Source organism: Ischnura elegans (genome assembly GCF_921293095.1).
Source record: "Ischnura elegans chromosome 13 unlocalized genomic scaffold, ioIscEleg1.1 SUPER_13_unloc_3, whole genome shotgun sequence".
Taxonomy (NCBI): Eukaryota; Metazoa; Arthropoda; class Insecta; order Odonata; family Coenagrionidae; genus Ischnura; species Ischnura elegans.
The window spans coordinates 8,949,034-9,474,461 of NW_025791659.1; the positions used below are offsets into that span (position 1 = coordinate 8,949,034).

Consider the following 525,428-nt stretch of genomic DNA (forward strand, 5'->3'; position numbering starts at 1 on the left):
AGGTTTTATCGATGCTTAAGCTTCAATTTCGGAGAGACTTGGGAACGATTGACGTCATATCCGTCAAAGGACTTCCTCATATCCATATGAGGAAGTCCTTTGAAGAGTAGGAGAGAAGAGAAGCCTCATAAAAACCTTAATAAGAAGACGGAACAACCTTATCAGCAGGGGCGCAGCGAAGAATAAAGGCTAGGGGGTTTAGGCACAAATAATACTTACGGGTGTTGGGGTATTGCGTACCCGCCGGGGTAAGCAGGAGTTGCGGGGGCCCTCCTTTAGAAAAATTTTAAGAATAATGGTTCAAAATGGCGAGTTTTACAGCTTTATGAGGGATATTTGATAAACCCTAACACTACTCTATAAGTAATACTGATCCAAATAAGTAAAATGGATTAAACTTAAAAATTTCTCTGAGCTCTGGGGGGGGGGTTTAACCCCCAAACCCCCCCCCTCGCTGCGTCACTGCTTATCAGCAATATATCTTGAGACATGATGGCCTGATGAAGACAATCGTCGAGGGACAAGTGGATAGCAAGAACAGAAAAGGAAGACCTCGAATTAAATATATGGAACAGGTCAAGAAGAATGTGAAAAAGGAGAAATACGTAGGTATGAAAGGATTAGCTGATAAGAGAATTGAGTATAGAGTTGCGGCATACCAATCCTAGGATTACTGACCGGTGATGATGATGATAGAAGATGATGAGGATTAATTGTATCGACTGAGTTAGGCCCACCATACACGAACCATATAATAACCACCATAAAATGTGTCGCATTACTCACGGAACTCACTTCGTATTTGTTTTTCTTTTTTTTTGCAGGAAGAAAAGGAAGGAGGAAGATGATGATTGCATACAGGTGATTGAGGGCCCCAAAGTGAGCTGCATTGTGAGGAACACGATGGTCATCAGGGGCCCAAAGAAGGCGACGACAGCAAACGGAGACACCAGCATACCAACAGGCCAGAGGTGAGACACTCCCGCCTAGCACATAGTCACGCACGGATCAAATCAATTCACATACGGCTATTTCGTGGCTGACATCTATTAAACGGACAGTTCGTAACAACGAAGCGACGCCTCGTATCCACGACAATTGGTAACCAGACAATTCGCAACTGACGATTTCATAAACGTGAATGTTCGTAATAACAACACCTTGCGTCCACGACAGTTGGTAACCAGACAATTCGTGACCTACTATTTCGTAAACGCACGGTTCGTTATCACAACACCTCGTACCCACGACAAGTGGTTATCAGGCAATTCGTAAATGACTATTTCACAAACGCGATAGTTCGTAACAACGACACCTCGTATCGGCGACAATTGGTAACCAGGCAATAGGGTAGTTTCCTTCATCAAAGAAAACAAAAGGCAATAATTGCGATTCGTTACCCACCATTAGTGTATTCATAATATACAAATTATTTCGTTTTAGAAATACCGGTTTAGACGAATGGCAATGGTCCATTTTTATCCTCATTTGAAAAGGGCCAGATTGGCGCCCATGCGATGCCACTCCACGTGACGTCACAGGGACCTAGTTTCTATAGAAGAAGATAGGAGTTATACATCGTCTGAGATTACCGTTGCATGCATGAGGCGCAGAGCTCAGGAAAACATGTCTTAATAATCACTTATTAAAACTGGCTAAGGTCGGAAAGTTTTCCTCGTTTGATAAGGTATTAATAATCCTTATTTAAGCCAAGCGCTACCAGCCAGCAGGGTACTCAGCTACCCGCTAGCAGCCTACGACGTATCAGCGCTCAACTCGCCTCAAGGTCACCTCACCGGGCGGGAGGGGGAACCAGAAATACGACGTACGGAGAGATTTCCCGGCATTCATACTTACGTGTCGCGTTTTCGCGCGCTTGAAATTTTTCACTTTTCATTTAATCGCGAAAAATAGATATCGTCATTTTAAAATCTAAAAGCGTGAAATACGTACTCCAGGAGTAATAATCTTTCGATTTAGGCAATAAAAAAATAATAGGAAACCACCCTATTCGTAACTAATTATTTCGTAAACGCGACAGTTCGTAACCACAACACCTCGTAAATGCGACAATTGGTGAACAAGACCACTCGTAACTGACGATTTCGTAAACGCGACATTTGGTATAATGACGTTCGGGTCAATCCATTTCAAATCACCCAGGCATTTTTGCTCGACATTTTTAATTATCGTGTTTTTTTCATTGGTTCTCTACCAATTGGCAATCACAAAACACTATTTGTAAAAATTTACTAACCTTTAGTTACTAGTTTTTTGGCAGCTATTTTCAAATAATGTCTTAATAATCACTTATTAAAACTGGCTAAGGTCGGAAAGTTTTCCTCGTTTGATAAGGTATTAATAATCCTTCGTTGATAATGGCTTTCGGGTGCAGCTGCGTGTTGCCTTTTGTCGTGCAAGCTTTCGCGACCGTTGCAGGACGCATCATCAGGCGATGAATGATGCGTCTGATGATGCGTCCTGCAACGGTCGCGAAAGCTTGCACGACAAAGCGCAACACGCAGCTGCACCCGAAAGCCATTATCAACGATGCCCCTCGCTGCGAAAACCTACGTTCAAAATTAATAATCCTTATTTAAGCCAAGCGCTACCAGCCAGCAGGGTACTCAGCTACCCGCTAGCAGCCAGCGACGTATCAGCGCTCAACTCGCCTCAAGGTCACCTCAATACGTCATTATACCAAATGTCGCGTTTACGAAATCGTCAGTTACGAGTGGTCTTGTTCACCAATTGTAGCATTTACGAGGTGTTGTGGTTACGAACTGTCGCGTTTACGAAATAATTAGTTACGAATAGGGTGGTTTCCTATAATTTTTTTATTGCCTAAATCGAAAGATTATTACTCCTGCTGGGCGGCTGGGCAAATTTTAATGAAATGCATGGTTTGCATAAACTTTAATTTCGGTGCTATTTTAAAAAAATATCAGAATAACTCAAAAACCAGTGTATTCAGCAAGAAAAGAACTTTCGCAAACAATTTTTAAATGAAAGACAGTCAAAATTATTCCGTAAAAACTTGTGGAAAATTTGTCAATACTAACTTTAGAACACCATAATGTTTCATGAAGGAAACGAAACTATCTAATTTATAAAATCTCTAATTAAATGTTATTTCTGAGTTTAATACTTAAAAAAACTACAAGGAATATAAGTTTTAGTACTGAGAATGCACCCTTTTTTCTGAAGCTTGTCAAACAATGCAGAAAGGCTTTCAACGTCGATTATCGCAGGTCAATATCCAAAAAAAAGACTAAAAAAAGACAAAAGAAAATTTTGCAGAATTTTCCCTATACGCATAAAAATATCTCACAAAAAAATTATGACCGAGAATCGACAACATAGTATAGTGAGTAGTGAAGCATTGAATTTCAGTAAAAACGCAACCGTTCTACTCGATCCTGTAGTGCAAATAAACCGCCCTTTTAAAAATGACTGCCAAAAAAAGTATGGCTAGTAATTTTTTTTTAAATATTGTTTTGTGATTTTCAACTGAGAGAAGCAATGATTAAAAAAATCGAGCAACAAATTTTATTTACGTTGAGTGATTAAAAATGGAATGACCCGTTCCGTAACCGAAACTGATAAAGTCAACTCATGGAGAGTATGAGAAATATTAACACTCAAACTAGCAATTGTGCAACAGTAATCTGAACTTACGAATTTCAGAATTTTTTCTTCTTCTGAAAACGTTTTTGAAGGCGTTTCTATTTTAACCCTGTCTGTAACTTAAGTTAATGATGATGATTTTGATCCGCTGGAGCCGAAGTTACTGTTGTTTTTACTTAATCTTTGACATTTTCTTACATGCAATCAAATTATTCTCATTATATTTGCTGGGTGTGCCCATGTAAGTCACAGTCACGTGGATAATATTACTGCTACGGCCCATAGTAATATGATCTATACATTTAAGTATAATCAACCAACGCCGCTAAAATTCCTTATCTATATTATTACCTATATGCTTTTAATGAACCTTATTTGAGAGCCGTTCTGAAGATTTGGATCAGAAAAGTAGTTAGTGTGACTCAATTTTCAAAGGCTAATCTTGCCATAGTGGTAAAGTAAGATATTATTTATTATTTGCAACAAATTGATTAAATAATATCTCATCCAATCAAATTTGTCCGAGTTAATTATCTTAATCTTCTCTCACTTAATAATCTTAATTTATTTCCAGCGATAAAAATCCAGCTTTTCTCAATTCCGATTGATTGTTGGCTATGCATCATAAACAGCTATTAAATGATATTGATAACCTCTCCATGTCATAGTGATTAGGCAAACAGCTTCAATTATTAACTAATAACAACACGACTATTTATAATTAGATTCAAATCATGGATGTTTTGATTTTATTTGTATCAATATTCATTTTTAAATAGATTATATAATAATATATTATATACAATACAAAATAATAATGTATTATATACAATATATTCTTCAATGATGCAAATATTGATGGGAGAAGATATTAAACTGAGTCAGTTTTACTTATGTAATTGTAAAGTTGACATGCAAGTATTTACATGGTCACATACGTTGTTTTGGTTACACAAATAAATAAATGAAAAGGTTATTGTTCCGTTTTTCCGTTCCGCATTAAACATGATAGCATATTTGTTCTCTCTCGCGTAATAAGGTCTGTAATGACTAAAAATAACCAAGAATTTAACAAATATAATCTTCTCATCTTTTTCCACAAACAGCATGGACTCAGATTCGGATGTGATTGCTATCAACTCGGACCAAAGTGACGACGAGTCCAGAACGTGAGTATTTTCATCGCCATCGTTTTATAAAATATTTTTTCCTGTGACTTGGAGAAGATTAATCATTTTTACAATTCAAAAGTCGGATACCCCATTAAATATTTAAAACACCTGCTATGAAAAATTTTTATCAAACTCATACACAAATTCTATACACCTTAAACAATTTGTATACAGCTTATACAATTTGTATATGGATTGTATACAAATTGTTCATAGCCCATATACAAATTGTAAACACCCCGTGTATAAATTGTATACAATCCGTATTTTAAAATGCATACTTCTATACGACCATTTCATAATACACTTTTATACAACCCATATAGATTATATACAACTTGTATAAAAGTTTTACCAAATATATAAAATATTTAATACAATATTTACAGATTTTATACAAATTTTTCATGGGGATCTAAAATACGCCTTTATTTCCAAGCCTACATGCTGTCTTCAAAGAAGTAACGTATATATTTAATGTATTTCTTTTGTTATTGACATCTTATTTAACTTTTTATAAATACGCAATTTTGAAGTTTATATCTTTTCATATAAAAACATACTTTCCTATGTTTAGGAAATCGATTTTCCATGACCCAGTAAGGTATCAGCCACGGGCTTGGTTCCCGGCCCCGGTGTGTTGTATCCCTGAAGGGTTCGCCATCTCTGCCATCAGCTATATCTAGCGATTTAATCGTTGGATATCTTCCTCATAGGATAATCCTCTAAAATCGCCGGCACATTAATGGCTTTGCCTGGTTTCGCTATTTAGTTGGGCCCTTTTCGCTTCTATAGCGTTAAGGTGTTTTTCCCCGTCCCATCCCTTACAAACCCTTCCCCTAACCAAGAGGCGTCCACGGGCTCCTATCGCGGCGGCTCCTCTTTCCTTTTCCCTTCCTCTCCTCCCCCTCCTCGGGTGATCGTGCGTTTAAGTCTCTGGCTTGGTTCCCGGCCCCGGTGTGTTGTATCCTCGAAGGGCTCCACTGAGCCCTCATTCTTATTGTCATCAGCTATCCCTATCGCGGCGGCGCCTCTTTCCTTCTCCCTTCCTCTCCTCCCCTCCTCGGGTGATCGGGCGTATAAGTCGTTGGCTTGGTTCCCGACCCCGGTGTGTTGTATTCCTGAAGGATTCACCTAGAACCCTCAAACTCTTTGTCATCAGCTATCCAACGATGTGATCGCTGGGTTTTTCTCTTTTATAGGAAAATCCACCAAAATCGTTGGCACATTAACTGATAACATTAACTAACTAACATTAACTGACGAGGCACAAGTTCTTCAAGGACTGTACCCCATCCTTTCAAAACACAAGTCTGTGGTATATGGAAAAAAGCCAGAAATCAGAGGGTAAAAAAAATCTTGACTGTGACTCAAACCCAGAACCTCCTGGTTGCCGACCAGGTGCTTGAGCTCAACTGGTAGATCACTGGTAGATTGTGTCCCAGTTAGGCCGCATTTTTACCCTCTGATTTCTGGCTTTTTCCATCTACCACAGCACCGTTGTACTCGCCTTTTTTTCTATTACATGTTTCTATCCCTTTCTTTCCTTACCTGTGAATTTATTTGTATGTTTTCGCTTAAGGCGCCTCAGCTATCCTGGCTTAAAATTTTGAGTGAAAATTTTTCTCCACCTTGCATATTGTTTTAATTTATAGTGTTATATCTGTGAATGTCAGCTATTAAAAAATTCTGCTGAAACCAGTAGATATTTTTAGCACGGGTGGTGGTTGTCTCGAGGTGTAAGTGTTGCTATGCATGAGTATGTTGCGCTCACAAACAAGCCTGCTTTTCCTCAGTGAATCATCCTCACGTCTCGAAGTGCCACCGTCCATGAAGCCGAACATCATTCTGCAGAAAACTGACAATTACGTGGAGTTTGCACAAAGGTATGTACTCGTTGCATGCAGTCACTGCAAACGAGGGATTCACAGGCCATATGTTGACTATCTGTGAAAGTGACACCATATTTTCATTTGTGGAGAGTGCCGATTCAATAAAAGGTTTGTGTGTTTTAGCACAAACTATACTCCATCAACGAAATAATATTTGTGAAAGCAAATCAATTCAGTGATAATTATCTTGACTAAATCAAAGAGAATACTCTTTAAAAAGATTGAACTCTGGAAGTTAAGAGAGTCAATATGTAGAAAATCAATACGTATGAAAATCAAATATAATACTCCACACACGCAAAAATCAAAGAAATCAATTGAGTGATAATTATATGGACAAAATCAAATAGAGTAATCATCAAATCATTGAATTCTAGAAGTTTGAGAATCAACACATTTAGATGATTGTGTTGATAAGGCTAAATTGAGCTTAAAGCTCAGTTAAAATGAGAAGTTTTAAAGTGACTTTCTGTTTTTAATTGGAGTTATATTATTCAATACAGTGAGCAAGTGTCCACAGAAAATATACTGCATTAGCTAATTGTGCTAAATAAAAACAAATGAGTGAGTTAAGTAATAATCAAAGTAAACATTGTCAAAAAACAATGTTTACAAGCAGAAATTGCACCAAAAATTCGCAACAAAATGGGAATATTAGGTATATTTTGCATCAAAATATACTTTACATTAATGCACTTTGGAAGATATTAAATTGAGTGCCATTTTTTACAGAGCAAAATAAATTTCTATACACAACTAATTAAATTCAAGCAATCTGAGAAGAAAAATAGGCAGTGTGTGTTAATGTAGAAAAATTGTGCTGAATGCTCATGTAAAATGAGAGAGTTTTTCATGGGCTTCATATTTTCTCACTGCAAAAATTTTCATTCAAAAATTGAGAGAGATTTTATGCGAAATACGCTTTAAAAAAACTCAATCAGTGCATAGCATTCAATCGAGTGTGAATTGTTTTAACGAAGGCTTGAGATTACATGCTTAAATAATTAGATGAAAGCAATATGCTGCATTTTTCGCTGTTAATTGATTAGCTTTGGGATCTCCTGCCTTTCGGACATGACCAAGTGAGTGATGAGAAACATCTCGTGAAAATATAGTAAGAGAAAAGTGTGAGAAATTTATAAAATATACACAGATCACATAGGATTTGTCCATTATGCATTTTTTATGCATTAAATGTACAGAAGATTGTTTCATTTGAAGGAGTAAAATTGCACGAAAATTGAGATAATATGTGAGATATTGGATGCTGCAGCGTTTAAATTGTGCGAATGTAAATTTTGCAAGAAATATGAATGAAGTGTACAGAGAGCATGAAATATATAACAATAATACAACGTGTGCCTGACAAGACAATTTAACTTGTACAGAACACTTCTTAAAAACTCCGTGAAAGCCTACCTAAATTGACAGAAAAGTTAAAAACGGCGGATCTTGTATGATTCGAACATCAAAGGACCAGTTAGAAATTTTCGATTTAACCAAAATTCGAAATAAAGAAGTTCTTTATAATAGGTCTTATAAAATAAAATTCATATTTCCAAAGAAATCTCTTTATCAAATTGACACTTGAAATATAAATACATTAATTAATGCCTATTAACAACATTGGAGTGATCTTAAAACAGGAATATTTATTTCAACAAACTACGAAGTACTATAAGGTAACATTTTTATGCTAAACCTAAAATGTCCTCGGCAACATCTGAACATTTGTGAACTATCAACTTAACTAGTAATCGTTTACGTTTAGACAAGATGAAATAGCATAATACACTGCAATAGAATCATAATAACGAAAGAGATTAAAAGCATTGAATACGTACTTTATTGACTGACAGAATATTGACAAATACACGAACCTTTTGACAATAGCATTTTTTCGATGGATTCATAATTATTTCGAGTCGCAGATTATAATTTATACCTTAATTTGACACACCTAAAATTCGAATTATCCACGATTTTTTTAGCATTGTTTGAATACAAAAGGATTATACCTAGATAAAATCTAGGTATACTCCTTTTGGTGCAACTAGGGTAATACGTATCATAGTATACACTGTATACATATTATAACTGTATAAAATACATGCAAATGTCCTCTATCATGCAGATGATATCTAGATATTATACGTATTATATCTGCTGCCATAATATGGATTTTATATAGATTAAATACGTATAACTCATCATAAATATGTATATTATACATATCTTATACATTTCTGATGATCCTGGTTACGCCGTAAGGATATCATTTGTATATTTTAAAGATTCTGGTGTACATCAAGGACCATGGATCATCAGACATGTATAAAATATGTATAATATACACAGATTTGCAAATCTGTACACCGATGTATTCCGAAATCTTAAAAAATATACAGATATAATCCTTTCGGTGCTACTAGAGATGTAGTCCTCAAATTTTTATAGAGAGGAATGACGCCTCGGTAGCTTAACTGGATAATGCACTCGGTCTAAAATCGAGGGACTCCGGTTCGAATCCTGGTCAAGGCAAACGATATTTTTCTCTCTGTGGAATTATCGCAAAAGTGTGAAAAGGTTATGAAATCTATACAAATCACACTAAAATCGTGTATAAAGTGGAGAATAGGTCGACAACAGACGGGAAGATTTTGTTTTCGTTTGAAACATTGAACTCGTGCAATAAGTTGCGAGGAACGTGCAGTGAAAGCATTGGTGAAAATAATGTAATGGCGGGAATGCCAATTATCAAGAAGTGAGAATGAAGTGAACATAAAGAGTGATACAAAATACAAATCATGCAAGATATCTGTGTGCATTGTGAGTGGAAGAAGATATTTTTACGTGCTTTGAGGGACGACTGACCTACAAGAATGCAAGTAGTAAGGATTTTGTGAGGAAAAGATTAGTAGAACCAACATGTGTGTAAATTTGCAAGAAATGTGCACAAAAAGTACACAAGGAGTGAAATAGAAAACCAATTACAAATGTCTTTACTTAAAAAATTGAATTCAAGCAATGTGAGAAGCGAAATAGACCATGTGTATTAATATAACAAAATTTTGATGACTGTTCACGTAAAAGAGAATGTTTTTACGTTACTTCATGCTTTTTGCTGGGAAATTGCAATCCAAAAAGTGAGAGTGATTCCATATAAAATATACTGAAAAAACTCATTCTGTGAAAATTATTCAATTGAGTAAGAATTATTTTAACTACGACATGAAAAATAACAAAAATTAAACAAACAAAAATGTGCTGAATATTTGCATAAAGTGAGAAAGTTTTATGTGATTCCATATTTTATTATTGAGAAGTTACAGTAAATTATTCAATTGAGCAAGGAAAATATTTACAAATAGTGCAATAAGTGTACACAAAGTGTATCAATATTTATGATGCATAGTATGTTGAAACTATGGACATGGTAATATTTCACATTTCGTTGCTACAACAACATTTTCAAGCGTGTGAAGCCAAGTTCTTCATTGTATATTTCTAAGTGTTTTTCGGTAAGAAGAAGGATAAGGTTTGAGAGCGTGGAATATTGAAGGTTGCATGAGAAAGAGTTATTTTTTAGGGTACCAGAAGAAGATTTAATATGACAATTTTATAGTAAAACTGATGGGAAATTAAAAAAAATAGCCGAGAAATCCTAGTTTTATGATAACATCGACCGAAAGTGTGTGGAATTTTAAGAATCTCTGTGAAATACTTACTTCAATGGGAATAATTCCCTAATTATAACGCAAAATACCTGAGAAACTCACAGTGTATGAAATTTGACCGAATACCAATGAAAAAAAACATGAAATGTGTTGATAACTTACTAAAAGTAAATGAATGAGTGTTAAAATTAGCAAGTTATCATCGCAATCTTACAATCTATTAGGTGGGTCGGGTTACGAAAGGAAACTCAACGACCGTATTTATACATAGGATTACTTGCACGCTAAATCACAAAATATTTAACTAAAAGGAGTACTAAAAAACATAAGATAATTACGTAGAAATTTGCGTGGAAAAAAGTGCCATAACGTCAGCAGTGAAACTGTGAGTGAAATTCCCAAAAATGAAATTTGGACTTTGGATATTATTTCTCAAAATTAAATGCACTAAAGGATGAAGTTCGCCATGAAAAAATATTTGACTTAGCCGGGATTCGAACCCGGATCTCCCGATTACCGGTTGGGCGTGCTAACCAGTTACACCATCAAGCCATTTTCTCAGAGCTAACTTCGGGATGGGTTTCACCGAACAAGATTAATTTAGCACGCCTGACCGGCAATCGGGAGATCCGGGTTCGAATCCCGGCTAAGTCGAATATTTTTTCATGGCCAACTTAATCCTTTGGTGTATTTAACTTTGTACCCGTGCGCGTGAATGCGTGCGAAGTCACTTGTTCCCGCAGTGCTTTTCTCAAAATTGTTGACTCAGGCTAAATGGACGAGAACAATATGGAGAAAAGGTGGAAAGTTTTTTATACTCCGTGTGAAAATTCATGTAGCACCATGGCCTTAGAGCTGAGGAAGAGAATTGTGAAATGCCACGTGAGATGTTCTGTGTTATGTGAATGTGAAACATGGACCTTGCGAATAAGAGATAGGGAAAGGATGAATGCTTATGAAATGTGGATGTGGTGATGGCTGCATAAATTTAATTGGGTGCTTAAAGTGAGGAGTGAGAAAGTGCTGGATGGAGAGTTGTAAAGGGAGGAAAATGACTTAATTGAGAATAATACGAATGCAAAAGGGGAATTGGATCGGACATGTTTTAACACTTTGAGTATCGGCCGCTAATTTCAAACCCCTATAAAATATGTCTGCAAGATGTTACACTGGACGTGGAAAATATTTTTGATAAGCACACTGAAATCTCTAACTTATGGACATCAGAGGTCCTATAAAATGTGTCTGTAAGATGTTATGTTGGACGTTGGAAAAGATTTTATATAAGCTTTGCGAAATCACTCACTTATGGACTACAAATGTCCTAGAAAATGTGTCTGCAAGATGTTATGTTGGGCGTGGAAAAGTTTTTATATAAGCTTTGCGAAATCACTCACTTATGGACTACAAATGTCCTAGAAAATGTGTCTGCAAGATGTTATGTTGAACGTTGGAAAAGATTTTATATAAGCTCTGCGAAATCTCTCTCTTATGGACTACAAATGTCCTAGAAAATGTGTCTGCAAGATGTTATGCTGGACGTGGAAAAGATTTTTGATAACACTGTGATATTTCTCACTTATGGACATCGAAGGTCCTAGAAAATGTGTCTGCAAGATGTTATGTTGGACGTTGGAAAAGATTTTATATAAGCTTTGCGAAATCTCTCTCTTATGGACTACAAATGTCCTAGAAAATGTGTCTGCAAGATGTTATGTGGGACGTGGAAAAGATTTTATATAAGCTTTGCGAAATCACTCACTTATGGACTACAAATGTCCTAGAAAATGTGTCTGCAAGATGTTATGTTGGCTGTAGAAAAGATTTTTGATACGCACTGTGAAATCTCTCACTTGTGGACATCAAAGATCCTAAAAAATGTGTCTGCAAGATGTTCTGTTGGATGTGGGAAAGATGTTTATAAGCACGGTGAAATCTCTCGCATGTGGACATCAGAGGTCCTATAAAATTTGTCTGCAAGATGTTATGTTGGACGTGGAAAAGATTTTTGATAACAATGTGATATTTCTCACTTATGGACATTAAGGTCCTACAAAATGTGTTTGCAAGATGTTGTGTTGGACGTGGACACTACCCCGCATCGTTTTTCATAATAAAAAAAGTTTTTGATAAGCTCAGTGAACGTTGTGATGTTGACGTTGGCAGCAGCAAAGAATTCAAGAGTGGAAGCATTCGAAATGTGGTGCTATCAAAGAATGATTGAAGAAGAAATAGATCGACCGTGTAAGTAACGAGGAAGTGCTTAGAAGAGTGGGCGAAAAGAGAAGCCTCCTAAAAACCTTAAGCAGAAGACGGGACAACTTACTTGGCCACATTATGAGACACGATGGCCTGATGAAGACAACCGTAGAAGGACAGCTGGAAGGGAAGAAGCGCAAGGGACGGCCCCGAATGAGTTACAAATGGTGAAAAAAAGAGAAATAAAGTGAAATCATACGCATATGTCACAAACAAACAACATGGAACACTATGTCTCGCGATGATAACTTTTCCTTTTCCCCTGGAACAATACGCTTTGTTAAAAATACCGTCGATTCCTAAATTGCATATGGTAGATGACAGCGGCAGTGAAGTCAGAGAGTGGAAGCATTCGAAATGTGGTGTATACAAAAGAATGATGAAGATAAAATGGATCGACCGTGTGTGTAACAAGGAAGTGCTAATAAGAGTGGGAAAACATAGAAGCCTCCTAAAAACCTTAAGCGGAAGACAACACAGTAAAAAACAAAAGAATACCTTAAGCAGTTGGCCACATTTTGAGTCAAGATGGCCTGATGAAAGCAATCGTAGAAGGATAGGTGTAAGGGAAAAGGGCAAGGGACGGCCCCGAATGAGTTACATAGGACAAAGGGTTATAAAGGATGTATAAGAGAAGAAATATCTCTGAATGTAAAGGCTAGCGGATAGGAGAGAAGAATGGAGAACTGAATATAACCAATCTGAAGCCTGAATCTCACGATTATTTTCTTACGCCGTAAAAAGTGATCACCAGAGCTTTTCGCGACGGAAATAGTGATCGCTCGAGTGACCATTTTTCTGAATCACACGGTCCCTCCCGGCGTCGCTTTTCGCATCACTTCCGATTTAACAGCTCTTTGCCATGGGACCCGCATCACGAAAATATACACCGTGTTTGTTTATCGATTTCGTTCCCACGATTGTCGAACGTAGCGCTGCAATCGCTCCGTACGGGAATGCGTTCCGATTGGCTGATATGGGGTTTAAGTTACGGTTTTCGCGACGGAAAAAGCGACGGGCCGAGTGATTAAAAAAAGTGATGGGAATCCTCATCATTAGAGTGATCGCGAAAAACAATTGCCGGCGACGATCATTTGCGAGTGATCACTCTAGTGATCGCGGAAATGACCGATAATATTATCGTGTGATTTAGGCTTTAGGATTGTTGACTAATGATGATAAATTTCGAGGTGACCAAAATAAAACCTCATTGTCACGCTTCATTTTAACACAAAAATACTATACTGGACAAATTTAAGGCCACCACTGCCTGCAGCCCCTGCAACTTCAAGCGCTTTTGCTTTGTAAAAGTGGTCCGGAGACTGGTAAATTATTTGTCCCTCGTTCGTGGAACGCTATTGGGGAACAATGCCCAATTTTTTTCTTCATGTAATGATTTTTAAAAAAATATTTCGTTATGATTTTATATCCACAACTTTACAGCTCCATAATACTTCAGAGAACCAGCGATTTATGTTTATTTACATCTGGTATGAAATATTTGTCGTAAATCTATGAATTAAGGCGTATGAAAATTCAGCAAATCAGACTTTGTCTTAAAATATTCAATAACAAAAGTTGACTATAATTCATACTCGCAACGATGCGCTCATTAAACATTCTTTTTTTATTGTTTACTGCGATATATTGGGTGCTTTCCTATCGCGTATCTACGCTGATCTGTTTTAAACTGTTTATCTCAGAGCGTGTTCTAATCGCAGGTGTGACGTCATCTGCGCTAAACAGATGGGAACACATCCTGCACCATTGTCCGTCTGCGCTAGTGTGTTTCAATCTGTTGCGATGTGAGCTAATCTGCGCAAGGTGATTGGTAAGCACCCATTGTTTGAAAACTAAAGAGATCTGTGTTCATCTGTTTGGTAGTGTTATTTTAAAAGGTTCAAAGTGTTAGAGAAATAAGAAGCCGTATCTTCTTTAGTCAGACAACAATACCAAAAGACGATACGCAAACGCATCGAAGCTTTTATTTACGTTAGAAACGTAAATAACTCAACTTAATTGCATGTATACCAACAGTCAGTACTGCAGTTCTCGAAAAACAGCAGATAAACAACCCAAGTTTATGTTCCTAACTAATTATATCCTTGGTGGTATGCAACACTCTGCGTAATACGTGAACGTTTGCCAACATATATTCAAGGGGCTTCGTATATCGAGTACAATACATTACTTTTTCTTAAGATCTAAACCATTGGTTCCCAAAGTGGGCGCTACAGCCCCCTGGGGACGTTGCTGTGGTCTATGGGGGCGAAAAGAGCTAAGGGGGCGGCAGGGGGGCGCCGGAGGGTCCTGACAATGTGACAAATGCGAAGGTTCCGTAACCTTCCTTTTGTCTTCATTTTCAAGCTTCGCTTCTAAAGTTTACTTTGTTTCCCGCGTACGAAAGTAATTTAAACCATGTGTTTTCTTACATTTTAAAGTAAGAACTGTTGAAAAATATTTCCAAGCCTTCCTTGCACAAGGGTAACGTTTGAAGGGGTTTGGTTTCATTTGGTCTATCGTTGGTACAACTTCACGACACGGAGAACTTAATTATTTATTAGTCTTTCAATTAGTCATTGTTTTTAATTTCATTATTACAATATTCCTGATTTGGTTAGTTAGTATATGATTCTGATTATTATTTTAAAGATACCGATTAGGGAGGCGTTCAGTAAAGGTTTATGGATCCAAGGTCCAAGGTGGATCTAAAAAGTTTGGGAAACACTGATCTAAACCTTTCAACTCCCTTCAGAGTTAAGATAAGTACATGATTTTTTTACTAAAAATTTGTAGAACTTCTACCCTGCCACCTGCTAACAGCCTGCATCGTGGCAGCGCTCATAGCCTCGCAACAAGGTGGCCGCATACGGCGGCGGCCGGAACCAGAATGACGTCACACGGGCTTTTCCCAAGAATTTATACTTAGCCGTCACATTTTCGTGCGCTTGAAATTTTTCTATTTTCATTTAATCGCGAAAAACAGATATCGTCATTTTTTAAAAAATTTAAGAACGTGAAATGCGTACTCCAGGAGTAATATAATCTCTCGATGTAGGCATTGAAAAAATTATAGGAAACCACCCTATTAGGATATGACGCCATAAGAAAGCTCACCATTGTGATATAGCGGTTTAGTTTTCCACCCACCCGCCCACCTCCCCGACAGTTTTAACGAAGTAATACCTAAATCTATTTATTAAAAAATCACTCGTACCCCTTGGCTTCTTAACCCCCCCCCCCTCACATAAGATTATGCCGTGATTTTTACATGTTTATAATGATTTCTATTTTATGTTTCGCCCAATGTTCATCAATCTTCACTCTTGCATGCAACTTGAAGCGAGCCGGCGAATCAAGGAGCGATCTCGAACGAGCAAAGCCAATCTTCAATGCCCAACGAAGACATGGTTCTCAGTATCGCCTGCCAGATGTACAGACACTTCGCCCATCACCATCACATGACCAGGTGAGTGAAAACAAAAAACAGTCTGAAATGAAGATGCTTAATCTGCAAAGGGATATAATGTTGTCTCGGAGTCCTCCGTGGCGTACAGAATTTGAAGATTCCTCCATTTTCCGCGTTATCGTTCGTTAGAGCTGTATCGTTCATGAATGAATCTTTCAAAATGCACGATTCTAGGGTACGAACCGAACGAATTGAACCTACGAACCTACGATGGAAGATTCGATCCGCCGAATCCAAATCGCTCAAAATGAATGATGGAAGATTCAAATCCTCCAAGTCGTTCAATAAGAGATAGAACTGATTAGAGATGCCTTTAATAAAAATGAAAATTAATAATCACTGTGAATTGCTATTCGTCGTAATATTTTAAATAGAGTAGGTTGACAGGTTCTTACGGAAACTAGAGCCGTGTCGTTCATGAATGAATCTTTCAAAATGAACGATTCAAGCCAGCAACACTTGCGAGCTTGTCTTCCGTGGCGTGCAGAATTTAAGTGGATTTCTCCATTTTCCGTGTTATCGCCGCGTTCCGATGTCAGAGGTGACGACAGTTTCGCCAGGTTTCCACCAGGCGTCTTCAGGTCGAAGTGGTGCTCCCAGAGCATGCTTGGAGCGAGTCTGAGCACAATATAATATTTGAGGAAGCGAAAATCATTGCAAAAGAGAAGAGGTATTACCCCAGGCTGATAATGGAGGCAATAGAGATCATCAAAATGCCCAAAAATTTCAATAGAGAAGACGGATACAATATAACCAACGCCTGGAAGAGTGTGTTTAGAAATCCAACCAACCACGGTGCAGCAGCAAGGGTAAACCGGCCAACAACACCGCGGCCGCCAGGAGGGAGAGCTACATATACGCGGCAAAAACACTATATGTATACGCGTCTTCAGGTCGAAGTGGTGGTTTCATCACCACCGTGTCTTTTTCTGTGTTTCCACAGAGTTTTTCGGGGTTGGTGTGCATTCTTCACACTTGTCCCCCATGTCTTTTCGCTAGCTTCCTTCTAGGTGCTCATTGTTTTCCACAGGTTCAGCATTCGTTGCCTACTGATTGACGCCAGTGGTGGCCTTGTAGTGAGAGAGCTTATTTTCGTGTGTTTTGTTTCTTGGGCCGCCGCATGACGTCGGCACTGTCCTTGCGGCGCGAGGGAACGAATTTCCTCGTGCTCGCTCGTTCATATCGCTCTATTGTAGTCCGCGATCTGATTTTTAATGACGTCAGTCATTTGTGGTAGTCCACTAAATCTATAGATTTCCTCATTTTTTACATAAATTCTTATTAAGAAAATCGAGCGAAGACATTTTCTTTCGTTCACCTCCAGTTTCTTAAGTGATTCTTTCCTCAGTCGGCCAAACCAAGCTGCAGCAGCATACAAAATTATTGGTATTATGTTGTACATTGAATACAGTTGTACCTTTATCTCTTTCGGCGTCTCCGGCCTTGTTATTATGCCAGAGAGATTGGCCCGCGTTATGAATGTTTTCATGACTATGTGACTGACATGATCACTCATGTTTACTCTCTCGTCGATTTTAATTCCAAGATATTTTGCACAGCTTTGCCATTTAATGGGACGTTGGCCGATTCTTAAGTGGTGTTTTTGCCGCGTATATATAGCTCTCCCTCCTGGCGGCCGCGGTGTTGTTGGCCGGTTAACCTTGATGCTGCGCCGTGGTTGGTTGGATTTCTAAACGCTCTCTTCCAGGCGTTGGTTATATTGTATCCGTCTTCTCTTTTGAAATTTTTTGGGCGTTTTGATGATCTCTATTGCCTCCCTTATCAGCCTGGGGTAGTACCTCTTTTTTTTCCTTTTTTTGTCGTCACCTCTGACAACGAAACGCGGCGATAACCCGGAAAATGGAGAAATCCACAAAAAGGGATATAACTTGTAATCCTTAACCCTTTCACTGCTGTGAACGTTCCTACTGTCTGTAAAAAAAAAGCAAGATACTCGAGTTTGAGGAGCTCTAGCGTCTAAACGAAGCAATCGATTTCAATGCAATAAAAAGCATACGAAAGAGAATTTAGTTCTACGTTATGTCATGTACTTTAAAAATTCTTCGGCTAAATAGTATTTTCTGTACTTAATTTTTTTACCAAAAAAGTACCCGTTTTTTGCGCGTAAAATCAAGGTGCCCAACTTTGAGCGCTTGGCATTCCCGTAGTTTTCCTTCCTATAATTTGCAATTTTGATATAAAGAAACCACATCTATTGCTAGCAGTTTGCCGAAAACAAATTGTTTATACCACAAAAATTAACGGAGTTGTTGTAAACAACGCAAACCTCTGCTAACTTCGAAACCAGTGAGTCAATTGAAAATTGATTGGCACAGTTGTCTTCCGTAGAATGTTAGTAATGCAAGCACATATGAAATTTGAACGTTCCTATAGTATAGTACGTTCGCACTACAGACTGCAGTGGGGGTGCTTTTTCTTCTTCCCTGCCATGCGGTCAGCACTTTCATACAAGTACTCCGAAAGGTTGTTAATCCGGGACCCTATCCTCGACCAGCTCACCCACGCAGGACCGTCCCCTTGACCCTACCAGTAGGGGGGGCCTCCCTCCCGAAAAGTGACCGCTCTGACTGCAATTCGAAAATCAATCAACCAATAATATAATAATAATAATAATAAACCAAAACTTAGCAACTACGTACGGGCTTTTAAAAAATGCTCCACCATATTACAAATACCATCCACCCGCCGTACTAGAGACAGATACACACATTTTATACTGGGACAGACCGATCCTTACAGATAAAACCATAGATTACAATAGGCCTGATATTTTATTGATCCACAAATTACAGCTAAGAGCAAATATAGTCGATGTAGCAGTGCCACTAAATCACAATGTTGAGTCTACGGAAAGAGAGAAAACACAAAAATACCATAATTTGGCCGGCGAAATAAAAAATATTTGGAAGCTGAAAGACGTCAGCATTCACCCACTGATAATCTCTGCGGAGGGAGTCTTGTCTAAAGGATTCAAAAAGGAAGTCAAAGGCCTGGGAATTAAAAAACAACTGATTAACCTCGGGCAAAAAGCTGTTTTACTACAGACCTGCCAGATCGTGAGAAGATATCGTGAGAAGGGTCGGGCATGATCGGACAGTGTAGGATAGGGTGAATTCCCTTCCTCAACATCCGAGCCTAATCCTAATTTGCCCTAAAGCCCGTATGACACTTGCCAATTTATTGGCCAATATATTGGCCAATAAATTGCCCCAATATTGGTTAAAATATTGGGCTTTACGCATCGTATGACACGTACCAATATTTACACCAATATTGGCCGTTATAGTGTTCTAATATCCCGCTAGAGAACGCCATATAACACAAAATGACAAAAGAGCATCTCAAAACGCAGATTAATTGCTATGTTAGTTGCCAATGAGCTACAGAATGGGAGGTGGCATAATAATTGTAAATTTAATAACTAATTCGAGGGGCTGCAAAGATATTCTCGAATTGCTTGAAATATCATTCGGGTGAGTTCCTTGAATGATGAGAGATAGGCAATATTGTGATCTCATAGGTGAGCCAAGATAACGTAGCGGCTCGTTTTGGCTGGAATATGTTCATCGAATAAACAGAGATTGTGTCATCAATTGGGACTTTCACCCGAAACTTTAGCGTTCAAATCATGAAAAATAGTTTAATAATTGTAAAATAAACAAAATATAGACGCTATCGAGGAGAAACACGACGTTTTTATTCATTAAATATCCGAAATGTTATTTCCGAATTACCCACTTTAGACAGTTGATGTTTGTGAATTTATATTCTCTCAAAGTACATATTAATTATTTGAGCTATTTCATGGGTTGCTATGCTTCTAAAGTTTTTATATATGTTATTAAAATTCCGAGGTGAAATGTTTTGCAAAGAGCTTCTAGTTTTGGCCACTAGGAGTCGACAAGACTGAGTTCTGATTGGAGATTGGCCTCGAGAAAATAGAACCCGTTCTAAAATCTAGATTGGCCAAGAAATTGTGCCCAATATTGTGAAACGGAGATTGGGCTAGAAATTGGTGTGTGTCAGTGGGTCCACAATCCAATATCCAATGGATTGGCCAATAAATTGGCAAGTGTCATACGGGCTTAAGGATAGGTGAATATTACCGTCTGGTATAACCAGCTGAGAAAGTGCATAAACTAGTAATTAATAACAATAATAACAAAAATAATAAAGAAGGTAAATATAAATAATAAAAATAATTTAAATTAAATAACAAAAACATTGTAAAAATAATATAAATTGACACCCTTAAGCAAAACTTGCAGCCACAAAAATGCGACTCAACACGTATGATAAATGCACAGGATGGAGACAACAGAATTCCCAATTTGAAAATAATCAACGAAAGTTTTACCGAACATTAAGCAAAAACCAACAGAAGAAATCCATTTCTTGTGAAAATAAAAACCCGAATATGTTACAAGAAATTAGAAGGAAGTGTTAATATTGTGATTTTCCTTGTGAAGTCCCTTCCTTAATATCCGAGCCTAATCCTAATTTGCCCTAAGGATGGGTGAATATTACCGTCTGGTATAACCAGCTGAGAAAGTGCATGAACTAAGAAAATAATAATAATATTAATTGTTCTTGGACAAATTGTCCATTAAGAACATAAGAAGAATATTACATACAAAAAAGATCACAAAATAAACTTGCACAAAATATATCAGATATTTCCGAATGGAATTCAGCACAACTAACACATCAGGGCATAGAAATGAAATCTTGAAGTTAACTCAATCAATCATAGCAAGAAAACCTAAGTATGCACATATACCCATCACAACATTTAGGGTAGAACATGAGAAAATAATTAAATAACTAAATAAGTAGAACATGAATAATGATAAATCATTTACTCCAACAAATATGGCATTCGATTTCAAACAGACCTGAGGTTAATGTTATAAAACATTAATTATAAATAGTTTAAATCTCAATGACGAATAAATAAATGCATGCTTAACAAGTTTGAAAACCAGTAAATACTTTCCAATAGCATAGACATGAATTTTTAAGCATATGCTAAACATCTTTAAACATTTTTAAACATAAATCAATCCAATCATCAAAAAATGATTGCTTACATCGCACTCCTGCCAATCAAGCAATCAATTACGTCTTTAAAATGTGTTTCTGCGATGAAAAAAAACGATTTCGTAAACTTTGCTAAAAACGTGGCTGCGGAAAACCACCGTAAAATGGCCATTTTAGCAAAGTTAACAAAACCGTTATTTTTCATCGCAGAAACACGGTTCAAAGACGTATTCGATTGCTTGATTGGCAGGAGTGCAATGAAAACAATTATTTTATGATGATCGGATTGATTGGTTGATTTTCAAATTGCAGTCAGAGCGGTCACTTTTCGGGAGGCCGCCCCCCGCTGGTAGGCTGGTCGATGAGACGGTCCTGCGTGGGTGAGCTCGTCGAGGAATGGGGTCCCAGATTAGGGACCCTTCCGAGGGTGTACCACGCCCATCATTGAAGTACCTGCTCCATGGACCCACAAAACACATTTTAACATTTTCGCCGCATGTGAGGAGTAGGTTTTCGGAGATTGAACAGCAGCGAAAGGGTTAAAATAGAAGAAGACATGTTATATAGGACAAAATAATAATTTTAAAGATAAAGGAGACCCACACTTTAATTTTTTTCATCCGACACCTACTGCTCGAGCTTTTCGTCGAAAAAAATTTTGAACCCTTAATTCTCTCGCTAATAAGTTGATGACGTCACGAACTCATGCCTAGTGTGTGCCACCGCGTCTTGAGGGCCTTTGCCCACTAGGCCACCCCTCCAACAGTCGGAAAACATTGAAACACACTGAGCCAATCAGGTTGAGAATTTACTGGAGGGGGCATAACTGGTTACGAGCGTTGGGCGCAGTGTGGCAGGAATGGGGAACATGCACAATTTTTTCAAAGTACTAGAATAAGAAGGTCCCTATCTAAAATGTACTCACCGAAAATTTCGCGGATGAATAATGTTTTTTAGCTGAGTTATGAGTCTTTGAAAATTAATCTTCATCGGCTGCTTGAAAACACGACGTCATCGCAGCGTGACGTCACGACACGGAATTCACTGATGGACAGACTGAGGAAGTGGATAGAAAATCGGTCTATGCATGGGCTCAAATGCAAATATGGCGAAAATAATTGCTGTTTTAACGTCAAACAGCAGATTAGGAATATGTTGGGTTGCCAAGGCGTTGTTGAAACAAATGAAGGGATTGCTTGGTGAGATTTGGAAGGAATCACTATTTTTCAGAAAATCAGCTGCTATATGGAAGTCGACCAAATATAAACTGTCGTATTGTGCTTTCTGAAATCCCTCTTAAGTCAACTTGTCCTTTGAGGAACTACTGCAAAGCTCGTTGATGATTTTTACTTCGATATATTGCAATCAAGAGCCTGCCATTCTACTCTTTTAGCGAAGTGAATGGTGTACCGTGTGATGACGTCAGAGGGCGTTCCAGGTCATGTGACTTCAAGAGATATTCTATCACTTTTAATAAGAATTTAATGACGTTTGTGTAGTGTTAGGAGAGTTTTTGCTTATATATTAGGACTCGTGAGAAAATTGTCTATTCAATAAGATTAACTAGCATGATGAACAAATTTCATGCATGTTCCCCATTGGGGTGCTTGGGTAGGATGGCCCACTTTGACCAAAACATTGATAATAATCCCATAAGATTGGATAATGCTTAATATTTGGTGAACGGTCCTGCGTGGGTGAACGTACTAGGTATAACGTACGTACGTTCACAAAAGGGTTAAGTTTTCCCGGCGCATTAGGTTCAGAAAAGTTTTTTGGGGTTTCCTCCGGTTGATGTTCCCCCCCACATAGCTCCAAAATATCTTATAAACATCTAGAAAATATCTTCAATGTCTTGGATATCTTAAATATCTTCTAGATGTCTAGAAAATATTTTCAATGAAAAATAATATTAATAATAATAATAAATATCAAAAAATAATAAACGAGTTTACTTTTTATTTTTAATATAAAGTTATCACGCACTGTTCAAAGGCCCTTACCCCCCGCTTACCTCCTCCCGCCCGGGCACCCTCAAGCGATCGCGTATACCGAATATGCGACCGGCGCGATGCCACGCCGGGATCGCACACTTGCAGAGCTGTGAATTCGCCAAGGAGATAGCTGTAGCGTTCGGAGCTCCATATCCCATCTTTGTGCGGAAATCCATCCCATCTTTCTCTTTGCAAAGGAATATACATTGTTTTCTTTTATATAGGTTCGAAGATTTTCGCGGCGTTGATTAGATGATCTTTCCATTCTATTCGGGTTTTCACCGCGTTTGTTGTTTTTTAATGACAACGGTTTCGCTGGCGTTACAGTCAGCGTCTTCAGGTCGAAGGTAAAATTTTTGGAAAATTTTTCCGCCTTTTATAGGCATAAAATTTTTCGCCTTATATAGGCGGCGGCGGCTGCTGATCCGCTGCTGCTCTCTCATTGGTCGGTTGTCCATCTCTCATTGTTGGTGGTCGGAGAATCCTTTTCCATGCAATATACAGGCTGTAGCCTTGATCCCTGTTGAAATTCGCGGGCGTTTTCACTATCTCAATAGCTTCTCTGATCATTTTTCTTTCATAATTCATTCATCTTTGGGTGTGCAGTTGCCAACATGCGAATATGCACGCGCCGCCACTGGTTACAGGCCTGTTTACACGGTACATTAACGCGTACAAGTTAATGTACGTTTGCGTGAGTGATTTTTTTTTACAATAGAATATAATAGATATTTATTCATGCTCTGGGTAAACCCTTGGAGCAAAACACAATTTACAATAATTGGCTCATCAAAAGCACAAAGTTCATGAAAATATCAAGTGATAACAATAAAGTTGTTTGATACACAAACAATAAAGAAAGGACACGTAAACAAGGATTGAAATTTAAAAACACACGGAATATGTTGGCTGTATTTTACGTAGGAGTGTATTTTCGCTCTCCATTGAGTAAAGCCATGTATAATTTATATTTAAATGCGTGGATGGAGCCCTTCTGTTTTAGATCCTCAGGGAGAGAATTCCAAAATTTAGATAGAAATTTTATGATTTTGGTGGACCGGAACGGAACATGTACGAATGCATGAACCAAATTAGAACAGGTTCTATTTACCGTTCATGCATTCGCACGAGTTGGGCGGTTACACGGTACATTTTCGTGTTCATTCACGCGTTCATACATTTAGACATTAAACCGTACGTGTTAATGTACCGTGTAAACAGGCCTAAAGTCCGAAAATGGTCGAACCAAGATGGCGGAATTCTGACCACGCTCAAAACTCGAATACAGCGCCTCCGGTGTGTTTAACACTAGAACCGCTGAACTTTCCACCCCAACAAAACCGCGGCATGGGAACATTTTTGTCCCATTGACAAAATACGTTGATCCTGTCATGTTTAAGTATAATTGACGGTTTTTTTGTGGTTTGTGTGAACAAAACACGTGTTTAGGTAATGTTTAAAATGTTTTATTAAGTATAACTAGAAATACAGTAAACTTATTTTGACGTGTTGGTTGCAAGCTCAGACCTGCAGACGCGTCGGACAGAGGTGACGCGGCCGGCGCTGCGTGAGTAGGCGGCCGGCGCAGGGCACAGATTATTCCCTTCTGCGCTTCCAACTGGCAGAATAACGGTATCTGTGCATCGATCCCCTTCGTAATAAACTTTTATTATGCTAAATACAAAATAAGTGTACAAAAAAAACTGAAATTGTATGTTTTCCCCATATGGGACAAAAAAGTCCCATCCCGCGGTTCTAGGTAAATCGTCGTTTTTCTCGCGAACCAAACATCGTACAATATTTTCGATATGACCATTCGAAAGAGCGTAAACAAATGAGTAAAAGTCAGTAAATTTCAAAGAGATCAAACCGCTAGGACATGAATGGCAAACACTTACCAAGGGCGATGGGACAAAAAAAGTCCCGTCCGCGGTTCTAGTGTTAAAAAACCTCCTCGTTTTTCAGAAGCGACCGTTTGGTCAGCGTAGACGACTCGGGAGCGGAAACTGAAGCTCCAGACCAGGGTGGCCAACATGACCTCCCCACGCACAGCCGCGAACCCGACCGTCCCCAACAGGATTACCAACCGGATGACCAGACGCAGGGGGGCCAACAGAACCCCCCGGCGCAGGATGGCCAACCCGAGAACGCCAAGGAGGGCGGGGAGAGTTCGGAGGCGGAATCGGAGGGCGGCAGCGAGGGAATGTTGGCACCCCTGCAGAGGATCATGGAGCGCATGATGAACGAGAGGGAACGGAAGATGGCGCTTTTGGAGGAGAGGAACGAGATTGACAGGCAGCGCCTCGCGCTGGACCAGACGCGTGTCCGTCTGATGGAACACCTCATCGGGATAGTCAGCACGAGACGGAATACCTGAGGTGAGTTTATAATTTTGCAATCATGCACGGATAATCCGCAACACGGATAAACCGCAGCTGGATAATCGTGAGTCTGCTGTACTCAACTCGATAAAGTGAGTTTATAGTCTGTTCACTTTATGTCTGCGGGAGAGCTTTCGTTAGAGTTCCTCCGTGCTGAGTGGTCCTTCTGACCTGAAGACGCCAGCAGGATGGAGAAACTGCCGTCACCTATGGACAACTCAACGCGGAGGAACGCCCGGAAACCGAGACTCTTATGAAGAAACGCCGCGGAAACCTCAGATCTAACATGACAAGCTTTACTATACGAGGGAGGGGGGGCAAAAGTAACGGGAATAGCGCTATTGGGGGGGGGGGGAGCGGCTGAGTGAGGGATCGGTTTTTCCCGTAAAGGGTTTTAACACCAGAATGCCCGGCTGGGTCAATTTGACCCAAAATAGAATATTTATGTTGATTATTTTGAAAGGGAGAAATATTTTAGACTCATATTTCATGACTTTTAATTATTTAGTTTGGTTTGCGCAAAAGTTAGGCCTGATATTATATTTTTTTCTATTTTTCTCTCATTACTTATACCTGCCATTCCCGGATGCCTCATTTTGACCCAGATTATCTAATCCATTTGAAGCCTTTCTACTTTTCCTTTGTATTCAATGTAACGAAATAGTTGCTCCGTGTGCGCTGGGCCTAAGGGTTAAAAGAATATGCAAGATTTTAAATACGGCCCCGTTATCATTGCGTTCGTTTTGTATCACGGGATATTTTTGTGCTCGCCCCTCCAGAACAAAATCCTGGATACGACCTTGCTTGTACCCCCCCCCAGAAAGAAATCCTGGATCCACCCCTGCCCATGAGCGTACCCAGCGAGGGGCAGCTGCCCCCCTCCCTAGAAGCAAAAATCGCAAAAATAAGCAAAATCAGTACTGAATTGAAACGAAAGTATTCCACAAATTTTCTTTAAACCCACGAAAAATTATATACAGGACGTCCCATTTATCTTGACCACCCGAAATAACTTTTTGTCCTTTTGATTATCAGCGAGACCCTTCTTAGCGCATGCCTTGCAAGAATAGACTCCTTACAGAGGGAACGGAAGAGTTTCTTTGGGGCTCAGTCAAGCAGTCATACTGAGGAAAGAACTCCACCGCCCCAAAAGGGCTAATTAATGTTACCCTCGTCTTATATTACCCCCCTCTTAGCGGTAAAGAACCGTGGTTACACAATTGTTTATCCAGTCATTTTGCGAAATAAATATTTGTTCCTTTCTCAAAAAATATGAACCAAGAATTGAATTATTTGTCTATCGAGCAGCGTTTACAATTTTTAAACGAAATTCTACGATAAATATTAACTTACATCTCGATTTCAATGTAAACATCAACATGGAAATTGTTGCTAAATTAAATGCGTTAATATTGACGGTAGAGTTTGGTTCAAAATTTGAAGATTCTCAGAAGAAAACTAGGAGTTTAATTCAAAGTCTGCAATTTATGTTCAAGCAACAATTATCCTAACAATTAGGTCGCACGGGCCATACGGCCCACGCTTCGACTCCAACTGACGGCTTAATTGCTGACTGACCACTGACGAGTAACAAGTGACTGAGTATGAGTTATGGAGTGAGTGCCAATAGTATCTCTACCGTTCCATTATACAGGGAAGTGGAACCAGGATGTTTTTGACAAAGAGGAAGGGGAAACGGAAGTTTAGGCATTATTGAAAGTGAAAAGGTTTCAAATCCTGAGACATAGTTTGTCATAGCTGGCTATTCTAAGGCGTCACACAACAACATATTTATGTAATTAATCGTAGACGGCGTAACTTGGTGGAAATCCATAATAGCACGAATACAAGGATCAAGAACTTTGCTATTTCCACATAATATTTTATTAGCACCGACCATGGTTTCGTTACAGAGTAACTTTATCAAGGTGTTAACCAAGGTGTGTCAAGGTGTAACCTTGATAAAGTTACTCTGTAACGAAACCATGGTCGGTGCTAACAAAATATTATGTGGAAATAGCAAAGTTCTTGATCCTTGTATTCGTGCGAACATATTTATGCATATTTTGGAAACTGAAATCTTCCATTTCCGGATCACTACAATAACTACCCTTGGAGTCCAAGACAGAAATTTGACAATGCTCCGAAAAAAATGAGGAATTCAAAATTGAAGTCTGAAATTTATGTTCAAGCAACAATAATCCATATGCGTAGCTAATTCATATTAACAAAGCATTATTGACCACGAACCAATGCCGCAGGTAGGGTTGTAAACCCCTAAAGAGACGGAGCCCAACTACCCTCGGAGTACGAGATAATGTGCAGTCCCGGCCTGGAAGGGTCGTCGAAAAAGGTTGGTGCTAAGAGTGTGTGATTATCAGTGATACCCTTCTTCACGAATGTCCTGCAACAATGCTCCATATGGAGGGGACGGAATAGTCTATTTGGGGGTTTAAAGTATACCGGGACTAGCCGCGGTGATAACTTTTACGGGAGTCACCCGCAATTCACAATCGTGCGAAAGATCCGCAGAGAAAAAATCATTCGCCTTGACCGGGATTCGAACCCGGATCCCCCCGATTTCCGGTCGAGTGTTTAGTCAGTTAACCCATAATTCCGCAGACTGTATGTAGCGCTATTAACTTCGGTTGTTTCGCATTTTCCGACTAACTTTGGCCTAATTAAGATGAATTTATGGAAAAAAAATATTTTCATCATATCATAATGATTTTCAAAATGCTGAGTATACTCAACGCTGGGAATACTCCGGTAAATAAATGCGAAAAGTAATTTTTAATAATCAGGTTACGTCTTTTATTTTTTGTCTTGATTTGTACACTCGACATCTTCGCCGGGAGTTACCCTATTGGAAATTTCTTATAAGTCTTACAAAAATTCTTATAAGAATTCTGTAAGACTTATAACTTAGAAATTCTGATAGGATCCTATAAGTCTTACAGAAATTCTTATAAGAACTTTGCATTTCTAATAGAATTCTATAAGAATGTTGCGCAGGTCGCATAACTTTCAGGTTTTTATCCGGCAGGCATTTAAGTCACCATAACTTATGTTGGCAATTGATAATTATTTAAGAAATTCTTATAAAATTTTTTTTGCAAATAATGTATAACTCTTTGTTAAGTAATGTTCTGCTTATTTATTGGCGTTCTCAGCATTATATTTGACATAAATGGTTCCAAGAAGTGGAGGGATTTTTTTATGAGACGACTTGTTAATATTAATATAACCCTTGCTATATAAGAAATTTTCTTACAGGAAAAATTCTTACAAGAAAAATTCTTATAAGAAAAACGTCCTATTTCCGACAAGAAATTTTCTTATGGAAAAATTCTTACAAGACATTTTCTTATAAGAAATTTTCTTATACGAAAAATGCCCAATTTCTGATAGGAAATTTTTTTACAAGAATTTTCCAATAGGGTATCAGTATTCCTTTGGAGGAAATTCCCCATTCTGCCTTTTAACGGACATGCTGGGGTATGTCATTTTTCCTAGGGTGTCTCGTATGTGCGCATCGATTTTTATGCCAAACGCCGTCAATCATAAAAATAGAATTATAAGAATGAAAATTTTGGTGAAAATGACAAAGTTGAACTGGAGATACTTTTTAAAAAAGTCAGTAAATCGAAGAAAAAATTATTCTGAAGTAGAAACTTGTTCTGAAAATTATAATTCAATAATGTTGCGTTAACGCAACGCTGGGGATTAATGGGTTAAGCGTACCGAGGCGTCATTCTGCTTGTGGCATGGTGGATGGTGGCATGGCAAGGGACTGCTTGTGGCATCATATGCTCAGCAGTCCAGCAACACCTTGTCCGGTGGTGTCCAAAAAATATCCACCCTCGGTGGAGAATGACGCCTCGGTAGCTTAACTGGCTAAAGCACTCGAACGGAAAAGGGGGGGATTCAGGTTCGAATCCCGGTCAAGGCGGATGATTTTTGAAGTGAAAACTTCTTTAGCGGCGTTAAGCACTTTTGCGGGATGGGGAAAAAGCGTAGAATTCGCGTGAGCGTCACCGACCCGACACCGCGATCGCTACAGCGAGATATACATATGTATAGTGCATACAATGGTATAGGTTGCGTCACCGCTATACTTTTACGTACTGAATACTGGCATCTGTCTGCTTCTAGTTCTATACTGTACATATGTACTTCTTCTATACTTTGCGTATTATTTTGTAGACTGTTAATAGAGATTAATATATACACTTTGTTAATATATAGACTGTTAAAGTCTTTTTGTTTTGAAAATATTAAAATTGAAAATAAAAATCTATAGTGTATATTGTATAAGTTCATTAAATATAATGAGCTCGTGCATGAACGTGCAGAAGAGTGTACACGCTATAAAAATACAGGTCAGTACAATTTAAGGCAGTTTCTTTTATGTGCATATAGTGAACAATCATAGGTTTAAAGCATATTAAATAAAAGAAATAAAAGCATATTATATTTTAATATATAAATGATGTTACTTTCTAATCATACACATCGTATTTTTAATATATATTTAATAATAAACAGTTTGCTGAAAAAAATAATTTCAATTTTTGTTGAAAAATGAGTATTACTGGAAAAATTAGTTCTTTAATAATATTAAATCTATATAAAAAATAAATGGATAATAATTATTTCAGTTTTCACTTCTGTCGGCCAGTCCCACGACTGCCCCGTAATTTTTTTCTCCGCGGATCTTTCGCACGTCTCATTGGGCTTCGTCCAGCAGTCATGCTAAGAAAAGAGAAAACTCCACCATCCCGAAAGGGCTATAATAGGATGGTTTCCTATTATTTTTTTACTGCTTTAATCGAAAGATTATTTCTCCTGGAGTACGTATTTCACGCTTTTAGATTTTTAAATGATAACATCTATTTTTCGCGATTAAATGAAAAGCGCGCGAAAACGCGACGCGTGAGTATGGATGCCGGGAAATATCTCCGTACGTCGTATTTCTGGTTCCCCCTCCCGCCCGGTGAGGTGACCTTGAGGCGAGGCTTAGCGCTGATACGTCGCAGGATGCTAGCGGATAGCTGAGTACCTTGCTGGATGGTAGCGCTTGGCTTAAAAAAGGTTTATTAACACCTTATCAAACGAAGAAAACTTTCCGAACTTAGCCAGTTTTAATAGGTGATTATTAAGACATGTTTCCCTGAGCTCTGCGCCTCATGCATGCATTGGCAACCTCAGACGATGTATAACTCCTATCCTCTCGTGTAGAAACTAGGTCCCTGTGACGTCATGTGGAGTGGAATCGCATGGGCGGCAATCTGGCCTTTTTCAAATGAGGATAAAATTTGACCCTTGCCATTCGTCTAAACCGGTATTTCAAAAACCAAATCATTTGTGTATTATGAATACACTAATGGTGGGTAACGAATCGCAATCAATGCCTTTCGTTTTCTTTGATGAAGGAAACTACCCTATTATCTCTCCTTTCGTTTCAGACATGTGTTCCGCCCGTCAGCGGGCGTATTTGGACCCTGTGTTGCTCCTTGCCGAGGAGATCATCAAGCAGGAGGCCCTGTCCATGCACACCTGGATGGTGGATAAGTTTGACGTGAAGGCATTCTTCCAGTAATCCTATAAAAAATAACAAACGAATCCGAGGAGATAACACCTCCGACGAAGCCTTCGTGTAAGTACATATCCAATTAGTAGCTTCTAAGCAGGCATAGCAAGTTAAACAAAACGAAAATATTTCGCTCCAACCCGAAGGGAAACGAAAATGCGAGGCCTGGATTAAGTTTTGTTCCCGCACGAAATTAAAATCACCAAGGAGTTTGGTTTCGACTGGAAATGAAACTAAATTAAACGAAACTTTGCTGCTCATTGTTAAGTTTTGATCCCAGAAGTTGAGAGGAGGGGGATATGAGGGAATAGTTTCGACCCATTACGTTTGACATACGTGCCCTATTGGAAAATTCTTATAAGAAAATTTCCTATCAGAAATTGGGCATTTTTCTTATAAGAAAATTTCTGATAAGAATTTCTCTTATAAGAATTTTTCTATAAGAAAATTTCTTATCAGAAATTGGACGTTTTTCTTATAAGAATTTTTCTTGTAAGATTTTTTCTTATATGAAAATTTCTTATAAAGTAAGGCTTATATAATATTAACAAGTCTCATAAAAAGAAGCCTCCACTTCTTGGAACCATTTATGTCAAATACCATGCTGAAAATGCCAATAAATTAGCAGAACATTACTTAACAAAAAGTAATACATAATTTCCAAAAAAATCTTATAAGAATTTCTTAAATAATCATCAATTGCCAACATAAATTATGTTGACTTAAATGCCTGCCGGATAAAAACCTGAAATTTATGCTACCTGCAAAACATTCTTATCGAATTCTATAAGAAATGCAAAGTTCTTATAAGAATTTCTGTAAGACTTAAAAGAAATTTCCAATAGGGTGTAGAGAGGTTATAGCATTGAGGTTAAAAATCGAATGGCCCGTATGCATTCACCGTTCTCCTGTTTGTGGTAGAAATATGATGCATCTAATGCTGGTAGGCCGAACCTCTACTTCATTCAGCCGTACTTCGTACTTGGTGCCTTAGTCGAAACTAAAGGAGAAACTTAGTTGAAACTAATGAAAGAAATAAACAAAGTAAAATGGAATTTGATGCCATTTGGAGAAAAGGATATGTAGAATATGGCTTGCAATAAGTGAAAGATTTAGGGAAATTAATAGGAATCACAGAAATGCTGATTGAGAATAATAGTTGATGTATTTTCCATAAAATAATAACTGTGCAGATGTTATTAAGGTTTAATCATACAAATTCATTCTCATTCTCTTCAGAGACGACTAAATCACTCACTTTGTCTATTCAAACATTGTTTTCATTAAAACTTCCGTTTATATTAGATATGCCACAATCTGGAAAAATATACATGTCTCTCTAAATTAATGATGAAAAGTTTAAAATTCCACGAAACTATTTGTTTAAGGTAACATGATTTTAGGAATGCCAGTTTTGTAAGACTTACCAAATGAAGTCAACGCCTTATTTTTGTTAGAAGCACATGACTTATTTGATTAAACTGCTATCACAGAAACATAGTGAATGATTAACATATAAAATCAATCCCTAGCAACCTAACAACCAAACAAGGTTTCCATGGGAACCGTATCCTGCAACGTATGCAATCGTAGTATACATTTGGTGCTTTCCATCAATTGACACACGTCGGCACAAGTCGACTTGCGTCGCGGTTTTCGTGTTCCATTCTGTGTATGTCGCAGACTGTTGTGACACAAGTCAACAAACGGTAACGCACAGGAATTGGAGAGTTATAAACAGTTACCGCGAGTCGACACAAGTCGACGTGTGAGTCGCATGAATGGAAAGCGCCCATTGTGGTTATTCATGGCGGCCATATCGAACTTCCATCGGTTAAGTCATCTGTAGACTCGAAACAGTTAGATTTTTTAAGTCAACAATTTTTCGTGTACTCTCAGGGATACATATACTAACAAGTTGCATAAAAAGAACCCTCCACATCTCCCCATTGGAAAATTCTTATAAGAAAATTTCCCATCAGAAATTGGGCATTTTTTATAAGAAATTTTCTTATAAGAATCTTTCTAAAAGAAAATTTCTTACCAGAAATTGGACGTTTTTCTTATAAGAATTTTTCTTATGAGAAAATTTCTTATAAAGCAAAGCTTATATAACATTAACAATTAGTCTCGTAAAAAAAAACCTCCACTTCTTGGAACCATTTATGTCAAATATCATGCTGAGAACGCCAATAAATTAGCAGAACATTACTTAACAAAGAGTTATACATAATTTCCAAAAAAATTTTATAAGAATTTCTTAAATAATTATCAATTGCCAACATAAGTTATGGTAACTTTGATGCCTGCCGGATAAAAACCTGAAAGTTATGCGACCTGCACAACATTCTTATAGAATTCTATTAGAAATGCAAAGTTCTTATAAGAATTTCTGTAAGACTTATAGGATCCTATAAGAATTTCTGTAAGACTTACAGAATCCTATAAGAATTCTGCAAGAATTCTGTAAGACTTATAGAATCCTATAAGAATTTCTGTAAGACTTATAGAATCCTATCAGAATTTCTGTAAGACTTATAAGAAATTTCCAATAGGGAATGTTCTGCTAATTTATTGGCGTTCTCAGCAAGGTATTTGACATAAATGGTTCCAAGAAGTGGAGGCTTCTGTTAATGAGACTAATTGTTAATATTATATAAGCCTTGCTTTATAAGAAATTTTCTTATAAGAAAAATTCTTACAAGAAAAATTCTAATAAGAAAAATGCCCAATTTCTGATAGGAAATTTTCTAATAAGAATTTTCCAATAGGGAAATCCCTGAGAGAAAGCTTGCTTTTATATTTCCCTTAGCGAAAAAACTGATGAAATTTCAACAGTTAATTGGGACTATACTGTGGAATCCAACAGTAACTGCTGAATTCATCAATAACTGTTGGCATTATCAGTTATACAGTTTTTTTGCTAAGGGTTGTGCCATTTTAAACTTCCAGGTACAAGTTTCTTTTAATGTCAACACAGTTATCTCTCTCTAATTTTTTTCACAGAGGATTTCCATCATCATTCCTGTTCTATGCTCAAGACTCCACGCATGATCAGAAGATAGTAGGTACTTGGAGAGATTAAATCCACTGACAGCCAGACAGATGTCATCTACAGAGAGATAGGATATTGGCGACTATGTACTATCTAAATTCCTTCCATCCAACATCCTTCAAACTATTGGTGTATCCCTCATGGATATTATATCGCTTGATGCTCAACTGTAAGATGATCGTAAACTATGTCCTAATCGATCGTTTTCATTCACATTCTAAAGTATATAAAGCGATATACATATATTTTAAGAATTAGGCATCGCAATCGGATGCAAAGGTAGGTTTTAGGCATATATCACCATTGTTGACATGTACAAAAAACAGTATTACATCTCTTTATTCTCATTAAACTTGTAGAGAAGACTCTAATACGAAACGGCTCAAGAGACTTTCAAAATCTGCTGTATATATTGAAGGCCGATCATAAAATCAGACTATGCTACCCTAGTAGCACCAAAAGCATTATATCTAGATTTAATATGTATCATAGTATACACTGTATACATATTATTTCTGCATAAAATACATACAAATGTCCTCTACCACACAGACAATATCTAGATATTATACATATTATATCTGCTGCCATGATATGGATTTTATATAGATTAAATACGTATAACTCATCATAAATATGTATATTATACATATCTTATACATGTCTGATAATCCCTGGTTATGCCGTAAGGATATTATTTGTATATTTTCAAGATTCTGGTATACATCAAGGACCATGGATCATCAGACATGTATAAAATATGTATAATATACCGATATGCAAATCTGTGTACCGATGTATTTCGAAATCTTTAAAATATACAGATATAATCCTTTTGGAGCTACTAGGGATAGATGGGCAATTTTCGAGACCGTACATAGGTGTCTATTTCTAATGAAGGGCAGAGATTTGCTTCGTGAACTTCTCTATAAAATTCAACTGTTTAATGAGTCTTGATTGAAGACAATCAATGCCTGTCGCTTTGATTGAAGTTGGGACTCCAGTGTACATGGGACAATTCTAAATGAGTCAGTTATAAACATGTCCAGTAACCCTTTATAACCCAGATCTACTTCAGGGAGAATTAAAATTTCAAGATTTTTCATTTTGAAAACTCGAAAATTTACCATCAAATCATGTTTATCAAGGTAGCTAAGTAATTCGTCATTAAAATTTACACCACAAAATAATCTGTGGTTTTGATATTTCCAAAATAGGTCTGAAAATTTATACATTTTTAATGTTGCTTAGAAGCAACATTGGGTTATTAATGGTTAAAAAGGGGCTCGTCACGAGAATATTCATTGTAAACGAGTCCGTTGTAAATAAGATCCACTGATATATGTGTATATATATATATATATATAAATAGTTCAAGTTAATGTCGTTACACACAGAGACACAAAAAAGAAACACTCACATTGAATAAATAAACTTGTGAAGCTATCGAAGCACTTCAGGCTTCTTCGTCAGCTGAAGAATGAATGGTGAGGGAAGGAGAGGGTAGGAAAAGGGAAAAGAGGGGTAAGGGGAGAGGTGTATGGGGAGGGGGAGTTAGGAATAGGGGTTAGGATGCGACGTTCAGACCCGGAAAGCTATTGGCTTGAAAGTGCCAAATGCACGCCAATTCGAGGGTATGGAGGTTGAGGGCGGAGTCGGTGGACAGTCGGAAAGGAGACAATGTCTCCTTCCATTGTCTCCTTCCCAACGAAGACCCTAAGGGGTCAAAAATTTGAAACTAACGTGTGAGTTCTCTTTTATTTGTGTCTATGTTTTTGTGGCCTATCATGGCATTTATTTATATAAATATATATAATTCGCAGTGCACGACATGGGATATCAGATTTCATTTGTTGAGAGCAAATGGTAAAAGATGTTTTCATACTTGTATTTCGCATTGTAATTGAGAATGACGCAAGGTACACCGCTTGGGTACTTGAATGTCCATCAAGTTCTTTCAAATGATGCGAATGTTTTCATCAGCTCTTCCATCAAAACTTTCATCACTTCATGATCTCAGAATGCATCTTAAATATTTTTTCAATTTTTTTTGACATACCTATCAAATGAATTAACCCCTTGGTTGGGGGCAGAAATTTTCTTACCTTTCGCCTGGTGGGGAGCAAATTCACCGATTTTCGGAGATGCCGTTTTCGAAAAAAAATTTATAGTAAAGCTATTGCACAAAAATGGGAATATACTTAAAATATATTGGTATAGAACCTCTGGAAAAGTAAAAAACAAGCAATGATGCATAAAGAATGAATATTCACGCCTTCTCCGCATAACATTGCGACACGACGGCGCGCGCGACTGTAGTCGCGCTCCCCCCATGGGGAGCGGAGTCCGCTTGTGACTATAGTCGCTCTCCCCAGTTAAGGGGTTAAGGCACATGTATTGTTGAAGCCCTCTTTAAAAGCTGCCTCTCCTCACCCATGATAATTTTCTATGGTAAGAGCATATTTACTCCGCATAAACTTTAAAATAAAGTTGGGTGCACGTAGCACATGATTTGATACGAAAATGCTCTTCCGCAAGAAGATCTATCAAGTAACTGGAGGCATTTTTATATGTACGTGGATGTAAACAAAATTTCACGTAATGTACAGTAAATATTTCTTGTAATGTACAGTAAATATTTCTTGTAATGTACAGTAAATATTTCTTGTAGAAGATACATGTTACTGATGGGATGGCGTTCGTTAGATGGTATATATGTACCAATTTTTTTAACCTGATATTTTTGGGAAAGGAAGCATAAACAGCTTTAAGAAAGTAATATATAATTGTCTGTACATACAGAAAAATGCATAGCTATTATCATATTCTAAATGTGAGAGACTAGGTAAATAGATTTAGAACAGTAATTATATGTCTTAACGGCTTTCTTGAATTTATGGAGTGCTGTTTTCATACCTACCGTTTTTACAGCAATGATACGAGAGAAACATGACTGTTTTCAATGTCCTGCAAGATTCAATAGTTACTTCCATTAGTACATAGAGATTTCTGTAAATATTTTTATCGATTTCCTCTTCGATGATAAAGAGAAATGCTCACCTCATGAAACAGCGTTAAGCTTTCTTAACATTGACAAAACATATTAGAAATATAAGACCAATGGAGGCATTACTATTGATGTAAAGTTACATATATTCATGTCTCAGTTTACAGAAAAAGTGTATCTGTTCCAAAATTCATTAACCGTTGACAAATGGGTACTGTAACATAGGTCTCAAATAATTTATTTATGTTAGAGAAGGCTAGGAAATACAGCAAAAATGGCATAATTCACAAACAATTCTGTTTAACTGAGAACATCTTTTGAATTTATTCTGACCCCATCTTTGTACAATAATGTTGAACTCTTTTTGTTTATAATTCAGTGTCGCAAAGATTGTAATGCCTGTTGTTTTATGAAACATTAATGGATGTTCGTGAAGTCGAGATGTCAATGGCTGTCGTCACTTTTAGTAAATCTTACTTGTAAGAAGTTTCTTTAATATTATGATGATGATTAGATAATAGTTGTACGTTCTGAATGCTGTAGAGCATTGATATTTCAGGTCACCCGTCACTGAACAGAGTCTGGATATTTTAAAAGAACCGAGTAAAAACTATTTCATTGCCCTAAACACAACTACATTCTCAGCTAAACCCTGTAGAAACAGTAATTTACTTCAGTTCGACTGTTGAAATTTTAGATTGTAGATTGTCTCATCAAAACTCACAAAAGATGAAATAATTTGCGATGCAACCAAAATGCCTCCGACAACCCCATCACGACCATCATCATCGTCATCATTAGTAAACAATGCTAATAATGGTTTCACTTGCAGTTCTCTATTCCTCTCTCTTATCCGCTACTCAGTGAGAAATGGGTGGTGGAATCCACGTGGAGATGTAACGTGGATACCACGTGTTTTTGGTCGTGGAATCAACGTGGAACCCACGTGGAAATTTGGTGGAAAAATTAAAACAGCAGTAGGTGCTGTCCTAAAACCATTAAAACCTCAACCACTCTATATCTAAACCTTCTATATATGTGTCTACGATTTTTCATGTGCTCTCATGGCTGCCTTTCCACGAATTATATAAAAATAGAATGTGCGATACATTTTCACATAACTAGCGTGGTTTCAGGATGATAAATGACGCAATGTCACCAGAGAGTTAAGTTCCACAAATTAGAAATTCTGTTTAACATTTTATGATAATCACCACAAATCTACTTGAAATCAACGTGGATTCCACGTGGGTCCAACCACTCAATATCCACCACCACCAAATATCCACCACTCAACGTGGATTCCACGTGGGTTCCACGTGGATTCCACCACCCATTTCTCACTGGGATCATGCATCATAATGTGGCCAAGTAAGTTGTCCGTTCCTCCGATAAATATTTCTATTTTTTCCTTCAAAGAAACGTTGAATAAATGACACACATGATAATTTCAAGCACCATTACAGATCCGTTAGATGTTTCCCTAACTTTTCCCCATCTTAATTCCTGTCTTATCTTAGTTCCCCATCTTAGTTTACCTGTCTTATCTTTGCTAGCGGGCACCCTGCACTCATCAACAAATCGCACATATTCCTATTGCACATGTAAGTCCCTCATGACCAACCAGTCACTAGATATAGTTTAGCCGAAACGCTTTCCATAAGCAATTAGTAAAAGTTCAAAAATTATGACCATTAATAATGGATAGGCTGATGACGGCCAGACTATAACTCTGTCCATTAATGGTAAATATAATATTCGACGGTTACTCCCAATAGTGTATAGCGATTACTTTAAATATTTTTATTAATTTCCACTTCAATTGTACAGACAAATGCTCAACTGAGTACACAGAGGTAAGCAGATTTCAAAATTGACAAAACATACATAGATATATAAGACCAATGGAGGCGTCACTATTAATGTAAATACTTATGTGTACATATATTCATGTCTCAGCGTACCGAGCAAAGTGAATCTGTTCCTACAGTCATCAACTGTTGACCAATAGATACTGTAGCATAGGTGTCAAATAATTGGTTTATATTAAAGAAGGCTAGGAATCGCAGCTAAAATAGCATTTTTCACAAGCCATTAAGTGTAACTGAGAATATTCTTTTGAAATAATTCCAATCCGGTAATATTAAACGTTCTGATATCATATCCTTAAATTATGGATTGGAATGGAATGATTAATTATACCAAAACTCTGTCCATTTATGTAAAATATTACGTACCGAGTGTAAATGTTAACGTTTGTGATGTAACTGGCTGTTTGGCATTGAAAAATGCCTTTTGTATTTTTGTAAACAGCTTCCCGAAGACATGGAGAATCAACAGTGTACCTTCCATTTTCGTGAAATTGATTCCGGAGATATATATGTGAAATGTGATGTCTATTTCGAAGATGTTGGCTGTTTATCGTGTACAGTAGATTCTTGCTTTACGATATTTTAATATATTCACGAGTCCCAAAAATTCCAGCTCTCACAATTGGATGCATGGTGGTAATTTCCACATGGTGTTCTTTAAAACCGATCAAACTAGTTCCTGGATTTCAAGTGTTCATTAACAAGCCATGTATTAACTTAAATAAAGAAAAATAGTTTCTGTGGAAAATACAGGGTCCGCCGATGAAACAGGATGATTATATAAAGTAATTGGTTGTTGAAAAATAAACTTTTTTAATATTTTCTGACTAATGAACTGAATGTACAAAAACAACCATTTTGAATAAAAACTAAAAAAATTATTTTCTGTACACTTGAGTCCACTAAATGTCCACCGTCGCAGTAACGGCATTCTTGCAGCCTGGCCTGATAATAGGGTGGTTTCCTATTATTTTTTTATTGCCTAAATCGAAAGATTATTACTCCTGGAGTACGTATTTCATGCTTCTAGATTTTTAAATGACGATGTCTATTTTTCGCGATTAAATTAAAAGTGAAAAATTTCAAGCGCGCGAAAACGCGACGCGTAAGTAGGAACGCATTTCTGGTTCCCCCTCCTGCCTTGTGAGGTGACCTCGATCGAGGCTCTGAGCGCTGATAGGACGCAGGATGCCAGCGGGTAGCTGAGTACCTTGCTGAATGGTAGTGCTTGGCTTAAAAAAGGTTTATCAATACCTTATCAAACGAAGAAAACTTTCCGACCTTAGCCAGTTTTAATAGGTGATTATTAAGACATGTTCCCCTGAGCTCTGTGCCTCTTGCATGCATTGGCAACCTCAGACGATGTAAAACTCCTATCCTCTCGTGTAGAAACTAGGTCCCTGTGACGTCACGTGGAGTGGCATCGCATGGGCGCCAATCTGGCCTTTTTCAAATGAGGTTAAAATTGACCATTGCCATTCGCTTAAACTGGGATTTCTAAAACCAAATAATTTGTATATTATGAATACACTAATGGTGGGTAACGAATTGCAATCAATGCCTTTCGTTTTCTTTGATGAAGGAAACTACCCTATTATGCATGATATAGTATGTTGACAGGCAAAGGCAGATTTAGGGGGGGTTAGGGGGGGGACAACCAAAATTGCAGACTGTGCCATTGGTAATGCACAGGGCTGGACAAAAAACAGGCAAAGGAGTATTTGAAATGCAAACCACAAAATAATACTTTAAAAACCTTTCAAGATACAAAACACATTTGTATGTGGAAATTAGGAATCTTACTAAAAGTATACATTTTGACTTGGCACATTATGTATAGTTTGCATACATGAAAAAAAAAACGATTCTGACAAAAACGAAGTAATCTCTGAAGTATAATATTACAGAAGTGTTATTAAGGTTACTTCAAAAGCATTTTACAAATGTATTCCTCATTTTAGAATCGGAAAATAGCAAAAATCTCTATTCGAAATACAAGATACATTCAGGTAGTGTATTTGAAATACCAAATACAAATTAAAAATGTAATTTAAAATTAGGGAGGGCTTAATTGGGGCAGAGTGCACAAGTCCCAATATGTCCCAATTAACCGGAATCTTCTGTAATTGAATTACTGCTCAGGCCGGGTAATGCATCATTAACTTTCCCCCACTACTTCCCTGTTCTGTCTTAAGGCCACCTACGATCATCCGGCTTCACTGGCAGACCCTGTATTTATTTTTAAAAAGCCCAACCCAGCTCAGATTGTACGCCGAAGCCATCCTAAGTCCAACCCAACGTAAAGCTGACGTCTATTGTATATAATTACTGTTACCTCAAGCCAAATGTGATGTTTCCAAGGAAAGATATGTGGTTGACGAGATTCAAAACATCTCGAGCAATTGTGAACCGAATTAGATGTGATGAAACGATGATACATAATGTCGATGGCCAAGTTCTAACAATACGCATCTCGAATTCGGCCGCTTTGAGACAGGTATTTTAAACAAAGCGAAATAACATTAACCCTAATACGAGCAACATATTTTTCTGACGTTATCGGGCAAGGTGAGTCCAATGGACTCTTTTAAATTTTGCTTTTAATTTAAACTATTAAACAGTGAAAAATATTACTTTCCACATCAATTTGTACATATTGTGCACTATAGAATCATTTCACATAAAATTGATTATTATTTGTTCAACAATTGTTTTACATTATTTATTAATTTCATACATAGTCAAACAGCGAGTACAAAGGACTCTTTTTACTAATTCTTTCTGTTTTCACTACATAAAAACGCCAAATATTTATCGTTACATGTGATAATTTTACATTATTTTGACAATTCAAACCAAATATTTGTAAAATGCACATTATCTTTTACATTTCGTTGAAACAGACTCACCTTGCCCGGATTTGTGGGAATTCAGGGGAAAAAAATTATTTCTAAGTTACTTTGATTCCAAAAAAAGTTTGAATTACTCTAATTTATTGGAAATATACAATTAGAAGAAGTAAAAAATTTACAACATGCTGACATTTCAATAACATAATGAAATTCTCAAAAATGTGATGCGATGAGTCCAAGAGACTCACCTTGCCCGTATTAGGGTTAAATAGATAAAATATGTACAAGCAAAATATAACTCTTTGTTTACAAATGAATGCTTCTTTTTCAATATTATGAACTTTTGGTTTTTGATTTCAGTGTTCAACTAACAAATATTAATCTTTTTTTTTTGTTTTTGCTCTCCTAAAAATCTGCTATTATTGATATACATGTTGTTAGAACTTAACCATCGATGTACTGATGTGACTGTATAAAAAAATTGAATCTAATGACAGATATATATATATATGTTTTCAATGGATATTGTGACAGATGTGTTTTCTAAAAAAAAGAGCTCTGTGATCGAACTTCTTTCATATTTGTTAATTGATAATAAATATTTCCCTCACACCGGGATCAACGTTATTTTATTATTTCAAACAATCAACAAATGATATTGAAGACAGTTAAGGGATGACCTGTCGATTGACAAAAACATGAAAGTAGAGTGCTGATTCACACTTGCCAGGCTGCACCTTGAATACGCAACAAACGCATAGAATTGGGTGCAGAACCAGTGGCGGATACAGAAAAAACTCAAGGGGGGGGCGCAACATATCTGGAGTTGTCTTTACTTTTATCGTGATAAAAGATCACAGTCAAGTCACAGCCAATGTATAAGAAAATTTTATTTAAAGTGATTATAAACATGTAAAACACAATGCCATCTTATGATATAAAAAAGTTACAATTGTGGTTTTGCAATGTTCGGCAATACGGGCGGACGCGCAAGGGGGGCGCGTCCGCCCGTATTGCCGAACATTGCAAAACCACAATTGTAACTTTTTTATGCCCCGCCCTGTGCCCCCCATCTGTATCCGCCACTGTGCAGAACAGGGCCGCACAAACCAGGCAATGTAGCCAGGGAGACGACCAAATGCCAAAACAGCAAAAAAAAATTATCAAAACTGAAGCTTATCAAGAACTACTTGAGATCCAGAATGTTCCAAGAACGTCTAATAGAACTCTCTCTCTCATATCTATTGAATATGACTTGTTGCATAAAGTTGACATAAATACTTTCATCAAAGACTTAATTGCAGAAAAGAAAGCTCATAAAGTTTCATTTTTAGTTTCATAGCTATTATCTAGATCAGCGTTTCCCAACCAGTGGGTCGCGGGCGGAATTTAAGTGGGTCGCCGTGTGGCTCTTGAAAATGTAACAAATTTAACTGATTCACCAGATAATTTTAATTTTATGTATGTGTCATTTTTATTATTTTTTTAACATAAAAAATCTCGGTGCAATGCTTGCCTATTACATTGAAACGAAAACAATAGCGTATATAAATGTATATAAATACCAATTAAGAGTACAATATGCATACATACGTATTTGTACGTGTGTGTGTGTAATCATGGGTGGGGTAAGGGTGGGTCGCGAAAATGGAAAAAATTAAAAGGTGGGTCGCTAGACATAAAGGGTTGGGAACCACTGATCTAGATGCATAAATTAAATATGCATACATCACTGCACCTTGAAATAAAAGTTTGCTTTAGTGAAATATATGAGTTCATGTGTAATATTTCTAATCCTGCCTCGTGAACGGCGGTGAAATATACAAGAATTGCCATGAGAAATAATTCCCCTGGACTGGGAATCAAACCACGGACCTTCAGGTTTTAAGGCCACTGTGCAGACCACTACGCTACCCAGGTTCTTTAATTCCCATGGCAATTATACCGAGGCTGGTGGAACTAGGTGTTAGGCCCTCGAGGTCCATCAAGGATGGCAACGCGAGGGAGAAAGGAGATTTTACTATATTTTAGTAGGAAATATAAGTTCATGTTTCAAACTACAGTAAATCCTTTACGTAGAGAACCTCTTTACATCATAAACCTCCATACTTCATACCACCCCTACGGTCCCGTCAGATTTATATCTAAATTTATAGGCAAACCTCTACGTAGTGAACCTCTTTATCTCGTAAAACCTCCACTTATCATACCAAGGAGATACCCCCGAGACGGCCTCACTACCTCTGAAAATCGTACCCAGACAACAAGAGACCATTAATGCAGCCATGATTACGTACATGGAATGACATTTTCAGCGATAAATGTTTCACCCTTTTTTTTTTTCTTTTACACCTTAAATATGCTGTAATTTTCACGTTAATCATTAGTTATGGCCATTTTGTTCCATATGAGAGCATATCTAACAGTAAATAAGAAAAAAAGATATCCAACTATCCTAATCATTTTAAGTGACTCTTGAATTAAGAGAGATCACATCGTTTTCTCTCAAATCGTGGTAAAAATCATGCGATAGCACTCGCTTTCTGTAATTATTAAATAATAAATATATGTTCACTGATGCATGAATGTTTGTTTAAACACATAAATATAATGAATGGTTTAAAAGGCAGTAGTGCCTTTCATTTCCAAAGGATATGAAAAAATGGTGCCTATCACTAAAACCTCTCGATAGTGAACCTCCATACATCAAATTGCCCAAATTTTAGTCCCCTCCACTACGATAAAAAGAGGTTTTACTATACTTGGATTACAATCTCCATTTCACTCCAAACAAATACTTTATGATAACTCTTTTTAACGAAAAACTTACACTGCAAAAAAGGTGGTAGTAGGTATATATGTGCATACTATTGCAAAAACTGATCATTTTAAAATCTTTTTCAAAAAATTCCCGTGGGAGGTTCTCTTGACCCCCCCATTTCTTCGGGGAGTGTTCCATACCAAACCCCCCCCCCGGTAGGGAGGCGCCACAACAGCAATATGCCCGGGTGAGTACTTTGCGTTGAACCGTCCCTGGTGCAGAGAGATTAACGCCACAAAATAATCCATCAGAGATTTAGATGGAGAAAACTCTCTACCAGTTTCCCAGTATCCCAGAAAGCACTCACAGTGGAATCCATCTGGATTCCAACTGTAATCCATTGAAATTCCATGATGGAAATACCGTGGATCTATAGCCAGGGGGGGATTGTTCCCCCCCGAAATGAAAAAAATTAACCCTTTCGAGACGGCGGAGTTTTTGTCTTAGCATGACTGCTATACTGAGCCCCAAGAGACTTCTTTCTCGTGGTATGGAGCATTTTTGGAGGACATTCATTGAGAAGGGCCTCGCGGAACCTTTTTCGACCCCTCCACGCTGGGACTCCGTATTATCTCGGACTCCGAGAGTAGTTGTGCTCCCTCCTTTCCGGGTTTACGACCTTACCTGCGGCATTGGTTCGCGGTCAACTTATGTATTGCTTATATGGATTTAGCAAATGGATAATTGTTGCTTGCACGTAAATTACAGACATAGAATATAATTCCTCATTTTTATCTGAGCATTGTCAAATTTTAAACGAAGTTCTAAGGTCATTATAAACGCATTTAATGCAGCAGCAATTTCCATGTTGATGTTTTTACATAACTCGAGATATAAGTTAATATTTATCGTAGAAATTCGTTTAAAAATTGTAAACGTTGCTCAAAAGACAAAGAATTCAATTATTAGTTTATTTTTTATAAAAAATGAACAAATATTTATTTCGAAAACTTACTGGATAAACAATTGTACGACCGCTGTCCCTTACCGCTAAGAGGGGTTATACCTGCTCCCGGATTCCGAGGGTAAATCCTAAACCCCGCAGGGTTGGGTCCCGAGACAAAGACGACGTAAACCCAGGACCGCCCTAAAAGGGGGAGAGCTAGAAAACGTATATATACAGCTTTCGTTCTCATGGCTAGGAAAATCTCACATGTAAATACACGGCCGTCGTCTCCCGGGTCAGGAAACATCCACACGCATATATACGTGTACAGTAGGGAAAAGTTTATATAGATACTTTATGCTCACTTGGTGCTCACACGACGATATTATATAGCGGCGCAGGGACATCTAGTAGTCCAATGCGACTCAAGTCAATAATTATCAAAGCAAATTTGTAGGTGCAGTGTGTGTAGTTGTAGTGCAGTGTGTGAAATGATAGTGCTGTGAATTAGTAGAGAGGTGAGTGACCAATGAGCCTCCTGAGGGACCGCAGAATTGACATCGACACTAATTCAATTTTATAATAATATTTTTATATTTTCCTTTAAGGGTTTATAATAGATATGTATATTTAAACGTATATGCTATTTTATTTATCTTATAAAAATAATTTTATGTTTGTCTAATATATCCCCCCCCCCCCCCCCCGAAAATATTTTCTGGCTACGGCCTTGGTGGATTCCATATGGATATTCCATGGAAAGTACTGGCAAAAATTCCTCTAAATTCCATGGATTCCATATGGAATCCACATGGAAAATTGTCATGGGATCCATGTATAATCCATGGAATATTTCCACATGGAAAATTGTCATGGAATCCATCTATAATCCATGGAAATTTTCCACATGGAATTCCCATGGAAAATTGTTATGGAATCCATGTGTAATCAATTGATGAACTAGATCAAATACAATTCTTGGTTTGTCCGTTGGAAAATTCATTTTGAAATAAGTTTCAATGAGACTTGTGAACAATTAACCATCCGCTTGACATACCGTATATGTCTGAATATAGTCCCCCTTTTTTCCAAAAATTCCCGGGATAAAATTTAAGGGGGGGACTATTTTCAAATGCATTTTTTATTTATTTTTCCCGAAACTTGAGCCTCAAAATTAGGGAGGGGGACTATATTCAGAGGGGCAGTGGTGCAGCGAGGGGGGTTTTGGGGGTTAAACCCCCCCCCTCCAGAGCTCAGAGAAATGCTTAAGTTTAATTCATTATACTTAATTGGATTAATATTGCTAATAGAATTGTTTAAGGATTAATAAATTATCCCTCAGAAAGCCGTAAAACTCACCATTTATCTTAACATTCCTCAATTTATTAATCTCGCACCTACCGCTTATCCTGGTGGGTATTCCCCAACCCCAAAAACCCTGGTATTAGTTGCACCTAAAACCCCCCGCCCCGGCCTTAATTCCTGGCTGTGCCCCTGGTTGATACTATGGAGACAATTCAATATAGCAATAACGACAAACATTAACCAGCTCTAAACGTAAGGTGCCAAAGGGACGATGGACGGTACCTATGCTTTTCTAAAACCTCCGCTTCTCATGGAAAAATTTAGCTATATCTATCAGTGGCGCAGCGAGGGGGGATTGGGGATTGGGGATTAAACTACCCGCAGAACTTAGAGAAATGTTTAAGTTTAATCCATTTTACTTAATTGGATTAATATTGCAAATAGAATAGTTTAAGGATTAATAAATTATCCCCCAGAAAGCTGTAATACTTACCATTTTGAACCATTTATCACAACATTCCGCAATTTATTAATCTCGCACCTACCGCTTATCCTGGTGGGTATTCCACACCCCCTAACACACCGGTATTAGTTGCACCTAAACCCCCTCCACCCCAGCCTTAATTCCTAGCTGTGCCCCTGCAGAGGGGAACTATATTCGGAGGAATACGGTAACCAAGTTGCATTCCATTTAGTTCATCATTCTAAACCAAAATATTTGACAGAAATGAATGCATAAGGAATTACTCATTTCATCCAACCTCCGTGACATTTGAGGGCATGTTTGGCCTCACAATGAGCTTAATGTAACTCCCTTTCATAATGACATTCTTACCAGGTTCAGCATGTATTATGAGCTGTAATTAACCCAGGTAAGTAATTTGCATTGAACCGTCCCTGGTGCAGAAAGATTAACGCCACCAAATAATCCATCAGAAATTTAGATGTAGAGAACTCTCTACCAGTAAGTATTACACTATAAATTAGGGATGGTCGGATCGGATACCTCGGATCCAAATATATCCGCGGATATTGCCCTTCATCGGATACATCGGATCCAAAGTCGCGGAAGACAACGGATCTGGATCCGATATTTTAAATAATAGCTTCAGTGAATGCAACTCCCCATGAGGGTGGAAAGAGTTTCGATTCTCTCTTCGAGTGCGCTGTCGCATGCAATTCTTGTCCTACTCATGAACCGTTTTGTTTGGAAGCTCTCGCAGAGGTTACGTAGGAGAATTTCAGCCGTAGAAAAATAAAAAAAGGCAAAATACGACTGGCAGATAGTGTGACTCTTCCCGAGAGATTGAACAATCATCGGGAGGGAATCTCGACGTCAGGAATTTGAAAATGCATTTGGATCACAATTCAAACTCACTTTTGAAAAAAGGGATTCATTTTTGGTGGAAAAGTCTCCAAAGTAATCTGTATTACTTGTTTTATGTAAAGCTAGTTGCCAGTTATTCACATTCGCCTCAAAGGAATGAGAATTTTTATACTGGTTTATTTTATCACATTGGTATATTCCTGTGCCAATGAGAATTTATATGAGTGTTTTAAAATGATTTCAAAAGAATTACCTAATTATTTCAAAATTATGTGAAAATGATTTTAACATTATGCTAAAATGATTAGAAAATAATTATCAAATTATTTCAAAATTATTTTAAAATGCGGGTAAAATAATTTTGAAATTGTTTTAAAATAATGGTCACATATAATTATTTATCTGTGAAATTAAAAAAGGAAAATTTTATGCAAAAAATAAGCCATTACTTCCTGCATATCCATGTATATATACTATCAACAAAATGAGATCAAATGGTTTAAGACTTAAAAAGAGCAACGCCTAATACATTATTATAAAATGATTTTAAAATCTTGAAAAAGTCATGAATTTAGCCATCATTATATGATATTTTGATTTTAAAATTATTTTCCATAATTTTAAAATCATTTTTCCATATTCTTTTGCTACTTGGGTCATTAGTTTACGAGATTATTTCCTTGAAAAAATAGTTATATTTTAGTTGCATATCTTATGCTAATGCATATCATCTATCGATGGTTTAAAGAAAATTTGTTGAATACTTTCGTTACAATTTAGTACTGATTTTGAGTAAAGACTTTTGCGATATTTGCTTCTAGGGGGGGAGGGCAGCTGGCCCCCCGTACCCCTCCCTGGGTACGCCCATGCCTAGAAATATTAAATCAATGGTTTGTGACAGTGGGGTATCCAGGAATTTTGTTTCAGGGGGGGGAGGGTTCAAAACTAGGGGCGGGGGAAATTTTTGAAAAACAGGGTACCAAGTAGAGTTTTAAACTAATTTTAACACTTTTCATAATCGAAAAAACTTCATTTGCCAAGGAAATATTATGTAAATTTACAATTTTTCGATATTTTATTTTCTTTTTAAAGGAAAAATAATTGTAATTTTATATTTGGGGGGAGAGGGGGGGTCCGGACCCCACGTAGGATCCCCTCCCTGGCTACACCACTGACTACATGCCCATTTTAATAATTTTTGTTGCCTTTCGTATGTAAAGGCTGCTTACAGACACGCACGAGTTCATTTTGGGGGAGATACGAGAATGTCTACGGAGAGACAGTGCTTGCTTTATATTTATTTAAATCACAATTACCGTATATGTCTGAATATAGTCCCCCCTTTTTTTCCACAAATGCCCACAGGTAAAAGTAAAGGGGGGGACTATATTCAAATGCATTTTTTTAACTTTTCCCAAAACTGGAGCCTCAAAATTAGGGGGGGGGGGATATTTTCAGAGGGGGACTGTATTCGGAGAAATACGGTATATTTACATCTATTTACTACGTGTGTCTACTCTGTTACTTCGTAGTCACCTTTACAGAAATAAGCTCTTATAAAAAATTTTTTTTTAAAAACCAGCCTTTATATTTAGATTACAGGGGATGAGCAACGTTTATATATGACACAAAGCAAAAAAACTCAGTGACCCCGAAAAACCAAAAGTGACGTATTAAAAAAGTCACTATATTTATTAAATTTTCAGTGAATGGTAAGCCCCCTATGTTTCAAAATGCCACCCCTATGCTTTTAAATGCCTACCCCTATGTTAAAAATGCCACCCCCCTATGTTAAAAATGCCACCCCGTACGTTTTATGTAACGGTAAAACAATATTCAAACATTTACAAAACCTTACAATTGTTAATAAAAAAGTCACTATATTTATTAAATTTTCAGTGAATGGTAAGCCCCCTATGTTTCAAAATGCCACCCCTATGCTTTTAAATGCCTACCCCTATGTTAAAAATGCCACCCCCCTATGTTAAAAATGCCACCCCGTACGTTTTATGTAACGGTAAAACAATATTCAAACATTTACAAAACCTTACAATTGTTAATAAATATATGAAGATCATAATTAACTGTTGTACAGTTTTCACAAATTAAATGTATACACGAAAATCGACCATTTGGAACTTCTTAGATCAAAAACATGTTTTGGGGGGCTATAGGTTGACTGGGGGGTGGTTAAAGGGGGGTTGGAGAGAAAAAGTTATATTTTCATGTATTGTCATCGGAAATGAAGAAGTGTGCAAAATTTCAGCGTTTTTGCTTCACAGGAAGTGAGTCGAATTTGAGTTACAAGATTTGTACCAGACAAACAGACAAACAGAAGGGTTGATGAGTTGATATAAAGGCTGGAAAAAGGCATCCACATTCAGCGTCCAACAACTGCACCGTGAGTAAACCTTCCATTGCCTCAGTGAATTCCCTTCCAATTTCCGCCAAACAATGACTCACTCCTTTGCAGACCCAAGTTTTCAGGGGAGCGTCTGGAGCGAGGTGGGAAACAGGTGTGTGACGTTTTCCGTGACGTCACACCTTAACCTGTACCGCTCCGTAGTGAATAACGGACCGCTGAAGCATCGCTCTATGTGGCACTCCGAAGCATCGGTAGTGTTCAATGGACCGCACCCTTAGACTGTCTATTCAAGACTTAAATCACCGTTGGCGGCGCTGAAGGCAGTGACGTAATTTGCCAATATGGCCGACGCATCGAGGATAGTTTTGTGATGATAGCATACTCGTAATGAGATGATTCGTTGAGCCACTGCAAAAATTAAAGTAGAAAATATTAAGGTAGTTTTTTGATGTCTTTGAGGATGTATTTGAATACCTAGGGGCAACGACAAATAGCCGTAAAGATTCAGGAATCAATAAATTACAGCTGAAATATCCTCTAGTAGCTCACTGCAAGTAGGCACTCAAAGACTTCCCAATGACCGTGATTCCCATAAAAAACACAAATCTAAGCAGGGTAGAAAAGAAAAGCCAAATACGTCGGTTACCTTACAAGCTTTAAACCAACAAACCGTCACAGTAAATGATGTATTGTTGCAATGAATGGCAACAAAACAGCGTTTAAAAAAAATGTGAATGCATAAAATATATTAATTACAAGGTTTAGATAGCTCATTTCCAAAAATATATTCATAAAAATCAGAAAACACCCAAAAATCCCAATGAATTGTCAACGTGAATTCCTTAGGTAAATGTTTGGCATCCAATCCTTCGGAGTTCTACTTCCGAATTCGGCCGATAGTTGGCATATTGCTGGTCTGGATTCTTGAATAGAGCGAGTTTTTAAATCGCAAAGGCCACATATTTTGGTGTTCTGTCTGTCGGCAGGTCCCTCCCAGTGAGAAATGGGTGGTGGAATCCACGTGGAGCCCACGTGGAATCCACGTTGAGTGGTGGATATTTGGTGGTGGTGGATATTGAGTGGTTGGACCCACGTGGAATCCACGTTGATTTCAAGTGGATTTGTGGTGATTATCATAAAAAAAATGTTAAACAGAATTTCTAATTTGTGGAACTTAACTCTCTGGTGACATTGCGTCATTTATCATCCTGAAACCACGCTAGTTATGTGAAAATGTATCGCACATTCTATTTTTATATAATTCGTGGAAAGGCAGCCATGAGAGCACATGAAAAATCGTAGACACATATATAGAAGGTTTAGATATAGAGTGGTTGAGGTTTTAATGGTTTTAGGACAGCACCAACTGCTGTTTTAATTTTTCCACCAAATTTCCACGTGGGTTCCACGTTGATTCCACGACCAAAAACACGTGGTATCCACGTTAATTCTCCACGTGGGTTCCACGTGGATTCCACCACCCATTTCTCACTGGGCTTTTGCCAACGCTGTCTCCATTCCTTCCTGTCTCCGACCGTTTCTTTGAAATCTCTATATTTTCCTATTTTTAAGTTATCAATAAACTTCCAGCCTTCTCCTATTTCTGATCCCTTCCACCGTTTCCCCAAGGCAACCTTCAAAATGCCATTACCTCTCCAACACATGTCCCAGCCAGTTACCTGGGTCTTGCCCATAATTTAATAACAGTGAACCTTACAAAGTATTTATTTCTTTTTCTTTATTTCCAATCAAGATTAATCGATGAAATTAATTATGAATTGTTGACAATATCATGTAAGTAGTTTCGGAGATAATATTTTGTTACAATATAATTTTTTAAATTGTCGTCATCTCTAAGCACAGGAAACGGAATACATTTTCAGTCTTCAATGAAAGAAGTAACGTATTGGCAAAAATGGTTCCTCAATTATATCACCTGTTAAGCATCGTGACAATGCAATACGTGATCGATTTGAATGCAATTTTTCAAATTGTGATCTAGAAAAATGTTGCATTTTGAATAAGCATAAGTATAATCAATCTCTCCATTGCCTCAGCTCCTGCGTGCAGTGACAGACAGTGCTTGCTATATCATTGTTCTCACTCAAACTAAAATATAAAATTCATGGTTTTTTTTCCAGGTTTTCACGGTCTAGACGTCGTCAAAGTCAAGGTTTGTAGATAAACCATTTTAGGTAGAAATATTGATCACGTAGCAATCAGTGGTGCAGCGAGTTTGGGGGGGTTTTGGGGGATAAAATCCCCCCCCAGAGCTCAGAGAAATTTTTAGGTTTAATCTATTTTACTTAATTAGATTTATATTACTAATAGAATAGTGTAAGGATTAATAAAATATCCCTCAGAAAGCAGTAAAACTCACCATTTTGAACAGTTTATCTTTAAAATTCCGCAATTTATTACTCTCTCACCTAACGCTTATCCTGGTGGGTATACCAAACCCTCACACACCTCGGTGTTAGTCACCTAAACCCCTCCCCTTCCAGCTTTAATTCCTAGCGGTGCCCCTGACCCGGATTATCCCTTATCCGAGATAAAAAGAGCTCTCTGCTCTCCGTGGCACATCCACGATGGAAACAATTCCATATGCTTCGCGAAGTTCAAATCGGCTGAAATATGGTTGAAATGTCAAGGAATGTGGTTAAAAAACAACGGATTCTATTACTGTTTGATATCAAATCGCTCGTAAATATGTCATGCCAGCCAAATTTGAGAGAAAAAATCCATTTACGTTCGATTTACAAACAGTAACGTTCAAATATTTAAATTCCAATTATGATTCTTAGAAAGGGCTCAATTATATTAATGGTTTGTCGTGAGGGGGTAGGGTGGGCAGTCCCTGATTATGAGTGTCCACTACCTGCCAGACACACTCCCGGGGTCGACGGAAAAATATCCTCCCCGCTCATGTCCTACACACAGTGGCAGAAATATGTTGACACTCCCGCAGCCAAAGGGTCTGGGGGGGGGGGGGCACATTCCCCCGTTGTCCCCCAGATCCGCCTATGCCAGCAGGGAACTCGGCATTATCTCGGACTCCAAGGGTAGTCGTGCTCCCTCCTTTCAGGGTTTATAACCCTACCAGTGGCATTGGTTTGCGGTCAACAAATGCTTTGTCAAAAAGTAACGTTCAAACTTTACTCCACTACTCCATTTACTTGACCCCTTGCACTGTAGCTCCAGGGGCACAGCTAGGAATTAGGGCTAGGGGGGGGTTTTAGGCGCAACTAATACCACGGTGCTTGGGGTATTGCACACCTGCCAGGGTAAGAGCGGAAGGTGCGGAGGCCCTCCGCCGGAAAAAAAATTAAGATAAATGGTTCAAAATGTTGAGTTTTACGGCCTTCTGAGGGATATTTTATTAAACCTCACACTATTCTATTAGCAATATTAATCCAACAAGGTAAAATAGATTTAACTTAAAAATTTCTGTGAGCTCTGGGGGGGGGAGGGGTTTTATCCCCCAAAAACCCCTCTTGCTGTGCCACTGTCGTCATGAACTTTCGACGCCAAACCACGCAATGACGAGAGTATCTCATCATCGGATTTGCATAATTTTAGCACTATTTTGAGGAACAATATAATTATTATGAAAAATTTTGAAACATACATAGTATAGCGAGCGTTGCGAGGAATATGGGATGAGGATTGATCACAAGAAAACTAAGGTTATGCGGTTTTGTAAAGCATCACGAGCGAGGAATGTGAGACTCAAGATAAAGGTGGGTGGTGAAAAACTTGAGCAGGTTGAGCGATTCAACTATTTAGGCAGTACGCTAGAGGAAAACGGATACAGTAGTAAGGACATCAGGAAGAGAATAGCATTAGCGAAGGAGGCGTTCATGAGCAGGAAGGAGCTTCTGAGAGGATCGTTGTGTAAGAGTTTAAAGAAAAGGCTGGTGAAGAGTTTGGTTTGGAGTGTAGCTCTCTACGGTGCGGAAACGTGGACACTGAGGAAAGAAGACGAGAGAAGATTGGAGGCATTCGAGATGTGGGTATGGAGAAGAATGGAGAGGGTGAAATGGACGGAGAGGAAAAGGAATGACGAAGTGCTGGATATGGTTGGCGAGGAGAGGCAGCTTTTAGATGAGATACGGAGGAGACAGAAGGTATGGATGGAGCGAGTACTTAGCGGGGAGGGGATGTTGAAAATGGTGTTGGAGGGTAGAATGTTAGGGAAACGAGGGAGGGGAAGGAAAAGAATAGGATTTTTGGATAGATTGAAAGAGAGTAGGCCTTACAGTGAATTAAAGAAGGCAGTGCTGGAAGGAAAGGGAGGCTCCCAGATCACTTCTTGCGTACTCCATGGAAACCTACCTTAATCGGTAGAATACTATAATTGACATAGTATAGATAAATAATTGATATTTCATTAAACATGAAGCATTGGAAGGATCAAAATGATTTTATTCGAGTAGCGATAGCTGTGTTCTCCATGTTTAATAATCACATTTTATTTCACGGTTCTACGTTTACTACAAATTACAAAATATTATTTCATTGCCTACTATTTGAAAAAGAACCACAGGAAAAATAAATAAAGAATAGGAGCAGGATAATAGGCAAATTAATTGAAGTGGAAGGGGTTAATTGATTGAATGGTTGAGAATTTTGAAGTTTTTACATTGAAAAAAAAATCCTTAATGTATGCATGGAAATTATGAATGATGGGAAGACGAAGAGAACCTGTAATTTTTTGAAAGGTCACTCGAAAAGTTATTTTTAGAGGTTTTCTTTATCGATTTAAGCGCAGTTTCGAGAAAAAAATTCACCGAATAGGTAGTAATAATGAGTAGAGAGACGTGAAAATCGCACTTTCATTTTTATTTCATCGCACTTTCAATGACAGTTTATCGCATTTTGTAGCGTCTATTTTTTATTATATTTATAATGAGGTACATGACGATATAATGTAGTGAAACACAGTTATAGGACGAAATACAGAATATTTTAAATAATTATGCTGTAGAACAATAAAAAATTAAGGAATAAGACATATAGTGGCGGAGGTGAAGCTTGCCCGCGCCCACTTGTAGTTCGTGGCCACGTAGAGTCCCAGCCAACTATCAGCTGGCCAGTCAGTTCGCATGCTTTATAGTGGTGATTGTCGGCGGAGCATTTAAACTGCGCTCGGCACAAAATGTACGAATTTTGCCCTCGAAAAGGCAAATTTGCGTAAAAATATCATAAAAGTCCAGTCATCGCATCAATGTCGCATTTATTTGCGCACATCGCATCCATATCGCATTTATCGCATTTGCGATTTTAACGCATCTCTAATAATGCATTATTAACCCTCGAGCGGGCGCGCCGGTTATAATTTTACACGACCGGGCGCGTGGCGTGCTTTGTCCGTGATGTATGCATTTATATGATAACACTCGATCTATCCTCATATTTATCTCTGTTTGTAGAAATCAGTTCAAGCTTGTACATTTATTATTATTAAATGAAGTGGATTAATGGAAATTAATTGAAGTGGAAGGGGTTAATTGGATTGATATTACTAATAGAATAGCGGAAGGATTAATAAAATATCCCTCAGAAAGCCGTAAAACTCACCATTTTGAACCATTTACATTATAATTCCACAATTTATTAATCTCGCACATACCGCTTATCCTGGTGGGTATTCCATACCCCACACACCCCAGTATTGTACCATTTTTCTGAACTGACGGCGGCTGACCTTGAGCGTGCTCGAAACCCACCCACTCTTATAGCCAATTACAGAAGAGCGACAGGAGAAAGTGTGTAGTAGAGCCCGCGGTCTCTCTCCGAACTCAGTGAAGTGCAGATCGCTCTCCAGCTAGCAGTGTTGCCAAATTGAATCACTCAGTGTTCGTCCGAGAATCCAGAAGAACGGACGGAACTCTCGGTCACAGCGTTTACCGAAAACCCACCCACACGGACCTTTACTTACATGGACGTAGTCACCACCATCCTTGGCAGAGAATGGCAGTAATGAAAAGCCTGATTCATCGAGCCGTATCTACAGTCCGGCCGTCGAGAGTTGTCCGATGACAGTTCAAAAGGAGAACCCTGCGCCTGCACGGTTTGCAGCCAATTGCTGTCCCCCAAACGCACCTCATACCCTCGCCCAGTCATACAACGTTGTCTCATGGATATGAAGCACTGAAACAAGCCTGAGCCACCCAAAACAAGCACTCTCTGCGAATCGCCAAAACAAAGGAATCTTCCTTTGGGTCCTTCACGCTCGTCGTCCCTTCTGGTTCCTTTCTTAAGGGAACCCTTTTGTTTACGTGTGGTGTGGGTGTTTCCATTTCTTACCTGGCAACCTTGCCCCCTACTCCTTCTAGCTGTCATCGGACAACTCTCGGCGGCCGGACTGTATCTCGGACAAAGATAGCCTAGCACCTGAACTAAAGCGCCTTCGAAAAACCTTCCATCAGAATGGATATGATGAGAGACAAATTTCCAAGGCCCTAAAAAGGTCCATATCCAAGACCAACTCAAGGAGAGAAGATAGAGAAAGAGACGATCGAACTGCAAAGGCGTGTTTACCATACATCTCTTCAGTGTCGGGGAAAGTAGCGAGAATTCTGAAGAGATTCAACATCCAGGCCATCCACAAACCACCAAAAAAGATACGGACATGCTCGTCAAAGCAAAAGATCCGGTAGGATTGAAGACACCTGGCGTTTACCAAGTGCCATGTGGGTGTGGGAAAATATACATCGGTGAGACGGGCTGCACTATAGACACGTGGCTCAAAGAACATAAGCGCCACCTCCGCCTAGGACAGCCCGAAAAGTCAGCCATCGCAGAGCATTGGATGGAATGCAAAAATACTGTTAAGTTTGACGACACCAAGATGCTCTGCCGATCCAATGGCTTTTGGGATCGACTCATTAAAGAGTCTATTGAAATTAGACTGTCTAAGAATACCATCAATAGAGACTCCGGATATGCTCTGAGCAGCACCTGGAAACCTGTGCTCAAGACTATACAAAAGGCTAGGCAAAACCACCAATCAGAGCATGCCGCTGACGACAGCCAATCAGCAGTCACCTGACCACCAGAGTGACTGTATATAAGCAAGTCAAATTCTCACTCGACATTCACAGCCCTGAGGACGGTGACCGAGTCGGACATCGAAACGTTGGCAGATATGGAGTTCCTGACCTGGTGGCGATCCCGAGAACTATTCACCAAATCTTCTGTCACCCCCGAAAGTACCGTTACTCCCAAGTCTGGCAACGCCGGTCGGCAGGATGGAGGGGAGCGGAGGGGAAAAGGGAAGGGGATGGAGGGGAAGGGAGAGGTGGCAGGGGCAGTGTGATTGGCTACTTGCTATTTTCCACCCAGCCGCCATCAGTTCAGAAAATGGTATAGTTGCACCTAAACCCCCCCAGCGTTAATTCCTAGGTGGGCCCCTGGTAGCAATCATCGGCCGCACGTTAACTAAAAATTTAACAAACGCGACAGACGCCATGAATGCAGACGCAGCAATGAAAGTGCTATCTCTCTCATGACGTCACCTTTAGTTATACCATTTTCCCGAACTGAAGGCGGCTGGGTGGAAAATAGAAAGTAGCCAATGGGAAGCGCTGCCCCTTCCACCTCTCCCTTCCCCTCCATCCCCTTCCCTTTTCCCCTCCGCTCCCGTCCATCCGGCCGACCAGTGTTGCCAGCCTTGGGAGTAACGGTACTTTCGGGGGCAGCAGAACGAGCACTCGGCGATCTCCAAAGATTCGGCTTGGCAACACTGCCAGCTGGAGAGCGATCTGCACTGCACTGAGTTCGGAGAGAGAGTGCGGGCTCTTCCTCACTTTCTCCTGTCGCTCATCTGTGATTGGCTAGAAGAGTGGGTGGGTTGCGAGCACGCTCAAGGTCAGCCGCCTTCAGTTCGGGAAAATGGTATAGCAAAGTTCAGCTCTCGCTGAAGGTTGTCAGCGGGGAAATGGAGGGATACGTGTGCCAGGAAAATTAAGAAGTGCCTGAATTTTCGCCAGGGTTTATCAACAATGTTGGTCGTTACTTTTTGGAATTGCTGCGTAGGCAACATTTTCTCACTCGACGTTTCACTCCTCCCACTTGGAGCGTTATCAAGAGAATGGGAGGGAAACAGTTCTCGTACCAAGCTTATATATAGGGGATAAAGCATGGAGGGAACTAAGCAATGAAGTGGGAAAACCTAATTTCATCGGTAGGAACGATCATCAGGTCAAAATCAAATTCTGGGCGCAGAGGACCAATGTTAAAAAATTTTCATACCTGAATAAAACAATTGAAGATTGGAGCAGATTGCCTGCAGAGTTATTTGAGCCCTTTCCTAATAATGTAAAAATATTTAAGGAAAATCTGAAAAAGTATTTAATTTCTTAGAAATTTTAAAATTTGTACAACTGTCTACTTGATATGTGACTTTGTGGGGATGTTGTGTTTTTCTTTTTTGTATATACATGTTACCACCAGGCCAGTTGCCAAATTGTAACTTATGCAATGATAATAATAATTATAATATAGGTTTCCTTAACCCATTGTTGACCCGATTTTGAATTTACACGGAAGGCGATAGCCGTTTGTTATTATATTGGGCCAGGAACCCTCTCCATATGCGGCTGAAGTTATATCCATCCTCCCTGTTGAATTTAAAAAAAATATCCTAAAATAAATATCTTAAATATTCAAAATATCGTACCTTCACCGAAGGATAGCCATCCTCCCCTTCAATCCATGGGAGTGTATGAGGTTCCCACTTGCTGTGGCAGAAGCTACGTGGGACAGAGCAAGCGTTCAATCTCCCAAAGGCTTAAGGAGCACGAAAGAGCGTTAAAATTACATCAGTGGGACGCATCAGCGGTCGCTGAACATTACGCCTCCAGCCGTGGGCATAAAATAGCCTTCTGAGAAAATTCAAAATTCTTAATTAAATATTTTAGATATTTATTTTAGGATATTTTTTTTAAGGGAGGATGGATATAACCTCAGCCGCATATGGAGAGGGTTCCAGGCCGAATATAATGACCAACGGCTATCGCCTTCCATGTAAATTCAAAATCGGGTCAACAATGGGTTAACGAAACCTATATTATTATTATTATTATTAATGCATAAGTTACAATTTGGCAACTGGCCAGGTGGCAACATGTATACACAAAAAAGAAAAACACAACATCCCCACAAAGTCACATATCAACTAGACAGTTGTACAAATTTTAAAATTTAATCAAAATTTCTAAGAAATTAAATACTTTTTCAGATTTTCCTTAAATATTTTTACATTATTAGGAAAGGGCTCAAATAACTCTGCAGGCAATCTGTTCCAATCTTCAATTGTTTTATTCAGGTATGAAACTTTTTTTTAACATTGGTCCTCTGCGCTCGGCATTTGATTTTGACCTGATGATCGTTCCTACCAATGAAATTAGGTTTTCCCACTTCATTGCTTAGTTCCCTCCATGCTTTATCCCCTTTATATAAGCTCGGGACGAGAACGGTTTCCCTCACATTCTCTCTTGATAACGCTCCCAGTAGGAGGAGTGAAACGTTGAGTGTCAAAATGTTTCGTACGCAGCAATACCCAAAAACAACCACCAAAATTGATAAAAGCTGTGAAAATCTTCATATGAAGGTTAATGAACACTTTGGTTACCACCCAGTGAGAAATGGGTGGTGGAATCCACGTGGAACCCACGTGAAGAATTAACGTGGATACCACGTGTTTTTGGTCGTGGAATCAACGTGGAACCCACGTGGAAATTTGGTGGAAAAATTAAAACAGCAGTAGGTGCTGTCCTAAAACCATTAAAACCTCAACCACTCTATATCTAAACCTTCTATATATGTGTCAACGATTTTTCATGTGCTCTCATGGCTGCCTTTCCACGAATTATATAAAAATAGAATGTGCGATACATTTTCACATAACTAGCATGGTTTCAGGATGATAAATGACGCAATGTCACACCAGAGAGTTAAGTTCCACAAATTAGAAATTCTGTTTAACATTTTATGATAATCACCACAAATCCACTTGAAATCAACGTGGATTCCACGTGGGTCCAACCACTCAATATCCACCACCACCAAATATCCACCACTCAACGTGGGTTCCACGTGGATTCCACCACCCATTTCTCACTGGGCAGTCTTTGGTACATGTACAGGTAAATTCGTGCACAGTGTCTGCTCGTCGATGACGTTGAAACATGATTGACATATCGACTTTTCTCTTGATCTGTCAATCGTAGATCTAAAATCAAGATTGAGAGATTTTTTTAAGGTTTAATGACGAAATTCACGGCTATTTCCAGGTTTTTTTCACGGCGGACGAAATTCACAGCTTATTCACGGTTTTTAGGTATTCACGTTTGAGTGGGAAACCTGTCTATATTTATTTGTATCTGTCTATGTCTGTGTATGTCTATAACTGTGTGTCGTCATGGCACACGGACCAATATTTGTGCTTAAAATATACGTGTGTAAATAAGTGCACGGACAGTATCTGCACGTGACTCGGCCTTGAAACATGATCGAAACATGAATTTTTCTTTTAATCTGTCTATCGTAGATCTACAAACAAGTTTAAGAGGTTTTTAAGGTTTTACGACGAAAAATCAAGGGATCTGTGTTCGTATCCCTGTCAAGGCGAAAGATTTATTTTTTCTAGTGGAATTTTCACTCATTTAGTGCACCGTGGGTGAGTACGTAAAGTTATCACTGTGGCTATAATCTATAGCACTTGAAGTTTGCGGGTGAACTTTCGTGAGAGCCCAGACACTCTCGGAGGGCTTCTTTTATGTGATAGGACCAATAGCGAGAGAGAGGAGGAGCAAAATTAACGTTGCGAAATGTACATAGCCGTCCTAATTCATCATGCAACACGTGTGAGAGTCATAAGTGGTCACAGGTATTTGCAGCCAGGCCTAGAGGAGACAATATACCTACTGATTCCGAAGGTATTGAGGATAATCACTTCAGAGAAGCTCATGAAATTGTAGCCGCTGAATGAGGCACCGTTGGTGATAGACGTACTTAAAGACATACAAGTAGAATAAGTCAGGTTTGGCAACACTGCTCCGCGAGCAGGTTCACATTGTTAACTCGGCAGAGGTCTGAGAGCGACTCACACAGCGCCTACTGTTTGCTGATTGGTAGAGGGAAATTCACATGTCAAGAATCTTTCCCTTCCCTCACTCCCATAACTACAGTTGTATTTTCAACAAGGTCTCGGAACTCATCTCCTTCACATGCCAAGGACTTACTTCATTACGAACTTAATGCATGCACGTCAAGTGAAGTAAATTTGCAAGACGTGACATTAAAATTGTACAGCAGGAACTTAGAAAAGAACAAAACCAAACACTTCCTGAAATGAAGCGCTAGGCCACGCATGCCGTCTGCTGATTGGCAAAGGGAAAGCAACATGTTGAGAAACACTCCCTCCCCTCATCTCCGCTTGCTTTGGCCACACCAGCTCACCCGAAGAGATGAAATGAATAAAGTACATGTAATACCTTCAATGAAAAACCATTCAAGATTGCTCACGATCGTGGCTGCACTTTTAATTTGAAATCTTTGTATTTGGAGATGATGAAACATTTTACCGTTTCTGTAAATTCAGAAACACAGCTGCTGCACTCCCAACAATCATAAATTAAATATGTTCACATTATACGATTGCTTTGGGTAGTAATGGAACAGTTTGTACATATTCAGGCTGTCTAGCCATACATATACATATACAGTATTTATAAGATTCGACTTTGAACATTTTGCTTTGATCGCAACTAATAAAAATGCAACTGCACAGGTTGGATATTCATGATACAAGTGAGTAAATTCACAACCGAGCAAATTGCATAATAGCACCTAGAGAAACAAAAAGAGTACATAATCGCCCAAGATGTTTCTTCTGTTTCCCCACGAATTCCTTCGCGTTGAGAATAACTAGAATTTATCATGATTCAGCTGGATTTTAAGCAGCCGCAGGCTGGAATTTTGCGAAACAAACAGACACACAACCTTGCATCACGTACAATGGCACTTTCAGGACTAAAACGAGGACGTGAAAGCAGGCTCATAAATCCAAACCTTTTTTTTTAACGTTTCACGTCGAGACGTTCCTTCAACTCACTTCGACGCCGTACGAATCGTTCGAGTCGACGCAGAAGACCTCGGGAGGGTCGGACATTCTCGTGCCAATTTCATCGACAATCACGCAATCGTCCGCATCAATGCTTTCCTCGAACGACCTCTTGGCCCCTACGTTGTCCAAACTTTTCACCGTTAGCTCCTGCTTGCGTTTTCCTTTCACGGGCGACGCTCTCTGGCCTTGCGTGCTGCTGTTCAAAACCGCAATGTGCGACAGCGAGATCTTCTTGTTAAGTGTCCCGGGGGACGCGATGCGGATGGATTGCAACGATTCAGCCTGCTTGACCCGTAACTGGGACACAGTGGACGGCGCAACCATTCTGGGACGCTGGCTGCTTCCGAAAGTAGGGGGTGATAAAGTAATGACTTGGATATCTTCGTCCTTCCCTGCAGCGTGGCCCGTCGTCGATGAAGTAGTCCCCCCAGACGGTGTCCCTTGCCTGGAAAGTAAAAAAGAATTAGGGTAGTTTCCTTCATCAAAGAAAACGAAAGGCATTGATTGCGATTCGTTACCCACCATTAGTGTATTCATAATACACAAATTATTTGGTTTTAGAAATCTCAGTTTAGGCGAATGGCAATGGTCAATTTTATCCTCATTTGAAAAAGGCCAGATTGGTGCCCATGCGATGCCACTCCACGTGACGTCACAGGGACCTAGTTTCTATACGAGTAGATAGGAGTTTTACATGTCTGAGATTACCAATGTATGCATTTCTGAACTGGCCTCGACAGCTCTGTAATCGAAACTAGGCGACTCGACACGACATTCGTAATACTACTCGAAACACTCGAGTCGATCACCAACTACTCGCCTCGACTTGAGCTTTCGAGTACTTGCACATCCCTACTTGGGATTGTTGACTTAAGATGAAAATGATAAACCCATCCTGGCATAATTACTTTTAGACATAAATAATTTCTACATTCATTTTGACTCTGCTTTTATCTTAAAAAAAAAAAAAAAAAAAAAATTTCCTGCAAAATTGATGTCTTTTTATTATGCAGATTATATCTCTTTTAGTTAAATAATTTGAGTTTATCTCTTATCCACGCTCTTGATCATTTTTTGGCATTGACATCTATATATATAAAAGAAAGTCGAAAATCGTGTTAGTTAGAACACTTATAACTCGAGAACGGCTGCACCGATTTCAATGAGATTTGGTTCTTTGGATTCGTCTCAGGCGGGGTTAACATATAGGCCATTAAAAAGAGGATAATTTCACACAAAAAATTCATCTCTTTCCTATGGACATGCTTTTAGGAGTTATAGTAACACAACAATTGATAAGTCGGTCAAAACTACAAATTAAATAATTTGTTTTGTTTTTACCACTTTAATAACCGAGCTTCGTAACAATATAATATTTTAATTACTAAATATATTCAAAACATTGAAATTTTATTTAAATAATTTAATTCTAGCTAATTGTAAGCCCATCTCGAGTTGACTCTTCACTACCGTGTTTGTAAACAAATCTCCAAGCAATTGTTGACAAACGGTAATGTCCGTGTTCCTGTCAAGAAATCGAGAAGTTTGAATTCACTTTCTCGGAATGCTTTCAAATTAATTTCATCTGAAGGTGAGCTCATCAACAGTGTTCCAGAATATGATTGATCACCACAAAAATAAAAAATGGTTGATTCAGCAAACAATTTTGACGGCCTAGAACGAAGATAAGGATGACAAAACGAGGTAAATAAGGATCAAGTAGTTGGTACTCTGCATGAATTCAAATCTTTTAACTGCGTAACAAACGAAGACGAAATCACCAACTATCTATCTGAATATTTTAAGTCCTTGGACGAACCTGGATTACCAAGGCACGATTTACAGCTAAATGTAGGCTCTGTGTTCATGATCTTTCGAAGCCTAAACCAACCATAATTATCCAACCGAACGCGTTTGGTGATTAAAAAAATTGATAATGAATGTGATTCACGCGACTTTACTGAAAGTAAAATTCAAAGATAAGAAAGTTCTCATTCGGAAGATTCCATGATCCCAATGTATATGCCCTTTTGAGGTTAAACGTATTCAAATTCCAATTCGTGTTGCATTCGTGATAACGACAAATCGCATGGTCAGTCTTTCAGTTTTTGTGATGTTTGTGCTCATGTGCTAATGAAAACCCATGATTTTCTCATGGTCAATTAAACGTGGTATGTTTACGAGTCGGTAAACCATCTGCTGTATTTCTTCCTTCGCTTAAAGGGCGGAGCTAGGAACTAAGGATAGGGGGGTTTTTAGGCGCAGCTAATACTAATGGTCTGTAGGGTATAGAAAACTCGCTAAGGTAAGCGACAGGTGTAGGAGTCCCCCCCCAGACATTTTTAAGATAAATGGTTCAAAATAGTGGGTTGTGCGGCTGTGTGAACAGTAAAATATTTTTTGTTTGTTACTCATCCGTTCCCCTAATATTAGTAACAAAAGTTTTTATAAAAAAAAATTCTCTGAGCTCTTGGGGGGGGGGGGTTTAACCCCCAAAAACCCCCCTCGCTGCGTCATTGCTTCGCTTCGCTATATTTATTTAGCTTCATCCGCTTTATCTTGCGCCTGATAACGAAACACAAACTGTTGTTTATCAGAAAGTACTTGACGCAAGACATTAAACCCGAATGTGTAGGGCACACCGTAGTGCGTTTACGCATGCAGCACGTGTAAGCAGTGCATTTTTTCCAAACAGAGATACTATAACTGGGGCGACTAAAGTCATTTGATACGAACGCTGCTTCATAGGGGCTCTTCTTACACGCTTTTTAGCATCAGTCAAGCGTCGGTCTGGCGTTGTGTTAAGCCAAGTTTACGCAACAGTCTTGGACTTAAAAACATTTGTTTACGGTTAATAATACAAATAGCCAACAACTGAATGCGCATAATTTTTATTTAATTAATTGCTTCATAAAACCACAGTGCCCAAAGTTTCTTAAGCTAAAACGTAAGATAATTCATTGAAAAAAATCCGCGTAAACGTGCTCCGATCCACCCTATGTTGATTCAATAAAAAAATGTCTTTCTGACAAGCAATTTTGGTACTCATTTATGTAGTTTTATTGAATATGTATCCTTATTTTACTATAATAAATTAAATGGGATTAAAGACGATACAGCCGCTCTTGATTTATGAATGGTATAACTAAACTGTAAGTTCATTGATTGTTAGGCGGTACGAAGTTCGCCGGGTCAGCTAGTATTTTATATATCATAACGTGATTTTAATCATATGTTACATTATAACTTTTAATATTGATCACATGTTATCTTTTGCTACCTTTTACTTTTTTTTGGCGTGTTAAATACAGTGCAACCTCGATATAACGACACCCCACGGTGCACTAATAAACACTCGCTACAGCGAATTGTCGCTTTACCGGAGGTGGAGCAAGTAATAGCCAATATACCTGTTGCGAACACATATACAGGAACAGGAGTGGTGCGGCGACAGATAAACATCTATCCGATAAACGTAAGCATAAATCCAGACGAAAGGCGATGTTTTTTTGCATCACTAAATTTCCTTACTCAAATAACGACTAACTATTCAAACAATTTATAAGCGCCGCACTGAATAAAAATCATACAAAGCATTGTTTTGTCATCATTATATTTATCGAACGACAGTTCACCACATAAATTTGAGACTGAGCACTCCATTAACTTCATTTCTAACAGATCGCTAGCAATTACAGAGGTTAAGGAGTCTTGATGAAAGTCTTCCGGCGGTGAAACCCTCGCTATGGCGAGAGCCAACACCGAAAAGGGTCTCGTAAAAACGAATTTTTTAACAGGCTTATTATAGGGTCAATTGACGGTGCATCGGCTATCTCTCGTAATAGCGGGGGTGTCGCTATAGCCCGTACTCGCTTTAACGAGGTTCCACTGTAATGCTTACTTATGCTTATATGCTTCTTATACAGTAAAACCCCTCTTTACACTTTTGAGGGGGACAAGGAAAAAAAGTGTAAATCGCGGGAAAGTGTAAAATCGAGGTTAGGCAAAATTTAATTAAAAATAACCCCTTTAAATATAGTTAAATGTTCTATTTTTCATATGGATCATGTTCTAAATGAATAGTAAGTATAAAACCTTTAATTATGATAACAAAAAATTCTTTACTTGTACTGAACTCTCAGTGAGGTAGATCTTACAAAACATCAGTCTTCAGAAAGAGATCCTTTAACACAGATAATTGCTGATAAATAAGTAAAACAGATAAACATATTCCATTAACTCCATAAAATTAAAAAAATCTTTTAAAGTAAAAATATTTTAATCTTTGAACAAACTAAAAAAAATATTCGACTTAAAATCCATGTAACATTTAATTAAAAACAATATGTATCAACCTTAACTCTCAAAAAGTCTTCTTAAAATTGAAAGCAAATAATTTTATATCACAGAGTTTAAATTCAATATTCTGGGATGAATTCAGTGATGAAAAAAGAAGCACCATTACAATATGTTCTTTTAATTAGCCTTCTTCTGGAAATATTCCATTATCTTTGTTTGATTGGTCATTTTATTTGTGCAAATTATTTCTACTCTTTTTTCTATGATGTTCAACAGCTCTAATTCTCTCTCATTTCCTGCAACAGTTGGTAAATGTAGCTTAGTGCACTTACAGCAGATATAGCATTGATTGTGCTTTCTTTTGGCATTTCTGTATCATCATCATCCTCCTCACCTGTCTTGATATTTTTAAAACATCTGGGATTTTTGGATTTTCCAATGACAAATGGCCTTAACTTTTCACTACCATTAGCATTAGCACCTTACAATATGTACTGTTAAATACACTTTGCTATGCTTCCCACCATGGCAAGATTCACCTCTAAACTCTTAAAGTCTTATGGGGAAGTGTATTGGAAAAAAGGCCCGTCTCATCAAAATTGAAAATGTCTTTTGGAGCATACCCTTCTATATGCTCACTTAAACGATGTTCCTTCCACTGTGCTACTGTTTGGGGAACAACACTATTGGACTCACCACAAATTGTTTTGTATACAACATTATGCCTAGTCTTAAACCTGTTTAACCATCCGTTTGAAGCCTTGAAGTCTTCAATTCCCAGCCTCATTGCCACATGTTGCGCTTTTTCCTTCAAAATAACTCCGCTGATGGGTATGTTCGAGGACCTGGTGCACTGAAACCATTCTTTTAAAATTTCTTCTAGTCTATCATATTTCGAGTACAGGCATCCCCCGAGTTACGTAAGAGATGCGTTCCGGCAGACTATGCGTAAGTCGAAATTTACGTAAGTCGAACCTTTGCGTTGGCGCTTCAGAGATTGCTGTATAACAAGTTGTGTCGTACAGGAATGAGCGCAACCACATACGCCACCACATCCATCGCTAGAACTGCAAATTTTCACGTTGATTATTGACTTGGGATTTATAAGCGATTTTTCTACAGAAATTAATGAAATTTCCTTCGAGGAATGACAAAAATGGGTCACTTTGTTATTTTCAGCACGTAAAAAACTCTATAACTATTCGATATTTTTTCTACCATAGGTTGTACAAGCGAATATATACTTCTTCGCGCTCGCATTCGAAAATTAACGTAATCATTTGAAATACGGTTATCGCTTACGTAAGTACGGATTTACGTAAGTCGAGACATACGTAACTCGGGGGATGCCTGTACCTACTTAACATATTTTCTACAGATGGGTCGAATAGCAGATTTCTCAAACTCGAATATCGAATTCGAATATTAAATCATTGCTCGAATATTCAAATACCTCGAATTTTGAATACCTCGAATACTAGAATTGCACAAAGCATATTATTTCTTTAAGCTTCTTATTTCTTACTAAGTTTCTATTTCCCTTGATGAATGTATAAATAAAAAGGTATACAGTGGAACCTCGATCTATCGTTTTTCAGGGGGGACGAAAAAAAAGATAAATGCGGGAATGTTTGACTAGGTTGCCTATGCAGCAGGAAACCCAGGATTTTGGCGAGTGATTAAGATTTCCTTCAAAGGATTCAAACCGGAATTTAGCTGATTAATGGAATATTTTAATTTTATGGAAACAATTTGGGCTTATAGTTGATTCAACTAACATCTCTTTCAAATATCCTAAGGGGACACACCACCTCGCGAAAAAATGATTGCATGCCATCTAGGCTTTTACACTGCTACGATGGATTTCTGTCTGATGTATATTATATTCTTATCTACCAAACTCCATTTCTGCGGCACGCCGATCTGATACTCGGCTTCATCCAACTTCTTATTTTCAACAGGTAGCTCGCTTTACCCTCACTCCTTCTGTCAAGTGCTAGCGGACAATCCGAGGCGTTTTGCAAAATACAGGCGCTTCTCCACCGGATTTTTTCAATTATTTTCAGTCCATCTATGGAAGTTCTCAAGAGATAAGCAGATGAATTCGAATTGCTAGCGGGGACAAAACCAAAAATCCTGAGAAAATATCCCTTCGACTGTGACAATAGAGATTCATAGCATAACTCATAAATTGTAACTTGATATATGTTTTCGAAAAAAAAATACCGCATCAACTTCCGAGAAGCTCAGTTGCGCGGATATCGAGTTTCGCCAGAATGCTAAGTCTCCTTCGTATTTTGACATTTATTTCTTTGCGTAAAATGCTTAAATAAACTCAGAAATACGTCGTGTTTGGTCTTATTCTTTTTGAAATTACGCGAACAGTACAAATATTTCAATCCAATAAAGGTGTAGTATCAACTGACGAAAGTCATTGTTAGACACCTTTTGTGCTAATAGATGACTCATGCAGCGGTTGACCTCCACAGAAATGGGGAACTTCGAAGCTGGTAGGAAAAAAAGATCAGTGGGGGAGAAAAGGGAGGGCCCGAAACACGTTTCTATTGTTCTCGTGTAACTTGGTATTTTTTCGAAGCTAACAAGGTCTTCTTAATAAGGTCAAGCTTGTAAGGTCTTCGTAATATGATCCCTGCGCGAGCTGTGACCTTTTTTTTATTTCGAAGAAGAGGAAAGCTTCAGAGGGCTAGTGCTGGGGGCTAGTGCTGAATGGAGGGGAATACCGGATCTTGGGAAATGCGCTAATGTAAGTATCCCTCCTCATGCAGCAGTTGACTCCCAGAAATGGGGAACTTCGAAGCAGGTAGCCAGAAAAAGGTCAGTGGGTGAGAAAAGGGGGGAGGGCGTGAAACACGTTTTTATTGTTCTCGTAACTCGATATTTTTTTCGAAGCTAAGGTCTTCGTAATACGATCCCTGCGCGAGCTGGGACCTTTTGTTTGATTTCGGAGAAGAGGAAAGCGTCAGAGTGGGTGAGGCGAGTGCTGAATGGAGGGGGATAGCGGATCGTGGGAAATGCCCTAAGGTTGCTATCCCACGGCACTGATGTTCTCCTGGTGGGGGGAATCGGGGATTTTCGGATTTTTTCACCCGAACATTTTCGGTTCCCCTCGTCGAACTCTTTTCACCGCTCAAATCCACGAATTTGATGTAATTCGTCAACTTGCGTAAAACGGCGCTAAACGACTACAGTTCTCTACATTTTTCCGAGTCAACTACCAACGACGCGCGTGCGACAGTGTATGATGCGAAATTCAAAGTATTCGAGGTATTCGAGACAGTATCTTTAGCATAACTATTCGAGACCTCGAATATCGAATACTTTCTAGTATTCAAGGTATTTGAGTATTCGCGGATACTATTCGCACATCTCTAATATTTTCGCCTCTTTGCAATGGGTCCGCAATCCACTGCACTGGTTTCTATATTTTGCGAGTTTTAATAACAGCTGTGTGTTATTAAAACTCGCAAACTAGTGTTTTATGTGGACATTGGAATCCAAAGTTCTTTGGCAAGGGAAACGCGTGAACCTATACATGCGCGAGTCAACTCTTCCCAACATTTTTATTTTATCTTCTATTGAAAAAAAATTCCCTCTCTCATTTCTAGGCGATTCCGTATTTGATTTACGTTTATTGACGCTGTCGCGAAAAAAAGCAGGGAAAAGGAGATTATGATTAAAACGACTTTAAAATTAATCGAAGAACTTGGTAATAATATACGCGAAGGAGAACGCCCAGTGCGTGGATCATCACGAGAACGACTACGAGTATAAACATAGCGTCTATATTTGTAACTACGATGCTTACAAGTGAAGTGGAAAACCTACAATACTTAAAAAGAAATTTAAACTTCGCAAACAACCTGTCTCAGGAAATCCCGCGATAGTGGTCAGAAACAGATGAAGAAAGAATTATTGTAGTAGTTCAAAGAGGCCGTATTAATGATAGTGGGGCTGGTGACAGGTATGCCAAAAAGGCAAAAAGGTTGTAAATACAACTTCCTTTCCTATATTTGCAACCTTCTTGCAAAAAGGTTATCCCTGCCTCCGATCTCTAAAACTCTTTCTTCTTGATTACGGTGCGCTATCCGCCATGTTCCCTTTGGCTGCCTGGCGTAAATAGCGGGTCATTTGAAATTTTGTCAGCGTAAATGCGGGGAAGACTTAACATTGTAGAGATACTTAAATAATCGGGACTCGACGAAAATGTCGCAAATTGCGGGAAAACGTAAATTGCGGGGGCGTAAAAGCGAGGTTCTACTGTATATACTTAATTATATAACACTATGTCTATATGCTTATTTATGTAACACTTTTTTGTACATTGGGTTAACACCCGTAAGAATAAACAATTATTATTATCACATATATACAGTAAAACCTCTATGTAGTGAACCTCTTTACACCATAAACCACCATACTTCATACCACCCCTAGGGTCCCGTCAGATCTGCATGTAAATTTATAGGCAAACCTCTTTGTAGTGAACCTCTTTATCTCGTAAAACCTCCACTTAACATACCAAGGAGACACCCCCGAGACAGCCTAACAACCTCCGCAAATCGTATGAGACAACAAGAGACCATTAATGCAGCATGATTACGTACATGGAATGACATTTTCAGCGATAAATGTTTCACCCTTATTTTTTTGCTTATATACCTTAAATATGCTGTAATTTTCATGTTAATCATTAGTTGTGGACATTTTGTTCCATATGAGAGCATACCTAACAGTAAATAAGAACAAAGCTATCTAACTATCCTAATCATTTTAAGTGACTGTTGAATTAAGAGAGATCACATCGTTTTCTCTCGAATCATGGTAAAAATCACACGAAAGCACTTGCTATCTGTTATCATTAAATAATAAATATATATTCACTAATGCATTTATGTTTGTTTAAACGCATAAAGACTATGGTTTAAAAGACTTTGTGAGTGCCTTTCATTTCCGAAAGAGATGAAAAAAAGCTGCCTATCACTGAAACCTCTCTATAGTGAACCTCCTTAAATCAAATTGCCCAAATTTTGGTCCCCTCCATAATGATGTAAAGAGGTTTTACTGTAGGTATGCAGGTCGAATGTTGGTAAGTGGAGGGCTTAGTGGGTCTTGTAGCGCTTGCTTTCTGTAATTATTAAATAATAAATACATGTTCACTGATGCATGCATGTTTATTTAATCGCATTAATATAATGGTTTAAGAGACTGTAGTGCCTTTCATTTCCGAAGGAGATGAAAAAATGGAGTCTATCACTGAAACCTCTCAAAACCAAACCGTAAAAGTCGTGACCATATGATAACTCATCACTAAAGTCATCCCCAAAATATGCTCATCTCTTCGGCAGTAGCTTGGGAAGATGCCCCCATTTGTTTCGTATTTATTATTGTTTGTTTGAAGTGTTAAATAATGCATAAATGCTTCTTATATATACTTATGTAACACTATGTCTATATGCTTATTTATGTAACACTTTTTTTCACATTGGGTTAACACCCGTAAGAATAAACAATTATTGTTATTATTATATATAACACCGGGGACAAACCGAATGCTTGACTTACCCTTTAGACCCTTCAACAGTGCCTCCCACCCTCTCTTCAGGATCCAGTTTCTTCAGCTCCTCCTGAAAGTCGATCGGCTTTCCCGACAGCGCCGCCTTCACCAACGGATGTTGCTTCTTCTCCAATTCCTTCCCGTCCCCCTTGTCCGTCACCACGCGCACCTTCAACTTGGACACGCCGGCCTTGACGACCGTGGGTGCTGCGCGCTTCACACCGAACGAAGGCACGGAGGCGGCCGCGGCAGACGCCGTCTTCGTCTGTGAAGACAAAATGTTCGGCTTCCTCCCACCGATGATGGCCCCTTTCGGCAGGATCTTTTGCGGCACGCTGACCACCCTCACGTTCGGCGAGGTCGTCAGAATGTTTCCGATCGCTGTGCCGACTAAGCCCGTTGGTTGAGGGGAAGGAACGGGAGTCAATCCTTTGATGGCCATCAATTTTTTGCTCAGAGACATCTTCGCGACGGCCTGCCTGGGTGTCGACGTCGTCAGCACGTTCTTCCCGCCGGCGTCCACCAAAGTGACGTTCCCGGCTGTTTTGACCGGCACTCCGTCGGCAGATTCGATGATGACGGGCATGCCCGTGATTGCCTTTTGTCCACTCATCGAGATCGGTGCCGGAGCCGTCACTATGCTCATCGGTTGACTGATCGTCATGAGATTCGACGCGACAATCGGAATCACGTTGGGAGCCACAACCGGTGATGCCACTGACAGTATATTGTTACCAGCGACAGGTATCATATTGGGGGATACAACTATGTTAGACGCAGGGATGGGTACCGTCTGAGTCACGACTTTCGTTGGCAACGTTGTGATTACAGTTTGGAGCACACTGGGTTTCGGTAACAGAGTTTGCGGCACGTTTGGCTTGATAGAGTGTGTCGCAGATGTTGGTGCCACGCTGGGAGCAGCGCCAATTGCCGGCACGCCCTGTGTCGCTACTTGTCCAACGACTGATGCCTTACCATCCACCGGAAGTCCCTGCAATTATAAGATGGACGAATAAAATAAATTTTCATGGGATACAAATTTTAATGAGAGTATACTAACTACATATTGAGTTTTGTTCTCATGATAACTCACTATTACACTCCTAGGGTCAGTTTTATAATGTCTAGTTAAAATTTTGATGAGTAAGAAAACCGAACGCAAATAATTTTTCCACTTGAAGTAATGACTATCTCTATAAGTAATTCCGAGCTACAGTGGAAACGAGACTCCAGGGCGGGCTCACCGGTTACTCCTGGGGCAGGGATTCTAAGCGCTAGCTTTTTTCCTCTGCCTGCAGGAGGGGAAGGACTGGAAGGAACAAGGAAGGAGGCTCCGCCGCGATAGGAGCCCGACGACACCTTCTGGGAGTGGATAGGGAAGGGAATAGGAGTCCCGCACCATCACATAGGCGGGCGGGTCCTACTACTAGCGAAACCAAGCTTACGCAATTAATGTTCTAACGACCTTGGAGAATTATTCTATGAGGAAGAATGATCCAACGATCGAATCGTTAGATTTATTCCGAGCTACAGTACATTCCATTGCAGCGTAGCATATATCCACCTAAATGCCGTTGATTTTTTGCGGAACTTAACAATAAAATTCATTTCGTAACCGCCAGGACCGGGACTGACGTTCGTAATAACGAAAATTTCGTAATAACGTTTCTTTTACCATGGATTGGGTAGGTCTCTTGGTCGGGACCAACGATTTGGTTCGTAATAACGAGTACTTTGTAATAACGTTGTTCGTATTAAGTAGAGTCTACTGTATTAAGTTCTTCTTCTTCTAAGTAGTCAACCCTCGGGTTGGTTAGCAGTAGTCATTCCATCTCCGTCTGTCCTACCCCAGCCTATTCAGCTCCTGGTAGCTGTTGCAGCCCCTGTCCCCCATCACTTGGGTAATGTAACTCAACCTCGGCCGAACTCTGCCGCTCTTCCCCTCCACAGTGCCCTCTAAAACTGTTTTTACCAATCAATCCTGTCTCAGTAAATGACCAACCCAGTTATTTCTCCTTGCAGTTAAAATATTCCACAGGTCTGCTTTCACTCCCAGTCTGTCCAGTATTTCTTCATTCGTAACCCGGTCTACCCATGAAACTTTTTACATTCTACAGTAGCACCATAGTTCAAAAGCATCAATTTTTTTTTTCTCTGCTGCTCCTATTGCCCAAGTTTCACTACCATAAAGCATTATGCTCCATACAAAAGTTTTGAGGAGATTCATCCTAATCTTGATACTCATGTTTTAATTTAATTAATTAATTTATTTTTTTTAATGACAAGTTTAATAACAAGTAAACAAATTAAACATTCTTGTATTTTTATCACTTATTTAGTAAACACAGACCATGCACCAATATCTCCGATTAAGAAAAACATCAGGTAAATATTCGTAGCATATCATAAATGAAATACCATTCCAAAGAGATTGGAAAAAATATTACATTATCATAAATATTATATATCGCTAAATAAAAGTATATATATATGCAAAATTCGGATAAACATGCACGGTAAAAACGATAGGGTCCCGCTAAGCCATACAAGGCTTGTCAGCAGGCGCCACTTTTAACCTAAAGATCGGACTTTTTACATAAAAAGACAACAAGTATTAGGTGAACGGAAAATTTTACCAGTGAATAAGATAGTTTGTATAGAAAAAAGAATACAAAGTTACATAAAATATTTTTCGTAATTCCACTCCCACAAGAAAACTCATTTAGAAACTCAAACTTAAACTTTAAGTTTAAGTTTATTAAGTTAGGGGCTTACAGTACCACAGTATTTTTCAATGCATACCTGCAATGGAGCTGCGCCGGATGTTTTCGTTCCTTTGATGTGGTCTTCATTGTTGACAATCAACACCTTGACTGTTTTCCCTCCCACCCTCAGAAGCCTGACGTCGCCCGGCTGAATTGGCGTCAACTTCTTCCCTGTCGGCGACTTCCCTTCGGGAGATCCTCCGACCGCCTTCAGGATCTTCTGAGCCAAATCGTTCGCAGACTGCGACATCTGGGCGCTCAAATCGCCCTGCTCACCCCTCACGACAGACGATGGTGACACGGCAACCTGTAATGGAACAATATTAGTACAATGAGTAAGAGAGGGATTTGCATTAGATAACACTACATTAACACGATTTTTCACATTCCATTTTGTTTTGCCTTTTATCGTAGCAGCGGCCACTTTGGTACATTTACTTTTCTTACACCAAACGGGTTCAAATAACCCAATAGGACTAAATAGAGATAGAGATAAGATCCCTTTTCATCCCTATTTTTCATGAAAGGATGTAGTAGGATTTATAGTAATAATTATATCTTTAATTAATCCTTATATATTAGGAGACCCTGATAATTTTATTCCATTTCATTTCACTCACCAGGTCAAATTTTACAGAACTGAGGGAACAGGGTTCTCACCCCGACTAAAATATAAAATTCACGGTTTTTTCCACGTTTTCACCGTTTTTAAATTGCGTTAAATTCACGGTCTGTTGATAAGCCATCTTAGAAAGAAATATTGATCACGTAAAAATCACTGTCACTGTAATGGAAGGGACCAAAATTTGGGCAATTTGATGTATGGAGGTTCACTATAGAGAGGTTTCAGTAGTGGGCACCATTTTTTTCATATCCCTTGGAAATGAAAGGCACTACTGTCTTTTAAACCATTAAATTTATGCCTTTAAACAAACATGCATGTATTAGTGAACATATATTTATTATTTAATAATTACAGAAAGTGAATGCTATCGCATGATTTTTACCATGATACGAGAGAAAATGATGTAATCTCTCTCAATTCGACAGACACTTACAAAGATTTGGATAGTTGGATACCTTTTTTTCGTATAGACTGTTAGGTATGCTCTCATATGGAACAGAATTGCGGTAACTAATTGTTAATGTGAAATTTACAGCACATAAAAGGTGTATAAGAAAAAAAAATAAGCAAGAAATATTTATCGCTGAAAATGTCATTCCATGTACGTAATCGCGGCTGCATTAATGGTCTCCAGTTGTCTCCCTACGATTTGTGGAGGTAGTTAGGCAGTCTTGGAGGTGTCTCCTTGGTATGATAAGTGGAGGTTTTACGGTATAAAGAGGTTCACTACAAAGAGGTTTGCCTATAAATTTACATGTAAATCTGACGGGACCGTAGGGGTGGTATGAATTATGGAGGTTTATGATGTAAAGAGGTTCACTACATAGAGGTTTTACTGTATAAAATTCACGGTTTTTTCCAGGTTTTCAGGGTCTAAATTGCGTCAAATTCAGGGTCTGTTAATAAGCCATTTTAGAAAGAAATATTGATCACGTAGATGGGCTATATTTTTAGTTAATATTGCAGCATATTAAAGGTATATAAGAAAAATTAAGTTGAAACATTTATTGCTGAAAATGTCATTCCAAGTACGTAATCGCGGCTGCGTTAATGGTCTCTTGTTGTCTCGGTATGATTTGCGGAGGTAGTTAGGCCGTCTCGGAGGTGTCTCCTTGTTATGATAAGTGGAGGTTTTACGATATAAAGAGGTTCACTACAAAGAGGTTTGCCTATAAATTTACATGTAAATCTGACGGGACCAAAGGGGTGGTATGATGTATGGAGGATTATGATGTAAAGAGGTTAACTGCATAGAGGTTTTACTGTATAAAATTCACGGTTTTTTCCACGTTTTCACCGTTTTTAAATTGCGTCAAATTCACGGTCTGTTGATAAGCCATCTTAGAAAGAAATATTGATCATGTGACAATCACAGGCTGCACGTTAACTAAAAATATAGCAAACGGGATAAAAAGCCCGGAATGCAAACGCTTAATCCTAAAAAAAGTATCTGTTATGAATTCTTCAACCCCAAATAACTAATATACAGTGAAACCTCGATATAACGACACCCCACGGTGCACTAAAAAACACTCGCTATAGCGAATTGTCGCTTTACCGGAGGTGGAGCAAATAATAGCCAATATACCTGTTGCGAACACATATACAGGAACAGGAGTGGTGCGGCGACAGATAAACATCTATCCGATAAACGTAAGCATAAATCCAGACGAAAGGCGATGTTTTTTTGCATCACTAAATTTCCTTACTCAAATAACGACTAACTATTCAAACAATTTATAAGCGCCGCACTGAATAAAAATCATGCAAAGCATTGTTTCGTCAATCATTATATTTATCGAACGACAGTTTACCACATAAATTTGAGACTGAGCACTCCATTAACTTCATTTCTAACAGATCGCTAGCAATTACAGAGGTTAAGGAGTCTTGATGTAAGTTTTTCCGGCGGTGAAACCCTCGCTATGGCGAGAGCCAACACCGAAAGGGTCTCGTTAAAACGAATTTTTTAACACTCTTATTATAGGGTCAATTGACGGTGCATCGGCTATCTCTCGTAATAGCAGGGGCGTCGCTATAGCCCGTACTCGCTTTAACGAGGTTCCACTGTACGTCATGTAATTGTACAGGGTGATTCAAAAAGAATACCACAACTTTAGGAATTTAAAACTCTGCAACGACAAAAGGCAGAGCTAAGGGAGCGAATTAAGGGAGCTATAAAGTTTCATTTAGTTGTACATTTGTTCGCTTGAGGCGCTGTTGACTAGGCATCAGCGTCAGTTGATGCTAAGATGGCGACCCGTGACAGAGCACTTCATCACTGGCCTCCAAGAAGCCCTGATCTTACCCCCTGCGATTTTTTCTTATGGGGGTATGTTAAGGATATGGTGTTTCGGCCACCTCTCCCAGCCACCATTGATGATTTGAAACGAGAAATAACAGCAGCTATCCAAACTGTTACGCTTGATATGCTACAGAGAGTATGGAACGAGTTGGAGTATCAGGTTGATATTGCTCGAGTGTCTGGAGGGGGCCATATTGAACATCTCTGAACTTGTTTTTGAGTGAAAAAAAAACCTTTTTAAATACTCTTTGTAATGATGTATAACAGAAGGTTATATTATGTTTCTTTCATTAAATACACATTTTTAAAGTTGTTGTGTGGTATTCTTTTTGAATCACCCTGTATTTTAAAAACGCAAGGAATGTTAGAGATCTCGTAGCGTATTCGAAACCAAATTTAAATCTTTCTAAACTGAAAATTTATACATTGGTTCATAGAAGGAGATACATAAAACAATAAATATTTATTCAAATCGCTCGAAAAATTATTGTATATTAGCGCATTATATTACGCAAGTTTACAAAAATTTTCAACGATACCGATCGTATATTACGAAAGATAAAAATTATTGAATGATAGTATGCCAAAAAGGCGAAGTCATTTAAATCTCACCCGGCCGCTGGGATGGGATTTAATTAAATGCCCGCCACACTTGAGGGGTTAACCCTGGAGAGAAATCAGACACCTATTTACGATACGGTGTTGTTACGCATACGGTGTCGAACCGTATGGAAGCACATTCACCACCCCCAAGCGATCACGAGTGGCCACCGGTCAAAGACACACAGTGGCGTAGCCAGGAACTGTATTCGGGGGGGCGGGGGGGGGGGGTCCATAATATGGGGGGGAAATTTTTGAAAAACAGTGTACTAAGTACATAATGGGTTTCAAACTAATTTTAACACTTTTCCTAATTTAAAAAACTACATTTGTTAAAGAAATATTTTGTAAATTCTAAATATTTCAATATTTTGTTTACTCTTATGAAGAAAAATAATTGTTTTTATATTTCGGGGGGGGGGTCCAGACCCCCGGACCTCCCTCCTGGCTACGCCACTGGAGACACACCACGGCTAGTGGGTTGGTGTGACACCATGGCCAGCTACCCTGCCTTTGTGACTCCGACCCCATAACGGCGGACCTTTTCTTGGTCGAGCTGGCGTTTTTAAAGCAAAATATCCGGAGATAGGGACTCAAAAGTCCTCATATATTTTGTATTATTTAAAATTCCTGCATTGCTCCTCTCAGACCCCCAGAGAAGTTCTCTCCGCCTGGCGGTGCCTCTCAGTCTAGTTCGTAATAGCAGAGGAAGGAGTGACACCGTATACCAAACAGAAACTGCACCTCACGGAGGTGCACCGCCCTCTCGTTCATAACAGACCCCAATAATATCCAATGATGCTCAAAATTGTCGTCCTCCATCTGAACCCTGACCCCTCACCGCATAGCAACAAGGCATCAACGTCACTAACCGTCCCACTCACCTCTTTCCCCTTAATGGCGGGCATTCATTTACCTTTTTCCAGGTCGAGCTGGCGTTTTTAAAGCAAAATATCCGGAGATAGGGACTCGGAAGCCATCATATATTTTGTATTATTTATACTGCTCGCATCGCTCTTCTCCGACCCCCAGAGAAGTCCTCTCCGCCTAGCAGTGCGCCTCCATGTGTCCAATTTGTAATAGAAGGGGACAGAGTGACACTGTATACTGAATGGAAACTCCACCTAACGGAGGCCTTCTCATTCGTATTAGGTTTTTAAGAGGTGTTTGCTCTTGACTGGTTTCAGTTTACCTGGTCTAGCTGCGGTGATAATTGTAACGGAGTCACCCACAATGCACAATTGATACAAAACTTCCACTGGTCAAGGCGAATGAATTTTCCCCTGTGGAATTTTTTTGCACAATACATGCGACAGGTTGATAAGGATGTAAAAGAGAAGAAATTCCATTTTCCTCAAATTTAATTTCTGATTGAATCTGAACCCTAACCCCTCACAACGACTTTTTCTCTGTGGTATTTTTCTGCACAAAACATGGGACAGGTAGATAAGGATGTAAAAAGAGAAGAAATTCACTTTTCCTCAAATTTAACCTTTTCCCTACTAAAGACAAAATATACATGTGGACGTTTCTTGACCTGGGAGACGGAAGCCGTATATTTTCGTCAGAGATTTTCTTTCACTAGTAAACGAATGCCGTGTACATAGAGTGAGTCCTCATTCTATGTCACCCCGTTTAACGTCATTTCGCGATAACGTCACGAAATTTTTGAGACCGTCATTCGTTTATCGCACCTTCGCTTCGCGATAACGTAAAGGCTTTTAAATTTCGTGCGAGAAAAAAACGCGAAGCGGCGGGCGTTGCAGGTTGTTCGTTTTGTGGGCGGTAATACAGTCAGTCTAAACGAAGTGTAAAACGGTGTGTTTATTGTTAATTGCGATTACGGTTTAAGCACAAAGTTCTGCAAAATGAATTTTTGCGTAGGTGCGCAAGGTTTTACTTGGCATTATGGTTTTCAGGAACCTAAAAAGTGATTTCAAGGCATTTTTCCGTGTAGAACTCGGAGTTTTTGTCGTCACTTTTTTCTCCGTGTTCACAATAATTATGGTTCCTGTAACTGCGACGATGTTTCAGCGATGATGATGCCCAGGGATGCTCGCCCGGGCAACCACCATAGCGAAGCCGAAAAGCAAAAGCGGGAAGATACAAAAATGGGGAAGGATTTACGTCAGTGCTGCTATTGCCGTCGAAGAAGACAGGAACTCATATTTATGCCATAGCTTGGCATTCCCATCGTAAAAAATGACCCAGATATGATACGTTAAAATTTTTTCGCGTAGGAATTGTGAGGTCTAGGAGCCGATATTCACTTTTTACATTGTTTCTCATGGGATATTATTTTTCGATTAACGTCATTTCGTTTATCGTCACATTTTTCAGGAACGGTAAGTGACGTTAAACGAGGACTCACTGTACGTTTACTAGCTTTCCCCCTTTTATGAAGGTCACGGGTGTACGACTTCTTTGTTTCAGGACCCAACACTGCAGGGTTTAGGCTTTACCCTCAGAATCCACGAGCAGGAACCCTGACCCCTCGTCTTTTATCACCCCTCTTAGCGGTAAGGGACAGCGGTCATTCAATTGTTTATCCAGTCAGTTTTAGAATTAAGTATTTGTTCTTTTCTCAAGAAATATACACTAAGAATTGAATTATTTGTCTTTTAATCAGCGTTTACAGTTTTTAAACGAAATTCTATGATAAATATTAACTTATATCTCGAGTTATGTATAAACATCAACATGGAAATTGTTGCTGCATTAAATGCGTTAATATTGACCTTAGAACTTCGTTTAAAATTTGACAATGCTCAGAAAAAATGAGGAATTCAATTCAAAGTCTGCAATTTACGTGCAAGCAACAATTATCCGTATGATAAATACACATAAGCAATACATAAGTTGACCGCGAACCAATGCCGGAAAGGAGGGAGCACAACTACTATCGGAGTCCGAGATAATGCGGAGTCCCAGTGGGGAGGGGTCGAAAAAGGTTCAGCGAGACCCTTCTTAACGAATGTCCTCCAAAAATGCTCCGTACCACGAGAAAGAAGAGTCTCTTGGGGCTCAGTACATCAGTCATGCTAAGACGAAAACACTGCCATCTCGAAAGGGTTAAATATACAAAGATGCTCAAAATTGTCGTTCTCCATCGGAACCCTGACCCCTCACGGCATAGCAACAAGGCATCAACGTCAGCAACCGTCCCACTCCCATGTGTATACATACTCGTAGCTTTGTTATTTATTAAAGCAAACTTAAGGCAGTTCCTGAGGAATTCTGACTTTCACCATCATTACACCAGAAACCAGGATGCACTACACCTGAACTATACCCGCATCAAAGAAACCACTCAGGGGCCTAAAGCTATAGGTCTGCGAATACATATTAAATTGCCCAAACAGATAAGAGATATAAATAGCATTAACTGTTTCAAACATAGAGTTCAAAAAATGTTACACAAAAAATTGTACTATTCAACTGAGGAATATTTTCAAGACATGTCAAAATGACTTTTATCTGACTTGAAATTACTTTTTTATCGTAAATCATTTCGTGTAAACATTTAGTAAAGATAATCATAATTGTAAAAATATTTCTGTATTATATTGTAAATTGACGAATCCTATACCATGTATATGGTCTTTGGACATTAAAGATTATTATTATTATAATTTTTATTACCTCTTTCCCGGATGGTTCATCTGATTTTGTCTCCGCCTCTTTCCCAAGACTAGTCTGCATCGCCATACTCAGATTGTTCTGCAAATTCGAAAGCAACGTCTCGCTAGAATCAGCACTGCTCGCATTCCCAGCTTCTGCTTTATCACCCTGGTCAGTTGAAGTCGAGGCCAGGCCATAGGTCACGTCACCAATGGCCAACAGAAGCTTAGCAGGATCATTCGATGATTCACCATCGTAACTGTGGATGTCGGCCATTACAATGTCCTGTAAAACGAATAAAACGATAACGATAATGATTGAAATTCATAGTACACTGATGTAACAACATATAAAGCAATGAAATGTTAATGAGTAACGAGCGTGCTGCGCCTGCTCCCAGCGGGCTTCCCCCGCTCTTTTCAATGCAGGTCCACAGAGGGATAGGTGCGTTTCTAATTCTAAAATGTAGGAAAAAAAGGCAGGGTCTTATGTACAAATGTAATTGGAATGTTCATGTACAAATTGAGGTCAGAGGACCTCTTTAAACACAACATTGGAAGTAATTACACTATCCTCTGTTAAACGCACATGATGACTCATACTTACGTATCAACAGGAGACTTGAATGTGCAATCAGCCGCATTTTGATAAAAGTTATTTAAAGAATGCGAGGTATTGTTGCAAATGAACAAATGTATCAGTTTGTGCGCCGTTAACTTCAGGAATATTAACTGGTTTTTGTTTTTTTTGTTTTTCTAAATTATTTAAAACCCAATTTTAGGAAACAATAGCAATACATATATAGGAAATAAGATATGCCGTTGCATGTTCTGTGATAAATTCTGTGCATGTTGGTTTTGGTATTTTCCGGCCTCAATTTGACAGCCTCAGTGGCGGCGGGGTAAAGTCCTCGCCTGCCAAACATGAGGTCGCGGGTTCGAGTCCCGCCTGGGTAAGTTCCGCTTATCCAGGGCATGGTTGTTCGTGTACGTTTCATTGTTGAATTTGTTGGATACCCCGATTTAAAATGGCCCACGAGAGCTGTATTCGGAGGTTTGGGAATAAAATAAAATAAAAATAAAAGTATACACTAATATAACAACATAAAAAGCAATTAAACATTAATGAGTAATAGGACTGGGACAATACTGTAGAATTCGGTTGGTACATTCCTCCTTAGCACAGCGATTTATCCTGGTCCCGGTACTATCCGAGTGAAATTAAAACTATTTGGTTAATACGCTTGAAACAGTGGCACTTTCCCCGGTAGTATGCTCAATTATTTGCCATGAGTAGAGATACGTGAAAAATCGCACTTTCATTTTTATTTCATCACACTTTCTGAACCCAGCTAATTATAATGAATACATATATGCAACTCGACTAGTCAAATAATAGATTAACTTATTATACTATAACAATGATACTTATTTACTGATATTTGAAGATTGTGGAATTTTAATTTGGCCTCAAAGAAGTGCACAGCCTTAAAAATTCTGTCACTATTTGGCAGACTTGATTTGCCAAAATCTATGCTCTGCTTTTGATGATTTTTTTTATATTTACACTAAAACTCACTCTCTTGTTTCCACTAATAGAAAGAGCAAGTTCGAATTGTTCCCCTCCAGCTCCCGTAGTGACTCACATTTTCATTTCCTGGACATAAGGCTGCGGTCAACGAATTACCTAACACCCATTTCTGATAATGTGAGATGCTGCCCTGATGGGTGTTGTGCTAAAATGGTGATCTGATCAGCTATCCATAAGTCACAAGTAGAGATACGTGAAGATCGCACTTTCATTTTTATTCTATCTCACTTTCAATAACAGTTTTGTAGCATCTATTTTTTATTTTCATAATGAGGTAGATGACGATAAAATGTAGTGAACACACAGTTATATGACAAAGTACAGAATAAATCGCACTTTCATTTTTACTTTATCTCACTTTCAATAACAGTTTATCGCATTTTGTAGCGTCTATTTTTTATTTTCATAATGAGGTAGATGACAATAAGATATAGTGAAACACATTTATATGACAAAATACAGAATATTTTAAATAATTATGTTGTAGACCAATAATAAATTAAGGAATAAGACATATAGTGGCGGAGGTGTAGTTTTCCCGTGCCCACTTGTAGTTCGCAGCCACATAGAGTCCCAGCCAACTGGCAGCTGGCCAGTCAGCTAACATGCTTTTAAGCGGTGAGCTTTTAAACTGCGCTCGGCACTAAATATACGAACATTGCCGTCGAAAAGGCGAATTTGCGTACGGATGTCATAAAAGTCCAGTCATCGCATCTATGCTGCATTTATTTGCGCACATCGCATCTACATCGCATCTCTACACTAACCTAATAATCCCCTAAGTGCAAACCTTTCTGTTTGGGTATGCATTCACACACGGGGTTATTGGTCTGCGCATGTACGGACACTAATAATGATAAATCAATTAAAAGAGCGGGGTATAATCTGATCTCATGTGCGTCATACGGAACCTGTTTTTTTCACTGTTGTTGTTGTTGATGTTGAAGCCACCTGGCATCCTATTCTTTGCTTTTTTGAATCTTAAGCCTGAACCACACGATCATTTCTTCTGTCCCCCATTTGTTAGCTTTTCGCGACGGGAAAAGTGATCACGCAGAGATGTGGGAAAGTGGGAACCTTCCATACCAAGGTATCCCGTGGTTGACACAAAAATTACGGTACGGGCACCCGCGCACTGGCAGCTATAATCACTGGCAACTAAAAAGTTTACTCGCCAGAGAGTTGCCCACCACTGCGCACAGGCAATTAGATAATAGGGTAGTTTCCTTCATCAAAGAAAACAAAAGGCATTGATGGCGATTCGTTACCCATCATTAGTGCATTCATAATACCCAAGTTATTTGGTTTTTGAAATACCGGTTTAGACGAGTGGCAAGGGTCAAATTTTATCCTCATTTGAAAAAGGCCAGATTGGCGCCCATGCGATTCCACTCCACGTGACGTCACAGGGACCTAGTTTCTACACGAGAGGATAGGAGTTATGCATCGTCAGAGGCTACCAATGCATGCATGAGGCACAGAGCTCAGGGGAACATGTCTTAATAATCACCTATTAAAACTGGCTAAGGTCGGAAAGTTTTCTTCGATATATAAGGTATTAATAAACCTTTTTTAAGCCATGCGCTACCAGACAGGAAGGTACTCAGCTACCCGTTAGCATCCTGCGTCCTATCAGCGGTCAGAGCCTCGATCAAGGTCACCTACCAGGCGGGAGGGGGAACCAGAAATGCGTCGCACGGACTTTTTCCCTTCATTCCTACTTACGCGTCGCGTTTTCGCGCGCTTGAAATTTTTCACTTTTCATTTGATCGCGAAAAATAGATATCGTCATTTAAAAATCTAAAAACGTGAAATATGTACTCCAGGAGTAATAATCTTTCGATTTAGGTAATAAAAAAATAATAGGAAACCACCCTATTGCCCCTAAATTCAGTTTACCGTTGAGCTCGTAGTAGCAACCCGTACTTTACTGCACTCATTTTTTAAAAACAGAAATAGCCACTTAAGGCTGTTTTACACGGGGCACGGAATTGCGCAGGTTAGAGCTGCATTAATATCTAAAATGGCGTGGAATTGCGCGAATACATGAGCGAAATTAGAACGGGCTATTTTGCCGTCTCGCATCCACGCATGTGTTCTAGCAATTCACCGCTTTACACGACGCAATTTTGATTGCGCCTTCGCACGTACTTCAGATTGCGCAAATCCGTGTACCGTGTAAAACGGCCTTTAACTTTTTAATTTTTTTCTTCATCCCCTAGGTCCATCCAGTTTTCTAAAAAACGCCTCTTCAAATCACAATTTTTAAAAATTACTATCTCCACATTCCTTGCAATGCATATTGTAATGCGCTGGCCGCTTCTAAGTACAGTGTGTTGTAAGTCGTCTTCGCCGAAGGTAAGGGGATTCGGGGGAAACAAAGCAGGGAACAAGTCCAAATTCTCATACAAAGCAACTTCCTTTATTCAGCCCAAGCCTTACACTCAATCCCCCTGCCCAACCACAACTGCCTCCCCTAGCCGCCGCCAGCCCACGTCCCTGGAGTCACCGAGAGTGATCGTTTCTCAAACGACTCTTCCGATGACAGCAGGAACGTGCTTAATGGCTGGGTCTCAAACGAAGTCCGTTCGAGGCGGCTCCCCTCATCTCGCAGCTTTTAATAATCTTAATGAAACCACGCTTACAGTGTCCTCGTTTAATGTCGTCCCGTTCAACGTTGTTTCACGATAATGTTGTCCAAAATTTGAAGCCCTTGATAATTTAACGTCGTTATTGCTTAGCGATAACGTTGTTCGCATTATGCACGATGAAATAAAATGACAGGCGAATAGGATGCAAGTGCATCTGATGTGATTACTCACAGTAAATATTACTATATTTATGCGATTGATGATTTTCGTTCGACAGAAAAGGTTGGCATGGGTAAGGTATGATAAATATTCATCTGAGCGAATAATTATCGCCTCGTTTACCCATTATCCATAAATTTTTCTGTTTCCAACAAAAAAAATGTCCACGAAGAGGAGTGGCTATCCTGGCGGTTCTTCAGACGTGAAGTAAAAACGCTGACATTAGAACAAAAACTTGATATTATTAAAAGAATTGAAGAAGGTGCGACTGCTGGAGAGATCGGTCGAGTTTTAGGTTTTCACGTCGAGTTTTTACAATTTAAATTTATTCTGTTACTGAAAATATCGATGTTTCTCCATTAAAAATACTTTCTTAATTCATATTGTATTTTTCATTTAATAATGCCTAATTCCCAACCTTTTATTGTTGTGCTGTGCGGAAATCGTCATCATGCTGAAGTGAATAATCGGTAATGAATGTTTCTCGCGATTTCCTCTGGGTTAAAGAATTCATGTCATAACGAAAAGCAGGGTTGATAAAAATCATGATTTTTTAAAAAAAATCAATTTTGTTGATTTTTTTGATTTAAATCAGGTTTTATTGATTTAAATGAGATTTTTATGATTCTCCATTCATCAAAAATTCAGATATTTGCAAAACTAACTATTTGGGCAGCATATTGGATAATGATCGTTTGCAGAAACAATAAGAGGCAACATACTCTAAACTTAATACAACATTTAGTCAATCAGGGGAGAGAACTATGGAAATGCCAATGGTATCAAATTAAAAATTACACCAGCATAATATAACATTGCCGTTGGAAGTATCAAATGTGCTATATTATGCGGTTCTAAAGCATATGAAGTTTGGAAAAATTCTGTAATTGCAACTTTGTATGGTGCCTACGCTTACAAGTTAAATCAGAAAACAATTTTTTTTCAACAGATACACTAGTATTCTAACCAAAGCCATTTTTTTTTATTCTCATGTTACATGCATTCCTACAGTATCATTTCTATTTAAGAGCCACCATTGTGCTGATAACTGTCGATTCATTGTATTAATTAAGAAATAAAAATCAAAATTATGCACTTTCAGCTTCCTTTTCTTATTGACTCTTTAAAAATCAAACATATAGATCACATTATGATTTAAATCACCTGATTTAAAAAAATAAAAATCAAGTGATTTAAATCATGATTTAAATCAATCAACCCTGACGAAAAGTGAATCGCCCTTCATTCTCTTGCTTCAGGGTCTCAGATTTTTTTTCATTTTGGCCATTTATTCTCTATCTTTAGCCTTGTTCAGGTGTCTCCAAGTTGGTCGCGATGCCTGCTTTAAGTTACGGCTCCGATAATTGGCCTCCTTGGATTCTCGCCCGGGAAATTCTGGATTCTTTACGAAGAAATGGATTGCTGGGAACCAATTTAAATTTTTTACATTGTTTCTCATGGGAAATACTGCATTGTTTAACGTTGTTTCGCTTAACATCGAGCTTTTCAGGAACGAATCGACAACGTTAAACGAGGACTCACTTAAAGCAGAAGTTGTATGATGTAATGTAACACACGGTTATGACAAAAACTTGAAAGGGTACATCCGACACGACTGAAAGTAGAACTACCGGCTTTGGAAGCATGAGAAGTACCTATGTAGCAGCCATATGGAAACCCATAACGGACAGACACGCATACATCCTCTTTTATATACAGTGAGTCCTCTTTCTACGTCACCCCGTTTAACGTCATTTCGCGATAACGTCACAAAAATTTTGAGATCGTCATTCATTTATCGCACCTTCACTTCGCAATAACGTCAAGTCTTTTAAATTGCGCGCGAGAAAACATGCTATTTTCGTTGCCTGGCTTAGGCCTATTTCACATGGACGTGGACGGTCCACACTACACTTGCGGATAAGATTCTATTGACGTTAATGGAAGCTTACACATGAGTGCGGACCGTTCGTACACGGAGGAGCCATCCACGGGGCCCCTCCACCCCTCCGCAGATCATCCGCACATGTACAGGCCACAGAGAAAGACAGACTTTATCGATTTATTATTAAACATTACAGTGGAACCTCGTTAAAGCGAGTACGGGCTATAGCGACACCCCCGCTATTACGAGAGATAGCCGATGCACCGTCAATTGACCCTATAATAAGCGTTTTAAAAAATTCGTTTTTACGAGACCCTTGCAGTGTTGGCTCTCGCCATAGCGAGGGTTTCACCGCCTGAAGACTTTCATCAAGACTCCTTAACCTCTGTAATTGCTAGCGATCTGTTAGAAATGAAGTTAATGGAGTGCTCAGTCTCAAATTTATGTGGTAAACTGTCGTTCGATAAATATAATGATTGACGAAAAAATGCTTTGCATGATTTTTATTCAGTGCGGCGCTTATAAATTGTTTAAATAGTTAGTCGTTATTTGAGTAAGGAAATTTAGTATTGCAAAAAAACATCGCGTTTCGTCTGGATTTATACTTACGTTTATCGGATAGATGTTTATCTGTCGCCGCACCACTCCTGTTCCTGTATATCTGTTCGCAACAGGCATATTGGCTATTATTTGCTCCACCTCCGGTAAAGCGACAATTCGCTATAGCGAGTGTTTATTAGTGCACCGTGGGGTGTCGTTATATCGAGGTTGCACTGTAGTTAATAAAAATAAAATCTGTGCGAAAAATAAGGATTTAGTATGCACGTTTTGATCTTTAGGAGGGTAACCTCTAATTAGTATGGAACTTAAATGGCTCGACTTTCATATATACTTTCAGGATCACATTTTGTGCAGAAGTCGGGGACCGCCGATAATAATAGCAATACAGTGAGTCCTCGTTCTACGTCACTCCGTTTAACGTCATTCGGAGACAACGTCATGAAGATTTTGAGATCGTCATTCATTTGTCGCACCTACGCTGGGTGAAGAGTGCAAGTGAGGGAAGTAAGGATATGAGGGGCGGTGGTGTGAGGGCGAGGCGTGTGCTGTAGAGCTGTGTCGTTCATGAATGAATGGTTCAAAATGAACGATTCAAGGGCATGAATCGAATGAATAGGGTGGTTTCCTATTATTTTTCCATTGCCTAAAACGAAAGATTATAACTCCTGGAGAACGGATTTCACACTTTTAGATTTTTAAATGACGATATCTATTTTTTTACGATTAAATGAAAAGTAAAAATTTTCAAGCGCGCGAAAACGCGACGGCTAAGTATGAATGCTGGGAAAAGCCCGTATGACGTCATTATGGTTCCCGCCATATGGATTAAGCCATTTTCTCAGAGCGAACTTTGGGATGGGTTTTAACGAACAAGATGTTGACGTCAAAAGTCCACACTGTGGCGCATGTGGCAGGGTCGTGCTTATTAAGCCACTGTCGGGGTGAAAAACCCTTATTTTGTCACTGGTCTGCGATGAAAAATTTCAAAGCACGGCAGGAACAAGTGACTTTGCATATTTACGTCTTTAGTAAGGAAAAGGTCAAGAAGGAATTTCACCACTGACCATGGAGGCCTCATCATCATCTTCTTCTCCTTCGTAGCTGTCCCTGGAAGAGATGCTCTCTGACTTCTCCACCTTCACATGAACCCTCTCCCACTCATCTTCCCTCGAGCTGGCATTCGAATCTTTGGATTCCTCCGAGATCTCAACTACCTCCACCGGGGTGAAAATGAAAGCATTTTCATTGATGAAATACTTCTTGGCCTTAATGACAAACTACAGTGAGTCCTCGATCTACGTCACCCCGTTCAACGTCATTTCGCGATAACGTCACGAAAATTTTGAGACCGTCATTCGTTTATCGCACCTTCGCTTCGTGATAACGTCAAGTCTTTTGAATTTCGCTCGAGAAAAAAGGCGAAGCAGCAGGCATTGCAGGTTGTTCGTTTTGTCGGCGGTAATACAGTCAGTCTATACAAAGTGTAAAACAGTGTGTTTATTGTTAATAGCGATTACAGTTTTAGCAAATTTTCTGCAAAATGAATTCTTACGTAGGTGCACGAGGTTTTACTTGACATAATGGTATTCAGGAGCCCAAAAGGGTTTTCAAGGCATTTTTCCGTGCAGAACTCGGAGTTTTTGTCGTCACTTTTTTGCCGTGTTCACAATAATTGTGGTTCCTGTTAACTGCGACGATGTTTCAGCGATGATGATGCCCAGGCGACGCTCGCCCGGGCGACCACCATAGCGAAGCCGAAAAGCAAATGTGGGAAGATACAAAAATGCAGAAGGATTTACGTCACTGCTGCTATTGTCGTCGATGAAGACATGAACTTGTATTTATGCCATAGCTTGGCATACCCATCGTAAAAAATGCCCCAGATATGACACGCTAAAATTTTTTCGTGCAGGTATTGTGAGGTCTAGGAGCCGATATTCACTTTTTACATTGTTTCTAATGGGATATTATGTTTCGACTAACGTTATTTCGTTTATCGTCACATTTTTCATGAACAGTAAGTGACGTTAACCCATTAATCCCCAGCGTTGCGTTAACGCAACATTATTGAATCCTAATTCTCAGAACAAGTTTCTGCCTCAGAATAATTCGATTTACTGACTTTTTTAAGTATCTTTAGTTCTAATTTTGTCATCTCCACCAATATTTTCATTCATGTAATTGTATTTTTATGACTTATGGCGTTTGGCACAAAATAATCGATGCGCACATACGAGACACCCTGGGAAAAATCACATACCCCAGCATGTCCGTTGAAAGGCAGAATGGGAAATTTCCTCCAAAGGAATACTGATAACTCCCAGCAAAGATGTCGAGTGTACAAATCAAGATAAAAAATGAAAGTTGTAACCTAATTTTTTTTAATTACTTTTTTTGTATTTATTTACCGGAGTTTTTACCCAGCGTTGCGTATAAGCAGCATTTTGAAAATCATATCTATAATATGATGAAAATATTTTTATTCCAAAAATTCACCTTAATTAGGCCAAAATAAATCAGAAAATGTGAAACAACCGAAATTAAAAGCCCTGAATACAGTCCGGGGAATAATGGGTTAAGCAGACCCAGTTATTAAGTGTCAAAACTAGACAATAGTTTTAATTATATTTTTTATTTCTCTGAGGCTTTGGGGTGGATCTATCCCCCTCATCCCCCCATAGTTACGCCTCTGGACATACCAATTAAGTAATCAGGTCCATCATCTCTTTCACCATAATACAATCATTGATATCACTTAATTATATCTTAGAATTCAAAATTTTTGCTTATAAGAATTAGTGCAGTGGCTAAGTATTTTACAGCTGCATAGAAACGTGGATTTTCAGACAAGACAACAGAATCGAAATTTCTGAAATGTTTCACTGAAATGTTTCAACCTTAACCATCCTAGCATACATACCCAGTGGCGTAACTAAGACTATGCTTTAGTGGGGTGGGATAGTCTGGGGTGGTGATCCCCCTACCCCCGTTGGGGAAAATTTTTTTAACAATAACATGCATGGAAGTACATTAAAAATCATTTTGGCTCTAAAAAATTTACTTTAATCCATTAATCCCCAGCGTTGCCTTAACACAACATTATTGAATTCTAATTCTTAGAACAAGTTTCTACCTCAGAATAATTTTTTCTTCGATTTACTGACTTTTTAAAGTATCTCTTGTTCTAATTTTGTCACATCCACCAACATTTTCATTCATATATTATTGTATTCTTATCACTGTTGGCGTTTGGCACAAAAATCGGTGCGCACATACGAGACACCCTAGGGAGAAAGACATACCCCAGCATGTCCGTTGAAAGGCAGAATGGGGCATTTCCTCCAAAGGAATACTTATTAACTCCCGGCGAAGATGTTGAGTGTACAAATCAAGATAAAAAATGTAACCTAATATTTAAAGAATTACTTTTTTTGTATTTATTTACTGGAGGTTTCCCAGCGTTGCGCACACGCAGCATTTTGAAAATCATATAATGTGATGAAAATATTTATTTTTCCAGAAATTCATCTTAATTAGGCCAAAAGAAATCGAAAAATGCGAAACAAGCGAAGTTAAAAGCCCTTAATACAGTCTGGGGAATTATGGGTTAAAAGAGGACTCACTGTATTTAGATAATCACCCTGAATTGCTGTACTTTTGTGAGAAACAATAGGCACCTGTTTATGTCCAACTCCTCAATCCATGACCACGAGACACGTGGTAAAGACAATGTCCATCTGAATAATCAGCCTTTAAATGTTAGCAGAAAAGATCCTCACCACTCAGCCTCTATGGTTTATAATAAAGTCCCAAATCCAATAAAATGTGCAGTGAGTGATAATACAGGCATCCCCCGAGTTACGTATGCCTCGACTTACGTAAATCCGTACTTACGTAAGTGATAACCGTATTTCAAGTGATTATGTTAATTTTCGAATATGAGCGCGAAGAAGTAGATATTTGCTCATATAACCAATGGCTGAAAAAATATCGAATATTTATCGAGTTTTTTACGTGATAAACAAAACAAAGTGACCCATTTTAATCATTCCTCGAAGGAATTTTCATTAATTTCGGTAGAAAAATCGTTTATAAACCCCAAGTCACCAATCAACGTGAAAATTTGCAGTTCTAGCTATGGAAGTGTGTACAATACAGCTTGTTACACAGCATACACATACAACATACGAAATCTCTGAAGCACTAACGCAGAATGTTCGACTTACGTAAATTTCGACTTATGCAGGGTCTGCCGGAACGCATCCCTTACGTAACTCGGGGGATGCCTGTACTTCTAAAAATAAGCTAAAAGAACTGCTACTTAAAAAATGCAATTACAGCATTGATGAGTATCTTAATGACAAATTAATGTAATTATGTATGTATTTAACTGCTTATCTCTTCTTTGTAATTTCTATGTAGCTTTCTTCCTTTTTTGACTAAATCCTATGTTATACTTGTATAGCCAACAGGAAATTAAATATTATTATTATTATTATTATCATCATTATAATCACCCACCTGATCTGGTTGCATGTCGCAATCAACCGCATTGCCGTCGTCCTCTTCTATGCTGGAGCTCTGTTGATCAATGCCGGCCTTGGATTCAGACTTTGACGATGTAGCTTCCCCTTCCGTTGACTCACTCGGTTGTTGAGGTGTCATGTTTGATAAGACTGCACTCCCTGCAATAAACCACAGCCATTAACCCTAATACTTGCAAGATGAGTCTCTTGGACTCATCGCATCACATTTTTGAGAATTCTATTATGTTATTGAAATGTCAGCATGTTGTAAATTTTTCACTTCTTCTAATTGTATATTTCCTATAAATTAGAGTAATTCAAACTTATTTCGGAGTTAAGGTAACTTTGAAATAATTTTTTCCCCTGAATGAGGAACTTGCATGGGTCGTAGATTGCTCTAAAAACTATTTTGAATAAGTCAAATGGATACATTAGCTCGCAAAAATACCTTCAGTTTCTCCATTCAACATCAAAATAAATAAAAAAAATTGCATTTAAAATCGAGAAAAATTTCTCTGAGCCGACCACTGCGCGAAGACACCCGAGCGTTGCCGAGGCCAGGCGTGACGTCATAGGTGCCTAAACAACCGTAGGGAGTAGGGAAATACGCTGAGCGCATGGTGTAAAATTTGTTTTGAGGGAGTATTTAGCCGCTCATCGTCACTTTATTTTATTCTGTTATTCTTGGGCAAGTATTCCTATTGCTATTGTGCCTAGATTATTACTTGGGATATTAATAATGCGGCATCGGGATGATGAAGTACAAGCGTTTCACTTCGTATGTTTTAGTGATCGGAAAAATGGATGATAACGTTGCCACTCGTTCGAATAGTACACCTGAAATTCATCTACATCTACGTAATACCCCGCAAGCCGCCTAAAAGGCGTGTGGCATGGGGTGTTAGGACACCAGCCTTTTTTTAGGACACCAAAAATTAATGCCACGACCCTCATGGAATTTGTTAAGACAAATTATTGCTATACGTCGGCGGCAAATCGAGTTATAAAAGAAACTTTTAATACTGGAGGATAACGATCGTAAGCTGTGCTGTTGACATTAGAGTAAGCTGTGCTGTTGAATTTCGCAACACCGAATTATCGGAGAAGGTAGTTCTATCCGTCCTTCGGTACGAATTCACAGCAAAACAGTCTGCACACAATCCACATGTTAGATCGCGAATCGGTTCCGCTGCCAACACACACACAAGCTATAACCTATTTCAATAATATAGGTAAATCCATAAACAATATACTAGCATATACCATAAAAATATAGTGGGAAATAGGCAAAAACTCTTATCAAAAACTGGATGTCACTGTCACATTCTTATATTCATCACGTACAACTTACAATAACAGAACTCGTTATGATGAAAACAACTATTTATTCACTGATTTAAACCCTTAAATTAGCCCACACAAGTGACACAGGTGACATTTCTCACTACTATTCGTTGAAATAATGGAATAAAAAACTTCACTCACAGTTTTTATTTCAATAGCGTTATCGTGAAATGTCATATCTACGGTGAACAACGGAGATTAGCACGCCACTGACAATTTTTACACTACTGTTAGACATTTATCGATAGCGTAATAGCACTTTTTACAATTCAATCACGATGGAACACTGATAACTCTTGGCCGATATTTTTCAACCTTGTCAAACTTTGTGCATTACAACCACTGGCACTGTGATTATTAGTAGTAGCTTAACGGGAGATGTCACGTTGAAAATAACACTATTTTGGCACAAAAATGTTCCTAGATGTCTCCAATCAGCGAGCAAAAGTTGCATTGACTGGAATTCATCCTATAACACAAGCACATACAGTCCTAAACGACGAATTCTCCGGTACCTACGAATAAACGGATGAAGTTATTGTATATAAAAACTAAGCGGACATTAGTAAACATCAAAATCGTTCTAATTGCATACTTAAATGAATGATATGCCGTCGATAACATCAACTTACAATTAACGTATCCCCCTTCCAATGGCCGTGGCTCAGACTCCTACAACGATGTTATTTAGGTATTATAAAATTTTTGGTTTAACTGCTCCAGTTTTATATTTTATGCCCTTACTTAGATATTAATATTATAAATAATGCAAAATACGAGGGCTTCCAAGCCTCTATCGTCGGATATTTCTCTTTAAATATAAAATAATCAACACGTCTAACAAACGAAGCTCTCACAACTGCTGGCAACTATTACAAACAATCACAACAATAGCTTCGCGTGATGTTTAGGCACCTTTGACGTCATCGAGGCTTCGTCGGTAGTGGCTTGGGGGGTGAGGGAGTTTTTCCCGCGCTTTAAAATTCGTTATATTTATCATTAAATATCTCGCGAAGGAAAACTCAGATTTACATGCGGTTTTCTTTGTTGTATTCAGAAAATAATTTTCTGTCCGCCTGTGAAATAAAAAAAATTCATGCAAGTTCCCCATTCCCACAAATTCGGGCAAGGTGAGTCTGTTTGCACGAAATGTAAAAAGTAATGTGCATTTTACAAATATTTGGTTCGAATTGCCAAAATAATGTAAAATTATCACTATGTACATGTGACGATAAATATTTGGTGTTTTATGAAGTGAAAACAGAAAGAATTAGTAAAAAGAGTCCACTGTACTCGCTGTTTGACTATGTATGAAATTAATAAGTAATGTAAAACTTTTGTTAAACAAAAAATAATCAATTTTATGTTAAATGATTCTATAGAGCACAATATGTACAAATTTATGTGAAAAGTAATATTTTTCACTGTTTAATAGTTCAAATTAAAAGCATAAGTTAAAAGAGTCCATTGGACTCACCTTGCCCGATTACGTCAGAAAAATATGTTGCCCGTATTAGGGTTAATAATGATTTTACAGAAGAAACGAAGAAAGGCAGAATCACCCCTATGCCCTCCTGTCTAGTCGTCACAATCGTCCGGAATCAGTCATCTGTTCGTGTCGCCAGGGAATAAGGCACGCTGAATATAATAGTTCCGTTAATAGTAGGGATGAGTCGATTCCAAATGTCGATTCTCGATTCCACCGATTCTCGGGCACGGAATCGGAATCGAGAATCGATCGCCTAAAGTCGATTCCGATTCCATCGATTCCAGGAAGATAAATGTTTTGAGCATAGACTATAAGTTTGGGGCATAAAGGCTGCTACACACCTAAGCGGCCGCGGTGTCAGCCTTGCCCGCGCGGAGGATACGCCCGGCACGCGGGTGCTGCGACTAGCATACCTAAGCGGCCTCGGAAACATGAAAATGTCCGCAAGAGCGACAAACCGACGAACCCTGAAATGGCGCGTGATCATGAGCAACTCTCTGAGAGAAAAAAATTGGAAACCTCGAGATCGGGAAGCAATGCATGCGTTTTCCGTTCTTTTATTAACCGCAGGTCACGGCAAATCAAATTATTGCGATTATGAATCACATTCAAAGAATTCATCTGAACCACCAATTTTAAAGCATAATAGATCGAAATATATTTTTTTATTTTCGAAAGATATTTGAAGTCTGATGATAATAAAAACGTGCAGAGAGCGAGTTTTCCTGTGAAAAAAGTTTCTTATAAATACGCGCTGATAGCGTTTTAGGTTTTTTTGTATACGTAACTTTTTTAGACTAACACGCGTCTATGTCAATAATAAAAAAATTAGACACATTCACGTTTGCATAGCCCAGTTTCATCAATGCAACCCTTGAGGAAGTTGATACTTGCTTGGCATAAGCCGCCGCGGCCTCCGGGCGGACTCGACAGGTTGCGTTCGGCCGCCACTGCGCACCCGCCAGGCTGCTCTAGTATGTGCGGACGCAATGAACGCTACATTATTTGTTTAGCCACCGCGGCCAAACGAGATTGTAGCCACCGCGGCTATTGCTATTTTTAGGGATGGTCGGATCGGATACCTCGGATCCAAATATCCGCGAATATTGCCCCTCATCGGATACATCGGATCCAAAGTCGCGGAAGACATCGGATCTGGATCCCAAATTTTAAATAATAGCTTCAGTGAATGCAACGCCCCATCAGGGTGGAAAGAGTTCCGATTCTCTCTTCGAATGCGTCGTCGCATGCGATTCTTGTCCTACTCATGAACCGTTTTGTTTGAAAGCTCTCGCAGAGGTTGCGAGTAGAATTTCAGCCGTGGCCAGGATTTTCAAGCCAGAAAATAAAAAAGGCAAAATACGACTGGCACATAGTGTGACTCTTCCCAAGAGATTGAACAATCATCGGAGGAATCTCAGCGCCGTAGGATAATAACCACGTCAAAAGTAACTACGTCGCAGATTTCAGAAAACCACTCTCGGTCGTCCATCAGCCCGTGCCTCTGTTGTTTTTTTTTCGTATCCGAAATCGCACGGACCAAAAATCATTGTCTTCTAAGGAGAATATCATATCACATGAAAACAATTGAAGCGTGTTTCATACCTAACTCGCCTCACCAACTGACCTTTTTTGGCCTACCTGCTTCAATTCTCCGTTTCTAGACGAAAAATGCTAGGAGAGTGACTTTCTGGGCCCAAAGATATCTTGATAGCTTCGACAATCAGATGATATGCACGAGATTTAAAAAAGAATTAGACCAAACGAGACGCATTCCTGACGATATTTCTGTTTATTTTTCAGCTCTAATTGATCGCCACTCAGTTTTCTATCTACAATTCTACAATTACACTTTACTGATTGTCCAAACAGCATAATTTTTAATGAAACAAGCGCAGCATTAACCCCTCAAACAATTAGAGACGGATTCGAAACGCCAACTACATATATCACATAGCGCGCCCGGCTTCGCTTTGAAGGCAACGACGTCACTGAAGCAAGATCTGATTTCTTCGTCCGACTCCCTCATTTGTAGCCTTGTTGTTTGAAATACGGAGGGAGCGGGCTCCTTCCTCTCCACCCTCCCTCACGTGCTCCTTCCCAGTGGCGTAGCCATGGGGATGGTCTGGACCTCACCCCCCGAAATATAAAAACACAGTTATTGTCCTTCACAAAAGAAAACAAAATATTGAAAAATCAGGAATTTACAAAAATTTTCTTTAACAAATTAAGTTTTTCGATTATAAAAAGTGTTAAAATTAGTTTAAAACCCATTATTTAGTGCCCAATTTTTTTTTTTTTATTTCTCCCCTGGTTTTCAATCCCCCCCGAACGAAATTCCTGGCTAAGCCACCTCTCCACCTCTCCTTTACGTGCTTCTGCTGCCCACTTCTTCCTCATGCTAAGCGGTTGAGCACCTCGTCACACATGACGTTAATGCCGTTTTAAATACTGTTAATTGTGTTGCTAATTGCACAGTTGCAATTCAATTTAATGATATGCCGATAAAAATGTCTTGCGTGTAAACATTTCCACTGAGATAAGGAGAACCAATGAATGCCATGTGCGTGCACTGTGGCGTAAGTTATCCCGAGGATGTGCTAAATCCACTTCACCATACTGAAGCATTTTCGGATGAAACACAAGTCCGTAAGTGATGAGAAAGTAAAATTCGGGGGAAACGTGCATGAGGAAAATTGGAATTAAGTCGATGGCAGGGGGGTACCCAGGAATTTTGATAACCTGGATCCGCCCAAAATATTTTTTTTGAGATTAATAATTCATATTCTAGGGGAATGGTAAAGGTCTCATTTTTACTACATTCTGAAAATATTTCGTTGATCGGTTGTGTAGTTTCCGAGATACAGGCTGTGACATAAATGTCACATTGGGCGGATCTGTTGTCTTTTGGTGCAAGGTTTCCCCAGAAAAAGCAAATATTTTTCGCATTTGAGCTGCACTGCTCATTTAAATGATAAAAAACACTATAAAAACATATTATTAATTACGTACACTATTTTCAAGCTTTTGTTTAAATTTAAAGTAAATTGTTTAAAAATTTAGCAATAATTTTCAGAGTTCCATTGCCCGCGATTCATAAATTTTTCGATGTAAATTGTGATTTTTTAAGATGTAGAAGTGTTTTGGATTTTTTCAATGCTATTTCACAAGTTTGGGGTATATTTAAATTTATAATGTTTATATTATTAACTTGTCAAATACACATCAAGAAATATTATTTTAAATTTATGTATAAATTTAAGTTTTCGGCAGTAGTGTTATGAAATTACAGAACCTTGAATTGACACAATCAATGGATTTGTTAAAGGTACATTTAAATAATATTTTTACATGGCTAATAAGTAAAATAGTTGAAAATGCATTTCCCAATTTTGGAAAATACATAGAATAAATATACATGTTTGAAAAATATTCTCACAACATATAAGGGTGTTATACCTTATAAAATTGAATTAAATTTGAATCAATTTGTTTCATATAAACTAAAGATTGCTTTAGAGTTCAATGCCGGTGTATACGTACCATTTTGAGTGGTAAGTAGTAAAGCAATATTTGTCCATATTTCATGCATCGCATGCAGTGCATTTGACGGAAGCGCAATATTCTCCAGCACGGCGACGCAATCTTTTGAGACTAATTGATCATTAGCATCGTAACATATTTCACTGTCTGCCTCTGTTGAAAATGACGTAGTACGGCGGCTATACTTGCCTTTGCATCGGTGTATGGTCAGTAATGTTTGCATTATTACACGCCTGATCTCTAATTGTGACATGCAATGACCAGATTTCGCTCGTGAACAGATTGTGAACAGCTACATCCAAAAGTCGAGGAAAATATTCCACAATTACCACCAAAACTGATTGTCCTCCGCCGAATGAATTACATGCAAGGATGGATACCAAAATACTCCACAATCATACTCCTGCCAAAAGAGAGTTTTTTCAGTGGGAAAAATCCCTCTGAAACGTTCTTTCAATTTAGTGATCTACGGCGAAGCTACCACAATATGTCTATTATGTCGGGCATCGTATTGTCTGCACAGTGAAGGTATCTACTCATCACAAAGAACCTATTCCTTCGCTAGGCTACGGTAACCATTGAGTTGTGAGCACCCCCAGAATCTTCCCAGGAGCATCGCTTGGATGGAAACCAGTTACAACCTCATAACAGTAAAATCCCAATGAAAATTTTCATCTCCTCTTTACTGATGCTAGAAGATGAAAAAACAATAGAAGTAGTATAATTATCTAATTCTGCCATGAGAAAAGAGAATGTCATCCGGAAAAACTATTTAAAAAATTTCTACACCTAATTTTTCCCTCTATTCAGGAAGATCTGTTTCGGGGAATAACCTATTTCTTACAAAATGACCTTCTTGTCGCAAATTGGCAGCTTCTCTTTTTACTTTTTTCTATTGGAGAAGTGATGAAAGCTTCGTTGACTTCGAATCCTTTTCCTTACATCTAACTGGTACCGAAATACTTCAGGACTTCTCTTGAAATTCATTAGTATTATCATTATCAAGCTGCAAAACAAGCTCCACTCTTGCCCGAAGTTGTCTTCCCGTTAAATTTTCCACAAGTCCACCAGCCTGGTCATCTGCAATGTCCTCATCAGTGACAATTGCTGCTTCTGGTAGCACAAGGTATATTGTACTTCGTCAAAGTCTTCGTTTTCCGGAAGCTATTTGGCTTCACACAGCGTAATATCTCTGAGATATCGATATCCCTAATATTAAAAAATTTAATTCAAAAGTAATTACCGGAATAAAAGTTAATAAATGCAAATTTATCGACTAATTGATAAATAATAAGTCTTTTGGCGGGAATACGAAGGAAAAAACGTTGAAAATGGAATAAATTCTAACTAGAGCATAAAATTCGAAACTTTGAAGATTTGCATAGGGATCCGCCCAATGTGACATTTATGTCACAGTAACATTTATCAGAGTATATTACAGAAATGGAAAGCAATACCAAACATATTAATGTATTATTAATAATTTTGTATCATTATGTTGATACATACCAAAAATTGTCGCTGTAGCGCATATAGTTAATGAAAAAATTAAATATTTACACAAAGCGAACGTCCATTTTTAGTGTCTAGGGAAGGCGCATAAGTACCAGGGGTACTCAAAGGATAGGTCTTCACTCTCACTTGACAATTCTTACCTTGAATTGAAGCACTTAGCTTCCTCTTTCCAATAAGGTATAAAACACAACAATATACCGTGCCCGAACGATGCAAGAGCCATTACAGTGGAGCGATACAGGGTGTGACATTTATGTTACATTGGGCGGATCCAGGTTAAGGGGGGATCCAAAACCAGGGGGAAAATTTTTAAACAACAGGGTACAAAGGAGAGGGTTTCAAACTAATTTTAACGCCCTTCATAATAGAAAATACTTCATTTTTCAAAGATTCATTTTTTTCCTTTTTGTAAATTCATGATTTTTAAATATTTTGTTTCCTTTTATGAAGGAAAGTAATTGTGTTTTTTATATTTATATTCCTCTCGCTACGCCACTGGTCAGTGGTTCATCCTAAGATTTTTCCTATTTTCATTTCCAAACCCAAGCGTAACAGTTTAGGCCCTGAGTATGTAAAGATGTTTTTAAAAAACAACTTGAAAGCCCATAAAATAATTTTTAATTTATAAAAATATTAAAATGTGTATGAAAATCTAAAAAGCATTCCATTGATTGTATGTACCCACAATAAACTTGAATAATGTCTTTGTTTAATGGTAGGAATTTGAAAATGCATTTGGATTCGAAAATATCCGATTCGAAAGATCTGGCTCCAAAAATCCTGGATCCGTCCACCCCTAGTTATTTTATTCCATTCAATTCTTTAATTTTAATGACAGCAATGCTACAGATAAATCAAAATCCCACCTGTTAGAAGGAGTAAGAATCGATGGAATCGGAATCGAGAATTGGGAATCGATTTGAAGGAATCGAAATTGGAATCGGAATCGAAAAAAAAGTGGAATCGACTCATCCCTAGTTAATAGGCTTCAAAGATTGTGGAACTCTTTACCGGCTGAATTGCAAACCATTGCCTCACATTTGACATTTGTGAAAAAAGAAAAAAATATATTTAAACTTGTAACCACGCCTGCTGATGTGGCTGATGCAGCCACGGATGCGTGGTCTTCGGAAAGTAGGTATTACACGGAGCAGTAGATGTATGAGTACAATCATGTTATCGCTGCTAAAAAGATCCCCGTCGGGAAAAGGAAGATCATTATGATTCCGGAAAGCAATCTAAAATAACAGACGATGCGCGTGAATGGGAATAGATTGTTTTATTTGCGTAAATTTTGAAAATTACAATAAATAAAATTAAAGATTGGATTATCCGTGTTTTACGATTATTCGTGCTGCCTCTCCTTATCATTTGCCCGGATAATCAAGAGTGTACTGTAGGTGTGAAAAGATAAATATGGAACTTAAATATGGAAGTAAAGAAACAATTTATAAGAACCTACATTTGGAGTATACTTCTTTACGGAAGTGAGGCATGGACAATGACTGAGGCGGAGAAAGCAAGGATAGAGGCCTTCGAAATGTGGTGCTACAGAAGAATGATGAAGATCAAATGGATCGGCCGAGTCAGTAACGAGGAAGTCATAAGAAGGGTAGGAGAGAAGAGAAGCCTCATGAAAATCATAATAAGAAGACGGAACAACCTTATAAGCCACATCTTGAGACATGATGGCCTGATGAAGACAATCGTCGAGGGACAAGCGGATGGCAAGAACGGAAGACCTCGAATGAAATTTATGGAACAAGTAAAGAGAGATGTGAAAGAGAAGAAATATGCAGGTGTGAAAAGGTTAGCTGATTGGAGAATTGAGTGGAGAGCCACATCAAACCAATCTTCGGATTGCTGACCAGTGATTACGATGAATACACAGAATAACACCTAGTTATTACATTAAGTTCTACTTGCCCACGAGTTTCTGTTGCATCTGGACCTCACCAACTGCCGTCTTCTCCGTCCCTTCCTCCTCCGTGACCAGCTGTGGCAGTGATAAGCCTTTCCCCTCCACTGCCGCACTTTCGCCACTCTTATCATTGCTTCCTCCGTTTGTCACTCCAGCCGATGCCTCCCCCGTGCCCTGCCCCACATCGGCAGTGACCTTGGGTGCGATTGGCCTGAACGCCGGCTTCTTCTGCTTGGCAAAGGCTTTGAGGGCTTCTGGGGCCAGGATCTTCGTGACGAGCATCTCCTTGCCCGTCTTAGGATGCTTCATCTTCACCGTCTTCACCTATTCCAAAGAAATTCACAAGTGACCGTAGGCGGATTTAGGGGAGGGGGGCACGGAGGAACATGCATACCCCCAGATGCTCAAAAATTAGGCAAGATTTTTAACATGGTTATCATTACGTTCGTTTTGTTTTGTATACAGGCGGTCCTCAACTTTCGTACAATTCACACTTTCACACAATAGGGTGGTTTCCTATTATTTTTTTATTGCCTAAATCGAAAGATTATTACTCCTGGAGTACGTATTTCACGCTTTTAGATTTTTAAATGACAATATCTATTTTTCGCGATTAAATGAAAAGTGAAAATTTTCAAGCGAGCGAAAACGCGACGTGTAAGTATGAATGCCGGGAAATCTCTCCGTACGTCGTATTTCTGGTTCCCCCTCCGCCCGGTGAGGTGACCTTGAGGCGAGGCTTAGCGCTGATACGTCGCAGGCTGCTAGCGGGTAGCTGAGTACCCTGCTGGCTGGTAGCGCTTGGCTTAAAAAAGGTTTATTAATACCTTATCAAACGAGGAAAACTTTCCGACCTTGGCCAGTTTTATCATAGGTGATTATTAAGACATGTTCCCCTGAGCTCTGCTCCTGATGCATGCATTGGTAACCTCCGACGATGTATAACTCCTATCTTCTCGTATAGAAACTAGGTCCCTGTGACGTCACATGGAGTGGCATCGCATGGGCGCCAATCTGGCCCTTTTCAAATGAGGATAAAAATGGACCATTGCCATTCGTCTAAACCGGCGTTTCTAAAACGAAATAATTTGTGTATTATGAATACAGTAATGGTGGGTAACGAATCGCAATTATTGCCTTTGGCTTTCTTTGATGAAGGAAACTACCCTATTCGCACTTTCGTACACTCCAAATTGATACCTATCACTTGACTTAGGTACGCTAAATAAGGTAGTTCCCTCCATGAAAGATAAGGAAAGGCATTGATTGCGATTCGTTACCCACCATTAGTGTATTCATAATATAAAAAATTATTTGGTTTTAGAAATACCGGTATAGACAAATGGCAATAGTCAATTTTAACTGCATTTGAAAAAGGCCAGATTGGCACCCATGCGATGCCACTCCACGTGACGTCACAGAGTCCTAGATTATATACGAGTAGATAGGAGTTTTACATCATCTGAGATCACCAATGCATGCATGAGGCACAGAGCTGAGGGAAACATCTCTTAATAATCACCTATTAAATTTGCATATGGTCGGAAAGTTTCCTTCGTTTGATAGGGTATTAATAATCCTATATCATAAATGGGTCACTTTGTTATGTTTTGCATGTAAAAAACTCGATAACTATTCAACATTTTTCTACCATAGGTTGTACGAGCGAATATCTACTTCTTTGCACTCACATTCGAAAATTAACGTAATCATTTGAAATACGGTTATCACTTACGCAAGTACGGATTTACGGAAGTCGAGACATGCGTAACTCGGGGGATGCCTGTACTAAAAAATTTGAGTTGGGTCGTTGGTGTGGAAGTCAGGGAATGCCAGTATCCTAAATTTTAGCAATTCTAGATGCAAAAGTTCATAATTATTTTATGTTTGTTCATTTAATTGATTATTTGGGGATTCAAAAGGATATAAAATTTGATAAAAACTTTAAAATATTTGCATGCGATTATTCGCTTCTCGACACTAAGGGCACGAACCCACACAATGTATGAAATGCATGAAATGGAAAATTTTAACCGTTAATGGCATGCATGTGTATAAAGCTCTGATATATATGAAAGAAAATCTTAATATCTTCCCTAAAAGATGTGTAACTCACAACTATAGCACAAGAAATAAGAACCTCTTATCCTTAAACCAGTGTCGTAACAAAAACCAAATCTTCCCTTCCTAATCTAGGCATTAGGTTATTAAACCACCTACCCATTACAGCTAGAATGACCAGTTTGTCTGCATTTAAGAGGATGACTCACAATTGGCTTGTCTCCCATCCTTTATATTCTGTCGATGAATTTTTTACACACAGTACTGATGACATTGTATTTTGATGTAACCTATATATTGGATTGAATGTGATTCCCTTGTATATTTTTGAACTACTTTTTCCTGACGAGGTCTCAGTATTTCTGAATACTATTGACCAATAAAATTATTATTATTATTCTTTATTTTTCCACAAGATTTACTTGGAGGTCTGCCAGCGTCGGGCCTTGCCAAGACACTGCCTCAAGTTACAATTCATTTAAAAACAATCTAACTGTTCTACATGTATCCAGTATTACAGATTTTTGAATGTTATATATTGTGTTTCTTTTAATTTTTAATCGTTCAATTCCAAAATTAAGTGATGAATGTATTATTCCTGTTGATGATATTACTATGGGGATGATGGTGATCACGTCCTGTTTCCAGACAGTTTTAATTTGCCTTGCGAGGTCTTGATATTCTTGTTTCTTTTCCTCGTATTTCTTCTTAAGGTTGTGGTCAGCCGGAACTGCTATTTCAATTATAAAGGTCTGCTTTTCTTTTTTTTAATCCAGATTATGTCCGGTCTGTTATGCTGAACAGGTTTGTCTGCGTAAATTGTGTTGTCCAAGTATAATTTGTAATTTTCATTTTCCAGCACTGTAGCAGGGGTTAACAGGTAATATGGTTCATGATCCATTTTTAATCCGGTAACATATGCTATTTCTAAATAAATGATTTTGCACAGATTATTGTGTCTTTTGATGTATTCATTACCAACTAAATTCGTACATTCGCTAATTATGTGTTCTATGGTCTCACTCTTTGCATTACATTTACGGCATAGGTCATTTAATATGCTTCTGTCTTTGATTATATATTTCCTATAATTCTTCGTACCAATTACTCTGTCCTGAATAGCTACCATTGTCCCCTCCGTTTCCTTATATAGCTCCCCTCTTCTCGACCAGGCATTTGATAGTGAGGTGTCTACGCATTCCTGATGAAGAAATTTGTGATGTATCCCATGTAACTGCTTGCTTCTCCATGTGTTTTCTAGCTCCTCTATTTTTTCTTCATCTATTGATTCGTCTCTGACATTAAGGTGAAGTGGTGTTGCTTTATCATCATTTTTTATGACTGACTTATAGAGGTTACTCGTTTCGCTTTTTTGGAAGAAGTAATTTCTAAATTTATCTACAATTCTGTAATGTAGGTTCTTAATGCGTATTAAACCTCTACCACCATTTTTTCTTTTTATGTATGACCTTTCGATAGCAGCATTTGGATTATGTGCTTTGTTATTATTATTATTATAGTACCAGTAGGGTACATAAAATAAAACTATACTGTACACAAAACCGGATCATCAAAGCGATTGCTTACAACAAAAAAAATGATAATAACTTGTCAGCGAACTCTGACTCTCACGATACAAATAATTTCTATAAAACACTAAGAATACTACCACTCGAAAAACTTCTAACCTATATTTTAGTAATAGATAATAATTTTTCCAATAATTATAAAACACTGAAAGACAATCTTCATAAAATGGAAAAGAGGAATCTATACCAATATAAAATCTCCAAATGCTTCAATCAATACGGTGAAAAAAATGGTGGTTCCCGTTCCTAAATTGTTTAACAAATTACCTAAATAAATGCATGGTTTAACCACATGTTCGGCAGTCAAAAGTAAACTTTTAAATTATCTACTTGAGGGCTTTAATTTTTAATTTTAAGGCAATATAAGTTTTTTTATCATTTCTTTTATTGTTTTTAGATGTTTTTAACTTCTTGCAAATGAATTATGGAGAACCTGCTGATGAGCCTGTTTTGGCTCAGAAGGTCTCCTAATTGTAAAAATATTTTGTTTAATTCTAAAATATTGTAATATCAGGGTCTTTCTCTTTAATCTTTTCTTGCCCAATAAGTCAAAATATGCGTTGGTTATATAGTGAAAAGCGTGTTAAGAATTTGTAAAGGGAATGTTTTTAATGTATTATATGTATTCTAATATTTGAGATATGTATTTTTAATGTATTGTAATGTGTTTATAAACAATAATAAAAAAATTATTAATATAAAAAAAAATTATTTAAAGCGTGCGACCCGCAACCGACTGATTTCGGTTCGGTACGTGCCGCGACGTTACACCTCCCTCACCTTGGATGGGTCGATGGTCTTGAGCAATGCTTTCAACTCCTCGTTGGTACCGCCAAACACGACCCTCTTTGGCTCCAGGACCTCACCATCCTCACCTGGGCGCTTCACTCCGACAGATTTATTCTCCGTCGACAAGGATTCGGAAGTCTGCAAAAGGAAACGTGGAATTTAGAGATGGGTGGAAACGTGTGAGTACGCCAGACTTCCGATTATCTGGCTACCGTTTATCCAAAAAGGCAAACAGTCAAAAAAATAAATAAAGGAATGCTAGTTTCACGATTTTAATAGAGTTGTGCATAGATTAAAAGTACTTAGAGTAAGTAAAGATGCATCAAGGTTATAATGGAGAGCTATAAAATAAAAATATCATAGTAATACAGAAGATTCCGTTTAATGGGTCCACCGGTTAGTTGGGGCAGCCGCAAATTAATTGGGGCAGATCTTGAAGAACAGAACCCAATAGAGGAATATCCCAGAGTATTCTCCACTTAATTGGGGCAGCATGCCGCTTTATTGGGCTATGAGTCGGCGACATTGACTCTATACTTGCGACGAAATTAAAATTTTTTGTTTTCAGAATACTATTTTTTTATATTTTCCTCTTATTTTTCACAAATGTTCCTACTCTTGCCCATTTTGAAAGCTCTTGTTGTTATACTATCCGCAAGAGGATAGAACTTTTCTTTATTAGGACTTAGTAAAAGACATTCATTCAGCGTCGCCCGAGGCTGTGAAAAATATTATTAACTAAATTGTTATAATTCTTAAAAATGATAAAAAAATAATTAAACTTGCTGATTTATTAGTCAAATTAGTAATTTAATAAACTTATGTTGCATTTTAAACATTCTTTAGTCTTCTTTCTATCATTTCAACGTTTGTTTATGCCTATCTACAGGATAGTTCGCCTAATTGGGACAGCCGCTTAATTGGGGCAAAGTACACAAGTCCCGATATGTCCCAATTAAGCGGAATCCACTGTACTTAGAGTTAGTAAAGATGCATCAAGGGTGTCATGGAGAGCTTTAAAATAAAAATATCATAGTAATAGTAACAAATGAGTAAGACTTATTTTAAATGAGAACACAGAAATGACATTTTAGAAAAATGCAAACAGTCAAGAAACATTACTTCTCACATAAATACAATTTTTATATTTTAACACAAAAAAAACCCAGGTTGGGCAGAATCACAGTACACACAAAAAAAGGATAAAAAACACTCACAGTAAGTACAGTGAGTCCTCGTTTAACGTTGTTGATTCGTTCCTGAAAAACTCGACGTTAAGCGAAACAACGTTAAACGATGCAGTGTTTCCCATAAGAAACAATGTAAAAAATTTAAATTGGTTCCTAGCCATGTTCCTAACAATCCATTTCTTCGTGAAGAATCCAGAATTTCCCGGGCGAGGATCCAAGGAGGCCAATTATCGGAGCCGTAACTTTAAGCAGACTTTGTGACCAATCGGGAGACACCTGAATCAGGCCAAAACGAAAAAAAAGCACGAGGATGAAGGGCGAGTCAATTTTCGTGATGATATGAATTCTTAAACCCGGCGGAAATCGCGAGAAACATTCATTACCGATTATTCACTTCAGCATGATAACGATTCATTCGAAACGAAACGAATTTTCATAACGAAAAGGTTGGGAAGAAGGCATTATTAAATGAAATATAAAAACTAAAAAGAAAGTATTTTAATGGCGAAACATCGATATTTTCAGTAACAGAAGAAATTTTAATTGTAAAAACTCGACCTGCAAACCTAAAACTCGACCGATCTCTCCAGCAGTTGCACCTTCTTCAATTCTTTTAATAATACCAAGTTTTTGTTCTAATATCGCCGTTTTTTCTTCACGTCTGAAGAACTTCCAGGATAGCCACTCTTCTTCGTGGACATTTTTTTCGGTTGGCATCAGAAAAATAAATGGATAATGGGTAAATGAGGCGATAATTATTCGCTCAGACGCATATTTAACATACGCTACCCACACCAACCTTTTCTGTCGAGCGAAAATTACCAATCGCATTAATATAGTAATAATTACTATACATCAGATGCGCTTGCGTCCTATTCGCCATTCATTTTTTTTCGCCGCGCATAATTTGAACAACGTTATCGCGAAGCAATAACGACGTTAAATGATCAAGGGTTTCAATTTTTGGACAACGTTATCGTGAAACAACGTTAAACGGGACGACGTTATACGAGGACACACTGTACAGTGCAACCTCGATATAACGACATCCCACGGTGCACTAATAAACACTCGCTATAGCGAATTGTCGCTTTACCGGAGGTGGAACAAATAATAGCCAATATACCTGTTGCGAAAAGATATACAGGAACAGGAGTGGTGCGGCGACAGATAAACATCTATCCGATAAACGTAAGCATAAATCCAGACGAAAGGCGATGTTTTTTTGCATCACTAAATTTCCTCACTCAAATAACGACTAACTATTCAAACAATTTATAAGCGCCGCACTGAATAAAAATCATGCAAAGCATTGTTTCGTCAATCATTGTATTTATCGAACGACAGTTTACCACATGAATTTGAGACTGAGCACTCCATTAACTTCATTTCTAACAGATCGCTAGAGGTTACAGAGGTTAAGGAGTCTTGATGAAAGTCTTCCGGCGGTAAAACCCTCGCTATGGCGAGAGCCAACACCGAAAGGGTCTCGTAAAAACGAATTTTTTAACACGCTTATTATGGGGTCAATTGACGGTGCATCGGCTATCTCTCGTAATAGCGGATGTGTCGCTATAGCCCGTACTCGCTTTAACGAGGTTCCACTGTAAATACAATTTTTATATTTTAACATTTAAAAAAACCCAGGTTGGGCAGAATTACAGTACACAAAAAAAAAAGGATAAAAAACACTCACAGTACTAAACTACTCATTTCAGTACTAAATTTTCGGTGGCACATTACTACCTTCCTCAGAGTTAGGTAGGAGACTGTAGGTAAAGGATGAAAGATAGCTGAAGGAAGGGAAAATAGTGGGGAGGTAGGGTCCAAAGGGAGGGGGGGAAAGAGTAGGCTGAGGCAATTAAGGTATTATCAGTTAATATTTAATCCGGGAGGAAGAAATGCTTTAAACAGCCATACGTATGTTAATGCGATAAAACTAAGTTTGAGAGGGTGGTCTGTTGGGGGAAGGGAGGCCAAAACTGATACATTGTAACAATCATTGAATCGATGCCGATGAGTGGCCGCAGGGGCGGATCCAGGATTTCTTTCTGGGGGGGGCACAAGCAAGGCCGTATCCAGGATTTTGTTCAGGGGGGGGCACAAGGATATCTCGTAATACAAAACGATCGCAATGATAATGGGACCGTATTAAAAATCTTGTATATTTTTGAGGGTCTGGGGGGGGCACGTGCCCCCGTGCCCCCCCCCCCCTGGATCCGCCTATGAGTGGCCACATGTTTCGCCACCGGGAGGGATGCAGAGTGGGAGGAAGTGCATGATGCCCTGTGGTTGTTGATCCTTAGGTTAAGGGGAGTTGAGGATTTGCCTATATAAAAGGAGGGACAGTGTTGACATTGAATGAGGTAAACTACATTCTTGGAAGTACAAGAGGCCGCAGGGGGTGGATTATATTTATCCTAATTCATCTTACAGCTGAGAATACAGGCATAGAAGTAAGGAAACAATTCATCAGATGCTACATATGGAGTATTTTTCTCGATGGAAGCGAGGCTTGCACGTTGACAGCAGCAGAGAAGTCAAGAGTGGAAGCATTCGATATGTGGTCCTATACATAAGAATGATGAAGATAAAATGGACGGACCGTGTAAGTAACAAGGAAGTGCTAAGAAGAGTGGGAGAAAAGAGAAGTCTTCTTAAATCATCCTTAAAGGGGGGGAGGGGGAAGAGTGTGCTGAGGCAATTAAGGGATTATCGGTTGATATTTAAGCGGGGAGGAAGAAATGCTTTAAATAGCCATTAGTAGTACGTTAAATCAATGGAATTAAGTTTGAGTGGATGGTCTGTGGGGGGAAGGGAGGCCAAAACTGATGCATTGTAACAATCATTGAATTGACACCAATGAGTGACCGCAAGTTTCGCCACCGGGAGGGACGTTAAGTGAGAGGAAGTGCATGATGCCTTAAGAGTTAGCTGCTCTTACATTTGGTTGAAGTAAAAATATTTCTGAAGCAATTTACAATGGAAAAATATTCGATTTTAAAATTGATGAGGGAATTTACATGACTTGAAGTGGATACCTAGCGAGTGTTATTACCTTGAGAGTGATCTTGTCAGTGCCTTCGCCCGGCTTGGCTGTCATCTTGGTGAGCAAGTTGACCATCTCGGAGAGCGTCTTGGGCTCCAATTTCTGCACACCACCCAGCATCTCCACTTTCATCTCCTTTGGCTTGAGAACCTCACCATCTGCAACAAAAAAACATGAACATTACCCCCTCGTTTACAGGCACTTACCATAAACAGTAAAACCTCTTTACATCGTAATGGAGGGGACCGCAATTTGGGCAATTTGATGCATGGAGGTTCACTATAGAGAGGTTTCAGTGATAGGTACCATTTCTTCATATCCTTCGGAAATGAAAGGCACTGCTGTCTTTCAAACCATTATATTTATGCGTTTAAACAAAATTTGATTCTTTAGTGAACATATATTTATTATTTAATAATAACAGAAAGCGAGCGCTACTGCATGATTTTTACCATGATTCGAGAGAAAATAATGTGAACTCTCTTAATTCAACAGTCACTTAAAATGATTAAGATAGTGGATACCTTTTTTCTTCTTTACTGTTAGGCATGATGTCATATGGAACAAAATGGCCATAACTAATGGTTAGCGTGAAAATTACAGCAGCAGGTGGAAGGGAAGAAGGGAAAGGGACAGCCCTAAATGAGGTATATAGGACCATAATTTGTAATGGATGTAAAAGAGAAGAAATACCGTATATGTCTGAATATAGTCTTCATCGACGACAATAGCAGTGACGTAAATCCTTCTCCATTTTTGTATCTTCCCGCATTTGCTTTTCGGCTTCGCTGTGGGGTGCAGTCCAATGAATGCTACTTCTGCTACCAGACACTACAGATGGTGCTCCGAAATGTTCTCTTAATGTTCTGTTTCCATGCCATGCCATTTCGGCTTCGCTATGGAGTGCGGTCCAATGAATGCTACCTCCGCTGCCAGACGCTACAGACCGTGCTCCGAAATGTTCTGTTTCCATGCCATTTCAGTTCATCCTTCGCACCGCCTGGTATGGTTTTTGCCGAGCAGTGAGCGAGCGATTCGTCCTGCGCAGAGTGTTTCCTCTGCAGAGTGTTGAACAAGCGGCTTAGAGACGGAATGCTCCGAGCGTGAATCGTCCACGCTGAATAAGCACGGGGGTTTGGAGGACGACGGAGGCGATCGCCCGGGAGACGCAGCCATGTCAGCCAAGGTGGGGGACAAGGACCCGGAGCTGGACATTGGGGAGCAGCTCTTCTGCGGAGTGTTCAGCGGACCATTGGAGCAGTACGAGGACTTGTTGGAGGCACTGGACGACGACAACGTGAGCCTCAAACAGAGGACTCTCCTCCACATTGCCGTGAAGCTAGGCAAAATCGATTGGGTCGAAGGTCTATTAGGTAATAGCAACACTTAATTTGTGTAATATTTACTACTTTATTTATTTATAACTTAAATCTCGAGTAATGTATAAACGTCAACATGGAAATTGTTGCTGCATTAAGTGTGTTAATATTGGCCTTAGAACTTTGCTTAAAATTTGACAATGCTCAGAAAAAAATGAGGAATTCAATTCAAAGTCTGCAATTTACGTGCAAGCAACAATTATCCATATGCTAAATACATATAAGCAATACATAAGTTGACCGCGAACCAATGCCGCAGGTATGGTCGTAAACCCGGAAAGGAGGGAGCACAACTATTCTCGGAGTCCGAGATAATGCGGAGTCCCATCAGAGAGGGGTCAAAAAAAGTTCCGCAAGACCCTTCTTAACGAATGTCCTCCAAAAATGCTCCCTACCATGAGAAAGAAGAGTCTCTTGGGGCTCAGCACAGCAGTCGTGCTAAGACGAAAACTCTACCGTCTCGTAAGGGTTAATAAACACTTCTATGGCTTGTGTAATATTTCTAAACCGTGCCGCTTGGCTTTCCAGGCCACTGCGCAGACCACTACGCTATCCAGGTTCTCTAATTCCCATGGCAATTATACCGAGGCTCATGGTGCTAGGTGTTAGGCCCTCACGGTCCATCAAGGATGGCAACGCGAGGGAGAAAGGACTTCCAAGAAGCCACAACCAGTTACCTATGCCTAACACCTAGTGCCATGAGTCTCGGTCTAATTGCCATGAGAATTAAAGAACCTGGATAGCGTAGTGGTCTGCGCAGTGGCCTGGAACACCTAAGGTCCGTGGTTCGATTCCCAGTCCAGGGGAATTTTTTCTCATGGCAATTCTCGTATAAATATTTAATTTGCCCAAACATCTGATACGCTTGGTTTTAAGGTTTCCGCAGCGATTAGATGCACGATTGCATTCCATTTTTCAGGTGTACATCTTAATATTTAACTACCGTATATGTCTGAATATAGTCTCCCCCTTTTTTTCCAAAAATGCCTGTGGCAAAAGTAAAGGGGGGGGGACTACATTCAGAGGGGGACTATATTTGGAGAAATACGTTACTTTCGTCTGTCTGTGGACTGTCTTGTGGAGAGAGAAGTGGAGAGTTGCGTCAAACCAATCTTAAGATTGTTGACTGATGATGATGATGTGGGCTGTCTTGAGAGACTTAATTTAATGCACAAGTCTACGGCTAGTATGTGTTCACATAGCTAACAAGCTTTATTAAAGCTTGCACAGAGCCTTCAAGCCAAAATAAGTTTGTCCCAGCAAGTTTGCTAAAAACTTCCCACGACAAGGTTTGTCGTGACAAGCCAATGACAACCCTACGACAAGTTTGCAGCAAGTTTGTGTGCTATCTGGGATACGTTTCCTTGCTCTCCCCTTTTATGATGGTCACGGGTTCGTTAATTCTTTAGTTTCGGGACACAACAAAGTGGGACTTCAGCCGTACCCTCACAATCCAGGAGCAGGTATCCCTACCCCTCGTCTTATATTACTCCTCTTAGCAGTAAGGGTCATTTGATTGTTCATTCAGTCACTTTTCGAAACAAATATTTGTTCTTTTCTCAAAAAAAAATTAACTGAGAATTGAATTCTTTGTCTTTAGAGCAGCAATTACAATTTTTAAACAAAATTCTACCATAAATATTTACTTACATCCCAATTTCAGTATAAATTTTAACATGGAATTTGTTGATGCAACGAATCAGTTAATATTGACTGTGGAGCTTCGTTAAAAATCTGACGATCCTCAGAATAAAACGAGGAATTCAATTCGAAGCCTGCAATGTACGTGCAAGCAACAATTAAGCATGTAGCTAATTCATATGAATAAAGCATGACTGACCTCCAAGCAAAGCTACTTTAGGGTAATAAACCCCGAAAGGAGGGAGCACAACTACTCTCGGAGTCTGAGATACAGCAGAGATTCTGCTGGGAGGGGTCGAAAAAGGCTGGAGCTGAAAGCGTGTAATTATCTGCGAGACCCTTCCTGATGCATGTCCTGCCAAAATGCTCCGTACAGAGGTGACGGAAAAGTCTCTTGAGGATCAGTAAAGCAGTCATGCTAAGGAGAGAACTCCGCCGTCTCGAAAGAGTTACATGGTTCCCACTCAATCTAAATTATAAAATTCATGGTTTTTTCCAGGTTTTCACGGTCTAAATGTCTTTGAATTCACGGATAGTAGATAAACCATTTTTGGCAGAAATATTGACTACTTAACGATCATCAGCTGCACGTCAACTAAAAATTTAACAAATGCGACAGACGCCGTGAATGCTAACGCAGCAATGAAAGTGCAATCTCTTCTGGCGTCACATATCGTTTGCAAAACTCAGCTCCGACTGAAGGTTGTGAGTGGGAAAATAGAGGGACCAGGGTGCCAGGGAAGTTAAGAAGTGTCTGAATTTTCGCAAGTGTCAATAAACATTCCTTACCAGTCTTCCGGCTTTGGTACAGGCTTAAGTTCTATATGTCATCTTGACACACGGACAAATTGGGCTTCAAATATACGTGTTAAGATAAATCCGTGGACGTGTGACTGATCTTGAAATATGATCGAAATATCTTTTTTTTCTTTTAATCAGTCAATCGTGGTTCTACCTACATAAATCAAGTTTGAGAGGTTTTTAAGGTTTTATGAAGAAATTCACAGCTTATTCACGGTTTTAAGGTTTTCAAGGTTGAGTGGGAACCATGAGTTAAGAAATCCTGATTAGTTCCAACTTGAACTTTGTAATAACAAGAGTATACAGCAGACTCCCGATTATCCGGCTGTGGTTTATCCGTGTTGTGGACTACCCATACATGATTTTCACTCTCGCTCAATGTTTTCCACGATCTTTATAAAAAATAAAATCGGACGCGAAATCATTGGAATTACTGCATTAATACGAGGATACACCGGGCTTATCATTTCCATTAGAATCCCCTAAGTGCAACGGAAGTGATCACGTGCTAGCTGCATTCATGGGAGCACCGTGTTCCTGTTATCCATGCCTAGTAGTGCACAACCGCACTCCTTGATCACGGATACACATCCTGCAGCAGTTGCAACCTGGGAAACATGTGCGAGATGCGACTACGTGGCGTGGTGCATGACCCTGTAGATTCCGACGTCCGGCAGTGGTTTTGAAGCATTTGTGCCAGCCACTTTTCTGTATACGTGATCACAAAGCCACGGATGTGTGGTTTGCGAAACCAGTCCATACATGGAGCATTAATAATTCGAGTACAACCATGTTATTGCTGCTAAAAAGGTCGCGAACTGGTGAAGAAAGCTCTCAATGAGTCTGGGAAGCACTCTTATAACAGAGTAACTGCATACATAGTAATAAATTGCTTGTTTTATGTAAATTATGAACATTACAAGTAGGGATGGTTGGATCAGATACCTCGAATCCAAATACCTGCGGATATTGCCCTTCATAGGATACATCGGATCCAAAGTCGTGGAAGACATCGGATCTGGATCGGAAATTTTAAATAATAGCTTCAGTGAATGCAATAAGGGTGGAAAGAGTTCCGATTCTCTCTTCGAATGTGCCGTCGCATGCTATTCTTGTCCTACTCATGAACTGTTTTGGTTGAAAGCTCTCGCAGAGGTTAAGTAGGAGAATATTAGCCGTGGAGAATAAAAAAGGCAAAATATGGCTGGCACATAGTGTGACTCTTCCCGAGAGATTGAACAATCATCGGGGGAGAATCTCAGCGTCAGGAATTTGAAAATGCATTTGGATCCGAAAAAATATCCAATCCGAAAAAATATCCGATCCGAAAGATCCGGCTCTGAGAATCAAGGATCAGATCTGAATCCGGATCCAAAAAAATCCTGGATCCGTCCATCCTAAGAAAAAACTCAAGGAGGAGGGGGGGCGCAAAATATATATTGAGTTGTCTTTACTTTTATCGTAATAAAAAATGATCAAGTCACGGGCAGAGTATGAGAAAATTTGATTTAAATTGATTCATACACATGTAAAAGACAAAGAATTTGGGCTGAGGGGAGCCCTTAGAGGATACAAACCCTAATTACAAGACATTAAAGTGACAGTTTGGGTTATCCGTGTTTCTTGATTATCCGTTCCGTCTCTGCCCATCATTATAGTCTATTCACTATTTATTTTTATTTAATACGTCTAGATCATTTTCCCAATTCTTAAGATATGTTTACATCTTATAACCATGGATAGATTGTGGGGGTTTGCATAATTTACAGCCGTTGAAAAGGCCGCTATCATGAAAAAGAAAGTGAAATAATTCGGGCCGATATATCTGCCCGACGGCAGTAAAAAGGTTATAACAGCGCTTTGTTGTTTTTTTTAATAACTTTCCCAGATGTTAGAGTAAAGTAAATATGTTCTCAGGTTACTATGTAATTGACAACAATAATGTTTATATATGTGAAGTAAATAAATGTTTATGGATTCCTAGTGAAGTCCAGAGTCTAAGTAATTCTATCACAAAGTAAAGTAAAAAACCCAAAACCAGAAAAAAAAATATTTTACTTTTGATTAAAATTTTTCTTCTAATATAAGGGTCGTTAAATAAGTGATTCCCCTTATTTATTTCTCAGAGCAAATGCATTGTTAAGAGTATCATCATAAATACCATGTTTGTTACTGCGCCACTATAAATTTGCAGAAATGCTGTATTTGAGCAATTCCTTAAATAAATAAGTAAATAAATTTATAACTCGAGACGTATCCCGCAAGGAAGCGTAATGGGACCCCTTTTGTTCATCTATATACAGTCCGGTCCGGTGGCAGTAAAAGGTTTAATATTTTAAAAAAATATTGATTAAGAAAATTTGAATCAAATGGAACCAAATGCAATTTCCGGTCTTGGCCACAAAGAAAACTGATGCGTTGACTCTTACGCAACGCAACGCAATCACCTGTTTCCACACATGGGGCACTCGAATAGGTTGAAGTTGTTGTGCTCCTTGAAGTGCTCCTCGAGAAACGCCTTGTCCTGGTACCAGCGAGGGCCGATATACAGGCGGTCCCCGACTTTCGTACACAATGCGTTCCCGAAAACTTGTACGAAAGTCGAACCATTGACTTCCATGCTAATTAGGGGTTACGTTCCAAAAGAGCGGAATATACGTACTAAAACCATTTTCTTTCACGGAATTCATTTCAATTGACTTAATTTTAAAAAATATGTTAATAAAACTCCTCAAATCGTATAATTTCTTTCGAAAATACGCAGAAAATGCAAATAAAAGTTTATAAAACAAGAACTCCGTTGGCTATCGAGTGAAACTTCCTCTTGGCGTTTAAGTTGACATTCCACTTACTACGTTCACTATAAATAAAAGGACATATCAAGAAGCATAACAAAATGTATTTGTTGAACCCGCACTCTCAATACCTTTTAATTTTTACACCAAAATTCGATATTTGGCAGGTGACATTCGTGATCGCGTATATTCCGCATGTTATTCAAAAAAGACAAACGGAATTCGCGTGATAATTCGTGCAATATCGCTGCTGAAGGTTTACATTAATTAAACAGCGCTCAAACGAAAAAACACAATTAGAAATAAGGTCTTACTAGTTTTATTGAAAGCTATTCGATGATGTCTGGTCAACTTCTTTTGAAAAATATTTTCAATGAAGGCTTTCCTCTTCCCTTGATAAAGGAGCCTATAGCAGGCAGTCCCTCTCCCAAATAAATCACCTAGATTAGAGTCAATTACCAACAATTCCCTTCATTTTATATGTTCGTATTATTCGCAAATACTGCCGATACTGCCATTTGAAACAATTGAATGTTGGGATGCGCAATAAACATCGCGGGAATTTTTAAAAAATTACAGACCAACGTCCGAAAGTCCGAATTTAGCGTACGAAAGTCGAGTAAAAGGTGTCAATTTTGAACGTACGAAAGTGCGAATTGTACGAAAGTCGAGTGTACGAAAGTCGAGGACCGCCTGTATATCGGCCTGGTGACAGTAAAAAGGTTAAATATTGAAAATATCAAAATCTAATAATTTAAAACTGTTGAAAATAATTTGAACTTTCAAAAATGCATGGAGGTTTTAACAAAATATCAGTACCTATTAAGAAATCAAATAAATAATGTCAGGATCTGGTTTGTGCCCAAGCCAGTACTATAGTCTATTCACTTGATGTCTGCGGGTGAGCTTTCTTGGATTCCCGGACACTCTCGGATGGTTTTGCTGATAGGGGAGGAGTAGTACTAAAAGAGAAAGGAGGAACTAAATTCACGGCTATTCCCAGGTTTTTCTTTTGAGGCGGTATGTGAAATCCACGGCTTATTCACGTTTTTAAGGTTTTCAAGGAACCCTGTCGATGTAATGTACAGTGGCAGCTTGCCCATAAGGACTCTGGGACGCCGCCCCTCCCAAAGATTTGAAAAAGGAAAAAATTATTAAATACTCATTCAATTATAATTATACATCTATTAATAAAGGTATTTTTTCAATCGCATACATCAAAAATATAGGATAAAATACGCAAAAATAGTGCAAAAAGTTCGCATTTGTAGTCGCGGAGCGCTGGCCAGAACGTCCCAATCCATCACCACGCAGTTATATGAAGAGTGGTAGTGGTGGGGGCTGCTGGTGCTATGACCAGTATAAGCTTGTGCCTTGTGGAAGTCTTGGGACGCCGGCTGAGCATGCGCTAAGCGACGTACAGGGTGGTATCCAGAAGTAGTAGGACTGATTTTTTTTAAATTAATTTATCGAACATTTTGATATACCGACTCAATACTCTTCAAAACCGGCCCCTTGGGCATCCACACACTTCAGGCAGCGAGTCTTCCACGTCGTGAAGGCCTTCTGGAAGTCGTCCTCCGGAATGCTGTTCAGCGCCCTCGTCGTCGCCGCTTGGACCGCTCCCACCGTGTCGATACGATAACCCTTGAGCTGCCTCTTAATCCTGGGGTACAGGAAGAAGTTTGGTGGTGCCACATCAGGGCTGTAGAGGGGGGTGATGCAACGTGGAAACGCCGAATTTGGCCAGGAGATCCCTCACAATCCACGCGCCGTGGCACGGTGCATTGTCGTGGTGGAGCTTCCAATGCCCCACAGGTCTGATCGCACGCGTGTGATCCGATTTCGCAGCACTTCCACGTAAAATCTTGCGTTTACAGAATGTCCAGGAGATACAAACTCCTTATGGACAATTCCATGACGGTCGAAAAATGCAATCAACATCGATTTCACTTTCGATTTCGAGGTTGATGGACGCCCGGCGCGTTGGTCGTCCTCGACGAGCTCCCTGCCATCCCGAAACAACTTGTGCCACTCAAATATCAAGGAATGGCTCATGGTATCATCCTTGAAGGCCTGCGTAAGCATTTTCTTGGTTTCGGTTGCGGATTTTCGAATTTTGCAGCAAAACTTGATGGCGTACCGCTGCTCTAAATTTTGCTCCATCGCAAATAACGATGAGGCGTCTAAACAGGAGGTCACTAAAACAGTTTTTCACACTCAACTAATGCACGCAGGCGACTGCCGCATGTCAAAAATTGTTCCCAAGACTCCCCACCACAATATCCAATCTTGCAGACCCCCCTCAATCTTTCCGCCCGCACGGAAAAAAATCAGTCCTACTACTTCTGGATACCACCCTGTATCAAGTGAGTTGACATCGCCGCGCCGGCCGTATAATCTTGGTGTTGCAGTGTCGCAGAATACCTTGTTTTGGTAACCAGTTGACTTATTATGTGTAAATTGTTTTGATGTAAATAGGCCTAGGTGTAGTTGAGTTGATCGAGTTAGTGATTGCTAGCGTTTTAGAGTTAGCGATTGTTTTGTGCATTAGTGGTCTCTATATTGCCCGAAAAACTCACTAAAATACACAAAATGTTAACACCCGGTGGAGTGTGCCCCTCTTAGCATTTGACTCATGAGCCGCCACTAGTAATGTATTTGAATATGAGTGAATTAAAATTATATTATTAAAATTTTATTGTTATAGTCTGTTCACTTTATGTCTGCGGGTGAGCTTTCGTGAGAGCACGGACACTCTCGGATGACTTCGCTGATAGGGGAGGGGTAGTACCGAGAGAGAGAGGAGGAGCGAACCTAACGTTGCCAAATGTACATAGCCGCTCTACTTAGTCACAGAAAACGTAAGAGTCATAGGTGGCCACAGGTATATTGGCCCCGGCGCCGAGACAATATACCTACTCAATTTGAAGGCATTGGGGATAAGCCACGACATTGTCAGCATTGGCACCATTGGTGGAAGGCATACTTAGTCACATACAAGGAGAACGCATGAGGTTTGGCAACACTGCTCCACGAGCAGATTCACGATGTTCATTTGGGCGGAGGTCTGAGAGCGACTCACTGAGGCCACGCCTACTGTTTGCTGATTGGTCGAGGGAAATTCACGTGTCGAGAAACTTTCCCTTCCCTCACTCCCATAAAGGCCTAGTTACACGGTGCATTAACCCGTACGGGTTAATGTCTAAATATATGAACGCGAGAATGAACGGAAAAACTCACCGTGTAACCACCCCAAAATGTACAAATGCATGAACGCGTGAACGGAAAATAGAACCTGTTCTAATTTCGTTCATGCATTCGCACAAGTTGATAACAGAGCCACCTGGTGGGAAACGACACATTTAGTTGCCATCTGCAGGGCTATTCCACAGCCGTCTTGGCTATTCAGTAACTCTTTACGCGTATTTGTTCATTTGTACTGTATCGTAAGTGCTCGAATCCTACCACAAACTCATCATTTGCATCTACACTAATATTCGTATAGATTATCCCTGTATGTATGCCGGACATACCAAGTTTATGCCTATGGTATCTTATTGGTTGTATTATGCCGGAACAAAACAATCGATGAGGTTGTCACAGAGTTTTCAACACGACATTTGTGAAATACAATGCTATTATACGACTTATAGAACACATTTAAAGATAATTAATATCATACGAATTAACGACAATTCTACCTTTTATACATCCGAGGTGGGAATACGCTGGCCCACCACAAAAATACGACTCACATTACGCAAGTTCATAAATCGACAAGACCTCTAAACCAACATCTTTTCCATCAACAGCAAATATCTTCTAAACTTTATAACCGTCCCCGACAAAAGTAGAACAAAGTATCTATATTATATACAACCCGATGTGTGACAGATAGCTCACTCACTGATTCACTCACTCATTCACGTATACAAATTCCCGACCACTTCCGGACGTGCTGGGAAGACGAAATTTTCGCCGTGGGTGGAGAAAAAATATTCATCGGGGGGAAAAGTCCGAAAACTCGAAAAAGTCGATCGGTTTTCGAGATATATCGATCCGAATTAACATTGGAGCCTTATGGGACTAAAACATTTTCCTTACATCGCCTACTTGCAAATGTCTTAGGAACATGAAATTTCACTGACGGAAACTAGATTTTTTGGCCGATTTTTTGATGTGAAAGTTTTTCCAATATTTTGATTTAAAGTATTTTTTATAATTTTTTAAAATTTCCAATGCTTTTCTTATGGGCCTATCTTTGGATTTTTTTTAAACCAACTTTTAATCGTTGTAGGAATAAGTCCTTAACGTATGAGATACTAGATTTTTCAGTTGATTTTTTAGTGTCGTTTTCTTTGCAATATTTTGATTTAAAGTATTTTATTTAACTTTTTCAAATTTTCAATGCTTTTCTTATGGGCCGAATTTCGGAATTTTTTTCACCAATTTGCAATAATCGTAGGACAAATTCACTTAAATGCAAGATACTAGATTTTTTATTCAATTTTTCGGCTATCTTCATGTATCCGAAAGACGAAAGAATTTCGAGTTATTAACGATTATGTATTTCCATTGAAATTGCGACTCCTACAACGTTTGGTAACTTACAACACATCCGCCGTGAAGTTTGCATTCCCTCAACACACGATTTTAAATTTTTCCGAATTTTTTTTTACCACTTCCCGACGTGGTACGGACACCAAATTCAGGTGATTGACGTCTTTCTCGTGCCCCTACGCGCCGCTACCAGGAGAACGCAGAATATTTAATTTTAACGGGTGACACCGTCGAAAAAGCATGCTTACACTACAGCTACAGAGCCGAAATTTTTATCCAAGGTAAACGATGCCGCTTTATACAGAACAAGCACTTTTGGTCCCCCGAAAACCCCCTGTGACCCCCCCAAAAAAATAAAAATTACCTAATAAGTAGTATATTTCGTTCACCATTCATCCGAGTTGTATCGTTTTTATTTATTCGGACTGGGAATTGTGTCGGCTATATTTACCCGTCATGTTCAATTATCCTGCCCCATTTACACACCCGCAATAAAACTTCAAATTTTTAAATGTACATTTGTTAAGAAAATAGTAGAGGTATAAGGGGATTCCAGGACATGGACACCTAAAAGCGATTTTTTTTAAACCACTTCCCCATAAGGTACGGCTACGAAATTCACATGAGTTATGCCTTATTACAGCGCCTACAAACCGCTATGTGGAGAACACAGAATTGGTAATCTAAATGTGAGTAATACGGGCAAATTCATTGTTCCCCTGAAGCTAGATCACGTGAAATATCGAAGCCACGTGAAATATCGAACCCCTCGATATTTCACGTGGCTTCCAAGAAGACCAGGGAAAAAATTATTTTTTTTCTGTGAATAGCATGTTCTTCGGTGTTTTCGCATATTTTAGCTGTAATTCCCTTCTCCTATGACTCATCGCTAAGGAATTTATTTGGATGATTGCGACCGTTGTCAGTATACTCATTAAAACCCCTGGAAACCCCCCGGACCCCCTTCAAAACAGCCCTTGGGGTAACTGACTCACTCATGGATACAAATTCCCGACCACTTCCAGACGTGCTGGAGAGCTGAAATATGGCACGCGTGCGGGGAACCCGAAATGATTCGGAGGAAAAATCCGAAAACCGGAAGGTTCCGCCACGTGTCGTCGCTAGGACGACAAAATGGCCGAAATCGGGCTTTTTTCGGGGACAGTCTTTCGGTTTTTATTTTACTGCACACGAATTGTGCGTGTTACATGGATCGTTTATGCATTTTTTGAAAGTTAATAAACGTGGTCACGTAATTATGTAATGTTATTAGTTTCTATTTAATAAAATGGCTGCCAAAATGGCGTCCAAAGTTTGGTTTTTCGAAAATAATTTCATTCCTTCCGCTCCCCTCGACTTAATTTTGGGTATAGGATAACGAAAATGATTATTATATATGCTCATAACATCGTCTACGAAATGTTGGCAACAATTTTCTTTCGTCATCCTTGGTTACTCAGAAAAAAATTAAAATATACCGAAAATCACCGAAAATTACGAAATCCAAAAGATTAACACAGGATTTTGTCAATTTTAACCCGATCAATTTCTTTCAAACTTAGCATTTGCATACACTTATGCATTGACTTTCAGAAAAAATAAACATTTAATAAATTATTAACGGCGAAAAAATGAAAATGACGGGCACTACTAATTTTTTCCGAGGAGAGATTTATTTTTTATTGTATTACTCTCGAAATATGGATGCCATAGGGACAACTTCTCTTAGATATGATAGTAAATGGATGTGATCATATAACATCATCATCTTTAAACCCCCTTAAACCCCCTACAAAATTAAAATTTGCATATAAGTAGCCTTTTCGGGTACTTTTCGCCACAATTCCGCCGCTTTTCCAACCCTTACCACTCATCGCTACGGAATTGATATGGGCAATTGATAAACATTTGCAGTACAAACCTATAAACCCCCAGTAAACCCACCTACACCCCACAAAAAATAAAATTTTGCACATAACTCTACTTACACATCCCTATGGAATTGGGAGTACACACATAAATCCCCGGTATCCCCCTGAAATCCCCCCAAATGTAAAATGTGCCATTGAGTCTCCTATTTGGGAACTTCTCGCAAACATTACGCCGCACTACCCGTCCCCTCTGAGCTCTAGATCCGGAATATTTTGTGAGGGCGAGCCACCGTAAACCATACGGAGAAAAATACCAGAAAACCCCCGATCACCTCCTGGAACATCGCTGAAAAAAAATAAATTTTAAAGTCGCCTTTCCGAATAGTATTCGTCACAATTTAACCGGTGCCCCTACCACTTATTAAAACCCCCGATAACCCCGTGAAACATCCCAAAACAATTCTCTAATAAGTAGCCTCTCCGGGTAAAGGAATCGTCAGAACTCCGCCACTGTTGCGGACCCCTAGGACTTATCGGCACGGAATTTATAAGGACGATTTGTTTGGTTTAACACAAGTATAAAGCCCCCGGTATTCTGTTGGAACCCCCGCAAAAAAATGAAAAATTTGCCATTAAGTGTTCTTTTATGGGTACTTGTCGCCACTATTACGCCGCATTGCACTACCCTTTACAATCATCGCTACGTGATCACTGTGGACGATTAGTGACCGCATGCATAACACATTAAAACCCCCGAATCCCCCTGGGCACCCCTCTCGGTGGAGAAGAGCATTAATGAGAACTAAGCGGAGCAGCCGCGGGGGGGCTCCTCATTCCCAAGGCGGCGAAGCCGCCCCACAACGAGCTTAAGTAACCCTTCTGCGCAGCCGCTGTGGGCTCCCTCCACCCCTGGGCGGCAAAGCCGCCTCTTAAACGAATAACGGTGAAACAGTTCCGAAATGCCCTTGCCCTCTGGGCGGCTATGCCGACACCAACCGAGGAACGGCGAAGCCGTTCCGAGAAATAAGCGGGGTAGCCCTGGCGGGGCACACTTAACCCCTGGGCGGCGAAGCCGCCTCTCAACGAGAAACGGCGAAGCCGTTCCGAGGAATGGGTGTGGCGCTTCCCTACCCCCTGGCCGGCGAAGCCGGCCCCTAGACTTTTCTGGTGAGATTATTCAAACTAAAATTCTTCGAACGACCACAAATGTAAACGGCGAAGCCGGAACCAGGTTTTAAGGGGCGCAGCCCCTTAACGAGCGCGCGGAGCGTGCGAGTTGAAAATACCTACTCTCATACATCATCTACACTCAGTGAAACAGATGACAGAAAAATGTCTAGTAAACACGGCTTAAAAACAAGATGCGTCTACAAATTTTCAGCCTAAGTATTAACTTTGATAACGGTTTGAAATAAATAGAGTACTATTGAGATATAGCATTAAGCGAGCGATAACGATAAATATTAAATATAAATAAATATTACTGGCACGAAATGAAACAACTTCGGCAACTACAATGGAAACCACTGTTTACATGGCAGCGCAAATATACCGTATATCTCCGAATATAGTCCCCCCCCGAATATAGTCCCCCCCCCCAATTTTGAGACCTCAGTTTTGGGAAAAATTTTAAAATGTAAAGGAAGGCAATTTTTCTGTGGTTAGCAAGTTAAGATTCTAGATTCGATAAAAACTATTATTTTCTGTGAAGATTAAGAACAAATCTGTTCACATATTTTCCATCACAACAAAATAACTATACCTAAAACATGTTGTGATCCATTGCATGTATCAGTAATTTATAGTTCCTTAACCAGATGTAATGAAGAAATGAGAATTTTTTTTAAGTATCCAAGGCTATTGTATTTTTTAAACCTTCACAAATTATTAATATTTTTGATTTCCAAATGACTACAGACAATGTCAATATATAAGCTTTAACTTAAAGCCCATAAACAGTATTGCATTTGGCCCTGAAACTTCCTTAGATCCAGTGTAACACACCCATCAAGTCATCACAAATCCAAGTGACCTGAAGAATTTAGGAAATCTAAATAAAATTGTGTTAAATAAATTATAAATATTATAAAAATATTGCTATCAAATGCCTGCTAAGCAAAACAATTAAACTACAGGACTTACAAATATCAAAGTAATAAAATTAAGAAATAAACTTTTTCCAACAAACATTAAAACTGAAAAAAAATTATATCAATTTTCAATGCCTCGTCGCGAATCATTGCATAAGTTACACAAAGAGCATCTGCTCTGCATTTGCGCACAAATTCGACGATATTTTCCTCTAATTCTTTGAATCTGCCGCATCGAGACCCCCGAAATGACTTCCGCGATGTATTAGCGCTTTGCAAGCGCTGTAAATACTATGATTTACGGTGTATTCTGCAACGGCTATTTTTAAATTGGCATCGAAACTCCGTCTTTGAAGGCCTCTAATCTGCGGCAGGATTGATCCTCATCTTTCTACTTGATCCATCACCTCACTGTTGAATGTAAAATTATTTTTAATAAAGAAAATATCGCGGAAATAATTGCGAAACGTTATGCGACGTAATTTATCGATCCTATTTACCCTGACGAATTGAAGATATTCCTCAATAAATTGATTACACTTTCGATGCTGAGTCGCTGTATTTCGATCAAATGCAGTAATGCCGGCGCTTCTGGTTTAAAGTCGCAGTGGTTGTAAACACGAACCGCACGGGCACATGGACGTATAGTAGCTACGGACGCAATGAAATGCTAAATCGTCACGAAAGGTTCACTTTATGTTTATTTTTCGCAATTATTTAAATCGTGTAGTTATTAAATGAGCGACGGGTACATATACCATTGATTCAATTCTAGTGTTCGATTAATGTAATGATAGTGTGTGTTTAGTTTTCATTTTAATTATTTACTGTTTTGCGTCATTAAGTGATCAGTGTCGATTGAATTATTCTAACAATACTTTTCCAAGAAAAATTAGCGGCTACCCGATGGATTCCGTGAAAACGCATATTCGATATGCTATTTGAATCGGAATAATCGTATCTGTACAACATTTGTGGTAAAAATTGTCTTAATTTCCGGTAAAACGTGGCAGTATTTACTAATATCTCCGATTATAATCCTTATAAATATACTCAAATAGAAAGACTACGAGAACATTAGCCATTATGCCGTTATTTATTACTTTACGGTCACCTTTAGTATGCTAAACTGGATTACACTCGATTATAGTCCCCCCCCTTACTTTTCCGCGGCCATTTTTGGAAAAAAAGGGGGGACTATATTCGGAGATATACGGTATTACCAGTATGTGAAATTTCCTGGTCCTACAGGAAACAGCGAAAAGGGAATTATTTCCTGGTAAGTATCGTCTGCTTCCTATCTAATGATACTGTTTTCACATTTAAATTTTGCGCACTGTAAAGGGAATAAACAAAAACTAAACGCCTCGCGTTACGAGAAAATGTGTGAAAACTTGTGCAAACGCATGTACCGTGTAACCGCTCATTCATGCTCCGCGTTCACGCAAACGTCCATGAATTCAGACATGCAAACAGACACGCATTCATACATTAACCCGTACGGGTTAATGCACCGTGTAATCAGGCCTTAACTACAGTTTTTGATGCCTGCCTTGTATTTTCAACAAGGTCTTGGAACGCATCTCCTTCACATGCCAAGGACTTACTTCATTATGAACTTAATGCATGCACGTCCAGTGAAGTAAATTTGCAAGACGTGACATTTAAATTGTACGGCAGGAACTTACAAAGACCCAAACCAAACACTTCCTGAACTTAAGCGCTAGGCCACACCTGCCGTCTGCTGATTGACAAAGGCAAAGTCACGTGTCAAGAAACTCTCCCTCCCCTCATCCCCGCTTGCTTCGGCCACACCAGCTCACCCGCAGAGATGAAATGAACAAAGTATAATACCTTCAATGAAAAATCATATATGATTGCTCACCATTGCCGCTGCACTTTTAATTTTAAATCTTTGTACTTGGAGATGAAACATTTCACCGTTTCCGTAAATTCAGAAACACAGCTGCTGCACTCCCAACAATCATAAAATAAATATGTTCACATTATATGATTGCTTTGGGTAGTAATGGAACAGTTTGTACATATTGAGGCTTTCTAGCCACACATATACATATACAGTATTTATAAGATTCGACTTTGAACATTGTGATTTGATCGCAACGAATAAAAATGCAACTGCACAGGTTGGATATTCATCATACAAGTGATTAAGTTCACAACCAACCATTGCAACCTTCGGTAGTTGAATTTTTTAGTTGTGTAGAGGGAACGACGTGTCTTTACGCATTGTACAGCAGGAACTTACAAAGACCCAAACCAAACACTTCCTGAACTGAAGCGCTAGGCCACACCTGCCGTCTGCTGATTGGCCAAGGGAAAGTCAAATGTCGAGAAACTCTCCCTCCCCTCATCCCCACTTGCTTTGGCCACAACAGCTCACCCGCAGAGATAAAGTGAGCAGAGTAGAGCCCGGATGGTTTGAGTCAATGACTAGCGTATCATAAAGGTCTCCCAGCCTAATGATAGGAAGCCTCAATTAGCGACATTTGAACTATAGATACATAACTATAGATTAACTATGAAGCCGGCCTCGGTGGCGCATGGGTAAAGTCCCCGACTGCTAACCTAGAGGTCACGGGTTCGAATCCTGCCTGGGTGGATTGACCAACATCCAGGGCATGGATGTTTGTTAATGTCAATCAAGTTAATTGTAAGAGAGTACAATGCCGTCCTAAATTCGCTTGAAAATGAAAAGACATTATTATTACAAGACATTAAAGTGAAAGTTTAGGTTATCCGTGTTTCTTGATTACCCGTTCCGTCCCTCCCCATTATTAGCCCGGATAATCGGGATTGTGCTGTAAATAATATTACTATTACTCACCCGTGCCCAGCATCCATTTCAAGGCTCTCTTTGGAGAAGTGTCACTCTTCAGCCCTTTGCTGTACGTCTTCTTGGGTCCATCGCCCGAGGAACGATCCTCCTCGTTCCCCTCGCCTTCTGTTGTCGTCCCACCATCAGCCCTATTCTCCACATCCCTGCAAACATCGACAAGCACCAAATTAAGATCCCACGCTTCTCCGGTAGATGTTAAGGCCAGTCATTTGAAAAAAATTAGCAATGAATTAATTTTATTACAGTAAAACCTCTATGTAGTGAACCTCTTTACATCATAAACCTCCATACTTCATACCACCCCTACGGTCCCGTCTGATTTAAGTGTAAATTTATAGGCAAACCTCTTTGGAGTGAACCTCTTTATCTCGTAATCCACTTATCACACCTCCGACATGATCTAACATAATAAAAATAATAATAATAATAATAAATTTATTGGTGCCAAAAGATATGCAAAAACATATATAGGACCCGTCAAAAAAGATAAACACTCACACAAGAGATTCTGAATGAACAATACATAAAAGAATGTTACACAGTTACAACAAAACAATTAAGAATTGAGGAATTCCTCAATATAATAAAAGGTATTGTTTAAAAGGTACATCTTTAATTTAGAGGAGAAATTTCCTTTCACCTTTTCATCTTTTAATGAGGCAGGTAGGTTATTATAAATCCTGCAACTCATGGTGACAGGACCAGTATTAAAAATACAAAGGTTATGTTGTCTCACAGCATAATTGTCTCTGCTTCTCGTGTTATGATTATGAATATCAAGATTCTTTAGAAGTGTCAAGTGAGAATGGTGATTTCTACTACGATAACTACCTCTGCAAATCGTACCGAGATTACTGGAGACCATTAATGCAACCGCGATTACGTACATGGAATGACAATTTCAGTAATAATTGTTTTACCCATATTTTTTTTCTTATACAGTGGTACTTGGTTATTACGTTCCTCCTTAGTACGTTTTCCTCCTTAGTACGACGATTTCTCTCGGTCCCGGTACCATCAGAACAAAATACAGGCAAAAGTATTTGGTTAGTACGTTTGAAAAAATTGCGATTTCCTGGTTAGTACGCTTAATTGCTAGCCGTGACGCAACCCGCAATTCGTTCTCCAGTATCTTCTTAAGGGTCGTAAAGCTCCGAATTCATGATTTAATTTATTATTACTAGCCATTAACATTCTTGCATTCATTCCACACATCTTTCTTCGCCCGTGATTTATTCAAATGCATTTCTCAATTCTTATGACGTGATAAATAATCAAACATGGCCATTTATCAGGAATCAGTCTGACTATGCAAAACTGCAGCCAATGAGAAGCCCCAATTTTCCCCACCCTGAGCTCCTCACCTTCTGTTGCCTCTAGAGTGCCCATTGCGCACAAATTTCACGAGTGGGCAATTGTTGCTATTGCACGAGTTATCATGATGAAGAAATGAGTCTTATCCAATTCCCACTTTATCTAAAGCAGTACTGCACGACGTCAATGCTACGGAGTACGTGCATATTTGACTACTGCTGCGGGAGCAGACGATGCTCTGGATCTCCACACGAAGCTTAGCTTAAAAATACTTGGTCTCGGCACGAAAGCAGACGACATTAAACAAATTTTTAAAGTAAATTTCAACTGTATAATATAAAATCTTCTTGTAATTACGTCGTATTCTAATAATCTTGCGTGTTATTATTCGATATATCGATCGATATGGCTTTATTCCAGAAGCAAATGTGTACGGTTGTTGCCTTAATTTAAGGTTAATATAATTTTGTCCAATTTTTATGATGTTTAAAAACAACCCGTTGACATACTCAGGGTTGTTGTTATATTCTCCGAGTATGCTGTGACAAAAAAGAAATGACTTAGCTTTACTTGTGCTCTTTCTATAAATACATGTAGGATAAATCACGGGAGAAAGACGCCGTACTTCGTCTTCTGTCTTCGGGAAATCTATGAAACATTGTGATTTTTATTCACATAGTATTGTTTTTCAATGTAGCGCCCATTTTCTTTATTTTAAAGGTTAAAAGAGTTCAGGAAGGCGATCCTACGAGAACTACCGATAGTAATTGTTATTATGACGACTTTTCCACAGATTGCAATAACCCCGACTGCTATTTTTTACTTTCCTCATTAGCACGTTTTCCTGGTTAGTACGTTCATTTTTTGTGGTCCCTTCAGAAACGTACTAAACAAGTTCCACTGTAATAATAATAATAATAATTTATTATCTGCAGACCATACAAATGTAGGTATCAGATTCTTCAGTATATAAAGTACAACATAATTATTTAGATACAAAGTACATAAGCATCACAGTATACATGGGTCATAAAGAAAATGATTCAATTTAACATTGTTTGTGATCATCACTAAAGAATTCATTTTAAGTATAATAACATTTCATTATCAGATACTCTTTTAAGAGTTTTTTAAATACTTTTGTCGATTTTGTACACTTCACACTGTCAGGTAGTAAGTTATAGATTTTGGTACCCATAACCATAGGATTATTTGAAGATATCTTCTTTTTGTGAAAAGTTACATGCATATTGTATGCATTTCTTGTTTCATAGGGGTGAAATTCTTCATTAGTATTAAATTTATGAATATTTTCTTTCACCAAAATTGCTACACAATATATATACATAGATGCAATAGTTAACAGTCTTAGTTCTCTCATTAGTGGTTTACACGAAGTCCTTTGTGAAACACCCATTATACATCTAATAACCTTTTTTTGAACTAAAATGAACACCTTTAATATGCTGAAATTTCATTAGTTATGGCCATTTTGTTCCATATGAGAGCATACCTAACAGTGAATAAGAAAAAAAGGTATCCAACTATCCTAATCATTTTACGTGACTGTTGAATTGAGAGAGATCACATCGTTTTCTCTTGAATCATGGTAAAAAATCATGCGATAGCACTTGCTTTCCGTAATTATTAAATAATAAATATTTGTTCACTGACGCATGCATGTGTGTTTAAACACATATATAATGGTTTGAAACACAGTAGTGCCTTTCATTTCTGATGTAGATGAAAAAAATGGTGCCTATCACTGAAACCTCTCTATAGTGAAACTCCTTAAATCAAATTGCCCAAATTTTGGTCCCCTCCATTACCATACAAAGAGGTTTTACTGTACTTGGATTACAATCTCCATTTCACTCCGAACAAATACTTTAAGAGGTTTTACTGTAATATGTTGCGTTGAGGTGACTTACTTTCGATCCTTCATCGCCATGAACGCGATGCCTTGGCGCTGGGAGCTGTGCGACAGGTACTTGATCGCCTTGGTGGCCTTGTCATCGTGCAGCGTCGACAAAATGCTCTTCAGACGAACCGACTCCGGCACGTTTGCCTGGTAGGTCAAAGGAGAAGAATGTGAGCAATAACCTTTGGTTTATTTAGATCAAAGTTACATATTATAAACAGAATAGGGTAGTTTCCTTCATCAAAGAAAACGCATTTATGCCTAGGAGATAGAATATTGATAAAAATGTGTAAGGATATTTAATGCAAGGAAATAACCAGGAACAAAAAGTTTCTTGACACATTTGTAATTTATGACGGAATTTCTAAGGAAATTAATGAAGTGGTCTTGATTAATTATATTTTGTGCCGTAAATGGTGTACTAGTTAAACTTAACGGCGTTTTACTCAGATCGCATCATTGCGAAATCTTACGTATGTACGAAGGCGCAGTCAAAATTGCATCTTGCAAAGCGGTGAATTGCCAGAACGCACGAGAGAATGCACTGTTTTGAGATGGAAAAAGATAGCCTCTGCTCTAATAGGGTAGTTTCCTTCATCAGAGAAAACGGAAGGCATTGATTGCGATTCGTTACCCACCATTAGTGCATTCATAATATAAAAATTATTTGGTTTTAGAAATCCCAGTTCAGACGAATGTAAATGGTCAATTTAAACATCATTTAAAAAAGGCCAGATTGGCGACCATGCGATGCCACTCCACGTGACGTCACAGGGACCTAGTTTCTATACGAGTAGATAGGAGTTTTACATTGTCTGAGATTACTAATGCATGCATGAGGCACAGAGCTATGGGAAACAACTCTTAATGATCACCCATTAAAACTGGCTAAGGTCGGAAAGTTTCCTTCGTTTGATAGGGTATTAATAATCCTTATTTAAGCCAAGCGCTACCAGCTAGCAGGGTACTCTGCTACCTGCTAGCAGCCTGCATCGTATCAGCGCTCAAGCCTCGCCCCAAGGTCACCTCACAAGGCGTCAGGGGGAACCAGAAATACGTCACACGGACTTTTTCCCATCATTCCTACTTAGCCGTTGCGTTTTCGTGCGCTTGAAATTTTTCACTTTTCGTTTAGTCACGAAAATATTGTAATTTAATATCTAAAAGTGTGAAATTTGTACTCCAGGAGTAATAATCTTTAGATTTAGGCAATAAAAAAATAATAGGAAATCACCCTATTACTTAACTGGGAGGAAATTTAATATCATTACTATTGTGAAAGATTTAACACTTTCCCAGCAAACAATATGTAAAAACTCTTCTCGGGATACCACTCAGGTAAGATTTTATGAGAGCGCCGACGTTTTTCGTAGCCGTGAGAATGGGTAACAAGTCGGTACTCGAAATGTCGGCACTATTACAAAATCTTACCCGCGCGGCATCTCGAGAAGTTTAAACATATCATTACTATTATTTATGATAAAGTAAACCCCCGATAATCCCAGCACAGGTTATCCGAGTATGAGTTTCAACCTCCGTTGGTGTTTTCTGTGACTTTTGCAACAATAATTGGAAGCAAAAAGTACTGTACTGTGTTTACGCATTTAATGTTTTCCGCATGTAGGGGTGCGGTCCATTGAACGCAATATAAACTACACCACATGGAGGCCGCTTTCAGACGAAACGACCTTTCGCCAGCCGCCGTTCACGTGAAATTCAGGCAGAAAGCGATAGGAACATGGAATAGAAAAAAGGACAAGGACAACGGTGCTGTGGTAGATGGAAAAAGCCAGAAATCAGAGGGTAAAAATGCAGCCTGACTGGGACACGTACCCAGAACCTCCTGGTTGCCGGCCAGGTGCTCTACCAGTTGCGCTACCAGGACGCTTAGATTTACCATGATTTCGGCGGGGGTTTATATACAGTAAACTCCCTTTGCTTTGGCCCACGAGAGTAACCAATAGATGGCACTGGGGCAGCTCACCACTCACCAAGGGAAGGAATGGACGAGGACACAAGGATGAAAGGAAAGGTACACACTCACACGATAGTGGGAAAGAGACAGGAACATGCGTTTCGGGGCACGCAGAGCCCAGGGTGAAAAATATATATAGGCTCTTTGGATTTGTCTCAGCCCCGGATAACATATAGGACATTAAAAAATTGGAAAAGTTCACAAAAAAAATTCAACTTTATCTTACAGATATGTTTTTAGGAGTTGATTGTTAAGACGGTCAAAAAAATGAGATTTTTTTTCGTTTTTACTAATGTATTGACTGATCTTTCTAACAATATTTAAAAAAATTAAATGTTCAAACATGTTAAAAATATTTTCCGCACATAGTGTTTATTTTTTGGGGTACCGATTCATTCCCTATACGAGCAATGTAAAAATTGTCCTCATTTAGCGTTTCCGAATTCTGCATTTTTTCTCACTTAGGCGCAAAAAATTTTACCACACTAGATATTTTTGCCCAATAAAATGTTTTTTCATTGTGGTTGATTCAAATGATTATCGAAATATTTGAATTTCTGCTCAACAACAAGAAAATTGAAATTTTAGCAAGAGTCGATTGAATCTACCCAAGAATGCTTCTTCATCAGCATACTCTCGCGAATGTGGCACTGGGACCTTCAACTCGCAAGCCGGGTTATTTGTCTTTACGTGATGTTTCACTCCCTTTCTTATCCAAACACTTAAAGTTTCAAATTCGATCTAAAGATTCGATCTATTCGATTTCTTCATCATTAAAGAAAACAAAATGTTGCAATTTCATATACAGGCATCCCCCGAGTTACGTAAGAGATGCGTTCCGGCAGACTCTGCGTAAGTCGAAATTTACGTAAGTCAAACCTTTGCGTTAGTGCTTCAGAGATTTTGATCGGTGCGGTGAAATTCTCAGCGGAGAAATGCGTGGTAAATTCTTGGTGAAGTTTCATTCAATTCACTTCGATATTGGTGATCTCTTCCACGTATTCTTACGTTATTAGATGCAAAATCAATAAACATTAATATAGTCTGAGAGTCGCATCTCGAGTATTGCCAATCAAAATGCGTAATATTATTCCCTGAGTTGACCGATCGCGTGGATTCGGGAAAGTACGGTATCTCAACGCTACATTACTAAACTGAATACTTAAATTGATTCATTATGCCATACTGCGATCTAAGGACCCATAGAATGCATTGTCTACCTACCTTTAATCATTACAGTAGACTCTCGTTATTACGAAGTTCACGGGGCCGAAAAATCGGAGGTTCGTAATAACGAAGTTCGAAAGAACGTTTCTTTTAAGAATCGTCGAAAGAAATAGTGTATTATAAACGCTATTAAATTACGCGGAAATATATATAAACAAGAAAATTCGTTTCAGTTTTTCAACAGAAGACTGCGCCATGACGATATCGAAGGTTGATATCTTCCCGAACACATGAACTCCGATGTTCAAACTAGATGCGCCCCAAGACCTTGTTCCAAGGTTGATAAAATTACAGTCCGGCCACCGAGAGTTGTCCAGTAACAGACAATGGGCTGGGTAGGGGGTATGGGAGCCAGGTAAGAAAGCGAAACGCTTGCAAAGTGTTCCATGAAGAAAATAACCGGAAGGGACGACGAGCGTGAAGGACCTAGAGGGATAATTACTTGTTCTTGTGATTCGAAGAATGGGCTTATTTTGGTTGGTCAGGCTTATTTCGGTGCTCGAATATGCATTTGACAACGTTGTATGACTAGACGAGGGTGTGAGGTGCGTTTGGGGGACAGCGATTGACTTTAAACCGTGCTGACGCAGGATTATCCACCCCTCCTATTGTGCCGTAATCGGACACCCTTCGCCAGCCGGACTGCATGTAAGTTATCGAGGAGTACGGTTATCCTGCGGGATGCAACACTGCATTACACGTATGCGCTAACTCACGATTGTGGCGACCTGATCCATCGGGGCCTGCGATGCATCCGGAGCCGAGAAAATGTCTCCCCGCGGTAACGAAGAACGGGCGAAACGCTGAACAGTTCCTAAATTCACACCAGATTCAATGATACCTTATTCAGATGGTGATTACAGTGAGAGTTTCACAGCGCCAAACCGCGTAGTATCGGCCAAATCGAAAGGCGCCAAATTTGAAATTTGAAAGTTTTGAATGCTCGTATCTCTGAAAATTCGTACATCGAATGTGCATAGGAAGAGGATTGACTGTACATCCCATTTACTAACGGTTATGAGTGGGTCACCACGACTTCACAGGAATGAAGGCTGTTATATGATGTAGCGCGTAGACTGAATAAAGAACCATAATTGACGCTCTTAAGCATAGTACACGAGAATAACGTGGCGCGATTATTAAAACTTAAGTGTTGTGAATATCCACCTAAATGCCGTGACTTGTGCGTGTAACTTCGTAATAAAGTTCATATTGCAACCGCCGGGACCGGGACTTAGGTTTGTAATTTCGTAAAAACGAAAATTTCGTAATAACGTTTCTTTTACTATAGCTTGGATAGGCCTTTTCGATGGGACCAACGATTTGCTTCGTAATAACGAGAACTTCGTAACAACGTTGTTCGTATTAAAGAGAGTCTACTGTATATCTTCTGCCTTTTATATATTACGTTGATTGATAAATATGGTGGTTTCACTGTCACAGTTAATACACGTAGGAGTGTCTAGGATTACGAGCAAATAACACACAAAAAAAAACCAGTAAATTACTATATTCTTATATACATTCACACGCACATACCCTCAATCTTTCACACACGGAAACATACTTTCATTCTCTCATATCTCAATAAAATAACGTGAAAATATCATCATTTGAATATTTACTTCGCTGGAAACATCGAAGAGTATTTCCAAAGCACGAAGCTAATTAAAAGTGAGATTTTATTCAGCCACCTCCGTCATTGACGGGCAACAAAGTTAGTGGGGAAAAGCTTTCAATGACGCAATATTCATTCACATTTGCACACAATATGAGAGAAAATGCAGCTTAATAAAATCTTTGCAAAATACAACACGGTAACTGCCAGAAACATGTAAACAATTACGCAATTAATATTGTGTGTCAACTTTTTCGCAGCGTTCATTGCCAACACTCAATGCCGTTACGTGGGTACTAAACAACTTTTCCGCAATAAAGATTTCTGCTCGAACTTCATTTTCTTTTAATTCCACAGATGGACATGTCAAAACTTAAAGGATACAATTTTTAAATTGTTGAAAGTCGGAGTTCGGGTGTGTATGCTTTGTAACAAGCTGTATCGTACAGGAATGAGCGCAACCACATCCATCGCTAGAATTGCAAATTTTAACGTTGATTGCTGACTTGGGATTTATAAGCGATTTTTCTACAGAAATTAATGAAAATTCCTTCGAGGAATGACAAAAATGGGTCACTTTGTTATTTTTAGCACGTAAAAAACTCGATAACTATTCGACATTTTTTCTACCATAGGTAGTACGAGCGAATATCTACTTCTTCGCGCTCGCATTCGAAAATTAACGCAATCATTTGAAATACAGTTATCACAAACGTAAGTACGGATTTACGTAAGTCGAGACATACGTAACTCGGGGGATGCCTGTATTAACAAAAGTTTTCTTTGAAAAACGAAGTTGTTTCCATTTGTTAAAAGTGTTAAAAATTACTTGATTGAAGCTTTCGCGGCTCATGATGATTAAAAATAAGTCACATACGGGTGTATGCCGCGTGTCGTACTGGAGATTGCACCGACGATTCGCGACCGACTGCTGGTCGCTTCATCAAGGGAATGATGCTGGGATTTGGTGTTTTGCCACCTTTTTTTTTTACTACACACCTTCTGGGAAATGCCAAGGATAGGATGCCACTTCAAATTGAAGGAGTATTGGCCTCCTGCCCGGCGGGCTCGGGTTCAAATCCCGGCAGTGGCAGAGAATTTTCAGAGACTGCCCGATCCCTGCTTGAATATTGTGTGGAGGACATTTCAGGCGCAACACTCCGTCCGTCGGATGGGACGTTAACCCATTAGCGAATAGCGTTCCGATCCGACATAGCGTTGGATCTGAGGTATCCGATCCGACCATCCCTAATATACACTTTAAAGTCAAGAAAACGATTATACAAAAATAAAAACTGGAGATATGGTTAAAAAACTAAAAATCGTGTTTCAATTTTTTTTGGGGTTATTTTCCATTGTTGAGGTCTGAAACTTTGAGGAAACGCATAATTTTGGATGCACCTTAAGTGTATATTTTTTCCAAAATTTCTGGGGGCACTTTTCACCATCTTAACCGGCTAGACTCTTTGCAAAGTACAGCGGCATATCATTTTGACGACGACAGTAGGGAGTGTGCAGTCTATACCGTATGTGGAGTCTCTCCCCTAATTATTAAAAATGTACTATAGAGGGCAGAGAAAAATTTTTCAGGAAATTTCAGCCCCGGATAACTGATGGCAGTCTAATCCAAAATTAATTCATGGGGATCGGGTTGGCGTGGTGGCTAGTGTTGGCTTTCCACCTGGTGGGTTCGGGTTCATATCCCGGCAGTGGCAGAGAACTTTCAGAGACTGTCCGATCTCTGCTTGAATGTTGTGTTGAGGACATTTCAAGCGCAACACTCCGTCCGTCGGATGGGACATTGAGCCGTGGTCCCCTTGGCGCCTTTCGTTAAGAGCAGGCTAATGCGGGCGCCAGGTTTCTCTCCACCCTTCCTTCCACACCCTTCCCTCATGGCGCAAATGACCTCAGCTGTCGGTCGCCTCCTTCAAACACCATACCACCATACGAAATCCCGTGCGAGAAGAAATACATCAGGGAAACGGGACGACCGGTCAAAACTCGTATAGAAGAGCACAAGCGGGCCATTCGACTGGGTCACTCTTAAAAGTCAGCCGTAGCGGAGCACGAAGCCACCGGACACGCGATCCACTTCGAAAAATCAAGAGTCATCGCGAGGGTTAAACATTTTAAAGCCCGACTCATCCGCGAGGCCATAGAAATAAAGAAGAACAAGAACAACTATAATAGAGATACCGGATTAAGATTCAGCAGTACTTGGAACCGAGTCATCCGCAGCATTTCGTTATCTTCCCCCTCCAGTTCTAACTCCCCACACCATCCGCCCACCCCTCCCACCTGAAATATATAAAAAGGCAGCAAAAACACCAAATCCCAGCATTATTCCCTTGATGAAATGACCAGCAGTCGGTCGCGAAACGTCGGGGCAATCTCCAGTACGACACGCGGCATACACCCGCATGTGTTAAAATTAGTTAAAACCCTCTACTTTCTAACCTTTTTTCAATTTTTCCCCTGGTTTTGGACCCCCCAAATGAAATCCCTGGCTATTCCACTGTGTGGCACCTTCTACTGACTCTAAAATATATTATATTTTAATAGAAAGCCATTCCAATCATTACAGACCCTAAAACCTGAAAAAAAAATGGCAGGTCCTCGTTTAGTGTTTCTCTAAATTTTGTCGCCCCTGAAAAACATTAACCCTCAAACGCCTGAATTAAAAAGTTTCTGCGATTTTTGTGGTAATCATGTACTTAAATGTCAATGAAATGCTGAGTCCTTAGGTGCAAAATTTATCCATTTACAACCACTACTAGTTACGCCTAGTGGTACCATACGGTACCACCAAAATGTTTTGCATCATAACATCCCAAATATTAGGCTCACATCTAATAACCATACTTTATATGATATAAAAATGTTTAAATGTTGTAACAATCATAATTACATAATAAAACTTTTGTATTAACAGCACAGAAGGCGAAAGTAATGAAAATCGTAATGCTTGCTCTAAATAATTCCGTTTTTAAGGCTAGCTGATAATTCTCAATTTTTAAACGGCTCTAAATGCATTATTTACAGCTTTAATATAGCAAACTTTTCGGAAAAATGTTTATGAAAATATTCTTATTAATTTAAAACTATCAATATCCCTATTAAGTTTCGATAAATGACAAAAAAGTTACGTTTAGCACTGCACTCCCAGCTGGTACCATTTTGTACCACTAGGCGTTAACGGGTTAAATCAGGATTCTACGGTAATGTCTCCATTCATTCGTGCCATGCTAAATAATTCAAGAGAATGTCATCAGAAAAAATAAATGAAAACAATTCATCATTTAGATACACATTTAAAAGTCACATCACTATATTCGTAAAGTTTAAGTATAAATATTCCTGAATGGAATACAGTGAGTCCACGTTTAACGTCACTTACCGTTCCTGAAAAATGTGACGATAAACGAAATGACGTTAATCGAAACATAATATCCCATAAGAAACAATGTAAAAAGTGAATATCGGCTCCTAGACCTGACAATTCCTATGCGAAAAAAATGTTAGCGTATCATATCTGGGGCATTTTTACGATGGGAATGCCAAACTATGGCATAAATACGAGTTCCTGTCTTCATCAACGACAATAGCAGCAGTGACGTAAATCCTTCTCCATTTTTGTATCCTCCCGCATTTGCTTTTCGGCTTCGCTATGGTGGTCGCCCGGGCGAGCGAAGCCTGGGCATCATCATCGCTGAAACATTGTCGCAGTTACAGGAACCAAAATTATTGTGAACTCGGCAAAAAGAGTGACGGCAAAGACTCCAAGTTCTGCTCGGAAAAATGCCTTGAAATCACATTTTAGGTTCCTGAAAACCATTATGTCAAGTAAAACCTTACGCACCTACGCAAGAATTCATTTTGCAGAAATTTTTACTAAAACCGTAATCGCAATTAGGAATAAACACACCGTTTTACACTTTGCTTAGACTGACTATATTACCACCCACAAAACGAATAACCTGCAACGCCCGCCGCTTCGCCTTTTTTTTCGCACAAAATTTAAAAGACTTGACGTTACCGCAAAGCGTAGGTGCGATGAACAAATGACGGTCTCAAAATTTTCGTGACGTTATCGCGAAATGACGTTAAACGGGGTGACACAGAACGAGGACTCACTGTACAATGAATTATTGCAGAGATATAAACTTATAATAGACTTAAACCATAGCTGCGACAACGATATACGTTACCTGTGATGCTGGGAGCTTCCGTATTCTCTCTCCTGAATCTGTAAAGAAAACCAGAAATATTAGCAAGACAATAGACATCCTCTCTCAACAACCTGAACCTAGCTAATTACAATGAACAGGTATATGGTTGGAAGAAAATTACTTTGCTTTTCTACAAAACAAACACTTTATTGAAAATGGTACTTTCCAGTCTTGAAAATGGTACAGTGTACAGAAACTAATCGGCAATGAAGTGTGTGTTTTGTAGAAAAGCAAAGTACAGTGGAACCTCGTTAAAGCAAGTACGAGCTATAGCGACACCCCCGCTATTACGAGAGATAGCCGATGCACCGTCAATTGACCCTATAATAAGCGTGTTAAAAAATTCGTTCTTACAAGACCCTTTCGGTGTTGGCTCTCGCCATAGCGAAGGTTTCACCGCCGGAAGACTTTCATCAAGACTCCTTAACCTCTGTAATTGCTAGCGATCTGTTAGAAATGAAGTTAATGGAGTGCTCAGTCTCAAATTTATGTGGTAAACTGTCATTCGATAAATATAATGATTGACGAAACAATGCTTTGCATGATTTTTATTCAGGGCGGCGCTTATAAATTATTTGAATAGTTGGTCGTTATTTGAGTAAGGAAATTTAGTGATGCAAAAAAACATCGCCTTTCGTCTGGATTTATGCTTTTACGTTTATCGGATAGATGTTTATCTGTCGCCGCACCACTCCTGTTCCTGTATATCTGTTCGCAACAGGTATATTGGCTGTTATTTGCTCCACCTCCGGTATAGCGACAATTCGCTGTAGCGAGTGTTTATTAGTGCACCGTGGGGTGTCGTTATATCGAGGTTGCACTGTAATTTTCTTCCAACCATAAAATCGAACTCTACAAAGTAAAGGCCTCAACAATTCAGTGAAACGAACAGGTATAGGCTACTCCACTAGTAAAATAATAATTACCCTCTTTAACTATAACATTGATACAGTAAAACATCTATGTAGTGAACCTCTTTACATCATAAACCACCATACTTCATACCACCCCTACGGTCCTGTCAGATTTACGTGTAAATTTATAGGCGAACCTCATTGTAGTAAACCTCTTTATTTCGTAAAACATCCACTTATTACACCAAGGAGACACCCCCGATATGGCCTAACTACCTCTGCAAATTGTACCGAGACAACTAGGGACCATTAATGCAGCCGCGATTACGTACATGGAATGACATTTTCAGCGATAAATGTTTCAAGCTTATTTTTTTTTTATTCTTATGCACCTTTAATGTGCTGTAATTTTCACGTTAATCATTAGTTACCGCCACTTTGTTTCATGTGTGAGCATACCTAACAGTAAATAAGAGAACAGGTATTCAACTATCCAAATCTTTTTAAGTGACTGTTTATTTAACCCATTGGCTTAAAGAGACGGCGATTCGCCGGCCTGCGGGACTTTGCCGTAAACTAAAGAGCCGGCGATTCGCCGGTTGAATGCAGCGCTGTCTTTCAACACGCCTAATTAATTAACGGAATAAATTATTTAGATGAAATCTTAACATTTGTATCACAGAAACATTGTTCTTTAGGTCAAATTCATTTGCAGTTATCATTTTCCAGTGTTTTTACTCTTTACCTCGAAATGTATAACTGCCATTTTTAGGGGTGCGTCTTTCCGCCAGTTATTTTTACTTACAGATGAAGGCCTACCCGTTGCCTGTCATAGGCACTTACTATTCACTGTTTATGCAATTGTTTTCAAAGTGATTACCTTTAGTATTTATTGGAGGAGATTTGTTGACTGCTTATTCATCTCTGCTGACGATAAGAAGGACGCATAAACGAGACGACTTCGTTTTCGTGGAATCTGACGTACCCATTGAAATGACTGAAATTTTGCTTCGTGCGTTTATGACAAGACTGACAGACGACTGTAATGATATTACTTTGTAATGTCTAGTTATCAATTTCACGATTCACTTAGTATTATTGCCTTGCAAGTGAGCAGTTCATTTCGGATTATGAACCTCTCTTTCTCCCGCAGATGGCCGCAGAGGCCCGTCTCCCTTTCAAAATCTCCTATCGGTTTACTATCAATGTTGATGTAGTGTTGTGTTTCACTTCCACTGCAGGTGCCTCACCTGATCCTTATACAGGTGTTTTATTTCTTTATACTTTGCTGACAATTGTGTTTTGATATCGGATTCATGTCTCTGTCATTATAATACGCAGTTATTTGAGAACCTTCTTTTCTGGGTTGAAATTGGTGAGAAGCAATTACTTTGTTATCGTTCGCTTTTTCTATCAATTTGCTTCTTACTCAGAACTTTGTTGCTCACGTTTCATTATCAGAACAAATTACATTGTAAGACATTCTTCTCTTCTCAACGGCTATATAAACCCTGGGTTTGGCATTCAGATGGTCAGTTCGGAAGCACGTAAGGCTTTGTTTCGTCAGTGTTTGTGCTCCTTGCGTAAATGGCAAGCGGAAAAGTGAATTACTGTGAGGGTACCGTTATCGAGAATGCTCTGTTTGAGAGTGATAGTATGGTGATGAAGATTCGTCCGATGAGCGAGAGAGCACCAATGAAACCGCGGACTGTGAGACAGGTAGCGAGGACTCTAGTGAAGAAGAGGTTGAGCGTCAACCAGTCAAGAAAAAAAGTAAAGGAAAACAGCTGCATGTGGAATACACGTAATAACCTCGTGAAAAAGTTTAATTTTTGTGGTGCAACTGGCATCAACTCGAGAGTGCTTCGGCTTACCGGAAAATGCCAATGAACGGGACTTTTTTACGCTTTTTTGCAACTTGACTTTTGGTAGTTGATCTGCCAACAGACTAACAGATTTGCTACAGATGAATCACAGAAGTAGTTTGACGGGCGAATTGTTTCCAACCACTGCTGAAGAATTATGAGCATATTTTGCATTGTGTGTTTTGATGGCACAGGTGAAGAAAAATAAAATTCAAAAGTAATGGAGTCCGCGAGCGGTCACTGAAACTCCTTTCTTCGGTAAAGTAATGCCCTAACGACGCTTTCTATTGCTGTCTACATTTTTGCATTTCACTGATTCAACTCTCAATGAAAATGACAGACTAAGAAAAGTTTCTCCCATCATTCAGTACCTACGTGAACATAAAATTTCAGTCTATATATTGCCCTTCACAAAATCTTGCTGTTGATGAAAGCCTTATGAAGTTTCGCGGCAGACTTAGTTTTAGACAGTATAACCCCAACAAGAGAGGTAGATTTGGGATAAAGTTTTACAACATTTGTGAAAGTTCCTCAGGATACTGTCTCCAGTTTGAAATATAGTGAAAGTCGGTGGGAGTGTGAGCAGTGCTGTGTTGCTCTTCAAATACCCGAATGCTTCAAGGATTTTCATACCAAAAAACCATGAAGGTAACGTAATTTACATTAAATAGTATTAATTTATATAATTGTTCAGAGTACCTATCAACCAGAAAAATACATTTAACATTAAATACGCATAAAACAAAGTACGATGCAACTTTCACTCAAGGAACTGAAAAGTCAATTTTTTTTACAGATTTCCTGAAATGAATTCAACGTTTGATTGTTTCCATATCAGTGACTTGATCACTGTTAAAAAGAAATATATATAAAAACACACATATCACTATTACTTTTTCCAATTTTACCTTCAAAATTTCATTTTGTTGCATTATTACAACAATTGTTGTAAAAAGTTACAATTTTGCTATTGTTAATAATATCGCTTTGTAAATTCAAAATTCTTGTAACAAAAAATTAAATAACGTTCAAAATTGTTTCATTGTAGATAAGTGAAATTTTCAAGTAAATAGCAACATTATATGCGTAGATAAAAAATTTTATTCATTTAAATTATTTGGCTGAAATAAATCGTAATCCTCGGTAAGGGAAACGCCCAAAAAATACTAAGCCAATGGGTTAAGAGAGATCACATCGTTTCCTCTCGAATCATGGTAAAAATCATGCGATAGCACTCCCTTTCTGTAATTATTAAATAATAAATGTATGTTCACTGATGCATGCATGTTTGTTTAAACACATAAATATATGTAATGGTTATAAAGAGTGTATTGCCTTTCATTTCCGAAGGATATGAAAAAATGGTGCCTATCACTAAAACCTCTCTATAGTGAACCTCCATAGATCAAATTGCCCAAATTTTGGTCCCCTCCATTACGATGTAAAGAGGTTTCACTGTATCTACTAAAAACATCATGGTGGTCAACACGTTAAGAACCATCCACGAATTATATTTTTCATCAGTGCCTCCAGCATATTCCAACGTCCTTGAGTCGGTATCTACAGTTGGGTGTTTCGGTCGGAATGTGTGTAATACTCACATGGTTCCCACTCAAACTAAAATATAAAGTTCACGGCTTTTTCCAGGTTTTCACGGTCTAGATGTCGTCAAATTCACTGTTTGTAGATAAGACATTTTAGGCAGAAATATTGATCAGGTAACAATCATCGGCCGCACTTAAACTAAAAATTTAACAAACGCAACAGATGCCTTGAATGCAAAAACGCAGCAATGACAGTGCTATCTCTCATGACGTCACCTATCGTTAGCAAAATTCATGTCCGGCTAAAAGGGTGTGAGTGGGAAAATGGAGAGAGCAGGGTGGCAGGGAAGTGAAGAAGTGCCTGATTTTTTGCCAGGATTAACGTCTTCCAATCGCAGGCTTAAGGTCAATGTGCCGTCATGGCACACACGGACCAATTAATAGTTGCGCTTTCGAATACACGTATGCAGATAAATGCGTGGAGTGTATCTGCACGTGACTCGACCTTGAAACATGATCGAAATATCCTTTTATTCTTTCAATCCGTCCATCGTAGTTCTACAATCAAGTTTGAGAGATTTCTAAGGTTTTATGACGAAATTCATTTAAATGAATAATTTCATAAAATTCACGGTTTTTTCCAGGTTTTCACGGTCGAGATGTCGTCAAATTCATGGTTTTTACACAAACTATTTTAGGCAGAGATATTGATCGCGCACCGATCATCGGCCGCAAGTTCACTAATAATTTAACAAACGCAGCAGATGCCTTGAATGCAAACACAAGAATGAAAAAACTATCTCTCCTGACGCCACCTATAGTTAGCAAAATTCAGCTCCCGCTAAAGGTTGTGAACGGGAACATGGAGGGATCAGGGTGCCAGGAAAATTAAGAATAGGGTGGTTTCCTATTATTTTTTTATTGCCTAAATCGAAAGATTATTACTCCTGGAGTACGTATTTCACGCTTTTAGATTTTTAAATGACGATATCTATTTTTCGCGATTAAATGAAAAGTGAAAATTTTCAAGCGCGCGAAAACGCGACGCGTAAGTATGAATGCCGGGAAATCTTTCCGTGTGGCGTATTTCTGGTTCCAGCTGCCGCCCTGTGAGGTGACCCCGAGGCGAGTTAAGCGCTGATACGACGCAGGCTGCTAGCGGGTAGCTGAGTACCCTGCTGGCTGGTAGTGCGTGGCTTAAATAAGGATTATTAATACCTTATCAAATGAAGAAAACTTTCCGACCTTTGCCAGTTTTAATAAGTGATTATTAAGACATGTTTCCCTGAGCTCTGCGCCTCATGCATGCATTGGTAGCCTCAGACGATGTATAACTCCTATCCTCTCTAGGTCCCTGTGACGTCACGTGGAGTGGCATCGCATGGGTGCCAATCTGGCCCTTTTCAAATGAGGATAAAAATGGACCATTGCCATTCGTCTAAACTGGTATTTATAAAACGAAATAATTTGTATATTATGAATACACTAATGGTGGGTAACGAATCGCAATAAATGCCTTTCGTTTTCTTTGATGAAGGAAACTACCCTATTGTCTGAGTTTTTGCCAGGGTTAATGAACGATTTGGTTACCAGTCTTCCACTATTACATTATTTACATGGTTCCCACTCAAACTAAAATATAAAATTCACGGTTTTTTCCAGTTTTTCACGGTCTACATGTCGTCAAATTCACGGTTTTTAGTCAAACAATTTTAGGCAGAAATATTGATTGTGCAACGATCATTGGCCGCACGTTAACCAAAAATTAAACAAACGCGACGGACACCGTGAATGCAAATGTAGCAATCAAAGTGCTATCCCTCCTGATGTCACATATCGTTTGTAAAATTCAGCTCCGGCTAAAGGTTGCGAGTGGGAAAATGGAGTGAGTATGGTGCCAGGGAAGTTAAGAAGACTCTGAATTTTTGCAGTGTTAATGTATACTTTGGTAACCGGTCTTCCGGCTTTGGTACGGGCTTAAGGTCAATGTGTCATCATGGCACACGGACCAATAGTTGCACTTCAAATATACGCGTGTAGATAAATTCGTAGCCATGTCTGCGCGTGACTGACCTTGAAATATGATCAAAATATCCATTTTTCTTTTAATCTGTCATTCATAGTTCTACGATCATAAAATCAGGATTTTAGGAAACTGGAATTTCTAAAACCAAATAACTTGTACATTATGAATACACTAATGGTGGGTAACGAATCCCAATCAATGCCTTTCGTTTTCTTTGATGAAGGAAACTATCCTATTGCCTCGCGAATTAGCCGTCGGTGATAAAATTTTTCTTGGACCTGCGTTTTCGATTAAAATATAATGTCCTTCTTATTTATATAATGGCACAAGGACCAATTAATAATTGCGCTTAGAGTATTACTGTGCAGATGAATCCGTGGACAGTGTCTGCACGTGACTCAACCTTGAAACATGGTCGAAACATCGATTTTTCTTTTCATCTGTCAATCGTAGCTCTACAATATAGTTTGAGAGATTTCTAAGGTTTTATGACGCGAAATTCACGGCATCTTCCAGGATTTTTCATGGTAGACGAAATTCACGGCTTATTCAGGGTTTTAAGGTACAGTGTGTCCTCGTTTAACGTCGTCCCGTTTAACGTTGTTTCACGATAACGTTGCCCAAAAATTGAAACCCTTGATCATTTAACGTCGTTATTGCTTCGCGATAACGTTGTTCAAATTATGCGCGGCGAAAAAAAAATGAATGGCGAATAGGACGCAAGCGCATCTGATGTATAGTAAATAATACTATATTAATGCGATTGGTAATTTTTGCTCGACAGAAAAGGTTGGCGTGGGTAGCGTATGTTAAATATGCGTCTGAGCGAATAATTATCGCCTCATTTACCCATTATCCGTTCATTTTTCTGATGCCAACCGAAAAAAATGTCCACGAAGAAGAGTGGCTATCCTGGCGGTTCTTCAGACGTGAAGAAAAAACGGCGATATTAGAACAAAAACTTGGTATCATTAAAAGAATTGAAGAAGGTGCAACTGCTGGAGAGATCGGTCGAGTTTTAGGTTTGAAGGTCGAGTTTCTACAATTAAAAAGGCACAAAGGCACACGGACCCCGTAATTGCACTTAGAATATTCGTGGATTCGTGGACTTAATCGAGGACTTCATTTATATTACTGAAAATATCTAGCAAGTGCAATCTTTTACAAATTATATATTTATAACCTTCTAGGAATTAGAAAACAATATTGAATCCAGAATAACCAATGTGATGATACTATGTCAAAAAGAATAAAAACAGAAATTAAAAATATGGATTTCGTGTTAGGGCCAACACATTTGCGGAGAAGAGTCTATAAATTAATCGTCTTATGCGTGGACAGCGTCTGCGCATGAATGACCTTGAAACATGACCGACGTTTAACTTTTGCTCTTTCAGTCGTAGTTCTAAAATCAAGTTTGAGAGATTTTTTAAGGTTTTCCGACGAAATTCACAGCTTATTCAGAGTCCAGTGGAGCCAAAAATGCACAAATAACATGTACTGTATGCTGCATTTTTCGGGTTTCGCCGCGTCGTGGTTGCGTTGGTGACAACAGTTTCTCCTGCATTCCCGCAGGCGTCTTCAGGTCGAAGTGATTATGCCGTGTTTTGGCCGCCGTTATATAGGCAGCCCAGTGGTGTAGGTTCGTCCTGATTGGTCGCCTTTCGGCCAATAGCGTAGGGGTATGGGGCGAAGAGTCTCTTCCATGTGCTGTGGAGTGCGTAGCTATCCTCTCGATTGAAATTATGAGGATGTTTGGATATTTCAATCGCCTCTCGGATGATCCTCGGAAAATATCGGGATTCTCTGGCGATGACTTTTGTTTCTTCCCAGTCGATGTCGTGTCCAGGTTCACTGAGAGTGTGCTCAGCCACAGCCGACAGATGGAATTGTTTGTTTTTCACCGCTCTTCTATGTCCAAATATATGGTATACACGTTTTGGTCCAACGTATACACTAATCAAGTTATGCCAATTTGCGTGTTTGCTATAAAAATCGAATCGTACTTTCGACTATACTGACACCTGTATTGAAAAATTCGCAATCCTATTGATCTCCCTTCCATTCTATGGTCATCCCTGCCTTCTCACTATCCCCGCATCCAAATTTCCTCTATGTTCTTATATTGGTGACATATATAGGGCGATGCGTGTATTTCTTACGGGGACCTTTTGCAAAAAGAAATAAATTCATATTGATATATCTTCGTTAGGAAACAATACTCATCTAAATTATTTATGTGTACGCGTAATTTATTCCTTAAAGGTTTTAGGGTTTTTAAGGTTTTCACGGTTAAGTGGGAACCCTTGTGACTCACCTCCATCCTTGGTTTTTCCCTCGCCTCCACTCTCCCCGTTCTCAGCTCCACCTTCGCTGGCGACTGCTCGCCCTAATTGGTCATCGCAGGGAGAAGAGAAGAGAACATCAGCACAAAATGAAAGTGAGAACAAAAAACAATCAACAACAACTCAATCACACGGCGTCTATGCAATAGGTAGTTACAATAATAATACAGTAAAACCTCTATATAGTGAACCTCTTTACATAATAAACCTCCATACATCATACCACCCCTACGGTCCCGTCGGATTTACATGTAAATTTATAGACAAACCTCTTTGTAGTGAACCTCTTTATCTCATAAAACCTCCACTTATCACACCAAGGAGATACCCCTGAGACTACCTAACTACCTCCGCAAATCGTACCAAGACAACAAGAGACCATTAATGCAACCGTGATTACGTACATGGAATGATATTTTCAGCAATAAATGTTTCACTCCTTTTTTCTTATATACAGTGAGTCCTCGTTTAACGTCACTTACAGTTCCTGAAAAATGTGACGATAAACGAAATGACGTTAATCGAAGCATAATATCCCATAAGAAACAATGTAAAAAGTGAATATCGGCTCCTAGACCTCACAATTCCTACGCGAAAAAATTTTAGCGTATCATATCTGGGGCATTTTTTACGATGGGAATGCCAAACTATGGCATAAATACGAGTTCCTGTCTTCATCGACGACAATAGCAGCAGTGACGTAAGTGCTTCTCCATTTTTGTATCTTCCCTCTTTTGGTTTTCGGCTTCACTACGGTGGTCGCCCAGGCGAGCGTCGCCTGGGCATCATCATCGCTGAAACATCGTAGCAGTTACAGGAACCAAAATTATTGTGAACACGGTGAAAAAAGTGACGACAAAAACTCCGAGTTCTACACGGAAAAATGCCTCGAAATCACTTTTTAGGTTCCTGAAAACCATTATGTCAAGTAAAACCTTGCTCACCTACCTAAGAATTCATTCTGCAGAAAATTCGCTAAAACCGTAATCGCAATTATCAACAAACAACACCGTTTTACACTTTGTATATACTGACTATATTACCGCCCACAAAACGAACAACCTGCAACGCCAGCCGCTTCGCCTTTTTTCTCGCACGAAATTTAAAAGACTTGACGTTATCGCGAAGCGAAGGTGCGTTAAACGAATGAAGATCTCAAAATTTTCGTAACGTTATTGCGAAATGACGTTAAACGGGGTGACGTAGAACGAGGACTCACTGTACCTTATTATGCTGTTATTTTCATATTAATCATTAGTTGTGGCCATTTTGTTCCATATGAAAGCATACCTAGCAGTAAATAAGAAAATAGGTATCCAACTATCCTAATAATTTGAAGTGACTGTTGAATTATGAGAGATCACATCATTTTCTCTCAGATCATGGTAAAAATCATGCGATAGCGTTCGCTTTCTGTAATTATTCAATAATAAATATATGTTCACTGATGCATGCATGTGTGTTTAAACACATAAATACAATGGTTTAAAAGACAGTAGTGCCTTTCATATATTCACATTCAAAGGATATGAAAAAATGGTGCCTATCACTGAAACCTCCCTATAGTGAACCTCCATACATCAAATTGCCCAAATTTTGGTCCCCTCCATTACAATATAAAAAGGTTTGACTGTAATAATAATGTCTTTCATTTTCGCGGGTACTGGGGCCCATGAGAAAATAAAAGTACAGCTTTCTACATTTCCATCTTGGTAGATAAACAGAAGTAAAAAAGTAAATAAATATAATTACAGAAAAATGCAATCAGTGCAGATCGCTATGAGCATGAAAAAACAATACAATATTTTCTACAAAAAAATATATAAATAAATAATCGCACTTAAATATAACATACTAAATACAAGAATTTAAGCTGACTATGCATTATGACAATTATGAAAAACAAACATTTTTTTAGAGAAACCATAACATTAGGATAACACTGTGATTAAGCACAACTCTAAATTTAGTTGACCGTCTATCTCTCTCCATCAGAAAACTCAAAATTATCCGTACATTGATTATCCATGTACATATAGGGTGGTTTCCTATTATTCTTTTATTGCCTAAATGGAAAGATTATTACTCCTGGAGTACGTATCACACGCATTTAGATTTTTACATGACAATATCTATTTTTCGCGATTAAATGAAAAGTGAAAATTTTCAAGCGCGCGAAAACACGACGGCTAAGTATGAATGCTGGGAAAAGCCCTTGTAACGTCATTCTGGTTCCTGCTGTCGCCGTGTGAGGTGACTTTGGGGCGAGGCTATGTGCGCCACTACGAGACAGGATGCTAGCAGGTATCGCTTGGCTTAAATAAGGATTATTAATACCCTATCAAACAAATGAAACTTTCCGACCTTAGCCAGTTTTAATAGGTGATTATTATGATGTGTTTCCCTGTGCTCTGTGCCTCATGCGTGCATTGGTAATCTCAGACGATGAAAAACTCCTATCTACTCGTATAGAAACAAGGTCCCTGTGACGTCACGTCGAGTGGAATCGCATGGGCGCCAATCTGGCCTTTTTCAAATGAGGTTAAAATTGACCCTTGCCATTCGTCTAAACCGGTATTTCTAAAACCAAATAATTTGTATATTATGAATACACTAATAGTGGGTAACGAATCGCAAACAATGCCTTTCATTTACTTTGATGAAGGAAACCACCCTATTATTCTCACACATTGTAGAGAAAAGAGAAGTCTTCTTAAATCCCTAAGGATAAGACGGGATGACTTAGTTGGCCACATTTAAAGGCATGATGGCCTGATAAAAAGAATCGTTGAAGGACAGGTGGAGGGGAAGGTGGGCAAGGGACGGCCAAGAATGAGTTAAACAGGACAGATTATAAAGGATAGAAAAGATGTAGATATCTATGCAAATATGTTTGTTATGGATCCCCAGGCAAGGTAACCATACATGAGGAGTGGCCGTATCATGGCCGTGTATAAAATCTTTTAGATGTCATTTAAAAATCTAAATGCGTGAAATGCGTACTCCAGGAGTATTAATCTTTCGATTTAGACAATAAAAAATAATAGGAAACCATACTAATGACGATGCCGATGAGTTCCTTTGTCCACAGAGCCACTGTTTTAACACGTTGCGTACCGGGGTTTTTAAATTCCTAGGAACGCCGAGATTGGAAATATGTGCCTATTAGGGCGTAATGCCTTTGGTTTAAACATGGTTAAAAAGCTAATGTTTGGAATATAACTTTACCCAATCAAACGTTATGATGCATCAATTCATTATGAATAATGAACAACAACTGAAAACGTACTAACGAATACGTATTGTACGCTTTAAAATTGTTTCGGTTGACGCACCTAAATGACGAGAATCTTCGTCATCCGTCCGGAACGTTCGGGGGAAAAAATGACGAGAATTCTCGCCATTCATATGAAACATATTAAGTAGTCCCCGGGTGCAAGTTAAGGACTGTAGGGTAGGTGGTCAAACAGAGTACGACGTAAATCTTAAATTTTCTTTCAAGTTTAGACAGCAGTGTGAGCTTGTGGCTTAATCCAATAGGAGAAAATGTAAACGAAGACGGATCTGCATGGCATCAAAAAGGACAAGTACAACACGTGCTTCACGAAGTTGAAAAAAAGTTTGAACCAATCCGTCAGTGCCTATGGAGAGTACTTCAAAGGTGACTAACTTCTGCGATGCAAAAAATAAAATTTGAAGAGGGCTTTCTACAAAAAGAAGAATCTTCTAACAGCTGAGAATACCATCAGATAACTAAGGAAAAAATTCATCAGATGCTAAATATCGATGGTAAGTTCAAACAACACGCATCTCAAAAATAGAAACTTTTCAAGAGATCAAAAAAACAATTATTTTTTTTTTACTTGTACACTAAAATTAAAAATCAGAAGTTCATATGGAGTATGTTTCTCTATAGAAGCAAGGCTTGGACGTTGACAGCATCAGAGAAGACAAGAGTGGAAAGCATTCTAAATGTTGTACAGTATATACCGTTTAATGGGTCCACCGGTTACTTGGGGCAGCCGCTTAAGTGGGGCAGATCTTAAAGAACAGAACCCAATAGAGGAATATCCCAGAGTATTCTCCGCTTAATTGGGACACCATGCCGCTTTATTGGGCCATGAGTCGGCGACATAGACTCTATACTCGCGACGAAATTAATACTTTTTGTTTTCAGAATACTATTTTTTTTTACATTTTCCTCCTTTGATTTACTCTTATTTTTCACAAATGTTCCTATTCTTGCCCTATTTTGAAAGCTCTTGTTGTTATACTATCCGCAAGAGGATAGGACTTTTCTTTAATAGGACTTAGTGAAAGACATTCATTCAACGTCGCCCGATGCTGTGAAATATATTTTTAACTAAATTGTTATAATTCTTTAAAATAATAATAAATTAACTAAACTCCCTGATTTAATTATCAAATTAATAGTTTAATAGACTTATGCTGCATTATAAACATTCTTTAGTCTTCTTTCTACCATTTCAAAGTTTTTTATGCCCATATATAAGAGAGTTCGCCTAATTGGGGCAGCCGCTCAATTGGGGCAAAGTGCACAAGTCCCGATATGTCCCAATTAACCGGAATCTACTGTACTGCCGAAGAATGTTGAAGATAAAATGGATTAAATACACCAAAGGATGAAGTTCGCCATGAAAAAATATTTGACTTAGCCGGGATTCGAACCCGGGTCTCCCGATTGCCGGTCAGGCGTGCTACCAGTTACACCACCAAGCCATCTTCTCAGAGCGAACTTCGGGATGGGTTTTACCGAACAAGATGTTGACGTCACAAGTCCACACTGTGGCACATGTGGCGAGGGTCGTGCTTACTAAGCCACTGTCGGGGAGAAAAACCCTTATTTTCCGCTGGTCTGCGGCGACGATTTTCAAAGCACTGAAGGAACAAGTGACTTTGTACGCAGTCACGCCCACGGGTGCAAAGTTAAATACACCAAAGGATGAAGTTCGCCATGAAAAAATATTTGACTTAGCCGGGATTCGAACCCGGGTCTCCCGGTTGCCGGTCAGGCGTGCTACCAGTTACACCACCAAGCCATCTTCTCAGAGCGAACTTCGGGATGGGTTTTACCGAACAAGATGTTGACGTCACAAGTCCACTTCGAACTTCAAGCGAACTTCATCCTTTGGTGTATTTAACTTTGCACCCGTGCGCGTGACTGCGTACAAAGTCACTTGTTCCTTCAGTGCTTTGAAAATCGTCGCCGCAGACCAGCGGAAAATAAGGGTTTTTCTCCCCGACAGTGGCTTAGTAAGCACGACCCTCGCCACATGTGCCACAGTGTGGACTTGTGACGTCAACATCTTGTTCGGTAAAACCCATCCCGAAGTTCGCTCTGAGAAGATGGCTTGGTGGTGTAACTGGTAGCACGCCTGACCGGCAATCGGGAGACCCGGGTTCGAATCCCGGCTAAGTCAAATATTTTTTCATGGCGAACTTCATCCTTTGGTGTATTTAACTTTGCACCCGTGCGCGTGACTGCGTACAAAGTCACTTGTTCCTTCAGTGCTTTGAAAATCGTCGCCGCAGACCAGCGGAAAATAAGGGTTTTTCTCCCCGACAGTGGCTTAGTAAGCACGACCCTCGCCACATGTGCCACAGTGTGGACTTGTGACGTCAACATCTTGTTCGGTAAAACCCATCCCGAAGTTCGCTCTGAGAAGATGGCTTGGTGGTGTAACTGGTAGCACGCCTGACCGGCAATCGGGAGACCCGGGTTCGAATCCCGGCTAAGTCAAATATTTTTTCATGGCGAACTTCATCCTTTGGTGTATTTAACTTTGCACCCTTGCGCGTGACTGCGTACAAAGTCACTTGTTCCTTCAGTGCTTTGAATAAAATGGATTGACCGTGTAAGTAACGAGGGAGGGCTAAGAAGAGTGGGAGAAAAGAGATGTCTTCTAAAATAACTTAAGCAGAAGACGGGACAATTCAGTTGGCCACATTATTATGAGACATGATGACCTGATGAAGACAACCGTAGGAGGACAGGTGGAAGGGAAGAAGGGCATGGGACGGCCCCGAATGAGTTATATAGGACAATGAGTTATAAAGGGTGTAAAAGAAGAATTACGTCGCTATGAAAAGGCTAGCGGATAGGAGAGAGAAATGGAGAGCTGCGTTAAACCAGTCTTGGGATTGTTGACTAATAATGATGAATGCTAGAATAGTTATGTCATTTTCACCAAAATAATGTTAAAAAAATGCAGTTATTCAGACATGGACATTGACTAATGTAGAGACGTCAACAGTGGAACATTAAATTTAGTGTTTACAGGAAAATGATGGTTATCAACCATGAAAGTTAAGAGGAAGTGCTAAGGAGAGTGGGAGAAAAGAGAAACCTCCTAAAAACCTTATGCAGAAGATGGGACAACTTAGTTGGCCACATTTTGAGGCAAGATGGCCTGATGAGGACTATCATTGAAGGACAGGTGGAAGGGAAGAAGGGCAAGGGACGGCCCCGAATGAGATACAGTGGAACCTCGTTAAAGCGAGTACGGGCTATAGCGACACCCCCGCTATTACGAGAGATAGCCGATGCACCGTCAATTGACCCTATAATAAGCATGTTAAAAAATTCGTTTTTACGAGACCCTTTCGGTGTTGGCTCTCGCCATAGTGAGGGTTTCACCGCCGGAAGACTTTCATCAAGACTCCTTAACCTCTGTAATTGCCAGTGATCTGTTAGAAATGAAGTTAATGGAGTGCTCAGTCTCAAATTTATGTGGTAAACTGTCGTTCGATAAATATAATGATGACGAAACAATGCTTTGCATGATTTTTATTCAGTGCGGCGCTTATAAATTGTTTGAATAGTTGGTCGTTATTTGAGTAAGGAAATTTAGTGATGCGAAAAAACATCGCCTTTCGTCTGGATTTATGCTTACGTTTATCGGATAGATGTTTATCTGTCGCCACACCACTCCTGTTCCTGTATATCTGTTCGCAACAGGTATATTGGCTATTATTAGCTCCACCTCCGGTAAAGCGACAATTCGCTATAGCGAGTGTTTATTAGTGCACCGTCGGGTGTTGTTATATCGAGGTTTCACTGTACATAGTATAAAGGGTTATAAAGGATGTGAAAGAAAAGAAATACATCACCATGAAAGGTTAGCAGACAGGAAAGCTGCATCAAATCATATTTCTCATTCAACTCTTATAAACTACTTCCAGCACATTGAGCCACATATCATACAAGATAGCAAACTAACCATACTATGGCAAACTAAAACTATTAAACTACTCACTCTTAAAGAACATTCCCGTCGAGTGTTTGTAACCAGGGTTGCTCTTCTTAATCCTCTTCTCCCACTTGTTGCTCGGGTCCTTGTGATCAAACCATTTGATGCGAACCTGATAACAAAAAAAAATTATGAGTGGGTAACCATGATTGCGCAGGAATGATGCTTATTACGTGACGTTGCACGTACACTGAAGATATAACCATAATAGGGTAGTTTCCTTCATTAAAGAAAATGAGAGGCATTGATTGCGATTTGTTACCCCCCATTAGTGCATTCATAATATACAAATTATTTGGTTTTAGAGATCCCCGTTTAGACGAATGGCTACGGTCAATTTTTATCCGCATTTAAAAAAGGCCAGATTGGCGTCCATGCGATGCCACTCCACGTGACGTCACAGGGACCTAGTTTCTATACAAGTGGATACGATTTTTACATTGTCTGAGATCATAGGCGGATCCATGGGGGGGGCACGGGGGCACGTGCCCCCCCCCAGACCCTAAAAAATATGCTAGATTTTTAATACGGACCCATTATCATTTCGTTCGTTTTGTATGACGAGGTATCCTTGTGCCCCCCCCCCTGAACAAAATCTTGGATACGGCCTTGCTTGTGCCCCTCCCAGAAAGAAATCCTGGATCCGCCCCTGTCTGAGATTACCAATGCATGCGTGAGGCACTGAGCTCACGGAAACATCACTTAATAATCACCTATTAAAACTGCCTATGGTCGGAAAGTTTCCTTCTTTTGATAAGGTATTAATAATCCTTATTTAAGCCAAGTGCTACCTCCTAGCAGGGTACTCTGCTACCTGCTAGCAGTCTGAATCGCAGCGGTGCACATATCCTCGCCCCAAGGTCACCTCACACGGCAGAAGCAGGAACCAGAATGACATCACACAGGCTTTTCCCAGCATTCATACTTAGCCGTCACGTTTGAAAATTTTCACTTTTCACTTAATCGTTAAAAATAGATATCATCATTTAAAAATCTAAAAGCGTGAAATGCATACTCCAGGAGTAATAATCTTTCGATTTAGGCAATTAAAAAATAATAGGAAACCACCCATTTGAGGGGAAAGAAACATCAAGCATCTTTACTTTCGTACTTCAAAGTATAAAAATTGCAATAAAAATTCCATTTGTTTTATAATATTTCATGCCCTTTTTGTATTATTTTCATCCTTATTCTCACATAAGTTTTCTCCGAGTGGCCGACGATAATTTGCATCATTGAGATACGTAATTGGTTTTGTGTTTTGCATTACTTCACCATTAGAGTATGGACAGTCACAGCGGAGTTTTTTTCATGCATTTAAAGTTTCCCATTGTTTCTTGATATAGACTATTATCCAGAAATTTACACCAGTGAAATATTGTCATTACCTACCCTGCACTCTCTAACTTATGAACTGATTGCTATCCTTATTCAAGAAGTAATTCTTTTCGGAAATGGATGTAACTAGTATACATAGGGAACATCTTCAGGGATTCAGGAATCCAATCCAATCCAATTTTGGATTCCTGAATCCCTGAAGACGATGGGCGAGTTGTCCATCGAAACGTTGAAAGGAGAAATGGAGGACATGACCCAGTGCAAAACCCAAGAAAACTTCACTACAATTGTTCGCCGGGAAAAAACCAAAAATTACATTGGTATACGTGTTCTTAGCCCTGGCGAAGAAGTGTAGTTCTGGGGGCTAACTACAAGGGCGTACCCAGGATCATAACTAGGGGGGGACAAGCCATAGTCGAGGAAAGGGGGGGCAAGCCATGGAATTTATGAGATTATTTCCTTGAAAAAATTGTTTTATTTTAGTTACATATCTTTAACTAATACAAATCATTTTTCGTAGGTTTAAGAAAATTTGTTAAACCTACGAAATTTATAAATTTGTTTGTTTAAAATACTTTCGTTCCAATTCAGTACTGATTTTGCTTAAAGACTTTTGCGATTTTAGCTTCTAGGGGGGGGGAGGGGCAGCTGCCCCCCCCTGCCCCTTGCTGGGTACGCCCATGGCTAACTAGGATGCATTCAATTGGGTGATTTCCTATTATTTTTTCATGTACGAATTTCACACTTTTAGATTTTTAAATGACGATATCTATTTTTTGCGATTAAATGAAAAGTGAAAATTTTCAAGCGCGCGAAAACGCGACGGCTAAGTGTGAATGCTGGGAAAACTCCCGTGTTACGTCGTTCTGGTTCCCGCTGTCGCCGCGTGAGGTGACCTTGGGGGTGAGGCTTTGAGTGCTGATACGACGCCGGATGCTAGCAGGTAGCAGAGTACCATGCTAGCTGGTAGCGCTTGGCTCAATGACCTCAATGACCGGAGACTCTTCTTAAATATCATTAATGGCAAATACAGATCCTCTGACCTTCTTTCTTTTTTTCCGCTTCGTGTTCCTTCGCCCACGGCGAGGTCGGGTGACCTATTTCATTGTTTCAATCCCCGCCTTTCTGTCTTTAAACTTTCTTTTCTATTCAGACTTCCTTCTTCTTCTAACTCCTATGCCAAATGTGTTCCAAATTTTGATCCTTTTTTTCATCCCTCACCCAACTTGCACCATCACTATCGTAATTTTCCCAGTATTCCTCACACCACCCGATGACTATTCTTTGTTATTTATTTGTAAATAATGTTGAATATTGTTGGTTACGTTGCTTAATGTTATGAAATTGTTACTCCCGTTATTGTAGTCCTCTGTAATTGGCCTCATGCTGTTTTTGGACTAAATAAATAAATAAAAATAAATTTCCAAAGGATATGAAAAAATGGTTCCCATCACTAAAACCTCTCTATCGTGAACCTCCATACATCAAATTGCCCAAATGTTGGTCCCCTCCATTACAATGTAACGAGGTTTTACTGTAATTTCTTCTTTCCTCCAGAGAATATGATGATCGCTCTGAGTATATAATTTTGTTGTTTTAAAACAACATAAACAACATTACAATATAAAGAGGTTTTACTGTTATAACATTACTTTCTAAATGCACCCTGTATTGAGGCTATAATGGACGTGGATATATAAAATGGAGGGTGACAGGGAAGTGAAGAGGTGTCGGATTTCTCGCCACGGTTAATGATAACTTTAGTTAACGGTCTTCCAATCACAGCCATAAGGTCTGTGTGTCGTCATGGCACACGGACCAATAATTGCACTTCGAATATATGTGTGGAGATAAATGCGTGGACAGTGCCTGCAAGTGACTGACCTAGAAATATGATCAACAAATCGATTTTTCTTATGATCCGTCAATCGTAGATCTAAAATCAAGTTTGAGAGGTTTTTAAGGTTATACGACGAATTTCACGGCTATTTCCAGGTTTTTTCACGGTAGACGAAATTCACGGCTTATTCAAGGTTTTAAGGTTTTCACGGTTGAGTGGGAACCCTGGGATACAAGTACAGCAGACTTCCGATTATCCAGCAGCGGTTTATCTGTGTTTTGGATTATCCGTGCATGAGTTTGCTCTACTTCCACGTTTTCCACGATCATTATAAAAAATCGGGTGCAAAAGCACCAGGATATTTTCATTTTAATGCAAGGCTACACCGATCTCATTATTATTTCCATCAGAATCCCCTTAGTAAAATGGAATTATTTTATTTACTTGCTGAAGAGGAATGTTTCAAGTTAACTTGGACGTCTGCTCTAGCATTGCAGACGACAATCAGCAGCAGGAAAAAAACTCTTGATTAATTTTAGAAGATTCTTCAATGGTAAACTAATCGTAAATTAAGAGAAATGTTATCTGCAACCTTTAATTGTATGTTTTATATCGAAAATGCAGAAGTATTGCCATGGCCTCGCCTGCGGCTAAATACGGCCTAAGGGAACGAGAGAATTCGTCGCACTCGGACATGTTTACGCCATGACTAGACAAGGTTGAACTAGAGAGGAAGGGAAAAGTAGAAGGGAAGGCAATGGTGGAGATAGTGATAGCACGAGTCATAGCCGGGCACTCGCCAGCGTAGATAATTTACCGTAAGTCATGTTTCCAGGTTTTTTTTTCACAGCAGACAAAATTCACGGCTCATTCACGGTTTTAAGGTTTTCACGGTTGAGTGGGAACCCTGTCTATTCTATTCTATTCATGCATCAAATTGCCCAAATTTTGGTTCCCTCCGTTACGATGTACTTTTTTTAAGAGGTTTTACTGTAATTACATTATTTTCGAAATGCACCCCGTATTGAGGCTATAATGGACGTGGATACATACCTGTTCCAAGTTTCTGTGCACGGCTGGGTTCACCTCGTTGACCTTCTCAGCCACCTCCTGCCAGATGAGCCACCGGTACTTGGGGGATTCGCCCTCCTTGTAGTCGCCAAAGAGCGCCTCCTTGCGCAGCTCCACCTCGCGCACCAGCACCTTCATCTCGGCCGCAGAGAACTTCTGCCACTCCCTCTCCTCGTCAGTCTGCTCCGCCATTTCCATCATGCTCCTCATAGCCTTCACCTTCTTGGGCAAAGCCGCCTTCTCCCTCCCCACAGACGGAGGCGACTGCCCTGCACGCATCAAACAAGGATATTAGAATAGAATAGAATAGATTTATTTGCCCAAACGGTAGAAAAATAAAAAATAGAATATTTCATCACTGCTCTATACCATTTTCCCGAACTGAAGGCGGCTGACCTTGAGCGTGCTCGCAACCCACCCACTCTTCTAGCCAATCACAGAAGAGCGACAGGAGTAAGTGTGGAAGAGCCCGCACTCTCTCTCCGAACTCAGTTCAGTGCACATCGCTCTCCAGCTGGCAGTGTTGCCGAGCCGAATCTTTGGAGATCGCAGAGCGTTCTGCTGCCCCCAAAAGTACTGTTACTCCCAAGGCTGGCAACACTGGTCGACCGGATGGACGGGAGCGGAGTGGAAAAGGGAAGGGGATGGAGGGGAACGGAGAGGTGGAAGGGGCAGTGCTTCTCATTGGCTACTTTCTATTTTCCACCCAGCCGCCTTCAGTTTGGGAAAATGGTATAAAAGTTGGTAACATCGATTTGTTTAACGCCGACGAGGCACCAAATAAGGGACAAGTCGTCTCACAACGCTTCCTTTATTACCTTCTACCATCTTCCGATTTATAATATCAGAGATAAACAACCTCCTAGCAGCGTACGCGGGATGAACTTTGCTGTATTGGAGGCGTTGGAGGGGGAGAAGCGAGCGGGGAGGGGAAGGGATCGGCCTGCGGCTCTTGTATCCACGACGCTGTGTGGGCGTTGGAATATTTTCTTCGCGGACGCGAACTCAAATTAGGCATTTTGTGGCTAAACGGTGGCAGATACGTCAAAATGCACGAAATTTTTGCCCAAAAGGGCAGTAATTCGGCAAAATATATAGGGAATGACCATAAAATTAGGCAATGCCGCCTTCTCCCTCCCCACAGACGGAGGCGACTGCCCTGCACACATCAAACAACGATATTAGAATAGAATAGATTAATTTGCCCAAAAGATACAATACAAAAGGTAGACCAAAGTAAGTACATATATACAGAAAATGGAATATGGAAAATATATACAGTGGAACTTGGTTATAACGGAATCGGATGTAACATCAACTCGGGTTTAACGTCACATTTTATACAGACCAGCCAAAATTGAACATTTTATGCTGTACGAAAACCCGTTTATATCGTCAACAAATGTTGCAACACTCGGGTATAGCATCAAAAATTTTGCTATTATTAGGTTGTAAAAGTGGTAGTATGATTGTATTATGTCCCAAAGTTCATAGAAACCAGGTGTAGAAACACCAAAAGCAAAAACAGGTCACAAGCTGGACGTTGAACTGGTGACGGGGTGCAATTCTTTTGTTTAATTGGTGTCTGAAGGGAGCGGGGGCTGTCCCGCATACCTGGGTCTTATCCATTCCCACCCTTAGATTCTACAAGCTCACTGACACAGGGACACTGTATTGTATTGCATTCACTCAGATTTAAGGCTGCTTTTTTATAACGTCACTTGGATATAACGTCAAAAATCTTCTGGTCCCTTTGATGACGTTACAACCAAGTTTCACTGTATACAGTTGAGGACCTCAAATCCGGAAAGCTTGGGACCAAAGGGTTTCTGAATTTCCGGTTTTTCTGGATTTCTGGTCTTCAGGGCCTTCCCAAAGATATTGCCCATTTATAATGACTCCTCTTTCATTTAAAGTAGGACAGGTGAATTCCCCATTTCTCTAAGTCATATAATCAAGGAGCGTGAAGCTGATGACTTGTTTTATCACTCGTACTTTACCATAGTGAATGAAGGGTGTACATGCAGTCACTGATGACACATATATGTAGATACTTATGTAGCAAAGTAAGCCGTGAGGCGTTCCGGATTTCTGGTTTTCCGTGTTTCTGGATTTCGTATTTGAGGCTTAAGTGGCTGCGGACCACCGGAAAATGGCCATTTTAGCAAACTTAACAAAATCATTGTTTGTTATCGCAGAAACACGGTTCAAAGACGTACTTGATTGCTCGATTGGCAGGAGTGTGATGAAAAGATCAGATTGATTGATTGATTTTCAAATTGCAGTCAGAGCGGTCACTTTTGGGGAGGGAGGCCCCTCGCTGATAGGGTCGATGAGACGGTCCTACATGAGTGAGCTAGTCAAGGAAAGGGTCCCGGATTTGCGAACCTTTGGAGTGCTTCAGTGAAAGTGCTGAGCGCATGGCAGGGAAGAAGAAAAAGTACGTTCACAGCAGCCTGCCGTGCGAACGTACCAGGTAGGTTCACCGCAGTGAAAGGGTTGAAATACAACCTCGTAAAGGCAGGAGTAACTGTATTATATTTTAGCCACCTCACCTGATGGCTTTGAATCCGTTCCCGTGGCCTCCGTTTCCCCATTGTTGACAGGCTGCTCCGACTCTTTCGCTGGAGCCTCAGCATCCACGACTAAGGCGGACGAATTGTTTGAATTCTCACCCTCCATCTCACGCCCACGAGAAGGTCAGCATTCCCAGAACTGAAGATGTGGTTTTTCCCTGGAAGAGTCAGAACAAATCTCATTAACCCTTTCACTGCTGTTCAATCTCCGGAAACCTTCTCCTCACATGTGGCGAAAATGTTAAAATGTGTTTTGTGGGTCCATGGATCAGGTACTTCTATAATGGGTGTGGTACACCCTCCAAAGGATCGCTAATTATGGGACTCTATCCTCGACGAGCTCACCCACACAGTACCGTCTCATCAACCCTACAAGCGGGGGGCCTCCTTCCCGAAAAGTGACCACTCTGACTGCATGATGTCTCCATGCTTCTGGGTTTCACCGCGTGGATTTTCTTTATGACGACAGTTTCTCCGGCATTCCAACCGGCGTCTTCAGGTCGATCGACCTGAAGACGCCGGTTGGAATACCGGAGAAACTGTCGTCGTAAAGAAAAAAAAATCCACGCGGTGAAGCCCAGAAACATGGAGACATCATCTAGACAACACCGCGGAAAACTACGCATCAACTCTGACTGCAATTTGAGAATTAACCAACCAATCCGATCATCATAAAATGATTTTTGCATCGCACTCCTCCCAATCAAGCAATCAAGTACGTCTTTGAACCGTGTTTCTGCGATGAAAAATAACGATTTTGTTAACTTTGCTAAAATGGCCATTTTCCAGTGGTTTTCCGCAGCCACGTTTTTAGCAAAGTTAACAAAATCGTTATTTTTCATCGCAGAAACACGGTTCAAAGACGTACTTGATTGCTTGATTGGCAGGAGTGCGATGCAAACAATCATTTTTTGATGATCGTATTAATTGATTGATTTTCAAATTGCAGTCAGATCGGTCACTTTTCGGGAGGGAGGCCCCCCCTACTAGTAGGATCCAACAGACGGTCCTGCGTGGGTGAGCTCGTCGAGAATAGGGTCCCGGATTAGGGACCCTTCGAAGTGCTTTTGCGAGAGTGCATGGCAGGGAGGAAGAAAAAGTACATTCACGGCAGTCTGCCGTGCGAACGTACTAGTTACGTTCACTGCAGTGAAAGGGATAAGCCGTGTCCCAATTGGCCATTTGGCTATGCCAATTCCAGGATTTAGCCATGACGCCATCTTGGAAGGATGTCCCAACTCGTTAGCCAGCATAAGGGAGGGAATTTAGGCAGCTAACGCGGCCGCCAGATTTAGGCACCGAGGAGTGCATCCTTCGCCCGACTTTTCCCATGATTCAAAGCGTGCAAAGCGTCTTCAGGAGAAAGGGCATCATGGCTGTCAACAAGGGATAGTACTTGTTTGCAAGTAGTGTTGATATTTTGAGACTTGTTCGAATAATTATTAATTTTTATTTTTTTTATAATAATGAAATTGCGTTAATGGAAGTGTAAGAATTACGGAGAAATTAGTTAATAAGAAGGCGGCGTTAATTTTAATGCCATAATTAATGTTTGTATGCTTCATACATACGTATATGTTATTTTATAACTTTTTATACCGATCATATGCTATCTTTTGCTACCGTTTACTTTTTTTAATGTGTTAAATAATGCCTAATTATGTAACACTATGTCTAAATTCTTATTTAACACTTTTTGTACATCAGGTTAACACCCGTAAGAATAAACAGTTATTATTATATGTTATTGGACAAAGTCCCGAAATTGGAATCGGAATAAGTAACAACATTTAAAATCTATAGTGATTATAAGATATGATACCGAAACCTGATTTATGTACGTAAACCATACTTAAAATAAATTTTGAAAATAATTCCCAAGTCAGACGGTAACCGTTTGAATAGACTAAATAGACCTGTTCTTAATAATACAAAACTAGAAATTAAATTGCTAAAATATAAGGTATTCGAAAAAGTAATTGCTTGAGAGACGATTGAAATATTACAAATTGGAATATACGCTAACATTTCGCCACAAACTTAGCTAAAACCTCTTTAACAAAACCATACGGAACTAAAAATACGAATTTGAAAGTATACCCCTACTTTACTATTACAAAAAGTTTGTCTAAGATACTAAAATTATGATTAAATACTCTTCTCCGACATCTAATACTCAAAATCACTTGACAAATCACATTTTAACAATTTAGGGTGGGTTTTGTTCATCATTCATTGTTTTGTTCAAATCATTCCGATTATCTCTTGTTTTGCATTGGCCTAGTGCCCAGTAGATGGCAGCACCTGCGTAAGGATGTCCCAATTCATGCTCTCTTGTGGTTGGCTGCCCAGAATCTGGCTGGCTAAATACATGATGCCTAATGGCTAACGAGTTGGGACACGGCTTTAATGGTTTAAGGCGTAAAAGTCATCTCTGTTGACCAATCCATTCAACCTAGTTACCTTCCTCCCTCCCCCTCCAAGCCTGGTATTAATTGATGTGATAGACCTATGTAGAGTTCACCTCATGATGACGTCTAATGTTGAAACCATGGTCGTGCAAATGTGTGAATAAATATTCATGTAAAAGCACAATGTTTCTTCTTTTTAATTTTTCATAACTAATCTCATCATAAATTCCAAAATATAACTGTGATAATTTTAACCCTTTTAGTGCTATCCTTCTTCCTGGAGTACTGTGTAGAAATGCGGAGGGTATTTTCATAAAATGTAGCAACTAGGAAAAAGGACCTTACAAAGCTATTTTAAATATACATGAGCGTTTTTTTTTAATTATTGAGATTAAGCTGGTTAATATTGACAAAATATTTTTACGTTTGCTGAAATAAAATATATCAATGTAATAAGTTATAGCAAATAAAATAATGCACTACGTAAGAGCCGATACATCTGTCCGCCGCACTAAAACGGTTAATAATGACTAGCAAGCCACAGGGCGTTGCTCGCGACGGATAGTACCCAGAGAAGTGGGAAACTTGCGACTTGAATTTCATGATCATGTAGAATTTTTGCTTATTTTTCTCAACTCCCTGAGCGTGTAAAGAGGTGTGCCTACCCTTCAGGATGCCAAAAATCAGAAGACACATGGATTCAAGAAGCTCGTTTTGAATGGTTTTGGAAATGCCCAAAAAAAACTCTGTTATTCGTCCTGTCAATGTGCTGCTTCAATGTTGCATCCAATTCAGCCATAAGATTAACTAAGCCACGAAAAATGCCAGGATTGTCAGAAGTTTCCTTATCATCATCGCCGGCCTCCGTGGCGGCGGGTTAAAGTCCTAGCCAGCCAACCCGAAGGTCGCGGGTTCGAGTCCTGCCTGGGTAAGTTACCCCTATCCAGGGCATGGATGTTTGTGATCGTTAACTATTATCAACCTCGATGTAAAGGCCGAACAGTGCTGTTTTCGGTGGTATGTAAATTAAATAAATAAATCATGTCCCCTTAAAACCAATTCAAACGCCCCACAAAACTTAATGGCATCTATCAATTTACTTAATGCAGTAGATTCCGGTTAATTGGGACGTATTGGGACTTGTGTACTTTGCCCCAATTAGGCGAACTATCCTGTATAGTAGGCCGGCCCTTATTTTTCAGAATTGCGAGAAGTTATGTTTTCCTGGTCTCAAAATGATCCAAATGATGTTTCTATTCACATGTTAAAATTTGGTTACTTTAAAATAACGGCAACCCGTGCCCCAAGGGCCCTAAGTACTAAGGACCCTCAATCGAGTTTTTTGGGGCCAAAAAAGTGCTATTTCTATGTATAACGTAAAAGTAAAGCCCTTTAGGGCCGATTTTCTGTTTGTTTTAACCTATCTTTAAGTGTTTAGGAGATATCGTCCGTCGTAATGCAATCCCCCACCCTAGGACCCCGCACCGCGGCACCGCTGAGGTATGTCCCTCTTACCAGAGACTTCCCCTCAACCCCCTCCCCTCCCATGGCACAGACTTTGCTCCTGAAGACAAGATTTACATTCTAGTGGTACAGTATTGAATAGGTTGTTCCTCTTGTGTTATGATTAATGTTGTTAAAACCTATACTTAATGTCAATTTTAACCCTTCAACGCTGTCCTATGTACTGGGTACCGACCCCTTAAACCTTGATTTTTTGCCGCCATACGGCCGCGAACCATTCCAGCAGGCTTTGCTCCAAAGTTCTTTTTATGTACAAAATATTATAAGCATGTGATACAAATGTGTCTATGAATAATAAAGGAATGAAGGGAATGAGCAGGGCTTCCAGGGCTCCAACAGTAGATAGAAATATTCAGGTAAGAAGAAACGAGGCAGTCAGTTCACGGATGTAGATCACTGTGGATAGATAGAGATAGTTCTTGTGTATAGTGTGCAAAGGATAGGAAGTGCTAAGTTTTTTAGGATGTAAGGAGAAAAGTGGTGAAATAAATACTTTATCATGAACGTGAAGTTCATTTTAAGAATAGACCAACAAGGAAAGGCATGTAATCAAGACTAAATCCAGACATTGAACTGGTTGAAAGAAATACTCGGCTCAAATTTACCGACAGTGAGAGAAGTACTGTGTGTTTTCTCTATCACCTAATGTGTTCGAAATTTGTAAGACTTAGTGCGAGGAAAACCGTGAGAAATGTGTCTCATCCATAGTATAAAACTAGAATTCCTGTTGTTACGGAAAATAAGGCGATTGAAAAGTTAGAAAAATGACGAAAAGAATGGATGAACGTGTAACGGCATAAAGAGAGCGCGAACTACAGTGGAGATGAAGAGAAGAGAATCTTTCGTAACAAAACTTGATGATTTGCTTTGCATTGCAAGGAGCGGTACCATTACATTTTTGACGCGCGAGGAGGAAAGTGCAGTTAATCTCTCGGATAAATGTGCTTGGGCTGAAGAAATAAAGTTCTTACGCAAATAAAGAGGATAACGAAATGCAGTTAATGGTTGAATAGATTTCAATATATTCAAGAAGAAATGATGTGGTTCTCCGCTCCTTTTGTTGCATTAGCTCCCATCAGTGACCCGCAGTTCCTTCAAAGACTTGTTAATTACGAAAGTGTTAACCTGGACATAGCGAAAGCAGCACAAAAGAGGTTTTCAAACCACTTGTGGTACATGAGTGAGGAGTTGGTATGCTTGTCATTCTTTGACGGATCCATTTCTGGTGTGAAAAAAAGTGATACGCCGTATGTGGTCTTGCGTAGGAAACTATGATCCACCGAAGAAGGCATTCTATAAACGTAAAGACATGACTAAGGTATCTAAACCAAATTTTATCACCACTTATTCGAGAAAGCTATTTAATGTATTTTAAATACGTATTGCATTCTTTGATGTGAACATGCGAGAATGTGATGAACATACAAGAACGATTTGCAAATTTTTCGGGGTCATTAAGTGGGAAATGATTGTGCAGCGAGAGGAGGATTTTATTACCCGGTGGAAAGCCCGAGAACTTTTCATCCAACACCTACGCCGGGAAAACACCCGATTATATTATGTACCGCCATAACATGCATAATAATTTTTTTAATACGCTCAATTTGAACTATTTAAAGCATAGAAATCATAAAAAAGCATTGTTCCAAGCAAAGAATTATAAATCCTGGATGGCAAAAAGGGTCAACGCACCCTCAACGAACGGTCCATTAGCCCAAAGAATTTTCACACTAAGTGGCCTAAGATGAAGATGCCGGTAGCTACAGAGGACTTTTCGTCCTCAAGACATAAATTGAACTCTTTTCCCATCGAGCAGTTGATTTTTGAAAAAAACAGAACCCCTAAGCAGTAAACTGGAAAAGTACCACGGGCAAAACATTACGGCTTCAAGCATAAAAAGCCAATTAAATGGACAGACATAATATTACGTCCATGGCAATCCTCAGAAGGATTAGCAGGACATAATATTACGTCCATGGCACGCAAAGTGTTAAAATCCTGACACTTAACCCTTTACCTGCGGGACTGTCAAAATTTTGCTTCCAGTGTGTACGGGACACGAGTAGGCACAGAGTTCTCTCGAGCAGGTCAGTTTAGGTTGGTCTGATGAGATCCATGTAGTTTATAGCAAGTAGTGGACCCTCATAATCCGGGACCGCCCACCCTACCCCCTGATGACAGACCAAGAATATAATATGTCCGTGGTAATTACGCAGGTACAGAAGACCCACCACCAGAAGTATAATATAGGGAAACCAATGCTTTGAAATAAGTTTCCCCGGCTAATGGACAACAGCAAGATCAATAAATTCTAAGGAAATGCATGGATTCGTTGCAATTGTTTTAATATAGAATGTGCCGCGGAGAGCAGACCTCTCTCTCTCTGGGAGATGGGATAATCTGGGTAGCGCTCCCCGTGGTGAGGGTACCCAGTCCTCTAAAGGCACCTTTGTGCTCTCTGCCACTAGGTTTGGCCGAGTTTAAGCAACCACAAAGGACGGCAATAAAATCTTAAGGGAAGGCTACCAGTGGTAAGAAAATCTGGTCAAACGTTGAAAACGTTTTCCCCGCACTCAACATGCAGACCATTCAATAATATTCTCGCAGCCTAAGGGTTAAAAATCTACCTTCGTCTTAAGTGTAACAACAGTTAGTAGTAATAGAGAAGAAAATGCAATTCCGTCCTAAATCAAAACAGCAGATAGATGCCACTGGGATCTAAATAACATACTGACAAGCCTAGGGCTGTTTTAACCCCAATCTGTCACCAAACCAACTCGGCAGTTACAGTTTTAAGGACGACATCGCTTGGCATTACCAGGGTTCGGGAGTTACACTGGGCTGGTTCTAACCGACATTTTGGCAAAATTTGGTGTTTTCACTCAAGATAACTAAGTTTATGTTTCTCTACGTGTTCACCGGTTTTTATTCCTCTATGTAAAATAATAACAGATTTAGAACAGTGACAAAGTTCCAACTGCAAGGAGAAAAACTACTAATATTTGGTGTGACAAGGTTCTAACTGCATTTTACTTATTTTATTACTCATATAAACATGTAAAAAAATAAAATAAATAACATATTTTCTTAAAGTAAAAATTACTAGTGTATCTAGTGGATCATTAGTGCATGTGCCAAAAATCAAAAATAAATTCCTATTTATAATAGAAATATAGCAGGTTTTTCTCAAAACCAGCTGAAGGTCAGTTAGAACCTTGTCAAACCAAGGTAGCGCAAGTGTCTATTTAATTCTTTGAGGTCCATAAAGATTGTAGCCGTTATATTGCATAGCCAGGGCCGTTTTAAGGTCATCGTAGGTCCTAGGCACTTTCAAAGTCGTAGGCCCTCCCCGACTTCATTTTTAATATTTTTCAAAAATGCACCCACACTTCTTTTGCGATTTGAAATCTATATGAACTTTCCGCATTGTTAATTATTCTATGCAGACTCTATGCAGTGATGATGTAGTAATTCCGGTGTTACATCATGCGCTTCGCGTTCGTCGTTTATTGTGAATCGTGTGCCTCTTTTTTTCTTAAAATTTTTTAAAAAGTTTTAAAGTAAGTTTCCTTTTCTAAACTCAAATTGATAAAAACGTATCTTCGGTCAACGATGGGACAAACGCGACTATCCTCCCTGGCATTACTTTCAATTGAAAAGGATTTGATTAGGGAAATTACGTTTGAGGACGCCATGTGTGACTTTGCGAAGACAAAGAGCCGAAAAGTTAACATACTGTAATTTACAGATCTACAGCACTGCAGCTTGACATGCTTAGGTGCTCATTTCACACGGTTATATACACTTACTTTAATACAAACATTATTAAATTTTACTGGCATTCTGAACTTGTTTTCACTTTATGTTCTGGCTTTTGTTGGCCCTTGAAAAGTCCGTAGGCCCTAGGCACAGTGCCTACTGTGCCTAATTGATGAAGCGGCCCTGGACAAGCCCTTTACTGCACCTGCTGTCTACTACTTTATAACAAGCTCCCAATGAGCGATATATTGCTAACTGTGATTGAATCACCGTTACTGAAAAGTAGCAATCACTGTCGGTGATTAAATACTCGAAATCACTGTGACTGCGATTCGGTGAAGATAGCCCTGCTGGTGGCAGGCTGCTATCTAGTGATCAGCAATGTATCGCTACCTGTGATTGAAGAGAAGTAGCCGATCACTGCCAGTGACTAAATCACCAAATATGTACTTGAAATCACTGCGACAGTGAATACGGTGAAGTTAGCTTCGGCAGCTACCATGGTGCTACCAATAGTAATATAAGGATGTCTTATTCATCTTTTATGATGAATATAAAATTTTATTTTAATAATAAAATAATAAGATATTCTATACCAAATATGTAGCTAACTGTTTGAATCATGATGGTTTGAATACATATTACGTTAAAAAAATGCCGACGGAATTTTAATGATATCCCCTTATCAATTCTTTTACCATGTCAAATTTACTTAACTATCCTAATACAAACTCCGAATCAGACATTTTCCCTCAAAAAATAGGTAGGTACTTTGCCTAATTTTCCAATTTTCAATAAGTTGATTCGTTCATTTAGCGGAGAGCTCATTCATTGGAATTGGACAAAGTAGCAGGAATAGCAGCGCCACAAATCACCGCATGACTTTTAAGAGTGATTCTCCTCGGTGATCTCAATCACAGTTAAGAATCACCGTTGCTGATGAGTAGCAGTCACAGGTATCGAAGTGATTGGAGAATCACAGTTCCGCTCATCACTACAATGAACCTAAAAGCTCCTATGTTGAAAAACAAGATTAAAAACTTCTTATTTCACAAATGCTCCATTCATGTGCAAAAATTTTCACAGAGGAGAAAGACACCTTGGCAACTTAACTGACTAAAGCACTCGACCAGAAATTGGGGGATACAGGTTTGAATCCTGGCCAAGGCGAATGAATTTTTCTCCCTGGATTTTTCACACAGTTTCGGATATTATTTGGGCATTCAGCCCCACCACAAACACTAGAGAGATCAAAGAATTTAACCCAGTGAAGACACATTTCGTGCATATTACTTGTATTCATCTATTAAGAATTAGTTAATACAATCCTTGAGTGACAAGTATGTAGAAGGCAAAAATGGCTAAGGAAGATCCAGGATAAGATAGAATGATGAAGCCGGAGCACAAATGAAACATGAAAAACAGAAGAATTATGTCCGTGTTAAAAGGTTAGCAATAGAAGAATTTAGTGAAGAGCTGTTAAAAACCAATTTTCATACAGCTGACTTTACTAATGATTATATAGAATCGAGTGCGAATATGAATACTTGATTAGTCTCACATAAATCCTGTAATTTTTTACTCTACTTAATGGATTACTTAACGTGAGTTTCTCCAATTCTTTATAAAAGCGGTCCCAATACCCTTGTATAAAATCTAAAAAATGTTAAATATTAAATTATCACTTCCAAAGAGGGCTTCAATTAATGAGAGGGGTAAAAATATTTCACGCAGCACTGTACTCCTTCTGCCACTCTTTCAGGTAAATTGCGAATGCATCAGCTAATAAAAAGGACTACGGTTCGTTATAAATAGTTATTGCGAGTATTTCGTTTGTCGACGCTTATGACACTGGCATACCGTTCACTGTAACTGCTGAGTTGGTTTGGTGACAGATTGGGGTTACAACAAGTTGGCGTAATTAAAAAAAGCTCTCCCAGCTCGAAATACAGTTTTCTAATTTGATCCACTAAAAATAATTCGTCTTTCACGGCTAGGATGTTTAAGTTATAAGAAAACTTGGTCAAAGCGATACATTTTATATGTAATATATACAATATTCCATGATAGAGGGTTTTGACGTTATAATCATTTCAAATAAGTCATTCTTGGATTAACGTTTTCGTTTGATTAATATCTATCAACTAAAAAACTTAAGCAAAAACGTTCCATACACATTGCATGCATTTCATATTTCAGATAAGACGTTACACTCTTAAAAATTTCAACTACTTCATCTATGATAGCGACACCAACACGTCGCGATCATCACCACATCCATTATTTCTAAATTCAATACATGCCCCGCAATAATGATGGAGAAAGGCATCTCTTCGGGGACAGAAAGGCAAAACAAAAATTTCATGAATTCAAGCATCTGCTTACCTCCAGTAATGAGTACAAGTACGGAGGTGATAGCTTATATTTCTTAAAAAGACGAAATTTTCCCTCTCAAATTTCCGTCAATGAATACTTTTGATTAGATGCACACCAGCCATGACACCTTTCCTTTTCGACTCGACAGCCACGCAGTTTCAAAGGGCTATTAATAAATTACTCTACAAAATATCTATAAATGGATATATTTCTTTTAATTTTACATTTTGACCATATTTCTGTATAAAAAGTTGCTAAGTATGCTTCTTAGTAAGAAAAAGACATTTTTGGAAAGTAAGGTTTTTCCTAATTAGCCTACATTTAGAACTATAAATAGTGTTTTAAATTTAAATTGACAATTTAAAAACCTTGTTTACCATAAAAAATATTTATAAATGTTTTTTATGGTGAAACTAAATTCAATTCACCGTATATCGCAACGACCTTGTTCGACTGTGATCTACGGTACCCCCATCCCTGGCGGATATAATGAACTAAAGTGTATATCTGTTTTTGGTAACGGAAAGTTGACAAATCGAAGTTTTCGACATTGAAAAACCTTAAATGTTATTTTAGTTTTCATTTTATATTTTGTTAAAATAATTTAACACTTAATTTTATTCCGCAAAAGCATTTCTATCAGTTATGCATTCATTCCCAGAAACAGATAACAATCGAAACGGAAGGCGGCGCGAAATCTGGCCGCTCTCAAACGATCCGTCACTTCGTCGTCCGCTGTGGTTACATCAAATTTTCAAATTCGGTAGAAAAATGGGCGGCGGATCGAAAAACAGGGCTAGAACTGACTTATCAGAATGCTTAATTTCCTCATTTTCTCTAATGGCCCTTAAAGCAGCTCTCCTCGCAAAAACTAAAATGAAAATAAACAAAATTGTATACAAAACAAGAGAAATATTCTTGAACACAGAAGTAAAATGTTTGACCTGCTTAAATGTGGTCAGAGTGAAATCAACTAATAAAATAATCAATTGAAATAACATTGCCCAAAAAAATCTTCAATTAAAACATGTGATTAAAAAGCATTTGATTCAGTGCACAAAGACCTAATCCATGGCCTGAATAGAATACATAGGAAAGCTGCGCGTTTCGTCCAAAACTGCTACGGGCGTACAGGCAGCGTTACCCAGATTTTAAGCAAATTAGGCTGGAATCCACTAGGGACTCGGAGGCTGCACACTAGGCTTAGATTCCTTGAACAATGGAGAATATAAATATCTTTAGGAGAACATCATCTTACACCCACATTGTATTTTCAGGCCCAATAGAAGCAATATTAGAGAGCTATTTTGCAAATGGATAAGTACGGGAATTCGTTTTCCCCCAGAACCTCAAAGGACTTAAAATGGTAGTGATAATTATATTTGAGCATTTACTTTTTGTATGTACACGGCTGGTGTCCTAAAACCCCCTGCCACACGCCTATTTAGCCGGCTTGTGGGGTAGTATGTAGATATGTTACTTTTAGCACAATATTTGGTAGCAGAGGCCCAAAAAAAATTCAGAAAAAAGGAACAATCATCACTTACATGCCAGGTCATCATAGCATACCCTTACAAGTTTCAGGGTAACTTTTAATTGCAGCAGCGAGGGAAGTAATAACATACCTCCCACCATTTAAAATATTTTTTTCTGCCAAAGAGAGATAATTTTATAAAATCTGACCTGTCCAAAAAGAAGGAAAATTTAAAATTATGATTAAGTTAAATCACCCAGGAAATTAAGTAGATATATGGAGTTGAAAAATTCAAGTACAACATAAGTTGAAAAATGGCTCTCCTGGAGCACCCCTGACGTAGGTACCCCTCCAGAATAATCTATACTCAAACTGCGTAAATGTAAAGACTTATCAGAAGTAGAGGTCAGTGGCACAGGGGGGTCTTGGGGGTTAAACCCCCCCACCCAGAGCTCAGAGAAATGCTTAAGTTTAATCCATTTTACTTAATTATATTGATATTACTAATAGAATAGTGAAGTACAGTAGATTCCGGTTAATTGGGACATATCGGGACTTGTGCACTTTGCCCCAATTAAGTGGCTGGCCCAATTAGGCAAACTCTCTCGTATATGGGCATGAAACACTTTTAAAAGGTAGAAAGAAGACTAAAGAATGTTCATAATGCAACATAAGTTTAAGTAACTATTAATTTGATTAATAAATCAGCGAGTTTTGTTAACTTATTATCATTTTTAAGAATTATAACATTTTTGTGTGGCGACGCTGAATGAATGTCTTTTACTAATTGTAAGTCCTATCAAAGAAAATCCTCTTGCGGATAGTAAAACAACAAGAGCTTTCAAAATAGGAACATTTGTGAAAAATAAGAGTAAATCAAAGGAGGAAAATATAAAAAAATAGTATGCTGAAAACAAAAAAATTAATTTTGTCGCAAGTATAGAGTCTATGTCGCCGACTCATGGCCCATTAAAGCGGCATGCTGTCCCAATTAAGCGGAGAATACTCTGGGATATTCCACTATTGGGTTCTGTTCTTCAAGATCTGCCCCAGTTAAGCGGCTGCCCCAAGTAACCAGTGGACCCATTAAACGGAATCTACTGTATTAATAAAATATCCCTCAGAAAGCCGTAAAACTCACCATTTCGAACCCTTTATCTTAAAATTCCGCAATTTATTAATCACGCACCCACCGCTTATCCTGGTGAGTATTCCACACCTTAAAACACCCTGGTATTAGTTGCACCTTAACCCCCCCCCCCCAGCCTTAATTCCTGGCTGCGCCCCTGGTAGAGGTGGTACCTACCATTTTCAATTCAGCCAAAAATAGGATTAAAACTCCAAAATATGATAGGCACTAGAATCAAAGTTCAGTATTCACAATACAGATATGTACAGAGATAGGCTATTTTCATTTTAGATAAAATTGTAAAAATCCCTAAAGAAGTCCAAAAAAAACCGAGCAACCATTTCTGGTTGCATATGCACTTTAAAAAACAGTGGAATACGAATGCGTACCCAGGTTCAAAATGAGAGGGGGGGGGGGGGCAAGGCATTGTCCTTCAAGTTAACACACAGAAAAGGTTATGAAACCAAGATTTCAAGAAAACTATAACAGCCCTTTATTAGTTTTTAAAATCATTTGCTCGCAAAATAATATTTTTATTTAAATTACATGTTTTTTACTTACATCGCTTTGCTTGCATTTAACACTTTTGAGCGCCTGCCACTAATTTTAAAGCCCAACAGAAAAATCCAGCCATTTTTACTGAATTCGTACTTTGTTTTAAACATTAGCATCAAACCTATAGTTATAACAATGTGTATTTCAGGAAAAAATGAACTTCGCTCTTACTTATGAATGAGCTAAATAAAAGTTATTGCTAACTTTTAAATACATAATTTAACAATGAAAACTAAAGTAGGTATTAAGAAAATTAAAGTATGGGTCTCCTCTATTTTTTGAAATTATTATGTCGCCCTATATAATATGTCTTTTTCTATTTTAACCCTGCTGCTCAACTGCTTTTAACTGCTGTTCAATCTCCGAAAACCTTCTCTCACATGTGGCGAAAAGGTTAAAATGTATTTTGTTGGGCCATACAGGAGGTACTTCCAGGATGGGCGTGTTACACCCTCGTAGCGTCGCAAATCCAGGACCCTTTCCTCGACGAGCTCACCCTCGGTGGCCCCTTTCTTAGACCCTCCGAGTGGGGGGGCCTCCCTCCCAAAAGTGACTGCTGCTTTGACTGCAATTTGATAATCAAACAAACAATCATAAAATGATTGTTTGCATCGCATTCCTGCCAATAAAGTACCGTATTTCTCCGAATATAGACCCCCCCCCCCTAATTTTGAGGCTTCAGTTTCAGGAAAAGTTAAAAAAATGCGTTTGATTATAGTCCCCCCCATTTACTTTTACCACAGGCATTTCTGAAAAAAAAGGGAGGGGACTGTATTCAGACATAAACGGTACATCTTTGAACAGTGTTTCTACAATGAAAAATAAAAATTTTGTTAACTTTGCTAAAAACATGGCTGCGCACCACCGGAAAATGCCCATTTCAGCAAAGTTAACAAAATCGTTATTTTTCATCGCAGAAACACGGTTCAAAGTACTTGATTGGCAGGAGTGCGATGAAAACAATCATTTTTAGATTATCGGATTGATTGTCTGATTTTCAAATTTTAATCAGAGCGGTCACTTTTCGGGAGGAGGGCTCAGAGGGTCAAAGAGATGGGCCAGCGAGGGTGAGCAGGCGGCCGAGGGTAAGATCGTCGAGAAAAGGGTCCCTGATTTGCGACCCTTCAGAGGGTGTACCACGCCCATCCTGGAAGAACCTGATCCATGGACCCACGAAGCGCATTTTAACCTTTTCACCGCATGTGAGGAGAAGGTTTTCGGAGATTGAACAGCAGCGAAAGGGTTAAAATCATTTGCTCGCAAAATAATATTTTTATTTAAATTACATGTTTTAAACTTACATCGCTTCTCTTGCATTTAAAGAAATTTTTTTCAAAAATTTCAGTATGGTGTTTGGAGGAGGCGACCGACAGCTGAGGTCATTTGCGCCATGAGGGAAGGGTGTGGAAGGAAGGGTGGAGAGAAACCTGGCGTTGGCATTAGCGTGCTCTGTACGAAAGGCGCCAAGGGGACCACGGCTTAACGTCCCATTCGACGGATGGAGTGTTGCGCTTGAAATGTCCTCCACACAACATTCAAGCAGGGATCGGGCAATCTCTGAAAATTCTCTGCCACTGCCGGGATTTGAACCCGGGCCCACGGGGTGGGAAGTCAATACTCTAGCCACCACACCCCTCCTTTCCTCCGGAAAACTGTACAGTCGTTACCATTCTCGCGGCGTTTAAATAAAGATAGTGGGGAAGGGTAAGGGTAATAAAAATGACGCCTCGGTAGCTTAACTGGCTAAAGCAATAGACCGGAAATCGGGGGATCCGGGTTCGAATCCCGGTCAAGGCGGATGATTTTTTTTCTATGTGGATCTTACGCACGATTGTGCATTGCTGGTGACTCCCGTAAAAAGATATCACCGCCGCCAGACCCAATATACTTCAAAAACTATATCATTATCTGTACTTCATGATAGCGTTTCCTTTCGGCAAATTTTGGAACTTACTTGTATCGACAGCTGTGTGAACGAAAATACTGACCTCGACTCGACCCTGAAAACTACGAGATACAAACCTGATGTCGTTGATATATATGTAACACAATGAAGCCGAAGCACTGAAGAAATCCAACAACACTCTAGCAACCACACCCACCCGATCCCCCCTCAAAAATTCGTTTTCAAATATATTTACTTTTGCTTACAAGGGGAGGGAGGGGCAGCTGCCCCCTCCTGCCCCCAGCTGGGTATGTAATATTGAAAATCTCGAAAACCGCGATCACAGATACCAGATATTTTGATGCATTGGATATCAGCAATTTTTCTACTTTTGTTCGACACAAGCTGACACATGAACGATTTTCAATTGAACTAACACTATATCAATTACCATAACATGTGAAACCAACGTATCTCCATTAAAATCGTCGTAAACAAGAGCTTTCTGCTCCTACCTACGTGCGGGAACAACAGCCGTCGCCTCACTTTGAAACAATTCAACTTGTGCTGCAGTTATTACCATAGGGTCGTAGAATTAAAGAATATTTAACCTCAAGTAAGGTAAATAATTAACCGTTGAAACCATAAAGTATGCTAGTCAATAAAACAGTGTAAAGGTCTCATATACACTATTCCTCATAGCACTGCCACATCATAACCATCGTTCCTCTGTTTCGAGCATTCTCCACCAGGTGGTGTCTCCCTTGGCTGGAATCGCAGCCAATAATAATAATATAATTTTATTTTTTTTCCCCTCTGGGTAGAAAAGAAACAATTTCGTTTTGCTATATATATGTAGCACAATGAAGTCGAAGCACTGAAGAAATCCAACAACACTCTAGCAACCACACCAACCCGATCCCCCCTCAAAAATTTCGTTTTCAAATATATTTACTTTTGCTTCCAGGGGGGGGGGGGGAGGGGCAGGGCCCTCTGCAGGGTATGTCCATGGTGGAATACTAAGCATTTCATATTCTCCTTTCTCTTTGGATAGAAAAGAAACATTTTCATTTTGCTTCAATTGCCAACCCTGTGTAGTATGTACACTGTTTTAACCCTCAACCGGTGACGTGCGGTCCGAGAGACCGCTGCGTTTCTAAAATTATGAAAATTTTCAAAACAAATATTTCAAAATATCTATAATTCTCGTTAGCTTCATATTTTTGCATAACTAGGACATCCCACTCATAAAAATCAATGTTCCTTTTATTAAATTTTGTAAATTTGAATTTCAATTCTATTAGCAGTCCGTGAGACCATACGTCACTTACTAAGAATGCATCAAGAAAAGGAATAAGCGGGATAAATTTCATAGCCACTTACTACTTAGCCTTCCAACTTTAACATTTAAGGCTTTTTATTTTAATCTGGTGACATATTGATGCATAAATAGAATAATTATAACTCAAGTGTTTTGGGCATCAGTTTTTTGAGCCTGCTTCAAATCACAATTTTTAATGACAAATTAGTTCATATTGGGAGAGTAAAAATTTTAATATAAGTTTAAGAATAGTTAAGCATTCAAACAAAAATTAAACAAAACAATAACAATGGCGTTGCAACATTTTATGAATTTTTGATTTATTGCGTTCTCCAAGACTCGCACGTCACTGGTGGTGTAACAAATATTTCACGTCACTGGTCAAGGGTTAAAAAATTTTCTCCCCTGGTTTTGGACCCCCCCCAAAAAATTCCTGGCCGCTCCTCTGCAAAAAAAGGTACAAAAAACTGTACGTACAAGAGGATAAACATTATATCAATGCTTTATTTCACTTTCATTCTCATATTTGGATTTCAAATCTTAAGTGGCACAGAGAGTATTTTTAAAAAAACAATTTACACTTCCATATAATAGTCGTAATCATCTAGTTTAATGCATTTTCATATGTTTATATATATACGTATTTATATATAATAATAATAATTGCATGTATAAATCTTGAGTTTTTCAATCAAGTGAAGGATTGTCTTTCGATACTTTTGCACCATCTTTGCACACAAGCAAAGAAATCTCGGTCTCGCTCACCCACACGTTCAAAACACTCAAAAAAAAAAGAGGCCACAGTTTATCCTTTTCCCACGCTAACGTTCACTTTCATAACTCTTCGTTCGTTCAAACAACCACTATATCGTATAGATGTTCAGAGGGAGAATCAAATTTCTCCAATCACCGTTGATTAAAAACTTTCTCTGTGAAGTTCCTTTTCCTTCCACGTAAAGACGAACTTCCACCTCCCCGTGACACGACAAACACTGCACACTTTTCGTAAAAATCGTTCGAATGTTTCGACCTTTTCGAAGGAGAAAGCACTATTTTGGCAACTGGATTTGCCTCCTCCACTCTCTGTACAACGCATTCCTTTCACACCTCTCGGTATCACAAAAAAAAAGTGAGAAAAATTGCAATATCGTTTCATTTGGTTATCACTCGCACTTTGCGTAATTCCTTCAAGAATAAAAAGCGTCCCCCGTCTTCGTCAACGACTTCCACTCATTCCCTAAGAAACAAAAACAAAAAAAAAAACAGTGCGCACTGGGAAACACGTGCGCAAACAAATCAGCACGGCACGCTTCCATTTTTTGCGTAAGCACACTTTATCCATGTCGTCGCCGTTTCGGACAAAAAAAAAAAGAAAGAAATTTTGGATTACATTTAATGCCTAACATTATTCATCACTATTCAATATTCATATAAAAAAGAAGGCTAATTGTTTTGTTTATTTTTGTCCTCGCTTACCACAGTCGGGAACACTTTATCTTAACTTAATGCCATCACAACTCCAGCACTTGGACCGGCCAAATGCGATTGCAAGCGCACAAAAACGTCTTCTCCATCCTCTTCCCTAAAGCGTCAACCATCTTATTCACACACACACACACAACCTGCCGACTTAACAACAGATTAACACACGGGCACGCCACCAAATCAAATACCACGGTGGAGTATTCAGTAAAGAAAAATCGGAGACGACAATCACACACTCTTACTGCAGCACTAGGTAACTCCGGTTAAATCATTGACAACAGCGAACTCGAACAGCCAAATGCACGTAATTCCACAAATAATTAAGGATAAGTTAAACAGATTCAGGCTTCAATTGGTGGAAGTCAGACATATTTAAACAAAAATTAAAGATCGTAGCACTTTTCACTAGAATTTTTAATGCGTACAAAGCCGTGAGTACAAAGAGTAGTGAGCCGAAACGCATTGTACGCATTAAAAATTCTTGTGGAAAAGTGCTACAATCTTTTATTTACTTAAATAATTAAGGAGCTCAGGTGAGACGACACGTGAGGTTTGATAATAGTTCACCACAAAAATTGAGAACAGTATTGAGTTAGCCGTGAAAGCAAGACTTTTCCCGAGGAGAGGACAAATTTGAAATAGCACTCAAATGCCAGGAATTCAGAGGGAGACATTACCATCATACTTGTCAAACCACGAGGAAAAAAAACATTGAAAATATGTAGCCTTTGGGATAATTCTAATTTTGAGTTTTCTCCATCACAGATTTATATAATTAATCTCTTTTAACAGGGACCCCACTCTACCTACATTATAAAATTCACGGTTTTTTCCAGGTTTTCACTGTCTAAACGTCATCAAATTCACAGTTTGTAGATGGGGCATTTTAGGCAGAAATATTGATCACGTAACAATTATTTCCCGCACATTAACTAAAAATGTAACAAACGCAACTGATGCCTTGAATGCAAACGCAGCAATGAAAGCGCTATCTCTAATTACATCACCTATCGTAAGCAAAATTCATGTCTGGCTAAAAGGGTGTGAGTGGAAAAATGGAGAGAGCAGGGAAGTGAAGAAGGGCCTGATTTTTTGCCGTCTTCCAACCGCAGGCTTAAGGTCAATGTGCTGTCATGGCACACACGGACCAATTAATAGTTTCGCTTTCGAATACACGTGTGCAGGTGAATGCGTGGACATTGCCTGCACGTGAATGACCTTGAAACATGATTGAAATATTGATTGAGAGATTTTTTAAGGCTTTATGACGAAATTCACGGCTATTCTCAGGTTTTTTCACGGCAGACGAAATTCACGGCTTATTCACGGTTTTAAGGTTTTCACGGTTGAGTGGGAACCCTGCTTAAGTCAAGGTAGTTTTTGGGAAACACCGAATATTATACATTCTGCGTCTGAATTGCGATTTAAATAAGCTCTTATAAAATTTTTTTTTTTTAAAACCAGCCTTTATATTTAGATTACAGGGGATGAGCAACGTTTATACATGACACAAAGCAAAAAAAACTCAGTGACCCCGAAAAACCAAAAGTGACGTATTAAAAAAGTCACTATATTTATTAAATTTTCAGTGAATGGTAAGCCCCCTATGTTTCAAAATGCCACCCCTATGCTTTTAAATTGTCAAAAGATGGGAAATTTTATGGTGGATAACTTTTACTGTGGTCGCAAAACACGAAAATCGACCATTGGAACTTCTTAGATCAAAAACATGTTTTGGGGGGCTATAGGTTGACTGGGGGGTGGTTAAAGGGGGGTTGGAGAGAAAAAGTTATATTTTCATGTATTGTCATCGGAAATGAAGAAGTGTGCAAAATTTCAGCGTTTTTGCTTCACAGGAAGTGAGTCAAATTTGAGTTACAAGATTTGTACCAGACAAACAAACAGACAGGTTGGTGAGTTGATATAAAGGCTGGAAAAAAAATAGGAGGACGACAAGAAGAATGAATATGCTCTGAAAAATACTACGTTGACGGTGAAGCTCAGTACCTGGTTTATAAGTTCTTTTACAACACTGCACTTCCCTTTCTTAATCTTCATGAAGCAATAATTCCATTGAGCAACAAGAGACTGAACATGCTGATTTATAGCTTTTGTGTTTTGAATACAAAACACCATCGAACTAAACTCAGACCTCTCATAAGACACAAATAATCAATAAAATTGAGGAAGAAATGAAAACAGTCCCACGAAAATATGGCTATGAAATTTAGGCCGCAATTAACATTACTTGTTTAGCCAGTACATACCAATATTTGGCTATCCATGATAATTCTTTATAATTACAGTTGAGGACCTCAACTCCAGAAAGCTTGGGATGGAAGGGCTTCTGCTTTTCTGGTCTTCATAGTATATATAGTAAATTAATTAATTTATACATGTGCTAAGGCTCTTGTACTTCATATTTGATATCCTTGTGTGTCACTGACAAGGTTCTTAGCGTACGTTCATAGTATGTGCTAAATTCCTACTCGTCCCAGAACAAGGCTTGGAGAGTGGTGCCACGATGTGGCAAGTCGAGACACTACGCAGAGACATTTTCAAACATTCTGGATTTCGGGTTTTCCAGGTTTCTGGATGCCGGATTTGAGATCCTCAACTGTATATTATTGAGCCGACTGTTTTTTCAGGGATGAGTAACTGATTATTTTAGGAATAGCATTTTGGGATATATAAGATATACCTGCATAATTACCGTACATGTCTGAATATAGTCCCCCCCTTTTTTTCCAAAAATGCCTTTGGCAAAAGTAAAGGGGGGGGACTATATTCAAACGCATTTTTTTAACTTTTCCCGAAACTGAAGCCTCAAAATTAGGGGGGGGGGGGGCTATATTCAGAGGGGGACTATATTCGGAGAAATATGGTAATCTGTACCTCAAACAAATATGTTTTCCAATAAGTTTGTTCAACAAAAATTGGTTCTAATGATTGCTGCATTCAAAATCAAGGATTATAGAAAAAAACAATCGAATAATCACTCCACCGTGACACTTCACGATCCAAGTTGTACATCATCACAAACAAATGGTTGACTATCACAATGATATCAGCACGGCAGGGGCGCAAGGCGACGCAATCCTATGCCCTGCACTGCAGTGAGCCGCAAACGGCACGGGCCCTGCCGAGGGACACCCCGAGGCTTGCGCAGACGAGCCTGAGGCGCGACTTGGCCCCCTTGGAGGTGCTCGCCTTGCTGACGCAGCCGGGTGGCCGCGCAGGACGGGTCGGACCGAGGCATTGCACGGCCGCAGGCTTGCGTTGCACGCGCAGGGCGACAAGGCAACGGGGAGGACTGCAGGCGACCCTCTGGCCTGAGCAAGCCACCCTCGGCAGTACGACGCAAAAAGTGGTTTTGGCTGGGAAACGAAAATGTCAAGGTCTGTGGAACCTGTGAAAAAGAGGAAAGAAGACATGTAAATGTTTAATGCGTACTCCAGTGGCCAAGCGTACACAGTGAATAGCGTAGTTTCCTTCATCAAAGAAAACGAAAGGCATTGATTGCGATTCGTTACCCACCATTACTGTATTCATAATATACAAATTACAGCAAAACCTCTTTACATCGTAATGGAGGGGACCAAAATTTGGGCAATTTGATGTAAGGAGGCTCACTATAGAGAGGTTTTAGTGATAGGCACCATTTTTTCATATCCTTTGGAAATGTAAGGCACTACTGTTTTTTAAACCATTATATTTATGAAGAAGGATTTGGTTCTTTCCCGGCGAATGCTGTTGATGAAATCTTCTCGGGAAATCAGCCGGGTGATGATGGCCATTGCTGCCAACGTTTCGATGGCCTTCTCTGCCATCGTCTTCAGGGCGAATGATGGACCTGGTTATTGCCGGGCTTATGTACGCCGTTGGGGAGGTCAGGTCGTCCGTGATTGGTCAGTTTTTTAGAGTCCTCTCCTCCTCTCAGCTTACCCATTCTTTTTATGATTGGGTTCCACGATTTGCTAAGGTTGAAACCCACGTCCCTATTCATTTTATTGTTTGTGATTCGTATTTCGATAGCTTCCTTTGTAAGGCGGTCCCAATATCCCTTTGCCTTGCAGAGGATTTTTGTTTCATTGAACTTGATGGTGTGATTGTTTTCAATGCAGTGGTCGGCTACGGCAGATTTTTCCGGGTATCCAAGTCTAATGCACCGCTTATGTTCTGATATCCTGGTTTCAATTGTTCTTCCTGTTTCCCCAATGTAGCTATCTCCACATTCACAGGGTATTTGGTAGACGCCAGAGGTCTTGAGTCCCATTCTGTCTTTAACCTTCACAAGTTGGCTCCGTAGTTTTCCTGGTGGCTTATGAATTGTCTCAATGTTGCGTTTTCTGAGAATACGAGACAATTTCCCCGAGATTGTGGAAACATATGGAAGAGCAGCCTTGGCAATGGGCTTAGCTTTGTCATTATCTTCAGGAGCCAAAAACTCTTTTGTTGCGCGTTGATCTTGAAAGGTCCTTTTAAGGGCCTTCATAATCCGCAGAAAAGAAGACGGAAGCTTAAGTCACAGAGTATACCGCAAACCAACGCATACGGATCTATATCTCAACGGACTTAGCCACCATCACCCATCTCAACGAAATGCAGTGTTGACTTCACTTTTTCACCGAGCCAAACGCATCGCAGATGAGGAGAGCCTGCCGCAAGAGATAAACCACTTACGAACTACATTCCAACGAAACGGCTATGGGAAGACAGAAATTATGAAGGCCCTTAAAAGGACCTTTCAAGATCAACGCGCAACAAAAGAGTTTTTGGCTCCTGAAGATAATGACAAAGCTAAGCCCATTGCCAAGGCTGCTCTTCCATATGTTTCCACAATCTCGGGGAAATTGTCTCGTATTCTCAGAAAACGCAACATTGAGACAATTCACAAGCCACCAGGAAAACTACGGAGCCAACTTGTGAAGGTTAAAGACAGAATGGGACTCAAGACCTCTGGCGTCTACCAAATACCCTGTGAATGTGGAGATAGCTACATTGGGGAAACAGGAAGAACAATTGAAACCAGGATATCAGAACATAAGCGGTGCATTAGACTTGGATACCCGGAAAAATCTGCCGTAGCCGACCACTGCATTGAAAACAATCACACCATCAAGTTCAATGAAACAAAAATCCTCTGCAAGGCAAAGGGATATTGGGACCGCCTTACAAAGGAAGCTATCGAAATACGAATCACAAACAATAAAATGAATAGGGACGTGGGTTTCAACCTTAGCAAATCGTGGAACCCAATCATAAAAAGAATGGGTAAGCTGAGAGGAGGAGAGGACTCTAAAAAACTGACCAATCACGGACGACCTGACCTCCCCAACGGCGTACATAAGCCCGGCAATAACCAGGTCCATCATTCGCCCTGAAGACGATGGCAGAGAAGGCCATCGAAACGTTGGCAGCAATGGCCATCATCACCCGGCTGATTTCCCGAGAAGATTTCATCAACATTATATTTATGCATTAAAACAAACATGCATGAATTAGTGAACATGTATTTAATATTTAATAATTACAGAAAGCGAGCGTTATTGAATGATTTTTACCATGATTGAAGAGAAAATGATGTGATCTCTCTTAATTCAACAGTCACTTAAAATGTTTAGGATAGCTGGATACCTTTTTTCTAATTTACTGTTAGGTATGCTCTCATATGGAACAAAATGGCCACCCACAACTAATGATCAATGTGAAAATTACAGCATATTAAAGGTATATAAGAAAAAATAAGTTGAAACATTTATTGCTGAAAATGTCATTACATGTACGTAATCGTGGCTGCATTAATGGTCTCTAGTTGTCTTGTTACGTTTTGTGCAGGTAGTTTGGCCATCTTGGGGGTATCTCCTTGGTATGATAAGTGGAGGTTTTACGATATAAAGAGGTTCACTACAAAGAGGTTTGCCTATAAATTTACATGTAAATCAGACGGGACCGTAGGGGTGGTATGATGTATGGAGGTTTATGATGTAAAGAGGTTCACTACATAGAGGTTTTACTGTATTTGGTTTTAGAAACACTGGTTTAGACGAGTGGCAATGGTCAATTTTAACCTCATTTGAAAAAGCCAGATTGGCACCCATGCGCTGCCACTCTACGTGACGTCACAGGGACCTAGTTTCTACACAAGAGGATAGGAGTTTTACATCGTCTGAGATTACCAATGCATGCACAACAGGGCAGATCGGAAAAATCGATTTTTTTTCAAATCCATCAGGCCCAATGAAAAAAAGTTGTGGGACCAATCAAAAATAAGGCCTGAAAAATTTGAGACCTCTACGTGAACCCCTGACCCTCGCTCAAATGCAATTTAGGGGGGGAAGGTCGAAATTCGAAAAATATAATACCGTATAAGCGCGTGTAAGAGGCGCACCTTTTTTCCCAGATATTGCAGCCGAAAATGGGGGTGCGCCTCTTACACAAACTTCTTATCTTCCCCCCCCTCCCCTTCACCGGTTGCAAGTTCAAGGGGAACTGAGTGGCCTTGGTTTTCAGCGTGAGTCAGTTATCTGAAACCCTGGGTCAAAATCAAGCGGCAGGCAGGGGAGTTTCTCCCTTAGTGACGTATTTTTAAAATGCTCCTGTTTGAATTTCTTGCAAGCATCGCGCCGTCAAGTCGATACCCCAGAGGTGAACATTGAAAAGATCGCGCGGGGTGATTCGTTCCGGAGCGCGCGCTAAATTTATTGCCACGAGTGGGCATCCCGCGGCATTTATACTGCATATAGTAATATTGGTGTCAAAACCTGCGGTTGAAAAAAATGGAACGAGTGTGCTCATTGTTGGACTTAATGGTGGATAGAAGAAATCGGAAATGCTTATAAGTGAAGAGCGCTGAAGGAGAGGTCGAGGGGAAGAGGGCTCCCTCCCCTCCGTATTTAAAGCTACGAGCGAAGGAGCAAGGGAAGAGCACGTCCGATCTTGCATGTGACGTCGTTGCCTTTAAAGAGAAAGGGCGAAGGCGCAGCAATGTGACGTACGCAGTTTGCGTTGCCTGAGTTTCCTGTCCGTCTCGTCTTGTTTGAATGCGCTTATGATACGCTTGTTTCTTCCGAAATTGTGCTGTTTGGACTATGTTGAATATTAGTAGCCTTATTTTAGCTATAAATCTTTGTGTCAATCAATTAGAGCTCAAAAAACTTAAATGCTGTAAGATGTCGTGTTAGGTCTAATTCTTTTTAGAACCTCGTGCGTGTCATTCAATTGCTGAAAGATATCGGGATATCTTCGAGCTCAGAAGGTGACTCACGTAGCATTTGACCTCCAGAAACTCGGGGAATTGAACCCGGTAGACCGAAAAAGGTCAGTTGGTGGAATGGGGTAGGGATGAAACACGTTTCCATTGTTCCCCTGTAACTTGATATTTTCCTGTGGAGTCTCGGAAAGGAAAAAAACGGCAGAGGCATTAGCTGATGGAGAGCCGAGTGTAGTTCCGTTAGGCCCCTTGCACACACACCGATTTTGGACGGCCGGTAAAATATTGGCCGATATTTTACCGGCGAAGCGATGCTTGCACACACGCCGGATTTTTACCGGTCAAACGATACGTTGCTAAGTTTTTGAGCCGGCGCCGGCGATCCACAGTGACAATAGGCGGCAGCTAACCGGCATTTTGCCTGTGCCGGCGTGTGGTTGGTACGTGTGCAAGCTCCAATGCTCTCCCATTGTTCACTATTGGAATGTGGACGGCCGATATTCTACCGGCCGTCGAAAATCGGTGTGTGTGCAAGGGGCCTTAAATCTACGACGTGGTTATTATCCTACGGCGCTGAGATTGCCCCGATTGTTGTTCAATCTCTTGGGAAAGCTCATGCCATTTGTCGTGTTTCGCCTTAAAATTTTCCACGGCTGCAATTCTATTGCAATACTCCTGCGAGAGCTTTTAAACAAAATTGTTCGTGAGTAGGACAAGCAACGTAGAGCGATGGCGTATGCAAAGAGAGGATCGGAACTCTTTCTACTCCCTCTTACGCCGCCGCAGTTATCAAAATTTCCTCTTTCAAATAGTACTGAAAGAGGACCTTTCGATAACTGTCGAAATTCCAGGCATACGTCTGCAACACCGCACGATAGGATAAAAAAATGTCGCAAAATTTTTTTTCTTTATAGCTTCGATCCTCAAAATAGGGGTGCGCCTCTTACACGTGTGCGCCTCTTACACAAGCTTATACGGTATTTTACGGTCATTTCCTGTAGATTTTGCCGAGTTACTGCCCGTTTAGGGCAAAAATTTCGTGCATTTTGACGTATCTGCCACCGTTTAGCCACAAAATGCCTAATTTGAGTCCGCGCCCGCGGAGATAATATTCCAACGCCCACGCAGCGTCGCGGATACAAGAGCCGCAGGCCGATCCCCTCCCCTCCCCGCTCGCTTCTACCCCTCCCACGCTTCCAATACAGCAAAATGCATCCCGCGTATACTGCTAGGAGGTCATTTATCTTTGATAATATAAATCGGAAGATGGTAGAAGGTAAAAAAGGATGCGTAGTGAGACGACTTGTCCCTTATATGGCGCCTCGTCAGCGTTAAACAAATTGATGTTACCAACTTTTAGAGAAGTGATGAAATATTTTTAGATCTGCAAACGCAGGAAAGGAGCCTACGGTCTATGAATATGCCTCTCGAGTGGCTATGAAGGTGTGGGAACTTAGGATATGCACTTATATTCCAGTATTGTCCGACAGCTGTGACTAAATAGACTTTGGGTGAAGGCCGCTCGCGTCCCCTCCCAGCTCGCCTCTCCCACGCCCCAAATGCACCAAAATTCACACCAAGTGCATCTTTCTTCACTAGTCTTACTAATCAGCATCGTCCGGTGAGGAACAATCACGAAAGAATTAGTCAACTATCAGCTTATCAATTAATTATCTATTATTACACACAGTGAATGATCGTACGAATGATCACACTGAAAGATCATGTGAATGAAATGACTCACCGTGTCTAACAGAAAAATCTGAGAATGAACCACCATGCCAATGATCATTCAGTGAAAATTAGAACATGTTCTATTTTTCTCGCATGATCCTGTGAATGATCACTCAACATGATCACTCACCGAGTACAGGGGCCTTATTAAGATAACTTGAACGATTCCAGTAAATTTACTTTCTCTCTTTCTTTGAGCACGTGCTGATTAGAACGGCACATGTTGCAAATATAAAGCTAGACTATACTGATCTTGATCATCACAAATAGAAGCAATTCCTCTTGAATTTTTAACTTGTATAATATTTTTATTGCAGAGAATTTAGAAGAGAAATATATTTGGAGATATCACTATCCATCCAACAATCCCCATTTAAGAAATTTCTTCCGTACCTTGACTTTGTGGCAGCTCATAATAACTATTTGGGCATCCAACGGTAGTATAAACCCATAAAAACCTTAAATTAAATGATTATCTCAATAATAATAACATGGATTCAGATTTGTGAAAATTGTGGATTCGATCTATCCCAAATTAACACTGATATCAACCCTTGAGCCTGATATTTTTACATGACTGGGCACGTGGCGTACTTAGTCCACGATATGCATACACTAATGTCTCGTATAGCGCAAGGGATGCGTTCCTTGGGGTCTTTGTGCTATACGAATTTGCGTTGTACGAGAGCGTTTTAACATTGGAAAGATAGGGATGCGTTCCTGGTAGCATAGGTCTTGGGTATTGAATTTCCTCTAAAACATATATATTCCCATAAATAGCCTTAGAAAACATTATTTATATAAATGTTTATAGTTTAAAACATCTTTAAAGATAGTATGCACGCATTTGAAGACTTTTATTCACGTTAAAAAAAATTCTTACGTGCTTTTTAAATTCCCTCCTGTCGTGCGGGTGGGCTAACATCTGCTATCTCAGGGGATCGTAATGAGTTGCCGGCAGTTGACGATTTTTCAAACTTGTCTAAAAACAACTATTATGTCGCCCAGGCCCTTTTGTCGCTCATCGAAATGACAGGAAAATGCTACTTTGAATGCAATTTCATAGCTAGCGGAGTTAAAGAATGATAAATCATTTTAATTTGAAGTCCTCCGAGTCATTATAGCAGCTACGTGAAACAGTCTTTAAATGCCTTGAAACCTGACCCAGGTTTTCCTTCCCTGAAAATGAATGAACGAGATTGCATTTTTTCCAAAACAATATCGTCTCGTCAACACTAAAAACTGGTTGAGGGGGAAAGGAGCCACTTTCAATCACAGCTTGGAGTTCATCAGAAAATGTTGCGGTGACTGCGCTATCAACACTTGCAGATTCACCTGATATCGCCGCACTGAAAATACCTGCTTGCCGTTTAAATTCTGGAACCAACCGGAGCTTTCACTAAATGTCTCGGAGCGATTACCACTATCGTCTTTTTGTACTGATTCACTGTGAACTTTCCGTATGTGTAGACCGCTTGGCTGAAGTTGGTGCGGCCGAGGTCACTGATGTTTTAACTTCGTCTTTATTCAGAATAAGGCATCGTGCGTTTAAACTTCCGAGCAATATCGCTTTGACGTTCTCCATTTTCAAAGCAATTGACCTCTTTCAATTCCTCTTCTAGGTTTATAGTTTTTCTTGATAAATTCTTGATTTTCTACACGCATTCCTATTTTTTTGTCATATTCTCTTGGTTTTTACTCTGTAAGGCTCTATCTAAATCACCTTCCACTGCTGAACTGTATTCCTGAGACGTAGAAGGCATACGACTGCGGGGAGGGAACGAAGCCATTGTGTTTGAGACTCTATAGCGGAACCTTTTATGTGTTGATGCTATTGATGCGCCACTCGGCCACCGCACCATTTCTCCCCCGTGAATACCGATGACCTTGAAGGCTTTAGCTCAGACTCTCTACCTGGAAGTCAATCGCCCGATTACCTATGACGGCAAAAATACGTCTCAAACTGTATTGCTGAAAAAAACTCATTTCTACTAGCCCCACGCTTAATTAACGATCTAAATTATTCATTATTATTCTGTTAAGGAGACGAGATAAATTACTTCGGTAGGCCGGCTATCTTGACCCAATGACGAGTAATACTTTTGGCCATTGCACAGCAATGGATTTCGAATAATATATAAACAAAAAAGAAGATTTGAGGCAAGCAATAATATGAATATGCGTAAAATGATAGAAATTTCGTGTGTACTTAGCGCAAGTTCACGTTTTATCACGAGAGCGTTTAAGATTTTTGATTAGGCTACACTGCGTTGCAATGTTTCCCCGAGGAACGAATTTGCGCTATATCGAAATTGCGCTAATCGAAATTGCGCTATACGAGACATGGGTGTATACATTTACGATATATACACCACATTTACATGATAAAACTCGATTTTTGTTTAAATTTATCTCTATTTCTAAAAATTATTTCAAGCTTGTACATTTATAGGTGATAGAGATATAAAGGTACACAGGTGGTACACGGCCGGTTGCTTGGCGTAATTCATGTGCCAGGAGTGTCGGGTTCCTCTTATTGGTCTAAAAAAATTTTTCTGCAATACTTTGTGCTTTAAAAACTCAAGCTGTATGCAGTCAAAATGACATTGTAAGAATACTCAAGGCCATTCAATAAAAGCAAAGCACGAGGTACAGGGATGGTCATGCGGCATACTTTGTACGCCACGGGTGTTGATTCCCTTTGGCAGTCTAAAAATAAATTAGCTACAATACTTCGAGCTTTGAAAACTTGCACTTTAGACATTCTAAATGAGGCCATTCTAGACCAGAATGTTCGTACAATGTTGAAATCCTTGGTTACGAAGATTGGCGTTGTTTAAACGCCAGCGTGCTCGCTCGAGGGTATATTATCGATTGAATTATTTTGATTTATTTATTATTAGTCAAGAGTCGTACACCGTAATCACCAGGCTACATTTCATTCTTGGATAGGGCGTGCTTCTAAGGGAATATATGTATTTGCTATCATTCAAATTAAGACTGCCCATAGCAAAATGAGAAAGAGATTTGTTAATGGCCTCATTAACCTATTAATCCAATTTTGTGATTCCATGGCCGAGTACTAAGACCATGGTACGAATGAATGCGTACCTCGTGAGGTGTCGACTCTCCTGGTGCACCTCCATCTCGGACGACTTGAACTCGTTCAGCTCCTTGCGAATGGCCGCCTTATCCTTTGGGGTGAGACGCGTCCACGGCTTGTCTGCCCTTCGGTCGTAGTCGTGCGCTTGCGTCACCTCGATGTAGTCGTTGAAGCGAATAATCTGCAACGAAAAGAGAGAGTAAATATGAGTCAATAATCGCAGTGTTCAATAGGGTGGTTTCCTATTATTTTTTTATTGCCTAAATCGAAAGATTATTACTCCTGGAGTACGTATTTCACGCTTTTAGATTTTTAAATGACGATATCTATTTTTCGCGATTAAACGAAAAGTGAAAATTTTCAAGCGCGCGAAAACGCGACGGTTAAGTATGAATGCCGGGAAAACTCCGTGTGACGTCATTCTGGTTCCCGCTGCCGCAAGTGAGGTGACCGTGATGCGAGGCTTTGAGCGCTGATACAACGCAGGATGCTAGCAGGTAGCAGAGTACCCTGCAAGCTGGTAGAGCTTGGTTTAAATAAGGATTATTAATACCTTATCAAACGAAGAAAACTTTCCTACCTTAGGCAGTTTTAATAGGTGATTATTAAGACATGTTTCCCTGAGCTGTGTGCCTCATGCATGCATTGGCAATCTCAGACGATGTAAAACTCCTATATACTCGTATAGAAACTAGGTCCCTGTGACGTCACGTGGAGTGGCATCGCATGGGTGCCAATCTGGCCTTTTTCAAATGAGGTTAGAATTGACCATTGCCATTTGTCTAAACTGAGATTTCTAAAACCAAATAATTTGTATATTATGAATACACTAATGGTGGGTAACGAATCGCAATCAATGCCTTTCGTTTTCTTTGATGGAGAAAACTACCCAATACTCCCTTCACTTTAACTGCCACAGAAAACGAAATCCCCTTGAATGTGAATGGAACTCAAGGTTATATATTTATTTATTTTCATCACCCCGAAAACAGCTCATTAAGGCCATTTACATCGGGGGAAATAACGTTTAACAACGGCAATCACACACAACCATTCCCTGCGTAGGGACAACCTACCCAGGTGGGACAGGGTATAAATAATAAAAATTTTTTTTTCTTTTCTTCTTTTTGATATGCTGTAATTCTGTAAATCTAATTTGATTCAATTTGACGAAACTATGCAAATGTTCTTGCCTAGGGTGAATAAAAATTATTATTATTTAAGCCAAGCGCTACCTGCTAGCTGGGTACTCAGCTACCTGCCAGCAGCCTGCATCACAGCGGAGCACATATCCTCGCCCCAAGGTCACCTCACACGGCGACAGCGGGAATCAGAATGACATCACTCAGGCTTTTCCCAGCATTCATACTTAGCCGTCACGTTTTCGTGCGCTTGAAAATTTTCACTTTTCATTTAATCGCGAAAAATAGATATCGTCATTAAAAAATCTAAAAGCGTGAAATACGTACTCAAGGAGTAATAATCTTTCGATTTAGGCAATTTAAAATAACCTTATAGGAAACCAACCTATTTCTCTGAGCTCTGCGGGGGGTGTTTTATCCCCCATGGAATGACATCACCCATAAAGCCGTCAAAACGCAAGCGCTCACCTTTTTCTCTTTAAGTTCCTCGACCGTAGGCCTGAAGCTCAGCTTCCTCAGCAACACCCGCTTCTTCTCTTCCTTCTGAAGTCGCTCCTCAGCCGGGCTTTGCTCTGAACGAAACAAAACAAAGGAAACAGTTTTAGAACAAGCATTCACACCATTTCCCAATTTTCCTTCACTATTTTCCCTTAAGGCATACATGGCAAATGATTTCATTCGCATGATCATTCAGCATGATCATGTGCAAGATCATGCCCCGTGTATGATAGAACAATTCGCGAATGAACCTACATGTGCATGACCATCCAGTGAAAATTATAACATGTTCTATTTTGCTCAGATGATCCTGTGAATGATCACGTGATCATTCAGCATGATCATTCGCATGATAATGCGCAAGATCATGCACCGTGTATGATTGAACAATTCGCGAATGAACCTTCATGCGCATGACCATTCAGTGAAAATTAGAACATGTTCTATTTTGCTCGCATGATCATGTGAATTATCACGTGATCATCCAGCATGATCATTCAATGAAAATTAGAACATGTTGTATTTTGCTTGCATGATCCGGTGAATGATCATGTGATAATTCAGCATAATCTTGTGCATGATCTTGCGCATGATCATTCACCGTGTATGACGGAACAATTTGGGTATGAACCTTCATGCGCATGATCATTCAATGAAAATTAGAACATATTCTATTTTGCTCACATGATCCGGTGAATGATCACATGGTCATTCAGCATGATCATTCGCAAGATAATTTACCCTGTATAGCGGCCTTTATGCCCAGTCCAAATTATAAAATTTACCATGATGTCCAAGCAGTTCTATACAGGGATTTTTTTCTTATAAAAATGCAGAACGGAGCATAGTGAAACCAAATTTATTAATTCTAGGAGGGCAACACATTCCAGTCGAAGTTCAAAAACAAAACAAAACGTAAAATCTAAGCATTCTTTGCTTAAAAACCCAGAGTTTATCAATGCTCCATATGTTCAACTACGCATCTCCCAATTTCACATTACCACTGTGACAAAAACAAAATAAATTATGTAAATATAATTAATAAACATGTATAAAAATAATTTCATAAATATCAACCAGTATACAGTGCATACAAAAGGTCGGTGTCAAAAAGATAGTCTTTTCAATTGGTTATTGAAATTGGTGCGGGAGGCAAATAGGTCAAGAGAAGAATAAGTATTAGAGATTGAGTTGAAAATAGAAGGTAAGCAGTTAAAGAGGGATCTATGAAGGCCGTTTTACACAGTACACGGAATTGCACAGGTTAGAGCTGCATTGATTTCTAAAATGGTGTGGAATTGCGCGAATGCATGAACGAAATTAGAACAGGGGCTATTTTGCCGTCTCGCATCCACGCATTCTCGCATGTGTTCTAGCAATTCACCGCTTTACGAGGCGCAATTTTGATTGCACCTTCGCACGTACGTCAGATTGAGCAATTCCGTGTACCGTGTAAAACGGCCTTGAGATATTGCCAGACGGAAATTGGGCTGGTGTAAAGCTTCAGTATTACGGGTTTTGCGAGCTGGAATGCGGAGTGAAAAGAACGTAAGGAGATCAATGCATCTCAAGGACCCATTCATGGTGCGGTGAAGAAATTTGATGTCTGATGTCAATCGTCGGTGGATGGGGTGTAATAATCTAAGTGAATGAAGTATTTCCGCACGTGAAGAGAATCTGAGGTAAGGTATGCGATGTCGAACTATTGGTGAGAAGAAATTGAGTGGACGGATGAGTATTTTAAGTGTGGTGGGAAAATGTGTGCAAAACTGTTCAATAATTTCCCTGCTACTATTAAGTGTATCGAAAAATTGACAGATTTAAAAAAGGCTGTCTCAATGGGCCTGCACTTATTTTTAAAAAATTATCCGATTTAAGAATTTGTGGCTTCAAAATGTGCAAATTAGTGAAGAAAAAATTATTTAAAAATTTCAGATTCATTCAGAATAACGACAATTTCAGGCCCAATAATGCGACTAAATGTAATCATTTTGTATGTTGGGTTTTTTTTGACCCGGATAAAAAAGTTACCTAGAGTAAACATGACATTTTTGAGCCATTTGGACAAAACTTTTAAACTTTCTCAGGCGTCGCACAAATCAGAAATATTTTTTTATAATTTTTTTTCTCACCAATTTGCAAATTTTGAGACCACAAATTCTTAAATAGGATCATTTTTGAAAAATAAGCGCCAGCTTACTGTCTCAATGTATTTTGTGCATAAGTTTTATCATAGCGTCAATGAATATTTATGTGAGTTATAATTTTCTTTTTCTTTTTTTGACGTGCATTATACCAGCGGCGTAGCCAGGAATTTCGTTGGAGGTGGTACAAAACCAGGGGGGAAAATTTTTGAAAAACAGGGTACTAAGTAATGGATTTTAAACTAATGTTACCACTTGTCATAATTGAAAATAAAATTTATTTTAAAAATATTTTGTAAATTCATGAATTTTCAATATTTTGTTGTCTTTTATAAAGGAAAATAATTGCGTTTTTATATTTTGTGAGGAGGGGGATGTCCGGACCCCTGGCTACACCATTGCCTTATACACTTGCTAATATATTGTATCCCATGTAGTGTCTACTGGACAAATAAATACATTATAATTATAATTATTATTACTTACTTTTCAGGATGTTACGCTCCTCCAGTTCTTCCTGAGTAGGCCGCATGCTTAGCCGCCTGTTAACCAAAAAGAGGGAAGACATGAGATTAGTGCAAAATGATAATAATTAATTTATTTCACCATTGACAGCACTCACATCTGCTTGGCCAATGTCAAAGATAGGTTAAAATATATTACACAAGCATGACAAGTGAGCATTACTGAGTTCGCAATCAGCCAAAATAATGTTAAATTAAATAACTCATCAGATTAACAGAACATAGATAAGAGAACATATTGAACATCTGTAATCTAAACTAGAGAAGTCCATAAATATGTGTGTAAAGTTTCATATTCGTAAGTCTTAAAGTCTTACTATTAGAGCTACAGTGTCACTTGAGGTGCTGCTAGCATTGTATTATGGAGAGTTTGACTCCAGAGTGGTGCAGACAATTGCGTTCTGGGGATCATCAGGCTGGGCTCTAAAGATTTTTGTGATCCAAAAGAGAATTGTGCGTCTAATTGGTAAAGAACACTATAGGGCTCACTGTCGCCCAATATTCAAAAGACTTGGTATACTTCCTCTCCCATGTATGTATGTACAGTAAAATTCGGTTATAACGCGGGTCTAGGGGGACATAGCTTACACCCGCGTTAACGGACAACCGCGTTATAACGGGAAAATACGTGGGAAGCAATAAAAAACCCTTAAAGGTAATTTTTATAGCCAATTTATTTGCGTAATACATTATTAAAATATTTATTTTATGATTTAGACGCTCTACTTTAACGGGAGTTACTAAAATACTCTGATATTTTCTTTTGCCGCGGTAGTTGATGGCGTTTCTTTGTCACGTAATTTTTTATGCTTTGCAAGTGCAACAAATGAATACTATCGCAATCACTTTGTCCCTCCAACCAATTCATCAATTCACTTATATTATGTAATAAATGGCCAGTTTTTGGCATCTCGACCTCACATTCGTCTTCTTCATTCTCGCTCTCATCTTCCGATGATGCAGCTGTTTTTGCGCGGCTCTGGACTGCAGCCACAATTTCTTCGTCACTCTTATAAGACGATACAGGAGTTTCCTCGTCTTCGCGAACCCAGGCCTCGAGATCACTCACAAATAGTTTATTAGAAAGAACATCTGAAGCTTCACGTGCGTCCTCTTCCGTGAAACCCAAAAACTCGTCTTCGTCTTCCATGCTATCGCCCGCTGTATACTCGCACTTTGACCAGCAATTTAGGATTGTAGCTGAAGTTATTTTCTTCCATGCCAATCCAATATTATAAGCCATATTCTTCAGGGTGACTGTTTTCAGATATTCTTGTACCTGCAGTTCTGAATTTATTACACTAGTGAGCAATTCCCGCCGATAATGGGCTTTAAATGCTCTAATTATCCCTTGATCCATGGGCTGAATAAGAGCTGTCGTATTTTTTGGTAAAAACGAAGCCACTATTTTGCCATCCCTCGATATCAAGAGCTCAGAAGACGGATGGGCCGGACAGTTATCTAACAGAAGTAGAGCCTTCTCTTCTAACTTTTTTGATCTTAAGTGGCTCTTAACCGATGGAACAAAATCTTCATTGAACCAAGATAAAAAAATGTCTCGAGTCATCCAGGCATTCTGACTGTTTTTGTAATTTATGGGTAGTGCTGTCATATTAACGTGCTTGAAGCACCGAGGACTTCGATTTTTACCAATACACAGGGGTTTTAACTTGTGACTTCCTGATTTGTTCGCGCACAGTAATAAAGTCACTCTTTCTTTGCTCATTTTTATTCCGGATTTATTTGCCGACTTCTTAATATCAAGTGATTTTGTTGGAAGCAATCTGTAGAAGAGAGCGGTTTCATCGCAGTTATACAATTGCTCTTCAGTGTACTCACCCTCATCAATCATCTTGCGTAAAGTCCCACAGAATTCTCTAGCGGCTTCACTGTCACTGGAACGAGATTCTCCTTGCATGTTAACTTGCGCTATCCCGTGGCGAATTTTCCACCTCGATAGCCAGCCAGCAGAAGCAACAAAATCATGAGCACCATCAATTTGTTTATTTAATTTCATTGCCTGTGCTTGTAAAAGTGGACCGGATAATGGAACACCTTCACTGCGCTTCTGAACAAACCACGTAAACAAACATTCATCCACATCACCAGCAGCACTCAATCTAGCCTTTTTTCTATCAAGTCCTATTTCGTCATCCACTTGATCAACAAATGATCGTAATTTATCTTCTTCTTTCATCCAACCACGAATAGTTCCTTCAGGAACACCAAACTCCCTGAATAAAGTTGATTTTGAATCACCGCGTTTCACTCTGTCGATTATGCCCAACTTTTCTTTTATTGTGTAAGTTTTCCTTTTGGCAGACATCGTTTTAACCCTAAAATCAATGAAAATTTTCGTAAAAAAGTAATTTTCATATTCATATTAAGACAAAGGTAAAACAGCCCATTCATTGTTAAATACTCGAAGCCTGTGGGCATTGAGTACCTACCTTGGTTTGGGCGCCGCGGTGCGAACGTACGAATGAGAATTATCTCAATCTCCCAGAATCTCGAAAATTATTATAGCCGTGCAACACACTTTTCAGCTCGAGTTCACAAGACACAATGACCGATCAGGCATTACCGAGTTTTTTTTATGGCTACGAAACAATGTATGGAATACGTCGCCAACCGCGTTAATACAGTCGCTTGAAGTTGCGACGCGTCGGTAGTCACGCCGAGATAAAATTCGCCACAAAGTTACCTACCTCAAAAAAAAAGGTCAATGTAATCATCTCGGGGGACATGGTGAGACCCGCGGTATATCCGAAACCGCGGTAAAGTGAGGCGCGTAATAACCGGAATTTACTGTATTAGCCTTAGTTACCTGTGTAAAATGCAATTATTTCACCTTTGTTAAAAACTCAAATATTCATAATCATGGCACTAGAGGCAAGGACAATTTCCACACACCACACGCTAGAACCAAAGGGGTTTCCTTGGGTCCGGAATATATGGGTATAAAATTGTACAACAGATTGCCCTCTGGATTGAAGGAAATTCAAACTATCGGTGTTTTTAGAAGAAAAGTAAGGGATTTTCCACTTAAAAACCTATTTTATTCCGTAAATGAGTACTTGGGAGTCGAATGAGTGTATTATCTCATTGTGACAAGTGAGCATTACTGAGTTCGCAATCAGCCAAAATAATATTACATTAAATAACTCCTCAGATTAACAGAACGTAGATAAGAGGACACATTGAGCATCTGTAATATAAACTAGCGAGGTCCGTAAATATGAGTGTAAAGTTTCATATTCGTGTGTCTTAAAGTTTAATAAATACAGTACACTCCCGATTATCCGCGCTAATAATGGGTAGAGATGGCTTGAATAATCGGAAAAACATGGATAACACAAACTTTCACTTAAATGTCTTGCAATGTTCATAATTTACCTAAAACAAACAATATGTTATTATTTATGCAGCTATTCCGTTATTTTATGAGTGGTTCCCGGACTCATTGAGAGCTTTCTTCGCCAGTTAGCGATCTTTTTAGCGGCGATAACATGGTTGAACTCGATTTATTAATGCTCTATACAAGGCCTAGTTTCAAAAACCACACATCCGTGGCTGTGTGATCACGGATACAGAAATGTTTGCACGAATGCTTCAAATCCACTGCTCGACGTCGGAAACTACACTGTCGGGCACCACGCCACTTAGTCGCCTCTTGCGCAAGCTGTCGGGGTTGCAACTGCTGCAGGACGTATATCCGTGATCACGGAACACGGTCACACACTGCAAGGCTTGGAAAAAAGAGGCACGGTGCTCCCGTGAATGCAGCTAGTGCGCGATTGCTTCCGTTTTACGAAGGGGATTCCAACCTCCTTAATCCCCCTAACCCTACAATCGTACTTAATTATGAAGGGCCGGATTAGAACAAATTTCGTGTAACTATTAATTGTGGAATGTCGTTTAACACCTATCTTGTCATTTAACAGACATTGATGTTTTTTCTGCAGTTTGTATTAATGGAAAAATCGAAACATTGAATCCCAAAACGGCTCAAGTCTGCTTGTAGGAATTTGGGATGAACAATTTTGTAGATGATTTCGTATCTGCTAATTGATGCTTTGATATGCATTTTATCTATATTCGCAACTATTTCAAAACACTTATTCATCGTTAAAAGCTGTTGTGAAGGCTTAAGCTGCTTTTAAATGTGCAGATAAACACCAAAAGCTATTGAGCATGAAGAATAAGATGAACGCATTTATAAATGCAGCCTGAACGCATTTATAAATGAATCAATTAACAAAATATAGAATCATTTGCACAGATTTACTGTCCCGACTAAGGAAGGTATCGATAGATGTCACAATGTCTGCTAGCGAATGCAAACACCAAAAGCTATTGAGCATGAAGAAAGAGATGTATTTATTTCTCGTTCCCATCCAGTATTAAGCACATATAGTTTATTCTGTGGAAGCTACAGTCTTGATCTGATGACTTATTCCACAAGTATTTTGCCTCCTTCAATGTAGTGTACTTGAATCCATCTAAGGAGACGAATGTTCTTCTAGTGGTTGTTCAACAGACCATTCACACATTCATGTGTAGCTAGACCCCTGCTTCTTTTACACAGTTGGGAGGATTGTGACTGTATATTTGCTATCCATTGGTGGCGTACTTTATTTGCGAGGTGTACAGTATATATTCCACAATTAATGATTGATCTACGGCATGCTAGAAGGTTAATGCTAATTAATGTTAAAATCCCTATCATGTGTAATTTCTGAGTTATGATTTCATTGCGTTAAAATTCTCAACAAAAAAAAAGTGTACCACTTTTTATGCGTGCTGAACACCTGAAATCGAGAAACCCTTAGGTCCCAACCAGATAAAGCCATTGATCTCAAAACTGTGATACATGAACTTGCTCTGTTTTGAAATTTAACGGCTACAGTATGGAAACGAGGTGCTGAATAGCTAATACAGGGTTCCCACTCTAACTAAATTATAAAATTCACGGCTTTTTCCAGGTTTTCACGGTCTAAATGTCATCAAATTCACGGTTTTCAGATAAGGCATTTTAGGCAGAAATATTGATCACGTAACAATCATCGGCCGCACATTAACTAAAAATGTAACAAACGCAACAGATGCCTTGAATGCAAACACAGCAATGAAAGTGCTTTCTCTCATTACGTCACCTATCGTTAGCAAAATTCATGTCCGGCTAAAAGGGTGTGAGTGGGAAAATGGAGAGAGCAGGGTGCCAGGGAAGTGAAGAATTTTTGCCAGGGTTAATGTCTTCCAATCGCAGGCTTAAGGTCAATGTGCTGTCATCGCACACGGACCAATACATAATTGCGCTTTCGAATGCACGTGCGCAGGTAAATGCGTGGACATTGCCTACACGTGAATGACCTTGAAACATGATTGAAATATCGTTTTTTTCTTTTTACCCGTCTATTGTTGTTCTACAATCAAGTTTGAGAGATTTTTAAGGCTTTATGATGAAATTCACGGCTTTTTCTAGGTTTTTTCACGGTAGACAAATTTCACGGCTTATTCACCGTTTTTAGGTTTTCACGGTTGAGTGGGAACCCTGTAATAAAAGGTTGAAAACCAATACCAGAGTGCATAAATTAGACAAGTAGATTGTCACACAAACATAAAAATAAATAGAAATATACAGAAATCGCCCAAAAATGATTTGACAAGCGGTCTCTCTCACCTGATGAGTCGCTCTCCGACAGCCTCCTTCGACTCCCTCCTCTCCCGCTCCGTCTGCGAATGGATTATGTTCCTGTCTATCAGCTCCTGCACAGCCGGTCGCAGCGACAACTTGAGAGCCAGGCTGTCCTTGCGCGCAATCTTGGACGCGAGGCGACCTTCATTGCACGATACAAAAATACAAAGCATGCAGGAGTTGAATGAAACATTAAAAATAATAAAGTAAAATTTCTGAGTAAGTAAATATAACACCCACGAGAAACAATTGCTTTTCCTTTATTTCTTTACCCTTACACTGCCAAGGGGCAATATATCGGCCCTTGCTGGTTGAGCGAAAAACTGCCTGGGGCCGATTTATAGGCTCGACTTTTTGTTTAATTTATCTCTATTTCTAAAAATTATTTCAAGCTTGTACACTAATAGGCGATACAGATATAAAGGTATGCAGGTGGTACAGGGCCGGTTGCGTGGCGTAATTCATACGCCACTGGTTCCTCTTATCGGTCTAAAGAAAATTTTCTGCAATACTTTGTGCTTTAAAAACTCACGCTGTATACAGTCAAAATGACATTGTAAGAATACTCGAGGTCATTCAATAAAAGCAAAGCATGAGGTACAGGGATGGTCATGCGGCATACTTTGTACGCCACGGGTGTTGATTCCCTTTGGCAGTCTAAAAATAAATTAGCTACAATACCTCGAGCTTTGTAAACTAGCACTATAGACAGTCAAAGTACATAGTAAGAATAAACGAGGCCATTCTAGACCAGAATGTACGTATAATGTTGAAATCCTTGGTTTCCGAAGATTGGCGTACTTTAAACGCCAGCGTGCTCGCTCTAGGGTTAATATTATCGATTGAATTATTTTGATTTATTTATTATTTGTCAAGAGTTGTACACCGTAACCACCAGGCTACATTTCATTCTTGGATAGGGAGTGCTTCTGAGGGAATATATGTATTTCCTATCATTCAAATTAAGACTGCCTATAGCAAAATGAGAAAGAGATTTGTTAATGGCCTCATTAACCTGTTAATCCAATTTTGCGTTCCATGGTACGGTATTCTCCTTACAATCAATTGATTCCACTACAGTCAGATGCGACGCCAACACTGAAACATCGCATTGCGAAAAACCCTTGAACTTCTCGTCATTCGGCTTTCAATGTTCAAGTTTTCCAGGTGTTCTTTTTACCTATGGGAGAGCTGTGCTCATAACAGTGGTTTTTCTTTTAAAACAAGATTTTTTGATCAGTTCTCTCATGATAAAAAGAATACCCGGAAAATGTGAGCACTGATAGCCGAATGACGAGAAGTTCAATGGTTATTTTTCAATGCGTGGTGCCACAGTTGGCGTCGCCTCTGACGGTAATTTTTAATACGATGGAATCCAATTGTCGCTGGTTTTGTTGTACAGTTCGAACAAGAAGCCAGAATGAAAATAGTATTCTGGTATATACAGGGTGTCCCATTTATCTTGACCATCCAAAATAACTTTTTGCCCTGATGTATATTCAAAAATGTGTCAAGCAAATGTCCATTAGCCGTCAGGGGGACATTAATTAGCATGATTGTCTTCCTTTAAGCTTTGTTATTTACAAAGATATGAACAGTGGTATGTCTTTAAAAAAAAAAAAGGAAATGAATTACCGAATAAAAAATATAGGGTGCCATTTAAAAAAGAAGTACCGCTGTTCATATCTTTGTAAATAACAAAGCTACAAGGGAGGCAGTCATGCTGATTAATGTCCCCCTGACGGCTAATGGACATTTGCTTGACACATTTTTGAATTTACATCAGGACAAAAAGTTATTTCGGATGGTCAAGATATATGAGACACCCTGTACTTACAGAATCCTGCTATTTATCATTATTTCAATGATTTTCACTGAAAATCTTGTTTTTATTGGTGGAAATCTTTTTCTGTAATGCGTCTGCTGTTTTTCCATTTTTTCTGAGAATCGATTCTGAGACCTGTAGTCAAGAGTCGTACACAGTGACTACCAGATTACGTTTCATTATTGGTCAGGGCATGTTTCTATGGGAATATATTCGGCCAGCAAATGTTTAACTGCATTTTTTGTTTAAACTATTGGTTATATAATCCCATATGAGGTGATCCGTGAACTACTCCCTATGAACTACAACACTACAAAGTTTGTTTGAAATCTGAGACCCAGTTTTGCGACACTCCCCTTGTCAGTATGAACAATTAAATATTGCACTACATAAATCAATTGACATAACAGAATTATAATGTTACCAAATAATGCTTTAAATGTTTGTACACTTTACTTCTTATATTATCATATTTCATCTTTCGGTATGCTACTTTTTAATGTGCTAATATAATTCTTATAAATGTTTGAATGCTTCATACATCTTTGTGAATTTTACAACTTTTTATTGATTACATGCTCTTTACTGATAAATGTGCTAATTTATGCTTATTAATGTTTATATGATTTTATATGCTAGTTTTTTTTTGTACATTGGGTTAACACCCGTATAAATAAACAATAACAATAATAATAAAATGATAAGATACAGAAAATTTGTTGTGCCGCAAGGCTCAATACTGGGACCAAATTTATTCAAAAGCTAGAATCACAAGATCATTCTTTCCATTCCCATCAAGTGATAGCTATAGCAATAATAGCTTTTCAGGGATCAAAAGAGTGATTGTTCGATGACCCATCATTTTCTAAATAATAAAGACATTCCCACCGAATTTTATCTATAAAGTTTATACTGTAGCCAAATAGCACAGGTTAAGCAATAACCATTTAGAATCACTTATAATTTAGTCTTAATGTTAAGTTAAAATTTAAAAAAATAGCAAAAGAAGCAATTGTCATTTAGAAAAAGAAATACATATTTGTCATCAAAAAGAAGAAAAAATAATGTTTACCGAATTGTCAAAACCTTTGGTCATTCATTTGGCAGTGTTGTTAATTTATCTCTAATTGATGTTGAACATATCTTGGAATTTATGAAAGTTATTAGCATCTGTCTAAATAGGCAGATCAAATCCTGCGAGTCAATTTACATTATTTACACTAGAAATTGGTAATGAGAAATTCAACCAGTTAAATCCAATTGTTAACCTTCATCACACCCGAGAACACCTTAGTCTACCAATTGATATTCTTTGTAAATATAAAATAGGGAATATTATGCTGATAGCCTGCTTTTTCAATTCATTTTCCTAATCAGTTTTTAACTTTGATGCTCTTGATTTTAACCTTTCGTCAGGCACAATATTGGAACACAGGCGGTCCATGACTTTCGTACACCCGACTTTCGTACAATTCGCACATTCAAAATTGACACCTTTTACTTGACTTCCGTACGCTGAATTCGGACTTTCGGACGTTGGTCTGTAATTTTTTTAAAATTCCCGCGATGTTTATTGCGCATCCCAACATTCAACTGCTTCAAATGGCAGTATATGCGAACAATACGAACGCATACAATGAAGGGAATTGTTGGTAGTTGACTCTAATCTAGGTGATTTATTTGAGAGAGAGATTGCCTGCTATAGGCTCCTTTATCAAAAGAAGAAGAAGAAAGCCTTCATTGAAGATATTTTTCAAAAGAAGTTGACTAGACATCATCAAATAGCTTTCAATAAAACTAGTAAGATCTTCTTTCTAATTGTGTTTTTTCGTTTGAGTGCTGTTTAATTCATGTACACCTTCAGCAACGATATTGCACGAAATATCACACGAATTCCGTTAGTCTTTTGTCTTTTTTTTAAAAACATGCGAAATATACGCGATCACGAATGACCTGCCAAATGTCGAATTTTGGTGTAAAAATTAAAAGGTATCCAGAGTGCAGGATTAAACAATTACATTTTGTTACGCTTCTTGATATGTCTTTTTATTTATAGTGGACATAATAAGTGGAATGGTTAACTTAAACGCCAAGAGGAAGTTTCACTCGATAGCCAACGGAGTTCTTGTTTTTTAAACTTTTATTTGCATCTTCTGCGTATTTTCGAAAGAAATTAGATGATATGATGAGTTTTATTTACATATTATTAAAATTAAGTCAATTGAAATGAATTCCGTGAAAAAAAAGGTTTCAGTACGTATATTCCGCTCTTCTGGAACGTAACCCCTAATTAGTATGGAAGTCAATGGTTCGACTTTCGTAGATTCGACTTTCGTACAAGCTTTCGGGAACACATTGTGTACGAAAGTCGGGGACCGCCTGTAATGAGTTTAGACGCAATGTGTCTGATACGCACAGATGTGAAAAAACATTATTAACTCTTAGCACGGCTCAGTGGTATAGGTTTAAAGTTTAAAGCACCATTATTAGTGTAAACAAACACTTAAATGATGTCTTATTTTGCAATGCATATACCCCTTTCCACACCGTCATGTGGCTCTAGACCAATCCAGCAAGGTGCAATTAAACACACTCTTAAGGCTATTAAGTATTATTACAGTTAATGTACTGTAGCATGTGAATTCTAAAAGATGAGAGTCTCATTTTTGCTATCTTGTTTATCTAATAATGCTTTTATTTTGCTTTACTGTGCGATTATTTTGCTTAATAGGGTGATTTCCTATTATTTTTTTATTGCCTAAATCGAAAGATTATTACTCCTGGAGTACTTATTTCACGCTTTTAGATTTTTAAATGACGATATCTATTTTTCGCGATAAAATGAAAAGTGAAAATTTTCAAGCGCGTGAAAACGCGACGCGTAAGTATGAATGCCTGGAAATCTCTCCGCGTGGCGTATTTCTGGTTCCCGCTGCCGTGCTGTGAGGTGACCTTGAGGCGAGGCTCAGCCCTGATACGACGCAGGCTGCTAGCGGGTAGCTGAGTACCCTGCTGGCTGGTAGCGCTTGGCTTAAATAAGGATTATTAATACCTTATCAAACCAGGAAAACTTTCCGACCTTAGCCAGTTTTAATAAGTGATTATTAAGACATGTTTCCCTGAGCTCTGCGCCTCGTGCATGCATTGGTAACCTCAGACGACGTATAACTCCTATCTTCTCCTATAGAAACTAGGTCCCTGTGACGTCACGTGGAGCGGCATCGCATGGGCGCCAATCTGGCCTTTTTCAAATGAGGATAAAAATGGACCATTGCCATTCGTCGAAACCGGTATTTCTAAAACGAAATAATTTGTATATTATGAATACACTTATGGTGGGTAACGAATCGCAATCAATGCCTTTCGTTTTCTTTGATGAAGGAAACTACCCTATTATGCTAAAAACTCCGCCACTGATCTGCCAGCATAAATGCGGAAAGTAAAAGGCAGCGTAGAGTGTGCCTAAACAAAAAGCTATACTGACATAGGCAGTGAATGTCACAGGTAATGATTGCAAGTCACCACCAATAATAGGGTAGTTTCCTTCATCAAAGAAAACGAAAGGCATTGATTGCGATTCGTTACCCACATTAGTGTATTCATAATATAAAAATTATTTGGTTTTAGAAATCCCAGTTTAGACGAATGGCAATATTCAATTTTAAACACATTTGAAAAAGGCCACATTGGCACCCATGCGATTCCACTCCACGTGACTTCACAGGGACCTAGTTTCTATACGAGTGGATGGGAGTTTTACATTGCCTGAGATTACTAATGCATGCATGAGGCCCAGAGCTCAGGGAAACATCTTTAATTAATCGCCTATTAAAACTGCCTATGGTCGGAAAGTTTCCTTCGTTTGATACGGGAATAATAATCCTTATGTAAGCCAAGCGCTACCTCCTAGCAGGGTACTAGGCTACCTGCTAGCAGCCTGCGTCGTATCAGCGCTCAAGCCTCACCCCAAGGTCACCTCACACGCCGACAGCTGGAACCAGAAATACGTCACACGGACTTTTCCCATCATTCCTACTTAGCCGTCGCGTTTTCGCACGCTTGAAATTTTTCACTTTTCGTTTAATCACGAAAAATAGATATCGTAATTTAAAAATCTAAAAGCGTGAAATGCGCACTTCAGGAGTAACGATCTTTCGATTTAGGCAATAAAAAAAGTGATAGGAAACCACCGTATCGACCGGATGAAATTATAAAATCGAACATACCGCCAAATGAATGACTGCTGTGGACGTACCTTGTACGTCCGCACGACAGACTGCGGTGGACGTACTTTTTCTTCTTCCCTGCCATACGGTCAGCACTTTCGCCGAAGCACTTCGAAGGGACCCACTAATCCAGGACCCTTTCCTCGACGAATTCACCCACGCAAGACCGTCTCATCGGCCCTACCAGCGGGGGCCCTACCTCCGGAAAAGTGATCGCTCTGACTGAAATGTGAAAATCAATCAATCAATCCGATCATCAAAAAATGATTGTTTTCATCGCACTCCTGCCAATCAAGCAATCAAAGTACGTCTTTGAACCGTGTTTCTGCGATGAAAAATAACGATTTTGTTAACTTTGATATAATGGCCGTTTTCCGGTGGTCCGCAGCCACGTTTTGTTGCAAAGTTAACAAAATCGTTATTTTTCATCGCAGAAACACGGTTCAAAGACGTACTTGATTGCTTGATTGGCAGGAGAGCGATGAGAACAATCATATTGTGATGATCGCATTGATTGGTTGATTTTCAAAATGCAGTCAGAGGGTCACTTTTCGGGAGGTAGGGTCCTCGCTGGTAGGGCCGATGAGACGGTCCTGCGAGGGTGAGTTCGTCGAGGAAAGGGTCGCGGATTAGTGATCCTTCGGAGGGTGTACCACACCCATCCTGAAAGTACCTGCTCCATGGGCCCAGGAATCGCATTTTAACATTTTCGCCGCATGTGAGGAGTAGGTTTTCGGAGATTGAACAGCAGCAAAAGGGTTAAATTATAAAATTGAACATACCGCCAAATGAATGACAAAAGATTCACTTATCAATCGGACAAAGAAAGCTTTCACAATGAAATAGATATGCATTCAAACACTGTACATGCTAAGAGAGAGTTGAATGTTACAACAGATGCCAAAGACAAGTTAGCCCTTTGGCGTATGAAAATTGCTCCCTGAAACAAGGAAACAAATAGCTTGCTCATGCACACTCACACACGCAAATCAACGCAACAAGTACGTAGAGGAAAGGAAAGGTTAAGAGTAAACACTGGTGGAAGACTGGTCAGAAAGCAACATCACTTCATCATTTTTGGGCGCATTCAGAGTCACTGGTCAGAACTCTGGCTCAACGCACTAATAAATAATAATAGCACGCAATATTACTGGGCGTGGACAGTATTTAAAAAAAACGTGTACAGTGAAACCTCGATATAACGACACCCCACGGTGCACTAATAAACACTCGCTATAGCGAATTGTCACTGTACCGGAGGTGGAGAAAATAATAGCCAATATACCTGTTGCAAACAGATAAACAGGAACAGGAGTGGTGCGGCGACAGATAAACATCTCTCCGATAAACGTAAGCATAAATCCAGACGAAAGGCGATGTTTTTTTGCATCACTAAATTTCCTTACTCAAATAACGACTAACTATTCAAACAATTTATAAGCGCCGCACTGAATAAAAATCATGCAAAGCATTGTTTCGTCAATCATTATATTTATCGAACGACAGTTTACCACATAAATTTGAGACTGAGCACTCCATTAACTTCATTTCTAACAGATCGCTAGCAGTTACAGAGGTTAAGGAGTCTTGATGAAAGTCTTCTGGCGGTGAAACCCTCGCTATGGCGAGAGCCAACACCGAAAGGGTCTCGTAAAAACGAATTTTTTAACACGCTTATTATAGGGTCAATTGACGGTGCATCGGCTATCTCTCGTAATAGCGGGGGTGTCGCTATAGTCCGTACTCGCTTTAACGAGGTTCTACTGTATTTAACCCTCCATTGGCATCTATCACACGCCAAGCTATTTTCTTCTCTTTACCCACATTGTGTTTTCAAAGGTAGGAAACTGTCCCAACTTGTATCTAATTATTTTATGCTTCTGAATTAGTCACCGATACGATTTGTTTCGCCACATTTCTGGAATTTATACGAATATTCTGCCGCTTTTGGCGTCTGGTATACGCCATGCGACAACTTGAAATACAATACGTTATATGCTAATTCCTTCGTGATAATTATTGCAAAGTTTTTAAATGCATTTAATAAATTTATTAAACATTATTGACAAATATTTATGGCTTTAAATTTGTGCTATGCGACTTTTTGCTACACATTTTTATGATTGTAATCAATATATCACATGAATGAAACTATTATTGCTTTATAAAGAAGTGTATTAAGTATTTTATTAATATGAATATCTCCATCATTATTATGCATATATTTCATGCATGCCCATGCGTGAAATTACATATTATATATGAATAATTTTTTGTAATTAATACAGTTATTTCTACTGGCATGTATTTTCTTACTATAACTAAATGGCATCTGTGAGATAAATTACGTTCCAGAATGTGACGCGGCTGACAGATGGTTAAAATAGGTATTTGTAATACATAAGTAATTTGTGTTTGGTATTTCAGGTACACTACCTGAATGTATCTTGTATTAAAAATACAGAATTTTGGTATTTTCCCATTCTAAAATAAAAAATACACTCGTAAAATACTTTTGAACAGTAACTGTGTTACTTCTGTAGTAACTTCTGTAAAGTCATGTTTACCAGAGATTACAGTGGAACCTCGTTAAAGCGAGTACGGGCTATAGCGACACCCCCGTTATTACGAGAGATAGCCGATGCACCGTCAATTGACCCTATAATAAGCGTGTTATAAAATTCGTTTTTACGAGACCCTTTTTGGTGTTGGCTCTCGCTATAGCGAGGGTTTCACCGCCGAAAGACTTTCATCAAGACTCCTTAACCTCTGTAACTGCCAGCGATCTGTTAGAAATGAAGTTAATGGAATGCTCAGTCTCAAATTTATGTGGTAAACTGTCGTTCGATAAATATAATAATTGACTAAACAATGCTTTGCATGATTTTTATTCAGTGCGGCGCTTATAAATTGTTGGAATAGTTAGTCGTTATTTGAGTAAGGAAATTAAGTGATGCAAAAAAACATCGCCTTTCGTCTGGATTTATGCTTACGTTTATCGGATAGATGTTTATCATTCACCGCACCACTCCTGTTCCTGTATATCTGTTCGCAACAGGTATATTTGCTATTATTTGCTCCACCTCCGGTAAAGCGACAATTCGCTACAGCAAGTGTTTATTAGTGCACCGTGGGGTGTCGTTATATCGAGGTTGCACTGTACTTTGTTTTTGTTTGAATCGTTTTCTTCGTGCTGGCAACTATCCGTAGCGTGCAAAGGTAGGTCATATTTTTAGTAAGATCTCTTAGCTTCCATACAATTGTATTTTAGAAGGCATTTTAATAAAATGTATCAACTAGGAAAAATTAACATTATATAGTTAATTTTTTAGATATCTTTAAGCTTTACTCCGACGAAAAAACAGGCCTGCAACAGATTTCGGAATACACTTCTGATGTGCACAAGTTTTGACGCAAAGCATGCGTATTTTAGCATGCAGTTGAATTTCGGTGATGGGAGATGGTCGTAATAAGACTGCCGAATCCGTCGTGGCAGCGTGAATGCCGAGACGGCGAGCAAACATTTTTTAGTGAGGTGTCGTATTCCCAAGGATTATTGAAAGGTATATTAGTCGAACCAAGTATATGCCCAAAAGTATTACATAAAATTCAAATAAAATATTCAAAAAACAGCTATATTCCTGCATGAATCCTTTATAGAATATCACTATTACGCGCCAACATCCTGCGTTTACTGCCGCATAGGCAACCGCGCCAAACTTTCCCGTATTCATCGTTTTCCCGCATTCATCGTTCATTTCGTCCATCCCCTTGAAAAACGATAGATCGAGGTTCCACTGTATATAGTTAATTTTTTAGATATCTTTAAGCGGTTTTTTTTTAATTAATGACATTAAAAGTGGACAATAATCACAGCATTTTATACGTCTACTGATATATAAACTTTTTTCATTTCAATGTCCTCAAATTTAACAACAATAACGTAAAAGATGAATATATCGGCGCGCCTCACTAAAATGGTGAAATATAATTTTGCTGTTACTTTTTCAAATACTCGAGTCAAAGGTATTTTTGCATTTTGCATTTCAAATACATTTGGAGCAGTTTTTTGTACTTCAAATACACCTCGGTCTGTATTCTGCCAAGCCCTGAATAATAGTAATAACGATTTTACTTGCTTCCATTACTATTGAGTAAAATAGAAAGTAACATAGAAATTGTCCAAATGATACATCAAGACAAAAGAAGGTAGTAAACAATTAGAACAGTCAAGGACATTTAAAAAAAGTTCAACAGTTACAAAAAACACACTTAGATGACATGAATTCAGAAATACAATATTATTCTTCGTCAGCAAGGGGATTGCTAAGACTGTGCTAGAACAATGGCCGAGAAGACAATGATTTATTACTGGATGGTGATTTGTTATTGATTATTGAGGCTGCATGATGAGGACCACGTACAGAAAGGTAAGTGAAGCTTCAGGGTATAAGCAGAGTTGGTAAGTGACCGTGTAAGTATAATCAGATTACTTAAAAGAATTACTTTTACTGTAATTTGTACTTGTAAAGATAACTTTTTACGAAATGTAATTTTTATTTGTAATTATCTCCTTAACACGTTGCGTACGGATGGCGAGAATTCTCGTCATTTTTTTTCTGAACGTTCCGGACGGATGACGAAGATTCTCGTCATTTAGGTGCGTCAACCTAAACAATTTTAAAGCGTACAATTCGTATCCATTAGTACGTTTCCAGTTGTTGTTCGTTATTCACAATGAATTTCAAACACTTTTTCTTCCTTACCTATATAGTTTCATTTAATAACATCCGCATGCAGACCCCGAACATCACTTTATACCACACAACCACACAAGAAATATTACATGGGCACCCGCTTGTGTCAATAGAAAAAGTAAAGTGCTTTTTTATTAAGGCATTCATTGTGATTCGTTACCCACCATTAGTGTATTCATAATATACAAATTATATGGTTTTAGAAATCCCAGTTTAGACGAATGGCAATGGCCAATTTTAACCGCATTTTAAGGCATTGAGGCATCATAATGTTTGATTGGGTAAAGTTATATTCTACACATTAGCTTTTTAACCATGTTTAAACCAAAGGCATTACGCCCTAATAGGCACATATTTCCAATCTCAACACCTCCACCCAGAATTGGCTTTACTAGGAATTTAAATACCCTGGTACGCAACGTGCTAAGATGATATCGTCACTTTTATCGTCACACGAAAGCTCTCTGTTGAAATCGTTACTTGCTCGTAATCGACGATTACTTGGCTGATTTCACTGATTTATCGAGGCCTACAGATAACTTCTCCGAGTCTCAGAGTACCATAATTTGCTTGTTAAGGTTCGGCCACACTTGTGTTTAAGCTTACTTACGATGGGTACAAAAAAAATGGCACCCTTTGTGTTGCTACACCAGTTATAATTGTATGTACCCATCTCAAGCGAAAAATCAAATTTAGCAATTTCTACGACTCAATTTTTCCACACTTTTACTGCAACATTCTCCAGCTTCCGGGTGGTCTCTAAACAATTTGGTGGTACAATCTTACAAGATGTAATTGTAACTGTAATTTCACTGTTCACTTTTTTTTTATCAGTAATTTTTACACGTCACTGATTACTTTTTCTATTGACACAAGCGCATGATAGTATATTTCTTGTGTGGTAGGGGTGTGCACTTCGTGGTGAGACGAAATATTTGGGATATTTGAGATTTGGGACGATATATAACGAAGTATTTGGGAGTTTTATTTGACGCATAAAGTGCAGTAATATTTTATCTGCCTTGATATCAGAAATACACGGCAAAAACAGTATGTACACATAATGAGAATGAAGTGTTCACATCAGGATGATTTCAAGAATTCAAAAGTATCCCGACTTGGATTCTGAGCTGAAGTGTTTATCTTTGAACGAGGACATGCAGACAAAGAGGGTATAAAGGCGCAAGAGACGCAAGCAACAAGCAACACACACAAACAGACAGACAGACACACTCAAGAACTTATAACGCTAGGGAGGAGAGAGCAAGCAATTTGTTTTCTTCTTTCTAAAATCATTAAATTCTTACTCAATGCATTAAGTAAATACAAAGCATTACTCTGCTCGTCCATGTCCTCGTCCGACGAGTCGTTGTCCGAGTTGACGGCATTGTTCACCACCTTGGGGCGCTGACCGCCAGCTGACATTGGCGTGTTGGCGGGTGCCAGTAGGATCGGCGGCCTCGCGTTCTCCTTGTTTCCCTCGCTGTTGTGAGTGCACGGGAGGCTGAGGCCGAAGCGAACGACCGGCCGACCACTGCTGCAAGGACGACAAACAAAACACAGTCAATAATAATAATAATAATAATAATAATTTATTTATTTAATCCAGTTAAAAAACAGCACGAGGCCAATTACAGAGGACACATAATAGCAGGAGAAACAATCTTCTATATTATTTCTACTGTATAGACACCTTTTTGTCAACTTATACGCAACCAAACTCTACAAATGAGGTACCAAAATGCACAGAATTTATCAGAGAACATGTGACGGCATATTTTACTTCCTAATTATTGCTATTGTTTCCTAAAATTGGTGTTTAAATAATTAAAAAAAAAAAACAAAAAAGAAAACAAAAACTGGTAAATATTCCTGACGTTAACGCCGTCAATGCCGTATTTTTGGTGGCCTTCGGAATGGCAAACATATCTCAGAACTATTAGTGGTTCAATTGAATGAGACTCAGTTTGGCTGCATTTAACCCTTTCGCGCCGGACCTTCGTTGAGGAAAATTCTACCTCAATACAAGTCTCTTGAAAGTTTTCTATACTCCCCTGTACGAAGCTTTTTCGCGTTGAAAGTAGGCTGCGGGTCCCTCCCTAACCATTTTTGGACCCAACTCAATGGGGCGCCGATCCCTTTCCTCGGCCTCTATCCCAGACCCTCCAAGGATTACAAGCCCCTTCCCAGCACGAGTCCGCGGTCAACTGGCTAAAATATTAATGTTAAATGTATGCAAATATTTGTTGCTCGTGTAATTTCTTTGCATTCAAAATGAACTTTGTGTTTTTTTTTCTGAGCGTGCAGAAATTTTAAACGAAGTTCTAACGTTGATATTGACGTATTTAGTATATTTACTAGTTGTTCTATAACTCAGTTGATATTATCCGTTTGAAATTTCCATGTGGTCAGCAAAAAAAGATTAATTCATTTCTAGCATTGAATTTCAAAAGTAAGCAACAAATATGTTTTTTGGAAAAAACACTGCAAATGACAGTGGTTGACCGCGTGGAAAGGATAGGAAAGAGTCGACCTGAGCGGCCGAAGAAGGGACTGGGCTAGCGCTAAGGCGGATCACGAGGGGCGACCGCGTCCATGGGTCTATTGTGCCCGCCACGGTCACTTTTTTCGAACTGTGCCGCACAGGCGCGGCACACATTTGTTGGTTAGGGTAGGAAAATTCACAGGTGTGGCATTCGTTGTTCAAGGAAGGGAATCCTCCTTGCACAGGTGTGACATTCGGCACGAAAGGCTTAATTAATGTTCAAGCAGTACTATTAACTAGCCTTTCACAATGACACTGCTTAAATATCTAAACTTCATTACGAAGATAAGAAAATTCCTCTCATGCCTATGCTTGCTTCAATTAAAATCAATGAAATACTTGTCGCCGTGTGATCAAAATGAAGACTACAATATATACCACCGTGACGAAGCCCCGTACCCGGATACCCTGGGTGGGGGTCGACGATGCAAAACATTAAACCGACTGAATCATCCATAGGGAGATGAGATATTTATGAATTACATAAAGCATGTAAAAAGTACCACATAAAAATTAATTAATTACAGCCAAACTAAGGCCGATTCAATGGAACCACTACCAGTTCAGAGATGTGTTCACCATTCCAAATGCCACTAAAAATACGGCATTGAAAAAGACGGAGCAAGGTACTTGACCTGTACTTCATACTTTTCATGTTACTATTTCTGTGAATTCCTATTACCTTATCAAACGAAGGAAACTGTCTGACCTTAGGCAATTTTAGTAGGTACACATTAAGAGATGTTTCCCTGAGCTCTGAGCCTCATGCATGCATTGTTAATCTCAGACAATCTAAAACTCCTATCTATTCGTATAGCATCTAGGTCCCTGTGACGTCACGTGGAGCGGCATTGCATTGCTGCCAATCTGGCCTTTTACAAATGAGGTTTAATTACCATTAAGGTTTAATTCTAATGAGATTTAATGGACATTGACATTCGCCTAAACTGGGATTTCTGAAACCAAATAATTTGTATATTATGAATACACTAATGGTGGGTAACGAATCGCAATCAATGCCTTCCGTTTTCTTTGATGAAGGAAACTACCCTGTTGATGCGATTGCATCACATCCCTCTCTCTTTGGGTGATGAAAAATCTAAACTTTCTAAATCTAATCTTTTTGGTGTGCCTCTGATGTTTTACCCAGAAAATAATCTATTTACCTCCACATTACCCAGACTTACAGTCCCAATTCTTATTTCTCTGACACTAATGAACCCTGTGATCTTTTAATGCAGGTGAAATTAAATACAAATATGTCTTTCAATTATTCACTTCATTGCCAAGAAAAACCTTTTAAGATCGGGAAAAAAACCAGACATCACATCCTATCTCAACTCGTAACGTATAATAATGGAATACCTTGCACAAATAAAAGAGTACTCATTATGTTTACCTTATTCGTATCCTTGGTCGCAGAGGGACTCGCCTTCCCAGTCAGGAAAGCACAAAGAGAACAATAAACATTGTTTACACAAAAACAAACATAAACACTCAACAAAGACAGTCATTTATTGTCTATAAACAGCCGGTAGGAGGACATAAAGTCCAAACCAAAAAGTCAAAATCTATTAGATCCAAAAATATTTCTAGAAAATCTATTATTTTAAGAACTATCCTCTGTTTTATTTCTACTGTATGGATACCTTTTTCTCAACTTATACGCCACCAAACTCTACAAATGAGGTACCAAAATGCACAGAATTTATCAGAGAACATGCGACGGCATATCTTACTTCCTAAATATTACTTGTTTCCTTAAATAGGTTATTAAAAATATAAATAAAATAATTGATTTAAAAAATATAATCGATTCCGGCAAGATTGTCCTCATCCCAAGAATACAGTTAACGCCGTCGGATCCCATCATGCCTTTTAATTTGACTCGCAGACAATTTCCCATTAAGGTTTCCAATGCGATGACTATTAACACGGCTCAGGGTCAGACTCTGCAAAGAGTTGGCTTATTCCTGCCTGGCCCTGTATTCTCTCATGGCCAACTTTATGTAGCATTCTCTAGGGTAAGATCTTTTCAAAATATTTTTGTAAATATTAAGGAAAACGCTAAACAAGTATTAACATAGAATAGTGTAATTACTTCCAATGTTGTGTTTAAAGAGGTCCTCTGACCTCAATTTGTACATGAACATTCCAATTAAATTTGTACATAAGACCCTGCCTTTTTTTTCTACATTTTAAAATTAGAAACGCGCCTATCCCTCTGTGGACCTGCATTGAAAAGAGTGGGGGAAGCCCGCTGGGAGCGGGCGCAGCACGCTCGTAAGTATTTATTTATAATGTCAATGAGGTTTTAGCTGATCCCCTTTTCATGTGTATTTTTGATCAATGCTAATTTTTGCTTTGTTGGAATGCTGTCTGCTTTGTAAATAGTTTATACTATTATTATTCCTGACGTGCCTCATATTGTGTACAAACCTTGTAACTCAATCGCTGGGCAAATAAATATATTATTATTATTATTATAAGTTAATTTAGAGGAAATCGTCATGTCCATGGTCAACGTGTTCGAGAACTCTGCAGTCAATTGGACAGTGGCGGCGCGTTCGTATACGCATGTTAGCAAGTGCACACCCAAAGATGAATGAATTATAAAAGAAAACTATTCCTTTGCAACGAGAAGGATAAAAATCCTGTCTGCATATGCTAGAAACATGAACGCTACAGCTTTTCGAATTCACCGCTCTACAAGTGTGCGATCCAGTGGCATCGCGCCGGGCCAAAGGCATTGGCCGGGCGCATTTTGTAATATATAAAAACTTTGGAAGCATAGCAACCCACGAAATAGCTCAAATAATAAATATGTGCTTTGAGAGAACATAAATTCACAAACATCAACTGTCTAAAGTCAGTAATTCGGAAATAACATTTCGGATATTTAATGAATAAAAACGTCATTTTTCTCCTCGATTGCGTCTACATTTTGTTCAATTTACAATTATTAAACTATAGTTCATGATTTGAGCGCTAAAGTTTCGGGTGAAAGTCCCAATTGATGACACAATCTCTGTTTATTCGATGAACACATTCCAGCCAAAACGAGCCGCTACGTTAGCTTGGCTCACCTATGAGATCACAATATTGCCTATCTCTAATCATTCAAGGAACTCAGCCGAAAGAAATTTCAAGCATGTCCTAATTTGCTTGAATGATTCCGTGAATGATATGATCGCATGGCGTCCATCTTGCCATTAGCACCACCTCGGAATTTTAAGATCATATATACAGGCGGTCCCCGACTTTCGTACACAATGCGTTCCCGAAAACTTGTACGAAAGTCGAATGTACGAAAGTCGAACCATTGACTTCCATACTAATTAGGGGTTACGTTCCAGAAGAGCGGAATATACGTACTGAAACCTTTTTTTTCACGGAATTCATTTCAATTGACTTAATTTAAAAAAATATGTTAATAAAACTCCTCAAATCATGTAATATCTTTCGAAAATACGCAGAAAATGCAAATAAAAGTTTAAAAAACAAGAACTCCGTTGGCTATCGAGTGAAACTTCCTCTTGGCGTTTAAGTTGACATTCCACTTATTATGTCCACTATAAATAAAAAGACATATCAAGAAGCATAACAAAATGTAGTTGTTGAACCCGCACTCTGGATACCTTTTAATTTTTACACCAAAATTCGACATTTGGCAGGTGACATTCGTGATCGCGTATATTTCGCACGTTTTTAAAAAAAAGACAAACGGAATTCGTGTGATATTTCGTGCAATATCGTTGCTGAAGGTGTACACATGAATTAAACAGCACTCAAACGAAAAAACACAATTAGAAAGAAGATCTTACTAGTTTTATTGAAAGCTATTTGATGATGTCTAGTCAACTTCTTTTGAAAAATATCTTCAATGAAGGCTTTCTTCTTCTTTTGATAAAGGAGCCTATGGCAGGCAGTCTCTCTCCCAAATAAATCACCTAGATTAGAGTCAACTACCAACAATTCCCTTCATTATATACGTTCGTAATGTTCGCATATACTGCCATTTGAAACAATTGAATGTTGGGATGCGAAATAAACATCGCGGGAATTAAAAAAAAAATTACAGACCAACGTCCGAAAGTCCGAATTTAGCGTACGAAAGTCAAGTAAAAGGTGTCAATTTTGAACGTACGAAAGTGCGAATTGTACGAAAGTCAAGTGTACGAAAATCGAGGACCGCCTGTATTATAATTATTAAATGACTAAAAAGGTAAATCTCTAATTATTACGTTAATCTTTGACCCTTCTTCTGTTCAACTGTGTTTAGTCCAATTATTCAACAGATATGAATTGTCGGACAATAAGACGGGTTTCGGATGACTGTTTTTTTAAATTTATCCAAACATGCCTTCCAGATTTAGTTTTTTTTAATTGATGAAGCACCTCAAATGATATGATTCCAGTTGTTGTTACGACAATAGGGCATACACAATTACATTTTTCACATGGCTTTAATCTCTGCTCCAAGTTTGTCATATTTATTAATTTTGGAGGAGTGTGCTTTCTGTACACTAGTTTAATGAGATTGTTACGTCTATGAATGTGTTGTGACGTTTTATTTTGTCTATTATTACAATGCCCGGTCTATAGCTTTGAATTTTTTGGTCAGTTGTGATTTCAGCATTCCAGTGTATCTTGCATTTATCATTTTCCTTAACACCGGGTGGATGGTATTTGTAATATGGTGCATCGATGTCCAGGATTTCATACATTATAATTATTATTATTAGATGGCGGTAACCCAGTGCTGATTTCATACGGGACATGAACCTGGGACCCTTTTGTCAGAAGCCAAGCCTTACCCAATACGCCTCCATGCTCCCTTTTATAAGATTAAATGATTAAAAAAGGCAAATCTCTAATTACTACGTTAATCTTTGACCCTTCTTCTTCCCAGTTGGAAAAAGTCTCACCTGTTGTCCGCACCCTGCTGGCACATTCGTCCGCCTTGATGCTGCTGCTGCTGCTGTTGTTGTTGTTGGTGGTGCTGCTGTTGGTGCTGCATTGTCTGCTGGGGGGACGGCATGGGCATGCCCCCCTGTGGCACGGACGACTGAGGCGGTGGGGGTGGCGGTGGGGGCGGAGGGGGTGGAGGAGGGGGCGGTGGGGGAGAGTACCGCCCCAGCAGCCCCCTCCTCTTCTTCAGCGCACTCTTGAGCGGCACCGCGTACGGCTTCGGCTCCTTCGCCAGGATCTCCTCCACGCGGTTCGTGTCGATGGCGGGGTCGGGACGCGAAACCTGTGTACCGCAGGAAACAATAATTATATTAGATATGATAACAGTGAAACTTGGTTAGTACGTTCCTCTCATTATTAGCGAGTGTTGTGTCTCAGAAAAGAAAAAAATACCCCACTATCGGCACACAAAAGGTAGAATACTGAACTTTAAGCATTTGTATAAAATTGTTCCAAAGCTCCATAGGGTCGTAACATATATCGCTTTACTCCTTGTTTATTCGGTTTCAACAAATGAATCATTAAACATTGTTTAAACATCAACTTTTAGCTTCTACAGTCAAAAGAGTGAAGAAGAACACACAAAAAACTATGAGAACGGCGAAACAGCCGTCTTCATCATCTCGTCACCGTCACAATATTTGATTGGTGCATTTCATTGTATTTTTTATACACAAAACGACATAGCTTTTTAAAATTAAATTTTACCCATTCTTTGATTTTTTTAAGTGGCCAAAAAGTATACAGTGAGTCCTCGTTTAACGTCACTTACCGTTCCTGAAAAATGTGACGATAAACGAAATGACGTTAATCAAAATATAATATCCCATAAGAAACAATGTAAAAGTGAATATCGGCCCCTAGACCTCACAATTCCTACGCGAAAAAAAATGTTAGCGTATCATATCTGGGGCATTTTTTACGATGGGAATGCCAAGCTATGGCATAAATACAAGTTCCTGTCTTCATCGACGACAATAGCAGCAGAGACGTAAATCCTTCTCCATTTTTGTATCTTCCCGCATTTGCTCTTCAGCTTCGCTATGGTGGTCGCCCGGGCGAGCGTTGCCTGGGCATCATCATCGCTGAAACACTGTCGCAGTTACAGGAACTAAAATTATTGTGAACACGGCGAAAAAAGTGACGACAAAAGCTCCGAGTTCTACACGGAAAAATGCCTTGAAATCACTTTTTAGGTTCCTGAAAACCATTATGTCAAGTAAAACGTTGCACACATGCCTAAGAATTCATTTTGCTGAAAATTTGCTAAAACCATAATCGCAATTAGCAATAAACACACCGTTTTACACTTCGTTTAGACTGACTGTATTACCGCCCACAAAACGAACAACCTGCAACGCCCGCCGCTTCGCGTTTTTTTCTCGTGCGAAATTTAAAAGCCTTGACGTTTTCGCGATGCGAAGGTGCGATAAATGAGTGAAGGTCACAAAATTTTTGTGACGTTATCGCGAAATGACGTTAAACGGGGTGACGTAGAACGAGGACTCACTGTATTTCAATTTCCGAGGTGTAGAAAAGAAAATGAATATTGCAGCTACGTATGCTATATGTAAAAAATATTTATAAACTTTTCATGTAAGGAAATATATACAGTAGATTCTGTTTAATGGGTCCACCGGTTACTTGGGGCAGCCGCTTAATTGGGGCAGATCTTGAAGAACAGAACCCAATAGAGGAATATCCCAGAGTATTCTCCGCTTAATTGGGACAGCATGCTGCCTTATTGGGCCATGAGTCGGCGACATAGACTCTATACTCGCGACGAAATTAAAATTTTTTGTTTTCAGAATACTATTTTTTATATTTTCCTCCTTTGATTTACTCTTATTTTTCACAAATGATCCTATTCTTGCCCTATTTTGAAAGCTCTTGTTGTTATAATATCCGCAAGAGGATAGGACTTTTCTTTAATAGGACTTAATAAAAGACATTCATTCAGCGTCGCCCGTGGCTGTGAAAAATATTTTTTTTTAAATGTTATAATTCTTAAATATGATAATAATTTAACTAAAATCGCTGATTTATCAATCAAATTATCAAATTAATAGTTTAATAAACTTATGTTGCATAATAAACATTCTTTAGTCTTCTTTCCATCATTTCAACGCTTGTTTATGCCCATATACAGGATAGTTCGCCTAATAGGGGCAGCCGCACAATTGGGGCAGAGTGCACAAGTCCCGATACGTCCCAATTAACCGGAATCTACTGTTTTTGTTCCTCTTCATTAAAATAAACCAAAAAGATGTAAATCACCCTGCGGCAAAGCACTCTACCAAAACAAGTTTTCGAAGACGACCTTTTTTGCAGCGAGAAAACGTTACTTTCATTAGCAATCATTACTTGCTCGTAATCGACGATTCTTTCAGTAATTTGCGTCTTTGGGTACAGCCACTCTTTTATGTTGTAGCCTCCTTATCCTGGGTACAAAGTATGACAGCCCTTTCGTTGTTACACCAGTCGTAATTCATGTGAATGACATTAGTGGTTGTATAGTGTATGACTTTCATGTTCAAAACTTGATCAACAAAAAAGTTATTAGCGATTAAAGCGTATCCAAGGAGATTGGTATCGATATAACTCGCACGTGAATCGATCGAGCGGAATGGCAATCATTGAAAAAGTTGACCTTTTTAATAAACCTATTACCCTGAAAATTTCATTCATCTAGCTGAAATGGTTGCTAAGATATTTAAGGTTGTATGCTCCACAAAAAAATGGCGACAATGATTTTTCGCGTGCAGGATATTTTTCGGAATTTAATTACGAATTAACCAAGAGGGTTATGGGAAAAGCAGTTAGAACGTGAGGATACGAAGTACCCTCTACGATTTTTCCCGAAGATTCCAAATTTTCATATGGCACGTGTCTCAACGCCGAAATCCAAGATTGAAAATTCGACCACCTCTACAATGGAAAGTCAAAATCGTTTATTCCTCGGAATTGTTTCGACATATGAAAATTCCGAGATAGCCAAAAAATCAACCAAAAAATCTAGTATCTTGCGTTTCATGGAATTTATCCTGCGATGATTGCAAGTTGGTCAAAAAAATTCTTAACGTAGTGCCATAAGAAAAGCATGGGGAACTTTCAAAAAATCATAAAAAATATTAATAATCAATTCATCGCATTGACATCCACACCAAAAAATCTAGTTTATGTCAAGGGAATATCATGTTCCTCACATATTTAGAAATACATAATAAAAGCGAAAAAGTTTTAGTCCCATAAGGCTCCCATGTTAATTCAAGTCGATATATCTCGAAAATTAATCGACTTTTTAAAGTTTTCAGATTTTTCCTCCCGATGATTTTTTTTTTTTACTTTTACGTCCAATAAGCCAAATATCCACACCTATCACAGTTTGGGCTGCTAATTTGTATCAATCACCCAATCAGTGAATCAAATTGCAGCTATTATAGGGATTTTAATTAATTAAATTTTTGGTGGTCAAAAAGTAAAAGCAATCAGTAAAACTATTTTAATTTTACTGATTGCTTTTTAAAATGAAAAATGTGCACCAGTAACTGATTAATTTTTTATCAATGCATCTGTATTTGAGCCCAGTACCTTTTTCTCAGTACATTTACCAACACTGAACATGTTGACATTACAGTGACACTTGGTTAGTACATTCCTCTTAAGCACATTTTCCTCCTAAACGATTTCTCTTGGTCCCAGTACCATCCAAACAAAAAGGGAGAAGAATTTTCTCCCCCATCACCTTCAAAGAGTATACAGTGGAACTTGGTTATAACGTCATCAAAGGGACCAGAAGATTTTTAACGTTATATTCGAGTGACGTTAAAAAAAGCAGCCTTAAATCTGGTGTGAAAGGACAAAGTAAAAACGCAAATGTTCTGCTATATATACAACACTGTTTACTGTGATGTGACTGATGATCTACCGTAACTAACGAAAATAACAATACAATACAGTGTGCCTGTGTCAGTGACCTTGTAGAATGTAGGGGTGGGAAGGGATAAGACCCAGGTATGCGGGACAGCCCCCGCTCCCTCCAGACACCAATTAAACAAAAGAGTTGCATCCCGTCACCAGCTCAACGTCCAGCTTGTGACCTGTTTTTGCTTTTGATGTTTCTACACATGGTTTCTATGAACTTTGGGACATAATATAATCACACTACCACTTTTGCAACCTAAGAATCGCAAAATTTTTGACGCTATACCCGAGCGTCATAATCTGTATTTGTTGACGATATAAACGGGTTTTCGTACAGCATAAAATGTTCAATTTTGGCTGGTCTGCATAAAATGTGACGTTAAACCCGAGTTGACGTTACAGCCGATGCCGTCATAACCAAGTTCCACTGTATATGTTTGCTTAACATTCAATTTTTGTGTAGTTGATAATGACCTCTATGGTTCGAAACGTCGTACGAACGAAATAAATCAGTGGAAATCAACGAAGTCTCCTTTTCATTTTCAAAACATTTAAACATTCACTGAAATAAGTTGTAGCAATGTACAGGCGGTCCCCGACTTACGTACGCAATGCGTTCCCGAAAACTTGTACGAAAGTCGAACCATTGACTTCCATACTAATTAGGGGTTACGTTCCAAAAGAGCGGAATATACGTACTAAAACCATTTTCTTTCACGGAATTCATTTCAATTGACTTAATTTTAAAAAATATGTTAATAAAACTCCTCAAATCATCTAATTTCTTTCGAAAATACGCAGAAAATCCAAATAAAAGTTTAAAAAACAAGAACTCCGTTGGCTATCGAGTGAAACTTCCTCTTGGCGTTTAAGTTGACATTCCACTTATTACGTCCACCATAAATAAAATGACATAAATTTAATAATGGACTATGTGAGAGCCGATGTTTTGGCCCGTCGCACTATAAGGGTAAACTGTTAATCAAAACAAAAAAGGACATCAAATTGGGAAGTGTCTTTGTAATGAGAGTGCACGCGCTACGCACTGACCTTGAGCCTGACCGGCAGAAGGCATTGGCTGATGGAGGGCCGAGTGTGGCTCCGTTAAATCTACGATGTGGTTATTATCCTACGGCGCTAAGATTGCCCCGATTGTTGACCTATCTCTTGGGAAGGTTAATGCTATGTGCCTGACGTGTTTTGCCTTAAAATTTTCCATGGCTGCAATTCTATTGCAATACTCCTGCGAGAGCATTTAAATAAAATTGTTCGTGAGTAGGACAAGCATCGTAGAGCAACGGCGTATGCGAAGAGAGGATCGGAACTCTTTCTACTCCCTCTAATGCCGCTATTACCGCCGCAGTTATCGAAATTTCCTCTTTCAAAGAGTATTAAACGAGGAAATTTCGATAACTGTCAAAATTCCAGGCATACGTCTGCAACACCGCGCGATAGTATAAAAAAATGCCACAAAATTATTTCCTTCATAGCTTCGATGCTCAAAATAGGGGTGCGCCTCTTACACACACTTATACGGTAATTCATATTTAATGAAACATGATTAAATTGATTTTATTTGAGTAGCGATAGCTGTACTCTCCGTGTTTAATAATCACATTTTATTCCACGGTTCTACGTTGATTACAAATTACAAAATTATCATTTCATTACCTACGATATGAAAAAACACAAAAGAAAAAATAAAAACAGATTAGGTGCACGATATTCGGAAAATGAATCGAAGTGGAGAGGGTTTGAGAGTGCACACGCTTGTTGGAGGCACACACTGACCTTGAGCCTGACCCAGCTGCGTCCCTCGTCTCCTTCCTCGTCGTCTTCGTCGTCCACTTCCAACTCCCCCTCGTCTTCGTCCTCCTCCTCCTCTTCCTCCTCCTCACCCTCGTCGTCTTCCTCGTCCTCCTCCTCGCCCTCCCCACCCTCCCCTCGCCTCTCCTCCCCTCTATCCCCCCCTTCCCGAGCGTCCGACCTCACCTCCCCACCACCCTCACCCTCCTTCTTATCACCTTCACCCTCTGAAACAACAACAAATACACTATTAGTGGTCACGAAACACAGAAATCACTAATGATAATAATAAATACACCAACCGATGAAGTTCGCAATGAAAAAATATTTGACTTAGCCAGGATTCAAACTCAGATCTCCTGATTGCAGGTCAGGCGTGTTAGCCAGTTAAACCACCAATACATTTTCTCAGACGGAATTTCGGGATGGGTTTTACCGAAGAAGTTGTTGACGTCACAAGTCCACACTGTGTAACATGCGGAGAAGGGTCGTGCTTACTAAGCCACTGTCGGGGTGAAAATCCTCTTATTTTGTCGCTGGTCGGCGACGACGGATTTCAAAGCACTGCAGGAACAAGTGATTTTGTACGCAGTCACGCGCTCTGGTGCAAAGTTAAATACACCAAAGGATGAAGTTCGCTATGAAAAAATATTTGAACTTCATCTTTTGGATACAAAGTCACTTGTTCCTGCAGTGCTTTGAAATTTGTCGTCGCAGACCAGCGACAAAATAAGAGGATTTTCGCTTTGACAGTGGCTTGGTAAGCACGACCCTCGCCACATGTGCCGCAGTGTGGACTTGTGACGCCAACATCTTGTTCGATAAACCCATCCCGCGAAGTTTGCTCTGAGAAAATAGCTTGGTGGTGTAACTGGTTAGCACGCCTGACCGGAATCCCGGCTAAGTCAAATATTTTATCATGGCGAACTTCATCCGTTGGTGTATTCAACTTTGCACCCATGCGCGTAACTGTGTACAAAGTCACTTGTTCCTGCAGTTCTTTAATAATAATAATAATAATTTTATTCCTGTTTGGTTACAAAAGTGACATAGAAACCGTCAAGTTAGAGAGGACAGACAACACATGAATTGAAAACATAAAAAGACATAAATGATAGCATAGTAACCGCCTAAGATCTTCCCTGCAAATGCGAAAACCTTTAGGAAGAAGTGTTCATCACTTATTGACTAATTACATAGTGGTTTAAAAGGGAGAGTGTGAAATAGGGTTAGTTGGGTCAATTTTCATTTTTTAGTTGTATTACACACTAGATTCCATTTAATGGGTCCACCGGTTACTTGGGGCAGCCGTTTAATTGGGGCAGATCTTGAAGAACAGAACCCAATAGAGGAATATCCCAGAGTATTCTCCGCTTAATTGGGACAGCATGCCGCTTTATTGGGCCATGAGTCGGTGACATAGACTCCATACTCGCGACGAAATTAAATTTTTTTGTTTTCAGAATACTATATTTTTTCATTTTCCTCCTTTGGTTTACTCTTATTTTTCACAAGTGTTCCTATTCTTGCCCTATTTTGAAAGCTCTTGTTGTTATACTATCCGCAAGGGGATAGGACTTTTATTTAATAGAACTTAGTAAAAGACATTCATTCAGCGTCGCCCGAGGCTGGGAAAAATATTTTTTACTGAATTGTTATAATTCTTAAAAACGATAATAAATTAACTAAAATCGCTTATTTATTAATCAAATTAATAATTTAGTAAACTTATGTTGCATTATAAACATTCTTTAGTCTTCTTTCTATCATTTCAACGTTTGTTTATGCCCATATACAGGATAGTTCGCCTAATTGGGGCAGCTACTTAATTGGGGCAAAGTGCACAAGTCCCGATATGTCCCAATTAACCGGAATCTACTGTATTAGGATTAATGTATTTAAGGGATTGTTTGAAATTGGTTTATTGGGACAATGTTAAATTCTTAGTAGTATGAGATTAGAATTAGTGTATTATTTTTACCATTGGTATCTATTCTGTTTCTAAAATTTGTATTCGATAGATAGAAACTTTGTATGTACACGTTTGTTATTCATGTACATCTAATGCTGCCACCAGGCAATAGTCTACTTGCAGCGATGTGTAATAAAATTAATAAAAATATAGATATAAATACGCATGAAATAAGAAAAAAATAGACATACATGACAGATCACAGTGATTTAATATAGGTACACATGGCTCGCAATGTAAAGAGTTCTTTTTGTTAACATGTTTTTCAAATAAGTCAGAGTACTCATTTAACGAATAAATTGAATTTTGAAATAGAAATATTTTTAATGTGCACTTGAATGAGTTGATGTTTACAATTCTTTTAATAACTGGCGGTAGGAAGTTAAAAAGTTTGGCCCCTCTGTGATATGGTCCATCACTTGGGAGTCTAGATCAGAAATCACTCATAATAATATACTTGCTCTCACTCGTTCAATTAATTTTCCTAAATAGCTTATCGATTTTTTATTCCCACAACCACACATATTTTGTTTGGCATTGACCCAGCCAGGCACACTAGTGTTATTATGCCAATAACCCCGATGTAAGTAATAGGTCATATAGAACTGTTTTCGGTAGAATGGAAAAAAAATTAATTTCACAAATAACATACTTTAAAGAGCAGGACGATCCTTTATACTCAAATTTCATACATAATATCTTTTCCGGTAAGGGGAGGGGATTTCACCGTCCTTCCGTTACCCTTAATATCTGCAGATATAAGCTACTAGATTGAATTTAACTCACTATTTTTTACAACTAGTTTTAAATTTGTGAAAATATTATCAATTTTTAATGCTTATGTTTAACATTTTCAGGCGTTGACATCAAGTAGATGCAATGCTTCTTACGGGTTTACATTTTTGTTTAAATTACTTGTCTACTGAAACTCTTAACTATATACACTGCTTGCCCATTTCTCCACTTATCATTCCAATGAATATACCCTATGTATCCCCTAAATAAACACAATAAGCATACTCATAACCATAATCATATTCATTCGGCCTTTCATTTTTCGCGTTTATGCTGGCAGATCAGTGGCGGAGTTTTTAGCATAATCAAGCAAAATAATGTCACGATAAAGCAAAATAAAAGCATCATTAGATAAATACATAATATAGCAACATAAAAAACATCTTATTGAATGCACATGGTAAAATACACTACATATAATAATACTTGAGGTCTGTTCACTTTATCTTTGCGGGTGAGCTGGTGTGGCTTAACCGAGTTGGGGTGAGAGGAGGGAAAGTTTATCTACACGTGACTTTCCCTCTTCCAATCAGCAGACAGTAGGCGTGGCCCAGCACTTCGGAATTTCAGTCGCTCTCAGACCTCCGTCGCGTCAACTTCGTGAATCTGCTAGCTGTGTTGCCAAATCTCGCGCGTCCTCTTGGTGCTCTTTGATTCTTCCATTTAAATCCAACTTATAACTTACTGTTCCTTATTCTTCCACATCAATCCCCTCTAAATAAGTAGCTATACATTGTATGCATTGTTTCGCCGCCGGGCCCAAAATATCTGTGCCCACGTATGAGTCACACCTTTTCAGTGGGACACTAGGGCGCCTGTGTACATTTGGCAACGTTAAGGTCGCTCCTGCTCTCTCTCTCTCGGTACTACCCCTTCCCCTTCAGCGAGGCCCCTCCCCCTTCAGCGAGGCCCTCCGATAGTGTCCGGGATCTCACGAAAGCTGACCCGCAGAGATAAAATGAACAGATAATAATAGCCTCAAGAGTACGTAAAATCACACCTTGGTGGATCGGTCCGGGGCCATATGACAGTGTGCAAAGGGGTTTATGCACAGCGTGAAACACACCAAGTGAGTGTTCCTTTACACAAATAACGGTGCTTAAAACTTTTAAGGTGTACCATTGTTATCACCTACAATATGAGACATTTAAGGGTCATTCAACGTCAAATCACCCAGAAATTTTCAAAATGAAACCCACTGACTTGGATTTTAATGAAATTTTTGTCACTAGCTGCTATCACCTATCTAATGACCCATGTAAAATATTTCCTCTCTCTCCCTCATAGTTTGCAAGATATGAGGAGTCAAAGTTTGAGGTGTTTGTTCAGAAGTGGCGCTAGTGGGAGTCAAATTCCAGAGTGCAGGGCACAGGGTAAAAATTCATAACTCAGAAACCACATAATATATTTGAATGAAATTTTGACCCTTTGTCTATCCAAGTACATAGCTTCCATAGTAATGTCTTTTATTCCCCTTGCATTGTTATGTTAGCCAAAATGATGTCAACAGTTGTTAATTAACAGATTTTTTAAGCTCAAAAACATTACTTCATATTTTCAGAATTATCACCAAAAGGCAGAGTAGTTAACTCATCCATTTTTTTTTAAATTGAAGGTTAATATGTGCTCCAATATACTCTGAAATACAAATGGTGGTGTTTTGACTGCCACTATGAGTATTTCAGGATTTACTTTTTTTTTCTGCCTCCCTGAGAGGGATTTTGGGCACGTACTGTAAGATAATAAGTATAAGTGTATCCATACCTTCATGAGGATATATTTGAAATAATGGTCAGTAAATCTAAGACCAAACATGTAGTCTAGTGAATGTGGCTCTTGTTCATACAATTTTTCATTGTGTGCATCAGGTGTTTACTGTAAGTGTATCTATTCAATATGACGTACTATTTGTCCGAATTATTGACAAAAGAATGGAAAAAAAGTCATTATCTTTGAGTTATCTTTGATAAGAGTTGCCGAAAATGCTGAGGAATATTGAAATTGAGGAAAAAGATGCATAATTAGCGATGAAAATGACGTAATTACTGACCCACCTAATGCAAAGTTATGAACCAAACCAGATCCTCCTTTTAATTGAATGCCGGATATGTGACTCACAACAAAACCACAAAAGTTAGGCATATTAAAGAGAATGCACGAAACAGCTCTATATTTTGAGTAGATTTTCCCAATTACAGAAATGAAAATCAATAATAGTTTCTAAAACTTAAGAAATGAAATCAAAACACTTCAGTTCGAACAGGAAACTAAAATTACAGAATAAAGTAAAATAACTTAGTTTTATTCCACACTTTATTTTAAAAAGCACGACAAAGCACAAAGCAATTCCACAAAGTAACGCCTGAGACCGTGTCTTAAGGCCGTTTTACACGGGGCATGGAATTGCGCAGGTTAGAGCTGCATTTATTTCTAAAATGGCACGGAATTGCGCGAAAGCATGAACGAAATTAGAACAGGGGCTATTTTGCCGTCTTGCATCCACGCATTCTCGCATGTGTTCCAGCAACTCACCGCTTTATACGACGCAATTTTGATAGCGCCTTCGCACGTACGTCAGACTGTGTAATTCCGTGTACCGTGTAAATTGGCCTTTATGGGAAACTAAAAAATAATGGGAGGTGAAACATCCTTGTGGAAATGCAGAGGAATATTGAAATAAAAGATGCATAATTACCTATTAGAGGAAGCATTTGAAATGTGGTGCTACCGAAGAATGATGAAGATAATATAGGTTGACCAAGTAAGTAACAAGGAATCGCTAAGAGGAGTGGGAGAAGTGAGAAGCCTCCTAAAAACCTTAAGAAGAAGACGTATAAACTGGGATTTCTAAAACCAAATAATTTGTATATTATGAATACACTAATGGTGGGTAAGGAATCACAATCAATGCATTTCGTATTCTTTGATGAAAGAAAATACCCTATTCACAGTTTTAAGGTTTTCAAAATTGAGTGGGAACCAGGGCACTGGCTGCTAGCAGGGAGCAAAGTACCCTGCTAGCTGGTAGCGCTTGTCTTTAATAAGGATTATTAATACCTTATCAAACGCAGGAAACTTTCCGACCATTGGCAGTTTTAATAGGTGATTATTAAGACATGTTTCCCTGAGCTCTGTGCTTCATGAATGCATTGGTAATCTCAGACGATATAAAACTCCTATCTACTCGTATAGAAACTAGGTTCCTGTGACGTCACGTGGAGTGGCATCGCATGGGTGCCAATCTGGCCTTTTTCAAATGCAGTTAAAATTGACCGTTGCCATTCGTCTAAACTGGGATTTCTACAACTAAATAATTTGTACCTTATGAATACACTAATGGTGGGTAACGAATCGCAATCAATGCATTTCGTTTTCTTTGATGAAGGAAACTACCCTATTTTCATGAATTTTTATGAATATATTCCCAAATGGAAGCACTGGACTTTACACGGTTTTTAAAGAGCTCCAGAGCATTCATTAAAACTAAATGAAATAATGAAAAATACGCCCCGCTATATTTAACAGCAATCCCATTTACCCTTAACATTCCGCAACATTACACACATTAAAATTAACGTAAAATCATAATATAATATAAGTTTATAAGCCTTCTTAGCGAAGTTCGACGTATATAATAAAATTAAGTAAGCTTATAGCCTACTGAGAAATCATTTCTGTTTTTTATTTACAAATTACTAACACAAATACACTAAAATAATAAAATAACCTAGGCAGAAGAAGGGACAATTCAGTTGGCCACGTTATGAGACATGATGGCCTGATGAAGACGATCATAGAAGGACAAGTTGAAGGGAAGAGGGGAAGGGACGGCCAGGAATGAGTTACATACGACAGGTTAATAAGGATGTAAAAGAGAAGAAGTACAGTGAGTCCTCGTTCTACGTCACCCCATTTAACGTCATTTCGCGATAACGTCACGAAAATTTTGAGACCGTCATTCGTTTATCGCACCTTTGCTTTGCGATAACGTCAGGTCTGGTCAGGTCTTTTAAATTTCGCGCAAGAAAAAATGCGAAGCGGCGGGCGTTGCAGGTTGTTCGTTTTGTGGGCGGTATTAGTGTCAGTCTAAACGAAGTGTAAAACGGTGTGTTTATTGTCAATTTCGATTACGTTTATAGCAAATTTTCTGCAAAATGAATTCTTAGGTAGGTGCGCAAATGTTAAGTGCGTAAATGTCAAGTAAAGTTTTAGCAAATTTTACTTGACATAACGGTTTTCTGGAACCTGAAAAGTGAATTCTAGGAATTTTTCCGTGTAGAACTCGGAGTATTTGTCGTCACTTTTTCGCCGTGTTCTCAATAATCTTGGTTCCTGTAACTGCAACGATGTTTCAGCGATGATGATGCCCAGGTGACCACCATAGCGAAGCCGAAAAAACAAACGTGGGAAGATACAAAAATGGAGAAGGATGTACGTCGCTGCTGGTATTGCCGTCAATGAAGACAGGGACTCGTGTTTATGCCATAGTTTGGCATTCCCATCGTAAGAAATGCCCCAGATATGATACGCTAAAATTTTTTCGCGTAGGAATTGTGAGGTCTAGGAGCCGATATTCACTTTTTACATTGTTTCTTATGGGATATTATGTTTCGATTAACATCATTTCGTTTATCGTCACATTTTTCAGGAACGGTAAGTGACGTTAAACGAGGACTCACTGTACGCCATTATGAAAAGTTAAGTGGATATGAGAGAGGAATGGAGAGCTGCATCAAACCAATCTAAGAATGGTTGAATGATGAAAAGAGTGTTATTTTTTAGCCGTTACCTATACTGTATGTTTTCTTTTAACTTTTGAAAATCAACAAAAAGAAGACTAAGATATTAGTTTGCAGGTAAACTAAGACAAACATTAACCTCGGAAAGCATAAACTTGAAGAGTTGAAAGAGTTTTCTTATTTGGGAAGCCCAATTACCAACGATGGACGAAGCAAGAGAGAAAAAGTCAGCAGAATAATGCAGGCGAAGAGGGCCTTTCTACAAAGAGAAGAATCTTCTTACAGCTGAGAATACAAGCATCGAAGTAAGAAAAGCATTCATCAGATGCATAGAAAACTTGCAAATGCATTCATGATGCATATGCATGCAGAAGAAAAGCATTCATACATATGGAGTATGTTTATCTATGGAAGCGAGGCTTGGGCGTTGGCAGCAGCAGAGAAGTCAAAGACTGGAAGCATTCGAAATGTGGTGTACATAGAACAATGATGAAGATGAAATGGATCGACCGTGTTGAGTAATGAGGAAGAGCTAAGAGGAGCAGGAGAAAAGAGAAGTATTCTAAAAAACTTAAGCAGAAGAGAGTAGAACTTATTTGGCCACATTATGAGAAATGATGGCCTGATGAAGACAAATGTACATGGACAGGTGGAAGGGAAGAAGGGCAAGGGACAGCCCTGAATGAGTTACAAGGACAAAGGGTTATGAAGGATGTAAAAGAGAAGAAATATGATAAATCTTTCTTTCCCAACGTGTCCGACTAATCAGTAGAATAGCGCAGGCGAAGAGGGCTTTCCACAAAAAGAAGAATCTTCTGAAGACACAGAAAAAGAAGACACAGCTGAAAATACCAGTGTAGGACAAAGGGTTACAAAGGATGTAAAAAGAGAATAAATACATCGAATATGAAAAGGTTAGCGGATAGGAGAGAGGAATAGAGAGCTTCGTAAAACCAATCTTCGGATTGTTAACTTATGATGATGATGCTTTATATATGCATAACAAAAGCTATAAAAGAAATCGCAGATAAAAAATATAATTTTCATGAATTTTTATTGCTCTTTTCCCAAGAGGAAACATTGGACTTTACACGGTTAAGAGAACTCCAGAGTGCTCATAAAAACCTAAATTATAAAATGAAAAATATGTCCCGGTATATTAAACAGCAATAACATTTACCCTAAACATTCCTTACCAATACGCACATTGAAATTAACATAATATCCAAATATAATGCAAATTTATAAGCCTTCTTTGAGAAGTTTGACATGAATAATGTAATTAATTAAGCCTATAGCCTCCTTAGAAAACATTTCTGCTTTTTTTACAAATTACTAACATAAATGCACTAAAGTAATAAAATACCCTAAGCAGAAGACGGGACCACTTAGTTGTACACATTATGAGGCACGATGGCCTGATGAAGACAATCGTAGAAGGACAGGTGGAAGGGAAGAAGGGCAAGGGACGGTCGTGAATGAGTTACACAGGAGAAAGAGTTATAAAGTATGTAAAAGAGAAGATATATGCCACTATGAAAAGGCTATTGGGTAGGTGAGACGAATGGGGACCTGCAAGTTCCTAACAATCCTAGGATTGATCTCTGCATTCTATTAGGGTATTCACCACATCCATTGTGTTTTGGGGAAAACAGTTTCGCTGACATTGCAGTCAGCGTCTTCAGGTTGAAGGTGAGGAAAAAAAATTCCGAGTTTCCTCACCTTCGACCTGAAGACACTGACGGCAATGTCAGCGCAACTGTTGTCACTAAAACACAACGGACGCAGTGAAAACCCAAAAAGAATGGAGAGATCATCTAATCAACACTGCAAAAAACCTTCGAACCTACAATCCTAGGATTGTTGACTAATGATGATGTTGAGTTAGCTACAAAAATGACGTAATTAAGGACCAACCTTATGCAACGTTAAGAACCAAACCAGATCCTCCTGCTGAGCTGAATGTCACGCACGTAGGATGCTACACAATCGCGGAAGGAACGCATGTTCAACAGAAGGCACGAGTCAACTGTTTCCCAGAAGAGGGAGGACGGAGGGGGATTTTGAATTCCGAAGGAATGAGACGACCCGAATGGGGGAGTCTATTTGGAAGGAGAACAGACGTTTCCACTGTCCTCCCAACGCTGCGAGAGGGGGGGGGGAGTGGGAGAAGACGAAGAAGAAGATGTTTGAAAACGGGAGGGGGATTCCCCGAATGGAAGGAGGAGGAGGAGGTGTGGGAGGGACGTTGAACGGACGTCTGCTCCACAGAATGTGTGCCAAGGCCCACACAGGGGAGGGGGAGTGGGGAGATGTGAAGGGGAGGGTGGCTATAAATAGCGCACTCAACTCACACTCCAAGAGGGAGAGGTTGGTCCATGGGTGATGATGCAGCATCCCACTGGAGGAAGGAATGAGAGGGGGGAGGAGGAGCCGTGAATACCTCTCTCTCTCCCCCCTCCCCCTTCCCTCCACACGAGGGGAAACAAAAGAATGGTGAAAAGTGCCCTGGAAACAAGTGAGTGCAGAAAAATAGTTCTTTCACTCACTCAATGCTATAACATCGCAATGCTGAATGAAGAGAGATTTTCCCAGTCAGGGTTACCACTCATACTAAATTCTAAAATTCACGGTTTCTTCCAGGTTTTCACGGTCTAAATTGGGTCAAATTCACGGTCTGTTCATAAGCCATTTTAGGAAGAAATATTGATCACATAGCAATCACCGGCCGCATAGGGTTAATTTTAACATTAAAAATAACAGACTTCCCTTACTTATAACTCCCTGATTAACTGACCAAAATTCTGCAACGGATTGTGTTTGTTGATAAGAAAAACTGATGGTAAATGTCATTCACGCAACTATAATAAAAAAAATTCATAAATGAGGAAGTTCTCATCCAGAGGATTCCTATGATCCCCACTGATATGCCTTTTGGATTTAAAAGAATTCAATTTCCAATTCGTGAAGACGATCAAGCGAGGCCAATCGTTGAGTGTTTGTGGGTTGAATTTAGAAAACCCATGCTACTCATAGCATGAGAAACTTTTCCAAATGTAGTCGCCGGCACGAAAGGGCTGATCCTTACTTTTCAGTAAAAATCGCATATTTATCTCGAATTTGAACAATCTTCTATATTATTTCTACTGCATAGATCCCTTTTTCGCAACTTGTACGCAACCAAACTCTACAAATGAGGTACTAAATGCACAGAATTTATCAGAGAACATGCGACGGCATATCTTACTTCCTAAATATTGCTACTGTTTCCTGAAATTGGTTTTTAAATAACAAGAAAAAGAAAAAAAAACAAAATAAAAAACAAAAACCGGTAAATATTCCCGAGGTTAATGGCGCACAAACTGATACATTTGTTCATTTGCAACAATATCTCGCATTCTTTAAATAACTTTTATCAAAATGCGGCTGATTCCACATTCAAGTCTCCTGTTGATACGTAAGTATGAGTCATCATGTGCGTTTAACAGAGGATAGTGTAATTACTTCCAATGTTTAAAGAGGTCCTCTGACCTCAATTTGTACATGAACATACCAAATAAATTTGTACTTAAGACCCTGCCTTTTTTTGTCTACATTTTAAAATCAGAAACGCGCCTTTCCCTCTGTGGACCTGCATTGAAAAGAGCGGGGGAAGCCCTCTGGGAGCGGGCGCATCACGCTTGTAGCGTACTTGTTTCGTATTATGACATGTAAGTTTTCTTGGATATTACACTATTACTTATACCACTGCTTTTTTACATAATGCATCTGGGTTTCGATGAGTTATCATCATCTTCAGGCATTAATAATGATATATTTTTCTTATTATTGTTACCTAACGTATAAAGAGATGAAGTTTGTAACCGACGCCAGAATAAGAGAAAAGGATGGATATTCATTTACAAGAGTGATGTCCTGACTTTCAATAATTTTTTAAATTTCCAACTGCTCCCTAGAGTCCAATTCATAGTTTTAAAATATTCATTTTAAGGCCGTTTTACACGGGGCATGGAATTGCGCAGGTTAGAGCTGCATTAATTTCTGAAATGGCTACGGAGGAGGCAGAAGGTATGGATGGAGCGAGTACTGTGTGGGGAGGGGATGTTGAAAACAGAGTTAAAGGGAAGAATGTTAGGTAAACGAGGGAGAGGAGGGAAAAAGAATAGGATATTTAGATAGAATGAAAGGGAATAGGTCTTATTGTGCATTGAAGAGGGAAGTGCACGATGGAAGGGGAGGCTCCCGGAATTCTTCTTAAGCACTCAATAGAAACCTACCTTAATTAGTAGAAGAGGAGTAACGACGAAGTGCTGGACATGGCAGGTGAGGCGAGGCAGTTTCTACATGAGATGCGGAGGAGACAGAAGGTATGGATGGAGTTAGTGCTTAGCGGGGAGGGGACGTTGAAAACGGTGTTAGAGGGTAGAATGTTAGGGAAACGAGGGAGGGGAAGAAAGAGAATAGAATTACTTAGAAGTACTTAGCGTGGAGGAGATATTGAAAACGGTGTTATAGAGTGTAGAAAGTTGGGAGGAACGACGAAGTGCTGGACATGGTGGGTGAGGAGAGGAAGCTTACAGATGAGATACGAAGGAGACAGAAGGTATGGATGGGAGGAGTACTTAGCGGGGAGGGGATGTTGAAAACAGTGATATAGAGGGTAGAATGTTGGGAGGAACGACTAAGTGCTGGACATGGTGGGTGGGAAGAGGCAGCTGTTAGACGAGATACGGAAGAGACAAGATATGGATGGAGCAAGTACTTGTGGAGTAGGCAGAGATGTACAAACAAGTGCTGGACATGGTGGGTGAAGAGAGGCAGCTTATAGATGAGATGCGGAGGAGAAAGAAAGTATGGATAGAGCTAGTACTTGCAATTAGCAGCGAGGGGATGTTGAAAACAGTGTTATAGAGGGTAGAATGTTGGGAGGAACGAAGAAGTGCTGGACATGGTGGGTGAGGAGAGGCAGCTTATAGATGAGATAGGTAGGAGACAGAAGATATGGATGGAGTGAGTACTTGTGGAGTAGACAGAGATGTACAAATAAGTGCTGGACATGGTGGGTGAGGAGAGGCAGCTTATAGATGAGATACGGAGGAGACAGAAGATTATATGGAGCGAGTACTGAGCGGGGAGGGGATGATGAATGCAGTATTATAGAGGGTAGAATGTTAAGAGGAACAACGAAGTGCTGGACATGGTGGGTGAGGAGAGGCAGCTTCTAATATGAGATGCGGAGGAGACGTAAGGGACATATGGAGCGAGTACTGAGCGGAGAGGGGATGCTGAAAACAGTGTTAGATTAGGGTAGAATGATAGATAAACGAGGGAGAGGGAGGAAAAGAACAGGATTTTAGATAGCAAGAAATCTTTCGTGCCTTCAATTTAATGTACCCTTATTCACTCACAGCCCCAAGATGCACAGCTTATATGGTTACAGCTCAGCACAGATTATATGGAGCGAGTACTCAGCAGAGAGGGGATGTTGAAAACAGTGCTATAGAGGGTAGAATGTTAGGAGGAACGAAGGAGTGCTGGACATGGTGGGTGAGGAGAGGCAGTTTTTAGATGAGATATGGAGGAGACAGAAGGTATGGATGAAGGGAGTACTGAGCGGGGAGGGGATGTTGAAAACAGTGTTAGATTAGGGAAGAATGTTGGGTAAATGAGGTAGAGGAAGGATATACATAATAGAATGCAAAGATGATGATAAGATAGAATGAAAGGGAGTAGGCCTCATTGTGAATTGAAGAGGGAAGAAGTCCATTAAGGATGGGAGGCTCCCGGTATACTTCTTAAGCACTCCATGGATACCTACCTTAATCGGTAAAATACCTTAATGAAATATAGTGAAAATTACTCACCCCCTGGGTAGACGTAATCGGAGAGATCGTGCGGCGGGACGTTCGACGTGACTCCGATGACTTTAATTTAAAATGATTTATCATTCATAAGCTCCGCTAGCTATGAAATGGCATTCAAAGTAGCATTTGCCTGTCATTTCGATGGGCGACAAAAGGGCCTGGGTGACACAATAGTTGTTTTTAGACTGGTTTGAAAAATCGTCAACTGCCGGCAATGCATTACGAACCCCTGAGATAGCAGATGTTAGCCTACCCGCACGACAGGTGGGAATTTCAAAAATATGTACGAATTTTTTTTAACATGAGTAAAAGTCTTTGAATGCGTGCCCATTATCTTTAAATATACTTTTAACTATAAAATTTATATAAATGTGGTATTTTAATGCTATTTATGGGAATATATATGGTTTAGAGGGTATTAGATACCCAACACCTACGCTACCAGGAACACATCCCTATCTTCCCACTGTTAAAATGCTCTCGTATAACGCAAATTCGTACAGCGCAAAGACCCCAAGGAACGCATCCATTGCGCTATACGAGACATGGGTGTATCACGAGAGGACCTCGGCAACTTACAAAAAAAAATTAATCAACAAAGTAATCATTGTTATTATTATTATTTTTTCTCCTTTTTCTTGACCTTATTTTAATATATAAAATGATGTTTAAATTTAGGTCAAAATTAATGGTAACCTAGGTTGTGGCAATACCGTAGAAACCAAATATCAATAAATGTATTCAAAGTTAAGAGGTATGTCAAAATTTTTTGTATAATCCATTCTGTTCATATATATATGTTTATATATATATATTTCTATAAATTATATTGTTTATAAAAAAAAAACCCGATTGCTCCTTTTTTATGTATATATATTGTATATTGCCTTATTCTCTGCATTTTATATTGTTTCACATTTTTTTTTCTAACATAGCCCTGAAGATGTTTTTAAAATAAAACGAAACGTTGGCTGCTAACTTTTAATTTATTGACCTAAACTCCAGGAAACATCATTTTATATAGTAATCATTGTGTTTTACTCACCCCCTGGGTAGACGTAATCGGAGAGATCGAGGGGCGGGACGTTCGACGTGACTCCGATGCCTTGCGAGTCTGTGCCGATGTTCATCCTCGCGATGGTGGACGTTAGCGCCGAGGAGTGAGGCGGCATCTGGCCGCACGATGACGAGGACGGCGGGGGAGGCGATGGGGACGAGAACATGGGGGGCGGTGGGATGGGGCCAATCTCGCACAGCGGGATGGGCGGCTCGGGGAGGTCCGAGAGCGCCGGCAGGGGGTGGTGGTGGTGGTGCTGGTGGTGGTGGTGATGGTGCTGCTGTTGCTGCTGCTGCTGCGTGCTGTGCGCCAGATGCATGTGCAGTTGCTGCTGCAGCTGCGCGTGGAGCAACACCTGGTGGGCACTCGGACCGCCGCCGTGCGCTGCGCAAAGGGAAAATCTCAAATGAGTACAGATTTCATTATTTGTACAACATATGCCGAACATACTTGTACAACATGTGCCTGCAAATGCCAAAATTTTTAGGAAGAAGTGTGAATCACTTATTTATTAATTACATAGTGATTTAAAAGGGAGAGTGTGAAGTTGGTTCAATGTTCATTCCACCCATTTCAACGACATTTAAGTGCTTTTTTTTTTCGCTTTTTAAGCAACTTATGGACCCAATACTTGAATACACATGACACAAATATGTTCCCACCCCACTCCAAATCCCGCTTGATGAATTCAAGCGCCCATCGACTCGTTTTTTAGTTGTATTATATTAGAATTAATGTATTTAATGGATTGTTTTAAATTGTTTTATTGGGACAACGTTAAATTCTTAGTTGTATGAGATTAGAATTAGTGTATTATTTTTACCATGGATATCTATTCTGTTGTTAATCATGTACATACATCTAATGCTGCCACCAGGCAATAGCCTACTTGCAGCAATGTATAATAATAATAATAAAAAAGACAAAACAAAATATGCAATTAACCCATTCGCATCCACGCAAGCGTACTGGTATGCGGCCTGAAGCTGGCCACAAACACCACAAGTGTATCGGTACACAAAATGCATAGTGTAAATTTCTGAAATACCACAAGTGAACGCAATCGGTAAGATAACAAATAACTGAATGCAAAGAAATAAATTTACTTCTCTTGTATGTTACAGGGTTCCCACTCTAACTAAATTCTAAAATTCAGGTTACATTTTAATCATAACTAGCAATCCCCAGTTACTTGTATCGATACTGACCCTCAAATGAGTGGAGTGTGAGTGTGTTCTTGGAATACCGATCAACAATCACACTCATTCTGAGAATGAGTGATCACTCGAATGAGTACGAGTGAACACTCGGAGTGAGTGACGTTCTGGAATATGGCCCAAAGTCTAGGAACAATTGATATGCAATTTTTGACAACGCCGCGGTTTATTTATGAATCATCATCAGGGCTTGAAATGAAAATGCATGTAAAATTTTGATATGTAAACAAAATAAAGGGTTGTGAATTTCTTCTTCAAAATTTCTGGCTAAGCATGCGATTCAAAACTCGACATTAGGGTCACGCTAATGACTCAGGTGTTGGATTAACACGGATAACCGTCGATTTATGAATTGAATTAGCTTAGCAACCATAAAATATAATAAACACTGCAGGAAAGACGTGTCATAATTCTCGTTTATTTTTTTTGCTAATTTATGAATGAATTTGTTTCTTATTTCGATTATACTATAAATTATTGTAAAAACATTGTCATAGCTCTTTATTTTGTTTATATATAATTATAAATCCATTATCACTCATTACAAGCCCTGACGAAGTTTTAAAAATGAACCGTAATGTTTCATCAGGTAATTTTTTTCAGGTTATCCTGGTCTAACTTGCGTCAAATTCACGGTCTGTTGATAGGCCATATTATAAAGAAGTATTGATCACATAAAAATCGCTGGCCGCATAATATAGCAAAAGTGATAAACACCACGAATGCAAATGCAGCAATGAAAGTGCTCTTATGACGTCGCCTATCGTTAGCAAAATTTAGGGCCGGCTAAAGGTTGTGAGTGGGAAAAAGGAGGGTGACAGGGAAGTGAAGAGGTGTCTGATTTCTCGCCAGGGTTAATGATCACTTTGGTTAAAGGTCGTCCAATCACAGCCTTAAGGTCTGTGTGTCGTCATGACACACGGACCAATATTTGCACTTCGAATATACGTGTGCAGATAAATGTGTGGACAGTATCTGCGAGCGACTGACCTATTATTATTTTGATCCGTCAATTGTAGATCTAAAATCAAGTTTGATAGGTTTTTAAGGTTTTACTACGAATTTCACGGCTATTTCCAGGTTTTTTAAAGAGGGTAGTTTCCTACATCAAAGAAAACGAAAGGCATTGATTGCGATTCGTTTCCCACCATTAGTGTATTCATAATACACAAATTATTTGGTTTAACAAATACCGGTTTACACGAATGGCAAGGGTCAAATTTTATCCTCATTTGAAAAAGGCCAGATTGGCGCCCATGCGATGCCACTCCACGTGACGTCACAGGGACCTAGTTTCTATTCGAGTAGATAGGAGTTTTACGTCGTCTGAGATTACCAATGCACGCATGAGGCACAGAGCTCAGGGAAACATGTCTTAATAATCTCCTATTAAAACTGGCTAAGGTCGGAAAGTTTTCCTCGTTAGATAGAGTATTAATAATGAAACATGATCACCACATTGATTGATTTCTTTTGACTTGTCAATCGTAGCTCTACAATATAGTTTGAGAGATTTTTAAGGTTTTATGACGAAATTCACGGCTATTTCCAGGTTTTTTCACGGTAGACAAAATTCACGGCTTATTCGCGGTTTTAAGGTTTTCACGGTTGAGTGGGAACCCTGATGTTAGCACCAGACCTGTACAAAAAGTGTAAGATGGTAGCCCCATAACTATTCAATAAGGGGTACCTTTATATTCCGTAATCATTTAAGTGTTTTCTAATGTAATATATTTGAATGTAAATAGAATAAAGTTATATTATATTATATTATTATTATTACAATATTATTATATATCTATCAGTTGATCCTGCCGCTATTTTACAAGTTTATTTTAAGTTTTTGGCCAGATAGTGTACCTAATAATACCTGCCATCTTGTAGATATTCAGAAAAAATGTTTTCCATTGTAAATCGCCATAGAAACATTTGTACTTCAACCAAATGTAAGAGCAGCTAGCTCTTATAACAACAGATCAAAATTTGGTTAAATTCAGCCAACAAATACTCTATCAAATATCTTATTTAAACCAACACTACTAATGTGTTTAAATTTTTTAAAATTCAGCAGTGTTTCGGGTCAACTTAGATCCCAGGGGATGGATTCAAATGAATTAATATACAGTGAGTCCTCGTTTAACGTCACTTACCGTTCCTGAAAAATGTGACGATAAACGAAATGACATTAATCGAAGCACAATATCCCATAAGAAACAATGTAAAAAATGAATATCAGCTCCTAGACCTCACAATTCCTACGCGAAAAAATTTTAGCGTATCATATTTGGGCCATTTCTTACGATGGGAATGCCAAACTATGTTATAAACACGAGTCCCTGTCTTCATTGTCGGCAATACCAGCAGCGACGTACATCCTTCTCCATTTTTGTATCTTCCCGCGTTTGTTTTTTCGGCTTCGCTATGGTGGTCACCTGGGCATCATCGCCTGGGCATCATCATCGCTGAAACATCGTCGCAGTTACAGGAACCAAGATTATTGAGAACACGGCGAAAAAGTGACGACAAATACTCCGAGTTCTACCCGGAAAAATTCCTAGAAATCACTTTTCAGGTTCCAGAAAACCGTTATGTCAAGTAAAATTTGCTAAAACTTTACTTGACATTTACGCACTTAACATTTGCGCACCTACCTAAGAATTCATTTTGCAGAATATTTGCTATAAACATAATCGAAATTGACAATAAACACACCGTTTTACACTTCGTTTAGACTGACTGTATTACCGCCCACAAAACGAACAACCTGCAACGCCCGCCGCTTCGCATTTTTTCTCGCGCGAAATTTAAAAGACCTGACCAGACCTGACGTTATCGCGAAGCAAAGGTGCAATAAACGAATGACGGTCTCAAAATTTTCGTGACGTTATCGCGAAATGACGTTAAACGGGGTGACGTAGAACGAGGACTCACTGTACTTACATAGCCACAGAGTTATTTGTGAATAGGGTGATTTCCTTTTATTTTTTAATGCCTTAATCGAAAGATTATTACTCCTAGAGTACACATTTCACACTTTTGGATTTTTAAATGACTATATCTATTTTTCATGATCAAATGAAAAGTGAAAATTTTCAAGAGCAAGCGTGCGCTGGCGCTATACTTGCAGGAGCGTGCACCTAAGGGTTAATATGCTGTAATTTTCACGTTAGCCATTAGTTATGGCCATTTTCCATATGAGAGCATACCTAACAGTAAATTAGAAAACAAGATAGCCAACTATCCTAATCATTCTAAGTGACTGTAATTAATTAGTGAGAATTAAGAGAGATCACATAATTTTCTCTTGAATCATGGTAAAAATCATGCAATAGCACTCGGTTTCTGTAATTATTAAATAATAAATGCATGTTCACTAATGCATGCATGTTTGTTTAAACACACAAACACCGTATACGCCTGTAATACCGTATATGTCTGAATATAGTCCCCCCTTTTTTTCCCAAAAATGCCTATGGTAAAAGGGAGGACTATATTCAAAAGCATTTTTTTAACTTTTCCCGAAACTGGAGCCTCAAAATTAGGGGGGGACTATATTCAGAGGGGGACTATATTCGGAGAAATACAGTATAATGGTTTAAAAGACAGTAGTGCCTTTCATTCCCAAAGGATATGTAAAAATGGTGACTATCACTAAAAACTTCTCTATAATGAACCTCCATATATAAAATTGCCCAATTATTGGTCCCATTTGTTATGATGTAAAGAGGTTTTACTGTAATTTCTTACCTCCGGTGGTGAGGGTTACGCTGGAAGATGTGGATATGGAAGACATAGCAGGCGGAGGCTGTGGAGACGTTGGCGAGGGAACTGTGGGAGCGGACAGCTGCGATGCGTCACCCCCTGCGCAACAAAAACAAACAAGGACACAAAAGTCAGCGACCATGGAAACGAAACATACAATGGCAAGATTTATGCAGAAATGACCCCTTGTAGAGAATATCAATGGTCAACTCCTTATCATAATTATCCCCTCTGGCAAAAATGAAGGCAGGCCGATACAATGGCTCTTAGATAGTACATTAATTAATTTGCTATACCTAATTGCATTGATATATTTTATTTCAGTAAACGTTAAAATTTATTGTCATTATTGACCAGTTTAACCTCAATAATAAAAAAAAAATCACTTAAGGATACAATTAATCGTAGCGGGCGTAACTTGGTGGAAATCCATTATCGCAGGAATAGAAGGATCAACAACTTTGCTATTTCCACATAGTAATTTATTGGCACCGACCATGGTTTCGTTACAGAGTAACATTATCAAGGTGAAAATTCAGGTACATTGACAGTATATTTAGCAGACGGTTGGGTAGAAAAATTCCGCGAGCCGTTGGTTAGGGGGAGGTAAGGGTTGGGGTTGGAGCTGGGTTGGGCGTCACTGTGGGTGGGGTGGGTGGATGAGTAAGGGGGAAAGTATATACTCCCCCCTCCTCCCCTTTCCCAGCTCCAACCCCAACCCTTGCTCTAGGGTAGTTTCTCTGCTATATATTGTAATGGTTCAACGTCGGTTGCCCGGATGAAAAACCGCGAAAACCACCCATAAATGATAAACCTCCTTAAGTTGCCAGTCAGGACGATTTATCGAAAGATTTAATTTAGCATTACAATAAATGCGGGGGATTCCCATTCGTAGCTTGTTTCGTGGTGAAGAGATCCAAACTGTAGTAAGGCGCGTGACGACTCGGCGGTAGGTAAAGGTAGATAAATAGGTTTCGTAGGCATGCCCAAAGAAATGCAAGGACCTTTTCACTCAGCATTCGCACAAATATATTCAAAAATAAGAAACATCTTACATGAAATATTTAACCAGATGAGTGAAAATGATTGGGTTAGTGATGAATGGATGAAATAATAAATGATTTATGCAATGGGCATTTGAAATTACCATGAAACAATTAAAAAAAAAAAATATCTAACAAAAGCCAAAATGTATGCCGTTAAGCGGACTTCTTTCAATTATTAGACTTCGTTACACTTTTAATATCTGGGAAGTAATAAAGTCTGTCCCAATTGCACATTTAAGTTCCGTTGCTGACTAAGTTTGAGAATAATGAGAAAAAATCACTGAGGCGTCGATGAATCTCACAAGGTGCCTTAACAGTGGCGTATTGCTGCATACGGGGAAAAGTACTCGGACACAGGGGTGGTATCACTGGGGTCAGGGCAATATAACTTTACGTGACCTGGATGACCACCGGATGACTCCATTCTTTGGTGCCGTGGTTCGCGCTGGACGCAAGCTCATCCATCTTTGTGCGGTCTCCTATTTTCTCGGAGACGGCAATTTGCACGGCCTGGCTGCCCCTGGAACCTCCATGGCGGCCACCTTTGGATTCCGGAGTTGATCGTCCGACTTGGTTTCCCGTCGTACACCGCTCGCTGCCTTATATCTCATGCCTCGTAATTTCACTTTTCTCTTAGTGCAACCACTTTCTGGATATCGCACAGTCAGTAACACCATTAAGGATTCTCTTATTTTCTTGCAGTGCATTCGGCTTATATACATCTCCGAGGGAAAAGAGGGGGTTCCGATGCACACGCATACACACAAAAATGAAAATAGGGGGATACCTTGGGCATTCGTCGTAGCTGACCTTCACTCACACCGACTCACTTACATCCACTCCACCTTGCATACTTGGGTAAAAAAGGGGGGGGCGGGGAGGATAGGAAACGGGTGAGGATGGTGAACGAGGGGGTGAAGGCCAGGGTTGGGACGGCCGCGACCGTCACAATATACTGTCAATTTACCTGAATGCTCACCTTGATAATGTTACTCTGTAACGAAACCATGGTTGGTGTCCATAAAATACGATGTGGAAATAGCAAAGTTGTTGATCCTTCTATTCCTACTTATGGATATGTAATAAAATTGCGTTGCATTGTTTTCTTTTCCTTGTTGCTACATTAAATGATATTCCTTTAAGGCTATTTAGAAGAAAAATATATTTAAGGTTATTTTTGCATCTGAACTCCTCCAACTCGACCCATTACAAGCTGATTTCACACACTCACCCGTGTTGGCAGCGGCACAGGAACTGGAATGTGTGGCCCTGACAGGAGCTGGGAGGGACGATGGCCTCTGCGCCATGGCACACCCGTTGGCGCCCATCACGTGAGATGGCGGCGGCGAACCGCTCGTGCACAGCTCCACCTGCGGTCAAAAAAAGCAATCACATTTAGGGGTGGAAAAATCGATTTCAACAACAATCGAAAATCAAGTCTTTAATAGCATCTCGATCCTCGAGCCGTAGTTCTCGATCTCGACCCCAACAACATCAATAGAGATTGAGGACTGCAGCTAAGTAGCGCTTGGAACCTGGCATTAAATAGGACGAGGAAGGAGGAAAAATCCCGGACCAATCAGAGACCACCTAGGTGAAGGAGGAGGGTATAAATATCGAAACACCGTGACATCGGCATCATCAGCCCTGAGGATGTTGGGAAAGTCTCCCAACGAAACGTCGGCCTACACCATGCAGACCCTGACCCGGTTGGAAACCCAAGAAGCTTTCATCCTCCAAAAATGCTCCGTACAGAGGTGACGGAAAAGTCTCTTGAGGATCAGTAAAGCAGTCATGCTAAGGAGAGAACTCCACCGTCTCGAAAGGGTTGAGAAATATCCTGATTAGTTCCAACTTGAACTTTGTAATAACAAGAGTATACACAAGTCTCCTGATTATCTGGATGTGGTTAATCCGTGTTGCGGATTATCCTTGCATGATTTACACTCTCGCTCAATGTTTTCCGCAATCTTTATAAAAAAATAAAAATCGGAGGCAAAATCATCGGAATTACTGCATTAATGCGAGGATACACCGGGTTTATTATTTCTGCTAGAGTCCCCTTCGTAAAACGGAAGCAATCGCGTGCTAGCTGCTTTCACGGGAGCTCCGTGTTCCTGTTTTCCAAGCCTCGCAGTGCGAGACCTCGCTGCGTTATCACGGATACACCTCCCGCAACAGTTGCAACCCGGGCAACTTGTGCGAGACGCGACTAAGTGGCCTGGTGCCTGACAGTGTAGTTTTTGAGAAGAAGTGTCTTTTGGAAGAGAGAAGAGTCTTTTGGGGCTCAGTACAGCAGTCATGCTAAGACGAAAACTCAGCCGTCTCGAAAGGGTAAAATACTGAGCGAGAGTGAAAATCATGCGTGGATAATCCGCAGCCGTTAAACAATGCATGCGTTTTCCGTTCTTTCATTAGCCGCTGGTCACGGCAAATCAAAGTATTGCGATAATGAATCACATTCGCAGAATTCATCTCGACCACCAATTTTAAAGCATAATAGATCGAAATATATTTTTTTTATTTTCGAATGATATTTAGCCGCAGTCCTCCATCTCTATTGATGTTGTTGGGATGAAGACGGATCTCTACGGCCTGACCCTGACCCGGTTGGAAATTTCGTCGACTTACAGGGTAGCAAAGCAGCCTGTCTCGGAAGGGTTAAATAAACAATTGAACCTCACAAAGCTTTATTCTTTTATTTCCAACATGGAGAGGTTTCACAGAGTCCAGCATGAAGTTGTCCAGGGTTATTTTACTCATTATTCAAATACTCACGTTATTTCCTTATCTTTTAGCTACACAACATTATTTTTCAGCGTAATCTTTGTTCAATGCTAATGGTTGACGCCGCCTTGAAGGGCATGGTAACATTCCACCAATGAAGAAGTTATTGATGAAGTCAAGGGTGTATCCAGGATCCAAATTCCAAAGACCCTGCTCTACGAATGCCCTCCAAAAATGCTCCTTACCACAAGACAGAAGAGTCTTTTGGGGCTCAGTACAGCAGTCATGCTAAGATGCTAACTCTGCTGTCTCAAAAGGGTTAACGCATAATTTCGTTGACTTACGGGGTAGCAAAGCAGCCTCCTCGACAGCCGGCTGTTGGTTGTCGCCGTTGCACTGGCAGAAGAGGCCGTTGGCATTCGCTGCGTTGCCATGGATGTCGCCTGCCCTTCTCCTCCCCCTACTCCGCCCTCCATCGCTTCCATCGCCTTCTGCCCGACGGCCATCGTGGGCGATGGCAGGGGCTGCATCGACGACTGCACTGAGCACGGCAACAGCCCAACGTTGCCATTGCCCACCTCCGAGCCATCGCTGTTGCCCTTGCTCCGGAGCTCTGCAAAGAAAAGGGGAGAGAAAGGTTGATCGATTGTTTGGGGGGGGGGGAATAAAGGGGGTATAGCCCCCTGTATTGGGTCAAAACACACACTAGATAAAATTGAATTTTTTTGGGGCTGTTACCACTTTGCAGAAAAATATACAGTTACATATTCCAGTAAATTTACCTACCACTACGAATTGAATTACAAGCTAGTTTTAAACTTGTGGCATATTTGCGTATTTTTTATCAAAGAATTAGCAGAAATTAGCCTGTTTATAGCCTTGAAGATTCGAAATTCCTGATCCCCCCTTCAGCTGGGTGGAATTCCCCCACCCCCTTTGGTCCAAACCTAGATGTGACACTGAAGGATACTCCACTTGTAAATCACAACTGTCTCCATAAAACAATGGATTCACTCTTCAATCTGTCAGTGGTCAGTCAGTCAGGGTGGTACAATAGTCTCTCATTGGTCAATTGTCGACGATTGGTTACTCTATAGCCATTCACTGACGGTGCAGCCAAAATGTAGCCATCGGTGGGAGTCGAAGAGCTGGCCATTCGGTCCGTGCTACCAAAGCGCTTCATTATCCAACCACATGGTATCGTCTTTGGAGGAGGCGACCGACAGCTGAGGTCATTATACCCTTTTTCCGAACTGACGATGGCTGGGTGGAAAATAGCAAGTGGCCAATCAGAAGTACTGCCCCTTCCACCACTCCGTTCCCCTCCATCAACGGTTTACGGCAATGGAAAAAGGCGAACGAACGGCTCCAAAATATGCAGAGTATTTCAAAAAAAGAGTCGAAGGAAGAATCAGGAGGGTATATCTTTACCGCAAACTCAAGGGTGATATGAAATCTTTCGTTGACATGTGGTTTCAGGGCGGTGTCCTTTGTGAAGTAGAAAAGGTGGAATCCGGAGACATGATACTGAACATGAGGATGGAGCCATAGAAGAAAGAATATAATAATAAGGGCGGAGTCTTGCTGGGGCATCGCCAATCGGAGGGGGGGGGGCCACATGCGCGGAGGGATGGGGTCCAAGGTTGCGGTAACCAGCCCCTTCGGCGGACCTCCCCTGTGCGCGGCTCTTCACCTCAGAGAGTGGAAGGGCGATGGAAAAGACACTGAACGGAAAAAATGAATGAATGAAAATGGAAGAGAATGAAAGAAAAATGATGATATTTTGATGAATAAAACAAGGTGGTGATGAAAAACTTTTAAACCTTTAAAAAAAAAAAACGCCCTTAGAATAATAATAATAATAATAATAACCAAGTGTAAAATTGAATTCATAAATGGCTCACATACATGGGCGGATCCAGCATTTCTTTCTGGGGGGTGGGGGGACAAAAGCAAGGTCGTATCCAGAATTTTGTCCTGGGGGGACACAAGGATACCTCGTAATACAAAAAAACGCAATGATAATGGGACCGTATTAAAAATCTTGCATATTTTTTAAGGAACTGGGGGGGGGGGGGGGCACGTGCCCCCCTTCCCCCTAGATCCACCTATGCTCACATACAGTTATTTTTAAAAATTCAAATGAAAAGACTATTTGAAGTAAAAATGCATACATAAAAAAGCAATGTACAATATTCTTTAACTATAATTACGTTGTTAAAAAAAATAATTGCACGGCAGCAGAGATAAATGAATACGCAGAAGATCATAACTCAATATTATCAAATAGGCTGGTACCCAGAGAATTTGGCCAATTCCGGCCGATTCAATGTTTTCCATTTATAAGCTATTTTTTAAAATAGCAATAAGTATTTTTTTACGTTCACTTTACAGCAAGCAGATGGGAAAAACTGTCAATTGGTACCAATGATTTCTAAGAAAAAAACTAATTAAGTCAGAACTTCTCATTTATTCAAACTGCAAATCTCGCGAAATATTACTTTCTCTCGCTACGATGCGCAAAAAAATATTCGAACAAGATTCCCGCTTCAAATGGAGACTTTCGAAGACACCTACCGGCGAACTATCCAACTATTAGCGAAGATAAATCAATGCTTCATTGAGAATTTTGGAATCCCGCTGAAACAGTAACGTAATCGAAAGTGCACAATAATAATCGAGTTCAATAAATAGATAGCAATTTCTAGACATAAATTTCCCATATGCTACAACCGAAAAACTGTTAGGGAGAGGTATGTTTACCTTTAGATAGGCAGGAACATCCCATATCGAAGCCCATTATTATCTGTTGATTTCACTTCGCATATCTTGCGGTGACTTCCAGGGTCTTGATAAAACACCAAACACAGTGCATGCAAATATCGCATGTCATACCAACCTCGCCCAAATAAAATGATTAACAACACCCAATCAACGCGGGCAAAATAGTTCGAATAATGTATATTATATATCACACACGATCTTAGTCAATCAATACCGCTCATACGCGCGTTAGGTTCCACGGATGCCATAGTATTCGCCGTTAAACACACACATTAATGCCTTAGAACAACATCACGCGACGTGTCCACAAAAAAAACATGAGAAAATACCTTCCTCTACGCAAGAGAAGATGATTTATCTATCTGATAGCGTTGTCTCAGTTCCATTAGTTGCAAAAAAAAGTACGTCGCAAAAAAAATCCAAAAATATCTTACTATAGCGCAATTTACAAAAAAAATATATATTTCGAGTTAAATTATCTACCATATACGTCCCCTGCTGGCATACGAGCGTTATCGACGTGATTTTGCACAGCGATGTGCACAGACACTAATTACATTATCACGACCAAAATTCGAAATGACTCGATGGACTATGGCGTCAGAAAACCTTTTAAAAACATTTAAAAAATCTACAAAGCCTCAGTGTGCGACGCATTTATTACTCATTTTGTAATCCTAATGGCGAAAATGTCAAGCGACGATGAAGTATGAATAAAAATGAATATGAAACTATAATATAGTAGAAGGACCTGCGGTATACGCCTACTAAGGAAGAATTATTGAGAGGAAGAATAGACTTTGAGCAGAAATCACTGTCCTTGCAGACGAGAAAAGTTTTAAGAGAGAAACACCTTAAACCTACTCTGGCGAAATATCAACCAATATCTGAATCTTCTTGAGATAAGATAGCAACATTATGGGCCTTATCGGGATGGATCTCGAAACGACAACACAATCCAACACTAAAACATCCTAAGATCGCATTGAGAAGAGATATCACAGCCTGCGTCTCACGCCCAAAACAAACACAAGGAATTCAAAGTCGTCGGCCGCCGACGCCATTGCGATATTCTTTTGTTGTCGGCATGTTTGTGAAAGGTTCTTCCGCAGCGGTGTCGCTGCTCGTATCATGGAAACGGCGGATTCATTAATTTATCAACAAGATTAATCAAGCAAACGAGAAACGGCACGGGGTGTGCACTTGAATACAGGCAACCTGAAGGAGCATATCGGAGTACTAATCCACGGTTCCGAGGCGGACAAATCATGTTTTGCGGGAAGAGCGGCCAGGGCTTCGCCTAGGGGCGGCAAGATCAATAAATGATTTAAGTCAGGGGCGGGTACGGGCACCCCTAGACATTTCCACCTGTCGCTGAAATTGCGACGGTGAATATAATATTATTGAGAGTTGGGGCGATATCATCGAGAGAATTCATCCGAAGAACGACTGAAATTTAGCTTTCAAGGCCAGATTAATGACCTGCTGGCCCCCATCTACAATATCGCCGATCCATCGTAGGTGTAAAGATAAAATAAAAACATTTGCGGGGAAGGTGATACCGGTGGAAAAAGAAATATATTTCTAGGGTCAAGTTTGATTTCGAACTGAATTGATTTGGGACAAAAGTATTTGCCAACCGATAGAATTAATTACCAAAACAAAATAAAATGTTGGCAGCCATTTAGTTCAACTAAACTTAGGATGAACAACACACAATGAACAGAATAAAGAACCTTCCAGCAGAAATATGATTGCAATAAACAGCATATTGTAGGAAAAAATCACATTTCACCATAATTAGCTGTAAATTTACAGAACTTAAATTAGGTCCATCCTACTTTATTGAGCTGAAACTTTTAACTTTAAATGAAAAATTAAAAAAAAGGAAAAAAAATGAAACCACATTTGAGAACAAAATCCTGAGTAAAATTTTGAGGAGAAGAAAACAGACGATATATATCAGATGTCTTAACACCGATGCAGATATAGTGGGGTAAACTAAAAGCAGGATGCTGAGGTAATTTCTAAGGTATTGCATGTTGACATTGGCAACATAAAATTTTTAATACTGACTATGGTTACGGTTGCTATTAACAAGTTATAGTTGTCGAAGAAAATATATCAGGGTTCCCACTCTAACCAAATTATAAAATTCAATGTTTTTTTTCCAGGTTTTCACGGTGTAATAAATGTCATCAAATTCACGGTTTGTAGAGAAGGCATTTTAGGCAGAAATATTGATCACGCAACAATCATCGGCCGCACGTTAACTACAAATGTAACAAACACAGCAGATGCCTTGAATGCAAACGCAACAATGACAGTGCTATCTCTCATGACGTCACCTATCGTTAGCAAAATTCATGTCCAACTAAAAGGGTGTGAGTGGGAAAATGGAGAGAGCAGGGCGGCAGGGAAGTGAAGAAGTGCCCGACTTTTTGCCAGGGTTAACGTCTTCCAATGGCAGGCTTAAGGTCAATGTGCTGTAATGGCACACGGACCAATAAATAGTTGCGCTTTCGAATACACATGAGCAGATAAATGCGTGGACATTGCCTGCACGTGACTCTGCCTTGAAACAAGATCGAAATATCAATATTTTTATTCAATTCTATCTATCGTAGTTCTACAATCAAGTTTGAGAGATTTCTAAGGTTTTATGGCAAAATTCACGGCTATTTCCAGGTTTTTTCACGGTAGACGAAATTTACGGCTTATTCACGGTTTTAAGGTTTTCACGGTTAAGTGGGAACCCTGTATATTGAGTTGGGTTGATAGTAGTGGAATAAAAGAAGTATTTCTGGTGAAAGAAGAAGAATATTTATACAAAGGTAGGAAAGCTACGAAAAGTATTTGGTAAATACAACTGGCTGATAAAAACAGCTAATGAGAAAAATCAACATGAAGAACCCTCAACTAGATATGAAAAGGAAACTCAAATGGAAGACGATTGTGGGGCCGGCGTAAACTGTGTTGCAAGAATGAGGTGATGAAAGAAATGGTTAAGAAAAGATTGACAGAAGAATAAGCAAAAGATGGATGGTAATAAAGATTAAATTAAGTCAAGAAGCTCAACCATTTACCAAGTTCAGGCACTCAAGGTCGAAGCAATTTTATCGTAAGTCAAAAAAATTATAAAAGGACTCTTATTCAAGCAGTCCCTCCAAGGAATATGTACGTTCAATTGTATTAGGCTCAACTATGTGGAAATTAATACACGAAAATGAAAAGGAGACTTCGTTGAGTTCCACTGATTTATTTTGACCGTACGACATATTTCGAATCAAGGTACTTGATAATGACCTCTATGGTTCGAAACATATCCTACTGACGAAATAAATCAGTGGAAATCAACGAAGTCTCCTTTTCATTTTCAAGGAATATGTAACTATGTAGCAGGTCACAAAATAAGACAGTAATTTTATTAAGGACATTATCAATAAAGGCAGTACAAAAGATTGGTTTGCATGGAGCATTCTTCAAACCATCTTGGTCTCACCACCTCCCACAATGAACTTCACTCTTCAAATCATTTTAAGCTCTATTCCATTACTCCCACAGCACATTGGCTGCACGTCTCCCAATGTTTCGAAGAATGCTTTGCTCTCCATCCTCAGGGGATCTTCAGAATCCAGTCTCTCAAATTGGTCTGGCATTTATGTACGTATATGGGTCAAGTGTAACCTAAACGGCTCTGGTGTTTCCAGACTTTTTTGTTATACAGGGTGTCCCATTTATCTTGACCACCCAAAGTAACTTTATGTCCAGATGCAAATTCAAAAATGCGTCAAGCAAATGTTCATTAGCCGTCACGGGAACATTAATCAGCATGACTCCCTTCCTTGTAGCTTTGTTATTTACAAAGATATGAACAGCGGTATGTCTTTTTTAAATGGAGGAAATGAATTGCCGAATAAAAAACAAATGGTGCCATTTAAAAAAGAAGTACCTCTGTTCAATTATCTTTGTAAATAAGAAAGCTACAAGGAAGGAAATCATTCTGATTAATGTCCCCCTGACGGCAAATGAAAATTTTCTTGACACATTTTTGAATTTACGTCTGGACAAAAAGTTATTTCGGGTGGTCAAGATAAATGGCACACCTTGTTTATGAAGGATGTCTCCAGGATTGCTGAAGTGGAATCCGGTGTCTTGGTTGACGTTGTTGGGATTGACGTGGATTCAGATCGCTTCCATGATAAGGCGGTCCCGGTGTCCATGTACAAGGCACAGCAGTTTTGCCTCCTTCCATTTTGTGGCTTGGTCCTCATCTTGTCATCGGTCCATTGTCCCTGGTGTTTCCCTTTTTCTTTTTCCCCTAAGTTGGTTTGAGTGTTCTTTTCCATGAGTTGGATGGATATCTAGTATCTCTATCTTCCCTGTTGAAGGTTTCCATGGATTCCATAATCTCTATTACTTCCCTCACACAGATCTAGAACACATAGAGTTGTTCCCTCTTGACTAATTTAACGACCGCCTCTAGGTGGTCAAAGCTCAGGCTTTGCTCTCCGGCTGTGGCACCGTTCACACGATTTGGTCTGCTTGTGGCATCATATGCTCAGCAGTCCATACCACCTTGACCGGTATAGTCCTCAAATTTCCACTAGGAAGAATGATGCCTCGGTAGCTTTACTGGCTAAAGCACTCGACCAGAAATTGTGGGATCTGGGTTCGAATCACGGTCAAGGCGAATGATTTTTTTTCTCTACCAGGAAAACATCCATGATGAGCAGCGATCGGGGAGGCTAAGTTTGCCGGAATCAACTGTGGCTCAAATTGACGAGAAGGTGCACAATTCGTTAGTACGTTTTCAGTTGTTGTTCATTATTCATAATGCATTGATGCATCATAACGTTTGATTGGATAAAGTTATATTCTAAGCATTACCTTTTCAATCATGTTTAAACCAAAGGCATTACCCCCTAATAGGCACATATTTCCAATCTCAACACCTCCACCCGGAATCGGCGTTCATAGGAATTTAAATACCCCGGTACGCAACATGTTAAAAAGCTGGTTTAAAGGATGCAAAAAGTAATTGATCGTCAAAGTGTCTATGTAGAATAATTCGAAAATGCTCAGCCTTTCCAATGACACACGCAAAGTTGAGAATAAATTTATGTTCCATTTTTTTTAAAATAGGACACCTTGCTTTTCGATACCCCCTCGTGAATACAAAAGGAGGATGAAAACATTTTGTTAAGGACACCCTGGCCTCAAATTTAACCGAACATGGCAGCCGTTAATATAAAAAACAGAATGCAAATCATCTAACTGCCCCCTCCTCTCATTCCAACAGATAAAGCACCTACACATACAGGTTTTAAGATGAATCCCTTGCCTCAAGGGATTGCTTTGAGAAAGCAACCAGCACAAGTCGTAAAACGTAGGCCACCCATTGATATTGATGCAGCAAAACAGTCCAAAAAGTTATTTAATCACCACGTCAATCACCAGCGAAAGTTTTTTTTAATCAATATTTCCATATCACCGAAAACAGCTCCACACGGCCTTTCACATCGGGGTTATTCACATGTTAACAATTTAACGTACACAAATAACCCAGCCCTGGATAGGGGTAACTTACCCAGGCGGTACTCGAACCCGCGACCTCCTGTTTGGTAGGTGAGGACTTTACCTTTCCATCACCGAGGCTGGCAAAGATTAGAGGAGACTCATTTTTTTTGTATGTCGACCTGTCCAACACTTCTCAAGTTAAATGCGATGGTGGTTGGCGTAACATGGTGAAACTCCTTCATGATGCACAAAGGTTAAGAAAACACTTAGCTGTTTCACAAAATAAAATAAAAATAATAAAATTGTATCCTCGCGGGGCCCGCCCTGGGACCCCCGAACCCACTGATTCGACTTGAGTACGGAATCCATTTTGCAGCACTCTAGCAAGTTGTTGATGTCATTAGACTGTATTTAGAAAGTTTAAGAGAAGTTTATTTTCTTGCTCAAGGGCAGCATTTCACCGAGGGAGGAAATCACTCAGTTCAGTGAAAACAGCAGCAAACCTCACGAGGCCCGTGAACTAGAATTAGGGGTAGCAGAGAAGCAGTGATATGCTCTGAATGAGGTTGTGACATCATCTACTTATTTGCTATACCATTTTTCCGAACTGGTGGTGGCTGGGTGGAAAATAGCAAGTAGCCAATCATAAGCACTGCCCGTTCCACCTCTCCCTTCCCCTCCATCCCCTTCCCTTTTTCCCTCCATCCGGCCAACCGGCCAACCGAATAAATGGCCAGATGATGATACGCTGTATCGAAACCGGTCGCAATATATTTTATTTTGTGAAACAGCTAAGTGTTTTCTTAACTTCTCAAGTTATAAAAAATTGACACGCTCAAACCTTTATACCATTTTTCCGAACTGACGGCGGCTGACCTTGAGCATGCTCCAAACCCACCTACTCTTCTAGCCAATCACAGAAGAGCGACAGGAGAAAGTGTGTAGATTAGCCCGCAATCTCTCTCTGAACTCCGTGCAGAGCATATCGTTCTCCAGCTAGCAGTGTTGCCAAATCGAATAGCTCAGCGTTCGTCCGAGAATCTTCCGCCGCCCCCAAAAGTACCGTTATTCCCAAGGCTGGCAACGCCGGTCGGCCGGATGGAGGGGAGCCGAGGGGAAAAGGGAAGGGGATGGAGGGGAATGGAGAGGTGGAAGGGGCAGCACTTATGATTGGCTACTTGCTATTTTCCACCCAGCCGCCACCAGTTCGGAAAAATGGTATAGCAAATAAGTAGATGATGTCACAACCTCATTCAGAGCATATCACTGCTTCTCTGCTACCCCTTGGTCTAGTTCACGGGCCTCGTGAGATTTGCTGTTATTTTCACTGAACTGAGTGATTTCCTCCCTCGGTGAAATGTTCCCCTTGATCGAGTAAATAAACTTCCCTCAGACTATGACATCAACAATGCGTTAAAGTGCAACAAAATGGCTTACGTACTCAAGTCGAATCACTCGGCTGCTCTTACTCCATATTTGCCGATAGCTGGTATGGTATTTGGAGGAGGCGACTGACAGCCGAGGTCATCAGCGCCATGAGGGAAGGGTATGGAAGGAAGGGTGGAGAGAAACCCGGCGTCATCATTAGCCTACTATTAACGAAAGGCTCCAAGGCGACCACGGCTTAACGCCCCATCCGACGGACGAAGTGTTAAGCTTGAAATGTCCTCCACACAACATTCAAGCAGGAATCGGGCAGTGTCTGAAAATTCTCTACCTCTGCCGGGATTTGAACCCAAGCCCACTAGGGTGGGAAGCCAACACTCTAGCCACCACACCAACCCGATCCCCCTGCCGATAGCTGGCGTATCACTTGTCTGGATTCTTGAATAAAAAGAAAACAAAATGTGGTGTCCAGCCACTCGCCTATTATCTGCGGGTTATTCTCAAGTTATAAAAAATTGACACGCTCAAACCCTTAGCAAATAAGTAGACGATGTCACCACCTCATTCATCGCATACCACTGCTTCTCTGTTACCCCTAATTCTAGTTCACGGGCCTTGTGAGGTTTGCTGCTGTTTTCACTGAACTGAGTGATTTCCTCCCTCGGTGAAATGCTGCCCTTGAGCAAGAAAATAAACTTCTCTTAAACTTTCTAAATACAGTCTAATGACATCAACAACTCGCTAGAGTGCTGCAAAATGGATTCCGTACTCAAGTCGAATCAGTCGGCTCCTTTTATTCCATATTAGCCGATAGCTGGCAATATCACTTGTCTGGATTCTTGAATAAAAAGAAAACGAAGTGTGGCGTCCAGTCACTCACCTGTTATCTGCGGGAGGGGCGACGTAGGGCTTTCAGGGAGCAATATCCCCTTCTGGACGAGTTCTTCACGGTTGGCACGAACAGATATCTTCCTCTCGAGGGCTGCAAACAAAACAATTGCAATCGATTAGATAAAAGCAAGAGCGAAAATTAATAATAACGATAATCCTCTATATATTATTTCTACTGAATAGATACCTTTTTCTCAACTTATACGCAACCAAACTCTGCAAATGAGGTAGAATAGAATATTTGAAAGAGATGTTTGTTGAATCAACTATATGCCCAAATTGTTTCCATTAAATTAAAATATTCCATTAATCAGCTAAATTCCTGTTCGAATCTTTTAAAGGAAATCAAACTAACTCCCCATTATCTTGGGTTTCCTGCTGCATAGACAACCGAGTCAAACATTCCCGCATTCATCGCTTAGTATACGAGGTATTCGAAATTCGAGATATTCGAGCAATGATTTAATATTTGAATTCGATATTCGATTTCGATAAATCTGCTATTCGACCCATCTCTAATAGATACCTTTTTCTCAACTTATACGCAACCAAGCTCTACAAATGAGGTACCAAAATGCACAGAATTTATCAGAGAACATGCGTCGGCATATCTTACTTCCTAAATATTGCTATCGTTTCCTAAAATTGGTATTTAAAAATTAAAAAAAAATAATCGATTCTGGCAAGATTGTCCTCATCCCAAGAATACAGTTAACGCCATCGGATCCCACCATGCCTTTTAATTTGACTCGCAGACAATTTTCCATTAAGGTTTCCTATGCGATGACTATTAACAAGGCTCAGGGTCAGACTTTGAGAGAGCTGGCTTATTCCTGCGTGACCCTGTATTCTCTCATGGCGAACTTTATGTAGCATTCTCTAGGTTAAGATCTTTTCAAAATATTTTTGTAAATATTATGGAAAACGTTAAACAAGTATTAACAGAGGATAGTGTAATTACTTCCAATGTTGTGTTTAAAGAGGTCCTCTGACCTCAATTTGTACATTAACATTCCAATTAAATTTGTACATAAGACCCTGCCTTTTTTTTCTACATTTTAAAATAAGAAACGCGCCTATCTGACCTGCATTGAAAAGAGCGGGGGAAGCCCGCTGGGAGCGGGCGCATCACGCTCGTCATGTTTTATTTGTCTAGAGATCAGAAATACATGGTGAGAAGAGTTTCATACATAGTTTGCTTTTTTTAACAGCCATTTACACTAGGGTCTAGAAATATGGGGGAATGCCCCTGACATTAAATCTGTATTTCTGCTACAAAAAAAGGCCATCAGACTACTGACTAAATCCCCGTCCAGGTAACACTGTCATCCACTGTTTATGAAATTGAAAATCATAACTGCTTATAGTTTATATGTGTATAAAGTTTATTTCCTTTCCCTTGGGCTACAACCTTGTCGCGGTGGAAAGGCTTGCGCGTTCCTATGACCCCTAGAGCTGCACTGGCGGGATTAATTCTAAATTATTCCCGGTAGGGCCACCCATGCCAGATAGGTCAAAGGGTAGGAGCCAGACGAAAGGTAGTCCACGTGATGGTGTCACGTAAAAAACACTGTTGGAATGGAAGTGGGAAACCCTACCAACTATCTGTTCCATGAACACATGGAGTACAACCAAATGAGCCTCGGAATCTCATCGCCCGGGACCCGTCCGCATAGGGCGGGTGTCGGGCACGGCAGCGAGGTCGGCAAGGTCCTCGGGGTCGCCAACATGCGAAATCCTTGCAGAGACTTATCATCATCACCATCAGCGGCAGCAGCAATGAAGAAAGAAGAAAAGAAGACCAAGAAGATGGAGAAGAAGAAGTCGGCTATAAATGTGGGGACGTGGAATGTGAGGACTATGATGAGGGCGGAAAAGTTAGAAAATATCAAAAGGGAAATGGATAAAGGGAGGATAGATATCTTAGGATTATGCGAGGTGAGGTGGAGGGATGGGGGGGACTATTGGAGTGATGGGTATATATAGTGGAGGGGAAGAAAGCCAGCGAGGGGTAGCATTAGTATTAAACGGGAAGTTGGGTAAGCGTGTGGTAGGTAAACCAGGTAAACGATAGGATTCTGGTGGTAGAAATTGAGGCGCGGCCCGCCAACCTTGTGGTGGCCCAAGTTTACATGCCCACCAGCAATCATAGGGAGGAAGAAGTAGATGAGGTTTACGAACAGCTTGAGGAAATAATTAGAAACACACCGGGTAAGAAAAATCTGGTAGTGATGGGGGACTGGAACGCTTCAGTTGGGGAAGGGAGGGATGGAAACGAAATAGGAGAATTTGGATTAGGAATTCGAAACGACAGGGGTGAGAAAGCAGCAGAATTTTGAAGGAGAAACATGTTGTTCATCACAAACACTTGGATTAATCATCACAAAGGGTGAAGGTACACATGGAAAAGTCCAGGGGATATTGGGAGATATCAGATAGACTACATCATGGCAAGGCAAAGGTTTAGGAATAGTGTGAAAAACTCGTGCAGCTTCCCAGCAGCAGATGCGGATTCAGACCACAATTTAGTACTTATGAAATGCAATGTAAGATTCAAAAGGCTCATGAAAGGCAGGAGGGTGAGGAAATGGAATGTAGAAGCACTGAAGGGGAGTATGAGGAGAGAATATCGGGAACTAGTGGACATCAGTGTACGGTAGATTGAAGGTACGAAGTCTGTTGAGGAAAGATGGGATAATATTAAAACTGGAATAGCTAAGGCGGCGGAGAAGTCAATTGGCTACGTTGACAGCAGAAGAATAAAAAAGCCTTGGGTTACGGAGGCGATGGTAAAAGAAATGGAGGAGAGAAGGAAGTGGAAGAGCGTGGACACAGAGGAGGGAAAAAGAATGTATAGGGAACTAAATAATCGATTACGTCGTGAAACTAAGAGGGCAAGGGAGGCATGGTGGAAAATACAGTGTGAGGAAATGGAAAAGTTCCAGAAGGATGGAGAAGTAGGCGCGTTGTACGCCAAAGTTAAGTCGCTATCGTGCGGCAAAAGAGGACAAACCATGTTTAAAATTAAGGCTAAAGATGGGAGAGTGCTAACCGAGCGAGAAGAGGTACAGAGTAGATGGAAGGAATACGTGGAGGATCTGTATGACGGAAGAAACAGGCCGGAGAGATTGAGTTTAGAGGATGAAAGTGCAGTGGAGGAGGACAATCTTGGGCCGGGGATATTAGATTCGGAAATAGAGAGAGCACTTCGTGATATGAAGGCTAGGAAAGCAGTAGGAGTTGACAATATCCCGTGTGAGCTTCTGAAGAATCTAGGGAAGGATAGTAAGAAAAGGTTTTTCGAACTAGTCCGCAGCATCTACGAAGAGGGGTGTTGGCCGGAAGATTTCGTGAAGACGGTTCTAATCGTGCTTCCGAAAAAGAAGAAAGCTGTGGAATGCGGAGATTATAGAACTATCAGCCTAATATCGCATGCGGCGAAGGTGGTACTGAGGATATTGAACAGACCAATGGAGACAAGGGCAAACGAGTATTTGGGCGAAGATCAATTTGGTTTCAGAAAAGGGAAATCAACTCGTGATGCAATAGCAGTAATGAGGTCCCTCGTCGAGAAGAACCTAGAATATGACCAAGACGTATATGCCTGTTTCGTGGACTTTGAGAAAGCATTTGATAGGGTGAACTGGGTTAAGCTGATGGATATTCTCAAGAGAATAGGTGTAGATTGGAGGGATAGACGACTGATTCGTAATCTTTATATGGCCCAGACTGCGCAAGTGAGGGTAGCGGGCGAGGAATCTGGGTGGGCAAGCATTGGGCGAGGTGTAAGGCAAGGCTGTCCTCTATCGCCGCTGCTTTTTAACGTATACGCTGAGGAGATGGTAAGAGAAGCGTGGGACGAGTTGGAAGCTGGAGTGAAAGTGGGAGGAATGATGTTGAAATCGGTAAGGTTCGCGGATGATCAGGCACTGATTAGCCAGTCAGCGAGGGGATTACAGGCTCTAGTGGATGCGTTATACGAGCGGTGCGAGGAGTATGGGATGAGGATTAATCACAAGAAGACTAAGGTAATGCGGTTTTGTAAAGTATCGCGAGCGAGGAATGTGAGACTCAAGATCAAAGTAGGTGGGGAAAAACTTGAACAGGTAGAGCAGTTTAACTATTTGGGCAGCACATTAGAGGAAAACGGACACAGTAGCAAAGACATCAGGAAGCGAATTGCACTAGCAAAGGAGGCGTTCATGAACAGGAAGGAGCTTCTTAGAGGATCGTTATGTAAGAGTTTAAAGAAAAGGTTAGTGAAGAGTTTGATTTGGAGTGTAGCTCTCTATGGTGCCGAAACATGGACACTGAGGAAAGAAGACGAGAGAAGATTGGAGGCATTCGAGATGTGGGTATGGAGAAGAATGGAGAGGGTGAAATGGACGGAGAGGATAAGGAACGACGAGGTGCTGGATATGGTGGGTGAGGAGAGGCAGATTTTGGATGAGATACGGAGGAGACAGAAGGTATGGATGGAGGGAGTACTCGGCGGGGAGGGGATGCTGAAGAAGGTGTTAGAGGGTAGAATGTTAGGGAAACGAGGGAGGGGAAGGAAAAGAGTAGGATTTTTGGATAGATTGAAGGGGAGTAGGCCTTATAGTGAATTGAAGAAGGCGGTAATGGAAGGAAAGGAAGGCTCCCGGATCACTTCTTTAGTACTCCATGCAAACCTACCTTAATCGGTAGAATACTCTAGTAAAGTTTATTTAACCACCTACCCATTAAAGCCAGAATGACTAGTTTGTCTTAATTTAAGAGGAAGTAAGGAAATAAAACTTTGTAAGGTTCACTGCCGCTGGTGATTCTTACGCAATCAATATTTTTGCCTAAAATACCATATCTAGAAACCATGACTTTGACGACTTTTAGACGCTGGAAACATGGAAAAACTCTGAATTTAACTTTACTTTAATTTAATTTAATACTTTCATTGCTGCATTTGCATTCACGGTGTCTGTCGAGTTTGTTAAATTCGTAATTAGCATGCGGCCGATAAAAGGGTGGTTTCCTATTATTTTTTTATTTCCTGAATCGAAAGATTATTACTCCTGGAGTACGTATTTCACGCTTCTAGATTTTTTAATGCCGATATCTATTTTTCGCAATTAAATGAAAAGTTAAATTTTCAAGCGCGCGAAAACGCGTCGGCTAACTATGAATGCCGGGAAAAATCCGTGTGACGTCGTTCAGGTTCCTGAATTATGAGAACCTTAATGGTGGGTAACGAATAGCAATCAATGTATTTCGTTTTCTTTGATGAAGGAAACTACCCTATTATCCACATTTAGAATCGCGATGTGTTACAGAACTTCTCGAGGTCGAGATGGAATATAACTAATAACTTCAGGCTTTACTTTGTGAAACCTCTCCATATTGGAGGTAAGGAGATAAAACTTTGTAAGGTTCACTGTTATTTAATTATGGGCACGACCCGGGTTTCGTAACTTGGTTACATCGTCAGGTGACTGATCTTGCATGCATCATACATTTATACACAAAGTACACAAGTGACATTGAGGACATCTATCGGAAAGGAAAAGGACTGGTTGAAAGGGCGAGGGTGAGGGTTAAACACGGAATGGAATAGTGAGAGGGGGGGGGCAGCAGTGTAAGGGGAAAGGGGCAGCCTTGATTTGGGACGAGGGTTTTTCCTGTGAGGATAGGTATCTGACCAGCCAGGGGAGGGCGGGGTTAAAGTGGGTGAGAAGACGAGAGCTAAAGGTGGCGCTGTTAACCCCGCCCTCCCCTGCCTCTCAGTATTAGTTGTGCCTGAAAACCCCCCTTAATTAGCCTCAATTCCTAGCTGCGCCCCTGCCCTGTTCTGCTAAGACTTCTCCAATGGGGTGGTTCCCTATTATTTTTTCAAATTGCATAAATCGAAAGATTATTACTCCTGGAGTACGTATTTCACGCTATTAGATTTTTAAATGAAGATATCTATTTTTCGCTATTAAATGAAAAGTGAAAATTTTCAAGCTCGCAAAAATGCGACGGATAAGTATGAATTCCGGGAAAACTCCCGTGTGATGTCGTTCTGATTCTCGCTGCCGCCATGTGAGACTACCTTTGTGTGAGGCTTCGAGCGCTGATACGACACAGGATGCTAGCAGGTAGCAGAGTACCCTGCTAGCTGGTAGCGCTTGGCTTAAATAAGGATTATTATTACCTTATCAAACGAGGAAAACTTTCCGACCTTAACCAATTTTAAAAAGTGATTATTAAGACATGTTTCCCTGAGCTCTACGCCTCATGGATGCATTGGTAATGTCAGACGATGTAAAACTCCTATCTACTCATACAGAAACTAGGTCCCTGTGACGTCACGTGGAGTGGCATCGCATGGGCACCAATCTGGCCTTTTACAAGACGGATCCAATATAGCGGCCGAGACTAACGTTCACTTGTGTAGCTCTTGCAATAATTCCATTATATCAACTGATAAATTTATTTGTTGTGAACTGTGTTCGCGTGTTTTTCATTATAAATGTACAAATCTCAATGATTTGACTATAAAAGCCTTATTGGAGTGTAGAGACATTTTCTGGAGATGTCTTTTCTGAAGCGAAGTGCTCGATACTTAGTATGGCAGCAGATATCGAGCTACTTAAACAGGAAATATTAAACTTAAAAGAGTCTCGGGAACTCATTCCCTCTGGTCAGCGGAAATCAGTTTCATTTGCTGATTCTGTTAAAGACTATAAAAAGAAGGATTCGATTACTCAGCCGTGTGAACTCCAGCTTGCATCGAAGCCTACGTCAGCCGTTGTTTTTGAGAGGCCAAGAACACGCCTTTCAACTTCATCGAAAGTACAAGAAGTGCAAATAGTTAAGAAGCCGTGCCCCAACCCCTCATCCAGCGATGTATCTTCGTGCGATATCTCCAGTGTGAATCTAGGAAAAAGTGATGACATTGAGTCCGTACCAGGCGAGGATGAATTCCTTGTTGTGAGTCACCAACGTAGACGGCGTAATCCTCCAATAATTGGAACCTCTGACAAAGTGAGTTCACTCTCGGGGATTCCACGCCGTTCTCATCTACATGTGTGGAACTTTAACCCCAAAGTGTCTGTAGAAACCTTAAAAGATTATGTGAAATCTGAAATTCCGGAAATTGATACGTCAACGGACATGGAGATAGAACAGCTCAAAGTAACCCGTGGCAACTATGCTTCATTTAGGATCTCCATAGGTAGCAATCTTCGTGAAACTCATATCGTGAAATGTGCATATTGGTAATTATTCTTTTCGGAAGCCTCGCCTGGCAGCGCCGGAAGGATAGTTCGTGACCTAAAAGTTTTGCACATAAACATACAGTGCATACGCAACAAACTACTCGACCTTGAAGTTCTAGCGAGTGATTACAAACCTCATATTATATGTGTCAACGAGCATTGGTTAAATTTAAGTGAACTCGATTCTTTTCAACTCGATGGTTATTACATTGCAGATGCATTCTGTCGTATGACTCACAAAAATGGTGGGGTTTTGATTCTATTCTCCAAGTGTGTTAATCTCGTCCCAATTAATTTTACGTACAAATATCTTAATGAAGAGCTAGCTTTTGAATCTACTGTTGCCAGCTTCAGCGTAGGTAATGATATCTTCTGTGTATTGTCTATTTACCGTTCTCCCTCGAGTGATTTCAATGTTTTCCTTGATAAGTTCTTAAAACTGTTGGAAGTCATCTATTAATCAATTAAATCACCACGTTTAATCATAACAGGTGATTTTAACATCAACTTCCTTGAAGATTCCAAAGCGAAATGTGATTTTTTAGATCTAATAACCTCTTTTGGCATTCATGCCTCCAACAGTGAGCCAACTAGAGTGAGTAAACACTCTCAAACTGTCTTGGACAATATCCTGACTAATATTGATCTGGTTAATGTTGAAACCAAAATTATTACTTCACATATATCTGATCATTACCCTCTTCATTCTACAATTTCAGTTTCCTCTACCTATAACTGTAATAAACATTATAAAAGGAATTTCACTAGTCAAAATCTCGCAGTCTTCTGCGACATGCTGCATTGTCATGACTGGTCTAGCCTATATAGTTTTGAATCTTTTGATAATAGCTTTGATTACTTTTACTCTAATTATCAATATTATTTTGATATCTGCTTTCCTTTAGTTCTAAAAAATACTAAAAACTTGCCACTATCTACAAACTGTAAAAACCCATGGGTTACTGATGAAATTTGGTGGCTATCAAGGTATATGAAAGATACAGCTCTATTGTATAAAAACAAACATGAACCTTCTGATAGATTGGAATACCTAACGTTAAAGAAAATGTATCGTAACACTTTAAGGTCTGCAAAGAAATCATTTAACAATAACAGAATTTTAAATGCTGACAATAAATCCAAAGAAATATGGAAAATTATCAAGGAATCCAAGCCTTGCATAAACCCTTTACATGATATCCAAGTACATGATTCAAATGGTAATGCCAAATCTGACTACCTAAAGACAGCATCTGATTTTAATGAATTTTTCCTCTCACAGCAAGTACCTGCTAACTCAATTCCCTTGGACAATTATTATCAAATTCCTCACTCATGCCACTCATTATATTTGTATCCCTGCACTGACATAGAGCTGGCCAACATCACCAATAAATCTCTTATTAAAATTAGCTCAGGGTTAGACGGCATTCCTGGTATTGTCATAAAAAAATCCTTACATGTAATTAAAGATCATTTATTATTCTTAATTAATAATTCTTTAAGACTTGGAGTTTTCCCAGACCCCCTCAAGACTGCTAAAATTGTACCCCTCTACAAAGGGAAAGGTAAAAAATACGATATGAATTCGTATCGACCTATCTCTCTGCTGAATCAGCTACGGAAAATCTTTGAAAAGGTTTTTTACAACCGGCTGTCAATGTACCTTGAATCCAACAATTTACTATCCAGATTTCAACATGGGTTTAGGAAATCCAGATCTACCAATACGGCCACCTACCATATGGTAAATAAAATTCTCTCAAATTTGGATAATAGAATTGAAACCATGGGTTTATATTTTGATTTTTCTAAAGCCTTTGACTTGGTAAATCACCAGCTTCTCCTGTGGAAACTTAGACGATATGGTGTTAGAGGCATCCCCTACAACTGGATAGAATCCTATCAGAGTGCACGGCCTCAACATGTTGTACTATGTAAAAATGGTACAACATATATATCTCCTGGTAAAGAAGTAACATTAGGTGTACCACAGGGCTCTGTTCTGGGCCCTCTTTTATTCTTAATTTATATCAATGATTTACCTGAAACATTAAATTCTGTACTTGGAGCTGATCCAATACTCTATGCTGATGATACAAATGTGATAATATCAGCGTCATCAGTGAATAATTTGACTCACAGAGCTGTAAGTGTTGCCCAGTCTCTAAGTGACTGGTGCCAACAAAACTTTCTTAAACTGAATATTGATAAGTCTAGTTTCATTTACTTCTGTAACAAAAACAAATTGCCTGCTGATATATCAGTTGCCATAGATGGTAAATCTATCCCTCAAAAGTCTAGCACTAATTTTCTTGGAGTTGTGCTCAATAAATCTATATCTTGGGATGAGCACATTTGCAAAACACGTGGTAGGCTAAGCTCCATATGCTTTCTCATTAGAAATATAAGATATTCTGTAAATGTCAAGGTACTATTATCTATTTATTACAGTGAATTTTATTCTATTGTTATATTTAGTATCTTGTTTTGGGGTTCCTCTGCCCATGCTGATTTTATTTTTAAAATACAAAAAAGGGCTGTTCGGCTTATGAGCAATGCTCCTTGTGATGCACCTTGTAAGCCTCTTTTCAAAAAACTGTCAATATTACCAATCCCATGCATATATATTTATATTGCAATTATGCATGTTCGTAATAACATATCTGAATACGTGACAAATGACAATTGCCATTCTCACTACACAAGAGCTTGTAAAGATCTACATCAACCATTTGTTAGAACACAAAATGTTGCTCTTGGGCCCTAGTCAATGGGATTAATGCTTTATAATAGCTTACCAAAGGAAATTAAACATGAAGCAAAGAAACCTATGTTCAAAAAAAAGTTATTAACTTTTCTTAAAACTGAAATGTTTTATTCTGTAAAGGAGTTTTTGAAAGTGTGATTTTTTGTCTTGACGTGTCCTATATTTGTATATGTACTACCACAAATCTCTGGACAAATAAATGTATTATTATTATTATTATTATTACAAATGAGGTTAAAATTGACCATTGCCATTCGTATGAACTTGGAATTCTGAAACCAAATAATTTGTATATTTTGAATACACTAATGGTGGGTAAGGAATCGCAATCAATGCCTTTCGTTTTCCTTGATGAAGGAAACTACCCTATTACATGATGTAGAGGAGAGATAAGTGTTTAATTATATTCCTGGTACTTACACCTGGAGGCCGCTTCAAATCGCTCGCTCTTGCGTCGTCTCCGCCACTTCCACGGCTTGAAGAAGCGTCCGAGGGCTGAGAGCTTGCTGCTTCCTTTTCGGCCCATGCCGGGGGGCTCCGACGAGAGCGGGGGCGGAGGGGGGGAGAGGGAGACGGGGGAGGAGGGGGAGAGGGGAGGGGACATGGACGAGGGCGAATTGGGCCCACCCGACGTCGGGGGCATCCTCGAACCTCCACTGCCCCCGTTCGAGCGATTCGCTCCTCCCGCACCTGCAACGAAACAACAAAAACAGCGTCCAGATCACCATAATAATAACAATAATAACACATTCATTTCTTCCAAAAGAGAAAAATGGTAAACAACCTAATAACAGCATGTTCTTTCATAACCTTTCGTCTGGCGCAATATTGGAAAATTCATAGGTTTGGTTAAAGCAGAGGTATAGCCAGGGGGGTCAGACCCCCCCTCAGAAATATAAAAACACAATTATTTTCCTTTACGAAAGAAACAAATATACAGAAAAATCAAGAATTTACAAAATGTTTCTTCAACAAATAAAGTTTTTCGATTATGAAGAGTGCTAAAATTAGTTTGAAACCATCTACTTAGTGCCCTGTTTTTGAAACATTTTCCCCTGTGGTTTTGGATGCCCCTTCCCGAACGAAATTCCTGGCTACGCCACTGGCTGGTATATCTTTAAAGTTTAAAGAACCATTATTAGTGTAGTCAAAGACTTACATGATGTCTTTTATGCTATGGATACACCCCTCTATATGCCGTCTTATGGCCCGTATGGTGTGAATGACCCAGTGCTGTATTTTTCCACCCCCCCTCCCACGATGCTTCCGCCTAAAAAGAGCGGAAATTTCCCATGTGTACATGACTAGCAGCAAGTTTACCCCACAACTACTTTTCCCTTTTCGTTTCCCTCACCTCACCTTACTCCCGAAACATGACCTGCTCGCCTTGAGCGAACCCTCCACAGAATCCTCCCCCAAAACCCGACGAGACGGATTACAATACGCATGTGACAATGTTGTATGACTAGGCTAGGGTGTGAGGTGCATTTGGGGGACAGCGATTGGCTGCAAACCATGCTGGCACAGGGTTCTCTGCCCCTCCATTTGAGCTGTCATCGGACAACTCTCGCTGGCCAGACTGTAAATTGTTTCTTAGAGTGTTGAAAATCCAATAACATCCAATGTGTACAAATCCACGTGTCAAGGTGAGAGAGCAATAATAAGAATTGATAAATCAAATAGGAAAGGATCACACAAATACAAGATGCATCTCCAAGCTACTAATTGCATCATTTTATCCCACATGCATGGAGATAAAAGATGAGAACAATATCGTGCAGAAATAACTTGAGACATGTCACATGACAGCAATCGCCACTGTGGGTAGGTTTCTGAAGGGTGGGCCGCAGCAAAAGGGTGAAGAAAAAAAACCAGTACTGTTCCACAAACTTTTATTTGCTGTTGACTAGTTACGATGGCTTTAGTGTCATTATCAAGACAAGCAGCTCTTTGTCTTGATTATGTCACTCGAGCGATCGCTTTTCGCGACGGGAAAAGTGATCACGATAGTGATCACTAAAAGGGGCGAAAAAAATGATAAGGCTTAACTCTCTTGCAGGAGATGAATAGTTCACGTAAGAATTCTGGAGTCTGGCTTTGGAATATGGAGGAAAGAAATCATGCAAGGAAGTAATTCCTACAGCAATGGAAAGGTAACCAATTCAAAGAAGTGAAAAAATTTGAACAAATCTCAATGTATGACAAACGTGAATCTTATGTAATAGTTAATTAGCCACTGCAAGTACTTTTCAAGTACACTAGGAAAGTAGCTATAAACTAAAATACAGCGATCAATAATGGGGAAGTTATTAGAATAGATTCCGGTTAATTAGGACATATCGGGACTTGTGCACCTTACCCCAATTAAGCGGCTGCCCCAATTAGGCGAACTATCCTTTATATGGGCATAAACAAATGTTGAAATGATAGAAAGAAGACTAAAGAATGTTTATAATGCAACATAATTTAATTAAACTATTAATTTGATTAATAAATCAGCGAGATAAGTTAATTTAGCATCATTTTTAAGAATTATAATAATTTAGTTAAAAATATTTTTCAAAGCCTCGAGCGATGCTGAATGAATGTCTTTTACTAAGTCCTATTAAAGAAAAGTCCCATGCTCCTGCGGATAATTTATTAACAAGAGATTTCAAAATAGGGCAAAAATAGGAACATTTGTGAAAAATAAGAGTAAATCAAAGAAGGAAAATATATAAAAGAATAGTATCCTGAACACAAAAAAAAGTTAATTTCGCCGCGAGTATAGAGTCTATGTCGCCGACTCATGGCCCAATAATGCGGCATGCAGTCCCTATTAAGCGGAGAATTTTCTGGGATATTCCTCAATTGGGTTCTGTTCTTCAATATCTGCCCCAATTAAGCGGCTGTCCCAAGTGGACCCATTAAACGAAATCCATTGTACAACTAACAGGCATGAATCTGGTAGATTTTTCTATCGAAGTTTCAATAAATGAATACCCTTATTCCCTTTATTATATAAGTCAAATAGGTGCTTATCCCATGATAGATAGCAGGAGGAGAGTTCAAGATAGCCTTAGTAAACAATGGTGGAAGCACCACACAAAATTTTAAGGCTGCCATAAGCAACAGTAATAGGGTGGTTTCCTATTATTTTTTTATTGCCTTAATCGAAAGATTATTACTCCTGGAGTACGTATTTCACGCTTTTAGATTTTAAAATGACAACATCTATTTTTCGCGATTAAATGAAAAGTGAAAATTTTCAAGCGCGCGAAAATGCGACGCTCAAGTATGAATGCCGGGAAATATCTCCGTACGTCGTATTTCTGGTTCCCCCTCCCGCCCGCTGAGGTGACCTTGAGGCGAAGCTTAGCGCTGATATGTCGCAGGCTGCCAGCGGGTAGCTGAGTACCTTGCTGAAAGGTAGCGCTTGGCTTAAAAAAGGTTTATTAATACCTTATCAAACGAAGAAAACTTTCCGACCTTAGCCAGTTTTAGTAGGTGATTATTAAGACATGTTTCCCTGAGCTCTGTGCCTCATGCATGCATTGGTAACCTCAGACGATGTATAACTCCTATCCTCTCGTGTAGAAACTAGGTCCCTGTGACGTCACGTGGAGTGGAATCGCATGGGCGCCAATCTGGACTTTTTCAAATGAGGATAAAATTTGACCCTTGCCATTCGTCTAAACCGGTATTTCAAAAACCAAATAATTTGTGTATTATGAATACACTAATGGTGGGTAACGAATCGCAATCAATGCTTTTCGTTTTCTTTGATGAAGGAAACTACCCTATTAGAAATCTTTAGTACCCAAAATCATTGCTCGTATTTTATCGAGTTGCTAGCTGGCCACCCGGCATTCCTCGAGAAGGGTAGTAACCTGAGAAGGGGAAACTTAAGAGCTAGGAATTCATGGTCATATTGAACTCTCAATGGGAAAATATGAAAGAACACTAAGGCCACATTTTACACGGGGCATGGAATTGCGCAGGCTAGAGCTGCATTAATTTCAAAAAATTAGAACAGGGGCTATTCAGATTGGCTGATATGGGGTATTAGGGGCGGTTATAACGATGGAAAAAGTGACCGGACGAGTGATGTAAAAAATTGATGGGAATCCTAATCATTAGAGTGATTGTAAAGAACAATTGCCGGTGAGGATCATTTACGAGTGATCACTCGGAAATGTCGGATAAAATGATCGTGTGATTCAGGCTTTACTGTGATATCCACCCAATCTAATTCTGACCTCCTCCTAATTCCTTCAGCCTGTCGCAATGTACACATACTTTAAGCGCAACTGCTGCTGGACCTCTGTACCTTCCCCAATTGCACCGATCACTGCGCATGAATGAACCCAGTTTGCGTGCTGTGGTCCGCCTACATGCTCGCTGCTTAAACCCTTTGATTGTTATTTACAAAGATATGAACAGGAGGAGTTTATAGGAGAGGAAATGAATTGAATAAAAAATATAGGGTGCCACTTAAAAAAGGCATACCGCTGTTCATATATCTTTGTAAATAAGAAAGCTACAAGGAAGGCAATCATGCTGATTAATGTACCCCTGATGGTTAATGAACATTTGCTTGACACATTTTTGAATTTACATCTGGAAAAAAAGTTATTTCGGGTGGTCAAGATAAATGGGACACCCTGTACACGCGACTTGGTGGAAAGATGAGATATTCATGGTGAGGCAAAAAACCCAGTTCTGTTCCACAAACTTTTAAGGCTGTTTTACACGGGGCACAGAATTGCACCGGTTAGAACAGCATTAATTTCTAAAATGGCGCTGAATTGCACGAATGCATGAAAGAAATAAGAACAGGGGCTATTTTGCCGTCTCGCATCCACGCATTCTCGCATGAGATATAGCAATTCACCGCTTTACACGACGCAATTTTAATTGCGCCTTCGCATGCACGTCAGATTGTGCAATTCCGTGTACCATGTAAAACGGCCTTAAGAAGGAACACGATATGACGGAATGCACAGTTAAAAGGACAGCAAGGGTATTTGCAGGCTATTAACCAGTGATCGGTTAAGTTGCAAGAAAAGGCAGCATTGGAACTGGCAGTCCCCTCATAAAATTCATGGTTTATTTCAGGTTTTCACAGTCTAAATATTGTTAAATTCATGGTCTATAGAAAAGGCATTTTAGGCAGAAATATTGATCACGTAGCAATCATTGGCATTAACTAATAATATAACAAATTTAACAGATGCCATGAATGCAAACGCAGTAATTAAAGTGCTATCTCTCATTATGTCACAAAATAAATAAATTTAATAAATATCGCTTGCCAAATTCAGCTCAGGCGAAAGGTTGTGAGTGGTAAAATGGAGGGACCAGGGTGCCAGGGAAGTTAAGAAGTGTCTGAATTTTCGCAAGTGTTAATGAACACTTTCGTAACCAGTCTTATGGCTTTGGTACAGGCTTAAGATCAATGCGTCGTCATGGCACATGGACCAATAATTGCACTTCGAATACACGTGTGCAGATGAATCCGTGGACAGTGTCTGCACGTGACTGACCTCGAAACATGATCGAAACATCCATTTTTCTTTCGCTCTTTCAATCGCATTGAGAGATTTTTAAGGCTTCACGACAAATTTCACGGCCATTTCCAGGTTTTTTTTCAAGGTAGACGGAATTCACTGCTTATCCACGGTTGATTGGGAGCCCTGATTGAAGCACATGAGTACCAATTTAAATGTCGTCAAATTCACTGTCTGTTGATAAGGCATTTTAGGCAAAAATATTGATGACGTAACAATCATTGGCCGCACGTTAACTAAAAATTAAACAAACACAACAGATGCTGTGAATGCAAATGTAGCAATGGAAGTGCTATCTCTCATGACGTTACATATCGTTAGCAAAATTCAGGGCCAGCTAAAGGTCGTGAGTGGGAAAATGGTGGGAGCAGGGTGCCAGGGAAGTTAAGAAGTGTCTGAATTTTCGCAAGTGTTAATGAACACTTTCGTAACCAGTCTTATGGCTTATTCACTGCTGAGTGGGAACTCTGCCATGTATAGAACTGGATGCACTTAAGTTCCGCCCAATCGCAGAATGAGAGAATCTCAGAATAAACTGTCGATTATGAACAGAAGCTACAGGACAGTAGACTGGTACAGAGACTACATGACGTTTTCCGCAAGACTCTGTGCAAGGCAGGACCCTACTGGTCATTGGTTCCAATGCCCAAGTGCCAACCTACGATCATTACACTCAACTATCCTCTATATTATTTCAACTGTATAGATACCTTTTTCTCAACTTATACGCAACCAAACTCTACAAATGAGGTACCAAAATGCACAGAATTTATCAGAGAACATGCGACGGCATATCATACTTCCTAAATATTGCTATTGTTTCCTAAAATTGGTTTTTAAATAAAAAAAAACAAAAACAAAAAAAATAAACAAAGAAAAACAAAAACCGGTAAATATTCCTGACATTAACGGCACACAAACGGTTACATTAGTTCATTTGCAACAATATCTCGCATTCTTTAAATAACTTTTTTCAAAATGCGGCTGATTCCACATTCAAGTCTACTGTTGATACGTAAGTATGAGTCATCATGTGCGTTTAACATAGGATAGTGTAATTACTTCCTATGTTGTGTTTAAAGAGGTCCTCTGACCTCAATTCGTACATGAACATTCCAATTAAATTTGTACATAAGAGCCTGCCTTTTTTTTCTACATTTAAAAATTGGAAACGCGCCTATCCCTCTGTGGACCTGCATTGAAAAGAGCGGGGGAAGCATGCTGGTAGCGGGCGCATCACGCTCGTCTGTAAGAAAAAGCAAGACAACCGAGTTTGAAGAGCTCCACCTTCAAAACAAAGAAATCAATTTCAATGCAACAAAAAATCAAATGACTAGGCAAGGATGTGAGGTGCATTTGGGGGATAGCAATTGGCTGCAAACCGTGCTGGCACAGGGTTCTTATCCCCTCCACTTGAGCTGTCATCGGACGATTTCTGCTGGCCAGACTGTAAATTGTTTCTTAGAGTGTTGAAAATCCAATAACATCCAATGTGTACAAATCCACGTGTGAAGGTGAGAGAACAATAATAAGAATTGATAAATAAAATAGGAAAGGAATACACAAATACAAGATGCATCTTGCAAGCTACCGATTGCATCATTTTATCCCACATGCAGGGAGATAAAAGATGTGAACAATATCATGCAGAAATAACTTGGGACATGTCAAAAAAAAGGTGCTTAAGAGTAACTAGTAAGGTTTAGAACAAAAAATACTCATTCATCTCTTTATTGAACAGGCATCCAAACATTGATGTACAAAATAAAAAATATTTTGCCTCTATGTGCATGATAATAAGTGCTTAGACTGATAAAGAACACTTGGGAAACTTGCCGATTAAAATGTTTTGTAGATTTTAAATTTTACATTAGCCCTAAAAGAGACCTTAATTTAATCTATAAAATCCTCTACTCTATCACAGACTGCCCTAAAGTCCTTTCTACTAAAAATTTTTTCTCCTAACCTATATGCACTTACTTCCATATTTTACCTAATCCCTAGATTATCACACAGTCAGCTCTCACTTGTTGTCCATATCTAATTCAATGATGAAGCAAACAGATAGCCATTTTCATGATTCGCTAATTCACTTCCAAATCATGAAAAGAACTTCAAAAGGGAGGATGGCTATCCTTTAGCTTTATCATTCAAACGGCTTAAATAAGGATCATTAAAACCCTATCAAACAAAGTCACTGTGACGTCACGTGGAGTGGCATCGCATGGGCGCCAATCTGGCCTTTTTCAAATGAGGTTAAAATTGACCGTTTACATTTGTCTAAACTGGGAATTATAAAATCAAATAATTTGTGTTATATGAATACATTAATAGTGGGTAATGAATTGCAATCAATGCTTTTCGTTTTCTTCGATGAAGAAAACTATCCTATTACCATTTGGAATTCGTGCATGATTCCTGATTTTACCGGTTGCTGGACACCCTGAAGGTCTCTTTATACATCCCTCATTCTGTTGCTTTCCGTATTTACAACTGTCATTCAATTAAAAGCAAATTGTGGCATTACAATCATTGTTAGCGGCGATACATTCTAATTGGCTGAAGGATGGTAACAACAAAAGGGTCGAGCCGAGTGATTGAAAAAGTGATGGCATTCTCATTCCTGAAAAATGATTTCATGAAACGGTAATTTCTCTGCCATCGAGTGAATCGTGTTAGTAGACACCTAAGAAGGAAAAATAATGAGGATATAAATGTAAAAAGGGTAGTTTCCTTCATCAAAGAAAATGAAAGACATTGATCACGATTCGTTTCCCACCATTAGTGTATTCATAATATACAAGTTATTTGGTTTTAGAAATCCCAGTTTAGACGAATGGCAATGGTCAATTTTGACCTCATTTGAAAAAGGCCAGATTGGCGCCCATGCGTTGCCACTCCACGTGACGTCACAGGGACCTAGTTTCTATACGAGTAGATAGGAGTTTTACATCGTCTGAGATTACCAATGCATGCATGAGGCACAGAGCTCAGGGAAACATCTCTCAATAATCACCTATTAAAATTACCTAATTTCGGAAAGTTTCCTTCGTTTGATACGGTATTATTAATCCTTATTTAAGCCTAGTGCTACCTGCTTGCTGGGTACTTTGATACCTGCTAGCAGCCTGCATTGTATCAGTGCTCATAGCCTTGCACCAAGGTGGCCTTACATGGCGGCAGCTGGAACCAGAATGTCGTCACACGGTCTTTTCCCAGCATTCATACTTAGCCGCCTCGTTTTCCCGCGCTTGAAAATTTACAATTTCATTTAATCGCCAAAATAGGAATCGTCTTTAAAAAATCTAAAAGCATGAAATACGTACTCCAGGAGTAATAATCTTTCGATTTAGGCAATAAAAAAATAATAAAAAACCACCCTATTGAGAGAAAAATCCACAGAAAAAAAGACATTCACCACGACAGGGATTCGAACCCCGATCCTCCAATTTTGTGACGTCATCAACTTATTTACGAAAGGATTGAGGATTAAATTTTTTCCTTGAGGAAAAGCTCTAGTATTAGGCGTCGGACAAAAAAATTGATAAACGAGCCTCCTTAACTTTTGAAATAATTATGTTGTCCTACATAATATATCTTCTTCTATTTTAGACATCCAAATAGGAACTCTTTAAGAGATGTGTGTACATCTTTGAAGTGAGATCATGCGAGCAAAATAGACAAACGAGAGCTGGACTTACGGCCGCTATACATGGCAAATGATTTCATTCGTACAATTATTCACCGTGTATGACGGAACAATTTGGGTATGAACCTTCATGCGCATGATCATTCAGTGAAAATTAAGGCCGTTTTACACGGTACACGGAATTGCACAGTCTGATACACGTGCGAAGGCGCAATCAAAATTGCGTCATGTAAAGCGGTGAATTGCTAGAACACATGCGAAAATGTGTGGATGCGAGATGGCAAAATAGCCCCCGTTCTAATTTCCTTCATGCATTCGCGCAATTACACGCCATTTTAGAAATTAATGCAGCTCTAACCTGCGCAATTCCGTGCCCCGTGTAAAACGGCCTTTAGAACATGTTCTATTTTGCTCGCATGATCCTGTGAATGATCACGTGACCATTCAGCATGATCATTCGCATGAACATTCACTGTGTATAGCAGCTTTTAGAATGCATAGAGGCGTTCGCTCTTGACTAATTTTATGTATACCGCAGGACTCATAGGCGGATCCAGGGGGCAGATTCACGGGGGCACGTACCCCCCCCCCCCCCAGACCCTAAAAAATATGCAAGATTTTTAATACGGTCCCATTATCACTGCGTTCGTTTTGTATATTACGAGATATCCTAGTGCCCCCCCCCCCCCCCCCCCCCCCAGAACAAAATCCTGGATACGGCCTTGCTTGTGCCCCTCCCCCGCCCAGAAATAAATCCTCGATCCATCCCTGCCAGGACTAGCCACGGTGATAACTTATACGGGAGTCACCCGCAATGCACAAATTACAAAAAAAAACCTGTTTCACTAAATAAAATACAAATATTGAAAAATCACGAATTTTCCAAATATTTCTCTGACAAATGTAGTCATTTTGATCATGAAAAGCGTTACAATAGGGTGGTTTCCTATTATTTTTTTATTGCCTAAATCGAAAGATTATTACCCCTGGAGTACGTTTTTCACGCTTTTAGATTTTAAAAAGACCATATCTATTTTTTGCGATTAAATGAAAAGTGAAAATTTTCAAGCGCACGAAAACGCATCGGGTAAGTATGAATGCTGGGAAAAAGTCTGCGTGACGTCGTTCTGGTTCCCGCTGCCGCAACTGAGGTGACCTTGGGGCGAGGCTCTGAGCGCTGATACGACACATGATGCTAGCAGGTAGCAGAGTACCATGCTAGCTGGTAGAGCTTGGCTTAAATAAGGATAATTAATACCTTATCAAACGAAGGAAACTTTCCGACCTTAGCCAGTTTTAATACATGTTTATTAAGACATGTTTCCCTGAGCTCTGTGCCTCATGCATGCATTGATAACCTCAGACGATGTAAAACTCCTATCTACTCGTAAAGACACTAGGTCCCTTTGATGTGACGTGGAGTGGCATCGCATGGGCACCAATCTGGCCTTTTTCAAATGATGTTAAAATTGACCATTGCCATTCGTCTAAACTGGAATTTCTAAAACAAAATAATTTGTATATTATGAATACACTAATGGTGGGTGACTACTCGCAATCAATGCCTTTCATTTTCTTTGATGAAGGGAACTACCCTATTAGTTTAAAACCCTCTACATCTTATTCTGTTTTGAAAAAATTCCCCACCCCCCCTGGTTTTGGACCCCCACTGCTTGAAATTCCCGGCTACCTCACTGAAGTCAGGTCTATTTCTAAGATGGCTAAATATCCTCACATCTGGCAATTAAATGCATACATACATACAGACATAGCTACCACGGAAAAAAGCTACTCGCATTAGTGACAGTGGTGCAGATATTATCATGCATAGAAAGAGGTGACAGAAATAACATCAACATACCATGCACAGTAAAAAAGATTGCAAATCCATTAGATTATTAAATAAAACACATGTGATTCACAAACAGCAAGAAATAAGAATTATTTTAGGGCCAGTTTCATAATGTCTAGTAAAAATTTTGCTCAGCATAATTGTCAAATGATTAAATCTTTTGTTTAAGGCCAATCAGGCAAATATTAGTATTTAATTTACTTTAGTGAGCACATGACCATTGCCAAGGCAAGGTAACGTCTGAATCAAGTAACAAATAACTTTAACTGAACATTATAAAAACTGTCCCTCAAGGCCGCTGTACACCATGAATGATCAAGCCATCATTCACATAATCATGCGAGCAAAATGGAACATGTTCTAATTTTCACTGAATGATCTTGCGCATGACAGTTCATTCATGAATTTTTCTGTGATACAAGGCAAATGATTTCATTCACATGATCATTCACTGTGTATTGCGGCCTTTAGAATGCAAAATGTTAATAATAGGACATGTTTAATGACAATATTTAAGTGGTTGACATAAACACACAAAGATTACAGAGAGCTGTATTATCTACATTGCATGCTTTCATTCAATAAGGTACACAAAGTGTTGTCGTCTGATTATTATTACACTTTTGTATTTTTAAGTTTCTAAAGCCGAACTTATGGAAGACACTGGTTGAGTGTAAATGAAAAATATGACTTCAATAAAAAAATGAAAAACAAACTAAGAGAAAAAGAATTATATTCATACATCCACAGCACAAGAGCTCAACTATTGCCCTATTCTCTAAGCTTTGGAAATGAGCGTTTATGCTGCGGCTATTGCACGCTGAGCGCATTCGTATTGCTCAGCTCCAAGATGAGCAGATTTGATTCCGTGGGCGATTATGAGCGCTTGTGAAGTGGAGGTATTGATATGTTAATGCTAGTTAAGTGCAGACACAAACATTCACTGACTATTCTACATTCATAAGAAAATTATCAGTCATTTACAACGGATTTGACATACCATCTAAGCTTCACTGATTTAACAAATGTCAAGTTTCACTGATTTTGTATGCTTTCATGTGATAAATAAATAATTATGAAATTACATCTTTTCTATTTTATATTCCTTATCCGTCCACGAAACATATTATTAAAATTATTACTGGATAATAAAATTGAGATGAAAAGTACCAAGTTATTTCCGACTAAACCATGGAAAAATTCCTCTAACAAGGGACACCTCTGACCTTGAACACTCGGAACGGCATAAAACCACACTCGGAAAAACAAGTGGTTACAAACAAAACAGTGGTGAGAGTCATTTCCATGCAAAACTCCACACTTGCCTGCTAGCACCATTAGACCGTGGCATAGTGTACCTGCACTAACCACTGCTACAGTTGTGCAAGTGGTATAGCTTATTATGTTCACTTTACTCCATAACTTTACAAATCTAGTTAATACAAATTGCAAACATTTTTTAAACGTTCTTCCGTCGAAAACATCAGGAGGGAGTAACACACAACCGGTTCTTTCAGGTAAGATAAGATGGACATGTTCCATCACTAACGAAAGAGACTATGCATGTTCTATTAGAGAACATTGTTAATGAAAATAAAATGTATTGCACTGTATGAGGTTCGCCATGAAAAAATATTTGGCTCAGCCAGGATTTGGCTAATTCCAAACGACTGGAAGGTTTACTACTAGTTGAGAAAGAAGAGAACAGAAGAAGATAATTTTTCCAGCACGACTTTACTTTTTAGGTGTTTTTTTTTAGTGCCGGTGAATTACCACTTACATTGTTTGTATAAATGCATATTTACAGTGGCGGATCCAGAGAGGGGCTAGGGACTTGAGGTAATGTGTCGTCATGGCACACGGACCAATAATAGCACTTCGAATATTATTGTGCAGATAAATACGAGGACAGTGTCTGCACACGACTGGCCTTGAAACATGATAGACACATCGATTTTACTTTTGATCCGTTAATCGTAGTTCTAAAGTCGAGTTTAAGATATTTTTAAGGTTTTATTACGAAATTCATGGCTTTTTCCAGGGTTTTTCACCGTAGACGAAATTAACGGCTTATTCACGGTTTTTAGGTTTTCACGGTTGAGTGGGAACCCTGTATGAGTTGTCGAGAGCAGTGGCGCAGCAAGGGGAGGGTTTTTGTGGATAAAACCCCCCCCCCCAGAGCTCAGAGAAATTTTTAAGTTGAATCTATTTTACTTATTTGAATCGTTATTACTTATAGAATAGTGTTAGGATTTATCAAATATCCCTCAGAAAGCCGTAAAACTAACCATTTTGAACCATTACTCTTCAAATTTTTCTGGAGAAGGGTCCCCGTAACTCCTGCTTACCCTGGTGGGTATGCAATACCCCCACACCCATAAGTATTAGTTGCGCCTAAAACCCCCCCTAACCTTAATTCCTAGCTGCGCCCCTGGTCCAGAGAATCCGGCATCAGGGAAAACTAGCGTCCAATTGGAGTGCTTGACTAAAATTTTCTGTTGTATAAATGGTGTTTTCGACCTACACACCATCAGTCGTTTTGTTTCCAACTGGCATCAGCTAACCAGGGTTAAGATTTCATGACACGACTTTCCCCCAGCCTTGATAACATACATATATACAGTTCAGCCGGCGAAGGTTGTCCGATGACAGTTCTAAAGGAGGGGTGGAGAATCCTACACCAGAACGGTTTGCAGCCAATTGCTGTCCCCCAAACGCACCTCACACCCTCGCCTATAGCCCATTCACTTTATGTCTGCGGGTGAGCATTCGTGAGAGCCCGGCCACACTCGGATGGCTTCGCTGATGTGGGAAGGGGTAGTACCGAGAGAGAGAAGAGGAGCGAGCATACCTCGGTTCATGATTATCTGACCCGTGGAAGTGAAAATATACATATCTTACAACAATAGGGTGGTTTCCTATTATTTTTTTATTGCCTAAATCGAAAGATTATTACTCCTGGAGTACGTATTTCACGCTTTTAGATTTTTAAATGACAATATCTATTTTTCGCGATTAAATGAAAAGTGAAAATTTTCAAGCGCGCGAAAACGCGACGGGTAAGTATGAATGTCGGGAAGTCTCTCCGCGTGACGTATTTCTGGTTCCCCCTCCCGCCCTGCGAGGTGACCTTGAGGCGAGGCTTAGCGCTTGGCTTAAAAAAGGTTTATTAATAACTTATCAAGCGAGGAAAACTTTCCAACCTTAGCCAGTTTTAAAAAGTGATTATTAAGACATGTTTCCCTGAGCTCTGCGCCTCATGCATGCAATGGTAACCTCATACGACGTATAACTCCTATCTTCTCGTATAGAAACTATGTCCCTGTGACGTCATGCGGAGTGGCATCGCATGGGCGCCAATCTGGCCCTTTTCAAATGAGGATAAAAATGGACCATTGCCATTCGTCTAACCCGGTATTTCTAAAACAAAATAATTTGTATATTATGAATACACTAGTGGTGGGTAACGAATCGCAATCAATGCCTTTCGTTTTCTTTGATGAAGGAAACCACCCTATTATGTGCCAAAAGAGGTCCACATCACTCTGCCTCGCTTATTTTTAACAAATTGCCTATGAGCAGTGGCGGCGCGTGCGTATACGCATGTTAGCAAGTGCACACCCAAAGATGAATAAATTATAAAAGAAAACTATTCCTTTGCAACGCGAAGGATAAAAGTACTGTCTGCATATGCAAGAAACATGAGCCTCCAAACGCTACAGCCATCTCCTTTTCGAATTCACCGCTCTACTAGTGTGCGATCCCGTGGCATCATGCCGGGCGCATTTTTGGTCTGTGCGATCGCTTGAGGGAGCTCTGGCGGGACGAGGTAAGCCGGGGGGGTATGTGCTGTTCAAAGGGGCGATGGGAGCAGACTCAAAACCATGCGAATGCGCACGCGCATGTTTTTGGTGACTGACTAGCAGGTAGTGTAGTGGTGTAGCCGCCACCTACACTACCTGCGCCCAGGATCCTAGTCCGTCTACAGAGCCATCTGGATGGCCGTTTTCTACACTACTTCCTCATAGGGTGTAAGGAAAAGAGAATGAATTTCAACTACCGTCACTTGTAAAGGTGTGTTGAGAATAATTATTTTCATACATGCTAATATTATTTCTGTTCATGCAATTTTAAGGGTAGAGTGTACCAGTGATATGTTTTGCTTGCTATGTCTTCTATTACGACGAAATATGACGCTCATGGATTAGGATTAACATAATATAATTAAATCATCCTATATCTGCTCTAATGCACACCCTAGATAAATTACCACCAGCCGCCACTGCCTATGAGTATTAAACATATTTATATTTGAAATTAAGACAGAATTTAAAAAATTTCTACAGCCTAAGGGTTATTACAATGTAAATGAATTTTTGTCTGATAGTTTATGACAACATGTATGTTTTGATGTCCTCCCTGACAATGTTCTATGTCGCATGTACGACCTACAGAACAATAAAGATATTATTATATTATAACGTTGCCAAATGTACATAGCCGCCCTACTTAGTCACTGAAAACGTGTGAATCATAGGTGGCCACAAGTACTTTGGCCCCAGCATCGAGACAATACACCTACTCATTTGGAAGGCATTGGGGATAATCCTATCACAGACGCTCTTTACATTGCCAAATACCGGTTAGTGAGGCATAGTTAGACACATACAAGGAGAACGCGTGTGGTTTGGCAACACTGCCCCATGAGCAGATTCACGATGCTCTCTCGGCGGAGGTCTGAGAGCGACTCACTGAGGCCTACTGTTTGCTGATTGGCAAAGGCAAAGTCACATATCGAGAAACTCTCATCCCCACTTGCTTTGGCCACACCAGCTCACCCTCAAAGATAAAATGAACAGAGTATAGTCATACAACGTTGTCACATGCATATGAAGCACCGAACAAGCCCCCGAACCACCAAGACAAAGCCCTTTCTTCGAATCACCCAAAGCAAAGGATTCTTCCATTGGTCTTTCAGGATCGTCGTCCCTTCTGGCTCCTTTCTTAAGGCCCCTTGCACACACACCGATTTTGGACGGCCGGTAAAATATCGGCCGTCCACATTCCAATAGTGAACAATTGGATGGCATGGGAGCTTCCGCAAACACCGACCACGCGCCGGCACCGGCAAAATGCCGGTTAGCTGCCGGCCATTGCCACTGTGGATCGTCGGCTCAAAAACATAGCAACTTATCGTTTGACCGGTTAAAATCCGGCGTGTGTGCGAGCATCGCTTCGCCGGTAAAATATCGGCCGGTATTTAACCGGCGGGTGTGTGTGCAAGGGGCGTAAGGGAAGCCTTTTGTTTAAATATGAGGTGGGCGTTTCCCTTTCTTACCTGACAACCACATACATTTGCCTGTCATCGGACAACTCTCGGCGGCCGGACAGTACAGTAAGGTAGGTGGCAAGGTTGCCAGGTAAGAAAGAAAAACGCCCACGTCACATGTAAACAAAAGGGGTTCCGTGAAGAAAGCAGCCAGAAGGGACGACGAGCGTGAAGGATCCAAAGGAAGAATCCTTTGTTTTGGTGATTCGCAGAGAGGGCTTATTTTGGTGGCTCAGGCTTGTTCCAGAGCTTCATATGCATGTGACAACGTTGTACGACTAGGCAAGGCTGTAATGTGCATTTGGGGGACAGCGATTGGTTGCAAACCGCGCTGGCGCAGGTATCTCAATGAATTCTTTTGAACTGTCATCGGACAACTCTCGCCGGCTGGACTGTATAGATCAGGGTTCCCACACTAACTACATCAAAAAATTCACGTTTTTTCCAGGTTTTCACGGTCTAAATGTCATCAAATTCACGGTTTTTAGATAAGGCATTTTAGGCAGAAATATTGATCACGTAACAATCGTCGGCCGCATGTTAACTACAAATGTAACAAACACAACAGATGCCTTGAATGCAAACGCAGCAATGACAGTGCTATCTCTTATGACGTCACCTATCGTTAGCAAAATTCATATCCGGCTAAAGGGTGTGAGTGGGAAAATGGAGAGAGCAGGGTGGCAGGGAGGTGAAGAAGTGCCTGTTTTTTGCCAGGGTTAACGTCTTCCAATCGCAGGCTTAAGGCCAGTGTGCTGCCATGGCACACACGGACCAATTAATAGTTGCGCTTTCGAATACACGCATGCAGGTAAATGCGTGGACTGTATCTGCACGTGACTCGGCCTTGAAAAATGATCGAAACATCGATTTTTCTTTTAATCCGCCTATCGTAGTTCTACAATCAAATTTGAGAGGTTATTAAGGTTTTATGACGAAATTCACGGCTATTTCCAGGTTTTTTCACGGTAGACGAAATTCACGGCTTATAACTGTTGAGTAGGAACCCTGCTAATAGATAGAATGAGAGAACAGTTGAACAGTGTAATGAGTAGACCCTTTTAACTCTAACATGACCGATCACTCACCTCCGCCGCGCGCCTTGCCCACGAAGTCCGAGAGCGAAAGCGACGACGCGATCAGCCTCCGCTTCTCCTCGAAGTTGAGGAAGTCGAGGGAGTGTGTTCTGGCCACGGCGCTGTGCTCCGCCCCGCCCGCCACCTCCTCTCCCGACGGAGGCCCGGACGCCGCCGCCAGCCGCGGCCCCACGCTCCCCTGCCTCTGAACGCAGTGCTGCGACTGCTGCTGCTGCACCACGGCGTACGCGGGCGGCTGATCCAGGGACCGCTGCCGCTCCAGCGCGAGGCGGTGGTAGCACGGCTCGATCTGGTGGTACGGAGGCGGGTCTCCCAGCGGGTGGTACCCCTGCCCCTCCTTCATGGCCGGGTACTCCGGGATGGGCGGGGGAGGCGGCTGGTGGTACGCCTGCCTATCCCTCGAGTCCGCCTTGCCCGGTTGGTAGCCCTGCTGCTGCTGGGGGAACTGCGGCTGGCCCTCTCCCGGTTGGTAGCCCTGCTCGCCGCCGCTCACCTGCCTGTCGGGATCGGAAGGTTCGGCGGGTTGGTGAGACTGTTGCGAGGGGGCGTCGTGGGTGAGTTGGGGGTAGGATTGGTCGGTGTGGTAGGCCTGGGCGTCGAGGGAAGCCTGCCTCACCATCATGTGTTGGTAGGACTGTCGCTCCGTGGACATTGGCAACACCGGGGAGGAGTAGGTCTGCGCGACCTCCGAGTGGGTGGTCATCGCGGGGTAAGCTTTCCGACTATCCACCGATTCCATGCGCCGCAGCTGAGGGAACCCCCCGCCCTGGGACACCACCATGCCCGGCATGGGGTAACAACCGCGCTCTAGCGAGTCCATTCTCGGCAGCTGGGGGTAGCCGCCCTGACGGTCCATCTCGGGCGGTTGGTACCCCTGCCTCTCCACCGACTCCTGCCTCGAGAGAGGTTGGTAGACCTGCCTGTCGCCCATTTCGGAGCTACCCTGGCGGTCGAGCGATTCCTGTCTCTGATATCCGGGCCTCATGCCGGAGGAGGTGACGTACACCTGGCGGTACAGGGAGTCCATGCGGGACATGGGAGGCTGTTGGTGTCGTTCGACGGACTCCTGGTGCATCAGAGGGGGGTACTGGCCCCCCTCCTTGATCGTGGGGTAATCTTTGGAGCCCTGTCGGGAGAGGAACCCGGGTTTGTTACCCTGGTAGCCTTGGTGCTGTCTTTCAGCCGCTATTACGGACGGGGACCGAATCAGACAGAGGGGCTTCACTTTGGGCCAATCATCTTCTTCCTCCTCCTCCTCCTTATCCCCCTCTTCCCCCCTCCCCTTGTCCCCTTCTTTGTTGCTACCTTCCCCGCCCCTCGCCCCGTCGCTACCTTCCCCGCCGTCCTGCATCCTGACGTCACGCTCAAAAGAAGCAATACCACACTACCTCATTCATGCACGAAGGAATCTGACACCACAGTCCACTCCTCCACAGAATGTATCGGACGAAAGGTGCCACCAATTCAAATTAACGGTACCTTTTTAACTCTTGCCCGCAAAAGCAGTAGCCTGCCAAACTCCGAAACCCCAAAAAAGTGGACAAGTTTTCAATATCACCACGTGATGAGTTTGGAACTAGAATCCACTCCTCCACGATACGTATTAGACCTCGATGATTGGTTTGCGAACAATAAAGATTGACAGTTCCTCCCTCTTCTTACCCACTGTCAAGTAAAAACTCCCTAGTCAAGAGCTGAAAGTGAGACAAATTTACGACAGTACCTCATACTTCTTCTCAACTTTAGAGATCTCCCCGCTAAATAAATTAGGTGTGCACGAATGGAGTGCCCAATATAGAATCACAGTACCTTTTTCTACCCTCTACCTATCCTGCCCACTGGAGAACCAAGATGGAGACACGTTAATTATATCACCACGTACGGAGGAACTTGCAACTTCAGTCCAAAAACCCACAAAATGAGTCAGATTCCCACGATTAGTTTACACAAAATAGATTCACGCTACTGTCACCTCTTCTTTAGTCAGCTTGTCTCCTCATGCTCTAGAGGGACAAGTTTCAAAAAGCATCACGAACGGAATTCACCCAATCCATCCACCCTCCACGAATCGGACTTTGGTGATTTCTGTACCCAATATAAATTCGAGATTCGTACTTCTTTTTGCTTACCTCAGGCTACAGAATTATAAGACTCAGAAGGAGGCGAGAGGCATACCGCGTGCTGGTAAACGAACCACAAGTTAGGCCCACAATTGAGTGTCGACTCTCACAGAGAAACGTCTACGGCAAATCAAACGATTACCCAAGACCAACCACACCGCTTTGAGCACCAGGAGAAGTTGTGATGACAAATGTGCAGAATATGTACGATTTGGATACCAAAGTGACTGACCATTCAAAGTCTCCACAACAACGCAGCCGAGATATTGTGACCAAAACACGGAAGCACTATGCTGGCAACACCTTAGTGCAGATAATAAGAACTTGATTGTGTGGGAAAACTATTTGGCGAGCCTGGTAAAGTCCCACACAAGAGACCAACTTCTCCTTACTTCAACGATAGTGCCGATCCAGTTTAAGGTTGTACTGCACAACCCAGTATCCAGTCACCAATTAACGACTATGACAAGGGTGAACTTGGTAATATGGGCTAAGGGGATGCAAAAAACATAGGCCTTAAACTCTGCCAATCAACCTTATCACTAAAATCTTCCCGCTATACTACTTCATCAACGAGTAAACCTTGCTCGGATGCAACTTTGTGGTGTCAACCAAAGGGCTGAAAGAAACTCTTCCCTCACAGAATGGGCTATAAGACTTAACTTTGGCACACAGGCAGCACTTGGATCTAAAAATGAAAGCAAAATCGAAAGAAGAATCTGATCTTGTAGTTTTAAACACAATTTACAGCAGCTGGGATCAAAAAACGGTCTACATTTCCTCCCAGTCCGCTTATTCTAAAACCAGACCTCACCAATACCCAAGTCTAAAGTTTTCTCCACTGGACGACCTCAGACTAACTACAGTGATTTTGAAATGGTAAATATTACAACTTCAAGTGAACTGCAGACTTCGAGCAGAGCAGCAAAGGATCAGGTACTTTCAGTGGCTCAAAGTCGGTGTATTTCCAACTTTCTCTCCTTGAAATTGAAGCTATAAACCCAACGATCAATGTCAGGGGATGATAAAAACCTCTCCCGACAAGCACAAAGCATGCAGGAGACAAGCTCCAAATTGAGGAAGCTTCAAAGGCACGAATACAAACACTGGATGCTCAACGGAACGGCACGTTGTGAGTGACTGATTTTCAACTGTCGTAAAAGGTCTCTAACCCTTTCCAGCTACTCCAAGCCTTGTTGTAATTCACTCAAGTTCTCAGAACTGACGTCCTAAAGTTAAGTACCGTCAATTCAAGGTAGCCTTCCTCACTCCCTGCCAAAGTTTTTAGAGCAATAGGAAATTGATAGTGATAAACTTCACTTCTCTTCAATGGTATAAGCTCTGGTGTCAAGATTGCAGAGTATATTTGTGCTTCAAGGCCTGACAAAAAACGAGCAGATCTCTATTAACAGAGCGGTCTGTAACGTTTGAGATCAAATGGAAAACCTCTCTGCGGGCATAAGTGAAATACCAAAAGCTAAGAGTTGAGTCCTGAGGTTTGGTAGGACTTGGGTTTACCAGGGCTTTCGCTAGCAAAAACACTGAAGTGGAGGAGGTACAAAATACGGGTGTTATTGCTGTGATGACACTCACAAGGCAAGCTGGCTCGTAGTATAAAATGTCTGGGCCATCAAGTTAACACAACAGGACTCTGGGCCTACAGATTGAAAAACTTCATGCAGCCTAGTTGACTTGTGGAATTTTGCGGCAAGAACGAAGCAGGTGGGGACCAAAGAGGGTAAAAATACACTGAAGAGATACGGGTCCCTCCCAAGTTCCCACGACTCACAGCCAGTAAGATCAAAAAGCAGTAGAAGGCAAACGAGAAACGCAAGATTACGAAAGCGAACAAGAACAACAATAACGAGGACAAAAACAACGAAACGACAGTAACAAGAGGCCGACACTTCAAGCAGCTCCTGTTGAAGGAATCGGCGGACAGACAGGGAAAGCAACTTCGAGTATGCTTACGACAACAAATTGAGCAATTTCGCAGGCGGAAGGAAAGTATCCGCACTTGCAGGCGAGGGGGTGAGGGTTACCCCGGCCTAATGACGTGAAATTACAACCGCAACAGTCGCGGGAGACGACGATTACCGTCCGAAGTACGATGCTACAAGATACACACACTCACGGGACAACACAGGTCTACTTCACTAAGTTATTTATTGCTCTCGCGAAAGAACCTCAGTACAGCCTGAACCCTAAGTCCACTCTACTGACGGAATTCCCACAATAGGTACCCAAGTATTCACTAAGTCAATGACAACCTCAACAACAAATCGGACAAGCCATGTCCATTCCTGGGCGGTAGAGCAGGGCGATTAGCCTTGGGGTAAACAATCAAACTCCCTCCAGCACAGTCATTGTTAGGTTCATTCCTATCACCGAACCGTCTAAAGCACAGTTGACAATTAGTCTGATGGTTCACCACTGCACAGCCAGCGTCCGTCACCGGGATTAGGGAACAGCTAGGCACTACAGAGATGCACAAGTCCTCCAGTCCAACCCACCTGGTGGGGGAACCAACCCAATGACACCTACCCAGCCCACTACTGACGTACGGTTGATGTCTGAAGCACTCCAGTAGCCGAGAGCTACGCGATTCTGGAGGGATAGAGCTATCAACAGAACAAAATCCCAAAGTTTTTGACCCAGGAGGTCTATCCACAGCACTTGGAAAATATTTGAAACTGAGCACTTCCCCGCTGCATATTTTCGCAGACCTCCTGGCTAGAGTCACACTGTGATCAAGTCCGAAGCCCTTCAATCGCTGAGTAACAAGGCTTAAACTTACGTCAGGGGTACTATCTGAATTTTTAGGGACAGGATATTTGTTCAACACGCATGAGAAATCGTTAAATCTAAGTGGAAGCCTTCTTGATCTTTTTCTCGACCTCCTAGCTAGAGTTGCACCGCGATGATGTCCACAAAACTTCACTCGCTGGGACAGGGGGCCCGAAGTTTCATAATGACAATACGTCGAAGTTTCTGAGCCGTGAACTTTGTTCACGACACAGGGCGACTTGTAAAAGTAGTGGTTTCTGGGTCCTTTTGCTGTCCTCGCACACGCTCCGGAATTGCCTCTAGTCCGAGACTGTTTGAGTACGCGGAGGGACACAAGGATGAGCTCTAGGAGTTGTGGGGGCAATGCAAACAACAGGAGGTATTCACCACAACAAGTCAACGTTGAGGAGCCCTTAATATTAGCTAAGGAATTGAATGTGGTCAGGGACTGACACCTTGGAAGATATTTGGATACGAAGAAAGAGTGTTCCCCCTCAGGAAAGCCTTCAGACCCCGACGTAAAGATATCCTCGAATGAACCCCAACTTGATAGGAGTTCTGCAGAGCTTACAATGGACATATTAACGAGCGATAAAGGGAATGCATCACTCCCATCCCCAAAACAAACCCTGCCGGGAGAGCCTGGAGCATCTATCCAAATCAGGAACGCTATCGAAAGAAATTATAGCAAGGGTGAAATTAAATAATCGTAACAGCCTCGAGATACATAACAGAAAGGAACATATAAATACAGGGAAAGTCCTAAAAGATTGAGGTAGTTCGAATTTTACGAAATGTAACAACCACCTTGGTTACTCGACAATTTTCCACACGTCTATGACCTGAAGTGGTGTCGAAGGTGCAATTTGGGTTAAAATAAAACCGAGCGAAAAATACATATAAAGTTTAAACGATTGACAAACAAGTTTTGCTACACGGTGCTCCCTGAAAGACAGGACTGAAAGTCGTTACGACTCCTGTGTTGGGATTGGTTATGGGGGGAAAATGTCCGGGATTTTTGGGACGGCGACAGTCTCTCCACTACTGACAAGAACTCACTCTGATACTGAGATTACTCTACCTTCCAGATTAAATAAGAAGAGGACAGTGGATGTAAAACAGACACTTTCTCCAGTAGTGCGTTAGTGATACATTTATTGGAGAAATGCGCACTTTCGGTGCCCGCTTCAAGAAATGGATAAGTGCAATCGACCAATATTCTGTTCACGATAATAAGAATACAACAGGCCTCAGATTATTCAAACATTCAGGTAACAAACGTCTATAAGTATGGTGATAAGTAGCAGTCTTACATAACCCTCTTCCCTAGCTGAAGTCAGGCGCACTAAAATAACTCGTCACTTTCTTTGGGAAAATATTCCGGCCTATTACAAGAGTTGAATAGATACCGTAAAGCTCAGAATTACAACCGAACGTAATGTGGTCTTCTCAGGATGGATTTTAAGGGACGTATATTTGCAACAAAAAAAGAAGGAGAAACTATTTCATGAAACTGGGAAAAGAATTTTTTAATATAAACAATTCAGCACGTCAGTTCAAAAACGTACATCCAAATACACACGAAAGGATTCGCTTAAAAGTAAATTTATACAAACTGACAGAAGAACTCGGAGAAAATACAGAGATTTCACTAAACGGAAAATTAAAACAAAACTATTAACGATGCTGTATTTATTTTTTCAACAATACGGCATTCTCTGCAAAATATTTTGGACATGTAAATTCTCATTCATGAAATGGACAGGGATACTCAAAAACCTTCCATACTCCACAAGACGTTGCTGATAAACGTGAACAACAGATTTGCGTGTCAGGAAATCACGACTTGGAAGGGTTTAAACGAAAAGAAATTTCGATCTTATGATCGTTTTCACTAACAAAAACGCTTTTGAACAAAAATAAGAGGAAAAATATTTTTCGCAGAAAAAGTTTGCGTTTGGAAGCCCAGGCCAACTCGAAGAAAATTACTCTTTAGAAGGCCATCCACAATATTTATTTTATAAAAAGATTGTACGGAAGTTTCAATTTTCAGTCGACTTTGAAGACCATGAGCAGATACACAACCAGTTTTTTTTCACGATTACAAAAAACTAAAACGACGGAAGGCCTTAATGAGCTGAGAAAAGTACACTCTGATGGCACAAAGATTACACTCTCTTTACACAAGAAGAAGCAACGCTTCGGTAAACCTTAAAGATAATAATACTGGACTTTTTAAAATAAAACAGTGCGCGTAAAAAAAATGCAACAAAAAATCACAAATTCTCGCTGGTAACTTCTTTCTCTTCAGCGCAGGAAGATGAGATCAAACGATATGAAAGTAAACAAAAGAGAAACGAAACCTTCGTGAAATATTTAACTATTTTTTCCCACGAAGATCCCACACGGCCCGAGTGCTAAATAAACAAACAGATCTGACGAAAATGTGAGCGCTTGACGGAAAAAATATATATTTTGGATTACAAATTAACTTGCGCAATTTGTCAATCGTATTTTCGGACTACATTCGTATCACACACGACCATAAGGACATACAAACGTCGCATACATAAAGATTGTAGTAGCACCTCCGTACCAAAACGCAAATATTACCAGCACCTCGACACCAATAGTTCAAGGACACGTGAAAGATTAGATTACAATCATGGGATGTTTATCCTTCCGTCGGAAAGCAATCAATGCGTTGAGATAAATATATAAAAACAAAAAAGAGATGAACCAGAACGTTAAATAACCACGTCCGCGGCAGCTATGGCAACCAACAACATCAACATGGGATTACACATAAGACTCGAGTAGGTAAATCCTACATTCCGATTTATTATAAGACAGCTTAAGGAGGGGAAGCGTATGGCTATATTTTGTATCAGGAGAATACTTGAGAACAACTTAAAAACAAAACTGTTTGGTAACTAGATGAGACCGTAGATAATGTGACGTAACTATTCACGGTCGTGGTACGGGAATATAATTTAAACACAATCCTAAAACACCTAAACGATATAATACCGCGAAGTAATCGATATATTAATTATATTGACAAGAAAACAGAGGGGAAACAAATGAATCCCTTTGGAATGCCAACGAGTATATTTAACGCCGCGAAAATAATAATTGAAATAAACGGAGATTCGTATTTTTGGTGAGCTGCAAATGCCGCAATATCATGAATGAAGTCGTTAACAGTGAAACATATCACCGGAACGAAGATAAATATTGGATAGACCCACAGCGACTACTTCAACAACAATAAATTACGGCACTAAATGGATAGGTACAGTTCCCATGGTAACCGAAGTTGCTTCCAATTTTGTAAACAACAACGAGGCACCACTAAACTTCAAGAGAGGTTTATTTATTTTTTTCTGTTTCGAACGCGTGAATATCTTCCAAGAAGTCACGCATATCCCGCCAAGATGGAAAAACGTGATTTTTTTCAAGCTAGCCGAACCTTTTCAACACCTCACTTCATGAGAAGACGGGCACGACACCGTCACGATCACCGGGACAGGTTAAATACTTGGGGAAGTGCAGGGCGTACACCATTTGGGCAACAAAGAGTGCTGTAGGTAATCCACGCTTCCCAGCAGGCGACAGACAGATTATCCGGCTGAACAAGGGCTTGCAGCAAGCGGCTCCGATAAACGGAGTCGAGCATGCTGCGCTGTGCCAATGTTATCTGTCATGTCTTCCACGTCGAGAGGCATAGCTGCCATGAAAAAGGAACAACCACAAACATTACGGGTGCGGAAAAAATGGAAACACACAGCCACTTCAAGTAAAACGACCGGGACGAGCGAAAACCATCACAGCTGGTGACCAAGACAAAAGGCATGCATTATTAATAGGGATGCTTAAAAATGGCAAATGCGATATAGATGCGATGTGCGCAAATAAATGCGACATAGATGCGATGTCTGGTCTTCTATGATATTTTAACGCGAAGGGCATAGCTGGATAAGAGGGTGAAAAGTCCCCCCTCCGGGATTTTTCCCGCACTTCGGGTATGCGATTTGGGATCAAATAGGACTAACCTCCCCACATTTCCAACCCGCCAGAGGCCCACCAGGGCCGGCTAGATCGAAAATACGATTTTCACTCTTTTTTAAACATCTCGGTAAAGAAGGCATATTTTTTAATGCGTATAGCGGCAACTAAAAACTTATTTAATGGAGCAGATTTCCAATTGTTTTCAGGAACTTCGAGCGGGATAGGAAGATATGGCGTCAATTTGAAAATTTCTAACGCATGTTTTCATAAAATATGTTTGAGAGAGCCAAAAAGAAAAAATGTTTTCTGGAGGTGTTTTTTAATACCTTTCGGCTGGCGTATTGAAAAAATAATTTTTAGGTGGTGGAACACCGCGAAAAAATGCGATTAACAATATGCCATTTTTGACCATTTGGCTCTATGCTCAGGCCCTCCATAACTCCAAGACAAAAGGCATGCATTCGTTTTGAGCCTTCTTACCCCCCTATTTGTTAGTCTTAAGTTATTGCCATTAAGGTACATGTTTATTAACTTTAAAGTTATTTTTCTGCGAAGTGGTAGTTTTCCAGCAATTTCTGGTACCGAGCATGGTTATAACTTACGTAGGAATGTTAATTTTCTAGTTCCTAAGCCTAATCTTTCTTTATTTAAAAGATTGTTTCTTTATTTGGGGCCGAAGATTTTTAATAAATTACCTTGTTCGATCAAAGAGTTAAAGAGTATAAATAAATTTTGCAGGAAGGAATATTGGTTGTTATCCCATGATAATACAAATGTTCTTCTTTGATGTGTTTGTGAATGCATATATATTATTATATATTATTTTTATGGCAACCGATGTAGAGTGCGGAAACGTGGACACTGAGGAAAGAAGACGAGAAAAGATTGGAGGCATTCGAGATGTGGGTATGGAGAAGAATGGAGAGGGTGAAATGGACGGAGAGGAAAAGGAACGACGAAGTGCTGGATATGGTTGGCGAGGAGAGGCAGCTTTTAGATGAGATACGGAGGAGACAGAAAGTATGGATGGAGATAGTGCTTAGCGGGGAGGGGATGTTGAAAATGGTGTTGGAGGGTAGAATGTTGGGGAAACGAGGGAGGGGAAGGAAAAGAATAGGATTTTTAGATAGATTGAAAGAGCGTAGGCCTTACAGTGAATTGAAGAAGACAGTGCTGGAAGGAAAGGGAGGCTCCCAGATCACTTCTCGAATACTTCATGGAAACCTACCTTAACCGGTAGAATACTTTAATAATAATAATAATAAAAATAATAATATTATTTTATATTTTTGTGAAAGGAGAAAAAAGAAATTTAGTTTGTTCTGGCCATATATTATACTCTGCTCTTGTTTATTGTTAGTTATTTTCACATATATGTTTCTTAAGGATAATGTTTCAAAAATTTACATATACTTTCTTTTGTTTTCTGGCCTGCCTTGACTTTTTAAGATGGTAGCTTCCATGCTGGTTTTTTTATTTTAACCATTGAAGCTACCTATAGCTCCATCAATTTTGTGTCGTTAAAAAAAGTGTACATTCAAAGTTGGAGTAATAAATTCATTCATTCATTCATTATTAATAGAGATACGTGAAAATCGCAAATGCTATAAATGCGATATAGATCCGATGTGCGAAAATAAATGCGACATACATAATACACCCCGGTAATAGTTGCACCTAAACCCCCCCCCAGCCTTAATTCCTACCTGCGCCCCTGGTGTAAACATCAGCAAAAATCAGCACAAATAAGACCAAGGTATCAGTATGAAGGAGAAGAGAAGAAGCCAGGAATAATATAAAAATAAGGATCCATGATTAAAACACAGATGGTAATAACCACACTATTTTATTTAACATTTACCCGACAATGGTTTCCACACTTTTTGTCATTTTTGACGTTGAAAATGACACTAAGTGTCGAAACCATTGTCGGTTAAGTGTAAAATAAAATAGTGTGGATATTACCACTTGTGTTTTAATCATGGATATAGCATTATTCCACAAAATTAAGCCTGAAACGATTTTATACATAAAAATAGGGAAACATAAACTAATGGACGCTAACTAATGAATTCTGCTATTTGGTTTGCATAATGAGTAGAGATGCGTGAAAATTGCAAATGCGATAAATGCGACATAGATGCGATGACTGGACTTCGATGATATTTTTACGCAAATTTGCCTTATCGACGGCAAAATTCGTACATTTTGTGCCGAGCGCAGTTTAAATGGTCCGCCGACAATCACCGCTTAAAGCATGTGAGCTGACTGGCCAGCTGCTAGTTGGCTGGGACTCTACGTGGCCGCGAACTACAAGTGGGCGCGGGCAGGCTACACCTCCGCCACTATACGTCTTAATCCTTAATCAAGGTTCCCACTCTAACGACATTATAAAATTCACGGTTTTTTCCAGGTATAAATGTCATCAAATTCACGGTTTTTTAGATAGGACATTTTAGGCAGAAATGTTGATCACGTAACAATCATCGGCCACAGGTTAACTAAAAATGTCACAAACGCAACAGATGCCTTGAATGCAAACGCAGCAATTAAAGCGCTATCTCTAATTACATCACCTAAAGTTAGCAAAATTCATGTGCCCGGCTAAAGGGTGTGAGTGGGAAAATGGAGAGAGCAGGGTGGTAGGGAAGTGAAGAAGTAGTGACTGATTTTTTGCCAGGATTAACGTCTTCCAATCGCAGGCTTCAGGTCAATATGCAGTCATGGCACACGGAACAATTAATAATGCGCTTCGAATACACGTGTGAGTGGACAGTATCTGCACGTGACTCGGCCTTGAAGCATGATCGAAACATCGATTTTTCTTTAAATCCGTCTATCGTAAATCTAAAATCAAGTTTGAGAGATTTCTAAGGTTTTATGAAGAAATTCACGGCTATTTCCAGGTTTTTTCACGGTAGACGAAATTCACGGCTTATTCACGGTTTTAAGGTTTTCACGGTTGCGTGGGAACCCTGTTAATTTATTATTGTTCTACAACATAAATATTTAACATATTCTGTATTTTGTCATATAACTGTATTTCACTACATTTTATCGTCATCTACCACATTATGAAAATAAAGAAATAAACGCTACAAAATGCGATAAACTGTTATTGAAAGTGCGATAAAACAAAAATGAAAGTGCGATTTTCACGTATCTCTAATTATTACCTTACACCAGTGGCGTCGACTCCACGGGGCCTGAGGGGGCCCGACCCCCCACAAAAATTCGTTATGGGTGTGACGAAAAAATGTGTCAGGCTCGTCGATTTACCCTAGAGTGTCCACATATCGAGATTCGAGTTATCAGGGTTCTAATGTTGATCATATGAGTCTTGCTTAAAATGCTTAAAAAAATTAAAAACTAACTACATAAAAAATTTCCCGGGGCAAGATCCCCGGTTTGGGCCCCCCAAATATTTTTTGTTAGTCGTCATCCCTGACTTACACAAACGGATAAGGGGGGATAAAAGTTTAAAAGTAAACACTAAAAAGATACAATGCGATTGACGAATCCTAAATTCTTCTCGGCTCTGCCGCAAATATTTATTACGTTCACGACAGGTTCGAAGTTCGAAGATAAAAGACCTAAGTTGAGTTTTTTCGCATCATAGCCAAAACGGTCTAATTTTTTACACCATACCGTTCGGAACGACGAGAAAATCTTTCAATAGGGTATTTTCCTTCGTCAAAGAAAACGAAAGGCATTGATTGCGATTAGTTACCCACCATTAGTGTATTCGTAATATACAAATTATTTGGTTTTAGAAATCACAGTTCAGACGAATGGCAGTGGTCAATTTTTACCTCATTTGAAAAAGGCCAGATTGGCGCCCATGCGATGCCACTCCACGTGACGTCACAGGGACCTAGTTTCTATACGAGTAGGTAGGAGTTTTACATCGTCTGAGATTACCAATGCATGCATGAGGCACAGAGCTCAGGGAAACATATCCTAAGAAATCACCTATTAAAATTACCTAAGGTCGGAAAGTTTCCTTCGTTTGATAGGGTATTAATAATCCTTATTTAAGCCAAGGTGGCAGAGTAACCTGCTAGCAGGTTACTCTGCCACCTGCTAGCAGCCTACATGGCAGCGGCGCACATATCCTCGCCCCAAGGTCCCCTCACACGGGGGCAGCGAGAACCAGAATGACGTCACACGGGCTTTGCCCAGCATTCATACTTAGCCGTCGCGTTTTCGCGCGATTGAAAATTTTCACTTTTCATTTAATCGCGAAAAATAGTTATCGTCATTTAAATCTCTAAAATCGTGAAATGCGTACTCCAGGAGTAATAATCTTTCGATTTAGGCAATTAAAAAATAATAGGAAACCACCATATTTCTTTCTTCCTTCTCCCATTATTAGTTATTCTGCTTCCCAAACAACTGAATTTTTTCACCTCCACCTTCTTCTTTATTTTAATGCTAGTCTTGACTTCATCTCTTCTACTGCATACTTAATATCTTGGGTTTCTCTACTTTTATTTTCTGCTGATATTTACTATTACCCTACCCATATTATCTACGATACCTTTCAAATCCTGCTATGTTTCTGCAATCACACCTCTGGTCATAACGGCTATCATAGGCGGATTGGTCCGTATCATAGGTCGTAACGGGGGGGTCCCCTAAGCTTTAAAAAAAGACGAGATTTTGTGTACAAATATTAATGAATTTTATATTTTAATATAAAGGTTATAGATATTTACTTATAAATAAGTTTTACATTACAATTAAGAGTATATTTCGTAGAGTAATTGTTGCAAATGAATGCTTAAGTAAATGAGGAATGGACAATAACAGCAGCTCAGTAATCAAGGATGAAGGCCTTCGAATTGTGGTGCTATAAATCAACCGAGTTGGTAATGAGGAAGTCATAGGAAGAGTGAAAGATAGGAGAAGCCTTATGAAAACCTTGATAAGCATCTGAAACAGCCTTATCGGCAACACATCTTGAGACATGGTGGCCTGATAAAGACAATCGTAAAGCGAAAAGTAGATGGCAAGAACGGAAAAGGAAGACTTCCAATGAAATATATGGAACAGGTAAATAAGGATTTGAATTGAAAGGCCATACTTCACTCTACTTTTCTACATATTTCCCATTACTATTGAGGCATTTATCGTATATTGGGACCAGCTTTTGTATGCCATCGTTAAACACGCTTGCTGCCAGATTAGACAACCACTGCTTCACGGTCGTTTTCACTTCGTCATTTTTGGCATCCAGCGTGAACACAATTTCCGATAATTTAAACGTTCGGACACAATTTCGTGAAGAACACTTCTTGAGACAGCAGGAAACTTTTCAGCGAAGGACGAAAAGGTGAATCGTCTGTTCTCTTTCACTTTACAGTCCACTTTTTGAATCAGTTCATCGGTAATGACTGAAGGTCTCCCATTTCGTTCCTCGTCATGAATGTTTGTTCGGCCATCTTTAAAGGCCCTAACCCATTTCCGCACCATTCCATCACTCATAATTTTTTCACCACACACTTCACTGATTTGGTGATGAATGTGAAGCAGTGGTTGTCTAATCAGGCGGCAAGCTTCTTTGACGATGGCATACAAAAGCTGGTCCCAAGATACGATAAATGCCTCAATAGTAATGGGAAATATGTAGAAAAGTAGAGTAAAGTATGGCCTTTCAAAGGAACAAATTATTTTTGGAAAAAATTTACTTGTTGTTTTTTTATGTCAAAACGGTACTTACTTTAAAAACACGCCTCGTATGTAGGTGTGAAAAGATTAGCTGATTCTGGATAATTAAGCGGAGAGAAGCGTCAAACCAATCTAAGGATTGTTGACCAGTGATGATTTTCAACATCTAATCTACTTAATATCAAATGGGACTATTTTGAAGACGAAAACATTGATGTAGACGGACAAAAAATGATTTAAAAAAATCCAGTAAAACTTCAATACTTTCGTTCCCGGGAACGAAATGTAGAAACGAAACGAAATGGATTTAAACACAGAGTCAAAACTACTTCCGGTCGAAAGTAAACTAAAAAAGATAACTAAAGTAAAACTAAAAACTAAAGAAGTAAACTAAACGAAACGCAGATAATGTTTCGTACCGGAGGGACCACGTGCTTCACCTTCGGGTTGTTTAGTTTCGATTCACACACCGAGTGCGAAGTATGGTTGAATGAAGTAGAAGTTCGGCATACCGCCATTAGACGCATGGGGCACTCATATTTTTACCACTAACAGGAGAACGGTGAACGCAAACTGGCCATTCGATTTTTAAGCTCAATGCTTTAACCTCTCCACGCGTATGTCAAACGTAATGGGTCGAAACACTTCTGGGATCAAAACATAACTATGAGTAGCGGAGTTTCCATTGATTTTGTTTCGTTCCCGGGATGAAAGTTTCATCTTGGGTGGAAACTGAACTCCTTTGTGATTTTAAAAACATCATCATCATATGTCAACAGTCCTAAGATTGGTTTGACGCAGCTCTCCATTCCTTTCTCTTATTCGCTAACCTTGTCTTATTCGACGTATTTCTTCTCTTTTACATCCTTTATAACCCTTTCTCCTATGTAACTCATTCGTGGCCGTCCCTTGCCCTTTTTCCCTTCCACCTGTCCTTCTACGGTTGTCTTCATCAGGCCATCGTGTTTCATAACATGTGGCCAAGAAAGTTGTCCCGTCTTCTGCATAAGATATTTAGGAGGCTTCCCTTTTCTCCCACTCTTCTTAGCACTTCCTCATTACTTTCACAGTCAATCCATTTCATCTTCATTATTCTTATGCATAGCACCACATTTCGAATGCTTTTCGACTTCTCTGCTGCTGTCAACGTCCAAACCTCGCTTCCATACAGAAAAATACTCCATAAGTAGCATCTGATGAATTGTTACCTTACTTCAATGTTTGTATTCTCAGCTGCAGGAAGATTCTTCTTTTTGTTGAAAGCACTCTTCGCCTGCGTTATTCTGCTGACTATTACTTTCTTGCTTCGTCCATCGTTGGTAATTCGGCTCCCCACGTAAGAAAATTCTTTCACCTCTTCAAGCTTATGCTTTCCTAGGTTAATCTTTGTCTAAGCTTCCCCCCTTATCTGAAAACGAATATCTTAGTCTAAACCAGTGGTTCCCAAAGTGGGCGCTACCGCCCTCTGGGGGCGTTGCTGTAGTCCATGGGGGCGAAAAGTGCCAAGGGGGCGGCAGGGGGGCGACGGAGGGTCCTGACAATTTGAAAAATGCGAACGTTCCGTAACCTTCGTTTTATCTTGGTTTTCAAGCTTCGTTTATAAAGTTTCCTTTGTTTCCGTGGAAGTAATTTAAACCATGCGTTTTCTTACATTTTAAAGTGAGAACGGTTGAAAAATATTTCCAAGCCTTTCTTGCACAAGTCTTTCTTGAAACGAAACATAGGTTGCCGCGAGCTTCATCAATTTCCTTCCCTGCTTGAGCTAGAAGAGCAAGTTGGTTTATGTGATGATGATTTGAGCGTCTTTTGCGACCATTTAGCTACCTTACATAAAAATATGACGCAAATATTTTATTATCTTCTTTTGTTGGAAATTCCAGACTGGGAGATAAATCCGTTTGTGGATATTGAGGAAGATGGGGTGTATTAGAGGAAGAATTAATTGGACTACAAAATGACATTGAATTGAAACCAAAGTTTGAGGTAATTTATCAAGAGTTTTGGCTACAGAAGGAGATCTCCAAATCGTTATCCTGAATTATGGATGGTGGTTAAAAAAAACTCCTTACATTTCCGACTTCATATTTGGTGGAACGTGGTTTTAGTGCAGTCACTCAGCTTATTTCACTGCAGTGAAACATACTTCAGGTTTGCAAACGCAATTTATGACTTCTGCTAAGTGACATTAAACCGGATGTTGGAAAACTTGATCCAGTCATCAAGCTCATCCTTTTGATTAAAATTTTATTTGATGCAAATATGTAATTAATTTTAGCAATAGAATCTTCTTAGATGACTTCTAGACCAAGAACAACTATAATAAAAAGTCACTTAATGGTTAAAATAATTTTAACAAAACATGATTGGTCATTCTACTACCATAAATTGAAAATTTTCACGCTATATAATTGTTTAATTTAAGGTAAAAAAGAGACATGTTAAATTCTAGAAAAGATTTCTGAAAATTATTTATTTTTATGCCAAGAGTATATTCTCAATTAAGTTCCTTTTATTGTGTATTAAATCATTTGCTTAAATGATTAAAAAAACTATACATCCATTGAATCCTAAATAAATATTTAATTGGTCATTGTTTTTAATTTAATTATTACAATGTTCCTCGTTTGGTTAATTAGTATATGATTCTGATTATTATTTTAAAGATACCGATTAGGGGGGCGTTGAGTATAGGTTTAAGGATCCAAGGGGGTGGCTCGAAAAAGTTTGGGAAACACTGATCCAAACTAAACCTAAGCCTCGTATTTTCCCTCCGGATGGAAACGAAATATTTTCGTATCGTTCCATCCCCATCCCTGCTTTTCGCCATTGAACTGTACGTAGTAACGGTCCCTTTGAAGGGGGGCGTGGAAATTGTCACGTCGGAATATCGGTTACTGTGTCTGTCCTTTGATTGTTGATTTTTTTATCTCGAATCCTTCGCTACCATTCCGAAAAAGCAGTGGTGTGCGAAAGAGTTTAACGGTTAACATCCCCCACGGCAACGCTGCGCGCGGAAACAAAACACTCACGCCTACCGTTCCGCCGTTTACTCATCTCGACGTCACAGTCCAGCGCCGTCTTTTACAACCCAATCCGAGTGGAAAGGTCGCTGTCCTTCTTTAACTCATTTTTAATGAACAGTGTACAAACAACGACGACAAACAACATTTGAATTTGCATACACTTTCAATTCGTAGAAGAAGACACATTGGAATGCTCTTCCTTCATGATACATTAAAAAATAAGATTTAATCCCCAGATTTATTGTCCTTAACAACTTTTCGAATCCCAAATATCCATACAAGAAACTCGCCTCCCACATAGCAGAAATACGTCTCGGGTAAGTCTCTGAGACGTCTCGAATATCACATGTTACGTCTCAGAGACATTCTGAGAGCTTCAGAAGCATCTCTGAGACTTCTCTGAGATGTCACTATGTCCAAAAAATGGTCTATGTGACATCTCTTGAGACGTCTCACATAAGTCTCTGAGATGTCTCATTAGACTTTGTACTATGGTATGCTTTAAATTTAGGCAAAAAAATAATTAAATTTAAATTATACAGTTATGGCCTACTTTTCTCGATCATTTTTAGCGACAAATTTTGTGATGGATCACCTTTTGAAAATAAGAAACCCATATTAAATGTCGTGTTTATAATAATCAAAACTGCAGATTTTCACCGAAAAATATATATGGAAGGCATTGATGGCGTTTAAATACGTTTTTCTTTTAATTCCTGAACATCTCACGATTACATCTCCGAGACATCTGTGAGACATACGTGATATTCGAGTCATTCGAGTCCATAGTGAGACGTCTCTGAGAGGCTCGTTGCTATGTGGGCAACTATCCGTGTTCCTTACCAGCCATCCAACTACACCAAAAACCTGATTATTCACAAAACAATGACTGATTATAACTTATACTGTGATAACTTTGATTTTTTCACTCTTCTTCCACAAGTTTTAAGAAATATGCATCAAATAATGTAATGAAGTGATATATAACAATGTGATACCATTGTTTATTTTTAGTAAATAAATAGCCATCTGTATATCTATTTATTCATCTTTAAAACTCAATTTAATGATAATATTTTCAAATTGATTAAACTTTCTTGTGTATAATTTTGTAATATTTCTCTGTAAACTGGATAAATGGTGAAACCACCTCGAATAAACTTAATGATTATCATTATAAATTCTCGGATAAGAGCCAAGCAGTCTTGTTTCTAACGTAACGGAACTCTGTACCAAGGATAAACAGATCTAAAAATAAAAAAAGAGTGATAATTTTAAAAAAAGACTGTTCCAGCAATCGTTAACTTCACAGGCATGTTTGTACGTTGCTTCCTTTCTAATAAAATCTTCATTTTTCTTTTACCGATTCTTATAATCTCAACTTCTCCGTTGCTTCCTAAATATATTCCCCGATACTATACGGAAATATAGATACTCCATCTGTTGGATGTCCTGAATTTGTTTCTTATTTAATTGGCTAACAAGGAGACATCGCCCAAGTGATGTTCGGGATCTGGATGCGGACGTAATTATCTAAAACTATATAGGTAAGATAGAAAAATTGTCACCACTTTCTCCCACATAGGCCCGGGTTCGAGAGATATTCGCATGTAAAGATTTCGCGCAGCATGACATCCCTTGAGTAAGCGCTGCTCTCAACTAAGGCCGCGGCGGTGCGGTCTAGGGCGTTAGTCCCCTAACTCAAGGGATGTCATGCTGCGCGAAATCTTTACATGCGAATATCTCTCGAACCCGGGCCTATATGGAAGAAAGTCGTGACGCTTTTTCTACCACACCTATATAGTTTCAGACAATAACATCCGCATCCAGATCCCGAACATCACTTTGGCGATGTCTCCTTGTAAGTAAGTTTTCCCATCTACACCTTGAGGATTTTTTGAGGCTTCTCTTTTCTCCCACTCTTCTTAGCACTCCCACGTTGCTTACACAGTCTATCCATTATATCTTCATCATTCTTCGGCAGCACCACATTTCGAATGCTTCCATTCTTGACTTCTCTGCTGCCGTCAACGTCCAAGCCTCGCTTCCATAGAGAAACATGCTCAATATGTAGCACCTGATGAATTATTTCCTTACTTCTAAGCTTGTATTCTCAGCTGTAAGAAGATTCTTCTTTTTTTTGAAAGCACTCTTCGCCTGAGTTATTCTGCTGACTATTTCTTTCTTGCTTCGTCCATCGTTGGTAATTCACCTTCCTACGTAAGAAAACTCTTCCATCTCTTCAAGCTTATGCTTTCCTAGCTTAATCTTTGTCTTGGCCTCCTCTCTATTGCTGCAAACTAATATCTTAGTCCTCCAACAATAACAAACAATAAAACAATAATATAACAAACTAAGTTGTCCCGTTTTCTGCTTAAGGTTTTTAGAAGGATTCTCTTTTCTCCCACTCTTCTTAGCACTTCCTCGCTACTTACATTGTCAATCCATTTTATCTTCATCATTCTTCAGCAGCACCACATTTCGAATGCTTCCACTCTTTGACTTCTCTGCTGCTGTCAACGTCCAAGCCTCGCTTCCACAGAGAAACATACTCCTTATGTAGCACCTGATGAATTGTTTCCTTACTTCTAAGCTTGTATTCTCAGCTTTAAGAAGATTCTTCTTTTTTATAGGAGGCCTCTCCCCCCACTCCAGTCTATTTACTATTTCCCTCTTGCTTCCTTCATCGCTTTTTAATAGCTTCCGTCTTACGCATAACTCCTTCACCTCTTCAAACTTTACATTTCCAAGTGCGTTTCTGTCCTAACCTCCTCTCTTTTGAAGAGTACTAATATTATACCCTTTTATTACCCGTCGGCTTTCAGCTGACATCTGGCCATTGTCATTTCCATATTTATCAGTCTTCTCCAAATCGTCCTCTATCCCGGCTATGACTGCTATGTCGTCAGCAAACCGCAACATCCTCATTCTTTCTCGGTGGATGCACTCATTGAACCTTTTTTCACAAGGGGAATGCATAAAAGAGGCCCGATTCCATCGCATATAAGGTTGATTTCTGCTGCATTTTAATCGTTATTGAAAAATGCCCGCGGCGCGGTGATGAGCGCAACGCGATCCACCTTTTTCGCAATATTTTACATTATCACGTCTGTATTTGCGAAGAATAGCATTGAATTATGTAGATCAAATCATCATGCATATAAGACTCGGTTTGTGCCCCTGATTATACCTTATCGCTCCTTGAAAATCGGATCAATTTGCCCGACGGCGTCGCGAGCGGCGACTTTAGTAAACCCATTTCGTTGATTATTTGATCATCATATGGTCGTATTTTAGGTAGGCTTATCGGGCAAAATCTTGAGAAATAAAATGTTGAAATGAGGGACAAATGCGTTCCGCCATAAGAGCAATGTAATTTTAAGCTGAATATCACGATTTTCAAATCCAGTTATTAGCGCTAAATGGCCGATGACCCCCAATAGGGTAGTTTCCTTCATCAAAGAAAACGAAATGCAATGATCGCGATTCGGTACCCACTATTAGAGTATTCATAATATAAAAATTATTTGGTTTCAGAAATCCCAGTTTAGACGAATGGCAATGGTCAATTTTTATCCTCAATTGATAAAGGCCAGATTGGCGCCCATGCGATGCCACTCCTCGTGACATCACAGGGACCTAGTTTCTATACGAGTAGATAGGAGTTTTACGTCGTCTGAGATTACCAATGCATGCATGAGGCACAGAGCTCAGGGAAACATCTCTCAATAATCACACATTAAAAATACCTAAGTTCGGAAAGTTTCCTTCGTTTGATAGGGGAATAATAATCCTTATTTAAGCCAAGCGCTACCAGCTAGCAGGGTACTCTGCTACCTGCTTGCATCCTGCGTCGTATTAGCGCTCAAAGCCTCGCCCCAAGGTCACCTCACTTGCGGCATCGGGAACCACGACGTCACACGGAAGTTTTCCCAGCAATCATACTTAGCCGTCGCGTTTTCGCGCGCTTGAAAATTTTCACTTTTCAGTTTATCGCGAAAAATAGATATCGTCATTTAAAAATCTAAAAGCGTGAAATACGTACTCCAGGATTAATAATCTTTCGATTTAGGCAATAAAAAAATAATAGGAAACCACCCTATTGTTTCAAATCTCGGTTGCCTAGCAAAAAAATTGTTACCTCATCGTATTGAAAAAAAAAAGACGCACGTTATTCACTCATTAATCAAGTACTCATAGCCCTGAGGACTATGGTGGAGCCGGAACTCTCCAATGGAACGAGAAGCCCTCTTCATATATTCCTTGTTTTACTAACTTCATCATCATGGTGTTCTGCCATATATTTCATTTTCAGACAAACCTAAAATAAAATGAACTTTCCAATTCAAAATATAAGGCCTACCCCCTTTATTTCTATATCTGTATATCTTATTCTCTTCTTTCCTCTCCCTCGTTTACCCAAATTTCGACCACAATCTATCACTATTTTCAACACCCCCTGCACGCCGACTAGTTGCTCAATTTAAAAAAAATTATAGTGCCAAAATAGAATATCTTAATTATTATTTTATAAGGTGATTTTAATAAAAAATAAAATGATCGTTTGCCTGTTTTAGGGCTCCCTGTTTGAAGAAATATAGTAAGCGATTCTCAATTGTTTAATAATATTCTAACACTTAGCGCGATAGGAGGATATCATCCGATTTGAGTATTTTTTGTTTTTTTTAAGAGGTCACTAATCAAAAACTTTACGCACAAGGGCAACTTTGAAATTTAAACTTTTATCTCCCCCACAACGTGTAGCCCCCAAGTATATTTTTTCATTTTCGCTGATGACTGTATTTCAAATACGAAATAAATACATTTCGTCTCCTAATTATGGGAAAAACCCCGGTAACAGAGGTAGGGATAGATAATGAATTCTAGACATGAAATTGCAAGCACGATTGTCACCTATCAACGACTAATCAATATCGCATTTACCGCATGTGCGATTTTCACATATCACTAATGTAGGTATAACTCCCACACCTGAGATTCCTTCATATCATTTGACACTCAAAACGGAGGAATATTTTCTCCAAAATCCAAGGCAAGGACCTTATTGTGCAGCTCACCCGTGCTCCGCACATTTTACCTGCCTCGGTAGATAAGAACGTCCGTTTTCAGTGGAGAATAAAAAAACCGCCCTCACCGCAACCGTCCGAATTCGGCACAGTACCACAAACACTGCTATCCTTACCGCGAGAATCTCAACTTCGCGTCTGACAACGGCAATACGTCGTCTCTCAGATCTAGGAACAAGGTATATAAACACTGCCTCGCCTAATTACCTGCCTACGAGTCTTACCTTTGTCTTAGCCTCCTTCAAATCACAGGTCTATCAAAAATTGCATTTATATCTCATTTTATAATATCCGAATTGGGTGGTATCCTATTATTTTTAACGCCTAAATCGAAAGATTATTATTACTCCTGGAATATGTATTTCACGCTATTAGATTTTTAAATGACGATATCCATTTTTCGCGATTTAATGAAAAGTGAAAATTTTCAAGGGCGCGAAAAAGCGACGGCTAAATATGAATGCTGTAAAAATCCCGTGTGAATGTCATTCTGGTTCCGGTTCCGGCGTGCGAGGCCACCTTGATACCAGGCTATGAGCGCCGATTGTTAATACCCTATCAAACGAAGGAAACTTTCCGACCATAGGCAGTTCTAATAGGTGATTATCAAGAGATGTTTCCCTGAGCTCTGTGTCTCATGCATGCATTGGTAATCTCAGGCGATGTAAAATTCCTATCTACTCGTATAGAAACTAGGTCCCTGTGACGTCACTTGGAGTGGCATCGCATGGGCGCCAAGCTGGCCTTCTTAAAAAAAGGTTAAAATTGACCATTGACATTCGTCTAAAGTGGGTATTCTAAAAACCAAATAATTTCTATATTATGTATACACTAATGGTGGGTAAAGAATCGCAATCAATGCCTTTCGTTTTCTTTGATGAAGGACACTACCCTATAGTATAAAAAAAGCAAAAATAATAAAAAATTAATGCTTTTTTTAGTTCAAATACGTCATGTATTATTTAGTTTTTAGTTTTCATCTTCACACAAACAACACTACAGACGACAACAGAACATAGCACGCGCACGCAACCTTTTGTACATCTGTTATGACTGGATGAGGTGAGATTTGCTCACCGGTATAGTTTTTACGTTCGCGCCTTCGGTGAGGCAAGTTAGTGAAACTTTACGTGGCAATAGGCAGAAAACATCTTCATTTAATGTGAGAAAAAGTTAAAGCTGTCCGAGGCATCCGACAGACATAATTGACCGAACCAAAATCAAATTTCACTTTAAAGTATCAGCGAAGTTTTTTTTTAATAATAGAACAGCGATGTTATAAAATCACAACTTCGCACAGTGACGCACACACAGCATACATTGCACATAACAGGAATATTCCGCACTCGCAGGGTACAACTAGTTACCGGTCATTAGCGGCACACAAACGCATACATTACATCTACATAATACCCTGCGAGCCACCTCTAGAGTGTTTGGCAGGGGGTGATCAATCACCAGCATTAGTGGACCTTTAAGCGGTCCATTTTGAGGGTCAGATAATATGCGGAATGTGGACGTTACTTCACTTAGAATGCAAATAAGCGACCTTCGATGGGATCCAAGAATCAGTGTAGGTAATACCTCGTTAAGATTACGATTGTTCCAGCAATCGTTGGAAGTATCATGCATTCACACGACGACGGTTAAAACCTGTGCTGCCCTCTATGGTATGGTATTTGGAGGAGGCGACCGACAGCTAAAGTCATTTGCGCCATGAGGGAAGGGTATGGAAGGAAGGGTGGAGAGAAACCCGGTGTCGGCGTTAGCCTGCTCTTAACGAAAGACGCCAAGGGGACCACGGCTTAACGTCCCATCCGACGGACGGAGTGTTGCGCTTGAAATGTCCTCCACACAACACTCAAGCAGGGATCGGGCAGTCTCTGAAAATTCTCTGCCACTGCCGGGATTTGAACCCGAGCCCGCCGGGTGGGAAGCCAACACTCTAACCACCACACCAACCCGATCTCCCACTGCCCTCTAGTGCTGACATCTAAAGTGAACGAGAAATTTACGGTCAGCAAAGCTGCTGAAGTATGCAAGGACAAGATATTACTGTGTTCAACGTGTATTTAACGAATAATTTTTCTTCCGCCCATAGACCATAGGAGTGGGATAGGTAGACCCCACTCCTACTGTCTCCTCCGTTATCTCTACTTGAATCTTTCTACTCTCACCCACCATGTCAAGCACGTCGTCGTTCCTCCTCCTCTCCGTCCACATCGCCTTCGTTACATCTATTAATTCCTATTTTCCATATCCTTCTTCTCCCTTGTTAACCCCACATTCTACCCTACTCTAAGACTGTTTTCAACGTCCCCTCCCGCTCAGTACTTGCTCCATCCATACCTTCTGTCTCCTCCGTATCTCATGTAGAACCTGACTCCCCTCACCCACCATGTCCAGCACTTAGTTGTTCTTTCTCCATCATTCATCCCCACACCCGCATCTCAATGACCTCTGATCTTTTTCTTCCTCACATTCCTGCGTCCATGTTTCCGCATCCTTTATTGCTTCACTCAGATACAGGAAATCTTACCCACCGAAAGATTTCTGTTAACCGTATCAATAACGCGTAAGACTATTTGCGATAAGAACATTCCGACTATTTTAATCCTTTAAAGCACTCCGCCAGCAAACGTGTGGAGCTTTGCGACAGACAGATTTTAATCCTTATCAAACTGAGGAAAACGTGTGAATGTGAAATGATATTTACGAGGTATTTATCTTAGATATTAAGCAACGTGTCCAGTGGTGGCCTAATCTCTAGATTTATCTCAGCACTGTGTACATTGGAGACTCGTTTCAAACTCCGAGAAGTCTCCAATACTTGAGTCTTAAAGATTTATCTCAATATTATGTCCACTGAAGGAAATTTTCTGAAAATTACTCCGCCATTAGAAATCTGAGACCAGTATAATTAGAACAAAATTGTTTCCATTTGTTGCGACGGTAAGCGAAGGATATTTTTCACGCCGTCTGAGAAGATTGATGAAGATAAAATGGATCGACCGTTTAAGTAATGAGGAAATGCTTCTAAGAGTGGGAGAAAAGAGAAGTCTTCTATAAACCTTGAGCAGAACACTGAGAGAACTTAGTTGGCCACGTTGTGATGCGTGATGGACTGATGAAGACAATCGTAGAAGGACAGGTTGAAGGGAAGAAGGGCAAGGGACGGCCCCGAATGAGTTACATAGGACAATGAGTAATAAAGGATGTAAAAGAGAAGAAATACGTCGCTATAAAAAGGTTAGCGGATAGGAGAGAGGAATGGAGAGCTGCAAGTTAAAACAATCATGGGATTGTTGACCAATAATGATAGGGACTATGATGGCATAAATACTTATCAGTGAAATTTGAAATTTATCAGGTGCTACATATTGAGCATGTTTCTCTATGGTAGCGAGGCTTGGACGTTGACAGCAGCAGATAAGTCAAGAGTGGAAGCATTTGAAATGTGGTGCTACATAAGAATGATGAAGATAAAATGGATTGACCGTGTGAGTAACCATGAAATGCTAAGGAGGGTAGGAGAAAAGAGAAATCTTCTAATAATCTTAAGCAGAAGAAGGGATAACTTACTTGTCCACATTATGAGACACTACGGCCTGATGAAGTGAATTGTATAAGGACAGGTTGAAGGGAAGAAGGGCAAGGAACGGCCCCGAATTAGTTGCATAGGACAAAGGGTTATGAAGGATGTAAAGGAGCAGAAATACGTCGCCATGACAATGTTAGCTGAAAGGAGAACTGAGCGGAGAGCTGCGTCAAACCAATCCTAGGATTGTTTACTAGTGATAGTGATGACTATTATGGCACAGATGATCTCCAGATTTACCTCAGCAATGTGTTAATAGGAGATTCGTTTCAAACTCCGGGAAGTCTCCAATACTTCAGTCTTAAAGATTTATCTCAAGATTATGTCCACCGAAGGAAACTTACTGAAAATTACTACGCCATTAGAAATCTGAGACCAGTATAATTAGAACAAAATTGTTTCCATTTGTTTCGACGGTAAGCGAAGGATATTTTTCACGCCGCCTGAGAATATTGATGAAGATAAAATGGATCGACCGTTTAAGTAATGAGGAAATGCTTCTAAGAGTGGGAGAAAATTGAAGTCTTCTATAAACCTTGAGCAGAACACTGAGAGAACTTAGTTGGCCACGTTGTGATGCGTGATGGCCTGATGAAGACAATCGTAGAAGGACAGGTGGAAGGGAAGAAGGGAAAAGGAAGGCCCCGAATGAGTTACATAGGACTACTTAAGGGTTATGAAGGATGTAAAAGAGAAGAAATAGGTCGAATATGAAAATGTAAGCGGATAGGAGACAGGAATGGAGAGCTGCGTCAAACCAATCCTAGGATTGTTGACTAGTGATGATGATGACTATCATGGCACAGATATTCTCCAAATCTCCAGATTTACCTCAGCAATGTGTTAATAGGAGACTCGTTTCAAACTCCAGGAAGTCTCCAATACTTCAGTCTTGAAGATTTATCTCAAGAATATGTCCAATGAAGGACAACTACTGAGAATTACCAGGTTCGCAGAATTCTGACACCACTTTTAGAAACACGAAATCATTTCACATTCTGAGACGTTTTCACCTTATTGAAAAAATTTGACACATACATAATACACGATTACAGACGCAGTTCACGGGAATTTTTTTACTCGCCCACAAGAGAAAATCTTTGCTACCTCATAGCTTATCTGAATTCCGCATTAAAAAGTGCATTCTTAGTGAAATATATTGTATGTATTTCTTATGGGTTATGAGAGAAAGTGTGTGTGTTAGGAAAAGTTATCCATGCGCAAATTACTGTAAATTCACAATCGAATGCAATTGTCAAGAAAACAAATCACTCAATTAAACGAAATAAATGTATTTTTATGTATGTTAGTACCAGTCATGTTCTAAATAGTGTATGATGGTAGCCCCAAAACCTTTCCACAAAGGGGTACCTATATATTACACAATTATTACAGGTCTTTTTTCTCGATGAAATGTATTGAATATGACTGGAATAAAATTATATTATATTATATTATATTATTAAATAGTTAACGTCTTACGAGGTTTTTCTAAAATTCATTAATCAGACTTAGCACCACGCTTTTCTTCGTACGTTTTCTTAACGATCCACTAATAATTTTTCTCGATAACGGCGATACGTCCGTCATAGCATACATTCTCATTTTAAACAATAGTTTCTGAACACCATCACTAAGCACTTTTCAAAGACAGTCATTTCAATGACTATAAACGTATTATATCGCTTTATCAGTCTGCGTAACTACCAAATGATCAGATTACTCCACGATTTTACTATAATAGTCTGTTGGGGTGATGTATCTACATAGAATAAGGTAACAATTTGTCTTTAAATCCATTTCAATGTGGTGGCCACACACAGATAGTGCGCATGTGGTGGCATATATTAAGGCCGTTTCACACGGAATTGCGCAATCTGACGTACGTGCGAAGGCGCAATCAAAATTGCGTCGTGTAAAGCGGTGAATTGCTAGAACGCATGCGAGAATGCGTGGGTGCGAGACGGCAAATTAGCCCCTGTTCTAATTTCGTTCATGCATTCGCGCAATTACACGCCATTTTAGAAATTAATGCAGCTCTAACCTGCGCAATTCCGTGCCCCACGTAAAACGGCCTTAAAACGGTGAATTGCTATAACACATGCGTGGATGCGAGACGGCAAAATAGCCCCTGTTCCAATTTCGTTCATGCATTCGCGCAATTCCACGCCATTTTAGAAATTAACGCACCTCTAACCTGCGCAATTCCGTGCCCCACGTAAAACGGCCTTAAAACGGTGAATTGCTAGAACACATGCGTGGATGCGAGACGGCAAAATAGCCCGTTCTAATTTCGTTCATGCATTCGCGCAATTCCACGTCATTTTAGAAATTAATGCGGCTCTAACCTGCGCAATTCCGTGCCCCGTGTAAAACGGCCTATAGAGGCTAGACTCGAGTCGCGGAGACTTATCTCAGCAATGTGAAAATTAACCAAAAAATCACTCCGCTATTAGAAATCTGATACCAGTTTCAGAAGAACGAAATTATTTCCAACTCTGAGACTTCGTCACGAGACAGTTAAAGTGGTATTCGTCTCCAGTGACGTAACTATGGGGGGTATCTACATCATCATAATACCCCGCAAGCCGCCTAAAAGGCGTGTGGCAGGGGGTGTTAAGACACCAGCCGTTTACAGCTAAAAAAATGAAGTGCTCTAACGAAGTTGGGACAAGCGTTTAGTAAAGTCCTTGAGGGCATAGATCCCCCCCCCCCCAAAAAACCTCAGAAATAAAAAAATAATTAAATCTATTGTCTAGCGTTGGCATACAATAATACTCCATATGCTAAAAGTTAAATCTTAAGTGCCAAAATGGCGTAAAATTTATTTCCAGGTATGTCATTTTTCTTTTAAATTGCCGGTCGGAGGAAATGCGTTTCACTAGCCTTTTCATCACAATCTTACACAACGATCCTTTCACTACCACTGTCCTATTTACTAACGCCTCCTCAATGCCGAGTTCGTTTCCCTATGATTTGCAGCTTCAAATACAGTAGATTCCGTTCAATGGGTCCACCGGTTACTTGGGGCAGCCGCTTAATTGGGGTAGATCTTGAAGAACAGAACCCAATAGAGGAATATCCCAGAGTATTCTCCGCTTAATTGGGACAGCATGCCGCTTTATTGGGCCATGAGTTGGCGACATAGACTCTATACTCTCGACGAAATCAAAATTTTTTGTATGGTTGGAAGGAAATTACTTTGCTTTTCTACAAAATATGTTTTGTAGAAAAGCAAAGTAATTTCCTTCCAACCATATAATGGAATTCTACAAAGTAAAGGCCTCAACAATTCAGTGCATCAAAATTTTGTTTTCAGAATACTATTTTTTTATATTTTCCTCCTTCGATTTACTCTTATTTTTCACAAATTGTCATTTTATTGCCCTATTTTGAAAGCTCTTGTTGTTAAACTATCAGTGAGAGGATAGGACTTTTCTTTAATAGTACTTAATAAAAGGCATTCTTTCAGCATCGCCGGAGGCTGTGAAAAATATTTTTAACTAAATAGTTATAATTCTTAAAAATCATAAAAAATTAGCAAAACTCGCTGATTTATTAATCAAATTAATAGTTTAATAAACTTATATTGCATTATAAGCATTCTTCATTCCATCATTTCAACGTTTGTTTATGCCCATATACAGGATAGTTCCCTAATTGGGGCAGCCGCTTAATTGGGGCAAAGTGCACTAGTCCCTATATGTCCCAATTAACCGGAATCAACTGTACAACTGAGCTGCACCACCTGACCAAACTCGTGGCCATAAACTTTTGAGGCGAAATTTTCTAACTTCTTCTCATCTGATGTTTTTCGTGTGTATTCATACGTTTGCCTGGTTGATTAATATGTTTTGTCATACATTAAGTCGCATTCTGTGACATCGATGTTACATGTAAACCTTCATATTGAATGATATATTTTTTACTCTATTATATTGATAATCATGCATGTTCCTTAGGGACACACGTGTTCCGAAATAATAATTTAATTTTCTATTCTTTTTCTACTCCTTAGGCGACGAAACAAGTAACAATGAAAATGCAATAAAAAAATGAAGTAAAAAAACAGCCTTCTACAATTCTCCTGGAAAAAACGCCATTCAGCCCCCAAAAACTGGCACAAAATCAATCGGCTGTTCTTGAAACAGAATATGGAAAACCTATGATAAAAAATTCAATTTTGAGAGGGAGCAAAATTCTTAATGAACCCCTACGTTATAAAAATAGTTACGAAAAACGGCATTTTAACAAAATACCAGGAAAAATTTACAGTTAAAATAAACAACATAAAGTAATAATTTAACATGATTGTACTCGGGAATTCAGTTCTATAATTCATTAAGGGTTAGAAATAATACTGTAAAATAAAATATATTTAAACCCGAAAATTCCTACACCCCAAACCGCTGAACATCAAATAATGGCTGAATGATAGGTAAAATGCTTCCATAATTTTAATTGTATATATTTAACGAGTATTATAGCGCTATAAACTTCAAGCGGGTTCGATTGGAGGGTAGAGACATGAAGGTATCACGTTATTTTAAGTATTGTGTCCATAAGTGGTTTAAATAGCGAAAAAAACGCAATGTCTTTTGATTGGAAGGAATACACGGAGAATATCCTCTTTCGTCCTTAACAATACTTAACGCCGCTTAAGTAACCATGACGATAAAAGCCTCGAGAGAAGGCAGTTGAATTGAATGATTTAAATTATGGCCAGCAATATAAAATGAATGAGAGATGAACTCGTGAAATATATCCGATTGTTCATATTTTAGCCCTCATCCGAGGATTGTAGCTCCTTCATTGCCTTATAATGAGCGTTTGAACTTAGCCTAGTGATTAGCAATGTTCATTTTAAACGTAATATACATCATATTGTACTCTAAATCAACATCGAAAAGAGAGTTGGTAATTGGCAATGCATACAGTGCTGGTTATCAAGATGCCATCTAAAACAGTTGATAAGCACAGACCGCTAGACGTAAGAAAGCGGAAACTACCGAATCAATATTGCGGGGGCATTTCTCTCCGAAACCTCGCGCGAATCTCGAGTTTCATTTTTTTTAAATCCCCGAGAATTTCGCGTCGGATTTGATCGAAATGATTGCTGCCACAAAAACAATACGCCTCCAGAACTGCATCCGTCAAGATAAAATCCAAGAAAATCACTTCGACATGACATTTAAACGGCTGTTACACGCTCTACAAACCGTGGAATTACCTGCACACCTCGTTTGCTACCCGAAAACAAGCGACTATCGCGTCGCGACACCGTCTGGTAGCTCTCTCACTCCCTTGAGCTAATCAATTGGCCTGGTGGATTTTGTCTCCAGCCTCCAAAACGCAAACCTCCCCAGAATTAAAAATAAATAAGGGTTCCGATCCGCAGGTAAAGGTCATTCACTTATATCGGGAAGCTGCGGCTACATAAAAAACACTCATTTTCCAGTCATAACTCTTTACTTTGAACGAAGACATTGTGAGGCAGTATTTCTACGTTATCGATTCTTCCAACATAGCACAAACGTCGAATACCGGGAATGGTCCGATAAAGTTCTGAGCAGACGTAAAAATTAATCGACCAAATTCAAAACAAATTCACAAAAAGAAAGGCACTACATATATCAAGTTGTACCTCAAGGGATCCGAAATATTTTCAGTCAAGTCAGATCGTTACAGCAAATAAAAAAAACTCATGTCACAAAAAATTATCGCCGCGTGCTAAAATATTAACATACTTAAGCTCACAGCCGCTGAAAAATTGCGCATTCACTAATGGTTTTCAAGCACACCTTAGCGTGATAAGAAATAATGGACGTGAACTTTTAAAATGAGTATTAAAAATCGATTTTTATGATTCTACCTCTCAAAAAAATTACCTGCCAAATAAAAATGGAGGGAGTAAATAAACCGTTTTCAAAACGAAAGATACAAACTTTGAATCAAAATCAAGAATACGTTGAAACTCCTCTCAACCATTGAAAATTACACTCATGGTTCCAGAACTTCACGCTGCAATGCATGGTAAGTATTGTGGTATTATCGAAATTGTTACGCTATCGGATACTAATAAATGCCTTCACTTTCACACATTGGGATTTAAAAAACGAGATATATGTAGGCAGTTCTTTCAGCCCATAACATCAACGTTGAATAAATAAGAAAGTTATCCTGCATCAAAATATCGTCGTTGGTATACGGTTACCAAGAATCTTCAAGATTCTGAAACGCAAGTTTAATAATTCAATTACAATAAAGGATTTATTTTCCTACAACACCTGGCTATTATATCACTGGCTGAAGTCCCAATTCATAAATCAAATGCTGTGGCTACCTGAATAGACAGTTCGATTGACATTCAACATAATTTAGTGCTTCTAACAATAACAACGAAGAAATATGGGAAGTAATAACCGCAGATGAATGACATGTGATAAGTAAATAAACGTTCTTTTATAATTCAACCATCAATAAACATAGCAAACTAATATCTCATTAGCAAGAAATCGTCTGCAAAAATTGCCATGATTATCTGATCGGACAAACACAAAAGTTACCCCACGCCTGTAAAAACCTCACATCACTTTTCCACAAAATTTAGGTTAAGTCAGATAAAGAGCTAAGGCATGTATAATGGCCAAGTAAACATACATACATGAACTGAATTTCGCACGAAGAGTACTCGGGGAAAAGTTACTTACTAACTTTGGCACATGCATTTAGCATAACCACATAATCCAGTCACTGACACGTTTGCGCAATTATTACTTCAATAAAAAAAACTTATCAATTCACCACACCTATCGGTCCATTTCATAAAAGCTATAACGAATGCAAATCACGCTTCAGACAACGTTACACCCATTCAGAAACGGAATTATCCATTCCGGGCTTTTATCCAATTACATTAGGCACTAAGAGTAAAGCAGAAATCACAACCCGACCGTAATAAACATAACAAAATGTCTTCGCGAACACAATAGTAAATCAAATACACGTTAACAATGCCTTTTGTTTGGTCACCAACTGTGTAGTTAAGGGAAAAATTTCAAAGCTTACTCACCTTTTTAATTGGGAAGGGGGATTATAACATGGAAATCAATTAAGTAGCAATCCACATGTAGGATTCACTACCTTCAACTCCCCCACCACCAAAATCGTCGAAATCTACATCGATATCTTCACATTATCCTCTTGAGATTAAATCTTTCCTTACAGTTTACAAATTCAGAACTCCCTCAGAAATCATACGATGCACAAGCAAAAAGATATGGAACTCGAAAATATAACACATCCGTCAACGAAACATGACAAGACGAATCCTCGCTGTCACAGAATCCTCACTTTGCGTCACTTTACACTCACGTAAAGAACACACACAAACAAAAACACGGAGATAAGCGTGCTCAGACCCTGGTCCAGCAGGCTAAAAGCAAACACGAATGCAGAGGGAAGCCAAAGAGGATCATCAATAGCAGGGCGTAACCACACACAAGGAATCACCAGGGGAACGTCCTGAATAAATAACGACCCCAGAACGAAGCAGATCGCCCAATAAACTCCAGATTTGATCAAAGAATCCCTTCGCTGGCTGTATCGGCGGAACTGAAGCCAAACATATGAGGACGGATACCGTTTATCAAAAAACTCCCTCACCTTGCAAAGAATCTGTACGCGCTTGGTTTGCTACAGACAATTGACTGACGCCAGATTCAAGATGGCGGCCGCCTTCCCCTCTCGACCTCCCCTCCATTATCCCCCTCCGCTCCTCCGCTCACAACATCCCCGCCCCGCGCGGCGTTGCCACGTCTCGGGGCATTCAAAGAAACGCAGTCAATCAAGGGGAAAGACGAAGATTCGGCAACGGGGCAGAAATTCTTCCTTCTCCGTTTGGTTCCCCCCCCCCCCTTCCACAACGTGCCTCACTCACACACATACACAACACATTTTTTTTTACCGCTCCCTCAACAGTTGGGATTGAGTAACCATGGGAATAGTTGCCGCACACACCCAGATCTTTAACACAATGCAGGACGGGAGACGCCTGTTGGAACATCAGACGCAAGTTTAGTCACGACAGACCACGGGAAAGCACCGGGAGACGAGAAAAAAACTGACGCGGACGGCTTTTTACTCGCTCAAACGCCAGTCAATATACAGGGTGCTCCAGGAGGAATTAACAAATACTTCAGGAGGTGGTAGGGGAAACAATTTCGATCATTTTTGTCCATAAACATGCAGTCGCAACTCCTTACTTACAGAGCTATGGCAACACAAACAAACCCTATCATTAGTAATATTGACTACCGTTACGGTAGCCATCGTAAGTGGATTTACGGGGAGGGGGGAAGGTGCCCTCCGCTGACACATAAGAAAAAGACAAAGTTTTTTAATATGGTTATGATTATGTTCGTTTTGTTTTGCATATTACGGAGACTCAATCGCCTGATTTAATATAACTGTCATATTAAAATAATGACAATATTTCGTAAAGTGATAGTTGTACGTTGTTTGTAATCTCAAATACGAGATCCTCAATCGCTTTATTTAATATTAATAAGTTTCACATTGAAATAAAGAGTATATTTCGTATTCGGGTGATTGTTGTATGTTGTTTTAAATCTCTAATATGAGATGACTATTTCCCTGTAGAATACTGATTGTGCCCCCTTTCCCCAAGAAAAAAATCCTGGACCCTCCCTTAGTTGGCATTTAAAAGTAACACTATCAGTAAACATCAACAAAGTTGGGAACTTAAGTTCTATAAAGCAAAAAGGTATCATTTCAGCGGAGCGTAACTGTTGCCATTGAGCTGTTGTTTTTTATAGTAGTTTAAAATGGAGTTGGGCTGATTATAAAGAAAAAATGAAAGTGTGAAAAGAAATAATGATAAGGCTCATATAATGATAAAAGCTTCCCACATTAATTTTTGTTAAAGAGCGAATATTTTCAACAGATAACTCAGTTTATTATTAGCTCAAACGCCAGTTAATACACATGGAGTTTCAGGAGGAATATGCAATATTTCAGAAGGTGGTAGGAGAGAAAATTTTAAGCACTTTGTCTATAAATATAAAATAAATAAAATGTCTATAAATCGCAACTCCTTAGTTACTAACCTATGGCAACGCAAACATATAGTTCATACTAGCAAACTTAACATTTGTAATAAAGACTACGGTTAGGGTTGCCATTTAAGTGGTACACTCTGTAAACAGCTGCAAAGTTGGGAACTTCCTGTCAGACCGTAGATTGAAAAATAGACTAAACCTTTAAGATAAATTCAAGAGCAGCGTCTTTTCTAACGAAGTTAGCCATATCTTACTGACGCCAACATACTACGGAAGATCACATCATATAAATAAAATAAGAGAGAAGAGCGTGATGCGCCCGCTCCCGGCGGGCTTCCCCCGCTCTTTTTAATGCAGGTCCACAGAGGGATAGGCGCGTTTCTAATTTTAAAATGTAGAAAAAAAGGCAGGGTCTTATTTACAAATTTAATTGGATTGTTCATGTACAAATTGAGGTCAGAGGACCTCTTTAAACACAACATTGGAAGTAATTACACTATCCTCTGTTAAACGCACATGATGACTCATACTTACGTATCAACAGGAGACTTGAATGTGGAATCAGCCGCATTATTGATAAAAGTTATTTAAAGAATGCGAGATATTGTTGCAAATGAACAAATGTATCAGTTTGTGCGTCGTTAACGTCAGGAATATTTACCGGTTTTTTTTTTGCTTTTTTTTTAATTATTTAAAAACCAATTTTAGGAAACAATAGCAATATTTAGGAAGTAAGATATGCCGTCGCATGTTCTCTGATAAATTCTGCGCATTTTGGTACCTCATTTGTAGAGCTTGGTTGCGTGTAAGTTGAGAAAAAGGTATCCATACAGTAGAAATAATATAGAAGATAGACTGTAGAACAGACAGATTCAGAGTCTTTTTTTCACGATCAATAAGGGCTTATAGCGGCAGCGATAAAACTCATAAATAGATTAGATGACTCGTTTTGTAGCTTACTAACCTATGTATAACTTAATAACGCAACGCTTGTTTCTTAATTTCTTATTGTTTATATGAGCATGTTCTGAGTGTTGTAGCTTAATTGGTAGATTTCCTTCATTGCCAAGGTATTTGGCTTTTTTTGCCTTTGAATGATTGCGCTAGTATAATTTGTTAGTATGCACAACGTTTTTGGGCCGTGTGGTGTGCATCTACATCTACACAATACCCTGCTAGCCACCTCTAGGGTGTTTGGCAGGGGGTGATCAATCACCAGCATTCAGCATGCAATTGGACTCCCACATGCACACCACACCGTCCAAAAAACGTCACGTATACTAACAAATTATACTACTATATGCTGTTAGAAATAATAATAAAATTAATAAATATGCATTAAGTTTTACATAGATTAGCTGGCTAAACCACAAGTCATGCAATCTATTTATGAGTTCTATCGCTGCCGTTATAATCTCTTATCGCTCGTGGAAAAAATGATAAATGGAATCTGTCTGTTCTACAATCTATCTCACTTATTTTATGTATATGATATGATCTTCCGTAGTATGTTGGCGACCGTAAGATATGGTTAACTTCGTCAGAAAAGACACTGGTTTTGAATATATCTAAAAGGTTTAGTCTATTTTTCAATCTACGACAGAGATTCCCATCCGAGTTTATCTAAGAGGTCAGTTACACTAACAAGACTATCGTAACGACCTTTCTCATACCTGGCAGCTCTTCTATGCACGCGTTCTAACTCTGTTATTAAGCCTTTTTCATGAGGGTCCCAAACACTGGCAGCGTATTCCAAATGTGGTCTAACGAGGGAAAAGTAGCTAATTTCTCTCACTTTGTCGTCGCACTTTCCTAATATTCTTTTAACAAAACCCATTTTACGATTAGCTTGACCGGTTATTTCTCGAATATGTTTATTCCACGATAGTTCATTATTGAGTCTAACTCCTACATATTTCACGGATTCAACAGTCTCTAATTGGGTACCCCGAATTATATAGCTGCGTTGTAGGGTGTTATTCTTCTGCCAGAAATTCATTACGACGCATTTTTTTCAAATTTAATTCCAACTGCCAAGCATCGCACCACCCTTGGATAGCAGCAAGGTCATTCGTTAGTTCATCTACATCTCTGCTGGAACGGATTTCTCTGTAAACTACAGCGTCGTCAGCAAATAATCGTAACTTTCTGTGTACCACTTTGCATGTGGGAGTCCAGTTGCATGCCTGTGAATGATCACCTCCTGCCAAATACCCTAGAGATGGCTCGCAGGGTATTAAGGCCTAGTAACACGATACATTAACACGTACGGGTTAATGTCTAAATGTATGAACGCGAGAATGAACGCCAAAATGCACCGTGTAACCACCCAACTTGTGCGAATGCATGAACGGAAAATAGAACCTGTTTTAATTTGGTTCATGCATTCGTACATGTTCCGTTCCGGTCCACCAAAATCATTCACGCAAACGTACATTAACTTGTACGTGTTAATGTACCGTGTAACCCGGCCTTTATGTAGATGTATAAATTGGCATTTCGATGAAAGTACATTGTCACCAATAATTTACTACCCATTGCCAAATGAATTAAAGCCAGTCAAATTCATCGGTGTTTTCACTTAAAGTTGCTTTTTCATTATTCCATAATAATCACATTATTAAATTAACATATACCTCCAACGGCGACTGACCATGTCTTCTTTTGTCTTGGTTATTAATCCATCTTCGTTACCGTACGCGTATAACGTAAAATAATGTAAAATAGTAATAGGAACAGTATATTTATACAGGCGAAACATTACAAACGAGAACTAATCGAAAAAAAAACATTTTAACAAAACTCGTACTGTTTGAACAAGAGCTTCAACGTGATACCTAGCAACGTAAGGAAATTTGCTTATACAAATCTATTTGTTTTATTGCACAAACTCATATGTTTTCGATATGCTTGGCGAGTTAGAATGGGAATCTTTACATGAGGTTAAAGAAAGTAAAGGTAATATTTATTTAGTAAATTCAAAGATGAGTTTGTCTCGGACGACATGAAAAATATACTTACTATCGGCGCAAAAATTGCAGAACGCTGACCTTTAAACGTTTGAATGAAATCCTGCCGATGCTCCATTGGGTCATGTCAATATCTTTCTACTTATTGTTTACTCCACTACAACAATGAATCGTTTAACATTGTTTAAGCGTAAACGTTTAGCTTTTAAGTTCGAAAGAGCGAAGAAGAACACGAAATAAACTAACTAAACTGGTTGCGATCCCATTTAATGGACAAAATGCTACATTTGATAAACATATTGAAAAAATAACTTAAATATTTTAGGACAATTTTTTATTCAAGGTAATACCGTGCAGTAAAAAAATAGACAATGAAATATATTTATGATAGCTTAAATCTAAAATGGAATAAAAGGGAATTCTTAAATTTAGGACGTGTTGCAATTTTTCATTGCAACAATAAGAAATTAGTAAAAAGTACTTAAAATATCTGCCCTACCACTTCCTGACGTATTGCAGATTTCTCCTCAAACACCCATAACACATAAAAATGGATCAAATACGAAAACGGCGGAACTGTCGTCTTCTTCATCTCGTCACGGGAAAAATACGGAATCATTATCTTACGCGCCGCCAGGCGCGTTCAAAGCCGTACCGGTAAACCATGTTCGCCACAACCAGCCAGATTACAATAGAATAATTTTTTGCGCATTTGTTTGTGTTGTTTGAGTTCGTGAGTGTTTGCGTTAACAGAAGCTTACATACTAAACAGTTGGATTAATTAAAAATAAAAGAATTTTTATACATAGATAAAGTGCACATTTATTCATTATTATTATTATTTTTTTATTATTTTTTTACTTTGTTTTATTTACACGGGAAAAGTATTTGATTGGTGCATTTTATTGTATTTTTTTACAGAGAGAACGACATCCTCGCATTAAAAAGAGCTTTTTAAAATTAAATTTTACCCGTTCCTTGATTTTTTTAATGGTTGAAAGTTAGAATTAATTTTTAGAAGTTTAAAAGAATACATGAACATTGAAATTACGTACGTCATACGTAAAAAATATTTCTAAACTTTTCGTGAAAGAATTTTGTCCAAATTTTTCATCTTAATTTAAAAAATAAAACAAAAAAGACGATAAAAGTCCCGCTGCAATGCACTCTACCGAAACGTCGTTTTTCGCCTTTCTGACTAGTTTTGCCTTTGCATAAATGAACACGTATTTTTTTGTAATTTTCCATAGTATTTTTACGACCGCATTGTGTGCAAGTGGGGATGCAGATGATTGGTCACCCCCTGCCAAACACCCTGGAGGTGGCTCGCACGGTATTATGCAGATGTGGATAACGTCCAATAGGTGGCTTTGAATGCACATTCAAATTTTTCCATCGGCTCCCATATCTACGCATTTTCTTTGAAAAGGATATCTCTCGGGGACGGAATACACCGCAAACGTGATTCAACTGTTCTCTTGCGCAATCGTATTGTTGGTACTCGCTCAAAGCCATTGTTACCATACTGTGATTGGCGCCTTTATTAAATGAAACCTGAAAATGGCGTCACATACCGAGGAGCCAATAGATGAGCGTTTTCGTATGCTCAATATCGATGCGAAAACAATGCATATTAAATCTTAATGGGGAACATGCACGAAATTTGTTCATCATGCTAGTTAGTCTCATTGAATAGGAAATTTTCTCACGAGTCCAAGTATATAAGCCAAAACTCTCCTAGTTCTCCGCAAACGTCAATAATTGCTAATTAAAAATGCTCGAATATCGCTTGAAGTCACGTGACCTGAAACGCCTTCTGACGTCATTGCACGGTACACCATTCACTTCGCTAAAGAGAGTTGAGTGGTAGAGCCTTGAATGCAAGATTTCGAAGTAAAAATCTTCGTCGAGCTTTGTAGTAGTTCCTAAAAGGGCAAATCGACTTAAGAGGGATTTAATAAAGCAAAATACCTCAGTTAACTTTAGCTCGATTTCCTTATGGCGGCTGATTTTTTTTTCTTACCAAATTTCCCCAAACAATCCCCTTTATTTATTTCAACAACGCCTTGGCAACCCAAAATATTCACAGTCTGCATTTTGTCGTTACAACAGCAATTATTTTCGCCAAATTTGTATTTGAGCCCTCGTAGATCGATTTTCTATCCACTTCTACAGTCTGTCATCAGTGGATTCCGTGCCGTGACGTCACGCTCCGATGACGTCGTGTTTTCAAGCAGCCGATGTAGATCAATTTTTAAAGACTCATAACTCAGCTGAAAAGCAATATTCATACGCGAAATTTTCGGCGAGCACATTTGAGGTAGAGGCCTTCTTATTCCAGTGCTTTAAAAAAATTGTGCATGTTCCCCATTGCTGTAAATTCGCTCATCTTCAGTTCCTCACCCCCGTATCACGCTTCCATTGTTGTAGCAAATCGCCTTGGTAACTGTGGAACATAAAAAAATCTCTCCACATCCGAGGAATGCAGCATAATGGTCATAACATCATTAGAGGGCTATTTGATGGTGGGTAACGAATCGCAATCAATGCCTTTCGTTTTCTTTGATGAAGGAAACTACCCGATAGCGCTTAGAATACACGTGCGTAAATAAATGCGTGACCATGTCTGCGCATGACTGACCTTGAAACATGATCAACTTATCAAATTTCATTTCGCTCTTTCAATCGTAGTTTTAAAATTAAATTTGAGAGATTTTTAAGTCTTTAGGACGAAATTCACGTCATTTTCCAGGTGTTTTCACTGGAAATTCACGGCTTGATCACGGTTTTAAGGTTTTCACGGTTAAGTGGGAGTCATCGGTGGCGCTGACTCCACGGGGACAGAGGGGTTCCGAGCTCCCTCAAAAATTTGTTATGGGTGTGAGGAAAAAAAATTGTCAGGCTTGTCGATTTTCTCCAGTGTCCAGATATCGATATTCGAGTTATCAGGGTTCTAATGTTGATCATACGACTCTTCTAAAATACTTAAAAAACTTGAAACTCGATACTTATAAACTTTTCCGGGGCAAGATCCCCGGTTCGGGCCCCCCCAAATATTTTTTCTAAGTCGGCACCCCTGCAAGAATATTCACGCATTTAAGACAGTACATATTGCTGTTATTATTTGACTAGAAAAGGCTTCGATATCGGCTTGATTCGGCACAAGTATTGATTTCTCCATGCCCTCATCTAAATGTTATAGTTATTTCTGGCGAATTTTATCGTGAAATCCTGTATACAATGATTTCATTAGTTAACATTCTGTGCATGTTTGTTATTTTCCATCATCTGTGAACTATAATGTAAGGATACATGGTTATGGGTTAACCGGTAAATAAAGAAATGCATAAAACTGGTATAGTATAGAATATCCGATATCATTTGGTAAACAGAACATCAGAAAAAACTTTCCCCTCACGTCCTTCCATTACCTGCTGAATAATGTCTTCTATCGTTGCCATATATCTTAGAGTTATTTATGAAACATCAATTATCGTACTATCGTAAAAACTCACTACTAAAAAAAAATTCCCCTTTTGGCCCCCGGTTTGGCCGCCCCCCCCCCCCCCCCCCCAATATTTTTTGTAAGTCGGCATCCCTGGGAGTCCTTATATATTGTAAATGGTTGTTATTAATGAGATTATTTTTATTATATTTTATAATATAATTTGCATAATTTTATTTGCTTATAAAACCCAATGTAAAATGCTGTTTTTTGGTGTTAAATGTAGAATTGAAAATTCCTGAACAAATACATAACACAGAGATTACTAAAAAAAACAGATTTATACTCTATAGTGATTACGGTCGCATTTTTCTCTGAATTTGGTTCATTTTCAGAGCAAAACTTAGCCACCTCAAAATATTAGTCGGAGACTTAAGTCCTAAAATTCTAAACATTTTCAAACATTTTCATGGTAAATGAAATTCATATTTGCGTTTACTATCATGTCTCTTTTATGAAACGAAATCATTATATTATTCATTTTGATATCTAAGAATAGAAAAAACTGAAAACTTGTTAACAGATGAAAATATACAATAAAGGATAATATACAGTAGATTCCGGTTAATTGGGACATATCGGGACTTTTGCACTTTGCATTAATTAAGCGGCTGCCCCAATTAGACGAACTATCTTGTATATGGGCATAAACAAAAGTTGAAATGATAGAAAGAAGACTAAAGAATGTTTATAATGCAACATAAGTTTAATTAAACTATTAATTTGATTAGTAAATCAGCGATTTTTGTTGAATTATTATCATTTTTAAGAACTATAACATTTTTGATAAAAATATTTTTCACAGCCTCGGGCGACGCTGAATGAATGTCTTTGGATTTGTGCAAAAGCAAGGAACTTGGATTCCTTATGATTTTAAGTGATTCTACAGCATGACAACGCTCCACCCCGCGAAGCAAAACCCGTTAAAACCTACCTGTAAACGCTCAAATGGGTAGTGCTGATTCCCCCCCCCCCCCGCTGTATTCCCCAGATATTACACCGTCCGATCATTACTTTTTCTGTTATATAGCACGTGGTCTAGCTGATCAACAGTTGCGCTCATACGAATACACCAAAAAATGGCATGATTAGTGGGTAGCCTCAAAAAATGTACTCTTTTACCGTTACGGCATTGGCCTCGGCCACATTGATGGGGAAAAGTTGTAGCTAGCTATGGAGAATACTATGAATGATCCATTTTTAACCATTTATTCTCAATAAAGATGTATTTTTCGTTTAAAAAAAACAGCGGTAAATTACTTGCGCACCTAATGTATTTACTGAAGATTCGTCATTAAGTACCTCAGGTCGATAGCGTCAGGTAAGAAAAAATACGATGAAAAGTGAGAATTTCGCAGCATATAAAATTCAATAATTTACAATGGTTCCATTATCTATTTAATGAATTTGTTCCTTGAAACAGCACAAAAAAAACTGAAAATATCATCACAGAACAGAGGCGGAACAAAAGCAAAAGCAAGGAACTTGCATTCCTTATGATTCTAAGTGAGTCTACAGCATGACAACACTCGGCACGTTGCAAAACCCGTTAAAACCTACCTGTAAACGCTAAAATGGGAAGTCCTGACCCTCCCCGCTGTATTCCCCAGATATTACACCGTCAGATTATTACTTTTTCTGTTATATAGCACGTGGTCTGGCTCATCTGCAGTTGCGATCACACCAAGACACCAAAAAATGTCATGATTAGTGGGTAGCCTCAAAAAATGAAAATGTTTACCATTACGGTATTGGCCTCTGCCACATTGATGGGGGAAAGTTGTACCTAGCGATAGAAAATACTTTGAATGATTAACTTATAACATTTTTTTCGCGATTAAGTTGTATTTTCGTTAAAAAAAAACAGCGGGAACTTATTTGCGTACCTAATACAGTAGATTCCGGTTAATTGGGACATATCGGGACTTGCGCTCTTTGCCCCAACTAAGCGGCTGCCCCGATTAGGCGAACTCTCTTGTATGGGCATAAACAAACGTTCAAATGATACAAAGAAGACTAATGAATGCTTATAATGCAACATAATTTTATTAAACTATTACTTTTATTAATCAATCAGAGAGTTTAGTTAATTCATTATGATTTTTAAGAATTATACAAATTTAGTTAAAAATATTTTTCACAGCCTCGGGCGACGCTGATTGAATGTATTTTACTAAGTCCTATTAAAGAAAAGTCCTATCCTCTTGCTCCTCCTATAGTATAACAACAAGAGCTTTCAAAATAGGGCAAGAATAGAAATTTTTGTGAAAAATAAGAGTAAATCAAAGGAGGAAAATATAAAAAAAAAACAGTACTCTGAAAACAAAAAATATTAATTTCGTCGCGAGTATAGAGTCTATGTCGCCGACTCATGGCCCAATAAAGCGGCATGCTGTTCCAATTAAGCGGAGAATACTCTGGGATATTCCTCTATTGGGTTCTGTTCTTCAAGATCTACCCCAATTAAGCGGCTGCCCCAAGTAACCGGTGGACCCATTAAACGGAATCTACGTAGATACATTTGTTTTTGGGGCACAACCGTAAAAAGGGTTAACAAGCTTCTCGACTTCAAATTCGATTTATAATAAATAACCCATTCCCGGCATCAGCACTTTAGAAATGTGGGAAACGAGAGAAAAACAAGTGACACCCGCTTCCGTGGCAACGCGGTGGTGTAATGGGATGATACAGAATACCTATAATATTCTCTCCGACCCGTTAAGTGGATACAGGCGTTAAAGGCATGCTGCTACAAAATGTCGCTAACAGGATCAATTTAAAAAAAAGCTCACTCGCGCCCTAGGTATGACTCATGCGGAGACGTTTATTCATTTTTTTAAAAGTCGTGCATTAAAGGGCTTCAGAGGCACGGCTTGAGAGGAGTCATGAGATCGGTTTCGGGCGAATTAAAGGTTTTCAGCGAATTACCCAAGCACTCCGTCATCTTAACACGAGTCACTTGGTATTCATTGACGAGAAAGCATGAAGTATACTTCTATACCCTTCATGTTTTACTATACAGGGAATTAACTGAATCAATGCCATGAATCGATTAATTACGATTGAACGATTAATTGCAAGGAACGAAATCACCAAAAAATGAACCGAATCCAAACCATGAACCAAATCCGTACAACGAACACAATCATTTGTAAGAGCCGAATCACTACCAAGAACCGTTTCATTGGAACTAAACGAATCATTGCCATGAATCGAATCAACAACATGATCAACAGAACTGTATCATTAAAAAGAAAAGAACAGACTTTTCACGAATGAGCGAATAAACGGCAGGGAACAGAATCAACAAAAATTCACTAAACACAAACCATGAACCGAATCATTACCACGAACGATTAATTGGCATTGACTGAATCAATGCCATGAATCGAAGAACGAATAATTGCCAAGGAACGAAATCCCCGAAAAATAAACCCAATCCAAACCATGAACGAAATCCGTAAAACGAACACAATCATTTGTAAGAGCCGAATCACAACCAAGAACCGTTTCATTGGAACTAACCGAATCATTGCCATGAATCGAATCAACAACATGATCAACACAACTGTATCATTAAAAAGAAGAGAATTTTCACAGATGAGCGAGTAAATGGCAAAGAACAGAATTTATAAAAATCACTAAATACAAACCATGAACCGAATCATTCACAAGAACGATTCATTGGCATTAACTGAATCAATGCCATGAATCGATTAATTACAATTGAAAGATTAATTGTCAAGGCACGAAATCACCAAAAAATAAACCGAATCCAAACCATGAACCAAATCCGTACAACGAACACAATCATTAGTAAGAGCCGAATCACTACCAAGGACCGTTTCATTGGAACTAAACGAATCATTGCCATGAATCGAATCAGCAGCATGATCATCGCAAATGTATCATTACAAAGAACAGAATTTTCACAACTGAGCGAATAAACGGCAGGGAACATAATCAACAAAAATTCACTATATACAAACCATGAACCGAATCATTACGAAGAACGATTCATTGGCATTAACTGAATCAATGCCATGAATCGATTAATTGCAATTGAAAGATTAATTCCAAGGAACGAAATCACCAAAAAATAAACCGAATCCAAGCAATGAACCAAATCCGTACAACGAACACGATCATTAGTAAGAGCCGAATCACTACCAAGAACTAAACGAATCATTGTCATGAATCGAATCATCAACATGATCATCGCAAACCTATCATTACAAAGAACAGAACTTTTACGAATGAGCGAATAAACGGCATGGAACAGAATCAACAAAAATTCACTATATACATACCATGAGCCGAATCATTACCAAGAACCGATTCATTGTCAATCTACTCATTACCCATTCATCGGATCATTTTCATGAACTGAATCACAAAAATCGAACGAATGATATACAACGATCGAACCCAACCAAACAAACCCAATCACCACCAAAAGAAAAATCGATACCAAAACTTAAATCATCAGGATGGACCATGATCCCCGTCACTAGTACTATTACTCACCACTGAGGTCTCCATTTGAAAGTTCTTTCACCTGCGCATACTTCACACCAACTGCAAAAGAGGAAAAAAAATGAAGATAAAACGGCGCAAAACAAAACTAGGTTACCAGTGCGAAAATTTCGCACTTTCACGCTATCAGGGAATAGGTACGTTCAGTACTAACTACGAATGCTGGGTAAAGCCCGTGTGACGTCATTCTGGTCCCGGCTGCCGCCGTGTGAGTCCACCTTAGTGCGAGGCTATTAGCGCCGTTACGATGCAGGCTGCTAGCAGGTAGCCGAGTATCCTGCTAGCAGGTAGCGCTTGGCTTAAATAAGGATTATTAATACCCTATCAAACGAAGGAAACTTTCCGACCATAGGCATTATTTAATAGGTGATTATTAAGACGTGTTTCCTTGAGCTCTGTGCCTCATGCATGCATTGGTAATCTCAGACGATGTAAAACTCCAATCTACTCGTATAGAAACTAGGTCCATGTGACGTCACGTGGAGTGGAATCGCATGGGCGCCAATCTGGCCTTTTTCAATGAGGTTAAAATTAACCATTATCATTCGTCTAAACTGGGAATTCCTAAAACAAAATAATGTGTACACTATGCATACACTAATGGTGGGAAACGAATCGCAATCAATGCCTTTCGTTTTCTTTGATGAAGGAAACTACCCTATTAATGTAATGGGATTTAAAATATAGAAGAAGGTGATTCATATTGTAATTTCTTTTAACTTGCTTTCTTCCAAAAATATACAATACACATTAATAAAATACAGCAAAGTGAGTTTGGTATCGAATTGAACAATCATGACGTCGTTCCCATCCATTTTTAGAATAGTTGTTTGTTGTTTGATGCATGGGGCACTCATATTTTTACCACTAAGGCCCAGCGCACACGGAGCGACTCTTTTGTGACCACAGTTGGGAATCAGTTGCGTCTGCAACCAGTCTGCAACCAGTTTGCAACTGAAACAAAACTTCTGTCCGCACACGGGTGTAATGACAAAGGGCTGGTTGTAAATCAGTTTCGTCCATTGTGCAATCAGTGAAGTGTTTATTTAGTGCGGTCCGTGTTGTTTTTTAGCCCTTGCCTTGGCCGTCAGCGCTTACTAACACTGAGTCAGGAGAAGAAGACGCTGTGAACTATTATCAATACCAAAGACGTTATATAATTTGCATTTGTCCGGGACTTCATGCTTCTCTACTGCTCCAACGAGCTTCATGTTGACTTCTTGATCATTCAATTTGAGATCGACACTCTACGGCCGTCAAAATACCACCAAAACACCACGTGGTCTCGTGCAACTGAAGTCTGCAACGCAACTGCAACCGCGGGCCCACGGTTGCATGTGACTGGTTTCAGACTGGTTTGAGATCGTCAAAAACCAGTCGCGTCGTGTGCGCCTCCCCACTCAAATACATTGTCGATGTCACAAAACAGTTGCGCGCGCAACTGGTTTGCAACGGTAGTTGTAAAACAGTCACACCGTGTGCGCTGGGCCTAACAGGATAACGGTGAACGCTAACTGGCCATTCGATTTTTAAGCTCGATGTTTTAACCTCTCTGCACGTATGTCAAAAGTAATGGGTCGAAACTATTCCCTCTTATCCCCCTACACTCAACTTTTGAGATCGAAACTTTACTATGTCCAGCGGAGTTTCGATTAATTTAGTTTCGTTCCCGGGAGTAAAGTCTCCTCCCGTAAGAACAGTGATTTCAAGTGATTTTGTTGTAAGATTATGTTGCTTACGAATGTTGTTCCCTTACACACTGTCACCGAGTAGAATAATTCAATCTCCCATATGCGATTTGGCAGTGGCTTTACAACATGTCGATTTAATTATTAAGACCATTGAAGATGTTCATCAAAATGTTGATAAAAAATTTGCTGAACTGAAAAAAAAGACCGCGGAGAACTTGCTCAGAACTGTTAACGAGGAAATTCCGTGAACAACAGCCCACCAAGAGCATGGGGCGAACTCAAAATCACAAAGTCACATTTTCATCTCTTAATATTTTAATACCATCTCTGTGTTGCATAGCACAGAATAACCGTCGTAACTTTGAGATCTATAAAAAAAAATACTTGGAAAGGGGCTTTGTAAATGCTGAATTAGACATGTGGCGGATGAAACAGCAGGAGAGTCTGAAAAAGATCGCCCGACCCCAACATGTACTTATTATTGAAGCTCTCGGAGAATGCAATGAGGGGTTATTCCCAAATATGCACAAACTTCTTAAGATCCTGGCAACAATGCCCGTTTCCACATGTACTCCTGAGAGGACTTTCTCTTCTCTAAAACGTCTCAAAACTTATTTTAGAAACTACAGGCCAAGAAAGACTAAATGGTTTGGCTATGATGTCAATCCACCGCAGAATTGACATCGACACCAAGGAAGTAATTAATTTGTTCGCTACAAAGGAATCTAGTAGGCTAAATTTAATTTTAAAATAATACGTTTATATTTTCATTTAAGGGTTTATAATAAATATGTATATTTAGCTGTATACGCTATTTTATGTATCCTATTGAAATAATTGATTGAAAAATAGACTAAACCTTTTAGATAAATTCAAGAGCAGTGTCTTTTCTGACGAAGTTAACCATATCTTACGGACGCCAACGTACTACGGAAGAGCAGATCATATAAATAAAATAAGAGAGATAGATTGCAGAACAGACAGATTCCGAATGTCATTTTTTCCACGATCAATAAGAGATTATAACGGCAGCAATAGAACTCGTAAATAAATTGCATGACTTGTAGTGTAGGCTACTAACCTTTGTAAAACTTAATGCATGTTTCTGAATTTCTATTCTATATTCTATTTCTAACAGCATATAGTAGTATAGTTTGTTATTATACGGGACAGCAGGAGAGTCTGAAAAAGATCGCCCTGGTTCTATAATCTGGTTCTATAATTTTGGCAGGGGTGTTATTAAAGCTAGGAGGGTATGGTTTGATTCGTGTTTTTTCTGTTATTTATTATTTAGGGGTAACTTTTAATTTTTTATTTGTTTCCATTAGAATTATTGGGGGTGTTTTAGTTAGTTTAATCTGTTTACGTCAAGTTGATTTAGAGTCTTTAATTGCTTATTCTTCCGTTGCTCATATAGGTATTGTGATTGGTGGTTTAATGACAATAAGTTATTGGGGATTAAGTGGTTCATATACCTTAATGATTGCACATGGTCTTTGTTCTTCTGGTATGTTTTGTTTAGCTAATATTTCTTATGAACGTGTTGGTAGACGAAGATTATTTTTAAATAAGGGTTTAATAAATCTTATGCCTAGAATAACTCTATGGTGATTTTTATTAAGATCTTCTAATATAGCCGCTCCTCCTACATTAAATTTACTTGGAGAAATTAGGGACGTTTTTTGGACGGTGTGGTGTGCATGTGGGAGTCCAAATGCATGCTGCATGCTGGTGATTGATCACCCCCTGCCAAACACCCTAGAGGTGGCTCGCAGGGTATTATGTAGATGTAGATGTACACCATTCACTTCCTTAAAGAGAGTTGAGTGGTAGAGCCTTGAATGCAAGATCTCGAAGTAAAAATCTTCGTCGAGCTTTTTAGTAGTTCCTTAAAAGACAAATTGACTTAAGAGGGATTTAAGAAAGAAAAATACCTCAGTTTACATTAGCTCGATTTTCCTATGGCGCGGGCGGCTGATTTTTTTTCCAGCCTTTATATCAACTCACCAACCTGTCTGTTTGTTTGTCTGTTTGTCTGGTACAAATCTTGTAACTCAAATTTGACTCACTTCCTGTGAAGCAAAAACGCTGAAATTTTGCACACTTCTTCATTTCCGACGACAATACATGAAAATATAACTTTTTCTCTCCAACCCCCCTTTAACCACCCCCCAGTCAACCTATAGCCCCCAAAACATGTTTTTGATCTAAGAAGTTCCAAATGGTCGATTTTCGTGTTTTGCGACCACAGTAAAAGTTATCCACCATAAAATTAGCTAATTATGATCTTCATATATTTATTAACAATTGTAAGGTTTTGTAAATGTTTGAATATTGTTTTACCGTTACATAAAACGTACGGGGTGGCATTTTTAACATAGAGGGGTGGCATTTTTAACATAGGGGTAGGCATTTAAAAGCATAGGGGTGGCATTTTGAAACATAGGGGGCTTACCATTCACTGAAAATTTAATAAATATAGTGACTTTTTTAATACGTCACTTTTGGTTTTTCGGGGTCACCGAGTTTTTTTGCTTTGTGTCATATATAAACGTTGCTCATCCCCTGTAATCTAAATATAAAGGCTGGTTTTTAAAAAAAATTTTTTTAAAGGAGCTTATTTCTTTCCAAATCTCCCCAAACAATCCCCTTTATTTATTTCAACAACGCCTTGGCAACCCAAAATATTTTCTGACTACGGCCTTGCCTCCGGGTCGAAACGAAAATGTTTCGTTTCACTCGCGACCCGGTTAAAATCCGGCGCATGAGCAAGCGGCGCTCCGACGATAAAATATCGTCCGGTAAAAATCAGGCCGAAATTTTATCACATATTTTCCGCATTGCTTCCACGCTGTGTTTGGACTAGGTTGGATACGAAGGGTTGGAAGGCCGTGGAATATTTTAAAAAATCGTTTGACCCATATGAAATTTTTTGAAATCGACGATGGAGGCTGGATGCGAGAATGAAATCAGTGGAATAATATTGCGATGCCTTATTTCACTAACATTGATAAATTCCAAATCGTATGAAATCATTCTGCAAGATACAAGATAATAACCCCTTATAAAAAATTTTATTTTAAAAACCAGCCTTTATATTTAGATTACAGGGGATGAGCAACGTTTATATATGACACAAAGCAAAAAAACTCAAAATATTTTATGACCAACAACTTTTGTATATAACACAAGGCAGAAAAAAGGAAAATTTGTAAGATTTGTGGTGAATATGTTGAGTTGTGGTGAATATGGTGAGATTTTATGGGTGTCAAAAGATGGGAAATTTTATGGTGGATAACTTTTACTGTGGTCGCAAAACACGAAAATCGACCATTTGGAACTTCTTAGATCAAAAACATGTTTTGGGGGGCTATAGGTTGACTGGGGGGTGGTTAAAGGGGGGTTGGAGAGAAAAAGTTATATTTTCATGTATTGTCATCGGAAATGAAGAAGTGTGCAAAATTTCAGCGTTTTTGCTTCACAGGAAGCGAGTCAAATTTCAGTTACAAAATTTGTACCAGACAAACAGACAAACAAACAGACAAACAGACAGGTTGGTGAGTTGATATAAAGGCTGGAAAAAGTAGCGATGGTCGGATCGAATACCTCGGAACGAAATATCCGCGGATGTTGCCCTTCATCGGATACATCGGATCCAAAGTCGCAGAAGACATCGGATCTGGATCCGAAATTTTAAATAATAACTTCAGTGAATGCAACACCCCATAAGGGTGGAAAGACTTCAGATTCTCTCTTGGAATGCGCCGTCGCATGCGATTCTTGTCCTACACCACTGGTAAGTGGTTTATCCGAAGATTTTTCCAATTTTCAAACCCAAGCGTAAGAGTTTAGGTCCTGAGCATGTAAAGATGTTTAAAAAAAAGCAACTTGAAAGCCTATAAAAATGATCTTTAATTTATAATAATATTAAAATGTGTATGAAAATCCGAAAAGCATTCCTTCCATTGTACGTACCCAGAATAAACTTGAATAATTACTTCGTTTAATAGAAGGAATTGCAGGACAATGCATTTGGATCCGAAAATATCCGATCCGAAAGATCCGGCTCCAATAAAAATCCTGGATCCGTCCATCCTTAATGAAAAGTATTGAAGTTTCCTCATCTCCGACTAATCAATCCGTCTCAATCTAAGTCTTATCTCAACCTCGACATAACGTTCCGCATGCTGTCAGAAATAAATATACGAGCTGGCATCTGCAGAGGTAAGAAATTTGAGAGCACGCGAATCGACGAGAGTATTTTAATTTTCGATGTTCACTCACGCATCAAATCAAGAAGTTGTTTCCCTTGATGTTTCCAAAATGTTATTTCGAGGTCAACATTTAGTGATTTGATGTTAATATATTTATTTACACGTTCTTTTTTCTTTCAATACGACAAGTTATGCCATCACCACTAGTCAACAATGCTAAGAATGGTTTGACGCAGCTCTCCACTCAGTTCTCCTATCAGCTAATCTTTTCACACCTACGTATTTCTTCTCTTTCACATCCTTCTTTTCGTGTTCAATACAGGGTGTCCCATTTATCTTGACCACCCGAAATAACTTTTTGTCCAGATGTAAATTCAAATATGTGTCAAGCAAATGTTCATTAGCCCCCAGGGGGACATTAATTATCATGATTGCTTTCCTTGTATCTTTGTTATTTACAAAGATATGAACAGCGGTATGTCTTTTTTAAACGGCACCCTATATTTTTTATGAATGACTGGTGTGCATTTTACTATGTTTTCATTTGTTCGCTGTCAACGTCAGCAAGTGGAGTACTTCCAATACCCGCGTACCTGCACTAAGCGCTAGAGAGTCATTAATTTTTCATAATACTGCGTTTGTATTAATGCTCCACTTTGCTGCATTTTTGAATAAGTCTTTATGAGAAGAAATGAATTGCCGAATAAAAAATATAGGGTGCCATTTAAAAAAGACATACCGCTGTTCATATCTTTGTAAATAACAAAGCTACAAGGAAGGCAATAATGCTGATTAATTTCCCCCTGACGGATAATGAACATTTGCTTGACACATATTTGAATTTACATCTGGACAAAAAGTTATTTCGGGTGGTCAAGATAAATGGGACACCCTGTATTGAACACGAAAAGAAGGATGTGAAAGAGAAGAAATACGTAGGTGTGAAAAGATTAGCTGATAGGAGAACTGAGTGGAGAGCTGCGTCAAACCATTCTTGACAAAAAGTTATTTCGGGTGGTCAAGATAAATCGAACACCCTGTACATTTCGTTCGAGGTCTTCCTTTTTCGTTCATGTCATATACTAATTCCTCGACGATTATCTTCATTTAGCCATCATGTCTCAATATATATGACCTATAACGTTGTTCCGTCTTCTTATTGAGTTTTTCATGAGGCATATTCTTCTTAGGACTTCCTCATTACGAACTCAGTCCATTCATTTGATCTAATCATCACTGGTGAACAATCCTTAGACCTCAACTCAATCCTCCTATCAGCTAACCTTTTCACACCTATGTATTTCTTCTCTTTCACATCTCTCTTTACTTGTTCCATATATTTTGTTCGAGATTTTCCTTTTCCGTTCTTGCCTTCCACTTGTCCCTCGACGATTGTCTTCATCAGGCCATCGTGTCTCAAGATGTGGCCTACAAGGTTGTTCCGTCTTCTTATTAAGGTTTTAATGAGGCTTCTCTTCTCTCCTAATCTTCTTAGGGCCTCCTCGTTACTAACTCGGTCGATCCATTTGATCTTCATCATTCTTCTGTAGCACCACATTTCAAAGGCCTCTATCCTTGCTTTCTCTGCTGCCGTCATTGTCCATGCCTCACTTCCGTATAGAAGCATACTCCAGACATAAATTCTGATACATTTTTTCTTTCCATAGGCATTTAAATTTCCTTTTATAGTATAGTAGATCTTTCTTACAGTATAATTCTCTCTCTACCTGGGCTATTCTGCTGATAGCTAATTTCTCGCTTTCTCGCTTCTTCCATTGCTAGTTATCCTGCTTTCCAAATAAGAGAATTCTTTCTCCTCTTCCTGTTATTATTTCCATATTTTAATGTTATACGTGACATCTTATCATCCACTGCACCTTAGATTTATTGGTAACTTTAATTAAAACAATTTAATTTAAAACCATTATCATAATATTTTAAACAATGTAGTGGTATTTTTATTACCTTCAAAAAGATACATAGCTAACGTTTTGAAACGTTTAAGCAATAAAATTTACCCTACTTCGTGAAAGCTTCATGAATCGTTACAAAAAAAACGAAATTTACGCGCACATGTGGTACGGAGAGTTATTTTTTTAAATCTCAACCGATTAAAAAAAAAAACTATCGCAATGATCGATCTGTCGCAATCGCTTTGCCCATTGTCGCACTTCTCCGAAGACGAGTGGAGACCGGCGCAACACGAGCGTCAACTGTTTTATTTTTTTCCTTCGTCTTTTATTCCGGCCGACGTTCCGCGTTTTCCCAGCCTTTTCCGTCCCCGTGTTCCACTCGTAATAACGTGAAAACCTTTTTCGGAGCACCGAAAACATATTTCGTACGCCTACCGTACGAGGTAAAACATGCACACGAATTAACGATTCCCAGAAACGTTATCTCAACCGTTATTTGGAGAGGATGTCAAACAAATTCACGGGTTCAAAGCGTGAGTGCAATTCAATAAAATCACGGAACACAGGCCCGTTAAAATATATGTTCATACCAAAATTTGATTGTTGATATAACAGCAAGAATAATAATTATTATACTAAATACATATCACTAAAAATGCATTTTCTTCATTCAAATCTGGACCTTTTCATAGAATATTTTGGAGCAGTTAAAGATTAACAATGGGAACGGTTCCATGAAGATATCACCAAATTTGAGTGGAGATTTTCAGGGAGTTGAATGCGGGTATGTTGGTATGTATATTTGGCATACTGATGGTATTTGTGTGAGAAACTTCTACCTCAGTGTATATAGGGAAATCAAATGCCATATTGCTTATGTTATTCATCGTTCTTCACATTTGTTATGTTTCCCTGTATTGAGGGCGCCAGCGTGGTAGCTTACCTTCTGAACTTTTGGCACGCATTTTATTTATTTTTTCTACGCCGTTTTCTTAAATATTTTTATTATTGCTAACATAAGCTGATGGTATATTTTTACATCAAACTGGGATATTTCGGGTTGTGGAATATTAAATGGGAGCTGAAATATGAAGAAAATAAGTGAGAAAATTGCGAAAAAGTATAGGTTGATAATTTTTAATCTGTTTTTTTTTTATCATTAACGGAAAATGATCCCTCCAAATCTACATGCTTACCATCAATTATCATGTTTTAGAACTTTTAAACCCTCAAAAACAAAATAAGAAGTAAAAATGCTAATATGATCCTTTTCATTCCTCCAAATTATTGCAAAAGTGATGAAAATCAGAGGGGGCGCTGCCCCCCCGATAATGGTGGGTGATGGAGGAAAACGGATGTCATATTCGGACTCAGGAGGTCATTTCACAGAAGAATCAGCAAGAATGGCATCAGGGCTCGAGAAAAAAATATTTTTTGCCTTCCAGTGTAATTTAAATTTGTATTTATCCCTTTTTAAAAATCAATTCATAAATGTTTTCGTTAAATGCTCACGTATTAAAATTAACAATAATACTGGCAGCAAGTGACTGAAGATGTCACAGATTAAGTGAAATTTTAATTAAGAGTTTAATATTTTACCACTTGAAGTTACCAAGTTATTAAACTACACACCATGTTATTACACTATATTGTAATCACTGAAATTTTTCATGAATAAATAAAAAAAGAAATGAGTACACTATCAAAATACTGAACTTAGGAAAGTTAATAAATATTAAGAGCCAAGATACTACACACACAACGACTGAAGGGATTAAGTTTTTATGTTCCCTAACTATTCAATAAGATGACTATTTCGGCATCTTTCGGGAGGAGCTCCGAATCAGATGATTCTTTTAATCACATGCTAATCAGTTTAGGCTGGGAGCCATTGGAGACTCGGAGGCTGCGCGCTAGGCTTAGATTGTTTGAACAATTGAGAATGGATATCACTAAGAGCGACACGGAGAACATTATATTAGAGCCGCACTATATTTCCAGGTCCGAAATAAGCGATAAATTAAGAGAGATATTTTTCATAACGGATAGATATGGGAATTCATTTTTCCCACGAACCATGAAGGATTTTGATAAATGCTAATCTTAATTTCATATTTCCTTTTTTATGTGTAAACGCCTGGTGTCCTAACATCCCCTGCCACACGCCTTTCAGGCGTCTTGTGGGGTAGTATTTAGATGTAGATGAGTGATTATTTAAAAAAAATGGGATCTATAATTGAAGTTAAGAGAAGGACAACGGTATGGTTGCTATGCATATAAATAATGTTGCTAGTGATGTGTAATAACTCTACCGAAAACTTATAAAAGGCACCTGCTCATATGTCAAGAGTGGCTTAGTAGGACCATAATGTTAAATTAAATAAAAATTTTGTTATTAATACATAACTGCTACATTATAAACAATTGGTTACACTTAGAATTATTTCAACGTTGCGTACTTTGTTTAAATCATTCATTTGCTGCTGGATTAAGTAAATAAATATATCAAAATTATTATCAACAAAATCGTTCACAATTTCTGCCATTGAAAACGATTTCAACACTATGGAAACAAAATAAAAAGCCGATTCAATGAAATGTATACAGTATATACGATCAAAAGTAATAGAATCGTTTTAAATAATATGTCCACAACCACGTGACACGTTTTACTGATAGGGCCGGGAGGGTGAAAACTAGGAAGGTGGGTGCATGAAGCAACCTGCATCTTGGTGCATTTACAACTCCAAAAGCCGACGAGGACGGACGCAGGCGTGACAAATCTGCCGAAGCTGGAGTCAAAACGCCAGGAAAAAAAATCCAAGGCGAAATTAAGATTAGCGGATGGAATGCACTGAGGAAACTCACGTCCACGATCACGCTGGGACGTCGGAGTGTTTTCTTTCGGGCTCCGTGGCGAGGTTTTTACCTGGGTTGGAAGTGAAACGAAACGAAAATGCTTCCCTTCGACCCGGAGGTAAACGAAAATACGAGGCTTACAAGGAGACTAACTAAAAGGAGACAGAGGCTTGCCTAACTGATGTCAAGAAAGAAGATGAAACATTCTTTATTTGAAAGCAGACACTCAGATAGGAATACTGTTGAAGGGTTTTGACCATATACGCCCGGGTTTGAGAGAAAAAAGCATTTAAAAATTTAGAAATACGGTCACGTTTAATTTAATTTAAAAAAATTTCGTTCATTGTTTACGGCCGGTATGGCCGAGTGGTAGCGTGCCGCGTTTCTGTTTAGAAAGACCAGGGTTCGAGACTCGGTGAGAATAAATGTTTTCCATTCTGCCACCCCCTCCATTTTTTTGTAATTTGTTCCATGTTCTTCAGATTTGTTCATTTAGGACGTTTTACATTTTTTTACTTGTAACGAAACTTTGCTTTTCTTGAACAAAACCCTTCAACAGTATTCCTAAATAAGTGTCTGCTTTCAAATAAAAAATGTTTCATCTTCTTTCTTGACATGAGTTAGGCAAAGCCTTCTTGTTAGATTTAGTTTCGCTTCCGCACGATATTAAAATCACCAAGGAGTTTAGCTTCGACCCGGGACGAAACTTAACTCCCTGGAACGAAACTTAATTAATAATAATAATAAATTTTATATTTGTCCAAGGATCTTATGAATACAACATAGATATAAGACACGTCAAAGTAATCAACATAACACTTAAAAATGTAAAAATGGTCAGAGTTCATTTGTCATTTAAAAATTCATTTACACTGTAGTAGCACTTATTAATTAAAAATTTCTTTAAAGAAGATTTAAATTCCTTCTTAGAATTAATCAAATTAATACTTTTGGGAAGGAAATTAAATATTTTTGATCCCATTGCAATGGGACTTTTTGCTGTTATACGTTTTTTATGGAGGGTAACATGGATGTGGCGATGAGACCTAGTTAGGTGCTCATGTACATCATTATTAATTGGTAAATCATTAATATTCTCTTTTATCAGTAAACATAGTTGGTATATATATATATACAAGGCACTGTTAACAAATTCAGTTCTTTGAATAAGGGTTTACAAGAATAAGTAATAATAGAAACTACGCTGCTCATCATATGCGGATCTAGGGGGGGCACGGGGGCACGTGCCCCCCCCAGGTCCTTAAAAATATGCAAGATTTTTAATACGGTCCCATTATCATCGCGTTCGTTTTGTATTACGAGGTATCCTTGTGCCCCCTCAGAACAAAATCCTGGATACGGCCTTGCTTGTGCCCCCCCCCCCCCCCAGAAAGAAATCCTGGATGACCCATTATGTTTAATATACGTGTAGAGAGGTTAAAACATTGAGCTTTAAAATGGAATGGCCAGTTTGCGTTCACCGTTCTCCTGTTAGTGGTATAAATATGAGTGCCCCATGCATCTAATGGCGGTGGGCCGAACCTCTACTTCATTCAACCATAATTAGTACTCGGTGTGTGGTTCGAAACTAAACTGTTCGAAGGTGACACGTGGTCCCTCCGGTGCGAATCATTATTATCCTCAGAGTAAGGATGGGGGAGAGTGCGCTTTGGCTACTGCGCATGTAGTCAAGATCCCGCATATACATCCCACACTTCCCACAATTCTTCCCACAAGGGATTCCCGCATTACTTCCCACGATCACGTGGTAACCATGTTGACTACAAGAATCTCCTACTGCGCAGCCTGAAAGCGCCCTCTACCCCAATCCTTACTCTGAGTTATTATCTGTGTTTCGTTTCGTCCCAGAGTTTTAGTTAAGTTTCGACTCGGAACAAAATTTTACACCCAGGAACGTATCAAAATTAATGAAAACTCCGCTGCTCATAGTTAAGTTTCCATCCTAGAAGTTGATACGTGTAGAGAGGTTAAAACATCGAGCTTGAAATCGAATGGCCAGTTTGTATTCACCGTTCTCCTGTTAGTGATATACATATGAGTGCCCCATGCATCTCATGGCGGTGGGCCGAACCTCTACTTCATTCAACCATAATTAGTACTCGGTGTGTGGTTCGAAACCAAACCGTTCGAAGGTGAAGCACGTGATCCCTCCGGTGCGAAACATTATCTGCGTTTCATTTCGTCCAAGAGTTTTTACTTTAGTTTCGACCCGCAATAGTTTTCACTCCGATTTCGTTTCCGTGCAGCCGTATGGAAACTCATAGCGGACTGACAAACAGACATCCTCTTAAACCACAGATAACACAAAACATGTAATACAGCTGTATTGCATGCATTATACCCGATGTATAGCTGATTTGTACATCTGTAATACAGCTGTATATCACGTGTAAACGTAGCTCAAAAGTCCTGCCATACAGCTGTAGTACACATGTAATACGTATGAATATACACATATGCATAATTGGTGTATTCTTACAGCTGTATTACATATGTTTATTACTTCCACATGTAAAAATACACGAATAATACATCTGTAATACAGCTGAATAAATACATATGCATAATTGGTGTATTCTTACAGCTGTATTACATATGTTTATTACTTCCACATGTAAAAATACACGAATTATACATGTGTAATACAGCTGTATGAATCTGTATGTATGGATACAAGAAAAATACAGGTGTATTACAGGAGTGCGTGTTATCTGTGAACGATTTTAATTTTTCCTGATGAATACTTCTGACGAATATTTCTCGGGTTATCAGCCAGGTTAATGCTTTTATAAAAAACATAAGGGTTGAGCGTGAAGGATTTCAAAAGACCTACAGCCAATCGGACGACACCTGAGCCACATTGTTGTCCTCGGTAAACGGTCGATCCAGTTCAGAGTGAAAACGGACTTCCATAAAGTAACACAGCCTTGAGGATGGGAGACAAGTCGTCTCTCGAAACGTCGGCTTGTATAAAAGCATTAAACTGGCTGAGAACCCGAGAAATATTCGTCAGACAACCTCTTCTATAAATTTACAAGCAAATTCAGAGGTAAGGAAATAAAAAGATAAGAACATACAGGGTGTCCCATTTATATCGACCACCCGAAATAACTTTTTGTCCAGATGCAAATTCAAAAATGTGTCAAGCAAATGTTCATTAGCCGTCAGGGGGACATTAATCAGCATGATTGCCTTCCTTTTAGCTTTGTTATTCACAAAGATATGAACAGGAGGAGTTATATGAGAGGAAATGAATTGCCGAAGAAAAAATATAGGGTGCCATTTAAAAAAGACATACCGCTGTTCATATCTTTCTAAATAACAAAGTTACAAGGAAGGCAATCATGCTGATTAATGTCTCCCCGACGGCTAATGAACATTTGCTTGACAAATTTTTGAATTTGCATCTGGACAAAAAGTTATTTCGGGTGATCAAGGTAAATGGGACACCATGTATAACAGAAAAAGGACGAGGACAACGGTGCTGTGATGGATGGAATAAGCCAGAAATCATAGGGTAAAAATAAATATGTATAGATAGATTCGTGATATACAAGACGCGAATGACGGCATTAGACGGTATATCCTCAGCTAAGTTCTTCCGCCAACAACGGAGGCGTTTATATAAATTATTTTTCCCTTAAAAAAAAAAAACACGTACACCATCCGCCGACCGCGGGACAAGGGCCCCTCTCCAATTAACCGATTCGGCCAATTTCCTTTGAAGCAACCGTGACGCGATGACGTGGACTGCATACAAAAAAAACACGATCAAAAAAATTGAAGAAAAAAAAATTACTGTCCGGTCCCGCAATCAATTCAAGAGGCGATGCTAAAATATTGGCGAGATTTTTCCTTTTATGATAAAAATTTAAGTGAAAAAAAAGCAAAGCGAATGGCTCGAACTGCTATTATCAACGGAGAAAGATCGATAGCTACCACATAGCCCTGACCGATTTTCGGAGCAGTTTCTTCGGCATAGGACAAGAAAAACCACGGAAAGTAAAACTTCCACACTAGGGTGGTTTCCTATTATTTTTTTATTGCCTAAATCGAAAGATTATTACTCCTGGAGTACGTATTTCACGCTTTTAGATTTTTTAATGACGATATCTATTTTTCTTGATTAAATGAAAAGCGAAAATTTTCAAGCGCGCGAAAACGCGGCTGCTAAGTATGAATGCTGGGAAAACTCCGTGTGACGCCGTTCTGTGTCCCGCTGCCGCAAGTGAGGTGACCTTGGGGAGAAGCTCTGAGCGCTGATACGACGCAGGATGCTAGCAGGTAGCAGAGTACCCAGATATCTGGTGGCGCTTGGCTTAAATAAGGATTATTAATACCTAATCAAACGAAGAAAACTTTCCGACCTTAGCCAGTTTTAATAGGTGATTATTAAGACATGTTTCCCTGAGCTCTGTGCCTCATGCATGCATTGGTAATCTCAGACGATGTAAAACTCCTATCTACTCGTATAGAAACGTAGGTCCCTGTGACGTCACGTCACGTAACGTGATGAAAAAATGAAAAATAGCAAAGCAGGAGCATCATCAGCTAACTGCATCTGCATCAGGTATCAGATGCTGTAAAGCGAAACCGGTAGTACATTAAATTTAAAATTTGTGGAAATTGCTCCTGTTTTGTCATTTTTCATTATGTCACGTTTCCACTCCACCTCGCCTGAAACTTCCGATTATATGCGTTAATGTGAATGAAATTAAGATATTTTTGGTCGATTTTGAATGAAGCCTGTACCTTTCTCTGTTGTTTTTATTTGAGTGTCATGGTGATGGCGTTAGTTTTATGCTGCAAATATGCTGTCGCTATGCTTACTTACTCAACGCACCTTTTTCTTTTCCTGTGTCTCTATACGGGCCACGAATACTGCAGCCAAATATGGTCTACGGCTAGGGTCAGGGGTTGCCAAACTTTTTTGTACCACGTCCCCCCCCTGCTACACAGATCAGCTTTCCATTTTGCAATACCATATTTCTACGGTGCCGTACGTACCAACTCCTACTTGTACAAGTACTTGTACACGTACAAGTTTGTGCCTACTTGATACGGTGAGTAGGTAGATTTTTTGTTAACTGTTCAATGCGGTAACGCAGAATGGAAAGATTCAATAATTGTACGTATGATGGAAATTAAAGCAAGTATTACATGAAAAACGAATATAATTACCGATACAAAATTTAACATTGTCACACAGATGCATTTTCAATTTAAGGAAGGTGAAACAATAGGCCTACCTACTTACAAAAACAAAACATAAAATGTAATTTAGTGAGATGGGTGTGCTTGCATGTTGATAAGTTGACAGATCCTGGGTTGAGTTTCAGACAAAGCACAGCGTAGGTCACTTTCGACATCAAGTTTGTTGCAGTACTTGGTTTTGATCGCCACAAGATTTGAAAACGCTTTTTCGCACATGTATGTTGTTGAAAAAGGCATGTACATCCGAACAGCTTTCTCTGAAATATTGGGGTAAACTTTTAAGTACTTTAACCAGTACTGAAACCTTCTTTGATAAAGTTTACAACTTTATTGAACCTTTACAAAAACAATTATGAAAACTTAGGAAGACTTTATTTCAAAGATCTGAGGAAATTATTTTTGTAATTTTTTTATTTATTTCATTTGGGTGTCACGCCCCCCCTGGACTTTCTCCACGCCCCCCCAGGGGGGCGCGTCCCCCAGTTTGGGAACCCCTGGTCTACGGCCACATAGCCTGTTGAATTTTTTCCTCTCTGCTGTCCGCTACCGCCGCAAGCCTTATCGTAACTTCTCCATCAGTAAGATTAGATCCACTCTTGATAATTCAACTTTAGCTGATCGCCGTACACTCAATGACCGGAGACTCTTTCTAAATATTAATGTTGGCAAATACAGATAATCTGACCTTCTTTCTCTTTTTCCGCTTAAGTGTTCTTTCGCGCACAAGGTCGAGTGACTTATTTCATTATTTCACCATCTGCTTTTCCGTCTCTATAACTCGAGAACGGCTGCGCCGATGCTAATGATATTAGGTGCTTTGGATTCATCTCAGCCCCGGATAACATATAGGACATTAAAAAAGGATAATTTCACAAAACAAATACATCTCTTTCTTAGTGATATGTTTTTAGGAGTTAGTAACGCAACAACAATTGAGGAGTCGGTCAAAACTACAAATTAAACTATTTGTTTTGTTTTTACCTATATAATAACTGAGCTTCGTAGCAATATAACATTTTAATTACTAAATATATTCAAATATTGAAATCACAGAATACAAAAAAAGATAAAAATTCACCGAAAATTCAGTACTGTGAGTTTTTTTTATCTTTTTTTGTAGACTGTAATTCTGCCCAACCTGGGTTTTTTTATGTTATTTACCTCGTCGAGGAACATTTCGAAGTGTCAAAATATTGAAATTGTATTTTAAAAATCTAATTCGAACTACTTGTGAGCCCAGCTCGAGTTGACTCTTCACTACCGTGTTTGTAAACAAACCTCCAAGCAATTGTTGACAATCGGTAATGTCCGCGTTCCTGTCGAGGAATCGAGCAGTTTGATTTCACTTCGTCGGAATGTTTGCAAATTAGTTTCATCGGAAGGTGAGCTCATTAGCAGAGTGTTCCAGCATATGATTGATCACCACAAAAATAAAAAATGGTTGATTGAGCGAACAATTTTGACGGCCTAGAACGAAGATATGGATTACTCAAACTAGGTAAATCAGGATCAAATAGTAGATACTCTGCATGAATTCAAATCTTTTAACTGTGTAACAAACGAAGACGAAATCACCAACTATCTAACTGAATATGCGTTATATAAGAAATTATTATTATAATAAATAAATATATTTATGCGTTTATATAAGAAAAATAGTTATCCTTGAGCAAATATTTGAAATACATTTTGTAATCATGAATCCAATCGGCAATAGAACAAATAACTGAATGCAAAGAAATTTTACTTCTCATGTGCGCTAGCACCAGACCTATGTAAAAAGTTTAAGATGGTAGCCCCATAACTATTCAAAGGGGTACCTATATATTCCATCATTATTTAAGTATGTTCTAAAATGTAATATATTTGATTGTAAATGGAATAAAGTTATATATTATTATAATTATTATTATATTTTAAGTCCTTAGACGTACCTGGCTTACCAAGGCACGATTTACAGCTAAAGGTAGGCAAAACCTAAACCAACCAAAAGTATCCAACGGACCGCGTTAGGCGATTAAAAAAATTGATAATGAATGTGATTCACGCGACTTTACTCAAAGGAAAATTCATAGATGAGGAAGTTCTCATTCCGAAGATTCCATCCCACATAGCAGAGATACATCTCGGATACGTCTCTGAGACGTCTCGAATATCACATGTTACGTCTCAGAGACATTCTGAGAGCTTCAGAAGCATCTCTGAGACTTCTCTGAGATGTCACTATGTCCAAAAAAAATGGTCTATGTGACATCTCTTGAGACGTCTCACATAAGTCTCTGATATGTCTCATTAGACATATCAGAGATTATTACTATGGTATGCTTTAAATTTAGGCAAAAAAAAATCAAATTTAAATTATACAGTTATGGCCTACTTTTCTCGATAATTTTTAGCGACAAATTTTGTGATGGATCACCTTTTGAAAATAAAGAAACCCATATTAAATGTCGTGATTTTAATAATCAAAACTGCAGATTTGCACCGAAAAATATATATGGAAGGCATTCATGGCGTTTAAATACGTTTTTTCTTTAAATTCCTGAACGTCTCACGATTACATCTGCTAGACATCTGTGAGACATACGTGATATTCGAGTCATTCGAGACCATAGTGAGACGTCTCTGAGAGGTTCGTTGCTATGTGGGAAGGAAGGCAATCATGCTGATAAATGCCCCCTGGCGGCGAATGAACATTTGCTTGACAAATTTTCGAATTTCCATCTGGACAAAAGATTATTTCGGGTGGACTAGATAGATGGGACACCCTGTATACATACAAATTCATCCAAAATGCTAAACTTATAAGGTGAAGAATACTGAAAATCTAGATTTCATGAATCCCGAATTCTGAACAAATAAAATATGTAAATCTGTTAACAGAAATTAAAATATTTTTTCCTTTGTATCACAACATCCAATATCCTTCCTCTTAGCCCCTCTCTTTCAGCACTGGGATCCCAAATTTTATGCCCTTTTGAGCTTAAATGAATTCGATTCCCAATTCGCGTTGCATTCGTGATAACGATTAACAAATCGCATGGTCAGTCTTTTAGTTTTTGTGATGTTTGTGCTCATGTGCTAATGAAAACCCATGATTTTCTCATGGTAAATTGAACGTGGTATGTTAACGAGTCGGTAAACCATCCGCTGTATATCTTCCTTCACTTTAAGAGCGCAGCTAGGAATTAAGGATTGGGGGTTTTAGGCGCAGCTAATACTACGGGTCTGCACGGTATAGAAAACTCCCCAAGGGAAGCGAAAGGTGTGGGGGCCCTCCCCCAGTCATTTTTTAAGATAAATGGTTCAAAATAGTGGGTTTTGCGGCTGTGTGAATAGTTAAATATGCTTTGTTTGTTAGTCATCCGTCCCCCTAATATTAATAACAAAATCTTTCATTAAAAAATTCTCTATGCTCTTGGGGGGGCTTTAACCCCCGAAAACCCCCCTCGCTGCGTCACTGCTTCGCTTCGCTATATTTATTTGGCTTCATTCGCTTTATCTTGCGCCTGATAACAAAACAAAAACTGTTGTTTATCAGAAGGTGCTTAACGCAAGACATTAAACCCGAATGTGTAGGGCACACCGTGGTGCGTTTACGCATGCAGCACGTTCACGCAGTGCATTTTTTCCAAACTGAGATACTACAACTGGCGCGCCTAAAGTCATTTGATACGAATGCTGCTTTACAGGGGCTTTTCTTGCACGATTTTGAGCATCAGTCAAGCGTCGGTCTGGCGTTGTGTTAACCTGCCCCGTGAACGGGCCAAGTTTACGACACGGACTTGGACCTAAAAACATTTTTTTACGGTTAATAACACAAATAGCCAACGTCTATAATTCGTATATTTTTTCATTAACTGCTTTATAAATAGGTACAATTTTTATTTCATTAACTGCATCATAAAACCACATTGCCCAAAATTTCTTAAGCCAAAACGTAAGAAAATTCATTGAAAAAAATCTGCGTCTATGTGCTCCGATCCACCCTATGTAGATTCAATAAAGAAAATGTCTTTCTGACAAGCAATTTAGATACTCATTTACGTAATTTTATTGAATTTGTATCCTTATTTTATTATAATAAATTAAACATGCTTAAAAACGATACAGCCGCTCTTGATTTATAAATGGTAAAACTAAACTAAGTTCATTGGTTGCTAGGCGGTACGAAGTTCGCCAGGTCAGCTAGTAAATAAACAGATGTCGAGAATGAGACAGAGGACGATCGCTCTGGTGTAAGATTGATTTCATCCTCTTAATTATTTCGTACGATTTTTCGCCGAGACTCCCAACTTGTCGTTGCGGTGTTTCTTACCTTGAAGAGGCGCTCTATTGTTTTATTCAGAGTCTGTTTGCTAGCGGCTGAGTGAGGGCCAATCGGAAATCAATGGACTACGGCCGAGAATAGCCCTGGAAGTGATTGAAAGGGGTTCGTTTAGAATATAAAATAAAACGCGAAGTACGTCTCGGACGCTACGGTGAGTTAAGGAAGAGCAATTTGCTTCAAGGACGGTAACAAAAAGCACTTCCGAATCGAATCGAAGACGAAACAATCGATAAGTGCACGGTCATGGGCCGCAGAATGTTGCAAATGAGATTTTTATGCTTGTGTCTGTGGGGTAGACAGGAATAGGGTAGTTTCCTTCATCAAAGAAAACGAACAACATTGATTGCGATTCGTTACCAACCATTAGTGTATTCATATTTTATACAAATTATTTGGTTTTAGAAATACCGGTTAAGACGAATGGCAAGGGTCAATTTTATCGTCATTTGAAAAAGACCAGATTGGCGCCCATGCCATTCCACTCCACTCCCAAAATCTACCTCGGGCCACAAGAAGTATGTGGGGGACCCTGCCGGGCATTAATTAATACCTAGTTTCTATACGAGTAGATAGGAGTTATACATCGTATGAGATTACCAATGCATGATTGAGGCACAGAGCTCAGGGAAACATGTCTTAATAATCACCTATTAAAACTACCTAAGGTCGGAAAGTTTTCTTCGTTTGATATGGTAGTAATAATCCTTATTTAAGCCAAGCGCTACCAGCTAGCATTGTACTCTGCTACCTGCTAGCATCCTGCGTCGTATCAGCGCTCAAAGCCTTGCCCCAAGGTCACCTCACTTGCAGCAGCGGGAACCACAACGACCTCACACGGAGTTTTCCCGGCATTCATACTTAGCCGTCGCGTTTTCGCGCGCTTGAAAATTTTCACTTTTCATTTAATCGCGAAAAATAGATATCGTCATTTAAAAATCTAAAAGCGTGAAATACGTTCTCCAGGATTTATAATCCTTCGATTTGGGCAATAAAAAATAATAGGAAACCACCCTATTAGAGTTTGACCTTGTTGCATTTATTTTTACTTCTTGAAATTTCAAAACAATAGTTGCTAAGGTTGATAAAACGAAGTGAGGAATAAAGATAAAAATGTCTGGTCCACAAAGCTAAAGCTACGTTCTACAGTTCGTTCGCTTTGTCCACTTAAATTCCATGAAGATTAAGATGACCTTTATTTTTAAGGAAAAAAGCACCTCCGAATCGAATCGAAAACGAAACAATAGATAAGTGCCCGTAGAATGTCGCAAATGAGAAATCTACGCGTCTTGTGTCTATGGCGTAGACAGGAGTTCAGTTCGGGGGGGTCCAAAACCCTTCGGGGAGGTGGGGGGATATTTTTGAAAAACAGGATATATGAAAATAACCGCAGGAAAAATTAATAGAGTATAGAAGCACGATATTCTGAAAATAAATTTAACCCTTAACCAGTGACGTGCAATTCTTGTTACACTACCAGTGACGTGCGGTCTTGGAGACCACAATAAAACAAAAATATGTAAAACGTTGCAGAGTCATTTTCACTGCTTACAAGGAACATTAACGGAGTGTAACGCCCACTTTTGCTTCAAACTTTGCACATTTGTAGATTAATGCAAAAAAATGAAATGTGTGAAATTTCCCGTGCCCTCGTGACCTGTGAGTCGAGATATCAGCGATCAAAGATGCCCGATTCGTCAATTCGCCGCCCGTCAGGGGGAAGGCATGCCGGCAATTGGCCCACTCCTCGCCGGGCCTCGCTTATCCTTCCATCCTTCCTTCGCTTAATAAATATTCGCGAAAATATCCTTCGCTTATCGTCGCATCAAATGGAAACAATTTTGTTCTAATTAGACTGGTCTCAGATTTCTAATGGCGGAGTAATTTTCAAAAAATTTCCTTCAGTGGACATAATCTTGAGATAAATCTTTAAGCCGCCAGTATTGGAGACTTCTCGGAGTTTGAAACGAGTCTCCAATGTACACAGTGATGAGATAAATCTAGAGATTTTGCCAACAGCTACGCTACGCTGATTTTTCGCGTCATTTATTCTCAAAAGTTCCCAGCTGTTATGGCTGTCTACTGAGAGTTTCTTGGCAATTAGTAGTTTCAGGCGTTTAATTTCTCTTTGTGATCATGGCATATCTCCGGCTTGCTTAAGTGGGGGAGGGAATACGGAAGGGGATAAGGGCAGTTTTGGGGACTTAGCGTTTTGCGTTTTCGGAAGGGGTATAGTCCCAAAGGGTTTTCAAAAGTTCGTTCTGCGTCGCTGCGGAAGATTTTTCAAACCGGTGAAGGTATGATTTTAGACTGGAGAGAAGAGGAGTTATCTTCAGGTCTTTCCTGATATTTCTCCCCATACTAGAATACTGCTCACCAGTTTGGTCTACCGCCTGCCCCACTACACTAAACTTGAACCGCCCTGTAGACTTCTTTCTTACTGTTGCCCGCCATCGAAACCCCACACTCAGATATTACGCCCGTGACGCTATCCTTTCCTCCCTCAGGATATCTAACATAACAAGCCGCCGTGTCTTATCAGACCTCATGTTTCTGCACTGAATCTTTAGCGGTTCTCTACGGACAAACGAAATTCTCCCTCTTTTCCGTTTTCATGTTCCTCCTCGCCCCTTACGAAACAACTCTCTGCTTCACATTCCGCGATTCCGTCTCTCCATCCATCTCTCAACGCTCTCTGTTCTACCGAATCCCCTCCTTGTTTAACTCCATAGCTTCGAAAATCCCTTCCCTGGACCTATTTTCCTCTGACACTAGTTACAAAGCCACCTTAAAACGCCATCTGAATAATTCACCATTGCCTAATCTACAGTGCCCCTTCTTATATTTAGTAATTTTGTTTTCTGTTAGTTTTTATTTTGTTCTGCTATTGTTTGTTATCATTTAGGTATTATTTATTTAATGAACAGCCAATGTAAAAGCCTTTGTGCCGTTTTTGGTGACGAAATGAATAAATAAATTTCTGTTGGAAGCAAACCAAGGGGCCCCAACAATTCTTCTTACGATGACATTTTCGGCAGATTGGATTCGTTTTAGGTGCGTCGCTACAGCATGGAGCCAGGCTGGGGATACGTAATACTGGAGAGGCTGGATGCAGCTGTTGTATTGGAGCACAATTTACACAGTGATGAGATAAATCTGGAGGTTAGGCCACCAATGCACACGTTGCTTAATATCTAAGATAAATACCTCGTAAATATCATTTGACATTCACACGTTTTCCTCAGTTTGATAAGGATGAAAATCTGTCTGTCGCAAGGCTCCACACGTTTTCTGGCGGAGTGCTTTAACGGATTAAAATGTTCTTATGGAAATGGTCGTCGGAATGTTCTTATCGCAAATAGTCTTACACGTTATTGATACGGTTAACATAAATCTTTCGGTGGATAAGATTTCCTGTATCTGAGTGAAGCGCTAAATGATGCGGAAACATGGACGCAGGAATGTGAGGAAGAAAAAAGATCAGAGACCATTGAGATGCGGGTGTGGAGATGGATGATGGAGAAAGTACAACGAAGTCGTGGACATGGTGGGTGAAGAGATGCAGCTTCTAGATGAGATACGGAGGAGACAGAAAGCATGGATGGAGCGAGCATTGAGCGGGGAGGGGATGTTGAAAACATTATTACACAGTGTAGAATGTTGGGAGGAACGACGAAGTGCTGGACATGGTGGGTGAGGAGAGGCAGCTTGTAGATGAGACACAGAGGAGACAGAGGGTATGGATGAAGCGAGTACTGAGCTGAGAGGGGATGTTAAAAATAGTATTACATAGGGTAGAATGCTAGGAGGAACGACGAAGTGCTGGACATGATGGGCGAGGTGAGGCAGCCTCTAGATAAGATACGGAGGAGACAGAAAGCATGGATGGAACGAGTACTTAGCGGGGATGGGATATTGAAAACAGTGTTAGATTAGGGTAGAATGTTGGGTAAGCAAGTAAGAAGGAAGGAACAGAATAGGATTTTTAGATTTAGAATGAAAGGGAGTAGGCTTTTTTATAAATTTAAGAGGGAAGTCCGCGAAAAGAGGTTACTGCCAGAATACTTTTGAAGTAATCCATGATACCTTAGACCTTAATCGGTAAAATACTCAAATAATAATAAAATCCAAATATCCAAGCGCAATGAAGTGGAATTTTTCCGTATTCAAATGAACACTTGCAATTTTCAAAGATTATAAAATTTATTCCGACCTAACAATCGATGTTTCTACAATCGAATTTATCCTCTGATATACTTCGGTGTTGGTTCACTCCCAGCCAAACACCTCTGAAAGCGGCTCGCAGAGTTATATGTATATATAGACGTCATTTCAAAGTTGACTATACACAGGACATAATCTATGAAAGCGCTCTTCAATATGCATATTGAAAAAATACATAAAGGGACTATTTTTTTATAGAAATCATGAGGATGAATGTTAATAGGGAAGTTTCCTTCATCAAAGAAAACGAAAGGCATTGATTGCGATTCCTTACCCACCATTAGTGTATTCATAATATACAAATTATTTGGTTTTAGAAATCCCAGTTAAGACGAATGCTAATAATCAATTTTAACCTCATTTGAAAAAGGCCAGATTGGCACCCATGTGATTCCAATCCACGTGACGTCACAGGGACCCAGTTTCTATACGAGTAGGTAGGAGTTTTACATCGTCTGACATTACCAATGCTTGCATGAGGCACAGAGTTCAGGGAAACATCTATTAATAATCACTCATTAAAATTACCTAAGTTCGGAAAGTTTCCTTCGTTTGATAGGGGAATAATAATCCTTATTTAAGCCAAGCGCTACCTGCTGGCAGCCTGCATCATAGCAGCGCACAAGCCTCGCCCTAAGGTCACCTCACACGCCGACATTGGAACCAGAAATACGTCACATGGACTTTTCCCATCATTTCTACTTAGCCGTCGCGTTCTCACGCGCTTGAAAATTTTCACTTCTCGTTAAATCGCGAAAAATAGATATCATCATTCAAAAATCTAAGAGCGTGAAATGCGCACTCCATGAGTAATAATCTTTCGACTTAGGCAATAAAAAATAATAGGAAACCACCCTATCAAGGAGAAATAAAAATTCTACGATTTGCAGAAGACATTGCAATCACCGCACGTGATGAGTAAGACCTACATGATTCGCTGACAATATTTGTAAAGTACTTCAGGGTTACAACATGAAAATAGAAATAAAATAAGGTTTTTGAGGAACACTCTTTACAAAAAAGTTTGAAAATGAAAATAAAATAAGTTTTTTTAAGATACGCTTTTAAAAAAAACAGTATAAAATGCAATACATGCGTTTCATGTAAAGGGTGGAACGATTGTCGATTGTTATCGGACGATCCGTTGCCAAAATAAACAAGAGTCACGGAATATTAGCTCGCAATACTGTGATGCATTGGGCAAAATCCTTTATTGATGATGCAACGAAATCCTCTTGTTTAAAAAAATAGAACGATGTACCTCTGAATTTCGTTATATGTGAATTTACTATATTTTAATGACCCTTTAAAGACGAAACTAACTTATCAACTGATTTTTATTATTTTTTTGCACATCATATTAATTTTACAACTAATTGAGAGATGTTATGAGAGAAAAACACGGACAAAAATTTTTGAATTCGTTTTCAAACATGTCTTCGAAACGTTTTGAATAATTGAGCTTTTGTCAATAAAGAGAGAGTGGAGAGAAAAATATTGAATAAACCGCAAAATCACTACAGAGGCGATGACAATAACCAATTTTGAAAAGGCATAATTAACGACCAATGTTTACACAAGTCGTGCGATTCGCATTAAAAAATACTTCTATACTTTATATACTAAAAAAGTATAAAAGTAATCACAGATACGAAATATTATTTTCATGAATTTTTTTAGGGATGGTCGGATCGGATACCTCGGATCCAAATATCCACAGATATTGCCCTTCATCGGATACATCGGATCCAAAGTCGCGGAAGACATCGGATCTGGATCCGAAATTTTAAATAATAACTTCATTGAATGCAAATAAGGGTGGAAAAAGTTCCGATTCTCTCTTCGAATGCGCCGTCGCATGCGATTCTTGTCCTAGTCATGAACTGTTTTGTTTGAAAACTCTCGCAGAGGTTACGTAGGAGAATTTCAGCCGTGGAAAAATAAAAAAGGCAAAATACGACTGGCACATAGTGTGACTCTTCCCAAGAGATAGAACAATCATCGGGAGGGAATCTCAGCGTCAGAAATTTGAAAATACATTTTTAATCCGAAAATATCCTTTCCGAAATATCCGACTCCGAAAATCAAGGATCCGATTCGAATCCGGATCCGAAAAAAATCCAGGATCCGTCCATCCCTATTGGAAAGGTAACCACGACACTCGAATACAAACAATGAACGTAGAAAAAGTACAGGCTATATTCAAAATAGACCGTTAATATCTGAATTTCATTTACATTAACATACACAAACAGTCATTTTCGCGTTATATTTGTGTAATTATATTGTGCTATTTATCCAAGTGTTTATTAGAAAAGTCATATTCAGCAACGGTTAACGCGTCTCACCCTCGCGTTACAAGTTTAAGTTCTGCAATAGTTGGTTATTTTCATTAAATTTTTGGACATAAATATCGTTAATATTGTATAGAAATAAATGAAAGATTGCTATACTGTGTGTGTAAGTATGTATACAAAGCAAATAGGTGGATTACTGTTATCATAAAAGGTGTCAAACGTGGTTGATTTGATAAACAGCGATCTTTCGGTCGATAAGATCAATGAATATTTTCATCTTCGAAGTAGCTTCCATGTGAATCCACTGTCACGGCAGATAACACTGCCTAATATCGATGGCATTAACTGAATCGCATGCAAAAAAAATCACAGAAATGCTAACATAATGACAGAAGAAGTTAATACGGTCCATAAAATGTTATTATAAAGCGAAAAGATTTCGACATGTTACATACCTACTAGGAGTGAACACTATGAAAGGATTAATGGAAACTTAATTTCTTTGAGAAGCAGAAGTGAATTTTAATAAAAATGCTGGGAGAACCCCGTGTGACGTCATTCTCGTTCCCGCTGACGACGTGTGAGGTGACCTTGGGGCGAGGCTTATTGTTAGAGCGCTGATACGACGCAGGCTGCCAGCAGGTAGTAGAGTACCCTGCTGGCTGGTAGCGCTTGGCTTAAATAAGGATTATTTATACCTTATCAAACGAAGGAAACTTTCCGACCATAGGCAGTTTTAATAGGTGATTATTAAGACATGTTTCCCTGAGCTCTGTGCCTCACGCATGCATTGGTAACCTCAGACGATGTATAACTCCTATCTTCACGTATAGAAACTAGGTCCCTGTGACGTCACGTGGAGTGGAATCGCATGGGCGCCAACCTGGCCTTTTTCAAATGCGGTTAAAATTGACCATTAGCATTCGTCTAAACTGTGATTTCTAAAACCAAATAATTTCTATATTATGAATACACTAATGGTGAGTAACGAATCGCAATCAATGCCTTTCGTTTTCTTTGATGAAGGAAACTACCCTATTATGGTATCCGGACGAAAATATCTAAGGAATTCAAACACATGACAATCGAAACATTCCGGCATGAACAGCACCGAGGCTTCGAGTAACCTTTAATCAGGTTACCCTCGTTACTCCTGATTGGCTGGAAAGATTTAACCTATTCGGACTGAACTCTAAACGTTAAAAAAAATAAACACAATTTTTTAGGGCACAATCGATTCTACTTCCCAAATAATATTTTCATTGGTTGAAATCAAGAACTGAGGTAAATATTGAAAAAAATAAGCCAAGCCCTAGGGGAGAGCCAGGGTGGTGCGCAAAATTTTCCAAGTTTATGTTCCTTAAACGTCACTAAACCTTTGATGTCATTGGTTATGATATGCACTGGTCAACAAACTAATGCGCGAATTACGTCGGTCGGCAAATATTATCGCGAAATGGCGCACAGAAAGGAGCAGAATGCATGAGGTGGCATATTCGCAGTCCAGTGCGACTCTCTCGCCTCAGCTGTCTTCGCGATGTTTTCCATTCGAGCATGTAAACAGAAGATCGTTGCTAGGGCAAAACTTATGAGTAGGGATAAATGGAGGTCGGGTGACGTCACCACATTGGTCCCAGACCAGGAGGTTGTAAATATCTGTAGGGGGCATCACTGGTTTCGAGCGTGTAGCGAAGTATGAGGGGGCTTGGGTAGGACAAGACACGCCCAATTTGACCGAAACAATGACAATCCTATAAGGGATAATGCTAACTATTGCATAAGGGTCAATGGTTAATTTAATTGGTGAATTTTTTGTAATAATTCGTTAATACATTAAAACAAACTATGGAACGCAAAATATAAACCTTATTTTTCTTACTTCATTGGTAGCAGGGTTGATAAAAAAATCATTTTTGTTGATTTTTTTTATTTAAATCGGATTTTATTGATTTAAATCGGATTTTAATGATTTAAATGAGATTTTTATGGTTATCCATTCATCAAAAATTCAGTCATTTGCAAAACTAACTAGTTGGGCAGCATATATTGGAGAATGATCGTTTGCAGAAACAACAAGAGGCAACATACTCTAAACTTGATACAACATTTAGTCAATCAGGGGAGAGAACTATGGAAATGCCAATGGTATCAAATTAAAAATTACACCAGCATAATATAAAATTGCCATTGGAAGTATCAAATGTGCTATATTATGCGGTTCTAAAGCATATGAAGTTTAGAAAAATTCTGTAATTGCAACTTTGTATGGTGCCTACGCTTAGAAGTTAAATCAGAAAACAAATTTTTTTCAACGGATACACTAGTATTCTAACCAAAGCCAATTTTTTAAATTTTCATGTCACATGCATTCCTACAATATCATTTCTATTTAAGAGCCATCATTGTGCTGATAACTGTCGATTCATTGTATTAATTAAGAAATAAAAATCAAAATTATACACTTACAGCTTCCTTTTCTTGACTCTTTAAAAATCAAACATATAGATCACATTATGATTAAAATCATCTGATTTAAAAAAATAAAAATCAAGTGATTTAAATCAATCAACCCTGATTGGTAAGCTTCATAAAGTTATGACTCAAACATATTATCCCAGGGAAAAATTGTTATCAATCACCAAGGTTACGTTCTACTACCAGCTCAGCTTAAAATGAAATTTTACGAAAGTAAACTAGCCATGTAAATAAAGTACCAATGGAAGTGCATGTAAGATGGCCGCCAGGCGCAAACTCTATGAGCTAGGCATTCGGTAGTATATCCTTAAAAATGTGATTCAGTATTTTGATTATATTCTCGGGAACTTTGTGGAAAATTTTTTTAAATCAATTTTTACAGAATTATCCTGCGGTTCAAAAGTTACGGTAGGGAATTACTACATTGCTTTCCAAGGAACTGTGTTTAAAAAAAAACAATTTCTACAGAATTGTCATGCCGGATGTGCTGCTACAAAATTACGGTAAGGAATTTCTGCAATACTTTCCTAGGCATTTCTGTAGAACTCTACGGAAACTTCTAAGAACATCTGTGGGTGTTCCTTGAAAAAGTTTGTCAATACTTTAAGGAATCTCTGCGCTAAAGTCTTGGGGAAATCTGCAGAAAAAAGATCCTAAGAATTCCTACAGAATCGGGCCTCCTATATTGCCGGGTCTACACTAGTAACTTAAGTGACTACTTAAGTTGGCTCTGTACTTAAGTTGGTAGTGTAGGTGTCACCAGCTTCATTTAAGTACACCTCCACTTAAGTCATCTTAGAACCCAACTTAAATTGCGTTGGCAACTGTTTCCGCACCGTTGAAGCTCTTCAAGTGTTGTAAATGGCACATAATACCCATCTCACTCCTGAATCATCCCGTTGATTATGTTCTAAGTTGTGCTGTATTCTATGATGTGGTTATTGAGCGTTCTATTTCGTTAGTTAATTTCTAGTGTTGGGGTTATTAATTCGACGAATTTACTTTGTGGTGTTTCTCATCTTATTGTTGGTTTTATTTCCGTGAAAACTAATTGCTATATGCCTGTTGCTCACGGTGAAACTCGAAGAAACGTTTTAAAGAATTTTAAGACTGGCAATGAGACGACGGCAGAGGATCCGGTAAAACAGTTTATTTTCCATGGTGTCATAATCGAAAATAACGTAAACGAATGCACTCAGTAACTTCCCACACACTGTTATTGAAACTATTGCATAGGGCTTTAATGTTAGTCCTAGGGATGCCGAGATGTGGCGATTTCATTGGACGTGGGAGGAATTAATGGTTGAAATTTAACATCAATGGTTTTAATAAAGCAGTGGAATTTGACTAGCAATAAGTGTTTTTGTTTACGTTATGAATATGTCATTCCACGAAGTCACGCTTAGTAATTCTAAATTCCTCTGGCTCCATCACCTCTCTCCATATAGCGTTCCCTCAGGAACTGAAATCGGTCTTTCCTATTAACCTTCTGAATCCAAAATGGTTAATTCACGGAGTTTGGAAGTTTATTTCAAATAACAGTCGCTTTGGATCGAAGAATCACTAATTGCTCTCCTAGACCTTCATCTGTCAACAAAACTGTTTCCCGATATAGACAATCACGGTGCTGAAGTCGACTTAAAGCTCAAGTGTAGCTACCGCACCACATTTAAGATTATATTTAAGTGAAGTCACTTAAGTTAAGTGTGTAGTGTAGACAAGGCACATGCAGTCCCATTGCTTCAGCTGTGTGCGGTCGGAAGACGGCAGTTGTTTTTCCGTTGAGTCGCGTGTCGATTGGAATGCGATACGATGCGCGCGACTGGGAAGCCGTGACCTGGGAATTCGCATTCGAAGGGCATCGCTCGTTTGGCACCATTACCTACTCCGCGTCTACACCTCCGTCACAGCCATTCCTGAACAATAGTGTAGTTTCCTTCATCAAAGAAAACGAAAGGCATTGATTGCGATTCCTTACCCACCATTAGTGTATTCATAATATACAAATTATTTGGTTTTAGAAATACCGGTTTAGAGGAATGGCAATGGTCAATTTTTATCCTCATTTGAAAAAGGCCAGATTGGCGCCCAGGCGATGCCACTCCACGTAACGTCACAGGCACCTAGTTTCTATACGAGTAGATAGGAGTTTTACATCGTCTGAGGTTACCAATGCATGCATGAGGCACAGATCTCAGGTAAACATCCCTTAATAATCACACATTAAAAATACCTAAGTTCGGAAAGTTTTCATCGTTTGATAAGGTATTAATAATTCTTATTTAAGCCAAGTGCTACCAGCTAGCAGGGTACTCTGCTACCTGCTAGCATCCTGCGTCGTATCACCGCTCAAAGCCTCGCCCCAAGGTCACCTCAAAGGGCGGCAGCGGGAACCAGAACGACGTCACATGGGAGTTTTCCCGGCATTCATACTTAGCCGTCGCGTTTTCGCGCGCTTGAAATTTTTCACCTTTCATTTAATCGCCAAAAATAGATATCGTCTAAAAAAATCTAAAAGCGTTTAATACGTACTCCAGGAGTAATAATCTTTCTATTTAGGCAATATAACAATAATAGGAAACCAGCCTATTCCTCAGGCAAATGCTTGGTATCCTCGGAGCTCTACTTCCGAATTCGGCCGATAGTTGGCGTATTACTTGCCTGGATTCTCGATATTACTACTATATTAGTCGACGAGGGCACCGAATACCATTCCGTCAGCCGCGGCGACCGATCGTCTTCCGACCCGGCGCACAGTGGGCTAGAGTCGAAAAAAGCCGGCCTAAAACCTCAAAAACGATTTTCTTTAGAGATAGGAAGTTCAAAAGTCGCGTACACACTTTCAAATAAATTGTGCATAACTTTCCGAATTATTTATTTCCCGAGTTTTCACGTTAACAATATATTTGAGGTCAAAGTTGAACAAATTTAGCAAAAAAAGACTCGATTTTTTTCTGAAAATTGTCATCTTTATCCTCGTGCAGTGGTTTCATGAATAGTTTTATTGACGAAACTGTTATTCCAGCTTTTTCAACACTTCTTTTTCTTCCATTTGAAGGGTTTTCAAAGATTTTGTTTCATCAATAATAACTATAGACATATAACAAAATGGCATAGACTGTTTTCAGCCCATTTTTTACATAAACGTAGAGAAAAAGTAGATATTGCCGCGGACTTCCGCCGAGTGACTGATACCACGTCGTTCTATGAAGCTTCTACATTGTGGATCTAAAGTAAAACCTTGCACCAAATAGCAACCCAAAGTCCAGATATAAATTTGCAAAGTACAGCGGCACATCGTTTTGACACCGACAGCAGCTACGAAAGTCGTAGTGAGACTGGATGCGCGTGGAACGAGATCACATCAGGACTGCCACTGCTAACAAGTGGAGCCTCCTATCTGAGAATCCAAACCAGCAATACAACCAACAATAGCTATTGGTCGAATTCGGAAATAGAGCTCCGAGGATACTAAGCAATTACATGTGGAAACCACGTTGACTAATCATTGGTATTTTTGGGAATTTATAGATTTTTCTAATTATATTTTTGGTATTCAACCATCATAACGTCGTAAGTAATATATGTTATGCATCCATTTTCATGTAAGATGCCTTTTAGTGGCCATTCATTGCTAAAATTCATCATTTACTGGACGGTGGTTTGTTAGTTGGTTAATGCACTAGGGGTAACCGACGTATTGCACTATTTCTTTCTTAGCTTGTTAAGAATAATGTTTTTATCGGAGTCATGTATTTACGGTCATTAGGAATCCTTTGATTTTTGCCGTCAGATAGTCGAGGATATTTCAGCGACAATTTATTATTTCCTTAATCTTAACTGCTGTTTATCGTTGCCCCTACAGTTCGAAATACCTCCTCAAAGGCAGGAAAAATCTTCCTCGATATTTTCTACTTTAGTTTTCGAGATTCATTCTATTGCACCTATGTTATCATCACAACAATATCCTCGATGTGTCGGCCATGTTGGCAAATCACGTCACTGCCTTCAGCGCCGCCATCGGTGATTTGGGTCTCGAATAGTCACATGAACTTAATCAGCGCGAGTCCCAGTGACTCTCATTGCCATCTTAAGGCCGTATCACACAAAGCGACTGCGGCTGGTACTGCGGCTGCGACTGGCCCGTCGACCAATCAGAGCGAGATAGTCGCAGTCACAGCCAATCAGAGAGCTCCATTTCCATCTCGCGCGCTTACAGCAGACGTGTTTGTTTTGGTTACCGTAGCGAGGGAAGTTCAAGAAGGTTGTGAGATAACGCTGAGATAATTTCGGATTTTTAAAGTGAAGATGGAAGCCCAGCATATTGGATATTGGACCCGAGTATACAGGTGAGTAATAATGAAGTACGTTTTACATATTTTTGGAGCAATTTCAACAATTGCTGCTCTCTATCAATTCTTTGGGCTTTCGTAAACAAACAAGCCACAAGCAGAAACGTTCATACGTGCGCATGCGCGACCGTGGCGTCGGCCGCAATGTGTGATGGGGTGCAGTCGCAGCCGCAGCCGAAATCGCGGTCGCAGTCGCTAGTGTGATACGGCCTTAGCGCCTTCCGATGAACGCGTAAACCTTTGTGACGTCACCGAACCTCCTCTACACTCTCACCTGAGTGAGCCCCCCCCCCTCCTCTACTGACCTTCCACTTTCCCCTCCAAATGGAATTCCTTCGACACCAAAATTACTCTCTTACGGCCACTTCCCGGAATTCGCGGTGCGGCCACGTTTGGGCGCCACCAGAGCCACTAATTATTACTTAGGAGGTCCGACCGACAGCCTTGGCGACGCCAAACAAAACTATCACTCCATGGAAAGTTATTCGTGCTCAATCACATTTATATACATTGAAACCTCGGTTAGTGAACGCCTATGATAACGGATAACAATTCGGATAACGAGCAAAAAATCGCTATAAATTTGCCTCGAATAGCGGACAAAATTTCGTTTAACGAACAGATGTGTAGCGGACATGTTTGTGTCCGGTGCTGTGCTATCTCAATTGGAAACAAAGTAATGCAATGTCTACAATAGTAAGTCTGCAAGTAATACAATACCTACATACCCTTTAACTTTCATATAATAGCGAGCCATAAGGAGCTAGGAACCAATAATTCCTATTTCCTTTATTTCTAATGGCGAAAATTGTTTCGGATAGCGAACATTTCGGACAACGACTAACTTTCTGGAACGGATTGTGGTCGTTATCCATGGTTCTACTGTATTACTCTCAGTGCTGTAGTTGGGAAAAAAATTCATGCGGTACTCACAAAAAAATTGCCAACAGATGAACATGTATTAAGGCCGTTATACACTGGGCACACGTACTTGCACAATCTGATGTGTGTAAGAAGGCGCAGTTAAAAAATGCGTCGTGTAAAGCGGTAAAATTGATGGAACACATGCGAGAATGCGTGGACGCGAGATGGCAAAATAGCCCCTGTTCTAATTTCGTTCATGCATTCGCGCAATTCCACGCCATAATGAGAAATCAATGCAGCTCTAACCTGCGCAATTCCGTGCCCCGTGTAAAACGGCCTTTAAGGCCTTTAAGGCCGTTTTACACGGTACACGGAATTGCGCAATCTGACGTACGTGCGAAGGCGCAATCAAAATTGCGTCGTGTAAAGCGGCGAATTGCTAGAACACATGCGAGAATGCGTGGACGCGAGACGGCAAAATAGCCCCTGATCTAATTTCGTTCATGCATTCGCGCAATTCCACGCCATTTTAGAAATTATTGCAGCTCTAATCTACGCAATTCCGTGCCCCGTGTAAAACGGCCTTAAGACTGCGTTGATTGAAGATCGTACTACTCAACATCAGTCTTACAGCAACGATTTCAAGTTCAGATAAAAACGGAAAAAATCAAACGAAAGTTATCCGATTTTTACAAAAAAATATTAAAAATGGATCAAAAAATAGAGAGACAAAATCGTTGAATTAATGTAACACCTTTTGCAATTGTTTCCCGAATTATGTAACAAATATCCTTATTTATAAAATATTTTTTATTGAAAAAGTATTCTCTGGCCTCTAGCCCGTGTAAACGGCCTTTATATAATACATACGGCCACGATAGAAATTCAAGATCATATAGCTGGACTTTTAGGTAAAGTAACAAAGGAGGTATGATGATGGTATAACACATGCAACAGAAAACAATGGAAAAAAATGGTTCCGTATGACGGACATGTTATCAGATTATACCCCACCCTTTTCATTGATTGATCATTATTAGTGACCGTACATGCGTAGACCAAGAACGATGTGTGAATGCATACCCAAACAGATTCACTGTTTCACCCAGAAACACTTCACTCTGGTGAGGCCTCACTTGGAATATGCTGCCAGCGTGTGGGACCCTCACGAAGTAGGACTAATAGCTGAAATCAATCGAGTACAGCGCAGGGCGGCCAGATTTGTGATGAGTTGTTGCGACAAAAAGTGCCGCGTTTCAAGTATGTTACACGAGTTAGGATGGGAATCTTTACAGGAGCGTAGATCGAAGTATAGGCTTAACTTACTTTGGAAATTCGAAGAAGATGTTTTCTCTGGCGACGTGAATCATATCCTTCGTTTACCATCGCACTACAGTAACCGCGATTATGAGAATGAAATAAAAGAAATAGACTGCAAAACAGAGAGATTTAAAATGTCATTCTTCCCTCGCACTATTAAGGATAGCAACGTTGTCTCAATTGATAGGATTAATGGCGTCGCTCGCTAGGATCACTGATTGCATGTTTTTTCGTAGTTTTAACCTTGCATGTATTTGCTCTAGGAATTACTAACCATTAGCATTTTTTGTATGAATAAGCATGTATATTTTTCGAGTGTGCGTAATATTTCTATGACCGTGCGGTGTGCATGTGGCGGTCCACTTGCATGCTGCATGTTGGTGATTGGTCACCCCCTGCCAAACACCCTAGAGGTGGCTCGCAGGGTATCATGTAGATGTAGAAAGGTTTGCACTAACCAGATTAATAGGTAAGTGTAGAAACCTAATGATTTCCCTACGCAATGATGGTATAAAGTTATGTTTTCCCTCAGAGTGTGTCGGGGGGTGAACCTAACCGGTAGGTTATCTAACCACGTAAATAGGGTAGTTTCCTTCATCAAAGAAAACGATAGTTATTGATTGCGAGTCGTTACCCAACATTAGTGTATTCATAACATACAAATTATTTGGTGTTAGAAATCCCAGTTTAGACGAATGTTAATGGTCAATTTTAACTGCATTTGAAAAAGGCCAGATTGGCGCCCATAAAAAAAGACTGAGACGTCTGAAGAACATAATATTCAATGGACCTAAACTAGATTTTTTGGTACGGTTGCCATTGCGACGATTGATTTAGTATTTTTTATGATTTTTTGAAGGGTTCCAATGCGTTTCTTGTGGGAAAATTCTAGGAATTTTTTTGACCAACTTGTAATAATGTACGACAAATTCCTTGAAGTATAAGGTAAGAGGATTTTTTGATTGATTATTTGGCTATCATGAAAATTTCGTACGTCGAAACAATTCCGAGGAATAAACGATATCGATTTTACATTTTCGAACTCGGATCTCGGCCTTGAGACGTGCCGTATGAAAATTTGGAATCTCTGTGAAAAACCGTAGAGGGGGCTCCGCATCCTAACGATCTACCCTACTTTCCCCGTAACCCTCTTGGTTAATTCATAATGATATTCCGAAAAATATCCTGCACATGAAAAATCATTGTCGACATTTTTTTGTGGAGCATACAATCTTGAATATCTTAGCAACCATTCATAGCCCGGTCATAATAGACATTGACCCTTGCATAAATTGCCAACAAGCTGAAAATTCTCATGAACCTCAAGGATACCACTGTAATGAAATCCTGACCAAACGGTTAGTTTTATGATAAAAATTGCTCAAATCAAAATTGTAGATCAGAAAATTATTACAAAATTGTCATTTCTATTTTTTCTCTAAGATTTACTGTTTCTGAGAAAAAGCCTTTCGAATGTAGGCTGGAGCTGTACTCTCCGTTATATGCTTGACTATATTGTTGCGTTCTCCGAACATTATTGGAACATTATTTAAAAGGTTTAATTCTCAATTGCCTTCCGTGTTCCTCTGTTCTTAATCGGAACGAACGAAACGGGGAGTTAGAAAAATCGCATTTTGCGAAACATCTATGGGAGAGTGACCACAGGAGCGATTTTGTTCCGGAAGTTCTCCACCTTGAGAAAAAGGGAAGAAGGATGGACTGCTTGGAGGAGTTGGAGATAAGAAAGCACATCAGGAATGGAATTTTAGCGAATGAAAATATTTTTTCAACTATCCCCCCCTTTTAGAAATTCCCCTGAAGCTGAGTGACGCTCCAACACCAACGCAACCCTCCCCTACCAACGCGTAATAGCAACCAGATAAACAAGAACAAAATAACTGATATTATAACGGTTTCTGTACCTGATGATGTCGCCTCTGCGACGAAACCGGTCGTATTAATAAAATCGTGTGGAAAAGTACCATAACTTTTTATTGTTCAGAATGGATATTCACAAGGTAAAGCCAGAAACAGTCGAATTTAAAGAAAAATCACATCGAAAATCCTGAAATTCGATTTTTCCCATATGTACTTCTTATTTATAAAATCAAGGGACTGAAACTCTTGCTGAAAGGTAAAATTAAGGCAAAAATAAGATAAAATTTGAAGTAAATTCATGCCGTAATTACAGTCGAAGTTATAATCGATACAAGTATGCATTCGATAGATCCCTTCTTCATACAAATTTTCAAAGTAATTGGGATAAAACTTTAACCATTATATTAAGAAAGCAATGTACTCTTCATGAATATAAATTATTTAGATGTGATACGTTTCCTCATGATGATATATCGATAGGTTTCATTTTCTCCTATGATATTGACCTTACCTGTCTGAAAGTTTCAGCGTCATACCTTATTAACAATATGATTATTTAGCGAAAATTATGTCTCCTTTCCAACCATAGTTTTCACATTATATCGATATCTAAGAGCAATGCAAAGTAAAAGGGAAAAACCTCAAATCCTTCTCGATACGATTCTATAAATGTGAGATGAACGAAATTTTAACGGTACAATCCTTATCAAGGAGGTCACATTTGTGAATGATAGGCGCACCAAATAATAAATTTTTCTGCGAGTAACATCAGATCAAAAAGGGACGGTGGGAATGACCGTTTGATTCAGAGAATGATGAGTCGACGAGAGATCACTCTTTTGGTCCCCGGACACCTATCGCCAGAGCTATCACTCGATAGGGACGAAACAAATTATCTTTTGATTCGCAAGCATTAGTAAAGGATGTTCTCTGTAAGAGCAACAAAATAGGCGAGCCATTCAAAATGTTCAATCAAATTTAAACACATCGGAAGACAAAAGTGGTCGGTGCTGCTTGAATACGCTTTCGTGATAAATAAAAACAAAAATGGCGACTTCCGTATTCTGTATTACGTATTGTGATCGTCTGTTGTTGATTGTTTAAACTCCCGATGTAAAGTCCACATTGTGCTGTTTTCGGTGCCAATTTTGATAAATTAAATAAATAAATGAATAAATTCTGCACAAGGCAACGAAGTTTAATTCACGTGGTTGAAGTCTTAAGGCCTGTTTACACGGTACATTAACACGTACGGGTTAATGTCTAAATGTTTGAACGCAAGAATGAACGCCAAAATGCACCGTGTAACCACCAAACTTGTGCGAATGCATGCACAGAAAATAGAACCTGTTCTCATTTGTTTCATGCATTCGTAGATGCTCCGTTCCGGTCCACAAAAATCATTAACGCAAACGTACATTAACTCGTTCGTGTTAATGTATCGTGTAAACAGGCCTTTAGATCATGCGATGGGTCGAGTTTTCGTCCAATCCAATAATTACAAATAATCCCTTTATCGCTAAAACATCTTTCATAAAGAGTTGGTCCTGCGAGATACCACACAACACCGCTATTTCCCAACGAGATAACGAATTAGGAACACGAATCTCGATGTTCACTCACGGATGAAATCGAGAAGTAGTTTACCTCGATGTTCCCACAGTGTTTTTCGAGGTTAATATTTTATAATTCAAAGTTGAAATATCTATTTACGCGTTCTTTTCTCCCTCGCTTTGACAAATTACCTACGTCATCATCAATTGTTAACATTCCCAAGATTGATCTTTCCATTCTATTCGGGTTTTCACCGCGTTTGTTGTTTTTTAATGCCAACGGTTTCGCTGCCGTTACAGTCAGCGTCTTCAGGTCGAAGGTGAGGAAATTGGAAAAATTTTCAAAATTTTCCGCCTTATATAGGCGGCGGCTGCTGATCCGCTGCTGCTCTCTCATTGGCTGGTTGTCCATCTCTCATTGTTGGTGGTCGGAGAATCCTCTTCCATGCACTATGCAGGCTGTAGCCTTGATCTCTGTTGAAATTTTCGGGCGTTTTCGCTACCTCAATAGCTTCTCTGATCAGGCGAGGGAAGTATTTATTCTCTTTAGCTATTATCCTGGCGTCTTCAAAGAGGATGTTGTGCCCAGGTTCACTCCAAGCATGCTCAGATATGGATGAGAGTTGGTGCTGCATGTTTTAGGTAGCCCTTCGATGTTCCTGCAATCGGACTTTCATTGATCTGCAGGTCTCGCCAATGTAATATTTACCACATGAACAAGGCACTCGATAAAAATAAAAAAACCCGAAAAATATATATATATGAAAACCCGAATAAAATGGAAAGATCATCTAATCAACGCCGCGAAAATCATCGAACCTACATTCCCAGGATTGGTTTGACGCAGCTCTCCACTCAGTTCTCCTTTCAGCTAATCTTTTCACACCTACGTATTTCTTCTCTTTCACATCTCTCTTTACTTGTTCCATATATTTTGTTCGAGGTCTTCCTTTTTCCGTTCTTGCCATCCACTTGTCTCTCGACGATTGTCTTCATAAGGCCATCATGTCTCAAGATACGGCTTATATGGCTCTTCCGTCTTCTTATCAAGGATTTCCTGAGGCTTCTCTTCTACTCTTCTTAGGACTTCCTCGTTACTAACTCGGTCAATCCATTTGATTTTCATCATTCTTCTGTAGCACCACATTTCGAAGGCCTCTATCCTTGCTTTCTCCGCTGCTGTCATTGTCCATGCCTCACTCCCGTATAGGAGCATACTCCAAATTTAAGTTCTAATAAATTGTTTCTTTACTTCCATCTTTAAGTTCCCCGCTGTTAGCAGGTCTCTCTTTTGGTGGAATGCTCTCTTCACCTGAGCTATTCTGCTTATAATTTCTCTCTTACTTCTCCCGTCACTAGTTATCTTGCTTCCCAAATAACCGAATTTATCCACCTCTATCAGTGTTTTCTTCCCTATTTTAAACTAGTTAGTCTTGACTTCTTTCCTGCTGCTTTCTTATATTTTGGTTTTCTTCACACTAATTCAGTACTGATTTTGCTTAAAGAGTTTTGCGATATTTGCTTCTTTGGGGGGGGGGGTAGCTGGACCCCCTCCCCTTACTGGGTACGCCCATGTGCTCATGAAAATTGTATTAATGTTAAAAAAAAAAGTCGCCATTTGAATGAGACAACTGAACGTTCTTTAACCCTGATTCTGCGTAAATTTCTATAAGGAATGTCATGTTCCAAAACATAAATAAATACTTTTTTTTTCCTTATCTTGTCCTCGTTTAATTCATGTTAAAATAGTTCTTGGAGTGCAGCTCAATGTATGTTATGCAAAAAAGTTTAAGCCAGCGTTATATTTTTTTTAAATGATATGAATGAATTATATTTTACTTGGGAAAATTTATCTTTGTTTAGTAAAAATGAGTCTTATCATAAACACAATACTAGACAGACATCAGATCTACATGTTGTACAGCAAAATTTTAAGGTCTCTCCTTTAGGTCCAAGAGTGATGCGCATCAAAATGTACAACGCCCTTCCTAGGCATTTAAAAAACATTGAAAAACTGTCTGCTTTCAAATACCAGCTGAGGAAGTTTCTTATGACAAAGTGTTTTTATACTGTGGATGAGTACTTTTCGCAATGTTGAACTGCTGTGCCTTTGTGTGTGATTACTTCTTTTTTCTCTTATCTTGACCTGTCCTATGCATTCATGTAACGTCTCCAGGATATATAATAAATAAATAAATAAATTGTAAAAAAAACGTCATCGTAACATTTATTTATGTAAAAATATTGTATATCTTTGTATTTTATATTGTTCTTATGTTTTCTTTCATAGCCCTGAGGATGATTTTAAATAAATCGAAACGTTGGCTATAACTTGTTTGCATAACACACATTGACCTACACCCCAAGAACTATTTTAACATAAATAATTACTTGTAAATATAAATAAATTTTACCATCATCTTCATTTGATAAAAATGTCTCGCTCATCACTCGTTATAAATCCTTATATAAGTATAATTCAGTTACTTCTTCTCTCTGGACGTAGCTTATACAATCTTTATAGGGTCCACTGAGTCACTGCTAATCCAAATCCAAATTTAGCCCATAATCAGTGACGTGCAATTCTCGTTACGCGACGCGTAAGTATGAATGCCGGGAAAAACTCCGCGTGACGTCGTTCTGGTTCCCGCTGCCGCAAGTGAGGTGACCTTGGGGCGAGGCTCTGAGCGGTGATACGACGCAGGATGCTAGCAGGTAGCAGAGTACCCTGCTAGCTGGTAGCGCTTGGCTTAAATAAGTATTATTAATACATTATCAAACGAAGAAAACTTTCCGACCTTAGCCAGTTTTAATAAGTGATTATTAAGATATGTTTCCCTGAGCTCTGTGCCTCATGCATGCATTGGTAACCTCAGACGATGTAAAACTCCTATCTACTCATGTAGAAACTAGGTCCCTGTGATGTCACGTGGAGTGGAATCGCATGGGCGCCAATCTGGCCTTTTTCAAATTAGAATAAAAATGGACCATTGCCATTCGTCTAAACTGGGATTTGTAAAACCAAATAATTTGTATATTATGAACGCACTAATGGTGGGTAACGAATCGCAATCAATGCCTTTCGTTTTCTTTGATGAAGGAAACTACCCTATTCTCGTTACACTACCAGTGACGTGCGGTCTGGGAGACCGCAATAAAACAAAAATTCACAAAACGTTGCAAAGTCATTATTATTGCTTAGTTTAATGTTTCTTTGACTTCTCAACTATTATAAAACTTATATTTAATATTATGCATTCCAAATACGAATCAACTTTTCAGTAAAAATTGTAACTTGAAACAGGATCAAAAAACTTGTATGAAAAACACTTGAGTTGCTATTATTATAGTACTTTTTTAAATTCAGTACTTAATTATCCACGTTATGCAACTAAAAATGCTTCCTTGCAAATTTATCACATAATTATTATTCTTGAAAATAACTAGGAATTGTTTTTAACAACTTTTTGATTCATTTCCACCAGCATTACGTTTATCAGTTTTTCCAATTTAGTTACGCGAGGTCTCACAGACCGTTGCTCAAATTCCATCGCAAATTTTTAGAAGTAAATAATAAGAACGTTGAATTTAAAGAGTGCTGTGTCCTCATTATGCAAAATTAAGACTCTCACGAGGATTATAGATATTTTGAAATATCAATTTTGAAAATATTCATAATTTTAGAAACGCAGCAGTCTCTCAGACCGCACGTCACAGGTTAATGGTTAAGTTTTTTTTAGCTCTTGCTTTTCTCGCATGTATGAAAAGCAGTAGCTGCATTTCCTCCTAAAATGGCTCCTGGCTCACTTCTCTGAATGTGAGTTAAGAATTGGGTAGTTTCCTTCATCAAAGAAAACGAAAGGCATTGATTGCGATTCGTTACCCACCATTAGTGTATTCATAATACACAAATTATTTGGTTTTTGAAATACCGGTTTAGACGAATGGCAAGGGTCAAATTTTATCCTCATTTGAAAAAGGCCAAATTGGCGCCCATGCGATTCCACTCCGCATGACGTCACAGGGACCTAGTTTCTACACGAGAGGATAGGAGTTATGCATCGTCTGAGGTTACCAATGCAAGCATGAGGCACAGAGCTCAGGGAAACATGTCTTAATAATCACCTATTAAAACTGGCTAATGTCGGAAAGTTTTCTTCGTTTGATAAGGTATTAATAAACCTTTTTTAAGCCAAGCGCTACCGTTCAGCAAGGTACTCAGCTATCCGCTAGCATCCTGCGACGTATCAGAGCTAAGCCTCGCCTCAAGGTCATCTCACCGGGCGGGAGGGGGAACCAGAAATACGACGTACGGAGATATTTCCCGACATTCATACTTAAGCGTCGCGTTTTCGCGCGCTTGAAAATTTTCACTTTTCATTTAATCGCGAAAAATAGATGTTGTCATTTAAAAATCTAAAAGCGCGAAATACGTACTCCAGGAGTAATAATCTTTCGATTAAGGCAATAAAAAAATAATAGGAAACCACCCTATTGGACATTGGTTTTCACACCATTTTTGGTAACTTTCGTGAGATGCTTCAACTTTAAATTTCTAATATTTTAATAATGACTTTCTCTCGCTGGAAGCACTGATGGAAGTGCTTCTCTCCCTCGGTTGCGTAAGTGAAAATTTTAACAACATATAGTCACTTCTTTTTGTCTAATAGTACATCTGAAATACAAAATGGTCCATTAGGGAGGTCTGGGACATCAGATATGTGGTAGGAATGGGACAGTGTCCCACTCCTTCCAAGCACTATTATTTTTAAGGTTAAGGGTTAAGTTCTGATGAATCGATTGCCTAACTCTGCGTTTGAATTTCCCGCTGTCACTAGACACACCATTCCGCACTCTTCCCCTTGGACGTTCCGCGGATAATTTCTTTCTTGCATCTCCCATCGCGTATTATCCCGCTTCCAGACAGCCTCACTTCCGCAGAGAAGCACGCTTCAAAGATAGGTTCTTATGAATTGTTTCCTAACTTCTATGTCTAAATTTCCCGCCGTAAGTACATCTTCCTTTTAGTGAAATCAAGGCCGTAGACGGGGGAGGGATCAAGGGGGATAGATCCCCCCCCTCGAAATGAAAAAAAAATAAAATAGATACTATATGCTCGCTTGGTGCTTACACGACGATATTATATAGCGGCGCAGGGACACCTAGTAGTCCAATGCGACTTAAGTCAATAATTATCTAAGCGAATTTGTAGATGCAGTGTGCGTAGTTGTAGTGCAGTGTGTGAAATAATAGTGCTGTGAATTAGTAGAGAGGTGAGTGACTTATGAGCCTCCTGAGGGACCGCAGAATTGACATCGACTCCGAGGAGTTAATTCATTTGGTCGATGCAAAGAAAAGCTAGAAGGCTAAATTCAATTTTATAATAATATTTTTATGTTTTCCTGTAAGGAATATATACAATAAATATGTATATTCAACCGTATACGCTATTTTATTTATCTTGCAAAAATAATTTTATGTTCGTCTACTATTCCATAAACCCCCCCCGAAAATATTTTCTGACTACGGCCTTGAGTGAAATGCTCTCTTCGCCTGCGCTATACTGATGATAATTTATTTCTAGCTGATTATGCAAACCAAATAGCGGAATTCATTCACATCCATTAGTTTTTGCTTCCCTATTTTTTAGTATAAAATCTTTTCAGGATTAGTTTTGTGGAATAATGCTATATATCCATGATTAAAACACAAGTTAACACTTAACCGACCATGGTTTCGACATTTTGTGTCATTTTCAACGTCAAAAATCACACGAAGTGTGGTAACCATTGTCGGTTAAATGTTAAAATAATGTGGATATTACCATCTGTGTTTTAATCATGGATCCTTATTTTTATAATATTCCTGATTTCTTCTCTTCTCCGTCATACTGATACCTTGGTCTTATTTGTGCTGATTTTTGCTGATGTTTACGCATTACATATCCTTATTGACCTTAATTTTTCAAATCCTACTCTGTCTCTGCTATGACGGGTATGTCATCGGTAAATTAGCATGATAACTTTTTCTCCGTGGATATTCACTACCGAAGCCTTTGATTTCGTCAATGGCTTTCTCAACGTAAACTTTGAAATTCACGGGTGATAACGCATTGCCTTGCTACACTCCCTACCTAATTCTTGCTTCTTCGCAGATGGATCCCGATTAGATCATCGCTACTTCTTGACGACAAATTATGATGGTTCGTTATTTTCCACAATAGTATGCAAAGTTATACAAAAATTATCATTGATTTTCTATCATTAATTGCATTTATAAAATGCCTCGCTCGCATACTTCATGTTTTTTTCATTATATACTTACAATAAGACATTAGTTTTCTGGTCTCTCGTAATAATGCTACTGCTACATAATTTGTGAACATAAGAGGTTGTTTTTTATTGACGGGTTACCTAATGAAATCCCAAAGTGTGTTTTAATAGTAAATAAAATATTTTGCTTAAAAAATACTAGGCTATTTTATTTCCAAGGATGTCTACTAATTAAAATTTTTCTCACATTTCTTTGTTTTACGAATTAACAATTATTTGTTAAATTTGCCGAAACTTAGGCAAGGAACTAAATACAAACTTCATTGGCCATACCTCAAGATTCATAAAAACAATTCTATAAACTTTATACACCGAAATTCACACGCCTGTGCCTCAATCTGGTGTCAATTCTACCCTCACCTACTTGAAGCACACTTTGATTTGAAATAAAGATAGTGTACCATAACATATTACATTCACACAAGGGAGAAATTATAATCTTGATACGAAATACGAGATGCAAGCCATTGTTCAACAGCGGTAATTCAAATACTTTACATTTTCGCTTAATTTTTTTTAGTTTTATCCTGATTAAATAATGTTAATTACGCAGAATAACCTATTGCACCCGAGCAATGATATATTTTTCATTAAAATTGCATAAAATGTGTATATTTAACAAGCCGAAGTTCGCTAAATCTTGGCGAAAACGCAAAGTAAATGTCAAGCATATTCCTAAAATACCCATCACATAGTCGAGTTCAACATAATGGGTACTTTGCGATTTCAACGGGCTAAATATTTTTCAAAAGCAGGACGGTCCAGAAGCCTAGTTAGCGGATTGAGGCAGGTTTCTATATTTGTACGGGAATGTGGGTGAAATAACCATCAAAACCAAACGAGCGACATTGAGCTTGGCAAAATAAAGGAGAGAAAAGCGACCAAGGTTGCCTAAAACTAACAATAAACTTCTAGCAGTGGCCTTCCTACCGCGAATCAAGAAGGTACAAGGCACTCGATATCGACACAGCTTTCAGAAATGCAGAAAAATATATAATGAAATAATCGTTCCACAACGAAATGTTTACTTACTCTTGACGACGATTGTTTTCCACATTGTAGCAGTCCTCGTCGAGATCCGCTAACAGAAAACATTTCGAGATTTACTGTTAAAAAAGAGCATTTGATCAAGAATTTCCCACCGAAGCTCTCTATCTGACCGTGACGAAAATGGCATTCCCAGAAAAACACAATGGAGAACGCAACACAGGAATTTAACGCACACAGTCATCATTGAGTCATTACGACACATTTCAGCAGCTCAAAAGATTCCAAAGCTTCGAGGAATGAAATGGCAAATTGTGGTCGTGTTTCCTGAAAATTTTACGATCTCCCCGATCTTACAGCTGTCGGATGATCTTCCAGGGATTAACAAAAAAAAACTTACACGATACCAAAACGCGGACTACAGAGACATCCTGAGAATTTTGATCTTCAGACTCACGACTTAAAAGTCCTTGATTTTTTCAAACAAAACGAATAGTAATTTTCCCGACTGACTTCGTTCACTCATCAAGTTCCTTGACTTCCAAGAGTAGAGAATCCCCCGTGCACTAAGTAATCCAATTAGTGGGAGGAATTCTTTCCGAACAACACACACTTCTAGCACAAAACTTGGTTCAGGCAGGACGGAAACTTCAGCGAACTTATGCCTCCAGATATCCGAGAAACACAATCACCTTCAAACGACGGGTAAGGTTCGGCGATTACTCATGCAACATTTCACTTCCACTTTATGCTACTACTCCATACTTTCACGGCTCGCAAGCAAGGAAGAACTTCGGGAGGAACTTTTCGAAAAAAAAACCGTTAATGAACACAGTCCCGCACAGACAACGATCACTCATTTCCCTTGCCCATTGTTGGGATCATTAATATTCCGACACACGCATAAACACAAGACAACTAGGAACGAGAAGGGAATTGTGAATTCTATCCCCTTTCGTAGCGTCGTGCTTGAAATTCCAAACACGGCTCCACACCACTGGATAGTAAAAGTTAGGTGATTTACCTGGCTTCGAACTGGGTCCCTTGAGCTGCTTGGACGACTGGAAAACGTTCAGGATCTGCGTCAGGTTCGATCCGCCGTTGCAACCGTTGCACTGTGAAGAGCCATCGGCCATTTTAATCCAACAGTGACTCGTGACGGCACATCCATCGGCATCACTGGTCAGACTCGAGGGCAGGTAGGTCGGAGGAGGAGCTTCATGTGTGCGTGTGTGTGTGAGTAAATGACAACAGTTTGAGAAAGTTTCTCGCGTCAAGTTTGTGGACGGCGACGACGCCTAACGGAAAATATTCAAACTACCTCGGAAGTGAAAATCGGCGCGAATTTGAAGTACGCTGCGCCGAAACCTTCAATCGCGTGACCAGTTCATGCCCTAGTAGCACCAGAAGGATTATATCTAGATTCAATACGTATCATAGTATACACTGTATAGATATTATATCTGTATAAAATACATGCAAATGTCCTCTACCACTCAGATAATATCTGGATATTTTTTGTATTATATCTGCTACCATAATATGGATTTTATAAAGATTAAATAGGTATAAATCGTCGTAAATCTGTATTTATGCATATCTTATATATGCCTGATGATCCCTGGTTACGCCGTAAGGATATTATTAGCATATTTTAAAGATTCTGGTATACATCAAGGACCATGGATCATCAGACATATATAAAATATCCATAATATACAGATTTGCAAATCTGTAAACCGATATATTTCGAAACCTTAAAAATATACAGATATAATCCTTTTGGTGCTACTAGGGTGAATGTATAGAAGGTAGAAAAACTGTCCAAATTGACGCAACCAGTTGTGAAGCTCATTTTCCTACAGTGAAGATTTTCAGAAGCCAATAAAAGCTCTCGTTAATTTCAATAAATAGGAAATATTGAGGTTTAGGTACTTTTAATTAAAAAAAAACGTATGCACCCACGTTTCATAAATTTATTTTCCATTTTTAAGGCCTAAGATTTGAAAATTTTAGGGATAAAATAAATAAATAGGCTTTTCAAGTGTAAAAAAATCAATTTTAGAGCACAAAAGCGTCCAAAAATATTATTTTAACAAATAGATTTAAAATTCAAAGAAAAAAGTAAATTTACGTATCACATACGAAGCTGTCACAACTGCTCACAACTCATACAAACAATCATAACAATATACAACGTGGTGTGCACACGACCAACTGTGTTACCATGGTTACCATCTCCAGCATACGGCTCGTTAGGAAGGCATTGGTAGAATACATCGCGTATATTTATGGTCCACAGGTAACTTCCATCGGTTAACTTACCTGTAGACTAGAAATATCCCAAATGTATACGCCTTCAAAATTTCGTGTATAATACATCGCGTATATTTATAAATAGCTGTTTCAGGTGTAACTTTATGGAATCTACTTGACATGATGAAAATACATGACATATGATACTTATGTGAAATAACAAAGATTTCTTCACTTTTCATCACGCGTATATTTATGGTCTACAGGTAACTTCCATCGATTAAGTTACCTGTAGACTTGAAATATCCCAATTGGTAGTAGTACATCGCGTATATTTAGGGTCTACTGGTAACTTCTACCGGTTACGTTACCGGTAGACAAGAAATATCCCAAATTTATACGTCTACAATGTTTTGTGTGCTCTCAGGGATGTAACATACCTTTTATGGAGTTGTTTAGTTCGTTGGTTGCTATGTTACTATAGTATGTTGATTAATTCAATAATTAACTACATAATAGGGAAATTGCATACTTTTTATAAACAGTATGCTGATATACTACAGTAAACACTTAGTACAGCAATGTACTTTTTTCCGCTTAAAATTCAGTTTATACCCTAGAAAATGACTCCCAAAAGTCGCCCGAGTTTCGCGGGCTAAAAAATACCGCCCCCACTAATCTTTGGCTGTGACGTCATAGTTCAGTACGAGTCCAAGATCCAAGCCCAGTAACTGCAGGTTTGGAAGAGCCACGTTGCGTTTAAAGGAGAACATGGGTGAAATAAGGAAAAATTACAAGTGGTGCATTGTTCCTCTGTGCAATAACACCCCAGAAAAAAATTTCGTCTGCATTCCCACGGAGGAAATTAGAAGAAAAGCCTCGATGCATGCCGTCTGTCGGGATGAGCGTTTCGGAAAAATAAGAGTATGATAAACGGAATGATAAACCCGTGTGCTATTTGAGCGAAGATAACTTAAATATTAATAATATTTCCATATTTCATTGACTGAATAACTTGAAACATAGATTATTCGATAATTCGGCCGCCGTAGAATAAAAACTCAACTTCCGAACAAAAATCGAGATAGGTGTTTCTCGATGGTTACGATCGTTACGATGGACTCAAATTATTAAGGCACTTGTCAAATTTCAGTTACGGAAGGACATAGAAAATTCCATGATGTTTAAAATCAAGGGAGGAAATGTGAAAATATAGAGCAACGTTGATCCTCATGCATTCGAGGGCCAGCCAAGAAGACAGCGTTTTCTTCTACTGTCGGCGTCAAAATGATGTGCCGCTGTACTTGGCAAATTTATATCCTGGCTTCACTACATGCTATAATAATGAACTATACGTCATTTTAAAGGAAATTTTATCCTAAATTCTGATTTATTTTATTACAAAAAAATTGAAAAATGTAGACACGGTCAGTGCAATAAATGACTCCGCGCACCGAAAAATTAGCCGTTTTGTCAACTTCATGAACTTTGCAACTCAACCTAAGGAAAACTACTACGTCTACAGCATTCATCTTCCACATTAATTTACACTCATCAGTGCGGATTAATAAAATGGCTTTTGGGTATTTTTCGAACTTATATTTTGTTATAAATTAATGAAAATATTTAAACATTATCTTGTCCCATGGTTTACCCCGAAAGATAAAGGAAGTTGTAGATGGAAAAAGAATGGAATCCAGAGGTGGTCACAAAAAATGAATCGCAGCATTCTTTGATTTTATTCTACGCCGTTGCTTGCTTTTAAAAAAAAAAGTTGAGTCACAAGAGGAATGTTCCGCTGCCTTTGATTTGGAAACTATGGAGATAAGAATGGACATGTGTGGATCAGCAATTTCCATTTAGTTGGTTGTCAGGATAAACCAAGGATCCATTTAAAGGTTGTCAGGCCATCGTATAAAGATAGGACTGATGTGCACCACAGGGGAAATGGTGTGTTTGAGGGAAAGTCAAACCCAAAGTTGCCCAAAGAATGCGCAGTTTTATGTTGCTCTTTCCCCAGTTAAAACCAAATAGAAATTGGATTGGGATGATATTTTCACCACGGGTTCCAGTGATAGTGAGAGTGTAGGTGATCACGGTCATCGTCGAAAGTCATCCCTCTAGGATTTCCGATACGGAATTTTTAAGTGACAACCGATCGCAATGACGATGAGCTCGCCTTTAGAGTAGGTTTCAGATATATCGTGAGAAAAGCTCCCAAAATGTATTAAAGACTCTGTTTGGAAAACATGCACATTTTAATGCTAATTTCGGAAGTATTTCATTTCAAAAGTAACTTATTAACACCTGAAGACGTTGTGTTTATTATATTGATCGAAGTGCGATTGACAGATTCTTTCTGCAGAATAGGAAGTGGCTTCGGGGTTTTTAGTCACAAGATGGTAGATTGTGTTGGAAGTTCGTCTATATTATCGCTACTTAATTGAAACATTGATAGTCTGGCTTCCTCAGAGCTTCCTGTCGCCCTCCAGGCAAGGTATTTTTTAAGTTGAAAGTATCATCGACAGCTTCGAGGTGGAAATAAGTTCACCATAAGACTCTATCGGACTGCCAAAAGAATACACATTTCACATGAGTATACGCTTTCGCCAATATTATACGCAAGTCTCACTTTGTTATGAACTATAAAATATTACAGATGCACATCAGCTACCTTTTCATTTCTCGGCATCGACTTTCCGAGCCGACGAAGTCTACAGTTTCACTAAAATACCCTGTTATCATGATGGAATCAGTAACAGGAAGCTTGCTAGGATCAGCCTAAGAATAACCATATGCCACCATCTTTACGCAATCTATCGCTTTCAATGGAGGAGAAATAGATCAAATAATAGCCCTGAAGTCACAATGAACAACTCCGATACGTCTGCACTTCAATAAATGAATCATAACCACGCCGTCGCATGTATTCAATTATGCAACCTATACTATGGCCGTGCCGCCGTGCCTCGTACTGAACTATGACGTCACTTTTCTACCAGCCAATCATCGGGCGTTTTCGCTTCTCACTTGAATTTGAAAATTTTCGTGAACTTTGATGCATTAAATATCGCAAACCACGTCATAAAATAATAAAAAAACTTTCACCGAGGTATGCAAACATACATTTTTATATAATTTTGGGGCTATTGATTATATCTGAAATATATGCAAGTTCCCTATTATTACGGAGGCTTCCGCGGTGAGTTGATTGGTGATCGTTTTTCGGGTTGATTCCGCATCGACTCATTTTTTTGGCGGACGGCAGTTTCGGGCGCGTTCTAGCTCCCGTCTTCGGGTCCAAATGATGTGCAGATCTGCGATCCTTATATATATATATATAGCTAGTCAGGCGGCCTTTGATTTGAATTCCATTGTTGGAAAAGCCGTTTGAAAGACGAGGATAAAGGATAGCCGTCCTCCCTATTAAAGTTCTTTTGATGACTCGCTATTTCTATCGCCTCCCTTATCAGCCTAGGGAAATATTTATTTTCCCTGGCGAAGATTTGCGATGCTTGGAATAGTATGACGTGCCCAGGTTCCGACAATGCATGCTCTGCAACCGCAGAAAGACGAAAATTTTTCTTTTCTGTTGCCTTGCGATGTTCATCTATTCTGCATTTGAGGGATCTAGATGTTTGCCCGATGTATGATAAACCACAGGAACACGCTACTTCATACACTCCTTCATAGATATCTGATGGATGACGATCTTTTTCACTCCGGAGGAGGTCGGAGGCCTTCTTAAACTTTTGAATCTCGTCAAAACGTCGTGTTTGGCGAGAACTCTAGCGATTCTCTCCGAAGTTCCTGCGACGTATGGCAAGAGAGCATGTGCCTTAGCCTTTTGATGGTCTACCCTTAAGGCAGTTTTACACGGTACACGGAATTGCGCAATCTGACGCACGTGCGAAGGCGCAATCAAAATTGCGTCGTGTATTGCGGCGAATTGCTAGAACACATGCGAGAATGCGTGGATGCGAGACGGCAAAATAGCCCCTGTTCTAATTTCGTTCATGCATTCGCGCAATTCCGCGCCATTTTAGAAATTAATGCAGCTCTAACCTGCGCAATTCCGTGTACCGTGTAAAACGGCCTTTACAGTCTCTAAGGCCACATCTCGCTTTTCTTCTTCATTACGTGTGACTTTCCAAATCGGTTACCGATCGTAGCCATTCGCTTGGGGTGTGGTAAGGAGGTGTAGTTTTTCTCTTGCCATTCAAATAGCGATCAGTATGCGTTTTATTCAGGGATGCCGTCTCGCAAAAAATATTGTTCACTTATGTAATGATGAAGGTGCATACTTAACACACTCAATGCTGAGAAAATTTATCATAACACACCGCCACGCGGAAAAAATATTTTGCAATAATATCAGATATTATGTCTTCCTTAATCGTATACAATCATACATAGTTCAAAATTATTACAATTTGCACTATTAATAAGGAAAATATTAAATATTATAATAAAATTATAATAAATATATTATAATAAAAAGAAGGCAAAAAATCTGCTTCAAGCAAACGGCTTGTATCCAGTCACAGGAGAAGACACACTGAGACGCTGGGCACAATAGGGTGGTTTACTATTATTTTTTTATTGCCTAAATCGAAATATTATTACTCCTGGAGTACGTACTTCACGCTTTTAGATTTTTAAATGACAATATCTATTTTTCGCGATTAAATGAAAAGTGAAAATTTACAAGCGCGCGAAAACGCGACGGCTAAGTAGGAATGATGGGAAATCTCTCCGTACGTCGTATTTCTGGTTCCCCCTCCGCCCGGTGAGGTGACCTTGAGGCGAGGCTTAGCGCTGATACGTCGCAGGCTGCCAGCGGGTAGCCTAGTGCCCTGCCGCCTGGTAGCGCTTGGCTTAAATAAGGATTATTAATACCTTATCAAACGAGGAAAACTTTCCGACCTTAGCCAGTTTTAATAGGTGATTATTAAGACATGTTTCCCTGAGCTCTGTGACTCACGCATGCATTGGTAACCTCAGACGATGTATAACTCCTATCTTCTCCTATAGAAACTAGGTCCCTGTGACGTCACGTGGAGTGGCATCGCATGGGCGCCAATCTGGCCCTTTTCAAATGAGGATAAAAATGGACCATTGCCATTCGTCTACACCGGCATTTATAAAACGAAATAATTTGTATATTATGAATACACTAATGGTGGGTAACGAATCGCAATTATTGCCTTTTGTTTTCTTTGATGAAGGAAACTACCCTATTGCAGGGTCTAGTAGAAGACGCGGAGGCAGATGGCGGGCCGAGAAACCTAGCGGGACCGATGCCTTGTATTCAAGGCATCCGCGTCCTAGGCTAGCGCGGGATGCTTTTAATTCAAGGCATCCGCATTGAGTGTGTTAATTTAATTAATGGACAACAAATTTATGCATGATAAAGATGGAAATATTAATATACCTAAAAGATTGAATACTACTTTTTTTTTGACGACTCTTACAGTTTTTTTCTCTCATATAAATTCAATCAACATGTTAAATTTGGACACTAAATGAAAACATATTCTTCACAGTTTCACAGGACGGGCTTTGCTACGAGGGTTGTACCAAAAGTAAGGTTCCCAATGAGCTACAATGTTGAGGGAGCAATTTTTTTCATGAAGCAAAGTAATTTTGTTTATAATATTACGATGGGGGGTCCGAACTTCCATTGCTACGCCACTGGTAGTGGGTGTGAACAAAATGCTCAAAATTTAAAGTAAACTCGTGGGCATATTATAACCTTCAGCTTTTACTCTGGGTTACAGTCAGCTAACTCCTCGGAAGAATAATTAGAAATACGTTTGTCAATTGTCAAAATTTGCCAACCAAGTTAACGCTAGATGCATGAAAACCTTTCTAAAAGATGTAGAATCTAGGCAAAAGCTTCAAATTCGGCATACTTTTATTGTTAAAAATAAATTTCGTGTAAAATCTGCATTTAAAACTGGTTTCTGTCATTAAAGCACTCTATTGGAAGTAAATTATCGTCAAAATTGACAAATTAATTTCATTAAAAAGATCACAAGAAAAATATCGTTTCTTATTCAATGAAAAACCCTTTTTTTACTAAGATTTGCAAATATTTATATTATTTTCGCATTAAAAATATTTGGATCACTTAACTTATGTCTACAATGATCTACAATGTTGAGTGAAAGTGCTAGGCTTAATCCCACAACATTTCCGTTTACAGTGGTTCCCCTACTCTCGAGTCCGCCAGTCCGCGATTCACTGTGTCGCTCATTATTGGCTTAGCAAAAAAATTGGCTTATAAAAAAGCTGGAGCACTGTCTTTAAAAGTGTGTCGAAAAAAATGGAGACTACATTGAAAAATAGACAAAAGTGTAAGCTTTTCAGCGATGTGAAAATTAATATAAATAAACAAAGTTTTGTATTTGTAAAAAATATGGGAACCTTACTTTCGGTACAACCCTCGTAATAACCTAACAAATAATTTTGACTACAGGGGGAATTAATGATTTTGAAGACATTTTATATCGATAGCAGGGATGCCGACTCGCAAAAAAATATTGGGGGGCCCAAAACCGAGGGTCTTTCCCAGGAAATTTTATAAGGAGTTAGTTTTAAGTTTTTTTGAGCATTTTAGAAGAGTCATATGATCAAAATTATAACACTCATAACTCGAATCTCGATATCTGGACAACCCGTGGAAAATCTACTGGTCTTACACATTTTTTCCTCACACGTGTGAGGAAAACGAAACAACAAAACGACCCATAACGAATTTTTGAGGGGGCTCGGGCCCCCTCAGACCCCACGGAGTCGGCGCCACTGATGACAGCTATTGAAAAAGTTGACACAAGATACTTAAGAAGGTAATGAGCTCAATTATATCAAAATACCAATAGGGTGGTTTCCTATTATTTTTTTATTGCCTATATCGGAAGATTATTACTCCTGGAGTACGTATTTCACGCTTTTATATTTTTAAATGACGATATCTATTTTTCGCGATTAAATGAAAAGTGAAAATTTTCAAGCGCGCGAAAACGCGACGGGTAAGGAAATCTCTCCGTGTGACGTATTTCTGGTTCCCCCTCCCGTCTTGTGAGGTGACCTTGATCGAGGCTCTGAGCGCTGATAGGACGCAGAATGCTAGAGGGTAGCTGAGTACCTTGCTGGCTGGTAGCGCTTGGCTTAAAAAAGGTTTATTAATACCTTATCAAACGAAGAAAACTTTCCGACCTTAGCCAGTGTTAATAGGTGATTATTAAGACATGTTTCCCTGAGCTCTGCGCCTCATGCATGCATTGGTAACCTCAGACGATGCATAACTCCTATCTACTCGTATAGAAACTAGGTCCCTATGACGTCACGTGGAGTGGCATCGCATGGGCGCCAATCTGGCCTTTTTCGAATGAGGATAAAAATGGACCATTGCCATTCGTCTAAACCGGTATTTCTAAAACGAAATAATTTGTATATTATGAATACACTAATGGTGGGTAACGAATCGCAATCAATGCCTTTCGGTTTCTTTGATGAAGGAAACTACCCTATTGAAGGGCATTCGTATGCAATTAGTATTTGATACATTACCGAAGAATTATTTTATGAAAGCCATCAACTAACTTCTCTCGCTTCAGAGCTTAATGCGTTCGTATTATTTCGAAATATTAAGAAATAATCACACGTTCATTTTTTTCATCCCTTTTTTGAGGGACAGCTCCAGTGATCACTCCAATGATGACGGAAAGCAAATGCATGCATGAGGCGCAGAGCTCAGGGAAATATGTCTTAATAATCACCTATTAAAACTGGCTAAGGTCGGAAAGTTTTCCTCGTTTGATAAGGTATTCATAATCCTTATTTAAGCCAAGCGCTACCAGCCAGCAGGGTACTCAGCTACCCGCTAGCAGCCTGCGACGTATCAGCGCTTAAAGCCTCGCCTCAAGATCACTTCACTTGCGGCAGCGGGTACCAGAACGACGTCACACGGAGTTTTCCCGGCATTCATAGTTACGCGTAGCGTTTTCGCGCGCTTGAAAATTTTCACTTTTCATTTAATCGGCAAAAAATAGATATCGTCATTTTAAAATCTAAAAGCGTGAAATACGTACTCCAGGAGTCATAATCTTTCGATTTAGACAATAAAAAATAATACGAAACCACCCAATTTAGTTCGGACACCCGCTACTGCACCGGAGGTCACCCTCCATCATTCTTTGCCCCACTGCCCGTATTCTGGATCCGCCACTGGATGTGGGGTGTCCTCTTACTGAAAATTTGAGGAAATTTTACGCTCAGAAATGGATATTGACGCTATTCTGGCTATTACCCTATAGGGTACAATACGAGTAGCACCAGAAGGATTGTTTATAGATTAGATACGCATCATAGTATACGCTATACATTAGGAGCGGTCATCAAACAACTTTTTTCGAAATTCAAAGTTCTACACCCGTCAAAATGTAGCCCGAGGTACGAAATGAATAGAGAAAAAAATTCGTTTCCGTACGTTGACATCCTACGATTGCACCAGGGCAATTTATTTTGAGCTTAGGCAACCCATAACACACACCCTCTTTTTACACTATTTCGGCGATAAATGTCGTGATTTAAATGATTTTTTCAGCCGATTCTACACCATTCATGCCTGAAATTGTCCAGGTAAGCCACATAGATCGAATTATTACGTTTTTTATACAATCACCGGTATTAACACTTAGGATGCCATGGGCGTAATATTACGTCCTGCTAATCCTTCTGAGGATTGCCATGGACGTAATACTACATCTTTCCATGTAATTGGCTTTGTATGCGTGAAGCCGTAATATTTCGCCCGTGGTACTTTTCTAGTTTACTGCTTAGTGGTTCTGTTATTTCAAAACTCAACTGCTCGATGGAAAAAGAGTTCAATTTATGTTTTGAGGACGATAAGTCCTCTATAGCTACCAGCATCCTCATCTTAGGCCACTTGGTGTGAAAATTATTTGCGCCAATTCGTTCGTTGAGGGTGCATTGACCCATTAGGTCATCCAGGATTTATAATGCTTTGCTTGGAACAATGCTTTTTTATAATTTCCATGCTTTAAATAGTTCAAATTGAGCGTATTAAAAAAATATTATGCATTTTATGGCGGTACGTCATATGTTGCAACTTTTTTATTTTTCAAAAACAGTAGGTTTTCATTGTTAAAAATATATATTTAAAATTCAGCAATGAATGTTATTCAACTCATTCATAAAGAAGAGCAAAGTCCATTTTTAATGAAATGCACATCGATATAAATATATTTTTGATGCTAATGTTTTCAAAAATGTACGAATACAGTAAAAAATGGCTGGATTTTTCAGTAGGGCTTTAAATTTAGCAGCCGGCGCTCAAAGCGTTAAAATGCAAAGAAACGTAAAAATCTTTGAAAATTTCTCAATGAATGGAATACATTTTAATGGTGTGTACTCGTATGGACATGATCGCACTAACATGACCCTACCGTTTATATAGAACAACACTATTACCCTCTCCCCTCTTAAAGTAAGGATGTCCTCATATCCCTATGACCAAAGGGCCACAGATATAATGCTTTTGGTGCTACTACCCAGATGGCACAGAATCCTCCGTATCTAATTCGTATGCAGATAGTATCCATTGACGAAAAGCGACGGAGCGGTGGTCAATGGATACTACCTGCATACGAATTAGATACGGAGGATTCTGTGCCGTCTGGGTACCCCTATGAAAAAATTGCATAAATTGAATAAAATATAAAGTGTGTATTTTTATACATTCTTATACATTGCCATGGCATTATTATTATTTTCAAAGACACCTGTTCATATATTACCCCAGTGAGCAATTAATTTAATAAATTACATTCATTCCAGTAATACAAATACAATAAAAATATAAATTATCTGAATAATGTCAGATTTATTCTCTTTTTCATGATTATTGAGGAATGTTGTAATAACTCCCTTGGTGTTATTTTACCTCGGTGCAACTTTGGCTGAAATATTAATATAATATTTAGAAATAAAGTATTCTATTGGTTTGAAATTTTTAGAACTTTTTGCAAACCCCTATGAAAAAGTTGTATGAACCTGTTTCAAATGTTTATACATTCTTATACATTACCATGGCAATCTATACGAATGTATAAAATTTTGAAACAGGTTTAATCAATTTTTTCATAGGGGTAGGGTAACAAGATAACAAAAAATTAACAGCTGCATGCAAAAAAATGTTCCATGAAATGTAAAAACTTCACAGCTTCTGAAGTTTAATAATGCATCATGGCTCTATTCAACCCTTGGGCTGTGTGAGTTCATGATATATTTTAGCTGTCAGCCGGTGCAGAAGAGACTCCTTGTACAGGAGGCATCCCAGAAACACCTGCCGTAAAAAAACATTCTCATAGAATAGGGTTGTTTCCTATTATTTTTTTATTGCCTAAACCAAAAGATTATTACTCCTGGAGTACGTATTTCATGCTTTTAAATTTTTAAATGACGATATGTATTTTTCGCGATTAAAAGAAAAGTGAAAAATTTCAGGCGCGCGAAAATACGATGGCAAAGTAGGAATGATGGGAAAAGTCCGTGTGAAGTATTTCTGGTTCCAGCTGCCGGCGTGTGAGGTGACCTTGGGTAGAGGCTTGAGCGCTGATACGACGCAGGCTGCTAGCATAGATCTTTTATACATGAAAGATCTATGGCTGCTAGCAGGTAGCGCTTGGCTCAAATAAGGATTATTATTACCCTATCAAACGAAGGACACTTTCCGAACTTATGTATTTTTACTTTGTGATTATTATGAGATGTTTCCCTGAGCTCTGTGCCTCATGCATGCATTGGTAATATCAGACGATGTAAAACTCCTATCTACTCGTATAGAAACTAGGTCCCTGTGAAGTCACGGGGAGCGGCATCGCATTGGCGCCAATCTGACCTTTTTCAAACGAGGTTAAAATGGACCATTGCCATTCGTCTAAACCGGTATTTCTAAAACCAAATAATTTGTGTATTATGAATACACTAATGGTGGGTAACGAATCGCAATCAATGCCTTTCATTTTCTTTGAGATGTCTCAATTGCAGTAACTCAGATTCCTTGATTTACAACATATTAATTAAGAAATGCAGAGTTCTTTTAAGAATTTCTGAAAGACTTGAAGAATCCCATAAGAATTCTGTAAGACTAATATTCTATATTTCCCACACAATTCTATAAGTCTTACAGAATTCTTATGGGATTTTATCAGATTTTCCGTAAACTTATAAGAGATTTCCAATAGGGCCTGCCACGAGAACTGGTCTGGTAGAGTTAGGCCTATTAGCGATCCTCATGGTCAGGAAAGTGGCCAAGGGCAAGATATCCGGATAGCAATAAAAATTTCAGTATGTGCCACAGTCAGCATGAAAAACATATAAAAAAGTTACCCCACTGCATGAAACTGTTATTTTAGAGGTTTTTATAGAATTCAGTGCAGTTTCATGGAACAAATTCAGAGAACCATAGTAAATTTTTGGCTTTTTATATCAGTCGCAAATCACTATTGTTATTATTTTTTCTTGTAAAAATTGCTAATTTGATTAACTTTTCAATAGTTTTAAAGATCCAGAATAGCGTCAAAGTCCATTTCTGGGCATGCAATTTCCTAAAAATTTTCAGGGGAGGATCCCTGGATCCCCTAGGAAGGAGGTCTGTAGTGATTGCATTTTGCAATCACTACAGACTAAGTTAACTAAATCGCTATTTTTCATCGCAGAAACACGGTTCAAAGACGTACTTGATTGCCTGATTGGCAGGAATGCGATGAAAACAATCATATTTCGATGGTCGGATTAATTGATTGATTTTCAAATTGCAGTCAAAGCGGTCACTTTTCTACCCCCGCCGGTAGGGTCGAGGAGATGGTCCTGCGTGGGTGAGCTCGTCGAGGATAGGGTCCCGGATGAGCGGCCCTTCGGAGGGTCTACCACACCCATCCTGGAAGTACCTGCTCCATGGGCCCACAAAACGCATTTTGACCTTTTAGACGCATGTGAGAAAGTTTTCGGAGATTGAACAGCAGCGAAAGGGTAAATGTTGATCATTTGACTCTTGTAAAATGCTTTAAAAACTTAAAACTCACTACTTATAAAATTTCCCAGGGCAAGATCCCCGGTTCGTGCCCCCCCCCAATATTTTTTGAAAGTCTGCATCCCTGCTCTGGAGGAAACCCATTAAAAATCTTCAGGCCCATAGGTTTAGGACCTAGGGCAGTATTTCGAGTCCTGATTAAGTTTTGATGCAAGTCTTGAAAAGGTCTAGTGTTTTGGCTGTGGTATAGGTCATTTGATGTATACTGAAGAATTTCATTTTTTACATGCATAATAATGACATAGATATTGTGATGTCTTGAGCTGGGAATGATCACATGGTGGAGTATGGTATCATGCGAGGTTGTGTGCATGCTTGTGTGTCTGTGTCAGGTGTGTGGTGGCCGGTGTGATGGCCCCAGTCAACAGGGGCTACCTAGGGACCTCAGTGAAATCATCATCTCTCTCCACAAACCCTCTTTCCAAGAGTATTATTTCCCCTCCCGAGAGGTATATAAACCCAAAAAAGGTGTGCTTCGAGAGGCATGATTGACACGACGACCAAGGGAGCGAGATTAGGGGAAGTACTGATGTGCACGGTTACCATCAAAAAGTGGAATCAGTGTTGCTGGTGGCATACGATGCTAGGAGACTGGACGAAGTACGTTGGTGTCCCACACCATGAGCGGCAGGAGTCCATCCCAGGCGCCTTGGATCATCTGGTTCTCACCGTTCTGCTATAGACGGTTTTCTACTGTTCCAGCTTCAAACATAAACTGTAAAAACGTCGCAGTTAGCGACCCTTCATAATCTGTTGAGGTCAGACGACCAATCACTTCCCTCAGAAGCTAAAAAGCTCTTTTCTTCCACTCCACAGTGCAACTTTTCTTCGCAACTAATTGTAACAAGTGCTAAGAAAACAAACGTCAAAGGACTTGCTAGTGAACTCCAGAAACTTTATCAGAAGGCACTAATTAACAGTGGCCCAAAGATTTAATGTTCTATTTTCTTGAAACTTGTGCTACTTTGGAAGGGGGCAAAAACATCACATTCATATCATCGACTTTATTTGTTAAGTGTACATAATCAGTTCATTCTTTTCATCCTCATCAGGGTATATTTTTTTGTAGTGAATTATGTAATGTGCAGAAAGGTTAAAATATATCATGCAATGTTAAGAGGGATTAATGTGGTGTTTGACTGGCTCATTCCTTCGTTGATTGTTTCCCTTCATATCATTTATGCGAGAATATAGGTGGAGGTTTTACGATATAAAGACGTCCACTACAAAGAGGTTCGCCTGTAAATTTACATGTAAATCAGACTGGACCATAGGGGTGGTACGAAGTATGGAGGTTTATGACGTGAAGAGGTTCACTAGGTAGAGGTTTTACTGTATATGAATGAAAGTGGCAGGATACACAATTTTAAAAAAAAGTAGAAGACAAGGTGCATCGTAGGAGGCATTTCACATCAGCCTTATAATGCGCTTCTGAATTTTGAAGATTTCAGAAGCCTGGGGAGAGGAACCCCAAAAACAGGACACTGAAAATAATGCGATAATAAAATTCACTGTAGTAAATATACAATAAGACGCCATTATTTACAGGGTTCCTGATGCTTAACATGCTGAACAAAGCGGAGCTTAGGCCTTACCTTCCAAATCCGGGAGCAGATAACCAGACCCCTTGTCTTCTATTACTCCTCGTAGCGGTAAGCAACCGTCATGCAATTGCTTATCCAGTCATTTTGCGAAATAAACATTTGTTTCTTTCTCAAAAAATATAAATTTAGAATTGAATTCTTTGTCTTTAGAGCAACTTTTACGATTGTTGAACGAAATTATATCTGATTTTAGTTTCATGGAAACATCAACTTGGAAATTGTTGCTGCATTAAATGTGTACATATTGACCGTAGAGCTTCGTTCAAAATTTGACGATTCCCAGAATCAAACGAGGAATTCAATTCTACATCAGCAATTTATGCGCAAGCAACAATTACCAACATAGCCAATTAGCATAATCAAAGCACGAGTTGAGTGAGAACCACTGCCGCTGGAAGGGTCATAAACCCCAAAAGGAGGGAGGGAGCCCAATGTAATCTACATCTACAAATTACCCTGCGAGCCACCTCTAGGGTGTTTGGCAGGGGGTGATCAATCACCAGCATGCAGCATGCATTTGGGCTCCCACATGCACACCACACCGTCCAAGAAACGTCCCGTATAATAACAAACTATACTACTATATGCTGTTAGAAATAGAATATAGAATAGAAATTCAGAAACATGCAGTAAATTTTACATAGGTTAGTAGGCTACACTACAAGTCATGCAATCTATTTACGCGTTCTATTGCTGCCGTTATAATCTCTTATTGATCGTGGAAAAAATGACATTCGGAATCTGTCTGTTCTGCAATCTATCTCTCTTATTTTATTTATACGATCTAATCTTCCGTAGTACGTTGGCGTCCGCAAGATATGGTTAACTTCGTCAGAAAAGACACTGCTCTTGAATTTATCTAAAAGCTTTAGTCTATTTTTCAATCTACGGTCCGACAGAGATTCCCATCCGAGTTTATGTAAGAGGTCAGTTACACTAACAAGACTATCGTAACGACCTTTCACATACCTGGCAGCTCTTCTTTGCACGCGTTCTAACTCTGTTATTAAGCCTTTTTCATGAGGGTCCCAAACACTGGCAGCGTATTCCAAATGTGGTCTAACGAGGGAAAAGTAGCTAATTTCTCTCACTTTGTAATGGTACGGCCCACCTAAAAGTCGCGGGTCGCATGCTTTGAATTGTGTGGGTTCTTGCGTGTGGTGTCGGGAAGTGAATAATCGCACACAAGTATTTGAAGTTTTCACCCCAAAGTTTATTTCCATTCAAAAACCATTGCCATAATTTAGAACATTACCAATGTCTCAGGAAGGAGAGGAGTTGCTGGTGATGGCACGGGCGGATAGCGAGGCGCTTGGGTCGCACGGGCCATACGGCCCGTGCTTCTACTCCACCCAACGGCTACATTGTTGACTGATCACTGACGAGTGACCAGTGACTGAGTAACCGAGTCCAGCAAGTGAGTGTGTTACTGACAATGAGTGTCATAGCATCTCCACCACGCCATTATATGTATAAGGAAGTGGAACCAGGATGTTTTCATCAAAGAGGAAGGGGAAAAGGAAGGTTAAGCATTCTTGAAAGTGATAAGGTTTCAAATCCTGAGGCATAGTTGAGTCATAGCTGGCTATTCTGAAACGTCACACAACAAAACGTTTATGCATATTTTGGAAATGGAAATCTTCCATTTCCGGATCACTACAATAACTACCCACGGAATCCAAGACAGAAATTTAACAATGCTCCGAAAAAAATGAGGAATTCAAAATTGAAGTCTGCAATTTATGTTCAAGCAACAATTATCTATATGCATAGCTAATTCATATTAACAAAGCATGATTGACCACAAACCAATGTCGCAGGTAGGGTTATAAATCCCTTAAGAGACGGAGCACAACTACCCTCAAGGTCCGAGATAATGCGGATTTCCCGCTAGGAAGGGTCAAAAAAGGTTGGTACTGAGTGTGTATGATTATCTACAAGAACCTTCTTAACGAGTGTCCGACAAAAATGCCCCGTACAGAGAGGATGGAAGTCTTTCGGAGCTCAGCACAGCAGTCACGGCAAGGAGAGAACTCCACCGTCTCAAAAGTATTACAGTAAAACCCCTATGTAGTGAACCTCTTTACACCATAAACCACCATACTTCATACCACCCCAACGGTCCCGTCAGATTTGCATGTAAATTTATACGCAAACCTCTATGTAGTGAACCTCTTTATATCGTAAAACCTCCACTTATCATACCAAGGAGATACCCCCGAGACGGCCTAACTACCTCCGCAAATTGTACCGAGACAACAAGAGACTATTAATGCAGCCGTGATTACGTACATGGAATGACATTTTCAGCAATGAATGTTTCACTCTTTTTTTTCTTATATACCTTTAATATGCTGTAATTTTCACGCTAATCATTAGTTGTGGCCATTTTGTTCAATATGAGAGCATACCTAGCAGTAAATAAGAAAAAAGGTATCCAACTATCCCAATCATTTTAAGTTACTGCTGAATTGAGAGAGATCACATCATTTTCACTCGAATCATGGTAAAAAAATCATGCGATAGCATCTGCTTTCTGTAATTATTAAATATATTTTCACTGATGCATGCATGTGTGTTTAAACACAAAAATATAATGGTTTAAAAGACAGCAGTGCCTTTCATTTCCAAAGGATTTGAAAAAAAAATGGTGTCTATCACTAAAACCACTCTATAGTGAACCTCCATACATCAAATTGCCCAAATTTTGGTCCCCTCTATTACGATGTAAAGAGGTTTTACTGTAATTATCCTGTTTCATTGGTGGACCCTGTTCTATGAAAAACCACAAACAAAGAATAATTTTTTTCAGTCGATCCTGGTTATTCCACGCCACCACAGAGGTTACCAGGCAGGCGCGTTTCCCTTTTTTTTCATAGGAAGAACCTAACGGAAAAAAGGGATCCCCACGCCCCAGTTGAAAATACCCTCAAGTTTACAGGCCGAGAGAACACGGTAAACTCAAAGATATTTTCAACTGTTGCACAGGCCTACCAAAAACCGGCACGCACACAGACACACCCACACACACGCAACACAATCACTCTCTACCAGATATTCCTCTCAAGGCACTCCAACAACACACTCATTCCCCTGTCATTCAGGTTGATGCCATCTGGTCGGCGACGACTCTCCTTCCCCATCCACCTACATTGAAGAGAGGGAGAGAGACATTATCAATTAAAAACATTATTTCATCAAAATATAACAATAGGGTAGTTTCCTTCATCAAAGAAAATGAAAGGCATTGATTGCGATTCGTTACCAAAAATTAGGGGTTTCATAATACACAAATTATTTTACGAATGGCAATGGTCTATTTTAACCTCATTTGAAAAAGGCCAGATTGGCGCCCATGCGATGCCACTCCACGTGACGTCACAGGGACAGTTAATAACGCTCTGAATAATGTTTCCAGTGTGTACCGATTTCATAAAATTAAATCGTTTAGCTGTTGATTTATCAAGGTAAATTATTTCCACCCTAAAATTCAATTTGAGAGAAAAAAATTGACATTGGCATAGAAATACCCACATGTAATTAACACTAGAAAGAACGATAATAGAGTAGTTTCCTTCATCAAAGAAAAAGAAAGGCATTGATTGCGATTCGTTACCCACCATTAGTGTATTCATGATATAAAAATTATTTTGTTTTAGAAATACCGGTATAGACGAATGGCAATGGTCAATTTTTATCCTGATTTGAAAAAGGCCTGATTGGCACCTATGTGACGCCACTCCACATGACGTCACAGGGACCTAGTTTCTATACGAGAGGATAGGAGTTTTTCATCGTCTGAGATTACCAATGCATGCATGAGGAACAGAGCTCAGGGAAACATGTCTTAACACGTTGCGTACCGGGGTATTTAAATTCCTAGGAACGCCGAGATTGGAAATATGTGCCTATTAGGGCAAAATGCCTTTGGTTTAAACATGGTTAAAAAGCTAATGTTTAAAATATATCTTTACCCTATCAAACGTTATGATGCATCAATTCACCATGAATAACAAACAACAACTGAAAACGTACTAACGAACACGTATAGTACGCTTTAAAATTGTTTAGGTTGACGCGCCTAAATGACGAGAATCTTCGTCATCCGTACGCAACGTGTTAATGATCACCTAATAAAACTGCCTAAGGTCGGAAAGTTTCCTCCGTTTGATAAGGTATTAATAATCCTTATTCAAGCCAAGCGTTACCAGCTAGCAGGGTACTCTGCTACCTGCAAGCATCCTGCGTCGTATCAGCGCTCAAAGCCTCGCCCCAAGGTCACCTCACTTTGTGGCAGCGGGAACCAGAACGACGGCACACGGAGTTTCCCCAGCATTCATACTTAGCCGTCGCGTTTTCGCGCGCTGGATAATTTTCCCTTTTCATTCAATCGCAAAAAATAGATATCGTCATTTAAAAATTCAAAAGCCTGAGATACGCACTTCAGGAGTAATAATCTTTATATTTAGGCAATAAAAAAATAATAGGAAACCACCCTATTTAGACAAGGATTACTTTGGCATTTACATTTCTTCCAAGAGTTTAGAGAGGTGAAAAGTTCTAAAATATAAACATTTATGCTAAAGAGGTAGATTTGGGGGGATTAGTCGACATTGATTGGGAGAAAATGGTTTAAAAAATTATCAATTTTTCCTTTTTTTTGCAATTATGTTCATTTATTTTCCACTTGTTTCAGCATCAATTCCATATTTCCTTCGCCAAAATATCCCAGAATGGTGGAAATATGTATCAACAACAAGCAGCACTAATAATAAAAATATTTAGGAACAATACATATGTTTACTTAAGTATCCTACTCGAATATTATTGTATGATGTGAGGTACGATGTGGTGTAAATTCTTACTACAGTGAGTCCTCGTTTAACGGCACTTACCGTTCCTGAAAAATGTGACGATAAATGAAATGACGTTAATCAAAGAATAATATCCCATAAGAAACAATGTAAAAAGTCAATATCGGCTCCTAGACCTCACAATTCCCATGCGAAAAAATTTTGGCGTATCATATCTGGGGCATTTTTTACGATGGGAATGCCAAGCTATGGCATAAATACGTGTTCCTGTCTTCATCGACGACAATAGCAGCAGTGACTTAGGTACCTAAATCCTTCTCCATTTTTGTATCTTTCCGCATTCGCTTTTCGGCTTCGCTATGGAGTGCGGTCCAATGAATGCTACCAGACGCTACAGACGGTGCTCCGGAGCACTGGTCCATAGGCCCTACGTTCGCTACGAGAATTTCTTTTCGGACCGGTCAGGAGCGAAATCAAAATGGCGGAAATGAGCGAGGGCGGGCAAACTGGGATTATGAAATCGAAGAGATGGTTTTAATTGTGAATTGAGGCGGGCGGGCGTCGCCTGGGCATCATCATCGCTGAAACATCGTCGCAGTGACAGGAACCAAAATTATTGTGAACATTGTTCTCTTGGACACTTTGGTGGAAATGTCTCTGATGCTAAAATTTGCCAAAACCTTAATAGCAATTAAGAATAAACACACCGTTTTACACTTTGCTTAGACTGACTGCATTACCGCCCAAAAAACGAATAACCTGCAACGCTCGCCGCTTCGCCTTTTTTCTCGCCCGAAATTTAAAATACATGACGTTATCGCGAAGCGAAGGAGCGATAAACGAATCACGGTCTTAAAATTTTCGTGACGTTATCGCGAAATGACGTTAAACGGGGTGACGTAGAACAAGGACTGACTGTATTAGTAAGGTTGGACATTGCAATATTTCTACTGAGTTTTATTTTGACAATAAGCACTTTTTTGTTACAAACAATAATTAATTTTACTAATCTGACAATGTTGTTTGTAACAATGAAACGTCGTTACATAAACGAAACACATAGTGTCAAAATAAAACTCAGTGGAAATATTGCAACGTCCAATTTTACTAATAAAATACATTTGATTCATATTTTGTCCATCTGTTATTACAAGTACAGCTTATGATACTTACTTCTCGAAGAAGGAGTCGTCCACTCCGCCATTGCGTATGAAGGGAGTGGTCGTGTCAATCACTCTTACGCCCCCTGCGAAAGAAGTCACTTGTCAGACAATTGGGTCACGACTGGTAGAGTGCACAGTACCAAAGCATAACAACATAACAAATAAATACAGTAGTTCCTCTTTACATCATAGTAGACGGGACCAACTTTTTGGGCAATTTGATGCATGGAGGTTCACTATAGAGAGGTTTCAGTGATAGGCACCATTTTTTCATATCCTTCGGAAATGAAAGGCACTGCTGTCTTTTATATTTATTATATTTTTGTGTTTAAATAAACATGCTTGCATCAGTGAACATATATTTATTATTTAATGGTAACAGACAGCAAGCGCTACTGCATGATGTTACCATGATTCAAGAGAAAACGATGTGATCTCTCTTAATTCAACAGTCACTTAAAATGATTAGGATAGTTGGATACTTTTTTTTCTTATTTACGGTTAGGCATGCTCTCATATGGAACAAAATGGCCACAGCTATTGTTTAACGTGAAAATTACAACATAATAAAGGTCTATAAGAAAAAAAATAATCAGGAAACATTTATCGCTGAAAATATCATTCCATGTACGTAATCACGGCTGCATTAATGGTCTCTAGTTGTCTCAGTACGATCTACGGAGGTAGTTAGGTCATCTCAGCAGTTTCTCCTTGGTATGATAACTGGAGGTTTTACGAGATAAAGAGGTTCACTACAAAGAGGTTTGCCTATAAATTTATATGTAAATCTGACGGGGAATGTAGGGGTGGTATGAAGTATGGAGGTTTACGATGTAAAGAGGTTCACTACGTAAGAGGCTTTACAGAAATAATAATAATAAAGTATAATAACATCTTACATCTCTCATATCTCATCAACCACCTTCGCAGCGCCATAAGATGTCTCTTATAAATTGTTTCTCCCCACTTGGCTGGTGCAGGAGGTGGGGTTAAAAAGGTAACACTCGGCGCCAACATCCTGAGCTTCATTATTAGGCGATGGAAGGATCCCCTGAGGGCCCTGTACTCGCCATCCTGGAATAAGGAAAGAAAATATTATGCATTTTTCGCCTGATCAGTGGCAGATTATTCAGCATAATTACGCAAAATAATTGCGAATCAAAGAAAAATATAAACATTACTAGATAAATAGGATAGCAAAATAAAAAAAACACTGATCTTGTAGAATTCACAGGCTAAAATACACTACATATAATAATACAGCAGACTCCTGATTATCTGGCTGCGGTTTATCCATTTTGGGCTCCATATGAATCCATATTGCGATCAGTTTGATCAGAAACTAGTATTTTTAACAAGGTTCCCACTCTAACTAAATTATAAAATTCACGGTTTTTTCACGGTTTTAATGTCGTCAAATTCACGGTCTGTTGATAAGCCATTTCAGGAAGAAATATTGATTACATAGCATTGATTATGACCGCCCGCACGTTAACTAAAAATTTATCAACCGCGACCTCAGTTACTCTGAGACCGCGACAGGCACCGTGAATTCACACGTAGCAATGAAAGTGCTATTGCACAAGGACCAATTATTGCACTTCGAATATACGTGTGCAGATGAATGGGTGGAGCGTGTCTGTATGTGGCTCGGCCTTGAAACATGATTTAAACATCTTTTTTTTCTTTTGATCTGTCAATTGTAGTTATTTTTCTATTAAGTTTGAGAGATTTTTAAGGTTTTATGACGAAATTCACGGCCTTTTCCAGGTTTTTTCACGGTAGACGAAATTCACGGCACATTCACGGTTGAGTGGGAACCCTGTTAACTATACTTTTTGCAGTATTTACTCACTTTATGCCATGCTTTATCAATTGAAATGTAGTTAACTGCAGTTTATTATATTTTGTAAAGTCGTTATGCTAAGATATTAAGTATGAATTGAGTGTTACAGTGGAATATTCTCTCATCTTTTCTTATATTTGAATTGAAAAACATCTCTTTTTTAACAATTTATTTTTATATTGTGACCTACGTACCATATCCTCGTTTTACTTTAAATTAGAAATATTATTTATATCAAGTGTAACCACTTGAAAATTCAACGATCCTCAAGTAAAAAATGGCAGACAAAAAGTATACGACCTTCCATAGTGACCATAACAGGCTGCAGGCCTTTTTAGGGGCATCTAGGGGGCAGACCCCCCATTGAGCAACAGCGCGTAGTATTTGAAATTCAAAATACAGTAGATTCCGTTTAATGGGTCCACTGGTTACTTGGGGCAGCTGCTTAATCGGGGCAGATCTTGAAGAACAGTTAACCCAATAGAGGAATATCCCAGAGTATTCTCCGCTTAATTGGGACAGCATGCTGCTTTATTGGGCCATGAGTCGGCGACATTGACTCTATACTTGCGACGAAATTAAATTTTTTGTTTTCAGAATACTATTTTTTTATCCTTTGATTTACTCTTATTTTTCACAAATTTTCCTGTTCTTGCCCTATTTTGAAATCTCTTGTTGTTATACTATCCGCAAGAGGATAGGACTTTTCTTTAATAGGACTTAGTAAAAGATATTCATTCAACGTCGCCCGAGGCTGTGAAAAATATTTTTAACTTAATTATTATAATTCTTCAAAATGATATTTTTTTGTTTTTGTTTTTGTAAATGTAATTGTTGTTTTCTACATGTTATATTGCGTCTTCGTCCTCTAATTTATGTATTGTTACCTGGCCACTATAAAATGGCATATGCTGTATGTGGTTATATTTCTTTAAAAAATAAAAAAAAATAAAAAAAATAAAAAAATAATAAATTAACTAAACTCACTGATTTACATATCAAATTAATAGTTTAATAAATTCATGTTACATTATAAACATTCTTTAGTCTTCTTTCTATCATTTCAACGTTTGTTTATACCCATATACAGTATAGTTCGCCTAATTGGGGAAAAAATCACAAGTCCTGATATGTCCCAATTAACCGGAATCTACCGCAATACTGCTTTAAATGTATTTAACATGCAAAACACCATATGAATTTTACTTGGGAATTTGAAAAACAAACCACAGAAAATGATTTTAAATGCCTTTTAAACTACATGCACATAATATTTGGAAACTAAGAGATCTCACGAAAAATATTGGCCTGCTTTGGATTATGGATAGTTTCAAACATGAGAAAACCTTTCTAAATAAAACAAAGTAATCTCTGAAGAAAAATGCTAGAGAAATGTTATCGGTGCAACTTCAAAAGTATTTTTATTTAATTTTTTATTTCATGACGGGAATTTACCAAAAATCTTTAATTGAAAAATAAAATACTAAATAAATTCAGGTCAAGCATTTGAAATACCAAATACGTATTATGTACGAAATTATTTGAAATACGTTTTCTTAAATGCTCTACTTCATTCATTCACAGGACGCCTGAAGCGTAAACATACAAATAAATTTTTGGGAACGGGAAGAAAGGGATAGGAATATGTAATAGAAAAAGGACAAGTACAACGGTGCTGTGGGAGATGGAAAAAGACAGAAATCAGAGGGTAAAAATGCAGCCTAGCTGAGACTCGAACCCAGAACCTCCTGGTTGCCGGCCAGGTGCTCTACCAGTTGCGCTACCAGGACGCTTAGATTTACCATGATTTCGGCGGGGGTTTATACACAGAAAACTACCTTTGCTTTGGCCCACGAGAGTAACCAATAGATGGCACTGGGGCAGCTCACCACTCGCCAGCAGAAGAAATGGACGAGAATACAAGAATCAACAAGGAAAGATACACGCTCGCACAATAACAGGAAAGAGACAGGAACATGTATTTCGGAGCACTCTGAGCCCAAGTGAAATAAGCCAATACACTACAGTGTAACCTCGTTAAAGCGAGTACGGGCTATAGCGACACCCCCGCTATTACGAGAGATAGCCGATGCACCGTCAATTGACCCTATAATAAGCGTGTTAAAAAATTCGTTTTTACGAGACCCTTTCGGCGTTGGCTCTCGCCATAGCGAGGGTTTCACCGCCGGAAGACTTTCATCAAGACTCCTTAACCTCTGTAACTGCTAGCGATCTGTTAGAAATGAAGTTAATGGAGTGCTCAGTCTCAAATTTATGTGGTGAACTGTCGTTCGATAAATATAATGATGACAAAACAATGCTTTGTATGATTTTTATTCAGTGCGGCGCTTATAAATTGTTTCAATAGTTAGTCGTTATTTGAGTAAGGAAATTTAAAGATGCAAAAAAACATCGCCTTTCGTCTGGATTTATGCTTACGTTTATCGGATAGATGTTTATCTGTCGCCGCACCACTCCTGTTCCTGTATATCTGTCCGCAACAGGTATATTGGCTATTATTTGCTCCACCTCCGGTAAAGCGACAATTCGCTATAGCGAGTGTTCATTAGTGCACCGTGGGGTGTCGTTATATCGAGGTTGCACTGTACTTCATTCATTCACGCAACCCCTTAAGTACAAAGATGCAAATTAATTCCTAGGTTTGGAAAGAAAGGTATGTATACAGACAAACCAAATATATTAGACACTTTATTTTCCAATACGCATGAGAAAATGTTGTCAAAGGGTGTGCTCAATAGTTTCTTTATGTCTGTCTGCTAGGGTCCTGTATCGATTGTTCGATACTATCGATTGTGTTGGACGATTGTCGATTGTGTGCTCGCACACTTCCGGTGTACACTAGTGGTCTCTCTGTGTGTTCGCGCCTGATGTACCATTGAGTTGTATCCGTTTTTGTTAGAATATATTTTGTTGATCTAACCAGGGTTGATTGATTTAAATCATAATATGATCTATATGTTTGATTTTTAAAGAGTCAAGAAAAGGAAGCCATAAGTGCATAATTTTGATTTTTATTTCTTAATTAATACAATGAATCGACAGTTATCAGCACAATGGTGGCTCTTAAATAGAAATGATACTGTAGGAATGCATGTGACATGAAAATTTAAAAAAATGGCTTTGGTTAGAATACTAGTGTATCCGTTGAAAAAAATTGTTTTCTGATTTAACTTCTAAGCGTAGGCACCATACAAAGTTGCAATTACAGAATTTTTCTAAACTTCATATGCTTTAGAATCGCATAATATTGCACATTTGACACTTCCAATGGCAATTTTATATTATGCTGGTGTAATTTTTAATTTGATACCATTGGCATTTCCATAGTTCTCTCCCCTGATTGACTAAATGTTGTATTAAGTTTCGAGTATGTTGCCTCTTATTGTTTCTGCAAAGGATCATTCTCCAATATGCTGCCCAAATAGTTAGTTTTGCAAATAACTGAATTTTTGATGAATGGAAAATCATAAAAATATCATTTAAATCAATAAAATCTGATTTAAATCAAAAAAATCAACAAAAGTGATTTTTTTGAAAAAAATCATGATTTTTATCAACCCTGGAACTAACGCTGTGTGAATCTTATTACCACTGCCATAACTCCCTATAACAAATGTGCTATAAAGAGGGTGAGATTTCTTTAATTTTTATAGGCGTTGCCCGTTACACACTGCATCACTGCTTACTATGCCTTAATTTTCGTGGAATACTTACATTAAAAAGTTCGTGAGATCCTATGAGGACAATAACGGGCCTTGAAAAGTACCCGTGATCGTCCACGGTCCTTCTCAGTTCCACCACTGTCTGGTCTGACACGCACAACCCTATGCGTGCTGGGTCAACTGGCGAAAAAAAGAATCGTCACTGATAAATCCATACGATCATCATCAAAAACAATAACAGTTTTAATAGGTGATTATTAAGACATGTTTGCCTGAGCTCTGTGCCTCATGCATGCATTGATAATCTAAGACGATGTAAAACTCCTATCTACTCGTATAGTAACTAGGTACCTGTGACGCCACGTGGAGTGGCATCGCATGGGCGCCAATCCGGCCTTTTTCAAATGAGGATAAAATTGACCATTAACATTCGCCTAAACCGGTATTTATAAAACCAAATAATTTATATATTATGAATACAGTGAGTCCTCGTTCTACGTCACCCCGTTTAACGTCATTTCACGAAAACGTCACGAAAATTTTGAGACCGTCATTCGTTTATCGCACCTACGCTTCGCGATAACATCAAGTCTTTTAAATTTCACGCGAAAAAAAAGGCAAAGCGGCGGGCGTTGCAGGTTGTTTGTTTTGTGGGCGGTAATACAGTCAGTCTAAGCAAAGTGTAAAACGGTGTGTTTATTCTTAATTGTGATTACGGTTTTAGCAAAAATTTCTGCAAAATGAATTCTTACGTAGGCGCGCAAGGTTTTACATGACATAATGGTTTTCAGGAACCTAAAAAGTGATTTCAAGGCATTTTTCCGTGTAGAACTCGGAGTTTTTGTCGTCACTTTTTTGCTGAGTTCACAATAATTTTGGTTCCTGTAACTTCAACGATGTTTCAGCGATGATGATGCCCAGGCGACGCTCGCCCGGGCGACCACCATAGCGAAGCCGAAAAGCAAATGCGGGAAGATACAAAAATGGAGAAGGATTTACATCACTGCTGCTATTGTCGATGAAGACAGGAACTCCTTTTTATGCCATAGTTTGGCATTCCCATCGTAAAAAATGCCCCAGATATGATACGCTAACATTTTTTTGCGTAGGAATTGTGAGGTCTAGGAGCCGATATTCACTTTTTACATTGTTTCTTATGGGATATTATGCTCCCATTAACGTCATTTCGTTTATCGTCACATTTTTCAGGAACGGTAAGTGATGTTAAACGAGGACTCACTGTAATTATTTATTTACGAGCATGCTGCCCTTTTACATGGAATACATGGACACAGAAAGATAAAACATAAGGGAAAATAGCCTTCAGAAAAATTCATTTATCAGTAAAAATTTAAAATAAGTAATCATAAAAAATCAAAATAGGAAATCCTTGAACAAGCAAAATAGGTAATCATTAAAATAGGTTAAAATAAGATTAAACGTAAAGTCTTTGTGGATATTTCAATATTTACATAAATAAAAAATACATAAATTATTCAAATAAATGTTTCACCAGTCCATTAGGAGACTGATATCATTTCTAATTTGTGCAGTTGTCAACCTAAAAAAACAATAATTTTTTTTTTTAGTGTAGGCTAAAAATTATAAAAATGAATCCGAATATAGTCCCCTATTTACTTAAACCATTGGCATTTTTGGAATAAAGGGGGACTATATTCAGACAAATACAGTAAAAGATAGAGGTATTTCAGCGATAGGCACCATCCTTTCATATCCTTTGGAAAAGAAAGGCACTGCTGTCTTTTAACCTTTTCGCGCCGAGCTTCTTCACGGTAAGTTGCTTTTGGCTCTACGAAGGGTTTGAGATTTTCTTTTTTGCCCCGTACGGAGTTTTTTTTCGGCTTGGGACTGACCAGGTAGTCGCTTCCTCCCCTTAATGACCTTTCCTAGCGGGGTCCCTGACCCTTTCCTTGGCAACTGAGCAAATACAATCCTCGACCCTTTTCCCCCGAAGGCAGCCCATCCCGGCGTACTTTTGCGGTCAGTTAATTGTTACCAGTGCAATTTTAATTTTTTAAATTGTTACTGTTGCATTAAATGTCAGTTCATCAATGTAATCCTTTCATTTTGCAATTCCTGTAGAACTTTTAAACTAAGTTCTACGGTTATTTTTAGGGTTTTCAGCAGAACGGCACTATATCATAGACCAACAAATACTTTAAAGGGAATGAAATCTGAGGTTGGTAAGAGGTTATTAAAAATAGTCGCTGTAATTTTGGCTCACGACAAAGAACTGAGAGAATCATATTTTATTACACTTAGAATGTAGCTAACAGAGTAACGTATATTTTTAGATGTAAATCATTACAATATCGCTCCTATAAACTTGCTAGTGAGTTATAAAAATAACAATTAAACATCTAACCTTAGCGTCTCCAAAAATTGTTCGAGGTGATGATCAACTCCGTTAATATGAACGCTAGAATTCCGTTTAAAATTTGGAACCAATCAGCAGAACATACAGAATGTAATTCCTCGCATTGATTTTCAATAAATGCAACATGAACGTTTTTAGTTATTTTAACTTATAAGTGACCATGAGCACCTTGAGTGAGTCACTAAGTGCCGGAATGGGCCGAGATAATCCCCACGCGGACAATAGGAAAGGGTCGGACCTCTCGCGCCGAGGGACCCTAATGGCGGTTGGGACCCACTTGGCATGCTTGACTGCAAAACCGTGAAAACACGGCCTTTGGCCTTTTGCTTCAAAAAATTCAAGCCGTAAAAATCCGGCCTTCCTTCTTTAGCATCAGAAAATTCAGGCCGCGAAATCACGCCCTGCGTAGGGAAGAGGTTAAACCTGATAAGGCACTACAGTTTTTTTTAACTATGTGTTTAAACTAGAGATGTGCGAATAGTATCCGCGAATACTCGAATACTAGAAAGTATTCGAGATCTCGAATAGTTATGCCAAAGGTACCGTCTCAAATACTTTTAATTTCGCGTCATACACTGTCGCTCGCACGTCGTTGGTAGTTGACTCGGAAAAATCGAGAGAACTCTATTCTTTTAGTGCATGCAGCACCGTTTTAGGCAAGTTGATGACCTACATCATATTCGTGGGTTAGAGCGGTGAAAATATTTCGACGTGGGGAGCAGAAATTGATCAGGTGAAAAAATCCGAAAATCCCAGGTGTCCCCCATCAGGAGAGCCTCAGTTCCCTGGGATAGCAACATTGGCGTATTTCCCACGATCTGCTATCCCCCTCCATTCAACATTCGCCTCAGCCACTCTGACGATTTCCTCTTCTCCGAAATCAAACAAAAGGTCCCAGCTCGCGCAGGGATCGTATTACGAAGACCTTCGTTTCGAAAAAATATGAAGTTACCCGAAAATAATAGAATCGTGTTTCACCCTTCCCTCTTTCTCCCCCACTGACCATTTTCCCGCATCCATCGCTTGATAAAAATAAGACGAGGTGTTTACCATGTGTCATTTATGGCTAACAATGACAGGCACTTAGTTTGAGTCTTCCCCTGGAGATGAAACTACCATAGGGAGAAACTCAGTGCCGTGGGATAGTAACATTGGCACATTTCCCACGATCCCCTATCCCCCTCCATTCAGCACTCGCCTCACTCACTCTGACGATTTCCTCTTCCAGTTACATAATCAGTGTGCAGTGGCTCCCAAGATAAGGCCCCACGAGTGAGCAAGTGCCATCCCAGGCAGGCATTTTGGTTGGCACCATGATTTACCTACCTCCTTCCAACTGCCATCCCAAGAACTCCGCCAATTGCACCATATAGGCATCGCCCAACAGTTGGTGCTGGAGCACAACAGGGCCCTCCTCCTCCATGCTCACGAACTAAAATCTGAAATACAAAGCAAAGGCCATGGGTCAATGGAAATGCAAGCAGTAATGTTTTAGAATAGGGTAGTTTCCTTCATCAAAGAAAACGAAAGGCATTGATTGCGATTCGTTACCCACCATTAGTGTATTCATAATACACAAATTATTTGGTTTTTGAAATACCGGTTTAGACGAATGGCAAGGGTCAAATTTTATCCTCATTTGAAAAAGGCCAGATTGGCGCCCATGCGATTCCACTCCGCATGACGTCACAGGGACCTAGTTTCTACACGAGAGGATAGGAGTTATACATCGTCTGAGGTTACCAATGCATGCATGAGGCACAGAGCTCAGGGAAACATGTCTTAATAATCACCTATTAAAACTGGCTAAGTTCGGAAAGTTTTCTTCGTTTGATAAGGTATTAATAAACCTTTTTTAAGCCAAGCGCTACCATCCAGCAAGGTACTCAGCTATCCGCTAGCATCCTGCGACGTATCAGCGATAAGCCTCGCCTCAAGGTCACCTCACCGGCCGGGAGGGGGAACCAGAAATACGACGTACGGAGATATTTCCCGGCATTCATACTTAAGCGTCGCGTTTTCGCGTGCTTGAAAATTTTCACTTTTCATTTAATCGCGAAAAATAGATATTGTCATTTAAAAATCTAAAAGCGTGAAATACGTACTCCAGGAGTAATAATCTTTCGATTAAAGCAATAAAAAAATAATAGGAAACCACCCTATTGATGACAGAGAGAGCAATATGGTGGTTTCGCCATTTTTTTAATTGCCTTAATCAAAAGATTATTATTCCCGGAGTACATTTTTCATGTTTTTAGATTTTTAAATGATGACATCTATTTTTCGCGATTAAATGAAAAGTGAAAATTTTCAAGCGCACGGAAACGTGACGGCCTAGTTTGAATGCTGGCAAAAGCCCACGTGATGTCACTCTGGTTCCAGCTGCCGCCGTGTGAGGCCACCTTGGTGCGAGGCTATGAACGCCGCTATAATGCAGGCTATGTGCTGCTGAGCATGGCGATAGCACAGAGTACCCTGGTAGCAGGAAGAGCTTGGCTTAAATGAGGGTTATTAATACCCTATCAAAAGAAGGTAACTTTCTGACCTAAGGCAGTTTTAATAGGTGATCATTTAGAGATGTTTCCCTGAGCTCTGTGCCTCATGCATGCATAGGTAATCTCAGACGATGCAAAACTCCTATCTTCTCGTTGAGGATCTGGGTCCCCGTGACGTCACGTGGAGTGGCATCGCATGGGCGCCAATCTGGCCTTTTTCAAATGTGGTTAAAATTGACCATTGCCATTCGTCTAAACTGGGACTAACCTATTCCTGATTTTCTCTGTTGCAGAACAGCTTGTTAGAGAAGAAAAGGGGAGGCAAGATAGACTTTTGAGAGAGTGGGCGAAAGATGAAACAGGAGAAAGGGACGGTTAGGGGAGAGGTTAGATAGTTTAAAGGAGAAAATACGAGAGGACCTGACGGCATTCAAGTTAGAGTAATCGACTTTTTTCTTTGCTTTGGGATGTTTCGTTACCTGCGGATAACAAAAGATAGGAATAAAGATTCAGGATGTAATAAATTATAGGTGAAATATTCCCTACTTCCTCACAGGAACAACTCAAAAGGTTCCTTATGACCATAAATGTAAGAATCCTATACAAAATCACTGTTCTCAGCAGAAGATATCATGGTAATTACCTGGGCAGAGCAGTTCTCTATAGTGCAATGGTACGGAATGCTTCTCACAACACGTGTCTACGTAAAACATTCCTTATTTGTACAGTAAATTTACGAATTATTACGATATGCATCAATTAGCATTTATAGCAAAATTCATTCATAAAACATTTGTACTCAAAGGTTGATAAGAGGTTATTAAAAATTAACCTGCAATTTATGCTCACCACAAAGAACTGAGAGAATCATATTTTATTACATTAAAAGGGCTTTTTTCATAAGAGTTCAATCGGATATTTCACCAAATTTCACCGCAAATGTACACTTAGAATGTAAATCATAACAATATCGCTCCTATAAATTTGGCAATTAGGTTTAAATATACCAATTAAACATCTAACCTTAGCGTCTCCAGAATTTGTTATACGTGATGATGAACTCAATTTATATGAGCGCTTGAGTTCCGTTCAAAATTTGGAACCTATCAGCAGAACATCCAGAATGTAATTCCTCGCATTGATTTTCAATAAATGCAACATGTATGTTTTTAGTTATTCTAACTTATAAGCAAATAAGTGACCATGAGCACCTCCCTTGAGTGGAACTTTAAGTGCCGGGATGGGCCGAGATAATTCCCACAAGGACAAAAGTCAAGGGTCGGACCTCTCGCGCCTAGGGACCCTTATGGCGCTTGGGACCAATCGGAAAATTCAAGCCGTGGAAACACGGCCTTCGTAGGGAAAGGATTAAGTTCAATAATTTTAAAGCAAAAATTTTGACTACGTCTTCGTATGCACGCCAGATTGTGCGAAGACGTACCCCATCTAAACCGGGCTTAAGAAAAAGAAATGTAAAAAGTTAGAGCAATAGTTTTCGCAATAAGAAATTTAAGGCCGCCATAACTTGGCGCAGTCAACACTTCGCGGAATTGCGCAGGTTAGAACTGAATTTGGGGTGGAATTGCGCGAATGCATGAACGAAATTAGAACGGGCTATTTTGCCATCTCACGTCCACGCATTCCCGCATGTGTTAAAGCAATTCACCGCTGTACGAACGTCAGATTGTTCGAGAACGTGCCCTTATTTAAGAACCTAAAAGATTATGCGTTTGTTTTTGGTGGTCACATTGCCAAAGGTAATTAAACCATGAATCAAGGAAGTGACGCTACGACTTTATCTTAAGGCCGTTGTACACGGTGAATGATCACGCCATGATTCACAGAATCGTGCGAGCAAAATAGAACATGTTCCAATTTTCATTGCATGATCATGCGCATGACGGCTCATTCGCGATTTTCCCGTTAAGTATACACGGGGAATGATTTCATTCATCATGGTGATTCGCGGCCTTTACACGCACTTAAATTCATTACAAGATTTAAACTTCGTCGCTCCTCCCAGAAAATCGGTTTACGTACGATCAAAGAATTCGTAAATGAAGTAACGAACTGGATTTCACATTAACATGTATACACCAAATATACACGTGGTTAAACAAAGAGCGAGGTATCGAACAGTTACGGCAAATAGTATTGAATATCTAGCATAAAACAAACGAGAAATCGGTTTGGGAAAAGTCTCTCAAAGGTTTACAAGCTGAAATAATGAAAATAACAACTTACAACGCACGTGTTAATATAGACACTTAACCACGCGGCATGAAAATTACTAGTAGAACTCACACAAATAGGAGGCAGATTCCAATTAGCACTGATTGAGGGACTATGAAGAAGGTATACTGCAGCGAAAGGAATGCGAAGAGTCCTCAGAACCTCCTCAACGATGACCGAAGTTCCAATGCAGGAATGCAGGTGAGCAACAAGTGGCACCAGTAGCACAAACGACCTGGATTCAGGATAAATTCTGCGTACAGTTAAAACTTCAGTACACATAATAAGGTAGATAAATACAGGATAACTAATTTATATATGACCAACAACTACTAAGAATCTCAAATCTAACCCGTACTTCGCAAGAGAGCTCACCGAATTGCCTTCACGAAATCCCGCCGAAGACTGGTGATAACAAATGAAGATGGAATTAGCAGTAATTGGAAATAGACAAAAATCACAAAAATATTCATCCCGGCGGCGCTGCTGTCGAGTATACCATCATTTTATGACGTCACTTTTGGAAATAAAATATTTTCTCAAATATATTCGCCGCAATGAAATTCATCATTTTCCTCATCATTATCTTCCAAGTTAATTATCACTGTAATGGTTTATACGAAGTCATTAATTTAATGCGCGCTGAAATTTGGTCTGCATTATTTGGTACCTATGACATGGAAGAAGGTGGGGTCGAGGGAGCATCGCGAATGAACCGTCATGCGCATGCATGATCATGCAGTGAAACTTGGAACATGTTCCATTTTGCTCCTCCTTCTTCCATGTATTTCCATGCCTATGATTTCTGGCTTATAGTAATTAGAGGTACTAATCAGCTGGTAATATCCTTTTCTAAATCATAGCCATGTCACAGTCTAAACATGTTTAGACTGTGGCCATGTAAGGGCAGCTACTCGATTTGAAATCATGTTTTAATGTTCAGTTCGATGCTTGCAGAATAATTATTTTCGAAATTATTCGATAGTTAATGCCCCTTTTGCGTTCTGATAAAAAGGAGCCCCATATTCTGATTACATAGCTCAACCTTCTTCCATGGCTCAACCATGGAAGTACAGAATCAAGTTATTATAGGAGGCTTCTCCTTCTTCCATGGCTCAGCCAGCTCAGCTTTGGTGACGTGAAACACATTTTCGTCTCCTATAGTATACCACATCATCTTCAATTTATAACTATTGTAAAATTAACAAAAAATTCTCCGAAATTGGTGGCTATCACCTAAGGAAAAATCTGTCAGTGTGTATACGTATATCCATGGTAGTAATATACCATAGTTTTTTTTTATTAAATTAATATTAAATGCAAAAATGGGGGTTGAGCTTCTACGGCCTCGGAAATTATAGAAATTTCCTCGCCCCCTTGCTGATCCCCGACGACGCTCTCTTGGAGCAAATTTTTCTCCCGGAACATTAAAGCCATCCACAGGTGAGTGACTGCTCATTGAGTTCATGTGTTTCCACAGATCAGTGGCTATCCCCAACAGGCCCACCCTGTGAAGATTCCTGTTTTTTTTGTGGAGCGAGAATCCATAGTGGAGGTCCCTACAAGCCCCCAAAAAGAATCTTGTTGTGTATGTTTGTGCGAGTGAATGTGTGTTTTTTGGGCTTCCCGGTTGAGAGGCTGGTGTTTGGTCCCTGCGGGGAATCTCTCCCCCTTCCCGCACACCAACGCAGTAACATTTCTGACTTGCAAGATGGACGAGCAGGGAGAATTCTACGGCCGATTGAGAATTTCCTTTCTATAAATTAATATTATCTTTTTGAGTTCAGTCAGGTTTATAGGCTTACCACTATACTGGCTTTGAAAGTGAACGAAACCAACATCAATATATCCTTGCAATTGAAAATTTTTTTTTTTAATTTGGAATACATAGTAGGTAATTACTGATGCTGGAGGGTTCAAGCCAAGTTGTGGCATTTCAGCATGGAAAAGGTGAATGAAACCAACATTATAAAAAAATTATAACAGCCCGCTTTATTAGTTCACGAGATTATTTCCTTGAAAAAATAGTTTTATTTTAGTTACATATCTTACACTAATACATATAATTTTTGTAGGTTTAAAGAAAATTTGTTGAATGCTTTAGTTTCAATTCCGTACTGATTTTGCTTAAAGACTTTTGCTTCTGGGGGGGGGGGGGGGCAGCTGCCTCCCCTGCCCCTCGCTGGGTACGCCCATGTTTCTGTATCCAATATGAGCTTGCCTTTGATCACTTTTCTGCTCAGTTTTTCAGTTTTTTTAAGGGAATTCTAACGGAAATAATAAACCCAGAGTATCCTGGCATTAATGCAGTAATCCCGATGATTTTGCGTCCGATTTTATTTTTTTATACACCTCGAGAAAAATATTGAGGGAGAGAGGTAATCATGCACTAATAATCCGCAACCAGCCCTTAGCGAAAAAACTGTTGGATTTTAACAGTTACTGTTGGGTTTCATCAGTTACTCTCGGATTTTAACAGTTACTGTTGGATTTTAACTGTTACTGTTGGATCTTCTACAGTTACTGTTGGATTTCAACAATTACTGTTGGGTTTCATCAGTTACTGTTGAATTTTCTACAGTTTCTGTTGGATTTTCTACAGTTACTGTTGGATTTTAACAGTTACTGTTGGGTTTCATCAGTTACTACTGGATTTTAACAGTTACTGTTGGATCTTCTACAGTTACTGTTGGATTTCAACAATTACTGTTGGGTTTCAACAATTACTGTTGGGTTTCATCAGTTACTGTTGAATTGTCTACAGTTAATGTTGGATTTTCTACAGTTACTGTTGGATTTTAACAGTTACTGTTGGGTTTCATCAGTTACTGTTGGATTTTAACAGTTACTGTTGGATTTTAACTGTTACTGTTGGATCTTCTACAGTTACTGTTGGATTTCAACAATTACTGTTGGATTTCAACAATTACTGTTGGATTTTAACAGTTACTGTTGGATTCAACAGTTGTCCCAATTAACTGTTGAAATTTTCAACAGTTTTCTTTAACAGTTTTTTTGCTAAGGGAGGATAAACCGCGGCCGGATAATCTGGAGTCTGCGGTACCTCCATTGCACCTTCAGCGCGATAGAAATTTTTTATTTCAAAGTAGCGTAATATACCAAACCTTTTAGATTCCCAGTCTGTAATTTTGTGGTGAAGCCTTCACAGACTGCACAGAATCCTCCATATCTAATTCGTATGCAGATAGTATCCATCGACTACCGCTCCGTCGCTTTTTGTCAATGGATACTATCTGCATGCGAATTAGATACGGAGGATTCTGTGCCGTCTGGGTTTCTTTTCTGGTAGGGTAGAGAAATGAAACGAAACAGTTTTGACTCGGAGGGAAACAAAAATACGAGGCCTGGATTGAGTTTCATTCCTGCAAGAAATTAAAATCACCAAGGAGTTCAGTTTCGATCTGGGATGAAACTTAATTGATCGAAACTCCACTGCTTACGGTTAAGTTTCGGTACCAGAAGTTGAGTGGGGGGGGATAAGAGGGAATATAGTTTCGACCCATTTACGTTTGACATACGTGTAGAGAGGTTGAAACATCTTAAGCTTAAAAATCGAATGGCCAGATTGTATTCACCTCTCTCCTGTTAGTGGTAACAATATGAGTGTCCCATGCATCTACTGGTGGTAGGCCGAAACTCTACTTCATTCAACCATACATTTGTACTCGGTGTGTGAGTCGAAACTAAACCGTTCGAAGGAGAAGCAAGTGGTCCCTCCGGTGCGAAACATTATCTGCGTCTCGTTTCATCCAAGAGTTTGAGTTTAGTTTCAACCATAAGTTTAGCTCCCCGGGTTTAAATACATTTCATTTCGTTTCTACATTTCACACCTAGTAACAAACTTTATTGAAATTTTACTGGTTTTGACTTTCGTTTAGTTTCTGTTGCCATCCCTGGTTTTCAGGCACTCACTTTTACTTTGATGGTGGGAAAATAACTTGTTCTGAGTGTCAATAAGAGTGGAATAAGAAGGAAACAAGTTTGATCTGACAGGTCTGGTCTTATTTATTCTTTTCAAAGAAAAGTAGTCATCACATTAGTCAAAACAGTATTTTGCACAATAAACCAACTAATTGAATGTCCGTAATCACAAATGAAACAACATTACTGAACACTTAAAATGAACGTTTTCTTTAAAAAAAAAACTCACAACAAAACTACATAAATAATTTTTGGTTGCTAAGGACCACAAAAGTTCACTGAAGGCTATCACATTCTTATTTCATTTATGTCACTATTGCAAGGATGTAAGAAGCAACCATAACAAACAAATTATCAAAATAGGATAAATAAAAACAAAAAATGAATCAACTGAAAAACTATGCTAGAGTACACATATAATTGAACTGAATGACAATGCAAAATAGATGATAGATACAGAGTGTAGCAACGAAATGTATCCATAGATTTGATTACAAAACTTATGTCTAAAGCAATGCCATACAGCAGAAACAAAATTGATAAAAAGTGTAACGATTACTCGACACACACAAGTAATGGAGTCAGTACAAGGCTTTTACAATGTACTGCGAGGCGCAACTGATGAACATAAATTATTTGTAAACGTTGACTGCCACAGCAGGAATTATATGTACACAATATTTGAACTGCTTTAAAAATAAAACCTAAAAGAACAAAGTATGTAGGAAGGAAATTACACCATATCTTATTTAAGGGAAAAATCCGCAGAGGAAAAAATTCATTTGCCTTGATCAGGATTCAAACTTAAATCCCCCAATAGGGTGGTTTCCTATTATTTTTTTATTGCCTAAATCGAAAGATTATTACTCCTGGAGTACGTATTTCGCGCTTTTAGATTTTTAAATGACGATATCTATTTATCGCGATCAAATGAAAAGTGAAAAATTTCAAGCGCGCGAAAACGCGACCCGTAAGTAGGAATGAAGGGAAAAAGTCCATGCGACGCATTTCTGGTTCCCCCTCCCGCCTGGTAGGTGACCTTGATCGAGGCTCTGAGCGCTGATAGGACGCAGGATGCTAACGGGTAGCTGAGTACCTTCCTGTCTGGTAGCGCATGGCTTAAAAAAGGTTTATTAATACCTTATCAAGCGAAGAAAACTTTCCGACCTTAGCCAGTTTTAATAGGTGATTATTAAGACATGTTTCCCTGAGCTCTGTGACTCATGCATGCATTGGTAACCTCAGACGAAGTAAACTCCTATCTACTTCTATAGAAACTAGGTCCCTGTGACGTCAAGTGGAGTGGAATCGCATGGGCGCCAATCTGGCCTTTTTCAAATGAGGATAAAATTTGACCCTTGCCATTCGTCTAAACCGGTATTTCAAAAACCAAATAATTTGTGTATTATGAATACACTAATGGTGGGTAACGAATCGCAATCAATGCCTTTTGTTTTCTTTGATGAAGGAAACTACCCTATTCCCGATCGAGTGCTTTAGCCAGTTAAGCTATCGAGACGTCATTCTCCTCTGCGGATAATTGTGCACAATACCAGACATGGTGGTATGGACTGCTGAGCATATGATGCGACACGCAGTCCAAATTGTGCACACAGCGCCACAGCCGGAGAGCAAGGCCCAAACTTAAAAACAAATATTTTCAATTATTTTAATTTTTTTATCATTTATTTTATTTTTTTATTATTTCAAATATTTTTCACAATTTTTTTTCCAGTGATAAGCAAGTTTGAATCCTGGTCAAGGTGTTTTGAAACAACAAATGAAGTGAAAATAACAATTTTTATCATATATGTACATTTTTAAGTCTCACTCTTTGGCTATGTCGTATAGTAACAAAACTTTCTTGCCGAGTTTTCCCCGATTGCTTGTTTTGTGTTGCGGGTGTCAATTTCCTTAGTGATTATTCCTTGACCGTACACATTGCAAATCTGGCGATAAATTTTAAATGGTTTGTGATTTTTCACGAACAAAAAACTTAGCATTCACGACCACTTTACCAGGAACTGTGGCAATTTACATGTAAAGTCCATCAGAACCAGTAAAACCAGCCTTTCCCCCCCATTAACATGGGACTACTACTATACAACAAGCTTCATAGGAACATTAGGAGTTTGGAAAAAATGTCTAGCTTTAAATTTAAGGTCAAGGAGTTCTTTTTGATGCATTTATTTTATTCTAATGACGAATATTTAACCATGTAAATATGCAGTACTGGCGTAGAAAATTCCCAATTAGTCCGCGAAGCACGCTTAAATAACAGAATAACTGCATAAATAATAATAAATTGTTTGTTTTACATAAATTATGGACATTAATAGACATTTTGTCCAGTTGTGTCTCTATAGATACTTTGAAAAAGCTGTATTTCGCAAAAATACACACTCACTTATCCCACGGCATTTTTTTCTGGGGAAATTCAGCTGCCTCAAGTAAAGCTTTTTCTGCTCAAAAGCAAGCCATCAAGGCAATGTTTCAAGTCTCCATACGAACCCCAGGTAAACCTCTTTTTCCCAATGCTAAAATCCTTACACTCCCTTCTTTATATATATTTTGACATGTGCTTGCTTCATACACTCCAACCGGGACAAATTTCCTGCAAATGCCTCTTACCACAATTACTCTACCCGCTCTAGAAATAATATACACACTCAGCAATACTCAAGTTCTCTCTGCCTGAAAGGTCCCTACCACTCCGCCTCTGCAATTTTTAATCGCATGCCTGAGGAAATTAAATGTCTCTTCACCTGCTTTGTTTAAATGGAGGGTTAAAAATCTCCTATTCAGAATGTGCTATTACAGAGTCTCTAAATACCTTGAGGACTCTCATAAAAACGTATGATATTGTAATGTGTTTTTGTATGGTTTTCCCTTTTCTGTATTTTTATTGTATATATACACATATGGTATAAGCATCTCGAAATGTCTTTTGTACTCTTATATTGCATCTTTTTTGTATGCAAATCTTGACGTAGCCATGCATTGTATTTTGCAAACGGTGATAAATAAATATTATTATTACTATAATTAATTTAGTGAAAGTTTGGATTATCCCTGTTTTTCTATTATTCGTGCTCTCTCTCCCCATCATTAGCCCGGATAATCGGGAGTGTACTGTATGTACAACATTCCTAAAAATATTAAGGTGAAAAGTAGGTTAAAGTGAAAGTTTGGATTATCCGTGTTTTTCGATTATTCGTGCTGTCTCTCCCCATCATTAGCCCGGATAATCGGGAGTGTACTGTATGTACAACATTCCTAAAAATATTAAGGTGAAAAGTAGGTTAAAGTGAAAGTTTGGATTATCCGTGTTTTTCGATTATTCGTGCTGTCTCTCCCCATCATTAGCCCGGATAATCGGGAGTGTACTGTATGTACAACATTCCTAAAAATATTAAGGTGAAAAGTAGGTTAAAGTGAAAGTTTGGATTATCCGTGTTTTTCGATTATTCGTGCTGTCTCTCCCCCATCATTAGCCCGGATAATCGGGAGTGTACTGTATGTACAACATTCCTAAAAATATTAAGGTGAAAAGTAGGTTAAAGTGAAAGTTTGGATTATCCGTGTTTTTCGATTATTAGTGCCGTATCTCCCCATCATTAGCCGGATAATCGGGAGTGTGCTGTGTGTACAACATTCCTAAAAAAGTATTAAGGTGAAAAATAAGTTAAAGTGTAAGTTTGGATTATCCGTGTTTTACGATTATTCGTGCCGACTCTCCCCATCATTATCACAGATAATTGGGAGTGTACAATATGTACAACATTCCTAAAAAAATATTAAGGTGAAAAATAAGTTAAATTAAAAGTTTGGATTATCCGAGTTTTTCGATTATTCGTGCTCTCTCCCCATCATTAGCTGGGATAATCGGGAGTGTACTGCATGCACAACATTCCTAAAAAAAGTATTAAGATGAAAAATAAAAAAGGAATCACCTTTGACTAGGCAAGTAGTGTTGGCAGTACGTGGTTGCAGTACAAAGAGAAAAGGAGAGGAGCATGATCCCGCAGAAAAATTCTTCCATCTGCAGATCCATCACATGCGATAATCGCGGGAACCGCCGCCGCGAGACCACAAACCTTTGCCCAAAGTGTCCTTTTATCCAAGGCAAGAGAGAACCAAGAGTGCAGATTCCCTCCACTCATCTTCAACATCTCCATCTTCCACAGCACCCTCATCCACTCTCCATCGCGATCTGTTTTGATCCGTTTGTGCGGTATCCTCACAGTGCAAAACGCGAACTTGAGGGCAAATTGAGAGAGGGCCCAAGCTAAGTTAGCACAGACTTGGTTCTCACTGTAATCCGAACAAACCTTCGCACCCAAATAAACTGTCTCGGTATCCAAATCACAAAATGAACATCGATCACCGCCATCCCAGTCAGACCCATCCAAGTCCACGAACGAACGCTTTAATCTTCCAACGAACTTGGACTCGCAGTCCACCGATACCATAACTCTATCAACCCTACTAAGGTACTCCAATATGCATGCGGTGCATTCATCTTCGTCATACAGTCTCTCGTATAACGTACTCATAAACTCTGATCCATCTCCAAACACTATCTCAGTCCTACGCAACATTGCATTTACGCATTCCCGCCTAGATTGGCCCCCAACGGATGGAAGTAGATTCAAACAATCCTCCCCTTTTAGGCCAGAATTAATCGATGTCGTATCCTCAACAGTTGATGACATTGCATCCTGTCCCTCAATCCTATGCAACATTGCATCTACACACTCCTGCCTAGATTGGCCCTGATCGGATGGAAGTAGTAGCTCATTATCCTCCCCTTCTAGGCCAGAATTAACTGACGTTATATCCTCCACAGTAGACAACATAGCCTCAACTATCTCAATCCTTCGTAACATGGCATCCACACACTCCTCAATAGATATGTCCTCATCGGATGAGAGCGGTAGCTCACTATCCTCCCCTTCTAGGCTAGAATTAATCGATGACGTATCGTCAACAGATGACCACATCGCCTCTTCTGTCTCAGTCCTATGCAACATTGCATCCACGGATTCATCACTAGACTGGCCCTCATCGGATGGAAGCCGTTGCTCATTATCCTCCCCTTCTAGGCCAGAATTAATTGACTTCATATCCTCAACAGGTGACGTCATTTCCTCTTGTCCCTCAGTCCTAAGCACTGTGGACTCCACACACTCCTCACTAGATTGCCCCTCATCGGATGGCAACGGTTGCGCAATATCCGCCCCTCCAAGGCTAGAATTAATCGACGTCACCACCTCTTGTATCTCAGTGCTATTCAACATGGCGTCCAGGCACTCCCCACTAGATATGCCATCATCGGATGGTAGCGGTTGTACACCAGCCTCTCCTTCTGGACCAGAATTAATCAACGTCATATCCTCAACAGCTGACGTCATTGCCTCTTCTATCTCAGTCCTATTCAACATTGCGTCCATGGACTCATGCCTAAATTGGCCCTCATCAGATGGAAATAGTTGTACACCATCCTCTCCTTCTAGACCAGAATTGATCGATGTCATATCCTCAACAGTTGACGTCATAGCATCTTGTATCTCATTCCTATTCAACATTTCATCCATGGACTCCTGCCTAGATTGGAACTCATCGGATGGAATTAGTTGTACACCAGCCTCTGCTTCTAGGCCAGAATTAATCGACATCATATCCTCCACAGTTGAAGACATTGCCTTTTCTATCTCAGTACTATGCAACATTGCATCCAGGCAGTCCTGCCTAGATTGGAAAACATTGGATGGAAGCAGTTGTACACCAGCCTCTCTTTCTAGACCAGAATTAATCGACGTCATCCCCTCAACAGCTGACGTCATTGCATATTCTATCTCAGTCCTATTCAACATTTCATCCATGGACTCCTGCCTAGATTGGACATCATCGGATGGAATTAGTTGTGCACCATCCTCTCCTTCTAGACCAGAATTGATCGATGTCATATCCTCAACAGTTGACGTCATTGCATCTTGCATCTCATTCCTATTCAACATTTCATCCATGGACTCCTGCCTAGATTGGATCTCATCGGATGGAATTAGTAGCACCGAAACCTCCCCTTCAAGACCAGAATTATTCGACATCATATCCTCCACAGTTGAAGACATTGCCTTTTCTCTCTCAGTACTATGCAACATTGCATCCAGGCAGTCCTGCCTAGATTGGAAAACATCGGATGGAAGCAGTTGTACACCAGCCTCTCTTTCTAGACCAGAATTAATCGACGTCATCCCCTCAACAGTTGACGTCATTGCATCTTCTATCTCAGTCCTTTGTAACATTGCATCCAGGCAGTCCTGCCTAGATTGGACCTCATCAGATGGAAGCAGTTGTACACCAGCCTCTCCTTCTAGACCAGAATTGATCGATGTCATATCCTCAACTGTTGACGTCATTGCATCTTCTATCCCAGTACTGTGAAACAAGTTGTCCACATACTCCTGCCTTAATTGGCCCTCATCGGATTGATTTAATGTACACCAGCCTCTCCTTCTAGACAAGAATTAATCGACGTCATATCCTCAACTGTTGATGTCATTGCATCTTTTATCTCCGTCCTGTGCAACATTGTGTCCAGGCAGTCCTGCCTAGATTGGACCTCATCAGATGGAATTAGTTGTACACAAGCCTCTCCTTCTAGACCAGAACTAATTGACGTCATATCCTCAACAGTTGACTTCATTGCATCTTCTATCCCAGTACTGTGAAACAAGCTGTCCAGGCAGTCCTGCCTAGATTGGACCTCATCGGATGGAATTAGTTGTACACCATCCTCTCCTTCTAGACCAGAATTGATCGATGTCATATCCTCAACAGTTGACGTCATTGCATCTTGTATCTCATTCCTATTCAACATTTCATCCATGGACTCCTGCCTAGATTGGATCTCATCGGATTGAATTAGTTGTACACCAGCCTCTCCTTCTAGGCCAGAATTAATCGACGTCATATCCTCAACAGTTGACGTCATTGCATCTTCTATCTCAGTCCTGTGTAACATTGCGTCCAGGCAGTCCTGCCTAGATTGGACCTCATCAGATGGAAGCAGTTGTACACCAGCCTCTCCTTCTAGACCAGAATTAATCGACGTCATATCCTCAACTGTTGACGTCATTGCATCTTCTATCCCAGTACTGTGAAACAAGTTGTCCACATACTCCTGCCTTAATTGGCCCTCATCGGATTGAATTAAATGTACACCAGCCTCTCCTTCTAGACCAGAACTAATCGACGTCATATCCTCAACAGTTGACGTCATTGCATCTTCTATCCCAGTACTGTGAAGCAAGTTGTCCACATACTCCTGCCTTAATTGGCCCTCTTGGGATGGAATTAAATGTACACCAGCCTCTCCTTCTAGACAAGAATTAATCGACGTCATATCCTCAACTGTTGATGTCATTGCATCTTTTATCTCCATCCTGTGCAACATTGCGTCCAGGCAGTCCTGCCTAGATTGGACCTCATCAGATGGAAGCAGTTGTACACCAGCCTCTCCTTCTAGACCAGAATTAATCGACGTCATATCCTCAACTGTTGACGTCATTGCATCTTCTATCCCAGTACTGTGAAACAAGTTGTCCACATACTCCTGCCTTAATTGGCCCTCATCGGATTGAATTAAATGTACACCAGCCTCTCCTTCTAGACCAGAACTAATCGACGTCATATCCTCAACAGTTGACGTCATTGCATCTTCTATCCCAGTACTGTGAAGCAAGTTGTCCACATACTCCTGCCTTAATTGGCCCTCATCGGATTGAATTAAATGTACACCAGCCTCTCCTTCTAGACAAGAATTAATCGACGTCATATCCTCAACTGTTGATGTCATTGCATCTTTTATCTCCGTCCTGTGCAACATTGTGTCCAGGCAGTCCTGCCTAGATTGGACCTCATCAGATGGAATTAGTTGTACACAAGCCTCTCCTTCTAGACCAGAACTAATTGATGTCATATCCTCAACAGTTGACTTCATTGCATCTTCTATCCCAGTACTGTGAAACAAGCTGTCCACATACTCCTGCCTAGATTGGACATCATCGGATGGAATTAGTTGTACACCATCCTCTCCTTCTAGACCAGAATTGATCGATGTCATATCCTCAACAGTTGACGTCATTGCATCTTGTATCTCATTCCTATTCAACATTTCATCCATGGACTCCTGCCTAGATTGGATCTCATCGGATTGAATTAGTTGTACACCAGCCTCTCCTTCTAGGCCAGAATTAATCGACGTCATATCCTCAACAGTTGACGTCATTGCATCTTCTATCTCAGTCCTGTGTAACATTGCGTCCAGGCAGTCCTGCCTAGATTGAACCTCATCGGATGGAATTAGTTGTACACCAGCCTCTCCTTCTAGACCAGAATTAATCGACGTCATATCCTCAACAGTTGACGTCATTGCATCTTCTATCTCAGTCCTGTGCAACAAGCTGTCCACATACTCCTGCCTAAATTGGCCCTCATCGGATGGAATTAGTTGTACACCAGCCTCTACTTCTAGACCAGAAATAATCGACATCATATCCTCAACTGTTGACGTCATTGCATCTTCTATCCCAGTACTGTGAAACAAGCTGTCCAGGCAGTCCTGCCTAGATTGGACCTCATCGGATGGAATTAGTTGTACACCAGCCTCTCCTTCTAGACCAGAATTAATCGACGTCATATCCTCAACAGTTGACGTCATTGCATCTTCTATCTCAGTCCTGTGCAACAAGCTGTCCACATACTCCTGCCTAAAGTGGCCCTCATCAGATGGAAGCAGTTGTACACCAGCCTCTACCTCTAGACCAGAATTAATCGACGTCATATCCTCAACAGTTGACGTCATTGCATCTTCTATCTCAGTTCTATGCAACAAGGCATCCACACACTCCTCTCTTGTTTGGGCCGGATCGGACAGAGGCGGTCTTACAACATCCTCCTGTGCTAGGCCAGACTTAATAGACGTCACCTCCTCTGCTATTGACGTCACTGCGTCTTCTAAGCAACGCAAGAGTGTATCACGTCCGCACACCAGTCCCTTGAGTTCCTCGTAGGAGGAACTCATCTGATCCACCATAGATTTCATCTCTTGCCTCAAGGCATCAACGTGTGACCAAAGAGAAGCGTTATCGCAATCTGGTCTGGCCACTGGTGTTCCCTGGTCTGCGGTCCCACTAGAAGATGATTCCAGGCGACGTATCACTGCCTGGTCCCTTCGGTGTGCCGAGGTCACCAACTTAAGCACTTGTAAGCGGTCCGAGTCTTCGGGAAACTGTAGTGCCATCTCCACAGCCGCAGACAGTGCATTCTCTTGATTTTCATCTGTTTTCATTGGGTCAGCCCCACGTTCCAACAGCTCCTCAACCCACTCAATCTTCCCAAGTCTCACTGCACAATGCAAGAGTGTTTTTTGCCGCATTCCCCATACATCCACGTCTTCCAGCATGTCTAATAACTCTTTATGCGGCAGCATTGAACCAGTAAACAATCCAGCAAAGATTCTCTCCTCGACAAAATCCTCCGTGTTGCAAGCAGAAACGTTGCTCGCCATTATAGCGAAACAATGAAAAAATAGTTGCAAGGGTTTGTTGGGTTCAGCTGAAAGTGGGTTGCCAATGGAGACTGGGAGTGGTTGCGATGGTCGGCGTGGAGAAACAAAATATGTATCTCTCCGTGGGAACGAAAGGACAAAATGTGTCAGCTGTAATGAAACAAAATTTAAAAAAATCAAATTATTACCGTAAAAGTTATCCATAGAAGGGTCAGAAAAAGAGAATTGATGCATATGACACTTAACAATCAAAGCAGAAAATTCAAAAAATTTCTTGTTTTCTGGGGAAATTTTTACAAAATTCCACGTTAATCATACAGAATTACTATGATGTATTATAATTTTAAAATAACCAAAATTACTTCAATGCTTTTGAATTACATTATATTTAATTATTAACAAGGACAAGGAATAGGTTTGTTAATATCTACATTTTATGCAAAATTTTAATTTATTCAATGTGAGCCAAAAAGCTGCTTTGACCTCTAAATTAGATGTTGACATCACCTGGAATAATATTCTTCGTGTTTTTTGACTAGGAGTGGTTGCAATGGTCACCATGGAGAAACAAACTGCATAACTCTCCATGGGCAGAATTGTATGAACCGTGAACACACAAGGGTGAAATGTTGGCTGATATGAAAAAAATGTGGAAATCAAATTATTACTATTTAAGTTTTAAATATTAGTGCCAGAACAAGAGACCTTACAGGTACATGATTTGAGTAACAACGACAAATATCTCTCTTACTACGCAACCCGGAATAAAAGAGAAAATTCCAAATTGCATCAAATTTATCAAATGCATCACACCATTTCATCACTCCTATGATGGAATGAATATTACAGTATGTACTTATCGGCTATTTCTATTGGCTGGTATCTTCTAAAAATGTTGCAGAACATTTTTAGAAGATACCAGCTATAATTGAGAAATTTAAAGACAGAATTATTAAGTGTAAATTTACTACTTAAAAAATTCCTAATTGGATTCTAAATGAATGTTTTGATGCTTTCAAAGTCCCTCTTCTCCACTTGATTAATGATTCTTTGCATCTGGGAATTTTTCCAAGTCCCCTTAAAATCTCCAAAGTAATTCCTCTCTACAAGAAAAAAGGAAATCCTCAGGATATTAATTCTTATCGCCCAATTAGCATTCAAAATCAGTTCTCTAAGTTGTTTGAAAAGATATTTTACAAACGTTTAATTACATTTCTAGAATCAACAAACCTTTTATCCAGTAGTCAACATGGCTATCGCCAGCACAGATCTACTACCTCAGCCACTGCTGATGTAATCGACAATATTCTTTCTTCCCTTGATAAAGAATTATCAACAATTGGTTTGATGTTTGATTTCAGTAAAGCATTTGACAATGTCAACCATGATCTGCTATTATGTAAACTTAATCACCTTGGCGTGAGAGGAATTTCTAACCAGTGGGTCAAATCTTATCTTCAGGACAGGCTTCAGTCTGTAGTAGTGTCCCATCATGGTGACAAATGCAGATCGGAATTGAACAAGGTTTCTTGTGGTGTACCCCAGGGATCTATCCTTGGCCCAATTCTTTTTGTTGCTTATATCAATGACCTCCCCAGTAGGCTAGCTATAGTAGAAGGAGCTACACCAGTCCTTTATGCGGATGATACAAATATCATAGTGTCTGCCTGTAACCTTGACCGTGCCATTTCCAATGGTAAGCTTATTTCTAATCACTTATCTGAATGGTGCTCTCAGAACCAACTAACCCTGAACATCAGCAAGTCTCAGGTTGTTCATTTTGGTTACAAAAGGAATCCCTGCAATAACGTTTCAATTGATGTTAATGGCTCAGTCATACCCCAAGTTAGCAATGTAAAGTTTCTCGGAACTCACCTCGATTCGGGCTTGAGTTGGGAAACACATGTTAATCACTTGTTGAGTAAATTAAGTTCTACTTGCTACTTAATTAGGTTCATAAGAGATACTGTTTCACCTAATGTACTCATTACTTTGTACTATGGGGAATTCTATTCCAATGTACTATTCAGTATCCTTTTCTGGGGCACTTCCCATCATGCAACAAATATTTTTTAAATACAAAAAAGAGCTGTTCGTCTAATGGCTAAAGAGCCCTACAATGCCCCATGCCGACCTATTTTTAGAAAACTAAATATTCTCCCTATTCCTTGTATCTATATTCTATCTGCTGTTATCTACATCCATAGAAACCTGTCATCTTTTTCTAAAAATCGAGACTTTCACCATCATTTCACAAGAACCCATAATGACTTGCATGTAGATTATGCCCGGACCACAAAATGTTTACATGGATTGAGAAGGATGGGAATTCTACTACACAATCATCTACCATTATCTTTTAAATCGCTGAATGACAAATCTTTTAAAAGACAAGTGAAAGATCTTCTGCTTAATAAGCTGTATTACAATGTCAATGAGTTTTTAGCTGATCCCTTGTAATGTTTTACTTTGATTTGATGTTAATTATTGTTTGTTTGGAGTTGGAATGCTGTCCGCTTTGTAAATAGTTTCTACTATTATTATTCTTGACGTGCCTTATATTGTGTACATACCTTGTAACTCAATCACTGGGCAAATAAATATATTATTATTATTATTATTACTACCACGACGGGTCCTTCAGAGGATGAGCAGGGAACAGAATAGGGTAGTTTCCTTCATCAAAGAAAACAAAAGGCATTGATTTCGATTCGTTACCCACCATTAGTGTATTCATAATATGCAAATTATTTGGTTTTAGAAATATCGGTTTAGACGAATGGCAATGGTCAATTTTTATCCTCATTTGAAAAAGGCCAGATTGGCGCCCATGCGATGCCATTACACGTGACGTCACGGGGACCTAGTTTCTATACGAGAAGATAGGAGTTATACGTCGTCTGAGGTTACCAATGAATGCATGAGGCACAGAGCTCAGGGAAACATGTCTTAATAATCACCTATTAAAACTGCCTAAGGTGGGAAAGTTTTCTTTGTTTGATAGCGTATGAAGAAAGCTGTTGAAACCGGAGATTATAGGACTATTAGCCTAATATCGCACGTGATTTAAGTGGTACTGAGGGTATTAAACAGACAAATAAAGGTGAGTGGTAAACATGTATTTGACTGCGTAAAGTTAATGGACTTTCTCAAGAAAAAAGGTGCCAAGGCACAACCCACATAGCAGAAATACGCCTCGGATACGTCTCGAATATCACATGTTACATCTCAGAGACATTCTGAGAGCTTCAGAGGCATCTCTGAGACTTCTCTGAGATGTCACTATGTCCAAAAAAATGGTCTATGTGACATCTCTTGAGACGTCTCACATAAGTCTCTGAGATGTCTCATTAGACTTTGTACTATGGTATGCTTTAAATTTAGGCAAAAACATAATTAAATTTAAATTATACAGTTATGGCCTACTTTTCTCCATCATTTTTGCGACAAATTTTGTGATGGATCACCTTTTGAAAATAAGAAACGCATATTAAATGTCGTGATTTAAATAATCAAAACTGCAGATTTGCACCGAAAAATATATATGGAAGGCATTGATGGCGTTTAAATAAGTTTTTTTTAATTCCTGAACGTCTGACGATTACATCTCCGAGACATCTGTGAGACATATACGTGATATTCGAGACCATAGTGAGACGTCTCTGAGAGGTTCGTTGCTATGTGGGAGGTCACAGGGACCTAGTTTCTGTACGAGTAGATAGGAGTTGTACATCGTCTGAGATTACCAATGCATGCATGAGGCACAGAGCTCAGGGAAACATGTCTTAATCAGGGACGCCGACTTACAAAAAATATTGGGGGGGCCCAACCTGGGGATCTTGCCCCGGGGAATTTTATAAGTATGAGTTTTAAGTTTTTTAAGCATTTTAGAAGAATCATATGATCAACATTAGAACCCTGATATCTCGAAACTCGATACCTGGATCCTCCGAGGAAAATCGACAAGCCTGACACAATTTTTCCTCACATCCATAACGAATTATTGAGGGGGCTCGGGCCCCCTCGGGCCCCATGGAGTCGGCGCCACTGGTCTTAATAATCACCCATTAAAACTGGCTAAGGTCGTAAAGTTTTCTTCTTTGATAAGTTATTAATAATCTTTATTTAAGCCAAGCGCTACCAGCTAGCATGGTACTCTGCTACCTGCTAGCATCCTGCGTCGTATCAGCACTCAAAGCCTCGCCCCAAGGTCACCTCACTTGCGGCAGCGGGAAGCAGAACGATGTCACGAGGAGTTTTTCCCGGCATTCATACTTACCCGTCGCGTTTTCGCGAGCTTGAAAATTTTCACTTTTCATTTTATCGCGAAAAATAGATATAGTCATTTAAAAATCTGAAAGCTTGAAATACGTACTCCAGGAGTAATAATCTTTCGATGTAGGCAATAAAAAAATAATAGGAAACCTCTCTATTCTGCTCCCGAAAAAGAAGAAAGCTGTTGAAACCGGAGATTATAGGACTGTTAGCCTAATATCGCACGGGGTGAAAGTAGTACCGAGGGTATTAAACAGACGAATAAAGGTGAGGGTAAACACGTATTTGACAGGGTAAAGTTAATGGATATTCTCTAGAAAATAGGTGCCAATTGGAGGGATAGGCGACTGATTCGTAATCTGTACTTGGCCCAGACTGCTCAAGCGAGGGTCGCGGAAGGAAAATCTGGGTGGGCAAGCATTGACAGAGGTGCGAGACAAGGCCTCCTGCCTGCTCTGTTGCTACTGTTTCTTAACGTTGTGAACAAGCCGCCATGTTGTTTGTTTGTATGAATTTAAATTCACAATAGTAGAGAGGAGGCAATAATGGTAGTGAGGGAGGCGAAAAGAAAAACGGAAGATAGTCGTGTATGGAGAGAAGGAAGAGATAGACGTGTTGTAAAAAACGGTCGGGAGAAAAGCTAAAGTAGAGAGTATGTAAGTGTATTGAGAGACCGGGGGAGGAGGAGATACGGTAGAATTCAAGATCGGCAGAAAGAAGAAAAGGACTCAGAGAAAAAGGATGCGCCTACGAGAGGGAAAGAGACCGGAGGAAGGGGATACAGCAGAACTCAAGATCCCCACTGGTGCAGTTCATGGCAGCGGCTCAGTGACTGGTAGTATGAGTTGTACAAATGGTATTGTAATAGTCACGGCGGCTTGTTGATGTTGTTTATGCTCACGAGTTTTAAATTATGAAATTTCTTCATAAAGTGTAACAAAATTAATTGTTAAGTAAGAGAAGTGGAAAATTAATTAAAACGTTACAACATGTACGAGGAGAGATGGTAAGAGAAGCGTGGGATGAGTTGGAAGCTGGAGTAAAAGTGGGAGGAACTATGTTCAATTCAGTTAGGTTCACAGATGATCAGGCGCTGATTAGCCAGTCAGCAAGGGGACTGCGCAGGCTCTAGTGAATGCATTAGAGGGGCATTATGAGGAGTGTGGGATGAAGATTAATCATTAGAAGACAAAGGTAGTGTGGTTTTGTAAAGAACGGCGAGCAAGGAATGTGATACTCAAGATAAACGTGGGTGGGGAAAAACTTGAGCAGGTAGAGCAATTCAACTACATATTTAGGCAGTACGTTAGAGGAAAACGGATACAGAAGTAAGGACATCAGGAAGAGAATTGAGTTAGCAAAGGAGGCATTCATGAACACGAAGGAGGTTATGAGAGGATCATAATTAGAGATACATGAATATCGCACTTTCATTTTTATTTTATCGCACTTTCAATAACAGTTTATCGCATTTATTTTTTTATTTTCATAATGAGATAGATGACGATAAAATGTAGTGAAACACAGTTACACGGCAAAATACAGAATATTTTAAATAACTATGTTGTAGAACAATAATAAATTAAGGAATAAGATTTAAGAGTGGCAGAGGTGTAGCTTGCCCGCACCCACTTGTTCGCGGCGAGTCCCAGCCAACTAGCAGCTGGCCAGTCGCTCACATGCCTTAAGCGGTGAGTGTCCGCAGAGCATTTAAACTGCGCTCGGCACAAAATGTACGAATTTTGCCGTCGAAAGGGCAAATTTGCGTAAGAATATCAAAAAAGTCCAGTCATCGCATCTATGTCGCATTTATTTGCGTACATCGCAACTATATCGCATTAGCGATTTTCACGCATCTCTAATCATAATATAAGAATTTAAAGAAAAGTTGGTGAATGCAGAGTTTGATCTGGAGTGTAGCTCTCTATGGTGCGGAAACGTGGACACTAAGGAAGGAGGACAAGAGAAGTTTGGAGGCATTCGAAATGCGGGTGTGGAGAAGAATATGGTGGTTTCCTATTATTTTTTTATTGCCTAAATCGAAAAATTATTACTCTTGGAGTACATATTTCACGCTTTTAGATTTTTAAATGACAATATCTATTTTTCGCTATTAAATGAAAAGTAAAAATTTTTAAGCGCGCGAAAACACGATGGGTAAGTATGAATGCCGGGAAAACTCCCGTGTGACGTCGTTCTGGTTCCCGCTGCCGCCTTGTGAGGTGACCTTGGGGCGAGGATCTGAGCGCTGATACGACGCAGGATGCTAGCAGGTACATAGCAGAGTGCCCCGCTAGCTGGTAGCGCTTGGCTTATTAGGATTATTAATACCTTATCAAACAAAGGAAACTTTCCGACCTTAGCCATTTTCAATACGTGTTTATTAAGACATGTTTCCCTGAGCTCTGTGCCTCATGTATGCATTAGTAATCTCAGACGATGTAAAACTCCTATCTACTCGTATAGAAACTAGGTCCCTGTGACGTCACGTGGAGTGGCATCGCATGGGCGTCAATCTGGCCTTTTTCAAATGAGGATAAACTTGACCATTGCCATTCGTCTAAACCGGTATTTCTAAGACCAAATAATTTGTATATTATGAATACACTAATGGTGGGTAACGAATCGCAATCAATGCCATTCGTTTTCTTTGATGAAGGAAACTACCCTCTTGAGAGGGTAAAGTGGACAGAGAGGAAGATAAAAGACGAAGTGCTGGACATGGTGGGTGAGGAGAGGCAACTTATAGATGAGATACAGAGGAAACAGAAGGTATGGATGGAGCGAGTACTTAGCGGGGAGAGGATGTTGAAAACAGCGTTATAGAGGGTAGAATGTTAGGAGGAACGACGAAGTGCTGGACATGGTGGGTGAGGAGATGCAGCTTTTAGATGAGATACGGAGGAGATAGAAGGTTTATGGATGGAGCAAGTACTTAGCGGGGAGGGGATGTTGAAAAGTGTTACAGAGTAAAAGATAGTGTCAGGCGTGACACCACCCGTGCAATTTTGATGCAAAAATTTTACATGTACATGACAAGGGGCGGAAACTGGATTTCTTAGAACAGTTTGAAATTGTGAATTGCCCGGCTGATTTTAAATTATGTAAAGACCATTTGTTCACATTCCTCTCACCCCTACTGAACATTACCCTACCTCCAACCCATCGCCCATTGACGTCATCAGTAATTCCTCGGAAAGAACACACCCCAATAACCCCTCCCCTCCCTCCATACCCCCACGTGAAAACTCATTATATAAAGGCTGTCACCCAAGGCTATGTACCTTTGACAATGGCACAAGTTGCCGAAACCATGGTCGGTGAAAATAAAAGAGTGTGGAAACAGACAAGTTGTTTTATTAAGCTGAGTGTTACAGAGGGTAGAATGTTAGGTAAACGAGGGAGAGGAAGGAAGGGAATAGGATTTTTAGATAGAAGGGGAGTCAGCATTATTGTGTATTGTATAGTAAATAATAATAATATAATAAAGTAATAATAAAATGCCCAGCCCTGATGGCACAGGAGGGTCAACCAGGCATTATAGTGTCAATGAAACTCAAGGCTCGGTCTGTATTGTTTTGGCTGGGCATCAATAAGTATATTAAACAAATTGTCAATCAATGTACTTCTTACGTTCAATCCAATTTCATTTTAGGCCTGCTTCGGCTCAAGTGTTCCATGCATCCACAGGAAAGAATTCACATAGATTTTTTATTTCTACTAATCATGTACATACGTTACGTAACGTATCTGTGGTGAGTTGATAAATAGAGAAAATCGGCGGAAGTTCTTCCCATCAACAAAACCACTGCCAGTGTTATGGATGGAAAACAAAGGATACGACTATTTACCCACGCTAATACATTCATTACAAGAATGAAAAATTCGTCGCTCTTCCCAGCCGAACAGTTAATACACGATTAAAGAATTCGTAAATGAATTAAAGAACTGGTTTTCACATAGACATAGATACTCAAAAGATACACCTTGTTAAAAAGAGCGAACTCGCCGCACAGTTATGGCAGGTAGCTTTCAAGAACTCACGCAATTAGGATGCAGATTCCCAGTAGCACTGATTGAAGGGCGATAAAGAAGCTAAGCAACAGTTAAAAGGATGCGAAGAATCTTCAGAAGACAGCATTTCAGACGATGATCACAGCTCCAACCCCGGACAAGAAGTGAGCAACAAGCTTGGTACACGTAGTGTAACAACTGGAGTTCACGAGAAATTCTCAATACGGTTAAAAAAGTCATAAGTAACAACTTCAGTCGCCATAATAGATGAGATATAAGTAAAACAAATCTCCAATAATTACCAGTTATGATCTCAAAAACGTCCGTACTTCGCAATCAGACATCCTTTACGAAATCCCGCCCGCCAAAGACGAAGTAATAACAATTGAAGAAGGAATAATTGTAGTTCGAACAGTTCGAAGTTGTAGACGGGGTTCCGTCGGTCGTTCCACGGATTATGTAAGTACAGGAAATGCCATTCTATCCTTACACAGGTTGATTTTGCAGTCACTTCGGTCTATTTTTTTATCGGTTTCCAAAAATTTCCGCAGCACGGCGAAGCGTGTAGTGCGACCCTCTAGATTAAAACATTTTGTAGGAAAGTAATTGCAAGTGCAATAAATAGCACCGAGGAGTATTTAATAAAATTAAAAAAATAGATAGCATCAATTGAAATATAAATTTTGATAAATAGCCATTTAAACCTTATTTCTTCGTGAAACTCGGATCAATTTGCTCATTAGCGATGATAGTGGCGACCTTTGCAAACCTAATTAAATAAGGTGACAGAACTCTGGAGAGATATCTTGAGATGGAGAGAGGACTCTCTTAAGTAATATTCGTGGATATGCCAATCAGTCAATTTGTGACGTCACATTAGGAATTCACCACTTCTCTGATCATTATATCTTCCAAAATTGTCACTGGAATATCTTCTATGATGTAATTACTTTGAATTGAGATGCAATTCTGCATGCCTTTCATTTTTGGCGTGTGTTGAACGAACATTTTAAAAATTTTACTCGGAAAGAGCGACGACAAAGTGAGATATATCCATGTAAGAAGATATATCCTTCCCCTTCCATGGCCGATAGCTGATAGATTTTTAATTGTTTTTTATGTTTTCAGTTCGATGGTTGGCCTCCTATAAGATATAAAACAACCTATTAAATTAAACAGTTATAACTATTGAACAATTAATGATAAAAATATTTCTCCGAAATGGTTGAGTATATCACCATGGGAGAAATAAAAGTGAGTAGAACCAATGGCAGAACCATATTTACGTATTTTAGGATATTTTAAGTTTTTTTATGTAAATAATTTCTTATGTTTTACCTAGTCCAGTCCATAGGCTTAATAGTATGCTACAATTGAAAGCGACCAAAACTAAGATGTCTAACTTTTCCATCGAATAAAAAATATGTCTTTAAGTTTTGGATTCGACGCCGCAGTAACCGCATTTATGTTAGCGCGCTCACCGCGACTTTAGTACCATCTCTACGCAAGAAGATGGTACTACGTGCAATCTTCATGCGAATGGCAAACCCGGCAGATCTCTTCAACAGGTGGCTTTTGGTGCTGTCGTGACGTGTGTGATACTTATCTTATCATTACCACGGGTAACGATAAGTTACGAAACGTTCAAGTTGATCTTCGTGGTCTTCGGCAGAAGACGTTTTCTTCTTGGGATTCGTCGAATTCCTCTCGCTGCTGTCTGCCTTCTTTAAAGTCCTACAATCAGTTCTACCTGGAATTTGCTTCGTAACCGACAACTGTCGTGAGTATACTGTTCACATTTTCATGTAACGGGTACAGCTTAATGAAGTATCTTATACTACTATATCTACATGGGTGTTCTAATTGGCATTGTAATTCATTTCCAATACGTTACCTTCTAAATCTGAATCCCCCTACCCCCCTAAAGATTTGTAGTTCATATTTTTGCTGACATCCTGTGTTAACATTAATTATCTGCAGAAGCTGTTGGGTAATTCGCTCTTTTTCCCTTGCCGGTGCACCTTTGTCAAAGGGTGGAGAGGTTCTTTGATTCATGTAGGAATACTTTATTACATGTGGTAATAATAATAGCATTTACTACTTTATCGAATGGCCTTTATTTTTCGGATTTTTGATGAAACAAAACACACGTAGACCGTATATAAAGCCTTTTTCAGCTTGAGTTCATTCCCACTATACGTGCACTAACACCCTTAACCACCCACTAACACCAGTGAATAACTATAATTACGTAATAAAGCCTCAGAGAAATTTTAAACTCTTGTCTAGGTTTGACATATATAATAACTATGCATCTGCTCAAAGTTAAATTTTAAGTGCCAAAATGATTTAAAACGTATTTCGAGGCATTTGACATTTTTTAAAAATTCCCGTTGCTCTGGGGATGGGGCAGGCCCTTCCATCCCCCACAAAGCATACTCCTATATAGTTACTCCACTGCCCCTAGGGATTTTAATGTACTCATCACCACATTCTTAACAAACTGTGACGTCAGTGTCGCATTAATATTAACGCATAATTCATCAATATTAACCAATTAACAGCCAAATGTGTTTTTTTAATGTAATTTTTACTTTATTCGTATCCGTCTATATCCAAATAGTTAGGAAAACACGCACTTTGAATCTCACGACGACCACGATGTCAACCGTGAGCCCCAGATGGGGCTCGAGGTGTTTGTGTCCATTGTTCCCAAGTGATGCACATTGGCAATAAAAAACGTCGATTACACTATTGTATGCTAACCAGGAATGATGAAAAATCGACCCAGTTGGAGAATAGCCACAGGGAACAACGTCTTTTATGCTGTCAAAAGTCACCTTTTCCCTCAACGACCAAAAAAACGGAGACCTCGGAGCGTAAACAAGCTCGTGTGCCCATGTCAATGCATGCACGTGATCACTTCAGGTCTCCTTTCACTAACGACATCCCGTTGGAAGACGCGAAGGTCCTGTTCCTATATATTGGTCACAGGTGGTGCTGCTATGTAGTTTAAAGTACCGGGTCCCCTTTTGGGGATCATGGTAGTTAATGGGTTAAGAAGGCTGAACAAACATACCAACATTGGTATGTGAAGTTGCCTAATGTGCCAGTTATTTCGAAGAGCTTTTGACCATATCACTGTAATCGTAGTCGTGTATTCTTGGAACTGGAGAATAGATGTATGTATTGTAGCGTCTTTTCTTGCTACCCCGTTTGCTACTAACCTTGCTTTTTAAAAACATATTGTTTCATCCTGATAACCCATCAAGTGTTTTGTGTTTCTGTGCGTGGCGGGTCGCACGTTTTTAACCCTTTCACCACTGTGAACGTACTATTTCTTCCTCCCTGCAATGCAAGTTCCCAAAACCACTGTCCCTGTGACGTCACGTGGAGTGGCATCGCATGGGCGCCAGTCTGGCCTTTTACAAATGAGGTTAAAGTTAACCTTTGCCTTTCGTCTAAACTGGGATTTCTAAAACCAAATAATTTGTATATTATGAATACACTAATGGTGGGTAACGAATCGCAATCAATGCCTTTCGTTTTCTTTGATGATGGAAACTACCCTATTGTCCTCTTTTGAAATCTAGCGACTTGATCGTTGGATTATTTTTGCTCATAGAATGATCCTCCAAGATCCTTAGAATATTAATGGCTTCGCCTGGTTTCTCCAATGTAGGACCCGCCCGGCTTTGTGACGGTGTGGGATTCCTCATCCCCTCCCTTCCTTCCCTATCCCGGACTCCTATCGCGGCGGCGCCTCCTTCCTTTCTCCTACCTTGTCCTCCTCCTGTGGTGCAGATGTGATGAGCCAACGCTTCCAGACCTCGGCCGAGGAGTGTAAACTAGCAAGCTAGGGTCTCGTATCCACTGTCTTCTTTGGCATCAAGAGTATTACAAATTAGTACCTACCGGGACCACAGAAAACTCAGTTTTCTACTTGAAAGAACTCGAAAGACTGAAAAGGTCACCCGCAACCTGCCTGAAGTAGCATCAATGTAACGTGGAAAGTTCATCACGACAATGTGCCGAGTCAATCTCGTAATGACATTCTGGCCAGGTCCCACACCCATTAGGGTAGTTTCCTTCATCAAAGAAAACGCAATGCATTGATTGCAATTTGTTACCCACCATTAGTGTATTCATTATATACAAATTATTTGGTTTTAGAAATACCGGTTTAGACGAATGGCTATGGTCAATTTTATCCTCATTTGAAAAAGGCCAGATTGGCGCCCATGCGATGCCACTCCACGTGACGTCACAGGGACCTAGTTTCTATACGAGTAGATAGGAGTTTTACATCGTCTTAGATCACCAATTCATGCATGAGGTACAGAGCTCAGGGAAACATCTCTTTATAATCACCTATTAAAACTGGCTAAGGTCGGAAAGTTTTCTTCGTGTGATAAGGTATTAATAATCCTTATTTAAGCCAAGCGCTACCAGCCAGCAGGGTACTCAGCTACCCGCTAGCAGCCTGCGTCGTATCAGCGCTCAAAGCCTCGCCCCAAGGTCACCTCACTTGCGGCAGCGGGAACCAGAACGACGTCACACGAAGATTTCCCAGCATTCCTACTTACCCGTCACGTTTTCGCGAGCTTGAAATATTTCACTTTTCATTTAATTGCAAAAAATGGATATCGTAATTTAAAAATCTAAAAGGTTGAAATGCGTATTCCGGGCATAATAATCTTTCGATTTAGGCAATAAAAAAATAATGGGAAACCACCCAATTGGTTCCCCAGCCTCCATAAAGTCTTGACCTGTATTTCGCTGACTTTTTTTTGTTTCCCTGGTGAAAAAGAGCCATGAAAGGAAAACATTGGGAAATGATTGAAACCATCCAGGCGAATTCTATGTTCCTTTAGCTTTAAAATGAGACCAACAGGCAGATTCTACCACAATTATTAGCGAAGTTATGATTTATTTTTGTAGAGCATGCGAGGGAAAATTTTGCATTTTTTGTCATGTTTGTAACCCTGCTGTATGCATACCGTGTATATCCGAGGGTTAAAATTTTGTGTATGTGTACAATTTCATGTGCTTTAACTTCCTACCAAATTTCAAGCAAAAATCTGAGACAGTCAGGTCGGGAGCTGTGATGATTTGGCTTGGAATGACCATACGGTCTTAATTCTTACACTTGATAATTCTGTCTTAAAATATCTCATTTATAGCTGGTATCTTCTAAAAATGTTCTGCGATAGCCGATAAGTACATACATACTGTAATATTCATTCCATCATGGGAGTGATGAATTAGAGTGATGCATTTGATAAATTTGATGCAATTTGTAATTTTCTCTTTTATTCCGGGTTGCGTTGTAAGAGAGATATTTGTCGTTGTTTCTCAAATCACGTACCTGTGAGGTCTCTAGTTCTATGGCACTAATATTTAAAACTTTATATGGTAATTATTTGATTTCCACATTTTTTTCTTTTCAGTCCACATTTCACCCTTTTTCGTGTTCACGGTTCGTCCCATTCTGCCCACGGAGAGATATGCAGTTGGTTTCTCCATGCTGACCATTGCAACCACTCCTAGTCAAAAACACAAAGAATATTATTCCAGGTGATGTCAACATCTAATTTAGGGGTCAAAGCAGCTTTTTGGCTTACATTGAATTTAAATTTTACATATAATGCGTGCTAACTAACCCATTCCTTGTCCTTGTTAATACATTTAATATAATGTAATTTAAAAGCATTGAAGTAATGTTGGTTATTTTAAAATTATGATACATCACGGTAATTCTGTATGATTAACGTGGAATTTTGTAAAAATTTCCCCGGAAAACAAGAAATTTTTTGAATTTTCTGCTTTGATTGTTGAGTGGCATATGCGTCAATTCTCTTTTTCTGACCCTTCTATTGACAACTTTTATGGTAATAATTTGATTTTTTTAAATTTTTTTTCATTACAGCTGACACATTTTGTCCTTTCGTGCCCACGGAGAGATACATATTTTGTTTCTCCACGACGACCAACGCAACCACTCCCAGTCTCCATTGGCAACCCACTTTCAGCTGAACACAACAAAGCCTTACGACTATTTTTTCAGTGTTTCGCTGTGATGGCGAGCAACGTTTCTGCTAACAATGCCGAGGTATTAGTAGAGGAGAGGCTCTTAAATGCATTGTTTACTGGTTCAATGCTGGAGCATAGAGAGTTACTAGACATGCTGGAAGACGTGGATGTACGGGGAATGCGACAAAAAACACTCTTGCATGTTGCAGTGAGAATTGGGAAGGTTGAGTGGGTTGAGGAACTGTTGGAACGTGGGGCTGACCCAAACCTAACGGATGAAAATCAAGTGAACGCACTGTCTGCGGCTGTGGAGATGGCACGACAATTTCCCGAAGACTCGGACCGCCTACAGGTGCTTAAGCTGGTGACCTCGGCACACCGAAGGGACCAGGCCATGATACGTCGCCTGGAATCATCTTCCAGTGGGACCGCAGAGCAGGGAACACCAGTGGGCAGACCACATTGCAATAATGCTTCTCTCAGGTTCGGAGAAGAGATGAAATGTATGGTGCGTCAATTGAGTTCCTCGATTGAGGAACTCAAGGGGCAGATGTGCGGACGTGATACACTCTTGCGTTGCTTAGAAGACGCAGTGACATCAATAGCGGAGGAGGTGACGTCGATTAAGTCTCGCCTAGCACAGGAGGATGCTGTGAGACTGCCTCCATCCGGTCCGGCCCAAACTAGAGAGGAGTGTGTGGATGCCTTGTTGCATAGGACTCAAATAGTGTACGGACGTGGATTAGAGTTAATGCGAAGGTTATATGAGAGACTGTACGATGAAGACGAATGCACTGCGTGCATTTTGAAGTATCTCAGTGGGGATGACAGGGTAAATGTATTAGTGGACTGTGAGTCTATGTTCGTTGGAAGGATAAAGGGTTGGTTTGAGGACTTGGATGGGTCTGAGTGCGATGGGAGCGGTCGATGTTCATTTTGTGATTTGGAGACTGACACTGTTTATTTGGGTGCGAAGGTAAGTTCGGATTACAGTGAGAACAAAGTCGCAACTAGGCTAATTCGGTGCCTCTCCCAGTTAGCTCTCAAGTTTGCGTTTTGCAACGGGGGAAGGCCGCATGAACCGTGCTCGGAACGAGAGCTGGAGTGGCTGAGGGCGCTGCGCAAGATTGAGGAGGAGCAGGAGAAAGGGGGGAATCTGCACTTTTGGTTCTCCGTTGCGTTGGGTAAAGGCACAATCGGGGCAAAGGTCTGTTTGCTAGCGACGGCCGTCCCCGCGATTATCGCTTGTGATGGATCCGCAGAGGGAAGGGCTGTTCTGCAAGAGCAAGCACCGCTCCTGTTTTCTTTGTACTGCCGTCACGTACTACCAACGCTACTTGCCTAGTCAAAGGTGATTATTCTTTTTCATTTTTCACCTTAATACTTTTTTTAGGAATATTGCACATACAGTACACTCCCGATTCTCTGGGCTAATGATTGGGGAGAGATGGGACGAATAATCAAAAGACACAGATAATCCAAACTCATGCTCAAATGTCTTGTAATGTTCATAGTTTACGTAAAACAAACAATTTATTGTGCGAAAGTTCCACGGAGAAAAAAATCATTTGGACCGGGAACCCGGATCCCACAACCTCCGGTCAAGTTAAGCTTAATGTCAGTTAAGCTACCGAGGCATATTTCTCCACTATGGATATTTGTGTTTACTAACGGACGAGGTGTTGCTGGACTGCTGAGCATATGATGCCACAAGCACCATAGGCTCATCAGCAACACCTTGTCTGATAGTGTCCATAAATATCCACGGTGGAGAAATATGCCTCAGTAGCTTAACTGGCTAAAGCACTCGACCGGAAATCGGGGGATCCAGGTTCGAATCCCAGTCAAGGCGAATGATTTTGTCTCTGTAGATCTTTCACACGATTGTGCATTGCGGGTGACTCCTGTAAAAGTTATAACCGCGGCTAGTCCTGGTATACTATAAACTAAACAATTTATTATTACTTATGCAGTCATTCTGTTATTTTAGAGTGCTTCCCATACTAATAGGGTAGTTTCCTTCATCAAAGAAAACGAAAGGCATTGATTACGATTCGTTATCCACCATTAGTGTATTCAAAATATACAAATTATTTGGTTTTAAAAATATGTACCGGTTTAGACGAATGGCAAGGGTCAATTTTATCCTCATTTGAAAATGGCCAGATTGGCGCCCATGCGATTCCACTCCACGTGACGTCACCTGGACCTAGTTTCTATACGAGTAGATAGGAGTTTCACATTGTCTGAGATTACCGATGCATGCATGAGGCACAGGAGTCAGAGAAACATTTCTTAATAATCACCTATTACAATTACCCATGGTCGGGAAGTTTCCTCCGTTTGATAAGGTATTAATAATCCTTATTTAAGCCAAGCTCTACCAGCTAGCAGGGTACTCAGCTGCCTGATAGCATCCTGCGTCATATCAGCGCTCAAAGCCTCGCCCCAAGGTCACCTCACTTGCGGCAGTGGGAACCAGAACGATGTCACACGGCGCTTTTCCCGGCATTCATACTTAGTCGTCGCGTTTTCGCATGCTTGAAAATTTTCGCTTTTCATTTAATATTGAAAAATAGATATCGTCATCTAAAAATCTTAAAGCGTGAAATGCCTACTCCAGGAGTAATGATCTTTCGATTTAGGCAATTAAAAAATTATACAAAACCACCCTATTGAGAGCTTTCTTCGCCAGTTCGCGCTCTTTTTAGCGGGGATATCATGGTCGTACTCATATTAATTATTCTCTGTATAAGGCCTGGTCACGAAAACCACACATCCGTGGCTGTGTGGTTTTCGAAATACAGAAAAGTGGTTTGCACGAGTGCTTCAAAACCACCGCTCGACATCGGAAACTACACTGTCAGGCACCACGCCACGTAGTCGCGTCTCGCTCAAGATTCCCATGTTGCAACTGCTGCGGGACGTGTATCCGTGATCAAGGAGCGTGGTCTCGCAGTGCAAGGCTTGGAAAACAGGAACACGGAATGCAGCTAGCAAGAAACCGCTTCCGTTTTACGAAGGGGATTCTAACGGAAATAATAGACCCAGTGTATCCTAGCATTAATGTCCTAATTACAATGATTTTTGTGTCTGAATTTTTCTTTTATAAAGATCGTGGAAAAAATTAGCGTTAGTGAAAAATCATGCACCGATAATTTGATCTATAAAAATATGCGAAAGCCATTTTATTAATCTACATTAATTTTTGCAACTTATTGTGGAAGATGAATGTCGTAGACATGATAGTTTTCCCTTGGTTGAGTTACAAAGTTCATGAAGTTGAAAAAACAGCTAATTTTACGGTGCGCTGAGTCGTTTGTGTACATTTTTTAAATTTATCATAAAACAAAAAACTAATTAGTATTGAGTATAAAATTTCCTTTAAAATAACATATTATTCATGATTTTGGCATGCACAGAAGCCCATATGTAAATTTGTTAAGTACAGTGGCACATCATTTTAACGCCGACAGTGGTGAGGAGTAATTTTGGTCATTCCACGTGAACTTTCCCTGTTGTTATATTCAACCTAATATAATCCCTCCATCTTTTGTGGGTTCTTGACATGTTGTTTGTCTTGAAACTGTTCTCGCCCTAAGACATACAATAGGGTATTTTCCTACATCAAAGAAAACGGAAGGCATTGAATGCGATTCGTTACCCACCATTAGTGTAATCATAATATACAAATTATTTGCTTTTAGAAATCCTAGTTAAGACAGATGTTAATGGTCAATTTTTATCCTCTTTTGAAAAAGGCCAGATTGGCGCCCATGCGATGCCACTCCACGTGACGTCAAAGGGACCTAGTTCCTATACGAGTAGATAGAAAAATTTTATATCTTCTGAGATTACCATTGCATGCATGAGGCACAGGGCTCAGGGAAACATGTCTTAATAATCACCTATTAAAACTGGCTAAGGTCGGAAATATTTCTTCTTTTGATAAGGTATTAATAATCCTTAATTAAGCCAAGCGATACCTGCCAGCAGGGTACTCTGCTACCTGCTAGCATCCTGCATCGTATCAGCGCTCAGAGCCTGGCCCCAAGGTCACCTCACTTGCGGCAGCGGGAACCAGAACGTCGTCACACGGGAATTTTCCCGGCATTCATACTTAGCCGTCGCGTTTTCGTGCGCTAGAAAATTTCCACGTTTCATTCAATCGCAAAAAATAGATATCGTCATTTAAAAATTTTGAAAGCGTGAAATACGTACTCCAGGGGTAATAATTTTTCGATTTAGGCAGTGAAAAAATAATAGGAAACCACCCAATTTGAGCACCCTATCCTTGTTACACTATCAGTGTTGTGCGGTCTGAGAGACAGCAATGAAATAAAAATTCATAAAACATTGCAAAGTCATTTTTATTGCTCAGTTTAATGTTTCTTTGACTTCACAACTATTATAAGACTTATATTTAATATTACGCATTCCAAATACGAACCTACTTTTTCAGTAAAAATTGTTATTTGAAACAGCATCAAAAAACTGATATCAAAAACACTTGAGTTGTTATTATTATCGTTCTTTTTTAAAAAATTAAGTGTTAATTATCCACGCTATGCAACTAATAATGCTTCCTTACAAATTATTAATTATTATTATTCTTGAAAAAATCACTAGGAATTGTTTTTAACAACTTTTTGAATTATTTCCACCAGCATTGCATTCATTGGTTTTTCCAATTCAGCAACGTGAGGTCTCACAGACCACAACACAAATTCAGTTGCGAATTTTCAGAAATAAACAATTAGAACATTATATTTTAAGAGTGTTGTGTCCTTATTATCCAAAATTAAGACGCTCGCGACGATTATAGATATTTTGAAATAGCAATTTTAAAATATTTATAACTTTAGTAACGTAGTGGTCTCTCAGACCACATCATCATCATCATCATCACTGGTCAACAATCCTAGGATTGGTTTGACGCAGCTCTCCACTCAGTTCTCCTATCAGCTAATCTTTTCACTTCTACGTATTTCTTCTCTTTCACATCTCTCTTTACTTGTTCCATATATGTTGTTCGACGTCTTCCTTTTCCATTCTTGCCTTCCACTTGTCCTACGACGATTGTCTTCATCAGGCCATCATGTCTCAAGATGTGGCCTATAAGGTTGTTCCGTCTTCTTGTTAAGGTTTTCATGAGGCTTCTCTTCTCTCCTACCCTTCTTAGGACTTCCTCGTTACTAACTCGGTCGATCCATTTGATTTTCATCATTCTTCTGTAGCACCACATTTCAAAGGCCTCTATCCTTGCTTTCTCCGCTGCGGTCATTGTCCATGCCTCACTTCCGTATAGGAGCATACTCCAGATGTAGGTTCTTATAAATTGTTTCTTTCTCAGACCACATGTAACCGGTTAAGGGCTAATATTTGACATTCCTATTTCATGCCAGTAGTTTCTGTGTGGTTGTCTTTAATTGGAATATCCTTTGTGATTGTGCTTCTGGTCATGATTGATATACAGTGGAACTTGGTTATAACGGCATCGGCCATAACATTAACTCGGGTTAAACGTCACATTTTATACAGACCAGCCAAAATTGAGCATTTTATGCCGTACAAAAACCCGTTAATATCGTCAAGAACGATTGCGACGCTCTGGTATAGCATCAAAAATTTTGCGATTCTTAGGTTGCAAAAGTGGTGATGTGATTGTATTATGTCCCAAAGTTCATAAAAACCATCCATAGAAACATTTTACTAGGATATAAAATATTTAATTGTGAATATCGTTTTTTATTAACGTTTTTTAACTATACATATTCCAATGTACGAGTAGATTTCAATAAACAGTGTTTTATATTGCAGAACATTTGCATTTTTACTTTGTCCTTTCACTCAGAATTAAGGCTGCTTTTTTTACTTTGTCACTCGGGTATAACTTTAAAAATCTTCTGGTCCCTTCAATGACGTTATAACCAAGTTCGACTGTAGTCCTTATTACAAAGGTCACATCTGGAAATGGGAGGAATCATACTTGATCTATTTTCTTACAAGCAGTATCAAATTGACCTTGAATTCGATTATTCTCGAATATCTTTTTTCTTTGATAAGGCTTTACCTTGAACACATTACTCAGTTAAAATTTAGGTATTTTGTGTGGTGAAAGTTAAAAAAAAAACGAATTCCTTTGTTTTACTGGGTGTTATGATCGATACAACTGTGAATTCGTTGTACGAATTTTTAATCGAATGTCTTACATAAGGAGGAAAATGAACTATTTGACCTTTTATGACAGCAATATATCTAATGGATGTATGCTGAATCTTTATACTTGCAATGCTTACTGATAACGGTATGAAGTTTAGTCTATAAGAGTGATTTTATCCTATGCTTTTGAACGTAGCTCAAAATTCATAGTTCATAATTGCTCTATATTCCCTGAATCTAAAGTGCATTTTTTTCTGTTCTCTTTTTCGAAGGGATCAACCTGACCAGATTTAGTCATCAAATGACGGAGCCAGATCTGAAGAGGAAGATTCAAATCCACTTCGAAGCATCTTATCTGTTTTCTTTGCGGGAAGATTTGTTTATACATCTCTTGCAATTTCCCTCCTAAGCACTGCATTTTTTAGCAGTTATTTTTAAATACATATTCTATATATTATTCGTTCCGTGGGAGTCAACTCCACTTCGCAGCATCTTATCTGTTTTCTTTTCGGGAGGATGTGTTTATACATCGCTTGCAATTTCCCTCCTAAGCACTGCATTTTTTAGCAGTTATTTTTAAATACATATTCTATATATTATTCGTTCTGTGGGAGTCAACTCCACTTCGCAGCATCTTATCTGTTTTCTTTTCGGGAGGATTTGTTTATACATCTCTTGCAATTTCCCTCCTAAGCACTGCATTTTTTAGCAGTTATTTTTAAATACATATTCTATATATTATTCGTTCTGTGGGAGTCAACTCTACTTCGCAGCATCTTATCTGTTTTCTTTTCGGGAGGATTTTTTTTATACATCTCTTGCAATTTCCCTCCTAAGCACTGCATTTTTTAGCAGTTATTTTTAAATACATATTCTATATATTATTCGTTCTGTGGGAGTCAACTCCACTTCGCAGCATCTTATCTGTTTTCTTTTTTGGGAGGATTTGTTTATACATCTCTTGCAATCTCCCTCCTAAGCACTGCATTTTTTAGCAGTTATTTTTAAATACATATTCTATACATACTCTCACCGCTCTAGCCCACAAATACAGTCTTTCTTCTTACACCTTATTTCTTACGAATATAATCGACATCCGTCATCCTTTTCTTCGTGCATCTTTCGTTATAACTACATCCTCTACTGCTGCTTTAATGGATCCCAATCTATTCTTACTCCCTCATTCGTTATTATTCATGCAATTTTTGCATAAACAGACCATTATGTAATGTATTGTGATAACCATGATAAATATTTTTCTCGAGCAAAACCAAGCCGAACCCAGTAAGAACTCTTTTCACCGCTCTCACCCGAGAATTCGATGTAGTTCGTCAAATTGCCTAAAAGGGTGCTGCATGCACTAAAAGACTAGAGTTCTCTACATTTTTCCGAGTAAACTACCAACGACGTGTGTGCGACAGTGTATGACGCGAAATTCGAGGTATTTATGAGGTATTCGAGATAGTACCTTTAGCATAATTATTCGAGACCTCGAATATCGAATACTTTCTAATATTTGAGGTATTGGAGTATTCGTGGACACTATTCGTGCATCTCTAGTTAAGAGTGTGGAAAAAATGTCTACTCTTAAATTTAAAGTGAAGGAGTTCTTTTTGATACATTTATTTTATTCTATCGATGAATATTTAACTAGGTAAATACGTTCTGTATGGGTTTTTTATTTCTTTTATTGCTTTTTTCGGTGGGACAAATGTTTTTTTTATCTTATTATAAACATTATGAAATAAAAGCAACCGTAAAAGACTATTTGGGAATGTTTATGTTGTTATGACTTGTTTCGTGATAGATTTTTCATTAAATTATTTAGTAAAGGTTGTTGATACAATAAATACCTCTCGCAAAATCTAAAGTGGTCCCTAGGACATGACGAATCATAGTCTGTGGACATTAAATTTGGGAAATATAATTTTTTTCTAAACTGATTTGGCCATAAAATTAATAAAAGGGTAAATAAAATAATACACATTCCAGTTTAGTTTTGATTGAACGGTTTTAGTCTTTATGGGAATCCAAGGACATAATTTTGTAGGATTATGGGAGAATGATCCTAATACGCTATAAATTGGTCGCTTTTTTAAAACACACACAGCATAAAAAGATCATGTGAAAAAAAAGAAAATCAGAAGATGAAAAAGAATGTGATGCTTATTCAAAAAGGTTATTTTAAATTCACTGAATAGATCATGGAACGATAATACATTACAGTACAACCTCGATATAACGACACCCCACGGTGCACTAATAAACACTCGCTATAGCGAATTGTCGCTTTACCGGAGGTGGAGCAAATAATAGCCATTATACCTGTTGCGAACAGATATACAGGAACAGGAGTGGTGCGGCGACAGATAAACATCTATCCGATAAACCTAAGCATAAATCCAGACGAAAGGCGATGTTTTTTGCATCACTAAATTTCCTTACTCACATAACGACTAACTATTCAAACAATTTATAAGCGCCGCGCTGAATAAAAATCATGCAAAGCATTGTTTCGTCAATAATTATATTTATCGAACGACAGTTTACCACACAAATTTCAGACTGAGCACTCCATTAACTTCATTTCTAACAGATCTCTAGCAGTTACAGAGGTTAAGGAGTCTTGATGAAAGTCTTCCGGCGGTGAAACCCTCGCTATGGCGAGAGCCAACGCCGAAAGGGTCTCGTAAAAACCAATTTTTTTACACGCTTATTATAGGGTCAATTGACGGTGCATCGGCTATCTCTCGTAATAACGGGGGTGTCGCTATAGCCCGTACTCGCTTTAACGAGGTTCCACTGTATAAAACTTTTTTAAGTTGTGAAATTTTCATTTTTCATTCCAGTTTTTCTTACGAAATTGCCAAATTTGGGGTGTCTGGGGGCATGGCATACTCGCCAGGGTAATCGATGGTACAGGGGGCCCTCCCCAGAAAAATTTTAGGATAATTAGTGACTTTTGCAGCTTTCTGTTGCATATTTTACAAATCCTTTGAATATTCTATAAGTAATATTAATGCAATGAAGTGAAGGGGATTTAACTTAAAAATTTCTGTGAGCTCCGGGGAGAGTTTTATCCCCAAAAACCCCCCCCCCTCGCTGCGTGCCACCACTGCCTGTTGGTGTCTACAATTAGAAAACCTTTTCGGAGCTACGAGTAGCATGTAAATATTTTGAACCTCTCTGTACGGAGCTCTTTTTTTGGGTGGAGTTATACGCTGGTATTTTCATCCCTAAGATTTGGGACCCAGCTCAACAGCCTGTCAGCGCATCCCTTACCCCTGTCATTGTACTACACCCTCTAACTCCATTATAGCACAAATCCACGGTCAACTTATTGCGTTACCAGAGTTTTTTCAACCAAACATTGTATTTTATTCTCAATAATTTTCTTTTCTATAGAATAACTAACATTTTATTAAGCAATGTGGAATTTTAAACAGGTTTCTATAGCATTAATAACAACTAAGTTAGGAAATACAGGTATTTAGGCTATAAGTCTGTAAGTCCGTTATTTTTTATGCTAAAACTTTATTTAAGCATTGCTCACGAACAGAACAAAACAAAGAATTCATTGTATAAAAAATTGTATTATGCACAAAGAATATCAATGAAAAAATTATTGACAGCATAGCTACCTTGCAACAGATTCCTGCTGTGATTACTCATCATTGTCGAGCCTTTTTGTTGAAATTGGTGTTTGATAAATGAAATTGTCTCTCTAATATACCTCGGAATACCAGAAATGTGTTCTCTTTTGAATAGTTAGTTTTCTTGGTTAAATTATCCTTTGGAACTATGTATTTTCTTTGTGCTCCTTATAATGGTATTCTTTGTAATTACTTTCTGTATAAATAAAAACGCTTTGTCTTTTGCCATAACTGCGAGTTTGTCGAAAGATATTACTCAAGTACACTGTGTTTTTTGACAGGTCATAATATGGCTTTCCTTAATTGATTTATAATTACTTTGTCTGATTCTTCAGCCAGATGGTTATTTTTGTTGATAAGATGTGATTGTATTATAATTTTTTAAACCAATTTGAATTATCTAGTCTTGACATATGTTGTTTCTGGTACTGTAAAATTTGTTCAGAAACGGAACTGAAGATATATATGTATTTTCCTGATTAATGGTTACTGATTTTCAACCAGTGATTAATAACTTGCGACTTCCCAAGTAACATTTTTGGTTGGCCCTCTGTTGGCAGATGGTGGGACACAGCGGTTGGCCCATGGTATGATTTGGCCACCTCGCCAACCGTATCCCAACCAACGATTCCCCAACGATGGGCCAACAGAGCATTACAGTCGGGCCTTCGTATTCCCAACTATAGGCCAACCCCTCTCCAACGATACACCGTTGGCCCTTTTCAATTCTGCCATCCGTTTCCCAACGAAAGCTATATTTTACTGGCATTCCTCATTTTTATAGAATGAGAGTTAAATTAATTTACCTTCTCACTTGATATGATACCGGTACATAGATAGAATCTTTACCTTTAACTCCCGATAAATCAAAATGAAATTAAATACATTAACAATCAATGCTATAGGACAAAGTAAGGTTACAGTGGTTAAAAGTGGAAAACAAAAAATCAATATCAGTTCAGAAGGTCCCCAACTTTTATTTTCACAAATTAGGACACTTTTTATTAGGACAAAATTAGGAAAATTTCAACAGCACCTTTCCATATTACAATATGGCACACACAAAAACTGTCCATCTTCTTTGTAGGGCAACAAAACACACTTAGATAAAATCTGGGTGGACTGTGCAATTTGCATCCAGGTACTAATTTTTTTACTACAAATATACCAATGGTACCACTTCTAAGAGGTAATTCAAAGAAATCCTCCTTAATTTCAAACATGTCACACTGCAAGATGTACATCCCTGAGTTATTTGATTCAATTGCCTTCACAATTCCTATTCTCTGGTCTTCGGTAACGAAATTGTTAAGTTTAGTCCATTTTACTTAATTGGATTAATAAGTGCAAGATTTAGGGATATTAATAGGAATCACAGAAACACTGATTGAGTATAATATAGTTGATGTATTTTCCATAAAATAATAATTGTGCAGTTGTTATTTAGGTTTACTCCTACAAATTCAATCTCATTCTCTTCAGAGAGGACTAAATCACTCACTTTGTCCATTGAAACACTGTTTTCATTAAAACTTCCACTTGTACTAGATATGCCACAATCTGAAAAAATATATATATCGATCTATCTAAATTAATGATGAAAAGTTTAAAATTCCACGAAACTATCTGTTTAAGGTAACATGATTTTAGGAATGCCAGTTTTGTAAGACTTACCAAATGAGGTCAATGCCTTATTTTTGTTAGAAGCACTCGACTTATTTTATTTAACTGCTATCACAAAGACATAGTGAATGATTAACATATAAAAGCAATCCCTAACAACCAAACAAGTTTTGGTTGTTAGGTTGCTAGGGAACCATGTGAACCGTATCCTGCAACTTATGCAATCGTACTATAATGTTATGATGTCCCAACAGTGGCCCAATGATAATCCATTTCGTAGGGCCATCGTTGGGGATTTCCGTTGGGCCAACAGCATAAACCGTTTCGTTGGGCCGACGAACAATATCTGCGTTGGGCCAACAGTGGAATTTGGTAGGCATATCCACCCACAATGAGCCAACCGTGACTACGGTTCCCCAACCGAGGCCCAACGGTCAATGTTACTTGGGTTAAACCTGAATGAGTTCAAAAAGTTGAATGGGTTATAGAAAGTTGTGTGTGGCTTTTAAGAGTACTCTTAATTGTAAGAAAGGACTTTGTTGATGTAAAACTAAATAAAATATAACTTGAATGAGTGAATATATGTATTTTATCTTCTTCCAATTTCACCTGACCAATGACATTGAATCATGGGGTCATGCTTCGAACTCCAAAGACGTTTTCAATATGCGAAAAAGGGCTATTAGGATTATTCCTGGTGCAAATTCACTCGAGCATTGTAAACCACTTTTTACGTGATTGGATATTATGGGCGACCCTCTTTGGTCACTACATCTGTGAGTGTGTATGAGAAGTTCATGAAAACCAATCATTAACATCATGGTCATTGAGATCATTGATTATTTTCGCCCCATTGTTGAATATAAGAGTGTTATCTGGCATCCTTGTTACAAAGTACATATAAATACAATTGAGAGAGTACAAAACAGATTTTTAAGAATAGTAAATTTCTACGCTGGATTTCATGCTCAATACCTACACCCCATATAGAGAAACTCTTCAAATATTAGATATGGAACCTTTACTGGTCAGAAGGAAACTTAACGATCTGTTGTTTCTATATAAACTATGCGATAATTTGGTATATTGCACTTGTCTCAATGATATTAGTTTAAATTGCTTAGTTAACTCAACAAGAAATTGCAACACTTTCTTTGTTAAATTTTGAAAAAACAATATTGTTTATAATAATTTTGTCACCAGGGCAATGAGGTTATTTAACAGTGCATCACATGTGACTAATGCTGACATATTTTACGATTCTTTTGACTCATTTAAACGAAATATGTTAACGTATTTGCAGTAAATACACTACCTATCGAATTGATGTAACTTGTATATGATATGCTACTTTTATTGCACTGTAATTGTAACTGTAAATGTATTAATTTTCTTGTAATTTTCCATACATTTAATATTTGTAAATTGGGTTTACTCCCGTAAAATAAATATTATTATTATTATTTATTATCATTACAAAGGTGCGGCTCCCACGTCATCCTGAGGTGAGGTGTGATCATTGGCCGCAATTCAACTAAAAATTTAACCCTTTCGGTGCGGCGGGCCGATATATCAGCTTTTGCTGCTCGGGCGGAAAGTGCGGTGGGCCGATATATCGGCTCATAAATAGTACGATATTTAATTTGCTATAACTTATTATATTGATATATTTTGTTTCAGTAAACGTAAAAATATTTTGTCAATATTAACCAGTTTAACCTCAATAATAAAAAAAACACTTATGTATGTATATGTAATAAAATAGCTTTATAATTTTTTTTTTCCTAGTTGCTACATTTTATGAAAATACCGTCTGCATTTCTCGCCAGTACCCCGCGAATAAGGATAGCACTTAAAGGGTTAGCAAATGTGATTGATGCCAGGAATGCTAATGCAGCAATGAAATTGCCATCTCTCCTGATCGTCTCATATCGTTTGCAAAATTCAGGGCTGGCTAAAGGTTGTGGTTGGATAAATAATGGGACCAGGGTGCCAGGGAAGTTAAGAAGTGTCTGAATTTTCGCAATTGCTAATGAACTCTTTGGTTACCAGTTTTCGGGCTTTGGTACAGGCTTAAGGTCAATGTGTCATCATGGCACACGGACCAATAATTGCTCTTTGAATATACGTGTGGAGATAAATGCATGGACAGTGTCTGCACGTGACTGAACTTGAAACATGATCGAAATCTCCATTTTTCTTTTAATCTGTCATTCATAGTTCTACGATCATAAAATCAGGATTTCAGGAAACTGGAATTTTTAAAACCAAATAACTTGTACATTATGAATACACTAATGGTGGGTAACGAATCCCAATCAATGCCTTTCGTTTTCTTTGATGAAGGAAACTACCCTATTGCCTCGCGAATTAGCCGTCGGTGATAAAATTTTTCTTGGACCTGCGTTTTCGATTAAAATATAATGTCCTTCTTATTTATATAATGGCACAAGGACCAATTAATAATTGCACTTAGAGTATTACTGTGCAGATGAATCCGTGGGCAGTGTCTGCACGTGACTCGGCCTTGAAACATGAACAACATATCGATTTTTCTCTTCATCTGTCAATCGTAGCTCTACAATCTAGTCCGAGAGATTTCTAAGGTTTTTTGACACGAAATTCACGGCCTCTTGCAGGATTTTTCATGGTAGACGAAATTCACAACTTATTCAGGGCTTTAAGGTTCTCACGGTTCAGTGGGACAGTGTCTCCGTATGACCAGGGTTGATAAAAATCAAGATTTTTTTCAAAATAATCATTTTTGTTGATTTTTTTGTTTTAAATCAGATTTTATTGATTTAAATGAGATTTTATTGATTTAAATGAGATTTTTATGATTCTCCATTTATCAAAAATTCAGTTATTTGCAAAACTAACTATTTGGGCAGCATATATTGGAGAATGATCGTTTGCAGAAACAATAAGAGGCAACATACTCTAAACTCGATACAACATTTAGTCAATCAGGGGAGAGAACTATGGAAATACCAATGGTATCAAATTAAAAATTACACCAGCATAATATAAAATTGCCATTGGAAGTATCAAATGTGCTATATTATGCGGTTCTAAAGCATATGAAGTTTAGAAATATTCTGTAATTGCAACTTTGTACGGTGCCTACGCTTAGAAGTTAAATCAGAAAACAATTTTTTTTCTAACGGATGCACTAGTATTCTAACCAAACCCATTTTTTAAAATTTTCATGTTACATGCATTCCTACAGTATCATTTCTATTTAAGAGCCACCACTGTGCTGATAACTGTCGATTCATTGTATTAATCAACCCTTTCAAGACGGCGGAGTTTTCGTCTTTGCATGATTGCTGTACTGAGCCCCAAGAGACTCTTCTTTCTCGTGGTATGGAGCATTTTTGGAGGGCATTCGTTAAGAAGGGTCTCATATGACTGACCTCGAAACATGATCGACATATCGATTTTTCTTATGCTCTTCCAATCGTAGATCTAAAATCATGTTTGAGGGATTTTCAATGCTTCACGACGAAATTCACGGCTTATTCACCGTTTTGAGGTTTACAAGGTTAAGCTCTCCTTAGATACTCTTACCCACATGAAAACCCAAGACAGGTTCATACAACAGCATTAATATTTTAAAAAAATTGGCAGAATTCAAAAATTCACTCTCGCGTAAGGTTGTTAGTGGGAAAAAGGAGAGGCCAGGGAAGTTAAAAAGTGTTTGAATTTTGACCAGGTTTAATTAATACTTTGGTTGCCAGCATTCCGGCTTTGGTACAGGTTTAAGGTCAATGTGTCGTTACGGCACACGGAATTGAACTCAGAAAATACATGTGCAGGTAAATGGATGGACAGTGTCTGCTCATTACTGACCTTGAAACATGATTGACAAATCAATTTTTCTTTTGTCCTTCCAATCGTAGTTTTAAAATCAATTTTGAGGAATTTTTAAGGGCTTATTATGACGAATTTCACTGCTTTTACCATGTTTTATCACGGCAGACAAAATTAATGGCTTATTCACCGCTCTAAGGTTTTCACGGTTGAGTGTTGTTAATGGTTGTTATTTATGAGATTATTTTTATACTTTTTTATAAAATTTTCATTATTTATTTTTCTTGATTTTTGCTTTTGATTGATTATTTAATATTTATCTTGATTATTCATTTACAAGTTCACTTTACATGATTTGCTAGTCAGGGGTGGAGATAGAAATTAAGGCTAGGGGGGGTTTTAAGCACAACAAACACTCCACCGGGGGATCAAAATGTTTTAATATTTTGTGTATTTTATTGAGTTTTTAAGGCAATCTGGAGACCAATATGACTCACTAATATCTACATAAAACAGTAACTAACACCAAAACATTAACAATCACCAACTCGATTAACTCAACTATAACTAGGCCTATTTACTGTGTCAATACAAGTGTCGCGGGAACGGGACAATGCTTTGGATATCAGCGCGGAACTTAATGCAAAAATACTTAATCTTGGCACATGAAATTGAAAGTAGACTACATTGCACAAATTTTTTGAGTAAATTTAAACTGTAAATTTAGATTTAGTGAGAACCCTGGCATCATGCGAATTTGTGATGCTTTGAGCAGATTGCATCTTGCGATATCAGCTCACGGATTGGTTCGTCCATGTATGGTCTGAACAGGGAAAGAAAGCTAATTGGTGGGTTTCCTCTCGTCCCTCTCATCAACCCCAGGCCACTCATCTTCCGAGTCAGTCTCCTCTACGACCTCGACTCATCCACCAAGATGTTCTGATGCAAAGGTGTCTTGTGAGTTACCCACAGTTACCTCGGCAAATCTTCCTCCACTATGTTCACCCTGAACATCACATCCCCCAGATAATCTTTCAGATAAACGGCTTAAAATGGTCCCAGTGAGAAATGGGTGGTGGAATCCACGTTGAGTGGTGGATATTTGGTGGTGGTGGATATTGAGTGGTTGGACCCACGTGGAATCCACCTTGATTTCAAGTGGATTTGTGGTGATTATCATAAAATGTTAAACAGAATTTCTAATTTGTGGAACTTAACTCTCTGGTGACATTGCGTAATTTATCATCCTGAAACCACGCTAGTTATGTGAAAATGTATCGCACATTCTATTTTTATATAATTCGTGGAAAGGCAGTCATGAGAGCACAAGAAAAATCGCAGACACATATATAGAAGGTTTAGATATAGAGTGGTTGAGGTTTTAATAATTTTAGGACAGCACCTACTGCTGTTTTAATTTTTCCACCAAATTTCCACGTGGGTTCCACGTTGATTCCACGACCAAAAACACGTGGTATCCACGTTAATTCTCCACGTGGATTCCACCACCCATTTCTCACTGGGGTGACTGTTAGGACTACCAGAGGTATACTTAATTGATCATTACACTATTCTATAAGTCAGTTGTTCAGGGGGGGTGTTCTTAGGGGATAAACCACCCTCCAGAGCTCACAGAAATTTTTAAGTTAACTCTATTTTACTTAATTGGATTACTATTGCGTGAAGAATAGTTTGAGGACTGATAAAATATCCCTCAGAAGGCCGTAAAAATCACCATTTTGAATCATTTGTCTTAATTTTTTTCCGGCGGAAGGCCTCTGCACCTCCCGCTTACCCTGGTGGGTATGCAATACCCCCATACCCTTAAGTATTAGTTGCACCAGAAACCCCCCTAGCCTTCATTCCTGGCTGCGACCCTGCTATAAGTAATATTAATCCAATTAAGTGAAATGGATTAAACTTAAAAATTTCTCTGAGCTCTGGAGGGGGTTTTATCCCCCAATAACCCCCCTCGCTGCTCCACCCGAGAGAGAGACCCATCCCGGCACATGAGATTGAGTAATCATTGCGGTAGGAGATACAGTGTCTGGCGTGATACGGTGGAAATCTTTGTTAATCAGCTTATTAAAACCACTTGTCTGATTCCACACACTTTTATTTAAGCCGAGCATGGTTTCGGCAACTCGTTTCATTATCAAGGCTTGGCTTCTCAGTGCCTTGATAACGGCACGAGTTGCCGAAACCATCGTCGGTTTAAATAAAAGTGTGTGGAAGCAGACAAGTGGTTTTAATAAGCTGAAAAATCAGAAATATATAACATAGTTTTACTAAGCTGAATAATCACAAATATATAATTTGTTGTTCTCAGATTTTTACATCCGATGGAACATTTTTATATCTCTGGAAACCAATGGAACAGGTTATAGCTCTGCAATCAGTTTTTCAAGTATAATAATCATTTGAACCAATTAACAAAAATGAGCATGTGCAAAATTTTTAAGATAATCTAATACAACCGAAGAAAATAATTTGAACCAATTTACAAAAATTTCAAGTTAATCAAATACAACAAAAGAAAAATATACAAACAACAATGCAGGGCATACAAAACATGTTTATGTAGTGCAGTGGTTCCCACAGTGGGCGCTACCGTCCCCTGGGGGGTGTTGCTGTATTCTATGGGGGCGAAAAGTGCCAAAAGGGTGGAAGGGGGGCGCCGGAATGCGAAAGTTCCGCAACCTTCCTTTTGTCTTCGATTTCAAGCTCCGCTTCTAAAGTTTACTTTGTTTCCCGTACATGGAAGTAACTTCCCACACAGCACACGGACACCTTTCGGACATCCGGTGATTGTCCGCCAAGTGGCCTATGGACGTCCTACGGACGTGCGAATTCATGCTAAAGGATGTCCGCTGCAAGTCCGCATGTCAGTAAAAAAGGTGGCCTACGGACGTCCTGAAAGTGTCCGCTCCGGACAACTTGAGGACACGTTTAGGTTAGGATTGCATTTTGTTCGATACAAATAAATAATAGGTCCAGACAAGAATTTAAATAAATAAGGCATCAATTCCATGCACAATATTTATTTGGCTTCTTAAAATAATACAATGCAAGAAACTACATACATATTATTAAATTTTCTTCTTCCCCTGCAACCGCTCCTTGGCGTGCCTTAGCCAGTTTTGGATGGCAACCTCCACATCTTTTTCAGCGGTCATGCTCTCCTGCACTGCTCCTGTAATAATGAAGTATATAAACATTTCATTGTAGCAAGAAATTGTATCTTGTACGTAACAAGCAGATTACATAAGACAGGACGCTACAGTCTTATTAGTCACGTGTTTAACATTCTTAAGGTTTCAAAATTAGGAAACCTGTCCATTAGAGGCTGAATACATTTTACAAACTTTTCTTTGACTTTTTCTTGTTCTTAAATAAGAAAAGATTTTGAGTAAAAATATTAATATGTTAGTAATGTATACATTATGATTAAGAACATTTTTCATAGAACAATTGTTGAACTAGATTTAAATCCCAAATATGAGAAGACTGTTTGCCTGTTAGACCCTGGTGCACCATCTAGAAAAAAATTCTTTGATCCATCCTTGCCAGACAGCTAAGTAGAGGTCTCGAAAAAGATATTGGAAAAAGCATTCAAATGGAGGATAATATTTCTGAACAATTGGTCTCTGCTTGAAGATTATGACTACACTAGAGTGAATTGTGTTACATAAGCTGGAGCTAAGGAAGACTAATGCAGAGGAGCTGAATATGATATAGGAGTAAAGGAAACTAGAAAATTTAAAGGAGGAAGTTTAAGTGGACTAGATCTCTTGGGATTAGTGTGAAAACAGCCACACTGATTTGGCACACAAACCACTTAGCTGCATTGGCCGAGATGCAACTTAAAAAAAATAGAAACTTTGAAGAACTAGCAAAAACTTGCTGTAGTTAAGGCCATTCCATGATTTAGATCTCCGAATTCTTCCAATCTTAATAATTAAAATAGATCTTCTAATGTCCCTGGTAAAATGAACTGTTCGCTTAGCTGTTCGTAAGCTGTGCACGTACTGTGCAAACGGTTCACAAATTTTCTGGGCCGTTCATGAAGTGTTTGGGAATTGTTCGCACGCTCTGACCTGGTACCCACGAACGGCCCATGAACGGAAAGCCTTGTGCACGGCTCCTGCACAGTTGGACATGAACGCTTCCTGAACGCTTCATGAACACATATTTTAGTTCTGCACATCTCCTCCACAATTACTAAATGAAATAATTTACCCATGATTCACTATTTTACATAATTGATCATAAGGAAAACAACCATCATTGTGTTCATAATTTTCTATGCAAAATTAGGATCAGATATTGACTTAAAACTTGAAAAATTCCCTGGGCCGTTTATGAGGTGTTTGGGAATCGTTCCCATGCTCTAACCTGGTACCCACAAACGGCCCATGAATGGAACGCCTTGTGCACGGCTCCTGCACAGTTGGACATGAACGCTTCCTGAACAGATATTTTAGTTCTGCACATCTCCTCCACAGTTACTAAATAAAATAATTTAGCCATGATTCACTATTTTACATAATTGATGATCATTAACATATCACCACGAATTAAGGAAAACAACCATCATTGTGTTCATAATTTTCTAAGCAAAATTAGGATCAGATATTGACTTAGAACTTGACAAATTTCCTAGGCCGTTTATGAAGTGTTTGGGAATTGTTCACACGCTCTAACCTGGTACCCACAAACGGCCCATGAATGGAACGTCTTGTGCACGGCTTCAGCACAGTTGGCCAAGAACGTTTCCTGAACAGATTATTAAATTCAATAGCCCAATCCATTTCTTCCACAGTTACTAAATGTAAAATTTAATTAATGCTATTCATGATTCATATTTTGCATAAATGATAAGCATGAATTAAAAGAAACATGAATGAGTGCATTATAAGGGAAGACATTTAAAATTAGGGCTAATATGTTCAAAAATTCAAAAGTGCTTTAACTGTGAGTGAATGTTTATGCTGAGTTATTGGTGAATTACGCAAAAATTGCCAAATTGGTATAATGAGGGTAATATATATTTACATTGAAAGTTTTAATAAAAGTGTAAATATATAAGTACAAATGTTTTGAGGTTGCTATGCATTTACAACAATAATGTGAGCAAAGTAAATAAAGTGGTGAATGTGTGACTTTCAAATGCAATCCTGAGTTTGGAAAATAACTGAAAGTACTGCAAATAGTAACCCCAGAAGCTTGAAAATCTGAATTCCCAAAGACTTGCGAGCTCTTCCTGAACAGTTTAGTTTCATTGGTATGCAACACTTCAGTTCAGCCTAGCTACTGTTTGTAAACATATCTACCACAGCTTCCTGATCAAGCAGTGGTATTATTAAATGGATTTCTTTTTCTTGACCTCAATTATTTAATGATGATCAATGTCTTGGAGTATAGGTCTGAGAATGATATACAATTGTTATGAATGATAAAGGTTGCATACCTGGTGAAAATAAATTGTTCAAGAACCATTCCAAAAGTGTTACACAAAATGTTCAGAAACTGTAGCAGAAGTGTTCATGAACTGTTGGGGAACCGTTCTTGGAGTGAATTTTGGCCCATTGAAGCGTTGCAAACTGTTCAAATAAGCTATTCATGGGGTATTTTCCTGCTGTTCATGAGGTGTTTTCAGATGTTCATGACGCATTCTTTTAACTTTACAGGAAGTGTTTACGATTATACCAATGATGATTAATGTCTTGGATTGTAGGTCACAAAAAATACAGAAAGAATTCAATTGTTCACAAATGTAAAAGAAGAGACAAGAATTTTGGCATATTATGTATGTAAAATTGAATTCTATTTACATATATTCTTTTACTGTAACAAAACATTGTAATAACCTTTCATTCCTTTATGCATAGGCTGATTCAGGTGGGAGGGGCACGTGCCCCCCCCCCCTAGACGCTTGAAAAATAGACAAGATTTTTAGTATTCTTTTTGTTTAATTGGGAGTCTCAATCATTTCCATAATTCTATATTAATAAGTATCTTGTTAAGATAAAGAAAATATATTGTACAGTAATTTTTCTATGCATATTGTTACCCTTTAAATCTCAAATATGAGAAGACTGTTTGCCTGTCACACCCATTTGCCCCTCCCAGAAAAATATCCTGGATTCCCCCTTGCCTTCATGTATCAATTTAATGTAACCATCATCATTCATAGCCCAGAATAAGGTATAAGGAATATATCGAAATGTTGGTAAACAATTTTGCATATTCTCACAATTGTTATATACACAATTATTATTGTCAGACCTACACTTCGAGATGTTAATCATCATTGGTATTATGGTAAATGCTTCCTGTACAGTTAAAAGAATGCTTCACGAACATCTGAAAACACCTCATGAACAGCTGGGAAATGCCTGCTGAACAGCTTATTGGAACGTTACGTCATCGTTCAATGGGCCAAAATACAGTCCGTGAACAGTTCAATAATAGTTCATGAACACTTAGGGAACAGGTTCTGAACACTTTGTGTAATGCTTCCTGAACGGTTACTGAACACTCCATGAACAGCTGAACACCTCATGAACAGCTGGGAAACACCTGCTGAACAGCTTATTGGAACGGTTCGTCACGGTTCAATGGGCCAAAATACAGTCAGTGAACGGTTCAATACTAGTTCATGAACACTTAGGGAACAGGTTCTGAACACTTTGTGTAATGCTTCCTGCACGGTTACAGAACACTCCACGAACAGCTGAACACCTCATGAACAGCTGGGAAACGCCTGCTGAACAGCTTATTGGAACGGTTCGTCACGGTTCAATGGGCCAAAATACAGTCCGTGAACGGTTCCCGAACAGTTCATGAACACTTAGTGAACAGGTTCTGAACACTTCGTTTAATGCTTCTTGAACGGTTCGTGAACAGTTCATTTTCACCAGGGGTAGTCTGGTATCGAGGCAAAAGTGAAAACCTAGCTCACTGGCAATATTCACATTTCGACAGAGACATAACAGGTGAATAGCAGCTAAAGCCTGCTGTGAGCTACTGAAATTTCTATAGCTCCTACAACAACACCTACTTCAAAACATCTTAGTTAGCTAGAGCTACTAGAAAATAGTAGCTTCTGTAGTACTGTGCAACTACCATCCCTGTTGAATAAGTTATCCCATTCTTAAGTTCTACAGGTGTTATACATCGAACTTTTATAGAGCATGAGATCCTTTTCAACCATGTTTTTGGTAATTATACCTCCCATATGCAGAACAAAAATTGTTTTCAAATGTTTGAATTACTTGGTAGTGGAATCTGCATCTGAAAATAATACATAACAATACTATTTTCTCTACCTTTAGCATGGAAGGGTGAACCTTGTATTACAAGATGTTCAATAATTATTTAAATTTACTTTATATGAGCTCCCTTAACAGGAGCAACTTGCGAAAAAAGTATCCAGACCAAAATTATTCCTCCTTGCCCAAACCTATATAATAATCAAACGAATACTTACACCTCTCTCTCATGCCTTGCTTTAGCATGTTCCAGCCAACTCTTCACTGTAACTTCCACACTAGAATTGGTGGCTGTATCGTCCTGGTTCAGAGCAACATCTGTAAAGAATGAAGACAAATAAGTATACAGACAATTATAAGAAGAGAGACATACAAACTTATAAATAGAGATAGGAACTAAATAAAAATACAGATAAGGTATTTTTATTCAACTCCACTACATGAAAGCTATAGTCAGTAAATGCCTCCAGGTAAATATATCAGGTTCACGATACTCTACACCAAAATGTGTACCGATGGCTGTACGAAAAGATGCACAAGTTCTATTTTCTGGGTATAAGATTTCATGCAGCAGTTTGAGCAAATAAATGAACCATGTAACATAGCCGTAAGGTTTGTTTACACAATATATCACTTATAATTAGACCTTGTTTAGATTCATCCCAAGTTTCTTACAGTCGTCCTATAGTTTCCACTAAATTAAATGCATGGATGACTAATAGCACAGTTACTTAGTTTGTAGTTAAATTAGTTTATAATTTAGTAGGTTAGCAAAGTTGGGCAGAAAAAATATATTAAACGCTATAAAAGTTACGTCGGCATTGTAATTTTTTAATCCCTAAGCCTTATCTTTACTGACATAATAGATCATTTATTTATTTAGGACCTAAAATTTTTAATTATTAACCTAGTTCCATCAAACAGATAAAGAGTATAAAAACTTTTTGTAAAAAGGCTAAACATTGGTGGTTATCCTATCATAACCTTAATCACCATATCCTATCATAACCCTTCGAACTGAAGACGCTGGCAGGATAGCCAGCGAAACTGTTGTCAACCAACAATCTGACGCGGAAGAAAACCCTGGAGAAATGCAGAGATCAAACCATCGCCGCGGAAACCTACGCTCTAACATCCTATCATAACATTAATGTTCTTTTTCGATGCGTGCGTGAATATACATATCGAAAGAAATCACACGGTGTACTCCGATTTCAAAGAATTAATAATTTACGTGAAACCTATTAATCATATATGCGTGTTGCAAAATCCCCCGGTTACACGTAAGTACAATTCCTAGTTATATATATATTTTTTAATATCACGAGATGTGGGTCAATTCCTAGTTATATTTATTGCCAAGAACCCTACTTGATTTGATTTAGGAACGGAACCAAACGGACCGTTCGGACAACAAATTCAGCCGTAGCCTACGTTATCAAAACAACAGGTTCTATTTCATACGCTAGCACTTACATTATTTCCTATACGTTCTCGCGTACAGAGACTATAGTACAAGAACTTCCACTTTAAATTATATCATGTAAACAAGGAACAAAAGCGAAAATTTCACCATGAACAACGGAAAAAGACGCTACCTTTAGTTGCCAAGTAACGGTTTTACCAAGACGGTTATGTTGTTCCAAGCAGAGCCATATTTTTCCTCGAGATGTTACAGGCTGAGTTATAAGAAATATAAGGAGCATGCGGAAACACTATACTGCCGACAGTGAACGCCAAGAAAAAATTATTTGGATGTCACATCAAACTTACTTGGAATACATGTAGCTGCATCTTTGTAACCGCCAAACCACCATGCTGTCTCCGGTGTTCCATTCCGGTTCCTCTGCTGGAAAGGAGGAACGGAGGAATGTGGAGAATCTGTATCGCGGAGTAGCGGTAGATTCAAAATTCGTTCGCCACCAAAAAATCTAGAATTTCAATATAAAGTAAAGGTACGGCAGTACTTACCTTCTATTGCCTATCCTTAAATTGGACAATTACAATGTCTAATCTGGGAATGAGGCCATCGATGCCGTGATAATTTTAGGAGAATTCTTACCATTAAAAATTAAAATGAATTTAAAGCGTTATGTTTCATTAAAATACTTTCCAATCAATCGCCTCTGAGATTTTTTAATCCCTAGAGAGTAAATATTAATTAATCAATAAGTTGAAAGAGTTCATTTAACCTGTAGGAATGGAATGTCCCCGAGACGGCTACGCGACGTCCGCAGGACATTGGTACATAATATAAAATTTCAGTAAAAATCGATAAATTCCATTATTCCTGTTGTTAATTTTTGTAAAAGTTGCTAAATTTAAGTAATTTTTATAATCATGAAAGAGTACGGGTTTATTGTTCATCCAACGCTTCTCAACCGTACAACATGCGGAAATTTTTAATTTTTTTAAAATTGCTAAAATTGTTGCTAAATTTGTTAAAACTTTAAAAATTGTTATAAATAATGTAGAGAGTCACAAGTTCGTTCAATTGTTGTTGTTTAACCCGTAAGGCATGTAGAAATTTTTAACGCTCGTAAATGTTACTTAAATTGTTGCTAACTTTGTTTAAACTTAATTAATTGTTATAAACAATGTAAAACTTAAAAATAGCGTACATTTGTTGTTCTTAAACTATAGAAGCGGTAAAAATGTCAAATTTTTTTTTCGTTTAATAGTTTATAATTTCCTCCCAGAGTCCACACTCCAACAAGAGGATTACACTTGGTTACCTAAAATAATCCTCAAAATATCTCTTCCTCCACGAAAAATTTCCTCTTCCTCGATCGGGAGGAAGTATTCTGGCTTCAGAAACGAGAGTTTTTTTTCTTTCTCCCTTCTCCTATATTCCCTACTCGGAGGAGGATCTCGAGACTTTCTCTCGGAGTTCCTCCTTGAGGAGGTGAGTGTTTTAAGAGGAAACCAAAACTCCGAAACCCTGCATAATGGGACACTAGCTGGACGTCCGCTGGACATCCAAGATAGGACAGAGTGCGGACGGATGGCCAGGACAGCCGGCGGATGTCCTCTGGCTGTCCTGAAAATCCGCGGACACTGAGAGGACGCGACGGACGCGCAGCGGACGTCCTCTGGCAACGATGTGCTGTGTGGGTTAAACCACGTGTTTTCTTACATTTTAAAGTAAGAACTGTTGAAAAATATTTCCAAGCCTTTCTTGTACGAGGGAAACGATTGAAGGGGTTTAGACTCACTTGGTACGTATATCTATTCAAAAAGAGTGAACTGCCGCACAGTTATGGCAGGTAGGATGAAGATTCCCGCAGTAGCACTGATTGAAGGGCGATAAAAAAGCTAAGCAACAGTTTAAGGGATGCGAAGAATCTTCAGAAGACAGCATTTCAGACGATGATCACAGCTACAACCCCGAACAAGAAGTGAGCAACAAGCTTGGTACACGTATAGTGTAACAACTGGAGTTCACGAGAAAATCTTAATACGGTTAAAAAAGTCATATGTAACAACTTCAGTCGCCGTAATATATGAGACATAAGTAAAACAAATCTCCAATAATTACCAGTTATGATCTCAAAGACGTCCGTACTTCGCAAGCAGACAACCTTTTTGAAATCCCGCCCGCCAAAGACGAAGTATTAACAGTTGAAGAAGGAATAATTGTACATCGAACAGTTCGAAGTTGTACACGGGGTTCCGTTATGTTCTTTCCACGGATTATGTAAGTACAGGAAATGCCATTCTATCCTCTCACAGGTTGATTTTTGCAGTCACTTCGGTCGCTTTGTTTACCGGTTTCCAAAAATGTCCGCAGCTCGGCAAAGCGTGTAATGCGACCCGCTAGATTAAAATATTTTGTAGGAAAGTAATTGCAAGTGCAATAAAGAGCACCGAGGAGTATTTAATAAAATAAAAAATAGATAGCATCAATTGAAATGTAAATTTTGATAAATAGCCATTTAAAGCTTATTTCTTCGTGAAACTCAGATCAATATGCTCGTTAGCGACGAGAGTGGAGACTTTGCAAACTCATTTAAATAAGGTGACAGAACTCATGGGAAATTTAGGACTCTCTTTATTAATATTCATGGATATGCCTATAAGTCAATTTCTGACGTCACATTAGGAATTCATCACTTCCCTGCTCATTATATCAATTTATATCTTCCAAAATTGTCACTGGAATATCTTCTATGATGTAATTACTTTGAATTGAGATGCAATTCTGCATGCCTTTCATTTTTGGCGTGTGTTGAACGAACATTTTAAGAATTTTACTCGGAAAGAGCGACGACAAAGTGAGATATATCCCTCCTCCTCCATGGTGATAGCTGATAGATTTTTTATTTTTTTTTATGTTTTCAGCGCGATGGTTGGCCTCCTATAAGATATAAAACAACCTCTTAAATTAAACAGTTATAACTATTGAACAATTAATGATAAAAATATTTCTCCTATTTGAGTATATCGCCTTGGGAAAAGGAAAATGAAGCAGAACCAATGGCAGAACCATATGTGGTATATGTATTTTAGGATATTTTAAGTTTTTTTTAATGTAAATAATTTCTTATGTTTTCGTACATAGTCCAGTCTATAGGCTTAATATTATGCTATTATTGAAAGCGACCAAAACTAAGATGTCTACCTTTTCCATCGAACAAAAAATATGTCTTTAAATTTTGGATTCGACGCCGCATTTACCGCGCTCACCGCGACTTTAGTACCATCTCTACGCAAGAAGATGGTACTACGCGCAACCTTCATTAAAATGGCAAACCCGGCTGATCTCTGCAACAGGTGGCTTTTGGAGCTGTTGTGACGTGTATGAAACTTACCACGGCTAACCATAAGTTACGAAACCTTCAAGCTGGTCTTCGTCTGAAGACGTTTTCTTCTTGGGATTCGTCGAATTCTCTCGCTGCTGTCAGCCTTCTTTAAAGTCCTACAATCAGTTCTACCTGGAATTTGCTCCGTAACCGACAACTGTTGTGTGAGTATAGTTCACATTTTCATGTATCGGGTACAGCTTAATGAAGTATCTTATACTACTATATCTTTATTGGTGTTCTAATTGGCCTGGTAATTCATTTCCAATACATTACCTTCTAAATCTGAATCCTCCTAAAGATTTGTAGTTCATATTTTTTGCTGACATTCTGTGTTAACATTAAAATTATCTGCAGAAGCTGTTGGGTAATTCGCTCTTTTTCCCTTGCCGGTGCACCTTTGTCAAAGGGTGGAAAGGTTCCTTGATTCATGTAGGAATACTGTATTACATGTGGTAATAATAATAGTAGTTACTACTTTATCGAATGACCTTTATTTTTCGGATATTGGATGAAACAAAAAACGCGTAGACCGTATATAAAGCCTTTTTCAGCTTGAGTTCATTCCCACTATACGTACACTAACACCCTTAACCACCCACTAACACCAGTGGAACAACTATTATTACGTAATGAAGCCTCAGAGAAATAAAAAAAATATTTAAAACTCTTTGTCTAGTTTTGACATACTGCATCTGCTCAAAGTTAAATTTTAAGTGCCAAAATGATTTCAAATGTATTTCGAGGCATTTAATATTTTAAAACATTTCCCGTTGCTCTGGGGACGGGGCAGGCCCTTCCATTCCCCACAAAGCATACTCCTATATAGTTACGCCCCTGCCCTTACAGGGATTTTAATGTATACATCACCTGCACATTCTAAACAAAATGTGACGTCACTGTCAAAGTTCCAATTTAAAAAGGCTGAGCAACCATACCAACATTGGTATGTGAAGTTGCCTGATGAGCCAGTTATTTTGAAGAGCTTTTGACCATATCACTATAATTGTAGTCGTATGTTCTTGGAACTGGAGAATAGATGTATATATTGTCAGTAGCGCCGACTCCATGGGGCTTGAGGGGGCCCGAGCCCCCTCAAAAATTCGTTATGGGTGTGAGGCTTGTCGATTTTCCCCGGAGTGTCCAGATATCGAGATTCGAGTTATCAGGGTTCTAATGTTGATCATATGACTTATAAAATGCTTAAAAAACTTAAAACTCACTACTTATAAAATTTCCCGGAGCAAGATGCCCGGTTTGGGCCCACCCCAATAATTTATGTAAGTCGGCACCCCTGCATATTGTAGTGTTTTTTCCTGCTACCCCTTTTGCTACTAACCTTGTTTTTTCAAAACTTCTTGTTTCATTCTGAAAACCCAACAAGTGTTTTGTGTTTCTGTGCGTGGCGGGTCACATGTTTTTAACTCTTTCACCACTGTGAATGTAGTATGTCTTCCTCCCTGCAATGCACATTCGCAGCAAAAGCACTTCGAAGGGATCCTAATCCGGGACCCTTTCCTCGACGAGCTCACCTTCGCTGGCCCCTTTCTTATACCCTCCGAGCGGGGGGGCCTCGCTCCCAAAAGTGACCGCTGCTCTGACTGAAATTTGAAAATCAATAAATCAATGCAATCATCAAAAAATGATTGCTTGCATCGCACTCCTGCCAATCAAGCAATCAGGTATGTGTTTGAACTGTGTTTCTGCGATGAGAAATTACGATTTTGTTAACTTTGCTAAATTGGCCATTTTCCGGTGGTTTTCCGCAGCCACGTTTTTAGCAAAGTTAACAAAACCGTTATTTTTCATCGCAGAAACACAGTCCAAAGACTTACTTGATTGCTCGATTGGCAGGAGTGCTATGCAAGCAATCATTTTTTGATGATCGCATTGATTGGTTGATTTTCAAATTGCTGTCTGAGCAGTCACTTTTCGACCCCCGCGGGTAGGATTGAAGAGACGGTCCTGCGTAGGCGAGCTCGTCGAGAATAGGGTCCCGGATTAGCGACCCTTTGGAAGGTGTACCACACCCATCCCGGAGGTACCTGCTCAATGGGCCCACGAAACGCATTTTAACCTTTTCGCCGCATGTGAGGAGTAGGTTTTCGGAGATTTAACAGCAGCAGGTGACCTTGGGGTGAGTCTCTGAGCTCTGATATGACGCAGGATGCTAGCAGGTAGCAGAGTACTATGCTAGCTGGTAGCGCTTGGCTTAAATAAGGATTATTAATACCTGATCAAATGAAGGAAACTTTCCGACCTTAGCCAGTTTTAATGTGTGATTATTAAGACATGTTTCCCTGAGCTCTGTGCCTCATGCATGCATTGGTAATCTCAGATGAAGTAGAACTCCTATCTACTCGTATAGAAACGAGGTCCCTGTGATGTCACGTGGAGTGGCATCGCATGGGCGCCAATCTGGCCTTTTTCAAATGAGGATAAAATTGACCCTTGCCATTCGTCTAAACTGGGATTTTTAGAACCAAATAATTTGTATATTATGAATACACTAATGGTGGGTAATGAATCGCAATCAATGCCTTTCGTTTTCTTTGGTGAAGGAAACTACCCTATTGTCTTCTTTGGAAATCTAGCGACTTGATCGTTGGGATATTCTTCCTCATGGGATACTCCTCTAAAATCGCTGGCACAGTAATGGTGTTCCAGGTTTCTATTTAAGGATTTAAAATTGTGTTTATAATTGCTTGTATAATTATTAATTTTGTTTGCAAATGTTTACGTGACTTGAAATTAATTGTATTTCATTTTTCTTTGCAGGTAAGTGGCTATGTTCACCGGTTAACATTGTCTCCCGACATAGTTGCATAAATGGTGAGTCAATCCGAAAATTTTCCATGTTCAAAGATGAGGTAAAACGAATTTCTGAATATCATAACACTTAAGCAATAAGTTATTTGCCCATGTATAATAAAATATACAAGGAAGGAGACGGCCACGGTGTGGCGCCTCCAGTCCGCGTGAGGGTGATGTAACAGACACAATCTAAATAGATTTGCTTACATTGAATTTAAATTTTACATAAAATGTGTGCTAACTAACCCATTCCTTGTCCTTGTGAATATACATTTAATATAATGTAATTTAAAAGCATTGAAGTGATGTTGGTTATTTTAAAATTATAATACATCACAGTAATTCTGTATGATTAACGTGGAATTTTGTAAAAATTTCCCCGGAAAACGAGAAATTTTTTGAATTTTCTGCTTTGATTGTCAAGTAGCATATGCGTCAATTCTCTTTTTCTGACCCTTCTATTGACAACTTTTATGGTAATAATTTGATTTTTTAAAATTTTGTGTCATTACAGCTGACACATTTTGTCCTTTCGTGCCTACGGAGAGATATTTGTTTTCTCCACGCCGACCATCGCAACCACTACCAGTCTCCATTGGCAACCCACTTTCAGCTGAACACAACAAACTCTTGCGTTTATTTTTTCATTGTATCGCTGTAATGGTGAGCAACGTTTCTGCTAACAACGCCGAGGTATTAGTAGAGGAGAGGCTCTTAAATGCATTGTTTACTGGTTCAGTGCTGCAGCATAGAGAGTTACTAGACATGCTGGAAGATGTGGACGTACGGGGAATGCGACAAAAAACACTCTTGCATGTTGCAGTGAGACTTGGGAAAGTTGAGTGGGTGGAGGAGCTGTTGGAACGTGGGGCTGACCCAATAAAAACAGATGAAAATCAAGAGAACGCACTGTCTGCGGCTGCGGAGATGGCACGACAGTTTCCCGAAGACACGGACCGCTTACAAGTGCTTAAGTTGGTGACCTCGGCACACCGGAGGGACCAGGCTATGATGCGTCGCCTGGAAGCATCTTCTAGTGATAGCACAGACCAGGGAACACCAGTGGACAGACCAGATTGCGATAGTGCTTCTCTCAGGTTGGGAGAAGAGATGAAATGTATGGTGCGTCAATTGAGTTCCTCCTACAAGGAACTCAACCGACAGATGCGCGGACGTGATACACTCTTGCGTTGCCTGGGAGACGCTGTGACATCAATAGCGGAGGAGGTGACGTCGATTAAGTCTGGCCTAGAAGGGGAGAATGTTGTGAGACCGCCCCTGTCCGATCAGGCCCGAACTAGGCAGGAATGCGTGGATGCCATGTTGCGGAGGACTCAAATAGTGTACGGACATGGATGGGAGTTTATGCGAAGGTTATACGAGAGACTGTATGACGAAGACGAATGTACTGCGTGCACACTGAAGTACCTTTGTGGGGATGATAGAGTCACGGTATTAGTGGACTGCGTGTCAAAGTTCGTTATGAGATTAAAGCGTTCGTTTGTGGACTTGGATGGGTCTGAGTGGGATGGGAGCAGTCGATCTTCATTTTGTGATTTGGAGACTGACACTGTTTATTTGGGTGCGAAGGTGAGTTCGGATAATGGTGAGAACCAAGTCGCAGCTAGGCTAGTTCGGTGCCTCTCCCAGTTAGTTCTCAAATTTGCATTTTGCTACGGAGGGAGGCCGTATGAACCGGGCTCGGAACGCGAGCTGGAGTGGATGAGGGCGCTGCACAAGGTGGAGAAGAAGCAGGAGAAAGGAGGGAATCTGCACTTTTGGTTCTCCGTTGCGTTGGGGAAAAGCACGCTCGGGGCAAAGGTCTGTTTGCTTGCGGCGGCAGTCCCCGCGATTATCGCCTGGGACGGATCCGCAGAGGGCAGGGCTGTTTTGCAGGAGCAAGCCCCACTCCTCTTATTGCTGTACTGCCTGCACGTGCAACCAACACTGCTGGCCGACGCGAGGGTGAGACCTTTTTTGTTTTTCACTTCTTTTTACTTTTTTTTATTTCTAGTAACTAGGAATTTTTTTTATTTCTAGTACATAACGGCATCTAAATTTTGGAATTCTCTCCCTGAGGATCTAAAACAGAAGGGCTCCATCCACGCATTTAAATATAAATTATACATGGCTTTACTCAATGGAGAGCGAAAATAAACTCCTACGTAAAATACAGCCAACATATTCCGTGTGTTTTTAAATTTCAATCCTTGTTTACGTGTCCTTTCTTTATCGTTTGTGTATCAAACAACTTTATTGTTATTACTTGATATTTTCATGAACTTTGTGCTTTGATGAGCCAATTATTTTAAATTGTGCTTAGCTCCAAGGGTTTACTCGGGGCATGAATAAATATCTATTCTATTCTATTCTACGAGCGCGATGCGCCCGCTCCCAGCGCGGGCTTCCCCCGCTCTTTTCAATGCAGATCCACGGAGGGATGGGCGCGTTTCTAATTTTAAAATGTAGAAAAAAAAGGCAGGGTCTTATGTAGAAATTTAATTGGAATGTTCACGTACAAATTGAGGTCAGAGGACCTCTTTAAACACAACATTGGAAGTAATTACACTATCCTCTGTTAAATGCACATGATGACTCATACTTACGTATCAACAGGAGACTTGAATGTGGAATCAGCCGCATTTTGATAAAGGTTATTTAAAGAATGCGAGACATTGTTTCAAACGAACAAATGTATCAGTTTGTGCGCCGTTAACATCAGGAATATTTACCGGTTTTTGTTTTTTTTAAATAATTATTTAAAAACCAATTTTAGGAAACAATAGCAATGTTTAGGAAGTGAGATATGCCGTCGCATGTTCTGTGATAAATTCTGTGCATTTTGGTACCTCATTTGTAGAGTTTGGTTGCGTATAAGTTGAGAAAAAGGTATCTATACAGTAGAAATAATATAGAAGATTTTTAGGAATGTAGATAAAGAATTAATTTAAAAGTACTGGGAATTTAATGAACACTATTCTGTGGCTTATTTGGCGATTTTAGCAAAGGATATGATAGTTTAAACTGGGGAAAATTGTGGGGAAAAAATGGAAAGATTTGGAATTCCTTGGAAATACACTGAGTTAGCAAAGCTCAGAGTCAAAAATAGCAAATGTAAGGTAAAAGTTGAAAATGAATACTCCACAAGCTTTGAAGTAACGACTGGTGTCAGACAAGGAGATGGTCTATCACCTAAACTTTTTAATTTGGCATTGGAACGGACACTAAAAGAAATCAGGAAAACAGGCCTAGGAATAAAAAAAGGGGAAAAGATACCAGTTCTCGCCTTTGCAGATGACTTAGTTTTTGCTATCGGAAAATAAGGAAGACTTAAGAATAGGGTAGTTTCCTTCATCAAAGAAAACGAAAGGCATTGATTGCGATTCGTTACCCACCATTAGTGTATTCATAATACAATAATTATTTGGTTTTTGAAATACCGGTTTAGACGAATGGCAAGGGTTTTATTTTATCCTCAATTGAAAAAGGCCAGATTGGCGCCCATGCGATTCCACTCCGCATGACGTCACAGGGACCTAGTTTCTACACGAGAGGATAGGAGTTATAAATCGTCTGAGGTTACCAATGCATGCATGAGGCACAGAGCTCAGGGAAACATGTCTTAATAATCACCTATTAAAACTGGCTAAGTTCGGAAAGTTTTCTTCGTTTGATAAGGTATTAATAAACCTTTTTTAAGCCAAGCGCTACCATTCAGCAAGGTACTTAGCTATCCGCTAGCATCCTGCGACGTATCAGCGCTAAGCCTCGCCTCAAGGTCACCTCACCGGGCGGGAGGGGGAACCAGAAATACGACTTTAGTCATACCAATATGTTTATGATCATCATCATCACTGGTCAACAATCCTAGGATTGGTTTGACGCAGCTCTCCACTCAGTTCTCCTATCTGCTAATCTTTTCACTCCTACGTATTTCTTCTCTTTCACATCTCTCTTTACTTGTTCCATATATTTTGTTCGAGGTCTTCCTTTTCCATTCTTGCCTTCCACCTGTCCTTCGGCGATTGTCTTCATCAGGCCATCATGTCTCAAGATGTGGCCTATAAGGTTGTTCCGTCTTCTTATTAAGGTTTTCATGAGGCTTCTCTTCTCTCCTACCCTTCTTAGGACTTCCTCGTTACTAACTCGGTTGATCCATTTGATCTTCATCATTCTTCTGTAGCACCACATTTCAAAGACCTCTATCCTTGCTTTCTCCGCTGCGGTCATTGTCCATGCCTCACTTCCGTATAGGAGCACACTCCAGATGTAGGTTCTTATAAATTGTTTCTTTACATCCATATTTAAGTTTCCCGCTGTTAGCAGGTCTCTCTTTTGGTGGAATGCTCTCTTCGCCTGGGCTATTCTGCTGATAATTTCTTTCTTGCTTCTCCCGTCACTAGTTACCTTGCTTCCCAAATAACAGAATTCATCCACTTCTATCAGTTTTTGCCTCCCTATTTTAATGTTGGTCTTGACTTCCTCTCTTCTGCTGCATACTATGATCTTGGTTTTCTTCGTGCTTATTTTCAGTTGATATCTACTCATTACCCTACCCATATTAATCAGAATATTTTTCAAATCCTTCTCTGTTTCTGCTATAACGGCTATGTCATCGGCAAATCTTAGCATGCTTATTTTTTCTCCATGGATATTCACTCCCAATGCCTTTTCTTTGATTTCCTTAATGGCTTTTTCAATGTAAACGTTGAAAATTACGGGTGACAATGTACAGCCTTGTCTCACTCCTTTCTTAATTCTTGCTTCTTCACAGCTGGGCCCTGATTTTATCACGGCTACTTGGTTTTTGTATAAACTGTGGATGATTCTTCTGTCATTATAAAGAACCCCAATTTCCTTTAGGATTCCAAGCATTGTTCTCCAATCCACGTTATCAAATGCTTTCTCTAAGTCCACAAACGCAAAGAATGTTGGCTTGTTCTTTTCCATTCTTTTTTCTATGAGCAGTCGTAGGGCCAATATTGCTTCCCTTGTGCCTTTGTTTTTTCTGAATCCAAATTGGTCCTCATCCAAGTACTCTTCTGCTTTTCGTTCTATTCTTCTATAGATGATCCTTGTCAGTATCTTTGATGCATGTGTAGTAAGGCTTATGGTCCTAAAATCTTCGCACTTCTCCGCTCGTTTCTTCTTAGGAATAGGGATTATAATGTTCCTCTCGAAATCCTTTGGTATCTCACCTGTCGTATACATTTCACTAATGATTTTGTGTAGCTGGTTCAACGTCTTCTCTCCTGAATTTTTGATTAGTTCTGCAGGAATGTCATCAATGCCAGACGCTTTATTTATCCTGAGGTCTCTTACAGCCGCATCAAATTCCGATCTTAAAATTGGGGCTCCCATGTCATCGGCATCCACTTCCCTCTCGTTTTCGATAGCATTCGTTCTGAGGCGACTTCCTTTGTACAAATCTTCCAGATATTCCTTCCATCTCTTCCCTTTTTCTTCGTTTTCAATCAATAGTTCTCCGTTTTTGTCCCTAAGGGTATTACATCTTACGCCCCTTTCCTTAAAGTGGTTCCTCACTATCCTATAAGCGGCCTCTACTTTTCCATGTTTAAGATTGTTTTGCACGTCTTCGCAAATGCTTTTCATCCACGTTTCTCTAGCCTTCCGCGCTTTACGACATATTTCGTTCCTTATCCTCTGGTAACGATTCTGTCCTTCCTCTGTTTTCGCAGCCTTGTATTTTCTTCTTTCTTCAATGAGATCTAATACTTCCTGCGTGATCCATGAATAATTGAAAAACACGGATAATCCAAACTTATGCTCAAATGTCTCGTAATGTTCATATGTCATGGGCTGGGAACCAAGCCATTGGCTTATACGCTTTTTCCGGGGAGGGGGAGGAGAGGAATGGAAAAGGAAAGAGGCGCCGCCGCGATAGGAGCCCGTGGACGCCTCTTGGTTAGGGGAAGGGTTTGTAAGGGATGGGACGGGGAAAAACACAACAAACGCTATAGAAGCGAAGTAGGCCCATCAAATAGCAAAACCAGGCGAAGTAATGTGATTGATAATCAGCTTTATTTGCTGTATATATTTTTTTGTTGGAAAAGATTTCACACTGGACAATGAAAGATTTCATGAGCGAAATTTCTCTAGCCATTGTTTAAATTAGGGATAGATGGATGGATGGATGGATTTGGGTTGTCATAGGACCCGCATCACGAAAATATATATCGTGTTTGTTTATCTACAGTGGAACCTCGTTAAAGCGAGTATGGGCGAGACCCCCGTTATTACGAGAGATAGCCGATGCACCGTCAATTAACCCTATAATAAGCGTTTAAAAAATTCGTTTTTATGAGGCCCTTTTAGTGTTGGCTCTCGCCATAGCGAGGGTTTCATCGCCGGAAAAACTTACATCAAGACTACTCAAACTCTATAATTGCTAGCGATCTGTTAGAAATGAAGTTAATGGAGTGCTCAGTCTCAAATTTATGTGGTAAACTGTCGTTCGATAAATAAGTAGTTAATTTTGGTGAAAATATTGTGGCATTAGCATTCGCGAATGCTTGATCTTCTTTTGTTCCTCGGGCGGCAGAAAGCAGTCGTCAACATACCCGCACGTCCATGAGCTGCATGATTAGAAAGCATTTGATGGCAGACACCATGGCCAAGAAAACACCAAACAATTAGTCATTGTTTGAGTAAGGAAATTTAGTGATGCAAATAAACATCACCTTATGTCTGGATTTATGCTTACGTTTATCAGATATAAATTTATCTGTCACCGCACCACTCTGTTCCTGTATAACTGTTCGCAACAGGTATACATATTGGCTATTATTTGCTCCACCTCCGGTAAAGCGACAATTCGCTATAACGAGTGTTTATTGGTGCACCGTGGGGTGTCATTTTATCGAGGTTGCACTGTATGTCGTTCCCACAGTTGTCAAACACAGCGCTGCAATTGCTTCGTACAAGCATGCGTTCCGATTGGCTGATATGGGGTTTTAGGGATGGTTTTAGCGACGGAAAAAGCGACCGGACGAGTGATGAAAAATAGCGATGGGAATCCTCATTGCGATCGCGAAAAACAATTGCCGGCGACGATCATTTCGCCTAGTGATCGCGATAGTGATCACTTTCGCGACGAAAAAAAAAGATCGTGTGATTCAGGTTGAAGGTACTAGAGGATCCTTGGTACCTGAGGATGCCGCTGCTTCGAAACTAGTCGTACCACGAAAATAAATTGGTGGATTACTAAAAAGTTTGCTCGTTTTAATTATTGAAATGAACTTCCACAAAGTTGAGCCTGAGACTATAGAGATTATAATATGTCTTCTTCTATTTTAATCTTTTCCCTACTATACACGTATACCTATATACGTGTGGACGTTTCCTGACGTCTGACCCAGGTGACGACGGCCATATATTTACGTGTGAGATTTTCCTAGCCAGGAAAACAAAAGCCGTATATTTACGTTTTCTAGCTCTCCCCCTTTTAGGACGGTCGCGGGTTTACGTCGTCTTCGTCTCGGGACCCAACCCTGCGGGGTTTGGGATTTACCCTCGGAATCCGGGAGCAGGTACCCGAACCCCTCGTCTTTTATAACCCATCTTAGCGGTAAGGGGGAGTGGTCATTCAATTGTTTATCCAGTCAGGTTTTGACATAAATAATTGTTCATTTCTCATAAAAAATTAACTAAGAATTGAATTATTTGTCTTTTGAGCAGCGTTTACAATTTTTAAACGAAATTCTACGATAAATATTAACTTATATCTCGAGTTATGTGTAAACATCAACATGGAAATTGTTGCTGCATTAAATGCGTTAATATTGGCCTTAGAACTTTGTTTAAAATTTGACAATGCTCAGAAAAAAATGAGGAATTCAACTCAAAGTCTGCAATTTATGTGCAAGCAACAATTATGCATTTGCTACGTACGTATAAGCAATACATAAGTTGACCGCGAACCCATGCTGCAGGTATGTTCGTAAACCCGGAAAGGAGGGAGCACAACTACTCTCGGAGTCCGAGATAATGCGATGTCCCAGCATGGAGGGGTCGAAAAAGGTTCAGCGAGACCCTTCTTAACGAATGTCCTCCAAAAATGCTCCGTACCACGAGAAAGAAGAGTCTCTTGGGGCTCGGTACAGCAGTCAAGCTAAGACGAAAACTCCGCGGTCTCGAAAGGGTTAAGTATACAATGATGCTCAAAATCGTCGTCCTCCGTCTGAACCCTGACCCCTCACGGCATAGCAACAAGGCATCAGTAACCGTCCCACTCCCATGTGGATACATACTCGTAACTTTGTTATTTATTAAAGCAAACTTAAGGCCAGGTAGAAATTCTGAGAGATTTGCGTGTATGATTTCTGATGTTTTTATTAGGGATGGACAGATCCAGGATTTTTTCGGAGCCGGATCTTTCGGATCGGATATTTTCAGATCTAAATGCATTTTCAAATTCCTGACGCTGAGATTCCCCCAATGATTGTTCAATCTCTTGGGAAGAGTCGCACTATGTGCCAGTCGTATTTTGCTTTTTTTATTTTCCACGGCTGAAATTCTCCTACACGTAACCTCTGCAAGGTTCATGAAGGAAAATGGTTCATGAGTAGGACAAGAATCGCTTGCGACAGCGCATTCGAAGAAAGAATCTGAACTCTTTCCACCCTTATGGGGGCGTTGCATTCACTGAAGCTATTATTTAAAATTTCGGGTCCAGATCCGATGTCTTCCACGACTTTGGATCCGATGTATCCGATAAAGGGCAATATCTGCTGAGATATTTGGATCCGAAGTATCCGATCCGACCATCGCTACTTTTTATCTTGTATCTTGCAGAATGTTTTCATACTAGTTTAAATGTATATTTGTTTTTATATTCCCTAAATGGTTAATTGATGTCTCATTACAGAGTGTCTTTACTGTGCATAATAATTTGCCTTGATTGTATATATGGGTCATTTCATGTCAACTCAACCAGGGTCCCACGCCCACCATCTCAGATTTTGATCATTTTTTCCCTATTGTTAGTTTAAATCTTAGTTAAGAAAAATCCAAAATGTTAAAGATCCATTGCAAGTATTTTCCAAGATATGAGTGTTTGAAGTCAATGGGGCACACACAAAAATTCTGCGCACCAGTCAAATTACTCAAAACTACCATATTTGTGCCCCTGTAAAACCTAAACCAAACGAGGGAAGATAGTAAAAATTTTAGAGGCTACAAACATGCAGCTATAGTTTTCAAAAATGTTATCAAAACGATTTTCACTTGAAAACTTTTTTTTCTATAAATGTTCAAAAATTGCACTTTTGGCATGTATGTCTTCCCTATTGGAAATTTCTTATAAGTCTTACAAAAATTCTTATAAGAATTCTGTAAGATTTATAGATTTCTATAAGTCTTACAGAATTCTGATAGGATTCCATAAGTCTTACAGAAATTCTTATAGGATTCCATAAGTCTTACAGAAATTCTTATAAGAACTGCATTTCTAATAGAATTCTATAAGAATGTTGCGCAGGTCGCATAACTTTCAGGTTTTTATCCGGCAGGCATTTAGGGCACCATAACTTATGTTGGCAATTGATAATTATTTAAGAAATTCTTATAAGATTTTTTTGGAAATTATGTATAACTCTTTGTTAAGTAATGTTCTCCTAATTTATTGGCGTTCTCAGCATGGTATTTGACATAAATGGTTCCAAGAAGTGGAGGCTTCTTTTTATGAGACGTGTTAATATTATATAAGCCTTGCTTTATAAGAAATTTTCTTATAAGAAAAATACTTACAAGAAAAATTCTTATAAGAAAAACGTCAAATTTCTGATAAGAAATTTTCTTTTAGAAAAATTTTTATAAGACATTTTATTATAAGAAATTTTCTTATAAGAATTTTCCAATAGGGTTTTGACATGTTTTACATGTGTCTGTCAAGGAAAATTTTTAAAATTTATTATCTCCATGGTTTTATTTTTAACATAGGTCTTTTTGTTTTATACCTAATACTGCCCAAGTGTACCATCTAAGGAGCCTTTGTGATGATTTACTGATGAATAATAAGGGATTTTTTTTCATAAAAATTTTTTTAAAAACAAAGGAAGCAAAAAGCCATGATCATGTCATTTTATATAATCATGACGTAATGATCATGTCATTCATCATGTCATCATGTATTTGGAATTTTATTTTTACAGGTGGTGTCATTCCTAAAAAAATATATAATAGAAAAAAAATAATTTAGCTTGATTCACATATTGCCTCAGGTCAAAATTTGATGTTATATAGAACCATGTTTTTGACACAAAATTTCCAAAATCTTATGAAACAAATAAGTTTAGAGTACATATTCCCAATATCCCCCAGGATATTTTTCAATATGTATTTGGAATCCTCGTGACCAATGGCAACAACTCCATGGGGCCTGAGGGGGCCCGAGCCCCCTCAAAAATTCGTTATGGGTGTGAGGAAAAAATGTGTCAGGCTTGCCAATTTTCCCCTGGAGTGTTCAGGTATCGAGATTCGAGTTATCAGGGTTCTAATGTTGATCATATGACTCTTCTAAAATGCTTAAAAAACTTAAAATTCACTACTTAAAAAATTTTCTGGGGGCAAGACCGGTGGGAATTTGCCCCCCCCCCAATATTTTTTGTAAGTCGGTATCTCTGCTCATGACTTCTTTGATAAACCTGCAAATTTTCATAAGAATTTGATGAAAAGTAATGCTGTGGTAAATGGGGTAGTTTCCTTCATCAGAGAAAACGAAAGGCATTGATTGCGATTCGTTACCCACCATTAGTGTATTCTTAATATACAAATTATTTGGTTTTGGAAATCCCAGTTTAGACGAATGGCAATGGTCAATTTTATCCTCATTTGAAAAAGGCCGGATCGGCGCCCATGGGATGTCACTCCACGTGACGTCACAGGGACCTAGTTTTTATGCGAGTAGATAGGAGTTTTACATTGTCTGAGATTACCAATGCATGCATGAGGCACAGACTTCAGGGAAACATGTCTTAATAATCACCTATTAAAACTGGCTATGGTCGGAAAGTTTTCTTCGTATGATAAGGTATTAATAATCCTTATTTAAGCCAAGCGCTACCAGCTAGCATGGTACTCTGCCACCTGCTAGCATTCTGCGTCGTATCAGCTCTCTAAACCTCGCCCCAAGGTCACCTCGCTCGCGGCAGTGGGAACCAGAACGACGTCACACGGAGTTTTCCCAGCATTCATACTTAGCCGTCGCGTTTTCGCACGCTTGAAAATTTTCACTTTTCACTTAATCGCGAAAAATAGATGTCGATATTAAAAAATCTAAAATCGTGAAATAAGTACTCCAGGAGTAATAACCTTTCGATTTAGGCAATAAAAAAATAATAGGAAACCACCCTATTGAAGACGACGGGCCAAAAGGAGAACCCTAGCTAGCGTAGAGGCGTAGGCTGGGAGGAAAACTTAAAACTCACTTTGAACGCAGGTTTTCGCACCGAGAGGCATCGTCGCTAACGGCTTCCGGGTGCAGCTGCGTGCTGCGCTTTGTCGTGAGAGCTTTCGCGACCGTTGCAGGGCGCATCATCAGGCGATGAATGAAATTATGGAATTGGTTGTCAATAGATATTCTCGTAGGGTAGGTTGGACGAGTATATCTATTGACAATCGATTCCGTAACTTCATTCATAGCCTGATGATGCGCCCTGTAACGGTCGCGAAAGCTTGCACGACAAAGCGCAACACGCAGCTAAAACTCACTACTTAAAAAATTTTCCGGGCAAGACCCGCGGTAATTTGGGCGCCCCCAATATTTTTTGTAAGCCGGCATCCCTGCTCATGACTTCTTTGGTAAACCTGCAAATTTTCATAAGAATTGAATAAAAAGTATGGCTGTGGTAAATTATTTCCCTCTGGAGGTACAAGTACGTGCCTCTGGAGGCCGGATTCATTGAATAACTGCAGTTTCACCCAAACTTCAAATGGTTGTGAAAAAAAAACTATTAGAGATAGCCAAGAAATATTTTACACTGTTTCATTCCAACATGGAAGGATGAAATTTGCCTAGTTTCGTCAAAATCCGAGTCAGCGGGTGTCATGCCTGGATGAACTTGGGGGTGTTTCAGTCTCTCCCTTTCCAATTGGATCGGGAGACTTGACGCAGATTCTATGTCACTTACTATCAGCCAGGCAATCCGTGCATTTCAGACTGGCCTCCTATCGACTCAAGGCCGGATCGGATAGAAGTCGAGTGGGCTAGAGGTGCCGGAAACTCATTCCGGTTGGAAATGGTGGTATGTTATAATGCTGTTTTTTTAACCCTTTCACTGCTGTTCAATCTCCGGAAACCTTCTCCTCACATGCGGCGAAAATGTTAAAATGCGTCTCCTGGGCCCATGGAGCAGGTACTTCCAGGATGGGTGTGGTACACCCTCCGAAGGGTCACTAATCCCCGACCCTATTCTCGACGAACTCACCCACGCAGGACCGTCTCATCGGCCCTACCAGCGGGGGCCCTACCTCCCGAAAAGTGACCGCTCTGACTGCAATTTGAAAATCAATCAACCAATCCGATCATCACAATATGATAGTTTTCATCACACTCCTGCCAATCAAGCAATCAAGTACGTCTTTGAACCGTGTGTCTGCGATAAAAAATAACGATTTTGTTAACTTTGCAACAAAACGTGGCTGCGGACCACCGGAAAATGGCCATTATATCAAAGTTAACAAAATCATTATTTTTCATCGCAGAAACACGGTTCAAAGAAGTACTTTATTGCTTGATTGGCAGGAGTGCGATGAAAACAATCATATTGTGATGATCGGATTGATTGATTGATTTTCAAATTGCAGTCAGAGCGATCACTTTTCCGGAGGTAGGGCCCCCGCTGGTAGGGTCGATGAGAAGGTCCTGCGTGGGTGAGCTGGTCGAGGATAGGGATTAGCAACCTTACTTAGGAGTGCTTCGGCGAAAGTGCTGACCGCATGGCAGGGAGGAAGAAAAAGTACGTCCACCGCAGTCTGTCGTGGCGACATACTAGGTACGTCCACAGCAGTGAAAGGGTTAAATTATTTGGCTCTAATAAAATAGAACCACTTTATTTCATGAGTGCTGATATATGTGTATATTCTGATAGAGTAATATAAGTGCAAGTGACTTTAATTCTCGTGTAAATCAGGCGATAAATAGGCAGACTGTATCTCTGACGGTACAAGTTCGTTTGCATTGTTATTTGGACGAGTAATTTGGCAAAAAGAACGTGAAACAAGTTGGAATACATGGCGTAATGACTTACAAATATGTAGGTAGCATAATACATTGAATACGTGTCCGTGGGTTTGAAAGTATAACAATTTGTCTAATTTGATATGATTGTGTGCGTGACTTGGCACTAGTTACATCGAAATTGGACGTGGTTATGTACCTAATTCAGTTGATTCCATGGTGTACATTCTAAATATTCGTTTTAAAATGAAATATTAGTTCAAGCATGGAATGACCCAAATAGTAAATGTGTGAGTGGTTTTGATATTGAGTCAAGCACCCAGAAAAGAAGCTATTGAGGTTAATATTTACCATTCCTATTCCATGTCAGTAGTTCCTGTGTGGTTGTCTTTAATTGGAATATCCTTTGTAATTGTGTTTCTGGTCATAATTGCTCTGTATTCCCTGAATCTAACGTGCATTTATTTCTGTTCTCTTTTTTGAAGGGATCAAGCTGACCAGATTTAGTCATCAAATGACGGAGGCAGCTCAGAAGAGGAAGATTCAACTCCAGTTTGCAGCATCTTATCTGTTTTCTTTTTTGGGAGGATTTGTTTATACATCTCCTGTGCAATCTCCCTCCTAAGCACTGCATTTTTTTAGCAATTATTTTTAAATACATATTCTATATTCAATAAAATCTCTTTACATCGTAATAGATGGGACCAAAATTTGGGCAGTTTGGTGTATGGAGGTTCACTATAGAGAGGTTTTAGTGATAGGCACCATTTTTTCATATCCTACGGAAATGAAAGGCACTACAGTCTTTGAAACCATTATATTTATGTGTTTAAACACACATGCATGCATCAGTGAAAATATATTTATTATTTAATAATTACAGAAAGTGAGTGCTATCGCATGATTTTTACCATGATTCGAGAGAAAATGATGTGATCTCTCTCAATTCAATAGTCACTTAAAATGATTAGGGTAGTTGGATATCTTCTTTTCTTATTCACTGTTAGGTATGCTCTCATATGGAACAAAATGGCCACAACTAATGATTAACGTGAAAATTACAGCATATTTAAGGTGTAAAAGAAAAAAAAATAAGGGTGAAACATTTATCGCTGAAAATGTCATTCGATATAGGTAATCACGGCTGCATTAATGGTCTCTTGTTGTCTCGGTACGATTTGCAGAGGTAGTTAGGCAATCTCGGGGGTATCTCCTTAGTATGATAAGTGGAGGTTTTGTGAGGTAAAGAGGTTCACTAAATAGAGATTTGCCTATAAATTTACATGTAAATCAGATGGGACTGTTGGGGTGGTATGACGTTTAGAGGTTTACGATGTAAAGAGGTTCACTACATAGAGGTTTTACTGTATTATTCGTTCTGTGGGAGTCAATGTTTACCTGTACATGTGTATATTCATCGACTAATACCCCTCTCCCCAGCTTCCCCACCTTGACCAGCCTTGCAACCCTACTGACTCAACGAAAATAAGGTCATACTCTCTTTGTTTCCTGTATTTGTACCTAAAGATGTCGCACAACCACTAAAATGGTCGTTATTAAATCATTTACACCCATGTCTCGTATAGCGCAATTTCGATTAGCGCAATTTCGATATAGCGCAAATACGTTCCTCGGGGAAACATTGCAACGCAGTGTAGCCTAATCAAAACTCTTAAACGCTCTCGTGATAAAACGTGAACTTGCGCGAAGTACAAACGAAATTTCTATCATTTTACGCATATTAATGTTATTGCTTGCCTCAAAGCTTCTTTTTTGTTTATATATTAATCGAAATCTATTGCTGTGCAATGGCCAAAAGTATTACTCGTCATTGGGACCAGATAGCCGGCTTACCGAAGTAATTTATCTCGTCTCCTTAACAGAATGATAATAAATAATTTAGATCGTTAATTTAGCGTGAGGCTAGTGGAAATGATTTTTTTTCAGCAATACGGTTTGAGACGTATTTTTGCCGTCATAGGTTATCGGGCGATTGACTTCCAGGTAGAGCGTCTACGCTAAAGCCTTCAAGGTCATCGGTATTCACGGGGGAGAAATGGAGCGGTGGCCGAGTTGCGCAGGAATAGCATCAACCTAAAAGGGTCCGCTATAGAGCCTCAAACACAATGGCTTCGTTTCCTCCCCGCAGTCATAGGCCTTCTGCGTCTCAGGAATACAGTTCAGCAATGGAAGGTGATTTAGATAGAGCCATACAGAGTAAAAACCAAGAGAATATGGCAAAAAATAGGAATGCGTGTAGAAAAATCAAGAATTTATCAATAAAAACTATAAACCTAGAAGAGGAATTGAAAGAGGTCAATTGCTTTGAAAATGGAGAGCGTCAAAGGGATATTGCGCGGAAGTTAAAACGTACGATGCCTTATTCAGAATAAAGACGAAGTTAAAACATCAGTGACCTCAGCCGCACCAACTTCAACCAAGCGGTCTACACATACGGAAAGTTCATAGAGAATCAGTACAAAAAGACGGGAGTGGTAATCGCTCAGAGACATTTAGTGAAAGCTCCGGTTGGTTCCAGCATTTAAACGGCAAGCAGGTATTTTCAGTGCGGCGATATCAGGTGAATATGCAAGTGTTGATAGCGCAGTCACCGCAACATTTTCTGATGAACTCCAAGCTGTGATTGAAAGTGGCTCCTTTCCCCCTCAACCAGTTTTTAGTGTTGACGGGACGATATTGTTTTGGAAAAGAATGCAATCTCGTTCATTCATTTTCAGGGAAGGAAAACCTGGGTCAGGTTTCAAGGCATTTAAAGACTGTTTCACGTAGCTGCTAATGACTCGGAGGACTTCAAATTAAAATGATTTATCATTCATAAACTCCGCTAGCTATGAAATGGCATTCGAAGTAGCATTTTTCTGTCATTTCGATGAGCGACAAAAGGGCCTGGGTGACACAATAGTTGTTTTTAGACTAGTTTGAAAAATCGTCAACTGCCGGCAACGCATTACGATCCCCTGAGATAGCAGATGTTAGCCCACCCGCACGACAGGAGGGAATTTCAAAAGCACGTAAGAATTTTTTTTAACGTGAATAAAAGTCTTTGAATGCGTGCATACTATCTTTAAAGATGTTTTAAACTATACAAATTTATATAAATAATGTTTTCTAAGGCTTTTTATGGGAATATAGATGTTTTAGAGGAAATTCAATACCCAAGACCTATCCTACCAGGAACGCATCCCTATCTTCCCAATGATAAAACGCTCTCGTATAACGCAAATTCGTATAGCGCAAAGACCCCGAGGAACGCATCCCTTGCGCTATACGAGACATGGGTGTATATGAAATTTACAAAGTTTTTTATTTAACAGACTCAGATTACCGGAGCCAAAGTTTTTTTGCAATTAAAAAGTAATGGGTCAATATCCAAAATGGGTACATTTTCTGCAAAATTAAAAAAAAATAAATAAACAAAATTGTGTAATTACAGTCTGTCAGTCATATACAGTCTAATGACGTAAGTGCCAGAGATCGATAGTAATATTTACACGGTTTTTTTATATTTTTACTTTTGTGTGCCTATATGGACAAATATATGTCTGCAGACACAGCAGAAGAAGAATATTAAGTGTACCCAGTGGGGACCCAGGGATCTCGGAGGCTTCAGGGGGGGGGGGGGGAGGGTGCAGGCAGGTCCTGGTACGAGGTGCCCAACAGAAGTGAATTAACACGTTGCGGACCGCTCACGGAGATCTCCGTGTTTTGCGTGCCGAACGCTGAGGACCGGCCACGGAGATTTCCGTGTTTTCGCATGTGATAATAAAACTTACTCTGCTTCTTTTAATATTTGTTACTTATGTTCGCATTTGCTTCTGGTGTATTCCAGAATGTGCTTTCATTGATTTAGATTAGTTTTATAACATTCAAATTATAAATTTATTAATATTTTTTCGATGAACGTAATCCACTTTTAGAGTTAACTAATGCATAGGATCAGAATGTCACTAAGCCGTAACGTGTGAAAAAAAACTCGATCAAACATTCATTTTTCTATAACAGCAACTCTTTAAATTCTACAATGTTCTGAAATTACGAATTATTATATTTTAGATGATAAGGAATAATTTTGGTTGGATTTCTTCGGTCCTTTTCTTTTGGCTCCAACAAAATCTATTGTCGGTAATTCTCTCATCGCCTACTTTGCGCCATACATTATAATGAATGGCGCAAAGTGAATAATGTATATTTCACCTCTGGGTGCATTCGGCTGTCTTTCACACGCGCCATGGTCTGGATTCTCACAAGACATCCTATCTCCAGCGCTCAACGTAAACACATCAACGAGTCTCGAGGGCCAAGCACTATGAGGGTCATTTCAGCGGGACCCTATCTTTCGGTCCTTGATAGAAAAGGACCAGATGGCCACAACGCTTATCTTTGTTAGTCTCTTATGTTTCCCTTTGCTAAGAATGCATATTAGTCTTCTTTGGGACGTTCTTGTGTTCTTTACTCTCTTCGTTAGAGATCTGAAGTCACGTAGTTTAGTGAGGAATCATTTCCTTGGATGAAAGTTGGTGTACGTTTACCCTATGAAAGTGCACGCATACGTAGCCTTCGTAAATTTCATTAATTTCCAGCAATAATTCCTGCGTATCTTGTCAACCGAAAAATTTCTCCAAAAACAATACGACCTTATTTATAGTAATGGCGTCAACTAGTGGTGGTGCTTGCGGAATGACGGAGAAGGATATATATGAAGAACTTTGTGTGGATGCATTATCAGACGTGCCAGATGATTGTGTAGACGAGTGTGAGAGCTCAGATAGTGAAATTGGTTTTGATATTGGTGGAAGACAACATAAAAGAAAAGCTGCACAGTTAGTTTACACTGATGATAGTGACTCCGATGCAAGTGATAGCGATGGTGGCTTAGTGAAAGACACCTCGGTGACATGGGATAAAATTGACCTTCCAAGAAGTTTGGAAGATTTTCAGGGAGTGGCAGGAATCATCAATGCTCCTGATAATTGTGAATGTGTTTTAGAAGTGGCAAAAATGTTTTTTGGGGATGATCTTCTCGAAATGATGTGTAATGAGACCAATTTGTATCGAATGCAGAACGAAGGCAGATACAAGTCCTCGCAGAAAACTGGGAAGTGGAAAAATGTAACGGTGGGAGAGATGAAAGTTTTTTTGGCTATTATTATTTTGATGGGAAAAGTCAGGAAAGATTCAATCAAGGAATATTGGAGCACTGATGAATTTATCAATACACCGATTTTTAGTAATTTGCTCAGCAGGAACAGATTTGAACAAATTTGGAATTCTTGGCATTTCAGTGATAATCAATCAAATTCTGAATCTTCCGATAGGCTACATAAAATTAGACCAATACTATCATATTTCTTAGAAAAATTTAAAACTGTGTATATGCCTAAACGTGATCTCTCTCTAGACGAAGGAGTAATACCTTGGAGGGGAAGATTGAGATTTAGAACATACAATCCAGGGAAATTGGTGAAGTACGGATTATTGGTGCGAATGGTGTGTGAGAGTGAAAGTGGTTATATTTGCAACATAGAAATATACACAGCTGAAGGAAAAAAATTAGAGGAAACCATATCGACCCTTTTAGATCCGTATTTACACCGTTGGCATCATGTGTTCCAAGATAATTATTACAACAGCGTACAAATAGCTGAAAATCTTCTAGCGAAAAAAACTCGAGTTTGTGGAACCATTCGTGCCAACAGGGGGCTTCCCACTGAATTTAGGCATGAAATAAAAAGTTTGAAGAAAGGTGACTACACATTCTGTAGACGGGGGGAAGTTCTGCTGCTTGCGTGGAAGGACAAGAGGGAGGTGAGGATGATTTCCACAATCCACAACTCGAATATGGGCGAAGGAAAGCGAAACAGATGGACGGGGCATATACAGAAAAAACCGATTTGTATTTTGGAGTACAATAAGTACATGGGAGGTGTAGATAAAGCTGATATGTACTTGGCTTACTTTTCAGTACTTAGAAAAACTATGAAGTGGACAAAAAAAGTGGTGTTGTGGTTGATCAACTGTGCCCTATTTAACTCTTTTGTGGTATACAAAACATTGAACACATCTACCCGTTTGACCTTCAAAAAATTTGTTTTGGAAGTAGCCAAGGGCTGGGCTAAATGTGAGGAGGGAAGAAGTGCGTCTTCCAGCGATGATGACACAGAGGGCGATATAGGAAGGCCGACTCAGCGAGCGCCTAGGCAGGATAACCCAGCAAGGCTAGCAGGGGGAATGATGAAACACACTCTAGAGAAGATAGTGGGGCATGGGAAGAAGAAATATCCATCGCGGATGTGTCGAGTTTGTTCTGCTAATAAACTTAGGAAGGAAACTCGGTATATCTGTGGATTCTGCAAGGTTCCCCTGCACAAAGGAGCATGTTTCACCAAATACCATACAAAAACTAAGTACTAACACCTCTGGTAAGTAAAACGCTTCAAATTTTATTAAAATACGTTAAAAAGTAAAGATTTTATGAGTGTTTTCGTGAATCAGTGTCATTTAGGTTAAAGCTCCTTTAAATGCCCGGTCCTACCCGTTGAGATTGGAATTAAATACCCGGTCCGCAACGTGTTAATTATTTAATTAATTAACTTTAGATGGATAGCTTTGTTGAATTTTGCCTGAAATATTACCAAATATTTGTTCAGGATAAACTTCGTATTCCAGAGGTTTGTGCGCTTCCTTGCACAGCTCCTGGTCCCAAATCTGGATATCTACCTTGTACAAGTCGTCAGGCATAATAGGGTGGTTTCCTATTATTTTTTTACTGCCTAAATCGAAAAATCATTACTCCAGGAGTACGTAAGTCACGCTTTTAGATTTTTATGTGAAGACATCTATTTTTCGCGATTAAATGAAAAGTGAAAATTTTCAAGAGCGCGAAAATGCGACGGGTAAGTATGAATGCCGGGAAAAACTCCGCGTGACGTCGCTCTGCTTCCCGCTGCCGCAAGTGAGGTGACCTTGGGGCGAGGCTCTGAGCGCTGATACGACGCAGGATGCATGCAGGTAGCAGAATACCCTGCTAGCTGGTAGCGCTTGGCTTAAATAAGGATCATTAATACCTTATCAAACGAGGAAAACTTTCCGGCCTTAGCCAGTTTTAATAAGTGATTATTAAGACATGTTTCCCTGAGCTCTGTGCCTCATGCATACATTGGTAATGTGAGACGATGTAAAACTCCTGTCTACTCGTATGGAATCTAGGTCCCTGTGACGTCACGTGGAGTGGCATCGCATGGGCACCAATCTGGCCTTTTTCGAATGAGGATAAAATTTAGCCTTGCCATTCGTCTAAACCGGTATGTATTACTTAAACCAAATAATTTATATATTATGAATACACTAATGGTGGGTAACGAATCGCAATTAATGCCTTTCGTTTTCTTTAATGAAGGAAACTACCCTATTCTTTATGATTTTCTCCACGGGTCTCTGATCTTAAGGAACGATACTTAGGCATGTTGTACCACCACTGACCACCACGAGGGGGGCGTGTGCACTCCTCATGATAGCGGAAGGTGCCCGCATAGCAGAAATACGTCTCGAATATCACACGTTACGTCTCGGAGACAGTCTGAGAGCTTCATAGGCATCTCTGAGATGTCACTATGTCAAAAAAAAATGGCCTCTGAGATGTCACTATGTCCACAAAAAATGGCCTCTGAGATGTCTCATGAGACTTTGTACTATGGTATGCTTTAAATTTAAGCAAAAAAATTATTAAATTTAAATTATACAGTTATGGCCTACTTTTCTCGATCATTTTTAGCGACAAATTTTGTGATGGATGACCTTTTGAAAATGAGAAACCCAGATTAAATGTCGTGATTTTAATAATCGCAACTGCAGCATTGCAACGAAAAATGTATATGGAAGCTAGGCCGTTGCCAGGGGGGGGAGAAAGGGGGATTAATTCCCCCCGAAATGAAAAAAAATTAAATAGATACTTGATGCTCGCTTGGTGCTCACACAACGATATTATATAGCGGCGCAGGGACATCTAGTAGTCCAATGCGACTCAAGTCAATAATTATATCTAAGTGAATTTGTAGGTGCAGTGTGTGTAGTTGCAGTGCAGTGTGTGAAATAATAGTGCTGTGAATTAGTAGAGAGGTGAGTGACTTATGGGCCTCCTGAGGGACCGCAGAGTTGACATCGACACCGACGAGTTAATTCATTTGGTCGCTGCAAAGATAGCAAGAAGGCTAAATTCAATTTTATAATAATATTTTTATATTTTCATTTTAGGGTTTACAATAAATATGCATATTTAACCGTATGCTCTATTTTATTTATCTTATAAAAATAATTTTATGTTTGTCTACTATTCCATAAACCCTCTCCCCCCGCTTCCCCCCCAAAAATATTTTCTGGCTACTGCCTTGTATGGAAGGCATTGATGGCATTTAAATACATATTAAAAAAAAATTCATGAATGACTCACGAATACTACTCTGAGGCGTGCGCGATATTCGAGACCATAATAATAATAATTTCTTCTTTATTTTTCAAGTGAATATAGGACAGCATTGTCCTCTCTTTCTTAACTTGATTAACAATCACAAACATCCATGCCCTGGACGGTGATCATTCCACCCAGGCGGGATTCGAGCCCGCGACCTCTAGGTCAGCAGTCGGGGACTTTACCCAGGCACCACCGAGGCCGGCATAGTGAGACGTCTCTGAGAGGTTCGTTGCTATGTGGGTGCAACCCTTAGCGAAAAAACTGTTGGATTTTAACAGTTACTGCTGGATTTTATCAGTTACTGTTCGATTTTAACCGTTACTGTTGGATTTTAACAGTTACTGTTGGATCTTCTACAGTTACTATTGGATTTTAATAGTTACTGTTGGATTCAACAGTTGTCCCAATTAACTGTTGAAATTTTCAACAGTTTTTTTATCAGTTTTTTCGCTAAGGGAAGAGCTGTGCCATTCCTCCTGAGATCTCCGGAGCATCCGGCCGGGGCAGGGGAAGCAGTGATGAGGGGAGGGTCAGAGCAGAGGGGCGTAACAGGCCGAGGAGACTCTCACTATGGCTGTTTTCTGTTAAGCGTGATGCATGTGTCTTTATGACCAATATCACTTTGTATATGCTTGGTTTATTTTCTGTTTTTAAGTTCATTTGTAGTTTCTCTTAGCGAAAAAACTGTTGGATTTCAACAGTTACTGTTGGGTTTCATCAGTTACTGTTGGGTTTCATCAGTTACTGTTGGATTTTAACAGTTACTGTTGGATCTTCTACAGTTACTGTTGGATTTCAACAATTCCTGTTGGGTTTCATCAGTTACTGTTGGATTTTAACAGTTACTGTTTGGTTTCATCAGTTACTGTTGAATTTTCTACAGTTACTGTTGGATCTTCTACAGTTACTGTTGGATTTTCTACAGTTACTGTTGGATTCAACAGTTGTCCCAATTAACTGTTGAAATTTTCAACAGTTTTTTTAGCAGTTTTTTCGCTAAGGGTTGTTTTGTTTATTTGTGAGCATGTTTGTTTTTATTTTGATTTCTTTTATTTCTTTGTTTGAGACGATGTTATGGTGACAAAAAGATAAATAATGGATTGTTAAGGAGAGAGCCATCTTGAAGTGGATGTAAAATAGGATTGAGAATAAAACAGTGTCAAGTGATATTTACATTGAATTTAATCGCTGTGATACGTTAAGCTCCCTCCTCTACAATGTCCTCTAGGACAGGACAGTACAGTTGGGCTGCGCTGGTGTTGGTGTATGTTGTGATATTCAGCCGTGGCTGCTAATCACACTTCTGTCCGTGGTTTCGATTTAGGCATTTTTGTCAGTATAGGAATGTGTGGAAAGTGCTTGATGATATGTTTGTAGTCGTTAGTCAAAGTGTTCTTATTGGAAGGTGTATTTGTTTTCAGGGTTCTTCATTGTATTGGGAGTGGTGTTAAGTTTAGCGGTAACTTCAGTCTTCAGTGGCGCAGCGAGGGGGGGGGGGTTTTGGGGGATATAAACCCCCCTCCAGAGCTCAGAGGAATTTTTAAGTTTAATCCGTTTTACTTAATTGAATTAGTATTACTTATAGAATAGTGTAAGGATTAACAAAAAATATCCCTCAGAAAGCCGTTAAACTCGCCATTTTGAACAATTTATATTAATTCTTCGTTAAAACTTTTGCGGGTGCTCGTCATTATGATTTAAATCATTTGGGCTATGTCGCCACATCAATTATTTTTGGGTGGTATTGTTAGTATATAGACTGTTAAAGTCTTTTTGTTTTAAAAATATTAAAATTGAAAATAAAAATCTATAGTGTATATTGTATAAGTTCATTAAATATATAGAGCTCGTGCATGAACGTGCAGGAGAGTGTACACGCTATAAAGGCTGTTTTACACGGTTCACGGAATTGCGCAGGTTAGATTTGCATTAATTTCTAAAATGGCGTAGAATTGCGCGAATGCATGAACGAAATTAGAACAGGGGCTATTTTGCCGTCTCGCATCCACACATTCTCGCATGTGATCTAGCAATTCACCGCTTTACACGATGCAATTTTGATTGCGCCTTCACACGTACGTCAGACTGCGCAATTCCGTGTACCGTGTAAAACGGCCTTAAAAATACAGGCCAGTACAATTTAAGACAGTTTCTTTTATGTGCATATAGTGAACAATTATAGGTTTAAAGCATATTAAATAAAAGAAATAAAAGCGTATTATATTTTAATATATAAATGATGTTACTTTCTATTCATACACATCATATTTTTAATATATATTTAATAATAAACAGTTTGCTGAAAAAAAAGTTTCAATTTATGATGAAAAATGAGTATTACTGGAAAAATTAGTTCTTTAATAATATTAAATCTATATAAAAAATAAATGGATAATAATTATTTCAGTTTCCACTTCTGTTGGCCAGTCCCACGACTGCCCCGTTTTTTTTATTCAGGTATCTGTGTCAGGTGGTGGGGGGAGGGGAGCGGGAGGTTGGAGGAGGGGGTTGCTGCTTGTTTTTCCTCACTACGGGTTGCCAAGTACGGCAACAAATCGGAACCTGCACGCTTTATCTCACCATTACCCAGTCCTAATAAATGGAGTGGTCAACACCTTGATTCACCGCTCCTACACGATAAGTGACCAGAACAACTTTACCGAAGAGAGGGGGAATGGATTCGACAGAGTTATCTCTCGCACATTTAATAAAGTCATTAAAAAGAACGAGATCAAAAAAACACCGCAGAAGCCGCGAACTCATCCACAAATGACCTCAGCAACCAGAAGAAAGCCTTCCTGCCATACATTAAGGGGATGACTGACGTAATAAGAAATATGGTATTAGAAGGAGGCGACCGACAGCTGAGGTCATTTGCGCCATGAGGGAAGGGTATGGAAGGAAGGGTGGAGAGAAACCCGGCGTCGGCATTAGCCTGCTCTTAACGAAAGGCGCCAAGGGGACCACGGCTTAACGTCCCATCCGACGGACCGAGTGTTGCGCTTGAAACGTCCTCCACACAACATTCAAGCAAGGATCGGGCAGTCTCTGAAAATTCTCTGCTGCTGCCGGGATTTGAACCCGGGCCCACCGGGTGGGAAGCCAACACTCAAAGCCACCACACCAACCCGATCCCCAATAGGAAATATCCTACGATTTTTTACTTTTTTTTTTTTGGCAAAAATTTTAAAATTTAGAAACCCAAATCTCCGCGAGGCACCTACTAGGGCAGTTTTATCCCTTTATCCCTCCCAAGTCTATCCCTTCTCCGACTTCAATCAGTGGAAACGAGATCCCAGGGTGGACTCGCAGGGTTACAATCCCGGGGCAGGGTCTGTAAGCCTTCACTTTTTACCTCTGCACCTCGGAAGTGGGGGGACAAGGAAGGAGGTACCACCGCGATTGGAGCCCAACGACCCTTCCTAGGATAGGATAGGGTTGGAAGGGAAGAGGAACCCCACACCGTCACAAAGGGGGGAGGTCCCTACTACAGTAGATCCTGTTTAATGGGTCCACCGGTTACTTGGGGCAGCCGCTTAATTGGGGCAGATATTGAAGAAACATTAAAATAGGGAGGCAAAAACTGATAAGAGGTGGATGAATTCTGTTATTTGGGAAGCAAGATAACTAGTGACGGGAGAAGCAAGAAAGAAATTATCAGCAGAATAGCCCAGGCGAAGAGAGCATTCCGCCGAAAGAGAGACCTGCTTACAGCGGGAAACTTAAATATGGAAGTAAAGAAACAATTTATAAGAACCTACATCTGGAGTATGCTCCTATACGGAAGTGAGGCATGGACAATGACCGCAGAGGAGAAAGCAAGGATAGAGGCCTTCGAAATGTGGTGCTACAGAAGACTGATGAAAATCAAATGGATCGACCGAGTTAGTAATGAGGAAGTCGTAAGAAGAGTAGGAGAGAAGAGAAGCCTCATGAAAACCTTAACAAGAAGACGGAACAACCTTATAGGCCACATCTTAAGACATGTTGGCCTGATGAAGACAATCGTCGAAGGACAAGTGGAAGGCAAGAATGGAAAAGGAAGACCCCAAACAAAATATATGGAACAAGTAAAGAGAGATTTGAAAGAGAAGAAATATGTAGGTGTGAAAAGATTAGCTGATACGAGAACTGAGTGGAGAGCTGCGTCAAACCAATCCTAGGATTGTTGACCAGTGATGATGATGATATTGAAGAACAGAACCCAATAGAGGAATATCCCAAAGTATTCTCCGCTTCATTGGGACAGCATGTCGCTTTATTGGGCCATGAGTCGACGACATAGACACCATATTCGTGACAAAATTAAAATTTTTTGTTTTCAGAATACTATTTTTTTTTTTCCTCCTTTGATTCACTCTTATTTTTCACAAATGTTCCTATTCTTGCCCTATTTTGATAGCTCTTTTTTTTATACTATCCGCAAGAGGATAGGACTTTTCTTTTAATAGGACTTAGTAAAAGACATTCATTCAGTGTCCCCCGGAGGCTGTGAAAAATATTTGTAACTAAATTGTTATAGATCTTAAAAATTATGATGAATTAACTAAACTCACTGATTTATTAATCAAATTAATAGTCTAATAAACTTATTTTGCATTATAAACATTCTTTAGTCTTCTTTCTATCATTTCAACGTTTGAGTATGCCGATATACAAGATAGCTCGCCTAATTGGGGCAGCCGCTTAATTGGGGTAAAGTGCACAAGTCCCGATATGTCCCAATTAACCAGAATCTACTGTACTAGGAAATTTATAGAATTTCCTGGAAACATCAGACATCAAATTCATTTACAATGCCCACTTTGACAGTCCTGACATTGTTTCCTTCATCAACATCAGAGTACCTTCCCACCACACCCGATCTACCTCTTCACTCCACATTCCTACACCCAGGCTATTGCTGTAATTAAGCACTCTCTAATCCAGTGGTTCCCAAAGTGGGCGCTACCGCCCCCTGGGGGGCGTTGCTGTAGTCTATTGGGGCGAACAGTGGCAGGGGGGCGCCGCAGGGTCCTGACAATGTGACAAATGCGAAGGTTCTGTAACCTTCCTATTGTCTTCGTTTGCAAGCTTCGCTTCTAAAGTTTACTTTGTTTTCCACGTATGGAAGTAATTTAAACCATGTGTTTTCTTACATTTTAAAGTAAGAACGGTTGAAAAATATTTCCAAGCCTTCCTTGCACAAGGGAAACGTTTGAAGGGGTTTAGTTTCATTTGGTCTATCGTTGGTACAACTTCACGACACAGAGAAATTAATTATTTATTAGTCATTTAATTAGTCATTGTTTTTAATTTAATTATTGCAATGTTGCTCATTTGGTTAAATAGTGTATGATTCTGATTATTATTTGAAAGATAATGATTAGGGAGGCGTTGAGTAAAGGTTTATGGGTCGAAGGGGGCATAGGTGGTTCGAAAAAGTTTGGGAAACACTGCTCTAATCCATAGTCTTTCTTTTCTAATAAATTCTCTCCTGGGTGATATTGATCTGTTTTCTCTGACAATTAAAAATTTCACTAACCTAGCATCAACATATTTATCACAATAATGACTATATAGCTGGATATTTGTCGTTTTGGTTTTATTTAAATTTGTAATAAATAATTATTTCATACATGTTGTTATAAGTGCACTATAAATTGGCAGTCTTGCTGTATGTGTACCACTTATATTGAAATAAAAAAATAAAATCAACGACTCTTGTCTAAAACATTTTAGTCATTACAAGAATTTTTGAGACTAATAACTCTAAAATCAAATTTTAATTACCAGAATCCTGTGTTATTCTTGTTTTTATGACAAAAGACTATTGCAGTGTTTCTGCTTACTGTCAAATGAATTATTACTAATCTTACTAACATATATATAACTCTAGCATCTAAAGATCGGTAATGTATGGTTGTATCGTAAGCGAAAGCTCTTTCCAGTGAGGTGAATTTGCATTTTACAATATCAGCATTTAAATTGGTTCAACTCATAGAAATACATCTTCATAAATAAACCTTGGAAACATACGAAAATTGGGGTGGCGACGTTGGCACAGAAGTAGGAAAAACTTGAAAGAAATTACGACTTCCTTGGGCTTATGTTGCGGAGTTCAGCATTAAACTTACTTTATCTTGTAGTAACAAGAAAACAGAAAACCTACTGTATAGACTCCCATGCAATTTGGCGACCCAACCATATTCTCAGCATTAATATTTCATTTTCGGTAAATCCTAGATGATCCAATACAATTTCTATAATGGAGTATCTCGCAACAAATGAACTTTTAAAACGAAAGAGCGAACTTCAAAACACGCTGACCAAAAAAATGCGAAAACTATCATCTACCTCCGCCTCACTAACACCCGTATAACCATCTTCCAATCACGGAACCACTTACTTCTTAATAATAGTACCCCACGTTAAATGTAACTGATTGCCATTAAATGTGAAATACAAAATTACACAGAATTGGGTCTCTTCGTCACACACGCTCAGGCACTTTGAGACAATACAATTAGATGATGCGACATACGTTCTCAATGGTCGGCATTGATGCAGGAATAATTCTGAACATTTAACACAACCTGCTCATCCAGACGATGTGGTCATTGCGCGTTGTTATTCATGGACATGCACATCAAAGGCTAAGATATGCTTATTTTAAAAATAATTTAAGAAGGCTGTTGCTTCAGTTCGCGCTAAGTAACAATATACGAGTTACTCAATCCAGAACATGAAGCTGTTTTCTCTAGTTGCACACCGGGACGTAGCCATGCCGAGCACAAGCTGGGACACTGCATCGTCCCAGCGCGTTTACCCTTTCTAGTCCCCAAGTTGTGGGGAAAAGAAGAAGCAAAGAACAACAGGAGTGACAACAGAAGCTGGCTTTCGCCTTTTTTTGAGAGAAAAAGACGGAAAATACTCCAGGAAGGGTTCGGGTTGGGTTAACGTGACTTGCGAGGGACCACTTGCCACCCAGCTCCGAAAAATCACTAACAAATCAAAGAAGAACACTCAATCATAAACAATCGTAACACGATACTAGCGCCAACGTGACAGGGTTGGTACTAGGAGAGATTCGGATATCAAGGGAAACTATCTAGTGGCACGAAGTTTAAAACGGAAAAAAACAAATGTTGCTTGAATCTTTTCTTGATTGCACGAAACTGGCGAGGAAGTAAAAATAAACTGTAAAAAGCATTCAAATATTTTAAATCAACGCAAAATAAAATAAATCTTCTCATAAAGATAACCTTAACATCAAAGTTAGTTTAAATTCAGGAGCAGAAATCATAAAACTCAAAGAATAAACCCAGGAATAGATAGAATAAAAATATATGGATAATATTTTCACTTTTAATTAACAGAAAACGCTAGAGAATTATTACTTAAATTCTACTGTGGTTTAAGGAAATTCTTCACATTCAAGATTTTGAAGGCAATTACCTTATTTAATTTACCTAAATTAATTTACCAAACTGGAAAGACTCACTGCTGTGCCTACATACAATAAAAGTGTCATATACATCTTAAAAAGGAGATAGCTAATCACCAAGGCCAAACTCATCGGCTTGCCTATAAGGACTCTTGGACGCCGCCCCTCCCAAAGATTTGAAAAAGGAAAAAAATTTAAATACCCATTCAATTATAACTATACATACTTCTAATTAACCAAAGTGTTTTTATCAACCTCATGCATCGAAAATGTAGAAAACACACGCAAAAATGGAGCGAGAAATTCGCATTTGTAGCCATGGCCGGCGCTGGCCAGAACGTCCCAATCCATCGCCATGCAGTTATATGAAGAGTGGTAGCGGTGGGGGCTGCTTTTAATATGACAATAGGGTTGTTCACCATATTTTTTTTATTTAAGAAATCGAAAGATCGTGCTTCAGAAGGAGCAATGACAATAATATTATGCTATTCTCTTCATTGTACATGTTTAGAGAAGGCTTTAAACAGTGACAAATTTTACATTACGCCAAAAAGCCCTACTTCCATCTTGAATTGATGTGTGACGTCACAAGCCTGTAGATGCCCTACTGCAGTGTTGTTCAAGTGGCTCAGCAGGGTTATTCCACTTTTTTTCAAGATCTCCAGCGTCTGCCGCCAGATCAGTGTTTAAAGAAAATCCAAATTTATCCTTTAATAAGAGTAACAATAAGCAAAATTACCCGTGTACATATTTATTGCTCATCATATCATAAATAGCACTACAACGTACACATTTCACGAGTTGTCTTTTTGATACATATAATCAGTATATTCCGAATCAACTGATGCAATGAAAAACTTGACTCACAATAAATATATAACACTAATAAAACATGATAATCGGTTTTCCAATCACTCTGCACACGCTAAAAGAATTTGCACTCCTTGAAGTTCGAAAGATTCTCCACACCTCACTTCTCACTCATCACTAACGACTTAGAATCAGTTTACGTTATTTCACATTGACATTGCGAAGACAATGAAATGAATAGGCTGAAACAAATTGCTAAACCGGTTATTGTAACATCAAAAAACTTCGAATTTCACTATTACTCTTACCCGTACTCTTACCGTAACCAAAATATGACCAAAACAAAAACAAACAACAGCGCAACGAAATTCGTGAAATGTAAACACTCGTGAATGCTCAAAATGAATAGGTAATAAAATCAAACGGAACTTAGAAGCGAACAAACGATTGAAAATTAATATGCGTTCGATGTATCCCTAAAGCACAACTAGCTCAAATATGAAACATATCCCCTTGGCAATAGTTAGATACCTTAGATCGAAATGTATAGGGTTGATTGAACTAGTATGGAAGAAATAAATAATTTCGTCGAAGCAGTTACATTCACAACTCACTTCACTCTTTACTTCATCGTCTATATGCAATCATTCGCTTAGGGGTACATTAAGGGCACAAATTGTGTTCACTTGCACTAGAGGCACAATGAAAGTTCACTGCACGTAGTTTCCTAGCAAATGCAGCTATACAAAACTTTCAATTCTTGTCAACGCTACATACGTTGCCTGCCTAACTTGAAGAATGGATTTCATGTCGCCTTGATCCATCCGGAAGCTTCATGCACAACATAGGCCATTTCAAAATAAGGAATAACCTTGGCAAATGTCCAGTCGGCATGCAGAGTACTCAGCTTGGCATCGAGCGATCGAGGGTACAGGCCAACCGTACAGGCTTGTGTCGTCATCACCTCTATTTCAAGATGGCCGACCGTTTTTGGCGGCGTTTAAAATTGTTCGAATTTTGATTGCTAATAATTCCATCATTACTTTTTCAACGCATCTGTCATTCATCCCAATCAAAATGAAATTACATCATAAGTGATATACATTCGTTTTTTTAGACCGTTCTGATAGGCTTGAACAACCCTATTCTAAGCTTGTGTCTTGTGGAAGTCTTGGGACGCCGCCCGAGCATGCGCAGAGCGACGATTCTAGTGAGTTTTTCATCGCTGCGCTGTATAATCTTGACTCGCTGCGCTGCGCGCGCTCGTTAAGGGGCTACGCCCCTTAAAACCCCGGTTCCGGCTTCGCCGTCTACATTTGTGGTCGTGCGAAGAATTTTATTTCGAATAATCTCACCTAAGCTAGGGGCCGGCTTCGCCGGCCAGGGGGTAGGAAAGCGCCGCACTCCTTCCTCGGAACGGCTTCGCCGTTCCTCGTCTGGGGTCGGCATAGCCGTCCAGAGGGCGAGGGCATTTCGGAACTGTTTCAACGTTATTCGTTTAAGGGGCGGCTTCGCTGCCAAGAGGTGGGGGGAGCCCACAGCGGCTGCGCCGCTTGAACGTCGGGGCGGCTTCGCCGCCTTGGGGTTGAGGAGCCCCCCGCGGATGCTCCGCTTATTCCTCATAAATGGTCTTATCCACCGAGAGGGGTGCCCAGGGGGATTCGGGGGTTTTAATATGTTATGCATGCGGTCACCAATCGTCCACAGTGATTACGTAGCGATGATTGTAAAGGGTAGTGCAATGCGGAATAATAGTAGCGACAAGTACCCATAAAAGAAGACTTAATGGCATGCTTTTCATTTTTTTGCGGGAGGTTCCCACCGGAATACCGGGGGTTTTTACTTGTGTCAAACCAGTGGTCACAAATCGTTCTCATAAATTCTGTGACGACAAGTCCTAGGGGTCCGGAACAGTGATCTGAAGATTCTTTTACCTGGAGAGGCGATTTATTAGAAAATGTTTTGGGAGGTTTCACGGGGTTACCGAGGTTTTAATAAGTGGTAGGGGCATCGGTTAAATTGTGACGAAAACTACTCGGAAAGGCGACTCTGCAATGTTCAAGTAGGTTTCATAAGTTTTCTGCTATTTTTCCCGTATGGTTTACGGTGGCTCGCCCTCACCAAATATTCCGGATCAAGATCTCAGAGGGGACGGGTAGTGCGGCGGAATGCTCGCGATAAGTTCTCAAATAGTAGACTTAATGGCATTTCAGGGATGGGATTTCAGGGGGATACCGGGGGTTTATATGTGTGTACTCCTGGCGCTCACCATTCGTTCACATAAACTCCGTGGGGATGAGTCGTTGGGGTAAGAACCAGCGGTGGAATAGTCACGAAAATTACCCAAAAAGTACTTCGCCGTTCATCGTCTGGCGTCTGCATAGCCGCCCAGAGGGCAAGGGCATTTCGGAACTGTTTCACCGTTATTCGATTAAGGGGCGGCTTCGCCGCCAAAGGGCGGAGGGAGCCCACAGCGGCTGCGCCGTTTCAAACATCGGGGCGGCTTCGCCGCCCGGGGGTTACTGAAGCTCCCCCTCGCCTACGCCAGTTACTCCTCGGAACGGTTTCGCCGCCTTGGGGATGAAGAGCCCCCCGCGGTTGCTCCGCTTAGTCCTCATAAATGGTCTTATCCACCGAGAGGGGTGCCCCGGGGGATTCGGGGTTTCAATGTGTTATACATGCGGTGACCAATCTTCCACAGTGATTATGTAGCGATGATTGTAAAGGGTAGGGCAATGCGGCGTAATAGTGGTGACAAGTACCCATAAATGAAGACTTAATGGCAACTTTTTCATTTTTTTGCGGGGGGTTCCAACGGAATACCGGGGGTTTTATACTGGTGTTAAACCAATGGTCACAAATCGTTCTCATAAATTCTGTGGCGATAAGTCCTAGGGGTATAAAATAGAGGCGGAATTCTGACGATTCTTTTACCTGGAGAGGAGATTTAAAAAAATATTTTTGGAGGTTTCACGGGGTTATCGGGGGTTTTAATAAGTAGTAGTGGCACCGGCTAAAATGGGACGAAAACTATTCGGAATGGCGACTTTAAAAAATTTATTTTTTTCGGCGAGGTTCCAGGAGGTGATCGGGGGTTTTCTGGTATTTTTTCCCTTATGGTTTACGGTGGCCCGCCTTCACCAAAAATTCTGGATCTAGAGTTCAGAGGGGACGGGTAGTGCGGTGTAATCTTTGCGAAAAGTTCCCAAATAGGAGATTTAATGGCACATTTTACATTTGGGGGGATTTCAGGGGGATACCGGGGGTTTATATGAGTGTACTCCTGGCGGTCACCATCCGTTCACATAAATTCCGTAGGGATTAGTCGTTGGGGTAAGAACCAGCGGTGGAATAGTCGCGGAAAGTACCCAAAAAGTAGACTTATATGAAAATTTTTATTTTTTGGGGGGTGTATGTGGGTTTACCGGGGGTTTATAGGTATGTACAGCCAGGGGTCATCAACCGTCTACATCAATTCCGTAGCGGTGAGTGGTATGGCTTGGAAATGCGGCGGAATTCTGACGAAAAGTACCCGAAAAGGCTACTTATATGCAAATTTTAATTTTTTTGGGGTTTTCAGGGGGTTTAAAGATGACAACATTATATGGTCACATTCATTTACTATCATATCTAAGAGAAGTTGCCCCTATGACATCCATATTTCGAGAGTAATACAATAAAAAGTAAATCTCTCCCCGGAAAAAATTAGTATTGCCCGCCATTTCTATCTTTTCGCGGTTATATTCATTAAATCATTTATTAAATTTTTATTCTTTATAAAAGATAATGCATAGGTGTATGTAACTATTAAGTTTCAAAGAAATCGGAGAGGTAAAAGTTGACAAATCCATGTGTTCATCTTTTGGAAATCGTAATTTTTGGTGATTTTCGGAATATTTTAATTTTTTTCTGAGTAACCAAGAACGACGAAAGAAAATTGTTACCTATATTTCGTAGAGGATGTAATGAACATATATAATAATCATTTTCGTTGCCCAACTCACAAAATAAGGCCGACGGCAGTGGAAAGTATGAAATATTTTCCGAGAAATCAATTTTTGGACGCCATTTTGAAAGCGTTTAACTTGGAAATTAACTTAAAAAACTACATAAGTAGGAGTCAACATTTATTGGCTTTCATAATATGCACCAACGGTTTGTGTGACAGAAATGTATTGCCTGTATAACGATAAATAGTAAATGGACTCCCGGGAAAAAATGGGAAGTTTCCGCCATTTTTAATTTTCTGCTGGTTTATCGATGGCAAAATTGTAAAAATGTTTAAATTTTCTAAAACAATATGAATATTTTTATGCATATACTAAGTCTAAACGAAATCGGTCGTGTAAAACTGGACGAAATGTTGTGTTAATGTTTTGGAAATTGTACTTTTTGGCGATTTTCGGCATATTTTTATTTTTTCCTCGGCAGCCAATGGTGACAAAAAAATTGTTACCTTAGTTAAATGGAGAATCAAGTGAGCATATATAATAATCATTTTTGTTATCATACACTTGATATTAAGTCGAGGGGAGCAGAAGGGATGAAATTATTTTCGAAAAACCAATTTTTGGGTGCCATTTTGGCTGCAATTTTCTTGAATTGAAACTGAAAACATTACATATTTATGTGCCCACGTTTATCAGCTTTCAAAAAATGCATTAAACATCCATGTGGCATGCACGGTTCGCGCGCAGTAAAATTAAAACCGAAAGACGGTACCCGGAAAAAGCCCGATTTCGGCCATTTTGTCGTCCTAGCGACGACACGTGGCGGAAACTCCCGGTTTTCGGATTTTTCCTCCGAATCATTTCGGGTTCCCCGCACGCCTGCCAAATTTCAGCTCTCCAGCACGTCTGGAAGTGGTCGGGAATTGGTATCCATCAGTGAGTCAGTCACCACAAGGGCTGTATATATTAGGGATGTTGCAGTGTTGCGGAATACCTTGTTTTGATGACCAGTTGACTTATCACATATGTGTAAATTGTTTTAATGTAAATAGGCCTAGTTGTAGTTGAGTTAATCGATTCAGTGATTGTTAGTGTTTTAGTGTTAGTGATTGTTTTGCGTGTTAGTTAGTCATAATGGTCTCCAGATTGCCTTAAACACTCACTAAAATACACAAAATATACATATAAAAAAAAAACAATTTTGACCCCCTCCCTCCGGTGGAGTGTGCCCCTCCCAGCATTTGACTCACGAGCCGCCACTGCCGTTGTGTCCCATCATTTGCCAACGGAGGGACAACCAAAGATGTTGCTTGGGCAGAGAAGAGCGCACATATATTCAGGCCTGAGGTTCAAGTCATGGGAATGGCAATGGCAAGCCATAATCATCGCAGTCGCACCCTATTTAGTACATATTGTAATTTGATTCCATCATGTACACCTAGTGTAAAATATTCAAAGCAGGAGTTAGTTAACATAATCAGCAGCACGGCACTAAAATTTTTTTAAAAATTTATGGTGAAAGTGTACTACTGTATTTCTCCGAATTTAGTCCCCCCCATAGGCGGATCCAGGGGGGGGGGGCACACAAAAAATCTTGGATACGACGTTGCTTGTGCCCCCAAAAAGAAATCCTGGATCTGCCCGAGGTGACAATCACAGATATTATAATAGGTCTCTGAACACCTATTTAGGTAAAGACGTTTCTGAAAAGTAGGTGTAATTATTACGCTAAAAGTTATTACAATATGGCTGTAAAGTCATCTATTTTTTTATTATGAGCATTTAAAATACGTCTTACAAGCCATCAAGGAAAAACGTAATTCGCACCGCCGCCATCTTGAATGACGTCAGCTCATGCAATAGTGTTGTTCTTAACCACCTTGACCGTGCACATTATTGAAGTTTACAGCGGAGATATTGTGGTTATTACGCCGTATTTTTCGTGTCGTAGTTATTCCTCGATATGTCGAAGCGTATAGCTTCAAGTACTGCATTGTGCCTAAGTGCAGAAATACGACTAGAAATGCTCCAAATAAATATTTTCATACGGTCACCCAAGACGTAGAACGAAGATTGGTTCGGATGAGAAAGTGCCGACGAATGTGAATGAATGAAAAAAATTAATTCTAATATTAGCGCATTGTTTATAAGATTTGACACAATCCTATACCTACTCATCTTCACCAGTGAAAAGTTTTTTCACTTGCTGGCTTTATCCACTTCGAGGGGATCTCTGTCCGACACTTTTTGAAAAAATTGTATTCCTCAAGGAGACTAATGCAACCATATAGAGCAACATTTGAGAAGTTTTTACTTTAAAAAAGAAAATATATTTTTTAAAACATACCTTTCTCGTGTACTATTTGTAACTATCCTTACGAGCAAAAACAGGGTAAATATTTTTTAAGATCTCTTAGTTTCCATAAGGTGAGGTGGGGTAAGTGCGACTCCCCTCCAGGAAAATCGTATTTCCGTTCTCGAAGCAGGTGGCGGTCGTGCAACATATTCCACACATTGTTATGAAACCAGAGCCAACGACTTTGTAATACTTATCCCTTAATTTCTCGTTCCACATGCTTAGGAAATATACCCGTCCGTTCATCTCGTAGTCTTAGTTGGTTGTGAGGAGAGTCTATACCGCAGTTCCCTCTGAATCAACGCATCGGAGGTGTTAGGTAAGAACTATGTCTTGTTTTCTCTTCTTCATGGATTGGTTTTCCTTGCTTTACTTAAAATTTAGGAACTTGGGTCATTATATTTAGTTTAGATGGGGGTCGCACTTTCCCCGTCGTAACCATTCATTCCTACCTTCCGGGGCAAGTGCGACCCCGTTGCCTGGGGTAAGTGCGACCCCCTGCCGCACTTACCACAGGCTACGAGGTTGAAGTATGGATTTAATTTTTAGTTTCTGTCTAACAGATCTTGCGTTAAACTTTTAGTTTCTGTCTGGCAGTTATTGCGTTTAACTTTCTTAAATAAATGTTGCGAAACACCGAAATTTATAAAACTAGGTCTTTTAATAGAGTCCTCTCATAAACTCTTATTTTGAAGGTTTATCTGATAAAGATAGCTTACTTCAGTTTGTTGATTGATTATGATAGGGCATTGGATATCATGTCTTCTGACGAGAAGGACGTAGACGACATATGGTATTAATGCCTGAAACAAGATAGCATGACTCGAAAAAGCTTAACAAATTCGGTGACTAACATTCAAAGTGGAGATTGGATTCTGGCTAGATTCAGCAGCAAAAAGTCAGTTGCTCATTAAGTAGGGAAAATTCTGGAGATTAATGAATAAGGTGTTCCCGTGGTTTGCTTTTTGAGGACATTTTTTGGAACTGAAATAAGTTTCACCTGTCCATGGAATGAGGATTCCAGCGAAATACCTAGGGAAAGTGTAGTAAAAATATTACCGAAGCCCCCCCTGTCGGCCGTCGACCGGCCGGCTTACAAATGTTTTTTTTTTTTCAAAAAGTATTTCAAATACTGTTTTAGATTTCAAACTCCCAAGTCACCGCTATTGTGCACTTCAATTTTGCCCAGCCCTACTTACACAATACTTGAACTGCTCTCAGAACTAGCTATGCAATCATTGCAAGAAAGGCTAGCCGCTAAGCTAACAGCTGTTAACTTCCACCTCACCGTCCTCCTCAAAAACTCGTGCCTCCACATAATAGGTTGTGCTCGGGGCACACACGAGCTCGAACGATACATTCGTTTTCATAGTGCATAATTTGCACGCAACCAATGGCAATCTGAACATATGTTTAGATTGTGCGAATGGCGTCGTCAGCGTAATCTTCTCGTCCGACCCTAATAAATGGAATTTCATTGTTAAATTTCATAAACACATTTAATATGTATTTTACAAGAGCCGGTGATATTATATTTCCATAGCTATGCATATTCACTCCCCGGCTTTCAGCATGCAGGTAGCAATTTCTGTTGCTTATGTAAGTAAACATTGCTGCCGTTGTAATTTTCGGCTAGTTTCCGGTGTCAGCCTTGGTGAAACCGGGTTCCGAGGCGTTTGTTTTTTACGATAAAACCTCCGAAAGATATATAAGAAATAAAACCTCACGTTAAAGTCGTTAAATAAACAGAGAAATTTGGTGACAATGCGCAACGCCACTGGATTTCCCACACGATTGCATGAGCTGACGTCACTTTCCGGCTGGCCAATGGAATTACGTTTTGAAGTGGGTGTGTTTTTGGAACTGTTTCGGTCATTTCTTTTCTAAATTCTTAAGATAATATGTGAAATGAGTGCGGTAAAGTGGCCTTTATGACAATTTTACTATATTTTACGATTTTTAGTTAGTATTTGAAGGGATATTAAAATTTTGTCCAGAGACCTATTCAAAGTGATTTTTGAGTGCATTCAGCAAATTTGTTGCAACATTACTTTGACCAAAAACCAAAAAATCATCAACATATACAGCAAGAATACACAGAGAATCATCATCACCCTTTACATATACACAAGGTTCAGTCAAAAAATTTTTAAATCCAATATCAGTTAATACCCTTTTACACTTATCATACCATGATTTTGAAGCCTGTTTAAGCCCATAGATCGCTCTTTTTAGGAGACACACTTTGTTCTCAGCCCCTGGTTTGACAAAACCCTCAGGCTGTTTCATGTAAATTGTTTCCCTCAGCTCACCATTTAGGAAGGCAGCCGTGACATCAAAATGGCGTATCTCTAAATTAAGTTCTACTGCTAAGGCAATCAAAACTCTAACAGTGGCATAACTTACTACAGGAGAAAATGTCTCTTTATAGTCTTCCCCATACTTCTGGCTACAATCCTTGGCTACTGGCCTAGCCCTGTATCGCACAATTTCCCCATTTTCATTTTTATTTTCCCTGAATACCCACTTACAGTTAACAGTGGATTTCCCCTTGGGAAGGTCAACTAATTCAAAAACTCCCTTTTGAACCAAAGCATTCCATTCATCTTCCATGGCCTCCAACCACTTATCCCTATTCCTAGAGAGTGCCTCTCCAACAGTTTGGGGATCCATGCAGCTATTGACAGGGTCACACGATTCTCCACCCATTGTTGTCAGATATAGAATGAAGTCAGCGTACTGTGTGGGTTTGATAACTCTCTGAGACTTACGAAGTACACCTCCGTCTCTGACTCCTTCAAACCCTGAATTACCCTCACTAGACCCAATGCCTACATCTGTTGTTTCACACTCACCTTGACCCTCACTGGACGTGCTAATGTCTACACCATCTGACTAATTGGGTTGTGGCAAAGCAACATCAATATCTGCACCTCGATATTCCACTACTGAGGTACTTAGAGGCATTAGCACAGCATTGCTAGAAACTCTGGTTTCTGTTTCCTTAGGGGACCTGAAAACATTCTCGATAAATACAACATTTCTAGCCTTTTTAACTCTGTAAGCCTTATCAGGGTCCACTAAAAAATAACCCTTGGACTCTTCACAATACCCTACAAAGTAATGCCTTTTAGAGGTTGGATCAAATTTCTTCCTAAATTGTTTTGGAACATGCTCATATGCAACACATCCAAAAACTTTCAGGTGACTCAAATCAACCCGCTTTCCCGACCATTTCTCCTCTGGTAAAGCATTGACCAAAGCTTTAGTGGGGGACCTATTCTTCAGGTAAACTGATGCCCTACATGCTTCCACCCAGAGACACTTAGGCAAGTTAGCACCCTGAAGCATACAGCGAGCCTTCTCAACTATTGTTCTATTTGCACGCTCTGCAAGACCATTTTGCTCAGGTGAGTACGGAATGGTAGTTTCATGTCTGATTCCCCACTTTTTTAGCTCATTTAGCATTGCATCATTTACATACTCAGACCCATTGTCCGTACGCAAACACTTAATTTTTTCATTGGTCTCATTCTCGACCCTCATTCTGAAGATTTTAAAGGCTTCACATACAGAATCTTTACTCTTTAAAAAACAAATAAACGTTTTCCTGGTAAAGTCATCAATAAACGTTAAAAAATACCTATGACCGTGAATTGAGAGGGGGTCCATTGGTCCACACAAGTCAGAATGAATTAATTCTAGGACTTTGGATGTCTTTTCTAGACGAGGACTGCTAACAGGAAATGGTTTCCTGCACTGTTTGCCCTCTACACAGGCCACACATGGCTCAAACTGATAATATTCACCCAAATTCATGCCATCAGCTAAATTTTCTAAGACAGACATATTCTTGCGCCCTAAATGGCCTAATCTCTTATGCCACAATTCGAAGGGGTTTTCCTTTTGAAATGCTGTAGCAAAACAATTTTTAACAGGCTTACTTTCAGCTACTTCCCTCCCTTCACTGACATCCAAGGTGTACACACCACCATCAACAGAACCGGTTGCAATTAAATTTCCCTTAACACTTAGATTGACAGACTCATAGATTTCACATCCCTTGTCAGTGAATAAAACTGAGGCCCCATTGTTAGTCATGCAACTCACAGACAACAAATTTGCAGATAAATCTGGCACATGAAATACATTTGAAATGCTTTGCACCCCACCTTGTTTCAGTCTTGCAACAGCAATACCTTTCCCTGCAACACCAATCTTTTCATTGTTTGCCACAGTGATTTGCATCTCTGTACCAGCATTAGAATCGAAATCAGACAGCCAATCTCTGCGCCTCGTCATGTGAGCAGACGAACAAGAGTCTATATACCATTTTTCAGGCCGTACTTGACATGACATGGCCGTGAGCCAGGCAACACTTTTCTCTCTACCCTCAGAATTTAAAGAATTCGAATAGCCCTTAGCATTTACATTTTTACTCACACTTTTGTCTGGGCAATCACAGGAAAAATGCCCATACTCGTGGCATTTATAACATCTGACCTTGTTAATGTCGAATCCCGTTTTCTTTCGACAACCTGTATCAGACTTCTTCCCACCAGATGACGGAAAGGTGCTCTTGTGCTTCGCGGTAAAAGCAACTGCTGACGCCTTCATGTCAGTTGACACCCTTGTAACCCTCTTGGAGCAGCTTCTGCTTCACTGTCTCCACCTTGAGTTTGTCCGTCGCAGTGTTCTCCACAGCCATCCGGAACGGCCGGTAGTCCTCCGTCAGCCCTCTCAGCATCAGGACTGCGAGGAGCTCGTCGTCTACCTGCTTCCCCATGCTCTTTAACTTAGTGTCAATCTCCGTGAACTTATTCACATATTCCTCCATGTCGGAATAATTCACTAATTTTACATCGAACAACTGATCGATGAGAGCAATATGTCGGTTCACACTTCTGTTCTCGTACGTGGCCTTCAGATGCATCCACATTGCATAGGCCGTCTGCTTACCCGTCACTTCCATTTTAGGGCCGGACTCAAGAAGCATGTAGATTTTAGCTCTCGCTTTTTGAGCTAGCTTCTTCTGTATCGCCGTGGCACTAGCAGACAACTCTTCGCTCACGAAGTCCCACATATCCTCATGGATGAGATACATTTCCATGTCCATGGCCCAAGTCTCGTAATTCGCTGCTCCTCGCAACTTCTCCATCTGCGGCAACGACCTCGCACCGTAGTGAATGTTCGTGATGGATTTTGCAGTTTCTTCGCCCATTTTCGACGCACAAACTAGAAACACTTAGTTCGCCACAACGTGGTCTCGCGACACAGGCTAAAAAAATAATTTTTATAGAAACGCACACGAATTACTGGGAATAAACGTACCCACAGACTTTAGTCCAATTTTTTGCGACTGCCTGGACCCATGACCTGTTGAGATTATTAAATCGGCAGTGGATAAATTTGGACTTATCGTGGAGGAAAAAAAGAACACACCAACTTAGGAAACCATCACCGGAAGACGACGCTCATTTATTACAGCATAACGGTACAATGTTAGCAAGAGCGCCAAAATTCAAAAAACTTACTCAATCTCGATTACACTCAGAAATAACAGAAACTCCCGGTTTTCGGATTTTTCCTCCGAATCATTTCGGGTTCCCCGCACGCGTGCCAAATTTCAGCTCTCCAGCACGTCTGGAAGTGGTCGGGAATTGGTATCCATCAGTGAGTCAGTCACCACAAGGGCTGTATATATTAGGGATGTTGCAGTGTTGCGGAATACCTTGTTTTGATGACCAGTTGACTTATCACATATGTGTAAATTGTTTTAATGTAAATAGGCCTAGTTGTAGTTGAGTTAATCGATTCAGTGATTGTTAGTGTTTTAGTGTTAGTGATTGTTTTGCGTGTTAGTTAGTCATAATGGTCTCCAGATTGCCTTAAAAACTCACTAAAATACACAAAATATACATATAAAAAAAAACAATTTTGACCCCCTCCCTCCGGTGGAGTGTGCCCCTCCCAGCATTTGACTCACGAGCCGCCACTGCCGTTGTGTCCCATCATTTGCCAACGGAGGGACAACCAAAGATGTTGCTTGGGCAGAGAAGAGCGCACATATATTCAGGCCTGAGGTTCAAGTCATGGGAATGGCAATGGCAAGCCATAATCATCGCAGTCGCACCCTATTTAATACATATTGTAATTTGATTCCATCATGTACACCTAGTGTAAAATATTCAAAGCAGGAGTTAGTTAACATAATCAGCAGCACGGCACTAAAATTTTTTAAAAAATTTATGGTGAAAGTGTACTACCTACTGTATTTCTCCGAATTTAGTCCCCCTCTGAATATAGTCCCCCCCATAGGCGGATCCAGGGGGGGGGGGCACACAAAAAATCTTGGATACGACGTTGCTTGTGCCCCCCAAAAAGAAATCCTGGATCTGCCCGAGGTGACAATCACAGATATTACCCACACAGCACACTCAAAATTTATACCGTATAAAAGTTGCATAAATGGATAGGTATAATATGCAAATAATATTCCGTCGATTATGCACATATTATGCGAATAATATGCACATAATATTTAAATATTATGCCGCCGTAAACTATTACTATAATATTGACATAATATGTATATTATTACATTGTTAGTAACATCCCATCGTTAATTATGATTCATATAAGAATCATAAATCAACAGCCACCCAGCAAACTCAAAAATCCTATTCAGTATAAAAGTTGCATAAATGGATAGGCATAATATGCAAATAATATTCCGTCGATTATGTACATAATATGCGAATAATATGCACATTATATTTAAATATTATGCCGCCGTAAACTATTAATAATATTGACATTGTATGTATATTATTTCGTTGTTAGTAACATTTTATCATTAATTATGATTCTTATAAGAATCATTAATTAACGGCCACCCAGCAAACTCAAAAATCCTATTCAGTATAAAAGTTGCATAAATGGATAGGCATAATATGCAAATAATATTCCGTCGATTATGCACATAATATGCGAATAATATGCACATTATATTTAAATATTATGCCGCCGTAAACTGTGATTGTATCCGTAAAAATCGATGATCATACATCCTCTGTATCAAAAAATGTGAAAACTTATGTTTTAATATATCACTAACAATTTCGTATCGTTCGCAGAATACTCCACAATTATTATTATTTTTTTATTTTACACACCGGCATATTCCGGTCTGGCGAGGTACGCAGCTTGGTAGCCATATTGCCGTTGTCCATGGCCGTTGTGTTGTTGTTCATTGTTGTTAGTTGTTGCCGTAGCCATATTGCCGTAGTTTGGAGAATTGAACGTCTATTGAAAAATCTAATATTAAAGAGGAAAAGATGGGTTTACGGAACTAATTTATGTCACAGTACTATTCTGGTAACGCATATACGATAAGGAATAATAAGCTTCATGGTATGAAGAACAGGACTTTATTTAAAATCAAAGTAAGTACACGTACGTGAGTCGTTGTCGTTTGTCATAGGGTAGAAAGCAAATCTGAAATTATCAGCTCCTAATTTTGAGTGTTATTCCCAGTACTTTAATTAATTTTTTTAATTACCTAAATGTAGAGGAGAGTAGGGTATTATGGAATAGTCGGGGAATATGGAATACCTAGGTTTTGGCTCTCTTAGGTGCTGCTGTTTTGTGGGAATACCATGAACTACCAAGAAAGACTCCCATGATACCATTCAGAGAGAGGCGACCGCTTGAAGACGTTGTGTGAGTCGCTCTGAAATAAAAGCCGTGTCCCAACTCGTTAGCCATTAGGCATCATGTATTTAGCCAGCCAGATTCTGGGCAGCCAACCACAAGGGAGCATGAATTGGGACATCCTTACGGAGGTGCTGCCATCTACTGGGCACTAGGCCAATGCAAAACAAGAGATAATCGGAATGATTTGAACAAATGATGAACAAAACCCACCCTAAATTGTTAAAATGTGATTTTGAGTATTAGATGTCGGAGAAGAGTATTTGATCATAATTTTAGTACCTTAGACAACCTTTTTGTAATAGTAAAGTAGGGGTATACTTTCAAATTCGTATTTTTAGTTCCGTATGGTTTTGTTAAAGAGGTTTTAGCTAAGTTTGTGGCGAAATGTTAACGTATATCCCTTTTAATTGGTTTGTAATATTTAAATCGTCTCTCAACCAAGTACTTTTTTGAATTCCTTATATTTTAGCAATTTAATTTTTAGTTTTGTATTATTAGAACAGGTCTATTTAGTCTATTCAAACGGTTACCGTCTGATTTGGGATTTATTTAAAGTATGGTTTACGTACATAAATCAGGTTTCGGTATCATCTTTTAATCACCATACATTTTAATTTTTGTTACTTATTCCGATTCCAATTTCGGGACTTTGTCCAATAACATATAATAATAATTGTTTATTCTTACGGGTGTTAACCTAATGTACAAAAAGTGTTAAATAAGAATTTAGACATAGTGTTACATAATTAAGAATATATTAGAAGCATATAAACATCAATAAGCATTATTTAACACGTTAGAAAAGTAAACGGTAGCAAAAGATAACTTGTGATCGGTATAAAAAGTTATAAAATAACATATACATACACAAGAAGCATATAAACATTAATTAGCATTAAAATTAACGCCGCCTTCTCTTTAACTAATTTCTCCGTAATTCTTACACTTCCATTAACGCAATTTCATTATTATAAACAAAATAAAAATTAATAATTATTCGAACAAGTCTCAAAATATCAACACTACTTGCAAACAAGTACTATCCCTTGTTGACAGCCATGATGCCCTTTCTCCTGAAGACGCTTTGCACGCTTTGAATCATGGGAAAAGTGGGGCGAAGGATGCACTCCTCGATGCCTAAATCTGGCGGCCGCGTTAGCTGCCTAAATTCCCTCCCTTATGCTGGCTAACGAGTTGGGACATCCTTCCAAGATGGCGTCATGGCTAAATCCTGGAATTGGCATAGCCAAATGGCCAATTGGGACACGGCTAAAGTGTAATTTTTGATTTTCAAAAGTTTTTGCAGGTAAGTTGTCATAAATTGTTACCGCCTATACAGCATTTTAATTAAGAATTGATATTATTTTAATGTACACTTAAATAACTGTAGTTTTTGATGCAATTATAGTTTTTAATCTAGCGTTGTTTGTTCTCTCAGTGTGTAGGTAAATTTTCCAAAATGTCGTGTCGGGTATTATGGAATACTTAGTATTCCATTTTACCCGACGTAAAAGGATAGTATTCCATATTACCCGACAAACTTTACTTGATGAAAATAAATGCTATAAATTGTTTTCCGTTGTAATAAGATAGTAAAATAGTAATCATTGAATGAATTAATGGTAATATAGGATACATTTAAAACCAAATCGGTCTTAATTGGTTTATTGCGTTTCAATATGTCTGACGTTCCGTTAAAATCTGTCCCCCCTACCTGCAAGACTTTTAAGTTACAATTTTTTTATAGATATGCCTAGAAAGAAGGAAGACGAGGGGAAGAAGCGAAAGCTTTGGTGTCCGACGAATATGGCTACGGCCATAGAAGCTGTTCGTGAAAAGAAGATGGGGTACCTTAAGGCTTCCAAGGAATTCCACGTTCCCAGAGCGTCACTCTTCCGTCTTGTGCACAGTAACGAGGAAAATGCAAAGGTAGCAGCTTCAACTACTCTTGGGCGAAAACCAGTTTTTTCTAAAGAAGTAGAAGCCGAGATACAAAAATATTTAGTGGAAATGGAGGCAATGTTCTTTGGGCTTACAAAGAGGGATGTCTGCAGTCTTGCCTATCAACTAGCAGTTCGCAATAAAATACCTCATCCATTTAAGGATGAAACTGCAGGGAAAGACTGGTTCTACGCTTTTATGAAAAGGAACCCGGCACTTTCAGTCCGTAAACCCATGGGTACATCTTTTGCCAGGGCTAGAGGTTTCAATAAAGAAGAGATAGACAAGTTTTTTGATCTACTTGACGATGTTTTCAAAAAACACAACTATCCTCCGAATAGGATATACAATGTTGACGAAACTGGTTTGTCTGTTGTACAAAGTAAAGTTCCACGCGTAGTCGGCCTAAAAGGAAAAAAACAAATTGGGTCACTTACTTCGGCTGAAAGAGGTTCTCTTGTCACTATCATTCTTTGTATGAGTGCTGGAGGTGAATTTGTCCCGCCCCTTGTGATTTTCCCTAGGAAGAATATGAACGATCAACTACTTAGAGGTGCTCCACCAGGGGTAATCGCTTCGTGCCATCCGTCTGGTTGGGTTCAGACAAACATTTTCACTAAGTGGTTTCAACATTTCATTTTTGTAACAAAACCCACTGCTGATTCACCTATCCTTCTTCTACTTGACGGGCACACAACCCACAAGCGTAACATTGATGTAATTAACTTAGCAAGGGAAAATCATGTTACGATTTTATGTCTGCCCCCCCACTGTTCACATAAAATCCAACCATTGGATAAGACTTTTATGGGTCCTTTAAAAACTCACTATAGTGAAGAAGTTAGAACATTCTTAAGGCATAGCTCAAGGCCCTTGAGTGTTTTTGACATTATGGAACTGTTTGGGAGGGCATATCTTAAAGTTCAACGAGGGGACATAGCAGTAAATGGGTTCAAAGCGACTGGAATCTATCCGGTGAACAGAAATGTGTTTAGCAGTGAAGATTTTATTGCTTCTAAACTCACCGTTCCTGGACCACAGACTACGAGAACAGAAAGTGATTCGTCAAAAAATTTGAACTCACCTGAATCCTGTTCTTCCAAAAGTTCTGATGCGCTGCTTTCCCCAGACACGAATACGTTAAAAGATCTTGTGCTACCGATGGAGATTTCACCACCACCTCCCAAAAAGCAGAAATCAAATAGGGGAAAGAAAGTGGGATCTTCTTCCATAATTACCAACTCCCCATACAAGAATGAGTTAGAGCTCCAGATGAATGATAAAGGAAAAACTAATAAACGGAAAACTTCAAAAAAACAACCGAAGAAACCCATAATAAATAGACGGCATGTGAAGAAACGTTTGTTAGACAACTCATCGGGAGGTAAACTAACTGGAGGTGACGAAAGTGCTGACAGCGATGAATCGTTTCATTCTGATTTGTCATCTGATTTGGATTTCTTGCCATCAGCAAAACAACCAAAGAACACGGACGCTGAGTGTATCTTCTGTAATTTAAAATTTTCTGAAGATCGACGAGGAGAGATTTGGATCCGATGCATCAGTTGCTCACTTTGGGCTCATCTTGACTGCACAGACGCAGAAAAAGATGACTACGTCTGTGACTTTTGTAAATAGATCAGTAAGATACCTAAAATGTCTATGTTTAATTAGTATAAAATAAATAGTGTTTTTTGAGGTTTAGTAAATTTTTCAATAAAAAAGCCACCTATTCCATATTACCCGACAGTTCCATATTAGACTCGATTTGTAATTTTTTCTTATACATTTATTTTTTTTAGCATCTAAGAGATTAATATCGTCTTAACCAAAGGCAGTTCATCGCTAATAGCTATATAGTGTGCTGATTATTATTTGAGGTATTTTCATCAATTATCAACCAAGATATATGTATACATATAAATGGTATTCCATAATACCCTACTCTCCTCTATATCTTATGACGGTACTTTTTCAGTCAGAGTCCCAGCTTGAAAAGTGAAGGGAGGCTATTCCAAGGAAAGACGAAGTTTTGGCACTTAAGTACTGAACCAGGTTGTGAGCTGCACTTTCGCCCTGAAGATATCACGTACTTGATCATATATGCATATAATTATTTTAGTTTGTGATTATTAATGACAATATTATCTTTATTGTTTCGGAGTGCATTTTCAAGAACGGCTTGCTTACATCGTTTGCGTGATTGCTCGCCACAACTCTATGACTAACACAGAGATAATTATACGATTAGAAGACCTCTTTGTGGCTTGGAATCACATTTTGGACCATTTTTAATACATTCGCTAAGAAAAGACCGTAGATGTTCAACCATGCGGATGTCATGGAAGGAATCATCGCCAGTGTTGTGATTGTGAATTCGTGTGACATACTTTGTACTTTCTAATCGCAATTTCATGAGTAACGATTATGGAAGGGCGAATGTTTGTCATTAGATGTCATTCACATGATATTTAAACCAAATTTGCGATGATATAGGACTCCTAACTGAATATTTGTATATTTGTGATACAACGATGAAGGATTGTGCCTTGTTTTAGTGCAATGTACCTATGCTGTGTCTACATGAATGATTCATTAAATTTCTCCTCGTTTCCAGAAATCAATTTTTATTCATGTAATTTTCGAATATTATGCAACTGCATGTTATCACGCATCAACGGTATAAAATATGCATAAAAGGTTCGTAGATATGGTATAAAATGTGCATAACATGTACCTAAAGGTGCATACTAATGGTATATATGGGTATAATATGTGCGTATATTTAGCCACATCAATGGTATAAATCGTGCCTAAAAGGAGCATATAAATGGTATAATATGCGCATATATTTTTTAGGCCACATCCATGGTATAAATTGTGCATAATATGTACATAAAAGGTGCATATATATATGGGTATAATATGTGCATATATATAGCCACATCAATGGTATAAATCGTGCATAATATGTACATAAAAGGAGCATATAAATGGTATATATGGGCATAATATGCGCATATATTTTAGGCCACATCCATGGTATAAATTGTGCATAATATGTACATAAAAGGTGCATATAAATGGCATATATGGGTATAATATGTGCATATATATAGCCACATCAATGGTATAACTTGTGCATATTATGTACATAATATGTGCATATAAATGGCATAATGTCCTCATAAATTGCGATATTATGCGCATAATATGCGGAATATATGCACTGATGGAATGGCATAATGTTTGCATATATACGGAATATATGAGGACATTATACCATTTATATGCACCTTTTATGTACATAAAAGGTGCATATATTCCGTATATATGCAAATATTATGCCATTCCATCACTGC

The 525,428-nt window shown here is 39.3% G+C and overlaps 6 protein-coding genes, 1 long non-coding RNA gene and 4 other non-coding genes across 14 annotated transcripts; 4 read left to right on the plus strand and 7 right to left on the minus strand.

Moving 5' to 3' along the window:
* The first annotated feature begins 875 nt into the window (after positions 1-875).
* Positions 876-6,679, plus strand: LOC124172826. Its single transcript, XR_006868284.1, has 3 exons — positions 876-971; positions 4,734-4,796; positions 6,596-6,679. It is a non-coding gene; the product is annotated as an uncharacterized LOC124172826 (long non-coding RNA).
* A 4,168-nt stretch (positions 6,680-10,847) lies between these two features.
* Positions 10,848-10,920, minus strand: Trnat-ggu. Its single transcript has one exon. It is a non-coding gene; the product is annotated as a tRNA-Thr (tRNA).
* Positions 10,921-62,131: 51,211 nt separating this feature from the next.
* Positions 62,132-175,636, minus strand: LOC124172810. The gene is made up of 16 exons (XM_046552296.1): positions 175,493-175,636; positions 165,393-165,571; positions 162,820-163,106; positions 158,595-158,700; positions 151,290-151,361; positions 142,663-142,700; positions 133,645-133,781; positions 130,388-130,542; positions 112,409-112,557; positions 108,152-108,298; positions 103,727-104,045; positions 93,905-94,068; positions 82,559-82,822; positions 75,424-75,693; positions 72,630-73,612; positions 62,132-63,192 (listed from the first exon to the last, which is right to left on the minus strand). Exons 2-16 carry the CDS (start codon positions 165,517-165,519, stop codon positions 62,727-62,729), a joined length of 3,684 nt encoding a protein of 1,227 aa, XP_046408252.1. The 5' UTR covers positions 165,520-165,571; positions 175,493-175,636; the 3' UTR covers positions 62,132-62,726.
* Positions 155,986-156,057, minus strand: Trnaa-ggc. The gene has a single exon. It is a non-coding gene; the product is annotated as a tRNA-Ala (tRNA).
* Positions 156,687-156,758, plus strand: Trnaa-ggc. Its single transcript has one exon. It is a non-coding gene; the product is annotated as a tRNA-Ala (tRNA).
* On the plus strand, positions 157,007-157,078 carry Trnaa-ggc. Its single transcript has one exon. It is a non-coding gene; the product is annotated as a tRNA-Ala (tRNA).
* A 10,687-nt stretch (positions 175,637-186,323) lies between the features above and the next one.
* On the minus strand, positions 186,324-291,927 carry LOC124172991 (phosphatase and actin regulator 4-like). The gene is made up of 16 exons (XM_046552524.1): positions 290,675-291,927; positions 273,628-273,897; positions 263,192-263,293; positions 252,966-253,234; positions 251,126-251,264; positions 248,834-248,947; positions 243,858-244,253; positions 229,428-229,669; positions 223,670-223,995; positions 220,141-220,173; positions 217,504-217,733; positions 205,374-205,530; positions 199,653-199,708; positions 196,993-197,096; positions 195,391-195,563; positions 186,324-186,741 (listed from the first exon to the last, which is right to left on the minus strand). Exons 1-16 carry the CDS (start codon positions 291,756-291,758, stop codon positions 186,726-186,728), a joined length of 3,711 nt encoding a protein of 1,236 aa, XP_046408480.1. The 5' UTR covers positions 291,759-291,927; the 3' UTR covers positions 186,324-186,725.
* A 249-nt stretch (positions 291,928-292,176) lies between these two features.
* On the minus strand, positions 292,177-324,668 carry LOC124172794. The gene is made up of 2 exons (XM_046552279.1): positions 324,052-324,668; positions 292,177-299,320 (listed from the first exon to the last, which is right to left on the minus strand). The coding sequence occupies exon 2, from the start codon at positions 296,168-296,170 to the stop codon at positions 295,058-295,060; it is 1,113 nt and encodes a 370-aa protein (XP_046408235.1). The 5' UTR covers positions 296,171-299,320; positions 324,052-324,668; the 3' UTR covers positions 292,177-295,057.
* A 77,869-nt stretch (positions 324,669-402,537) lies between these two features.
* Positions 402,538-418,599, minus strand: LOC124172909. The gene is made up of 7 exons (XM_046552420.1): positions 418,561-418,599; positions 418,275-418,437; positions 414,802-414,914; positions 411,130-411,257; positions 406,448-406,622; positions 405,559-405,631; positions 402,538-402,718 (listed from the first exon to the last, which is right to left on the minus strand). The coding sequence occupies exons 3-7, from the start codon at positions 414,896-414,898 to the stop codon at positions 402,619-402,621; spliced, it is 573 nt and encodes a 190-aa protein (XP_046408376.1). The 5' UTR covers positions 414,899-414,914; positions 418,275-418,437; positions 418,561-418,599; the 3' UTR covers positions 402,538-402,618.
* Positions 418,600-428,640: 10,041 nt separating this feature from the next.
* LOC124172992 lies at positions 428,641-440,388 on the minus strand. The gene is made up of 3 exons (XM_046552525.1): positions 440,038-440,388; positions 432,226-432,351; positions 428,641-431,868 (listed from the first exon to the last, which is right to left on the minus strand). The coding sequence occupies exons 2-3, from the start codon at positions 432,304-432,306 to the stop codon at positions 428,641-428,643; spliced, it is 3,309 nt and encodes a 1,102-aa protein (XP_046408481.1). The 5' UTR covers positions 432,307-432,351; positions 440,038-440,388.
* Positions 440,389-441,600: 1,212 nt separating this feature from the next.
* On the plus strand, positions 441,601-490,076 carry LOC124172846. Of its 4 annotated transcripts, none has more exons than XM_046552345.1 (4): positions 441,601-441,787; positions 445,458-445,584; positions 445,937-447,391; positions 452,475-454,365. In XM_046552345.1, exon 3 carries the CDS (start codon positions 446,087-446,089, stop codon positions 447,383-447,385), a length of 1,299 nt encoding a protein of 432 aa, XP_046408301.1. In that variant the 5' UTR covers positions 441,601-441,787; positions 445,458-445,584; positions 445,937-446,086; the 3' UTR covers positions 447,386-447,391; positions 452,475-454,365. The 4 variants fall into 4 exon arrangements, with proteins under 4 accessions (XP_046408301.1, XP_046408300.1, XP_046408297.1 ...); XM_046552344.1 differs by lacking the exons at positions 445,458-445,584; positions 445,937-447,391; positions 452,475-454,365 and adding exons at positions 476,146-476,199; positions 476,696-478,146; positions 489,865-490,076 and having other exon boundaries at positions 441,605-441,791; XM_046552341.1 differs by lacking the exons at positions 445,458-445,584; positions 445,937-447,391; positions 452,475-454,365 and adding exons at positions 476,146-476,199; positions 476,696-478,146; positions 489,865-490,076 and having other exon boundaries at positions 441,605-441,787.
* The last annotated feature ends 35,352 nt before the right edge of the window (positions 490,077-525,428 follow it).

Excerpts from the sequence above, each read along its gene's own strand:
- LOC124172810 (XM_046552296.1), bottom strand. The coding sequence starts at position 165,519 with ATGGAGGGTGAGAATTCAAACAATTCGTCCGCCTTAGTCGTGGATGCT. Across the intron at positions 108,299-112,408 it reads CTGACAAGATCACTCTCAAG|ACTTCCGAATCCTTGTCGAC; the intron begins GTAATAACACTC and ends TTCCTTTTGCAG. Across the intron at positions 75,694-82,558 it reads ATGAACCATCCGGGAAAGAG|GTTGCCGTGTCACCATCGTC; the intron begins GTAATAAAAATT and ends GTTCCATTACAG.
- LOC124172991 (XM_046552524.1), bottom strand. The coding sequence starts at position 291,758 with ATGCACCAGGAGTCCGTCGAACGACACCAACAGCCTCCCATGTCCCGC. Across the intron at positions 244,254-248,833 it reads CGTAACCCTCACCACCGGAG|CGCACGGCGGCGGTCCGAGT; the intron begins GTAAGAAATTAC and ends CCCTTTGCGCAG. Across the intron at positions 229,670-243,857 it reads CGATTACGTCTACCCAGGGG|AGGGTGAAGGTGATAAGAAG; the intron begins GTGAGTAAAACA and ends TTGTTGTTTCAG.
- LOC124172794 (XM_046552279.1), bottom strand. The coding sequence starts at position 296,170 with ATGTCCATTGTAAGCTCTGCAGAACTCCTATCAAGTTGGGGTTCATTC.
- LOC124172909 (XM_046552420.1), bottom strand. The coding sequence starts at position 414,898 with ATGGAGGAGGAGGGCCCTGTTGTGCTCCAGCACCAACTGTTGGGCGAT. Across the intron at positions 406,623-411,129 it reads GATCTCACGAACTTTTTAAT|GATGGCGAGTACAGGGCCCT; the intron begins GTAAGTATTCCA and ends TCCTTATTCCAG. Across the intron at positions 405,632-406,447 it reads GTTGATGAGATATGAGAGAT|GGGGCGTAAGAGTGATTGAC; the intron begins GTAAGATGTTAT and ends CTTCTTTCGCAG.
- LOC124172992 (XM_046552525.1), bottom strand. The coding sequence starts at position 432,306 with ATGGAGAGTTATGCAGTTTGTTTCTCCATGGTGACCATTGCAACCACT. Across the intron at positions 431,869-432,225 it reads CACGAAGAATATTATTCCAG|CTGACACATTTTGTCCTTTC; the intron begins GTGATGTCAACA and ends GTTTCATTACAG.
- LOC124172846 (XM_046552344.1), top strand. The coding sequence starts at position 476,842 with ATGGTGAGCAACGTTTCTGCTAACAACGCCGAGGTATTAGTAGAGGAG.